Raw genomic sequence first — 576,716 nt, 5'->3', positions numbered from 1 at the left:
CCCCCGACAACCCTGGTTACCCTAACCTAATCACAGGACAATTTATGGTGACCAATAAATTTACCTGGTAGGTCTTTGCCCCGCAACCCCTGACAATCCTGATTTAATCCTAACTTATTAAATGGGACCAATGAACCTACCTGGTAGGTCTTTGAACTATGGGAGGAAAACGGAGCACCCAGGAAAGCCTGTGTATTCCATGGAGAGGATGTACAGACTCCCTACAGTTGACACCGGAATCGAACTCTGAACTTTGACACCCTGAGCCGTAATAGTGTTGTGCTAACCATTGCGCTACTGTGGCATCCAATTAGATCCTTGTTGATCTATATCTTACCTTTCCCAACAGGCTTCGTTTCAGTAATGCTTTAGTCTTAGCTAAAACATCTATTTAATTTTGCTTTGAAATGTTCAGTGGCTCATTAACATTTTGTGTGAAAAAAATTCCAGACCACTGTGATGTTTCCAGAGAAATTACTTCTGAAATCCCTCCTGAATACCCTGGTTCTAGGGTTTTAATATAACAGAAAATTGGAGAAATTCTCCACAAATCAGGCATCTGTAGAGAGCGAAACAGAATTAACTGTTTGAAGTTGATGTCCCATTGGATTTTATTGAGCATACTAAATCTGTATTATTTCTGTTTTCCAGGTTTAGTGCTATGTCTCTTTTGCTCTGTCTAGAACAGCCCCAGATTGTCAATTACTTGAATGAGATGTACAAAGGTTAAAATAGTTTCCATTTTTTAACTTATACTTAAAATTATTTTAAATCATCTAAACTTTCAGCTTTGCAATTATGTATGTTATTGAAAATGATTGTCACTTGAGATTAGTCTTGACTATAACCAATTATATCCTGTTTACCACAAACTAACCAGTGAAGGCGACAGTTTTCTCATGGTAACCTTCCCCTGCAACCCTGTGCTGCCATCTACTGCAATGAAAAGTAAGAACTTTAAGCTTTTAATCTGCTCTGATGAAAAATAATTGACTAGCAATATTAACTCAGTTTCTCTTTCCATGAATAGAACATGGATTCATTCAGTTTTCTTTTATGTTCAGTTTCTACTTAAGGTTTCTATACCTTCAGTACACCTTATGTACAACTCGAAAGGGACTGGGCCTTTATTGAAGGCTATCGGTTCTCATCTGTCTATATGCCTAAAGTACTTACACCTTTACTTTTCGTAAGATGCAAAAAGAATCAAACATTTATTGGTGACTTACTTGTGAATGTTCATAATATTTGGCTTTGAATCTATGCCCCTTGCTTGCCTGACTATTCACATATGCTGTCTGACCGGCTCAGTGTTCCTGCATTAGACCATAAGCCATTCAGGCTATTCAGCCCATCGAGTCTGCTCTGCCATTCCATAATGGCTGATCCCAGATCCCACTCAACCCCATAGACCTGCCTTCTTGCCATATCCTCTGATGCCCTGACCGATCAACTTCTGCCTTAAATATACTCACTGACTTGGCCTCCACTGCAATCTGTTGCAGAGCATTCCACAGATTTACCACTCTCTCATTAAAAAATCACCCTTCAGTTCTGCGGCTGTGCCCTCTAGTTCTGGATACCTCCACCATAGGAAACATCCTCTCCATATCCACCCTATCTAGTCCTTTCAACTTTCGGTAGGTTTCAGTGAGATCCCTCCGCATTCTTTGAAATTCCAGTGAGTACAGGCTGCCAAACGCTCCTCGTATGTTAACCCTTTCATTCCCAGAATCATCCTTGTGAACCTCCTATGGACTCCAATGCCAACACATCCTTTCTGAGAAATGGGGCCCAAAACTGTTGACAATACTCAAAGTGTGGCCTGACTAGTGTCTTATAAAGGGTCAGCATTATCTTCTTGCTTTTATAATCTATTCCCCTTGAAATAAATGCCAACATTGCATTTGCCTTATTTACCACAGACTCAACCTGTGAATTAACCTTATTGAAGTCTTGCACAAGGACTCCTAAGTCCCTCTGCACCTCTGATGTTTGAACCTTCTTCCCATTTAGATAATAGTCCGCATTATTGTTCCTTTCACCAAAATGCATTATAATACATTTCCCAATACTGCATTCCATCTGCCACTTTTTTGCCCATTCTTCCAATTTGTCTAAGTCCTGTTACAATTGCATTGCTTCCTCAGCACCACCTACCTCTCCACCTATCTTCATATCATCCGCAAACTTTGCCACAAAATCATCAATTCCATTATCCAAATCATTGGCGCACAATGTGAAAAGTAGCTGTCCCAATACTGACCCCTGAGGAACACCACTAGCATCTTCAGTTTTATATTTTTCATTTCAATTATAGTTCAGCTGATTAAAAATCATTTACATTTCTGCATAAGATAGTGCTTGAACCCATCAAATAATAAACAGGTCTTTGAATGAAAAATGGTCATTAATCATAAGCACCAATGTAATTAAATGGAAAGACCCTGATGCAGAATGGTTATTCTTGCATTTAATGGGTACTAATAAATAAATATCATACAGAATAACCATTCTCAGCAATATCTACAGACCTTATTCTGTGTAAGCCAAAAGACAATGGTGTATAAAATCTACATTATGGATACAGTTATTACAAAGCTCAGTCAAGTAGTTTAGTTAATAGGCTTTGTTAAAGGGAAATCTTTATTTTTGTTTCCTTCTCCAGAATTCTTTTGTCACTGGGTATTCAGTAAGAATATTCAATTACAGAATGAATATTAACTTAGTGACGTATACTGACAAGTATTTTATGTGTGTAAAATAACTCCTTATACCCAAATGACTCCCTTGAGATAATAACTATATCTGGAGGATTGGAAAGACGAAGGGAAAGCATTGGGCAACCTCAACAATCAATTAACTGGTGTAGGATGTCCCGCAGCTTCCTGCAAACCATCATTCATGATTCTCAGCCAGCCAATACAGTGTAAATCTGACGCAGAAAAAAAAGCTATATTGCTTTTCTGGAAAGTAAGTTTGTAACGACCAAACCAAAACAATTGCTGCTGCTGGCAACCCTACATCACCAGGGCATGTCATGTGTATTTATGTGACATGCCCTCAATCCGATAATTATTGCTCCAAAAGTCGAGGATATGTATTCTATCCTTTATTAGTGATTAGCAAACAAGCGGTCTTAAAACGATGAAACTTAAGCATACCCAAGTGTAAGCTAAGGGTAATTGAGCTTTATTAGCAGTCAGCAAAAGACGTGACATCCGCCAGTCCCAAGCTACAAATTGCGACAAACAAAGCACAATTACGTGACTAATCCCCTTCGCTTTTACCACGCCCCACTCTGGTGACTAATTACCATAATAAACATAACAAATAAGCAACACAGAATACAAAACAGATAGAGAATAGATACATGGCTCCTACATTCCAGCCCCCTAATTATTATACTAGAATAGCTACAATTGCATGTTACCAAGATACAGGAGACATGAAATCTCAACATCAACAAAATCTCTTTTGAATTGCTGCTGCCAAAGTTCATCCAAACACAAATCTGAAGCCCCATTAACTGTCAGCTCTGGCCGAGGGTAGTCTCTTCCACCACCATGGTCTCCTTTCAATGGTCCACTACGAGTCCAACCCAGCATTGTTCTGATTGGTAGGGATCATTAACACTGCAATATCACGTGCAATAGCTCCAATGACTTAGGTACGTTCACCTCTGTCAGCAGCTTGATTTCTAACTCGATTTCGAGCTACTCAGGCAAACACCACTATACAAATTTCAGTCCCCAATTGGACAGGAGGCACTGACCATTCAAAACTATGCTTCGAACCTAAACACAGCAGGAACCAACAAAAGGTAATTTCTTGCCACATGCTGTTCCAGACTGCAGTGCTTCTAATTTCATAGACACGAATGCTGATATTCATTCGGCATAACTGTCGAAAATGTTTGCTGACAGAATGTAGCACCAAACCAAACCAAAACCAAAACAATTGTTGTTTCTGGCAATCCTACAGATTTGTTACACTTGCACGGCATGCCTTCACTCCAAAAATTATTGCTCCAAAAGTCAAGGATTTGTATTCAATCCTTTATTAGCAATTAGCAAACATACAATCTTGAAACGATGAAACGTAAGTGTATCCAAAAGTAAGCTAAACACAATTGAGCATCACTGAGCAGTCAGCAAAAGATGCGACATCTGCTGCGACAGGTTACTATCTGTGTCAAACAATGCACGAATACATGACTTATTCCCTTTGCTTTCACCATGCCCCCCCCCCATCAAATGACTAGTTAACATAATAAGCATAATTAATTCACAACACAAAATACAATGCAGATAGAGAACAGATACATGGCTCCCTCAAAACTGATTATGTAGTTAGAAGGGAAGAATATGGGTTACAGGGGGAAATGGGATTAGAGTGATAACTTCAGATGAAGAGTCTATTGTTCAGAATGATCTCTCTGTATTGCAGTTTATATGATTCTATAGGTATTCAAAGAAGTTCTTACATCAAAGTTACCACTGGACCGTTTTTTAAAAGAATACACTTAGAGGCCACTTTATTAGGTACACCTGTAAGTTAATACAAATATCTAATCAGCCAATCACATGAAGTAACTCAATACATAAAAGTTATGCAGACATGGTCAAGAGCCATGGACTCTGTTGCGGCGTCTGGGTGCCCTTACAGGCAGGCTGTGGATTGGGTTTAGCAATCACACTCGTGAGTCTGTGCATTTCTGGCATTTACTGTTTCATTGTGGTTGTATTTAACTCCTTTTCTCTCATTTCAGTCTTGTCAAGTCTTGACCGAAAGCACAGCAACATCAATACTCCCTGCTTACCTTTGTCCTTGTTCAGGGAAAGAAGACTACTCTTTAGATTGACACTGTAAAGGAGCGGTATTTATTTAATATTAAGTTACTGCTTCCGAGTCACAGTTGGCATTCAGTTTGAGAGTTTTAGTTAACGGCCCTGTTGGCCTAGCATTTATTGTTTTTCTTTTAGTTCTGAACAACTCTTATTAGACGTCAGTGACCTGTTTATTCACTTCAGTATCTCTCCCCCTGCACTTGAGACATCACTGCACATCCTTGTCAGCTGGACTGACCACAGAAATGGACCCAGCACAGAGAGAACAGCTGACATTCGTTGGTCAGATAGGAGAGAAGTTAAAGTCAGTGGAGGCTCTGTTGGCAGAGGTGACTCACACAGTGTGACAGCTACTTGCAGAATGACAAGCCCAGTTCATGGAGGAGAAGCTAAACTCAGTGGAGGCTGAGTTGACAGCAGTGACTTACACAATACGACAGCTGCTTTCAGGGTGGCAAGCCCAGTCCGAGCAGGAAGTACGGGTGTCAGCCTTCTCAGTGACAGTTCAGCAACTCATCACAGGCAGACTGAATCAAGTAGCACTGATTACTGCTCTCGTGACTGCGGTTCAACAGCTTACTAGCGACAACCAGAATCAGCTGGCAGCCATTACTGCCCTCACTGCTGCAATTCAGCAGCCTTCAGCCAGGTCAGTCCCCCTCCCAGCATCTCCCACACCCTCCTCTTTAACAGTCTCATCACCTTATCCATTAAAGCCCTGACTCCTAATCTCGCATGAGCAACTCAATGCATAAAAGCATGCAGACATGGTCAGGAGGCTCAGACCAAACATCAGAATGGGGACGAAATATCATCTAAGTGAACATGGAATGCTTGTTGGTGCCAGACAGGGTGGCTTGAGTATCTCAGAAACTACTGATCTCCTGGAAATTTTCCACACACATCAGTTTGCAGAGAATGGTGCAATAAACAAGAAACATCCAGTGAGCAGCAGTTTATGGGTGAAATGCCTTGTTAATGAGAGAGATCAGAGGTGAATGGGCAGACTGGTTGAAGCTAACAGGAAGGAGACAGTAACTCAAATGGACATGCATTACAATAGTAGTGTGCAGAAGAGCACCTCTGAATGCACACCGTGTTGAACCTTGAAGTGGATGAGCTACAGCAACATAAGACCACAAACATACACTCAATGGCTACTTTATTAGGTACAGGAGGTAGTTAATAAAGCACCAATGAGTACATATATACACATACACACAATACATATGTACAGTACATATATACAATACAGTATATATAAGACCATAAGACATAGGAGTAGAACGAGGCCATTTGGACGATCAAGTTTGTTCTGCTATTCCACCATGGCTGATTTATCATCCTTCTTAACCCCATTCTCCTGCTGTCTCCCTGTAATGTTTGATGCCATGACTTATCAAGAACATATAGATCAAGAAAGTAAGTGGTAGGGCAGGTTGTGTTGAGGAAGCAGAGAGTCTACAGAAGAGCGTAGACAGATTAGGAGAAAGGGAATAGAGTGGCAGATGAAATACAGTGTCGGGAAGTGTATGGCCATGCACTTTGGGATAAGAAATAAAAGCATAGACTGTTTTCAAAATGGAGAGAGAATTTAAAAATCTGAGGTGCAAAGGGACTTGGGAATCCTCATGCAGGATTTCCTAAAGGTTAATTTGCAAGTTGAGTCAGTAATGAGGAAGGTAAATATGATGTTAGCATTCATTTCAAGAAGACTAGGATATAAAAGCAAGGGTGTTATGCTGAGGCTTTATAAGGCATTGGTCAGACCGCACTAGGAGTATCGTGAGCAGTTCTGGGCCCCTTACCTCAGAAACGATGTGCTAACAGTTAAGGCAGAGGTTTAATGGAATAGGTTCAATGGAATGGTCAAGCAGACCCGATGGGGGGAAATGGCCAAATTTTGTTTCCATGTCTTATGAAGGAAATGGGCACAATTATTTGGTTGCCTCTTTAGGAACCTTTTGCAAAGCTTTTCAAGTTAATTGGGTAAATTCAATATTTTTCTGTGTGGAAGGAAAATAAAGTTTGAACAATTTATTACTTTTTCTGAAGCAGTAATGTGCTGGAATAAACAAAAACCCTTAAATGCACTGAGAATACATAAAATATCACCAAAGAAAATGAAGTTCATGGTATACAAAATGAAGATGGTAGTGCTCGTCATCGAAACATCAGTTATAATTGATACCTGTACCCAGCTGGAAGCCTGAGGAGAGTTCATTTGTTCATAGTATATACAATTTCTTTAACTGATTTGGATGAAGGTACCGAATGCATCTTTGCTAACTTTGCTGATGATTTAATGATAGGTAAGAAAGTAGTTAGAACTTAGAACATAGAACATAGAATAGTACAGCACAGTACAGGCCCTTCAGCCCACAATGTTGTGCCGACCCTCAAACCCTGCCTCCCATATAAGCCCCCACCTTAGATTCCTCCATATACCTGTCTAGTAGTCTGTTAAACTTCACTAGTGTATTTGCCTCCATCACTGACTCAGGCAGTGCATTCCATGCACCAACCACTCTCTGAGTAAAAAACCTTCCTCTAATATCCCCCTTGAACTTCCCACCCCTTACCTTAAAGCCATGTCCTCTCGTATTGAGCAGTGGTGCCCTGGGGAAGAGGTGCTGGCTATCCACTCTATCTATTCCTCTTGTTATCTTGTACACATCTATCATGTCTCCTCTCATCCTCCTTCTCTCCAAAGAGTAAAGCCCCAGCTCCATCAATCTCTGATCATAATGCATACTTTCTAAACCAGGCAGCATTCTGGTAAATCTCCTCTGTACCCTTTCCAATGCTTCCACATCCTTCCTATAGTGAGGTGGCCAGAACTGGACACACTACTCCAAGTGTGGCCTAACCAGAGTTTTATAGAGCTGCATCATTACATCGCGACTCTTAAACTCTATCCCTCGACTTATGAAAGCTAACACCCCATAAGCTTTCTTAACTACCCTATCCACCTGTGAGGCAACTTTCAGGGATCTGTGGGCATGTACCCCGAGATCCCTCTGCTCCTCCACACTACCAAGTATCCTGCCATTTACTTTGTACTCTGCCTTGGAGTTTGTCCTTCCAAAGTGTACCACCTCACACTTCTCCGGGTTGAACTCCATCTGCCACTTCTCAGCCCACGTCTGCATCCTATCAATGTCTCTCTGCAATCTTTGACAATCCTCTACACTATCTATAACACCACCAACCTTTGTGTCGTCTGCAAACTTGCCAACCCACCCTTCTACCCCACATCCAGGTCGTTAATAAAAATCACGAAAAGTACAGTTCCCAGAACAGATCCTTGTGGGACACCACTAGTCACAATCCTCCAATCTGAATGTACTCCCTCCACCACCACCCTCTGCCTTCTGCAGGCAAGCCAATTCTGAATCAATTTAGTGTAGAAGACATCAGGAATCTAGTGAAGAAGCATGGATAAGGCCAGTGGAGAATCATGGGAAAAGGAGAAATTGACCATTCCAGGAAGAAAAATTTACAGTGAGGTATTGGTCAGCGCATTCACTTTACAGAGCCAGAGATCACTGATCAGGGTTCGATTCCTGTCACTGCCTGTAAGGAGTTTGTATGTTCTCCCTGTGACCAGGTGGGTTTCCTCTCAGTGCTCCAGTTTCCTCATATCTTCCAAAGGTATACGGGTTAAAAAATTGTGGGCATGTTTGTTGGCATGGGAAGTGTGGCAACACTCGCAGGCTGCCCCAGTACAATCCTTGCTGATTTGATCCAATAACACCTTTCACTGTATGTTCCAATGTTTCGATGTATTTGTGGCAAATAAAACTAATATTTAATAAAGCTAATCATTCAAAAGGAAAACACTGTATATATATGTATGTATATATACATAGAATATGATGAGATACCATAGACGTCTGAGAGATAGGAAGATCTAGGCATCCTTGTGCATGATTTATGAAAGGTAGGTACTCCAAGTAATTATTCATCAACAGAAGGTTTTTGTTTATTGCAAGGGGAATTGATTGCAAAAGTAAAGAGGATACATTTCATTTTTTTTTGAACATTGAGACACCTCATGTGGAGTATTATGTATAGCACTGGCTTTACTTAATAAAAATTGTTAGTATGTTGGAGGCAGTTCAGAGAAACTTTACAACTAATATTGGTAATGTGCATGTTGTCTCATGGCGCAAGTTTGGACAGGATAGGTTTGTATTCTTTGAAATTTAGAAGGTGAAAAACCTGAAAGAATGCATTTATTAAAGTACTGCTTTCCAGCATCTCTGGAATCTCTTGTGCTTATGCCTTTATTAAAATGTAGTTTCTGAAGGGTCTTGACAGGATGGATGAGGAGAGAATTTTTCCTCTTGTGGAATAATCTGGAATTAGGTATCACTATTTAAAAATGTTATTTAAGTTAGAGGTGAGGCTTTTCTTCTCGTAGAGGGCCATGTCTCAGTGGAGTTGCCGTTCTCAGTGGAAGCAGAATCGATCGGTATGTTTAAGGCAGATGTGGATGGATTCTTGAATAAGGGAATGAAAAGTTTGTGGGGATTGAAGGGAATGAAAAGTTGAGGTTACAACTAGATCCATTTGAGTGGTGGATCAGTTTTGAGGGCCCAAGTGGCCTACCTCTGCACCTGGTTTCTATGTCTGTATGTTTACAAGTGAAGTGTTTGGCAAGGAAGGGATGGAAAGGAAATTGTAGATAAAAATAAACTTATACTGGCATATACTTTAAAATAGCCCATCTATTGGTTTGGAAAGGTGATGAGAAATGAGAGTGTACATCTTCTTTTACTTATTAGTGGGAAGTATTTTTCAGTTCTAGCTTTCTTTGAGAGTATACTAAATACACGTTTTCTGTACAAATATTAAATTAGTCAATCTAGCTCTGGTGCTTCAGTGTTGTAGGAATTTTGATAATTTTTGCTCAAAATGTTCTGACATCTGATTGTGTAGGTATTGGTCGCCTTGAGACCAATTTAAGTTTCAGTTTCAAGGAGACAACTGTGAGTCTTAAGAGTGGCATATTACATTCCCCTTATTGCAAGATGGAAAATTTGAATGAGAGGGTGAGATATTGTTAAAAGAATCTGTGTTAAAAGATGTAGATCTTAAATTTTATATTTAGCTCAGTACTGTACATTCCTTTCAGGTTTATGAGTGTCATAGTGCCCTTACCAGTATGGTGTATGTACATTTGTGAGATGAGTTGCATGGGGAACATTTAGTGAAGAGGTGTGTGTGTATCGTTACGGCATTAGCAACAATGAATATAGAAATGAGCCAGGGTTTCATAAACAAACATAAACATTTATTAAACTCTGCTCAACAATAGCAAAAAGTATTCAAACGACTAACTTAACCGAAGTTAACTGCTATACAGCAACTCTGGAACAGTTCTTAAAAGGGTAAATTCGAAAACAGTTCTTAAAGTGGTAAATTCGAACACAGTCTTAAATTGGTAAATTCGAAAGTCCAAGTGATTTACACAGTCAATAAGGAGAGACTTCTCTGGAAATGGATTTCTTCGAAGACGTGACGTTACTGCTGATTCTCCAAAGGATTCACGATGAAGGAAATAAAACGGCTTAAAGGAACTGACCTTTTCCTGGTGAGTGAACACTGCACAAACTTCCCTGCTCTTGCAGGAGTTATCTCAGATACAGGTCACCATATTCTGAACAAATCCTCAATAAGGTCGATCCTTCATTAAACCGCCGAAGGACTCCAACTTTATTCCGATCCTTCAGGTTCCTGTCCTTTAGTAAGGTCTTCACTCCCTAATACTACTGTAAAGGTAAATCAAAGATACATGAACAAAGCTGGCAGCGATTGGTGAAACTGCCGGCACAACGATTTTACCTTACAATAGAAAGTAGAACTCCACTTTAAAATGAAACTGTGTCATGAGACGAATATGCAGCGTAACGGATTAACTAACGAAGCAAACAACAACTCAACTGAAACTAACTGCGTCACACCGAGGGTCTCCCTTTTATACCTATTGTGAACTTGTCATCACGTGATCTCACATCAGCGGGAAAATTACATCATGTGACTGCACACTGGCAGGAAAATCACCCCACCATCACAAAACCATTACATCATGATCATAAGACAGTCAGAAGATACCCATGGGGTATGTAACACCTCCCTCCAAAAAAGGAAAATTTTAGTCTTTTTTGAGTAAAATTTTAACAACTATTTACATCAAAAAATACAAATGTATAAAATCTATAACATACACAATATACACAGTATTATCATACAGCACCTTGCAAACTAATATAAAATAGGAGTGTGACAAATGTTAAAATACCACTCCATCAAAAAAATTTACATTGAACATTCAACATCTAGATAGACAGTCAGCAATTACATTATCTTTGCCTTTAATATAAGTTATCAAAATATTATACTCCTGTAAAATCAAACATTGTTGCTGAATTGGAGTTTGATTTATTTCCTTAACCATTTTCTTTAACTAAGCCTGGATGTATAACATAACCAATGTAGGTCACGGTGGCATGACCAAATTCACTTTTAGCTAAGTCAGTAGTTAAGTTAACTTTTGAAAGCCTTTCAAATAGTTTCTCCACCACAGTAATATGTGCCTCCCAAGTGTCATTTAGATTATGAAGACACGCAGTCCTCTTTTATTGTCATTTAGTAATGCATGCATTAAGAAATGATACAATATTTCCTCCGGTGTGATATCACAAAACACAGGACAGACCAAGACTGAAAATACTGACAAAACCACATAATTATAATGTATAGTTACAACAGTGCAACAATACCATAACTTGATGAAGAAGTCCATGAGCACAGTAAAAGTTCAAAGTCTCTCAAATGTCCCACATCTGACGCAGACAGGAGAAGGAAGAAAAACTCTCCCTGCCATGGCCGACCACAATCCGTCTCTGAGTCATCCGAAAACTTTGAGCCTCCGAATCAGCTCTCCGACATTGAGTACTGAGCGCCATCTCTGTCCGAACTATTCGACCTCAATCTCAGTTGCCAACAGCAGGCAAAATTGGGGATTTTGAGGCCTACCCTCCGGAAGATTCCCGACCACGTGGTAATGACAGCAGCCACGTCCCTCTCCATCAAATCAGAATTGTCCACAGCCCCTATTTAATGAACATGATATCATTTCATTTCCTGTAACTAAATCATCAATATAAGCATCTGTATCTTTTAACCCATAAATCACAGAATTAATCATCTGCTGGAAAGTACCTGGTGCATTCTTCAACCCAAAGGGAAGAACATTATATTCATATAACCCAGATGGGGTTACAAATGCAGAAATCTCTCTACCTCTACCTGTCAATGGAACACACCAATAACCTTTTAACAAATCAATCTTTGTAAGGAACTTTGCTTGTCCAACTTTGTCCACACAATCATCTACCCTAGGGATTGGATACACATCAGTTTTTGTCATTCACCTTCCTGTAATCTGTACAAAACCAAATACTACTGTCTGGCTTAGGTACCATAACACATGGTGAACTCCAATTTGAATTAGAAGGTCTAATAATATTAATCTCTAGCATAGACTTAATTTCTTGTTCAGCAAGTTCACATTTTTCCCTATTCATCCAATATGGATGTTGCTTTATGGGTTTTGCATCTCCAACATCTACATCATGTGAAGCTACTGTGGTTCTTTTAGGAATGTCTGGAAATAAATCCATATATTTAAAAATTAACTGTTTCATCTGCTCTCTCTGCTCTGGCTGTAAATGAGCTAATTTCAAATTTTTCCAGAATTGTTGAGTTTGATAATCTGGCAGAAATAATGTTGGGTTTAAAATGAGTTTCAGATGAATCATCCATTAAGTTCCCAGTGGGATCAGCCTCATTGTTATTGACCACAACAGTCATAGTAGCAGCCTGTTTCTCATAATATGGTTTTGTCATATTTATATGACACAGCTATGTTGGCTTTCTTTGATCTGGTGTTTTTATCACATAATCCACATCATTAATTTTAGATTTAATCTCATAAGAACCATGAAATTTAGCTTGTTACGGGTTCGTTTGCACCAGGAAAAGAACCAACACCTTATCTCCAGGCTTAAATGACCTCATTCTAGCTTCCTTATCATACCAAGTTTTCATTTTCTCCTGAGCTGATTTTAAATTTTCCTTGGCCAAGCTTCAAGCTTTATGTAATCTTCCCTTGAATTTTAAAACATAATCCAGCAAATTAGTATGTACCTCTTTATTAATCCACTGTTCTTTCAACAAGGCCAAAGGTCCTTGAACTCTATGCCCAAACACAAGTTCAAAAGGACTAAAAACCTAATGATTCCTGCACTGACTCCCGTCCTGCAAAAAGAAGTAAATGTACGCCCTCATCCCAGTCATTTTCATTTTCCACATGATACATCCTAATCATAGTTTTGAGGGTAGAATGGAATCTCTCCAAGGCTCCTTGCGATTCTGGATGATATGCAGATGAGGTAATCTGTTTTGCTCCCAGTTTATAAACTATCTGCTGGAACAATCCAGACATAAAGTTACTACCTTGATCGGATTGTATTTCCTTAGGCAACCCAAAATAAGTAAAGAATTTTATAAGGGCCTTTATTACAATTTTAGCTGTTATATTCCTGAGTGGTATTGCCTCTGGAAACCTAGACGCTGTGCACATAATGGTCAGAAAATATTGATGTCCAGTTTTGGTTTTTGGCAATGGACCTACACAATCTATAGTAATTTTGGAAAACGGTTCACCAAATGCGGCAATAGGTTGCAGTGGAGCCACTGGAGTAACATGATCAGGTTTACCCACAACCTGACAAGTATCTCACGTTCTGCAAAATGTCACCACATCTTTTCTTAAACTAGGCCAGTAAAAATGTTTACTTTACAGTTTTCTTTACACCCTGATGGCTACCCAAAGGCATACTATGAGCCATAGTTAAAATCTCATTTCAATAAACTTTAGGAACTACTACTGAGTGATTAACTTCCCATTCTTCACTTGCAGGAATTGTAGGTGATCTCCACTTCCTCTTTAATACTCCCTTTTCAAAATAATACCCTACTGGCACCTTCTCAATTTCACTATCTGTCATGGTGGGGTCCGTGAAGTCTGTATTCCTGTTCACGGTCCGGTCCATCGACCCTTGCTCCAGGTTTTCCTGTCTACCCTGTTTCTGGCTTGTTGAGCTCTAATTGAGGCAGCTGATGTTCGTAGGGACTGGCTGCATAAATACCTTCAGAAACCAGGGCGTGGCTGCTGGATTGTTCTTGTCCTTACTCCTTGTATCCCTTCCTCTGCCTTCTGTTTCCTCGCCTGAAGCCCTGCCTTGTCTTGCTGGTAACTCTCGCCTCGTCTTGCCTGCAGTCTTGTCCTGGAGCCACCCTGTACCTAGCTCCCTTCCTGTCCCTTGCCTCCGCCCAGGTAAGCCAGGCCATCTTGCCATTACCTGCCGTTGATTCTGTCCCTTCCTGTCCCCTTGCCATTACCTGTGGTTGGTTCTGTCCCTTCCTGTCCCTTGCCTCAGTCGGGTAAGCCAGGCCATCTTGCCATTACCTGCAGTTGGTTCTGTCCCTTGCTTCCGTCGGGTAAGCCAGGCCGTCTTGCTGTTACCTGCGGTTGGTTCTGTCCCTTGCCTCCGTCGGGTAAGCCAGGCCATCTTGCCATTACCTGTGGTTGGTTCTGTCCCTTCCTGTCCCATGCCTCCGTCGGGTGGTGATCCGCGCCCTGCCCTGGAGGAGCCTGCCTAGCCTCAAGCTGTCACAATGGCGGGGGCATTGGGAGCAAGGGTGGATCCAAATGCAAGACACACCTTCAAAGTTGCTGGTGAACGCAGCAGACCAGGCAGCATCTCTAGGAAGAGGTGCAGTCGACGTTTCAGGCCGAGACCCTTCGTTAGTCCTGACGAAGGGTCTCGGCCTGAAACGTCGACTGCACCTCTTCCTAGAGATGCTGCCTGGCCTGTTGCGTTCACCAGCAACTTTGATGTGTGTTGCTTGAGTTTCCAGCATCTGCAGAATTCCTGTTGTTTGCTAGACACATCTTGTGAGGTTACTTAGATTTAGTTTATTGTTCGATATCAGGAGAGCTAGGCAGGAGCAGGAGTAGCGAACTGGACTAGGACTGAGAACTACGACCAGGCTGGGACCAAGGGTCTGGGCTAGGACTCAGAATTGGCTCCCAGAACTAGAGGAGACATGAACAGGCTAGGGTATGGACTCCGGGCCAGAGACTGGGCAAGGACCCAGTACCTGGGTCTTGCCTTGGGCTCGGACCCCAAAACCAGGCATGGACATGACATGGGCTAGGGAGAGGAGGAACATGGGAACACAGAGCCTAGGTCTCGGGAGAGCAGGTACACGGAACCATGGACACGTACACAGAACACAGAATCGGGACCCCTCCTTGGGTACAGGACATAGGGCCGGGACTCACACACAGAACAGAGAGCCGGGACCCCTCCTTCGGTACAGGACGTAGGACCGGCACTCATGACCCCCGCGGGGAAACGGCAAGACGGCCTGACTTACTCCACTGAGGCGAGGACAAGACACAAGACATGACCCCCCGGCGGGGCAACGGCAAGGCTGCCTGACTTACCCCACGGAGACAAGGACAAGACAAGACACGACTCCCCGTGGGGCAACGGCAAGACGGCCAGACTTATCCCACAGAGGCGAGGACAAGACAAGACAAGACCAATACGAATGAACACCAGACAGTTCCTATCTAGCTCCAGTGATGGAACTAGACCAAAGTGCAGGCGGGAGCTACAGACGAGGGCTAGAGGCGAGAGGGGCAGAGAAGGGACTCAGACAAGGGGGTAGGACAGGAATCACAGACCGCCAGGGCCAGGACTTGACTCAGAACTAGAAAGCCGCCAGGGCCAGGACTTGACATGGTACTTGAATGCCGCCAGGGACAGGACTTGACATAGTACTTGACATAGTACTTGAACGCTGCCAGGGCCAGGACTTGACATGGTACTTGAATGCCGCCCGGAGCCAGGACTTGACTTGGAACCTCCGGGTAGTGGCGAGCTCTCGACTCGGCCCGGGAACAGTAGACAGTGGCTCTTGATTCTCTCCGGCGGGTTAACTGACGGACCCACCTTGGTAAGGAAACTTTGCAGGCTCGCTTTGGCGAGGTAACTGGACAGGGTTGCTCCGATGAGGAAAGGCGAATTACTAGCATTCGCTTCAGGCGGAGACTAGGCTTGCTCCGGCCAGATGACATTGGCACGCCGTGACTTTGCAGACTTTGCAGACGCTCCTGCACAGAACGGCTGAAAGCCGGAGACTATAAACTACCGGTTCAGCTGAGTGTTAATTGCCTCTAATTACAAAAGTCGAGGGACACGGGAAAACAGGGAATCAACGGTCCGGATCGTAACATAAACAAGGTAAATTTAAAGGGATCCCGATCCGGACCATGATAGTACCCCCTCCCAATGGGAGCCTCCAGGCGACCAACAGATTTGCCTGTATTATCAATGACCCGGGTGGGTGGGGGGGGAATTTGGCCGGCGGGCAAGACAGAACAACAACACCTTGATTTTCAGGCTGACAAGAGTTTGGAAAAACAGTTTGTGTCTGCTGGGTCCATGTTTGGCGAGAGTCTTCTGTCACAATGGCGGGGGCATTGGGAGCAAGGGTGGACCCAAATGCAAGACATATTTTGTGAGGTTACTTAGATTTAGTTTATTGTTCGATATCAGGAGAGCTAGGCAGGAGCAGGAGTAGCGAACTGGTCTAGGACTGAGGACTACAACCAAGCTGAGACCAAGGGTCCGGGCTAGGACTTCGAATTGGCTCCCAGAACTAGGGGAGACATGAAGAGGCTAGGATATGGACTCCGAGCCAGAGACTGGGCAAGGACCCAGTATCTGGGTCTTGCCTCGGGCTCGGACCCCAGAAACAGGCATGGACATGACATGGGCTAGGGAGAGGAGGAACATGGGAACACAGAACCTTGGTCTCAGGAGACATGGAACCATGGACACGCACACAGAACACAGAATCGGGACCCCTCCTTGGGTACAGGACATAGGGCCAGGACTCACTCACAGAACAGAGAGCCGGGACCCCTCCTTGGGTACAGGATATAAGGCCGGGACTCATGACCCCCCGCGGGGCAACGGCAAGACGGCCTGACTTACCCCACAGAGGCGAGAACAAGACACGACAAGATATGACCCCCCTGTGGGGCAACGGCAAGACAACCTGACTTACCCCACGGAGGCAAGGACAAGACAAGACACGACTCCCTGCGGGGCAACGGCAAGGACTTGACATGGTACTTGAATGCCGCCAGGGCCAGGACTTGACATAGTACTTGAACGCCGCCAGGGCCAGGACTTGACTTGGAACCTCCGGGTAGTGGCGAGCTCTCGACTCGACCCAGGAACAGTAGACAGTGGCTCTTGATTCTCTCCGGCGGGTTAACTGACGGACCCACCTAGGTAAGGAAACTTTGCAGGCTTGCTTTGGTGAGGTAACTTGACAAGGTTGCTCCGATGAGGAAAGACGAATTACTAGCATTCGCTTCGGGCGGAGACTAGGCTTGCTCCAGCCAGATTACATTGGCACGCCGTGACTTTGCAGACTTTGCAGATGCTCCGGCACTGAACGGCTGAATGCCGGAGACTATAAACTACCGGTTCAGCTGAGTGTTAATTGCCTCTAATCACCAAAGTCGAGGGACACAGGAAAACAGGGAATCAACGGTCCGGATTGTAACATAAACAAGGCAAATTTAAAGGGACGCCGATCCGGACCATAACACAAGCCTGAAGACTCCAGCCTCACCTCGCCTCAAGTCTCCTGCCTCCAGCCTCCAGCCCAGCCTTGCCTTGTCTCCTGCCTCCAGCCTCCAGCCTCGCCTTGCATCAAGTCTCCTGCCTCCAGCCTCCAGCCTCCAGCCCAGCCTCGCCTCAAGTCTCCTGCCTCCAGCCTCCAGCCTCGCCTCAAGCCTGAAGACTCCAGCCTCTAGCCTCTTGCCAAGCCAATCCAAGTCTCCAGCCACGAGCCTCAAGCCTGAAGACTCCAGCCTCCTGCCTCTTGCCAAACCTTGCCTCTAGCCTCAAGCCTGAAGACTCCAGCCTCATCCTGCCTGCCTGCCAAGCCTTGTCCTTGCCTGGTTCTGGGGTCCGAGCCAGAGGCAAGACCCAGGTACTGGGTCCTTGACAAGCCCCTGGCTCGGAGTCCAAACCCGGGCTCCTAGCTCTCTTGTCCAGTCCTGTTCCAGGTTCCTGGTTTTCGTGTCCATGTCCTTGCCAGTCCTGTCTCTAGTACTTCAGTGTCTGTGTCTTGCACTTGGGTTCGTTCCCAGCCACCGTCTTATGACACTATCTGGAAGAGCTTGTTCCTTTAATTTGATAATCTCAGGGTCTCTACTCTGCTCTGCTATTATCTCCTTCTGAGATAGAGACAAATCTTCATAGTCAGACTTACTACAATAATCTTGATCAAATAATGAAGGTAAGAAAGTTTCTGACACATCCTCAAAATTCAAATCCCAAGTTGAAAGGTCATGGGTAACAGATCTATGCTGCACATCAATCTTTTTAGCCTTAGCTTGGGTTACAACACAGGAAGAATCCGTGTTAGAATCCATCTTTGGTTCCTCAGAAATAGTCTTTATTTTCAAATGCACTTCAGGAAAAAACTTGTCCATCTGCTAAGTCATTCCCTAACAATAGACAAACTTCATACATGGGTAAACTGGATTGTAGCCCTACTTTAACAGGCCCTGTAACTAACTCTGACCTTAAGTTTACTCTGTGCAAATGTACTGGCATAAGGGCACTCCCAACTCCCCGTATATAGTTTACCTCACCAATGTCAGACTCATCACTGAACTTTAGAACACTGTCTAATATAAGTGACTGAGAAGCTTCAGTATCCCTAAGAACTTCTATTGGCACCGGAATGGATCTCTCTTGCAAGGATACAAATCCCTTGGTTATAAAATGATCATATCCCCTCGTAACTTGGTCAGACTCTGACAAAGCTTCCTTTGTATTTATCGAACCCTCTGGATTTACAGGTGTTTCAATATGTTACACACAAGCATCTGGGACTGCCTCCTTCTCCTTCCTCTTCAATTGGAAACAGTTAGCTATTACATGTCTAGGTTTCTTACAATAATTACAAATAGGACCAAAATGTCTTCCCTTCACTTGTCTCCCTTTATCTTTACCTTTCTCACTAACTTCAGATTTAATTTCTGGTTTACCTTGACTCTCTGTGCTATTTTCCCTTTTAAAAGTTCTACCTGGAGAAAATTTACTCTTATGAATTAAAGCATACTCATCAGCTAATTTAGCAGACTCCTGCAATGTAGCAGTGTCCCTCTCATTTAAGTATATCCTTACTTCAACAGGAATGCTCCTTTTAAATTCCTCCAATAAAACCAACTCTTTTAATTTTTTATACTCCCCATTCACATTTTTAGAGGAAACCCATCTCTCAAAACACACAGATTTCTCATAGGCAAATTCCACGTAAGTTTTTTCCACGGATTTCTTCAAATTTCTGAATCTTTCTCTATAAGCTTCTGGAGCCAGTTCATACACTTTCAGTATATGCTGCTTCACAATATCATAATCAAGTGCTTGGTCAGCAGTTAAAGCCGTATAAACTTGGTGTGCCTTATCTCTAATTACACTTTGTAACATCACTGGCCATTTGTCTTTCGGCCACCCTGAACCAAGAGCAACGGTTTTCAAAATGTTGTAGATATTTGTCCACTACTGTTTCATTAAATGGAGGAGCCAAAATAACCTCTCGACTAACAACAAACTGTTTCCTGGAACCAGAGGACTGATTTTCCATCTTTAATTTCTCCATCTCCAGCTCAAATTTCCTCTGGTTCTCTGCTTCTCTTTCTTTAAATTCCCTTAGTTTATTTGCCTCTCTCTCTTCAAATTCCCTTTTTATATTTGCATCTCTTTCGGCCACTTCTGCTTTTAATTGCTCAAACTTCATCTGTTCAATATGTAACTGCATTTCCTTGTCTACTCATTGGAAACCTCCCTAACATCTCATCACCAAACTTTCCCAAATCTATATAATGTTCTGCTATTTTCCTCTGAATTACTGGTTTTGTTGTAACCTTTGTAATCCTTTTAAGGTCCAACCTTCTAGCAATCTCGGATACCTCACCCTTTTTTGCCTTCGCTAATACCTCTGGGTCTGGCGAATCCATAAACTCATCTATATTCATTGCTGCTGAATACCATCCACAGACCAATCAAACAAAAGAATTGGGTATTTCCCTTTTCCAAATCAGATTGATAATTAAACAAGCATTCAAGCTCAAAATTGGAACAATCCTGGACGAGCCCACAATTTCTGTTACAGTATTAGCAACAATGAATATAGAAATGAGTCAGGGTTTTATAAACAAACATAAACATTTATTAAACCCTGCTCAATAACAGCGAAAAGTATTCAAATGACTAACTTAACCAAAGTTAACTGCTATATGGCAACTCTGGAAAAGGTAAATTCGAACACAGTCTTAAAATGGTAAATTCGAAAGTCCAAGTGATTTACACAGTCAATAAGGAGAGACTTCTCTGGAAACAGATTTCTTCGAAGACGTGATGTTACTGCTGATTCTCCAAAGGATTCACGAGGAAGGAAATAAAATGGCTTAAAGGAGCTGACCTTTTGCTGGCGAGTAGACACTGCTCAAACTTCCCTGCTCTTGCAGGAGTTATCTCAGATACAGGTCACCATATTCTGAACGAATTCTCAATAAGGTCGATCCTTCATTAAACCGCCGAACGACTCCAACTTTATTCCGATCCTTCAGGTTCCCGTCCTTTAGTAAGGTCTTCACTCCTTAATACTACTGTAAAGGTAAATCAAAGATACACGAACAAAGCTGGCAGCGATTGGTGAAACTGCCAGCACAACGATTTTACCTTACAATAGAAAGTAGAACTCCACTTTAAAATGAAACTATGTCATGAGACGAATATGCAGCATAACGGATTAACTAACGAAGCAAACAACAACTCAGCTGAAACTAACTGCGTCACACCAAGGGTCTCCCTTTTATACCTATTGTGAACTTGTCATCACGTGATCTCACATCAGCGGGAAAATTACATCATGTGACCGCACACTGGCAGGAAAATTACATCACCCCACCATCATAAAACCATTACATCATGATCATAAGACAGTCAGAAGATACCCACAGGGTATGTAACAGTATGTGTTTGTTTAATATGTGCCAGAGTTATGCAGATAGACATCTGTCAGCATTTATCTCCACTTGGAGCTCATTGATCCACCAACATTGTATCCTAATCTGGTGCATACGTAATCCAGTTCAGCTGCAGGAACAAACTCTCACCAGTGCTATTGATGGGATCATCCATTATTTGTGAATAATTTGCTGGCTGATGCTTCCTAGCTTTGGATTTGATGCTTCCTTGGATTTATTTTAAAAGTTGCTGAAGTCTCCAAGGAGTGGTGTGCCAGATGCTGAAGGACCTTGGATTGACTTCAAAGCTTCTGTAGAAATTAGCTTCTCCTTGACGTGAGCACTTTAGTGAGCATCCCACTAGGAATGCAGCATGGTGTAGTGAGTTTGGAAAGGAACTTACAAAGTAGTATGATTTGCAAAAACAGGAAGCAAAGGATGAAGGCTCTCAGGAGCCCTCTTTTGATGGGAAATTCAGGGAGCAATTCCTTAAAATTTCCAATTGTTCAAAAAGAATCAATATGGATTTGTAAAAGTTTTAGAATCAGGATTAGGTTTAATATCACTGACATATGTCGGATTCTTGATTACCTGACTGGCAGACCACAGTACGTGTGCTTGCAGCACTGTGTGTCCGACAGAGTGATCAGCAGCTCTGGGGCTCCACCGGGGACTGTCTTGTCTCCCTTTCTCTTCACCATTTACAGTTCGGACTTCAACTACTGCACAGAGTCTTGTCATCTTCAGAAGTTTTCGGATGACTATGCCATAGTTGGATGCATCAGCAAGCGAGATGAGGCTGAGTACAGGGCTACGGTAGGAAACTTTATCACATGGTGTGAGCAGGATTATCTGCAGCTTAATGTGAAAAAGACTAAGGAGCTGGTGGTAGACCTGAAGAGAGCTAAGGTACCGGTGACCCCTGTTTCCATCCAGGGGGTCAGTGTGGACATGGTGGAGGGTTACAAATACCTGGGGATATGAATTGACAATAAACTGGACTGGTCAAAGAACACTGAGGCTGTCTACAAGAAGGGTCAGAGCCGTCTCTATTTCCTGAGGAGACTGAGGTCTTTTAACATCTGCCGGACGATGCTGAGGATGTTCTACAAGTCTGTGGTGGCCAGTGCTATCATGTTTGCTGTTGTGTGCTGGGGCAGCAGGTTGAGGGTAGCAAACACCAAAAGAACCAACAAACTTATTCGTAAGGCTGGTGATATTGTGGGGATGGAACTGGACTCTCTCACGGTGGTGTCTGAAAAGAGGATGCTGTCTAAGTTGCATGCCTTCTTGGTCAATGTCTCCCATCCACTACATAATGTATTGGGTGGGCACAGGAGTACATTCAGCCAGAGACTCATTCCACCGAGATGCAACACAGAGCGTCATAGGAAGTCATTCCTGCCTGTGGCCATCAAACTTTACAACTCCTCCCTTGGAGGGTCAGGCACTCTGTGCCGATTGGCTGGTCCTGGATTTATTTCATAATTTACTGGCATAATTTACATATTACTATTTAACTATTTATGGTTCTATTACTATTTATTATTTATGGTGCAACTGTAATGAAAACCAATTTCCACCGGGATCAATAAAGTATGACTATGACTATGAGAAATTTGTTGTCTTGCGGCAACAGTACAGTACATAATAATAAATTACAATAAGTAATATATATACAAAATAAAATTAAATAGGTAGTACTTAACGAGAGCAAAAATCATGAGGTAATGTTCATATGTTGGTTCATTGTCCATTTAGAAATTGGATGGCAGAGAAGAAGAAGCTGTTGCTAAAACATTGAGCATGCATCTTCAGGCTCCTGTACAACCTCCTTGATGGTAGCAATGAGAAGGACATTATGATGAGCAGAGGTTTTATAATGTTCCTCAGGAAACTACTGATGTTGAAGATTGTGGAACTGATGGCAAATGAAAGCCTGATAAGGAAAGTGTCGAAGTGACAGGAGATAGGGTGGAATAGTGGATGAGCACACTAATAGGCAGGATGTTTTGGGACCACAGCAATTCACTGTTGGTGTTGAGGCAGAAACAATACATAATTTCTGTAAAGTGTTGTAAATGGAAGTACTGAATTATAAATTCATAATAAATTAAGAAAATAGCCAAGACTAAAGCACAATGTAAACAAAGTGTATCTACAATCCTATAGTCCTGCACATTTCTAAATTCGGATATCAGAAAGTCATATGACATGGACCCACCATGTCCATGCTTTGAGTATCATCTGTACTAAACACAATTACCAGCAGTTGGTCTGTAGCTGTTTATATTCCCAGTGATTCAATTACTTGCTCGGGTGTTTCATAAATATTGTGAGTGTACCTGCCACCATAAACATTTCAGATAGTATGCTCAAGATTCCAACCATCAACTTGGTAAAAATGTTCTTTCTTAGATGCTCTTACCCTTTACTTTAAATGGATTCACCCTAGTTTTAGGTGCCTCTGTGACATGCCAAAATTTCCTCCCATTTACCCTATCTATACCGAACCACACTTTTTAGGTACACCTGTACACCTGCTCATTAATGCAAATATCTAATCAGCCAATCATGTGGCAGCAACTCAATGCTTAAAAGCATGCAAACATGGTAAAGAGGTTCAGCTGTTGTTCAGAACAAACATCAGAATGGGGAAGAAATTTGATCGAAGTGATGATGACGATTAGATGATTGTTGGTGCCAGACAGGGTGGTTTGAGTATCTCAGAAACTGCTGAGGTACTGGGATTTTCACACACAACAGTTTCTAGAGTTTACAGAGATTATTGCGAAAAACAAGAAGCATCCAGTTCTGCTGGCAAAAATGTCTTGTTGATGAGAGAGCTCAGAAGAGAATGGCCAGACAGTTCGAACTGACAGAAAGGCAACAGTAACTCAAATAGCAGCGCATTTCAACAGTGGTGTGCAGAAAAACACCTCTGACTGCGCAACACATTGGATCTTGAAGTAGATGGCCCATTGCAACAGAACACCAAAAACATACACTCCTGTACCTAATAAAATGGCCACTGAGTGAACATCCCTTAATTTTTTTTAACATAGGTCTAACAGGTCCCCACCAAAGAAAACAAATCTGGTCTTGGACACTTCTGTAATGGAAGAAAGTTTGCCCTAAAGTAGTGTCGCATTGGATGGAGGAAACGGATGAGGTCCTCCGTGACTATCGACCTGTGGCTCTGACATCAATTTCTATGAAGTGCTTCGAGAGATTGGTTATGGCACACATCAACCACAGCCTACCGGTCAACCTCGACACTTTGCAATTCGCCTACCGGAGCAGCAGGTCAACGGCAGCTGCCATCTCTCTGACCCTACATTCCTCCTTAGAACACCCGGAGAATAAAGACGCATACGTAAGGCTTCTTTTCATTGACTACAGCTCTGCCTTTAATACCATCATTCCAAATAAACTGATTCCTAAGCTTCGGAACCTGGGCCTTAGCACTCAGATCTGCAGCTGGATCTTCAACTTCCTCACAGACAGGACCCAGGCTGTAAAAATAGGGGACAAGCTCTCCTCTACAATCACTCTGAGCGCCGGTGCCCCACAAGGCTGTGTACTCAGCCCCCTGCTGTACTCACTGTACACCCATGATTGTGTAGCCAAGTTTCCATCAAGCTCAATATATAAGTTTGCTGATGACACAACAATTGTAGGCTGTATCTCGGGTAATGATGAGTTTGAGTACAGAGAGGAAATTAAGAACCTGGTGGCATGGTGCGAAGACAATAACCTATCCCTCAACATCAGCAAGACGAAGGAATTGGTTGTTGACTTCAGAAGGAGTAGCGGACCGCACGACCCAATTTACGTCAGTGGTGCGCAAGTGGAACAGGTCAAAAACTTCAAGTTCCTTGGGGTCAATATCACAAATGACCTGACTTGGTCCAACCAAGCAGAGTTCACTGCCAAGAAGGCTCACCAGCGCCTTTACTTCCTGAGAAAACTAAAGAAATTTGGCCTGTCCCCTAAAACCGTCACTAATTTTTATAGATGCACCGTAGAAAGCATTCTTCTAGGGCGCATCACAACCTGGTATGGAAGTTGTCCTGTCCAAGACTGAAAGAAGCTGCAGAAGATCGTGAACACGGCGCAGCACATCACACAAACCAATCTTCCGTCCATGGACTCACTTTACACCGCACGCTGGCGGAGCAGTGCTGCCAGGATAATCAAGGACACGACCCACCCAGCCAACACACTTTTCGTCCCTCTTCCCTCCGGGAGAAGGTTCAGGAGCTTGAAGACTCGTACGGCCAGATTTGGGAAGAGCTTCTTTCCAGCTGTGATAAAACTGCTGAATGGATCCTGACCCAGATCTGGGCCATACCCTCCAAATATCTGGACCTGCCTCGATTTTTGTGCACTACCTTACTTCCCATTTTTCTATTTTCTATTTGTGATTTATAATTTAAATTTTTAATATTTACTAATTTTAACTATTTTTAATATTTAATATTTGCAATCCAGGGAGTGTGAAGCACAGATTCAAATATCACTGTGATGATTGTACATTCTAGTACCAATTGTTTGGCAGCAATAAAGTATATAAAGTAAGTAGTCTCTCCTCATAATTGAAAATTCCAAAGTTCCATCCCAAGCAAAATGCTGGTGAATGCACCCTGCCCAGGACAAATCAAGTTGTTCCTGATCTGTCCTTCACAAAGCCATGCTGAGTATCCCTAATTAGATTATGCTTCTAAAAATGCTCATAAATTCTGCCTCTAAGAATCCTCTCCACTACTTTTCCTATTACTCATTGGTCTACAATTTCTAAGGTTATCCCTATTACCTTTCTTGAACAAGGGAATAACATTTGCCACCCTCCCGTCTTCTGGTATTACTCCTGAGGTCAGCATGGATACAAAATTCATTGCTAAATGCACAACAATCTCTTCCTGTCTTCCTGTAGTAACCTGGAGAATATCTTGGCCTTCGAGAACTTACTGCACCTACCCAAATCAAAAGCCATGAATGAACCAGGAGGTTCGTAGTCTGCTGAGGTCTAGATCGGTGCCATTCAAGTCTGGCGACTCAGGGCTTTACTTCATACTTTATTGTCGTCAAACAATTGATACTAGAGCGTACAATCATCACAGCGATATTTGATTCTGCTCTTCGTGCTCCCTGGAGTACAAATCGATAGTAAATATTAAAAATTTCAGTTATAAACCATAAATAGAAAATAGAAAAGGGAAAGTAACGTAGTGCAAAAGAACCGAGAGGCAGGTCCGGATATTTGGACTGCACAAGAAAACTAGGTATGACTTGTGGAGGGCTATTTGAGAACTTAGGAACAATTCCTGGTGGGGTTGGAGGCAAAATCAGATGCATGTCAACTCTGGCAGGGATTTGCAGGCCATTACTTACTGCAAAGCGAAGCCTAACATCAAGAATGGCAGTGATAGATTAGATTAGATTCAACTTTATTGTCATTGTGCCGAGTACAGATACAAGCCAAAGAAATACAGCTAGCATCTAACCAGAAATGCAAAGAATAGTATTATTTACAAAATAACTGAGAATAAAAAGTAAGTGCTACAGCACACAAATATAAGACAGTACAATATGGATGCAATACTGCTTAGTGCTGTGATGAGAGGTTCAGCAGTGTCACAGCCTCAGGGAAGAAGCTCTTCCTGTACCTGCTGGTGTGGGAGTGGAGGCTCCTGTAGCGCCTACCGGATGGGAGGAGAGTAAAAAGTCCATGGTTAGGGTGAGATGCATCCTTGATAGTGCTTTTATCAATGCATTATATAATACTTCACTCCCAGATGAGCTCAACGCCTTCATGCATGCTTTGAAAGAGAGAATAAAACTACAGATACGAGGATTCCTATAGCACCTGGTGACCCTGTGATCTCTGCCTCAGAGGCTGACGTCAGGCTGTCTTTTAAGAGGGTGAACACTCACAAGGTGAGAGGCCCAGATGGAGTACCTGGTAAGGCTCTGAAAACCCGTGCCAACCAACTGGAACACGGAGCATTCAAAGATATTTGTAATCCCTCATTGCTACGGCCAACTGCTTCAAAGGGGCAACAATGATACCAGTACCCAAGAAGAGCAGTGTAAGCTGCCTTAATGACTATCATCCAGTAGCACTCACATCTATGGTAACGAAATGCTCTGAGAGGTGATTATGGCTAGAATTAACACTTGGTCTCAGCAAGGACCTGGATCCACTGCAATTTGCCTATCGCCACAATAGGTCTACGGCAGACGTGATCTCATTGGCTCTTCATGCGGCTTTGGATCGCTTGGACAAGTCAAATATATATGTCAGGATGCTGTTCATTGACTATAGCTCAGCATTTAACACAATTATTCCTACAGTTTTGATTGAAAAACTCCAGAACTTGGGCCTCTGTACCTCCGTCTGCAACTGGATCCTCGACTTCCTCACCGGAAGACCACAATCATGCAGATGGGAAATAACATCTCCACCTCACTGACAATCAACACTGGTTCACCTCAGGGATGTGCACTTAGCTCACTGCTCTACTCTCTCTGTACCCATGACTGTGTGGCTAGGCATGGCTCAAATACCATCTATAAATTTCCTGACGATACAACCATTGTTGGCAAAACATCAGAAGATGATGAGAGGGCGTACAGGAGCAAGATATATCAGCTAGTTGAGTGGAGTTGCAGCAATAACTTTGACCAAAGACTGATTGTGCACTTCAGAAAGGGTAAGATGAGGGAACACACACCAGCCCTCATAGAGTGAGCAATTTCAAGTTCCTGGTCAATATCTCTGAGGACCTATCCTGGATCCAACATGTCAACGCAGCTACAAAGAAGGTACGACAGCTGCTTTATTAGGAGTTTGAGAAGATTTGGTCTGTCCCCAAAAACACTCGAAAATTTCTACAGATGTTCTGTGGAGAACAGGCTGCAACACTGTCTGGTATGGGGTGGGGGAGCTACTGCACAGGATCAAACTGAGCTGCAGAGAGTTATGAACTTAGGCAGTTCCATCATGGGTACCAGCTTCCATAGTACCCAGGACATCTTCAAGGAGTGGTGCATCAGAAAGACATCGTCTATCATTAAGGACTCCCATCACCCAGGACATGCCCTCTTCTCATTGCCACCATCAGGAAGGAGGTACAGGAGCCTGAAGACACACACTCAATGATTCAGGAACAGCTTCTTCCCCTCTGACATCTGATTTCTGAATGGATGTAGAACCCATGAACGATACCTCACTACTTTTTTATTTACAATTTTGTACTACTTATTTAATTTAACTATTTTATGTATATATATATATTTACTGTAATTCATATTTTTCCTATAATTTTATATTGCATTGTACTGCTGCCTCAAAGACAACAAATTTCATGACATGTGCTGGTGATATTAAACCTGTCTCAAGAGATTTATCTGTTCTAATATTTTTCAAAAGGTCCAGCACATCCTCTTTCTCAATATTGCCATGTTCCAGCAAATTAGCCTGTTTTATGCTGTTCTGACATTTGTCAAGGTCCTTCTGAATACCAAAGCAAAGCACTTAGTAGGGACCTCCCCTACCTCCTCTGACTCCAGGCACGTTTCCCCTTTTATCCCCGGCTCTTGTCATCCTGCTGTCCTTCTCGTATGTGTAGAGTGCATTGCTACTTTCCTTAGTCTTACTCTCCAAGGCCTTCTCTTATTCCCTTCTAGCTCTCCTAATTCCATTCTTGACCTTTTTCCTGGCTACCTTGTAAGTCTGTAGAGCAACACACACAAAATGCTGGAGGAACTTAGCAGGTCAGAGGAAATCAGCAGGTTGGGCAGCCATCGGTGGAAATGAACCGTCAATCTTATGGCTGCGGCCCTTGTTCAGCACTGGAAAGGAAGAAGGAAGATGCCAGAATAAAAACATGGAGGGAGGGGAGGAGGAAAGCTAGAAGGTGATAGGTGAAACCAGGTGGGGAGGAAAGGTAAGGAGCTGGGGAAGAAGGAACCTGATAGGAGAGGAGAGAGGACCATATCAGAAAGGGAAGGAGGAGGAAGAGTCCTGGGGGAGATGATAGGCAGGTGAGAAGAGATAAATGTCAGAGTGGGGAATAGAAGAAGAGGGGATGGGGAGGATTTTTTTTACTGGATGGAGAAATTGGTATTCATGCTATCAGGTTGGAGGCTGCCTAAACAGAAAATAAGGTGTTGCTCCTCCACCCTGAGAGTGGCCTCACCTTGGTGCAAGAGGAATCCATGGACCGACATGTCAGGATGGGAATGGCTCTGTAGAGCCCTGTCTCATCCCTGCTTCCTAATCTTCTTTATCTTCTGGACTAGATACTCTACATCCCTTGTCAAGCATGATTCCTTCACCCTTCCCCTGTCTCTGGTACCTTTGTGACCAGAACTACATAGTACTTCAGCAATGGCCCAACCAATGTTTTTTAAAGTTGTATTTTAATCTCTGTAGTCTTCATTTTTTGCCCCAGCTAATGAACACAAATCTCCCACATGCTCTCCTTACTACTTTATTGACCTGTGCTGTCACCTTCAGGGATATTTCGACTTTTACACTAAAGTGTCTCTGCACTATATTCACTGGAGACTCACCTTTCATTGTGTCTCCAAACCCACTTAATGACTTGCCTTGCGTACATTCCATCTACCATTGTGCGGTCTTTCTTGCCAAACTATCCTCTCGCCAGACAGGAAAATGTCTGGGCTCAGGGAGCAGGGAAGAGAGTGCCTATACTTTGGTGAAGTGTGGGGTGGAATGAGATGGAAAAAAGGATTAGGGTGCTGCCCAGAAATGGATACCCTATTTCAGCAATGGTCTAACTTGGACTTTGTATGGCTGCAGCATAACATCTACCTCCTTATGCTCAAGTCCTGTACTTTCAATGGGTCTTTGGCTCTGCTTCTAAAACTTCACCAGTGACTCAACTTTAAAAACATTTTTACTTGCTGTGAAGTGTTTAAGGTGTGTTCCTGAATGTAGAAGGCACTATAGACATGTAATTCTTTCCCTTTCCTTTCCAGAATGCTTTTATAATCCACATACATGTAGCCACAAGTATCCACTGTTACTAGTTTTTCACCTTTTAAATGTGCACTCGCCTAGGAATTCCATCTCATTTCCCCACCATTGCGCAATTGAAAATCCACACTTTCTAGGAGTTCTCTGGACTCCTTAGCTTTTGAAAGGGACATGCATTGTGGGATGGTGGCAGGGGTGGAAAGAGCAACCAGAGTGCAGAAGACAACAAATGGTGCAAATGCAAATATAAATAAATAGCAATAAATAACAAGATAAAGAGCCCTTAAAGTGAGATAATTGGTTGTGGGAACATCTCAATGGTTGGCAAGTGAGTGTAGTTCTTCCCTTTTGTTCAAGAGCCCCAATGGTTGAGGGGTAAAAAACTGTCCTGAACCTGGTAGTGTGAGTCCTGAGGCTCTTGTATCGTCTTCCTGTGGCAGCAGCAAGAAAAGAGCATGGCCTTGGTGGTGGGGATCTCTGATGATAGCTATTTTAGTAGGAAGATATTAAGTGGAGAACATTATGACTTTTTGCGAATGAAAGAGCTTGTGGTTGTTTGGCACTCTCTTGCACAAATGATCATCAATGCTAGGCCACTCACTGATTTTAAATCTGTTAGTTTATGTTAACCAAAAACCATAAGGCACACGGAAAGTGTGCGTATGTGGAGTTAGGCCTCAGATTGGCCATGGTCTCACTGAATCAGTTGTGACCTCTTTGAACCTCATTTCTGTCATGCGCGTAAGTTCTTTACTGCATGGATTGCATACCAAAGATGAAATAGATTTCATGAAATATGGTCGTTGTAATTAAAATGTAAATGAATTACCAGAGTTAAATTCTTTATAGAGTAAGAAGTTAAATACGGTGAATAATGGGGCTGATTGTTTATTCACCATCTGTATTCAAATTTTAACACTGTCAATGCAGGCTTTTGATTGAGTGCGAATGCTTGCCTCCTGCTGCAGGATACTTACTGTGCCCTGAAAAAAGTATTCAGCCCCCAACCCTTTGTTCACACAAATGAGTATTACAACCAGGGATTATCATCAATTTAACTGAGAATTTTTATTTGCTTCTTTTTTCACAACAGAGTCCAAAAACAAGGAAAATTGAGAAGTATGAAAAAATAAAAATTCAAAAATATTCACCCCACCTTGCTCAGTACTTGGTTGAACCATCTCTCACAGCTATTACAGCCAGTAGTCTTTTTTGCTAAGTCTCCATTAGCTTTGTACAATGTGATGGAGCAAGATATGCCCATTCCTGTTTGCAAAAGTGCTTAAACTGTGCCAGGTTAGTTGGGGAGCAGCAGTGGACTGCCAGAGATGTTTGACCAGGTTAGTTGGGGAGCAGCAGTGGACTGCCAGAGATGTTTGACCAGGTTCATTGGGGAGCAGCAGTGGATTGCCAGAGATGTTTGACCAGGTTAGTTGGGGAGCAGCAGTGGACTGCCAGAGATGTTTGACCAGGTTAGTTGGGGAGCAGCAGTGGACTGCCAGAGATGTTTGACCAGGTTAGTTGGGGAGCAGCAGTGGACTGCCAGAGATGTTTGACCAGGTTAGTTGGGGAGCAGCAGTGGACTGCCAGAGATGTTTGACCAGGTTAGTTGGGGAGCAGCAGTGGACTGCCAGAGATGTTTGACCAGGTTAGTTGGGGAGCAGCAGTGGACTGCCAGAGATGTTTGACCAGGTTAGTTGGGGAGCAGCAGTGGACTGCCAGAGATGTTTGACCAGGTCAGTTGGGGAGCAGCAGTGGACTGCCAGAGATGTTTGACCAGGTCAGTTGGGGAGCAGCAGTGGACTGCCAGAGATGTTTGACCAGGTTAATTGGGGAGCAGCAGTGGACTGCCAGAGATGTTTGACCAGGTCAGTTGGGGAGCAGCAGTGGACTGCCAGAGATGTTTGACCAGGTTAGTTGGGGAGCAGCAGTGGACTGCCAGAGATGTTTGACCAGGTTCATTGGGGAGCAGCAGTGGACTGCCAGAGATGTTTGACCAGGTTCATTGGGGAGCAGCAGTGGACTGCCAGAGATGTTTGACCAGGTTAGTTGGGGAGCAGCAGTGGACTGCCAGAGATGTTTGACCAGGTTAGTTGGGGAGCAGCAGTGGACTGCCAGAGATGTTTGACCAGGTTAGTTGGGGAGCAGCAGTGGACTGCCAGAGATGTTTGACCAGGTTAGTTGGGGAGCAGCAGTGGACTGCCAGAGATGTTTGACCAGGTCAGTTGGGGAGCAGCAGTGGACTGCCAGAGATGTTTGACCAGGTCAGTTGGGGAGCAGCAGTGGACTGCCAGAGATGTTTGACCAGGTTAGTTGGGGAGCAGCAGTGGACTGCCAGAGATGTTTGACCAGGTTCATTGGGGAGCAGCAGTGGACTGCCAGAGATGTTTGACCAGGTTCATTGGGGAGCAGCAGTGGACTGCCAGAGATGTTTGACCAGGTTCATTGGGGAGCAGCAGTGGACTGCCAGAGATGTTTGACCAGGTTAGTTGGGGAGCAGCAGTGGACTGCCAGAGATGTTTGACCGGGTTAGTTGGGGAGCAGCAGTGGACTGCCAGAGATGTTTGACCGGGTTAGTTGGGGAGCAGCAGTGGACTGCCAGAGATGTTTGACCGGGTTAGTTGGGGAGCAGCAGTGGACTGCCAGGGATGTTTGATCAGGTTAAGGTCAGGACTCTGATTGGGCCACTTCATTTGAAGACATTCCGTGGCTGCTTTGGGTCATTGTTCTGCTAAAAGATGAACCTCTTCCCCCAGTTTAAGCTTTCTGGCAGATTTTTATCCAGGATCTCTCTGTATTTAGTGGCATTCATCTTCCCGTCAATCCTGACCCGATTTACAGTCCCTGCTGCTGAAAAGGATCCCCATAGCATATTGCTGCCTCCACCATACATTACAGTAGGGATGGTGTTACCTGGCTGATGCCCAGTATTAAATTTGCACCACATGTACGTGTATGCCTGTTGCTGTTGAGGCCAAAATGTTTCACTTTGGTCTCATCTGACCAGAAACCTTCTTCCACATCTACAGAATCGTCTAAGTGACACTTTGAAAAGTCCTTACGGGCAAGTATATGTTTTTTTTTAGTGGTATCTGTGATGTAAATTTAATAGCTTCTCATGATTTTCAATTTTCCCTGTTTTTTGGGTTTTACTGTGAAAAAAGAACACGTAATTCACAAATAAAAATTCTTAGTTAAATTGATCAAAATACTTATTTCTGTGAACAAAGGGTTGGGGACTGAATATCTTTACAAAGCACTGTATGTGCTGTCAGATTTTATAAACATATATGTATGGATGACTAATTAGTTTTCCTCTGTAGAAGATTCTCTTACTGATATCTTGTTCATAAGATGAAAGTAAAAGTGCTGCTAAAACTGCTAGTTTTGTTCACACTCGATTCTTGAACAGTTCTGCTGAAGAGCACTTCTGCTGATTGTAAGACAAAAAACTGGTGTATTTCATTGTTAGTTGTGGAATGGTGAGCCACTATCTTTTTGGAACATCCAATATTAGAAGTACCACTTAGATATTTCACTACTTGCTCTTAATGGATTATTATAATGCTGTTTATAAAACTTGTATGAAGAGTGAGATGTTCAATTGAGAAGGTCATGGAACAGAGTTGTGTGTTTTCTCTGTGTAATAAAGCACTGACATTGATTTGTTGAAAGACAAGTTCCATGTAGCCCTGCAGGCACAATCTTTGCAGCCAGCTCATAAAGGGATTTCCACAGTACAAGCAATATTCTTCCAGCGCAGGGAACTGTTTCTACTGAGTGTATGGGTAGATACTGTAATGATGGTAGATGTGGTCTTCTGTCCTCGAATCTGGGGCTGGGATGCTGAGAGTCACCAGGACAAAATGCAAGTATGTGTGAGGTTATGAGGTCGCAGAATGCAGCCAGAGCATTGTCCTTTCATGTCGAGCTGTTTTGGAATGGTAGGATCAGTAAAACCTAATTGTTTTGTGAGCACATGTGAGCTGACATTTTTTAGACCAAGGTTCAAAATCTCTCTCACAGCAGGAGGATTTTTGGAATTTAACACTGAAAAAGTTGCAGGAGCAGAACTTCATGAAATGAAATAAGCCTTTGAGAAATGTATGCAAAATTGCAGTACTTTCCATTAATCCAGCTATCAAATGTACAGCAACACCTCTTTCTGAGTTGTGCAAGTGAATTTCTAGGTCACAGTTAATTAAAATGGGCAATGAGAGAAGATAAAATTTTCTCATAATTGGCACAATTGTAACAATGAAAGTACATACTATTGAGTATGAATAAAATCAAGGAAACACAAGCTGGATTAAATTAATAATTTTACAGCATTATTTGATTCTAGATGTGCAGTAGTATTGATGCAGTGGTAGAAATATCTCTGAGAAAATTAGCCCACTACCCAGAGATATGAGAGGCAGAATACGAGGTATAGAAAATTACATCAAGAACACACAATTTATGAACAGTTCATACAGCGTTCCCTTTCAGAGGTCTGTGCTGAATCTAAAATCCATCACCAATACAGAACATGAGGTGTACCAATTTCACTTCACTGAAGGACAGATCTATTTCAACTTTATACCTGCATCCAACATAGATAACAACTGTAGTTTTCTAACCAGCATGAAAAGTAATTCTGGACTTGCATTATTCCATTTAATTCTAAAGGAGGATTCCTATCACTAGAATCTAACTTTCAGGTGATGAATGGGCCTTGTTTTCAGTGATTTCTGATGTATCTAAATTTTAACTTGTGGCTGAGCCCTGAGGTAGGGTTATTGGGAATGGGAGGGAGCTGACCAGAGAATACAGTACGCCTTTTGATTCTCACTGGATATCAATAATTTTAGTTTATATATTCCACATACCTCTTATTGTGCCCACAACATGCTTCTGACCTCAGTCAAGCAATTAGCTCATCCTTAGCACAGCTGCAAGCGGCTTCATTGGTGCATTGCCAGGATAGCTAGCCACCAAATCGCATGGGGACATGCCAGACATTTCTTCGATGCAGATTGAGCACCTACTCATGTAATTGTGCATTATCTTCATGTACAATGTCTATTATTGTTTTGTAGTATCTAATACTTGGTAGAATTTCTCTACTTGTTGCAGCTGCAGAACATAAACCAATGTTAACAGATTATTCTACTGAGGTTTTTTTCAATTTCTGCACATTAATGGTGGGTTATTATTACTTTTTTGGTATTCCCTCACAGTTAACATTGTTAGAAATATCTGTATTAGCTGTTAGATGATTAGCAATCATGTTTTAGTTTTCAGCCACACCGCCCATGTTCAAATTTTGCATATGACTGATGCCAGCCAAGTTTTGGAGAGCTGTAACGATGGCAAGGTGAGTTAAACAATTCTTTTGTGATGTGTTATGATAATTTATGAAAATAACCACAACAATAAAGTACTTTTCAGGACTAATAATCCAAAAACAACCCTGAGGATGTTAAAACTTCAAGGTTCGAGGGTATTTGTGGAGCCCAAAATGATAATGCAGCAGAATTCTCTCCAAGAGAAAAAGCCTAGTCATGATCTTTTTATGATTGCAACAAGCATACATTACTGAACTCTTCTGAATAAAATATTAACCACTGCTGTGGAAAAAAAACATAGTCAATGGCTTTCTGCAGCCAGTATTATTTTGCTCATCCTTCAAAACAAGCACATTCTAACCTGCTTGAACCTTATTATAAATTTGACGAATGGCTGATGCATCTGTAGCTTATTTTGAGTCACTTAACTGCTGTCGGTTAGAATGCCAAGCTGTATAATAGTCCTCTCATTTGAGAAAATTGATTTAGTTGCATTGACAACAAGTTATGATGCTGTCTATCTTGAATAAGTAGGCAACATTCCCTAATTTATTCATCCTGTCTGTACAGTCCTTTTCCTTTAGTTAAGACTGACCTACAGTCTGTCAGTTGAGTATTTTTCTTTTCATCTTAAGTAACAGGGTGATCTGGGATATATGGATCCACAATGCCTTGAAAGTAGCATCATAGGTAGGATAGGGTCATAAAGAGAGTCTTTGGCTTATTGGCCTTCATAATAGAAAATATAGAGTACAAGGAGTTGGGATGTTATGTTACGCAAACACGAGGAATTCTGCAGATGCTGGAAATTCCCCCTCCCACTTTCAAATCTCTTACTAGCTCTTCCTTCAGTTAGTCCTGATGAAGGGTCTCGGCCTGAAACGTCGACTGTACCTCTTCCTAGAGATGCTGCCTGGCCTTCTGCATTCACCAGCAACTTTGATGAGGAGTGTTATGTTAGAGCTTCAAAATGTTGATGAGGCCAAATTTGGAGTATTGTGTGCAATTCTGGTCACCTACGTACTGTAAAGATATCAATAAGATTGAAAGCGTGCAGAGGAAGTTCACAAGGATGTTGTCCGGACTTGAGGATCTGAGTTATAGTGGATGGTTGAATAGATTAGGACTTTTTTTTATCTTTATTCGGAAATAATTATGGCTTATATGTTCAACATCTCCAGATACTTATTTTTAAAATTTGTTGCTAATTCATAACAAGAGGCAAACTTTTATTTTCTCAATGTTGTCATATATGCTTGCTTAAATATATCATTAAAATGTGATCATAGCACCATATTTTTGCAAATGTTTTTATCTAGTATCCCAGTTGAGTTAATTTGCGTTAAGTTGGCGCAATGCACACTCCCCCACCCACCGCTGACAGGTGGAGAATATTACTTAAACAGAAGTAGCAAAAGCTTAACTGTTAGCCTTTACAGATGCTATTCATTATCATAAGACATAGGAGCAGAATTAGGCCATTTGGCCCATCAAGTTTGCTCTGCAATTTGGTTATGCCTGATCCATTTTCCCTCTCCGCCCCAATCTCTTGACTTCTCCCCATATTCCTTCATGTCCTGACTATTCAAGAATCTATCACCCTCTGCTTTAAATATATCCAATGACTTGGCCTCCACAGCCACCTGTGGAAATGAAGTCCCCAGATTCACTATTCTCTGGCTAAAGAAATCCCTCCTCATCTCCATTCTAAAAGGACACCCCTCAATTCAAAGTCTGTGTGCTCTGGTCTTAGATATTCCTACCATATGAAACATCCTCTCTACATCTACTCTATCGAGGCCTTTCAACATTCGATAGTATTCAATGAGGTCACCCCTCATTCTTCTGAATTCCAGTGAGTAGAGGCCCAGAGCCATCAAGCGCCTATAAAAAGTATTCATCCCGCTTGGAAATGTAATGTCTGGTTAAGATTTTTTTACTGCTATGCTTTAGGTATTTCATTTTGGTAGTTCTGTAAGAGCAGTCTGTTCTGCTTTCAGCTCGCTTGGGTTTGAGCTGAGAATAGGGGCTTTGTTGTTCAATTTAGGAATTTGGTGTCAGCCAAACAGGATGGTGGAATCGGAAGAAGGTTCTCGAGAATGCTGGGCCGAGAGGTTTCTGTGATGGACACTGGTATGAGTCAAGGTCTTTGTTGGCAGGAGCTGGGAGAAGACAGGAGGGAAGGTAGCTGAGGATGCCATCCATGTTGCACAAGGTGCTTTGTGCAGATGAATGGCTTCAAGAAGGAAGGACCAATACTCCTGTGGGGGAGCCCATTTGTTCGAGATGGATTTTGAGCGACATTTGGAAGGTGGTATGTGCTCTCACGCAGACCGAGGGTCCAGTGTGTGAATTACAGACAACTTCAAAGTGAGCTCCAACTTATGTGCACATTTGACTGTTTAATTATAATGGGCCCTTTTGTGTTTTTCTTACTTTTCTTTAATAACCCTTTGGTTAAGTTAATGCTCATAAATATACCCTTCTTTGTAATTGTATTTGGTGTATAATCTGTTAATTCTTGCTGATGGGCGATTGCAGGGGGGGCAGTAAATCACAAAGCGTTCACTGGGATTTTGGTGGGTGAGACATCCCAACCTCATGGGTTTGGTGGGTCCAAAGATGTATACACCTGAGACACACGGAGCCTGAGAAAGGTGAGTTTCCTGTCGCGGAGTCCAGTGGCTGTTAGGGAGGGGCAAATGAGTCATATTTCCAGAGTTGCCCAGTAAGAAGGGGTTTCAGAAGTTTTCATGTTTTATTGTTTTACAATATTGAAGCACAGTAGATTTAATTTGGCTTTTTTGACACTGGTCAGCAGAAAAAGACTCTTTCGTGTCAAAGTGAAAACAGATCTCTACAAAGTGATCTAACTTAATTATAAATGTAAAACACAAAATAATTGGTTGCATAAGTATTCACCCCCTTCAAGTCAGTATTTGGCAGCAATTACAGCCTTGAGTCTGTGTGGATAGGTCTCTATCAGCTTTGCACATCTGGAGATTGCAATTTTTCTCCATTCTTCTTTACAAAGCTGCTCATTTCTGTCAAATTGCATAGGAATCAAGGGTGAACAGCCCCTTTTAAGTCCAGCCACAAATTCTCAATTGGATTGAGGTCTGTGTAGCTTTGGCTTTATGCTTGGGGTCATTGTCTTGCCAGAAAACAAATCTCCCAAGTTGCAGTTCTCTTGCAGACTGCATCAGGTTTTCTTTCAGCGTGTCCCTGTATTTTGCTGCATTCATTTTACCCTCTACCTTCACAAGCCTTCCAGGGCTTCTGCAATGAAGCATCCCCACAGCAGTGATGCAGCCTCCACCATGATTCACAGTAGGGATGGTCTGTTTTTGATGATGCGTGGAGTTTTGGCAGATTGACAAAAAGTTCAAATTTGGTTTTATCAGACCATACAACCTTCTTCCAGCAGCTTCTTACAAAGCGAAATCCAATAGCATGAATGGCAGTGATGCTTCACTACCAGATGAACTCAACGCCTTCTGTGCACGCTTTGAAAGGGAGAACACAACTACAGCTGTGAAGATCCCTGCTGCACCTGATGACCCTGTGATCTCCATCTCAGAGGCCAATGTTAGACTGTCTTTAAAGGGAGTGAACCCTCACAAGGCAGAAGGTCCCTATGGAGTACCTAGCAAGGCTCTGAAAACCTGTGCCAACCAACTCGCGGGAGTATTCAAGAACATTTTCAACCTCTCACTGATATGGGCAGAAGTTCCCAAAGGCAACAATTATGCCACTGCCTAAGTAGAATAATGTGGACTGCTGTAATGACTATCGCTGAGAGCGCTCACATCGACAATGATGAAATGATTTGAGAAGTTGGTCATGACTATACTGAACTCCTGGCTCAGCAAGCATCTGACCCATTACAATTTGCCTAATGCCACAGTAGGTCAACAGCAGACGCAATCTCAATGGCTCTTCACATGGCTTTAGACCACCTGGACAACACAAACACATCAGGAAGCTGTTTATCGACTATAGCTTAGCATTTAATACCATCATTCCCACAATCCGGATTGAGAAGTTGCAGAATCTGGGCCTCTGTACCGCCCTCTGCAATTGGATCCTCGACTTCCTAACCAGAAGACCACAATTTGTGTGGATTGGTGATAACATATCCTCCTTGCTGACGATCAACACTGGCGCACCTCAGGGGTGTGTGCTTAGCCCACTGCTCTACTCTCTATGTACGCATGACTGTGTGGCTAGGCATAGCTCAAATACCATCTATAAATTTGCTAATGTTTGTACCAACCATTGTTGGTAGAATCTCAGGTGGTGATGAGAGGACGTGCAGGAGTGAGATATGCTAACTCCTGTGGAATGGTGCCACAGCAACAACCTGGCACTCAACGTCAGTAAGACAAAAGAGCTGATTGTGGACTTCAGGAAGGGTAAGACAAAGGAACACGTACAAATCGTCATAGAGGGATCAGAAGTGGAAAGAGTGAGCAGCTTCAAGTTCCTGAGTGTCAATATCTCTGAGGATCTAACCTGGTCTCAACATATCGATATAGTTATAAAGAAGGCAAGACAGTGACTATACTTCATTAGAAGTTTGAAGAGATTTGGCATGACAACAAATACACTCAAAAACTTCTATAGTTGTACCGTGCAGAACATTCTGACAGGCTGCAGCACTGTCTGGTATGGAGGGGCTACTGCACAGGACTGAAAGAAGCTGCAGAGGGTTGTAAATCTAGTCAGCTCCATCTTGGGCACTAGCCTACAAAGTACCCAGGATATCTTCAGGAGTTGGAGTCTCATAAAGGCAGCGTTCATTATTAAGAACCTTCAGCACCCAGGGCATAACTTTTTCTCACTATTACAATCAGGTAGGAAGTACAGAAGCCTGAAGGCACACACTCAGCGATTCAGGAACAGCTTCTTCCCCTCTGCCATCCGATTCCTAAATGGACATTGAACCCTTGGACACTACCTCACGTTTTTTAATATACAGTATTTCTGTTTTTTGCACTTCTTAAAATCTATTCAGTATACATATACTGTAATTTATTTATTATTATTATTTTTATTTAATATTATTATTTTTTCTCTTTTATATTATGTATTGCATTGAACTGCTGCTGCAAGGTTAACAAATTTCACATCACATGCTGGTGATAATAAACCTGATTCTGATTCTGACTTCAGAGTCTCCCATGTGCCTTCTGGCAAAATCGCATGAGATTTCATGCGTGAGATTTCATGTGAGTTTTTTTCAACAGTGGCTTTCTCTTTGCCACTCTCCCATAAAGTACCCGAGCAACAGTTGTATGCGCAGTCTCTCCCATCTCAGCCACTGAAGCTTGTAACTCCGCCAGAGTTCTCACAGGTCTCTTGGTGGTCTCTCTCACTCGTCTCCTTCTTGCACAGTCACTCAGTTTTTGAGGATGACCTGGTCTAGGCAGATTTCCAGCTGTGCCACATTCTTTCCATTTCTTGATGACTGGCATTACTGTACTCCGAGGGATATTCAGTGACTCGGAAATTTGCTTGTATCCATCTCCTGACTTGTGCTTTTCAATAACCTTTCTGCGGAATTGCTTGGAGTGTTCTTTTGTCCTGGTGTAGTTTTTGCCAGGATACTGACTCACCAGCAGTTGGATCATCCAGATACAGGTGTATTTTTACTACAATTAATTGAAACGCCTTGACTGCACAAATGTCTCCAAAAGCAGATCTCCATTTAACTAATTATGTGACTTCTAAAACCAATTGGTTGCACCAATGATGATTTGGTGTGTCATATTAAAAGGGTGTGAATGCTTATGCAATCAATTATTTTGTGTTTTATATTTGTAATTAATTTAGATCACTTTGTAGAGATCCTTTTTCACATTGACATGAAAGAGCTTTTTTTTGTTGATCAGAGTAAAAAAAAACAAATTAAATCCACTATGATTAAACCTTGTAAAACAATAAAACATGAAAACTTCCAAGGGGGTGAATACTTTTTATAGGCACTGTGTCCTGCGCCTATCAAATGGCTCCCACAAGCTCCAGCTATTGCTGCTCTGCCATCATCCCTGCCGGTGTTCTTTTCCAATCAATTTTGTCCAGCTCCTCTCATGCCTCTGTAATTCCCTTTACTCCACTGTAATACTGATACGTCCAACTTTACCTTCTCCTTCTCAAACTGCAGGGTGAATTCCATCATATTATGATCACTGGCCCCTAAGAGTTCCTTTACCTTAAGGTCTCTAATCAATTTTGGTTCATTGTACAACACCCCTCTTGGGATCAAGCACAAACCTAATTTTCCCAATTTACCTGCATATTGAAATCTCCTATGATAATGGTAACATTGCCCTTTTAGCATGCAATTTATACCTTCCATTATAAACTGTAGACCATATCTTTTACTACTGTTTGGGGGTCTAAATACAACTCCCATCAGGGTCTTTTTACTCTTGAGGTTCCTTAGCTCTACCCACAATGATTCAACACCTTCCGACCCTATATCACCTCTTTCTAATGATTTACATGAATTAAAGTTATCTCTTTTTTGAAATTTTGGTTGAAGAGAAGTATGAATTAGTTATTTGAGAGTGTGGGTATTTGTCAATGTGTGGCATTGTCAAATTTGTTAATGCAAAACTGGAGGTTGTCTGGAATGCTGCATCATTCTGATGTGGGATGTTGAGGAGCATATGTTGATAAAGGCTAGTGTTCTGAGCTTTTAACTGAAAGAGGCCAAGTCTATCTTGTTTTAGCAACATTTTGTTTCAGTTGCTTATGAGTCTTCCATTATTTATTTGTAGTGTATTTTCATTTTATATGTGACAACTTGTTCCCGAAGTACCTATAATTCTAATAAGAATCTGGTTTATTGTCACTGATTCATATGACATGAAATTTGTTGTTTTCTGACGTTTAATGAGAAGAAGGCATGTGGGCCTGAATGGACCATGTCTTGCTGATGTTCTCAATGGCAAGCAGGGTTTGCCCGTTATGGACCTAGCTAAGTCTACCATTCTCTGCAACCTCTTGCATTCCTCTACACCAGAATCAGAAATGGGTTTAATTAGATCCTGTGCAGTAGCGCCCCCCCCCCCCCACCCAAATACTGGACGGTGATGCAGCCAGTTTGAATACTGTCCATAGTACATCAGTAGAGATTTGAATGTCTTTGGTGATGTACCAAATCTTCTCAAACTCCTCATGAAATATAGCTGCTGTCGTGCCTTCTTTGTAGCTGCATTTATATATTAGGTTCAGGATAGATCCTCAGAGATATTCACACCAGGAACTTGAAATTGCTCACTCTCTCCACTTCTGATCCCTCTATAAGGACTGGCAAGTGTTCCCTCATCTTACTCTTTCTGAGGTCCACAATCAGTTCTTTTGTCTTACAGACATTGAATGCCAGGTTGTTGCTGTGACATCACCCGACAGCTGGTATATCTCGCTCCTGCACGCCCTCTTGTCAGCATCTGAAATTCTGCCAACAATAGTTGTATTGTCAGCAAATTTATAGATGGTGATTGAGCTGTGCCTATCCACACTGTTATGAACGGAGAGAGAGTAGAACAGTGGGCTAACCAGACATCCCTGAGGTGCACCATTGTTGATTATCAGCAAAGTGGAGATGTTATTTCCGATCTTCACAGATTGTGGTCTTCTGCTGAGGAAGTCGAGGATCCAGTTGCAGAGGGAGGTACAGAGACCCAGGATTTGGAGCTTTTTGATCAGAACTGTAGGAATGATTGTGTTACACACTGAGCCATAGTCAATAAGTAGCATCCTGACATAGGTATCTCTATTGTTCAGGTGATTCAAAGCCGCATGAAGAGCCAATGAGATTGCATCAACCGTAGTGATGGGCAGATTGCAGTGGGTCCAGGTCCTTGCTGAGACAAGAGTTGATTCTCACCATAACCAACCTCTCAAAGCACTTTGAGAGCCACTATAGCATATTCTTGAGAAGTGAACATGGGATAGTAAGGCTGAAAATAGGGATTTTTGTCCTCAATATTGTAGATACAGATAAATGTAATATTCATCATACTTGCAGGTTCAAATACTCAAAAAACTATAAACAGCCTAATGCCACAAAAAATGGGATAATTTAGAACTTGAGCTCAGTTACCTTTAATTAAAAGTCCATCTCTTGATGACTCACCATGTGGAGTCACATGCTGAGTGGTCAAACCACAGTATGTAGCTCCAGATGTTATCTCTAGTCTGGGCTGTGTTAGGCACCTAGGAGGGTCATCACAATGGAGCAACAGGTTAGATACTTAGTTTCATTATGTTACCATCCTCCAAGCAAATAGTTGTTAAATTTTATGTAATTGTCAAAGAATTGGCAGATTTCTTGCCACTCAAATAAAAGTTGCTCAGTTTGGAGAGAAAAGCTAAGAAATGGACAAGCTTAGAAAGTTTTGAAAAAATATACTATTCGAAAAGAATGGAGCTATTGCATAGAAAGAGAAGTAAGTGTTTTTCATGAGGAGATTTACAATATGCAGATCAATGCAACTAAAATTTAGTCATTGTGTTGAGACTTTTGCAAACACACAAGGCAATCTGATGGAATATCTTTTCTATGTCAGGCACCTCCCAGATCATAGAAATCACCTGCCACTCATTCCAGACTCATCACCTGAAGCTTATTTAACCCCAGTTCTCATCCACAGTCCTTGTTCACTCATTGAACCAGCCAGCCTCAACAATTTGCTCCTATCTTTCAGCTCTCCCTCCCTGAAGTTTACCTTGATGCTTATGGTGTTTATTTTCTGTTCTCCCTTGTTCTGTGGCCCCTCCTGGCTTGTTATTTTGTGGTCTATTATTAAGTTGTTGTTCACCGCTGCTCTGCTTTTGGGTCATGCCTCCACTAAGTTTCCTTTCAGGATGAGTAAACCCACAATTGACACAGCAGAGTAGTGGTTAGCAAAACACTATTACAGTTCGGGGCGTCGGAGTTCAGATTTCAATTCTGGCGTCCTTTGTAGGAAAGTTTGTACATTCTTCCCCTGTACATATGGGCTTCCTCCAGGCCCTCTGCTTTCCTCCCAAAATCCAAAGACGTACCGGTCAGTAGGTTAATTGGTAATTGGAAATTGTCCTGTGATTAGGTTAGGGGTTAAATTGATATGATTCTGGGCGGTGTGTCTCAGTGGACCAGAAGGGTCTGTTTTGCGCTGTATCCCTAAAATAATACATAAATAAAATTAAGTACAGGAAGTTGTTCGCTGACACAAGTACACAATCCAGAAGCAGCAGGGAGCCATCTGCTCACCACTCTCTTCCAACTCCCTGTCTCAATACAGCAGCTCGGTGCCAGTCCACTTCCTCCCTCTCAGCCCAAGTTCCCATGTCCGAACATTTTGATGGGTCTCCACCCTGAAGAGCGACTCCCTGTCCCAGCGCATTTTACAATTCAGCTCCAGCCATCTGTGTACTGTATTCTGCAGACTGGGCTAAGGCTGAAAAAAGAGCTAGTGTTTTCCTGGTATATATGATGAATAAACTCTTCTTGGGCTTCCAGCTGGGTACAGGTATCGACTTTAATGTCTGTACCCGCTGGAGGCCTGAGAAGAGTTGATGGACCAAGATGGCCTTCCTCATCTCTCTCTTTCCTGGGCGAACTCTGAACTGGGCCACTGCCAACAGGGGACAATAAAGCCCTCATCTGCCAGAAATATAAGGATCTCATCACTGCGATGCCCCAGGTTTTTGACCATCTGGACAATGGAGGGAAGGCAGCAGATCAGATACTTCACCAGTGTCAAGGCTCAAAGGTTTGTGCTCTTTGCTGGATTACACCATGCAATATGCGGTAAATATAGAAAAAAAACTGAATTACACTAAGTATTTATATGTATATCATATAGTTAAAATAAAATAAAAAGTGCAAGAACAGAAATTAAAAAAGTAGTGAGGTAGCGCTCATGGGTTCAATATCCATTTAGAAATTGAATAGCGGAGGGGAATTGCTGAATGTGTGCCTTCAGGCTTCTGTACCTCCTACCTGATGGTAACAGTGAGAAGAGGGAATGTACTGGGTGATGGGGGTCCTTGATGATGGAGGCCGCTTTTCTGAGGCACCGCTCCTTGAAGATGACTTGGGCGCTACAGAGGGATACTATCTTCCCTTGGGGGATAGCGTGACTACCTCTGGATATTCTGCGATGCTAGTTCTGGTGGTCCACCATAATTTCAGACGTACGCCAGTTTGTCACTGCCTGCCCTCAATATGCCCAGTCCAATTCCTCCAACCAGCAACGCTTTGGGCTCCTGTGGCCTCTACTGGTCCCTTGATGCCCATGGTCCCACATTGCCATAGATTTCATCACAGGTTTTTCCCCTTCTAGTGGGGCTATGGTGATGACAATGGTGGACTGGTCCTCCAAGGTGGCCCACTTCATTGGCCCAATCAGGCTTCCATCAGCTGCTGAGATGGCAGATCTGGTTCTCCAACATCTAGTTTGCCGCCATGGCTGCCCTCAGGACATTGAGTCCACAATTTGCCTCCTGCTTCTGGTGATCCTCCTACTCCCTTCTCCGCACCTCGGTGAATTTGTCCTCTGGCTATCATCCGCAGACTAACGATCAGTCAGAAAGGGCCACTCAGCAAGCAAAGAAGCTTCTGCGATGCTTCGCTGCCTCTAACCCTGCCAAGTGGAAGAAGTATCCACATGCAGGCACCTCCTAGTGTCCACCCAGTTAATAGGAATCAATTTCTGCTCATTCCAGACTTGTCACCTGCAGCCTATTTAATCCCAGTCTTCATCCACAGTCCTTGTTCAGCCATTGAACCAGCTGGCTTCAACCAATTGCTCCTAGCTTTCACTCTCCCTGCTCAAAGTTATCCTGTTGCCTGTGGCAGTTAGCTTCTGTTCTCTCCTGTTTTGTAGCCCCTTGTGGCTAATTATTTTGCAGTCTATTATTATCGTTCACTGTTGAATCGTATCCGGTGCCCTGCTTTATTGGTCAAGTCACCTACACAATTCTTGACACTCTAGCAATTTCTTTCTTTCTTTTCAAATCTTTTTATTGTTATATTATACAGAAAAAATAAGAAGAGTACATTGAAGTAACAACACAATCTCTCAAAAAATTGTTGTGTTAAAGATGAGTCCTGGCTTGTCAAAGGGTAAGTCCCGGCTCTGTGTTGATGTTCAGTTCCCAGTCTGTCTCTCAGATCCAGTCTCCGAGTTATCAGCTTCCGCATTTCTAGACGGAGACCCCAAGCCTCGGGGATCCCAAGCCAAGCTCCAAAAACCTAAGCGTCAAGGATCCCAAGCCAAGCTCAAGACCCAAGAACCCAAGCCTTGAGGATCTCAAGCCAAGCTCCAAGAACCCAAGCCTCAAGGATCCCAAGTCGCTCCAAGACCCCAAGCCTCGAGGATCCCAAGCCAAGCTCAAGACCCAAGACCCCAAGCCTCGAGGATCTCAAGCCAAGCTCCAAGAACCCAAGCCTCAAGGATCCCAAGCCAAGCTCAAGACCCAAGACCCCAGCCTCAAGCCATGTCATGTCCTTGCCTGGTTCTGGGGTCCAAGCCCGAGGCAAGACCCAGATTCTGGGTCCTTGTCCAGTCTCGGGCTCGGAGTCCGAGCCTTGTCTCATTTCCAAGCTCAGGCCTCTAGACCCCAGCCACATCCTGTCCTGAAGCCATCTCATGTCCTTGCTTGGTTCCGGGGTCCGAGCCCGAGGCAAGACCAAGGTTCTGGGTCCTTGACCGGTCTCGGGCTCAGAGTCCAAGCCTTGTCTCCTAGTCCATGGTTCCTAGTCCTGCTCCCGCTTTCCCTAGCCCAAATCTGCATTCTTGTCCCTGCTCCTTGCCTGAATCCTATCATGTCCCTACTCTAGTCAAGTCCTGTTCCTTGTACTTCAGTTCTATGTCTCGCATTTGGGTCTGTTCCCAGTACCCCACTGTGACAGTTTTCTCTGGATTGGCTGAGGGGAGATCTGATAGAAGTTTATAAGATTACAAGAGGCAGAGATAGAGTAGACAGGGAGTATCTTTTACCCAGTGCAGAAATGTTTAATACCAGAGGGCATCCATTGAAGGTGAGAGGGGGTAGGTTTGAAGGGGATGTGAGGGGTAAGTTTTTTCACTCAGAGAGTGGTGTATGCCTGGGACACACTGCCTGAATTGGTGATAGAAGCAAATACATTGGGGGCTTTAAGAGACGTTTAGATAGGCACATGAATATGAGGAAGATGGAGGGATGCGGACATGGTGTTGGTAGAAGGGATTAATTTTTGGGGTGTTTTTGATTTACTTTTTAGATGGTTCGGAACAACATTGTGGGCCGAAGGGTCTGTTTCTGAGCTGTACTCTTCCATATTCTATTATCTAACTCCCCAAACTGGTCTTCACTCCTTGCAATTTCTGACAGGAAAATTAGTGTGGGTATTGGAAAGATAGTCATGGGTGTGGCCATTGGGCAGATCTTGGAGGGCAACAGGAAGACAATGGAAAGGAATGTGTCTGGCTATGCAGTTTAAAAATCACTCTCCTTCCTTCAAATTCCAGTTGAAGACATTCAAACCATGTTGTACATAAAAACATAAGAACATAAGAAATAGGAGCAGGAGTCGACCATCTGGTAATGGACTCATCTCCACCTACCATAACCCATAACCCTTAATTCCCTGACTATGCAAAAATTATATCCAACCTTGTCTTAAATGTATTTACTGAGGTAGCCTCCACTGCTTCATTCCACAGATTCACCACTCTCTGGGAAAAGCAGTTCCTCTTCATCTCCATCCTAAATCTACCCCCCGAATCTTGAGGCCATGGTCCCTAGTTCTAGTCTCACCTATCAGTAGAAACAACTTTCCTGCCCCTATCTTATCTATCCCGTTCATAATTTTATATGTTTCTATAAGATCTCCTCTCATTCTTCTGAATTCCAGCGAGTACAGTCCGAGGCAATTCAATCTCTCCTCATGTCTAAGCCCCTCATCTCTGGAATCAACTGGTGAACGTCCTCTGCACCGCCTCCAAAGCCAGTATATCCTTCCTCAAGTAAGGAGACCAGAACTGCACGCAGTACTCCAGATGCGGCCTCACCAGTACCCTGTACAGTTGCAGCATGATCTCCCTGCTCTTAAATTCAATCCCTTGAGCAATGAAGGCCAACATTCCATTTGCCGCCTTGATAGCCGGCTGCACCTGCAAACCAGCCTTTTGCCATTCAAGAACAAACACTCCCAAGTCCCTCTGCACAGCAGCATGCTGCAGTATTTTACTATTTAAATAATAATCTGATCTTCCATTTTTCCTTCCAAAGTGGATGACCTTGCATTTACCAACATTGTACTCCATCTGCCAGACTCTTGCCCACTCACTGTAACCTATCTGTATCTTACCGCAGGATTGCCGTATCTTCTGCACAATTTGCTTTTCCACTCAATTTAGTATCATCAGCAAACTTGGATAAACTACACTGGGTCCCCTCTTCCAGATCGTTAATGTATATCGTGAACAGTTGCATGCCTAGCACCAACCCCTGTGGCACACCACTCACCACTGATTGCCAACCAGAGTAACATCCATGTATCCCAACTCTCTGCTTTCTATTAGTTAACCAATCCTCTATCCATGCTCATACATCACCCCCAACTCTATGCATCCTTATCTTATGGATAAGTCTTTTATGCGGCACCTTATCAAAAGCTTTCTGGAACGCCTTGTTGGAGAAGTCCTTTAAGGGCAACCAAGGGCTTTTAAAGACTAGGTTCACCTTCTATAGGAAAGAAGCCATTAAAATGGAGGATATAGAGATTTGCCTAGACTCAGAACTGAGTTGTGGAATGAGGTTGAGCAGGTTGTGTCTTTTTTCATTGGAATTTAAGGGAATGAGATGTGATCTTGGAGATGTGTGTAAAGCTGTGAGGGGCAGAAGAAAGGGTGAACGTGTACAGTCTTTAATCCTGAGCTGGGGGAAATAATAACTAGAAATGAGAGGAGGAATATTTTTTAGGAACCTGAGGGGCAGAGGGTGGTTAGTATATGGACTGAGCTGCCAGAGGAAGTGGTTAGGTGGATAAGAAAGGGTTAGAAGGAAATGGGCCAGACGTAAGGGAGTGAGCTGCAGTTCCTTAGAGACCATAAGACCATAAGATATGGGAACAGAAGTAGATCATTTGGCCCATCGAGTCTGCTCCACTATTCAATCATGGGCTGATCCAATTCTTCCAGTCATCCCCACTCCCCTGCCTTCTCCCTATACCCTTTGATGCCCTGGCTAATCAAGAACCCGTCTATCTCTGCCTTAAATGCACCTAATGATGTGGCCTCCACAGCTGCTCGTGGCAGCAAATTCCACAGTTTTACCACCCTCTGAGTAAAGTAATTTCTCTACATCTCTGTTCTAAGTGGACGACCTTCAATCCCTAAGTCATGCCCTCTTATCCTAGATTCCTCTACCATGGAAAATAACTTTGCCATATCTAAGTTGTTCAGGCCTTTTAACAAGAAGATGCCCCAATGATCCAGGAACCTGAAGCCCTGCGCCCTACACCAGTCTCTCAGCCACACATTAATATGCCTGATCATGATATTCTTGCGCTCGTTAGCACTTGGCACAGGCAGCAATCCTGAGATTACTACACTGGAGGTCCTGCTTTTCAGCTTCCTACCTAACTCCCTGAATTCTCTCTTCAGGACCTCCTCCCTTTTTCTACCTATGTCATTGGTATCAACGTGTACCAAGACTTCTGGCTGTTTACCCTCTCCCTTCAGAATACTCTGCACCCGATCTGAAACATCCCATACCCTGGCACCTGGGAGGCAACACACCATGCGGGTATCTCTATCAGGCTGACAGAACCTCCTGTCTGTTCCCCTCACTATGGAATCCCCTATGACTACTGCATTCCTCATCTTCCTCTTTCTTTCTGCACCACGTAACCAGGCTTGGTGCCAGAGACCCAATCACCATGATCGTCCTCTGTCAGGTCATCCCCCTCAACAGCATCCAAAACGAGATAACGATTACTGAGGGAGATGGCCACAGGGGTGCCCTCTACTACCTGAGCTCTTCCCATCCCTTCCCTGACAGCCACCCACTTACCTGACTCCTGCAGCCTCGGGGCGACTAACTCACTGTAGCGCCTCTCTTTCTCCTGTTCACTCTCCCTAACAAGCTGTAGGTCATCGAGCCGCAGTGCCAGATCCCTAACACGGTCTCTCAGGAGCTGCATCTCGGTGCACCTGGCACAGATGTGGCCATCTGGGAGACTGGAGGATTCCCACATCTGACACACAGAGCAAAGTACTAACCCTACAGACATGCTCTTTATTCCTCTAAATAAAAAACAAGGAAAAAACGAAGTCCACTTACCCACTTCCCTCCGCGAAGCCCGAGTGAGCCAAAGCCCTACCACTCTGCCTCAGACCACTCCGCTGATGGGTTCCATAGAGGCGTAGACACGAGATTCTGTGGATGTGAAAGAGACACGGGAGTGGTATGTTACCTCACAGGTATCTTGTAGTGCAATTAGAGATTGGCAGGTATGATGTTGTGGGCATCTGAGTCATGGCTGAAAGAAGATTATAGTTTTGAGTTTAACATCCAAGGATTAACATTATATTGAAAGGACATGCAGGTAGACAGAGGGTGTGGGATGGCTCTGTTGGTAATAAATGAAATCAAATCCTTAGAAAGAGGTGATATAGGATTGGAAGATACAGAATCTTTGTGGGTAGAGTTTATTGACTGCAAGGGTAAAAAGACCCTGATCAGAGTTATATATAGGCCTCCGAACAATGGCCAGGACGTGGGCTACAAATTTCAGCGGGAGATAGAAAAGGACTGTAAAAAATGCAATTTTGCAATAATCATGGAGGATTTCAAATTGCAGGAAAATTGGGAAAATGTGGTTGGTGCTGAATCCCAAGAGGGAATTTGTAGAATACCCATGAGATGGCTTTTTAGAGCAGCTTGTGGTTGAGTCCACTAGGTGAATGGTTTTTCTGGATAGGATGTTCTGTAATGACCCGGATTTGATTAGGGAGCTTAAAATAAAGGCACCTTTAGGAGTCGGTGTTGCTAATATGATAGAATCACCTTGCATTTGAGAAGGAGATGTGAAATTGAATGAGTCAGTATTACAATAGAGTAAATAAGATTGAAAGAGTACAGAGAAAATTTACAAGGATGATGCTGGGACTGGAGGACCTGAGTTATAAGAAAAGATTAAATAGGTTACAACTTTATTCCCTAGACTGTAGAAGATTGAGGGAAGATTTGACAGAGATATACAAAATTATGAGGGGTTTAGATAGGGCAAATGCAAGCAGGCTTTTCCCACTGAGGTTGGGTGAGATGACAACTAGAGGTCATGGGTTCTGGGTGAAAGGTGAAATGTTTAAGGGAAACATGAGAGGAAACTTCTTCACTCAGAGGGTGGAGAGAGCTGCCAGCAAAGCGGTGGATGCGAGTTTGATTTCAGCATTTAAGGGAAGTTTGGATGGGAGGGATATGGAGGGCAATGATCTGGGAGTAGGTTGATGGGACTAGGCAGTTTAAATAGTTTGACTTGGACTAGATTGTTGAAGAGCCCATTTATGTGTCTGAGTTTTCTATGACTTTATGACTCTAAAGGGAATAACAGAGGCATGTGAGAGGAGCATGCAAATGTAATTGAAGGGGACACTAGCAGGAATGATGGAAGAACTTTAATATTTGTAATCCAGGGAGTGGGAAGTGCAGAATCAAATATCGTTGTGATGATTGTACGTTTCTAGTATCAATTGTTTGGTGACAATAAAGTATAAAGTAAAGTAAATATAAAGTAAAGAACTGCAATGACTAGTGCTTCTGGAGGAAATTCAGAAGGCGCAGGATAGACATGTACCAAAGAAGAAATGTTCTAAAGGAAGGAGGAGGCAACCATGATGAGGGCTGTCAGGGGAAGTCAGAAGCAGCATAAGACAAAAGAGAGAGCAAATAATATTGCAAATATTAGTGGGAAGGTACCAACAGAAGGCAACTAAAAAGCAATAAAGAGAGAAAAGATGAACTATGATGGTAAACTAGTGAATAATATAAAAGAGGATACAAAAAGTTCTTCAGGTATGTAAAGAATAAAAGAGAAATGAGATTGAACATTGGACTACTGGAAAATGACCGCTGGAGAGGTAGTAATGGGGAACAAAGAACTGGCAGAAAATCTTATTAAACTATTTCGCGCCTGTCTTCACTGTGGAAGGCGCTAGCAGAATGCCAGAAATTTGTGAGTGTCTGGGGGCAGATGTGAGTGTCATTGCTATTACTAAGGAGAAGGTGCTTGAGAAGCTGAAAGGTCTGGAGGTAGATAAGTCACCTCAGTTAAATGGACTATTCCTCAGGGTTCTGAAAGAGGTAATTGAAGAGATTGTGGAAGCATTAATAATGATCTTTCAAGAATTGTTAGATTCTGGATTGGTTCTGGAAGACAGGAAAATTGCAAATGTCACCCCACTCTTTAAGAAAGGAGGGAGGCAGAAGAAAGGAAATTACAGGTCACTAGTTTGACCTTGGTAGATGGGAGATGTTGGAGTCAATTGTTAAGGACGTGGTTTTGGGGTAATTGGGGCTACATGATAAAATAGACCATGGTTTCCTTAAGGGGAAATCTTGCCTGACAAAGCTATTGGAATTCTTTGAGGAAATAACAGGCAGGATAGACAAGGGAAAGTCAATTGATGTTGTTCTCCACCAGTACTAATCCCTATCAGAAATAAGTGCAGAAAAAATCCATTCAGCCCCTTGACTCGGCCCAATCCTTACCCCCTGTGATTGTATTAAGGAGTTGGAGCTGGAGTTAGATGAACTAAGGAACCTCTGGGAGGCAGAACAATTGATAGATACTTTTGAGCAGGTAGTTACACCCAGAGTGCAGTAGATGGGTGAACACCGAGAGAGGCAAAGGGAGAAAGAAGTCAGTGCAGGATCTCCCTGTGGCCATTCCCCTCAGCAACAGGTATACATTTGGATAATGATGATGGGTGACCTACCTGGGCAAGACAGCAGCAGCTAGACCAATAGCACTGTGGTCAGCTTTGAGCCTCAAAAGGGTAGGGTGAAGTCAGATGGAGCAACAGTCATAGGGGACTTGATAGTTAGGGGGACAGACAGGAAATTCTGCAGCAGCAAAAGAGACCCCAGGCTAATGTGTTGCCTCCTGGGTGCTAGGGTCCAGGATGTCTCTGAGTGGTTGCAGAATATTCTTGAAGGGGAGGGTGAGCAGCCAGAGGTCATGGCACATGTTGGTACCAATGACATAGGCAGCAGAGGGGTAGAGGTCCTGTGCAGTAATTTTAGGGAGTTGGGAAGGAGGCTGAAGAGCAGGACCTCCAAGGTGATAATCTCCGGATTATTCTCAGTGCCATGAGCTGGGGAAGGTCAGAACAGAAAGATAGCACAGATGAATGAGTGGCTGAGGAGATGGTGCAGGAGATGGTTCAAGTTCTTGGATCATTGGAACCTTTTCTGGGGAAGGAGTGACCTGTACAAGAGGGACAGGTTGCACCTGAACTGGAACCAATATCCTGGGAGGAAGGTTTGCCAAAGCTGTTGGGGAGGGTTTAAACTAGATTTGCAGGGGGTTGGGAACTGAAGTGAAGAGGCAGATAATGGGGCGGTTGGTGCACAAATAGAGACAGCTGTAGGGAGTTTGTAAGGAAGGATGAGCAGATGATAGGGCAAAGATGCACTCAGCCAGATGGTTTGTGATGTGTCTATTTAAATGCAAGGAATATCATAAACAAGGTGGATGAACTTAGAGTGTGGATCAATACATGGAAATATGACATTGTGGCCATTACGGAGACTTGGACGTCTCAGGGGAAGGAACGGCTGCTGAGTGTGCCAGGCTTTAGATGTTTCAAAAAGGACAGGGAGGGAGGCAAAATAGGTGGGGGCATAGCAGTGTTAATCAGGGATAGTGTCACAACTGCAGAAAAGGAGGAAGTCATGGAGGGGTTGTCTACTGAGTCATTGTGGGTGGAAGTTAGGAAAAGAAAGGGGGCAATAACTCTACTGGGTGTTTTTTATAGACTCTCTCTCAATAGTAACAGAGATATTGAGGAGCAGATAGGGAGCAGATTCTGGAACAGTGCAAAAATAGTAGGGTTGTTGTGATGGGAGTTTTTAACTTTCCGAACCTTGACTGACATCTCCTTAGAGCAAGGGGTTTAGATGAAGTTTGCTAGGTGTGTTCGGGAAGGTTTCCTGACATAATATGTTGATAAACCAACTAAAGAAGAGGCTGCGCTTGATCGGATATTGGGAAATGAACCTAATCAGGTGTCAGATCTCTCTGTGGGAGAGCACGGTGGAGATAGTAATCACAATTCAATCTCCTTCACCATAGCGCTGGAGAAGGATAGGAGCAGACAATTTGGGAAAACATCTAATTGGGGTAGACGGAAATACAATGCTACTAGGCAGGAACTTGCGAACATAAATTGGGAGTAGATGTTCTCAGGGAAATGCACAGCAGCGTGGCAAATGTTCAGGGAATATTTGCATGGCGTTCTGCATAGGTATGTTCTATTGAGGCAGGGAAAGGCTGATAGGGTTAAAGAACCATGGTGTGCAAAGGATGTAGAAAATCTAGTTAAGAAGAAAAGGGAAGCTTACTAAAGGTTCAAGAAATTAGGTATTGTAAGAGCTCTAGAAAATTACAAGGGTGCCAGGAAGGAGCTTAAAATTGAAATTAGGAGAGCCAGAAGGGGCCATGAGAAGGCTTTGGTGAGCAGGATTAAGGAAAACCCCATGGCATTCTACAAGTTTGTAAGGAGCAAGGGGGATGAGCTGTGTGAAAATAGGACCAATCAGGTGCAATAGTGGAAACATGCATGGAGTTGGAGGAGGTAGTGGAGGTACTTAATGAATATTTTGCTTCAGTATTTACCAGTGAAAAGGACCTTGGCGATTGTGGGGATGACATACAGTGGACTGAAATGCTTGAGCATATAAACATTAAGAAAGAGGAGGTGCTGAAACTTTTGGAAAGCATTAAGTTAGGTAAGTCACCAGGACCGGATGGGATATACCCCAGACTAGTGTGGGAAGTGAGGGAGGAGATTGCTGAGCCTCTTGCGATGATCTTTGCATCATCAATAGGGATGGAAGAAGTACTGGAGGATTGGAGCGTTGCAAATGTTTTCCATTTGTTCAAGAAAGGGAGTAGAGATAACTCAGAAAATTATAGTCCAGTGAGTCTTACTTCAGTGGTGGGCAAGTTGTTGGAGAAGATCCTGAGAGGCAGGATTTGTGAGCATTTGGAGAGACATAATTTGATTAGGGATAGTCAGCAAGGCTTTGTCAAGGGCAGGTTGTGCCTTACAAGCTTGACTGAATTCTTTGAGGAAGTAACAAAACACATTGATGAAGGTAGAGCAGTGAATGTGGTGTATATGGATTTCAGTAAAGCATTTGATAAGGTTCCCCGTTCAAGGCTCATTCAGAAAGTAAGGAGGCATGGGATCCAAGGAGACCTTGATTTGCTGATTCAGAATTGGCTTGCCTATAGAACTATAGAAGGCAAAGGCTGGTTATAGATGGCTTGTATTCTGCATGGAGGTTGGTGACCAGTGGTGTTCCACAGGAATCTGTTCTGGGATCCCTCCTCTTCATGATTTTTATAAATAACCTGAATGAGGAAGTAAAAGGGTGGATTAGTAAGTTTGCTGATGGCATCAGATTTAGGGTTGTTGTGGATAGTGTGGAGGGCTGTCAGAGGTTATAGTGGGATATTGATAGGATGCAGAACTAGCCTGAGAAGTGTCAGATGGAGTTCAACCCAGATAAGTGTGAAAAAGAACTTCAGGAAGCATATTGTATACATGTCTCTGACATTAAATGTACCTATTGAAATCTATTGAAATGGTTCATTTTGGTAGGTCCAATTTGAAGACAGAATACAGTATTAATGGTAAGACTCTTGTCGAAGATCAGTGAGATCTTGGGGTCTGTGTCCATAGGACACTCAGAGCTGCTGCGCAGGTTGACAGTGTTGTTAAGAAGGTGTATGGTGTGTTGGCCTTCATCAATCATGGGATTGAGTTCAAGAGCTGTGAGATAACGTTATAGCTCTATAAGACCTTAGACCCCACTTGGAGTACTGTGTTCAGTTCTGGTCACCCCACTACAGGAAGGATATGGATCCTATCGAGAGAGCGCAGAGGAGATTTACAAGGATGTTGCCTGGACTGGAGAGCATGCTTTATGAGAATAGGTTGAGCGAACTTGACCTTTTCTCCTTGGAGCAATGGAGGATGAGGTGACCTGATAGAGGTATATAAGATGATGAGAGACATTAATCGTGTGGATAGCCAGAGGCTTTTTCCCAGGGCTGAAATGGCTAACACGAGAGGGCATAGGATGTCAGAGGTAAGTTTTTTACACAGGGTTGTGGGTTCATGGAATGCACTGCCAGCGATGGTGGTGGAGGCGGATACAACAGGGTCTTTTAAGAGCTTCTTAGATAGGTACATGGAGCTTAGAAAAATAGAGGGCTATGTGGTAGGGAAATTCTAGGCAGTTTCTAGAATAGGATACATGGTTGGCCCAGCATTGTGGGCTGATGGGCCTGTAACATGCTGTAGATTTCTATGTTCAAGCAGATCCTGCCACAGAGAAGGCCAGCAAAGACCTTCGAGTCACATACTTAGAATGTTCGACATGCCAGTTATTGAACCTTCTAGTCTATAGGGCAATACAGGAATATTTTAGGCTTGGCATTGTGTTACTTGGTAACTTCCTTTGTATGACTAAGTGGCAGTGTCAGAAAGACCCCAGGCCTTTGCTCTGGAAACTGTGCCTGGGTCTGATCTCCATTTCCCGGGGTCACACCATCACCAGGAGTACAGTGCACAATTTCTGTCACTGTATCCTGGGCCAGAACCACACTGGGAGCACTGTGTCTGGTTCCTATCGCTATCCTTGTCCAGACCCACACAGGGAGAACATTGCACGGTTCTCACTTCTGTATCCCTGGGTCAGATCCACACCAGGATCACAATGCACAGTTCCCATCTCTGTATCCCTGGGTCAGATCCACACCAGGAGCACCGTGCACAGTTCCCATCTCTGTATCCCTGGGTCAGATCCACACCAGGCTGGTCAGATCCACACCAGGATCACAATGCACAGTTCCCATCTCTGTATCCCTGGGTCAGTTCCACATTAGGATCACAATGCACACTTCCCATCTCTGTACCCCTGGGTCAGATCCACACCAGGAGCACCGTGCACAGTTCCCATCTCTGTATCCCTGGGTCAGATCCACACCAGGAGCACCATGCATAGTTCCTGTCTCTGTATCCCTGGTTCAGATCCACACTAGGCTGGTCAGATCCACACCAGGATCACAATGCACAGTTCCCATCTCTGTACCCCTGGGTCAGATCCACACCAGGCTGGTCAAATCCACACCAGGATCACAATGCACAGTTCCCATCTCTGTATCCCTGGGTCAGATCCACACCAGGATCACCGTGCATAGTTCCTGTCTCTGAAACCCTGGGTCAGATCCACACCAGGAGCACCGTGCACAGTTCCTGTCTCTGTATCCCTGGGTCAGATCCACACCAGGAGCACCGTGCACAGTTCCCGTCTCTGTATCCCTGGGTCAGACCCACACCAGGAGCACAGTGCACAGTTCCTGTCTCTGTATCCCTGGGTCAGACCCACACCAGGAGCACCATGCACAGTTCCCTTCTCTGTATCCCTGGGTCAGATCCACACCAGGAGCACCGTGCACAGTTCCCTTCTCTGTATCCCTGGGTCAGATCCTCACCAGGCTGGTCAGTTCCACACCAGGATAACAATGCACAGTTCCCATCTCTGTATCCCTGGGTCAGATCCACACCAGGAGCACCGTGCACAGTTCCCGTCTCTGTATCCGTTGGTCAGACTCGCACAGGTCTCACCATGCAGACACAGTGAGTTGACTGTGTGTATGCAGAAATACTGGGACACTGATTTTCTGTACCCTAACCACTCTCTCCTCTCCCTGCCTTCCAGGAACCGACCCAGCAACTCACCGTCACAGCCAGCCAGGCTTTGTACCTGGAGGCATCCTGCGGGTGTGGATCTCGGTATCACTGAAGTAACACTGATGTGGGACAGCCGTATTCCAGATGGCTCGGACCAGAGCCCAGAGCTAAGCAGCAGCATTGAGTTACAGGCAGATGCAATGGAGGAGCTTAAGTCTCAGTGTGCGGCACATGACTGTGCAGGGAACTGAGAGCTGACCCCCTCTGCCCTCCCTCACGTTCATGTCCCGGATTCCCCTCTCCTGGCCCCCTTCCCATTCTCACTCCACTCCGGAGACCCAATCTGATCCCCATATCTCCCCACCAGCCCCTTCCCTCATCTGATCCTCCCTCACCGTCTACTCTGCCTCCACACTCTCCATCCCAACCCAGGTCCTTGACCCATGCCTGCCTCTGTTGTCACTGCTCAAGCCACCAAGTCCCTCCTGTGGGTACACAAGAGATGCCGAAGCCGGAATCCGATGCAACACATAGATTCTGTAACACTTCTCTGACAGGGCCAGGTGTAGGGGCGGAACGAGGTTACAGCAAAGAGATGAGTGCAAGGGCTGGGGGGGGGTTTACGGAGATGGGGAGGGGTGTAGGGGTTGGAGGGGTTTACAGAGATGGGGAGGGGTGTAGGGTTTGGAGGGGTTTACGGAGATCGGGAGGGGTGCAGGGTACAGAGGGGGTTTACAGAGACAGGGAGGGGTGCAGGGTACAGGGAGGGGGTTTACAGAGACAGGGAGAGGTGCCGGGATTGGAGTGGTTACAGAGACAGGGAGGGGTGCAGGGTACAGAGGGGGTTTACAGAGACAGGGAGGGGTGCAGGGTACAGGGAGGGGGTTTACAGAGACAGGGAGAGGTGCCGGGATTGGAGTGTTTACAGAGACAGGGAGGGGTGTAGGGTACAGAGGGAGTTTGCAGAGACAGGGAGGGGTGTAGGGTACAGAGGGGATTTAAAGAGACAGAGAGAGGGGTGCAGGGGCTGGAGTGGTTTACAGAGTTAGAGAGGGGTGTAGGGTACAGAGGGGTTTACAGAGACAGGGAGAGGTGCAGGGGCTGGAGTGGTTACAGAGACAGGGAGGGGTGTAGGGTACAGAGGGGGTTTACAGAGACAGGGAGGGGGGTAGGGGCTGGAGTGGTTTACAGAGTTAGAGAGGGGTGTAGGGTACAGAGGGGGTTACAGAGACAGGGAGAGGTGCAGGATAGAGAAGGGTTTACAGAGACAGGGAGGGGTGTAGGGTAGAGAGGGGGTTACAGAGACAGGGAGAGGTGCAGGGGCTGGAGTGGTTTACAGAGACAGGGAGAGGTGTAGGGGGGAGAGAGGGGGTTTACAGAGACAGGGAGGGGTGCGGGGTACAGAGGGGCTTACAGAGACAGGGAGAGGTGCAGGGGCTGGAGTGGTTTACAGAGACAGGAAGAGGTGTAGGGGAGAGAGGGGGTTTACAGAGACAGGGAGGGGTGTAGGGTAGAGAGGGGGTTACAGACAGGGAGAGGTGCAGGGGCTGGAGTGATTTACAGAGACAGGGAAGGGTGTAGGGGAGAGAGGGGGTTTACAGAGACAGGGAGGGGTGTAGGGTAGAGAGGGGGTTACAGAGACAGGGAGGGGTGTAGGGGCTGGAGTGGTTTACAGAGTCAGGGAGGGGTGTAGGGTACAGAGGGGGTTACAGAGACAGGGAGAGGTGTAGGGTAGAGAGGGGGTTACAGAGTCAGGGAGGGGTGTAGGGTACAGGGAGGGGGTTTACAGAGACAGGGAGGGGTGTAGGGTACAGAGGGGGTTTACAGAGACAGGGAGAGGTGCAGGGGCTGGAGTGATTTACAGAGATAGGGAGAGGTGCAGGGTCTAGATTGGGGTTACAGAGACAGGGAGAGGTGCAGGGTCTAGATGGAGTTTACAGAGACAGGGAGGGGTGTAGGGGATGGAGGGGTTACAGAGACAGGGAGAGGTGTAGGGGCTGGAGTGGTTTACAGAGACAGGGAGAGGTGCAGGGTCTAGATGGGGTTTACAGAGACAGGGAGAGGTGTAGGGTAGAGAGGGGGGCTGCAGAGACAGGGAAAGGTGCAGGGGCTGGAGGGGTCACAGAGACAGGGAGGGGTGTAGGGTACAGAGGGGGTTTACAGAGACAGGGAGGGGTGCAGGGGCTGGAGGGGGTTACAGAGACAGGGAGAGGTGTAGGGTAGAGAGGGGGGCTGCAGAGACAGGGAGAGCTACAGTGGATGGAGTGGGTTTCAGAGACAGGGAGGGGTGCAGAGGCTAGGCAGAGACTGCAAGTGGTGTGGAGCTGGAGTGGGTTACAGAGACAGCGAGTGGTATAGGAGCTGGAGGGAGTTCCAGAGACAGGGAGTTGTGCAGGGAATGGAGGGGGTTATTGAGATAGGGAGTGATGTAGGGGCTGGAGTGGGTTAAAGAGACAGGGAGCGGTGTGGAACTGGGGTGGGTTACAGAAACAGGGAGTGGTGTGGAACTGGAGTGGGTTACAGAGACAGGGAGTGGTGTGGAACTGGGGTGGGTTACAGAGACAGGGGATGGTACAGGAGTGGAGGGAGTTACAGAGACAGGAAGGGGTGCAGGGTACAGGGGGTGTTACAGAGTCAGGCAGTGGTCCGAGGGCTTGAGGGGTTTACAGACAGAGTGAGGTGTGCAGGGGATGGAGTGGGTTACAGAGACAGGGAGTGGTCTAGTGGCTGGAATGGGTTTCAGAGACAGAAGGGTGTATGGGCTGGAGGGGTTTACAGAGGCAGGGAGGGGTGTAAGGTCTGGAAGGGGTTACAGAGACGGAGGGGTGTAGGAGCTGGAGGGGGTCACAGATACAGGAGGGGTGCAAGGTCCTGGAGAGGTACAGAGACAATGTGGGGTGTAGGGGATGGTGGGTTAGACAGAGAGGGAGTGGTCTAGGGGCTGGGTGGGTTACAGGGACGGGAAGGGGTGCAGGGTCCTGAGGTGGTTACAGTGACAGGGAGTGGTGTAGGTGCTGAAGTGATTTAAATTTTGGACAAATTCTTGGACATGTTCTTGTTACTAAATTGCAAGATCAGGCTATTTTGACAGTGGTCATGCTTCTTTCCCACCTTGTAGATTTGTTGTTAAGACTTTGTCATCTTTACAGTAAGACAATTTTTGGAGGTTGTTGTGTATTCATGTTCATTTAAATAATTCATGCAGGGTTATATGAATAAAAACATGAGTTGCATTTTGGACTTCCATGTCTTTCTTTGAATTTGTTTAATGTTTTAAAGTTACAATGCATAACATTGGTGACGAGCTATTTTTAAAATGAACCCAAGACAGCTTAGGATCTGTTGAAATGCTTTGAGATGTTTGAACTTAAAATAAAATGGTGAAATTAAAAAAAAACAGCCCATCCTTGCAGAGATGATTGAGTTTCAAAAAAGCAGCACAACACAAGTTCTTTGACACGATCGTTTTTAGAATAAGGCAGAAAATGAAAGGATTCAAGGTTCATAAATAGAAAAGGATTCACAAGTTCATAAAAGGAGAGTACTAGTTAATAGTAATCTTTAGAAAAAAGCAGAAATGCTTAGCTACATAGGAAAATTGACACATTTGATTGCACAAAGGGTAACTGGAATATGTATGCTGAGCTAATTCAGCAATATTTTGATGCATATGAAATAGTCGATGAGCAGTGAGTACCAATATTGCTGAGTATGAGGGGTTTAAAGGCATACAGTTTTCTTTGAAGTTTGACTTCAACCAAACCAGCAAAAGTGAGTTTTGCTTCTATTGTCAAAGTAATGCAAGAACATTTAGAAACAAAACCATTGCTGTTTGCAGAATGTTTTAGATTTCATAAGTTTCACAAATTTCATAACCGCTCAGACTGACGGTTTGAGATGTGTCTATTTTAACGCAAGGAGTGTTGTGAACAAAGCGGATGAGTTTAGCGCGTGGATCAGTACTTGGAGCTATGATGTGGTGGCCATTACAGAGATTTGGATGGCTCAGGGGTAGGAATGGCTACTTCAAATGCCGGGTTTTAGATGTTTTAGAAAGGACAGGGAGGGAGGCAAAAAAGGTGGGGGCGTGGCACTGTTGATCAGAGATAGCGTCACGGCTGCTGAAAAGGTGGACGTCATGGAGGGATTGTCTACGGAGTCTCTGTGGGAGGAGGTTAGGGACAGGAAGGGGTCAATAACTTTACTGGGTGTTTTTTATAGGCTTCCCAATCGTAAAAGGGATATTGAGGAGCAGATAGGGAAACAGATCCTGGAAAGGTGTAATAATATCAGAGTTATCGGGATGGGAGATTTTAATTTCCCAAATATCGATTGGCATCTCCCTAGAGCAAGGGGTTTAGATGGGGTGGAGTTTGTTAAGTGTGTTCAGGAAGGTTTCTTGACACAATATGTAGATAAGCCTACAAGAGGAGAGACTGTACTTGATTTGGCATTGGGAAATGAACCTGGTCAGGTGTCAGATCTCTCAGCGGGAGAGCATTTTGGAGATAGTGATCATAAATCTATCTCCTTTACAATAGCACTGGAGAGAGATAGGAACAGACAAGTTAGAAAAGCGTTTAATTGGAGTAAGGGGAATTATGAGGCTATCAGGCAGGAAATTGGAAACTTAAATTGGGAACAGATGTTCTCAGAAAAAGGTACGGAAGAAATGTGGCAAATGTTCAGGGGATATTTGTGTGGCGTTCTGCATAGGAATGTTCCAATGAGACAGGAAAATTACGGTAGGGTACAGGAACTGTGGTGTACAAAGGCTGTAATAAATCTAGTCAAGAAGAAAAGAAAAGCTTGCAAAAGGTTTAGAGAGTTAGGTAATGTTAGGGATCTAGAAGATTATAAGGCTAACAGGAAGGAGCTTAAAAAGGAAATTAGGAGAGCCAGAAGGGGCCATGAGAAGTCCTTGGTGGGCAGGATTAAGGAAAACCCCAAGGCATTCTACAAGTATGTGAAGAGCAAGAGGAGAAGACGTGAAAGAATAGGACCTATCAAGTGTGACAGTGGGAATGTGTGTATGGAACCAGAGGAAATAGCAGAGGTACTTAATGAATACTTTAATTCAGTATTCACCATGGAAAAGGATCTTGGTGATTGTAGTGCTGACTTGCAGTGAACTGAAAAGCTTGAACATGTAGATATTAAGAAAGAGGATGTACTGGAGCTTTTGGAAAGCATCAAGTTGGATATGTCACCGGGACCAGATGAGATGTACCCTAGGTTACTGTGGGAGGCGAGGGAGGAAATTGCTGAACCTCTGGCGATGATCTTTGCATCATCAATGGGGACGGGAGAGGTTCTGGAGGATTGGAGGGTTGCGGATGTTGTTCCTTTATTCAAGAAAGGGAGTAGAGATAGCCCAGGAAATTATAGACCAGTAAGTCTTACTTCAGTGGTTGGTAAGTTGATGGAGAAGATACTGAGAGGCAGGATTTATGAACATTTGGAGAAGTATAATATGATTAGGAATAGTCAGCATGGCTTTGTCAAAGGCAGGTCATGCCTTACAAACCTGATTGAATTTTTTGAGGATGTCACTAAACACATTGATGAAGGAAGAGCAGTAGATGTAGTGTATATAGATTTCAGCAAGGCATTTGATAAGGTACCCCATGCAAGTCTTATTGAGTAAGGAGGCATGGGGTCCAAGGGGACATTGCTTTGTGGATCTAGAACTCGCTTGCCCACAGAAGACAAAGAGTGGTTGTAGACGGGTCATATTCTGCATGGAGGTTGGTGACCAGTGGTGTGCCTCAGGGATCTGTTCTGGGACCCTTACTCTTTGTGATATTCATAAATCACCTGGATGTGGAAGTGGAGGGATGGGTTAGTAAGTTTGATGCAAAGGTTGGAGGTTTTGTAGATAGTGTGGAGGGCTGTCAGAGGTTACAGCGGGATATTGATAGGATGTAAGACTGGGCTGAGAAGTGGCAGTTGGCATTCAACCCAGATAAGTGTGAAGTGGTTCATTTTGGTAGGTCAAATATGATGGCAGAATATAGTATTAATGGTAAGACTCTTTGGCAGTGTGGAGGATCAGAGGGATCTTGGGGTCCGAGTCCATAGGACGCTCAAAGCAGCTGCGCAGGTTGACACTGTGGTTAAGAAGGCATATGGTGTATTGGCCTTCATTAATCGTGTAATTGAATTTAGGAGCCGAGAGGTAATACTGCAGCTATATAGGACCCTGGTCAGACCCCACTTGGAGTACTGTGCTCAGTTCTGGTCGCCTCACTACAGGAAGTATGTGGAAGCCATAGAAAGAGTACGGAGGAGATTTACAAGGATGTTGCCTGGATTGGGGAGCATGCGTTATGAAAACAGGTTGAGTGAACTCGGCTTTTTCTCCTTGGAGCGATGGAGGATGAGAAGTGACCTGATAGAGGAGTACAAGATGATGAGAAGCATTGATCTGGTGGATAGTCAGAGGCTTTTTCCCAGGGCTCAAATGGTTACCACAAGAGGACACAGATTTAAGGTGCTGGAGAGTAGGTACAGAGGTGATGTCAGGGCTAAGTTTTTTACACACAGCGTGGTGAGTGCATGGAATGGGCTGCCGGCAACGGTGGTTGAGGTGGATATGATAGGTTCTTTTAAGAGACTTTTGGATAGGTACATGGATCTTAGAAAAATAGAGGGCTATGGAGAAGTCCAGTAATTTCTAAGGTAGGGACATGTTCGGCACAACTTTGTGGGCTGAAGGGCCAGTATTGCACTGTAGGTTTTCTATATTTTTATGTTTCTATATTTATTTCAGTATACATGGCTGAATTGAAGAGATTGGCTGAGCATTGTTTGGTAATGAGCTTAATAATGCACTGAGAGGTTGTTCAGTTTGTGGAACCTTACAAGAGAGCATTCAAAATGGCTCCTAACTGAAGCATGACTTACATTTAAAAGGCCAGTTGAAATTGCTGTTCCAATGGAAATTGCAGACAGAGATGCAATTGATCTGCAGTCAGGAATGAAAGTGAACTTGAATGATATTGCAGCATCTAAACAGGAACCTGCTTGGTGAAACAAAATACCATTGTGGCAGCGGCTCACGTGCACCAAACAAATGCAGGTTTAAAGGCAAAACTCACAGAAAATGCTCAGGGAAGAGAGAAAGCTTAAAAAGTCAGGCTGCAGTTTCAAAGAGAGCATTAATCTACATGTTGTTGATGAAAAATCTGATGATGATGATGATGAGAGTGACACTGGACTGAGTAGTCTTGAGATTTACAATATGAATATTAACAACAGACAAAAGCAATATGGTTTATCACAGAACTGAATGCCAAATTAATTAAAATGGAATTGGATGCTGGATCAGCTGTTTCAGTTATTCCACACAATGAGTTTGAACTGCATTTCAAAGATGCCAAACTGAAGCCAGCAGACATTCAATGAAGAAATTATACTGGAGAAAAGATATCTCCCATGGGAATGATATTCATAACTGTGAAATACAGCAACGATTAAGCTACCTTGAGCTTGTATGTAGTAAGAATAGGACCTTCATTGTGAGGATGTGATTAGCTGGGTTAACTACTTCATTGGAGATCCATCTACAATTTGCAAGCCACATCCCCTGCAATGAAGCCAACTGAAAATGAATGAAGAAAGGTACTTGATGATGCCATACTGAACCCCATGAACCATTGCCCAACAGAAGGCAAACAGGTGTTGATGCCAACCTTTGTGCCTCTGGTTGGAAAGCAGATTGGACCAAGGAAAGACAATGCTGCTCTAAAGAAATGTGCAAGTGATGAAAGCAGTGGTCCAACTACAACAATTTTTGTAGGTAACATATTTGGGAAAACCGCTGATATGTTAATCTGGCAGTTACTTGCGAAATGTGGCTTGGTTTTAAGCTGGAAGAGAATTCAAAGAGCTTCAGGAAGATTGCAAGTATTTGGTTTTTGTGAATATAAAAAACCAGAATCTGCTTTCTGTGTATTAAGTTTATTGCATGAACCAAGTGGGAGACAAAAAGCTGCTTGTAAAAGTAGATGCAAAGCTCAAAGCCCAGCTGGATGAATGGAAACCCAAAATGAAAGGAGTCAGTGGAGATATGAAAACAGATGATGTTGACGATGAGGAAAATGAGAGGAGAGATACGCCCATCTGGACAAGCCAGCGAGCACTGTGAGGGTCATGTTTTTTGACTTCTCCAGTGCGTTCAACACCATCCACCCTGCTCTGTTGGGGGAGAAGCTGACAGCGATGCAGGTGGATGCTTCCCTGGTTTCATGGATTCTTGATTACCTGACTGGCAGACCACAGTACGTGTGCTTGCAACACTGTGTGTCCGACAGAGTGATCAGCAGCACTGGGGCTCCACAGGGGACTGTCTTGTCTCCCTTTCTCTTCACCATTTACACCTCGGACTTCAACTACTGCACAGAGTCTTGTCATCTTCAGAAGTTTTCGGATGACTCTGCCACAGTTGGATGCATCAGCAAGGGAGATGAGGCTGAGTAAAGGGCTGCGGTAGGAAACTTTGTCACGTGGTGTGAGCAGAATTATCTGCAGCTTAATGTGAAAAAGGCTAAGGAGCTGGTGGTAGACCTGAGGAGAGCTAAGGTACCAGTGACCCCTGTTTCCATCCAGGGGGTCAGTGTGGACATGGTGGAGGATTACAAATAACTGGGGATACGAATTGACAATAAACTGGACTGGTCAAAGAACACTGAGGCTGTCTACAAGAAGGGTCAGGGCCGTCTCTATTTCCTGAGGAGACTAAAGTCCTTTAACATCTGCCGGACGATGCTGAGGATGTTCTACGAGTCTGTGGTGACCAGTGCTATCATGTTTGCTGTTGTGTTCTGGGGCAGCAGGCTGAGGGTAGCAGACACCAACAGAATCAACAAACTCATTCGTAAGGCCAGTGATGTTGTGGAGATGGAACTGGACTCTCTCACGGTGGTGTCTGAAAAGAGGATGCTGTCTAAGTTGCATGCCATCTTGGTCAATGTCTCCCATCCACTACATAATGTACTGGGTGGGCACAGGAGTACATTCAGCCAGAGACTCATTCCACCGAGATGCAACACAGAGTGTCATAGGAAGTCATTCCTGCCTGTGGCCATCAAACTTTACAACTCCTCCCTTGGAGGGTCAGACACCCTGAGCCAATAGGCTGGTCCTGGACTTATTTCATAATTTACATATTACTATTTAACTATTTATGGTTCTATTACTATTTATTATTTATGGAGCAACTGTAATGAAAACCAGTTTCCCCCGGGATTAATAAAGTATGACTATGAGTATGACTATGCAAGAGAAGGATTAGTAAGCGAACACTCCACTGAACCGATTTCATCTTCCTAAGGTAAAGATGCATAAACTAGAAGGAGAAATAGGATGAAGAAAGGTGTCCAGAGATGTCAGAACAACTTCCTGCAGTCTCAGAGCCAACTCCTACAACCACCATGGAAAGGCCCCAGAACCTGAGATTGTTTCATAGCCACAAGTCTCACCTGCCAAGCAGAGTGATCCCCCTTGTACATCTGTATATAGTAGTTATATTAGCCTGGTGTGGTCACCTGCTGCTGGAGCCCATCCACTTCAAGGTTTGAAATGTGCATTCAGAGATGCTCCTCTGCACACTACTGTTGTAACCTGTGGTTATTTGAGTTACTGTCACCTTCCTGTCAGCTTGAACCTATCTGGCATTCTCCTCTAATGTCTCTCATTAACAAAGTGTCTTTGCCCACAGCATTGCCACTCACTGGATACTATTCTTTGTTTCTTGCACTATTCTCGGTAATCTCCAGAGTCTGTTTATTGTTAAAATCCCAGGAGATTAGGAGTTTCTGAGATACACAAACCACCCTGTCTAGCACCAACAACCATTCTATGCTCAAAGTCACTGAGATCACATTTCTTCCCCATTCTAATGTTTGGTCTGAACAACAAATGAACCTCTTGACCATGTCTGCATGCTTTTATGCATTGAGTTGTTGATTAGATATTTGCATTACCGAGCAGGTGTACAGGTGTATCTCAATGCAAAAACATCACTTAAGCATTCAGGGATCAAATAATTTACTGCTCATTATTCTTTGAAGTATTGCGATTTCACAATGCGTTTCCAAATACTTGCACTAAAGAAGCTGTCGCAATACAGTACCTGCAGTAATGCAAACTACCTCCTATTGTAGCAGAGTGATTGATGATAAACCTCTGAACAAAGATGACTTCGTGGTCTGGTCAAAGTCTGTTATAATTTAAGTGCAGCGGAAATGTTGATTAAAACATAGGTACAGATACTGCATATTAATTTCACGGATGAAATGCAATGGATTTGCTCACAAATACTTAGATATTCAATTTGTTGCCCAACAGAATGGAATGGTTGTAGTAGGAATGAGACTTCCATTGAGAAAAAGTGAGCTGGGAGCATTCACTGCTGAATATGATCGTTGAGCTGGATGGTTGAAGAAAAGCAGCAACAGGAACAGATGGCAGAAGATAGGAATAGGAAATAGACTTTCTTTTCTTTGAAGAAAAGCATTTCTAAGCTATGAATAATATTTTTTCATGTACTGTATGAAAGAATTTTTACTTTTGCAGCACAGAATGTGCATTTCATGTCATTTGTATAGCTGTGTACCAATGTACATCAGTGAAGGAGCCAGCCAGTAGACATCACTGCTTTTTCCCCAAATTATTTAGGTTCAGTCAAATGTTTTTTGCACTATTTTTCATATTCTTTTATTCTAATAAATTATTTCAACAGAAATATTTGAAAATTAGTTTCAAAAGCTAAACATGCATAGATGAACGCCTACAAGACTTTTGTATACCTTGTTAAATCTGGTACATCATACCTACTGTATATAATAATTGCATTTCAATGCCAGTACATTAAAGATATGATAAAATTTAAATATGACTAAAATTATTATAGACCATTTCTTTACTTGTGTTACTTGCGTTTACTTGTGTTTACCGTGCCAGGAAAAATGTAACCCCTAGCCGGCTGGCTCTCGCGTCCATTCTGCTCTGCAGTGTTCGCTTGCTGAGGGAATCAGGCCTGCAGTCCTCAGAGTTGACTGATGCCAGTGGCCGGAGGTGGGGACATTGTAAGCCGTGTGCGAGGAAGCAGAAGTGAGGCGAGCGGGCAGGAGTCCGTGCCAGGAAAAGAGCAAGCCCTAGCCGGCCGGCCGGCTCTCCCATCCATTCTGCTCTCCAATGGACTTTAAATTGGACTACATCTGACTCCAACGAAATACCCGGCGGGAGTACAGCTGTTTATTTATGTAACAGTTTTTCCCCCAAGCCATCGGACTACCAACCTACTACACTCCGCTGTGTTTATTGTCTTGTTTATCATTTATTGTAATGCCTGCACTGTTTTGTGAACTTTATGCAGTCCTGGGTAGGTCTATAGTCTAGTGTAGTTTTTGTGTTGTTTTACATAGTTCGGTGTAGTTTTTGTATCGTTTCATGTAGCACCATGGTCCTGAAAAACATTGTCTCGTTTTTACTGTGTACTGTACCAGCAGTTATGGTTGAAATGACAATAAAAAGTGACTTGACTTGACTTGACTTGTTATATCCATTCCACATCATCATTAGATTACATCCACAAAGGAAAAGCTAAAAATAAAATGATTAATTTAGCAACAGACCACCAAAGGTCCACTGTTAGTGTATCCATTGATTGAAAACTAAACCAGGACCAGAAGCACTATCTCTGTTTCTCTTCTATAGATGCAATCTGACCTGCGGAATATTTCAGCATTTTTCAGTTTTTGTCTCAGATTTCCAGTATCTGTTTTGTCTTTGATTTCCATTTTATTGTCTAATCATCAAATGGTTTTCATTTGGTAATAAAACACATTCCAGACATAGAGCTGTGGCAAACAACATTATTGCAGGGAGGGCCAGATTGACAATCCAAAGCATTTTTGAGCATGTCCAAAATATCCTGGGGGATGTTCATTGCTGAAATTCCGACAGTGTTCCGATGCTGCACTTCATGTGGAGTCCGTTGGCGGGATGCCAACTTCCTGCAGTTTTCCATCATTTATCATGGGGGATCTGCCAAATGATCTTGTGGACAGTTAGACTGAGAGCAACTTTACTGACTTGTCTCACTTCAATGCGAAAAAGTAACAAACAGAGATATAGGTACTTTTTCAGGTAATTTACTATTTTCAATTACTTGAGTTGATAGAGGCATAAAGGCATAGAACCCTATAGTACAGGTCCTTCAGTTCATCTAGTCCATGCCAGACTATTAATCTATCTCGTCCCATCAACTTGCACCCGGCCCATAGCCCTCAATACCCTCCCACCAACATACCTACTCAGAGTTCTCTTAAATATTCAGATCAAACCTACGTTCACCACTTGCGCTGGCAGCTCATTCCACTCTTACTACCTTCTGAATGAAGAGTTTTCCCCTCATCTTTCCCTTAAACATTTCACCTTTCACCCTTAACCCATAACCTCTAACTTCTAGTTCTTGACTCACCCAACCTCAGTGGAAAAAGCCTGCTTGTATTTGCTCTATCTATATCCCACATAATCTTGTATACTTCTATCAAATCTCCCCTCATTCTCCTACACTCCAAGGAATAAAGTCCTAACTTACTTAACCTTCCCCTAAAACTCAGATTATTAATTTCCAAAAGCATTCTTGCAAATTTTCTCCGCAATCTTTCAATATTATTCACACCTTTCCTGTACGTAGGTGACCAAAACTGCACACAATGCTACAAATCAGGTCTCACCAACATCTTATACAACTTCAACATAGCGTCCCATCTCCTGTATTCAATACTTAGATCTATGAAGGCCAGTGTGCTGAAAGATCTTTTTACAATTCTATCTACCTGTGATGTCACTTTCAAGGAATTATGGACCTGTATTCCCAGATCCTTTTGTTCTGCTGCACTCCTCAGTGACCTACCACTCACTGAGTAAGACCAACCCTGGTTGTCCTCCCATGGTGCAGCACCTCACATTTGTCTACATTAAATTCCATCAGCCACTTTTCAGCCCCTTTTTCCATCTGGTCCAGTTCTGCAAGCTCTGATAGTCCTCCTCACTATCTACCACACACCCAATCTTGGTGTCATCCACAAATTTGCTGATCCATTTTTACCATATTATCACCCAGATCATTGATATAGATAACAAACAATGATGGATCCAGCGTTAATCCCTGTGGCACATCATTAGTCAAAGGTGTTATGTTTGTTCTTTAACAAGGACAAGCTTGCCTAGGTAAAAACACGAGAACTATTTTATTTACAGATCTACAGAATAACTTCAGCCTGTCCAGATTTTACTCAAGCCAAACTAGCCCACCAAGAATGTGTGTATGTGTGTCCTGTTCACCAATGCCACTTTCAGTTCCCAGTTAACCACCTGCAATGCACACAGGAATTGAAGTTCTTTGTTATGTACATACGTAATAGCACACCTTCCCCCTTTAAAGCAAACAAATACAATACTATGTCGCCATAAACCTGCAAGAAATGATAATACTTTCCAACAAAGGCACTCACATTAACTTAAATTGGAATGAGCAAATGCTGTCCCTTATTCATTCAACTACTCTCAATCCATCTCTGTGGTGGCTTAATGATCCCTTTTGGGCTGCTATTTGTTTCCATGGATGTCTTTCTTCAGTTACTACATTAATACAATTGTTCTTTTGAGAATGTTGATCTCTGTGTTCATTTCCTTTACATACTTCTGCCAAGATTCTCTCTGTGCATCTATGCTCTTATTCCTGTTCTGTGACCATAATTCACTCCACGTGCCTCATAATGGAGCTCCTGACTACATCCATGTGATTAGGGAATTTTTGCACAAGTTCCAACTGAGTCTGTCTTAATTCACAGAACTCATTCCGTTGGCTGCATATCATAGAAAGCAATTCCTCCTGGTGCTCTATGTTGGACTGTTGCTGTTGTTCTGACCTTGGATCATGTGTAGTCTCCCAATCTCCCTTTTTATTTTTCTCTTCTCAACTTCGTGGATTCTTTAACTGGAAGCCAACGAGAGGATTGTGGAGATATTATTGATTTACAGTTTTTACCTGGAAGTCAATGAGAGACAGACTATGAAACAAAACTGCATGATGTGGAAGCAAATCTGGTGACTTCTTCATCATGATCACTCTGTTTAGCAATGGCATTGTGACTGCCATGCTCACGTAGCTGTTATGTATGTCTATGGAATGTGGAGTTCTTGAGGTTCTCTTCCGTAACCTCTCTGGATCTCTCATGGATGCTGTTACGAGCTTTTGAGTTACATCAATTAAGCATCCAAACCCTTCAAAGACATTTGCATACTCTTCATTGGGTGTTGTGTGGCCACCTTTGGTCTGTGAAGTCACTGCGAAAACTCTTTCCTCCAGGTTGAGCCTTTTGCATGCAGTCAGACCTAATATTGACTGTACTTGCTTTTTAACCATCGGTAGCTGTGTCTTTAAGCTGCTGTCCCTTGTGCTTGAAGGTCACTATACAGCCTCCTTTTACTGATTTGTACTCTCCAGTATAGCCTGTCACTTTTAACTTCACTGGGTTAATCTTGCTCTTTACTTTGAGAGTATTGTAATTATCCATAGATAACAGATTCATCTCGGCTCTGGTGTCAAGCTTGAATGGAATTACTGTCTCATTTACAGTCACTGGAATAGTCCATTCTGCCTTACCAGCACCAGCAGTCTGCAGAAAATCTACAAAAAAACTTCTGCAATTTCCACATCAACAGGGTGCACCTTTATCTTGGAGCCTTGCAACACTTTGTGAAATGATTCCTCTTCCCACAATTATTGCAGGACTTTCTATGAGCAGGAAATGTCTTTGGGACGTGCCCACCTCCATGTTTGCTGCATTTGCTCTTTGAAACTACCTCTTTGCTATGTTGTTACTTTAGGAAAGACCTTGTGCTCTGCCCCTCTGTTTTCACAGCATGCACTAATGTTGCTGCTCTGTGCAGATCCTAAGCTTCAGATTGTGTGGTCTGCGGTGCATTGCACATATTCACAGCCTTTTCTAGCATCAAAATTTTACTGCAGAGCACTCTTTCTCTGACAGCAGTATCTGGGATTTCACAAACCATTTTGTCTTTAACTAGCGAGTCGCTCAAATTTCCAAACTCACAGGACTTCCTCAGTGTGTGAAGCTCAGCTAAGTATTGGTCAAAGCTGACACCTTGTTTCTGTTCGCAGGAAAAGAATTTATATCTTTCAAATGTGACTTTTTTACCTGGGACAAGATACTTCTCAAATTTTGACATCAGAGCATCTAAGTTAAAGTCTGTCTCATCAATTTGAAAACTGTTGTAGATGCCCAAAACATGTAGAAAGATAGGTGCTTTCAATTCTTCCTGTGCCCCACCGGCTCTGCTCACTGATACATATATACTGAAACACTGTTTCAAGTATTTCCATTTATCGGTTAAATTGCTGGTAAACTGTATAGCTGCTGGAGGACTTAGGTTATCCATTACAGAATTTTCGGTCTCTCACCTGGTATTCTCTTAGTGAACCTGGTGACATTTGGCAGCTTCAAGACACAGCGTGCTCTCTGGGAGGCAGGCTTCTCTCCGTGGAACATGGTGTCTCTTGCTTAATCGCTCACGGTATACAGTTATTCAGACCTCATACAGACTTCTGACACCACGTTATGTTTGTTCTTTAACAAAGAAAAACTTTTGTGGAGAGAAGTGCTAGAAATATTTTATTTGCAGATTTACAGAATGGTTTCGGTTTATCCACATTTTACATGGGCCCCTCTAGGCCGCCGTGTCTGCGTGTGTGTGTGACTTCAGTTCCCGGGGAACCATACGCAATGCACACTAGTAACTGAAGTTCTTTATTATGTATGCACATAATAACACAAAAGGCATCTAGTCAGAAACACAACCATCTACTACCATGCTCTGGCTAATCCCACAAAGCCAACGTTCAATACAATTTACTATCTCATCTTGAATATCAAGCAACTGAATCCTCTTGACCAACTTCCCAAACTGGATGTTGTCAAAGGCTCTGCAAAAAGCCTTTAAATGTGTTTAACTTTTATGTCTATGTAAATTAGTTCAGGATTCAGGATTGTTCAATGTCATTTCCAGCAGATAAGTGTAAAAGAGAATGAAATAATTTTTGCTCTGAATCTGCTGCAGCACAAGGAAATACATGAAAAGATAAAGAACACAATAATAAATAAAACACAATTAATATAAATGTACAAGATAGCTTACAAACATAGACTGGTTGTATGCCCATAAAGTGAGACTAGGCACAGGACAGCCTGTACATAAGGTGACTTTATTATGTGGTTGGGGGTGCGGAGAGGTGGGTTAGTGGTTGGAGGTGTTGATCAGCCTTACGGTTTGGGGAAGGTAATTGTTTTTGTGCCTGGCCGGTCCTGGTGTAAATGCTACATTGTCTCCTCCCTGATGGGAGTGGCACTGACAGTCAGTGAGCAGGGTGGGATACTGGCTCTCTTTCGGCACCTTTCTGTATGTCTATCCTTGTTGGCAGGTAGGCTGGTGCTGGCGGTGCTTTGGGCAGTCTTGACTGCCACTTGTAGAGCCTTCCTCCCTGCTGCATTGGTTAGTTGTTCAGTTTTCAAATGTTTCAATCACTCTAGTTTTCAAAATATCTTCTATTTATTAATGGTATGATTAATTTTGAATTGATTTTGATTAATTTAAATTATTGTGAATACCGCTTTTGATAGTTCATGAGATTATCTAAGATCAAAATAAATTTATTATTGAAGAATGTATATATCACCACCTTGGGATTAATTTTCCCACAGGCATTCTCAGTAGAACAGAGAAATACAATAGAATTAATGAAAAATGACACATAATCAAAGACTGACAAACAACTAATGTGCAAAAGAAGACAAACTGCGCTAATGCAAAAATAAAACATAAATGATACTGAGAACATGAGGTGCAGAGTCCTTGGAAGTGAGTCTATAGGTTGTGGAATCAGTTCAGAGTTGAGGTTCTCTGGTTCAGGAGCCTGATAGTTGAGGGGTAATAACTGTTCCTGAACCTGGTGGTGTGGGATCAAAGGCTCCTGTACCTCCTTCCCGATGGCAACAGCGAGAAGTGAGCAACTTGCCAGCAGCCATCAAAGGACAATATATGTTGTTTACGGTAATTGGAAAAGCCATATGCCGCGCATGCCTGGTGAGGTGGAAATCAAAGCTGATGAGATTTGAGTGGAATGTGCTGGGATTGACCAAAAACTGGCTGGAAGACAGGAAACACAGTAGGAATAAATGACATATTTGTAAAGAGTGGCCATTGATGACTAGTGGGGTGCCAAAGGGACACCAGTTGCTCACAATACCTATCAAATGTGATGTTTCTAGATTGCCAATACCAGAAAGCTGGGATCGTGAGCTGCGAGGTAGATGCAGAGAGGATACAAGATGATTTTTGACAAGTTGAGTGAGTACACAAATATAGCTGATGCAAATGTTTGCAGTTTGAAGTACAAGTTACTCAGCTATGTAGGAAAAGCAGCAAGGTAGAGTACTATTTAAATAGTAGTCTATTAAGAAACAATGATGTACAAAGAGATCCGGGTGCTGTGAAAGTAAACATTCAGGTGAAGCAAGAAGGCAAGCCTTCATTGCAAGAGGTTATGTGTACTGCAGTGAGGATGTCATACTCCACTTATACAGAGTCTTGATGGGAATCACACCTGCAGTATTGTGAGTTGTTCTGGTCTCCTCACGTAAAGGGGGATATACTTAAATACAGAGAGAGAATGCAATGAAGGCTTACCAGACTGATTCCTGGGTTGACGAGGATCTGTTCTGTGAGGAGAGACTGGGTCATCTTGCCCTGCATTCACTAAAGATCGGAAGAAAGAGAGAGATTTTACTAAAACATTCAGAATTCTGAAGACAGACTGCACACTGAGAAGATAACTCCCTGACTAGGGGTACTCAAACAAGATGGGCCATGGTGTATGTAAAAGGTGAGACATTCAGGACTGAGATGACAAGAAAATTCTTCATGCTGACGGAAGTGGTCCTGTGGAATTCTTTGTCACAGGGTGGGGGAGGACAAGTTCCTGAACATACTTAAGAAAGAAATCGATTCCTAAATGCAAAAGGTGGGAATATGATAGTGAGACCATGCATCTGCCACGATAGTTTTGGGTAACAGATTGTAAGGCTGCAGGCCTGCTTTTTCCTGTGTTTCTATGTCTGTGCAAGTAATACAATTTCCTTAGGTGCATTACATGAGAAATTACGTTACATTTTTATGAATGATAATTGCCATTCATCACATTTGCAGAACTGTTTTACAGACAATGATGCCTCTGCAGATTTGCTATTTAAAAGGGCTACACTGGAAAAGGCCTCAGCCCAGCCAAAGGAGATCTTTTATTTTCCTACTTTCTTTCAGGCCCCTTCCTTATCCGTTACTGAGGCCCTTGCCTCCCCACCCTGTCCAACGTCTCTGATGAACTCCAGTCACTAGCTCTACATTCAACGCAAGAAACAGCATGAAGTCCACCATTAACTTCTCTCACCATACTCAGAATGGCAGGAAATTCAGGATTTCTCCATTTAAGGATGTGAACGTGCATAAGTTCCAAGCTATTGCTGGCATTTGTTTGTGGAGCTATTGGTTTTCCCTGTGGAATTTCTGCCTTTTGCTACAGTTACTGTTTTCTAGACAGAAAAGTTACCAAGTGCAGTAAGTATATTGACAAGTGAAATAAAATAGCTTGCTCATGTTCAAAATATTTTATCTCCGATCACTGGCAGCCTTCCCCACTGCAGAATTAATCAGTAATCTCCAAGTTTTGGTGGAGAACAATCTTAAAATTTGTAGCATCGGATGTATTTCATTCTGTAAACTCTGTTACAATATGCATTGTACAGCAGGTGTGCAGAAGATAGCAGATGTACTGGTTCATTGCACACTTTGTAAGAACAGGTATATCATCACACCAAATCCTGGGCATGTGCAGAAATCCCACGTATTAGATTAGATTATGAGGACACGCAGTCCTCTTTTATTGTCATTTAGTAATGCATGCATTAAGAAATGATACAATATTCCTCCGGTGTGATATCACAAAACACAGGACAGACCAAGACTGAAAAACTGACAAAAACCACATAATTATAACATATAGTTACAACAGAGCAAACAATACCACGACTTGATGAAGAACAGGCCATGGGCACAGTAAAAAAAAGTTCAAAGTCTCTCGAAAGTCCCACATCTCATGCAGACGGGAGAAGGAAGAAAACTCTCCCTGCCATGCCCGACCACAGTCCGACTCTGAATCATCCAAAAACTTCGAGCTCCAACCAGCCCTCTGACACCAAGCACCGAGCACCATCTCTGCCAAGCGCTTTGACCCATCCCCGGCTGGCAGCAACAGGCAAAGCCGAGGATTTTGGGGTCTTTCCTCCGGAGATTCTTGATTGCACAATAGCAGCGGCAGCGAACCGAGCATCTCAGAAGTTTCTCCAGATGTTCCTCCGTGCTTCTCACGGCCATCTCCATCAAATCAGAATTGTGCACGGTACCCTATTTAACAAATACGATATCATTTCACTGGAGAGCTGCGCGCGCTGCGTATTGTGGAGAAAGCAGGTAGAGTCAGAGAGTCATGAAAAAGTACAGCACAGAACCAGGCCCTTTGGTTCATTTAGTCCGCTATGAACCATTTAAACTGCCTACTTCCATCGACCTGCATTGGGACCATAGCCCACCATACCCTTACCATCCCTGCACTGTCCAAACTTCTCTTGGTCATTGAAGTTGAGCTTGCATGATGTGTGCTGACAGCTCACTCCACACCCTCACCACCCTCTGATTCAAGAAGTTTCCCCTCATGTTCCTCTTAAGCTTTTCATCATTCACCCTTAACCCTGGACCTCTGTTGTAGTCCCATCCAACATCAGCGGAAAAAGCTTGCCTACATTTACCCTATCTACACCCCTTATAATTTTGTAAACCTCTATCAGATCTGCTCTCAATCTTCCATGTTCCAAGAAATAAACCTATTCAATCTTTCTTTATAACTCAGGTCCTCCAGATCTGACAACATCTTTGTAAATTTTCTCTGTACTCTTTCAAACTTATTTACGTCTTTCCCATAGGTAAGTGACCAAAACTGTACACAAGGCTCCAAATTAGGCCTCACCAACATCTTGTATGACTTCAACATAACATCCCATCTCCTGTACTCAATTCTTCGATTTAGGAGTCAACAATTTACAATATTTGTCTTCAATGCTCATCACTCTGCTTTGTCCTTCAGCAGGATAATCAGATAACTGAAACAATCAATGAATTTTTGACTGCATAGTCATTATTTTAACTGGCTGCTTTGGACATGGTTTCTGTCATTATCTCCATCTATAATAAAAGCACAATCAGAATTAATTTTATTATCACTGACTTGTATGTTGTGAAATCTATTGATTTGCAGCAGCATTAGGGTGCAAAGACATAAAAGAAACTATCAATTGCAAAGATCAATACTGCAGACCAAAGGAGTGTTCATAGGTTCAGGACTGTTCAGACATCTGATGGAAGAGAGGAAAAAACTGTTCCCAAATCACTGAGTGTTCAGCTCTTCCCTGATGGTGGTTCCAAATGGTGAGGATCCTTTGTGATGGATGCTGGCTTCTTGAAGATTTCCTTGCCGGTTGGGAAGGTTATACCGGTGATGGAACTGACTGAGTAAGCAACTCACTGCAGCCTCTTTTGATCTGTGAATTGCAGCCTCAATACCAGGGGTGATGCAGCCTGTCTGAATGGTCTCCCCTCTACATCAATAGGAATTTGCAAGGGTTTTTGTTGACAGTCATACAGTCATCCTCAGAAGGGGGGGGGGGTGTCCATTCAGAACAGAGATGAGGAGGAGTTTATTTAGCCAGAGGGAGGTGAATCTGTAGAATTCATTGTCATGGACAACTGTGGAGGCCAAGTCATTGGATATATTGAAAGTGGAGGTTGATAGGTTCTTGATTAATCAGGGTGTCAAAGGTTACAGGGAGAAGGCAGAAGAATGGGATTGAGAGTGATAATAAATTAGCCTTGGTGGAATGGTGGAGCATATTTGATGGGCTGAATGGCCTAATTCTGCTCCAATGCCTTATGGTCTTATACCTAATCTTCTAAAACTCCTGTGTCGAGACAATGGCGTGCCTGGTTCAGGATTGTGGCAAGGTGTTGAGCCTGGGATACATTCTCTGATGTGACACCAATTTATGGATGGCACTTGAGCTGTGCTTAATTTGTTGGAAGAACTCAGCATCTGTGGAAAGAGAAACCAGTTAAAATTTTGGATCAGAGGTTCTTCCACAGAACTGGGGAAAAGTGGAAAAGTTGCAGTTTTCAAATCAGAGCTGGGGAGGAGTGAGGTGGAAACAAAAGATAGCTTGAGACAGATAAGGCAATAAGGTGCATGAGTAATGATGGATGGCGAAGCACTTTAAAATCAATGGGGTGAGAAAGGAACATAGGATAATTAATGGAAACAAGGGAGAGTGGGATTCCTGGAGCTGGAATATTCAGCATTCTCTGCAGAACATTACAAAATGCCCAGATGGAAGATAAGATGTTGTGGTCTTGTTAATGTTGTCAGTGGAGGAGGCTACAAACAGGCAGATCAAAATAAGAGTGGGACTGAGAGCGCCGGACAACAAAGATTTTGCTTCCAGAACAGTTTTGGGTGGGCCTTATGGATTTTGGGCTGCTGATCATGAAATTCACTGGGAAATTTCTCTACCATGCACCATTCTTTTCTGAAATCATCTATTTTTGTTATTTCAATTCATAATTCAAATCAATTAAAATATTGCCCACCATGTAAGCTGAGAAGTTTTCTATCTTGTCCGGACATGCTTAGGTAGGGTGGATGCTGCACGGTGGGACAGATTTTAGAAAGACTGTAAAAGCATTTCACACACTCTCTCCCTCTCACACACACACACACACACACACACACACACCATTCTATGCATTGTGTATACATGCATATTGGTTTGTGATCACATTGATGTGCATGCTCTACGCACAAAGCATATTGTGTGTACTCATTGTAATAAAGTAATTGTATTTTCAGGAGTACTGAAATGTCTCTCCAATGTTGCAACAGCCGCGATATTTTCTGTTATATTTGTGGCGAGTGTACACTTACATCTCAAAGACAGAGCATGACTCCTCTTATTAAGAAAGCCGATGAGCTCTACTTTGGGTGTTAAATTGGTGACCAAGACAAAGCCTGGGCTCCTCCCATTTGTTGCACAACATGCGCTGCCGATCTTAGAGCTTGGCTCAGAGGCACTTGGAAGTCAATGCCGTTCGCTGTCGTGATGATATGATGAGAACAGAGGATCATATGACAGACTGCTACTTCTGTTTGACACGTATGTCTGGTTTCTCTGCTAAAAACAAGAAATCCATTGAATACCCCAATCTTCCTTCAGCCATGAGACCAGTACCGAAGCCACCAGAGACCTGGAGTCTAGAGGAGACAGACAAAGATGCCGTGATGCATGAGCCAGGAATGGAAAACGATACTGATACGGATGTGATCATCATCTGATAACTCAGTCTGAGTTAAAGGACCTGGTCAGAGACTTGGGTTTGTCAAAGTAGATTCACATGTTCTGAAACATACAGTGAAATGTGCCATTTGTGTTAACAACCAACACCCAAGGATGTGCTGGGGCCAGCCTTCCACCGCCAACATAGCATGCCCACAAAGTTTGATAGAACACCACAAAATGGAACATACCAAACAATAAAGCAACAGCAGTGAAACAAGCCCAGTTTCTCCCTCCCTCTCATCTACCTACACACATACACAGTCCTCTACCCTAGGACAGGCTGCTTTCTTTGGCTTCCAGCCTCCAGCAGACTTGTGGATTCGCAGACACTGGGCCTGACTTCCCCAGCATAATTGCAGAAATTTGTAGATTCAGACTTCGGCCTCCAGTCCTCGACTTCTGGACTTCCTTCACACTTCCTTGATTGACTTTTCAATTTTATCTGTCCCCTGATCAGCCTTTAGGCTTTGATCTGGACCTCCGATTGACCGTCAGGCTTCAATCTGGACTGAAACCATGACTAGTGGAGGAGGGAACCTGCTGGAGGTAGCTGGTGGGGTAAAAGATAAATGTGAGGTGTAGGATGTCTCTGTTCTGTCCCATTTGAGAGAATGTGAGAGCAGATGTGCAGGAAACAGAAGAAACGTAGTTGAGAAATCCATAAGACCATAAGTTATAGGAGCAGAATTCGTGTCTATTCACTTTGATGGACGCGAAGCTATGTTTCAGAAGGAAGGGAAACTTTTTTGGAGGCACCAGAGCAGAAGACTTCATCATTGGAACAAATATGATTGAGAAAAAAACCATGAGGAAGGGCATAGGGTTGACTCTTCATCTTCTAACCTGAAATGCTCTCTACATTTATACAGTTTCTCTCTCACTTGAGTGACTTCACAAGCGTGTGATATTTCCTTAGATATCCTTTTAACACAAATCATCTAAAAACATAATTTAGAGATGTAGAACTTAGCCAGATACCATTAATCTTGTAAAGCTAACCCTTGAGTGCATAAAACTCTTCCAACTCTAAACACAACAGTTATTGATATGCTAAATGATATTATCCATCTGTTCTGCAAGCTTCCCTGAACTAAGCAACTTAAGAGTCAGCTTGTCTGTTTGAAACAGCCCAAATTAAACAACCTGTTGTCTTATACTACATCTTGAGCAGTAATAAAGCAGATGTAATGACTCAGAGTGTTTTCTATATAGAGAGCGATGTTCAAAGTTGTTCTATGGAGAGTGCTTTTTAACTTCAAGCTGATTACTGCTTAATGTTTACATTTTAAGGAACAAAGACAATTTCCATTTACGACCAGAAGTTAAATAACTGTTAGTTGGAAGTTTACCTACATCTGTTTTTGATTTTACAAGTGGCAACTGCTGTGTGTTTAGAAAGCAAGCTTAGTAGACATGAGATCTTCTGTCCAGGACAGTAAATATCCATCACAACGACCAGACAACATTTTGGGCCAAGACCATTCATCAGGACATGAAAAGGATCTCGGCTTAAAATATTGACTGTTCATTTCCCTTGATAGATGCTGCCTGACCTGCTGAGTTCCTCAGCATTTTCTGTGTGTTGCTTAAGATTTTCAGCATCTGAAGAATCTCCTTTGCTGCCCTTTTCTCTCTGTTTGACTGCATAGCTTTCCCCCGCCCTTGTTATCATAGAGTTACTGTTCACCCTAAATGCCCCAAACAGCCATCGCGTGCAGCCTCTCTGCACCAAGCTGTCAGTGCATTTCTGGTGTGGAACACCAGTGGGGGGGTGGTGGTCTGTGCCAGGTCCCTGGGACAAGAGAGGAGGGGGCAAGGATTCCTGCTGGATTGTAAAGAGCAGGTGATATTTGCCTATTGGTTCTATGCAAGGATACAGCCCAAAATGTTGACAGCACAGCAGAAGAACAGGCTCTTCCATGCACAGTGATTGTGCCAACCATGATGGCAAATTAAACTACACTGTCTGCCTGCACTCGATTTATGCCTCTCCATCGCGTGCTTTTTATGTGCCTGATTGAGTGTCTCTTAAAATCTACTCTGTCTGTTTCCACCACCGCCACCCCTGGCACCTACCACTCTCTGTGTGTAAAACCAACTCTTTTAAATTTTGCCCCCACTCACCTTATCTATCTATCTATCTATCTATCTGTCTATCTAGCTATCTATCTATCAATCAATCTATCTATCTATCTGTCTGTCTATCTATCTGTCTATCTATCTATCTATCTATCTGTCTATCAATCTATCTATCTATCTATCTATCTATCTATCTATCTATCTATCTGTCTATCAATCTATCTGTCTGTCTATCTATCGATCTATCTATCAATCTATCTATCTATCTATCTATCTGTCTATCTATCTGTCTGTCTATCAATCTATCTATCTATCTGTCTATCTATCTATCTATCTATCTGTCTGTCTGTCTATCTATCTATCTGTCTATCTATCTATCTATCTATCTGTCTGTCTGTCTATCTATCTATCTATCTATCTACCACTTGGTTGAGATACAGAGCAGAATAAGCCTTCCTGGCCTTTCGAGCCACACTGCCCAGCAATCCCCGATTTAATCCGAGCCTAATCACGAGACAATTTACAGTGACCATTTAACCTACCAACCAGTAGGACTTTGGACTGTGGGAGGAAACTGGAGCACCCAGAGGAAACCCACACAGTCATAGGGAGAATGTATAAACTCCTTACAGGGGAGAGGTGGGAATTGAACCTGGGTCGCCTGTACTGTAAAGTGTTGTGCTGACCACAATGCAACTTGCCACCATAAAGGTATCTACTCTAGTATCAGACATTTCAAACTTGGAAAGAAGATTCTGACTATTTATTTTATCTATGCCTTTCATAATTTTATAACATTCTGATAGGTTGCCTTTCGGTCTCTGACACTCCACGGAAATCCCCCTTAGTTTGTCTAACCCTATAGCTAACTCTCTCTAATACAGGTAGCACTCTGCTGAATTTCTTCAACACCCTCTCCATGTCTTTTCTGTAAGGGAGCAACCAGAATAGTACCCAATAATTAAACTCTCTTCTCAATCAATCATGTCAGAGGTATCACATTGAAATGAGGGTTGGAGAAGTCAAAGATCTCATCACAAAAATATTTATGGACCTAGTTACAGGAGCCCACATTCCCAAGGTCGTCCTCAGGGGAGTCTTTGACCTGCTCTGTCACACACACAGAGGCTGTCACACATGGCTTAACTGAAGTGAAATGTCTTCACACAAAACTTTGTCTATTTCCCTCCACAGTTGCTGCCTGTCCAGTCATGCTCCTCCACCATTTGGTTGTTGCTCCAGATTTCAGCATCTGCCGTCTCTGGTGACTTTTTTTGGTGATGGTGGAGCTGAAGATGACGGAGATGGGGAGTAGGAGAGGTTGTGGCTTATCTGTAATAACAAGCAGTTTCTCACAGAAGGATTTAGGAGAAAATTGTTCAATCAGTTATCTGTCATAGAATTTCAGGTTTGGATTCTTTGCGCTTAAGGGAGGGGAATTTTGGACTATTGGGAAATCAGCCAGAGTAAGGAAAAGTAATAGTTTCCTCAGGAGCCAAAGCATCAGAGATGGAGGTGAGGATCATGCTGAACAGGTCCACAGCTGCAGAATATGTGGTTTGGTGTTTATGTTAGCTACCAACAAACCTTTGCAGTCCAGTCAAAAATACAGGAAGTTTGGAATATCAAATTGAATGCATCCTTTAATTCTGTGGCCAGCTCTTGTAAAACCTTGTACTATAGGCCATCAGCTTTTAGCCTCTTCATTTTGCAGTGTGAACCTCTCCTAGGATCTACACTTTATCAGAAATATTTCTGTGTCTTTAACATAAACCAGATGGCAAGTATTCATTTAATGTCTCTAGTAATTCTTCATTCCCACAATCAGTCCTCTTGCCTCTGCCTGAAAGAGACCCGTGTTTATTTTCAATAGCTTCTTCATTTTTAAGTTCCTGGTTTACTTATCTCCTTCTTTGTAACTTATTTCTTCTTTATTAATTTCTTGATCATGCTTTGGTGCATTCTAAAATCCTCTCAATGCTCAGGCTTTGTGACACACTGTGATACTCATCCTTTAAAGTAATATTACTTATACTTCTCTGAGGGTTGTCACCTTGCCAGTGTAGAGAGGCTCGTGAATTCCTGAGATCCTAACAGTGATGCTATCTAGAGCTCAGCTCCTGGTAGCGTCACCCATGGCGGTAAGGTCAAGGGGAAGGTTCCAGACAAAGAATGATCCAACCTAGACCTCAATAGTGGAGTTGGTGGAAGATGACAACACATCACAACAGCACAGATGGGTCTCTAGTGATCTTGCACTCCAAGCCACTGGACCTTGACCACACTCTGCCAAGGACTATGTGGAGGCTGCCCATGAATTAGCCTCCTCATGTTAAACAAAATCACTCACGTGCATTCTCCATTAAGGTAATTCACCTTTTCTACTATTTATAACTCCTTCTGTCGGACAGAATTATTACAGCACGGATTTTACAACTTACAGAATATGTCCTTTGCAAATGATGAATTGGCTATCATAATCATGGTTTCCTGTTCACATTACTTCACTAAATCAATCTCAAAATCAGCATATTTTTCTATCTTATTATGAGAGCCTCTTTTTGGCACCAAGTTATTACCACACCACTAGATTTCAAGTATCCAGGCTGGTTCCTTAAGTTAATGGGGAGAGAGGAAGAGCAGGAAGTGAATTTTGGTAACATTCTGATAATCCATTATTCAACCATTCAGATCTCCCAATGGTTCTGGTTCACAGGGTCATGCTCCATTGAAACTCACTAGGGGCCTGGTTTCCACAAGACACAGAACTCACCAGGAACCCATTTCCCACATGCCTTTCAAACTTACTGGGTCCACTGTAAAAGTTATCCTACTGTGTAATTTCTTCCAAAAAAAAAAGGCAAATTAAACGTTTTTTCGGTAGAATTGCATCCAGTGGTCTGGAAAATCAGTCAGTCCAGCATGTACATTGATGGATACAATTCTACTGAAAAAACGCCTAATTTGCCTTTTTTTTTTGAAAGAAATTACACAGTAGGATAACTTTTACCAGAGCTTCCAGATTTACCAGATTATCAGAGCTTCACTATGTGCACAGGGGTGACTATAGACATAGCAGCAGAATTAAGCCATTTGGCTCATCACATTGATCCACCATTCTGATCATGGGTGACTTATTTTGCCCCCTCAACCATACTCTCCCCTCGTCACCCTTACTGATCAAGAACCATTTTAGATATACCTATTGAATGTCCCATACAGCCATCTGTGGCAATGAATTCTGCAGATTCACCAGACTCTGGCTAGAGAATTTCCTGTTCATCTCTGCTCTGAAAGGGTGTCCTTTTGTCCTTTTATTCTGAGGCCTTCCCTCTGGTCCTGGGGGAGGGCTCATAAGGTAAAAGGCAAAAGGATATTTGCCTCAGAGGACTAGATTTAGAGGTACTGACCATAACTTTAAAAAAGTCCTTAAAAAAATCAGCCGCAATCAAAATTAACATAAAAGTAGTTCAAAGTAAATTAATAATCAAAGTATGTAGATGTCACCATATGCTACTTTGAGTTTCAAGTTTTTGCAGGCATTCACAGCAGAACAGAGAAGTGCAATAGAATGAGTGAAAAATTACACACCAAGACTGACAAACAGCTGATGTGGAACAGAAGGCAAAACGTGTAACTAAAAAAACAGAAAATAAATCATACTGAGAACATGAGTTGTTGAGCCCTTGAATGCAAATCCATAGGTTGTGATATCAGTTCAGTGTTATCACTGATGTTAAAGTTATCCACGCTGGTTCAGGAGCCTGATGGTTGAGGGGTGATAACAGTTCCTGATCCTAGTACTGTGGGTCTTATCGCTCCTGTACTTCATTTTCAATGGTAGCCGTGAGAAGAGAGCATGGTCTGGATGAAGGGTGTTCTTGACGATGGATGCTGCTTTCTTGTGGCAGCCCTCCTTGTAGATGTGTTCAGTTGGTGGAGAGAGCTTTGCCTGTGATGGAATGCGTTGTGTCCATCATGGAGTTTCTGACTTTACGGCCTCTTCTGTGTGTTTGATGGTAATGAAAGAGAGGAGTCTAGAACCAGAGGTACACACACAAAAATGCTGGAGGAACTCAGCAGGCCAGGCAGCATCGAGGAAAAGAATACAGTCGACGTCTCTGCCCAAAACATCCAACAGATTAGATATGGCAAAGTTATTTCCCATGGTAGGGGATTCTAGGACAAGAGGGCATGACTTCAGGATTGAAGGATGTCCTTTTAGAACTGGGATGCGGAGAAATTACTTCAGTCAGAGGGTGGTAAATCTGTGGAATTTGTTGCCACGAGCGGCTGTGGAGCCCAAGTCATTCGGTGTATCTAAGGCAGAGATAGATAGGTTCTTGCTTATCCAGGACATCAAAGGGTATGGGGAGAAGGCAGGGGAGTGGGGATGACTGGAAGAATTGGATCAGCCCTTGATTGAATGGTGGAGCAGACTCGTTGGGCTGAATGGCCTACTTTTGCTCCTATATCTTGTGGTTTTATGGTAGTGAATTAATGGATTTCTCAAGCTCACATTGGGCATGTTTGCCTTTGTCAGTCAGAATATTGAATACAGGAGTTGTGGTGTCATGCTAAAGCTGTACAAGACATTTGTAAGGCTACTTTAGGAGTGCTGTGTACAGTTTGGTGACCCTGCTACTGGAAGGATGCCATTAAACTGGAAAAAGGCAAAAAACAACACTGTAGCATGGTGGTTAACACAACACTAATACACCTTGGGGCATCAGAGTTTGGAGTTCTTTGTAAGGAGTCTCCGTCTGTCCTCCCCATGGAATGTGTGGGCTTTCCCTGGGTCCTCCAATTTCTTCCCACCATCCAAAGACGTGAAGGTTAATTGATCATTGTAAATTGTCCTGCGGTTAGGTTAGGGTTAAATTGGGGTTGTCAGTGGTTGTTGGGGTGGTGTGGTTCAAAGGGCCGGAAGTGTCTACTCCATGCTGAATCTCCCAATAAATATAAATATAGATAAATAAAAAGGGTTTAACGAGGATGTTACCTGGACAGGAGAACTTGGGTTACAAGGAAAAGCTGGACAGGCTCATGTTCTCAATAGTATTTATTTATTTGTTATTTGTTTTCAGTTTCTGCCTTTTGCCCATTGGTTACTTGCCCACTTTGGTTTGTGTTCCATTCTTCATTGATTCAGTTGTCTTTCTTTGTATCTACTGTGAATGCCCGCGAGAAAATAAATCTCAGGGTTGCATATGGTGATATATATGTACTTTGAGTTACCTTGAATTTTGAACCTCTACTTTTCTCTGGAGATAGGCAGCTGAGGGGTGAACTTGGAGGGGTTTGTAGATGGTGGTTGGTGTGGACAGACATGGTGGACTGTACAGATAAACATGGTGGTCATTATGGATAGACATGGCAGTTGGTATCAATAGGTATAGTGGTCAGAATAGACAGACATGGTGTTTAGTATAGATAGATGACATACTGACATGGTAGTCAGTATAGATCGATGGTGGTCATTATAGATAGACAGCGGTTGGCATAGGTACAAGGTGGTTGATATAGATACACATGGCAGTCAGTATAGATAGTTGGCAGTTGGTATAGATAGACATGGTGATCGATATAGATAGACATGGTGATTGATATAGATAGACATGGCAGTTGATATAGATAGATATGGCCGATGGTATAGATAGATGTGGCTGACGGTATAGATAGACATGGCGGTTGATATAAATAGACATGGCTGACAGTATAGATAAATGGTGGTCAGTATAGGTAGATATGGCAGTCAGTATAGGTAGACATGGTGGTGGGTATAGCTGCCTTGGTCTGAAGGGCCAATTTCTATATGCTACTGTATAATTGTTTGAGCTGATTTTCTGTACCATTCTGTACCATTTCACATCAGTCGTCCATCAGGCGAGTACAGGCTTATGATGCTACATTCATTAAAGTAGTGGGTATGGTGCCTGTGATCCAACAATGAGATTGCTGGGTGAGATTCCTGATTTGTCAGGGATTATTAGTTGAGTGCTGAGTAAACTCATCCAAAGGATTCAACATAGATTGAACAGGAGCATAAATATACATTATAATTTGCAAATAATTTGAGCATTTTCTACTGAAAGAAGTCAAATAAAATGCAATTTCATTCATTTATTTTGCTGACAGTTTGTTATGGTCAGTCCAAATACTAGCTATCTCTGTTGGTACTGGACTTTTTCTTTTGCTCTCTCTCTCTCTCTCTCTCTGTCTCTCTGTCTCTCTGTCTCTCTCCATCTCTGTCTCTCTCTAACTCTTCCTCTCTCTGTTCTCTCTATCAGTATGTCTCTGTCTCTCCCTTTCTGTCTATTCTGAATGTACGTCTCTCTGTCTCTGTCTGTCTGTATGCACGTTTCTGCCTCTTCCTCTCTCTCTGTCTGTCTGTCTCTGTCTCTCTCATGCACACACAGATACACACAGAGCTTTGTGTCATCTAGCGGAAATATTCATTCATATAAATTGCCCAAACTGCTTTGAGTTCTTGTCACTCATACAATGTACTGACACTGATTCCTTTTGCAGTCAGCTGAAGTTCTGTATTTGTGGGCAGTGTCCATTTTTACTGAGCAAGTAGGTGCTGACACTAGAGGAAGGCTGTGGTACCTAAAACAGTGCTCGCATGCAGATGAAATGTTTGGCAGAAGGCCTCAGCAAGATTTCATTTCCTTCATTTTGTTCCTTCTTCCCTCAGTCTGTAACGGCAACTAACTACAAGCAGCTCAGCTGTTCTGTTGCAAAGGGAACTGCTAGAAAGTGTTCAGCTGTTGACAGATTCGACTTGCTGAGAACACAGGATAAATATAACTCAGGGGAGCTGATCCCTACATAGCCACAGTTGCCCAAGTATCTGAGGGCTGTGCGTATTAGCTCTGGCAAGCATAGCAGCGGGACTTTACACGGGAGAGCAGCAGATTTTATGTTCCAAGCTCTGACGGTCTGAAATGTAACTAGCAGTCTGTGTGAACCTTTTATGGTAGCCAGATTTATTTGAGTAAAGAAGCATGCTCTCGCTCTCTTCTCCTCTACTTCCTGTATGATCTCAGCAAGTGGATTAAGGAGAACGAGGAACTCATCTTCACTGGTTCTAAAGTATGGGAATGTTTGCCCAATCGAACGGCTTCCAAAGTCTGTGGAACAACAACACCTCTTTCCGCTGAGCTTTTGTACTCTATCAGTGCCTTGATAACTCCAGTAGCAGGTAAGTGAAGCATCTTCTCATCTCATTTATTCAACCAAACTGTATGACAAAGTGTAATCAAAAAATGCAACACCAACTTCTACTGTGGATCTAGGCAGCAAAAACTACATGTGCCGTTTATCGGAGGATGCCTTTTGTTGGTGCTTTTTCATTCTGAGCTGTCAAACAGAATAAAATTGATTTTTCTTGTAGAATTGCTGAAACACAATAAACCCACATAAACTAAATGTTTATTAGAGTTACGAGAATGTTTGTTTGAATAAGCATGGATGGTAGGGTTATGGAGGGCTTATGGTCTGGGTGCAGGTCGATCGGAGTAGGCAGTGTAAATGGCTTGGCACAGACTGGATGGGCTAAAGGCCCTGTTTCTCTGCTGTACTTTTCTATCACTCTACGACTCTAATATTTGTTGGACTCAGTCTGTGTCAAAATCTGGAATAGTTCTGATGAAGTTTGAATAGTTTTGACAGACCACTTTTTATACCCTGTATATTTCTTCCTGTAATTTAACGTCTTGCACTGTGCTGCTGCAGCAAAGACGTAATTTCCTGACGTGTGTCAGAGGTAATACACCTAATTCTGATGACAAAATCAGAATACCAGAAAAATAAGAATTCTCTTTTTATTCTTTGCATTATCCATAACGATAACTTTGCAGTAGAACGGTTTAAATCTTCAGGGCCCACTTGCTAATACCATTTCTCAGTAGCTTTAAATAAAACAATTTGTGAACGCAGTTGTTTGAAATCTCCTTTTCCACGTGGCCTCTTTGTAATTAGGATATTTCATGGTACGTTTCTGATGTCCCTGAGACTCCAGCAACTATCACCTGAACATTTTGTGTTGCTTTGCCTTAAGTACGCACTACAACTACTTTGGATGTGATTGGCCTCACAGGCTTCACCGATCTTTCCTCACATACAGCCTTACCCAGTTCTTAGATGAGTAACAGAAATGCTGGTCTGAGCAGATGCACCTTCTGCTCCTGGCCCTCTCCCCAAGACAATTGGAAAAGTGATTATTTTCAGGCTAAGAGTTTACGTAAATTGGACCCACAATGCATCCACCAGCATACATAGCAGTCATATTACAGAATCTTGAGTCAACTCATTATCTCAAAGATCCTTTTATGGAGCTGGGAATTGTTCATTATTCTGAAACAGTCAATGGTACAGTATTCACAGGGTCCATTCTTTGCTTTGCAATGGTTTTTCTCTTCTGTGTTGCTTGCAATATTAACACTATAATGCATTGTGTCACTATCGTGAATTTTTCAACTGTTATTTGGCAGTAAATTACCACAATGCCAGTGAGCTTTCTCACAAATATTAACTCTTTAGGTAGGCTTTTAATGCTTGTAAGCACTCTTTAAAAATTATTTTACAAAATAATTTTGAATAAAATGAATAAAATATGAGGCCACCCTCAGGGTGGAGGAGCAACACCTTATATTCTGTCTGGTAGTCTCCAACCTGATTGCATGAGTATCGGTTACTCCTGCCTGTAAAATAAAATTCCCTCCCCCTCCCCTCTTTTTCTATTCCCCCTCTCTGGTCCCTTACCTCTTTTCACCTGCCTATCACCTCCCCAGGGTCCCCTCCTCCCGTGGTCCACTCTCCTCTCCAATCAGATTCCTTGTTCTCCAGCCCTTTCTCTTTCAAACCCTTCTTTACCTATCACCTTCCAGTTGTTGTCCTTCCCCACCTTTACATTCTGTTGTCTTTCCCCTTCCCCTTCTGTGCTGAAGGAAGGTCTTGGCCTGAAACATCGGCTCCTAATGGATGCTGCTGAGCTCCTCCAGCATTTTGTGGCTGTTGCTCTTGGATTTCCAGCATCTGCATAATTTCTTGAGTTTTCAATAAATAAGGTCCCTTCCAGGAAATAGTATTAATTATCTGAATTCTTCAAGAAACAAATTTAGCACATACCATAACGTTGAGACTGCAAGCATATTTTTAATGTAATTAAGCAGATGAAGAATTGAGAATATCGAAGAACTGAAGTCATCCTTCATCACTGGGAGTGAAGTGTTCGCCTGGTATTGGAAGTCATCGCAAGATCCAAACCATCGGCTGCGAGATTGCTCCCATGCAACTTGCAAATTGGATTCCCTGCTGGCCACGCTGGGTCACAAAGTTCCCGTGTGCTTGGGGAAGGAATGTAACAGGACAATTCACTGATGATTTGAGCTAGCTCCAAGAATTGTGAAATCGTCAGCCATGATGCCATCATCCTGGCAAGACTAACTAGAGGAGTCTCTGGGGAAAAAATGCAATCTGTAGTTCTAAGAAAACTTGAATGAGGTCATCTGATGTCTAAGCTGTACAGAGTTTTGTGTTCCTATGCTCTGTGGCGATGAGGAAGTAGTTATTGGATCAGTGTAATTAATAGGTTATATACGTTGTTTCAACAATTATGAAGTAACTGGTAATGACTTAAGAGATCAATAAAATTGACTTACTAAGTTTCCTAGCATACCCCAAAATCCATAGCAAATATATTTTAATTATCCATTAGTTGGCATTTGTTCTGCCTGTCTACCAATTTAAATAGAATTATTAATGACCTACAGTCAAGTTAAGTCAAGACAAGTTTATTGTCATTTAACTATATACATGTATACCGTCAGACGAGAAAATGTTTCTCTGAACCAGGGCGTAAAGCAGAGTGGTACACATAACACACATGTAGCACACACTAACTTAGGAAAGTAAGAATAAAATCTACAGATGCATTATACATAAATAAAGTGCATAAATTAAATATTGTAAGGTCCAGAGTAAATTAACCGGTGACATTTTGAATGCAATGTGGCAGGGATTTCAGAAGCCTAATGGCCTGAGGGAAGAAACGTTTCCTATCCTGACCGTTCTTGTTTTTATGGATCAGAGTGTCCTGCCTGATGGTGGAAAGTCAAAGGGGATGCTGGATGGATGGGTGAGATCCTAAGGGCTCTGCGTATGTAGCACTCATGATAAATGTCCCCGATGGATGGTAGGGAGACCCCTATGATCCTTTCAGCCGTTCTCACAATCCTTAGTAGGGTCCTCTGGTCCGATGCTCGACTGCTCCCGTACCAGATGGAGATGCAACTTGTCAGGATGCTCTCATTGGTGCTCCTGTACAATTCAGTCAAGATGGTGCGAGTGGGAGCCTCACTGACTTCAATCTCCTTAGGACGTGGAGGTGCTGCTGTGCCTTCTTGTTCAGAGTGATGATATTGAGGGATCAGGTGAGGTCATCCGTGACGTGAACTCGGTGCACTTAACTCTCTCTCTCTCTAAGTAGGAGCTACGTATGCGCAGAGGGGGAATGTTTGATATACACATATTTTAATGTCCTCTGTTTAGTTGCTATCACAAATAACCTGTTCATAAGCATTTCAAATCACCATATGCATGAACATGATATTAAAGATCGAATGCAAACAGCAGCCATCTGTACAAAATAAATATTAAGGTTGCAACGACTAAGGGAGCTGGTCAAAAGGTTAAGTGTATCTATCCCCAGTTGGGCCTCCTGTTTATCAGCTGTCCATCTTGATCCTAAAGTCATAAATAGCAACAGCATTAGTTCTTTCACATTCACGCTCTTTAGCTTTTGGAAACAGCACACTTTGGCCTGTTTGTGGAGCTCCTGCCAGTATGACCTGGGTCTATAAATGGCACTGAAGTGCAGATACATGTATATCTATTTGGTACAGTTCCCAAAGCTTTGCTCTTGTGTGGGCCAATTGCATTAAAAAAAACCTCTTTTTTTTTGGAATCGACGTCTGACCCGTAAATTGTAGGCTAAGAGAAAGACTGATGTTTAATTAATCGTTTGAATGTGGCATGTAGATGCCTCAGGGCACTTTATAGCAAATGAAGTATTTTGAATTGTAATTGCTGGAATTGCAGTAGCCAATTTGTTCAAAGCCAGCTCCACTATGACAATGACTGGAGAGCCTATTTTGATATTGATGGAAAGATGGAACCTTGCTTTAATTTCCCTGTTGTTTTTAAATGTAAGGAGCTTTTGCATTCACCAGAGATACAGCCTGTTAAATTTGCACTCACTGTGGCACGGTTTTGTATTTTGCCCTCAGACTAGGACTTGAACACACAAGCTCCTGGTTCAGAGTTGTGTATGCTGCAGCTGAACTATCTTACTTCAGGAATAGTCACTGTAATACAAGCCCTCTCGTTATTTTTCCGGTACATTCCTGTAATCAGTGACAGAAATTCAACTGCTTGTGTTTGCAATATTTTGCTTTGGTAAAGAGCATATTGCTTCTGCAGAGGATTTTAGTTTGAAGTGTGGGGGTGGGGGCACAGTGGTTAGGGTAATGCTCTACCGTACCAGCGACCAGGGTTTAATTCCGGTCGCTGTCTGTCAGGAGTTTGTACGTTCTCTCCGTGTGGGTTTCCTTCGGGTGCTCCGGTTTCCTCCCACAGTTCAAAGATGTTCAGGTTGGGAGGTCAACTGGTCATTGTATATTGTCCCTTGATTAGGCCAGGGTCAAACTGGGGGCTGCTGGGTGGTGCAGCTGGAAGGACTTATTCTGTGCGTATTTCAATAAATAAAAAAAATTATGTTTCATCAGATAACTGGTCCAGCTTAGCAAATACAGTCAGTTCTGCTTAATTGGGATGCATCGGGACCAGTACATTTTGGCCCAATTACGAGGCTGTCTCAATTAGCCAATGTTTCATGGAAATAGTTAAAAAGGTATAATAAAGACAAACTACCATTTAACTGAGTAACAAATTATTTTTTAAATGAACTAAAGAACAATGTAGAACACTATCAACACTACTATAGTTCTATAAAACTGTCCATTAGTTCCTAACAGTTATGGATGGAGGAACTCATCTAGTGTATGCATTCTTTTGATTGATTGCAAATGAACAAAAATCAGTGCAGGTAATGGATTGCCTTTAAACAATGCTATCGGCGATTGCATCCTCCAAATTTTCATTATCATTGTAACATTCAAGATGAATGCTGATACCTTCTAATACTTCATTGTTCCTAACTTGTTGAAGTGGTGAAATCATTTCATGTTCACTCCCAATCATTTCTGGCATCTCTAAGCCTGAATACTTGAAATTGTGGTGAGCAAAACAGTTCTGAATTGTCTTCCTGCTTATCGCTCTCCAATTATCAGTGACAAAAATCACTGCTGTTTGAACACAAGCATATGCAACTGGCACTATTTCAAAACTGCTTGCTGTAAGCACAGTGTAGAGTTGAATGGTCACACAAGTGCACGCGTCTGATGCTAGTTAGAAACTGTTTAGCAATAGTCTCCTGTCCCAATTAAGCGGCATATTGTCCCAAATGAATGAAAGGAATCCCGGCTATTTTCTCGATTAGATTTTTTTTCTTTAAGAGCTGTCCCAAATAAGCAGCTGCCCCGATTAACTGATGGCACAATTAAGTAGAATCCACTGTACCTGGAATTAAAGATATTGTACTGAACAGTGGTCACATCTCTTTTCAGGTTTGTATTTATGAGTTTCTGATGCAATAATCAGTGACAGGATTGTCAGTCAATTATTGTCAGTGATTGGACTGGATAATGCACAACTATTTATCACAAGATTTAAAATCTATTAATTTATTGTCTAACTAACAATAGAGTTTGTTGATCAAATGACTGAGGGAATGAGGAAAATTGCTGTGGACCTCCAAAAGATATTTGTTAAGTCATCATATAATGTGCATGTCATTGGAATGAAGAACATACAGTAGTTGTGACCATGAGGTAATGGCTAAGTAACAGGAATCAGAGTTGGGATAGCTGGTGAAAGTTTGTGACTGGGATATGAGGAAGGCCCACAGTTGTGTTCCTTTGGAGTCTGCTCCAGGACATCTGATTGTTTCCTCATGTTCTTTTGCCCATCAACTTCTTTCTATATTATATCCTCAAATACTTGACTCCTCTGTCAGTAAAAATAGTTTGTCTTTATCTATTCTGTCATGATTTTAAATGGCTCTATCAGATCTTCAGATAACTAGAAATGTTTCAGAGAGTGACTCCAATCTATCTACACAACTGACGGCCCTCATTGACAGTATCATTTCTGCAGTGTCTTCCCTGCAGGGCAGCTCACGAGAGCAGAGGGAGAGAGGGCAAGAGAGAGTGTAAAGCAGACAGTGAGCATAAGAGTGTAGATTGAGAAGCTGGGAATATAAAGAGAAAGAGTCAATGAGAGCAGAGGGAGGGAGCTACAGCAAGCTCAATCTGTAGTTTGACAATACTGCTAAAGCATGTAAATGTTTGACAGTAATTGTGATTAAATTTGAAGGCACCCTCCAGCAATCAACTAAATTTTAATCACTAAGCACTCCAACTAGTAAACAAGTTAATTTGATCAACTCTACACTGATTAATTAATTAAATCAATACAGATACAGGATAGGAAATATGTAATACATCACGGGAGACTTTAATTTACAGGGCAGCTGATCAAAATAAATTGGGGGATAAACTCTTGAAATGTGAACAGATTTTTTGTAAGTCAATCATTAAGAGAGTAAGTAGTCCTGAAAAGGGATAGGTTCATAATTGTATTGTGCAGGGTCTGTTGGGGAAGAGTGATCATAACATGATGGATAGTTTAAAATTCAGTAAATGTATGACAAACATAAAAGTGGACTGAAGCAACCACTGCATGTAGTAAAAAGAAAAATGTTAAGGAGTATGAAATGTAAATCCTTTACATTCATAAATGTGATTATCAATGAGATATGATTTCCAACCCCTTTCCAATTCAACTCCAATCCTGTAATGTTTTTCTCCTTTCCATACCTCTCCCCTTCAGAACCCCAGTACCCATGTTTGTTCCTCTCCCTCTCATGGTTTCATCCACCTACTACCAGCCTATTTTACACTCTCCCATCAAGATGGTGCCAGCAAACAATGACTCCTTGAGCAACATCTTCCAGATAGTCAATTATTTCAGTTTTTCTACATCTTCTGCTTATTCTTTTTATCTCAATTGCATTTCCGAAACTGTTGGAGCCTGTGACTTACGGTCTGGAGTTCGATTGGTTTTGAGAGCGCTCTGCTGACCCTGAGAAAACTCCAAGAGAGAAACACAAGCATGACCTACCACAGGAAGAAGCTCAGAGATGATCAACTACGTTTCTCACTGATTAAAACGTGCACGATATTTGAGACATTGAGGCTCATGTGGAGGAGAGTGAGTGGTTGAATGGATACTCTCCTCAGAAGGCCACTGGGTTCCAGTCACTCTCCTTGGAAAGGCCATTGGGTTTGAGTCGCTCTCCTTGGAAAGTCTGCTGGTTCAAGTCGCTCTCCTCAATGCTCTCGGAGATGTGATTGAAATTCTGAGATTTATGGATTGAATTATAGTTCAAACTAACTGTAGTTCATATTGGCCTCTTTCAGTTCTGTGTTCTTTTTCTATGTTTTCGCCCATTCTTTCTTGTTGCCGATTGTTGGGCTGGGGGTTTGGGGTTTGATGTTACTGTTGCTGTTTTTTTCCCTTGTGTGTGAAATGCTAGTTTTTTTGCAAGGGAGGGTGATGGGGTAAAAACCCCATCACCCTCCCTTGCAACATCAATCATGGAGTTTGATGTTACTGTCACTGTTTTCCGGGTGGGCGATCTGTTAGATTTTGTGCGAGGGATGGGTTGGGGAGTTTGGGGTTTGTGAGCTTTTATTTCTTTTTCTTTGTGTGTGTGTGTGTGTGTGTGTGTGTGTGTGTGTGGTGGGGGGGGGGTTGGGGTTGATGTATTTCTCCATGGTTTTTCTGTATATCATGGCTATCTGGAGAAGATGAATCTCAGAGATGTATTCTGCATACATACTTCGAGGATAAATGAACCTTTGAACCTTTGAGCTCTCCCCATTGAGCTCTTCTTCTATCAGTTTTCACCTCTGTCCTGTTAACAACTTTCTGTAGTGGTAGCCCTTTAAGTTCCTGTTCCAACAGCTGTATCCAAACTTCATTTCACCTCACCACTCTATCTTTTCTTTGGTCTACCTCTACCTATATTCTTTTGTCCCCATCTCCATCCTTTCACCTCCCCTATGCAGCTCCATCTGCCCATTGTCCTTCACCCCTCCTTAGACTAGCAATTACCTACTGGCTGCATCTCACCTCTCACCATTTCCTCTTTACCCTGTCTATCTTTCCTCTCTTCTCTCAGTCCTGATCCAGGGCTTTGACCCAAAATGTCACCAATTCCAGTTCCTCTTGCAGGTTGTTTAGAATAGGGAACAAAGCGATGGCAGAGCAAATGAAGAAGTACAGTGTGTGTCATCTCTGTTTTCACAGAGGATAGAAATAGCTTCCCAGCAATGCTAGGGAGCCAGGGGTCCAATTAAAAGAGGGAATGAAAGGAAATTAGTAAGAAGAAAATGCTGGTGAAATTAAAGCACTGAAAACCACTACAGCAGATGGTGTGTTAAAGTATTAAAAGTAAGTTGCTGTGGAATGGCTCCTACAGGTTGGAGGCTGGCAATGTAATCCCCTCCATTAAACAAAACTCTAGGTGAGAGAGAGAGAGAGAGAGAGAGAGAGACAGAGACAGAGAGAGAGATAGAGAGAGAGAGACAGATAGAGAGAGAGAGAGAGAGAGAGAGAGAGAGGTAGACAGAGAGAGAGTAGTGTTCTTTCTTTGAACTACTTAATTCAATTTTTTGATTTACTTTTACTGTAAATTATATTTTTTATTATTATGTAATGCTGCAACAAAACGACAAATTCCACGACATATCAAAGTTCAAAGTAAATTTTTTTGTCAAAGTATATATACGTCACCATACACAAGCCTGAGATTCATTTTCCTGCGGGCATACTCAGCAAATCTATAGAATTGTAACTATAACAGGATCAATCAAAGATTAACCAGGACACCAAACGGTGCAAATGCAAATATAAATAAATAGCAATAAATAACAAGTCAAGTCATTGGTTGTAGGAACATTTCAATGATGGGGCAGGTAAGTGTAGTTGTCCTCTTTTATTTAAAAGCCTGATGGTTGAGGGGTAGTAACTGTAACTGATCCAGGTGGTGTGAGTCCAGAGGCTCGTGTACCTTCTACCTGATGACAGTAGCAAGAAGAGAGCATGGCCTGGGTGGTGGGGATCTCTGATGCTGGGTGCTGCTTTCCTATGACAGTGTTTCATGTAGATGTGCTCAATGGTTGGGAGGGCTTTACTCATGATGCACTGGGTCAAATCCATGACCTTCTGTAGGATTTCTGTTCAAAGACACTGGTGTTTCCATTTTTGTTGCCAGTAATATTAAAACTGATACTGATTCTGAATCTGAGTTTGACTGGTTAACCTCATATCAGTAGATGGGTAAACCCTCGAGGCTGTTGTAATGAGTATAGGACAGTATATGTAGGAAGTATTAACAAGATTAGACAAGTTCGGCGTGAAAGAAATATTGTGTTTGATAAACCAACTGGATTTTTTTTTGTGGATTTAACTGGTAGAATAGAGAGGATGTGGGGTATTTCAATTTTCAAAACTTTGATAAACTTCCACACAAGATCAGTGTACAAAGCTAAAATATATGGGATTAGATTACTGGCATGAAACAGAGTCTGAAAAAATAGGTCATTTTTGGCGACTAGTGAGTTATCAATAGTTCAGACCACTCTCAATGTATATGAAGATGAGGGAACCAAAAGTAATGTTTCTAATTTTTCTAAAGACAAGAAATTGGTTGGAATTATGAGTTTTGAGCAGGTCGCAAAGTCTTCAAGGCATTTTACACACATTGGGTGAATGGGCAAATACAGATGCATTAAGCATGGATACATAAAATATTGTTCGTGTTCAGAATAAACAAGGCTATTTAACAGTTGGAGAACGGGAAAGGTTGATGCACTAAAGGATTTGGGTGTCCCACTTCTCCTGTTGCTGTATGCCAGCAGGCTGATGTAGCAAGATCAAGAAAATGTTTATAAAGAACAGCATTTATTCCAGTGTAATTAGCTGCTTAGGTTCTGCACTGCACTGCCCAGGGCGTTAATGGAGACAGATTCAATTGTAGTGTTGAAAAGGGTACTTAACTACCACAGGTTAGGAACAGGCGCTTCAGCCCATGATGTTGTGCCAAAATAATTAAACCCTTAACTAAACTAATCCTGCTTACACTATCTCTCCATTTTCTCCACATTAATGTGCTGATCAAAGAGTTTCTCAAAACCTCTATTGTATTTCTCACTATTACCAAGCACATTACACTCCAGACACCTATTTCCTGTGTGTAAAAAAGTACATTACCCTTTATCAGGACTGAAACGTTGACAGTTTATTCCCCTCCATAGAGGCTGCCTGACCTGCTGAGCTCCTTGTGTGTGTTGACATTTTTGTTCAGGTATCTGCAAATCAATATCCCATTTTAAGCATACAACTGGAAAAAAGAGATTTTGGACCTAACAAGGAAGCTACAATCAAGTAAAACCCAACCTCAGAAGTGGCAATATGGTGTGAGGGTAAAAATGAACAGGTGTCAGTGAGAGCAAGGAGGCAAACTGTGGCCAACACCATCCTATGGCTTGTGCATGAGCTAGCAACACCGAGATGTGTTATTCATGATGACTGCCAATTAAACACTGTGTTTAAATACACTAAAAATATGTTTCTCGATGCCAGAAGCCATTAGGTCATGTTTTTAAATAATGTTTTGGAACATTTTGACAAAGGAGTGAACTGCTTTGAATAGCAGAGAGGCAATTGCCAATATTCCTAATTTGTCCAGAAGTTTTTAGAGATTCAAATGCGTTCGACGCAATCCACATATGGAGTGTCAAATACTTCTCACTGTAGCTTTCATCTCATTTATCTTGGAGGCACTAACACTGCACATCAGAGATCGTGAAGCTCTGTTATCTAGCCAACAGAGTGGAAGGGGGAACTGTAAAGGGATCACGTGCTGGGATTATGTTGTATTTGTACATGGTCCGTGAAACAAAAAGCTTGGAACTGGAGAAATGCTGGGGACATTAGAATATAGAGTCATAGGGTACCACAGCACAGAAACAGGCCTTTCAGCCCATCTAGTCTGTGCTGAACTATTATTCTGCCTAGTCACCTCAACCTCCAACACATCATTCTCCACGACTTCTGCCATCTCCAAAGGGATCTTACCACCAGCCTACCCCGCTTTCCACAGGTATTACCCCCCCCCCCCGTTACTTCCTTGTCCATTCGCCATTCATCTCCTTGCCCATTATCCTGCCCATTCACCTCCATTCAGGGTGCCTTCCAGGTGAGGCATCGCCTCGCCTGCAAACCTGCTGGGGTTGTCCATTGTGTCCGGTGCTCTGGGTGTGGCCTCTTCTACCCTGGTGAGACCCGATGTAAATTGCTTCATCGGCACCTCCAATCCATTCGCCAAAAGCAGGATCTGCCGGTGGCCAAACATTATAATTCCGACATACCCTTCCTCTTGTACCACGATGAGGCCACCCTCAGGGTGGAGGAGCAACACCTTATATTCTGTCAGTGCAACTTCCAACCTGATAGCATGAATATTGCTGTTTTGTTCCAGGTTAAAAAAAATTACTTCACCTCCCCCCTTCTCCTATTCCCCATTCTAGCCTCTTACCTCTTCTCGCCTGCCTATCAGCTCCCCCTGGGTCCCCTCCTCCTTCCCTTTCTCCTATGGTCCACTCTCTTCTCCTCTCAGATTCCTTCTTCTCCAGCCCTTTACCTTTCCTACCCACCTGGCTTCATCTATCACCTTCCAGCTATCCTCCTCCCTGCCCCCCCACCTTTTATTCTGACATTTTTCCCCTTCCACTCCAGTCCTGATGAAGGGTCCCAACCTGAAATGCAAACTGTTTGTTCATTTCCTTAGAGGCTGCCTGAACTGTCGAGTTCCTCCAGCGTTTTGTGTGCATTGGTTTGGATTTTAGCACCTGCAGAATTTCTCCCGTTTATAACTTGCACCTGGACCATCTCCCTCCATACCCCTCCCACCAATGCACCTTTCCAAATTTCTCTTAAATGCTGAAACTGAACCTGCATCACAACTTCTGCTGGCAGCTCGATCCGCAGTTTCACCTCCTTCTCAGCGAAGAAGCTCCCCCTCAGTTTCCCCTTAAACATTTCACCCTTCACCCTTAACCCATGACCTTACCCAACCTCGGTGGGAAAGCCTGCTTGCATTTACCCTACCTATACCCCTCATAATTTTGTATGTCAAATCTCCTCTCACTCCCTTAGGCTCCAGGGAATAAATTCCTAACCTATTCAACCTTTCTCCGTAACTCAGGTCCTCCAGTCCCAGCACCGTCCTGGTAAATTTTCTCAGTGCTCCTTAATTCATATTAATATTTTTCCTCTAGGGGGGTGACCAGAATTTCAATGGCACACAGCACAATAGTAGCCGTTTGTGTCATACCGAGGCCACCATCAGGTTGTGACTGCTTCTGTTCCTGAGCTTTGTTCATAATCTGAACAGTCTGTACGGTACAGATGAACTGCAGTGTGTGGGTGCTAGACGACTGGCCTCTGGCGGGTCTCATTGAGGCTGTGAATGACTAACTCCGCGCAGTGCTCCCAGATGGGCTTGGCTCCACCCAGTCCCCCACTGTTGTGGTTTGCGTGGGAGGAGAAGGCAAACAAAAATGCCATTCTCCCACCTGCAGAAGACATATACAGTCCCACAATGAGCAAGAAATCCATCCCCATGCATCCCACTGGTTTTCTAAAAGCTTGTTTGTATGTACAGTTCTGGGCAAAAGCAAGGCACATATACATAGTTAGGGTGCCTAAGACTTTTGCATCCTACTGTATTTGTTAATGTGGAGGGGAGAGCAAGTTTGTAAATCTGGCAGGAGCAAAGTCCATAAGACCATAAGAGTAGAGGTAGGCCATTCAGCCCATCGAGTCTGCTCCACCATTCAATCATGGGCTGATCCAATTCTTCCAGTCATCTCCACTCCCCTGCTTTCACCCCATACCCTTTGATGCCCTGGCTAATCAAGAACCTATCTCTCTCTGCCTTAAATGCACCTAATGATGTGGCCTCCACAGCTGCTCATGGCAGCAAATTCCACAGATTTACCACCCTCTGACTAAAGTAATTTCTCTGCATCTCAGTTCTAAAAGGACGCCCTTCAATCCTGAAGTCATGCCCTCTTGTCCTAGAATCCCCTTCCATGGGAAATAACTTTGCCATATCTAATCTATTCAGGCCTTTTAACATTCAGAATGTTTCTATGAGATTCCCCTCATTCTCCTGAACTCCAGGGAATACAGCTCAATAGCTGCCAGGCGTTCCTCATACGGTAACCTTCCTGGAATCATTCTTGTGAATCTTCTCTGAACCCTCTCCAATGTCAGTATATCCTTTCTAAAATAAGGAGCCCAAAACTGCACACAATGCTCCAAGTGAGGGCTCATTAGTGCCTTACAGAGCCTCAGCATCACATCCCCAAGGATGTTGGGATGTTGAGGGTGGTGTGCCATGGGTGGAGCGTGGGACAGGTGGCGAAGAAGGATTGCCAAGGTGGGGGGAGGAACAGGTGCAGACACACTCTGCCCTCAGACACCAGGCAAGGACATTTGGTTCCAAACAATTGTTTTTTTGATCATTACAGAATGTCCTTCTGGTGCTTCCTGCTTTCTCCCCTCTTCTTTGTGTATTGCACTATACTGCTGCCAAAGCAAAAACAAATTTCGTGGCATAAGTCAGTGATGATAAACCTGATTCTGATATAGGTCTCTGTAGTGGACTGAGAGTGGGAAAGGGGCGGGGAGAGGGGAGTCGCGGTTAAGAAAAGGGGAAGGAAGAGGGGAGGAAGCAGGAAGCACCAGAAGCACTACTGTGGAAAAGACCAGACCCCTAAGCTATGTATGTGACGAGAGCTGTATAACTCATCTACTTCTACCTGGAGGTCCAAGATGCTCTTGTTACATGCACGTGCAGTTCAACTCTTTGAGTGATAATGCAGAAAGTTTGAAGGTAATAACTCATCTCCTTCTACCTTAGGCCACGAACCTATCAATCACCCCTGCTGTGGACCACTTCTACAAAGAAGGGATCCGTATGCTCCATGACCGCTGGACTAAGTGTGTACATGTAGGAGGGGACTCTGTTAAAAAATAAATGTGCTAAGTTTTCTAAAATTGACTCCTTCTACCTTAGGCCACAAACTTATCAGTCACCCCTTGTGTGTGTGTGCCAGAGACCTCCACACAGTATCTCGTAACCCATGTAAGATCAGTGATTTGTTTACGACAGTAAACCATTTCTAGGTGCTTCAGAGGAAGGAAGCCTGATGCTGAAGTGTGCCTCTGAGGTGTTAGTTCAAGTAACCGAACCCCTGATTCAGGGGAGAGATTGGTGAGCTGTCATGGAGCAGAGAAGGGGACCCGTGTCAATACAGGGCTCGGGGTTTTAATAGCTGGCTCAGAATAAAAGGAAATCTGGGGTTTTGGAAGGTTGTAGGGTTGGGGAAGTCTACAGAGTTAAAGAAGAGAAAAGCCAGGGAAGGATTTGAAGAGAGGAATGAGAGTTTAAGCCTGGCATTACCAATCTGGAAGCATCAGTGGGCAAGTGTGGAGGGAAGTGAAGGCAGCAGATGCATAGTCAGGCGCCCACCCCAGAATCACGTACAATCAAAAGCTGGCAAACTGCTGGCTGCCCCCTCAGTTACCAGAATCAGAGTCAGAATGAGGTTAATATCACCGACATAAATCATGAAATTTGTTGTTTTGTGGCAGAATTACACTGCAATACAAAAATGCTATAAATTACAATGAGAATTATATACTGTATATATAAAATTGTAGCAGCAGAGATGTGGTTTTTGAGGAGGATGCAAAGAATATCATGGACGAAACAAATACCTAACAAGGATGTCATGAACAGAGCAAACACAAAAAGAGAAATAATGTATGAGATCATGAAAAGGCAACGTAACTTCATTGGACATGTGATTAGGAAAGAGGAGTTAGAATGCACGGTAATTATGGGAAAGATTGAAAGGAAGAAAGCAAAAAGAAGACAAAGACAAATGATGATGGAGACAGCAGCCAGAGAACTGGAAATGAATACCAATGAATTGATCCACTTGACCCGAAACAGGAGTGTGTGGGCCATGGCAGTCAAAGCTCAATCTGGGCATGGCACCTGATGATGATGATGATGATATATAAAATAAATTAAATGAATATTGAACAAAGAGAGCAAAAATAGAAACATAGAAACATAGAAAATAGGTGCAGGAGTAGGCCATTCGGCCCTTCGAGCCTGCACGGCCATTTATTATGATCATGGCTGATCATCCAACTCAGAACACCGCCCCAGCCTTCCCTCCATACCCCCTGATCCCTGTAGCCACAAGGGCCATATCTAACTCCCTCTTAAATATAGCCAATGAACTGGCCTCAACTGTTTCCTGTGGCAGAGAATTCCACAGATTCACCACTCTCTGTGTGAAGAAGTTTTTCCTAATCTCAGTCCTAAAAGGCCTCCCCTCTATCCTCAAACTGTGACCCCTCGTTCTGGACTTCCCCAACATCGGGAACAATCTTCCTGCATCTAGCCTGTCCAATCCCTTTAGGATCTTATACGTTTCAATCAGATCCCCCCCTCAATCTTCTAAATTCCAACGAGTACAAGCCCAGTTCATCCAGTCTTTCTTCATATGAAAGTCCTGCCATCCCAGGAATCAATCTGGTGAACCTTCTCTGTACTCCCTCTATGGCAAGGATGTCTTTCCTCAGATTAGGGGGCCAAAACTGCACACAATACTCCAGGTGCGGTCTCACCAAGGCCTTGTACAACTGCAGTAGTACCTCCCTGCTCCTGTACTCAAATCCTCTCGCTATAAATGCCAGCATACCATTCGCCTTTTTCACCGCCTGCTGTACCTGCATGCCCACTTTCAATGACTGGTGTATAATGACACCCAGGTCACGTTGCACCTCCCCTTTTCCTAATCGGCCACCATTCAGATAATAATCTGTTTTCCTATTTTTGCCACCAAAGTGGATAACTTCACATTTATCCACATTAAATTGCATCTGCCATGAATTTGCCCACTCACCCAACCTATGCAAGTCACCCTGCATCCTCTTAGCATCCTCCTCACAGCTAACACTGCCACCCAGCTTCGTGTCATCCGCAAACTTGGAGATGCTGCATTTAATTCCCTCATCCAAGTCATTAATATATATTGTAAACAACTGGGGTCCCAGCACTGAGCCTTGCGGTACCCCACTAGTCACCGCCTGCCATTCTGAAAAGGTCCCGTTTATTCCCACTCTTTGCTTCCTGTCTGCTAACCAACTCTCCACCCACACCAATACCTTACCCCCAATACCGTGTGCTTTAAGTTTGCACACTAATCTCCTGTGTGGGACCTTGTCAAAAGCCTTCTGAAAATCCAAATATACCACATCCACTGGTTCTCCCCTATCCACTCTACTAGTTACATCCTCAAAAAATTCTATGAGATTCGTCAGACATGATTTTCCTTTCACAAATCCATGCTGACTTTGTCCGATCATTTCACCACTTTCCAAATGTGCTGTTATCACATCCTTGATAACTGACTCCAGCAGTTTCCCCACCACCGACGTTAGGCTAACTGGTCTATTATTCCCTGGTTTCTCTCTCCCTCCTTTTTTAAAAAGTGGGGTTACATTAGCCACCCTCCAATCCTCAGGAACTAGTCCAGAATCTAACGAGTTTTGAAAAATTATCACTAATGCATCCACTATTTCTTGGGCTACTTCCTTAAGCACCCGGTAGTGTTGATAATTGGTTCATTGTCCATTGAGAAAACTGATGGTGGAGGGGCTGAAGCTGTTCCTAAAGCACTGAGTGTGTGTCTTTAGGCTTCTCTGGCTCCTCCCTGATGGTATCGATGAGAAGAGGGCACGTCCTGGGTGAAGGGGCACCTTCATAATGGATGTTGCCTTTTCAAGGTGTGCTCAGTGGTGGGGAGGATAGTGCCCATGGTAAACCTGGCTGAGTCTGTGACCCTCTGCAGCTTCTTCTGATCCTGGGCAGTGGTCCCTCCACACCAGAAGGTGATGCGTCCTGTTAGGGTGCTCTCCACGGTACACCTGTAGGAATTTGCTAGAAATTCCAGGATGAGGGATGAAGGCTGGAGGCCCAGAGGTGTGTCTGGGGGTTGGAGGGCTCTCTCTGTGAGTGTGTGGATGGGCGGGAGGGGAGAAACAGGGCTTGTTTTCCTGTTGCTCTTTTGTTGCTTGCTGTGTTCTGTTTTGTCATGTTCTGTGTTGTTCTGCCGAGCATGAAATGTGTGCCAACACTTGTGGGCTACCCCTAGAAAATCCTTTGGTTGTGTTGGTTGTCAAGGCAAATGATGCATTTCACTGTATGTTTTGATGTATGTGTGATAAATAAATAAATCTGAATCTGAAGGTTGATGGTGAGGAAATTTTGATGGGGATCAAAGATAATAACTTAGTCTTCTGATTATTTAGTTCTGCTCCTCAGAATCCGAATCAGTTATGGCATCAGCTCAAATGCAGACAAATTCACAGTCGCAGAAAGATGGCACTAGGAATGGTGGATCTGGAAAAGGTGGATCTGGGAAAGGTGGATCTGGGAATGGTGGATCTGGGAATGGTGTATCTGGGAACCGTGGATCTGGTTGGTCTGGGAATGGTGGATCTGGGAAAGGTGGATCTGGGAAAGGTGGATCTAGGAATGGTGGATCTGGAAAAGGTGGATCTGGGAATGATGGATCTGGAAAAGATGGATCTGGGAATGGTGGATCTGGGAATGGTGTATCTGGGAATGATGGATCTAGGTTCTATCACTGTACATGTGGAACTTGATGTGGTTTATGTCTGAGCAATGGAGGGAATGAAATTTAGGTTTTCAGATGACCACTGAGGTTAGAGGGCTGGCAGCTGAATAAGAAGCTGTCACATGACAGGTCATTCTCCGGCTTCAAATAGATGGATGAAATGGAAAGGTCCCATGAAAACAGAAGGATGGTTTAGGCAAAAGTGCCCAAGCCAGAGAATATCAGAGAAGGATAATTAACATGTCATAGTCATATTGGATGTTGGATTTGAATGAGCATTGTACCAATACACTGCTTATACGTAGAAAGGGCACACACTGAGGATGGCAGTAACTCATTCAAAGACTGTGGAGTGGAAGAGGTGGGCGGGAGTACGGGCTCTATGTCTGCTTAATGGTAATAAGCAAGCGGAACCAATTTAACATTGTGAGACCACATGGGCTGATGAATGTCCCTCCACAAACCTACGCTTTCAATATTATCATATTTTGTATCCAGGATTTCTGTGTGGCTTTCTCCATCCTAAGTTAAAACTGGATCCTAACTTCAATTCACAATTTAATCTTTCTGTCAATAACACATTAACAGATCTGAGCAACAACCTTCTGGTCCAACATTTAATCTGTCTGTGCCTCTTATAAATTAATACGTTACAGCAATGCCAATTTAGATAGCACTGTAATAGCTATTAGATCAATAATTGCTCATAAATCACACCACACATTTTCACCAGTGTAGTATCATGTACCCAGGAGTTCTGGTTACCACGTTGGTTCAGATATTGAATATGCAAACACCTACCGTATGAACGTGACTCGACAGCACAGTGGATGGGTTGTAGCACACACGATGCAGAGCAAGCAGATTGTGATGTCACTTATTATTCCTTTTGTTACTTACCTTCCGTCTGCTGGCACGATGTAAAAATAAAAGTAAACATGGTATCTGTAACACCAGTGATCCTGCAGATGCCAGGAATCCGAAGCAATGCACACAAAATGCTGGAGGAACTCTGCAGATCAGGTGGCATCTGTAGAGAGGAATAAACAGTCAGCGTTTTGAGCTGGGACCCTTCATCAGGACTGGAAAGGAAGAAGGGAGATGCCAGAATATGAAAGTCAGGGGAAGGGAAAGAGTACAAGCTGGTAAGACCAGAAGACCATAAGACACAGGAGCAGAGTTGGCCTATCGAGTCTGCTCTCCCAATTCAACATGAGTAATTTACTATCTCTCTTAACCCCATTCTCCTGCCATCTCCCAATAACCTTTGATGCTCTTACTAATTAAGACCCCATCAACCTCCATGTTAAATATACCCAATCAATTGGCCTCTGCAGCCACCTGTGGCAATAAATTCCACAGATTCACCACCCTCTGGCAAAAGAATATGCAAACATCCCTCCTCATCCCTGTTTTAAAGGGAAGTCGTTTTTTTCTGGTCCTAGGCTCCCCCACTATAGGAAGCATCCTCTCCACATCCACTCTCCACATCCACTCTATCTAGGCCTTTCAATATTCAATAGGTTTCAATGAGATTCCCCCCTCATTCTTCTAAGCTTCAGTGAGTACAGGCCCAGAGCCAGCTGGTGATAGATGAAGACAGGTGAGGGGTTTAGTGGGTGGACTGGGGAGGGGGTATGAAGTGAGAAGCAGAAAGATGATAAGTGGAAAAGGTACCAAAACCAAAGAGCTGATATACTGACTACGGCACGATAGTGTAGTGGTTAGCACAACGCTTTACAGTGCAGGTGACCCGGGTTCAATTCCCGCTGCCCTCCTGTAAGGGGTTTGTACATGTGGGTTTTTTCTGGGTGTTCCAGTTAATTGGTCATTGTAAATTGTATTATTTAGGATTAACCCGAGGGATTGCTGGTGGAGATTCCTGGAAGAGCCTAGGGATTCCTGGAAGAGCCTATACTACACTCTATCTCAATAAATAAACATCACAATATGTGGTTGCTGTTCATTTCCTATACCTTCTTCCTGATGGCAACAGCAAGAAGAGAACATAATCTGGACAGTGTGCGTCCTTAGAAACATAGAAAACCTACAGCACAATACAAGTCCTTCGGCCCACAAAGCTGTGTCAAACATGTCCTTACCTCAGAACTACTTAGGCTTACCCATAGCCCTCTATTTTTCTAAGCTCCACGTACCTGTCCAGGAGTCTCTTAAAAGACCCTATCATTTCCACATTTCCACCTCCACCACCGCCACCGGCAGCCCATTCCATGCACTCACCACTCTCTCCGTCAAAAACTTGCCCCTGACATCTCTTCTGTACCTACTTCGAGGCACCTTAAAACTGTGCCCTCTTGTGCTAGCCATTTCAGCCCTGGGAAAAGCCTCTGACTATCCACACAATCAATGCATCTTATTATCTTATACACCTCTAACAGGTCAACTCTCATCCTCCCTTGCTCCAAGGAGAAAAGGCCGGGTTCACTCAATCTATTCTCATAAGGCATGCTCCCCAATCCCGGCAACATCATTGTAAATCTCCTCTGCACCCTTTCTATGGTTTCCACATCCTTCCTGTAGTGAGGTGACCAGAACTGAGCACAGTACTCCAAGTGGGGTCTGACCAGGGTCCTATATAGCTGTAACATTACCTCTCAGCTCTTAAACTCAATCCCACAATTGATGAAGGCCAACGCGCCATACGCCTTCTTAACCACAGAGTCAACCTGCGTAGCAGCTTTGAGTGTCCTATGGACTCAGACCCCAAGATCCCTCTGATCCTCCACACTGCCAAGAGTCTTACCATTAATACGATATTCTGCCATCATATTTAACTTACCAAAATCAACCACCTCACACCTCTGACAGCCCGCCACACTATCCACAGCACCCCCAACCTTAGAGTCATCAGCAAATTTACTAACCCATCCCTCCACTTCCTTATCCAGGTCATTTATAAAAATCATGAAGAGTGGGGGTCCCAGAACAAATTCCTGAGGCACACCACTGGTCATTGACCTCCATGCAGAATATGACTCATTTACAACCACTCTTTGCCTTCTGTGGGCAAGCCAGTTCTGGATCCACAAAGCAATGTCCCCTTGGATTCCATGCCTCCTTACCTTCTCAATAAGCCTTGCATGGGATACCTTATCAAATGCCTTGCTGAAATCCATATACAGTACATCTACTGCTCTACCTTCATCAATGTGTTTAGTCACATCCTCAAAAAATTCAATCAGGCTTGTCAGGCACAACCTGTCTTTGACAAAGCCATGCTGACTATTCCTAATCATATTATGCCTCTCTAGATGTTCATAAATCCTGCCTCTCAGGATCTTCCCCATCAACTTACCAACCACTGAAGTAAGACTCATTGGTCTATAATTTCCTGGACTATCTCTACTATTCCTTGACGATGGAAACTGTTGCCCCATGACAGCGCTCCTTGTCAACGTACTCAGTATTATTTATTTACTTGCACATCGGCTATTTGTCAGTTTTGTTTGTGTGTTGTTTTTCATTGATTCTATTGTATTTCTCTGTTCTACTGTGAATGCCTGTAAGAAAATGAATCTCAAGATAGACAGACTTTGATAATAATTTTACTTTGAACTTTGAAGGTAAAGGGCTGAAGACAAAGAGATCTGATAGGAGAGGAGGGTGGACCATGGGACAAAGGGAAGGAGGAGGGGCACCAGAAGGAGGTAATGAGCAGGCGAGGAGAAAAGAAGGGGTGTGAGGAGCCAGAGTGGAGAAAGGGAAAAGCAGATCTGGGGAAGAATAAAATGAGTAGAAATTAGAGAGATTAATGTTAACCCCATTAAATTGAGGCTACCCATAAGAATGTGAGGTGTTGTTCCTCCAAACAGTAATCAGTAATCTGATTACTTAAATAAAGTGATTTATAAATTTGATCTGGACTCAAATGATTTACAAATTAAAGCCTGCCCAAATACAGGAGTTACGTTGATTAACCTGACCCCATCTGCCTGTGCCGCGAACACGTTGTAATCCCTCCATAGGCCGTGACAGTAACTGGAACTCTTCTGCAAATGCAGAGCAAGGAGCCAGGTTGCTTATCAATAGGCCTGCTGGGGGAATGGGAAGCTGAACAACAGTTAAAGAAGGAGAGAAACAGAGCTGGAAATTGAAGGCAGGAAATTGGTGAAAACACTTAAAAGACAGAGCAAAGATAGTATGCAAAATAGAAGAGGAATTCACAAATTCTATGCATAGTTGTTTATAGGTGCAAGGGACTAGATAAGGTGATGGCATAGACTCAGAGTTACTAGCTATAGTGTAAAAGGTAAGGGGCTGGAGAAGAATGAATCTGATAGGAGAGGAGAGTGGATCATGGGAGAAAGAGATGTAGGAGGGACACTAGGGGAAGGTGATAAGTAGGTGAGGAGAAGTAAGAGGCTAGACTGGGGAATCGAAGACGAGGGAAGGGGGAGGGAAAATTTTTATTACTGGAAGGAGAACTCGATATTCATGCCATCAGGCGACCTAGACAGAATATGAGGGATTTCTCCTCCACACTGATAGTGGTTTCATCGTGACAAAAGAGGACAAGGACTGACATATTGGATCGGGAATGGGGATAGGATTAAAATGGTTGGCTACTGGCAAATTCTGCTTTTAGTGGATGGAGTGGGGGCGCTTGACAAAGTGCTCCCACAGTTTACATTGGGTTTCACCAATGTAGAGGAGGCAACATCAGAAGTTCTAGATACAATAGATGACCCCAACAGATTCACATGTGAAGTGTTGCCTCACCTGGAAGGACTGCTTGAGTCTCTGAATGGAGGTAAGGGAGGAGGTGAATGGGCAGGCGTAACAATTCTATTACTTCCAGGGGTATGTGACCGGACAGGAGGGAGATTAGTGGGGAGGGATGCAGAGAGTTGGGGAGAGGTAAAGATGTGTTTGATGGTAGGATCTCATTGAAGATGGTGGAAGTTGCAGAGAGTGATGAGTTGGATGCAGAGGCCCATGGAGTGGTAGGTGAGGACTCTATCCCTGTTAAGGCAACAGAAAAATGGGGTGAGTACCAATGTCCAGGAAATAGAGGAGATGGTGGTGAGGGCAGCAGCAATGATGGAGGAAGGGAAACCCTGTTCTTTGAAGAAGGAGGATATCTCTGATGTCCTAGAAAGGAAAGCCTCATCCTGGGGACAGGTACGACAGAGATGTAGCAACAGAGAAAAGGAAATAGCATTTTATAATGAATATAAGGTTTTGCTCCTCCAACTAATCTGATTACTTGAGTATATTTATAAATCAATTAATTCACTGAAGTAATCCACAACCCAGCCTATGTACAGTGAGCTCAGTGAGAGGGGTGGCCAATTCTTGACTGCAAGGAATGAAGCTGTTTAGATGGGAAAGTATCTCTGAGAGAGCATAATCATAATTTCTGTGAGATGTTAGTGGAAAGGAACAAAATAAAGACAAAGGGTCTAAAGTGAAGAATGGTTGATTTTCATCCGATGTTTTGATATACATGTGACAAGTAAACTTTTTTTTTGTTGCTTTACTAGACTCCAAAGTGAGTTAGCCATGGTGGACTTGAAGGTTTTTACATTTTCTAGTTTAACCTTGATATAGTGCAAACTATTGCAATAAATTCTATGAAACTTCATTTAGAAAGGCCAAAACTGATCAGGGTGATTTGCAGCATGGAGTTGTTCATAGAAATCCTTGTTAGATTAACTCAGCAGAACTCTTTGAGGAGGCAGCAAGGAGGGTTGATGAGGGGAGTGAGCTTGATGTAGACTCGATGGAGTTTAGCACAGCCTTTGACAAGATTCTAAATGGAATGCTGGTCAAAGAAGTAAAGGGATACAAGGGCAAATTGGATCTAAAATTGTCTCACTGTGTAGAAGAGAAGGCTAACGGTTGATATATGTTTCTGTAATGGGAAGGCTGTTATCAGTGGGATTCCACTCTTGCTTTTTATGTTATATGTATTAATGGAAGAAATTTAAACAGCATGATAAAGGAGTCTGCAAAGGTTACATAATTGTCCTTTGTGATTGATAGGTAGAAGGAAAGCTTTCAACCACGAGAGGATATTGATGGTCCAGTCACTTGAGGAGAAAAATGGGAAATGGAACTTAATCTTGAGGAGTGTAAGACCATAAGACCATAAGACGTAGGAACAAAATTAGGCCAATCGGTCCATTGACTCTGCTCTGCCATTCCATCATGGCTGATTTATTATCCCTCTCAATTCCATTCCCCTGCCTTTTCCCTATAACCTTTGACACCCTGACTAATCAAGAACCTATAAACCTCTGCTTGAAATATACTTAATGACTTGGCCTCCACAGCTGCCTATGGCAATGAATTCCATAGATTCACCATCCTCTGGCTCAAGAAATTCATCCTCATCTCTGTTCTAAATGGACGTCCCTATAGTCTCAGGCAGTGCCCTCTGGTCCTATATTATTCAGCTATAGGAAACATTCTCCTCTATCCAGACAGTTCAATATTCGATAGGCTTCAATAAGATCCTCCTTTATTCTTGTAAACTTCTGTGAATACAGGCTCAGAGCCATCAAGCGCTCCCCATATGTTAACCCTTTCATTCCCAGAGTCATTCCCCTGAACTTCCTCCGGACCCTCTCCAATCTTTTCTCAGATAATGGGCCCAAAACTGCTCCTAGCACTCCAAGTGTGATCTGACCAATGCCTTATAAAGCCTCCACATTACATTTTTGCTCGTTATACTCTAGTCCTCTTGAAATGAATGCTAACATTGCATTTGCCTTTCTTACCACCGACTCCAATTGCAAGTCAACCCTTAGGGAATACAGCACAAGGACTTCTAAGTCCCTTGTACCTCTTTTTCTGAAATTTCTCTCCACTTAGAAAATAGTCTATGCCTTTATTCCTTCTAACAAAGTGCATGACCACACACTTCCCTACACTATATTCCGTCTGCCTCTTATTTCCCCATTCACCCAATCTGTCTAAGTCCTTCTGCAGACTCTGGTTCTTCAACACTACATGCCTCCCCACCTATCTTCATATCATCCACAAATTTGGCCACAATGCCATCAATTCCATTATCAAAATCATTGACATATAACATGAAAAGCAGTAGTCCCAACACCAATATCGGCTGAACACCACTTGTTACCGGCAACCAATCAGAAAAGGGCCCTTTTATTCCCACTTTTTGTCTCCTGCTTGTCAGCCAATCTTCTATCCATGCTAATATCTTTCTTGTAATACCATGGGCTCTTATCTTGTTTAGCAGTCTTATACGCAGCCCCTTGTCAAAGCCTTTCTGAAAATCCAAGTAAACAACACCCACTGACTCTCCTTTCTCTATCCTACCTGTTATTTCCTCAAAGAATTCCAACAAATTTGTCAGGCAAGATTTGCCCAAAAAGGAACAATGCTGACTTTGGCCTATTTTATCAGATGCCCCCAAGTACTCCAAAACCTCACCCTTAATAATAAACTCCAACATCTTTTCAACCACTGAAGTAAGGCTAACTGGCCTATAATTTTCTTTCTTCTGCCTCCCTCCCTTCTTAAAAATTGGAGTGTCAATTTGCAGTCTTCAGTCCTCCAGGCCATTTCAGAATCTAATGATTCTTGAAAGATCATGACAAATGTATCAACCAGCTCTTCAGCCACGCCCCTTCAGAATTCTGGTGTGTAGTCCATCTGACCCAGGTGATTTATCTACCTTCAGAGCTTTCATCTTCCCAAACACCTTCTCCTTAGTAATAGCAACAACACTCACCTCTGCCCCCACCCCTACTCCCAAAAACTCTTAAATTTCTGGTATACTGTTAGTATCTTCCAGTGTGAAGACTGAAGCCAAATACTTATTAAGTTCCTCTGCCATTTCTTTGTATGCTATTACTAACTCTCCAGCATTATTTTCCAGTGGTCCAATATCCAATCTCAACCTCTCTTTTAACCTGACTCCTCATCTTTTTTTCTCCAGTCCTGATGAAGGGTGTCAGCCCGAAACATAGATTGTACTCTTTTCCATAGATGCTGCCTGACCTGCTGAGTTCCTCTAGCATTTTATGTGTGCTGCTCTCTTTCACTCTCTATATATTTGAAAAAAAGTTTGATGTCCTTTTTATATAATTGGCTAGTTTCCCTTCATGTTTCATCTTTCCTCTCATTATGACACTTTTAGTTGCTTTCTGTTGATTTTTAAAAGCTTCCCAATCTTCTAACTTCCCGTTATTTCTGTTTCTATATTATATGCCCTCTCTTTTGCTTTCATACGGTTGTTGACTTCCCTTATCAGCCATGGTTGCCTCATCCTTCCTTTAGAATACTTCTTCATCTTTGGGATATATCTATCCTGTGCCTTCTGAATTGCTCCCAGAACCATTGTTGTTCTGCCGTCATCCTTGCTAGTATCCCATTCCAATCAACTTTGGCCAGCTCCTCTCTCATGCCTCTGTAATTCCCTTTACTCCACTGTAATACTGAGACATCTGAATTTAGCTTCTCCCTCTCAAACTGCTGGGTGAATTCTATTATATTATGATCACAGATTCCTAAGGGTTCCTTTACTGTAAGTTTCCTAATCAAGTCCTGTTCAGCACTTAACACCCAATCCAGAATAGCTGATCCAGTAATTGGCTCAATCACAGGTTACTCTAAAAAGCTCTCTCTCCAAATTCCCTCTCTTGCGATCCAGCACCAACTTGATTTTTCAATCTATCTGCCCATTGAAATCCCCCATGAATATCACAACATTGCCCTTTTGACGTGCATTTTCTACCTCCTGTTGTAATTTGTATCCCGCATGCTGGCTGCTATTTGGAGGCCTGTACATAACTCACATCAGGGTCTTTTTACCCTTTCAGTTTCTTAACTCTATCCACAAGGATTTTACACCTTCTGATCCTACATCAACTCTTTCTGAGGATTTGATTTTATTTTTGACCAACAGAGCCACTATGCCTCTTCTGCTTACCTGCCTGTCTTATCGATACCATATGTATCCTTGGATGTTAAGCTCCCAATTATAATCTTCTTTCAGCCAATGCTCAGTGATACTCACAACATCATACCTACCAATCTCTAACTGTGCTACAAGATCATCTACCTTATTCTGTACTGAATAAGGTTATGGACTGAGTGCAGGTCGGTGGGACTAGGTGAGAGTAAGAGTTCAGTATGGACTAGGAGGGCCGAGATGGCCTGTTTCCATGCTGTAATTGTTATATGCTTACATGGTTAAATATAACACCTTCAGTTCTGTATTCATCAACCTTTTCAATCTCACTCTCATTTACAGTTCCAGTCATCCTACAGACTGCAGTTTTGCCCTATTATCTGCCTGTCCTTCCTCACCACTTGCCATACACTACATCTTCTTCTATAGCAACTACCCCATCCTCAAGCCTGTCATTCCAGTTCCTATCTCCATAACAAATTAGTTTAAACCCTCCCCATAAGCTCTAGCAAACCTGCCTGCAAGGATATCAGTCCCCTTTGGGCTCAGGTTTAACCTGACCCTTTGATATAGGTCCTACTTGCCGAAGAAGAAATCCCAATGATCCAGAAATCTGAAGCCCTGCCCCCTGCATCAATTCCTCAGCCACACATTCATATGCCAAATCATCCTGTTCTTACCCTCACTAGCGCGTGGTACAGGCATCAATCCTGAGACTACTACCTTGGTGGTCCTGCTTTTCAGCTTTCTACCTAACTCCCATTTCCTACCTATGTCAGTGGTACCAATATGTACCATGACCTCTGGCTGCTCACCCTCCCCCCTAAGAATGCTATGGACCTGATCTCAGACATTTCTGCCCCAGTACCCTGAAGGCAAAAATAGCATCCAGGTGTCTTTCTCGCACCTACAGAATCTCCTGTCTGCTGTCCTAACCATGGAATCCTCTATCACTACCACTCGCCTTTCTCCACCTTTCCCTTCTGAGTCACAGAGCCAGACTCACTGGTTACTGCAGCTTCACCCTGGTAGGTTGTACACCCTCCACAAGCAGTATCCAAAGTGGTATACTTACTACTGCAGGGAACAGCCACAGGGGTGCTCTGCGCTGGCTGTCTATTCCCTTTCCCTCTCCTGACAGTCACCCAGGGACGTGACCTCTGCAACTTAGGGTGACTACCTTTGTGTTGCTCCTATCTATCACCTCCTCATTCTCTGGTCTGAACCAGATGTTATCAAGTTGCAGCTTCAGTTCCTTATATTTTGAAACCACCCCGCCCCACCCCCCATGACTTTCGTATCCTGCTGCTCGGTGTACTTTGTGCAGATGTAGTTGTCAGGAAGACTGGAGGTCTCCCAAGGTTCCCACATCTCACAAAAGGAACGTAACACTAAATCTGCACCCATTCTCAGTGCACTAGTTACTAACAGAAGAAAAGAAAAACCGACTTAGAGCCTGCGTCCGTGTTACCCAATCCTGTTCTCACCTAAGCCCGATGAGCCAAAGCCCGGCACTGGCCCACTCCAACAACAGCCGCTCCGTTTACACCTCCTTTCTTTCTCAGGCTCAAATAAACCTCACTCCCGACGAGACTTGCAGTTTCAAACGGCTCCCACTCTGCAAGATGTCACCGTCTCACTCACTGCTTCAAACACTGACTCAGTCCCGAAGAGATTTGCAGTTTTCAAATAGCTCCTGCCCTGCAAGTCCTTGCTCTCTCACCCTCTCACCAGGAGTTCAAACAAAATAATACATTAGCAACAGACCAACAAAGCAATAAAATGTTGCTAAATGGGGGAATATTTCATGATGTGGAGCAAAAGAGAAAAAATGGAATTTATGTCGGCAGATAGCAGGGCACTAAATAAGGTGGCTAAAAAATTCACATGAGATTTTTTCCTGTAAAACTGAAGCCTCGAATGTAAGAGCAGGGCTATAATGCTGGAATTGTATAGAACTCTACAGAAAAGTCTAGGAAATGAGGTGGATACAGCATTGTCCATCACAAAGAAAGCCCTCCCTATCATTGAGCATATTTACAAGGAGTGTTATCCCAAGCAAATACCCATCATCAAAGACCCCAGCCATGCTATCTTCTTGCTGCTGCCAGTGGGAGAGAATACAGGAGCCTTAGATCTCACACCACCAGGTTTAGGAACAGTTAATACCCTACAACCATCAGGCTCCTGAACTGGCGTGGGTAATTCACCCACCTCAACTTTGAACTGATTCCACAACAGATGGACTCACATTCAAGGCCTCTGAAACTCATGCTCTTAGTATTATTTATTTTATTTTAATTTTCACAATTTGTCCTCTTTTTCACATTAGTTCTTGTCAATCTTTATGTACAGTTCTCTTCATTGATTATCAACATTGGCACACTTCAAGGATGCGTGCTTAGCCCACTGCTCTGCTCTCTCCACACCCACATCTAAATGGCTAAACACAGCTCAAATTCTACCCATAAGTTTGCTAATGACACAACTATTGTTGGCAGAATTTCAGATCCTGATGAAGAAGCATGCAAGAGTGAGATAGATCAGCTGGTTGAGGTGTTTGAACAACAACCTTGCATTCAACATCAGTAAGATCAAGGAATTGACTGCGGAGTTCAGGAAGGGGAAGCCCTCATAGAGGGATCAGCAGTGGAAATGATGAACAATTTCAAGTTCCTGGGTGTCAACATCTCAGCGAATCCGTCCTGCAATTGCAATTACAAAGAAGCAACGATACAACTGCAAAGAAGACACAACAGTGGCCACATTTCATTAGGAGTTTGAGAAGATTTGGTACATCACTGAAGTCACTCGCAAATTTCTACAGATGTACTGTGGAGACCATTCTAACTGGTTGCATCATCAGTGTGGAGGGGCCACTGCAGAGGATTGGAAAAATCTGCAGAAAGTTGGAAAGTCAGCCAGCTCGATCATAGGTACGAACCTCCCCAGCATCTAGAACATCTTCAAAAGGTGATCCCTCAGAGATGTGGCATCCATCATTAAGGGCCCCCATCATGTGGGATATGTCCTCTTCCCATTGCTAGCAATGATGAGGAGGTACATGAGCCAGAAAACACATACTCGATGTTTCAGGAACAGCTTCTTCCCCTCCGCCATCAGATTTCTGAATGGACAAAGAACCAAGAATAGTGTTTTTTTCCTCTCATTTTGCATTACTCATTTAATTTCATTTTAAAATTTCAACTTCTTATTGTGATTTATAGTTTTTATTACCATGCATTGCACTGTGTAACTGCTGCTAGGCAACAAATTTCATGACATACAGTGGCATGCAAAAGTTTGGGCACACCTGGTCAAAATTTCTGTTACTGTGAATAGCTAAGCGAGTAAAAGATTAACTGATTTCCAAAAGGCATAAAGTTAAAGATGACACATTTCTTTAATATTTTAAGCAAGAAATTTTTTAATTTCCATCTTTTACAGTTTCAAAATAACAAAAAAGGAAAGAGCCCGAAGCAAAAGTTTGGGCACCCTGCATGGCAGTACTTAGTAACACCCCCTTTGGCAAGTGTCACAGCTTGTAAACACTTTCTGTAGCCAGCTAAGAGTCTTTCAGTTCTCATTTGGGGGATTTTCACCCATTCTTCCTTGCAAAAGGCTTCTAGTTCTGTGAGATTCTTGGGCCGTCTTGCATGCACTGCTCTTTTGATGTCTATCCACAGATTTTTGTTGATGTTTAGGTCAGAGGACTGTGAGGGCCATGGCAAAACCTTCAGCTTGCGCCTCTTGAGGTAGTCCATTATGGATTTTGAGATGTTTTTAGGATCATTATCCTGTTGTAAAAGCCATCCTCTTTTCATCTTCGGATTTTTTACAGATGGTGTGATGTTTGCTTCTAGAATTTGCTGGTATTTAATTGAATTCATTCTTCCCTCCACCAGTGAAATGTTCCCCGTGCCACTGGCTGCAACACAAGCCCAAAGCATGATCGATCCACCCCCGTGCTTAACAGTTGGAGAGGGTTCTTTTCATGAAGGTTCTATTCAAAAGGTTCAAAGGATCATCTAAACAAGCCTGATGCATTTTGGAAACAAGTCCTGTGAACTGATGAAGTTAAAATAGAACTTTTTGGCTGCAATGAGCAAAGGTATGTTTGGAGAGAAAAGGGTGCAGAATTTCATGAAAAGAACACCTCTCCAACTGTTAAGCACAGGGGTGGATCGATCATGCTTTGGGCTTGTGTTGCAGCCAGTGGCACGGGGAACATTTCACTGGCAGAGGGAAGAATGAATTCAATTAAATACCAGCAAATTCTGGAAGCAAACATCACACCGTCTGTAAAAATGCGGAAGATGAAAATAGGGTGGCTTCTACAACAGGATAATGAGCCTAAACACACCTCAAAATCCACAATGGACTACCTCAAGAAGTGCAAGCTGAAGGTTTTGCCATGGCCCTCTCAGTCCCCTGACCTAAATATCATCGAGAATCTGTGGATAGACCTCAAAAGAGCAGTGCATGCAAAACTGTCCAAGAATCTCACAGAACTAGAAGCCTTTTGGAAGGAAGAATAGGCGAAAATCCCCCAAACAAGAATTGAAAGACTCTTTGCTGGCGACAAAAAGCATTTACAAGCTGTGATACTTGCCAAGGGGGTTGTTACTAAGTACTACCATGCAGGGTGCCCAAATTTTTGCTTGGGGCCCTTTTCCTTTTTTGTTATTTTGAAACTGTAAAAGATGGAAATAAAAAAGGTTTCTTGCTTAAAATATTAAAGAAATGTGTCATTTTTAACTTTATGCCCTTTGGAAATCAGTTAATCTTTTACTCGCTTAGTTATCCACAGTAACATAAATTTTGACCACGGGTGCCCAAACTTTTGCACACCACTGTATGCCAGTGATGTCTCTGATTTTTCATAAATTCTATTTTGTTTCTTTATTTTCTTGTAAATGCCTGCAGGAAAATGAGTCTCAGGGTAGCACATGCTGACATAGCATAACAAGCTACTTCGATCATAAATTAAAAAGGAATACATGTGAAGCCACAAAATGAGTGTTGCAAAGGGTTCTGGTTACTGCATTGCAGGAAAACTGTGAGAGCACCAGGATGTGGCCAGTATTGAAAATTTAGCTGAGAGAAAATATTGCATGGTTTGCGGTTGCTTTCTTTGGAATAGACGAGGCTGTGAGAAGACTCACATACAATTATGAAGGCTTTAGATGCAGTAAATAAGAAAGGACCTACTTCTGTCAGCCAAAGAATACAGAGGTAAAAGATGAAGCCTTTTCATACCAAATGGGAAAAAAAAATATTCATCCTAATGCCACCTCTTAGCACTCAGTCTGTAGCCCTGCAAGTGGTGATTCTTCAGGTACATGTCCAAATTCTCTTTAAGTACAACAAAGGCTTCTGCCTCATCCACCCACTCAGAAAATGGGTTCCACACTCTGTGAAAATTATTTCTTCATCTCTCCTCTGATCCTGTCAATAACTTTAAGGAAGTGTTGTTATACTTCTGTTGAGGGAAATAATAATTTCTATCCATTTTAATTGAAAATGGCTGTTGAAAATCTAGTCAAGAAGAAAAGAAAAGCTTACATAAGGTTAAAAAACTAGGTAATGATAGGAACCTAGAAGATTATAAGACTAGCAGGAAGTGCTTAAGAATGAAATTAGGAGAGCCAGAAGGAGCCATGAGAAGGCCTTAGTGAGCAGGATTAAGGAAAGCCCCAAGGCTTTCGACAAGTATGTGAAGATCAAGAGGATAAGATGTGAGAGAATAGGACCAATCAAGTGTGACAGTGGAAAAGTGTGTATGGAACTGGAGGAGATAGCAGAGATACTTAATGAATACTTTGCATCAGTATTCATTACGGAAAAGGATCTTGGCGATTGTAGGGAAGACTTACAGCAGACTGAAAAGTTTGAGCATACAGACATTAAGAAAGAGGATGTGCTGGAGCTTTTGGAAAGCATCAAGTTGGATAAGTCTCCGGGACCGGATGAGATGTACCCCAGACTACTGTGGGAGGTGAGGGAGGAGATTGCTGAGCCTCTGGCAATGATCTTTGCATCATCAATAGGGACGAGAGAGGTTCCTGAAGATTGGAGGGTTGTGGATGTTGTTCCCTTATTCAAGAAAGGGAGTAGAGATAGCCCAGGGAATTATAGACCAGTGAGTCTGACTTCAGTAGTTGGTAAGTTGATGGAAAAGATCCTGAGAGGCAGGATCATTTATGATCATTTGGAGAGGTGTAATATGATTAGGAAAAATCAACATGGCTTTGTCAAAGGCAGGTCATGCCTTACGAGCCTGATTGTATGTTTTGACGATGTGACTAAACACATTGATGAAGGTAGAGCAGTAGATATAGTAAATATGAATTTCAGCAAGGCATTTGACAAGGTACCCCATGCAAGGCTTATTGAGAAAGTAAGGAGGCATGGGATCCAAGGGGCTTTGCTTTGTGGATCCAGAATTGGCTTGCCCAGAGAAGGCAAAGAGTGGTTGTAGATGGGTCATATTCTGCATGGAGGTCGGTGACCAGTTGGACTCCTTAATCATTTATATTTCTTTGTGTTTTTCTCAGGTGACTTGCTCTTTGTAATGTGGTCTCCTGGTGCTTTCTGCTTAAACTTATGTTTATTTTGATAGGCTCTGAGATTGTGTGGTACTGGTATTATTTAAGTGGATGCCTGATTAGTGATAATTACGGGGTCCCAGTTTTGAGAATTTTATATCTTGTGGTGTCGCTTGGCCAAGTCACAGATGTTCTGTTGGAATTCTTCTTAAGTAACTCTGCCTACCATCTCCCCATCAGAGTCAGTCTTTTCTCTGTACCATTGCCAGAGTGCATCATGACATCTCGGGCATCTATAATGCCCTACTTCTTCTGGAATTGTGGCTTCTCTTCTGCAATGGTTGATGGAGCCTTCACATGCATCTGCTTCATTTCCTATACATCCACTCTGAACAACAACCCTCCCCCCCAGACGTAACAGCGAGAGAGAGAGAGTTCCCTTGGTTCCCTTGGCCCCTGACTTTCACCACGCCACCTCAGCACCAACATGATCCTACCACCAGTCACATCTTCTCTTCCCCACAGAGCACTTTCTCCAGAGATCACCCTCTTCATGCGTTCTTGTCTGTTCATCCCCTCCCATCCAGCTGTCGCCATCCTCTGGAACTTACCACACACCACCAGTTTTAAGAACAGCTAGTCCGCTTAAGCTATTTAGTTTCTGAACTGACCATACAACTGGAATCACTGCAGTTCAGCATCAGTGATTACCTTGATTGCTTTCCATTAAAATGGGCTTTTTGTTTGCTTTGATTGTGTTCCTTCCTGTAAAATGTTGTCTATGATTTATGTTTAACTTTTGCTTTTCTTGTGAATGTTGCTTATATGATGCTATGAACCTGTGATGCTGCTACAAGTAAACTTTATTTTGCACCTGTACTGACATGTACTTGTGCAGATGACAATAAATCTGACTTTGACGTTGACTTTGTTACACCTGTCCCTTCACCACCTCCCTCTTCCCTATCCAGGGATCTAAACAGCCCTTCCTAGTAAGACAGAGGTTCATATACACCTCAACCAACCAAGTCTAACATATTAATGCTCCCATTGTGGCTTCTTCTGCATTGAAACCAAGCAGAGTCTGGCAGAGGCGATTGTTCTTCAGAACACGTGCACTATGTCCCTAGGGACTATTTTGAGCTCAGAGCTGCATGTGTTTTTAACTATCCATCCCTTTTCCCTACTGACCCATGGAAGCATAGAAGCATAGAAAGCCTACAGCACAATACAGGCACAATGCTGTGCCGAACATGTACTTACTTTAGAAATTACCTAGGGTTACCCATAACCCTCTATTTTTCTAAGGTCCATGTACCTATCCAGAAGTCTCTTAAAAGACCCTATCATATCTGTTGCTGGCAGCCCATTCCATGCACTCATCACTTCCTGCCTAAAAAACTTACCCCTGACATCTCCTCTGTACCTACTTCCAGCACCTTAAAACTGTGCCCTCTCGTGTTAGCCATTTCAGCCCTGGGAAAAAGCCTCTGACTATCCACATGATCAATGCCTCTCATCATCTTATACACCTCTATGAGGTCACCTCTCATCCTCCGCTGATTCAAGGAGAAAAGGCCAAGTTCACTCAACCTATTCTCATAAGGCATGCTCCCCAATCCAGGCAACATCCTTGTAAATCTCCTCTGCACCCTTTCTATAGTTTCCACATCCTTCCTGTAGTGAGATGACCGGAACCGAGTACAGTACTCTAAGCGGGGTCCGACCAGGGTCCTATATAGCTGCAAAATTACCTCTCGGCTCTTAAACTCAATCCCACAATTGATGAAGGCCAATGCACCGTATGCCTTCTTAACCACAGAGTCAACCTGCGCAGTAGCTTTGAGTGTCCTATGGACTCGGATTCCAAGATCCCTCTGATCCTCCATACTGCCATGAGTCTTACTATTAATATTATATTCTGTCATCATATTTGACCTACCAAAATGAATCACCTCGCACTTATCTGGGCTGAACTCCATCTGCCACTTCACAGCCCAGTTTTGCATCCTATCACTGTCCTGCTGTAACCTCTGACAGCCTTCCACACTATCCACAATACCTCCAACCTTTGTGTCATCAGCAAATTTACTAACCCATCCCTCCACTTCCTCATCCAGGTCATTTATAAAAATCACGAACAGTAGGGGTCCCAGAACAGATCCCTGGGACACACCACTGGTCACCGACCTCCATGCAGCATATGACCCATCTACAACCACTCACCAAGGCCTTCTCATGGCCCCTTCTGGCTCTCCTTATTTCATTCTTAAGCTCCTTCCTGCTAGCCTTATAATCTTCTAGATCTCTATCATTACCTAGTCTTTTGAACCTTTCGTAAGCTTTTCTTTTGTTCTTGACTAGATTTTCAACAGCCTTTGTACACAGGTCACGGTTTGAGGATAAAGGCGAAGCCTTTTAGGACTGAGATTAGGAAAAACTTCTTCACACAGAGAGTGGTGAATCTGTGGAATTCTCTGCCACAGGAAACAGTTGAGCTATATTTAAGAGGGAGTTAGATATGGCCCTTGTGGCTAGGGGGATCAGAGGGTATGGAGGGAAGGCTGGTGCAGGGTTCTGAGTTGGATGATCAGCCATGATCATAATAAATGGCGGTGCAGGCTCGAAGGGCCGAATGGCCTACTCCTGCACCTATTTTCTATGTTTCTATGTTTCTACCATGGTTCCTGCACCTTACCATCCTGTCCCTCTCTCATTGGAACGTACCTATGCAGAACGCCATGCAAATATCCCCTGAACATTTGCCACATTTCTGCCGTACATTTCCCTGAGAACATCTGTGCCCAACTTATGCTTCCAAGTTCCTGCCTGATAGCTTCACACTTCCCCGTACTCCAATTAAACACTTTCCTAACTTGTCTGTTCCTATCCCTCTCCAATGTTATGGTAAAGGAGATAGAATTGTGATCACTATCTCTAAAATTCTCTCCCACTGAGAGAGCTGATATCTGACCAGGTTCATTTCCCAATACCAGATCAAGTACAGCCTTTCCTCTTGTAAGCTTATCTTTATATTGAAAACCCCATTATCTCCAGCCTTTTACGTTGCTACAGAGAGGCCAGATGCAAATTGGAAGAACAATATCTTACACTCCACTTAAGTAGTCTACAACCCAATGGTATGAACACTGATGTCAGGTAACCCATATCCCAGGTATTCTCCTCCCATTTACACTCACCTGTCCACCTGGTTTCCTTCTCCTTTTCTTCACCTTTCCCATCTCTTTCCCCTACCTGGCTCCATCTACCCATCATTCCCTCCCCTGCCTGGTTCCACCTATCCATCAATCCCTCTCCATCTTGTTCCACCCATTACCCAGCAGCCCCTTCCCCCCAGCCACCACCAGCATTCAGCTGCTATTTACCAACATCCTTCCCTCTTCACTCTCCATCCTGACACGGGATCTAGACTTGAAATGATACGATCCCAAGCCACGTAAGATGATCCGGATGCCAATTGACTCTTCTCGTGTTCTGTTTTCTGTTGTAGGAAACGACTGCAAAATCACATGTGTTCACTTTGAGTTATTTGATGTTCAGGTGCTGCTGACCTCAGTGTTTGGAAGGGGAAAATTGTTCTTAGTTGTCATCCAGTAACTCCTCTTGGAATGGACATTGGTTGTAAACAAGATCAGACTCAGTTGTGAGATCACTGTGGTGGCGTCGACTGTTGAATAATGTTTCTTCCAAAGTTGAGTCAGTGTCACGATTAGTCATATATCCAGGGAAGAAATCCAGCGGACAAACGAGAGGAATCGAAGGGGTAAAAAACTGTTGAGAAAGGAAAATAAGGAGAGCAGTGTTTGGGGAATGTATTAGAGATTACCTTTAGATTGTCTTGCTGTTAATGTCTGTTACACAAGCACTGTGAATGACAAATGTATTCATGCTGCTTAAAATAAAATCTTCTGCAAATAGGAATGAGGCTATGGTTGCTAGCAACATTAAATAAAAATATTGGCTGACGTTGTGTGGGTGCCTATGGGCCAGTGAGCAGTGTTCTGGCAGAAAGCTGCAGCTGTCGGCTCTCCGATATTCAGCTGATAGTTACAGCTGCCAGGCTTAGTACTGGCTCCCTTGAAGACCAACTTTATGTGAAAGTGGTACTTTAAAATACAGGATATAACTGGAAAACTCTGCAATGTTGCTTCAGATACAAGGCACGCTCTTGATTCATTGTGACACTTTCTGAACAAAGGTTCAAAGTACACTTATAATCAAAGTATGTACGACCCTGGGATTCGTCTTCCCGCAGGCAGCCATGGAACAAAGGAACACCATGGAACCTGTTCAAAGAAAATATCAAACACCCAAAGCACAAAAATTAAAGAAAAATATTGCAGAACAGCAAAAAGTGAGTGAAAAACATACAGTATTCTAAACATCAAACTGCAGAGTTGTTGAAACTTCCCGTCACTCGTTTGCTTTATCCAGGTGATCATTCTCAATTCTCCCGCCTTTTGACTATTTGGAGAGAAAGGGAGGTAACGCCACCAAATCCAATCCTTACTTCCCAGGGTTCACACTGCCTAAGATTTAAAAGATTGTAACTGAAGAAATTTCTCTTCACTTCCAAAGTGGATAACTCCTTAACCTGACATTGTGAGCCCAATTTAGCTTTCAGATGAAGGGTCTCAAACATCATCTGCCCACCTCCCTTCATCAATGCTGCCTGATCTATAGAGTTCCTCCACCATCGTATGTGTATCTGTAGTCTCTCGTGTCGCTTTGCAGCTAGTATCTTATCCAACACTCGAAGAATTTTACTCATTTCAGTGCAAATATTTTTGAACAGAGAATGTAGCCTCTCTTTTGATCAGAAATTCCCTTCGTCCCAAGAGATCACCAGGTTTTTTTGATCGTAGTGGATATGGGAACCACAGCTGTATGCGGCTTTCCAGGTGTCTTTTCACCACTTCATTTATCTTGCATTCCAATGTACTTGCAATGCAACTTATTGTGCAGCTAGCCTTGCTAATTTGTTGCTATATTAACTCTGTGTGATCCTTTATAAAGACACCCTAATCACTTCCCATTCCCGTTCCAATGTGTTGATCCTTGACCTCCTCTTGAGCCAAGATGAGGTCGCCCTCAGGGTGGAGGAGTGACATCTTATATTCCGTCTGGGTACCATCAAACCTGATGGCATGAATATCAATTTCTCCTTCTGATGAATGAATCTCTTCCTTCCTCTTTTCCCCACTCTGACATTTCAGTTCTTCTCACCTGCCTATTACTTCCCCTGGGACCCTCCTCCTCCCCTTTCTCTGATGGTCCACTCTCCTCTCCAGTAAGATTCTTTCTTCTCTAGCCCCTGACCTTTCCCACCCACCTGACCTCCCCTATCTCTTTCCCTCCCCCCCACCTTTTTATTCTGGCATCTTCCCTCTTCCTTCTCAATCCTGAAGAAAGGTCTCAGCCTGAAATGTTGGCAGTTTGAAGTTCAAAGTAAAATTTATTATCAGAGTACATATGTGCCACCACATACAATCCTGAGATTCTTTTTCTGTGAGCATAATTAGCAAATCTGTAAAACAGTAACTGTAAACTGTAAATATTAGGACTGTTAACTGTAAACAAAGTGAGCAAATGCAGATATAAATAAATAGCTATAAATAATGAGCATGAAATTACAATATAACAGAGTCCTTAAATGAATGTAGCTATCCCCTTTTGTTCACGAGCCTGATGGCTGAAGGGTAGTGACTGTTCTTGAAGCTGGTGGTGTGAGTCCTGAGGCACCTGTACCTTCTACCTGATGGCAGCAGTGAGAAAAGAGCCTGGCCTGGCTGGTGAGGATCATTGATGATGGATGCTGCTTTTCTAGAACAGTGTACTCAATGGTTGGGAGAATTTTACCTGTGATGCACTGGGCTGAATCCATTACCTTTTGTAGGATTTTCCACTCGAAGGTATTGGTGTTCCCATACCAGGCCATAATCCAGTCAGTCAGCACACTTTCCACCAGACATTGATAGAAGCTTGCAAACACGAGGAAATCTGCAGATGCTGGAAATTCAAGCAACACACACAAAGGCAGCATCTGTGGGAAGACCCGGGTCTCGGCCCGAAATGTCGACTGTACCTCTTCCTATAGATGCCGTCTGGCCTGCTGTGTTCCCCAGCATTTTTTTTGTGTGTTGATAGAAGTTTGCCAAGGTTTTCGGTGACATGTCGACCTTCCACAGACCCCTGAGGAAGTAGAGGTGCTGTCATGCTTGCTTCGCAATAATATTTATATGACAGGTCCGGGACAGCTCCTCTGACATAGTGACACCAAGGAATTTGAAGTTACTGGCCCTCTGATGATTACTGGCTTAGGGATCTCTGGTTTCCCTCTCATGAAGTTTGCAATCAGTTCCTTGGTCTTATTGACATTGAGTGAGAGGTTGTTGTTATAACACCACTCAGCCAAGCTTTCAATCTCCCTCCTGTATGCTGATTCATCACTCCCTGTGATACAGCTTACAACAGTGGTGTCATCAGATGGTGTTGGAGTTGTTCCTAGCTACACAGTCATAGGTGTAAAACGTGCGGAGCAGGGGATTAAGTACACATCCCTGTGGTTTTCCTGTGCTGATGGCGATTTTGGAGGAGATGTTTTTGCCAATCTGACCTGACTAGGGTCTACAAGTGAGGAAATCTAGGATCCAATTGCACACAGGGGCACTGAGTCCCAGGTCTTGGAGTTTATTGACTGTTTGCTCCTTTCCATAGATGCTGCCTGACCTGCTGATTTCCTCCAGCATTTTCTGTCAGTTACTTTGGATTTGCAGACGTTCTTGTGTTTTTTAGTATTTGCTTGTTCCCAATATTTAAAAACATTTTGTTTACAGGCATTCCCTTAACACTTGACTGATTATCTGGGGGGATGGCCCAGAACATTGCTTATCATTTATCTACTGTTGTAGGCATTAATCTGACTTCCGAATTTACCTCAGCCAACTGCAAGGAACAAGGGTGGGTAGCTGTTGCCTCTGTGGTCACTGACTGAGGGACTGATGCTTTCTTAAAGGGACCAGCATTAGCCCCAGGTCCTTTTCCTTGTTCAAGTGAAGAGCAAGGCTGTGACCCTATTCCAATAGGAGCGGTTCAGTATCTTGGTCACCATTCTGACTCTGTTGATTAACACAATATGCCTTTGTTCGTGTCTTTCTTCATCTCATTGTACGATGATGAAAATAAGCATCAGAATCAGGTTTATTAACACTGACGTATATTACGAAATAAGAAATTTTAAAAAGCAGTGCAAAAAGAAAACAAAAAGGGAGCTAGTGCTCAAGGTCCACTCAGGAACCTGATGGTGGAGGGAGAAAAGCTGCTCCTAAAACATTGCTTGTTCATCTTCAGGCTCTTGTACCTCCTCTCTGATGGTAGTAATGAGAAGAGGGCACTGGATAGTTGGGGCCCTTAATGGCGGTTGCCGACTTCTTGAGGAATCACCTGTTGAAGATGTCCTCGATGGTGTTGGGTGGTTAGTGCCCATGACAGAGGTGACGAGTTTACAACCTTCAGAAAAATATCATTCACTCTTCAGGAGAACTCCGACTTGAACCACGTAGAGGCTGAAGCTGAATCTGCTCAACATGCAGTCTTGGAAGATGTTTGACAGTAGAAGTTCCAGAAGAGGAACCATATCTGTTGAGGCATCATCACCACACTTGTGTAGCAGGGCAGTAGAAAATATATCACACCATTAAGGAACAGTGACTTGAATACTCTGACCTAACCCCAAAACTTGACTGTAACATAGAAGAGTACAGCCCACAGTACAGGCCATTCGGCCCACAATGTAGTGCCAACCTTTACCTACTCTAAGATCAATCTAATCAATCTAATTCTTCTCTCCCACAAAGTCCTTCATTTTTTTCTAATATCCATGTGGTATCTAAGAGTATCTTAGATGCCCCTAAGGTATTTGCCTCAACCATCACCCCTGACAGAGCATTCTATGCACTCATCACTCTGTGTAAAAAAAAACTTTCCTCTGACATACCCCTCCAAGCACTTTAAAATTATGCACCTTCATATTAGCTTTACTGCCCTGAGAAAATCTCTGGCTCCCACGCTGTCTGTCCCCCTTATCATCTAGTACACCTTTATCAAGTTGCCTCCCATCCTACTTCATCCCAAAGAGAAAAGCACTAGCTCAATTAGAGTTCTCTAATTCGGTCAGCATCCTGGTAAATCTCCTTTGCACCTCCCCCAAAGCTTCCTATAGTATTGCAAGGAAAAACATTATCATGGGAAAGCTGGCAGAAAAGTACTTAGATAGAGTCATAGAGAAATACAGCTCAGAAGCAGGCCCTTCTGCCCATCTAGTCCATGCCAAAACTATTTAAAACTGCCTTCTTCCATAGACCTGCACTGGGATCCTAACCCTCCACACCCCTACTATCCATGTACCTTGCTAAACTTTTCTTAAACATTGAAATTGAATTGACATGTACCACTTATGCTGGCAATTCATTCCACACTCTCACCACCCTCTAGGTGAAGAAATTTTCCCTCATGTGTCCCTTAAGCTTCTCACTTTTCACCCTTAACCCATAATCTCTAGTTGTAGTCCCACCCAAGCTCAGTGGAAAAAGCCTGCTTGCATTTACCCTATCGATTCGCCTCACAAATTTGGATACCTCTATTAAATCTCCTTTCGATCTTCTACGTTCTAAGGAAGATAGTCCTAACCTATTCAATCCTTCCTAATAACTCATCTCCTCCAGATCTGGCAACATCCTTGTAAATTTTCTCTGTACTCTTTGAACCTTGTTTACATCTTACCTGTAGGTATGTGACCAAAGCTGCACAAAATACTTCAAATTAGAGCTCATCAATGTCTTACAGAACTTCAATATAACATCCCTTTGATTCATGAAGGCCAAAGTGCCAAAAGCTTTCTCTACTACCCTATCTATCTGTGACACCACCTTCAATGCATTATGGACCTATATTCCCAGATCCCTTTGTTCTACCGCACTGCTCAGTGCCTTACCGTTCACTGTGTAAGATCTACCCTGGTTGGTCCTACTGATGTGCAACACCTCACACATGTCTGCATTAAATTCCATCTGCAATTTTTCAGCCCATTTTTCCAGCTGATGCAGATCCCTCTGCAAGCCATGATAGCCTTCCTTGCTGTCCACTACACCTCCAATCTTGGAATCATCTGCAAATGTGCTGATCCAGTTACCCACATTATCACCAGATAGTTGACATGGATGACAAACAGCAAAGGGCCCAGCACCGATCCCTGCGGCACATCGCTAGTCACAGGCCTCCAGTCTGAGAGGCAACCCTCTACTAACACTCTCTGGCTTCTCCCACAAAGCCTAATCCAGTTTACTACCTCATCCTGAATGCTGAGCAACTGAACCTTCTTGACTGATCTCCCATGCAGGATCTTGTCAAATGTCTTACTAAAGTCCATGTAGACAACATCCAACACACATCAAAGTTGCTGGTGAACGCAGTTAGTCCTGACGAAGAGTCTCGGCCTGAAACGTCGACTGTACCTCTTCCTAGAGATGCTGCCTGGCCTGCTGCGTTCACCAGCAACTTTGGTGTGTGTGGCTTGAATTTCCAGCATGTGCAGAATTCCTCGTGTAGACAACATCCACTGGCTTGTCTTCTTCTACTTTCCCGTTAACTTCCTTGAAAAGCTCTACCAATATATCCGGTCCCTGAGAATACTTTCCAACAACTTTCCCATAACTTCTGTCAGACTCACTGGCCTAAAAATTTCTGGTTTCTGTTTAGGGCCCTTTTTAAATAGTGGAATAACATTGGCTATCCTTCAATCCTCTGGTACCTCTCCTGACGCAAAGGATGTTTTAAATATCTCCTATCAACCATTATCGTTTAGAGTAAAGCTGAATCTTGCAAGTGAGGCGGGTGGGTGGGCAGGTGTGTGGTGACACATCACTGAGTCAGAAGCCAGAGTTTTTTACTGCATTAATGGATTTCCCTGAAAAACAATCGAATCAGATTTTGGAACAGTCTGTGGACATTTCTTTTCCCAGAGGGAGGCAGATGTCCGGAATTCTGAGTCATGGTGGGGTGGTGGAAGTTGAACGTATGCATTGTGGAGTTGGATAAGTGTTTGATAAATAGTGGATTAGAGTGGTATGGGAAAATGGGATAGCATAGATCACCCATGATCATATTAAGTAGCAGGGCGAGCTTAAAGAGTTTAAGGTCAACCTGCTTCTATTTTCTTGTGTTCCTGTAGTCTTGGAAGAGACCTGCTAAAATGTTGTAGAGTGGTCAGTGCTCTTGTTGCTTCCTCAGCGCTGAGGATCAAGCAGTGAAAATATTCGTATTTAACCCAAGCCTAATCATGGCACAATTTACAATGACCAATTAACCTACTCACCAGTATGTCTTTGGACTGTGGGAGGAAACTGGAGCACCCGGAGAAAGCCCACGAGTTCCACGGGGACGATGTGGGGACCCCTTACAGAGGATGCTGGAGTTGAACTCCTAACTCCAATGTTCCGAGCTGTAATAGCATTGCACTAACCCCTAAACTACCAAAGTGCAAAGTACATATACATTACCATATACAGCCCTGGGATTCATTTTCTTGCAGGCATACTCAGTAAATCTAAGATTCATAATAGAATCAATGAAAGTCACACTCAACAGGGTGGACAGACAACTAATGTGCAAAAGACAACAAACTATCAAAATACAAAGGAGAAAACAAATAAAAAATTAAGCAATAAATATTGGGAACCTGAAAGTAAGTCCATTGGTTGTGGGAACAGTGCAGTGATGGGGCAAGTGACGTTGAGTGAAGTTATCCCCTCTGGTTCAAGAGCCTGATGGTTGATGTGTAGTAACCTGGTGGTGTGAGCCCTGAGGCTCCTATACCTTCTTCCTGATGGCAGCAGCAAGAAGGGAGCATGACCTGGGTGGTGGGGGTCCCTGATGATGGATGCTGCTTTCCTGCCACAGTGTCTGAGTAGATGTGCTCAATGATGGGGAGGGCTTTAGCCGTGATGGACTGGGCTGTATCCACCACTTTTTGTAGGATTTTCTGTTCAAGGGCATTGGTGTTTCCATACTAGGCCGTGATGCAGCCAGTCAATATACTCTCCACCACACATCTATATAAGTTTGTCAAAGTATTAGATGTTCACAAACCTTAAGGGAAGTAGAGGCATTGCTGTGCTTTCTTCATAATTCTACTTAAGTGCTGGGCCCAGGACAGATCCTCTGAAATGATAATACCGAGGAATTTAAAGCTGCTGACTTACTCCACCTCTGACTTCCCAATGAGGACTGGCTCATGGACCTCTAGTTTCCTCCTCCTAAAATCAATAATCAACTCCTTGGTCTTACTGAGTGAGAAGTTGTTGTGGCACCACTCAGGCAGATTTTCAATCTCCCTCCTATATGCTGATTTGTCACCACCTTTGATATGGCCAATGACTGTGGTGTCATCAGTGTTGCATTGGAGCTGTGCTTAGCCACACAGCCATAAGTATGAAGTGAGTAGAGCGGGGGCTAAGCACACAGCCTTGTGGTGCACCTGTGCTGATGGAGATTGTGGAGGAGATGTTGCTGTCAATCCAAACAGACTGGGGTCTACAAATGAGGAAATCGAGGATCCAGTTGCACAAGAAGGTATTGAGGTCAAGGTCCTGAAACTTCTTGATTAATTTTGAGGGGATGATGGTATTGAGTGCCGAGCCGCGGTCGGTGAAGTTTAATGAATCTTTGCTGACCACTGTTCCAGTGGAAAATGGCATCTGCTATGGACCTGTTGTGCTGGTAGGCAAATTGGAGCAGATCCAAGTTTCCTCTCAGGCAGAAGCAAATACTAATGTTCAGAAAGGTTATCAATACAGGTTTCACAAGATCAGGTTCAGACTCAAAATAATTCATAAATCTACAAAAGCACCCTTTGAAGTGATTTCTGTAAACAATCTGTGCCCCAGTTGTGAACCGAAGCAGTAGTTTAGTGCAAGCAGACAAATTGCTGGAGGAACTTAGTGGTCAAGCAGCATGTGTGGGGGTAAAGGTATTGTCCAGACCCTGCATCTGGGCCAGTTTGGTGCTGTTCCACTCGCACTTCAATAAACTTTGTAAATCTATTAATTGCTGCTCAGTAGGAAATTACATTCCTGATGATTCCAATTGGCAATAATCATTCCTGAGCAATATAAAATCACTCTGTGTTACCACTGTGTTTAATTTCTTGGTTCAGTCCATAGATCACAGTGAGGTGGTAGATAAAGTTGTCAATTTTTCAATATCTCAGAGTCTCAGAGTTTTGAATCTTTATTTTATTTGATCTTGCTGTATGTGTGAACCATTAAGTGGCAAAGAGTGGCCACTTTATTAGATACACTTGCTCACCAATGCAAATATCTAAGCAGCCAATCGTGTAGCAACTACTCAATGTGTAAAAGCATGTAGACATGGTCACGAGGTTCAGTTGTTGTGCAGACCAAATGTCAGAATCAGGAAGAAATGTGATCTAAGTGACTTTAAATGTGGAACGATTGAGTATCTCAGAAGTTGCAGATCTCCTGGGGTTTTCGCGAATAGCAGTCTCTAGAGTTTATAGAGAATGGCACGAGAAACAAAAGTATGTCCAGGGAGCATCTGTTCTGTGAGCAAAAACGCCTTGTTAATGACAGAGGTCAGAGCAGAATGGCCAGACTGGTTCAAGCTGACAGGAAGGTGATAGTAATTCAAAAAATAATCATGTGTTACAACAGCAGTGTGCAGAAGAGCATCTCTGAACGCACAACACATCAAACCTTGAAGTGGATGGGCTACAGCAGCAGAAGACCACAAACGTACGCTCAGCGGCTATTTTGTTAGGGTCGGGGGTATCTAATAAAGTGGCTACTGAATGTATATTGCTCACTCCTAGTGGTCTGCTCTACATAAATGGATTAACTACATAGCCACAAGTACATCAGTTGGGGGTGATTGCTTCCTTTCCCTGTAGGAAATTTGTGAGCTGTTTGGACACTTACAGGATTCAGGCTGTTCTGAACATTGCGTGGAGTAAGCCAACAGTTGTCTTATCTTATTGAATCCAGTTTCACAATTTATCACAGTAAGACTTGTATGCACAATAGTAGGTTTGGTTTAGTACTGCAGGAGTACTACACTGTTTTGCTTATAACTAACAGAAATGTTGAAAGTTTTTCAATGGGAGTTCTGAAATTAATACTAGCCCAAGTAAAGTTCATTTCCATTTCACACATGGAAGCAGTAACAAAGCCAGCATTGCAATGCATTGTCATTCCTTGATTTGCAAAAAGGGAAGTGTTGTTGGAAGCATTTCATGTTTTATTTAGTGACGGGGTTTGGACTAAACCCTTCTGGCCCTTCCGGCATCTCCACCCCAGGAACACCACCCCCCGGCAAACCCTGTTAACCCTAACCTAATCTCGGGACAATGCACGATGACCAATTACGCCATCTGGAATGTCTTTAGACTGTGGGAGGATACCAGAGCACCCGGGAAAACGCACACATTCCACAGGGAGGTCATACAGAGTCTTCTTACAGAACGGCGCCAGTATTCAACACTGAACTCTGGAATGCCCCAAGCTGTAATTGTGTCACGGTAACAGCTACACTACTGTGGCAGCCATTGTCTTCTTGTTGAGTCTGAGTTTATAGATCAAAGACTGGGCAGAATACATCACAGGTTCTTCTTAGACCATAAGACCATAAAACATAGGAGCAGAATTGGGCCTTTTGGCCCATCAAGTCTGCTCCACCGTTCGTCAGGCTTTGGATATGAGTGTTTTTCATAAACGTTATTGTAATTTCCTGCACTAACATGAATGCCAAGATAGTATATTGAGACGTATGCGTACTTAGATATTAAATTTACTTTTGACCTTTTGATTGTGACTCTTGCACAGAGTCCTAGAGCATAGAAACAGGCTGTTTGGTCCATGCTGACCAAATGCCCATTGAAGCTTGTCCCATTTGCTCATGCTTGGATTATACATCTCTGAACCTTTTCATCTGTGTGCCTGTCCAGCTGTCTTTTAAATGTTATAATTGTAACTGCTTCAATCACTTCCTCTGGCAGCTTATTCCATATAGTTTGTACATATAACCCTCTGTGTTAAAAACATTGCCCTCCCAGGTTCCTATTAAATCTCCCCCCTCTCATTTTAAACCTGTGACCTCTGACTTCCCAGCTCCAGAGAGAGAAGCTGAGTGGATTCATCCTATCTGTGCCGCTCATGATTTCATACAACTGCATATTGTCATCCTTCATTCTCCCGAGCTCCGAGGAAAATAGGCTCAGCCCATCCAGCTTCTTCCAAGAACTCAGTCCTCTGAGTCCTGGCAATGTCCTTATTCATTTCCTCTGCACCTTTTCCAGTTTAGTTACATTTTGCTACAGCAAGGTGAGCAAAACTGAACAGAATACTCCAAGTGCAGCCTCACCAGCATTTGTACAACTGTAACATAACCTCTTGACTTCTGTGCTCTGGCTGAAGCCTGTTTGCTACATCACTTTCGGGGAACTGTGTGCCCAATCTTCAAATTTCCACTTTTTCTCTAACTGCCTGACTACACTGCACAACAGATTTTTTTGAAAGAAATTCTTTTCTGGTTATGAAAGACTGCTTGAAGCTGAACACAAATAAAATTTCTGACTACTTGTATCACTTAGGAATTTGGAGAAATGAGAAATTAACTTTTACTGAATATAATGCATATGACGCTGATGCTTTGCCATAGTTCAACTAAGCTAAATGTGTTTTGTTGACGATTTTCATTTACAGTCAATGTCTGAGGCTTCTCGCTTAAGTGTCCAACAATAATCAGCCAGCATTAATGGATTCTAGTTGCCCTGACACTGTTGCCCCATGACCACAATGTCCCAGTGAAAACTTTCACCATGCTCATCACTGACAGTGCCAAGATTTGCAGGGAAGTCTAAATGGGAATACAGAAAATGAACCTTAAGTGTAGTGGTTTTGTGTGCTTGAAGCATGTTGTCAACCAGCTGCTCATAGTTCTCTGTAGTTGCCAAGAAAATTTTCAATAACATCCTTGAATGCCTTCCATGTGATTTTCTCCTGTCCATCGAATTGACTGACATTGATGACCTGTTTGATTTGTGGACCAACAAAAGTGCCTTCCCTAATCTTAGCATCAGTTATTCTGACTTGACTTATGAATTGGGATATAGGTGTAAAAAATAGTGTGCGATAGGGAAATTTAATGTGATTTTTTTATGATTAGCAGCCCAGATTCCATAAGATAGACCCAAAAGTATTCATTCGGGAAGCAAAATATTTGTTATCCAGTGTAATGTCTTCCCAAGACAGAGCTTAGAGTTTCTGTTCCGGGACTCTGGTGCTGGCCATGTCATCTGGAATCTACAGGGTGCAACTGGGGCATTGCTGCTGGGGATGTTGATCTGGGAGAGGATGCTGATATTGGTCTTTTTATCTTTCCAGTGAACTTGGAGGATCATTGAATCCTGCCTCTCCCTCCTCACCCAAGGAGAAAAGATTTAAAAGAATAGCTTTATTTGTCACATATACATCAAAACTATGGTTTGTGTCGTGTCAAATCAAATCAGCAAGGATGTGCTGAGGGCAGCCCACAAGCTACGCCATGCCTCCGGCACCAACGTAGAAGGAAATGAGCGTGTCTCCTCTTGCGTAGGAATACCCAAACATCTCCAATATGTTGTTAATTGTGATACCCTACTCTCCAGCCCCAGCCTGGGTAGAGCTAAAGATCCAAAGTGCGCTTGTGCAGTTCGTGTTGTAGACCTGGTTTCAATGCTGACCTGTGCAGAGGTTGCAGATTTTCCCTGTGGTCATCTGGGTTTCTTCCGAGAATTCCAGTTTCCACCCATGTCTCAAAGATGTGCTGGTTGGGAGTTTAACTGGCCATTGTAAGTTGCTCCTATTGGAAATGGAATATGGAATTGGTTTATTATTGTCAAATGTACTGAGGTACAGTATAGTGAAAAGATTGTTTTGCATACTGTTGATGCAGAGAACATACAGTGCAGGTAAACAATAGGGTGCAAGATCATAGAACATTACTGCACAAGTGTTATTTTATGTTTTTTTAATTTATTCATTCATGGGATGTGGGCATCATCAGCTGAGCCAGCATTTATTGCCCATCCCTAGTTGCCCGTGAGAAGGTGATGAGCTGTCTTCCTGAACGGTTGCAGTCCCTGAGGTGTAGGTACACCCACAGTGCTGTTAGGGAGGGAATTCCATGATTTTGACCCAGCAATAATGAAAGAAAGGCAATATGTTTCCAAGTCAGGATGGTGAGTGACTTGGAGGGGGATTTCCAAGTGGTGGTATTCCCAGGTATCTGCTGTTCTCGTCCTCCTAGATGGTAGTGGTCGTGGGTCTGGAAAGTGCTGCCTTAGGAACTTTGGTGTGTTGTTGCAGTGCATCTTGTAGGTAGCACACACTGCTGCAACTGTTCCTCGATGGTGGAGGGACTGGATGCTTGTGGAAGGGGTACCAATCAAGTGGGCTGCCTTCAGCCCATGATGTTGTGCCAACCTTTTAACCTACACTAACATCAATTTCATCATTCCCTCCAACACAGGCCTCTATTTTTCTATCATCTATGTGCCTATCTAAGAGTTTCTTAAAAGTCCTGAATGTATCTGACTCTAACACCACCCCTTGCGATGCATTCCACACACCCACCACTCTCCATGTAAAAAACTTAGTTCTGATGCTTCCCCTACAAACTCTTTAAAATTATCCCTGCTTGTATTAGCTATTTCCACCCTGGGAAAAAGTCTCTGGCTGTCCCCTTGGTCTATGCCTCTTATCATCTTGTTCACCTATCAAGGTACGTTATGAGGTCAAAAGCCCATATTTTCATATTTTTTAGGCATCCGTTACTCTCGTGAGACCATGGATTTGTGCCTTGGAAGATTTCCTGGGCGCAGGCCTGGGCAAGGTTGTATGGAAGACCGGCAGTTGTCCATGCTGCAAGTCTTCCCTCTCCACGCCACCGATGTTGTCCAAGGGAAGGGCATTAGGGCCGATACAGCTTGGCACCACTGTTGTCACAGAGCAATGTGTGGTTAAGTGCCTTGCTGAAGGACACAACACGCTGCCTCAGCTGAGGCTCGACCTAGCGACCTTTAGTCTTATAACACAGGGGTAGAAGCTGTCCTTGAAGGTGCCAAATACTCTGAAGCTTTTGTATCTTCTGCCCAATAAGAGAGTGGAAGAGAGAGAATATCTGGGGTGCTTGGGGCCTTTAATTACGTTGGCTGTTTTTCCGAGGCAGCGGGAAGCCTATGAAGGGAGGCCGGCTTACTGAGCCGTGTCCGCAACTCCTTGCAGTTTCTTGTGGTCACAATCAGTGCAGTTACTGTAGCGAGGCATTGTGCATCTAGATAGAATGTTTTCATTCTATTTCTCTATGGCGCATTGATAAACGTTGGTAAGGGTCGAGGGCGACAGGCTGCACTTCTTTAGCCTCCTGAGGAAGTAGAGCTGTTAGTGAGTTGTTTTGGCTGTGGTCTATGAGGTTGGACCAGAGCAGGCTATTGATGAAGTTCACACCAAAGAACATGAAGATGTCAATCCTCTCAACCTCAAAGGTGGTGGTTGTCGATCATGTCCGACGATGACAGGAAACCTTTGCGGAAGAGTCTTTCAAATGGGAAAAAAGCCATTGCACTGGGGCTGTCCCGCTCTCTTGACCTCAGAAGTCCAAGTCTGGTGGTACAAACAGGTGTCAAAAACTGGGGTCTTCCCTGATTGCAGTGGATGGCCATGACGTCCTCTGTGCCTTGTCATGCCCTTCACTCTACAGTACGTTGCAGTACCGCCTACCTAGCTGTTGGATCTCACTGTAGGTCTCATCAGCTCAGTCTGCTGGAGCTGATTTCACTTGCTGGGACAGGCTTGTTCCTAACTCACCAGGGTATGAGGCCACTGGGTATCCTCACCTGGTTTAGCCTGCCAGGTGTACCAGGGTAGCACCTCTGGTGTAGGGGCTTGACATGACCATTCTGGGGTTCCACCAGGTCCCACCTTTGGTCCCCACCAGGCACTCTGCTCTCACCTGTGGCTCCAAGTAGCTCAACCTCAACATCACTAATGTAAGCAGGAGCGTGTGCTCCTCCCCCATTTCCCAAAGTCAAGAACTAGCTCTTTTTTTTTGCTGACACTGATAGAAAGGTCGTTGTCATGACATCAGGTCACTGAGCCCGGCTCTGTAGATGAGTGGTGAAGAACACAGAAAGTATAAAGTGGGATTAATGTAGGATTAGTGTCTATGGCTGGTGAATGTTGGTGTGAACTCTGTAGGCTGTTGGACCAATATCAGTGCTATATTTCTCTCTGACTCTGTGACATGGAAATACGTGGTTTCCTGTCCCTCATGGAGAGATTCTGGCTCTGTTGCCCAAACGTCACTGTGCCTGCCACAATGAGAGATCTCCTCAAGGTTCTCCTTGGAACAGTAGAGTCTTCTAAAGCATTGCAAGTTGATGCAGATGAACTGGTTGTGGAAGATATCACCTGCCTTAAGCCCTTTCATCTCACCTCCTCCTTCTGACATATTGCCATGCTCTAGAAGTCATCTCTGTCATTGTGAAGGTCCAGACATACAGCTTGTCTCAAGCAAAACTGTACTTTATGTAGAGGCACTCCATCACTGTTCTGAAATCAAATAGTATCCAACTTTGAATATCAAGAGAACATGTCCAGTGAACTCCCTGTCCAATTGGTAAGAACAAACCCTAAAGCCATTGCATTCAGTGCTTCCGCACCCACACTTAGCTGCTGCAACAGGATTCTCCAGGTTACACTCAGTGACTGGAAATACTTCGACAACTTGTTATCTACACTCACAGACCCAACGGCAGTAAAAACTGATGAAAGTCTCTGGATGTTTTACAAAATTTATTGAGGAAACTTCCAAAATTTATCAAGCTTTCAACATTTTGTAATTGAAACTATTACAATACTTAAACATTGGAAAACTGAGGCTTTATAAAGCATTTGTCAGACTGCATTTGGGCTATTGTGAATGGTTTTGGGCCCCTTACCTAAGGAAAGTCATGCCGGCATTGGAGAGGATCGAAAGGAGGTTCAGAAGAATGATCCCAGGAATAAAAGGGTTAGTATATGAGGAGCATTTGATGGCTCTGGGCCTGTTCTTGTTGAAGTTTAGATGAATGAGGAGGAATCTCATGATCGAATATTGAAGGCCTGGATTGAGTGGACTTGGAGAGGATGTTTCCCATAGTGGGGGAGCCCAGGACCAAAGGGCACAGCCTCAGACTAGAAGGACTTCACTTTAGAACAGAGATAAGGAGGAATTTCTTCATGCAAAGATTGGTGAACTTGTGGAATTCATTTTCACAAACAGATGTGGAGGCCAAGTTATTGTATATATTTAAAGTAGAGGTTGATAAGTTCTTGATTAGTAAAGGCTTCGAAGGATGCAGGGAGAAGGCAGGAAAATAGTGCTCAGAGGGAAACTAAATCAGCCATAATGGAATGGCAGAGCAGACTCAATGGCATAAATTGCCCAATTCTGCTCCTATGCTTTATGGTCAAAAACACTAAGCAAATCGAATGTATAAACATTAAAAATACCTGCATTACCAGAAACCTTCATCTTCACTTAGAGGCATTCCTCTCCATTGAAATGAATGGATTTTCAAAGCATGCGCCACATTTAACATAAGAGCACAAGACCATACGACAAAGGAGCAGAAGTTGGCCATTCGGCCCATTGAGTTTGCTCCACCATTTTATCATGAGCTGATTCATTCTCCCATTTAGTCCCACTCCCCCACCTTCTCACCATAACCTTTGATGCCCTGGCTACTCAGATACCTATCAATCTCTGCCTTAAATACACCCAATGACTTGGCCTCCATTGCCACCCGTGGCAACAAATTCCATAGATTCACCATCCTCTGGTTAAAAAAATTTCTTCGCATTTCTGTTTTGAAATGGGCATCCTTCAATCCTTAAGTCATGCCCTCTCATACTAGACTCCCCTATCATGGGAAACAACTTTGCCACATCCACTCCGTCCATGCCTTTCAACATTTGAGATGTTTCTATGAGGTCTCCCCTCATTCTTCTAAACTCCAAGGAATACAGTCCAAGAGCGGACAAACGTTCCTCATTTGTTAACTCTCTCATTCCCGAAATCATTCTAGTGAATCTTCTCTGTACCCTCTCCAACGTCAGCACATCCTTTCTTAAATAAGGAGACCAAAACTGCCACAGTACTCCAAGTGAGGTCTCACCAGTGCCTTATAGAGCCTCAACATCACATCCCTGCTCCTATACGCTATTCCTCTAGAAATGAATGCCAACATTGCATTCGCCTTCTTCACCACCGACTCAACGTGGAGGTTAACCCTAAGGGTATCCTGTACGAGGACTCCCAAGTCCTGTTGCATCTCAGAACTTTGAATTTTCTCCCTATTTAAATAATAGTCTGCCCGTTTATTTCTTCTGCCAAAGTGCATAACCATACACTTTCCAACATTGTATTTCATTTGCCACTTCTTTGCCCATTCTTCCAATCTATCCAAGTCTCTCTGCAGGCTCTCTGTTTCCTCAGCACTACCAGCCCCTCCACCTATCTTTGTATTGTCAGCAAATTTAGCCATAAAGCCATCTATTCCATAATCCAAATCATTGATGTACAATGTAAAAAGAAGCGGCCCCAACACTGATCTCTGTGGAACACCACTGGTAATCAGCAGCCAACCAGAATAGGATCCCTTTATTCCCACTCTCTGTTTCCTGCCAATCAGCCAATGCTCTATCCACATATGTAACTTTCCCGTAATTCCATGGGCTCTGATCTTGTTTAGTAGCCTCATGTGTGGCACCTTGTCAAAGGCCTTCTGAAAATCCAAATATACAACATCCACTGTATCTCCCTTGTCTAGCCTACTTGTAATTTCCTCAAAAAATTAGGCGGGAGGAGAAGATGGCAGCGCGCCGCGGGCGCGCAGCTCTCCAGTGAAAAATGATGTTGTATCCGTTAAATAGGGGCCATGGATAATTTCTGATTTGATGGAGACAGACGTGAAATCACAGAGGAACATCTGGAGAAATTTCTGAAACGCCCGTTCGCTGCTGTGGTGACTGTGTGGTCGGGAATCTTTCAGAGGGTAGGCCTCAAAATCCCCGGCCTTGCCTGCTTTTGGCGACCGAGAAATTGGTCGAATCGCTCGGACAGAGATGACGCTCGGTACTTGGTGTCGGAGATCTGATCAGAGCTTGAAGTTTTCAGATGACTCAGAGTCGGCTTGTCGTCGACATGGCAGGGAGAGTTTTTCTTCCACCTCCCGAGTGCGTGAGATGTATGTGGGACATTTGAGAGACTTTGAACTTTACTGTGCTCACGGACTTCTTCATCAAGTTATGGTATTGTTGCACTGTTGTAACTATATGTATAATTATGTGGGTTTGTCAGTTTTTTCAGTCTTGGTTTGTTCCGTGTTTTTGTGATATCACACCGGAGGAAATAATGTATCATTTCTTAATGCATGCATTACTAAATAACAATAAAAGAGGACCACATGTCTTCATAATCTAAATTGTAATAGGTCTGTCAGGCAGGATTTTCCTTTAAGGAATCCATGCTGAGTTCTACCTATCTTGTCATATGCCTCCAGGTACTCTGTAACCTCATCCTTGACAATCGACCCCAACAACTTCCTAACCACCGATGTCAAGCTAACAGGTCTATAATTTCCGTTTTGCTTCCTTGCCCCCTTCTTAAATAGCGGAGTGACATATGGAATCTTCCAGTCCTCCGGAACCATGCCAGAATCTATTGACTTTTGAAAGATCATCGCTAATGCCTCTGCAATCTCCACAGCTACTTCCTTCAGAACACGAGGGTGCATTCCATCTGGTCTGGGAGATTTATCTACCTTTAGACTATTCAGCTTCCTGAGTACTTTCTCTGTCATAATTGTGACTGCGCACACTTCTCTTCCCTGCCACCCCTGAATGTCCGGTATACTGCTGATGTCTTCCTCAGTGAAGACTGATGCAAAATACTTGTTCAGTTCCTCTGCCATCTCCTTATCTCCCATTACAATTTCTCCAGCATCATTTTCTATCAGTCCTATATCTACTCTCACCTGCCTTTTACTCTTTATATACTTGAAAAAGCTTTTAGTATCCTCTTTGATATTATTTGTTAGCTTCCTTTCATAGTTAATCTTTTCCCTCTTAATGACCTTCTTAGTTTCCTTTGTAGCTTTTAAAAACTTCCTAATCCCCTGTCTTCCCACTAATTTTTGCTTCCTTGTATGCCCTCTCCTTTGCTTTAACTTTGGCATTGACTTCTCTTGTCAGCCACAGTTGCATCTTTTTTCTATTCGAAAATTTCTTCTTTTTTGGAATATATTTGTCTTGCACATTCCTCATTTCTCGCATAAACTCCAGCCACTGCTGCTCTGCCGTCTTTCCCGCCAGTGTCCCTTTCCAGTCAACTTTGGCCAGTTCCTCTCTCATGCCACTATAATTTCTTTTACTCTACTGAAATACCGACACATCAGATTTCGGCTTCTCTTTTTCAAATTTTACAGTGAACTCAATCATGTTATGATCACCATCTCCTAAGGGTTCCTTCACCTCAATCTCTCTAATCACCTCCGGTTCATTACACAATACTCAATCCAGTACAGTCAATCCCCTAGTGGGCTCAACAACGAGCTGTTCTAAAAAGCCATCTCGCAGACATTCTACAAATTCTTTCTCTTGAGATCCAGTGCCGACCTGATTTTCGCAATCCACTCACATGTTAAAATCCCCTACAAATATCATAACACTGCCCTTCTGACAAGCCTTTTCTATTTCCTGTTGAGGCATCTTTTGTGGGCAAACCTCCCAGTGTAACATTTGGACCAACAGAGCTCTGTAACTACTATGTCCTCCCATTTTCTGCTGGCACTTCTGTGCATGTGCCAACAAGTTCAGACTTTTGCTCATATATACCCCAGCGTGGATGTTCCAAACACAGAGGAGGTTGTGAGCAGAGTGGGGGGAGGGTGTGAGAGTGGGAGGAGAAGGTGAGAGTGGAGGAGAAGGTGAACCGATGGGCGATGGAAAACTTGGTGATTACGGTCACACATTGAATAGAGCATTCAGTCTCGGGATAACCATACCATGGGCAGAGAATGTATTGTGTAGGTAATACGCAGTTCGCTGGTGGAGGAGTAGTTGAAGAGTTTGGGTGGTATTTGAGGGTGCAGGTTCTGACTTGCATGATGTCAAGCTCTGTGAGATAGATTAGTTTTACCCTATTGATAATGTGTTATTGCAACTGTAATCCTGCCATTTATGTCATTCTTGTAACAAAAATAATGTTAATGCCAGCACCGAGCTGCACTTGACTACGGTACAGGTCAGTCTCAACGAGCTACACAGCAAACACACCACTTTATATTTGAAAAAGAACAAGTGAGTTGTTGTTACACCTGGGAAGTTGCGTCTACAAAATGTGTTTAACTAGGTACTGCAGACAGCACATCCCAAACCTGTGACCTCTACCACTGAAAATTATTAGTGATTGTAGGCACTTGGAATTGCCAAGTCTCCTTCAAGTCTCAAGCACTATCCCGATTTGGAAATACATATATCCATTGTATCCTGATCTCAGACCAGGAGCTCCCTCCTCGACAGCATTGTGGGAGCACCTTCACCAAATGGCCTACAGTGGTTCAAGAAGGGGACTCACTACCATTTCCTCGAGGACAGTTAGGGTATGGGCATAAAGATGGCCTTGCCAGTGATCTCGAGATCCCAAAACATGATTAATTAAAGAAATTGTTCTCACTTTCTCATATGCTGTTTTACCCAGAGTCATATTTTACAGCAATTTCCAAAATTATATATTTTACCTAATATCAAAACTGTTTTGTTGTATCTTAGATTCAACTATCATGGCACTGGTGTGGTTGGCGTTAGAAACTGGAAAGTTTCCACGATATTTTCCTGACTAATGAGCAAAACTGATAACTTGATGTTTTTTCTCTATTGATTTGACAGAGGTATACAAAATTATGAGGGGTATAGAGAGGCTTTTTCCACTGAGGTTGGGTGAAGGGTTAAGGGGGAAAGGTGAAATACTTCAGGAGAAAGTGAGGGGGAACGTCATCACTCAGAGGACGGTGAGATAGGAACGAGCTGCCGGGGAAGTGGTGGATGCAGGTTCAACTTCAATATATAAGAGAAGTTTGGCTAATTATATGGATGGGAGGGGTATGGAGGGCTATGGTCCTGGTGCAGGTCAATGTGATTATGCAGATTAATAGCTCAGCATGGACTAGATGGGCTGAAAGGCCTGCTGCTGTGCTGTAGTGTTCTATTCCACTATGACTCTTTGGCTTCAAACATACGTTTTCAATCATAACAAGAGTCTTAAAAAAGGAATGTGACCACTGTTCAGCCTTTCCTCAAGGCTCCGAGGGCATGATTTTCTCGATTTTAACTTACCTGTATTTTTGTTTGAGAAATCTAGTCTAACCTGACCACAGGAATATGGTCAAAGTGAATATTCTCACCTGATGCAGTAATTAGCAGTGCAAATGTTCAGTCTTTAAGGGACACGTCTGGGTCTCTCTTCCCAAGCATTTTAAAACTCTCACACTAAAGCTATTTTTAAAATCCCTTTTAGCACTTTACTTGCAAATGATACACACAGTACCACTGAGAGAACAGACCACCCATAAACAATCCCTGAGGTACAACTTATAACTTTATTGAAACACACAAGAATTTTGGCTTCCGCTAATAGGAAACGCAATTGAAGGCATTTATACTTCTAAGCCAAGATGTGTTGTAGATGTACTGGCTGAGCAGTATGCCAATCTACTAGTGGCAACAACTTCTTGAAATGCTGTAATTCAATCTACACAGAACACTCTATCAGATAATGTACTGAGTGTCAGCTTTAGCAACAGAAGATTGTTGACCTCTCATGTTTTAAAGTTGCATCATATTTTTGCAATTTATCTTTGCTTTGGCCCCAGCTCACTCATGTCACCCTATTTACTCACTTGACTTGATTGTACAGTTGTAATTGCCACCTCATTATCAGCCTGAGTGCATACTTACCCTAAAATCCTCTTACAGTTTGAAAGATTGTCCGCAGTGATGCCATAAGACCATAAGCTATAGAAGCAGAATTAGGCCATTCGGCACATTGAGTTTGCTCTGCCATTCCATCACAGCTGATCTATTATCCTTTTCAACCCCATTCTCCTACTTTCTCCCCGTAACCTTTGATACCCTGATTAATCAAGAACCTATGAATCTCACCTTCAAAATACCCAATGACTGGGCCTCCACAGATTCACCATCCTCTGGCTAAAAAAAAAAATCATCATTTCTGTTCTAAGTGGACATCCCTCAATTCTGAGGCTTTGCCCTCTGGTCCTAGACTCCCCCACTCTAGGCAACGTCCTCTCGACATCCACCCTATCTAAGCCTTTCGATATTCGATAGGTTTCAATGAGAACCCCCAACTCATTTTTCGAAACTCCGGTGAGTATGGGTCCAGAGACATAGAACACTTTTCATAAGATAACCTTTTCATTCCTGGGGTAATTATTGTGAATCTCCTTTGGACCTTCTCCAATGCCATCACATCTTTTCTTAGACAAGGGGCCCAAAACTGCTCACAGTGCTCCAAGTGTGGTCTAACCAATGCCTTATAAATCTTCAGCATTACATCTTTGCTTTTATATTCTAGTCCTCTTGAAATGAATGCTAACATTGCATTTGCCTTCCTCACTATCAACACAACCTGTAAGTTAACCTTCAGGGATCCCCGTATGATGATTTCCAAATCCCTTTGCACCTCTGATTTTTGAAATTTCTCCCCATTTGGAAAATTGTCCATGCCATTATTCCTTCGCTAAAGTGCATGAACATGCACTTTTGTACCCTGTATTCCATCTGCCACTGCTTTGACCATTCTCCCAATCTGTCTAAGCCCTTCTGCAAACTCTCTGCTTTCTCAACACTACCTGACCCTCTACCTATCTTCATATCATCTGCAAACTTGGCACAAAAGCTATCAATTCTTTCTTCCAAATCATTGACATATACCATGAAAAGAAGCGGTCCCAACACCAACCCTTAGTCACTGGCAGCCAAGCAGAAGGCAACCCCTTTATTCCCACACTTCACCTCTTTTCAGTCAGCCAATCTTCTGTCCATGCTAGTACCTTTTCTGTAATTCCATGGGCTCTCAAAGGCCTTCAAAAAATCCAAATAAGCAACATCCACTGACTCTCCTTTATCTGTCCTGCCTGATATTTCCTCAAAGAATTCCAACAGATTTGCCTGGCAAGATTTCCCCAAAAGTGAATAATGCTGACTTTGGCTTATTTTATCAGGTACCTCCAAGTACCCCAAAGCCTCATCCTTAAAAATAGACTCCAACATCTTTCCAATCACTGAAGTCAGACTAACTGGCTTATAGTTTCCTTTCTTCTGCCTCCCTTCCTTCTTAAAGAGTGGAGTGACATTTGCAATTTTCCAGTTCTCTGGAGCCATTCCAGAATCTAATGATTCTTCAAAGATCAGTACTATTGCCTCCATAATCTCTCCAGCTACCTCTTTCAGAACCCTGGGTGTGCAGTCCATCTGGTCCAGGTTACTTATCTACCTTCAGACTTTACAGCTTCCCAAGCATCTTCTCCTTTGTAATAGCAACAACACTCACTTCTGCCTCCTGATACTCTTGCACTTCTGGCATTCTGCTAGTGCCTTCCACAGTGAAGACTGATGTAAGGTACTGCTAAGGTTGTCTGGGATTTCTTTGTCCCATGTTACTATCTCTCCAGCACCTTTTTCTAGTGGTCCAATATCCACCCTCGTCTCTGTTTTACTCTTTGTACATCTGGAAAAAAAACGTTTTTGTATCCTTCTTTATTTTATTGGCCAGCTTTACTTCATATTTTATCTTTTCTCTCTTAATGGTCAGTTTAGTTACCGTCTATTGATTTTAGTTTCCCCATCCTCTACCTTCCAACTAATTTTGCAATATTATATGCCCTCTCTTTTGCTTTTATATTGTCTTTGACTTCCCTTGTTGGCCACGGATGCCTCATCCTCTCTTTAGAATACTTTTTTCATATTTGGGATGCATCTTTCCTGCACCTTCTAATTTTCCAAGAAAGTTCAACTATTGCTATTTTGCATCCAGGCTTGCTAGTGTCTCCTTCCAATCAACTTTGGCTGGCACCACTCTCAAGTCTCTGTAATTCCCTTTACTCCACTACAATCCTAATACATCCATTTTTAGCTTCTCCTTCTTAAAATGCAGAGTGAATTCTCTCATATTACTATCACTGTCTCCGAAGGGTTCCTTTACCTTAAGCTCCCAATCTAGAATTGCTGTTCTCCTACTGGGCTCAAACACAAGCTTCTCTAAAAGCCATCTTGTAGTCTTACTACAAATTCTCTCACTTGGGATCCAGCACTAAATAAGGTGGATGATCTTGTTGCACCATTACAGATCGCCAGGTATGATGTTGTGGCCATCACTGAATCGTGGCTGAAGGATGGTAGGATGGTTGTAACTGGGAGCTGAATGTACAAGGTTACATGTTGTATTGGAGGGATAGAAAGGTAGGCAGAGGAGGGTGGTGTGGCTCTATTGGTAAAGAATGGCATCAAATCAGTAGAAAGTAGGAAGATGTTGAATCCTTGTGGGCTGCGTTAAGAAACTGCAAGGGTAAAAGGACGTTAATGGCAGTTATATACAGGCCTCCCAACAGTGGCTGGGAGGTGGACCACAGGTTACAACAGGAAATAGAAAAGGCGAGACAAAAAGGTAATGTTATGGTAGTTATGGGAGATTGTAATATGCAGCTGAATTGGGAAAATCAGATTTGTAATGGATCTCAAGAGAGTGAGTTTGTTGAATGCCTAAGAGATGCCTTTTTAGAGCGGTTTGTCATTGAGCCTACTAGGGGATCAGTTATACTGAATTGGGTGTTATGTAATGAACCAGAAGTGATTAGGGAGCTTAAGATAATAGAACTTTGGTGGTAGAAATAAATGTGAAGACTATTTTCTAAACGGGTAGAAAATCCAAAAATCTAAGATGCAAAGGGACTTGGGAGTCTCTGCAGATCAAGTCGGTGGTGAAGAAGGCAAATGCAATGCTAGCATTCATTTCAAGAGGTCTAGCATACATGAGCAAGGATGTGATGCTGCTGAGGCTTTGTAAGGTACTGGTGAGGCCTCACCTTGAGTATTGCCCCTCATCTTAGAAAAGATGAGCCAGCATTGGAGAGAGTTCAGAGGAGATTCCCAAGGATGATTCCAGGAATGAAAAGGTTATCATACGAGGAACGTTTGATGGCTCTGGGTCTGTATTCACTGGAATTCAGAAGGGTGAGGGGGGGGGGGTCTCATTGAAAACTTTTGAATGTTGAAAGGCCCAGACAGAGTAGATGTGGAAAGGATGTTTCCCATGGTAGGAGAGTTTAGGCAAGAGAACACAGCCCCAGGATAGAGGGGCGCCCTTTCAAAATAAAGAAATTTCTTTAACCAAATGGTGGTGAATTTGTGGAATTTGTTGCCACATGCAGCTGTGGAGGCCACGTTGTTGGATATATTTAAGGCAGAGATTGATAGGTTCTTGATTGGACATGGCACCAAAGATTACGGGGAGAAGGCCAGGAATTGGGGTTGAGGAAGGGGAGAAAGAAGGATCAGCCATGATTGAATGGTGGAGCAGACTCGATGGACCAGATGGCCTAATTCTGCTCCTACGTCTTATGGTCTTATGGCCTAACCTCATTTTCCCATTTACTTGCATATTGAAATCCCCCATGATTATCAGAACATTGCTCTTTTTACTTGCCTTTTCTGTCTCCTGTTGCAATTTGTAGGCTACTGTTTGGAGGCCTGAACATAACTCCCATCAGGTCTTTTTATCCTTGAAGTTTCTTAACTCTACCCACAAGGATTCTACACCTTCCAATGCTATGTCACCTCTCTCTAAGCATTTGATTTCATTTCTTACCAACAGAGCCATATCAACTCCTCTGCCTACATGCCTGTCCTATCGATACAAAATGCATTGTTCAAATCCCGACAATGATCTTTCAACCACAACTCAGAGATGCCCACAGTGTCATACCTGCCAATCTCTAACTACACTACAAGATCACCTACCTTCTTCTGTATACTACATGCATTCACATATAAAGACCTCCAATCCTGTATTCATCAGCCTTTTTGCTTTTGACCCTACATGACACTTTAACTCATCCCGCTAACTGCAACATTGCACCTGCCTGCCCTTCCTGACAGACTCACTACACATTGCATCTACTTGTATAACAGCTGCCCCATCCTCAGCCCTATCGCTCAGGCTCCCACCCCCATACCAGATTAGCTTACACCCTCCCCAACAGCTTTAGCAAACCTGCCCATGAGGATAATGACCCCTGTTGGGTTTCCAGTCTCCAGTCTCCCTATAATTACATCTGCATCTGCATGAAGTGCACTGAGCTACAGCTCTTTAGAGACAGTGTTAAGGAAATGGGTCTACTCTTGGATGACCTTCAGCTCCTATGGGAAAATGAGGAGGTGAAAGATGGGAGCTACAGGGAGCAGTCACCCCTAAGTTGCAGGGGGCATGAACCTGGGTGTCTGTCTGGAGAGGGTAAGGGAATACCTTATACTTTAGTCTTGACGAAGTGTCTCAGCCTGAAACGTCGACTGTACCGCTTCCTAGAGATGCTGCCTGGCCTGCTGCGTTCACCAGCAACTTTTATGTGTGTTACCTTATACTTTATTGTTGCCAAACAATTGATACTAGAATGTACAATCACCACAGCGATATTTGAATCTGCACTTCCCGCTCCCTGGATTACAAATCACTAGTAAATATTAAAAATTTAAATTATAAATCATAAATAGAAAATAGAAAAAATGGAAAGTAAGGTAGTGCAAAAAAACCGAGAGGCAGGTCCGGATATTTGGAGGGTTCGGCCCAGATCCGGTTCAGGATCCGTTCAGAAGTCTTATCACAGTTGGAACGAAGCTGTTCCTAAATCTGGCCGTACGAGTCTTCAAGCTCCTGAGCCTTCTCCCGGAGGGAAGAGGGACTAAAAGTGTGTTGGCTGGGTAGGTCGTGTCCTTGATTATCCTGGCAGCACTGCTCCGACAGCGTGTGGTGTAAAGTGAGTCCAAGGACGGAAGATTGGTTTGTGTGATGTGCTGGGCTGTGTTCAAGATCTTCTGCAGCTTCTTCCGGTCTTGGACAGGACAACTTCCATACCAGGTTGTGATGCACCCTAGAAGAATGCTTTCTATGGTGCATCTATAAAAATTGGTGAGGGTTTAAGGGGACAGGCCAAATTTCTTTAGTTTTCTCAGGAAGTAAAGGCGCTGGTGGGCCTTCTTGGCAGTGGACTCTGCTTGGTTGGACCAAGTCAGGTCATTTGTGATATTGACCCCAAGGAACTTAAAGCTTTTGACCTGTTCCACTTGCGCACCACCGATGTAAATTGGGTTGTGCGGTCCGCTACTCCTTCTGAAGTCAACAACCAATTCCTTCGTCTTGCTGACGTTGTGGGATAAGTTATTGTCTTCGCACCATGCCACCAGGTTCTTAATTTCCTCTCTGTACTCAAACTCATCATTACCCGAGATACGGCCTACAATTGTCATGTCATCAGCAAACTTGTATATTGAGTTTGATCGAAACTTGGCTCCACAATCATGGGTGTACAGTGAGTACAGCAGGGGGCTGAGTACACAGTCTTGTGGGGCTGCCAGTGCAAAGTGCCTCTGTGACCGTTCCCCTCAATAATAAGTATACTACTTTGTGTACTGTTGGGAGGGACAGACTACCAGAGGAAACCATGCTGGCCAGGTCCCTGGCACTGAGTCTGGCTCAGTGTCATGAACCCCGTGACAGGAATAAAGAACCAGCAGAGATAGAAAACACTTTGGAGTCCAGTATTGCTATAAACTAATAATATTTATTAGTAACTATGCAATACAGTAATATAAATGTAGATAAATCAAACAGGTTAGCAATGATTATATATATAAGTAAGTATATCAGTAAGTGTGGAAATATATGTATGAAAAACCAAGCTTCTTTAAGTCTAGGGGTAAAAAGATACAATCTTACGATGATGAGTAAGGTTCAGTTCAGTTTGTGGTACTGAGTTGAGTAGTGATGGAGAGAGGGAGAGATTTGAGTCTTCAGGTGAGCTGACGCCGTCGATCTTCTCGTTGTCTTTCGAAATCATTTAAAAGTCACCGACTGGGACTTTATCAAAGGGGACCAGTTTTCTGTGGTGGAGTTATCCCCCAGGTGAGGGTGGACACATGGACAACTCCCCACTAGTCAACCCCTTTTCTTCCTTCCACTGCAAGAGCGATTGGATCGATCCGCCTGATCGATTTTCCAAAACCCACTTTTCCTGCGGGAACAACAATACTCATTCAGTGTCCAGATCATGTGTCTGGGGTCTGTATCATCTGACCTCCTATTTAACTCACTGTACTGGGTACCACCTGTCATTCAAATAACTCCTTCCTCTCTGTGAAGAAATGCACAAGCAGGCAAACTGTCCTTGAAGTAATATCAACAACCTGCCTTCGGTCACCATAGCAACTTTCCAGCTGCTTGGTGCTGTCTCCAACCCCAAACTCAGTAGAAATCCAAAGTTACTTCCAGTGCCTTAAAGTGACAGTCCAACCGTTAATCTTCGTCTCTCTTTCTCTCTTTTACAAACAAGCGGTTAAATAACTCTCTCTCTCTCTTTTCAAAAGCACAGTTAATAGGGGTACTTCAGGATCCCCTGACACTCAATGGCTCAGAAGGGAAGGGGCATTTGAAAGGGACACCAAGATTGTATGTTGCCTCCTGGGTGCCAAGGTCAGGGATGTCTCAGATCGAGTCCATGGCTTTCTAAAGGGAGAGGGTGAACAGGCAGAAGTTATGGTACATGTTGGTATAAACAACATTGGTAGGAAAAGTATGCCTCCTAACTGTGCAATGAACTCTACTAGTTACAGCATTGGGCCTGTCATACAGCATTATAAGGCATACATCAAGAATACAGACATTCCCCATTCCATGTTTGGACTGTGTTTCCTGTTCTTTGTAGTTTTCTTCTTCCATTATGTTGCATTATTGGAGATTACTAGCCAGTTAGCTTTTCTCTCCCCGGAAAATACTTTGCACTATCTGGAGAAGGAAAGAGAAAAGACTTCATCTTTTCTCCTCCAGCCCACAGGGGCATGCAAAGAAGAATCAAGGATTAGCCTGCACTGCCAGTTTCCCCGAAGAATGGGAGTTCATGAGGTATTATTACTTACAAGGACCTCCTTGGTAATCTTCTGCCAGGGGGCCTGGCTGTAGACCTGAATCTGTGGACCCCATGCACACAGAACAAGCTTCCTGAAGCCTGACCCCCTGAGAACGCTCTCCCTCTCCCCCCCATTACCGTCTCACTGTTGTAGCATCTGTTACTGCAACTGCAGCATATGGGTGATACAGTAATGTAACGGTTAGTTTGATGGCTTTACAGTGCTGACAATCCACACTGTGTGCCCACAGTGGTGGGTGTGTGGAATACACTGCCAGCGACGGTGATGAAGGCCGGTACAATGGGGTCTTTTAAGAGACTCTTAGATAGGTACATGGAGCTTAGAAAAATGGAGGGCTATGCGGTAGGGAAATTCTGGGCAGCTTCTAGAGTAGGTTACATGGTCGGTACAACATTGTGGGCCAAAGGGCCTGTAATGTGCTGTAGATTTTCTATGTTTTATATTCTAGTCACCAGTAAGGGTTCGATTCCCGACGTTCTTTGTACTCTTTCCCCGTGAGCTCGGGGTGCTGCAGTTTCCAATCCCACTCCAAAGAGATACGGGTTAGGGTTAGTGAGTTGCAGACATGCTGATTTATCACTGGAAGTGTGGCATTACTTTTGGGCTGCTCCCAGCAAAATCCTCGGACTGTGGCTGTCAAAGCAAGATGGTGCATTTCACTGTATGCTTTGATGTACATGTGACAAATAAAGTTAATCTTTATCTTTTCTTTATTCTTAAAGCAGTGTCTTTGCCAAGGAGCCAGAAGGCTACTGCTTATATTATCAGGCTGTGCCCACAGCTGTGAGAGAGCACAATAGATAACTCAGGTAAGTTGTGCAGAAACTGATATGGTGCCATGTTATGCAGAGGAACCTAGTGACTTTACGCTATGAACTCGCAAAAGAGGTTCACTGTGTTTATGGGACTTCCTTTTCAAACTGCTGCAAGTTAGTAAAGCGATTGCTAAGTCAGAGTTTGCTCCTGGTGACAAGGTTGTGCTGAAGGTATTTAGTGACTGTGTTAGAGTTTGAAACAGGAACCAAACTACTTTGTGTTTCATGAAGTCTTTACCACTTGATGGGATAGATATTCAGTGATACGGCACTAATAAGATCTTCTGAAATAATTTCTGAGACCATCAGCAACTTCTGAATGAGAAAAACCCTAAAAAGGTGTTAAACTGTTTCAAACTTAAACTGAAGGTGCAACTTCTGCAAAAGCGAAAATGAACTGTGCTGAACTGAAGTGCCTGGTCCCCGTTGACAGTAATTCAGAGAATGTGGACCAGCTGCACTGAAACAGCTGTGACAAACTTTCAGTAAAATTACTTTACCTCCGTGGTCAGGCTGTGTATGTAGCCAACACACTGAAATATAATCTGTTCAGAAAGGTCAATGATACAGCAAGAATTAAAAGTTACATGCTCATTTTCAACATTGTATAAACAATTTTTGTTCATCACAGGCTAATTGTACTCTCCTTGGCAACCTTAGTGGCCACTTTATTAGGTACACCTATACACCTGCTTGTTAATACAAACGTCTAATCAGCCAATCGTGTGGCTGCATCTCAATGTATAAAAGCATGCAGGCATGGTCAAGGGGTTCAGCTGGTGTTCAGATCAAACATCAGAACGGGGAAGAAATGTGATCTAAGTGACTGACCATGGAATGGTTGTTGGTGCCAAGTGGGGTGGTTTGAGTATCTCAGGATCTGCTCATCTCCTGGGAATTTAGCACAGAACACTAACTAGAGCTTACAGAGAATGGTGTGACAAACAAAAAAAAACATCCAGTGAGCATCTGTGGGTGAAAATGCCTCATTATTGAAAGAGGTCAGAGGAGAACTGTCAAGTTGGTTCAAGCTGACAGGAAGGTGACAGTAACTCAAATAACCACTTGTTACAACAGTGGCGTGTGGAGGAGCTTCTCTGAATGCATAACACATTGGACCTTGAAGCGGATGGGTTACAGCAGCAGAAGACCACAAACATACACCCAGTAGCCATTTTATTAGGAAGAGGAGGTACCTAATAAAGAGGCCACTGTATGTGTAGTAGCATAACAGGTATAACCTCCATGAACGATAAAGTACATACTTGGAAGAGATAGGGCGAGGGACGACTGTCTTACATTGCATGGAGTTCTGTAAGTTCCAACCCCCACCCTTCCCCTAAATGATGTCACAACTCAGGAATTGGGGTCATCCAGCTAACATAGAGTCACTTGTGGTTTATGAGTTTTGTGGTTTGAAATCATTTGGTTTAAATTATATCAGTGCTGCACTGGAAATACAAGATAAGTGTTTCAGGACTGCATTACCTCACTCCAAATGAGCACACTGGAAGGTCTAGTTACCAAACTCTCAGTAACTGCCTTGTTCTTCTTCAATACTGACTTGGTGTCCCTTCTCCCGGCATGTTCACCGTGTTGAAATTAGGCTTGTGGTATTATCTCATGTTTGAACTCAGAGTTCCAAATTCTGTTACTCATTATGCTTTTTTTTCTTTTACAAGCTGCTGGATTTTAAAACTCAATCCTGCCATCGTGTTCAACAATGACCTCATAGTTTTTCTTTCTTGTTTCAACCCACTGAGCTCTCCCTTTCACAAATGCTTGGGTTGATTAAACTAACTCTTCCAATTATAGAAATGCTTAAAACCAAGCACTAATTAAAAGCAAGTGAAGAATCAATTGAAACGGTTTCCATTGTCATACTGTGAAACAAACAGAAACTTTGAAATTTTCATGCATATGGTTAAGATCAAGATTGTTTAATGTCATTTCCAGCACACAAGTGTAAAGGAGAATGAAGTAATTGTTGCTCTGGATCCCATGCAGCTAAAAAAAAACACACACAATAAGATAAAAATAGTAAATATTAACACATAAGATAGCTTATATGTCATTGAAGAACCAAGTTCATGAGTTACTACCCCTCAACCATCAGGCTCCTGAATAGAAGGAGATAATTACACTCACTTGCCCCATCATTGAAATGTTCTCACTTTACAACCAATGGTCTCACTTTAAGGACTCTTATCTTATAATCTCATGTTCTCATTTTTTATTGCTATTTACTTATATTTGCATTTGCACAGTTTGTTGTCTTCTACACTCTGGTTGATCTTTCATTGATCCTGTTACAGTTACTATTGTAAAGTTTTGCTGAGTATGCCCACAGGAAAATGAATCTCAGGGTTGTATATTGCGACATATCTGTACTTTGATAATAAAGTATACTTTGTACTTTGTACTTATATGTCCAGGAGTGTCTGTACATAAAGCAACTGACAGAAAATGATGAAGTAGTGGTGGTGGGGTGGGTTAGTGGATAGGGGTGTTGATTAGCCTTACTGCTTCAGGAAAGTGACTGTTTTTGAGTTAGGTGGTCCTTGTCGCCTCCTGCCTGATGGGAGTGGACAGACAGTCCATGAGGAGGGGTGGGTAGGATTCTTCATGATGTTGCTGGCCCTTTTCTGGCACCTTTCTGTATATACCGCAGTCCTTGATTTCAGTCCCACAGTTGTCAGTCAGCGATTCAATCCCCTCCACGGTCTGTGCTTTCTCAGAGCTCTTCCCTTCCACCAAGGCAAGTCAATGATTTTACAAGAACCACCCCTGCTATAAATGACCTTGAAATTTGTTGCATGAGGTATGGGTTAGTTCTGAAGGTGAACTAAACACCTACTGCGTGGCAAATCCTCTGACTTTAAAATAGTAACTTTACATATGTGTTTTGCAATTGCTTCATGGAAATATTTCAAATGTTCTGCATTGTAGAATGTTTTCCTTATTTTTATAAAGTGTTATGATGTATCAACTTCCACCTTAACCTTACACATGTGCTGCGATCCATATTTCTGTAAAATGATTAAAATTTTAACATTATAATAGTAATTTAATTTTTTAACATTGTGTTTTTCCGCCCTGTTGGAGAGAACGCTTTGGTACAATTGTGTGTACACCCAGCTTTGATGACATATTTTTCTCAATCTGGTGTTAAGAGACTTTGTTATGTGGATTGGTTGTACTCCCTGGAACAGAGGTGTTTATGAGGGGTTAAGTAGGAACTGTTCCCACTGGCAGAGTGGTTGAAAGCCAGAAGGCACAGGATGAATTGATTGCAGAACAGCCAAACATCACATGGAGATTTTTTCTTCTGTAGTAAATAGAACATAGAACAGTACAGCACAGGAAAAAAGCCACTCAGCCCATCACATCTGCAGTGAAGGTAATGACACATTAAACTAAACCTCTTTAACCTGGTTGACATCTATATTAACAATCTGGATGATAACAGGGTAAACTGGATCAGCAAACTTACAGATGACACCAAGATTTGGGGGGTGTAGTGGACATTGAGGAAGACTATCAATTGGAGCTTGCAGTTGGATCTGGACCAGCTGGAAAAATGGGCTGAAAAATAGCAGATGGAACTTGGTGCAGACAAAGGTGAGGTGCTGCACTTTGGAAGGATCAGCTTGGGAAGCTCTAACACAGTGGATGGCAGGGCACTGAGGAGTGTGCTAGAACAGAGGGATCTGGGAATACGGGTCCACAATTCCCTGAACGCGGTGTCACAGGTAGATAGGGTCACAAAGGCAGCACCTTGGCCTTCATAAATCAATGTATTGAGTACAGGAGTTGGGATGTTATGTTGAAAATGTATAAAACATCGTGAGGCCTTATTTGGAGTACTGTATTGTATGCAGTGCTGGTCACCTAGCTACAGGAAAGAAGTGAATAAGGTTGAAAGAGTGCAGAAAAAATTTGCAAAAATGTTGCCAGGACATGAGGACCCGAGTTATAGGAAAGGTTGAACAGGTTAGGACTTTATTCTCTGCCGTGTAGAAGATTGAGGAGAGATTTGATACAGGTATCTATCATTATGAGGGACATAGATAGGGTAACTGCAAGTAGGCTTTTTTCCACTGAGTTTGGGTGAGACTACAACTAGAGGGGATGCGTTAAGGATGAAAGGTGAAATGTTTCAGGGGAACATGAGGGGGAACCTTTTCACTCAGAGGGTGGTGAGAGTGTGGAATGAGCTGCTACTGCAAGTGGTGGATGAGGGATTGATTTTAATTTTTAAGAGAAATTTGGATAGGTACATGGATGAGAAGGGCTATGGTTCAGGTGCAGGTCCATGGGACAAGGTGGGTTAACGATTCAGCATGGACTATATGGAGTGAAGGGCCTCTTTCTGTACGGTGACTTTATGACTCTATATTTCTTCTGCCTGTACATCATCCTCCATTTCTTGCATATTTAGAAGCTGTTTAAAAATGAACAGCCAGTGCTGTCGTGGAGGTGGGTTCAGTTCCTTTCCCAAAGGGTGCTGGATAAGTAGCTGAAACAATGGAACTTTGAGGGGAAGGTGGGATGAGCTGAATTGTTCCTCTACAGAACAAGCATGGTCTTTCTTCCAAGTAGACACTATTCTCTGGTTTGGTGATCTTAGGAGTAGAAAATGTCATGTCAGCCTTAATATCTGGTCCCCTATTCTGTGCAGTGCCCTGCCGCAGAGCATATCTAACACCAAGAAGTCACCTTGAATCTTGTGGAGTGTTATTCTGTGTCTTGATGCCTGATGAAGATTTCTTGTCACAATAAAAGCCAAACTTGAAGTCGGTCCCTTGTACACTAAGTGTCTGCATTGTCTCTGGCTAGCCCTCACCCTGTTTAGTTTTGGCCGCAAACTGTGTGGCAGGGGAAGTCTAGTAGGGTAGTCACAAGCTGGATGTAAGGTGTTTGTTTACAATGCGCCCATACTTCCTCCATGAGCTTCATGCACACAAGGGTTTTCTGGTGATACTGTGAAGGCATTGGGAACAGGATGGGTGGTCTTTATGGTCCCTGTGAATGGGAAGGTCTGAGTTATCGTTTATTCGATTTGCTTCTTTCCATCTGCTGGGAGGAGGAGTGATGACTAAAATCACTGGTATGTGGCTGTCCATGTACTTACCCAAACTTCTCTTAAAAGCTGAAATCAGACCCAGATCCACCACTTCTGCTGGCAGCTTGTTCCACACTTTCACCAACCTCTGAGTGAAGAAGTTCCTCCTCAGGTTCCTCTTACATATTTCACCTTTCACCCTTAACACATGACCTCTGGTTCAAGTGTAACCCAAACTCAGTGTAAAAAGCCAGCTTGCATTTACCCTACCTATACCCCTCATAATTTTGTACACCTCTATAAAGTTTCCTCTCACTCTCCTACATTGCACGGAGTAAAGTCCAACCTATTCAACCTTTCCCTATAACTCAGGTCCTCAAGTCCCTGCAACATCCTTGTAAATTTTCTCTGTAGTCTTTCAGTCTTATTGATGTCTTTGCTATAGGTAGGTGAGGAGATCTGCACAGAACACTCCAAATTAGGCCTCAACATGGTCCGTGAGCCAGTCCTTACCATAGGATCAGATTCCTTGGTCTCATTATTTCGAAGGACCTGTCCTGGGCCCAGCATATAAATGCAATTATGAAGAGAAAGCAGCAGTACCTCTACTTCTTTAGGAGTTTGCAAAGATTTGGCATGACTTCTAAATCTTTGACAAACTTCTATAGGTGTGTAATGGAGAATGTGTAATTGACTGGCTGCATCATGGCCTGGTATGGAAACACCAATGCCCTTGAAAGGAAAATCGTACAAAAAGTAGTGCATATGGCCCAGTCCATCAGGGGTAAAGCCCTCCCCACCATTGAGCACATCTACATTAAATGATGTCACAGGAAAACAGCATTCATCATCAGGGACCCCCCATGCTCTCTTCTCACTGCTGCCATCAGGAAGAAAGCACAGGAGCCTCAGGACTCTCACCACCAGGTTCAGGAACAGTTATTACCCCTCAACCATCAGGCTCCTGAACCAGAGGGGTAACTTCACTCAACTTCACTTGCCCCATCCAATGGATTCACTTTCAGGGACTCTTCACCTCATGTTCTCCATGTTTTTTAATGAATGAATGAATTAATTCTTTCTTTCTTTCTTTTTGTATTTACACAGTTTTATGTCTTCTGCACTCTGGTTGGAATGCCCAGGGTGGTCTTTCATTGATTTTGCCATGGTTATCATCCATGAATTATTATGTTCGCAAGAAAATGAATCTCAGGGTTGTATATGGTGATATATATGTACTTTGATGATAAATTGACTTTGAACTTTGAACAACACCCTGTACCACTTCAACATAGCATCTTGAACAAAGTATTCTCAATACTTTGATTCATCTTTTCAATCGATGCCGGAAAGGGAAGTCCATTCCGAGGGTTACGAGGTCCGTATGTGCAGCTTTCTCTGAGATCAGCCGTGTTGCTTTGCCAGAGGGTGCGAGGTCCAGGCCAGCCCCTGTTTGGTGGAGAGGGACAATGAAGCTGCTTCAGACGGGTTGTTTATCAGTCGGAAACTATGTGTGAGCCTGTTTCCAGTGGGGTGGGAGAAAAGCACCACACGAAGTACCACAAGAAAGAACTCATTCAATGACATCATCCTCCCCCATGAGGCTACAGCGGTGGCATTTTCTAGCTGGACTGCAAACTGCTGAGTTGCAGTTACTGCTCGCAGGCACTTGCCAGACACTTCATCATACTGCTCTGTGTTTTGCTGGTTTTCCCCTTCCCTTTTGGTTCTTCAGCATAAGGGAAAGGACACTGGCTGAGTGATCTTTCCCAATGAAAGACCAGAAAATGGAGGAGCAGAATTAGGCCTTTTGGCCCATCGAGTCTGCTCCGCCAATTCATCATGGCTGATCCATTTCTCTCTCAGTCCCAATCTGAACGTTGGGTAGCTAGAATGGAGCTGAAGGTGGATAACTCCCCTTCCTTATGCAGTACTCATGGAGGTATTGAATTATGTAGCTGGAAACAGGCCCTTTGGCTCAATGTCCATGCTAACCAAGGTGCCTTCCAGAGCTAGTCCAATATGCTGTGTTTGACCCATATCCTTCTAAATCAGGGGTTCCCAAGCTGGGCTCCACGGACCTCTTGCTTAATGGTATTGGTCCATGGCATAAAGAAGGTTGGGAACCCCTTCTCTAAACCTTTCCTATCCATTAAACTGTCCCAGTGGCCTTTAAATGCTGTAATTGTTCCTCGTGCCTGCCTCTACTGCTTCTAGATGTGGTCTTGCTAAAGCTCTATACATTTCATCCTCTCACTCTTATACACTGTACATTAAAGACAAATGCTTGCTCTATGTGCATGCTAACTTTCTGCTTCTCTTGTAAAAGTGGATCAACCATAGAAAATTGATATTTCTGCTTTCCTGTTTCGCCCATCAAAGTGGATAACCACTTACTTGTCATGTGAGGCTGTATCTGGATTCAGCCGCAGTATGTTCCTAAACTTTGCACGCACTTTGACTCAGCCTCGCAACTTAATTTCCACCCTCCCCCTGCCCATCATTGCATCATCATCCCTTGGTCTAAACCACTGACAAACAGTTGCATTAATCCCTGTGGCATCCCATCAGTTCTAGACATCCCAAACTGAAAACGTCCTGTGACCCTTCCTCTTGCTTTCTGTAGCTCACATGTTGCCTTCAATACCATGAACATTTCCCATGTGCTGATCTCTGTAGATACCTTTCTGAATTCTCACTGTATCCACTACATCCAACCAGCTAATTACATCCTCTAACAGCTCTCCTATTTTCTTCAAACATGATTTCTCTGGCATAAAACTACACTGACATTGCTTAATTGAGTTATGATTTTCCAGATGCCCTTTAATTATTTCCTAAATAATGACTTCCAGCACATTCCTAATATCATTCCCTGGACTATTAGGCATGTAGTTCCCTGCTCTTGGACTTCCTTTGCATGAGCTCAGCCTCTCTGTTGGTTCTTTCCCTCTTTCTCTCCCTCACAGAGTAGTTCTCTCTCTCCCTCTCTCTCTCTCTCTCTCGCTCGCTCTTTCTCATTCTCTCTTTGCACTCTTTCTCCCTCTTTCATAGATTCTCTTTCCCAGTCTCACATACTAACTCTCTCCTTCTCCCTCTTTCACACTCTCTCTCCAGCACCACTGTAACCTGCCCACAACTCACTAACCCTAGCGGTACTTCCTTGGATTGTGGAGTGCGGGGGTGGGGGGGGGGAACTGGAGCTACAGATTGGATGGGTTGCACCTGAACTCGAGGGGGAGCAATATCCTTGCAGGTAAGTTCACTGGCATGGTTCAGGAGGGTTTAAACTAATTTGCAAGGGGGATGGGACCCAGAGCGATAGAGCAGTGAAAGAAGTGCATGGAGTAAAGCCAGATCTAACATATAGAGAGGCTTTGAGCAAAGAGAAGCAGAATAAATGGTGTAAAGACAGTAAGGTAGAAGGACTGAAGTGTGTGTACCTCAATGCAAGAAGCATCAGGAACAAAGGTGATGAACTGAGAGCTTGGATACATACATGGAATTATGATGTAGTGGCTATTACAGAGACTTGGCTGGCACCAGGGCAGGAATGGATTCTCAATATTCCTGGATTTCAGTGCTTTAAAAGGGATGGGGGGGGGGAAGGGGAGAAGGGGTGGCGTTACTGGTCAGGGATATTATTACAGTTACAGAAAGGGTGGGTAATGTAGCAGTACCCTCTTTTGAGTCAGTTTGGGTGGAAGTCAGGAACAGGAAGGGAGCAGTTACTCTGTTGGGGGTATTCTATAGGCCCCCTGGTAGCAGCAGAGATACAGAGGAGCATATTGGGAGGCAGATTTTGGAAAGGTGCAAATATAATAGGGTTGTTATCATGGGTGACTTTAACTTCCCTGATATTGATTGGCACCTGATTAGTTCCAAGGGTTTAAATGGGGCAGAGTTTGTTAAGTGTGTCCAGGACGGATTCCTGTCACAGTATGTGAACAGGCCGACTAGGGGGAATGCCATACTAGATCTAGTACTAGGTAATGAACCGGGTCAGGTCACAGATCTCTCAGTGGGTGAGCATCTGGGGGGCAGTGACCACCGCTCTCTGGCCTTTAGCATTATCATGGAAAAGGATAGAATCAGAGAAGACAGGAACATTTTTAATTGGGGAAGGGCAAATTATGAGGCTATAAGGCTAGAACTTGCGGGTGTGAATTGGGTTGACGTTTTTGCAGGGAAATGTACTATGGATATGTGGTCGATGTTTAGAGATCTCTTGCAGGATGTTAGGGATAAATTTGTCCCAGTGAGGAAGATAAAGAATGGTAGGGTGAAGGAACCATGGGTGACAAGTGAGGTGGAAAATCTAGTCAGGTGGAAGAAGGCAGCATACTTGAGGTTTAGGAATCAGGGATCAGCTGGGTCTATTGAGGAATATAGGGAAGCAAGAAAGGAGCTTAAGAAGGGGCTTAGAAGAGCAAGACGGGGGCATGAGAAGGCCTTGGCGAGTAGGGTAAAGGAAAACCCCAAGGCATTCTTCAATTATGTGAAGAAAAAAAGGATGACAGGAGTGAAGGTAGGGCCGATTAGAGATAAAGGTGGAAAGATGTGCCTGGAGGCTGTGGAAATGAGCGAGGTCCTCAATGAATACTTCTCTTCGGTATTCACCAATGAGCGGGAACTTGATAATGGTGAGGACAATATGAGTGAGGTTGATGTTCTGGAGCATGTTGATATTAAGGGAGAGGAGGTGTTGGAGTTGTTAAAATACATTAGGATGGATAAATCCCCGGGGCCTGACGGAATATTCCCCAGGCTGCTCCACGAGGCAAGGGAAGAGATTGCTGAGCCTCTGGCTAGGATCTTTATGTCCTCGTTGTCCATGGGAATGGTACCGGAGGATTGGAGGGAGGCGAATGTTGTCTCCTTGTTCAAAAAAGGTAGTAGGGATAGTCTGGGTAATTATAAACCAGTGAGCCTTGTGGTGGGAAAGCTGTTGGAAAAGATTCTCAGAGATAGGATCTATGGACATTTAGAGAATCATGGTCTGATCAGGGACAGTCAGCATGGCTTTGTGAAGGGTAGATCGTGTCTAACAAGCCTGATAGACTTCTTTGAGGAGGTGACCAGGCATATAGATGAGGGTAGTGCAGTGGATATGATCTATATGGATTTTAGTAAGGCATTTGACAAGGTTCCACACGGTAGGCTTATTCAGAAAGTCAGAAGGCATGGGATCCAGGGAAGTTTGGCCAGGTGGACTTAGAATCAGCTTGCCTGCAGGAGTACATTCAGATTGGAGGATTGTGACTAGTGGTGTCCCACAAGGATCTGTTCTGGGACCTCTACTTTTCATGATTTTTATTAACGACCTGGATGTGGGGGTAGAAGGGTGGGTTGGCAAGTTTGCAGACGACACAAAGGTTGGTGATGTTGTAGATAGTGTAGAGGATTGTCAAAGACTGCAGAGAGACATTGATAGGATGCAGAAGTGGGCTGAGAAGTGGCAGATGGAGTTCAACCCGGAGAAGTGTGAGGTGGTACACTTTGGAAGGACAAACTCCAAGGCAGAGTACAAAGTAAATGGCAGGATACTTGGTAGTGTGGAGGAGCAGAGGGATCTCGGGGTACATGTCCACAGATCCCTGAAAGTTGCCTCACAGGTGGATAGGGTAGTTAAGAAAGCTTATGGGGTGTTAGCTTTCATAAGTCGAGGGATAGAGTTTAAGAGTCGCGATGTAATGATGCAGCTCTATAAAACTCTGGTTAGGCCACACTTGGAGTATTGTGTCCAGTTCTGGCTGCCTCACTATAGGAAGGATGTGGAAGCATTGGAAAGGGTACAGAGGAGATTTACCAGGATGCTGCCTGGTTTAGAGAGTATGCATTATGATCAGAGATTAAGGGAGCTAGGGCTTTACTCTTTGGAGAGAAGGAGGATGAGAGGAGACATGATAGACAAGATAATAAGAGGAATAGATAGAGTGGATAGCCAGCACCTCTTCCCCAGGGCACCACTACTCAGTACAAGAGGACATGGCTTTAAGGTAAGGGGTGGGAAGTTCAACGGGGATATTAGAGGAAGGTTTTTTACTCAGAGAGTGGTTGGTGCGTGGAATGCACTGCCTGAGCCAGTGGTGGAGGCAGATACACTAGTGAAGCTTAAGAGACTACTAGACAGGTATATGGAGGAATTTAAGGTGGGGGCTTATATGGGAGGCAGGGTTTGAAGGTCGGCACAACATTGTGGGCCGAAGGGCCTGTACTATACTGTACTATTCTATGTTCTGTGTTCTATGTACTGGGGGAACCTACACAGTTACAAAGAAAATGTACAAACTGATTACAGACAACGGCAGGAATCGAATGGCTCCCCAGTCATAATTCTGACCCAACCTCTCTTTCCTTTGACAATAGGATAATATAGGAAATAGCCAATAATATCTACAAGGATACCAAGTTGTTTTTCAGATATATAAAGAGTGAAAGAGAGGCGAGAGTGGATATCAGATGCTGGGAATATATGCTGGACAGGTGGTAATGGCGGGGGCAAAGAAATGGTGGATATTCTTAATAAGTATGTGGCATCAGTATTCACTGTGGAAAACTATAGCTGTATGCCAAAGATTCAAGAGTGTCAGGGGGCAGATGTGAGTGTTCTTGCAATTACTAAGGAGAACGTTCTTGCGAAACCAAAGGTCTGAGGGTAGGTAAGTCATCTTACCTACACCACCAGGTTCTGAAAGAGGTAGCTGAAGAGATTGTGGAGACATTAGTAATGATCTTTCAAGAATCACTAATTTCAGGAATAGTACTGGAGCACTTGAAAAATCCAATTGTCACTCCCCTCTTTTAGAAGGGAGGGAGGCAGGTTAGTTAGTTAGCCTGACTTCAGTGGCTGGGAAGATGTTGGAGTCCATTATTAATGATGAGATTTCAGGGTACTCGGAGTCACATGATAAAATAAGCCGAAGTTAGCATGGTTTCCCGAAGGGGAAATCTTGCCTGACAATTCTGTTGGAATGATTTGAGGAAATCACAAGCAGGATAGACAAAGGAGAGTCAGAAGGTCTTTGACAAAGTGCTGCACATGAGGCTGCTTAACAAGATAAGAGCACATGGTATTGCAGGAAAGATACTAGCATGGATAGAAGACTGGCTGACTGGCAGGAGGCAAAGAGTTGGAATAAATGGGTCAGCAAGGATATAATGCTGAGGCCTTATAGGGCATTGGTCAGACCACACTTGGAGTATTGTAACCAGTTTTGCGACCTTTATCTAAGAAAAGATGTGCTGGCATTGGAGAGGGTTCAGAGAAGGTTCAGGAAAATGATTCAGGGAATGGAAGGGTTAATTATGATAACTCTGGGCCCGTACTTGCTGGAGTTTAGAAGGATGGGAGGGGGGGGGGGGTGGAATTTCATTGAAACTTATCAAATATTGAAAGGTCTGGATAAAGTAGATGTGGAGGGGCTGTTTCCTTACTTGGGTGGGAGAGGAGGGAGTGTCTAGGACCAGAGGGTAAAGCCTCAGAATAGAGAGATGTCTATTTAGAAGAGTGGTGAGGAGGAATTTCTTTCACCAGAGGGCAGTGAATCTGTGGAATTAATTGCCACAGACAGCTGTGGAGGCCAGTCATTGGGTATATTTAAAGTGGAGATTGAGAGGTTCTTAATTGGCCAGGGCATCAAAGGTTGTGGGGAGAAGGAAGGAGAACGGGGTTGAGAGGGATTATAAATTAGCCAGTGCGGAGCAGACTTGATGGGCTGAATGGCCTAATTCCACTCCTATACCTTATATCTTATAAACCAAAGGATGAAACATTGTTTATTTAGAGTAAAGCAATTTGTTTTTCCAGAGCAATTTGTCAATTACTTAAAGAGATATCTCAAAAGAGACATGAGTATCACAGTTTATCAAACTTAAGTGTCCGGATATTTAAATCTATAGCACAACACAGATGCACTTTTACCTTCTTTGTTCACTCTTGGGATAAGCATAGATACAATCATATGGTGTGCACCTCAAATCATCTCTGACAGTCAAGTCCAGCTCCTGGCCAACAGGTGTGGCTTAGCCACCAACAGACATCCCACCTCTCCCGGAAGTTCCGGGAGTCTCCCGCAAATTAATAGTGGCTCTCTGATGCCCGCAAATTATATACAATGTCCCGAAAATTGATCTTTTTTGAGAGCGAGTGTGAGAGAGCGCACGAGAGAGAGCGAGAGTGCGAGCGCAAGAGCAAGAAAGCAAGCGCGAGAGAGCGAGCATGAGTGACAGCGACCACGAGAGAGAGAGCGAGAGCAAGAGCAAGAAAGCAAGCGCAAGAGGGAGTGAGAACGAGAAAGCAAGCGCGAGAGAGAACGATAGCAAGAGCGAGAAAGCAAGTGCGAGAGAGCAAGAGAGAGAGAGAGAGCGCGAGAGAGTGAGAGAGAGAGAAAGCTCGAGAGCAAGAGCAAGAAAGCAAGCTCGAGAGAGGGTGAGAACGAGAAAGCAAGCAAGACGGAGAGCGCGAGAGCAAGAGCGAGAAAGCAAGCTCGAGAGAGAGTGAGAACGAGAAAGCAAGCAAGAGAGAGCGAGAGCAATAGACAACAGACCATAGACAATAGGTGCAGAAGTAGACCATTCGGCCCTTTGAGCCTGCACCGCCATTCTGAGATCATAGTTGATCACCTACTATCAATACCCGGTTCCTGCCTTGTCCCCATAACCCTTGATTCCCCTATCCATAAGATACCTATCTAGCTCTTTCTTGAAAGCGTCCAGAGAATTGGCCTCCACTGTCTTCTGAGGCAGCATGTTCCACACCTCCACAACTCTCTGGGAGAAGTTCCTCCTCAACTCTGTCCTAAATGACCTACCCCTTATTCTTAAACCATGCCGTCTGGTACTGGACTCTCCCAGCATCTGAAACATATTTCCTGCCTCTATCTTGTCCAATCCTTTAATGATCTTATATGTCTCAATCAGATCCCCCCTCAATCTCCTTAATTCCAGCGTGTACAAGCCCAGTCTCTCTAACCTTTCTGTGTAAGACAGTCCGGACATCCCAGGAATTAACCTAGTGAACCTACGCTGCACCTCCTCCACAGCCAGGATGTCCTTCCTTAACCCTGGAGACCAAAACTGCACACAGTACTCCAGGTGTGGTCTCACCAGGGCCCTGTACAAATGCAAAAGGATTTCCTTGCTCTTGTACTCCATTCCCTTTGTAATTAAGACCAACATTCCATTAGCCTTCTTCACTGCCTGCTGCACTTGCTCATTCACTTTCAGAGACTAATGAACAAGTACTCCTAGATCTCTTTGTATTTCTTCCTTACCTAACTCCACACTGTTCAGAAAATAATCTGCCTTCCTGTTCTTGCTCCCAAAGTGAATAACCTCACACTTATTCACATTAAACGCCATCTGCCAAGTTTCTGCCCACTCACCTAGCCTATCCAAGTCACCTTGAATTCTCCTAACATCCTCATCACATGTCACACTGCCACCCAGCTTAGTATCATCAGCAAATTTGCTGATGTTATTCACAATGCCTTCCTCTAAATCATTGACGTAAATCATAAACAGCTGTGGTCCCAATACCGAGCCCTGTGGCACCCCACTAGTCACCACCTGCCATTCTGAGAAACACCCATTCACTGCTACCCTTTGCTTTCTATCTGCCAACCAGTTTTCTATCCATGTCAATATCCTCCCCCCAATGCCATGAGCTCTGATTTTACCCACCAACCTCCTATGTGGTACCTTATCGAATGCCTTCTGAAAGTCAAGGTACACCACATCCACTGGATCTCCCGTGTCTATCTTCCTGGTTACATCCGCGAAAAACTCCAACAGATTAGTCAAGCATGATTTGGCCTTGGTAAATCCATGCTGGCTCGGCCCAATCCTATCACTGCTATCAAGATATGGATCCCTGCCCCCTGCAAATTTAGTTTAAACCCCCCCAAGCAGCACTAGCAAACTTCCCTGCAAGAATGTTAGTACCCCTCCAGTTCAGGTGTAAACCGTCCCGTTGGAACAGATCCCACCTTCCCTGGAACAACGCCCAATTATCTAAAAACCTGAAGCCCTCCCTCCTGCACCATCCTCTCAGCCACGTATTGATCTGTATAATCCTTCTGTTCCTTGCCTCACTCGCACGTGGCACAGGTAGCAATCCTGAGATTCTTACCCTGGAGGTCCTGCCCTTCAGCTTCGCACCTAACTCCCTGAACTCACTACGCAGGACCCTCTCACTCTTCCTACCCACGTCATTGGTCCCTACATGGACCACAACATCTGGATTCTTGCCCTCCCTCTCGAGAATAACCTGCACCCGATCTGAGATGTCCCGGACACCGGCACCAGGGAGGCAACATGCCATCCGAGACTCCCGATCTCCACCACAATATCTCCTATCTGCCCCCCTGACTATAGAATCCCCTATCACTACCGCTGTCCTCTCTTCCCTCCTCCCCTTCTGTGTCGAGAGTCCAACTTCAGTGCCAGAGACAGGACCACTGCAACTTGTTCCTAGTAGGTCATCCCCACCAACAGTATCCAAAACGGTATACTTATTGTTGATGGGAGTGGCCACAGGGGTGCTCTGCTCTCTCTGCCTGCTCCCCCTCCATCTCCTGACAGTCACCCAGTTGCCTACCTCCCGTCTTTTCGGTGTGACTACCTCCCGATAACTCTTATCTATCTCTGTCTCTGCCTCCCGAATGATCCGTAGTTCATCCATCTCCAGCTCCAATTCCCTAACTCGCTCTGATAGGAGCTGCAGCTGGATGCACCTTCTGCAAGTGTGGTCATCAGGGACAACTGCATTGACCCTGACCTCCCACATACTGCATACGGAGCACACCACTGCTCTAACTATCTCCCCCATTACCTGATCCCAGATTAATCAGAATAAATGAGAAAGTACCTACCGACCTTACCTTTTTTCCTCAGCAAGCACGTACTCAGGCTCACTGATTACCTCTCACCGAAGACCCCCTTACGCCGAAGCCCACTGAGCCAAAGCCCAGCACTCTGCTCCCGTGCACTCCGCTGCCCGCACCTGAAAGTGGGCCTCTTTTTAAACTACGCGCTCACTGCTGACGTCACCCACGCCTGCGCAGTTTTACCTTCCTCCTCAGGTAATGCCTAGGTAGTTCCGATCTTCCTCGGCCTACCTACAATGGCTGATCCTCCGATCCTCCGGTCTCCAGTCGTCCGTCAACCTCGAGCACTCCTTGCTCCCGCACCGACAAGCAACAGCGAGAAAGCAAGCGCGAGAGAGCAAGCGCAAGTGAGAGCGACCACAAGCGAAAGAGCGAGAGAGTTCCAAAAAAAGTCAGAGTGGCAGAGTGCTCCAAAAAAAGAAAATATAAAACGTACGTCACCCCAGACTACCCTAAAGTGTACCTCTGTCTAATAGGGGTCACAAATAATGACAGTGTTACTCGCTGCACTGTTTGCAACAGTGACTTTTCTATTGCCCATGGTGGGTTAAGACTGTAAAAGACATGTTGAGGTGAGTTTAACAGGTGTCATTCGTTCATTAGCATAGCTAACGTTATTTAAACTAGCTGGCTAGCTGCTAAGGAGCTACTCTATTGCAGACATCCCACCTCTCCCGGAAGTCTCCTGCAAATTGATGGTGCTACCTCCCTGAAATGAATTTTTGCAGGGTGGGATGTCTGCACCAAACCTTGCGGAACAATTTCTACTGACAGGAAATAGGGCAAAGACAGGTTACTGGTGCCTTAAAACCAGACGGGGCTCGTCAGCCGTGGTTGGCAGCTTATCTAGGAGAAGAAAAACTCTGATCTCAAACCTCCGTTGTCTGGCAGCTATGCCCCCCCATGGGGAAGGCTTCAGAAGTAGACCCATAAGGAAAAATCCGGAGCTCGAGTCCCTAAGGTTGAGCTCAACGCTGACGTGGAACTCCTGCAACTCCGCTGGTGCCAAACTACGTCAGTCTCTGCGGTTCCTTTGGGTTCGTCAGAGAGGGGGAGACTGCTGCATGGGCAATGGTGCACTCTCCAGATCGTGCTGCCCAGGCTTGCGTAGACAGCTGGGATGCAGCGTCTATGGTTGACCCTGACCAACGAAGGCCTCGAAAGAGACATGAGTATTAAAGGTTGTCGAACTTATATATAAATCCACAAACAACACAGATGCATTTTTACTCTTTTGCCTCGCAGACGGTTAAGGCAGGAATGTGGGAGAGGAACTGTCGCATTAGCTGAATAGGGAAGAGGTATTTTGAAATGTGCTTCATGTGCATTACTGTTGTGTTAAAATAAGCTCTCCATTTGAACTTGACCTTGTACATACCTTGGGAATGCAGGGTGGATGAACCCTGAGGCAATACCTTCACTCAAACGGGTATCATTTCACCAGTCTTAGTAAGAACTCCATGTTCCGCGCTGGCTTGAATTGATTCTCCAAGTATTGAATCATGTGTTGATTGGAAATAGTTGGGATTGAGATCACAAGAAATGAGTGGCATCCAGCTCTAGCCAAGACCCCACTCAAAATTAGAAAGGTATGCAAAAGACGGACAATAAGGGAGATTGTATTTTAGGCTAACAAAATTCTTACGGCAGGCCCCTGCAGGAAATGGGGTTAATCTAAAATTACAATCTGTCAGGTCGCAAGCTTGTTTAAAATGTCTAAAGCTATTCCATTATAATAACTTAGATATCAATGACTAAGATAGACACGGAGAGGGTTGTCTGATAGAATATCAGGTAGTTTATGCCGTATTGAGTATTAAACGATGTGTCTGGGTTACAAATATCTGACTTACAGTTCTGATCATCTCATTATAGGAAGGATGCTTGGGCTTTGGGGAGGGTGCAGAGGAGATTTACCAGGATGCCTCCTGGATTAGAGGGTATGTGCTGTAAGGAGAGGTGGGCAGACATGGTTCAGGCTGAGGGGAGATCTGATACCTGACAGAGGTTTGTAAGATTATGAGAGGCACAGATAGAGAAGACTACCGTATCTTTTTCCCAGGGTTGAACTGTCTAATACCCGAGGGTGGGCATTGGAGGCGAGATGGAGTAAGTACAAAGGGGTGCAAGGGGCAAGGTTTTTACACAGAGATAAATAAACTCCCATAATATTATTAAATTAAATTCAAAATTCCAACATAAGCATGTCTTTTGTTGATATGAGTAACAAAACTAGACCCCTCTCCCTCATTCCCCCTCCTCTCTCTGCCTCCCTACCCTCCCACTCTCCCTCACATTCTCCCCTCTCCCCCCTCTCAAATTCCCCTCCCACCCCGTTCCTCACATTTTCCCTTTCCCTCCCATTCCTCCCGCTCCCTCACATTCACCCCTCTCCCTCACATTCTCCTTCCCCTCTCTTCCTCCCCACCCCTCTCCCTCACATTCATCCCTCTCCCTCAAATTCCCCTCTCCCTCACATTCCCCCCCTTGTCTCCCTCCCCACCCCCTCTCCCTCACATACCCCTCTCTGCCTCACATTCCTCCCTCTCCCTCAAATTCCCCTCTTCTTGCTGATCAGTCGTATGATGCAAATCGCTTTCTGTATTTTCTGACTGACAGACAAAATCAGCTCAGGGACGTCTGCAGAAATGGAACCCATTCATTACCTGGGGTTGGTCAATAAATTACCACAGTTCGTAATATAGAGTGTAGTAGTACAATATGTAGCACCTTTAAGATGAACAAAGATTTACAGAAAGTTTGCATAGATTTGAAAGTTTCATATATTTTGGGGCAAACTTTGCTGTAGCAGGATTCATGCTACGGTTAGGTTTGCTCCTGCTCTGCCTTGGTGCACGAGACATTGCTGAATTGCATAGTGATGGGAATTGGGCATTCAGCAGAGCCCTCCCCACCACTGTGCACATCTACACGGAGCATGGTCATAGGAAAGGGGTATCCATCTTCAGAGACCACTATTCTCTTCGCTCTTCGTGTTCTCTTCTCACTGCTGTCATCAGGAAGAAGGTACAGGAGCCTCAGGGCTCACACCACCAGGTTCAGGAACAGTTACTACACATCAACCATCAGGCTCTTGAACCAGAGGGGATAACTTCACTCAATTTAACTTACCCCATCACTGAAATGTCCCCACAGCCTATGGACTCACTTTCAAGGATTCTTCACCTCAAGTTCTCAATATTTATTTATTTATTATTATTTCTGTATTTGCACAGTTCGTTGTTTTTTGCACAGTGTTTTGAATACCCAAGTTGGTGAGGTCTTTCATTGATTCTATTATAGCTGTTATTCTGTTATGGATTTATTGAGTATGCCCACAAGAAAACGAATCTCCGGTGGTATATGTTGAGATATGTACACTTTGATAATAAATTTACTTTGAACTTTAAAAAAGATACAGCCCCCGTTGCAGAGAATGAGATAGCACTAACATGAGGTTTACAATGCAATGATACCTCCATCATCAACTTCTCAACCAGTGCCTTGGGCTGCAGAAATCAGGAAACAAAAGAATACTGCACTTGTGGATGTTTCTCTCAACACAGTTGCTGTCCGACCTGCTGAGTGTTTCCAGCATTCTTTACTTTAAGCTGCAAATAATAGTGAGTCCATTCGTCTCACCGGTATTTTAACATGGATGTGTGGGCCAGAGGAATAATGTGGAAGCAGAGTAACAGGAACCGGAAGAATGTAATGCCAATGCCGACTCTTTATGTGTAGCTCTGAATGGAATCAAATATTCTCATCTCGGACAACTACAAATGAAATCCACAGTGACAGGAATGGGCACTGAAGTAGTGAGACCCCCTGGTTTCCTTGGCTGCGTACGTCTAGGAAATACACACTCTGGGCCCGGTAAACCCATGAGATTAGAACGGCTCTCTCACTCCAAACTCCGGTTTGTGTGGATGCTGTGTAATTTGCTACCCTATTACAACTCAGTGCCAAGAAATAACAGACAGCACACTGCATACGGTTAAAGGAATTATATTTATGAATCTTAACCAAAGGGTTAGTAAAGAAAAGAAAGAAAAAAAACAAAAAGAGCCCATTATAATTTAACAGTTGCACAAGTTGGAGCTCAGCTCTTCCAGAAGTCATATTCACCCATCCTCAGCAGACCTCCACACCTTGCTCCTTCGAATGGCCTACTCCTGCACCTATTGTCTGTTGTCTATTGTCTATTGATGCAAAACTGGGCTGAGAAGTGGCAGATGGAGTTCAACCCAAATAAGTTTGAGGTGATTCATTTTGGTAGGTCAAATGTGATGGCAGAATATAGCATTAATGGCAAGACTCTTGGGGTCTGAATCTATAGGACACTCAGAACTGCTATGCAGGTTGACTCTGTGGCTAAGAAGGCATACAGTGTATTGGCCTTAATCAACGGTGGGATTAAGTTTTGAAAGCCGAGAGGTAATGTTGCAGCCATATAAGACCCTGGTCAGACCCCACTTGGAGTACTGTGCTCAGTTCTGGTCACCTCACTACAGGAAGGATGTGGAAACCATAGAAAGGGTGCAGAGGAGATTTACAAGGATGTTGCCTGGATTGGGGAGCATGCCTTATGAGAATAGGTTGAGTGAACTCGGCATTTTCTCCTTGGAGTGACGGAGGATGAGAGGTGACTTGATAGAGGTGTATAAGATGATGAGAGGCATTGATCGTGTGGATAGTCAGAGGCTTTCTCCCAGGGCTGAAATGGCTAGCATGAGAGGGCACAGTTTTAAGGTGTTTGGAAGTTGGTACAAAGGAGATGTCAGGGGTAGGCTTTTTACTCAGAGAGTGGTGAGTATGTGGAATGGGCTGCCGGTGACGACGGTGGAGGCGGATACGATAGGGTGTTTTAAGAGACTCCTGGACAGGTACATGGAGATTGGAAAAATAGAGGGCTATGGGTAAGCCTAGGTAATTTCTAAGGTAAGGACATGTTTGGCACAGCTTTGTGGGCCGTAGGGCCTGTGTTGTGCTGTAGGTTTTCTATGTTTCTATGTGATGTTCTGCTGAACAGTGTGGGCTGTAAAGTGTGGTGAAGCACCTAGCACCCTCTAGTTTGTGTTGGTGGTTAATGCAAACAATTCATTTCCCTCTATATTTGATATACAGGCACATGTAATAAATAAACAAACCTGAATCTGTACTGAATCATTTCTAACGACCGACCTTTTTTTTAAATACACAATTCTTCAGTCTGTCTTGCAATTCCAGGCCACTGGAAGGCCATTCCATAAATTTATCCATTATGCCTAAATCATATCTAACTTTTCAACACCTGAGCCTCCTCTTACCCCTCTTCATCCAATCCTTTCAGTGTAAGCGCATTTTTAAAATATTTTGATGCTTTTTGGGAAGTTAAACCAGAGCAGGCTTTACACAGTCAATGCGAGTGCCGTGTTGTAGAACAGAGAGACATTGGGATTCAAGTGCATTGTTCCCTGAAAGCGATGACTCATGTAGACAAAGTGGTGAAGGTTTGTTTGCTTCATTCGGTGGGGCATTGACTGCAGTAGCTGGGACACCCTGTTATAGCTGTACAAGGCATTGGTGAGCCCGCTCTTGGGCTACTGTGTGCAGTTCGGCTTGACATTCCATAGGAAAAGTTTGAGTGAACTATAGAGTGCAGAAAAGACTCACAAGGATGTTGCCGGGACTGCAGGGCTTATTAAGAGAGACTGGATAGTGAAAAAGGCTGAGGGGATGCCTTCTGATCATGAGGGGCACAACAAGGTGGATGATCACAGTCATTTTCCCCAGGCCACCCTCGTAGCTGGAAATTTGCTCAATGTCGACACAAATACTTTCCTCTAAAGCAGAGAATGTTGGAAATACTCAGCAGGTCAGACAGTATCTATGGAGAAACAAAAAGAGTTAACACTTCAGCTCTTTTCATCTCAGTTTTCCAGTATCTGCAGTATTTTCATGTTCATAACTTTAAATGCATCTTAAATCTCACCAATCCCTTGTGCTGAGTGCTCAAGTTCAAGCTTAATTGGCATTCAGCCAACAACGCTGGGTCCAAGGTGCAAGGCACAGTACACACACAGTACAAGGCTCATATAGCCCATGTAATTATGATAGCAGGAAAACATAGTTACAAAAAATTAAAGGATGTTAATATAGCCCAGCTCCTTGAGTGTCACCGTTTGTAGATTGATGGTCAGGAGCCACATTTCTACAAGAACAGCCCACAGCGGTTCCTGGTATTGCGCAGTGCAGCCACATGTCGAAAGCAGTCCCGCTTGTCTTCCACTGAGGGACCACCAGAGGGCAGCACTGACGGGTGGAGCTGGCCTCCAGCCCCGCAGCACACAGCCAGCTGAGCTCCAGCACTTCCTTTCTTGGCAGATGCAACAGGTGACCCCCAGGGCATGAATGAGGCCTGATTCATGCCACAGCCGAAGCCACGCAGCTCCCTCGCCGACGGTGTCACCATTGAAACGGTGAAGCGGACTCACGGTTTTCAACACTACCAACGTCCAACAGCTTGCTGGTGGGGTAGAGCTGCAATGTTTGTTCTTCTTGATAACCAGCGTGTCTTGTGCTTGAGAAAAAGACATGAAGCATGAACGATTGCTCCTTTGGTTGGACCCAGAGACGCTGTTGTGTCCGAACAAGCGCCATCTTACCACCCATGCTGATTTTCTCCTACTTCCGTAGCTATTTAATTAGGATATATATCCCAATTAAGCATGCAGTCTAAAACAGAACAGAGTGCACTAGGAACCAGAGCTGAGCACAGAACCTCATAACTCTGGCCTCCATTCCACTCTCCTGCCTGATCCATAGTCTCCCCCTGTCCTGAACACCCACTAATTTAGCCCTCAGCTGAGGGTAGAGAATCTCTGAAGTCTCACAACCCTGTGAGAGAAGAAATTCCTTCCCGTCTCTGTACTGAGTGGGCAACTTTTACTTTGAAACTAGATGCCCTAGTTTTAGGTTCAGTATCTACAAGTGCCCTCAGTTTTTTTGTGTGGTTTAATACAATCATCTCTCAGCATTTTACACTCTTGAGAATGTAAACTCACCCTTGTCAATGTTCCCTCATCAGAAAAAATCAACATAGTGAACATTCCTGTCACTGCAATAATTCCTTTCTCAAAGGTTCCGTACAATCGTGGCACAAATCCCTTATTCCTTTGTCCTTCTTGCATTAAATGGCAATTTTCAAATTGCTTAATATTTGCAGGCACGAGGACAGATAGATCCCACTGAATCCCAGCTCTTAATAATCTGATGTAAATTACACTCAGTGGCCACTTTATTACGTACACCATTACACTGCTCATTAATGCAAATATCTGATCAGCCAATCACGTGACAGCATCTCAGTGCATAACCATAAGAGCATGCAGACGGGGTCAAGAGCTTCAGTCGTTGTTCAGACCGGACTTCAGAATGTGAGAGAAACCGGATCTCAGCGGCATGGTGGCAGAAAAAGGCGGCTTGTGTACCACAGAAGCTGCTCATCTCCTGGGATTTTCACACACAACAGTCCGGAGAATGTGCAAAGAAGGGAAAAACATCCAGTGGGCGGCAGCTCTGTGGGTGAAGCTGCCTTGTTAATGAGAGAGATCATGGGTGAATGGGCAGACTGGTTCAAGCTGACAGGAAGGTGACAATATCTCAAATAGCCACGTGTTGCAACAGTGGTGTGCAGAAGAGCATCTCTGAACGTGCAACATGTTGAACCTTGAAGTGGATGGGGGTCAGCAGCACAAGACCATGGACGTACACTCAGTATTACGTACAGGAGGATCCCAGTGAAGTGGCCACTGAATATAGGTCCTGCGTTTCCGTCTTTCAAACCAAAGTAGGTAACCTGACATTTCCTCACATTATGCACCATCTGCTGTTCATTCCGAGTGACCTTGCTTCCACACCAGAGCATTGCAAATTATTGTCAATATCTTCAGCTCTAAAGGAGAAAGAATCAGCGGCATAAAAATTTATAGCAATGCAGGCCTGGCCTTTGAGCTGGCTGGACTGATCTCCTTAGAGAAACATATCTCAGATATTAAGTTCATAACACACAGGAGCAGAATTAGGCCACTCAGCCCATTCAATTTTGGCCGATTGATTCTCTCTCTCAACCCCATTCTCCTTCCTTCCCCCCATAAACTTTGATGTCCACACCTTATAGAGGGATCAGAAGTGGAGAGAGTGAGCAGTTTCAAGTTCCTAGGTGTCAAGATCCCTGAGGATCCAACCTGGTCCCAGCACATTAATGCAGTTATAAAGAAGGCAAGACAGTGACTATACTTCATTAGGAGTTTGAAGAGATTTGGCATGTCAACAAATACACTCAAAAACTACTATAGACGTACCGTGGAGAGCATTCTGACAGGCTGCATCACTGTCTGGTATGGAGGGGTGGGGGCTACTGCACAGGACCAAAAGAAGCTGTAGAGGGTTGTAAATTTAGTTGGCTCCATCTTGGGTGCTAGCCTACAAAATACTCAGGACATCTTCAGGGAGCGGTGTCTCAGAAAGGCAGCGTCTATTATTAAGGACCTCCAGCACCCAGGGCATTCCCTTTTCTCACTGTTACCATCAGGTAGGAGGTACAGAAGCCTAAAGGCACACACTCAGCAATTCAGGACCGGCTTCTTTCCCGTCTGCCATCCGATTCCTAAATGGACATTGAACCCGTGAACACTACCTCACTTCTTTAATATACAATTATTTCTGTTTTTTGCATGATTTTAATCTATACAATATATGTGTACTGTAAATTGATTTACTTATTTATTACTATTATCTATTATTGTTATTATTGTTATTATTTTTACTTCTTCTATATTATGTATTTCATCGAACTGCTGCTGCTAAGTTAACAAATTTCACAATACATACCGGTGATAATAAACCTCATTCTGATTCTAATCAAGAACCTGTCAAGCTTTGCTTTAAATATACCCAATGGCTTGGCCTCTGCAGCCACCTGTGGTAATGAATTCCATAGATTCACTACACTCTGACTAAAGAGATCCCTCCTTGTCACCGTTCTAAGTGGATGCTCCTCTGCTCTAGCGCTGTTCCCTCTTGTCCTATACGCTCCACTATAGGTAACATCCTTTCCACGTTCACTGTACTTAGGCCGTTCAATATTCAAGATAGGTTTCAATGAGGTCATTCTTCTGAACTCCAGTGAGTACAGGACCAGAGCCATCAAACACATCTCATACATTAACCCGTTCATACCTGGAATCATTCTTGTGAACCTCCTCTGGACCCTCTCCAATACAAGCACATCTGTTCTCTGATAAAGGGCCCACGGCTGCTCACAATGCTCCAAGTGTGGTCTATCCAATACCTTTTAAAACCTCAGCATTACATCCTTGCTTTTATATTCTGAACTTCTTGAAATGAATGCTGACATTGCTTTGGCCTTCCCCACCATTGACTCAAACTACAAGTTAACCTTTCGGGGATCCTGCAGGTTGTACACAAGCTGAGTGTCTGTAATCTGCAGAGGACCTGTACTGTCATCTGCCTAAAGTGGCCAAAGGCATTTCACTCACGTGTAATCAAATACTTATATAAATTTCAAGCCAAACCTCTTAAGAGGACATTAGGACAATACCTGAAAGTTGTCATTAGAGTGAGTTTTGAAAATTCAGAACCGGATTAATTATCACTGATATAATGTGAATTTTGTTGTCTTGTGCCTGCAGTACAGTGCAAGAATATGTTTTCTCTGTATGTACATTTCATAAGAATGAAAGAGAGGTGATGGTGGAAAGGTTTAGAAAGTTAATTTGGGAGACTGAGGCATTTTCTGATGGGGATGTTGAAATGATGAAGAGTGAAATGAAAGACGCTTTGTGGACCAGGTCAAGGACAAGTCAAGAATAATGAGAAGGAGTAACTGGAGGCATGTGCAGCATGTTTATCATTGTGACCAAGGCCATTTACCACACTAAGCTCCAGATCCCGGGCAGAAAGAGGGGCTGGAGAGGGAGTGTATTTTGCAAAATAACAACCTTCCTAAAATATTTATTCCATAGCTTCCCCATGAGCAACACTACTCTTGATATCATCTACCCATGACAATCACATGCTGCCCTGATTAGACTGATGTGACCAGAATAGTGCCAGTGTGCCCGTGTAATCTAAATGAATTTTAATATGGATCGGACAGCTGCCGGTGACTTCTAATCAGAAAGGTGGAAGTTACCGTTGCTTGAGTGTGATGCCGGGGGCATTTCAGCAGTGCATCGGAGTGACAGTGGCAGGTGTAGACATGCATCTGTTGTTGGTGCAGGCTCAGAACAGGTCACTGTTGCCATTTGTTGGATCCTTGTCTTCCTGTCAGATTACCGGCAGGTGGTAAGAGTGGGCTCCCTCACCTCTGCCCTTCTGACCCTCAACACTGGTGCCCCTCAGGGCTGTGTCCTGAGCCCCTTTCTTTACTCTCTGTATACCCATGACTGTGTTGCCACCTACAGCTCCAATCTGCTAATTAATTTTGCTGACGATACTACATTGATTGGCTTTATCTCAAACAATAATGAGGCAGCCTACAGAGAAGAAGTCATCACCCTGACACAGTGGTGTCAAGAAAACAACCTCTCCCTCAATGTCAGAAAAATAAAGGAGCTGGTTGTGGACTACAGGAGGAATGGAGACAGGCTAACCTCTATTGACACCAATGGATCTGGAGTTGAGAGGGTGAACAGCTTTAAGTTCCTCAGCACAAATATCACTGAGGATCTCAAGTGGCCTGTACATACTGGCTGTGTGGTGAAAAAAACACAACAGTGCCTTTTTCACCTCAGACAGTTGAGGAAGTTTGGTGTGGCCCCCAAATCCTAAGAAATTTCTACAGGGGCACAATTGAGAGCATCCTGACTAGCTGTATCACTGCCTGGTATAGGAATTGTACCTCCCTCAATCACAGGACTCTGCAGAGAGTGGTATGGACAACCCAGTACATCTGTAAATGTGAACTTCCCTCTATTCAGGACATTTACAGAGACAGATACGTAAAAAGGGCCCAAAGGATCATTGGGGACCTGAGTCAACCCAACCACAAACTGTTCCAGCTGCTACCATCCGGGAAACGGTACCGCAGCATAAAAGCCAGGATCAACAGGCTCCGGGACAGCTTCTTCCACCAGGCCATCAGACTGATTAATTCATGCTGATACAACTGTATTTCTATGTTACTTTGATTGTCCTGTTGTACATACTATTTATTATAAATGACTATAAATTGCACATTGCACATTCAGATGGAGACATAACGTAAGGATTTTTACTCCTCATGTAAGTGAAGGATGTAAGAAATAAAGTCAATTATTATTTGTGATAACGTTATACAGCACATCAACAGGCTCTTCACCCCATTTGTCCAATGCCACCAAGATGTCTACCTGAGCTAGTCCTATTTGCCTGTATCCCTCTCAACATTTTCAATCCATGTTCCTGTGCCCATCTCTAGCAGCAGCTTGTCCATCTGTACCCCTCAGTTCCCTTTCAAATCTTTCCTCTCTCATCATAAATTCATGTCCTCTGGTTTTAGAATGTGACCATCCACCTTATCCTTGTTCTTCTTATACTTTATATACCTCTATGAGGTTACTCCTCAGCCTCATAAACTCCAGTGTAAAAGGTCCCAGCCCAGCCAGCATTTCCTTCTAACTCAAGCCGTCCTACCCTGGTACCACCCCCATGAATATTCTCTGCTTCCTTTCCAGCTTAATGACATTCTTCCGAAAAGCGTGATGACCAGAAGATCATAGAATACTCATCAACAACCTATAGAGTTGTAACACGACACCCCAAATCCTGCACTCAGCAAACATGAACATGACAAGCACCTTCTTCACCATCCTCTCTACCCACACTGCCACTTCCGGGAAACGATATACACGTACCACTCGCACTCCCTGTTCTACAACACTCTCTCCAGGGCCTTATCATTTACTGTGCAAGTCCTGCCCCATGCCCCAGCTTTACTTACCGAAACGTAGCACCTTGCACTTGTCCAAGTTAACCTGCATTTGCCCTTCCTTTGCCCACTTCCCCAGTTCATCGAGATCCTGTTAAATTCTCTGTTAAAGTCTGTCCACCAATGTCGGTGTCATCCGCATGCCTACCGATCACGATAACAGTAAGTCTCCATGAACTTACTGATTATATGTTATCGTGATGAGTTGGTTTGTGGATGGGATTGATGGTGAGTCCAGCGGTGGACTCAATGTTGATCCTTGTGGAACAAAAGGAAGTATCCAAATGAGAACCTGAATTGCCAAGGTGTAGGGAGTTTATGGACCAAATGGGATTGGTGTGAATGGATAGCTGATGGTCAAGATGGACAATACACAGAATATGGGATATGTTGCACGTCATGGCAAATTAGAGACTGTACTTTTCAAAGCTGTCAGCTTCAAGCCAAGACAACTTGAACTAGACAGTAAATGGACTAGGACAGAAACATCAAGGGGACAGTATTCTGGCTGCTCCTCCACACACACAGACAGGGTTTTGATGAGTAGCCATGAGGAAAACCAAGATGTGGTTCTGCTCATCTTTCCTGAGCCAGTGATAGATCACAGAGAGTAAGCTCAGCAGACATAAACCTGACCAAGAGTTTGGCTCAGCACCAATATTTTCTCGCCGAGGAGAGCAAGATTTATGACGCCTGCAGAACTGACATACTTTGGGGCTGGAAAGAGTATGTGTTAAAAATAAATGATGAAAAGTGAATTTTGTTAAAAATTTAAACAGGAATTAATATTATCAACACCATTGACTGTTGCCTGGTAATTCCAGTATATCAAATAGGCCTGTGGTTGGTTTGCTGATGAATTTGGGTACAATTGAAAGCTTATGACAACTTTCCACAGTGGGGAATGTACTGCCTGCAACCAAGGTCGGATGGGCAATGTGTTGGTTGGGCTGTGTGTGGCACAGGGTGTAAGAGGTCTGAGGGTGCTGAGTAGAGGACCATTAGCCCCTTGCACAGGACAGTAACCCAAGGCTGAAGCTGGCCAGCAGGTATGTGGTCAGAATTGGCGGGGGGAGTTGGGAGTGGGGTAGGTGGTGACTAACAGGTCCAATGTGGAAGGTACCTGACTGGAAGATCAGATCTGGAAGATTGGTTCAATAGAACGGCTGAGGTCAGCAGTGAAAGGTGTATCAGGAGGCCCCGGTCTGACAACATGGAGAGGTCAGTGGTCCAAGATCAGGACCACATAACTGGGGCTGTGGGGATTGGGGGTTTGTGGATGGGGGGGCCAGGGTGCCAGGAACATTGAAAGACTGAGAGAACTGGAACAAAATTCGTTGGAGGTGGCACAGTGGCATAGCAGTTAGCACAAGCAGCCTGGGTTTAATTGCCACCACTATTCATGAGGTGTTTGTGCATTCTCCCGTGACTACGTCAGTTCCCTCCGGGGTGCTCTGCTTTCCTACTACTTTCCAAAGATGTACGGGTAGGAAGGTTAATTGGTCACATGGGTGTAACTGGGTGTCACGCTCTCATTGGGCCGGAATTAGTCACATGGGTGTAACTGGGTGTCGCGCTCTCATTGGGCTGGAATTAGTCACATGGGTGTAATTGGGTGTCGCACTCTCATTGGGCTGGAATTAGTCACATGGGTGTAATTGGGTGTCGCGCTCGCATTGGGCCAGAATTGGTCACATGGGTGTAATTGGGTGTCGTGGGTTCATTGGGCCGGAATTGATCACATGGGTGTAATTGGGTGTCGCGGGTTCATTGGGCCGGAATTGGTCACATGGGTGTAATTGGGTGTTGCACTCTCATTGGGCCGGAATTGGTCACATGGGTGTAATTGGGTGTCGCGGGTTCATTGGGCCAGAATTGGTCACATGAGTGTAATTGGGTGTCACGGGTTCATTGGGGAGGAGGGCCTGCTACCGAGCTATGTCTCTAAATTAATAAATGCATAAAATTATGAGCAAGAATTGGCTGCCTGGAACATGAAGGAATCAAAAATTTGAGACGCCAACACATCAGTATTTGGTGCCTAGGCAGCAAGGGACAAGATTAGGGCAAGGTGGAATATCCCAATGGATAAGTGATGTGCATATGGCGTAATTGACAGAGACGCGTAAAGTCCACTACAAGGATAACCTAGTCTACTTTCCTTCGCAGTACTCTAAAAAGACTGCTGCATAGTAATGACATTACCACAGGTGTTTTAAAGCACATAACTGTCGGCATAGTGGAAGCACTGGGCAGTGCCAACGAGAATTTACAAGAAGGATATCAAGTTTAAACTATCATTAGCATTTTGAATGCTTCAGATGGCACTGCTTTGGAGTTCAAGAGTTCCGGAAATTCTAGAGGGTCCTGGTGAGACCACACCTGGAATATGGTAACTCCCCACCTAAGGAAGAAACACTTTTTTAGAGCAAGTGTAACTAGATTTATACTTGGGATGGGGTGGCTTGTCCTGTGGAGACAGATTAAGTTTGAGAGGGCGGTATGGTGATGCAATCGCTTTACAGCGCCCGCAATCATTGATTAGGGCTCAATTCCGGCTGCTGTTTGTAAGGAGCTTGCACGTTCACACAGTGGCGCGTGTGGCTTTCCTCTGGCTGCTCCAGTTTCCTCCCACAGTCCAAAGTGTATGGTTGGGGTTACTCACTTCACTGCCAATAAGAGTGTCTTTTGTGACACCTGCAAAAATGTAAGTGAAATAAAATTGTGACTGAGTTTCTAGGTCTGTGCATTTAATTTCTGGTGGTCAACCAACTAGGCTGCATAGATTGTAGAATAGTAAGGCAGCACAGTAGTGTAGTGGTCAGTGCAACGCTTTACAGTACCAGTGACCCAGGTTCAATTCCCGTCACTGTCCGTAAGGAGTTCGTACCTTCTCCCCATGATGGCGTGAGTTTCCTCTGGGTGCTCCGGTTTCCTCCCACAGTCCAAAGACGTACTGGTTGGTAGGTTACTTGGCCACTGTGAATTGTCCCATGATTAGGCGAGGGTTAAATCTGGGGATTGATGGGCAGTGTAACTCGAAGGGCCAGAAGAGCCTATTCTGTGCTGTATCTCAATAAATAAATAAACATCACAACATAAATTAAATCAACATTCCTTCCAGGCCAAGAGGTAAAATAATTAAGCAAACTTTAGTTCTGCATTTTAGTTTCTGGGGATAACTTTGGAAAGTTCATACATTGGGAGGACTAAAGTCTGCCTCTCCAAGTTCCATCCATACACTTTACCCACCAGGTACCCTCCTCATTTACTTCCTCCTGCTTGTCATCTCTCCCTCCGGTGGTTTATGTTATCACCTTCCTCATTTATCTGATTGCAGCAATTGCGTCGTTCACGTCCCCACCTTTCACACTTCGGCCTCTGTCTTCACCTTCACCACCATCCCAGCCCCTGGCTTCATCGGCACCCTTTTCTTGTCTGCTTCCACTATCACCAACTTGCCTGTTTCCCAACTCACCTTCTCTCCTTCCCCCTCCTGGCTCCACCAGCCCGTCATTCCTCACTCTACTTCGGACTGCCTTTAAGGCCATGTCACAGGAGCAGAATTAGTCCACCTGGCCCGCCACCCTGCCCCACCATTCCATCATGGCTGATTTATTATCCCTCTCGAACCCATTCTTCTGCCTTCTCCTCGTAACCTTTGATGCCCTGACTAATCAGGAACTAATTTGTGGAATCCATTACCACAGGCAGCTGTGGAGGCCAAGTCATTGGGTATATTTAAAGTGACAGGTTGATAGGTTCTTGATTAGTAAGAGTGTCAAAGGTTATGGGCAGAAGGCAGGAAAATGGGGTTGATAATAAATTTGCCATCATAGAATAGCAGATTAGATTCAATGGGCTGAATGGCCTACTTCTGCTCTTGTACCTTATGGTGTTAGGGACAGTAACCTCCACTTTAAATGTAATTGGCCCCCACAGCCGTCTGCTGCAATGAATTTCACAGATTCATCACCCTCTGGCTAAAGTAATTCTTCCTCATCTCTCTTCTATAAAAAGACGTATCACCGACCAGTTCCCAGCACTCTTCCTCCTCTCTTCTTATACTGGCCATCTCTCCTCTCTACTCTCAGACGTGATGCTGAGTTTTAACCCAAAACCTCAAGCATCCTTTTCCCTCTACTGATGCTACTTGACCCATTGAGTTCCTCCAACAGTTTGGTTATGTAAAGACACAAACATTTCAACCATCTGTAGCCACGAGGAACAGAGTCAATCAAAGTGGATTCAGACATCAGGAAAAACAGATGAAAGACCCTTCAGAAATTACAAGCATTCAGTCCCACAAATCTATAATAAATCCTGAATTTTGAAAAATGCACATTTGGCAAATGCAAACAGAGAGAGAAAAGACAAAATGATTGCCCAACCATAAAATAAATTGCGCTGCTTAAATTTTTGGCTCAACTTTATTTGCTTATATCCGCAGATATGGAGATCTGCATAATTATATTTAAAGCTCTGTGCTGTATAATGTGTCGGCCAGACAGATGTCTGGAAGTCGATTTCAACCAACTTCATAGATCCAAATCAGAATTAAAAATTGGACTGCTTGGTTTGGAGTTTAAGGAAATTGTTAATCACAGCTCTTGCTCAATGTTAAATGCTTTGCGTTGAAAAAAGAATGTAGTTCCAATAAATAGTTTAGTAATAACTTAGCAAGAAATACAGAGCCTACTGACTGCAGCATCAATGGAATTTCCACTTCATTATCTTGCCTCTTTGGCCTGGTTGGAATTTTGATTTAATTTATATTGTGGTATTTGTAAGGAAGAAGTTAAGTGCGATTCCTCCTTGGTTTATGTACAAATAAAATGGAAGTTTGAAAGACAAAATCATGTCGGCTTGGAATGTGATAATGGCCTGTTTTTACCCTCGTTGACCAATATTTTGTCTCTATTTTGATTGCACATCATAAAGATTAGATACCAGTGAAGAATACTTTCCCCCTTACACACTTGCTGTCTGTATTTTTGAGTAGTGCATGTCTAGGCGGAAGGCTGCGAGAGATAAAGGGTATAAAAAGGGGCGCTTTCTTTGTGAAGAGGGAATCTCTCAGACTGAGACATGACTTGTGCTAGTGCTAAGAGCTGGACATAGGTTCAAGGATGTCAAAAGTGTTGGAGGGAGAGAGAGAGAGAGAGAGAGAGAGGAGAAAGTGAGGAGAGATGAAGAGGGAGAGGGAGAGAGAGAGAGAGAGAGAGAATGATTGTTAGATCTGTGGTTCCCCTCTGACTTTGTGCAGATCAGCTGATTAAATGGATGATGAGTATTATTTTGTTTTCTGTACTGTTACTTTAGTAACCATTTGACCTCTATAAGTGTACAATACAATAAAGTGTTATATTGTACACTTTATATAACTCCAATAAAGCAATTTCTTGTGGTCAACAAGTGGGCAGAGCCTCCGTTTTTCTGCGAATACATATGCGAGTGACCTTAGCTGAAGCAGAAATGAACATGGAACAAATTTTTAGAATAATTTTCATTACTCAATTTCTATTGTGCAAAGTTGTGCATCAGTGTACCAACCCCTAAAATAGATATCTAGAAACTAGGTATATAGATATCTCGAAACCTGATTGCAATTCCAGGTCATTCTGTATGACCAGGTTTGCAGACGACACAGAAATTGGGGGTGTTTATAGTCAGCAGGGTAGATTTTGGCTACAAAAATATCTTGATCAATTGGTAAATTGGACTGGGTATTAGACTTCCAAGTCAAGGCAAGTTTATTGTCGTTTAACTATATACTTGTATACCACCAAATGAAACAATGTTTTTGCAGACCAGGGTGTAAAGCACAGCAGTTCCCTCAGCACACACTAACTTAAGAAAGTAAGAATTAAATCTGCAAATGAACTACGCTTAGATAAACAAAGTAAAGTACACAGGTTAAATATTGTAGGGTACAATACAAATGATCTGGTGACACTTTGAACGCAATGCAGCTGGGAGTTCAGAACCCTAATGGCCTGAGGGAAGAGGCTGTTTTCTGCCCTGACCATTCTTGTTTTTATGCATCAGAGTCTCCTGCCCAATGGTGGAAAGTCAAGGAGGATGCTGGATGGATGGGCGGGATCCTTGATATTACCATGGGCTTTGCATACGTAGTGCTCCTGATAAATGTCCCCAATGTATGAATAAAGGATATGAGTATTGCTGTTCTTTTATGTGTGAAGAATTCAGTATACGACTTGACTAAATAGTTTAATTTAAAATGGGCAAAAATAGCTTTCTGGAAGCTATTAAAAATCACTATCATCCGTGTTGACTATATCCTCAGTAAGCTTATGTGGCATGGGGAACCTCAGCTTCGAGTCAGTGAGTCTGAGGTCTCCATATTGCAATGCGTCAGGGAGAGGGGAAGTTATCCCCACATTATGGGCTGTGGGGGGTGTTGTTTCAAAAAGGAATGTAATGATAATAGATGACAGAAGGGGTACAGATGCAGAACTCTGTAGCTTCTAGTGTGAGGCTTCAAGGCAGTGTTGCTAGGGTTGAGATTCATGATTCGAGGTTATTTATCGACATTCTTCAGTATGCAAGTGTAGAGGAGAACTAAACGATTGTTACTCTGGATCCCATGTAACACAAAGATTAAAAAAACACAATAAATATAAATATAAATGCAGTCCTATAAAACACAATGTACAAGTAACTTCTATACATTGACTGACTGTATGTAGTGGTGATGGGGAGAGTGGTAAGTTGGTTAATGAGTGGAGGTGTTGATCAGCATGATGGCTTGGAGGAAGTAAATGATTTTTTTGGCACTGGTGGTCCTAGCCTGGATGCTATATAGCCTCTTCCCCGGTGGGTGTGGACAAACAGTCTTGAGCAGGATGGCTGGGATCCTTCCTGATATTGTCTATCTTACTGTATATACGTCCTTGATGGTGGGTAGGCTGGTGTCACTGATGCGTTGGGCAGTTTTAACTCTCCTTGGTAGAGCCTACCCATTAAGACTATCTCCTTGGGTGTGGGGAGCAACTTGAAGCAAGAGGGGGAAGATACACTTGTATCCCACATGGAAGGCAACAGTGTAGAAAGGAGCAAGGAGGAGAAGCTGTTTGCAATCTATATTAATGACCTGGATGAGGAATCTAGTGTAATATAACCAGATTTACACACAGTTCAAAGTTGGGTGGCAGTGTAGACTGAAGAGTCCACAGAGAGGCTTCAGGAGCAAAGTGAGAAGGTGAGAATAGGCTGAGCGAAAGGTAAAACATACAGCAGATGGAAATAAAAATGAAAATATATCTCAGGGAAGTTTTTGATGACATACATATACTTCAATAATTAATTTACTTTGAACTTTAAACTTTGGTAAAGAAGCGTAGCATGGTAGCACAACGCTTTACAGTACCGGTGACGTATGTTCAATTCCCGCCACTGCCTGTAAGGAGTTTGCAAGTTCTCCCTGTGACCGTGTGCGTTTCCTGCGGGTGCTCTGGTGTCCTCCCACAGTCCAAAGACATACTGGCTGGCAGGTTAACTGGTCATTGTAAATTGTCCTGTGATTAGGCTGAGATTGAACTGGGAGATTGCTGGGTGGTGTGTTTCGAAGCGCCAGAAGGACTGGTTCCTAAATAAATAATAAATGTGAGAACATTTAGAACTTTAGAGAAGTAGAAGAATACTTTTTAAAAAGAGGAAATGTAAAGTTGTTAACATTTAGAGCAACCCAAGTATCCTTATACACAAATGCACAGATACAATAAGCACTGTGGAGTGCGAATGGTCTGTTGGCCTTTGTTAAAGGAGTGTATATTAGTAATTATATTGTTCATTCATTATGTGCTGTGTCATTAGTAATTATATCGGATACACAAATGACTGCAGATGCTGGAATCTGGAGCAACAAACAATATGCCGGAAAAACTCAACGGGTCAGGCAGCATCTGCGGAGGGAAATGGATAGTCAATGTTCATCTCGACTGAAAGACAGAGGTGACCCGGCCGAGAATAAATGTGGAATATTGTGTTTCATAGATAAGCCTTTTACTGAGCTGGTCACACCAAGACAGAAGCTTCAGACAGGAGATGGGTGACCACCAGGAGAGGTAAGGGATTAAGAAGTTGTTGTAGGGTTACCCTGTGGCCATTCCCTTCAGCAACAAGTGTACCCCTTTGGATACTACTGAGGGGGATAATGTATCAGGGCACTGCTTCAATAGTCACATTAGTGGCAGTCTGGCTGGCTCTGAGGCTCAGCAGGGAAGGGTAAAGTCAGGTGGTGTGATAGCGATATGAGACTTGATAGCTGGGAGAATGGAATGGAGATTGTGTGGCCGCGAAAAAGACACCAGAATGGTGCGATGCCTCTCAGGTGCCAGGATATTAAAGACCAGGTAGATGAATAAAGCAGATGATCTTGTGCAGCAGTTAGAGATTGATGTTGTGGGTATCACTGAGCCGTGGCTGAAAGAAACTGATAGATGAGAGCTCAACATCCAAGGATACACATTGTATCAGAAGGACAGGCAGGTAGGCAAAGGGGCTGCTTGGCTCTTTTGGTAAAAAATGAAATTAAATCCTTAGAAAGAGGTGACGTAGGACCAGATGATGTAGAACATTGGGTCCCAACCTTTTCTGCTTGTGGCCTACTTATGACTTTCTTTTACCTCCACAGTCTTCATTAGTTGCTAAAGATTTGTTTGGGGCAACTGTAGTAATTATTCTAATAATTATATTAGATATTCATGTTCTAACGGGTTATAGACATTATTATACACTAAGTGTAATGTTACAGGTGTATATGAAACATAAAACTATTTCAAAGCTCTGAATAAGATACATATATGACATTCTTCCAACCAGCAACATAAAAGCACTGAATATTGTTACTTTGGGTATTTAGTGAGATCCTTGTGACTGATGCAAACTAGCAAGTATTTGAATATCTGGTTGCAACTTGGTTAAAGATAATTGAAGATTACATCTTTTTACAACTTCAAGACAGTTACGTGCATTTATTTGATAACCAGTGAAGAGCTTGACTCAAACCTCATTCAACCAGATAGGAGGTGGGAAATCCAATTAAACCAATTTTAAACAAGAGAAAATCTGCAGATGCTGTAAATCCAAGCAACACACACAAAATGCTGGAGGAACTCAGCAGGCCAGGCAGCATCTATGGAAAAAAGTACAGTCGACGTTTCAGGCCGAGACCCTTCGGCAGGACTGGAGAAAAAAAAAGCTGAAGAGTAGATTTAAAAGGTGGAGGGAGGAGAGAGACAAATTCAAGATGAGAGGTGAAACCTGAAGGGGGAGGGATGAAGTAAAGAGCTGGGAAGTTGATTGGTGAAAGAGATACAGGGCTGGAGAAGGGGGAGTCTGATAGGAGAGGACAGAAGGCCATGGAAGAAAGAAAAGGGGGAGGAGCACCAGAGGGAGGTGATGGGTGGGCAAGGAGATAAGGTGAGAGAGGGAAAAGGGGATGGAGAATGGTGAAGGGGGGGCGGGGGTTGCAGTACCAGAAATTCGAGAAATCGATGTTCATGCCATCAGATTGCAGGCTACCCAAACTGAATATAAGGCGTTATTCCTCCAACCTGAGTGTGGCCTCATCATGACAATGGAAGAGGCCATGGATAGACATATCAGAATGGGAATGGGAAGTGGAATTAAAATGGTGGCCACTGCGAGATCCTGCTTTTTCAGGCGGACGGAGGGTAGCTGCTCAACAAAGCAGTCTCCGAATCTACTTCGGGTATCACTGATATACAGGAGACCACTCTGGGAGCACTGGACACAGTGCCCAAGAACAGTAGTGTGAGCTGCCTTAATGACTGTCAGCCACTAGCACTCACATCTACAGTGATGAAATGCTTTGAATGGTTGGTCATGGCCAGAACAAACTCCTGCCTCAGCAAGGACTGGGCCCACTGCAATTTGCCTGTTACCTCAATAGGTCTACTGCAGATGCAATATCAATAGCTCTTCACATGGCCTTGGGTCACCTGTCAATACATCACCAATGTCAGGATGCTGTTTGTTGGCTACAGCTTAGCATTTAAAGCCATCATTTCCACAGTCCTGATCGATAACCTACTGAAGCTGGCCCTCTGTACCTCCAGCTGCATTTGGATCCTGGACTTCCTAACTGGAAGACCACAATCTGTGTGGATTGGTGATAATATCTCCTCCTTGCTGATGATCAACACTGGTGCACGTCAGAGATGTGTGCTTAGCCCACTGCTCTACTCTTTCTACACCCATGACTGTGTGACTAGGCGCAGCTCAAATGCCATCTATAAATTTGCAGATGATACAACCATTACTGGCAGAATCACAGATGGAGATGAGAGGGTGTACAGGAGTGAGGTACACCAGCTAGTTGAGTGGTGTTACAGCAACAACTTGCACTCAACATCAGTGAGACCAAAGAGCTGATTGTGGACTTCAGAAAGGATAGGATGAGAGAACATGAACCCCAATCCTCAGCGAGGGATCAGAAATGGAGAGAGTGAGCAATTTTAAGTTCCTGGGTTTCAAGATCTCTGAGGATCTAACCTGATCCCAACATATTGATGCAGTTATAAAGAAGGCAAGACAGTGGCTATATTTCATTAGGAGTTTGAAGAGATTTGGTTTGTCACCAAAAACACTCGAAAACGTCTACAGGTGTACCATGGAGAACATTCTGACAGGTTGCATCACTGTCTGGTAGGGGGGTGGGGGGGGGTGTTGCTACTGCACAGGACCAAAAGAAGCTACAGAAAGTTGTAAAATTAGTCAGCTCCATCTTGAGTACTAGCCTTCATAGTATCCAAGACATCTTCAAGGAGTGGTGCCTCAGAAAGGCGGCGTCCATTATTAAAGATCCCCCGTCGCCCAGGACATGCCCTCTTCTGGAAGGAGGTACAGAAGCCTGAAGGCACACACTCAATGAGTCAGGAACAGCTTCTTCTCCTCTGCCATCCAGTCTCTAAATAAACATTGAACCTATAAACACTGCTTCACTTTTATAATGTCTGCTTTGCACTATTTTTAATTTATTTAATATGCATACATATTTACTGTAATTGATTGATTTATTCTCTATATTATCATGTATGTACTGCTGCCACAGTCTTAACAAGTTTCATGACATATGGCGGTGATATTAAACCTGATTTTGAGTTGTTCTATCACTCTGCAGCTTAATAAGACATTCTTGCGAGCTGGTGTCAACATCATTCATGTCCACTCCAGTGACATCCACCGCCCAATGGGGACTATGCATCTCCAGCAGGACCGTGACCGAAATTCCATAACAGAGTGCAGTTGTTTCAAATGATCAAGCTGTACAACCAGGTCATCATCTTGCAAATCTATTTTAAGAGTGGCCGAAAGTGCAAATTCTGTGTGTCAATAAAGAGTGTGTACCCACCAAGAACAGTGAATCGAACTTCCTTTCAAAATATGATAATTATTTCAGGGACGTTGTAGTGGGAGCTAGTGATGCAGTGGCAGATTTCACACATTCTCGCCTCTCTGCAGTGCAGCTCTTTCTGGCAGGTGACCCACCCCAGTGCAGTTACTCCAGCCGTCTTGTCACTTTTTATGAGTATTGTAACAAACATGGGTTAGTGGAAGTCAAAGAGAACCTGACTCCTGCTGCACACTGACTGATTGGCCTTGCTGCAGACAGCCCTGCCCAATCTTCAGTTTGTTTGTGATACTCAGAACTATTTCAATTAGATGACTACAACCCGGCTTTCCATATTAATCTCCCTCTGATAAGGGTTTTGATTTGGAAAATCTGGCAACTTCTGATAGTCTCTCAGTTGGAACTAATTAGATGTGGATGATTCCCAATTAACATGTGATTAACATGTAAAAACAATTAAATCCTTTTAGTTTAAGTAGAGATAGAATGAAAGGAGCCATGATAGAAATGTTCAAAATCATTAAGGGTATAAGTAAATTGGATGCCCTGCTGCTTCAGAATTAATCCATCAACAAGGACACGGGGCCATAGGTGTAGACTAGTTAAAGGGTGATTTCAGACTAACAACAGGAAGCATTTCTTTACAAACAGTGAGTTGTGGACACATAACTATCAGCACGATCAATGCTCTCCCTATCTTACACACCTTTCAAATCTAAACTTGATAGTTATTTCAACACACTATGGCAGGGGTCCCCAACCTTTATTGCACCACGGACCAGTTTAACTACCTAGTTGAGAGTAGTACCTTAGAGACTTTCATAGAAACATAGAAAACCTACAGCACAATACAGGCCCCTCAGCCCGCGATGTTGTGCTGAGCATGTACTTACTTAGAAATTACCTAGAGTTACCCATAGTCCTCTATTTTTCTAAGCTCCATGTATCTATCCAGGAGTCTCTTAAAAGACCCTATCGTATCTGCCACCACCACCGTCGCCGGCAGCCTATTCCACGCACTCACCACTCTCTGCGTAAAAAACTTACCCCTGACATCCTGACATCTCCTCTGTACCTACTTCCAAGCACCTTAAAACTATGCCCTCTCATGTTAGCCATTTCAGCCCTGGGGAAAAGCCTCTGACTATCCACATGATCAATGCTCTCCCTATCTTATACACCTTTCCAATCTAAACCTGATAGTTATTTCAACACACTATGTCAGGGGTCCCCAACCTTTTTTGCACCGCGGACCAGTTTAATATTGACAATATTCTTGCGGACCGGCTGACGGGGGGCGGGGGGTGTTCAAGTAGGGTTAAACTCACCTCAACATGTCTTTTACAGTTAGGGTTGCCAACTTTCTCACTCCCAAATAAAGGACAAAAGTAGCAGTCAAATACAGGACACTTGTGTTTACCCCGAGAAAGACTACCATGACCATGAAGCCTTGAGCGGACGCCTGTGTGCGTATGCGCGTATGTGCCGATTTTTTTCCCCACAAATCGGTTTTCGCTTAATCTTCCCGACTATGCTGTACATACATTATTTCTACTTTATATAGGCTGTGTACTTATCATATCATTCCTGCTTTTACTATATGTTAGTGTTATTTTAGGTTGTATGTGTTATTTGGTATGATTTGGTAGGTTATTTTCTGGGTCTGGGAATGCTCAAAAACTTTTCCCATATAAATTAATGGTAATTGCTTCTTCGCTTCACACCATTTCAGCACGTAAGGTTTCATAGGAACGCTCTACCTTAGCGGGGGAAATACGGGACAAGAGCGGACCCGTATGGGACAAACCAATTTAGCCCAATATACGGGATGTCCCGGCAAATACGGGACAGTTGGCAACCCTATGTTCAAGTTCAACAGTGCGTGACAGGGAATGAGGAAAGGTGCAGCTGACTCATATCGTTTCCTCACGGCCCGGTAGCACATGCTATGCGGCCCAATGCTGGTCTGCGGCCCGGTGGTTGGGGACCGCTGCACTATGTGCATAGTAATTTGACAAGCTTTGTTCGGCTGAATGGCTTGTTCTTGTCAAAAACTTTCTAATGTTCTAATAACAAAGTAATCAGAGTCACTTGCCGGGTGAGCACATTGCAGGTGATTCTGCTGGGTCACAGCTGCCTGTTCACTGTATAATCAGTGATTTGGGGGTGGATGTGGAGTGGGCCTCAGTAGGCTGCCTTGCAGGGAGTGAACGGTAATTTGAATGTGGTCAAACAGGAGCAGAGATAATGACTGACTTGCTGCACCCCCACCCCATACACACAGACAGGCTAAGTTGTTTTACTGTCTTATTTGCATCATCTGGCATTTTACCTCATTCATGTTATTCAGTGTTGCAATTAAAGTATATGTAGCCATTTCTTTTAAATTTTTCTTATAAATTTTGATAATATTTCATTAAAACAGCAAACTTTTATCATGGACCATTCAGAAACTCCTGTGGCCCCTATGAAATCTGGCATGGCCCCCTGGGTGGGGTGAGGGGGCATAAGTTCATGTAGAGAATCGCTGATGTAGAACCTTTGTGGGTAGAGTGAAGAAACTGCAAAGCTAAAAAGACCCCGATGGGAGTTACTGTATATACTGGCCTCTGAACAGTAGCTAGGTTGTAGGATAGGCAGTGGCATGCAAAAGTTTGGTTACCCCGGTCAAAATTTCTGTTACTGTGAATAGTTAAGTGAGTAGAAGATGAACTGATCTCCAAAAGTCATAACATTAAAGATAAAACATTCTTTTCAACATTTTAAGCAAGATTAGTGTATTATTTTTGTTTTGTACAACTTTAGAGTGAAAAAAAGGAAAGGAGCACCATGCAAAAGTTTAGGCACCCCAAGAGATTTGAGCTCTCAGATAACTTTTACCAAGGTCTCAGACCTTAATTAGCTTGTTAGGGCTATGGCTTGTTCACAGTCATCATTAGGAAAGGCCAGGTGATGCAAATTTCAAAGCTTTATTAACACCCTGACTCCTCAATATACAGTGGCCATCTTGGCTGAGTTGGCGTGACTGGAAGCTGGTTGTGTTTTGCTTGATGCGTGAGTGTGTTTTGGAACCTGTTGAGGGAAAGAGAGTGGGGAAGGAATGGAAATTGCTGGGAGGGGGTCGTGTGGGTCCGGTAATGGCGGACAAGATAAGAGGCGGGGTTGAGGGAAAGAAAGTGGAGAAGGAGAGGGATAGAGACTTGGGACCAGAGGTAGGCAGCTGGGGAGAGGTGGATTATTGTGAAGGGGAAAAATAAAGGGAATGAGGAGGTAGTGAGGGGTCAGATGAATAAAAACCAAGACAAAGGGAATAAAAGAATAAGAAATGATAGTGGAGAAAGCTCTGAAAGTGAGGAAGATGAACAAGCTCAGAGAGGAGGTGTTGTCATAATTAAGTTTACTGAGAAGGCTCAGGGACATATGAAGAAAATTAACCTGTTTGTGCTAACAACAACTCTGACAAATAAGATAGGGGAAATAGTATTTGCAAAAGTCCTAAAAGAGATAGGAAAATGCAAGGTGGAATACACTGGGAGGGTGGGAGCACAAAACAGTGGTTGTAAAGGAGTGATCACGGGGATACCAATGAGTATAAATATGGAGGAGATAAAGAGGAATATCAAAGGAGGGAAAGTAATGAATGTTCAAAGACTGAAAACAACAAAGGAGGGAGTGAAGAAGGAAAGTGAATCAGTATTGATTGAATTTGAAGAAGAAAGAGTGCCAAGGAAGGTGTTCCTGGGTTTCATGAGTTACCCAGTAAGGGTGTATGTGCCAAAGCCACTGAGGTGCTATAATTGTCAAAGGTTTGGACATGTGGCTAAAAACTGTAAAAGGCAGAGGAGATGTGCTAGATGTGGGGGTGATCATGAATATGGAAAGTGCGGAACAGGAGTTCAACCAAAATGCTGCAATTGTGGAGGAGCTCATAATGTTGCATATAGTGGGTTGTGAGGTTGTGAGACGGGAGGCTAACATTCAAGAAATAAGAGTGAAAAGAAAGATCACTTATGCAGAAGCTGTAAGAATGTCAAGAGAACAGAATAATGTTCCTAATGAACAGGGAGCAATAGGGATACGAGAGATGCAACAAAGAACAAATGACAGGATTTATGCAGACAAAAAGGCTCTAGTAACATTCATTGCAGGAATGATTAATAGTACTGCTGAGGTAAAGTCAAAAAGTGACAAAATTCAGCTGGTGGTAAAAGCAGCAGTAAACCATTTAGGGTTAGTAGGACTGACATGGGAGGAAGTGAGGGAGAACCTCAGTAATCAGTCAAGCCAGGAAGTGTCATGTGTTGGTTAATACTAATTATGGTGATTCTTTTGCAATGGAATGCAAGGAGCTTACTGGCCAATAGCCAGGAATTCAAGCACTTTATTAAAGAAATGGTTGTAAAACCGGATGTAGTGTGTATTCAGGAAACTTGGTTGAAACCAACTTTAGACTTTGTGGTATATGGGTATACAATGATAAGGAAAGATAGAAATCTAGGGGGAGGAGGGGGTTGTGCTATGTTAATCAAGCAAGGTATACCATATAGGGTACTGGAAAAAGGAGATGGTCAGGAATACATAGTGGTGGAAGTGTGGGAGAGAGGGGAGGGAATGGTTATAATTAACTACTACAATCCATGTAAAAGGTTGGATTTGGACAGCCTATTAAAGATACAAGGACAAAACAGACATAAAGTAGTGTGGTGTGCAGATTTCAATGCTCATAGCACAATATGGGGGGATCAGATTACAGATCCAAATGGAAAGGTAATTGAAGATTTGATGGAAGAAAGGGATTTGGTGTGTATGAATGATGGTAGCGGCACAAGGATAGATATAACAACAGGAACTGAGTCAGTGTTAGATATTACGTTAGTGTCTAATACCTTGGCTGGCATTAGTAACTGGGGAGTTTGGACTGCTTCAACAGTAGGCAGTGATCATTACCCAGTTTTGTGTTCAGTGGGTGAAAGAGTTGAAGTAAGACCAGGTGGCGGAACCCCAAAGTGGGTGTTTGAAAAAGCAGATTGGGGTAAGTTCCAGAAATCGAGTGAAGAAGGGTTGACAAAGATTGATATTTCTGGAAATGTAGATGAATTAAACAGTCAGGTGACTTCAGCAGTTATCATGGCAGCAGAAGGATCTATACCTAGGAGTGAAAATAGGATGAATAGAAAACTGGTACCATGGTGGACAGAAGAATGTTGTCAGGCTGTAAAAAACAGAAATAGAGCATTCAGGCTAGTTAAAAGAACCCATAATATGCAGCATTTGGTTCAATATAAGAAAGCACAGGCAGTGGTGAGAAGAACTATACGTCAAGCTAAAAGGGCAAGTTGGAGGAGTTTTTGCAACAAGGTAGGAAGAACAACACCTGTGGGAGAGATATGGGGAATGATTAAGAGAATGGGAGGAGATAGAAGGGAATGGGAATATCCAGTAATGATATCTGAGGAGGAAACTGCAGTCTCCAGTAGGGATAAGGCTGAGGTCATGGCCAAGTCATTTGTACTAATACACAGTTCAGAAAATTTGTCTGAAGAAGGGAAAGAATAATGAGCCAACACCCAGGTGTGTTAAGCAGGAGGGAAGGAACAGATGATATAATTGATGATCCATTTACATTAGCAGAAATGGTGAGAGCAATAAAGAGATCGAGACCAACCTCCCCAGGGAAAGATCTGATATGCTCTGTGATGTTAAAAAATCTAGGAGGAGGAGCACTCTTGAAGTTGCTGCATTTTTATAACAGAGTGTGGGAGGAGGGAAGATTACCAAGTGCATGGAAAGAAGCAGTAGTAATTCCAATAAGGAAGCCTGGCAAGGATCTGTCAAAACCCACTAGCTACAGACCAATTGCATTAACATCAAGTATATGTAAGATAATGGAAAGGATGATAACAGAAAGGTTATCATATGAGCTTGAGAAAAGGGGAATGCTGGCAAGTTATCAGAGTGGTTTTAGAAAGGGAAGGAATTCCATGGACTCAGTGATTATGTTAGAGACTGAAATAAGGAAGGCCCAGGCAAATAGAGAGTCAGTAGTGGCAGTGTTGTTTGACATTGAAAAAGCCTATGATATGATGTGGAAGGAAGGATTATTAATTAAACTGCACAAGATGGGGGTTGGTGGGAGAGTTTTTAATTGGATTAAAGATTTTTTGTTTGGTAGAAAAATTCAAGTTCGGATTGGATCAGAATTATCAAAACAGTACATAGTGGAAAATGGCACACCTCAAGGAAGTGTGATTAGCCCGTTACTTTTCATCATTATGATCAATGATGCCTTCACAAAGGTACCAGTGGATATAGGTAGGTCACTGTTTGCGGATGATGGGACCTTGTGGAAAAGAGGCAGGAACATGGACCATATAATCAGGAAACTACAAGAAGCAATTGATGAAGTGGTGGAGTGGGGTTATGATTGGGGATGTAGATTTTCAGTAGACAAAACTCAATCTGTATTTTTTACCAGGAAAAGGGTTGAGGTAGGGAAGAAGTTAAGGATGTATGGGGTTGAATTAGAAAGGGTTGCATCATTTAAATTTCTGGGAGTTATATTTGATTCATGATTAACATGGGCAGACCATATCAGGAAAGTTGAGGAGAAATGTAAAAAAGTAATAAATGTGATGAGATGTTTGACTGGTAGGGAATGGGGAGCAAGTTGTTCAGCTTTGAAGAGAATGTATGTGGCTTTAGTAAGATCTGTATTGGATTATGGAAATATAGTATATGGATCAGCAGCTAGGTCTCTTATAAGGAAACTGGATGTGATTCAGGCTCAGGCCTTGAGAGTGTGCAGTGGGGCTTTTAAAACGTCACCAGTGTCAGCCCTACAGGTAGAAATGGGAATAATGTCTTTGGAACTAAGAAGGATGCAACTGATGGCAAACTACTGGGCTAACTTGCAGGGGCACAATGATTCTCACCCTACTAAAGGAGTGTTGCAGGAGTGCTGGGAAAATGGGAGGTTTCAGAGGGATACCTTTAGTCGGGTAGGGAATGATATTGCGAAAGAATGTGGAGTATTTGATCTGAGGATAAGTCCTTCAGTAGTTTATCCGGTTGTAGCTCCATGGAAGCTTGTATGGCCTGACATAGACTGGCTTTGTTAGAGGTAAAAAGGAAAGAAAGATATAAAACAGATTTGGTAAACACATTTAACTGTCATGTGATGGAAAAGTATAGTGATTATACTCACATTTATACGAATGGTGCAAAGGAACCTGAAAAAGGAGTGACAGGGTTTGGGGTGGTCATTCCAGCAAAAGAAATTGGAATCAGCAGAAGAACATCTAATAAGTTAGGGGTGTTTACAGTGGAGATGCTGGCAGTGTTGGTTGCGTTGTAATGGGTGCAGAAAGCCAGACAAGCCAAAGCATTGATATGTTCAGATTCATCCTCAGTTCTAGCAAGTTTAAGGTCTTTTCACACAAACAGTCGGCAAGATGTACTTTATGAAGTCCTTCAGTTAGTTACAAGAATTGCAAATCAGGGAGGTCAGGTAAAATTTCTATGGGTTCCAGCACATGTAGGGGTGAAGGGGAATGAGAGGGTGGATGAGTTGGCAAAGAGGGTGTTAAAGAAAGAAAATGTGGAAATGCACATTAGTATCAGTAAAACAGAGGTTAAGTGTGTAATCTGGGAAAAAGTCAACCGAATGTGGCAAGAAAGATGGGACAGGGAGGGGAAAGGGAGGCATTTATATCAAATACAAAAGGCTGTTGCAGTTACTAGGGTAGGTAATGGAAACAGAAGAGAGGAAATTGTGTGGACTAGGTTAAGGCTGGGGCATTGTGCATTAAACAAAACATTGAAAATGTTAGGGAAACACCAGACAGGATTGTGTGAGGAATGTCAGGAAGAGGAGTCAGTAGAACATGTAGTTTTGTGTTGCAGGAAGTATGGGATACAGAGAGAGATGATGAGAAATAAATTAAGGGAGTTGGGGATGCAGGAATTCATATTAAAAGGGTTGCTGGGCATGGGTGAGAGAGCACAAGTCCAGGTATTTTTAGCATTTTTAAGGGGTACAGGGTTTTTTTTATAGAATATGACGAATAAACAGGAATAGGACACTAGGATGGTCAAAGATGGGAGGGTGAAGTGTAGGTTTGTGTGTGTGTGTGTGTGTGTTTGGGTGAAGGGATTTAGAATGTATGTCTAGTGCACATTCTGGAGCAGAGGGTGGCGGTAATGCACCATTAAGCTGGATGCCAACCGCCGTAAAACAAGATACAGACAGACAGACAGAAACCTTGTCTCAACAATCAGCAGCCATGGGCTCCTCTAAGCAGCTGCCTAGCACTCTGAAAATTAAAATAAATGATGCTCACAAAGCAGGAGAAGGCTATAAGAAGATAGCAAAGTGTTTTCAGGTAGCCATTTCCTCAGTTTGTAATGTAATTAAGAAATGGCAGTTAACAGGAACGGTGGAGGTCAAGTTGAGCTCTGTAAGACCAAGAAAAATTTCTGAGAGAACTGCTCGTAGGATTGCAAGAAAGGCAAATCAAAACCCCCGTCTGACTACAAAAGACCTTCAGGAAGATTTAGCAGACTCTGGAGTGGTGCTGCACTGTTCTACTGTGCAGCGACACCTGCACAAATATGACCTTCATGGAAGAGTCATCAGAAGAAAACCTTTCCTGCTTCCTCACCACAAAATTCAGCGTCAGAAGTTTGCAAGGGAACATCAAAACAAACCTGATACATTTTGGAAACAAGTCTTGTGGACTGATGAAGTTAAAATAGAACTTCTTGGCCGCAATGAGAAAAGGTATGGAGAAAAAAGGGTGCAGAATTTCATGAAAAGAACTTCTCTCCAACTGTTAAGCACAGGGGTGGATCGATCATGCTTTGGGCTTGTGTTGCAGCCAGTGGCACGGGGAACATTTCACTGGTAGAGGGAAGAATGAATTCAATTAAATACCAGCAAATTCTGGAAGCAAACATCATACCGTCTGTAATAAAGCTGAAGATGAAAAGAGGATGGCTACTACAATAGGATAATGATCCTAAACACACCTCAAAATCCACAATGGATTACTTCAAGAGGCGCAACCTGAGGGTTTTGCTATACTCTCACAGTCCCCCAACCTAAATATCATCGAAAATCTGTGGATAGACCTCAAAAGAGCAGTGCATGCAAGATAGCCCAAGAATCTCACAGAACTAGAAGCCTTTTGCAAGGAAGAATGGGCGAAAATCTCCCCAACAAGAATTCAAAGACTGTTAGCTGGCTACAGAAAGCATTTACGATACTTGCCAAAGGGAGTCTTACTAAATTCTGACCATGCAGGGTGCCTAAACTTTTGCTTTAGGCCCTTTTCTTTAATATTTTAAGCAAGATTACTTTTTTAATTTCCATCTTTTACAGCTTCAAAATAACAAAAAAAGAAATGTGTCATCTTTAACTTTATGCCTTTTGGAAACCAGCTAATCTTTTACTCGCTTAGCTATTCACAGTAACAGAAATTTTGACCAGGGGTACCCAAACTTTTGCATGCCACTGTAAATTACAACAGAAGCTAGAAATGACATGTGAAAAAGACAATGTGTCATCAGTGGGTGGCTGGGACTGGACCCAAGTGCAAGACACAGACACTGAAGTACTAGGGACAGGACTAGGATACAGGGTGAGGTCCAGGACATGGACATGAAAACCGGGAACCTGGATTAGGACTGGACAAGAGAGCTAGGAGCCCGGGCTTGGACTTGAGGTGAGGCTTGAGATGTCGAGGCTTCAGGCTTGAGACCAGAGATTTCAGATGAGACTGGAGACCAAAGACTTGAGATGAGGCTGGAGACCAGAGACTTGAAGCGAGGCTTGAGACCAGAGATTTAAGGTGTGGCTTTAGACTAGAGGCTTGAGGCTTGGGGTCTTGAAGCCTGGCTTGGGGCGAGTCTCAAGGCTTGGGGTCTTGAAGCTCCTCCTGGGCAGGGCACAGTACTCCTGGGCAGGGCACGGTACTCCTGGGCAGGGCACAGTACTCCACTTGATGGAGGCAAGGGACAGGAAGGGACAGAACCAACTGCAGTGTAACGGCAAGACAGCCTGACTTACCCAGTGGAGGCAAGGGACAGAACCAACCATAGGGTAATGGCAAGACAGCCTGGCTTACCCGGTGGAGATAAGGGACAGGAAGGGAGCTAGGTACAGGGTGGCTCCAGGTCAAGACTTCAGGTGAGAAGAGGCGAGAGTTACCAGCAAGACAAGGCAAGGCTTCAGGCAATGCAAGGCGAGACAAGAACTCCAGGTGAAGCGAGAGCCACTGACAAGACAAGGCAAGGCCCCAGGCAATGCAAGGGTGAGACAAGAACGCCAGGCAAAGCTAGAGTCACCGGCAAGACAAGGCAAGGCCCCAGGCGAGGAAACAGAAGGCAGGGGAAGGGACACAAGGAGCAAGGACAAGAACAATCCAGCAGCCACAGCCCGGTCTCCGGAGGCACCCATGCAGCCAGCCCCAACGAGAAACAGCCACCCCAACCAGTGCCCAACAGGAACAGAAACAGGACAGACAAGAAAACCCGGAGCAAGGGCTGACGGACCGGACCGCAAACTGGAATGTGGACCCCACGGACCGGACCATGACAGTATCCCCCCACTCTACAGGAGCCTCTTGGCGACCAAACAGGCTGTCCAGACTATGGACGACCCAGGCGGGTGGGAGGGTATTTAACAGAAGGGAACCCCGGGTGGCAAGAGGAAAACGACAGTGTCTGTGTCGCTGGGTCCATGGTTGGCTGGACTGTTCTGTCATAAGGAGGTGGCTGGGACTGGACCCAAGTGCAAGACACAGACACTGAAGTACTAGGGACAGGACTAGGATACAGGGTGAGGGCTAGGACATGGACATGAAAACCGGGAACCCAGATCAGGACTGGAGAAGAGAGCTAGGAGCCCAGGCTTGGGACTTGAGGCGAGGCTGGAGACCCGAGGTGAGGCTGGAGACTTGGGACAAGGCTTGAGACCAGAGACTTGAGGGAAGGCTGGAGACCAGAGACTTGAGGTGAGGCTTAAGACCAGAGACTTGAGGTGAGGCTTGAGACTAGAGACTTGAGGTGAGGCTTGAAGCTTGGGGTCTTGAAGCTCCTCCTGGGCAGGACGCGGTACTCCTGGGCAGGGCGCAGATCACCTGGTCAGGGCACGGTACTCCACCTGACGGAGGCAAGGGACAAGAAGGGACAGAACCAACCATAGGGTAATGGCAAGGTAGCCTGGCTTACCCAGCGGAGGCAAGGGACAGGAAGGGAGCTAGGTACAGGTTGGCTCCAGGACAAGACTTCATGCGAGACGAGGCAAGAGTTACCAGCAAGAGAAGGCAAGACTTCAGGCAATGCAAGGCGATACAAGAACTTCAGGCAAGGTGAGAGCCACTGGCAAGACAAGGCAAGGCCCCAGGCGAGGAAACAGAAGGCAGGGGAAGGGACACAAAGAGGAAGGACAAGAACAATTTAGCAGCCACGCCCCAGTCTCTGGAGGCACCCATGCAGCCAGCCCCAATGAGAACCAGCCACCCCAACCAGTGCCCAACAGGAACAGAAACAGGGCAGACAGGAAAGCCTGGAGCAAGGGCTGACGGACCGGACTGCAAACAGGAATGCGAACCCCATGGACCGGACCATGACACAATGTTACATTGTTACATTAGTCATGGGGGATTTCAATATGCAGGTAGATTGGGAGAACCAGGTTGGTGCTGGATTACAAAACAGAGAATTTTTTGAATGCCCATGAGATGGCTTTTTAGAGCAGGTTGTAGCTGAGCCTACTAGCAGAAAGGCAATTCTTAATTGGGAGTTGTGCAATGAAAGAAGTTTAATTAGGGAGCTTAAGGTAAAGGAACACTTAGGAGTCAGTGATCATAATATGATAGAATTCCCCCTAGGGTTGAGAGGGAAAAGATAAGTATTACAGTGGAGTAAGGAAATTATAGAGGCATGAGAGAGGAGCTGGCTAAAGTTATTTGGAAAGATACACCAGAAAGAATGACTACAGAACAGCAATGGTTAGAGTTGGTGAGGGGCAATTTGGAAGGTGCAGGATAAATACATCCCATTCTAAAGAGAAGATGAAGCAACCATGGATGACAAGGGAAGTCAAATACAAGATAAAATGCAAAGAGAGGGCATAAAATATTGCAAACATTAGTGGCAAGTTAAAGGATGGGAAGCTTTTAAAAAACAGCAGAAAGCACTAAAAAAAAGCCACAAGGGGAGAAATATGACATTAAGGTAGCAAAAAGTGTTTTCAGATATATAAAGAATAAAAGAGAGGTGAGAGTAGACATTGGACCGCTGGACAATGACCCTGGAGAGATAGTAATGGGGTACAAAGAAATGGCGACATAATAAGTACTTTGCAACAGTCTTCACTGTGGAAGACATTGGAACTATGCCAAACATTCAAGAGTGTCAGATGCAGAGGTGAGTGCAGTTGCTATTAGTAAGAAGCAGGTGCTTGGGAAGCTGAAAGGCCTGAAGGTCACCTGGACGAGATGGACTAACCATAGGGTTCTGAAAGAGGTAGCTAAGGAATTGTAGATCTTTCAAGAACCACTAGATTCTGGAATAGTTCCAGAGGACTGGAAATCTGCAAATGTCACTCTACTCTTTAGGAAGGGAAGGAGCCAGAAGAAGTTATAAACAACAGAGAATCTGCAGATGCTGGAAATCCAAGCAACACACACAAAATGCTTGAGGAAATCTGCAGGCCAGGCAGTGTCTATGGAAAAGAGTAAACAGTTGGCATTTTAGGCCGAGACCCTCCATCAGGACTGGAGAAAAAAGATGAGAAGGTTGGGGGATGGGAAGAAGAAATACAAGGTAGTAGGAGATAGGTGAAACCGGGAGAGGGGGAGGCTTGAAGTAAAGATCTGGGAAGTTGATTGGTGAAAGAGATATAGGGCTGGAGAAGGGGGAGTCTGATAGGAGAGGACAGAAGGCCACGGAAGAAAGAAAATGAGGAGGAGCACCAGAGGGAGGTGATGAGCAGGGAAGGAAATAAGGTGAGAGAGGGAAAAGGGCATGGCTAAGTGGGGGGGCATTACCGGAAGTTTGAAAAATTGATGTTCATGCTATCAGGTTGGAAGCTACCCAGATGGAATATAAGGTATTGCGCCACCAACCTGACTGTGGCCTCATCACGACAGTAGAGGTAGCCATGGGCTGACCTGTTGGAATAGAAATGGGAAGTAGAATTAAAATGGGTGGCCACTGGGAGATTTTGCTTTTTCTGGGAGATGGAGCATAAGTGTTCAACGAAGTGGTCTCCCAATCTACGTTGGGTCTCACCGGTATACAGGAGGTCATACCAGGAACATCGTATGCAGTAGGTGACCCCAACAGACTCACAAATGAAGTGTCACCTCACCTGGAAGGACTGTTTAGGGCCCTGAATGGTAGTGTGGGAAGAGGTGCAGGGGCAGGTGTAGCACTTGTTCCGTTTGCAAGAAACAGTGCCAGGAAGGAGATCAACAGGAAGGGATGAATGGGAGATTTCAACATGCAGGTTGATAGGGAAAATTAGGTTGGTAATGGATTTCAAATGAGTGAGTTTGCAGAATGCCTATAAACTGGCTTTTTAGAGCAGTTTGTTGTTGAGCCTACTAGAGCATCAGCTACATTAGATTGGGTGTTATGTAATTAACTGGAGGTGATTAGGGAGCTTAAGATAGGAGAACCCTTCGGAGGCAGTGATCACAATATGATTGAGTGCAAGTTGAAAAGGGAGAAAGTAAAGTCTTGTGAACCCGTATTGTGAACAGTTTTGGGCTCCTCATCTATGAAAAGATGTGCTGGCATTGGAGAGGGTTCAGAGGAGGTTCAAAAGAATGATTCTGGGAATGAAAGGATTATCATATGAGGAACGTTTGATGGCTCTAGGTCTGTACTCACTGGAATTTAGAAGGATGAGAAGGTGAGGATCTTATTGAAGCCTTTCAAATGTTGAAAGCTTTAAACAGAGTAGATGTGGAAAGAATGTTTTCCATGGTGGGGGTGTCGACGACAAGAGGGCACAGCCTCGGGATAGAGGGACATCCATTTAAAACAGAGATGTGGAGACATTTCTTTAGCCAGAGTCATGAATTTGTGGATTTTATTACCACAGGCAGCTGTGGAGGTCAGGTCATTGGGTGTATTTAATGCAGAGCTTGATAGGCTCTTGATTGGACACGGCATTAAAGGTTACAGGGAGAAAGTTGGGGAGTGGGGCTGAGGAGGGGAAAAGAGGACCAGTCATGATTGAAATGATGGAGTAGACTTGATGGCCAAATGGCCTATTTCTGCTCCTATGTCTTATGGGCTTATATATACAACTTCAACATGACATCCCAACTACCATACTCAATACTTTGACTTATGAAGGTCAATGTGCCAAATGTTTTCTTTACAACTCTGTCTATCTTACAAGGAATAGTGGCACTTACAAGGAATTGTGGATCTATATTCCCAGATCCCCCTGTTCTTCCTCAATACCCTACTGCTCACCGTGTAAGCCCTACCCTGGTTGGTCCTCCCAAAGTGCAACACCTCACACTTGTCTGCATTAAGTTCCATCTGCCATTTTTCCAGCTGGTCTAGATCCCGCTGCAAAGTTTGATCATCTTCTTTGCTGCCCTTGAGGATTGTGAGCAGTTTTGGGTCACTTATCTAAGAAAAAGTCTATTGGCATTGGAGAGGGCCCAGAGGAAGTTCACAAAAATGATTCCGGGTATGGAAGGGTTAACGTATGAGGAGCGTTTGATGGCTCTGGGCCTGTACTCATTGGAGTTTAGAGGAAAGAGAGGAGGATCTCATTGAAAACTATCAAATATTGAAAAGACTAGTTAGATGTTGAGAGGATGTTTCCTGTCATGGGTGCATCTAGGACCAGAGGGCATAAGCTCAGAATAGAACAGAGATGAGAAGGATTTCCTTTTGCCAGAATGTGGTGAATCTGTGAAATTCATTGCCATGGACAGCTATAGAGGCCAAATCATTGAGTATATTTAAAGCGGAGGTTGATAGTTTCTTGATTAGTCGGGGTGACAAAGGTTACAAAGAGAAGGCAAGAGACGGGGGTTAAGAGGGATAATAAATCTGCCATGATGGAATAGTGGAGCAGACTTGATGGGATGAATAGCATAATTCTGCTCCTATGTTTTATGGTCTTATGGTCTCTTGCTATTTTCAAGCAAGCAGTTGGCTTGAAGATGACTTGCTTTCACTCTGCAGGGTTCTGAGTTGACTGATAAGGCCAATAAGGAAACTGTGGAGTGGGGAAAAGAGCTACAGAGAGTGTAATAAAGGTTCATTGAATAGGTTCCAGGGACTTTGTGAATTGTCCTATGAGGAGAGATTAATTGGATAGTGTCCAGAGATGAGAAGGAAAGGTGACCTCATGAAAACACTCAGAATTCTTAAGGGGCTTTACAAAATGATGCAGTGATGACATTTCCTCAATTGAAGCTCTCTAGAACCAGGATAAGTGATTGGCTATTGTGGACCGAGCTGAGCAAGTATGTTTATAACCAGAGAGCGGTGAATGTTTGGAATTCACTTCTCAAGATGATTGCAGAGATCCAATTGGCAAGAATATTCAAGCCAGAGAAGGATTGATGTTTGGCCTTTATGGGGGTCCAGGGATTAGCAGTTAGTGCAGGAAAGTGGTGCCAGGCTTGGAATCAGCGATGGTCCTCTTTAATGGTGGTGCAGACATATGGGGCCGAAAAGCCTGCACCTGCTTCTGTATATCAGGTTCTTTGGTTGTTTTGTAGGCTACTTTGAAGGCAGTCTGTAATTCATGATAGGTCACACATGTCGACACAGTTCTGAAGACAGCTTTCTTGCAATTGATTTTAAACATAAATTGGAAGTCCACTCAGTGGTTGCTTGATTAGATATACCTGTACAGCTGTGAATTAATGCAAATATCAAATCAACCAATCATGTGGCAGTACCTCACTGCAGAAAAGCATGCAGCTATTGTCAAGAGGTTCAGTTGTTCAGACCAAACATCAGAATGGGGAAGAATTGTGATCTCAGTGTCTTTTACCGTGGCAATAACTGTTGGTGCCAGATTGGGTGGTTTGAGTATCTCAGAAACTGCTGATCTCCTGGGATTTCCATGCACAGCAGTCCCTAGCATTTACAGAGAATAGTATGAAAGACAAAAAACATCCAATGATAATGCCTTGTTAATGAGAGAGGTCAGAGGAGAATGGCCAGACTGGTTCAAGCCGACAGGAAAGCGACAGTAACTCAACTAACCACATGTTTCAACAGTGGTGTGCGGAAGAGAATCTCTGAACACACAACATGTCAAGTCTTGGAAGTGGATGGGCTAGACCAGCAGAAGAGCATGAACATGCACTAAGGGTACCTCATAAAGTAGCCATTGAGTGTATTTTGTTCCACATGGTACAATATGGAGGATCCCAGCAGTCAGAAGTACAATGTTGGAAATAAAACAAGGACAGAACCTGGTTTGTTTTAATTCCATGATATTTATATAAATACCATGCAAGGCACATTCAGTCCGACTGAAGGAGAGATTAAATTAAATGAATGGTTGTTAATCCCTAGAGAACTGGTTCCTCAGTTGAGGCTTTCCTAATTTCCTCATTCCATTACTTAATCCTTCACCCCCCCTCAAAGAAAGTCCATCCCTGATTTTCACATTTCCACAATCATTTTTGTGTCAGTAAATTGAAAGTGTCGTTTTGGGGCGAAAGCTAGGAGAGTTGGAAATAATCAGACTTTAGTTCTTTGAAATTCCCAACATTTCCCTTTTTTCTTGTACTATTACAGGATACTTCGGGGTTAAATATTTCTGGAAGCAGGGAGGCAAGAGGGAGCAGCTTCACGGACATGACATCATTTCGAAGCAGAATAAATGGCTGAAACCCTCTGCTTGACCCCAAATTGTCTGGACGAATAATGTAGGCAGCGTGATTGAACTGAAAGGGCTACTATAATGCCTAAAAGTCTCCAATAGGCAGCATCAGTGATGAGCTTTGGTTGGTTTTTAAAATTTTATTTCTTTTAGCAGTAGCCCTTTTGGGCCACGTCACTACCCCAACAAAACTTGTTAACCCTAACCTTATCACGGGACAATTTACAATGGCCAATTAACCTACCAACCGGTACGCCTTTGGGCTGTGGAAAGAAACCGGAAGACCCGGAACAAACCCATGCATTCCACAGAGATTCCTCACAGAACAGCACCGGAATTGAACTCCGAACTCCGGAGGCCCGGAGCTGAAATAGTGTCGTGCTATCTACTACACTACCATGGCGTGCTGCCTTTCCCCTAAGTCATGGTGATGTAAGCATCCAACTCACAAATACACTATTGTGTGACTTCCACTTAATACCATCACAATAAAAACGACACAGTGTTCTCCCTCCCAGCCATAAAGTTGGTTCCGGTATCCCTCTGTTCTACAGCATTCTTCAATGCCCTACCATTTACCATGTATGTCCTACTTTGATTAGTCCTACCAAAGTGTAGCACCTCACATTTATCAGCATAAACTCCATCTGTCGTCTTTCAGCCCACTTTTCTAACTGGCCTAAATCTCTCCGCAAGCTTTGAAAACCTACTTCATTATCCACAACTCCACCTATTTTAGTATCATCTGCATACTCACTCATCCAATTTACCACCCCATCATCCAGATCATTAATTATGTATATGACAAATAACATTGGACCCAGTACAGATCCCTGAGGCACACCACTAGTCATCGCCTCCAATCTGACAAACGGTTTTCCACCACCACTCTCTGGCATCTCCCATCCAGCCACTACTGAATCCATTTTACTACTTCACTATTAATACCTAATGATTGAACCTTCCTAACCAACCTTCCGTGTGGGACCTTGTCAAAGGCCTTACTGAAGTCCATATAGACAACATCCACTGCTTTACCCTCATCAACATTCCTGGTAACCTCTTCAAAAAATACAATAGGATTTGTCAAACATGACCTTCCACGCACAAATCCATGTCGACTGTTCCTAATCAGACCCTGTCTATCCAGATAATTATATATACCATCTCTAAGAATACTTCCCATCAATTTACCCACCACTGACGTCAAACTCACAGGTCGATAATTGCTAGGTTTACTCTTAGAACCCTTTTTAAACAATGGAACAACATGAGCAATACGCCAATCCTCCGGCACCATCCCCGTTTCCAATGACATTTGAAATATTTCTGTCAGAGCCCCTGCTATTTCCACACTAACTTCCCTCAATGTCCTAGGGAATATCCTGTCAGGACCCGGAGACTTATCCACTTTTATATTCCTTAAAAGCTCCAGTACTTCTTCTTCTTTAATCATCATGGTTTCCATAACCTCCCTACCCGTTTCCCTTATCTTACACAATTCAATATCCTTCTCCTTAGTGAATACCGAAGAAAAGAAATTGTTAAGAATCTCCCCCATCTCTTTTGGCTCCACTCATATCTATCCACTCTGATTCTCTAAGGGATCAATTTTATCCCTCACTATCCTTTTGCTATTTATATAACGGTAGAAACCCTTGGGATTTATTTTCACCTTACTTGCCAAAGCAACCTCATATCTTCTTTTAGCTTTTCTAATTTCTTCCTTAAGATTCTTTTTACATTCTTTATATTCCTCGAGCACCTCATTTATTCCATGCTGTCTATATTTATTGTAGATCTCTCTTTTTTTCCAAAGCAAGTTTCCAATATTCCTTGAAAACCAATATTCCTTGAAAACCATGGCTCTCTCAAACTTCTAACCTTTCCTTTCAACCTAACAGGAACATAAAGATTCTGTACTCTCAAAATTTCACCTTTAAATGACCTCCATTTCTCTATTACATTCTTCCCATACAACAAATTGTCCCAATCCACTCCTTCTAAATCCTTTCAAATCTCCTCAAAGTTAGTCTTTCTCCAATCAAATATCTCAACCCTGGGTCCAGATCTATCCTTCTCCATAATTATATTGAAACTAATGTCATTGAAACTGGACCCGAACTGCTCCCCAACACAAACCTCCGTCACCTGACCTATTTCATTCCCTAACAGGAGATCCTATACTGCCTCTTCTCTAGTTGGTACCTCTATGTATTGCTGCAAAAAACTGTCTTGCACACATTTGACAAACTCCAAACCATCCAGCCCTTTTAGAGTATGGGCTTCCCATAACATTAAAAACTCTGATCTCCATCGTCTATGCCTCTTATAATTTTGTATTCTTCTTCCAGATTGTCTCTCAGATTCTGACTCTGCAGAGAAAATAATGCAAGTTTGACCAAACTCCCCTTATAGCTAATATTCGCAAATCGCGACGGCATGCAGGCTTCGCCACGTTCCCAGTGCCAAATAGCGTGCCCATAACTCACTGACCCACTTCAGAATGTAGGAGGAAACCTACAAACTCCTTACAGAGAGGTTGCCGATAGAACCTCGATCTCACGGCTGGTTTACAACAGCGTTACACTAACCGCCTCGCCACCATAATGACCCTGAATGCCGAGAGAGTATAGTTCCTCATTGTGTTATTCCTCTTCAGCTGTGGGTTACACATCTTGCAGAGAACGAGAGGGCACTTCACCCATAGGCTTTGAACAACATCTGAGTTGCATGCCCTCCCATCCTTCCTCCCTGACATCACCCCTGTGGCTTACAGACTAAATAGATGAGAGTTGGAAGTGTGGGAGGAATGCAATTTATCAGCTCTGGTCACATCTTACTGCTGTTCCCCATATACCAACTACAGCTGTGTTTCCTTTAACTTCGAAAATTAGACCAACTCTAATTCTTGAGAATGTACTTGGCTTCAAAACAGAGAAAAGCTGACATGAACTAAGATCCTGTTTTCGCTCTAGCCCTCAAACTGTGGTTGTAAATACCACTTAAGGAAGAAAGAAATGCTAGCAAATGTACTTTCTGTTCCAAATGCTCATTTTTCATGTTGGCTTGCAGATGTATAGTAAAATATCTTGGTACAGTTTATCAAAATGTTGACATTTGCTATTTCACAGAGACTGTCCACTTTGGGTGCCTTTGCTTCAGGGTTGCTTTTTGATGCCAGTTAACTGAAGGGCTGGTTTAAGTTATCGATGAAAGGGAGCCTTGGGTACATGACATGTAGCTCAACCCTGGTGCACTGTCCTCACTGTTTGGTGTTGGTCCTGGTAATCTCAGATGTTTCCAGGTGCGATTTTGACCCTCTTCCCTCCCAACTGCATAAAAACTGGTGTTCAAGGGTAAAACTCTATGTTTTGCGCCATGCATCACCAGTATTGCTAGATAATGTCTTCATTCTTTTATTTTCCTATCTACTCATTTCTTTGTAATCTGAGAAGGCTGGCATTTATTGTCCATCCCTAACTGCCCCTGAGAAGGTGACAATTGTTGTGTATTTAACATTTTAGTAATATTTGAGTTTCCAAATGACACCATTGTTGTTGGCTGAATCAGAGGTGGTGATAAATCAGCATATAGGAGGGAGATTAAAAATGTGGTTGAATGGCACATTAACAACAACCTCTCATTGAGCATCAGGAAAAGCAAAGAGCTGACTATTGACTACAATGGGAAGAAACCAAAGGTCTATGAACCAGTCCTCTTAAAGGGATTGGAGGTGGAGAAGATCAGTAACTTTAAATTCCTTGGTATCATCATGCCAGAGGATTTGCCTTGCTGTGTGATGAGCTGAGATTGAAGTTATGGGCCTGCTTCGACTTCTCTGTGCGTTGGGACTGTGGACTCAGTTTCATTCTGAGTGATGAATCTTGCTTTTACTGTTTGCATGATTTGTCTTTTCTCTCTCTCTCTCTGCACATTGGGTGTGGGTCTTTTTTTTAAATTGGGTTCTTTTGAATTTCTTTTTCTGTGGTTGCCTGGAAACAGAGAAATCTCAAGGTTGTACACTTTGAACTTTCTCCTCTGAACAGCATGGAAGTACCAGCACAAAGAGGGCGCAACAATGTCGCTACTGTCTTAGAAGCGTGCGCAGATTCGGCATGTCATCTAAAGCTTTGTCAAGTTTCTATAGATGGACAGTGGGAAATATATTGACTGGTTGCATCATAGCCTGGTATGGAAACACTAATGCCCAAAAATAGAAAAGTCTACGAAAAGTGATGGATACAGCCCAGTCCATCACAGGCAAAATCCTCCCCAACATGAGCACATCTACGAGGAGTGCTGCCACAAGACAGCAGCCTCTCTCATCCAGGACCCCACCCATCCGTGCTCTCTTCTCACTGTTGCCATTGGGAAGGTCCCACACCACCGGGATCAGGAACAGTTATTACCCTTCAACCTTCAGGCTCCTGGACTAGTGTGGGTAACTTCACTCACCCCAGCTCTGAACTGATTCCACAGCCTATGGACTCACTTCCAATGGCTTAGCAGTTCATGTTCTCAGTATTATTTATGTATCTATTTATTGATTGATTGATTTGCACAGTTTGTCTTCTTTTGCACCTTGGCTTTTTGTCAGTCTTGATGTGAAGTTTTTCATTGATTCTATTGTAATTCTTTGTTCTACGCTGAATGCCCGCAAGAAAACAAATCTGAAGGTGTACATGGTGACACGTACACGCTTCGATAATACATTTACTTTCAACTTTGCAGTGCAGTTCCTCTTCGAATTCTGTTCTCTGTTTTATTACCTCAATGTAATTATCTATGAAATGATTCATCTGGAAATTACTCACACAAAAGCTTTTTATTGTATCTCAGCACGTGAAGCTAATAAATCTATTCCAATACCAATACTGTTATGAATAATAATTGTCTATCAAGTAATGTAAACTGTATTAGACATTTACATATGGGTACAGATTAATGGCAGACAATTTTGCTGCAGTGCATTTAAAGAAAATCAGCACTTACGTCAGATAGGTCGTTTATTCAAGGATATGGATATGAAAAGCGAGGAGGCTATACATGGATAGTCATTGAAAGAAAGAGCTTATTAGTTTTAAGTAATCACAGTTACTGTAATCTTGTTTGTTCTAAACATTTCTGTTTGGAACTTATTCAATTTAAGTTTTATAGCATGCTTCATTATTTTGCATTTTTTTAACATCTACTCTCTTGCATTTTTTAGGTCTACACTTAGTGGCTATTTATAAAGTGGCCACTAAGTGTATGATCATGATCTTCTGCTGCTGTGGCCTGTCCTCTTCAAGATGTTGTGCATTCAGAGACACCTTTCTGCACACCTGTACATGATTATTTGAGTTAATGTCTCCTCCCTGTCAACTTGAACCAGTCTGGCCATTCTCCTCTGTCATCTCTATCCTCCTCCCCTCTGTGCATCTTCCACTCAGAGTCTCCATGTTCATGTACAAACGTGAAGCGTAGCGACACCTGTTGCTGAAGCAACCATGGTGCAAGATAACGCTGAGATTACATCATGTGGATTTTGATTGGCAGCTGATGCATTGAACTCGGAGTACATATAATCACAGTACAAGGTTGAATGGGAAGCTACACCCATGTGAGTGAATCTTGTCATTAGCACTCATAGTTGGTTGCACAAAGGGGAATTGTATTACTGAAAGGGGCACGTCCAAAACCCAGGCTTTTCAAAGGAATAAGCAATTTGTTTGAGGAATCAGTTGGTGTCAAAGGTATTTCCTCTGAACAGGCAGAAGTGTGCAAAGTTGGTGTGAGCTCTGGGCTCAGGTTTGCCCGATCTCTCTGTTTTAGGTATGGACTAGTAGGGCCTCCAACTTCTAGGAGCAACAGGAGAGGTCCAGAAGGACAGGGCAACTTGCTTGAAGGACTAGAGGAAGCTTTTCTTTTTTTTGAGATGTGGACATCACTAGAAGGCCCAGCATTTATTGCCTGTCCCCATTTGTCCTTGAGAAGGTGGTGGTGAATTGAGCTAAGCTTTTTCAGAGCTAACTGCAAGGATCTGGAGTTGTATATAGACCAGACGGTAAGGTTGACAGGTTTCCTCTTCTAGTTTTGAAGGCAAAGCTGTAGTCATTAAACAATAATGTAACATAGGAGTCTCAGTCTGAAACACCAATTCTTTATTCCTCTTCATAGGTGCACCCAGACCTGTGGAGCTCCTCCGGTATTTTGTGTGCTTTGCTTTGAATTTCCAGCATCTGCAGAATCTCTTGTGTTTAAGCCTATCATGGGTGTCTTTACTCTTCAAGTGATCCAGCGATGTGAGTAGGGCAAAGGAGATGGCATCCTGTTACAGCAGTAGGCGAATTGCAGTGGGCCGACGTTGTCAGTGGGGTGGAGATAATGTATCCCATGACCAGCTTCTGGAAGCACTTCATGATGGTGCATGTCAGTGACACCAGCTGGTAGTCATGAAGGTGTACTACCTTGTTTTTCATGGGTAAGGGGATGACGGTGGTCTTCTTAAAGCAGATGGGAACCTCAGATTGAAGCAGGGAGTTGTTAAATGTGTTTACAAATACTGAGTCTCAGGACACAGCCAGAAACTCCATTGAGCCAGTTGCTTTGGCTCTCTGGAAGGCTGGTCTGATGTCTACTGTAGGTTTAGGTACATTGCAGGCTGTCAGGGTGCTTCTGGGCAAAACTTGCATTGAATTCATTAAGCTCATCAGGAAGGGATGGACTATTGTCAATGATGCTTCCTGTCTTTGTTTTGTATGTGAGCCCTGCCAGAACTAATAGCTGCTTTTCCTTTCAGCTTGAACCTTACTATGTCTGCAGCGTTTTGCAATTCTGATGAAAGGTCGTCTCCTTTGACAGATACAGTCTTGTCCGAAAACGGTTTCCAGTCTTTATTTCTGCCATTCACAATTGGTTTGCTTCCTAGAGGACACATGAAATCTGCTTACTATTGAAGTGTTCAAGACTTCTTAGCTGTGTATTCTATACCCAGCTGCCTTCCCTCCCTGTCTATGCTTATGAAACTTCCCACAGATAAACCTGGTTCATCTGCAGCCACTAAAGCCTCGGTACAAAATGACTGGGAAATTCTAGGTGAAATGCAGAGGAAAATGAAGGAACTTTGGCCCAGGATTTTCTGCACTACCTCATCTAAATTAGGTTCTGTTGAGTAAAGTAAATATTTCATGCATCAAAACGCTGCGTTCATTAATTTAGCCTCTGTCAGATTTCCGCTTCCACTGCTGGGCAGCTCAGACGCTTAATGAAAAGTACAAGAAAATTCTGAATCATAAACACAAGAGATTCTGCAGATCAAGTTCGTGTTCAAGTCTGTTGCTGTTCAACCGTACACATGAACACAGCTAAACAAAACATTCCTCTGGGGCCAAAGTGCAAAACTCAGTATATGCTGTACACAGTGGGCCACTTTATTAGGTACCCCCTGTAACCTAATACAGTGGCCATTGAGAATTTGCTCTGGTCTTCTGCTGCTGTTACCCATCTACTTCAAGCTTCAATGTGTCATATAATCAGAGATGTCCTTCCACACACCACCACTGTGACAATGGTTATTTGAGTTACTGTCACCTTCCTGCCAGATTGAACCAGTCTGGCCATTCTCCTCTGATCTCTCTCCTGAACAAGGAGTTTTAACCCACAGAACTGCTGCTTACTGGATTTTTTTTTTTGTTTTTTGCACCAGTCTCTAGAAATTGTTGTGCATGAAAATTCCAGAAGATCAGCAGTTTCTGAGATACGCAAACCAGCCCGTCTGCCACCAACAATCATTCCACAGTCACAGCCACTTAGATCACAATTCTTCCCTATTCTGATGTTTGGTCTGGACAACTGAATCTCTTGACCATGTCTGTATGCTTTTATGCATCGAGTTGCTGCCACCTGATTGGCTGATTAGATATTTGCATTAACGAGCAAGTGCGGAGGTGTACCTAATAAAGTGCCCACTGAACACACATATTTACAATCCAAGATGCACCAGTCACTATATCATATTATCACAAGTCCCTGCGTGACCCCGTCTGGGGATTGACAGGTTGACATAAGGTGTGAGGTGCATGGTTATTTGAGACAGTATAATGTTAATGACACTATTATAATAAAACAGGCAGTTGTATAAATATGTAAGTGGCACAGCAGCAATAAAAGATGAGAAGTGACCAGTGCAGGACAGGAGTGTGTGATGGCAGGGCATTCAGGCAGGATGTACATGTGTGCTGAGTGGTAGCAGGGTGTTAGGAAGTCTAGCAACCTAGGGGAAGAATCTGTTCCCCAGTCTAACAGTTCTGGTTCTTGTACTGCGATACTTTCGGCTTGATGGCAGGAGGTCGAGGTTATTGTGGGAAGGATGGGAGTGGTCTTTGACAATGATGGAGGCACTGTGCAGGCAGTGCTTCAGATATTAGCCTGAATGGGGGTGGTAGGACTCAGACCCCGATGATTTTTTCAGCAGTCCTCACTATCTGTTGCAGGGATGCTGGAAATCCAGAACTAATGCTGGAACTCATCAGGTCAGGCATCATTGATAGATGGGAATAAATTATCAATGTTTCTGGCAGTTCTGATGAAGGGTCCCGGCCCAAAACGTCAACTGATTATTCCCCTCCATAGATGCTGCCTGACCTGCTGAGTTCCTCCAGAACTTTGTGTGGGTTACTCTAGAAAACTGTGAACGCAGCAAATCTAAAATAGAAAGAGAAATTGCCAGGGATATACAGTAGATTAGACAGCACTTGCAGAAGGGAACAGAGTTAATGAATCATCAAAGTGTTAACTCTGTTCTTAACAAATTCCAGCATCCTCAGTAATCGCTGATTCCATTATTCAAGAATGATCTCTGCAATTCCTTCTCAGAACCATAGGTGGAGCCCAAGAGCAAAGGACAAGAATGTTGAACGTCTGCACACACCATGGAGTCACACAGCTTGCAAACAGGCCCTTCGGCCTATCTGGTGCACGCCAACCAGGATGCCCCATCCAAGCCAGTCCCAGCTTCAGACATGCACATACCTGTACTTACATGGTGAGGCTACAGTGAGCTCTGTGGTGTGACATGGTAAGCACAGGTCATCAGCGTCCTTCAACAACGCCCAGACTATTCTGGCAGCCTTGCAATTTGTGGCTGAATCGGTCTCTGTACATTACTTACTTTCATGAGCATGAGAGAAAGCCTTTGCCTCAGTGGATCATAAGAAGCAGGAACTGGAATAGGTCACACTGTCCCTTAAATCTATTTTGGATTCAACTTACTTTTATGACTGGTCCCCGTTATTTCCCTAAGCCTATCGCTTTCCAGGGTGGTAAACACCAACATGCCAGTACGTTAACCTTTTGTACTTCACTGCTTTATTTTTTTAATTGAGATATAGAGCGTGGAATAGCCCCTCAGGCCCTTTGGGGGGTGCCACCCAGCATCCCTCAATTTATCCGAGCCCAATCAAAGGACAATTAACCTACTAACCGGCACATCTTCGGATTGTGGGAGGAAGCTGGAGCACCCGGAGGAAACCCACGCGCTCACGGGAAGAACGTATAAACTCCTTACAGATGGAGGCGGGAATTGAACCTGGGTTGCTGGTACTGTAAAGAGTTCTGCTGACCACTATGCTGCGGTGCAACCCAACACTCACGTCTCTCAGTACCGCAGCGTTCCCTGGCTCTATCCATTTCAGCAATGCTTTGCTTTGAATAAATAATCCATTTTAAGACAAATTTGAGCCACCATTTGCCAGAGGACTAGGGGAATGTGGAAGAGGGAGGAGAAGAAAAGAGGAAATGAAAGAGCTTTGTAACTTTCACAACCTCTTTCTATATTGGCTGATATTCCTTGAATATAAACACAATTCAAAGAGTCGGAAAATGTGTTAGCCATTCTTGCTTTTGTTTAATTAGGTTGATAAATTTATAAATTGGTTTATTGATGTCACAATTATAATAGAATATACAGTAAAGTATTGTTTTGCATACTGCTTGTACTGGTCGATTCATTACAACCATTCGTTGAGGTAGTACAAGGTAAAACAGTAGCAGAGTGCAGAATAAAGTGTTACAGTTGCAGAGAAAGTGCAGTGCGCATAGACGATAAGGTGCAAGGTCATAATGAGATGGATAGTGAAGGCAAGAGTTCGTCTGATCATGCTAGGGCCAAGATGGCGCTAGTGAATCACAAGGCATGTTGTGGTCTTTTTACAGAACTCCTAAGTCCAAAGATAAGGACAACAAAGAGGTAGTTTCAGGAGACAGAGGAGCGAATATGGGGTTCCTTTATGGCAGTACACTGGGCCGTGTTCAGGGTCTCATCAGAGCACCTGAACAAATACACAATGGTTGTCGTGAACTTTGTAAGAAGAGTCATAGATGAATGTGTCCCCACAAAATCATTCAGAGTCTTCTCCAACCAGAAACCCTGGATGAACCATGAGGTCCTCAATCTGCTGAGGGCCAAATCAGATGCACTCAAGTCTGGTGACCAAGTTAAATACAAGAGGTCCAGGTACGATCTCCAGAAAGCCATCTCACGTGTGAAGTGGCAATTCTAGACCAGACTGGAATCACTGAAGGAATCTCCACAGCTGTGGCAGGGCCTGAATACTATCACCTCATACAAAGTGAAACCAAGCGACATAGGTGACAACCAGGATTCACTCTCAGGTGAGATCAATGTCTTTTATGCTCACTTTGACCATCAAAACCTGGAGGCACCTTCAGAAACTCCCACAGCCCCTGATGACCCTCTGATTTCAGTCTCTGAGGCTGACATGAGAAGATCCTCCAGGAGGGTGAATCTATGGAAGGCATCTAGTCCAAAAGGGATACCTGACCAGGTACTAAAGATTTGTGTTGATCAACTGGCTGCAGTGTTCACTGAAATCTTTAACCTCTTGCTTGAGCAGTCTGAGATACCTACCTGCTTCAAGCAGGTACCCAAGAAGAACAGAATAACCTGCCTCAATGACTATCATCCAGTAGCACTTACGTCCACTGTTACAAAGTGCTTTGAGAGGCTGGTGATGAAACCTATCAACTCCCGCATGAGAAGCGACTTGCATCCAATTTGCCTGCTATCACCACAGGTCAACTGCAGGTGGCACTTCATTGGCTCTTCACTCAATCCTGGAACATCTGGGCAGCAAAGATGCATACATCAAGATACTCTTCATTCAATACTATCATCCCCTCAAAACTAATCAAAGAGCTTCAACATCCCCTGGATCTTCAATTTTCTCACTTACAGACTCCTGGCTGTTCGGATTGGCAACAACATTTATGTTGTGATTTTGATATTTCAATTATATTTGAGTGATCTTGTGTATATATGTATTGGTTGATTATGCTTTCCTGTTCATTTAAATAATTAATTATGGGTTATATGTAATTATACATTAATTACTATCACATGATATGTGCGCACCTCGCTGAAAGTAAAGATGAAGATCCAGCTGCATTTCGGACTCCGTATCTTCGTTTGAATTAATTTAATGTTTTGAAATTATAAAACACAACTTTGCTGACGGTGTATTTTTAAAACGAACCCGAGACGTTTGCTGACCTGTTAAAGTGCAGCCAGACATTCCAATTGAATAAAATGCAGCAAGGAACATTTGAATTTAAATGCAGCAGTCCGGCCCACGGAGGGATACTCGAGTTTGAAATCAAAGCAACCAGCACGTGCTCTTTGTAAGGGAAGATGTGATCAAGAGTTTTTTTAAAAAGGCTGTAAACAGAGGAATTCATTGTTTCATAGAGAGAGGGTACAAGATGATAATTATCATTAAAAAATCAGAAATGGCTGGCTACATCAGAAAGATTGACGGGTTTGATTACACAATGGGTAAGTAGCTCATGTATACCGAGCTACTGGAACAGTACTTTGAAGCAAATGAAATAGCCAATGAGAAGCGAGTGCCAATTTTGCGAAGTGGATTAGGTTTAAATGCATATAGTTTCCTTTGAGGTTTCACAGCTCCAACTAAACCATCAGAAATTAGCTTTGCTGCTGTTGTAAACGTGATGCAGGAACCAAAGCCATTGTTGATTGCAGAACACCTTAGGTTTTATAAGTAGAATCAAAAAGAAGGAGAGTCCATTTCAGCGTACGTGCCTGAATTGAAGCAATTGTCTGAGTTTGGTCAGTTTGGTAATGGATTTAATGATATGTTAAGAGATTGTTTAGTTTGTGAAATCTTAAAATAAAGCATTCAAAAATGGCTCCTAACTAAAGCATAACTTACATTCAAATGAGCAGTGGAAGTCGCTGTTTCAATGGACACTACAGAAAAACGCAATTAATTTGCAGTCAGGAGTGAAAGTTAGCGTGAACAGGATTGCATTGCCTAAACAGGAACCAGCCTGAACAAACAAATTGTGTTACCATTATGGCAGGAGGTCCCATACATCAAACGAAGGAAAAGAATTTCAGAATGTATATTGTATACATTTCTCTGACATTAAATGCACCTTTTGGAACTTATTGAAAAATGCAGATTTAAAGGTGAAAGTTGCTGAAAATGCAACAATGTAGGACACATGCAAAGAGCATGTCGGGCAGGCAAAATTGAATGGACTGCAGAGGGAAGAGATGGAGAGAAAGAATGCGAACGAGAAAGGGACGAGTGTCAAAGAGAGGGGAACCATAAGAAAGAAAAAGAAAGGGATCGAAGCAGATCTTGAGAGAGAACAGGACAAGAAAGTTTCCCAGAGCTGTCAGAATGACTTCCTACAGTCTCAGAATCAACTCCTACAACCAGCATGGAGGAGACTCCAGACCCCAATTTCCACAGCCCCAAGTCTCACCTGCCAAGCAGAGTGATCCCTCTTGTCAGGAAAGCCACTATTTCACAGAAATAAGATATCCTCCACAGCAATTAAATCTTTAGGCCTGAATGGGACAATTTAAAATTTACTATGCTGTGGATGTCTGTATATAGTAGTTGTGTTATATGCTATACAGTGTGTATAGTTGAAATGCATTCTTTATTGAGTTGGAGCTTACAGCTAAGCAGGGAGGAGTGTTGTGTATTTGATATTTCAATAATATTTGAGTAATTATATATATATATTGATTAAGATTTTCTGTTCATTTAAATAATTAATTACAGGTTAAATTTAAAAGAATATGTTAATTGCAGACATAACCACGTTACCACGTGATATGTCTGTGCCTCACTGAAAGTAAAGACAAAATTATACCCACGTTTTGGACTCCGTATCTTCATTTGAATTAATTTAATGTTTTCAAGTTACAAAATGTAACAATCTCCCCCACAATCTCCATCAGTACAGGTGCACCACAAGGCTGGGTGCTTAACTCCCTGCTCTATTACTGGTTACTGATTGTGGATGATCAGCCATGATCACAGTGAATGGCAGTGCTGGCTAGAAGGGCTGAATGGCCTACTCCTGCACCTATTGTCTATTCAGTTTACACCTATGACTGTGTGGCTAAGCACAGCCCCAATGCCACATTTAAGTTTGCCAATGACACCACTGCCGTTGGCTGAATCGAAGGTGGTGACGATTCAGCATATAGGAGGGAGATGGAAAATCTGCCTGAGTGGTGCCACAACAACAACCTTTTACTCAACGCCAGCAAGGAGGTGATTATTGACTTCAGGATGAAGAAACCAGCATCCTCATCGGGGATTCAGAGGTGGAGAGGGTCAGAAACTTTAAACTCCTCGGTGTTATCATTTCAGGGAATCCTGGATCCAGCATATAAGTGTCACTATGAGGAAAGAACATCAGCGCCAATACTTTCTCAGAAGTTTGTGTAGATTTGGCATGTCATCCAAAGCATTGACAAGCTTCTATGGATGTGTGATGGAGAGTATATTGACTGGTTGTGTCATGTCCTGCTATGGAAACACTAATGCCCTTATATGAAAAACATACAAAAATTAGTGGATATGGCCCAGTCCATCACAGATAAAGCCCTCTGTACCACTGAGTACATCTACATGGAGTGTTGTCCAGGATAGCAGCATCCATCATCAGGGATCCACACCACCCTACCACCCAAGACATGCTCTCTTCTCACTGCTGCCATCAGGAAGGTGGTACAGGAGCATCAAGACTCGCACCACCAAGTTCAGGAACAGTTATTACCCTTCGATCATCAGGCTTTTGAATCAGAGAGGATAACTTCAGTCAACTTCTCTCTCCCATCACTGAAATGTTCCTAATGAACTGGATTCACTTTCAAGGACTCTTCATCTCATGTTCTTGATATTTATTGCTTATTTATGATTTTTTTCTCATTTTTACGTAGTTTACTGTTTTTGCGCTTTGGTAGTTGCCTGACCTGTTGGGTGTGGTCTTTCATTGATTCCATTGTGTTTCTTGTATTGAGTGTGATTGTCCACATGTAAAGGAACCTCAGGGTCGTATATGGTGACATGTACTGTGTCTACTTTAATAATACATTTACTTTGAACTTTAGGAAATGGTTCAATAGTCTTATAAGAGTGGAATAGAAGCTTTCCTTGAGCCTGGTGGCTTTAGGGTTTTGTATCTTCTGCCCGGGTGGGAGGGGGTAGAAGAGAGGATGTCTAGGGTGGGTGGGGTCTTTGATTATGTTGACTGTTTTACCTAGACAATGTGAGGTGTAGACAAGAGTCCATGGAGAGGAAGCTGGCTTCTGTAATGTGCTGAGCTGTGTCCACAATTCACTGCAGTTTCTTGCAGTCCCAGGCAAAGCAGTTGCCGTACAAAGTTGTGATATATCTCATTAGGATCTTTATTACGGTGCATTGATAAAAATTGCTGAGGATCGAAGGGGACATTCTAACTTTCTTTGGCCTCCTGAGGAAGCAATGGCACTGGTGTACTTTTTTGGTCGTAATGTCAATGTGGCTGGATAATACTGACATGGCTAACTATTGTAAGATTGCATGTCTCATACCTTCTTAGCAACATGGGGGGGAGTGAAGTTAAGTCATACATAAATCTGTGTACTGGATAATGTATTGTCCAGCAATGAGGTTGAGTTGGACGTTTCAGTTGGCGGTCGAGTTTTTCGTGTTTATTAAATGATAAATGCACTGAGGCACCTGCTGGGTGGGATTCAGGGTGGGGTTGGTGAATTAATGTGTGTGTACGTGGGGGGGGGGGTACTGTTTCTGGCAACTTACCAGAAGATAAAATGAAGGAGAAATAACTGGCTAACTTGCAGGTGATTCACTTCCCAAGATATTGCAAATGTTACAAACACTGTGGGGTGTGCAGGCAATGACAGAGGTTTTCACAATGAATGGCTTTTGTTGCATGGTATTAATATCCAATGTAGCAATTGGATGTGCTGAGCTATTATAGGGTTGTTGCGACTGGAAATTGTTTTTGTAATGCATAAAAACTTGATTCTGAAAATGGGCACAATTAGAGTCATGGAGTCCTGGTCACGGATGCAGGCTCTTTGATCCAAGTGATGCATGGTGAACAAGATAGCCACGTAAGCTGGTGCCATTTGTCCGTGTTAGGCCCATGTCCCTCTAAACCATTTCTATCCAGGCACAGTGTCTCTTCAGTTGTCGTTAATATAAAGTCCCAGTCACTTCCTTCGGAAGATCATTCCATATATGGACCACCCTGGGTGAAAAATTTGCCCCTCAGGCTCCTATTAAATCTCTCCCTTCTTAGCAGTACAGTCTAGTTCTTCATTCCCCATTCCCAGGGAAGATCTGTTTGCATGCACCCTATCTATGCCCCTCATGATTTTATCCATGTCTGCAATGCCTCCCCTCATCTGCCTACTGTCACATACCCCGTAAACAACAGGAATTCTGCAGATGCTGGAAATTCAAGCAACGCACATCAAAGTTGCTGGTGAACGCAGCAGGCCAGGCAGCATCTCTAGGAAGAGGTATAGTCGACGTTTCAGGCCGAGACCCTACGTCAGGAAGTGGAGTCTTCAGGTTCCTGAACCTCTTCCCTGATGGCTGTAACGAGAAGTGGGCATGTCTCAGGTGGTGAGGGTCTTCAATGACATACCTCATGATGGGTTAAAGAACCAGCAGAGATGGAAAACACTTTGGAGTCCAGTATTGCTATTAACTGATGGTATTTATTAATAACTACGCAATACAGTAATATAAATGCAGATAAATCAAACAGATTAGCAATGATCATACATAAGTAAGTATATCAGTAAGTGTGGAAATATATTAAAAGTTTGGAAATATATTCAAGTCTAGGGGTAAGTAGATAGTCTTACGATAATGAGTAAAGTTCAGTTCAGTTTGGGGTATTGAGTTGAGTAGTGTCGGAGAGAGAGAGAGGGAGAGATTTGAGTCTTCAGGTGAGATGACCCTGTCGATCTTCCTGTTGTCTTCCGAAATCCTTTAGAAGTCACTGACCGTGACCACAACAAAAGGGGACTGTTCTTCTGTGGGGCTGAAGCTATCAACACAGGCGAGGATTGGACACACAAAAAAACTCCTGCCGGTCACGCCCCATTCACACTGCAAGAGCCGCTGATCGATCCGCCTGATCGATCCTCCAAAAACCCACCTTTCCTGTGGGCACAACAAAGCTGATTCAGTGTCCAAAGTCATTTGTCTGAGGTCTATCATCTGACCTTCTATTTATCTCACCATGCTGAGTACCAACTGTCTTTCTTTCAAACAGCTCCTCTGTTCTCTGTCTGTGTAAGAATGTACAAGCAGGCAATGTCCTTGTAGAAGGTATAAACAACCTGTGAGCAGACTTCGTCTCTCTCGAAGCACAGTTCATATGGGTAATCAAGCACAGTTCATAGGAGTAATTCAGGACCCCGTCACACTATGCTGTAATAAATAAAGTCCTACCCTGCTCAACTTCTCTCCCCAACCCAGTCCTTCCTATCCTGGCAACATCACTCCAAATCTCTTTCTCGATTGACGACATCTTCCCTATAGTAGGGTGATTAAAACTGAGCACAGTGTTCTAAATTCAGCTTCACCAACATCAAGTAGAACTGCAACGTCCTAGTTTTAATACTCATTGCCGTAACTGATGAAGGTTCATGTTCCAGAAACTTCTTCATCACCCTATCTACCTGATACACCACTTTCAGGAAAGAATGTGCTTGAAAGCCCCTCCATTCTAATACACTCCCTAGGGTTCTACCGTTCATTGTGGAAGTCTTACCTTAATTTGTTTTCTCAGAATGCAGCTCCTCACACTTTCCTGAATTAAACTCCCTTGGCCCATTTACCCAACTGATTAAGATCCCCTATAATTTCTTTACTGTCCACAACACTTCCTCTATTAATGTCATCTGCAAACTTACTAACCATGCCTTGCCCATTCTCATACAAATTATTGATATAGATGACAAGTAATAATGACCCGAGACTGAACCCATGAGGCACACCATTGGTCACTAATATTGTCAACTTATGATATTTCCTGTCACCACTTATCCCTGTGTGTTCTCCCCAGTGCAGGTGGCGATGAGGTCCCGGAGCAGTGGTGGGGAATCCCCATCCCACGGCCAGCCGTCAAGCCATGAAGATGACAAGGTTATTAACACAGGTAGCAAAAAGAAGAATAAAACTCAAAGGCAGAGTTTCGCAGAAAAGACAGTGGGGCTCACGGGTCCTGCAAAGAGAGCTCCCAAGTCTTTGCAAGAAAATGAGCGAAGAAAGAAGTTACTGGAACTCTCCAAAGAGGACCTTCTGCGTCTGCTCAGTGTAATGGAAGGAGAGATAGAGGTGAGAAACATGTACGATACTTCTCTCCGAACTAGAAACAGCTTCATTATCACTCACTTAAATGGTATGAAATTTGTTATTTTGCAGCAGTGCAAAGGTATAAGATTACTATCAGTAAAATATAATGGAACTAGAAGGAGTAACGTGGCAGAGGCATAGAACCTGCTCAGGAATCATCAAGTGGAGTCTTCAGGCTCCTGTACCTCTTCCCTGATGGTTGTAACGAGAAGTGGGATGTCTCAGGTGGTGATGGTCCTCAATAACATCTTCTTGACGCATTGCCTCGTAAAGATGTCCTCAATAGCAAGGAGGGTTGTGCACATGATGGAACTGGCTCAGTCTACTACCCTCTGCAGCCCCTCATGATCCTGTGCGTTGGCACCTCCACACCTGGCTGTGACGCAAGCAGCCAGAACACCCTCTACCATACATCTGTAGAAATGTCCTCAATATATACAAACTTATATATTAGTTAGAAACTTGCTATCAAATGATGATGCAGAGCTTGAACCAGTGAGTCCCCCCAGAGAGCTGCAAAGTTGAACACACTATGCAATCTGAGTTCACAGCGCTGGCTGAACAGTGTCCTACATTTTCTACCTGAGTTTGGGGAATGGTGTTTTCTTGGACAGAAAGGATGTTTTGGAATGAGGACACTGGAAAGTTGAGGGAGAAAAATCATTTGGAATGAAAGAAAGCAACGTGCCGTCACCAGATGACAAGCTGCAATAGATTCAGTTCCCCATAAGAAAAATCTAATCTCCACACTGAAAGTAAATCTTAGTCAAGTTTGTGGAAGATACAATGGTAGGTGGAGTGGCAGGCACTATTGAGGAAGCAGGGAGTCTGCAGAAGGACTTGAACAGAGAATGGGAAAAGGAATGGTAGATGGAATACAGTGCAGATAAGTATCGTCATGCACTTTGATAGGAATAAACTTAGAATTTTCTAAATGGGGACTAAGTTCAGAAATCAGATGTGCAAAGGGGTTTAGGGATCCTAGTGCAGGATTCTCCAAAGGTTAACTTGCAGGTTGAGCTGGCGTTAAGGAAGGCAAATGCAATGTTAGCATTCATTTTGAGAGGATCAAAATATAAAAGCAAAGATATAATTTTGAGGATTTACAGACACTGGAGTATTGTGAGCAGTTTTGGTTTCCAAGGAGGTGATGGCATTGGTGAGGGTCCAGAGGAGGTTGGAGAGAATGATTCCGGGAATGAAAGGGTTAATGTATGAGGAGCACTTAATGGCTCTGGGCTTATGTTTGCTGAAGTTTAGAAGAATGAGGGGGGATCTCATTGAAACTTATTGAATATTGAAAGGTCTAGTTAGAGTAGATGTGCAGAGAATGTTTCCTATGGTGTGGGAGTCTCAGACCAGAGGGCCCAGCCTCAGAATACTTGGACGTCCTTTTAGAACAAAGATGAGGAAGAATTCCTTTATCAATCAGAACCCATGAACACTGCCGCACTATTCCTTCATTTTGCACTATATATATTTTAGTATTATCGTATCAGTAATTAGATCTGTCTCCGTGATTTAAAGTGAGATCTGGAATGGTGAAAATCAGCAGTTAAGTTATGCACGTCTTATAAAATTGGTAGGACAATTAGCAGGGCTTGTGAAAGTGACTACCTTATCACTTGCTGGGTATACACTTTACACTGAAACACCACCGGGAAGCAAGAGAGGCCGTGGTTGGTCACACACTCAGTGTTACTTTATTAGGTACACCAGTACGCCTGCTCGCCTGCTCCTTAATGCAAATATCTAATCAGCCATTCATGTGGCAGCAACTCAGTGCATGAAAGCATGTAGACATGTCAGGAGGTTCAGTGTGGTTTTCAGACCAGATATCAGAATGGGGAAGAAACGTGATCTCAGTGACTGTGACTATGGAATGATTGTTGGTGCCAGATGGGCTGGTTTGAGTATCTCAGAAACTGCTGATCTGCTGGGATTTTCATGCAAAAAATCTCTACTTTACAGAGAATGGTGCGAAAAACAAAAAAAAACATCCAGTGAGCAGTAGTTCGGTGTACAAAAACAACTTGCTAAAGAGAGAGGTCAGAGGAGAATGACCAGACTGGTTCAAGCAGATAGGAAGATGACAGTAACTCAAATAACCACACGTTACAACAGTGGTGTGCAGAAGAGCATCTCTGAGAGCACAACACATTGAAACTTGAAGTGGATGGGCTACAGCCGCAGAAGACCAATAACATAGACTCAGTTGCCACTTTATTAGATACAGGAGTGTAAGAATTCTGAATGTATTTCTGGGAATGGAGAATCACTCCGATAAAAGGTGGTTAGCATGAGAAATAGTTCATTTTTTAGCGTTGCAGCACTCCTGGAGTGGAGAGAGAAACCAAGGACTCTCAGACTCCATTCTGATGTATGTGAATGGTGATGAAGATGAAAATGGGTTTCAAGAGGAGGTACATTGTATGGACAAGGACATGGCAGATGGCAAATGACATTGTAAAATGCAAGGACGCTATACTTTAAATTGTGAGATGTTGGGAAGTACTGATATTCAAAAGGACCTCGCTCCTTGTGCACAGGTCACTGAAAAAATAAGCAGGACAGGCAATGGGATAGAGGCCTCAGTGAGAAGGATTGAACTACAAGAGCAAAGATGGCTTACCACAATTATATCTGCCACTGGTGAGACCACACTTGGTGAACTGAAAATAATTTTGGTCTCCTTACTGAAAACAGGATATACCCCGCTTTAGGGGGGAGTTGTGTTTCTAGAAAATCTCCAATATTGTTATTTTCCGTCAGGCAGAGACTTGAAAAAATGCGTTGTTTCCTTCCTATTTTGTGTTTCATTAGTTGCGTTTTCTCACACAAAGTCTGCAAGAGTGGATTTTTATTGCGAATGTCAGATAGCTTGGTAGTGACTTTTGAATTCTATAGGGCCGAATTTCCGTTACTCAAACTGCAGGGGTACCCTGCAGGGGTACAGAGCACTCAACAAGACTGAAAGATTTTTCCGCTCACTATCAGGTATAAAATTCCGAGCCGTTACAAAATAACGGGTAAGCTATTTAGGACTCAAATTAACAGGAGTTTCCCCATTCAAGGAATGAGAAATCATTGAAATTCTCTCCATTTTGAGTATTGATCTCATTCAGAACAAAAACTGATAGATTTCTGTCCATCAGAGGAGTCAAGGAAAATAGGGACAGTGCAGGAAAATGGGTCGGCCATGATCTTGCAGAATGGCCTGCTCTTCCTCCTGTTTCCTACTTTCCTATAACCACAGAAAATGTGGTTGGGCTGAGTGGTTTCGAATGGAAGTTAACTAATGTGTTGTTTTATGTTACGGCTGAAGCCGATCAAACTTTAAAACTTTTCTTGCTTAATTTGAATAAGTTACTGGGACTCAAAATCTTCCCATGGCTACACTCTGGCAGGTTGTAGAATGCTCAGTTCTTTCATCACCGCTATCTGCAGGCACTTTGCCCTTCGCTGAGGACAGATACCAAAACTAACAAAAAGCTTCCACCATCAGCAGCATCTAGGATCTCCAGGTCAAGTACGGAATGGACTTCATACCTTGCGTTACAGGTCCGCCAACTCTCTTTTCTCCCACTCAATTTGGGAATTAGAGCCACAAAGTAATGTTGCAATTCAATAAAACTCTGGTTAGACCACACTTGGAGTATTGTGTTCAGTTCTAGCTGTCTCATTATAGGAAGGACTTGGAAGATTCAGAGACCGTGCAGTGGAGATTTACCAGAATGCTGCCAAACTAGAGGGCAGGTCTTATGATCAGGTTGAGCATGCTAGGGTTTTAGGCTTTGGAGCGAAGGAGGATGAGATCTATGTACAAGGTGGTAAGAGGCATAGCTCGAGTGGACAGCCAGAGAGATTTTCCCAGGGTGGAGATAACTAATACAAGGGCCATAATTTTAACGTGATTGGCAGAAGTTATAGGAGAGATGTCAGAGGTAAGTTCTTCACACAGAGAGTGGTGAGGCATGGAATGCCCTGCCAGGGGTGATGGTAGAGGCAAATATATCAGGGGCATTTCAGAAACTCTTAGATGGGCATATGGTGATAGGAAAATGGAGGATAATGAGGGTTAGATTGATCTTAGAGCAGGTGAAAAGGTTGGTTCAACATTATGGGCTGAAGAGCCTTTACTGTTCTGTAATGATCTATGTTTTTGTTCTAATTCTTGCAACCAATGTCACCAAATATACCCACATGCCAATTATTGATAAATAAGAAAAAACTCTCCATGGTGTGGACTAGCCTCTAAGAAACTAGACGCAGAATTATTCCTTTTCCAGGAGACCTTAACACCTGTGAAGATCTTCTCCTGATTACAACACCGGTTACAGAAGGTGGTCATGTGGTGCTGTAACTAGATAGATGACCGGCAGCAATGCATAGTGAGGATTCATTTGCAGTGGAGAGTCAAAATGGTTAATGCATGCATTTAAGGTGAGAGAGAAAATGTTCCAAGGAGATGCACAGGGCAAGTGTTTTACCAGAGGGTCACGGGTGCCTGTAACGTGTTGCCAGAGTGGTGGTGTAGGCAGACATTTCAGAGGTTCTTGGACGAGCACATGAGAATACAGAGAATGTAGGGATATGAACCATGTGGAAGAAAAGGGATTGGGTAGCATTAGTTTAATTAATTTGGCGCAATGTCATGGGCCTGTTCTTGTGCAATGTTCTATGTTCTCATTTTTAACACAAAATGTGATTAGAACCAAACTGTTGGCAGTTTTTTTCCTCTGTTTTAACTTATAAAATAATATGTAATTGCCCAGCCTTGAGTTGAACAGGATCCTGAGAGATTGGGAGAAAAGCAGGTTTTCATTTTGATTTGGCTGAGTTGAACCCAGGGGTGAGGGAATAAAATGGAGTGGAATGATTTATTGTATCGTTATGGTAAATGTTGAAAACTCGCTCTCCAATTGTGAAAAGCACATCCAGGGATTCGGAGGCGAGATTTCTGCCAACGATTCCAGTCCATTAACTTTAATGCACAGAAACTCCCGTGGGATCTGCTGCCTTCAACAGAGAAACCTTAAGCCAAGACTGCAAGATGTGCCTCTATTATCTTCATTACAATAGCACAGGACCTACACACAGAACACCAAGCATAGAATGGGTGAAGCATAGCATTGAGGTGTGCCGCATTGTTGGCATTGCAACCTGACGCACATTTACCAAGGTTACACATGACCCAGTGGTCATCTTGTCTGCTCTCCACCTTCGAGTCCAGACCTGTTGTCTGGCTAGCAACTAGGTCTGCACATGGCAGAGTGCCTAAACCCTGCCCCGAAATGAGTCCCATTTGCCGGTGTTTCTAGTGGTTCTTAAAGTGGGTGATATCTCACCCCCCCCCCCCCGAGGTGGTGGGAGTTACTAAGGGGGTGATAAAGATAAAGGAGGCAGGCACTCAGTGGCAAGGGAGGGTAGCTAGGGGATTACAGGCTTAATTTTAGAAATGAATTATTTATTAATAACATTTTCCTGGATTTTCCTTGAAGCATGTTGAAAAGCAATGTGACACTTCTGTATTTGGCATATCATGAGACATGTGGATTAAAGAAATCATGTTATTTCCAGGCCCATTATTGCCATTAATAACTGTAGTACAGTGTTGGATAGTGCAACTACCACACTCTAACCTTGCTGTGATAAATTTTCAGTTGTCGTTTCAGGCTGAGATCCTTCATCATGACTCTACACACAATGTGCTGGTCTCACTCAGCACGGCAGGCAGAGTCCCATCTGTAGATGCTTCCTGACTAGCTGAGCTCCTCCAGCACATTGTGTGAATTGGTCCATTTAGCATGAACTCTGCTCAAAGATGAATAGATGGAATGTTGGAGAATGTAAAAGTGTTATGGTCTGGGTTGGGGTCCCTCTAAATTTACCTTGTTTATGTTACAATCTGGACCGTTGACTCCCTGTTTTCCCATGTCCCTCGGCTTTGGTGATTAGAGGCAATTAACGCTCGGCTGAACCGGTAGTTTATAGTCTCTGGCTATCAGCCATTCGGCGGGGGAGCGTCTGCAAAGTCATCAAAGGTATGGTGTGCCGATGTCATTTGGCCGGAGCAAGCCTAGTCTCTGCCGAAGCGAGTGCCAGTAATTCACCCTTCCTCACCGGAGCAACCCAGTCCAGTTACCTCGCCGAAGCGAGCCTGCAAAGTTTCCTCATCAAGCTGGGTCCGTCGGTTAACCCGCCGGAGAGAATCAGGAGCTGCTGTCTACTGTTCCTGGGCCGAGTCTAGAGCTCACCACTACCCGGAGGATCGGAGTACCCAGTCAAGTCCTGACCCTGGCAGCATCCGAGTACCAAGTCAAGTCCTGGCTCTGGCGGCATCTGAGTACCTAGTCAAGTCCTGGCTCTGGCGGCATCTGAGTACCTAGTCAAGTCCTGGCCCTAGCAGTCTGTGATTCCTGTCCTACCCCCGTGTCTGAATCCCTTCTCTGCCCCTCTCGCCTCTAGCCCTCTTCTGTAGCCCTCGCCTGCACCTCGGTCTAGTTCTATCACTGGAGCTAGATAGGAACTGTGTTGTTCTTTGGTGTTTGTCTTGTCTTGTCCTCGCCTCCGTGGGGTAAGTCAGGCCGTCTTGCCGTTGCCCCGCGGGGAGTCATGTCTTGTCTTGTCTTGTCCTCGCCTTTGTGGGGTAAGTCAGGCTGTCTTGCCATTGCTCCACAGCGGGGGTCATGTCTTGTCTTGTTTCGTCCTCACCTTCGTGGGGTAAGTCAGGCCATCTTGCCGTTGCTCCATGGGGGGGTCATGTCTTGTCTTGTCTTGTCCTTGCCTCCGTAGGGTAAGTCAGGCCATCTTGTCATTGCCCCACGGGGGGGGGTCATGAGTCCCGGCCCTTTGTCCTGTTCCCAAGGAGGGGTCCTGGCTCTCTGCTCTGTGTGTGAGTCCCAGCCCTATGTCCTGTTTCTAAGGAGGGGTCCCGACTCTGTGTTCCGTGTATGTGTCCATGGTTCCATGTACCTGCTGTCCCGAGACCGAGGCTCTGTGTTCCCATGTTCCTCCTCTCCTTAGCCCATGTCATGTCCATGCCTGGTTCTGGGGTCCGAGCCCGAGGCAAGACCCAGGTACTGGATCCTTGCCCAGTCTCTGGCTCGGAGTCCATACCATAAACTCACAAGATGTGTTTTGCATTTGGGTCCACCTTTGCTCCCAATGCCCCCGCCATTATGAGAAGAAGACACATTGTGCAACGTATTTGGCACAACAGAATTTGCTCTGCAGCTTGATAAGTCAACTTTGCCACGCAACAAATCTTTGCTTCTTAGTTATGTTCGCTTCATAATAGATGAAAGCGTGGTTCAAGTGTTGTTCATTGAAAAGGGGACTAAAAACAGATACAAAGGGGAAGTCAATATTTAGGGTTGTGGAACAATTTTCATAAAGAAGGGCATTCTGCTCACTAACATCCTTGTTTGTACAATAGGTGGTGAGCCATCAATAACTGATTGCCACTGTGGGGTTATTAATTTCTTGGAAGAATCTGTAGGCAACATATTTACTATTTACTGTGTAATTCACATACAACAACTTGTTGCAAAAGAAACCCAAGTGATCGGCTGCACATTAGACTGTTATCACAGTAATAAATAAAATCAGGTCCCATGCTCTCCACTCTGGATTACTTTGAGAGCTTTGTGTTGAGAATGATGAACAGTTTGAATGTTACCTGTTGTACACAGAAGGCAGATGACACTCAAAAGGAAACTGCTTGAGATAATTTTATGCCCTTTTTGAAACTGTGATAAGATTCTTTGAAGACCAAATGCTCTATTTTCAGTAATCAACTCAATCCATGGCATGAAATTGCTTATTTGTCAGAATTATTCACAAAGTTTAATAAAATCAGTTGTCTCCATGTCTGTCCAAGTTAACCCTATTGAAGTGCAACATTAGGTGTTGTGACTGTTTCCAATTTCTGAGCCTCTCTGAGTTGGAAGAGAAAGAAAGAATACCAGATGATGATCTTCAAATACACTTTGCAAACCTGGATGAATAAGTTTTGAAATTATTTGTCACTGCTTTGAACTTACAGTTCCTATTTTCTTCCTTTGTGCATCATAAATCAAAATTCTTTAAAGCTTTTATGTAATGACCAGAAAGAGAGACGGGGGCCACTGGATGTGGTCTGGGAGCCAAGGAGGTGGTAACCCAGTGAAATTTGTGAACCACTGCTCTAAACATGTCCTATCCCTGTACCTGTCTAAACGTCTTTTAAAAGCTGAGCCAGCTGTATTACTTCCTCTGAACACTCATTCCATATCCTTACCACCCTCTGTGTAAAACAATTTCCTTTAAAATTTATCTGCTCTCACCCAAAATCTAGTCATTTCGTTTTAGATACCCCCATCTTGGGGAAAGAGTTCTTCATTTGGAAGGCCTTGATGGAAAACAAGATGATGAAAGATCTTCATCCACTAGCAAAGCTCTCATTGAATTTAAAATAATTAAACAAAAAAACTAAAAGATCTGAATCATTTAAAAATGATAAAGGATTAAAAATATGGAAATCACATAAAGTGTTGAACTGTGTAGTAGTGGCACAGTGGCAAAGAGATTAGTGTAACGCCATGCATATCTCAATACTTCAATGTACATTTGACAATTGCAGTTAACCTCTAAAGCAGGCAGCCTATGGTGCAGGACATGGGTGGGATTTTGAATAAATATTTTTCCTCAGTGTTTCCTGGGGTTGTTCTGAAGGACATTAATATCACCAGAGAGAAGGTATTTGCAGCCTTACAGCACATTAGGATGGATAAAGCCCCTGGGCCTGACCAAGTGCTTTCTCAGACTTAGTGGGAGGCCAGAGAAGAAATTGTGGAGCTACTTGATTCATTGTCAACCTCTGGTTGACTTCCCGAAGACTGGAAGGTGGCTAACGGTGCTCCATTGTCTAAGAAGTGTAGCAAGGACGAGCCAGGGAACTATAGACTGGTCAGACTGGCCTCAATAGTTGAGATATTACTGGAGGGAATTCTGAGGGACAGCATTTGGATAGACAAAGTCTGATTAGGAGGTTGGAGTTTAGGAAGGAGTGAACTCATCCTTTTCTCCTTGGAGCGACAGAGGATGAGAGGAGACCTGATAGAGGTGTATAAAATAATGAGACGCATTGATTGTATGGATAACCAGAGGCTTTTCCCCAGGGATGAAATGGCTAGCACAAGCAGGCATAGTTTTAAAGTACTTGGAAGTAGGCACAGAGGAGATGTCAGGGGTAAGTTTTTTTACGCAGAGAGTGGTGAGTTTGTGAAATGGGCTGCTGATGGCAGCGGTGAAGGTGGAAACGATAGGGTCTTTTAAGAGACTCCTGGATGGCTACATGGATCTTAGAAAAATACAGGGTTATGGGTAAAGCCTAGATTGTTCTAAGGTAGGGACATGTTCGGCACAGCTTTGTGGGCCGAAGGGCCTGTATTGTGCTGTAGGTTTTCTATGTTTCTAAGGGGCCTTTGACAAAGTCCCACATTGTAGGCTGGTTTGGCAGGTGGGGCTCATGGTATCCAACGAGAGCTAATTGGGTAGATTTGAAGTTATCTTGGAGGTAGGAAGCAGAAAGCAGTGGTTGAAGTTTGTTTGTCTTGCAACGGAGGCCTGTGACTAGTGGTGTCCCACAGAAGTTGCTTTTGGGGCCCTTGATATTTAAGTAATTGATTTAGATTTGAATATAAAAGCTTGATCATCAGGTGTGCTCACCACCTAGGAAGTGTTGTTAATAGTGATGATGGTTATCGTAGACTAGTTAGGGAAGTAGACCAAGGCATGGCAAATGGATTTCAATACAGGTAAGTGTAAGGTGACACATGTTGAAAAGTCAAACCAGGGTAGGACTTCTGTGAATGGTAGTACTACAGGGAGTGTAACGGAACAGAGGGACCTAGGAGTACAAGCCCAGAGCTCATTGAAAGCAGTGTCACAGGTAGAAAGGGCAGTGATAAAAGTGTTCAGCATATTGACCATCATCAGTTAGGACATGGATAATAAGAGTTGGTACATTATATTGGATTGTACGTATTGTTACTGAAGCACTGTGAAGCACCCTGTTATAGGGAATATGTGCTTAATTTGGAAAGAGGTCATAAAAGATTTGTGATGATGTTGCCTTCGCTAGAGTGCCCCAGTTATAGGGAGAGATTGGCTGGGCTAACGTCAGAGAATGAGGTGTGATCTTACAGAAATATTTAAATCTATCAGAGGCATAGTGATTGTGGATGGTGACAAGTCTTTTCCTGAGGTTAGGAGTGTCCAGAACGAAGGGGCATAGATTTAGGATGAAACTGGAAGGAGTTAAAAGGGTCCTGAGGTGCAACTTTTTCACGCAGATGGTGGTGAGTACATGGAAAGAGCTGCCAGAGGAAGAGATTGAGGGAGAAGAATAGTAGCACTTAGATAGCTATATGGAGGGGCGGAGATTTGAGGGATTTGGGTGGAATGCTGGACAAGCTGAGTGGGCATGTAGTTGGTGTGGACTTGTCAATCTGAAGGGCCGGTGTCTGTGCTTTATTGATCTATGATTCTAAAGCATGACAGCCCAACTTCCATTCCCCTTTAATGCTACCATTATAAAGTGCTTTGATATGCTGGTCCTTGTATGCATCATCTCCAGCCTTTCAGACAACCTCGACCAACTGCAATCTGCTTACTGCTGAAATAGGTTTTATAGGCAACCATTGGTCTCGTGAGACCATGGATTTGCGCCTTGGAAGGTTTCCAGGGTGCAGGCCTGGGCAGGGTTGTATGGAAGACCAGCAGTTACCCATACTGCAAGTCTCCCCTCTCCACGCTACCGATGTTGTCCAAGGGAAGGGCACTAGGGCCGATACAGCTTGGCACCGATGTCATCGCAGAGCAATGTGTGGTTAAGTGCCTTACTCAAGGACACAACACGCTGCCTCAGCTGAGGCTCGAACTAGCGACCTTCAGATCACTAGACTGATGCCTTAACCACTTGGCCACGCTGAAATATGTCTAAGTGGACACCATCTCCCTGGTCCTATTCTCTTCTCTGGTGCATTAGCTATAGTACTGCCTTCAATACAATGATTTCAAGCAAGTTTATCACCAAGCTCCAGACCTTGGGAGCCAACACCACCCTCTGCAACTAGGTTCTTGACTTTGTGGCCAACGGACCGCAATCATAAGGACAGGCAGCAACAGCTCTAAACCTGACTGAGAGGATCACTGTGTCTCCCTCCCTCCAATTGTGACATTTACCTGGTAGATTGTACGCAAAGGGCCTGAAACATTGTTGAGGAATCCCTATCACTCATCCCACAATCTCTTTCACCCATTACTGTCAGGAAGGAGGTACAGATGCATCAGGATGAGGACTGTCAGACTGGGTAACAGCTTCTTCCCTCAGGCTGTGAGACTAATGAATGCCCTGCCACCACCGAGGTCCCGTCAGTAGGACAGTGAGATGTTTACTGTTTTCCTGTGCTGTGCACTACATGTACCTTGAATTATATGTTATTAACTGATTTTGTGGTGATATATTGTTTTATCTGGTATGTGTGATGTATGTTTTGTGGATGGACTATGATCGGGGGTGGGGGTGCGGAATATTGTTACATTTGGTTGTATATGTGTCCAGGCAGAGCATTCTAAACACTGGTGTTCCACAAGACTGCACCCCAGCCTCCTACTTTACCCCATGACCGCAGGACCAGATTTTTCTTCAGCTCCATCATCTACAAGTTTGCAGGTGATACTACGGTAATGGGCTGTATCTCCAAAATTGACAAATTGGTGCACAGCAAGGAGATAGAGAGCTCAGTGACATGGCGTCATGACAACAGTCTTTCCTTCAACATTGACAAAACAAAAAGAGCTGCTGGAAGGTAAGCAGTTCACATGCTCCTGTCTACACAATAGTATTCAGGTTGAGAGTTTTAAGTTCTTAGGTGTGAACACCAGCAGTAGCCTGTCTTGCTCCAACCATGTTGATGTCACAGCCAGGAAAGTTCACCAACACCTCTACTTCCTCCAGAAGCTAAAAATTCAGCACGTTTCTACCGCCTCTTACCGGTTATTATCGATGCAGCAAAGAAAACATTCTGTCCAGATGCATAATGCCTTGACATGGAGACTCCTCTGCATGGGACCATTAGAAACTGCAGAGGGTTGTGGACGTGTCTCAACACACCACAGGAACCAGTCTCGCCTCTATGGACCATGTCTGTCTTTCTCATTGCCTCAGTTAAGCAGCCAGCATAACCAAAGACCTTATCTACCCCAGACATTCTCTCTTCTCCCCTCCTCCATTGGACAGAAGATACAGGAGCCTGAAAGCACATACAACCAGGCTTAAGGATGGTTTCTATCCCACTGTTGTCAACCTTTTGAACAGACCTCTTGCATGATGAGATGGACTATCGGCCTCATAATTTATCTCAGTATGATCTTGCATTCAGTAACTTTTACACTTCATTCTACATTACTATTGTTTTAACTTATTCTTGCTCAATGCACCGTGCAATGATTTGTTCTGTATAGACAATATGCAATACAAGCTTTTCACTGAATCTCGTTAATATGACAATAATAAACCAATACCAACAGCAATGCTTAACAATAGAATTTATGAGCATTTGGAGAGCCATGGCTTAACTTGGGACAGTCTGCATGGGTTTATGTAGGGCAAGTCATGTTTTATGAAGTTGATTATGTTTTTGAAAAGGTGACAAATGTGATAGATGAGGATAGAACTGTGGAAGTTGCTTATGTAGATTTTGCTACATTTGACATATTCCTACAAGGTAGACTCATCCAGAAGATTGAGATTCATAGGATCCAAAATGACTTGGCTACTTGGATTTGGAGTTGGCTTACCCATAAACAACAGAGTGTAGTAGTCAATTGGCTTACTCTGGCTGCAAGTCCATGGATAATTGTTCTTCAGGGTATGTAATGTGACTTCTGCTGTTTGTGACTATGAAAATATGGGTGGGTGGATTGATGTAACTTGGCAGATGATACAAAGATTGGTAGCGTTGTGAGTGTTTCAAAGATTGCCAAAGGACACAGTGGGATATAGATCTGTTTCAGATATGGGCAGATGGAGCTTAATCTATTAAAATGGAAAATGGAGCCAAGTGTGAGGCATTGCACTTTGAGAAACTGAATGTAAAAGGGACAGTACACCATTAACAGCTGGGCTCTTAACACTGTTAATGTACTGAGGGATCTTGAAGTCCAAGTTCATAGCTCCCCAAAGGTGGCTGTACAGGTTGAAAGGCAATAAATAGGGCTTGCTTTCATTAATTAAGGCATCGAGTTTGAGAGCCAGGAAGTTATGTTGCAACGTTATAAAATTCTGGTTACATCATATCAAGAGTATTACATTTAATTTTGGTCACCCTATTATAGGAAGGATGTGGAGGCTTTGGAGAGGGTGCAGAAGAGGTTCACCTAAATGCTGCCTGAATAAGAGGGTAGGTGCGATAAGGAGAGGCTGGACAACTTGGGTTGTTTTCTCTGAAGTAGTGGAGGATGAAGGGAGACTTGCTGCACGTTTATAATATTTTCAGGGGCATAGATAGAATAGACAGCCAGTGTGCTTTTCCCAGGGTTGAAATGTCTAATACATTGCATTATGCATTTAAAGATCATGCATGTAAAGTTCAAAGGGAATACATAGGGCGAGTTTTTGGCATGGAATGATTGGTGCCTGGAATGAGGTGTCTGGGTGTAACTGAATGCAGATGGGATAAAGTTGTTTAAGAAGTTCTTAGGGGGCACAAAACTAACCCTACGAGTCTAAAAAAAACAAGTAATTCTGAGCCATAATCTTGACAGCTTGGTGCCATCTTTTCCTATCAGTTTCGAGGGGCAGTAGTGACAGGCTATTTTAGATCTAGTAACTGGCTCACCACAATGTTGTGGGCCGAAGGGCTAGTTCCTGTGTGGTGTTCTAAATGTGCAGTGAGAAAGACTTAAGCAATGATCTTGCAGTCGGGGACCTCTGAAAAAAGAATAATCATAACATTATGGAATTCCGTATAAAAATTGACAGTTCTTAATTCATTCCAGAACCAGCCTGCAACCAGAAGCAAAGATGTAAGATTAGCAGTGGCGGATCACGAAACTTCATGAATCAGGATGATAGAGTAGATAGCCAGTGTGTTTTTCCCAGGGATGAAATTTAAACTATTAATACATAGTCTACAAAATTATACTGATTATCCCCCTTCTGGGTTAGAAACCCAATAGGAAAAGTGGTCCAGTCAAGTGTGACAAAAAAGTTTAAAATGTTACAAGTTCAAATGAATATTTTAAAATGTTGCCAACAATTCAGTAAGCCTGAGAATTGGGAATGTTTAAGAAATCAGCAATGAAGGATCAGGGTATCAATACAAAATAGGAAAGAAGTACACAACGGTAACCAAGTGAGAAATACAAAACCAGAATGTGACCTTCTAAGTCAAATAGAAATGATCAGCAGACGTTAATGGGAGTCTTTACAGACTGAGAACAGGGAGCCTCTGTCAGGGAATAAAGAAAGAGCAGACAAGAAATTTGTCTAACATGTGAGATCTCAGACTATGGAGTTGTGCAGGAAACTGAAGCAGAGGTAAATGATCACCTCTGATCTTTCTGAATGGTAGAGATCTCCTCCAGGGCAGGAGGGTAAATGGCCCGGAACATTGACTGTTCAGATGTTACCTCGCCTGCTGAGTTCCTCCAGCACTTGGCGTGTGTAACCTGAATCCTAAGGCTTTGCAAGAGGTAGTTGTGGGGATAGACTTTACACTGCCTGTTATTGTCCAAAATTCCATCAATTCTATGAATATGATGGTATATCCAAATGCAGTGGCCACTCTGGCTCCAACTAATGGTGTACAGTGACCAAATATTTTAATTCTAATTCCCATTTCTGTTCCAACATGCCAGACTATGGCTTCCTCGTGTGCCACGGTGAGGCCACCCTCAGGGTGGAGAAACAGCACTTATGAGGTTGGAGGTTGGGTAGCCTCCAATCTGATGGCATGAATATCAATTTCTCTTTGCAGTAAAAATTTCTCTCCTCCTCCCTTCTTCTTCTATTCCCCACTCTGGCCTCGTCCCTCTTTTTACCTGCCTATCACCTACCCCTGGTACTCCTCCTCCTTCCTTTTCTTCTATGGTCCATTCTCCTCTCCCATCAGATTCCTTCCTCTCCAGCCCTTTAACATTCCGACCCACCCGGCTTCACCTACATAGAAACATAGAAAACCGACAGCACAGTATGGGTCCATCAGCCCACAATGCTGTGCTGAACATTTACTCACTGAGAAATTACATAAGGTTACCCATACTACTCTATTTTACTAAGCTCCATGTACCTATCCAGACATCTCTTAAAAGACCCTATTGTATCTGCCTCCACCACCGTCACTGGCAGCCCATTCCACGCATTCACCACTCTTTGCGTAAAATACTTACCCCTGACATCTCCTCTATACCTACTTCCAAGCACCTTAAAACTGTGCCCTCTCATGTTAGCCACTTCAGCCCTGGGAAAAAGCTTCTGACTATCCACACGATCAATGCCTCTCATCAGCTTATACACCTCTATCAGGTCACCTCTCATCCTCCGTCGCTCCAAGGAGAAAAGGCCAAGTCCACCCAACCTATTCTCATAAGGCATGCTCCCCAACCCAGGCAACATCCTTGTAAATCTCCTCTGCACCCTTTCTATAGTTTCCACATCCTTCCTGTAGTGAGGTGACCAGAATTGAGCACAGTACTCCAAGTGGGGTCTGACCAGGGTCCTATATAGCTGCAACGTTACCTCTTGGCTCTTAAACCCAACCCCACAGTTGATGAAGGCCAATGCGCCGTACGCCTTCTTAACCACACAGTCAACCTGCGCAGCAGCTTTGAGTGTCCTATGGACTCAGACCCCAAGATCCCTCTGATCCTCCACACTGCCAAGAGTATTACCATTAATACTATATTCTGCCATCATATTTGACCTACCAAATTGAACCGCCTCACGCTTATCTTGGTTGAACTCCATCTGCCACTTCTCAGCCCAGTATTGCATTCTATCAATGTCCCGCTGTAACCTCTGACAGCCCTCCGCGCTATCCACAACATCCCCAACCTTTGTGTCATCAGCAAATTTGCTAACCCATCCCTCAACTTCCTCATTCAGGTCATTTATAAAAATCACGAAGAGTAGGGGTCCCTGAACAGATCCCTGAGGCACACCACTGGTCACCGACCTCCATGCAGAATATAACCCATCTACAACCACTCTTTGCCTTCTGTGGGCAAGCCAGTTCTGGATCCACAAAGCAAGGTCCCCTTGGATCCCATGCCTCCTTACTTTCTCAATAAGCCTTGCATAGGGTACCTTGTCAAATGCCTTACTGAAATCCATATACACTACATCTACTGCTCTGCCTTCATCAATGTGCTTAGTCACATCCTCAAAATATTCAATCAGGCTCATCAGGCATGATCTGCCTTAAGCAAAGCCATGCTGACTATTCCTAATCATATTATGCCTCTCCAAATATTCATAAATCCTGCCTCTCAGGACCTTTTCCATCAGCTGACCCATCACTGAAGTAAAACTCACTGAACTATAATTTCCTGGGATATCTCTACTCCCTTTCTTGAATAAGGGAACAACAGCTACAACACTCCAGTACTCCATAACCTCTCCCATCTGCATTGATGATGCAAAAAAAAAAACTTATTGCCAGAGGCTCAGCAATCTCCTCCCTCACCTCCAATAGTAGTCTGGGGTACATCTGATCTGGTCCCAGTGACTTATCCAACTTGATGCTTTCCAAAAGCTCCAGCACATCCTCTTTCTTAATGTCTATATGCTCAAGCTTTTCAATCCACTGTAAGTCATCCCTACAATCGCCAAGATCCTTTAACGCAGTGAATACTGAAGCTAAAGTATTCCTTAAGTACCTTTGCTATCTCCTCCGGTTCCATACACACTTTTCCACTGTCACACTTGATTGGTCCTATTCTCTCACGTCTTATCCTCTTGCTCTTCACATACTTGTAGAATGCTTTGGGGTTTTCCTTAATCCTGTCCACCAAAGCCTTCTCATAGCCCCTTCTGGCACTCCTAATAACATTCTTAAGCTCCTGCTTGCTAGCCTTATAATCTTCCAGGTCTCTATTATTACCTAGTTTTTTGAACCTTTTATAAGCTTTTTCCTTCTTGACTAGATTTACAACAGCCTTTGTACACCACATTTCCTGTACCCTTCCATCCTTTCCCTGTCTCATTGGAATGTACCTATGCAGAACTGCATGCAAATATCCCCTGAACATTTGCCACATTTCTTTGTACATTTCCCTGAGAAAATCTGTTCCCAATTTATGCTTCCAAGTTCCTGCCTGATAGCCTCATAATTCCCCTTACTCCAATTAAACGCTTTCCTAACTTGTCTGTCCCTATCCCTCACCAATACTATGGTAAAGGAGATAGAATTGTGGTCATTATCTCTAAAATGCTCTCCCACTGAGAGATTTGACACCTGACCAGGTTCATTTCCCAATACAAGATTAAGTACAGCCTCTCCTCTTGTAGGCTTACCTACATATTGTGTCAGGAAACCTTCCTGAAAATATCTAACAAACTCCACTCCATCTAAATCCCTTGCTATGGGGAGAGGCCAACTGATATTTGGGAAATTAAGACCTCCCACCATGACAACCCTGTTATTATTACAATTTTCCAGAATCTGTCTTCCTATCTGCTCCTCAATATCGCTGTTACTATTGGGTGGTCTATAAAAAACACCCAGTAGAGTTATTGACCCCTTCCTGTTTCTAAATTCTACCCACAGAGACTTTGTGGACAATCCCTCCATGACTTCCTCCTTTTCTGCAGCCGTGACACTATCTCTGATCAACAGTGCCACACCCCCACCTCTTCTGCCTCCCTCCCTGTCCTTTCTGAAACATCTAAAGCCTGGCACTTGAAGTAGCCATTCCTGCCCCTGAGCCATCCAAGCCTCTGAAATGGCCACAACATCATAGCTCCAAGTGCTGATCCACGCTCTAAGCTCACCCACTTTGTTCATGATACTCCTTGCTTTAAAATAGACACATCTCAAACCATCCGTCTGAGTGCGTCCTTTCCCTATCACCTGCCTATACTCCCTCTCACACTGTGTACAAGCTTTCTCTATTTGTGAGCCAACCACCTCTTCCTCTGTCTCTTCAGTTCAGTTCCCACCCCCCCCAGCAATTCTAGTTGAAACTCTCCCCAGTAGTCTTAGCAAACCTCCCTGCCAGGATAATGGTCCCCCTCAGATTCTAGTGCAACCTGTCCTTTTTGTACAGGTCACACCTGCCCCAAAAGAGGTCCCAATGATCCAGAAATCTGAATCACTGCCCCCTGCTCCAATCTCTCAGCCGCACATTTATCCTTCACCTCATTCTGTTCCGAGACTTACTGTCACGTGGCACAGGCGGTAATCCCGAGATTACTACCTTGTGGTCCTGCTTCTCAACTTCCTTCCTACCTTCCTGTAGTCTGCTTTCAGGACCTGCTCCCTTTTCCCACCTATGTCATTGGTACCAATATGTACCACAACCTCTGGCTGTTCTCCTTCCCATTTCAGGATATCTTGAACGTGATCAGAAAAATCCCAGACCCTGGCACCTGGGAGACAAACTACCATCCGTGTTTCTTTCCTACGTCCACAGAATCGCCTGTCTGACCCCATAACTATAGAGTTCCCTATCACTGCTGCCATCCTCTTCCTTTCCCTACCCTTCTGATCCACAAGGCCAGAATCTGTGCAAGAGGCGCGGCCACTGTTGCTTCCCCCCAGGTAGGCATGGGGTGTCCTAGTACTACCACGAGGAGACCGTCCCATGACATGATTTGGGCCACATTGCATTGTCATGAGGGCTAATGGAAGTCCAACGTCCTCAGACAGTTTAGCCAGCTTGCTTTTCAGAGTCCCATGCTACCTTTTGACTGCCCCGGTAGATTGAGAGTGGTAAGGACAGATGAACCGGTGCTTACACCGTAGGGCTTTCATTAGTTCCTGTATTGCCTTTCCTGTGAAGTGTGGGACGTCATCGCTCGGGATCTTTTCGATGATTCCAAGTCTAGGAATAAATTCTCGTAATGAGTTTATTGACTATTACTGCGTAATTTCTATGAGCCTGATTGATGTTTCCACCCATTGAGAAAACAAGCATACAATGAGAAGAGCCTAATTATACCCATACATTTGGGTCATTGCGTAAAGTCCATTTTCAGATGCATGAATGGTCCCCAGGGGGACGGTCCAACAATGGCAGAGTTTTCCCAAGGTTATGTTTTCGACAAATCATACGGCAACACCTCATGAAGGACTCCAACCCGGCCCACGGCAATCTTTTTGTTCACGGTACATCTTTCTAACTTAAAATCTGTCCTGCTGAAGGGTCTCGGCCCAAAACATTGACCATACTTTTTTCCCTTAATGCTGCCTGGCCTGCTGAGTTCCTCCAGCATTTTGTGTGTGTTGCTTAAAAACAGTCCTGCCTGAATTCTATCAGCATGTTAACTTTGCTACTGGAGGTGAGAACACATTAGACCTGGTTTATACAACATCCCTGATGCATATCAAAATGCTCCTCAGCCCCAGGTCAGATTCTCCGACCACCTCTTTGTTCTGCTAATTCCTGCGTCCTGACCACTGGCTAATTGTGTCAAACCGGTTCAGAAGGAGCAACCTCAGCGTTACAGGACTGTTCTGAACACATTGACTGGTTATGGATCTCATTTAATCCCACCTTCCTGCGACTTTGCTACCCTTTCCAGTTTGCTTATCTCGCAAGCTGGTCCATTGATAGTCTCTGCAGTCCACTCCGTCCCATCCCATCTGCAAATTTGTGCCTCATATGCCAAGATGATGTTTACCGACTTCAGCTCAGTGCATTCAATATGATCATACCTCAGAAGCTGGTCCTCGTTGGGTCTCAACGCCTCTTTCTGTAACTGGACTTCTTGACAGAAAGGCCATAGTCATCCTGTGTTGGTAGAAACATCACCAGCTCCATCACACCGAGCATTGGCGCTCTACAGGGCTGTGCGCTCAGCCTGCCGTCGTTCTCGCTACTGATGCATGACTTCATTGCCAGATTCAATTCGCCATCAACCAAATCATCAGGTTTGCTGATGACATAACAGTTGTTGGCCTCATCAATAATGACGACGAGATCACATAAACGGACGACCTAGAGTGGCTGGTAGAATAGTCGACGAGACCACATATACAGAGGACCTAGAGTGGCTGGTAGAATGGTCGACGAGACCACATATACAGAGGACCTAGAGTGGCTGGTAGAATGGTCGACGAGACCACATATACGGAGGATCTAGAGTGGCTGGTAGAATGGTCGACGAGACCACATATACAGAGGACCTAGAGTGGCTGGTAGAATGGTCGACGAGACCACATATACGGAGGATCTAGAGTGGCTGGTAGAATGGATGACGAGACCACATATACGGAGGATCTAGAGTGGCTGGTAGAATGGTCGACGAGACCACATATACAGAGGACCTAGAGTGGCTGGTAGAATGGTCGACGAGACCACATATACAGAGGACCTAGAGTGGCTGGTAGAATGGTGCAAGCACAACAACTTGAGTCCCAACAGCTAACAGTACAAGCTAACGGTTTAAAAAGTTCGACTGTTTGTCGAGGTAAGTGGGTGAGTAGACTTATTTTTCCTGTAGAATTAGATAGCATGCCTGCAGGGTTAGTGCTTTGTTCAGGGTGTTAGATGTGGGAATCCTGGGAGACCTCCAGCCTCCCTGATGGCCACATCTGCGCCAGGTGCACCGAGATGCAGCTCCTCAGAGACTGTGTTAGGGATCTGGAGCTGCAGCTTGATGACCTACTGCTTATCAGGGAAAGTGAAGAGGTGATAGACAGGAGCTACAGGGAGGTAGTCATCCCTGGGCTACGGGGGTCAGAAAACTAAGTGACTGTCAGTAGAGGGAAGGAAAATGCCCGGATAGTGGACAGCAGCCCTGTGGCTGCTCTCCTCAGCAACAAGTACCTTGTTCTGGATGCTGTTGAGGGGGATGACCTGACAGGGGACGCCCACGGTGACTGGGTCTCTGGCACTGAGCCTGGCACTGTTGTGCAGGAGGGAAGGAGGGAGGAGACGAATGTGGTAGTCATAGGGGATTCCATAGTCAGAGGACAGACGGGAGATTCTGTAAGCCTGATAGAGATACCCGCATGGTGTGTTGCCTCCCAGGTGCCAGGGTACAGGATGTCTTGGATCGGGTCCAGAATATTCTGAAGGGAGAGGGCGAGCAGCCAGTTGTCTTGGTACATGTTAGTACCGAAGACATAGATAGGAGAAGGGAGGAGGTCCTGAAGAGAGATTTCTGGGAGTTAGGAAGGAAGCTGAGAAACAGGACCTCCAGGGGAGTAATCTCGGGATTTCTACCTGTGCCACGTGCGAGCGAGGGCAAGAATAGTAGGATCAGGCAGATGAATGTGTGGCTGAGAGACTGGTGCAGGGGGCAGGGCTTCAGATTCTTGGATCATTGGGATCTCTTCTGGGGGAAATATAACCTGTTCAAAATGGACGGGTTACACCTGAACCCAAAGGGGACCAATATCCTGGTGGGAAGGTTTAATAGACCTGTTAGGGATGGTTTAAACTAATTTGGCAGGGGGATGGGAACCAGAATGATAGAGCGGAGGAGGAGGAAAACAGAAATAAGTCTAAGATAGTGAACAGTAAAGATGTCAGGACGGATAGGCAGGTGATGGGACAAATTTGCAGCCATTGGGATGAGTTGCAGTGCAATCAAAGCAAAAAGTACCAAATACTGGTCTTAAGGTGTTATACTTAAATGCACGCAGCATAAGGAATAAGGCAGATGATCTTGTCATACAGCTACAGATTGGCAGGTATGATATTGTGGCCATCACTGAGACGTGGCTAAAGGATGCACGTCTCTGGGAGCTGAACATCCAAGGATACACAGTGTATCGGAAGGATAGGAAGGTAGGCAGAGGGGGAGGCGTGGCTTTATTGGTAAGAAATGCTATTAAATCATTAGAAAGACGTGACATAGGATCGGAAGGTGCAGAATCTTTACGGGTTGAGCTAAGAAATCGCTGGGGTAAAAGGACCCTGATGGCAGTTATATACAGGCTTCCAAACAGCTGCAGGGATGTGGACTACAAATTACAACAGGAAATAGTAAAGGCTTGTCAGAAGGGCAGTGTTATGATAATTGTGGGGGATTTTAACATGCGAGTGGAATGGGAAAATCAGGTCGGCACTGGATCTCAAGAGAGAGAATTTGCAGAATGTCTGTGAGATGGCTTTTTAGAACAGCTTGTTGTTGAGCCCACTAGGGGATCGGCTGTACTGGATTGGGTATTGTGTAATGAACCGCAGGTGATTAGAGAGATTGAGGTGAAGGAACCCTTAGGAGATGGTGATCATAACATGACTGAGTTCACCGTGAAACTTGAAAAAGAGAAGCTGAAATTTGATGTGTTGGTATTTCAGTGGAGTAAAGGAAATTACAGTGGCATGAGAGAGGAACTGGCCAAAGTTGACTGGAAAGGGACACTGGCGGGAAGGACGGCAGAGCAGCAGTGGCTGGAGTTTATGCGAGAAGTGAGGAAGGTGCAAAACAGATATATTCCAAAAAAGAAGAAATTTTTGAATGGAAAAAGGATGCAACCGTGGTTGACAAGAGAAGTCAAAGCCAAAGTTAAAGCAAAGGAGAGGGCATACAAGGAAGCAAAAATTAGTGGGAAGACGGAGGATTGGGAAATTTTTTAAAGTTTACAAGAGGAAACCAGGAAGGTCATTAAGAGGGAAAAGATGAACTATGAAAGCTAGCAAATAATATCAAAGAGGATACTAAAAGCTTTTTCAAGTATATAAAGAGTAAAAGACAAGTGAGAGTAGATATTGGACTGATAGAAAATGATGCTGGAGAAATTGTAATGAAGGAGATGGCGGAGGAACTGAACGAGTATTTTGCATCAGTCTTCACTGAGGAAGACATCAGCAGTATACCAGACACTCAAGGGTGGCAGGGAAGAGAAGGGTGCGCAGTCACAATTACGACAGAGAAAGTACCCAGGAAGCTGACTAGTCTAAGGGTAGATAAATCTCCCGGACTAGATGGAATGCACCCTCGTGTTCTGAAGGAAGTAGCTGTGGAGATTGCGGAGGCATTAGCAATGATCTTTCAAAAGTCGATAGATTCTGGCATGGTTCCGGAGGACTGGAAGATTGCAAATGTCACTCTGCTATTGAAGAAGGGGGCAAGGAAGCAAAAAGGAAATTATAGACCTGTTAGCTTGATATTGGTGGTTGGGAAGTTGTTGGAGTCAATTGTTAAGGATGAGGCTACGGAGTACCTGGAGGCACATGACAGGATAGGCAGAACTCAGCATGGTTTCCTGAAAGGAAAATCCTGCCTGACAAATCTATTACAATTTTTTGAGGAAATTACAAGTAGGCTAGACAAGGGAGATGTAGTGGATGTTGCATATTTGGATTTTCAGAAGGCCTTTGACAAGGTGCCACACATGAGGCTGCTTAACAAGATAAAAGCCCATGGAATTACGGGAAAGTTACATACGTGGATAGAGCGTTGGCTGATTGGCAGGAAGCAGAGAGTGGGAATAAAGGGATCCTATTCTGGTTGGCTGCCGGTTACCAGTGGTGTTCCACAGGGGTCCGTGTTGGGGCCGCTTCTTTTTACATTGTACATCAACGATTTGGATTATGGAATAGATGGCTTTGTGGCTAAGTTTGCTGATGATACGAAGGTAGGTGGAGGGGCTGGAGTGCTGAGGAAACAGAGAGTCTGCAGAAAGACGAATAGATTGGAAGAATGGGCAAAGAAGTGGCAAATGAAGTACAATGTTGGAAAGTGTATGGTTGTGCACTTTGGCAGAAGAAATATATGGGCAGACTATTATTTAAATGGGGAGAGAATTCAAAATTCTGAGATGCAACGGGACTTGGGAGTCCTCGTACAGGATACCCTTAAGGTTAACCTCCAGGTTGAGTCGGTGGTGAAGAAGGCGAATGCAATGTTGGAATTCATTTCTAGAGGAGTAGAGTATAGGAGCAGGGATGTGATGTTGAGGCTCTATAAGGCACTAGTAAGACCTCACTTGGAGTACTGTGGGCAGTTTTGGGCTCCTTATTTAAGAAAGGATGTGCTGACGTTGGAGAGGGTTCAGAGAAGATTCACTAGAATGATTCAGGGAATGAGAGGGTTAACATATGAGGAACGTTTGTCCGCTCTTGGACTGTATTCTTTGGAGTTTAGAAGAATGAGGGGGGACCTCATAGAAACATTTCGAATGGTAAAAGGTATGGACGGAGTGGATGTGGCAAAGTTGTTTCCCATAATGGGGGAGTCTAGTACGAGAGGGCATGACTTAAGGATTGAAGGGCGCCCATTCAGAACAGAAACGCGAAGAAATTTTTTTAGTCAGAGGGTGGTGAATCTATGGAATTTGTTGCCACGGGCAGCAGTGGAGGCCAAGTCATTGGGTGTATTTAAGGCAGAGATTGATAGGTATCTGAGTAGCCAGGGCATCAAAGGTTATGGTGAGAAGGCGGGGGAGAGGAACTAAATGGGAGAATGGATCAGCTCATGATAAAATGGTGGAGCAGACTCGATGGGCTGAATGGCCAACTTCTGCTCCTTTGTCTTATGGTCTTATGGTGACCAAGACCAGGGAGACGATTGTAGAATTTCAGAAGGTGCAGGCTCACTGCTGCTCACTACACGTACACGGCTCCTCCCTGGAGAGAGTTAGAAGCACCAGGTTTCTGGGATTGCACATAATGGACGATCTCATCTGGTCTCTTTGGCCAAAAAAGCACAGCAGCATCTCCACTTCCTGAAGAGATTGAATCGAGTGAGGTGCCCCCCCCCCCCAACACCACCATTCTAACCAATGTTTACAGGAGCACCACTAAGAGTTCCCTGACCAGATGATCACTGTCTGGTGATCATTTGCAAGGCATTTGATCACAAGTCCCCAGAAAGGAATGCGAGGACTGCTGAGAGGATCATCAGAGTCTCTTTTCCACCCATTACAGGAGCACCACGTACGCTGGGCCATTGGCATTGTCACTGATCCCTTCCATCCATCCAACAATCTCTTTGACACCTTTCCATCAGGCAGGAGGTACCGCAGCATGAGGCCAAGAACTGTAGGGATGAGAAACTGCTTCTTCCTCCAGCTGTGAGACTACTGAACTCCCTGCCACCAACCAGCTCTCATCACATATGAAGTGGCAGTAGCGTTATACTGTTCCTCTTACAACGTGTATCATATATACACATCACTATTTGATAATTTATTTGTGGTAATATTACTTTATGTGTTTCAATTATATCTATAGTGTTGAGTTATACCTAGTTATATTTGAGTTATATCTTGTCTTGTTTGGTGGTATACATGTCTACAATATGACAATGAACTTGAAATTGAGATTATTCAGTGGCAAATGTAACTTCATTATGTAAATAAGGAGGAAGGGAAGGAACAGAGCAGATAACCAGACACAATTGTGCCACCAAACAGCTTCAGCAACCCAAGTTCAATTCTGTCCGTGTGGAGTTTGCATGCTCCCGCTCTCCCCGTGACCGTGTAGGTTTCCCCTGGGTGATCCGATTTCCTACCACGTGCCATAGACAAATTTGCTGCTGAAGCGTGTGTAGAAGAGTGAAGCATCAAGCAATCTGCTGGCGGAACTCAGTGGGTTGAGCGGCATTCTTTCCTCCGTGTGGGAGGAGAGGAATTGTCGATGATTTGGGTTGAAATCCTTCATCGGGCCTGGGACTAATGTGTGACCTGCAGATTGCACATGGGTGGGGCAGGAGCTGCCTGGTGGGTTAAGATTTAGATGATGATGCCTTCTTCAATGGATATATTAAATACCAAGTATTGTAACCATTCCTGCATGGCACAGGAAGAAGTCAAAATATGTTGTTGACAGACGTGAGAGCACAGCGGAACATCTGGAAAACTTCTGAAATGTCTGCTTTGCTACAGCTGCTACTGTGTGGTAACTGGAATCTTCGGAGCTGAAGACCTCAAAATCCTCAGCTTTGCGTGTTTCAGAGGCCAGGGAGAGGTCGAAGGTGCTCAGCAGAGGATGGCGCTCGGGAGGCTGTGTCGGAGAGGCTGCTCAGAAGCTCAGAGTTTTCGGACGGATGGACTCAGGGTCGGCTGGGGTCAGCTGCTTCTAAGGTATCGGCAAGTTGACGGTGCCTGGAGGTTTATGGCAGGGAGTTTCTCCCTTTTGCCGCCTGCTGTCGGGGACTCGGGAGTCAATCGGGACTTTGAGACTTTTTTTTACTGTGCTTATGGACTGTTCTTTATCAAATTATGGTATTGCTTTGCACTGCTGTAACTATATGTTATAATTATGTAGTTTTGTCAGTGTTAGTCTTTGGTCTGTCTTGTTTTCTGTGATATCACTCCGGAGAAACATTGTATCATTTTCATAATGCATGTATGCATTTCTAAATGATAATAAAAGAGGACTGAGTGTTCTCATAATCTAAAAAAACAGATTCATTTAGGCTCACAAAAGACATTGTAAACCCTTCAGCAAGCACAGACACTTTTGATTGCTTTTTATTTATTCATTTATGGGATGTGGGCATCACCAGCTAAGCCAGCTTTTATTGCCCATCCCTAGCTGCCCCTGAGAAGGTGGTGATAAGCTTTAAAATAACAAGTTATATATTGCATATGTACATTTTTAAACACAACAGAGCTACGGCAGGTTATTTTATGCAGACTCGCACTAGGTCACCTCCACAATCTGTACCACAGCCAGCATTGTTCCCAAAGGAGGGAAAGGTCATCGAGGATAATGCTGGCTGGGCCTGAGTGTCAGAGCATTGTTCGCCTCTGTGCAAAAAGAGTATGGTCTCAGCTTTGAGAAAGCCTTGAATCTCTTCCATGAAGGTCCCGTGCTATCAGCAGAGTGCAGGCCTAAGACTGACAAAATATATGCTTTATTTGGCAAGGAAACTCTCCCTGAAGGTTCCACAAACAGCAGCCATTAATCCACAGTAATACCCACACTAATCTTTAACATTTCCTGATCGGAGGCATGAACGGAAACAGGAAGCAATGTGTAAAAATTTTACCAGACACCTCAGTCATCATTTTTGTTCTATAATGAAGGGTCATTTGCAAGCAATCGATTCCCCCCGAGAAACAAGTTTATAACGGGATCTCAGCCTGCTATTTCTGCGTGGAAGTACCTGCGCCTGTCTCATGCTCCTAAGACTTTTAAATGCATCGGCAGCAAAGAATGAAATAATGGAAAAGCTGTGTCGTGTCAGGAGCCACGCACGCTTTGATATTGTTTTGTTGGAGGAGCATTGAGAATGGCTGTCTCTGAGAGCTCCCTTTTAACTAAAACAAAGACATTAGTGGAATGTAAACCAGAGAGCGGCTGTGATCGCAGAGCATAGGAGTTCTTTAGCCCCTAAGATTTAATATGAATGTTACTGAATACTGTAATTGGAAAGAACAAGCCTGTGGATTCAGAGAGCTATGGCTGATGAAGGAGAAGAGGCATTGGCCTTGGATTCAAGTTCTTTCCTTGCCAACATTGATCCGAGATGTACTCAGTGCTGGTAATGTGAATACTCAGGGAGCAGCAGATTATTCACCATGTTTGGGAATACTCCAAGCAATGTTTAAAAAGAAAAGACAGCACTGTACAATTAAAGGCACCTGTGGAAGAAAGAGGGAAATTGTTCACCACTGAGAGGTCTGAGCTCTGAAACAAGACAAATTCCACCAAGAAGGCCGGGGATAATTTGCTTTGAAAACAATTGAACAATGGTGTCGCTCCTTCAAACAGCTACAGCACTTCTTGGGGTCCTCAAACCTCTACCACTGGTTCATCAAAAACTACAGCCAAATCAGAACTCCTCTCACCTCCCTCACTGCTCTCATTCTCTGTAACCCGTACCCCTCCGGACCTTTTGTGGTAGAGGTGGACGCCAGGACCATTCACTCCCTACCTGGACTGGATGGGAAGGTACACCCTTGTGCCTTTTTCTTGCACAAGTTCAGCTCTGCACAGCACCATTATGGAGTTGAAGACAGGGAGCTGCTGGCCATTAAATAGGCCTTGTGGGAGTGGCGACATCAGCTGATGGGAAGCAGCAAGCCCTTCCTGATCTGGACTGACCACCAGAACCTCATACCCAGGCAACAGATCCGACGGTTCAACCTACTTGGCGGGCTGCCCACAGCAAATCCTCGGACTGCGTTGGGCGTTGATGCAAAACGACGTACTTCACTGTTTTGATGTACATGTGACAACTAAGGACACACATTTCACTCTCAGCCATTCCTTGATAAGAGCCTATGGTATTACAGGAAAAATACTAGCATGGATAGAAGACTGGTTGACTGGCAGAAAGCAAAGAGTGGGAATAAAAGAGGCCTTTTCTGGTTGACTGCCGGTGACTAGTGGCATCTTGCAGGAGCCACTCCTTCTTACCTTATATGTCAATAGTTTGGATGATAGAATTGGTGGCTTTGTGGCAAAGTTTGCAGATGATGCAAAGATAGATGGAGGGACAGGTAGTGTTATGGCAACAGTGAGTCTGTAGAAGAGCTTGATGAATTAGGAGAATGGGCAGAGGTGTGGCAGATGGAATCCAATGTAGGGAAGCGTACAGTCATGCACTTTGGTTGAAGGAATGAAAGTGTAGAATATTTCCTAAACAGGGAGGAAATTTAGAAATCAGAATGCACAGGGACTTTAGAGTCTGAGTGCAGAATTCCCTAAACATTACCTTGCATATTGAGTTGGTAGTAAAGAAGGCAAATGCAATGCTAGCATTGGTTTATAGAGGACTAGACTATGCTGGAAAAACAAGGATATAATGATGAGACTGTATAAGGCATTGGTCACTCTGTACTTGGAATATTGTGCAACACAAAAAATTGTTGAAGAAACTCAGCAGGCTAGGCAGTATCTACAGGAAAGAATAAACAGTCGATGTTTCGGGCCAAGTCCTTTCACCAGAGGACTGATGCGTTCATCTGAGATCAGTGTTGGCAAGGAAAGAACTTGAATCCAAGGCCAATCCTACTTCCCATTCATCACTTGTAGTTCTCTAAATCCACAAATTTGTTCTTTCCAATTACAATTCTGATGAAGGGTCTCAGCCCAAAACATCAATTGATTACTCTTTGCCATAGATGTTGCCTGGTCTGCTTAGTTTCTCCAGTATTTGTGTCTGTTGCTTGGACTCCTATCATCTGCAGATTCTCTCTTGTTTGTGATTGGAGTATTGTGAGCAGTTTTTGACCCTTTATCTGAAAGAGGTAAAGTGGGTAGTGGGTAGTGGCTCCATGTGTCACTACTACAGGGCGTGACGACCCTGCCTTACACGAGTCCCGGGCTCAGCTGACTCCGGCTGACAGTACCCGGTATGGGCCTCTATCCAGGGTTACGGATCCCACTGCCTTGTGGGTATCTTTGGGAGAAGAGAAGGCTAAGGAGTAAACCCTAAACAAATCCGGAGTGGAGCCCCTAAGGTGGTTGGATGACGTATCACATCACCTCCCGGCAGATCCTGCAGCCAAGCTGACGCCAAATGTAATGCTTGGCATTCCTTTGGACCACATCCGCGAGGCCGAGAGGGGGATCTTGATGTCTGGGCAGCTGAGGATCTCCATATTCGTTGCCCAGGTCTGCGCCCCAGAACAGGCGCATCCATTGTCTACTCAGACAGACGGAGCCATTGATCTGAAAAAGGACAAGTTGGCATTGGAGAGGATCCAGAGGAGGCTCACGAGGATGAACACTAGAATGAAGAAGTTAACATATGAAGGACCTTTGATAGTTCTCAGCCTGTGCTCACTGCAGTTTAGAAGAATGAGGTTGGTGAGGGGAGGTGGGGGTGGGGTAGTGGGGGATCTTACTGAAACCTATTGACTATTAATAGGCCCAGTTAGAGTGGATGTAACTAGGCTATTTCCTACATTAGAAGCATCTAAGACCAGATGGCACAGCCTCAGAATACTTTATTCTGAAAGCCTCTTCAGAACAGAGATGAGAAGCAACTTCTTTAGTCAGAGGGTGGTGAATCTGTGGAATTCATTTCCACAGTCAACTGTAGAGACCAAATCATTGGGTGCATTTAAAGTGGAGGTTAAGAACAGAAGAAATAGGAGCAGGAATAGGCCATCTAGCCCATTGAGCCTGCTTTGCCACTCAATAAGATCATGGCTGATCTGGCCATGGACTCGCCTCCACCTACCTGCCTTTTCCCCATAGCCCTTAATTCCCCTACTATGCAAAAATCTATCCAACCTTGTCTTAAATATATTTACTGAGGTAGCCTCCACTGCTTCATTGGGCAGAGAATTCCACAGATTCTGGGAAAAGCAGTTCCTCCTCATCTCAATTTGGAAGGAAAAATGAAAGAGCAGATTACTATTTAAATGGTAAAAAAAATTGCAGCATGCTGCTGCGCAGAGGGACGGGAGTGCTTGTGCATGAATCACAAAAGGCTGGTTTGTAGGTACAGCAAGCTATCAAGAAGGCAAATGGAATGTTGGCCTTCATTGCTAGAGGGATCGAATTGAAGAGCAGGCGGGTCATGCTGCATCTGTGCAGGGTACTGGTGAGGCTGCACCTGGAGTACTGTGTGCAGTTCTGACCTCACATTTACCAACATCGTACTCCATCTGACAGACCCTTGCCCACTCGCTTAACCTATCTATATCTCTCTGCAGACTCTCCATATCTTCCGCACAATTTGCTTTTCCACTCAATTTAGTATCATCAGCAAACTTAGATACACTACACTCGGCCCCCTCTTTCAGATTGTTAACGTATATCGTGAAGTTGTGGGCCAGCACAGACCTCTGCGACACACCACTCAACTGACTGCCAACCAGAGTAACACCCATATATCTCAACTCTCTACTTTGTAATAGTTAACAAATTCTCTATCCATGCTAATACATCACCTCCAACTCTACTGACGTAGTCTCCACTCTTTCGTTGGGCAGAAAACTCCATAGATTCACCACTCATTTGGAAAAGCCGTTCCTCCTCACCTCTGTCCTAAATCTACTCCCCTGAATATTGAGGCCATGTCCCCAACTTTTAGTCTCACCTATCAGTGGAAACAACTTTCCTGCCTCTAGATTGATAGGTTCTTGATTAGTAAGAGTGTCAAAGGTTATGGGGGGGAAGAGAGAAGAATGGGGTTGAGAGAGATAATAAAACAGGCATAGAAATTGGATCAAGCTCAATAGGCTGAATGGCCTAATTCGTGTCCTTTATCTTATGGTCCTTTGGTGTTCTGATATCACATGGAGGGAATGGAACTGGCTAAAGACCGACCTCTGAGGTGCCTGGGATCTCCAGGGACAACCAGGATAGATGACCCTCATAGCTCTTCTGGCTCTAAGTTCTCGCCCTTCTGTCAACACTTACAATGCTGGGCCCCATTATTGCAGAGGATGGAGATGTTCTTGCAGCTTCCTCTTCTGTTCAACTACCCCACTCCAGGACAAAAGGACTGCAGGACTGTTGGTTTTGGTATTGCCTACTGCAAGCTGTTTTTGCTGTTTCACAAATATATAATATATAGGTTCAACAGACTGGCGCCTCATTCTAGGTATGCTTCGTTTCCCCTTACAGTATTCTCCCTACACCGTTCATTGAACCATCCCCTTGCCTGTTGGTAAAGGTCGAGGGAGAGATATGACAAAGCACAAAGAAAATTTATTATTGTAGAATGTTTATGTCATTATACACCACCCTGAAATTCATTTTCTTGCATGCATCACCCTAGGACAATGAAATAGAATATAATTAATGAAAAACTACACACAAAGACTGACAAACAACTAATGTTCAAAAGGCCTTCTGGCTTCATACTGTCTTGCTACTGACGGTCCACTGCACTGCATGGGGGCTCAGTTTTGAACAGTCACATCTATCGTTCAGCTTGGTAGCGTCAGCTTAGACTGAGTAATCTAGTCTTCTGGAGTGCAGCTTGAGTCTATGACATGAGTGGTGTCAAACTGAGCTGAGTCCAATACATTGTGCTAAACTTCATCACCCACTGATGTCAAATCAGTTCTGCACGTGTGCAGTCACACACTAAAACACATCAAGTCAGGTAGACTTTGGTGCAAGATGTATCTGAGGTGTATGGTAGGTTCAGATTACTTAAATGCCCCAGTAATCTGGACATCAGAAGATTGGAGGGGAGGGGACTTCAATCAGGTCTTTCGTCTGAGGATAAAAGGCAGGAGCGGGTCGTGGCAGCATAATAGAGCTTTGACCAGTGACCAATCGACGTTTGGGATTGATTAATAAAAGCAAATTAAAGGAAGGCAGGGGCAAGTGTAGCGGCCATCGTCGAAGGCAGACAAAATCAAAAAGGGTGAACACTGAAGATGTTGTATCTGAATGTGTGCAGTAGACAGAATAAGGTAGATGAACTTGAGGAACAGTTGCAGACTGGCAGATATGATGCTGTAGGCATCACTGAATCATAACTGAAAGATTATAGTGGGGAGCTTAAAGTCCAAGGATACACACTGTAATGAAAGGACAGGCAGGAAGGCAGAGGAGGCAACATTGCTCTGTTGGTAACAACTGAAATCAAATCATTATAAGGAGGTGACATGGAATTGGAAGGTGCTGAATCATTGTGGATAGAGCTAAGGAACTGCAAGGGTAAAAAGACCCTGATGGGAGTTATATACAGATCCCCAAACATTAGTAAGGATGTGGTCTACAAATTACAACAGGAAATAGAACATGCATGCCAAAAGGGCAATGTTACAATAGTCATGGGGGATTTCAATATGCAGGTAGATTGGGAAAACCAAGTTGGAGCTGAATTACAGGAGGGAGAATTTCTAGAATGCCTATGAGATGGTTCTTTAGAGCAGCTCACGGTTGAGTCCACTGGAGGTGTAATGAACTAGAATTGATTAGAGAGCTTAAGAAAAAAGAGCCCTAAGGGGAAAATGTTTATAATATGATCGAAATTTGAGAAGAAGTTAAAGTCAGATGTAGCAGTATTACAGTGGAGTGAAGGCAAATACAGAGGCATGTGTGAGGAGCTGGATAGAATTGATTGGAAAAGAACACTGGCAGGGATGATGACAGAGCAGCAATGGCTGGAATTCTGGAAGCAATTCTGAAGGGACAGGATATATACATCCCAAAGAGGAAGAAGTATTCTAATGGCAAGATGACACAACTGTGGCTAACAAGAGGTGTCAAAGCCAAAATAAAAGCCAAAGAGAGGGCATATAATAGAACAAAAAATATTGGGAAGTTAGAGTATTGGGAAGCTTTTAATAATCAACAGAAGGCAACTAACAGAATTATTAAGAAGGTAAGGATGGAATACAATAGTAAGCTATCCAATAATATTAAACAGGATTATAAAATTTCTTCAGATACATAAAGTGTAAAAGAGAGGTGAAAGTGGATAATGGACCGCTGGAAAATGATGCTGGAGAGGTAGTAACGGGGGACAATAAAATAGCAGGGGAAGGGAATAAGTATTTTGCATCAGTTCTCAGTGTGGAAGACAGAAGCAATTTTGTGTCAGGAGCATGAGGTGTGTGAAGTTACCATAACTAGAGAGAAGGTTGTTGGGAAACTGAAAGGTCTAAAGGTAGATAATTCACCTGGACCAGATGGTGTACACTCCAGAGTTCTGAAAGAGGTGGCTGAAGAGATCATGGAGGCAGCTGAAGAGATCATAGAGGCATTAGTAATGATCTTTCAAGAATTACTAGATTCTGGAATGATTCTGGAAGACTGGAAAATTGTAAATGTCACTCCACTCTTCAAGGAGGGAGAGAGGCCAAAGAAAGGCAACTATAAGCCAGTTAGTCTGACCTCAGTGGTTGGAAGATGCTGGAGTCAATTATTAAGGTTGAGGTCTCAGGGTACTTGGAGGCATGTGATAAAATAGGCTGTAGTCTGCATGGTTTCCTCAAGGGAAAATCTTGCCTAACAAATCTGTTGGAACACCTTGAAGAAATAACAAGCAGGATAGACAAAGGAGAATCGGTTTATGTTGTGTACCTGTATTTTTAGAAGGCCTTTGACAAGGTGCCACACATGAGGCTGCTTAACAAGCTATGAGCCCATGTTTTATAGAAAAGCATCTAGCATGGATAAGGCAATGGCTGATTGGCAGGAGGCAAAGAGTGGGAACTAAGGAGCCTTTCTGGTTGGCTGCCAGTGACTAGAGGTATTCCACAGGGGTCTGCGTTGGAGCCGATTATTTTTACATTATATGTCAATGATTTCAATGATGGAATTGATGGTTTTGTTGCAAGGTTTGCAGATGATATGGTGGAGGGGCAGATAGTTTTGAGGAAGTAGAGAGTCTACAGAAAGACTTAGACATCTGAGATGGGATTCTTGTGCAGGATTCCCCAAAGGTTAATTTGCAGGTTGAGCTGATGGTAAGGAAGGCAAATGCAATGTTTGAATTCATTTCAAAAGGACTAGAATATAAAAACAAGGATATAATGCTGGAATTTTATAAAGCACTAGTGAGGCCTCATTTGGGGTATAGTGGGCAGAATTGGGCCCCTTATCTTAGAAAGGCTGTGCTGAAACTGGAGAGGGTTCAAAGTAGGTTGACAAAAATTATTCCAGAATTGAATGGCACATCAGATGACGAGTGTTTGATGGCTCTTGGCCTGTATTCACTAGAATTCAGAAGAATGAGGTGTGACCTCATTGAAGCCTATGGAATGGTAAAAGGCCTTGATAGAGTGGATGTGGAGAGGATGTTTGCTATGTTGGGAGAGGGCACAGCCTCAGAATAGAGGGGTGTCATTTTAAAATGTAGATGAGGAGAATTTCTTTAGCCAGAGAGTGGTGAATCTGTGGAATTTTTTTGTCACAGACAGCTGTAGAGGCCAAGTCTTTATGTGTATTTAAGGCAGAGATTGATAGATTCTAGATTGGTCAGGGCATGAAGGGATACGGGGAGAAGGCAGGAGATTGAGGCTGAGAGGGAAAATAGATCAGCCATGATGAAATGGCGGAGTGGGCTCATTGGGCCAAATTTTGCTCCTATATCTTATGTTCTTAGTTTTTTATGCTATGATCCCAGTGCAACAGCAATCAAACAACAGTTGAAATAAATTTTAAATTCTGTTGAGAGCTTCAGCAGAGATTGTGTGAACTTTCAAAGACTTGGTTGTTGAGAAATATTTTGCCAATTACTATGAATGTCATAGTCTATATTTACCAGAGTAAGTCAGTCTTTGTTGTTGATAGATATAGTAACTTGTTATTACTGTGATGTTCTCAGGCCACTGATCTTGCTGGGGTGATCTCATTCTGTAAGAATAGACTTAATATTGCCTTTGAGAGTAACAGTAGCATCTCTCTTTCAAAAAGGATGATTGAAACACAATGTGACATATTAATAACAAATACGCCACCATAATTCACTTCTACTTACATTAGCAGACACAGTCATACACTCAGTTCCAATCAACAAACTCCAAAATCTGGGCCTCTGCACCCCGCTTTGCAAATGGATCCTTGACTTCCTCACCAGGAGAGTTCCTCACAGTCAGTGCAGATGGGAAGTAACATCTCCTCTTCGATGACTAACAACACTATCATACCTCAAGGATGTGTGCTTAGCCCATTGCTCTACTGTCTCTACACCCTCAGCTGTGTGGCTGGGCACTGCTCAAAGGCCATCTATAAATTTGCCAATGACACAACTATTTGTTGGCAGAATTTCAGATGGTGACGAATAGGCGTACTAAAGTGAGATAGATCAGCTGGTCAAGTGGTGTCACAACAACATTGCACTCAACATCTGAATTGATTGTGGACTTCAGAAAGGGTAAGTCGAGGGAACACACACCAATCTTCATTGAGGGATCAGCAGTAGAAAGGGTGAGAAGTTTAGAGATCCAGGGTGTCAACATCTCTGAAGATCTATCCTGGGCCCAACATTTTGAAGCAATTACACAGAAGGCATGACAGCGACTATATTTCATTAGGAGTTCGAGAAGAATTGACGTAGTGCCAAAGACTCTCGCAAATGTCTACAGGTGTACGTATCATGGAGAGCATTCTAACTGGTTGCATCACCATCTGGTTTGGAGGGGCCACTGCACAGGATTGGAAAAAGCTGCTGAAAGTTGTTAACTCATGGGCACTAGCCCCCCAGCATCAGGGACGTCTTTAAAGGGTGATGCCTCAATGAGGTGGCATCCATGATCAAGGACCCTCATCACTCATCACCCTCTTCTCATTGCTACCGTGAAGGAGGAAGTACAGGAGCCCGAAGACACAACATTTCAGGAATAGCTTTTTCCCCTCCACCATCAGATTTCTGAATGGACAATGAACTCTGCCTCACTAGTTTTGCTCTTTCAATGACTTTTTCTATGTATAATTCCTATTGTAATTGATAGTTTTTTATTTACTATGTATTGCAATATGTAGGCATCCATTAGTCTCGTGAGACCATGGATTTGCACCTTGAAAAGTTTCCAGGGCGCAGGCCTGGGCAAGGTTGTATGGAAGACCAGCAGTTGCCCATGCTGCAAGTCTCCCCTCTCCACGCCACCGATGTTGTCCAAGGGAAGGGCACTAGGGCTGATATAGCTTGGCACCGGTGTCATCACAGAGCAATGTGTGGTTAAGTGCCTTGCTCAAGGACACAACACGCCGCCTCAGCTGAGGCTCGAATTAGTGACCTTCAGGTCACTAGACAAATGCCTTAACTACTTGGCCATACGCTGACACAAATATTGTATTGCGATATATGCTTCCACAAAGCAACAAATTTCACAACATCTGCCAGTGATGCTAAATCTGGTTCTGATTCTCATTCTGATTCTAGCAGATCAGCCCTTTCAAAATAAGCAGTCCTTCAGTGAATAATTCAGGAAGAAATGTGGCTCAGAAAGGGTAGCCCATTTTGGTCCTTTCCTGCTTACGAGGTATGTGGATGTGAATGTGTTTGACTGTGAGGTAGAGCACTCTGGAGTTTAGCTCCAGGTTGGGTCACCCATAGCGGTAAGTTCAAGTTGAAGGTTCCAGACAAAGAGCGATCCAGCCAAGACTTCACTGGTGGAGTTGGTGGCAGATGATGACGGTGAAGGCGGAGGAAGACTGAAGCAGTGAAGGGTCCCCAGTTGTCCTGCATCCCTTGCCACCGGACCCTGACGAGAACCACGTGGTGCACGGCTGTGCGACAGCCTTCCTACATTAAACAAAATCACTCACGGGCATCCTCCATTAAGTGTATCCATCCTAACATCATGCATTAAGCCCCATGTCCATCAGTACATGGCAAACGGGGCAGGACGTGTGAGGTCTGGATGAGCCCAGGATCCACACTGTTGGGTTTACAAAGGGTAACTGAAGAAAGAGAGGGGTGGTTACTCTTACCTACACTGCAGCAGAATACGTGGATCTTGGATTTGCCTGAAGACCCACCAAAAGGCAACTCCTTAGGAGGACATTATATCTGATTCGAATGGTCAAACTATTACTAATAGAGCAGTGAACCAGCAGACAACAGCAATGTGTATGACAGGCTCTTTGCAGACTGGTGAAACTCCTGGACCTCTCTTTCCAAAGGGTCTCTGGATCTCTGCAGTGGTTCAAGAGGGTGGCTCACTGCCTCGTTCCCAAGGGCACTTTGGGATAATCAGTGAACACTGGCCAAAAACACTCAGGTGTGAAAGGTGAATTTTTTAAGCATGTCTTTAATATGCAGCAGAACTCCAATGATCTGGCTCCTTGGACACTGGTAGATTGTAGAATCAGAATCCGGTTTATTCCCACTAATATATGTCATGGAATCTGTTGTAATTAGATTTTCCACACTTTTAGATACTATCCCTATTACTACCAAAGCACATTTTTATTCCACTTTTTTGACATACTGGTTTAAGATGGTGCTGGTGATGCTCAGTGACTACTTGCTGACGGGCAATGAGACAAAGAAAACAACCAGATACTTTCTGAATCACTCTTTTTCTGGTCAATGACCACCACAAGCAATAACCCTGTAACTTCCTTCTGGACTTGGAGGCGATTCAATGCGGCAGAATCATGGCGAGGCGAGGCAAGGCGAGGCGAGGCGAGGCAAGGCGAGGCGAGGCGAGGCGAGGCAGGGGCCCGTCGCTGGGAGAGAGGAATGCCCTGAGGTTTCATCGATTTAAGTGCTGGGCAGAGTTGGAAAGGTCAGGTGCAGGTCACATCGAGGCAGCGGGGTCCAATCCCCAGAGTGTATCGAGGCGAGTGAAACCTGTGTTTTAGGTGCTGGGCCAGATTGAAAAGGTCAGGGTGTTGGGGCCTGGGGCGAGGGATAGCCGGTTCAGCTCACAGCTTCGTGACGTTTACTTGGCTCTGTGTTGATCTGGGCCTGTAGCTTCGTGTCCTTGGACAGACTGTCTTTCGTGGACTTCAGTTCTGAACACTATTTGCTTGCATTTGTTGTTTGCATGATTTGTTTTTTCTTCCCTCTCTGCACAATGGGTGTTTGACGGTCTTTTATATCACAAGGTTCTTTTGCGCTTCTTTGTTTGGTGGCTGCCGGTAAGAAGACAAATCTGAAGGTTGTATAATGTATATATACTTCGAAAATGAATGTATTTTGAACTTTGAACAGTATAATGACCTTTTCGGAGAATGTGTCCTCACTCCTGATCTCTGGCATTCCAAGCCCCACCCCTACCACACTCAGGACCCTCCAGATCTCGGCTGCACACCTTAGTTACACACAGGACCCCAACGGTCTGGACTAGTGAGTGAGACTCAGCCATTTGGATTTCAGAACAATTGGTTGCCAGATTATTGGAGTTTTACAAAGAACAAGTTCCGCATGCCTCTCAGAGGTAATCTTTGGGAAAACCTGATGCCAAGGTACATGAGGTGACTTCAGTAATCATAAACAAAGGAAGGAGAGAGAATTTGAAAAATACCTTTTATTCACAATAAAAAATCTGCACGAGTACAAAAGAAAAACTTAGTGGATGGCTCTACACAGATATAGTGTCATTCAGTCTATATATTGACAGTGCCATGAGTTCTATACATGACCAATGTGAGTTCATTATGTGTATATAGCTCCATTAACGCTCGTGTGAACCCCCTCCACCCTGGGATCCCCAATGGGGCAATACGAACTGCGGTTGTTTGAGGGACTTCACCACCAGACCCAAACTCTCAACATCCTGTGGGGGAAGAAAGGTGACAGGGAGAATGGGGTCGAGAAGGATAATAAATCAGCTGTCGTGGAGCAGACTCGATGGGCCGCGTGGCCTATTTCTGCTCCAATGTCTTATGGTCTTAAGAATCTTTGAATGGAGTCCTTCCCCACAGAGCCTTTGTATTGGCTGCACCTAGCTTCAGTGCATTCCCCCATCATGTACTCCCATATCCTGGAGACGGTGGCATTCCCCGAAGGACACCCGAGCCTGTAGATAAGAGGGTCCTCTGTTACGTAGTTGCTCAAGGTGAACCGTGACAGGGCACCTTGCATCCTTCTCCACATCCTTTCGCAGGTACACAATCTACGAAGAGGTGGTCACTGCAGCCTTCCGAGGCACAGTGTGCAACAGAGGAGGCATTCTGTGCAGGGAGGATGTGATGGAAGGGACTCCCCTCACTGCTAAGTGAGGTACTGGTCCCTGGTGGTGAGTTCTGGTAATGATGCGTACTGCCAGGTGGTTTGGACAGTCTACTCAGGGAGCCACCAGTCAGATTTTTGTCCCACAGTCTCTCCGGGACGTTCTGTGCTGGCCACTGCCTGATTAATAAGACCCTAAGACCATAAGATATAGGAGCCAAATTAGGCCAATTGCCCCATCGAGTCTGCTCCATCATTTCATCATGGCTGATCCATTTTCCCTCTCAGCCCCAATCTCCTGCCTTCTCCCTGTATCCTTTCATGCCCTGACTAATCAAGAATCTATCAACCTCTGCCTTAAATATACTTGGCCTCCGCAGCCACCTGTGGCAACAAATTCCACAGATTCACCTCTCTCTGGCTGAAGAAATTCTTCCTCGTCTCCATTCTAAATGGACGTCCCTCTATTCTGAGGCTGTGTCCTCTGGTCTTCTCTGATGGGCGTAAAAGAACGTTTCCATGCAGGGCAGATGTAGTGGCAATGTCCAGCCGACAGGAACATTGCACCACAGTATGACTAGACCTGCTTTTATCAGTCTGGAAACTGTTCAGATCGAGGTTGAGAAAAGATTAAAGACAAGCTTTATTTGTCACATGCACATCGAAACATCCAGTGAATTGTGTCATTGCATCAAATCAAATCGGCGAGTATGTGCTGGGGGCAGCCTGCAAGTGTCACCATCTTTGTCGTGCCAACATAGTATGCCCACAAATCACTAGCCCTCACCATACCCTTTGGAATGTGGGAGGAAACTGTAGCAGCCAGAGGAAACCTACACGGTCACGAGGAGAACGTACAAACTGTGGTGGGAATTGAACCCCGTACTGTGATCATCTGTGCTGGAAAGCGATGTGCTCACTACTGGACTCCACTCTGAGAGTATCCTCTTACCTCTCTCATGGCAGGCTCAGAATGCGTAGTTTGCAGTCAGCCCACGTAGGAATGTTATTTTCTCTTATCCCTGTCTCAGCATAACCATTGCAGATCACTTGGATTTGATATGGAATTGAGAAATTTTCACACGTGTCTGTAATTTGCAGAGAAGCTCTGTCCTGCAAACAAGCACAGGAAGGAAGTGTTTGAATGATTTACAGCTGAACCTCTTCTGACTGAAAAGCTGTCAGGCTGAGAATGAGCAAGCAAAGGCCAGTCATAAAACTGAAATCCTTCAAACATCTGGCCGTTTACAGCTCTGAGCTGTATTCCTCAGTCTGCTTATTCTGAGAACAATTACCTTTAAGTCTGATGCCAGCAGGTAACGTAACTTTCTGCAGCTGAGCTATGCTGACCGAATTCCTGTGTCTGGAATTGCTGCCCAAGGCCTGACCACATCCGCACTTACCTGGGCCAGATGTGAAAGGTCTTTTTTATTGGCTTGCAGTGGTGGAGGAGTGAGCAAGCCAAAATATTCTTGACAACCCTTGACAGCTGGCAAAGCTGGGAGCATGGCTTTGCTGGCTGTCAAATCTATCGTGAATAATTGAAAATGCATTGACAAAAATCAGCCTGGAACACATAAATAATTGAAACATGAAATAGAACTTACTTTCACCTTTGCATCACGAATCTTTGCCCAGCAGTACTCATTGAAACTGGTGGGAGTCCAAGTCGGTCCTGGGTATGAGAACCCCAACAAGATGAATGCTCAGACCTGGGCTCTGGAGGGAAATGGCAGGTCAACCTTTACACGGATGTCTGGGGCAGCTGAACACAGTGGGCCCACTTCAACTCAGTATCTCTCTAAAATCAGCCAACATAATCAAGACCCCTCCAGCCCCAGGCATTGTCTAGTCTCCCCTCCACCCACAAGACAGAAGATAGGCCTGAAAGCACATACCACCAGGCTTCAGGACAGCTTCCATTGCACTGTTATTAAACAATTGAGCAGACCTCTTGTACTTTTGATCTCACAAGATGGACTGTTGGCTTTGCACCATTTTGTCTGCCTGCACTGCACTTTCTCTGTAACTGTAACACTTTATTCTGCACCTTGTTAGTGTTTTCCCATGTCCTATACTGATGCACTGATGTGATGAAATTATCTTGATGGATGGCATTGAAGGACAAAGTTTTTCACTGTATCTTGGTACATGTTAGGCATTTTGACAGGAACCTTCTTTCACTTGTAGCACATACACTCTCTCTCTCTCTCTCTCTCTCTCTCTCCCTCTCTCTCTCTCTCCCCACCTCCCACCATTTCTCCTCAAATGCCTTGTAAATCTCAAGGACTATTTGTGAAATACAGGCCCCATTTTGGAGGTGATTGCCTGCGCTTTATTTGTCATATGTGCGTGGAGACACAACATGAAATGTGCTGTTTGCATCAAAACTTTCTCTGGAGAGGTGGAGGCTGAGAGAAGGGCTGTTTGGGGTTTATAAGATAATGTGAGGCACAGACAGAGTAGACAGTATCTTTTACCAAGGTTGAAATGTGGAATTCAAGAGGGTGTGCAGTTAAGCTAAGAGGGGGTGATTTTAAAGAAAATATGTGGGACAAGATTTTTTAAATTTTTACACAGAGCGTGGTGGGTGACTAGAATATGCTGCCTGGGGTGATGGTAGAGGCCAAATACACAAGGGATTTTTTGGCAATGTTTAGATAAGCACATGAATGTGAGGAAAATGGAAGGATGCGGAGACTGTCTAGGCTAAATCAACAAGACACAGGGTGCTGTTGTATTGGGTGAGACTGAAGAAGAACGTGGTGTCGCTGAGCTTTCGCAGCTCACACAGCTGCTGAGTTTCTAAAGTTGGCTGAGGCACAAGTCTTGAATGAAGATTGTGCTTCTGCATGTGAATGACTTTGGGAGGCTGAAGAACCCATGCATGATATTTGGACGTACTGAATGTTGGCAAGATAGGACACAGTGAATACACTGGAAGCCACCATGGGAGGGAAAGTCAGAGGCAATAGCTTCCCGGTTTCAAAACTGCTAGCGCAGGGAGAAAAGGTCCAGAGTAAGCCACAGAGAGATGTGCTCAGGTTTAGAAAGTGCGTGAGAATAAGAGGTTAATAAGCATTGCGAAAACTTTCAATCAGAAGCGGTCATGATCAGAATTGTGATCCCTGGAAATAGTTTATATAAACTCTGAATTATTGTAACTACTGTGATAGATAATGCATGTATTGGAGGTTTGAAGCTACAGTTGATGTTTTAAGTGATGTAATAGGCTGCCTTCATGGAGTTAAAGTGACGCTAAAATACAGGATTTGAGATTTTTCATAGTGGAGCCTTTTGCAGAGGTTGCTCATTTGATTTACCGAGGGGGGTTGGTAATTGGGGAGAAACTTGCCTTGGTCACCAGTTGCAAGCACATGGGAAGGTATGAGCTGCAAGTTTCACCTACCTCCCATGCATTCAGCTCCCTTGATTCCAGTGAAGATTGCATTTACCAGAAAACCTAGCACAAATTTCTATCCCAACAGCCAACCCTGCTCAACTATCCATGGAATTTCCCTTGCAGTAACTAAGAAATAGCTTGGCTGATTATTCTGTTCCTGTCATATTCTTAGCCTACCATACAATTAAAATGTTCTCCACTTATAAATGCTTAAGCAACCACTTCTGGTTGAATGCAGTTTGTTCTGCAGACTAATTAATTCCTAGGTGTGCAACTTCAACATGAGTAAATAGTTAGTCTTTATGTTTCACTGCACAATTTGAGAATGTTTTCCTGAAATACTCTTGGCTGAAATGAGTATGTGAATTGCCCAGGATGAATGTAAAGTGAATCACATGAAATCAGGCAATTAAGTCAGACCAAAGGGCACTCTTGGAACATTGCTTTGTCTACATGTCTCCATAGTGCCCTGGCTGTTTGTTGTTTTTGGGGATCTTCAGCTTATGTGTTTCTTAGAGAGTCATATAGCAGTACAGCAAAGAAACAGGCCCTTCAGCCCATCTAGTCTGTGCCAACTATAATTTTGCCTGGACCCCCTTGCCCTGAACATGGACCATATCCCTCCATAACCTTCCATCCATGTACTTATTCAAACTTCTCTCAAATGTTGAAATCAAACCTGCATCCACCACTCGTTACACAAACTTGTCACCCCGAGTGAAGACGTGCCCCCTCATGTTCCCCCTAATTACTTCAACTTTCACCCTTAATCTATGATTTCTAGTTCTAGTCTCACCCAACCTCAGTGGAGAAAACCTATCTATAACCCTCATAAAATTTGTATACAGTACCTCTATCAAATCTCCCCTCATTCTGCTATACTCCAGGGAATGAAATCCGACCCTACTCAAACTTTCCCTATAACTCTGGTCCTCAAGTCCCGGCACATCCTTTTTTTCTCTCTGTGCGCTTTCAAATTTACTGATATTCTTTTCTTCCTGACTGAGTTAAATCAATATTGCTCAGAGTATCTGAAAATAACAGAATCCACACACACAGGGTGAGAAAATCCAGCGAATTAACCTTTCATTATTGAAAAATGAGAATACAAGGCTGTGTGCTTAATACCCTGCTCTACTTGTTTTACACTTATGACTGTGTGGATAAGGCCAACTCCAAAGCCATATTTAAGTTTACTGACGACACCACTGTAGAAGGGCAAATCAAAGGTGGTGACAAATCCGCATATAGGAGGGAGATGGAAAATCTGGCTGGGTGATGCCACAGAAACAACTTCTTACTCAATGTAGCAAGACCAAGGAGCTGATTACACTGGACAAATTGTTTTGGAAGTGTTGCTTGCTCAGGATTTTTGTTTTTGCTTATGATAGACTGCTTGAAGCTGAACACAAATATATTTTCAAACTACTTGTATCATGTAGGAAGTTGGAGAAATAAATTAACTTTTATTGAATATAATTCATTTAATTGCATAACAGTGCTGATGCTTTGCAATAGCTCAACTAAGCTAAAAATGTTTTATTAATGATTTTCATTTGTACTTAGTGTCTGAGGCTTCTTGCTTCAGTGTCCGACAATATTCAGCCGGCATTGATGGATTCCAGTTGACCGATACCATTTCTCCAATTTTTCACCATGCTCGTCACTGACAGTGCCAAGATTTGCAGGGCAGAAGTCGAAATGGGAATGCAGAAAATACATATTTAGTGACATGTTGTACTCAATGGTTTTATATGCTTGAAGCATGTTGTCGACCAGCTGCACGTAGTTTGATGCTCTGTAGTTGCCAAGGAAATGTTCAGCAACGTCTCTGAATGCCTTCCATGTGATTTTCTCTAGTCTCACTTGAAGTTCTTCAAATTGCCTGTCATTGATGACCTGTTTGATTTGTTCACCAAGAAAAATGCCTTCCTTAATGTTGGCATCAGTTATCCTGACTTGAATTATGATTTGAAATAACAAATATAGGCATTTCTTGAAAAAAAATGGTGCGTATTAGGGAAATTTCATGGAGATTTTCATGATCAGTAGCCCAAAATCCATAAGATACACCTAAAAGTATTCAGGAAGCAAATTCTTTTTTTATTCCAGTATTATTGACTTCAGGAGGAGGAAACTGGTGGTCCATCAAAGGATTAGAGGTATAGTGGGTCAGTGACTTTAAATTCCTCAGTGTTATCATTTCAAAGGACCTGCCCGGGGCCCAGCATGTAAGTACAATTACAAACAAAGCATAGCAGCAGGAGTTTGTGAAGATTTGGCATGGCATCTAAAACTTTGACAGACTTCTATAGATGGGTAGTGGAGAGTATATTGACTGGCTGCATCATGACCTGGTATGGAAATATCAATGGCCTTGAATGAAAACTCCTACAAAAAGTAGCGGATACGACCCAGTCCATCATGGGTAAAGTCCTCCCTACCATTGAGCACATCTACACAGAGCATTGTCACAGGAAAGCAGCATTCATCATCTGGGACCCCCTATCACCCAGGTCATGGTCTTTTCTCACTGCTGCCATCAGGAAGGCACAGGAGCCTCAGGACTCACACCACCAGGTTCAGGAACAGTTATTGCCCATCATCCAGAACCAGAGGGGACAAATACACTCAACTTCAATCATCCCCATTACTGAGTTATTTCCACAACCTCTGGACTGTAAGCTCCTGCAAGTTCATGGAAGACACAAGACCTGCGCCATTCGTACTTAGTTTATCCAGCAGGAAGGTGGGAGGGCGATAAGTCAGACCAACGTATCTCTTCAAAGCATTACCTTCACAACAGGAAGACTGAACCTTGCATTACTCCCTGTTGTATGATATAGTTGTAATGCACAGCTTATCTATTTTATAGTTGCTTTTAAAGAGGATTAAGGATTCCCACTGAGAATTTCACAATAAGGCAACTTACACAGTCATTCTCATTTGAGAGAAAATCAAGTTTTCTAACTCAACCTTTGCTTCTGTTTATATACTGTACTTGTATCATAGTGTAACTGCTTTGTACTTGTTTGGACAAAGACATTAACATGAATGGCGAATCTTTGACTGTCATTGATTGAAGCAAAGTAATACAGGTGCTGCATCTCCCTTGTAGAAAGGTGAAGTACATTGGCAACTGTAGGGAGGAAAATGAAGTCCACCTTCCAGGCTGAGAAAACAAACACATTACCCAATGGAGAGAACAAAGGGATAGACCACTACAGGGTGCAGAACAAAATTGTCCAGCTAACTATCTCTTTAAAGTTGGAGAATATAGCAACTAAAGAGGGACAAATTATAGGAGAGGTACAACGATATCAGAGAGAAAAAGTCAATGTTGGTTACCTAAAATAGTTACATTCAGCATTGAATCAGGGTGGCGACAATGTACCCATGGAGAAGGTGAAGTGCTATGTCTTGAGCTTACATTTGACATTATTTGGACAATGTATGGGCCCAAAGACAGAACGTCTGAGCAGAACAGGAAGGAGACCTGAAGTCATGAAGACTCCAAGCTCAGGGATCCCTACTGGACTCAGCAAGGTGATTCCCAAATTTGCATTTGATTTCTCCAGTGCAAGGGAGATTACATTGCAGTTCTGAAGACTTGATATCGACTATAATGAATTCAAGTAACTACCCTCTTGTTTCTCTCTTTTTATCCAAAGAGATTTAATTTATATCTTGTCCCTAATTGGCATTTTTAAAGTGATTCTTACCTTGACATCTTTGGCCTGCACCTCTCACAGACACTCCCTTCCCTATCTCACCTGGGCAACTGTAAACACCCTGATTTTCTCATGTTTCCAGTGGAGATGAAGAAACATTGACATTGATTGCATTCCTCTACCCTGGGATCCTGCTCAACCTCTTGAGTGCTTTAAACATTTTCTGTTAGTGTTGCCTTGCAAAACTCCGATAACCTTCTTATTGGAATTCCCAGTGTCTTCTAATGCATTTGGGCCGTGGTTTCTGAATTCTTTCTTACATGCAGGGACATCAGGTCCCCCCACCAGGACCCTGTTTCTTTTGCTTCTGTCACAGTGCGGGCCGGCAGCACTGGTGCCAAGTGCGGAGGAATGGTGGACCCTCTTTGTCATGGTGTCCATTGGCAGTAACTCAACCCAGGTGTGGCAGACGGCAGCCTCGTCACGGTTAGTGCCGACAGCGTCTCGACCCAGGAGTGGAGGGATGAGAGACTCCCTGTGATGAGACAGCAACAAGAGGTTAGACATAGGAGTTCTCACAGAGCCTTGAAGGCACAATCCAGTGACATTGTGAGAGAAATCATACTCCCAAACACACAGTAGGAGTCCACAACAAGAGCCCCCTTTAAATAATCATAAAGTGAGGGAAAAACATACGGCCACATTAAACTTGGCAAGATTAAACAAAAAGCACCTGGGCTTAATGGCTCTAACAATTAGTAAACACAGGTGCCTGAGAAACGCAGGAGCCCAAAGCTCAGTGGCAAGCTGCAAAGGCCTGCAGGGCCAATGACAGCTTCCTTTAATCCACTGCTTGCCTCTTTCCCATGCTCTCTGGAAGCTCACCAGGCTCTGTTTCCTCTGTTCACTTGATACTTGCTGGGTTCATTGGAAAATTTATTGTACTGCTGCAGTTGGTGGCATCTTTAGAAAAAGTAAATTAAATATGAATTGGAATATTGGGAAATAATGTCCAATAATTCAGAAAATCTGTCGTTTTGGCAACAACGTCAAAATCCAGGCAAATAGTGTGCTTACTGCATTTACTAATTTGCATCAATGTTATATTAATGGTTTAGATGAGAATTTAATTGGCATAAGTGGTGAGCTTGCAGATGACACTAAAGCTGGTGGTGCAGTGGAGAGTGAAGAGGGGGATCTTGCCCACTATATCTGACTCTTGAATGGATCTCCTGTGCAATAACATGGACTCTTTTTCTGGAGCATTTACACTTTATTCTGCATTGTTATTGTTCAAAAGCCCAAAGTTCAAGGTACATATATGTCACCATATACAACCCTGACATTAATTTTCTTGTGGGCATACCCAGCCATTTATAGAACAGCAACTGTAACAGGATCAATGAAAGATCAACCGGAGTGCAGAAGACAACAAATTGTGCAAATGCAAATATAAATATATAGCAATAAATAATAAACAGTGAGATAATTTGATAAAGACTCCTTCAAGGGAGATCATTGGTTGTGGGAATATCTCAATGATGGGGCAAGTGAGTGTAGTTGTCCCCTTTTGTTCAAGAGACTGATGGTTGAGGTGTGCCTGGTGGTGCAAGTCCTGAGGCTTTTGTACCTTCTACCTGATGACAGCAGCAAGAAGAGAGCACGGCCTGGGTGGTGGGGATCTCTGATGATGGATGCTGCTTTCCTATGACAGGATTTCATGTAGATGTGCTCGATGGTTGGGAGGGCTTTACCCATGATGCACTGGGCCGAATCCACTACCTGTTTAAAGGTGTTGGTGGTTCCATATCAGACTGTGATGCAGCCAGTCAATATACTCTCCACTACACATCTACAGAAGTTTTTCAAAGTTTTAGACGTCATCCTGAATCTCTGTGGTCTCCTGAGGAGGATGAGGCGCCGACATGCTTTCTTCATAATTGCAGTTATGTGCTGTTTATTTTATTTAATTTAACTCCTTGTAGCAATTTGATCTCTATAAACAGTAATGCAAAAATAACCTTAGCACTGTATCTTGGTACGTGTTATTATCGTAATCCAATAAATCAAATGGGAAAGTGGGATAAGGAATGGCAGATGGAATTTAACTCGGACAAGTGTGAAATGTTGCACTTTGGAAAATTACCGGGGAGGATTTGCACTGTAGACAGCAGCACCATAGAGGGTATTGTTGAATGGAGTGAGATAGGTTTAAATGTACATAATCCGCTGAAAGTGCTGACAGTAGTGGGCAGAGTTGTGAAGAAGGCAATTGACATGCTTGCTTAAATACAGGAGATGTGATGTCATGCTGCAACTGAACCAGTTCTTAATGTGATGGTTGTGTGTATTTCTAGTTGCTCAGCAATAGAAAGGATGCTTCTAAGCTGAGGTTATTCACAAGGATATTACCAGAACCAGAGAGCCATTTGTCCAGAATAGTGGTAAACGGAGTGACAGAGACACGAGAGACTGCAGAATCTGGAATCTGGAGCAACAGACAACCTGCTGGAGGAACTCAGCGTGTTTGACAGCATCTGAGTGGGACGTGGGTAGAAGAAAGGAATTGTTGACGTTTCTGGTCAAAACTCTAGTCCTGATGCAGGATTCTGACCTGAAACACTGACGCTGGCTGCATTGCTCTACCCTGGACTCCTGCTCAGACTCTTGAGTACATCAAACATTTGCTGTTATTGTTGTCCTGATTGTCCTGTCAAACTCTGACAACCTGCTGTCTTCGTGTTTGGAATTCCCAGTGTTTATTGTCTATCTCCTAAGCAGTAGTAGTAGTTCTGATGCACTTGGGCCCTGGTTCCTGCATTCTCTCTTAAATACAAGGACTTCCTTTAGTTCACTAGTTGTTATTTCCCATGCTCCCTTGAAACTCAGCAGGTTCTGTTTCCTGCACTCCTTTGATAATTACTGGGTTCATTGGAAAATTCATTGTACCAGTGTAGTGTGTGGCATCTTCAAAAGAAGTGAATTAAGTATGGTCAGGTTGAGTTGTTGTCTGATCTTGCCAATCCATTTGCAAATGTTTCATCACCATATGAGGAGATATCATCAGAGCGCTGTTCACTTGTGGTGTGTCATCCAAATGCTTGGCCTTTATACTCTTATCAATCAGCTGATTGCTCGTCATTACGGAAACTTAACTGTAACATAGGGAGGGGTCCTATCGTTGGTTGGTTGTGTGGTGAACTCTGTGCGCTGTGGTCTGGAATGTTGCTCGTACTCACTTGATTTGGAATTTTAACTGGGAATAGTGTCCAATAATCCAGAAAATCTGATGGTTTGACAATATCAAAATCCAGGCAAATAGTGTTTACTGTATTTACTTAGTTTTCATCAATGTTATAGTAATAGTTTGGATGAAAATTTAATTGGCATGAGTGGCAAGCTTGCAGGTGACACCAAGTTGGTGGTGGATTGGGAATGAAGAAGGTTATTGAAGATTTCAGTTGGATCTTGACCACTGTAAAGTGAGTTGAGTGGACCTCCTGTGTGACAACATGAATTCTTGGGCTTACAGTCTCGCTTGTTATGATCTTGCACTTTATCATTTACTTCCACTTCATTTTCTGGTGGCATTTACACTTTATTCTGCATTGTCATTCCTTTACCTTATTCTAATTGAATGCACTGTGTAGTGATTGGATCTCTACAAACGTTACGCAAGGCAGGTTTGGCTCTGAGTCTTGGTACATGCGTTGACAGTAAACCAATGAACCAACTGCTCAGCTAAAAGAAGAGGGCTGAAGAGATTCACAAGGATATTACCAAGACCAGAGGGCTTGAGTTATAAGGCGAGACTAGATTGGGGCTTTTTTCCATGGAGCTGAGTGGAGACCTCGTAGAGATATATAACATTCCAAAGTATGTAGTGAAATGAATGGTTCAGCCTTTTTTCCAGGGCAGGGGAATCTGAACTCAGAAAGCATAGATTCAAGATCAGAGGGAAATATTTAAAGATATTTAAAGGGTATATGAAATGGGCTGTCAGAAGCAGTGGTAGATACTGGTAAAATTGCAGTGTTTAAAAGACATTTGGACAAATACATGGATAAGCAAGGTTTAGAGTAGGGGTTCCCAACTCTTTTTATGCCATGGACCCTTACCACTAATCGAGGGGTGCATGGACCTCAGGTTGGAAACCCCTGGTTTAGAGGGTTATGAACCAAATACAGGCACATTTGGTCCAGCTCAGATAGGTATCTTAGTGGGCATGGATGAGATGAGCCAAAGGGCTTGTATCCATGATATATCATTGATCAAGGGATGCTTAGGAATGTATCTATCCTACCCCTATGCCAAATGTTTAGGCAATGTTTTGACCAGAATCATTTCTGCAGAGAGTCTGGAAAAGTACAGGAAGAATAGGAGTGAAATTATGCAGTAAGTTAGAAAGGAAGACTGATTGCATAAGAAAATACTGGCCGGTAGAGTTAACAGAAAACCACAGGCAAATTATACATATGTGAAGGGTAAAGGGATATTTAAGTTAAGCTTTGTGGTGATGGACAATGCAGGGAAGGTTCTCAGTGAGAATTCTGCAACTACCTCCTCACAAAGGAAAGGATGCTGTTAATGTTGTACTTAACATGAACAGATATGAAATATAGGATAGGAAACCAGAGTGAAAGAGATACAAAAACATTGAAAGCATGTAACATCAGGCCCATGGCTTTAACTCCGCTGTTATAAGACTATTGATTTGTTCCATAGAGCAATAAGCTGGATTCTTGGCCTCATGATCTACCTTGTTTTGATCTTGCACCTTATTATTAACCTGCACTGTACATTCTCTGTAGCTGCTACACTTTATTCTGCACCTGCCTTTGTCAGAGTAACTATCATTGCTGATAATAAAATAATATAACTAATAAAATACGAGGAGTAATTGATAAGTTTGTGACTTAAGGTAGAAAGAGTCAATTTTAGAAAACCTAGCACATTTATTTTTCAACATAGTCCCCTCCTACATTTACACACTTAGTCCAGCGGTCGTGGAGCATACGGATCCCTTCTTTGTAGAAGTCGGTGTCTTGGACCTCCAGAAAGTGGTCCACAGCAGGGGTGTGGCCCACAAACTTATCAATTTAATAAGTTATCAAGTTTATCAACTTCTTATTATTAACTTCAAACTTTCTGCATAATCACTCAAAGAGTTGAATTGCACGTGCATGTAACGAGAGCCGTATAACTCATCTCCTTCTAGCTTAGGCCACAAACTTATCAATCTCCCCTGGCTGTGGACCACTTTCTGGAGGTCCAAGACACCGACTTCTACAAAGAAGGGATCCGTATGCTCCACAACCACTGGACTAAGTGTGTAAATGTAGGAGGGAACTGTGTTGAAAAATAAATGTGCTAGGTTTTCTCAAATTGACTCCTTCTACCTTAGGCCACGAACTTATCAATCACCCCTCGTAACTATAAAATAATAATAACGGGGCCCAAAGCACATGCACTTTTATGACTCAAGCATTCCTTTTATGGTACTTGTGCACAAGGAGAATAACATGGCCCCTATCACCCACACTGATCTCAAGTATGAACAGAAAACTGTTATTTTTATACGGACAAGGCTTATCAGTTATGCTTATTGATGATTGTAACTAGTATATGCTTGAAGATCAAATGCCATTCACAATTCCTTGTACTACCTCAATACACTGTGTAATGTTCTGATACAGTATGTATGAACAGTATGCAAGACAAGCTTTTCACTGTATCTTGGTAAACGTGACAGTAGTTGATCATCCAATATGATCTGATCCAATTCAATCCAATCCAATCTGGGTTTAATATCACTGAAAATGGATTCATTGTCAGGCTTATATCAGCTTACATGGCTGAATTGAAAAAAATTATCCAAGCATTGTGAGCTCAGTGATGTGCTTAATGATGTTAATGATGTTAATATGGCTCTTAACTGAAACGCAATCACATTTGGAAGAACAGTTGAAATCACTGTATCAATGGAAACTGAAGCCAGAGAGGCAATTGAGTCACGGTCAGGAATAAACATGAGCAAGAACAAAATTGCAACCTCTAAACAGAAACCTGCCTGGCAGAACAGGCTCACATACACCAGAACAATACAAGTTTAAAGGTGAAATTTATAGAAAATGCCACCAAGTATGACACGTGCAAAGAGCATATTGGGCAGACAAAAATAAATGGACAGCGCAGGGAAGAGAAGAAGATAATAAAGAGTCAAGTCGCAGTTTCAAAAAGAGCACTAATGTGCATGCTGTTAATGAAAAATCTGATTATAAGAATGACACAGGACTGAATTTCCTTGAGACTTACAATGTGAAAACTAACAGTAAACAAGCATTATGGCTTACAGCAGAAGTGAATGGCAAATTAATTAAACCCGAATTAGACACTGGCTCGGCTGTTTCAGTCATTCCACTAAATCAGTTTGAATGACATTTCAAATATACTAAACTGAAGCCTGCAGATATTCAACTAAGAACTTACATTGGAGAAAAGATAACTCCTGTAGGAGTGACATCCATAGCAGTGAAATACAACAATCAACAAGCCACATTGTGCTTGTATGTGGTAAAAACAGGAGGGGCCATGATTGGCTGAGACCAACTAAACTTGATTGGAGATCCATCCACCATTGGCATGACACATCCCCTGTAACAGGGTCAACTGAAGGTGAATTGAGAAAGGTACCAGGTGATGCTACAGCTGTGTTCAAGGGTGGCAGTGGAAAACTCAAACATATCAGGCATAAAATACCGTTAAATAAAAATGCCACACCCAAGTTTAACAAAGCCTGTCCAGTTCCTTATACCATCTGTGATGAAGTAGCCAGCGAGCTAGATTGCATGGAAACTGAAGGAATTCTTTCCAAGGTTGAGTAGAACCATGAGCAATGCCAGTGGTCCCAAGAGCCAAGAAGGGTGGGTCTGTCAGGATCTGTAGTGAATTTAAGGTCACCATCAACCCAGTACTGAAAGTAGATCGATATCCTCTGCCCAAGATAGAGGATATCTTTGCAAACCTTTCTGGAAGGAAACACTTCAACAAAATGGACTTAGCTGAGAGCTATGTATGGGTAGAGATGGAAGAAGAGTCCAAAGTGTTTCTCATCATAAACACTCACAAAGGGCTATAATAAGCTCGTTTTTGGAGTAGCATCTGCACCTGTACTTTGGCGGAAAGCTAAAGACCAGGCATTCAGTGTTACCTGGATAATATCATTGTTACCAGTGAGGATGGCAAGGAACATCTCCAAAATCTCAAGGCAGTGTTGAAACGATTAGAAGATTATGGGCTCAGAGCACGATGCAACAAGTGTGAATTCTTTAAACCAAGCATCACTTACTGTGGTCACACAATTGACACACAAGATTTACACAAGTGTGCTGAGGAAATTCAAGCAGTAGTGGATTCCCAAGGCCAACAGACATGTCATAATTGTGGTCCTTTTCAGGATTTATCAATTACTATAATAGGTTTCTACCAAACCTGGCTCCTGGACTTGTTACTACAGATCGGGAAGAAATGGCAATAGACAAAGTATTGTGAGGTGGCTTTCCAAAAAGTGAAGGAAATGATGGTGGACTCACACATTATGATCTACATTATCCAGCAAAGCTTGTCTGTGACACCTCGCCCTATGCTATAGGTACAGTCATGTCACATGTTATGAGTGATGGAGATCCATAGTCTTTGCATCATATTCCCTTACCGCTGCAGAGAAAAATTATGCACAGATTAACAGAGTGGCCTTGAGTCGGGTTTGGGGTGTAAAATGTTTCATCCAGAACTTGTATGGGACAGAGTTTACCCTCATTACGGATCATCAACCGCTAGTGTCCATTTTCAATCCACAGGAGGGTGTTCCACCAACAGCAGCAGCATGAATGAAGAGATGGGCTCTGTTTCTTGGAGGATACAATTACAAGATCGAATTCAAGAGGACAACTAATCATGGAAATATTGATGGATTGTCCCATTTACCTGTGGAAAAGGAAATACCTGAAAAATATGGAGGAAAGGACACGACACTGGACATATTCTCTTCAATGCAAATCGAAAGTCTCCCTATTTCGGCAGAGATGATCCCAAGGGAAACCAGAAAAGATCCCTCACTGTCTCAGCTCTGCATGGCAACCCAAAATGACTGTAATGTGCAGCAGACATTCCAGTTCCCCCATTTTTACCAGTGCTGGGATAAATATGCCGGGATGGGTATGTGGTTATGCCTTATGTGGGTATTGAGATTCCAACCTGAGAGTTAAAGTGTTGGGGGAGCTATATGCTGGTCATCTAGTCATGGTTAAAATGAAAGCATTGACTCAAAGCTTTGTCTGGTGGCCTGGGGTAGATCAGCAGATGGAGCAACTTGCCATGCACTGTTTACGAAGCCAACACATCCAGAAGATGCCAAGAGCAGCAGCTTTCCATCTCTGGGAAAGGCCTGCATTTATATTGCCCTGGCAGAGGATTCGTGCAGATTTTGCTGGACCGTTCATGAGCACAAATTTCTTGGTAGTATAAGTGCAGCTACAAACCAGCCAGAAGTGTTCCCAACAGTCTTTCATGATGTGTTGAAAAGCCTCTTGTCAGGGACTGGTGGTCCAGCACACTTAGTCAGCTTAGAAGCAGCTGGCTACTTGAAGGATGCTTTGTCTAGAGTCTACAGGAGGCAGCATAAGCAATATCAGCAGAGCAACCTACACGGACCCTCAATCAGAAGTTCACCAATTTCCTTCTTGCATATCGCAATACAACACACTTCACAACCAGCAACTCACCAGCTATGCTGCTCCTGGGGCGTCCGTAGAGCTTATGCCTGGATCTCCTCAAACCCAAACTCAGGAATATGCAGGAACAACAGCAGAGACAAATTGAAGGCTCCTCAAACAAGCAGGTTGTTGAATGTTTCGCTCCTGGACAAGCATTCCTGGCGAGTGACTACAGATGTGATCAAAAGTGGGTAGTTGGAAAGATTAAGGACAAAATTGGACTGCTCTCCTACACAGTAGAGATTGTGTCTGATATCATCTGGAGACGACACATTGATCAGTTGAAGAGAGCAGAGTCAATTGTTAGCAAAGAAGTATGTCCAGAGCTCTCAGAACTGGTTCCTGCAGTTCCAGAGTCATCTCCAACTGCCACAGAACCTGCGATTGTTTCACAGCCACAAGTCTGTCCTGCTAAGCAGAGTGTTAGGTACTTAATATTTGAGTAATACTGTAAATATATTGTTTGATTAAACATTTTTTTGTTGTTTACATAATTCATTACAGGTTATATGTAAAAGTACTTGAATGGCATATGTCAATACGCCAACAGGTCATAAGTGTGTGCCTCTCTAAAACAAAAGCACAAATTAGACACGTTATCCCTAGCTCCATGCTTTTCTTTCGTTTTGATTTATGTTTTGAAGTTACAAAACGTGGTAGTTATCCTAAAAGGATATATTTACAGTATTACTCAAATATTAAGTACCTAACATTCTCCTATGCTTAGCTATAAACTCCAACCCCAATATGTGTGTGTGTGTGTGTGTGTGTGTGTGTGTATATATACAGTATGCACAGCTTACTATATAATACGACTGCTATATAGACATCCACTGCATAGTAAATTTTAAATTCTCCCATTTAGGCCTAAAGATTTAATCGCTGTGGTGGATTATCTCAAGCTGATAATAAATTTACTTTGAACTTTGAACATTGAATCAAGAATATGATTTTTTAGGGAGTGATTGATGGAAGTAGTGGAGATACCTTTAAAGCAGGGGTTCCGATCCTTTTTTATACCATGGAGGCTTATCATTAACCGAGGTGAGTGTGGACACCAGGTTGAGAATGCCTATGTTAAAGAGAAGGTAGATGACAATATAAAGGGAAAGGAGTTGAAGGCAACACACAAAATGCTGGAGGAACTCAGCAGCTATGGAGAGGAATAAACAGTTAACATTTCAGGCTGAGATCCTTCATCAGGAATGGCTCGACAGTGGAAGAGTCTGCATTTTGGGTTAGATGAACTGAATGCGCTTACACTGCCGCAAAGGCTCAGTCGTTTTCAGTCAACATTTTTCTGTTGTGCGGCTCATACTTGAAGCCTGCTTGAGGGGTAAAAGTTTAACATAAGTTAGTGGCACAGCAGCACAGCAAAGAAGCCAGCGCTGTTTCGAGTGGAGGACTTCAGTTAAGCAGAACTGCATATTGGACAGATGAAAGGAAGTGAAGGTTCCAGGATATCATGAAGAAGAGTGGAAGACTATGCGATGCCTGGGTAGCAAAAGTTGCAAGGAACAAGAGTTTGCCGTGGAAAGGAGAAGGATGTTCAGACAAGCAAGGGCTGGTGCAAAAAAAGCTCTACAAATTAAATACTGGTGAGGAGCATGCTAAAGCTGTGGGAATGAAGCACTGGCAAGCAACAAATAGTTTTGTGCAGATCGTGAGTGAGTTGTTGCGAGAGTCTCCCAGAATACTTCAGTTGTTTACAGCTTAGCATGTGCAGAGCTATTTCTGTGGCCAGCCATGTGTTCCTGCCCATGTAACTCATCCAAATCTTTCAGCCAATCCGGTAAAACGAGAGGCTGTGGTGAACAATCTGAATGTTAGGTTCCTTTCATAATTGGATTTGATATGGAGCTTTTGCAACAAACATTTTCATATGACTCCACATTTGTTTTCTATTAAATTGTCCCAGAAGGTTCTCATTGTAAAAGTTACATCGGATCTGCATTTTTCTCATGGCAACAGGCTGCTTCCCCACCGGCAGAACTGATTTCCTGTCAATGTCATCAATGAGCAAGGATGAGGGATGTCAAATGGTGAGAGGCGGACACTTATGCCCTGTGGCCCTCACAGCAAATGCAGCTTTAGACTTGCAGTTTATTGAATTAAAGGTTTCTGATGGGTTCAGCACTTGACTCCACTTTACACAACAGACTTGCCGCCAACTGTTGCGTTGGCTCACTCACTATTCTAGCAATCAATTTATTGGATTAATCTGTGTAACATCACCACAAGTTATTATCTTAAGTGGCAGGAAGCTAATATTCAAACAGGCCCCGCAACAGGACCGACCCACAATCCACTGAAGGAACTTGGCCGGTCGAGCAGCATCTGTGGGAGGAAGAACATTGTCAGTGATTCAGGTCAAAACCCTGCATCAGGGCGGAGGGTGGAGAGGTGGATGGTCAGCACAGAGGGAAGAAGGAAGCAGAGAGGGGAATCCAAGAAGATTGTTGGACTGAGGAGTGGTATAAGGTGACAGGCGGGTGGTGACAGGTAGGGGGGTGAGCAAAGGTGGAGTTGAGTTGGGAGACCATAGCAGGTAGATGACAGAGAGAGTGGAAATATTTCAAAAAATCTGATGGCAGACAAAGAGAGTGGAAATATTTCAAAAAATCTGATGGAGCAAGAGAGGTGGGGACGGGGGGAGGTGCCATGTGCTGTGTGTGATACATGTATTGTGAGTGTCCTGTGATCCAGAGGAACGTTGTTTCATAAGGTTGTGTCTATGTACAGTCAGCTGACAATAAACTTCAACTTGAATTTGAGTGTGAGGCTGGGAGATAACTGCTGGAGATAAGCAGGAACACAAAATGCTGGTGGAACTCAGCAGGCCAGGCAGCATTTACGAAGGGAAGGGGAACAAACAGTTGATGTTTCGAGCTAAGATACTTCAGAATTGAAAAGGAAGAGGGAAGAAGCCAGAATAAGAAGGTTGGGGGGAGAGGTGGATTACAAGCTGGCTGGTGAAAGGTGAAACCAAGTGAGGAGGAGGATGGGAGAGTAGGGGAGGGGATATGATGTAGGAAGCTGGGAGGTGATTGGTGGAAGAGATAAAGGGCAAAAGAAGAAGGAATTTAATAGGAGAGAAAATTAGACCATGGAAGAAAAGGTAGGAGGATAGGAACCAGGGAGAGGTGATAGGCAGGTGAGGAGAAGAGAAGGGGCAAGAGGGTAACCATTTTGGGGGAATGGAAAAGAGCAACGGAGGGAGTGGGGAGAAACTTCCCCCTAGTTTCCTATCAGGCTTCTGCCCCTCTTCCTTCTAGTGCTGACGAAAGGTCTCAGCCTGAAACCATTCCCCTCCATAGATGCTGCCAAAGCTGCTGAGTTCTTCCAGTGTGTGTTGCTCAAGATATCCAGTATCTGCATAATCTGAGCATTTAATGCTTGGAACTGAGTTAGCCATCTCAAGCAGAACTGCAGTTGCAGAACGATGCTTAGTCTGAAGTAAGTTCCTTTGGTTTCTAGTGATATCCAATGGCTCTTGTTGGAGCAGTGCATGAGTACTGTCTCTGAATGAGAACACAATCACCTCACACTGTAAGAGGTAGGAAGAAAATATATGGCCACTTGAGAATGCTTCACAGTCAAAACAAAACTCTGTTTCTGAATAGTAATCTGTAATTGTCACATGTACCAAGTTACAGTGTAATACTTTGTTTGTGTGCCAGCTTTGCAATGCAATGCACACATAAATACATCAAAGTAGTACAAAAGGCAAAAAGCAGAATATACTGGTATAGTTACAGAACAAGTGCACTGCAGGTTGACTATCAGGTGTACGAGTTATAATGAGGTCGGCAGGGATATCAGGAGTTCATCTGTAGAAGAGGTCTGGTAAGTAGTCTGACAAGAGTGGGATAGAATTGTCCTTGAGCTTGGTGGTACGTGCTCAGGCCTTTGTATTCTCTGCCCAAAAGGAGGGAGGAGAAAGGAAAATTACTGGCATGAATGGGGTCCTTAATTATGTTGGCTGTTTTCCTGAAGCAGCAGGAAGTGTATACAGAGACAATGGGGAGGAGGCTGCTTTTCACAATGTCTGGACTGCGTTCAGAACTGCAGTTTCTTACATTCCTGGGCAGAGCAGTTGCTGTACCAAGCTGTGGCACATTCAGATACGATGCTTTCTATGGTGCATCTGTAAAAATGGGTGAGCCATTGGGGACAGGCCAAATTTCCTTAGCCTTCTGAGGAAGGTATGCTTTCTTCACCATCATCTTGGTTGGACCGGGAGAAATTATTAGTGATATTGACACCGACGAACTTGAAGATCTTGACTGTCAGCATCACTGACACAGTCAGGTCTCTGTACACCACCCGATTTCTTGAGGTCAATGACCAGATTGCTCTGTTTTACTCCATTCTAACAAATGATCTTCAATTTATCTGAGAGTCCTCATGCAGGATTCCCTAAAGCAGTGGTCCCCAACCACCGGGCTGCAAAGCATGTGCTACCAGGCCGCGAGGAAACAATATGATTTGGCGATATGAAACGATATGAGTCAGCTGCACCTTTCCTCATTCCCTGTCACGCCCACTGTTGAACTTGAACGCACGTAAGGTCATTACGCACGTGAGGTCACCAGTCAGTCATTAACCTACAACTATTCGATGAGCAAAAAACAAACGTCGCTTGAGAGTTTCTTTGGAAGAGATGGTAGGGGACATAAAAGGCCTAACAATGATGAAAACGCAGAGACAGCTGAGGCCGAGACTGCAAAAAAGAAGAAAGTTTCCTTCAACAGAAAATACGACGAGTCATTCATAAAATATGTCTTTATTGCGACCTGTGACTCGCATGCTCCAAGCCCCCAGTGTGTGATATGTGGAGACAAACTATCTAATGAGGCAATGAAGCCCTCAAAACTGCTTCGGCACCTTGAGTCCAAGCACCCTGCACTTAAGGACAAACCGTTGAGTTTTCTGAGCGGAAAAAACATGACCAAGCAGAACAGAAGCAAGTGCTGAGAGCCACCACCTCCACAAATGCTGCTGCTCTGAGAGCGTCGTACTTAGTGGCTAGCCGTATTGTTAAGGCTAAGAAACCTTTCACTGTTGGTGAGGAATTGATTCTGCCTGCTGCCAAGGACCTGTGCCGTGAACTGTTGGGAGAAGCTGCAGCTAACAAGATGGCACAGGTTTCTCTTTCAGTTGAAATTGTTGAACTTATCAATCACATCAAAGCAAAACCCCTTCACTCACGTCTGTTTGAGCAGCTTTGTGAGGAAATGGATACAGAGCACGAACGCCTTCTCTTACACACTGAAGTCAGGTGGCTATCAAGGGGGAGAGCCCTGGCCAGGGTTTTTGAGTTAAGGGAGCAGTTACAGAGATTTCTTTCAGGTAAAAAGTTACCACTGGCAGCCCACTTCAGTGACGAGGAGTGGATAGCAAAACTCGCTTATCTGTGTGACATCTTCAACCTGCTCAATGAACTCAATTTGTCACTTCAGGGGAGAATGACAACTGTCTTCAAGTTGGCAGATAATGTGTCTGCTTTCAAAGCCAAACTGGAGCTGTGGGGACGGTGAGTGGACAGGGGCATATTTGACATGTTCCCAACATTAACTGGGATATTGGGAGAGACTGAGGCTGCACCGTCTTTCTCACAGCTGGTGCGTGATCACCTAACTCCGCTGTCGACAGAATTCGAGCGTTACTTCCCAACCAAAAATGACCCAAGACGTGCAAAGGAATGGGTCCGTGACCCATTTGTGAATGTCCCCGGTGAATCATCCTTGTCAGCGCAGGAAGAAAATCAACACCTCGAGCTTGCAAATGATGGTGGGCCGAAAAGTATGTTTGACATAATATCTCTGCCGGAATTCTGGATCAAAGTCAAGGCTGAATATCCCGAGATAGCAACGAAAGCACTGAAAGCGTTGCTTCCATTTCCAACATCAGATCTCTGTGAAGCGGGGTTTTCTGCAATGAATGCAACGAAAACTAAATTGCAGAATAGACTGGACATAAGGAACCCCCTTCGAGTATCACTGTCTCCCATCACCCCTCGATAGGACCGTCTTGTTGCAGGGAAACAGGCCCAGGGCTCCCACTGATTCAGCGATATTGGTGTGTTGCAATGTTTTTATAAGACCATAAGACCATAAGACAAAGAGCCATTTGGCCCATCGAGTCTGCTCCACCATTTTATCATGAGCTGATCCATTTTCTCCTATTTAGTCCCAGTCCCCCTGCTTCTCACCATAACCTTTGATGCCCTGGCTACTCAGATACCTATCAATCTCTGCCTTAAATACACCCAATGACTTGGCCTCCACTGCTGCCCGTGCCAACAAATTCCATAGATTCACCACCCTCTGACTAAAAAAATTTCTTCGCGTTTCTGTTCTGAATGGGCGCCCTTCAATCCTTAAGTCATGCCCTCTCATACTAGACTCCCCCATCATGGCAAACAACTTTGCCACATCCACTCCGTCCATGCCTTTCAACATTTGAGATGTTTCTATGAGGTCTCCCCTCATTCTTCTAAACTCCAAGGAATACAGTCCAACAGCGGACAAACGTTCCTCATATGTTAACCCTCTCATTCCCGGAATCATTCTAGTGAATCTTCTCTGTACCCTCTCCAACGTCAGCACATCCTTTCTTAAATAAGGAGACCAAAACTGCCCACAGTACTCCAAGTGAGGTCTCACCAGCGCCTTATAGAGCCTCAACATCACATCCCTGCTCCTATACTCTATTCCTCTAGAAATGAATGCCAACATTGCATTCGCCGTCTTCACTACTTCACTATATGTTCATACGAGGAAAATATGTGTGTTTAATATCCAAACATTACTTAAAAAGTTATGATGCTGTTGACTTATAAGTGATTTATGATTGACTTATCACTATATTCATGTGCGGAAAATATGCGCTGTGTGTTTAATATTAAATTCATTAGATAAACCCTTTTAGAAACGAAATCGAGTGTATTAACCACCTATAATTGACTTATCGTTGACTTATCACCTATATTCCGGTTGTGATTAACACCCCCACCACACCCCCACCCCCGTCGGCCAGTTCACAAGAATATTGTCAATATTAAACCAGTTCACGGTGCAAAAAAGGTTGGGGACCCCTGCTCTAAGGGTTAACTTGCAATTTGAGTCGGTGGTAAGGAAGGCAAATGCAACAATAGCATTCATTACAAGAGGACAAGAATATAAAAGCAAGGATGTAATACCAAGGTTTTATAAAGCATTTGTCAGAGTGCACCAGGAGTGTTGTGAGCTGTTTTGGGCCCCTTATATAAGAAAGGACGTACTGGTATTGAAGAGGGTCGAGAGATTGTTTGTGAGAATGATTCTGGGAATGAAATCATTAATGTCTGAGGAGCGCTTGATGGCTCTGGGCCTGTACTTGCTGGAGTTTAGAAGAGTGGGGAAGGGATCTCATTGAAACCTATCAAATATTGAATTGCCTCAATAGAGTGGGCGTGAAGAGGAAGTTTCTTACAGTGGGGGAGTGCAGGACTAGAGGGCACAGCCTCGGAATAGAAGGATGTGCCTTTACAAAAGAGATGAGGAGGAATTTCTTTAGCCAGAGAGTGGTAAATTGTTGAATTCATTGCTGTGGAGGCCAAGTCATTGGGTATATTTAAAGGTTGATAGATGCTTGATTAGGATAAGGGTATCAAAGGTTACAGGGAGAAGACAAGAGAATGCGGTTAAGAGGGATAATTAATCAGCCATGGTGGAATGGCAGGACAGACTCGATGGGCCAAATGGCTTAATTCTGCTCTTATGTCTTATGGTCTTATGGTCTTAAACGTGTTCATTGACTGAGCATTTACAACACTCTGGTCTAACAAGTTACAAATATTCACCACAGTATGAATTACTTCAGTTCTAACTCACACAGAGATTTTAAACCACTTTTTATAACATGGCTTATATCATAAATACACACTGGTATTTATGAATTTATGTACATTTTATTCCATATCTGTACTTTAACCTCAAACTTTATATTTTTATTCTTTGTATTGGTTGAATGTTGTTTCTGCATTGCATATTGCACTAAAACACCACAGCAAATTCCAAGTATGTGTAAATGTGTACGGCAATTAAAGTTGATTCCTGAAGTTGATCCTTGAAATGGAGGTATAAAGTGGTAAAAATTAAGTCTGCCTATACTCAGCCATCATGGAAAGCAGCTAAAAGAGTCCATCTCCAACGTTCATTGTTAACTTTTCTAGATTTATGTGGACACAAGGTATATGAGAAATCCCATCACTGCTGAGATCTGTAGAAAGTACTGACTGATCTCTTGATATGACTGACCAGCTGTCACATTGATTAGGCAGGCTGCAACCTGCCGATAAAGCACATGTAGCAATGGTGGCCAAGTGTAAGCATGGCCATTGTGACTGCTTTTTAGACAGATCTACTCGTTGCTCATCTGGAAATACTCTATTGTTAGGGTTAATGTTCAGAGACTTAGAGCGTGATAGACTTTGGCTGAAGGCCAGTGTGCAGATAAGTAATTATATTAACAAACCTCCCTGCCTGACTGCTCCGTTCTGAGAAAAATGACATCATCCTGCGGGCTGTCTTGGCAGTAGAGCAGAACAGGCTTGCGAGGGCAGGGTTTAAAAAAAAGTAAAAGTCTCTGACTGCTTAACAGGAACCATGTGAGAAGTTCATATCCATTAATAGTCCAGTAGAAGTCAGAGAACGGTATAAAATTGTGAGGGAGTTGTTTTGTGGAGTGCCTGCTGTTCAAAGTTCAGTCTTCTCTACAGATTTGGAAAAAAAAGCATTCACCGTCCAATTAATTATTACAACACAATTCACAGAGATGAGCCTTGCTAGTGCACTGCAGAGGTTTTTGATTCTGGAGTTCCCCAAACCCAACCACACAAGAAATGAGAAATAAACACTGCAGTTGCCGAAGATCTGAAGTATAATCTCACAGGGTCAAGTTAGGACGAGCTCATGTCAAGTTTATTGTCGTATACAGTACACGAGTAAAATGATGTATAGGTACAATGAAAAATTTGTTTTGATCTGAAATATTAACTGTTTCTCTTAACTCACAGGTATTCACTGATCACCTACCAGTGCTTCATAAACATAAGAGATTCAGCAGATAGATTTTCAATATACAGGTAGATTGAGAAAATCAGGTTGGTGCTGGATCCCAAGAGAGGGAATTTGTAGAATGCCTACAAGGTGGCTCTTTAGAGCAGTTTGTGATTGAACCCATAAGAGAAAAGGCAATTCTGGTTTGGGTGTTGTGCAATGAAGCAGTTTTGATTAGGGAGCTTATGGTAAAGGAACCCTAAGGAAGCAGTGATCATAATATTATTGAACTCACCCTGTTGTTTGAGAGGGAGAAGTTGATTGGAAGGGAACATTAGCAGGGGTGATGGCAGGACAGCAATGGCTCAAATTTCTGGAAACAGTTCAGAAGGCTTAGGATGGATACATCCTAAAGATGAAGAATCATTTTAAAGGGAAGATGAAGCAACCATGGCTGACGAGGGAAGTCAAGGACAGTATAAAAACAAAATAGAGGGCATATAATATAGCAAAAATTAGTGGGAAGTTAGAGAATAAGAAAGCTTCTAAAAACCAACAACTAAAACATTTTTTTTCATTTATATAAAGAGTAAAAGAGATGTAAGACTGAATATTCAGCTGCTGATAATTGACTCTGAAGAGGTTGTAATGGGGACAAAGAAATGGCCAATGAACTTGCTAAGTATCTTGTATCAGTCTCCACTGTGGGGTACAATAGCAGTATGCCAGAAATTTCATAGTCTCAGGGGGTAGAAGTGAGTACAGTTGCTACTACTAAGGAGAAGGTGTTTGGGAAGTTGAAAGGTATGAAAGTAGATAAGTTACCAGGACCAGATGGACTACACCCCAGGGCTCTGAAAGAGCTAGCTGAAGAGATTGTGGGGGCATTAGTGATGATTTTCCAAGAATCATTAGATCCTGCCATGGTTCCAGAGGACTGGAAAATTGTAAATGTCATTCCACTCTTCAAGAAGGTAAGGAGACAGAAGAAAGGAAATTACAAGCCAGTTAGCCTTACTTCAGTGGTGGGAAAGATGTTGGAGTCCATTATTAAGGATGAGGTTTTGGGGTACTTGGAATTACATGATAAAGAAGAACAAAGTCAGCATGGTTTCCTTAAGGGAAAAATTTCTCTGACAAATCTGTTCAAAATCTTTGAGAAGATAACAAGCAGGACAGTAAAAGGACAATTGGTGGATGTTGTGTACTTGGATTTTCAGAAGGCCTTTGCAAAGGTGCCACAGATTAAGCTAGTTAACAAGAAAAAAGCCCATGGTATTACAGGAAAGTTATTAGCATGGATAGCAGATCGGGTGACTGGCAGGGGGCAAAGAGGGGCCTTTTCTGTTCGGCTGCCAGTGACTAGTGGTGTTCTGCAGGGGCTGGTATTGTGACCGCTTCTTTTCACATTATATGTCAATGATTTGGATGATGGAATTGATGTCTTTGTGCCCAAGTTTGCTGATGATGCAAATATAGGTGGGTTGACAGCTAACGTTGAGGAAGCAGGGAGTCTGTAGAAGGACTTAGACAGATTGGGAGCATGGGCAAAGAATTGGGTCATGCACTTTGGTAGAAAAAAATAAAGGCATAGTATATTTTCTAAATGGGGAGAAATTTTTAAAAATCAGATGCAAAGGGACTTAGGAGTTCTTGTGCAGAATCCTCTAAAGGTTAACTTGCAGGTTGAATTGGTGGTAAGGAAGTCAAATGCAATGTTAGCATTAACTTTGAGAGGACTAGATTATAAAATCAAGGATATAATGCTGAAGTATTATAAGGCGTTGGTGAGGCTTCACTTGGAGTATTGTGAGCAGTTTTGGACCCCTTATTTAAGAAAGGATGTGCTGACATTGAAGGAAGTTCAGAGGAGGTTCACCTACCATCTTCTAGCAATCCTTCTTCCCTACCCCTCACCTTTTTATTCTGGTGTCTTCCACCTTTCTTTCCAGTCCTGAAGAAGGGTCTTGGCCTGAAACGTCAGCTATTTATTATTTGCCAAAGATGCTGCTCGACCTTCTGAGGTCCTTCAGCATTTTGTATGGGTGGCTTTGGATTTCCAGCATCTGTAGAATTTTTTGTGTTTATGGTGTTCAACAAATGTTCCCCTCATGTCAGTCACAGTTCTCCTCTGCTTTGTGACCTCCAGTGAAAGACCTGCTCAATCAAAGGGGTGCCCTCTATCCAGACCCCTCATGATCCTTTTTACTTTTAGCAGATCTTCTCTCAGCCTTCTCTTCTTCAGAGAAGTAAGGCATCTTCCATCTCCCCTGCATCCTCTCAGCATCCTTCCTACAGAGTGACATTCAATGCAATACTCTCACCGAGGCCACGCCACTATTTTATAAAGGTTCAGTGTGACTTCTTTGCTTTTACACCCTGTTGCCTTTATTAATAAACTGTGATTACCCTATTAGCCGCTTCTTCAGTCTGCCCTACCATTGTCAATGGTCAATGCACCCTGACACAAGATCCCATTTGAATAGTATCTATTGTTGCTCCTCTTCCTTCATCCTCATGAAATGCAACACTGCTTTCTCCATGATGAACTTCACCTCCCACCAGTCTCCCCATTCCACCACCCTTTTTATTTCCTTCTGCAGGTTATCCCAGTTCTCTTTGCAGCTCTCAGTTCTGCTCAGATGTGAGTTATCTGCTAAGTTCTTGGTCATTATTAGCTGAACACTCCTTTACAGTGTAGACACTGTCCTGGGATTGCCCAGTCCTGACCCCACCCCCCATCAGACTTTCTGTTGGCAGAACAGAAAAACTACTGCCTCATATGAAAATCACAGCCAAGTTTCCTTTAGGAGACACAAACTTCTGTGTCATATAGGATTATTGACAACCAATATTACTCAATAACAGGTATACTGCTTTGGACACTGTTGGGTGGGGGACCTACCAGGGGAAAGCCACAATGCCCAGGCCTCTGGCTGTGTGGCTCAGCAGGGAAGGGGGAGAAGAGTGCAGTAGTGATAGGGGATTCCATAGTTAGACGAGGAGACAGGAGATTCTACAGACGTGAAAGATACACCCGGATGATGTATTGCCTCTCAGGTGCCAGGGCCAGGGATGACTCGAATTGGGTCCACAGCATTCTGAAGGAGGAGAGTAAGCAGACTGAAGTGCTGATAAATATTGGCACCAATGACATAGGCAGGAAAAGGAGTGAGAATATAGGGAGTGAGGCTCAAAGCTGCAAAACAGGACCTCAGGGGTAGTAGTCTCTGGATAGAAGATGGGGCTCTACAGAGACCCAATGAGAAACCCATTGAAAGGTTTGGAAACTACCATTTTCAACCTCCAGCTGAAAGGATGGCAATGTTTTTCTCTGAATCGAGTCCACGCGTGTGTATCAAGTATTTATGTTTCAATGGAACCTAATTGCTCTGTTTAAATAAAAGCGAAAGGCATATCTCCTGAGATATTAAATACTCATAAAACAATGCCATGAATAATTTGCACCCCAAAAGACAATCCGATCTCAGTGCACAGAGGATTTCAGAAACATCCATCGGCCTGTCTGCTTTGATGTCAGAGGTACCACCGATACTGTCCTTTGCAGAATAATTCTGGGTCAGTTTGTTCCTTAATTGTGCAAATATGAAGTACAGCTTGGGTTAGGTAGCTGAAAATAAACCAACAAACAACATACTTCCCATTCTCACTTTATATATTTTTCAATATGTCACCGTTGCCTTTCAATTCACCTTTATATACTATACTTTATTGTCGCCAAACAATTGATACTAGAACGTACAATCATCACAGCGATATTTGATTCTGCGCTTCACGCTCCCTAGAGTGCAAATCGATAGTAAATATTAAAAATTTAAATTATAAATCATAAACAGAAAATAGAAAAGGGAAAATATGGTAGTGCAAAAAAACCGAGAGGCAGGTCCGGATATTTGGAGGGTTCAGCCCAGATCCGAGTCAGGATCCATTCAGCAGTCTTATCACAGTTGGAAAGAAGCTGTTCCCAAATCTGGCCGTATGAGTCTTCAAGCTCCTGAGCCTTCTCCCGGAGGGAAGAGGGACGAAAAGTGTATTGTCTGGGTGGGTCGTGTCCTTTATTATCCTGGCAGCACTGCTCCGACAGCGTGCGGTGTAAAGTGAGTCTAAGGACGGAAGGTTGGATATACAGTCAGCAGCCACTTTATTAGGTAAACCTGCGCATTAATGCAAATATCTGAACGGCCAATCATGGGGCAGCAGCTCAGTGCATAAAAATTTGCACTGTGGTAGAGGTTCAGTTGTTGTCAGACCAAACACCAGAATGGGGAAGAAATGTGATTGAAGTGACTTTGACCATGGAATGAGTATTGGTTCCAAACAGTGTGGTTTGCATCCCTCAGGAACTGCCAAGCTGCTGAGGGTTTTCAGGCACAGCAGTCTCTAGGGTTTATAGAGAATGGTTGCGGGAGGCAGAACAAAAACGTCCAGTGAGCAGCTGTTCTGTGGCGAAAATGCACTGTTAATGAGAGAGGTCAGAGGAGAATGGCCAGACTGGTTCAAGCTGACAAGAAGGCGACAGTAACTCAAATAACCAAGCATTACAACAATGGTGTGCAGAAGAACATCTCTGAACATACAACATGTCAAACCTTGGACTGGATGGGCTACAGCAGCAGAAGATCACAAACATACACTCAGTGGCCATTTTATTAAGTATCTAGTAAAGTGGCCACTTAGTGTAGAGGATGGGAGGTAGAGACGTGGTGGACAAGGGATGCTGTGACACTAATTCAGTTTTTCTCCAATAGACAGCCATTTGAGTCTACGCGAGGACATTCCATTCTTGCAATGACCTCACTGGAATGTTTCGTTTAGTTTCCGCAAGGATTTCATAATGGATGACCACGTACATTCCATGTGTATGTGTGAAATGTCTTTGTCAGATCTGGTTTGAGTTGCAATGAGAATTATTTCTTTCAACCATACAATTATTTCCAGCTGTTCTTGTTTAGCTCTTTATCTAGAACAGGGGCATTGTACAGAACTCTAGCTTTGTCACATGATTTGGGGAGGAAGATGGCGAGAGTGTCAAATGAAGCAGAGTAATTATGTGAAATAGCCAAGATTTTAGGCAAAGCCTTCATAGATTTATAGAGTCATAGTCCGTGCTGACACAGTGCCAACCAAGCTAGTCCCAGTTTCCTGCCTTCGGCCCAAACCCTTCAGGCTGCATCACTCCATGCACCCACCCGAGTGCTTCTTAAGGGATCAGAATCAGATTCAGGTTTAATATCACGTGAAATTTCTTGTCTTTGCGGCAGCTCCTCGAAGATGTTCTGGATGTTACGGAGGCTGGTGCCCATGATGGAGCTAATCGAGTTTACAAGTTAATTGTACCTGCCTCAACCCTTCCTCAGCTCGTTCCATGTACTGACCATCCTCTGTGTAAAAATGTTGCCCCTCAGGTCCCTTTTAAAAATCTCCTCCCTCAGTTTAAACCTATGCCCCTTAGTTTAGGACCTCCCTACCCCAGGGAGAAGATTGTTCCCATCCACCTTATCTATGCCTCCCATAGTTTTAAACATTTCTGTAAAATTGACTTCATAAACAAAATGATAAGGAGTATAGGTAGGATAAATGCAAGCAGGCTTTTTGCACTGAGGTTAAATGAGATTAAAACTAGTAGTCCAAGTCATGGATTAATGATTAAATGGAGCATGAGGGGGAGTTTCTTCACTCAGAGGGTGGTGAGAGCGTGAAACCAGCGGAAGTGATGGATGTGGGTTCAATTTTAATGGTTAAGAGAGGTTTGGACAGGGATGTGGATCGGAGGGCTCTAGTCCAGGTGCAGGTGGATGAAATTAGGTGGAATAACAGTCTAGCAAGGAGCAGACGGGTCGAAGGGCCTGATGTGGAGCTCTATTGCTCTATGACTCTATACCTACAACTACTTGAATACGCTGTGTTCTTTCATTTGTTGGGACCTACCTGTAGATACGAAACCAACTCAGAATAAGGTCAAGAAAGCATGGGTCTAGTAGATCACTTGGCAGCAGTACCTCTGAAGTGTAGACTGTAGTTTCTAGTCTGAAGTGTAATCCAGGCTGACGCATCAGTGAAATACAGGGAACTGCTGAGCAACACACACAAAATGCAGGCCAGGCAGCATCCATGGAAAAGAGTAAAGAGTTGACGTTTCAGGCAGAGACACTTGTTTGTGGCACGGGATTTGTTGTTTTGTGGCAGTAGTACAGTGCAATATTTAACAAATTACAATAAGAAAAGGTTATATACATAGATAGTATATAAATGAATAACATATATACAGTGATTGCCTTTAATTGGGACGTATTAGGACCAGTACATTATGGCCCAATTTAGTAGCTGTCCCAATTAGCTGAAGTTTCATGGAGTAAAAAATTTATAACAAAGACAAACTGAGTAATAAATTATGTATTTAAATGAAATACAGAACAAATTGGATTACTACCAATACTACTGCAGTGCTATAAAACCTTGTGTTGGTTCCTAATACTTAACAACAGAAGAATTCATCCACTTCACATTCTTTTAGCAGTAAATGAACAAAATCCAATCAGACACCTAGTGCAGATAATGGACTGATTTCAAATAATGATGCTGAAGACCAAATCTTTGTTTTCATTGTAACATTCAAGATGATTGCCGATACCTTCAAAGTCTTCCTAGATTCTAACTTGTTGGAGTAGTGAAATTGTTTCATTTTCACTCCTGGCCATTTCTGGCATCTCCAAACCTGCATGCTAGAAACTGCAGGGAGCAAAACAATTCTGAATTGTCTTACTGCTTATTTCTTGTCAACCAGCAATAACAAAAATCATTACTTTTATGAACACAAACACATACAACTGATACTATTTAAAACTGTTCACTATAAGCACGGTGTAGTGTCTAACGGCCATGCAAGTGCATGCAACTGGTGATAGTTAGAAGCTGTCTGGCAAAAGTTTTCTGTACTAATTAAGCGGCGTTGTGTCACAAAATAACGAAGGGTATCCCTGCCATTCTTTTCAGTTAGTTTATGTTCCTTAAGAGTACCACGAGATATCAGACAGTACACCATATGCAATTAAATGATTGAGCTTCGTAATTCTTAATTTATCTAGAGGGTTAGTAAAGAAAACAAAAAGAAAAGGGGCCCATTTTAATGAAACAGTCTATTGTGCACGTTGGAGCTCATGGATTTCTGTCCATTAGTTCCCCATCGACTCCCGGACCCTCACTTCAAGTCCACTCCTCTCACATCTTCTCTCCTCACCTCTCACTGACAAAAGACCGCGAATACCTCCACTCAGACGCGCAAGAAAGAAACAACACTCCCCTCATTGGATGACACACATTCCAAAGTCCCTGTTATCTCTGGTCATAACCCAAACACTGGTGCTACAGAGAAACTATTACATTAGCAGTGGTGAAACCTTTCTCAGGGCATACTGGGTGTGTGTGTATATACACACACACACATACATACACACACAGGAAAGCATATATAGTGAGATTGTTTTCATGGGTTGGTTTATCGTCTGTTCGTCTGTTCAGAAATCCGATGGCAGAGGGGAAGAAACTGTTCCTGAAGTGTTGAATATGGGTCTTCAGGCTCCTGTACCTCCTCTCTGGTGGTAGTGATGAGAAAAGGGCATGTCCTGGGTGGGGGTCCTCAGTGATGGGAACCTAGTGCCACGATGGGGTTGACAGCGTTTTCAACCCTCTGTGGCTCTTTCCATTTCTGTCCATTGGCCCCTCCATACCAGACGGTGATGCAACCAGTTAGCATGTTCTCCATGGTAAATAAGTAAACAGGAATGATTTGGGCCACTGATACACCCAGGGGAATGTCCCTCCCTAAAGTGTCATGTGGCCACTGGGGCAACTCCATTGATGTGTTGATGGCAGAGATAGACCAGCTTCAGCCGTGCACTATTTTTTCTCCCCTGGATATCGATGCCGAACCAGCAGTTGGCACTGTACATAAAAGCAAAATGAGAGCGTGAGAATTTGGAGCAGGTGTAAGACTATCTGTGCTCTCCTCCCCCCACCCACCCCCTTGAGCTAGGCTCTGCCGTGCATCAAGAAAGTGCTGATCTTTTGCCTCTGTGATATTTTCCAGGATAGGTCCCCATGTCATGTGATTCCATTAACATTCAGAAATCGATCCATCTCTGTTTTAAATGAACTCGGTGACCGGGCCTCTGGGGTAGGAAATTCTGAAGGTTAACCTTGAGAGGAAGGGATCTCTCCCCACCTCAGCCCTAAGCGGGCCCCTCACCATCATTCTGAGTGGACGTGGTCTCCGGTTCCAACCTCCTCCGCCCAGGGAAACATCCTGCCTGGATCCAGCTTGTTGGGCAGTCTGAGAATTCACATTTCAATCACTTGTCGTTCTTGTGTACTCACAGCACACCACAGGAACCAGTGCAGTGAAATCCCCTGAAGCAAGAACATTCTTCCTACCCTAAAAGTACACTATGTTCACAATTCTCCAGAGATGCTGAAATCCAATAGGACTTACTTACTTATGCCACTGGCATTTAGGGCAGCAATGAATGTCCTCCATCTCTGGTAGCGCTCAGAGCTTCCTTCATCATATCAGTATCCTCCTGTCAGCTTTCAGTACTGTCAGTCATGCAAGACTCAGGAACACCATCGGACTCGGACGTAGAAAGATTCTTCATTGTTGTTTCTGTAACAGTTTTGTTTTACCAGTCAGGGTTGTTATCCCTAACCTGGAGGACTGGTGGACCACTTTTAGTTTGGCCTCTACCCTTTGACCTGTTTGGCATGGGTGACCCTACCAAGAGCCAAAGCATAACTCCAGCCAACGTAGCTGTCTGGTCATTATGGCACACAAACCTCCAAAGCACGGCAAGGTCGTGAGCCTCTTGGAGGGCAGTAGGACTGCTTGGATTCAAATCCTCTTGTAATAAAGACAGACCCACCATTTGCCCTCCTATATCTTCACCTTAGCTATCTGTAGATTACGCACAAGGACACCTTGCCTGACCTCACAGTCCTTCTCCCACTCTCTGGACTTTCCTGTCCCCTTACCTTCCTCACCCAGTGGATCAGTGGAACCCTTCTGTCAGAAGGAATTTGGCCCAAATTTCATGCAACAGGGTGAATATTAGAAGCTATGATGCAGGGATTCAGATCTTTACGCATCTGTCACATAATCTGAAAAGGGTGGAGAATAAATGTACAAGAATGGTGCCAGGACTCGAGGGAGTGGGTGGGAAGCCTAGGATGTTACTTACTGGAGTAGAGAACAGAAAGGTAATTTTATGCAAGTGTACAAAATGGAGGCAAATAGACCAGTGCAGATGGGCATCTTGGTCAGCATGGACTAGATGGGCTGAAGGGCAAGTTTCCATGTTGTGTGAATCCATAACTCTAACTAATGGACAGGTCACTTTTAGATAATAGGTCCAGTGATGTTGCAGCCCTCTGGGATCAGTATTAATTCCAAAATTTCAGAAAACCAACACTTCCAGTTCATGTTAGAACTGACCACTCATGACCTCCGGTTATCCATCTGGAATGGCGATTTAGATTTCCTCCTTTCTTCACAGCTGCCTGATCTACTGAGTATTTCCAGCACTCTCCTTTATCTCAGAGCACCTGAAGCTGCTGTGCCCTGCAACTTACCATTCCAGCCTTGTCTTTTTCTTTTCATAGTTCTTAACCGACTGCCTCTACTTACACCCCCTTTTGGACAGAACAGCTATGATTAACCACTCCTCTCAGGCCGTCACCGTCTCTCTCTGCCAGCATCATTGGGATTCTCTTGGTCTGCTGCCAATGGAAGGTCTACGACTGAAGCATTACACTGCTTCTCTCTCCACAGATGCTGCCTGACCAGTTTGACTAGGAGTTTCTTAAATGTTGTATTCCCCCAGGCAGCGTGTTCCACACCTCTGTATGACAACATCAGAACCCTTGTAAGCTTTCTACCTCTTACCTTTAACCTATGTCTACTGATTTTGATATCTCTGCCACGTGAAGGTGGGGGGACATTTCCTGCTGCCCACCTCATTCGTGCCCTTTGTAGTTTGATATAGCTCTACTCTCTAAGGAGAAGAAATCTAGTCTATCCAATCTCTCCTCACAACTGAAACACCCTGTAACAGTCAAAGTGCTGGTGAATTTACTCTGCACCCTCTCTTGTTGTGGTGCAGTGTTCAAATTGCAGTAATCCAACTATGAATGTTCTATAAAGTTGCACCAAGGTTTCCTTGCTCTTAAATTCTGCGTCCAGCTAATGAAGGCAAGGTACCCATTGGCTTCCTTACCACCTAATTACTGATGCTGTCATTTTCCGGGATCCTTTTAAAGCTTTATTCGCCACATTCACGTTGAAACATTGAAATGCACAGTGAAATGCATCATTGACAGCACAGCCCCAGGATTGTACCAGGGTAGCCCACAGGTGTCGCTGCGCATCTGGCTCCAACTCGGCACGCCCACCATTTACTAATCTTAACTTTGGGATGTGGGAAGAAACCGGAGCACCTGGAGGAAATCCACATAGTCACAGGCTGCTTACGGATAGTGGTGGGATCCAAACACTGATCAGTGAACGGTGCCGCTGTAAAGCATTTGCATTGACTGCTACTCTACCGTGCTGCCTATGTGACTTCTACACCGAAGCCCTCGATACTCCCTATGGCCCTACCAGTCATTGTGTATGTTCTACCTAATTAGTCTTCCATAGTGCATTGTCCTACTCTTACTGGGATTAAGTTCCATCCATCATTCCTCAGCCTATTTTACCAATTGATTGACATGATGCTGTAGCCTCTCACTGCCCTCCCCACCGTCAACACCACCACCAGTATTTATATCATCTGCAAACTTGCTGTTCACACCTCCTGCATTCAAATCCAATGTGTTAATACATATAACAAGAAGGAAGGGCCCCAGGACGAATCCCTGTGGCAAAATACTGGACACAGGTTTCCAATCACAAAATCAATCACGACCATTGCTTTTTGGACCAGACTCCCATGTGAGATCTTGTCTGAATTATCTTTTTTAATAATGAAGACTTCAAGCCCAGGCACAAACTGTAACATGGGTGTAATTGTGCTGCATGGGCTCATTAGGCTGGAAGGGCTTTTTACTGTTCTGTATCTCTGAATGAGTAAATGGATGAGAAACTAAAGACCCATCAGACGACAGTAAAAACTGCCGAGAGGATCACCAGAGTCTCCCTTCCCCCCGTTATCAACGTTTGCTAAGAGTGTTGTATACAAAGGCCCTGAAACATTGTTGAGGATCCCTACCACCCATTGCACAATCTCTTTGACCCACTACCATCAGCAAGCAGGTTCAGATGCATCAGGACGAGGACTGTCAGACTGGTAACAACTTCTTCCCTCAGGCTGTGAGACTAATAGATGCCCTGCCACCACCGAGGTCCCGTCTCTAGAAGTTTGCTATTTCCTGTTTACCTGTGCTGTGCACTACATGCCTTTTTGAATTATATTTTATTACCTTATTTATGGTAATATTTTGTTTTATGTTTTGTTGGTGCATGGCTGTCCGGAGGAACATTTGGTTGTATATATGTACAGTCAGATGACAATAAACTTGAACAAATACAAACAGTACATACATGTATACACACACATAAATAAATGCATACATACATACAGTACTGTGCGAAAGTGTTAGGCACACTAGATCTTTTACAGAGTTGCAGATCGTACGGTCTCCACAGAGCCCTGATCTCAACAGCAAGAGACAGAAGCAAGTAAGACAGCCAAAGTCTGCAGAAGAACTGTGGCAAGTTCTCCAAGATGCTTGGAACAACCCACTAGCACAACAGTGTACCTAAGAGAATTGATGCAGTTTTAAAGGCAAATGGTAATCACATCAAATATTGATTAGATTTAGATTTTTTTGTTCACTGCTCTTTACAGTAATTTCTTGGATATTTACAAACTTTTGATTCATTATCTTTGAAAGTATCTTTGCTTTGCAGATTTTTTTATATGTGCCTGAGACCTTTGCACAGTATGGGACATACACAGCCCAGGGATAAACCAATCATGTAGAGTGAACGTCTGCTATTTGATGTTATGTGGGGTGGGAGGTAATTCATTGTAAATAAATATGCTGTATTTTACTGAGATTTATTATCCTATAAAATATTACATTGGGTTCACTTGTCTTCATTACCCCTTCAATTATGAGCTAGGTTTGGAGTTAAATGTAAACATGCTTTAATCAATCTTCACAGGCTCGAGAAGATGTAATTCACCTGCTGAAGTCAGACAAGGTAAATCCAGAGTCTCTTGAAGCTTATTACGGTCTGGCTGTTCCTGAGAAGATTTTGCGGACACTGTATCGAGATGCCTGTCACTTCCAGGAGAAAAATCCAGGGGAGGATGTATATGAGAAACCCATGGCAGAGGTATGAGTTCATCCTTACAACATGGAATTACCTTGCAGAAAATCATTTGGGTTGTTCTTCGTATGTTGAGTTCTTGCTGTTAGGTATGTTAGAGGCAATAGTCAGATTTCACTTCTGCTAGGTGTTACTGGCAGTCATAATGCACCTCATTAAGTTGAAAATTAGCATCCTATAGGGTAACAATGCCGATTTCCATTCTCGGGAGGGTATTGGACCAGTTCCATGGACAGTGTCATCAAGGAGAATCTGCTCGTAATTAGTGTCCATCATTTAACTGAGTCTGATGTTTCAATATCGCAGGTTAACACAGCTGTGTCTTTGAGGGGTCTTTGCATAACTCCACCCTGAAACAGACATTGTAGGGCTCAGCTTGTCCGTTCCAATCGATGCATTGCTAGTGTTTGTAGTTCTCACCATGTATCCTAGAATTTGCAGTGACTGCAGTAGATTCTTAGCAGCGCTCTGCCGTACAGGTGACCACTGAGTTATGGCCGATTGCATTACAGAAACCTGCCTTCAAGAAATGCCAGCCAAATGTTTGAGATATACAACAAAATTTGCTTGTACAGAATTTTCCTGGGAGAGTAATAAATACAAAGTGGATGGAAAAACAAATTGACAGTTTTTACTTTTAGTCTCTCAAATCTGTGGAGCAATAACATTTGGATATTACATCACTAGGTCACCACACTAATTGTGTTCACAGTCACAGCTGGGTCCCTCCTTTGCCAGCTTGGAGACATGAACAGACATCTCAGAAAAGTTCTAAAGTTCAAAAGTAAACTTATTCTCAAAGAACATGTATGTCAACTTATACAACCTGAGATTCATTTGCTTCTGGACATACTGAACAAATCCATAAGGGAATAATAACCTGAATAGAATCAATGAAAGACCACACCAACTTGGGTATTCAACCAGTGGGCAGAAGACAACAAATTGTGCAAATACAAAAAGAAAGAAGTAATAATAATAAATAAATAAGCAATAAATATCAGGAACATGAGATGAGGAGTCTTTGAAAGTGAATCCATGGATTACAGGAACATTTCAATGATGGGAAAAGTGAAGTTGAATGAAGTTATCCATTCTGGTTCAAGAGCCTGATGGGTGAGGGGTAATAATTGTTTCTGAATCTGGTGGTGTGAGTCCTGAGGCTTCTGTACCTTCTTCCTGATGGCGGCGGCGAGAAGAGAGTGTATCCTGGGTGGTGGGGGTCCCTGATGATGGATGCTGCTTTCCTGCGTCAAAGTTTTATGTAAATGTGCTCAATGGTGTGGAGGGCTTTACCCATAATGGACTGGGTTGTATCCACTACTTTCTGTAGGATTTTCAGTTGCAGTGCAGTACTGTTCACATAGACTTGGACTGGAGAAGGAGTGGCAATGGAGGATCTCAGCTGTGAATGACAGCCCAATCAACAGGGTTAGGGATATATCTTCAAAGTTCGAAGTTCCAAGTACATTTATTATCAAAGTATGTATATGTCACCATATACTATAATAAGATTCAATTTCTTGCAGGCATTCGCAGTAGAACAAAGAACCAAAGAAGGCACACTGTGCAAATCAATCAATCAATCAATCAATAGATAAAGAAACAAATTCTGAGAACATGAGTTGAGAAGTCCTTGAAAGGCTGTGGAATCAGTTCAGGGTTGAGTTTATTTATGCTAGTTCGGGAGCCTGGCAGTCGCAGGGTGTAACTGTTCCTGAATCTGGTGGTGCGAACCTGGAGTTCCTGAACCTGTACCTCCTTCCTGATGGCAGGAACAAGAAGAGAGCATGACTCTCTCTTCAGCAGTGGGGGTCCTTGATGATGGATGCTGCTTTCTTGTGGCAGCACACCATGGAGATGTGCTCAGTGGTGGGGAGGACTTTTCCTGTGATGGACTGGGCTGTATCCACCAACTTTTGTAGGCTCTTGTGTTCTTGGCCGTTGGTATTTCCATACTAGCCTGTTATTCAACCTATCAGGATACTCTCCACTGTGTATTGACTGAGCGGAGAAGCAAATTGTACAGAGAATATGAAGAGTCTGCAGAGGGATATAGATAGGTTAAGTGAGTGGGCCAAGGTCTGGCAGATGGAATACAACATTTATAAGTGCGAGATCATCCACTTTGGAAGGAATAATAGAAGAGCAGATTATTATTTAAGTGGTGAAAGATTACAACATGCTATTGTGCAGAGGAACTTGGGAGTGCTTGTTCATGAATCACAAAAAGTTGGCTTGCAAGCACAACAGGTTATTAAGAAGGCAAACAGAATGTTGGTCTGCATTGCTAGAGGGATTGAATTCAAGAGCAGGGAGGTCATGCTGCAACTATACAGGGTACTGGTGAGACCACACCTGGAGTACTGTGTGCAGATCTGGTCTCCATACTTGAGGAAGGATATACTGGCTTTGGAAGCAGTGCAGAGGAGATTCACCAGGTTGATTCCAGAGATGAAGGAGTTTTGAAAGGGGTAGATAAGATAGAAGTAGGAAAGTTGTTTCCATTGGTAGGTGAGACTAGAACTAGGGGACATAGCCTCAAGATTCAGGGGAGAAAATTTAGGACGGAGATGAGGAGAAACTGTTTCTCCCAGAGAGTGGTGAATCTGTGGAATTCTCTGCCCAGGGAAGCAGTTGAGGCTTCCTCACTAAATATATTTAAGATACAGTTAGGTAGATTTTTACATAGTAGGGGAATTAAGGGTTATGGGGAAAAGGCAAGTAGGTGGAGCTGAGTTTATAGACAGATCAGCCATGATCTTATTGAATGGCAGGGCAGGCTCGATGGGCCGGATGGCCTAGTTCTGCTCCTATTTCTTATTTAAACTTTGACAAGGTTTTCGATGACATGCTGAATTGGCACAAACTTCTAAGAAAGTAGAGATGTGGTCATGCCTTCTTTGTAATGTACTTATGTGCTGCTATGATAACGTCCAGGAATTTAAAGTTACTGACCCTCTCCACCTCCATTCCCCGAATGAGGACTGGCTCATGGACCTCTGGTTTCCTCTTCATGCACTCAACAATCAGCTTTTGGTTTTGCTGATATTGAATGAAAGGTTGTTTTTGTGGCAAAAGAGCCAAATTTCCCTCCTATATGCTGATTCACCACCATCTTTGATCCGGCCAACAGCAGTGGTATCATCAGCAGAGTTAAATATGGCAGTGGAGCCGTACTTAGCCTCACAGTTATCAGTAAAAACGAGTAGGGCAGGGGAATGAGCACACGACCTTCTGGTTCACCTGTGCTGATGGTGCACAGTGAAGATGTTGTTATTGCCATCCCATACAGATGGGGTTCTGCAAGTGATGAAATCAAGGATCCAATTGCTCAGGGAGCTATCAAAGCCCAGGTCTTGAAGAATATTGATTAGTTTTGAGGTGGTGATAGTATTGAACGTCGAACTGTAGTCATTGAAGACTACCTTGATGCTTCTGAGAATCTTCACTGCCCAGATGTTCCAGGGCTGAGAGAAGAGCCAACGAAACTGCATCTGTTGTGACAGCAGGCAAACTGGAGTGGATGCAAGTCCGTCCTCAGGCAGGAATTGATATACTTCATGACCACCTTCTCAAAGCACTTCACCACTGTGCATGTAAGTGCTACTGGGTGATAGTTACTGAAGCAGGTTACCACGTTCTTCTTGGGCACTGATATGATTGAGGCCTGCTTGAAGCAGTCGGGTACCTCTGAAGTGAAAGTTTGAAGATGACATTAAACATTCCAGCCAGTTGATTCTACAGGTCTTCAGTACTCGACTGTTCATGAAAGTGCCTCCATGTTCTGTCGGTCAAAGCGAGCATAGAAGACATTAAGCTCGTTTGGAGTGGAACTTTGTTGCCACATATGTTGCTTGGTTTTATTTTGTAGGATTTGATAGAATTCAAGCCCTGCCTCCCCTGTTGAGCATCGTCTGTGATTCATGTTTGGTCTGAAATTGCCACTACACATGAGAGGTGGCTTTCTGGAGGACATACCTGGATCTCTTGTACTTTCCTGGTTTGCCATTTCTGAACGTCACTGATCTAACCCTCAACAGACTGTCATCCAGCTCTAGTTCATCCAGGTAGGAGGACAGCCAGATGATCAGATTTCTCAAAATGCAATCTAGGGATGGAAAGGTAGACGGTAGGCATTATTGAAGGTAGTACCCCATGGCATTGAGTGACTAAAAATAGCAATTAACAAAATGTATTGTTCCTTTCATTTGAGCCTTATCCATCCTCCAAGTCTAATGTTGGCCTCAGCTGTTAAATAGTGGCAGTAGATCACCTGATCAAATTACAGTTCATCGTAATTGTATTTTATTTATTGAAATATATTTTATGATAAGTCTTCAAATCTCTGTGACTCTGCTGGAGGAGTCAAAGGACCAATCTACCAGTGTGCTGGAGGCTGGAGGCCGAAGAAGATGGCCTGTCATCGGGTTAGAGTGCTGTGTATGTGCATGGGTGGATGAAAGGAAAGGGTTGCTGGTGTTGCTTTGTCATTTGGTGTGTTCTATTTAGCTGTGTTCTCTGTTGCCTTGCTGAACTTTGTGGACATGCTATGTTGGTGCCAGACTGTGTAGCGCCATTCTCAGGCTGTCCCCAGCACAACCTTGGGTTGTGTTGATAGTCTATGCAAATGGCACGGTTGCCGGAATGTTTCAACGTACAGTACCGGTGATAAATAGATGAATCTGAATCTGAATTAACGTAAGAGAAAAACATCCTGCAGGATTGTATAACCTGAGATTTAATGGAAAAACAGGGTTCACATTGCAGAGAATGGCAGCATGGACAGTTTTATAGCAATATGGCTCTTTTGTAAAGCAAGGTCAGCCTGTCCAAGCAGTGATCGTCTAGCTATCTGGGTCGGCTGATACCAAATGCATGTATGGTACTATAAAGGGAGCGGAAGACATTGGGTGTGGGGAGAGTGGGAGGAATTCTGAGAGGAGTTTGGCCTGCATGAGGAACTTTCTGTATGCACGGGAACCAGGGAGACTTATGAGGGTTACAGTCAGGAACTCCTGGTGAGAGGCTGTCAGGAAAGCCTCTGTAGATGAGTACACTCAATTGCAGAACAGTCTATGAACATGCATAATGAATGTCTTTCGCATGGGCAGATGGAAAGTACTCGACCTTCTCTCTATAAGGGCAGAGCTCGTGTGATACTCTCCAATACAACCTCGAGCACCAAACTGTGAGATGTATGCAGAAATTTAGAGCAGCAGCCTAGTATGTTCTCGAGGCAAGGATCTCCGATGGCCACAGTAGCCCAGTCTCACGTAAATTGTGTTGGTAGGGGATTGGATAGGTGTTATCACGGATCTCAGTGAGGACTGAGTACAGGAGTGAATACAGGATTGAGATAGATCAGCTGGTTGAGTGGTGTTGTAACAGCAACCTTGAACTCAACATCAATAAGACCAAGGAACTGATTGTGAGCTTCAGGAAGGGGAAGTCGAAGGAACACACTCCAGTCCTCATCAAGAGATCAACAGAAGAAAGGGTGAGCAGTTTCAAGTTCCTGGGGTGTCAACATTTCTGAAGATCTATCCTGGGCCCAACACACTGATACAATTACAAAGAAGGCACAGCAGTGGCTATGTTTTATCAGGAGTTCGAGGAGGCTTGCTATGACACCAAAGACTCTCACAAATTTCTACAGATGTACTGTGCAGAGAATTTGAACCGGTCACATCGCCATCTGGTATGGAGAGGGCAAATGCAGAGGATTGGAAAGAGCTGCAGAAAGTTGCATCTTGGGTACTAGCCTCCCAGTATTGAGAACATCTTCAAAAAGTGATGTCTCAAAAAGGTGGCATCCATCATTAAGGACCCCCATCACCCAGGAGATGCCCTCTTCTCATTGCTACCATCAAGGAAGGAGATACAGGAGCCTGAATACACACACAATGTTTCAGGGACAGCTTCTTCCCCTCCACCATCAGATCTCTGAATGGACAATAAACCATGAACACTACTTCAATTTTTTTTGTTCTCTTTCTGCACTACTTGTTTCATTTAGCTTTAAAAATACAGTTCTTAATGTAATATAAAGTGTGTTTTATTATTATGCATTACAATGTACTGCTGCCACAAAACAGCAAACATTTCATGACATAAACCTGATTCTGATTCTGACAAAGAATGCAGTTTTGGCCCTAAAACAGCACACCCTCAGGAGCAGTAATATTAGTGAAAGCTTGGCTCACTGAACCTGAGCAAAACCTGTCAGGTTGAAAACATCGGTGCAGACTGGTAGTCTCAATGGGTGCTAAGACACTCAGAACTGCGCACAAAATCATTCTCCGAGCTGTCTCGATTTTTAACAGCGCAACATCGCTTATTAAGGAGCAAGGGCCAAGGATCAACTTTATTCACTTCAGGGCTTGACATTCAACAAAAATCAACATTCAATAATTATAAGGAATTGTGTAAAAACTGAAGTTGGATGTTTCAGGACAGATATGGAATAAAATGTGCATACGTAGATAAACAGGAGCATGTATTTACAATGTCAATAAGCATTTAAAAACTCTCCAATGTAAGGCTAGGTGTGGCATTTCCGAGCACAGAGAGTGACACCAGACACAGGCAGATTAATCCCACCTGCTGTAGTTCGCCAATGTCCATGAACGGGTTTGAGCTGGGTACTAACCGTGCACGGTTGATGAAGTGCCAACATTGCGGAGTTGGCGTCAGTAGCTTGGAATGCAGTTCCAGAATGGGATGGGTCCGTGGAGTCATGAAGCTGGATACATTGTCATAAACATAGCTTGTACAAGCAGGTGAGCCATCAACCAAAGCTGGGCCAACTCTCACCCACAGTGGAATCTGAAGAGATTACCTGCTTTTCTCTGAAGGCCTGTATAGAACATAGAACATTACAGCACAGTCCAGGGCCTTTGGCCCACAATGTTGTTCCAACCTTTTAACTTACTCTAAGGTCAATCTAACCTTCCCCGTCTACACAGACCTCCATTTTTCTATCATCCATGAGCATGATATTTAAGATTTCCTTAAATATCGCTAATGTATCTGCTTCTAGCACCATCCCTGGTAACATGTTCCACACACTCACCACTCTCCGTGAAAAAAAAACCTACCTTTGACATATTATCTCTGCTTTCCTCCAATCACCTTAAAATTATGCCCCCTGGTATTAGACATTTCCATCCAAGGAAAAAGTCTCCAGCTATCTACTCTATCTATGACTCTTATCAATTTGCACACATCAATCAAGTCATTTCTTGTCCTCCTTTGCTTCAAAGAGAAAAGCCCGAGCTCAGTCAACCTATCATCATTAGATATGTTCTCTAGTGCAGGCAGCATCCTGGTAAATCTCCTCTGCACCCTCTCTAAAGCTTCCACATCCTTCCTATAATGAGGCAACCAGAACTGAACACAATATTCCAGTGTGGTCCAATCAGGGTTTTACAGAGCTGCAACATTACCTCACTGCTCTTGAACTCAATCCCTCATCTAATGAAAGACAACACACCATACATCTTCTTAAAAACCCTATCAACCTGTGCCATGACTTTGAGGAATCTATGGATGTGAACCCCAAAATCCCCCCATTCCTCCACACAGTTAAAAATCATGCATTAACCCTGCATTCTGCCTTCAAATCTGAACTTCTAAATTGAATCACTTTACACTTTTCTGGGTTGAACTGCATCTGCCACTTCTCAGCCCAGTTCTTCATCCTGCCAATGTCCCACTGCAACCTACAACCCTCCACACTATCCACAACTCTACCAACCTTCGTGTCATCTGCAAACTTACTAACCCACTCTTTCATTTCCTTATCCAAGTCATTTATAAAAATCACAAAAAGCAAACAAGGATCCCTGCGGAACACCACTGGTCACTGACCTCCAGGTAGAATACTCTTAATCTACAACTACTCCCTGCCTTCAATGGGCAAGCCAGTCCTCAATCCACAAAGCCAATTTTCCCTGGGTCTCATGCCTCTTGACTTTCCAAATGAGCCTACCATGAGGAACCTTATCCAACACCTTACTAAAATCTATATAGTAGAATCAGATGTAATATCATGGGCATTTGGTGTGAAATTTGTTGCTTTGCCATGGCAGTAGATTGCAAGACATAGTAATAAAAACTATAAGTTACAAAAAGTATGTAAAATTAGATAAGTAGTGCAAAAAGAGAGGGAAAATATTGAAGAAGTGTCCTTTGTTCGTTCAGACATCGGATGGTGGAGGGGAAGAAGCTGTTCCTGAAACACCGAGTGTCAGCTATCTCTAGAGACTTGTCTGATCCTGGCTTCCTACTAAACCTTAACTAAGCTTCATTGTTCCTTTTGACTAAATGTTCCACAGCTCTTGTCAGCTATGGTTCCTTCACCCAATCATCCTTTCTCTGCATCAATGGGACATACCTATTTAGACCCCATGCAAGTGATCCTCAAACAGCCTCTAACTTTCTCTTGAATTTCCATGAGTGCATCTGCTCTAAATTTACACTCCCACGATTCTGCCCAATAGCATCATAAATCCAATTAAGTACTTTCCCATACCATCCGCTCCCATCCTTCTCCAAGGCTATGGTAAAGGTCAGGAGTTGGTCACTGCCTCTGAAATGCTTACCCATTGTGAGATCTCACATTGACCAGGTTCATTGCTTAGTACCAGGAAAAATATTGAGGGAGTGTTCACAGGTTCATTGTCCATTCAGAATTTGGATGGCAGTTTCTGAAACATTGAATGTGTGTCTTCAGGTTCCTGAACCTCTTCCTTGACAGTAGCACTGAGAAGAGGGCATGTCCTAGGTGATGAGGGTTCTTAATGTTGGGTGCCGCAGATTCTTGAGCTCTTTATCCAGATGGTTGTTCCATGATGCTCCTCTGACACTGGTTAACAAAGACCCCAACCATCCATGCATGTAACGAGGCAGGAGATCCCACAACAAGTTTTGAAGTTTAGAATTCTTCCCTGCCCTACCCAATTACCCCTCAGTTACATGTGTGGAAAATGGCGGCAGACACGATCACTGGACTGGACTGGACTGATACCTGCAATGGGCTCTTTGGCTCATAAGGGAAGGATGAACAGGCTGGGCTTGTGTCTGTGCACGTCTCTCCCTGTTGATATGAACCCATCGGGTTTCTGGCCTGGGCTCTGCTGCAAATGTATTTTCCCCTTTTCCAAAGCTGGATTACTTAGTGATTATAGTGTCAAAGGAATACAGTATTGTATTATTTCAGAATGTATGCTATTTATAGTTTCAAATTGTAAATATTGATAGACAAGGGCTAGCTTTATTTGTCATAGGTACTGTACATACCAGAGCACCCAAGGGACGCCATGTGGTCACAGTGCGAACATACACACTCCACATGGACAACAGCCAAGGTCAGGACTGAACGTTGGTCACTAAGGCTTTGGAAGAGGTGATCTACTAGCTAAGCCAGCTCCTCCTGTCTGTTGTGTGCCAGCCGCCTGACAGAGAGAGGGTGGTGCATCGGTCGGGGGTGACCTGCTCCCTGAGTGCATCTGTGCTGTGAGGTGTGAGTGTCGGATCTTAGGCAGAACAGAGAGGTCAGGGAGCACACGAGTCTTCTCACGAGCACTGAATGACAGGGACCTTTGTTATCACTGTCTGCTTTGGTGCAACGTTCTCTGACAACGTACGAAAGCTACAGCAAACAGTCAGCTCAGCGGTAAAGGTCATTGGCTGCAGTCTACCATCACTGCAGCACTTGGATGTGTCCAGGACAAAGAAGTAGGCAGAAAAAAAAAACCATTGCTGACACAACTCACCCAGCAAACTGCCTTTTCCTAAAGCTCCCTTCTGGAAAATGCTAATTGACTACTAAAACAAAAACTTCAGACCATTTTAAAAGTTTCTTCCCCAGGCAGGTAATCTGATCAACCGTTCTAGTTGAGTGAACCCACCCCTCCCGATTTATTAGTCCTGTCAGTGCCCCCTTACTGTAAACAGTATAAACGACCTTTTAGAATGTTGTTTGCATTGTAAATACATGCTGGTATTTACATATTTATGTAAATTTGATTCCATATTTGTACTTCTAACTTTATTTTATGTAATTCTTTACTCTGTATAATTGTTGGATTGTCATCTTTGTTGCATATTGTACCAGCACACCACAGCAAATTCCTAATACACGTACAGTGAATGTATGTGGTTGATGCTTGGTTCGTGATTCTAGGTTACAGATGGAGACTGATATCAGAAAGTGTTGAAGATAGCGGGCTATGGTGTTTGTAAATGCATTTGGTTTATCAGGGCTTTAGCATGACAGTGGACAGACACACCAGTGATCTCCTCCAGCTGCTTTCCAGGAGACTCAGGAATGTAGAACCCACTCCCTCCTTTCTACATCCTCCAGTGCCTGCAGTGCACCAGCTCATGTCCTCTTCCTCGCCGCCAACTGGTTCCCAGACCAGATTCATTTCCTGCACCACTCTCAGCACCTTTGGATGCCACAGGGCACAGTCCTTTGAAGAAGTGGCAGATAGAGTCCAACCCGGATAAGTGTGAGGTGGTTCATTTTGGTAGGTTAAATATGATGGCAGAATATACCATTAATGGCAAGACTCTTGGCAGTGTGGAGTATCAGAGGGATCTTGGGGTCTAAGTCCATAGGACACTCAAAGCTGCTACACAGTTTGACTCTGTGGTTAAGAAGGCATACAGTGGATTGGCCTTCATCAATCGTGGGATTGAGTTTAAGAGCTGAGAGGTAATGCTGCAGCTATATAGGACCCTGGTCAGACCCCACTTGGAGTACTGTGCTCAGTTCTGGTTGCCTCACTACAGGAAGGACATGGAAAACATAAAAAGAGCTTTTCTCCTTAGAGTGATGGAGGATGAGAGGTGACCCGATAGCGGCGTACAAGATAATGAGAGGCATTGATTGTGTGGATAGTCAGAGGCTTTTTCCCAGGGCTGAAATGGCTAGCATGAAAGGGGATAGTTTTAAGGTGCTTGGAAGTAGGTACAGAGGAGACATCAGGGGTAAGTTTTTTATGCAGAGAGTGGTGAGTGCATCGAATGGGCTGCTGGTGATGGTGGTGGAGGCGGAAATGATAGGGTCTTTTAAGTGACTCCTGGATGGCTACATGGAGCTTAAGAAAATAGAGGGCTATGGGTAAGCCTAGGTAGTTCTAAGGTAGGGACATGTTTGGCACAGCTTTGTGGGCTGAAGGGCCTGTATTGTGCTGTAGGTTTTCTATGTTTCTGTGTTTCTAACTACAGAGGGTTTCAGCAGGAACTGAGCACTCCCATGATCTCCCCCATATGAGCTGTGTGAGGTGCCTTCTTCCCTCTTTCCTCTCACAATTGCAAACTCCCTTTGACAGTGTTGGGGACATTTTACAACATTCTGCATGGCTGTTGTATTTGAGGAGCAGACGACCATGGAAAACATATTTATAATTAGACCATTGTGATACAGCTTGGTTTATAAGCTCATTAGTAAGTTACTTGACATGCACCCCACTCTCTGTTTTGCTTCCTGTACTGCACTGATAAAATTCAGCACTGCTCAGGGATTTAAACCACAGATAGTAATTCAGGGCATGTGGTTGAATGACGTGGTATATTGTCTGGCCATTGAACTATATCCCACCAAACATCGTGGCTTTTCGGAAAAATCAAAAGGGTGCATTTTACTGATTTAAGTTGTCACTGGTGCTAGTAGTCCAATGTGTTTGTGATTTGTTACCGACTCCTTACCTCTCTCCGTTTGAAAAGTAGCCTCAGGGTAATTGTATTAATTCATTTCTGAGCAGGAGAAAGGAGTCAGCAAATCCGTGTGATATTCAGATAAAGAGGAAAACACTGCTCAACGGTATATACCCACCCCACCCCACCCGAAACATCAGGGTCCAAAGGCGGCATTAATACACTTCAGTGCAATGTAAAATTCTCAGTGTAGCCCAGGGGAAACTTTGGGTGGAATTAATTTGCTCTCACCCTATCAAAGATATTCCCTGTGATTTACCCATCCTTCTCCCACCCCTCCACTCTTTTCTTTCTTTTAACCAGTTCTGACAAAGGGCCTCAGACATGAAAAGTTCATTCTAAATCCCTCTCCACAGATGCTGCCAGACCTGCTGAGACAGACAGCAGCATTTTCTGTTATTTCAGCATTCTAGCACCTGTAGTGTTTTTGAACTTTCAAGGGAGGAGATCAATCATTGGCAATGAGGAGTGCAGGCTAGGAGCAAGACCAGGCATATATAGTACTCTCCTTGTGAAGCTGCGACAGAGGCCTGTAGGCAATGCTCAACACGAAATAGATGGAGCAAAGCAATTTCACGCACAATGGATCAAAACAGAAGCACAAGAGATTCTGCAGATGCTAGAAATCCAGAGCAACACACACAAAACGCTGGAGGATCTCAGCAGGTCAGGCAGCATTTATGGAGGGGAATAGACAGTTGACGATTCAGGCCGAGACCCTTCTTCCAGACCGTGGCAATCAGGTTCTGATGAAGGTTCTTAGCCTGAAATGTCGACTGTTTATTCCTCTCCATAGTTGCTTCTTAAGTTCTTTCGGCATTCTGTGTGTGTTACAATGGATCAAACCAAGTCTATGCAGCCCTGTCATAGTTATTTGTGAATGATAGTGGGTCAGTTTAAACAGCTAATGGGATGAACATCCCCTTCCTCAGTGACGGCAGGGCCTAGTGTAGGTGCGTGGGAGAGACAAGGCTGTGGTAATCTCAGTGATGCTCAGATAGAGGTACTGAGTGGATGCTCCATCCCAGTTCCCTCCTGAGATCGCCACCAGAGCAGAAATCAGCCTTCAACTAATTGAATTCACTCTACATGTTACCAAGGAGTTGCCTGGAGCAGAAGCTACTGTCACAACACACACCCAACCGTGCTACCTTCTGGGGTTTAGACGCTCTAACTCACCAGAGTATGGTTAACTGACACAGCCCCTTTAAAAATTCAGGCCCGCCCTGCTAATCGGATGCCATGCTTTGGCGCCAGGATTTTAATATTTTAAGAGCTCCTGAACTGAGGTTCAGTGCCCAATCGTCAGCTCAGATTTTGGTTCTTGTCCTGCGTCTAGTTAGAACCCTGTCTTCGTTTCAGTCTCGTATGGTGCCTCGATTCAAGTCTCGGATACTTTAGCAGTTGGGTCTGAAGCATCCTCATCTAGGCCTCTCATCACAGCTACAGGACCAGATAATATGCCAGCTGTGCTCCAGAACTGGCTAAGTCTCTAAGCCGAGCTGAGCAAGGGCGTATATTGAACAAGATGAAAAATTGCCCAGAGGTTACCATCCACAAAGTGTAGGACCAATCTAGTCTGGATAATTGCTGCCCGGTCACACGTAGACCGAAGAGCTGAGCTCCAGATTCATATTCAGATATAGATTTACACTGCCTCATTGGTGTTAACAACCAACACAACCTATAGATTGTGTGTGTGTGTGTGTGTGTGTGGGGGGGGGAGGTGCTGCCCACAAGTACCACCACACATTCCAATGCCAACATACCATGCCCACAATGTTCGGCAGAACAACACAGAACACAAGTAGCAACAAAATAACAACAGCACAAGAAGCCCTTTTCCTCTCTCCACCCATCCACCATCCATACACACGGACAGTCCTCTAGCTCCAGTCTCCAGTCGGCAGACCTTCACCATCTGACCCCCAGACTTCCGGTCGGCCTTCAGGCTTCAATCTTTGGTATTGACCTCCTCCCCCCATCCCCGGACTGGCTGATGACAGGACAATGAACTCCGGACGGGCTGACTCACCGGCCCTCGTGCCATCTCCTGCCTCCTGTTCACACAGAGGTGAGATGGGAGTGACTGCTCTTGGATTATTCCAGTCCCAGAACCTCACTGCAGGAGTTCTTCTGAGCAGTATCCTAGATGCAGCTACGGACAAAATGCTGGAGGAGATCAGCAGGTCAGGCAGCGAGGGGTTATAGCTATGCCCTGTGCAGACGGTCGGCATGACTCGACAGTTGATGCTTCGGGCTGAGACCTTTAATCAGGACTGGGAAGAGTGAGGGGAGTTAGCCTGTATTAAAAAGGAGGTGGAAAAGGTAGAGCAAGAGCTGACAGGAAATAGGGGATCCAGGTGAGGGGGAGAGTGTGAATGATGTGAGGTGATGGGAGGGGGAGGTTGGAAGTGACACAGGGAGGGCTGATGGAGATGGAATCTGATCGAAGAGGACAGTGGACCATAGAGTAAAGGGAAGGAGATGAAGTGGGTAACGGGGTGGGGGTGCAGGAATGTGTGGGTGAAGGACAGACTGAGAGGATGTGGTGTGGGAAGAGAAAGGTTGATTCAGGGAATAAAAATGGGGGACGGAGGGGAGTGGCTACCGGACATTAGAGAGATGGATGTTCATGCCATCCCTATGGAGACTATAAAAGCGAACTATGAGGTGCTCTGCTCTAACCTGTGTCTAGCCTCATTTTGGCAGAGAGGTAGACATGTTAATTGGGAAATGGGAAGTGAAATTAATATACAGTAGCTGGCCAAGGGACGGGTTTGACTATTATGCCAGATGAAGTGAAGGTCCCTGCCTCCACGTCCCGCCTCACCAATATAGAGCAGCAGGAGCACCAGGTGTAATACGGGACCCCAGAAGATGCACATGTGAAGTGTCGCCTCACCTGGAAGGACTGGTGAGAGCTTGGATGGTGTTGAGCGAGAAAGTGCAGGGATGGGCATAGCACTTAGCACAGGAGGGATAAACTGACCAGGGAGACATGGAGAGGAAGCAGCTGTTTAATCAACGACCTTCCTTCCACTAAATGCTTGCTGATGATTGGAGCAAGACATGGGGCATGGGCTGGTACGTGTCAGGCAACATTTGTGCTACAACAATAGCCCTATCCAACAGCAGCCAATCCAGCCATTGACCTTTGGCATTCAGTGGAATTACTATGAACCCCACCGTCGATATCGTTTGGGGTCATTAGTGTCGGACACTCAGGTGCACCAGCCACATTAATACTGTGGCTGCTAGGAGCAGACCTGAGATCAGGGGCAGGGAGGTGGGGGCGGTGGAGTGGGGTGCAGTGAGTGACTCACCTCCTGACATCCCAAATCATTCCCGCCATCTGCAAGGCTCATGATGGGATCCCTTCCACTTGCCTGGATGAGGGCAGCTCCAACGACTCCGAGGAAACTTGGCGCCATCCAGGACAAATTGGCCTGCTCGACTGGCAGACGATCCATCGCCCTCGGCACTCACTCCCTCACCCTTGGCATCCTACAACTGAAATGTCTACCCTTCACAAAATACGCTGCAGTCGGGCACCCAGGTCTCTCCCAGTTCACAAGGTCGTGGCCAGCAGGAGCAGAGTGATACAGTAGCTCATCACCACCCTCCCACGGACATAGGGATACACAATAAATGATGGCCTCGTTATTGATGCCCAGATCCCACCAAATAAATTGCAAACACATTTGTCACCAACTATGAAAGTTTGAATGCAAGTCCCCTGGAATTGATTATCTGTGGTCTTGTCCGGCTGTGATACCCTTAGCACCCCTCCATGCACCTTCACTGCAGGTCACTTATGCCCCTGTCAATGCCGCACTTACATTGCCCTCTACCGCTGCAAAGGACTGGCATCTGATCCCGTGGTGCAAGAGAGGTTAGACAGCCTAGCAGGGCTGTGTTATTTACGGGATAGCCAGATCCTCTCAGGTGCTCTTCACCTGGAAACAGAGGAGCATAAAGGTACACCCTGTTCAAGGACGTGTGATGAGATAGAAGTGAGATGTGAAGAAACTGATGTCCCACAGATATGCTGCGAGTCCTCTGTGATCTGTGCAAAGCTCAGTGTGAGGAGAACATCAGCTGACTGCTGTTGACGTCGTTTTCCCTCAGCAAGCGTCTCAGCAGATACACCCAGTGGCCACTTTATTGGGTACGACTGCACACCTGCATGTTAATGCCAACATCTAGTCCGCCAGTCTGCCAATGGTCAAAGGGTTCAGCTGTATTTCAGACCAAACATCAGAATGGGGAAGAAATATGATCTAAGTGACTTTGATTGTGGAATGATTGTTGGACCCAGATGGAGTGGTTTAAATGTCTCAGAAACTGCTGATCTCTTGGAATTTTCATGCACAGCAGTCTCTCGTGTTTACAAAGAATGATGCAAAAAAAAAGAGAGCAGTTCTGTGACTGATGCCTTGTTAATGAGAGCGGTCAGAGGAGAGTGTCCAGACTGGTTCAAGCTGATGGGAAGGCGACAGTAACTGAAATAACCACGTGTTACAATAGTGGTGTGCAGAAGAGCGTCTCTGAATGCACAACATGTCAAACATTGAAGAAAGTGGGTTACAGCAGCAGAAGGCCATGAACAGATGCTTACTAGTCACTTGGTGTTACAAGTGGTATCTAATAAAATGGCCGCTGAGGATAGATCAGAAAAATGAAACAGAGGGGCTACAGAAGTAGAAGGCCACAAACACGCACTCAGTGGCCACGTTATTGTATATTATAGGAGGTCTTAGTGACGTGTCTGTCCTTGATGAGTAGCTGGGTGAATGACTATGCAAGATATGGAATGGGGACTGAGACATGGGGTAGTGGTCAATTAGTGAGGAGTAGTGTGGGGCAAAGGAATGTTGTGTCAAATTCCTGACTGATTGAGATGACTGATAATAGATTTATGAGATATATTGTGGCTTATTAAATGATTGATACATTTGTTGAGAAATGTTTGGTGGAGATACCTTTACTGACACTGGCCATATGGGTAAGGTCATTGGGATCCTTGTGGCATGAATATGTTACAGTAAAGATTACGGTGTAAGGTTATTGCTCTGTGAGCCAGTGCAGTGGTCTGTAATGGCCCCCGGTTATTGGGGAATATGGTAGCTGTTGTTTGGCATTCTTTGGCCGAGAGGTTATAAGCCTCCTCTGTTCCGATTTTAGGAGTGCAGGATTGGGCTTGCTGTTGTTTCAGATTCAGCTGTTTGGCTGATGGTTAAACCTGGGCATGAAGAAATGCCCGGTGGCTCAGCTAGGACCCAGGAACCTTTCCTTCAGCTAGTACCAGGGGCAAAAGAAGCTGCTGGTATTTCCAACGTCCCTGCGGGCTGGAAACCAAGTCTAGGGTACAAGCTCAGTCAATAGTGACCAGAGAGGATGGGTAGCTCCAGCCGGACCACAACATTCCTTAGCGACACACACAAAATACTGGAGGAACTCAGCAGGTCAGGCAACACCTCTGGAGAGGAATAAAGACTCAAAATTTTGGGCTGAAACCCTTCATCAGGACTGAGAAGGAAGTGGGAAGAAGCCAAGATAAGTGGGGGGGGGGGGGAGGAGAAGGAGTCTGATGTTCTATAACTTTCCTTTTCTGTGCTGCAGCTGGACATGCTGGTGGAAAAACACAGAGAGACCTATCGCCGCATGTTGGAACAGCTGCTTTTAGCGGAAAAGTGTCACAGGCAAACAGTGTACGAGCTGGAAAACGAGAAGCACAAGCATACAGATTACATGAACAAGAGCGACGATTTCACCAACCTCCTTGAGCAGGATCGCGAGAGGTAAGAGCAAAGACAAGTGCAGTGCCTCATCGCATTCAGAAACTGTGCGATACAATTCACTTGCCTGAATGCAGTACTTTCTCACACAGAAAGGGTCTTAAGACCATAAGACATAGGAGCAGAATTAGGCCATTTGCCCCATTATGTCTGCTCTGCCATTTAATCATGGCTGATCCTTTTTTCCCCTCCTCAACCCCAGTTCCCAGCCTTCTGCCTGTAACCTTTGATGCCATGTCCAATCAAGAACCTATCAATCTCTGCTGTAAATGACCTGGTCTGCACATCTGCCTGTGGTAACCAAGTCCACATAATTCACCACCCTCTGGGTAAAGAAATTTCTCCGCATCTCTGTTTTTAAATGGATGCCCCTCTATCCTGAGGCTGTGCTCTCTAGTCCTAGACTCCCCCACCATGGGAAACATCCTTTCCTCATCTTCTCTGTCTAGGCCTTTTAAAATTCGAAAAGGGTCAATGAGATCCCCCCTCATCCTTCTAATTTCCAGCAAGTACAGACCCAGAGCTATCAAACGTTCCTCATATGATAACTCTTTCATTCCTGGAATTCCTGGAATCATCCTGTGAACCTCCTCTGGACCCTCTCCAATTGTATTATGCTTTATGATAACTACAGACCATAAAACCATGAGACCTTGGAGCAGGTTGAGCCATTCAGCCCATTGAGTCTATTCTGTCGTTCTATCATGATTGATTTATTTTCTCTGTCAACCCCATTCTCCTGCCTTCCACTTATAAGTTTTGACACCCTTACTAATCAAGAACCTATCAACCTCTGCTTTAAATACACCCAATGACTTGGCCTCCCCAGCTGTCCATGGAAATTAATTCCACAGGTTCACCCCCCTCTGGCTAAAGAAAATCCTCCTCATCTCTGTTCTAAAGGGAGGCCCTTCTATTCTGAGGCTGTGCCCTCTGGTCCAAGACTCCCCCACTATTAGAAACATCATCTTCACATCCACTCTATGTAAACCTTTAAATATTTGATAGGCTTCAATGACATCACCCCTCATTCTTCTAAAGTGGCATATTTAATTATTGCTTCAGATAAATTCTACAGTGGGACAGTCCACTTGTGCATTCTCAATCTCCTCTTAATATATGAGGGCTTCCTGACAGAACTTTCAAAAGATGGAAGTCATTTAACTTTTGCAGATCTCCTGTGAGTTTGACTTTCCTGTCAAGATGTTAATTTACTATACTGACACAGGCAACCACTGACATGTGGATACATCTCACTCGGTGAAAGGGATGGTTAGTGTGTTGGGGTGGCATTGACAATTCAAAATTATTTCCATTTCCACTTTAAAGACAGCCAGAGAAGGGAGAGTTTGAATTCATAATAATAATGATAGCAGAAAACCAATCAAAGCCAACATATGGAAAATAGACAAGTGCTGTGAAGCATCTTTATCCAACACAAATGTAGCGGTGAGTGGAGAGTACTTATTGCAGTGGTACATGAATTAGAATTAATTTGTTCAATTGTCTTTGTTTTCAATATGTTTCAAGCTGTCCAAAAGAACTCATACATGTGATGCTGAAGCACGGTGGCAGTTGCATGGTTGGCACATGTGAATGGGCAACCTGCGACATACAGTAGGAGAATGGAGAAGTCAGTGTGCTGGAGCTGGCTTCCTCTCACTTTTCCCAGCTGGAACCCAGTTCTGTAACTGACCCACACAGTCCATGTTCAGGTATCGTGCTGGGACAACTTTAGAAATATCCTCACTCAGTCAACTGAGGTGCAGCATCCGGACCTTGTCACATTAAACCTATGGGCATCAGTGATAAGCATCCATGACATGCCCACTTAACATTCAAAGAACAAAGTTCAAAGCAAATTTATCATCATGGCATTGATCGTGTGGATAGTCAGAGGCTTTTTCCCAGGGCTGAAATGGTTAGCACGAGAGGGCACAGTTTTAAGGTGCTTGGAAGTAGGTACAGAGGAGATGTCAGGGATAAGTTTTTTATGCAGAGAGTGGTGAGTGCGTGGAATGGGCTGCCAGCGGCGGTGGTGGTGGCGGAAACGATAGGGTCTTTTAAGAGACTCCTGGGTGGATACATGGAGCTTAGAAAGATAGAGGGCTATGGGTAAGCCTAGGTAGTTCTAAGGTAAGGACATGTTTGGCACAGCTTTGTGGGCAGAAGGGCCTGTATTGTGCTTTAGGTTTTCTATGTTTCTATGTATGTTTGATGGTTGTCCGTCATATCCCATGATGACAGGAAACCTGTGTAGGAGAGTTTTTAAAGTGGAAAAGCCATTGTGCTGGGGCAGTTCCAGTCTCTTGACCTCAGAAGTCCGAGTCCAGTGGTATGAACAAGCATCACAAACTGGGGTCTTCGTTGGTTGCAGTGGAGGACCATGATATCTTCTGTGCCTTGTCATGCCCTTTGCTTTCTGCAGAGCGTTGCAGAACCTCCTTCCTGGCTGTTGGGTTTGGCGGAGCTGACTTCAGCAAAGTGTATATATGTCACCATTTACTTCTCTGTAATTCGTTTTCGTGCAGGCATTTACAAGGGAACGTACCATCTTAGATCTTGTCCTGTGCAACAAGACAGGTAAAATTAGTGATCTTGTAGTTGGAGATTCTCTTGGAAAGAGTGATCACAACATGATTGAGTTTGTCATACGAATGGACGGTGCAATAGTTCAATCTAAAACCAGTGTATTATGCCTAAACAATAGAGACTACAATGGGATGAGGGAGGAGTTGGATAGGGTAGACTGGGAACACAGGCTATATGGTGGGACAGTTGAGGTACAGTGGAAGACTTTCAAAGAGATTTTTCAGGGTGATCAACAAAAGTATATTCCAGTTAAAAGCAAGGACAGTAAGGGTGGGGAGAGCCAGTCTTGGATAACTGAGGAAATAAAAGAAGGCATCAAACTAAAAGCTCGTGCATACAAAGTTGCCAAGAGTAGTGGGAAACTGGAAGATTGGGAAAACTTTAAAAAGCAACAAAAAACCACTAAGTGAGCAATAAAGAAAGGGAAGCTAGATTATGAAAATAAACCAGCACACAATATAAAAACCAATAGTAAAAGTTTTTATAACTATATAAATCAGAAAAGAGTGGCTAAAGTGAACATAGGATCCTTGGAGTTAGAGAAGGGGGAATTGATATTAGGTAATGAGGAAATGGCAGAAGCTTTGAATGTCTGTTTTGTGTCTGTCTTCACAGTGGAGGGCATGTCTAACATGCCAAAGAGAGATGTTATGGATGCAATCAGAGGTGAGGACCTCGATACAATAGCTATCACTAAAGAGGAAGTTACCACTGAGCAACTTGTGGGCCTGAAGATAGATAGGTCCCCTGGTTCTGATGGAATGCATCCCAGGGTATTGAAAGAAATGGCAGAAGTTACAGTAGAGGCTTTGGTGGTAATTTGCCAAAACTCTCTGGATTCTGGGTAGGTCGTGGCAGATTGGAAGATGGTGAATGTCATGCCACTGTTCAAAAAAGATGTAAGCAAAAGGCAGGTAACTATAGGCCAGTTAGTTTAACATCTGTAGTTGGGAAAATGCTTGAAGCTATCATTAAAGAAGAAATATCAAGACATCTGGAAAGAAATGAATCCATCAGGCAGACACAGCATGGAATCAGCAAAGGTAGGTCCTGTTTGACAAACTTAGTAGAGCTCTTTGAGGATATAATGAGAACAGTGGATAGAGGGAAACAGATGGATGTTGTTTACTTGGATTTCCAGAAGGAAATCGATAAGGTGCCACATAAAAGACTTATCCATCAGATAAGGATGCATAGAGTTGGGGATGTTGTGTTAGCATGGGTAGAGAGTTGGATAACCAATAGAAAGCAGAGAGCTGGGATACATGGGCGTAACTCTGGTTGGGAATCAGTGGTGAGTGGTGTGTCGCAGGGGTCGGTGCTGTGCCTGCAACTTTTCACGATATATATTAACAATCTAGAAGAGGGAACTGAGTGTAGTGTATCTAAGTTGGCTGATAATACCAAATTGAGTGGAAAAGCAAATTGTGCAGAAGATGCAGAGAGTCTGCAGAGAGATATAGATAGGCTAAGTGAGCAGGTAAGGGTCTGGCAGTCGAAGTACAATGTTGGCAAATGCAAGGTCATCCAATTTGGAAAGAAAAATGGAAGAACAAATTAGTATTTAAATGGTAAAAAATTGCAGCATGCTGCTGTGCAGAGGGACTTGGGAGTGCTTGTGAATGAATGGCAAAAGGCTGGTTTGCAGGTGCAGCCGGCTATCAAGGTGGCAAATGGAATGTTGGTCTTCATTGCGAGAGGGATTGAATTTAAGAGCAGTGAGGTTATTCTGCAACTGTACAGGGTACTGGTGAGGCTGCACCTGGAGTACTGTGAGCAGTTCTGGTCTCCTTACTTGAGGAAGGAAATACTGGCTTTGGAGGCAGTGCAGAGGAGGTTCACCAGGTTGATCCCAGAGATGAGGGGTTTAGAATGTAAGGAGAGATTGTTCGCCTGGGACTGTACTCGCTGGAATTCAGAAGAATGAGAAGAGATCTTATAGAAACATATAAAATTATGCAAGGAATATATAAGATAGAGGCAGGAAAGTTGTTTCCACTGGTAGGTGAGACTAGAACCAGGGGACATAGCCTCAAGATTCGGGGGATAGATTTAGGACGGAGATGAGGAGGAACTGCTTTTCCCAGAGAGTGCTGAATCTGTGGAATTCTCTGCCCAATGAAGCAGTGGAGGCTACCTCAGTAAATATGTTTAAGACAAGATTGGATAGATTTTTGCATAGTAGGGGAATTAAGGGTTGTGGGGAAAAGGCAGGTAGCTGGAGATGAGTCCATAGTCAGATCAGCCAGGATCTTATTGAATGGAGGAGAAGGTTCAATTAAAAAAAACACTACATACAAACAAAGACTGACAAATAGCTAATCTCCATACGAAAAGAACCTGTGTATATACTACTACTAATAATAAATATTGAGAATCAATAAGTAATAAATAGCATTGAGAATAGTAAGGGATAAATAATTTTAACATCCCATAGACTGAGAGCTGAATCAGGATGACTTCCATGCCTGATTGTCTGATCGTGATTCCAGGTGGTGGTATTCCATAATATGCGACTTGTGATTGATGCTGTTGTACCACAATGGTGACATTTAACAGATTAAATCTCTGTCAGTGCACACATACACGAGATTCTGATTGAGACTCATGTCAGTATTGAAAAATGATCTGGTGTTTTCCCAGTGTATATGATGAATAAACTCCTCTCTGGCTTCCAGCTGGTACAAGTACCAATTATAACCAACGTTTTGATGACAAGCTCTGCCATCTTCTTCTGGGGTGATGCCTGGGCACATCTAGTCCAGTGGTATTTACTGTATATCTCCATAGTCCATCCCTGCTGATGGGTTGGTCCTCATCCAATCCAGCTTCTGCTCTTCTGCATTGTTTACAAATGAGTTCCAGTTCTTACTTAGAGCAAGACCTTCGGCTTTGTTAAAATTCTTTTCCTCTAGTTTTATTTTAATGGCTTCCTTTACCAGGTGGCCCCAAGTTTTGTGCCGTTGAAGTCAATCCTATGGCCATTGAGATTGCAATGTTCTGCTGCCGCCAATTTCTACAGGTAACCCAAACAGATACATGTCCTGTGATCCTCGATGCAGGTTTCCACTGTGCGTTCCGTCTGGCCAATACGTGCTGCTCCGCTCCATATTCACAGGGAATCCTGTAAACATCAGCCGACCTGAGTCCCAGGTTGTCTTTGACCCGCATAAACTGTGATTTGAGCTTCTTTATGGGTCTGTGGATGGTATTAATCAGCTATTTCTTCAAGATCCTGGTGATCCTTCCAGAAACCATGAAAATATAGGAGGGACAGGTGGAAGCAACCAGTTCCTCCTCATTATTAAGTTTCCTGGCTTTTCGTTCAGACCTTTTAAGGGTCCGGTAGATTTCCTTCACCTGGTGGTCATTCTGCAAGAACGTCATGCATAATCATCTTATTTCCTCAGGGAAACTCTCCAGGTCGGAAATAATTTTCACATGGTTAGAAAGGATTATTTTACATTGGTAGGTGGGATGGTGGCTGTTATTGTTAAGATATAAGTCCTTGTAAATAGGTTTCTGAAATATGCTATGTCTGAGGCTACCATCCAGTTTTCGTCATATTGGAATGTCCAGGAAGGGGAGGCTACCATTCTTCCTCATCTTCATCTTAAACTGAATGTTTGGATCTTTGGTGTTTATATGGTCATGGAACTGTTGGAGTGCCTAGAGTCCATGAAGCCACGAAGGTCTCGCTCTAAGTGACAACTGGAATTCGATTGTAAACAGGGTGGATGAGACTAACCAATCAGGAGGGATGGACTATGGGGTATAAATACCATCTGACTAGACATACCCAGGCACTGTCCCTGATGAAGATGGCAGAGTTTGTCATCGAAGTGTTGGTTATAATCGATACCTGCACCCAGCTGCAGGCCCAAGAAGAGCTTATTCATCTTGTCAGTATGATTAGACTGACGCATTGTAGAAATGAATGAAAGTACATGCAGTTAGCTCTATGTGCCATATAGCACTTAACATGTAAATTCCTTCTGGCGTTCGCAATTCTTTTGTGGTTTCTGTAAAAACTTACTCATAAATCTTCAACGCTACACTTTATGGAGCAAGGGAACTGTTCACACTCACTTATTCTGTTTGCATTCTTTGCATTATAACCAAATAAAAATATCCTGAACGGACAAGAGTTAAGAAGATGTGCACTGTGGAAATGCACAGTATATGGTATGTGTTGTATACCTTTAAAGAGAACGTCTGTTTGGAGGTTACCTTCTGGTGATTTGAAGCATGATTGTGTCACATTCTGTCAAACATTATGATGTCTTCTTATATTGAGACACCAGGACCTGTGGCCAATGCATTTTGAGCTATGGGCAGATACTCTTCCCTCAGGAATGCACAAGCAATGCATGATTGCACATTCCTTTCTGCTGTTGTCATTTTGGCTACTCTCCTGATGGTGTAATGTTAGGACCAGGTCATTTATGACAGGAAACACTGATCTGTAACCAATTAAAGAAAGCTGCCCCTGCCCTCTCTCGTCACACCTTTCAAATCATTAATCATCATGTTTTTTTCAAGAAGAAGTTTATTCTGTAGGTTTTTCTGAATAACGAGTTACATTTTTTCTCTCTGTTTGAGTTAATGCTATGTGATGCTTGGCACATGGTGGCAGAAGAAAATGAATGGGTCATGATTTGTTGATAAAATAATGGTTCCCTTTGTAATTTTTAAATGATTCGACAACCCACACCTTACACTGTTTGACCCACTCCAAACTAACCAATAAGCTTCAAGATCTGGGTCTCAATATCCGCTTCTGCAAGTAGATCCTGGATTTCCTCACTTGACAACCCTAGTCAGTTCAGATTGTGAAAAACATCTCCTCCACAATCTCCATTAGCACAGGTGCACCAGAGGGCTACTCGCTTTACACAGATAACTTAGTGGTTAAGTACAGCTCCAATACCATATTTAGGTTTGCTGATGACACCACTGTTCTGGACTGTATCAAAGATGGTAATGGATAGAAGAGATTGAACATTTGGCTGAGTGATGTCATAACAACAACCTCTCACTCAATGTCAGCAAGAGCTAATTGTAGACTTCAGGAGAGGGAAATCTGAGGTCCATGAGCCGGTCCTTATTGGAGGATTGGAGGTGGAGATGGTCAGTAACTTTAAATTCCTAGGTGTCACAGTCTCAGAGGACCTGTCCTGGACCCATCACATGAATGTAATTGCAAAGAAAGCACGTCAGCACTCTACATCCTTCGAAGGCTGTGGAGATTCAGCATGACATCAAAAACCTTGGCAGGCTTCTATAAATATGTGATGGAAAGTGTGCTGACTGGCTGCATTACAGCCTGATATGGGACCACCAATGCCTTTGAACAGAAAATTCTACAAAAGGTAGTGGATTCGGCCCAGTACATAATGAGCAAAGCCATTCCAACCATCGAGTATATCTACACGAAACACTATCGTAGGAAAGCAGCATCCAACATCAAAGGTCCTCACCAGCCAGGCCACGCTCTTTTCCTGCTGCTGCCATCAGATAGAAGGTACAGGAGCCTCAGGACTCGCACCACCATGTTCAAGAACAGTTACTACCCCTCAGCCATCAGGCTCTTGAACAAAAGAGGATAATTACACTCATCTATTGAGATGTTCCCACAACCAGCAATTTCACTTTAAGGACTCTTTATCATGGTATTTCATGCTCTCGTTATTTATTTATAGTTACATTTGCATAGTTCTTTGTTCATTGATCCTGTTTACAATTACTGCTCTATAGAATTGCTGAGCATGCCCACAGGAAAAAGCACCTCAGGGTTGTATGTGGTGACATGCATGTACCCTGATAATAGTTTTTGCTTTGAACTTGAACCTTGAAATGAGTCATTGATTGCAAGGTTCTGCAGGCCAGCCTGCAAGTGTCAACATGCTTCCAATGCCTGCATAGCATGCTCACAACTCAGTAAATCTAACCACACATCTTTCTTGGAATGTGGGAGGAAACCAGAGCACCTGGAGGAAACCCGCCTGGTTATGGGGTGAACGTAGCAAAATCCTTACAGACAGCAGCAGGAATCGAACCCCCATCGGTGATCACTGGTGCTACCATGAGAGGCAGCTGCCGTTAAACTCATATCTCTGCTTCAAATGCTGGAAATGATTGACAGGTCAAGTGTTGTCAGTGCAGAAGAACAGATGTAATGTTTCATCAGAGCAATTGCTATAACTTTCAGTGATTTTTAGCACTGATAAAACTAAAAAGATAAGTAAATGCAAACATGGCATTTTGAAAGTTATTCTGAAAGATGCAAAACCTGCAGGAATGAAATTTGTGAATTGCCATGTCCCGGGAAGTTGATTGACAGTCTGTTACAACTGAGGAAGCAGGGTAGCATGGCAGTCACCATAACACAAACTGCTAGGCCATGCTAACTTTGACAATGGTGTTAAATGCCAAGCTGTAATCAATAAAGAGCATCCTGATGTTTGCATCCTTGCTGTCCAGATGCTCCAGGGTTGAGTGAAGAACTGTTGAGATGGCATCTGCTGTGGACCTGTTGCTCCAGAAGGTAAATTGGAACGGTTCCAACTCTCCATTCAACCAGGAGCTGATATGTTTCAACACCAGCCTCTCAAAACTCTTCATCACTGTGTGGTAGTAAGTGCAACTGGGTGATAGTCATTGAGGCAGTTTTACTGCACTGGTATGATCGAAATCTGCTTGAAGCTGGTGCATACCACACACTGATGAAAATATCAATGAAACCAGCGAGGTGGTCAGCACAGGTCTTCAGTACTCGTCCAGGTACTCCACCTGGACAGAATGCTTTCCTTGGATTCACCTACTTGAGGGCAGCCCGCACGTCACCTTCAGATACTGAGACCAAAGGATCATCGGGAGATGCGGCGGTGAGTGATGGTTCCTCCCTGTTCTGGTGGTCAAATCGAGAATTGAAGGTGTTGAGCTCGTCTGGAAGCGAAGCTCTGCTGTCCCCCATGTCACTTGATTTGGTATTGTCGGAAGTAATGGCATTCAAACCACGTATCCATGTTTCGATGTAGATGTGACAAATGATTAAATCCCCGTTGCAGCAAATTCTAGGCATGTAGTTTCAGCAGCAAAACCTTTTGAAGTGATGGTACCTTCGGGAGGCAGGACAATGCACACTTTCACAAGGACGCAGCTTCGAAAATTCACACCAAGCCCAGGCTGTACTTTGGCATCAGTAGAAAGCTGTCTGTGCATGACGAGGAAGAAATGGTTACGTGGAGGTGAAACTCATGCTAATGTGGCTTTAATCAGTTTTGCTGTGTTTCTGGGGATTGATGCCAGGTGTTATGGTCTTCTTGTTGGAAGGGTTTTGTACAACGTTGATCTACTAGTGTTCAGCTTGCTTAAACATTCATTGGCCACTTTATTACATACGTCCTACAGAAGTGAACCCTGAGTGCATGTTCGAGCTGCTCTGCCCATCTATTTCAATGTTGTGCGTTCAGACATACCCTTCTGTACATCACTGTTTTAATGCATGGTCACTTGATTTACGGTTGCCTTCCTGTCAGCTTGAACTAATCTTGCCATTCTCCTCTGACCTTCCTCATTAGCAAAGCATTTTTGCCACAGAACAGCCACTTACTGGATACTTTTGGGGGGTTTTTTTGCACCATTCTCTGTTAACTCCAGAAACCGTTGTGCATGAAAATCCCAGAAAATCAGCAGTTTCTGAAATAAACCACCCTGCTTGGTCCAATAATCATTCCATGATCAAAATCACTTATCTTCCTTATTTGATAAAAGATCACATTTCTTCTCCATTCTGATGTTTGGTCTTAACAGCAACTGAACCTCTTGGCCATATCTGCATGCTTTTATGCACTGAGTTGCTGAAGAGATATTTCAATTAATGAGCAGGTGTACAGGTGTGCTACGAAGGTGGCCACTGACTGTCTAAAAGTAACACCCACGATTCATGTCTGGTGTTCACAAACATAAGATGCAGCTTTTAATAATGTGAAGGTTGAGTTCAGTGTCACCTGCACATTGAACATCAAACATACAACAGTACAATACAGGAACAGGTCCTTTGGCCCATGATATCTGTACCAAGCACAATGCCAAGTTAAACTGAGCTGATTCTGCCTGCACATGAAAAGGGCCCTCGGTGCCAGGGAGGTGTCTGCAGGGCCACGAGTGTCATCTATGATGATGATCATTTGGCCACAGTAAAGTGAAGTAACATTTCAGGATTGCCACACTGCAGCCAAACACGCACATGGCTAAAAGTGCCTATGAGCAACCATCCAGTGTTCCTCAGTTTTCTAATGGGGCCTTAGTGGGCTCCACAGTGTCCTCTGTGGTGTGCTTCAGCAGGAATCCCGAGGCAGGTTTTCTGACAGTGTGGTGGGGAAGCAGGGTGCTCCTAACTTTGTTTGCAAGCACTTGTATTATTGTAGACTAAAAGACATAGGAGCAGAATTAGGCCATTCAGCCCATTAATCTTTGACACCCTAACTAATCAAGAAGTTTTTAACTTCTGCTTTATATATACCTAATGACTTGGCCTCCACAGCTGTCTGTGGCAATAAATTCCACAGATTCACCACCCGCTGGCTAAAGAAATTCCTCCTCATCTCTGTTCTAAGGGGATGCTTTTATAGTCTGAGGCTGTGCCCCCTCTGGCCCGAGACCCCTCCACTGTAGGAAACATCCTCTCCACGTCCATTCCAAATCCATCTAGGCCTTTCCATATTCAATAGGTTTCAATGAAATCCACTCTCCCCCATTCTTGTAAACCTCCATGAATACAGGCCCAGAACCATCAAGTGCTCCTCATACATTAACCCTTTCATTTCCAGGATCATCCTCGTGAATCTCCTCTGGACCCTCTCCAATGCCTGTATATCCTTTAATAGATAAATGGCCCAAAACTGCTCACCAGACTCCCAGAGTTTTGTTCTCTGGATACCACAATATGAGTTCACACATACGCCTTGCTTCAATTCAGAGTCAATGACACGTTGAACTCTCTTGGATAAGGAAGCTGTACCAGGTGAAGTTACAGACACAGTGCAGGAGCGGCTGTATGGGAATTCTGAATGGATCCCATTCTCATTGATTGACTGAGTAAAGTACCTGAATCCTGGCTAAGTAAGTGGGCACTTTAGGGCATTAGGGTTTTAACAATGAAAAAGCATTTGATAAATAGTTTTGGGTCCATTTGCCAAAGCAATGCCAAATATTATCATTGGGGAGAAAGGAACAAATTCCTAGCCTGTCACTGGCCATTGCAGGAAGAGACCAAGAAACTGTAGAGTGTGGAACTTGGTGTCGTACTGGAACCTGGGAAATGTCAGTGTCAAAGTTGAGTTTATTATCATATACACAAGTCCATGTATGCAGAGTTGCAAGGAAAAGTTCACAGCAGCATCACAGGCACATAACATCAGATAAGCAGCACTGACAAGAAAAACTTCAGCATAACTTAACCATAAATTATGCACAATCTTTACAAGAAAGGACACAATTAGAACAAAAACAAAGCGGAGTCCATTGTGGTGCAAAGTGGTCATAATGCCGCCGTACTGAGCCAGCAATTAGCATTGTGCAGCTTGACTTGAGAACCCAGTGGCTGAAGGGAAGTTGCTGTTCTTCAGGCTCGTGGTGCGGTCCTGCAGGCTTCTGTACCGCCACTGGATGGTGGCTGTGTGAAGATGGCCGAGCCTGGATGGAGGCAATCTTTGATGACAGAACTTGCCTTCGTGTAGATGGTACCAATGGTGGGAAAGGATATGCCCACGGAGTGGGTGGAAGGCATGAGAGGTACTCCCAAAAGCACTGTCATGGCTCATGAACTTATGTTGGAACAAATTCAACGTGCTTGTGAATCATTCTGGTATCGCACACTGCGAGACAGAAGGTTTTGACTGAGACATCAACTTACATTATAGCCAGTTAATATCTGACCATTTGCAAAATATTTTCAATTTGGGATGAGTCATGAACATTGCCTAGGAAAATAAATTCTTAGTTTTATAAGTGAAAGCTATTTTCAATATTTTCTTTCAGGTGTTTCATGTCTACCCTGTCTTCAAGGAGTAGCAGAGGGAGGTGATGGGCAGGTAAAGAGATAATTTGAGAGAGAGGGATACAGGAATGGGCAAGGTGAACAGGGTGGGAGCGTGTCCCATTACTGGAAGTTGGAGAAATCAATGTTCATGCCATCAGGTTGGAGGCTACCTAGATGGAATATAAGGTGTTGCTCCTCCAGCCTGAGTGTGGCCTCATCCTGGCAGTAGAAAAGGCCATGGATTGACAGGTCAGAATGGGAATGGGAAGTAGAAATGAAATGAGTGGTCATTGGGAGATCCTGCTGTTTGTGGACCCCCTCCCCCTCTCTTGGTCTCACCTGCCACCTTATACTTCTTCCTCCCCTCCCCCACCTTCTTACTCTGACTTTTCCCTTTCCTTTCCAGTCCTGAAGAAGAGTCTCGGCCTGAAATGTGGACTACCTACTCTTTTTCACAGATGCTGCCTGACCTGCAGAGTTCCTTCAACATTTTGTAGTGTTGCTTTGGATTTCCAGTGTCTGCAGATTTTCTCATGTTTGTGAGTTTACAAGGAACCTTGGCCACCTTTTGGAATCAGCTGTTAGGTCCCATTAAAGTGTTAATTGCATTCTTCTAATTTTTTAGTGAAGTCAAGCATGATACAAGATGTTGACCGAGTGATAATGAGGTAGTGGGATTACTTTTCTAAATTTGGATAGTGTGAGGTTTGGAAGGAAACTCCTCAATGGTAGTTTTTCTTTTAAGAACCTCCTCTGAACCCTTCACTCCTAGTTTCTAGTTCATAACATCCTAACTAACATGGATTGATGAAAAACAAGCGGAAATGATCTACAAACTGAACAGCAAACTCCAACAACCAACAGGAGACTGCAGATGCTGGTATTTGGGACAACCAGACATAACACTGGAGGAATTCATCGCAGCTGACAGCATCTGTCACAGGAAATGGACAGTCAATGTTTCTGGATGGATGAAGGGGATCAACCTTGAGGTTTTGATTGTCCTTTTCCCTCCACAGATGGCAGACCTTCTGAGTTCCTCCGACATCCTATAACTCAAACAAGGTGTCTGATTAGTGCCAACCAGAATTGACCTTTACCAATCAAGAATCACATTCTTGCCATGACCTTCTGGTTTCTGATCTGTCTGATCTTGGGCATTCTACTGGTATCTTCTTTCCATTTTTGCCCATTACACCACTGGCTTTAGGGCAGCAATGAACATCCTCCATCTCTGGTGGTGTTCAGGGCTTCCTTCATCATGTTAGCAGCTTCCTCTCAGTTTTCATACTGTCAGTCATGGGTGGAATACAGTCGCACTCAGACGCAGAAGGATTCTTCATTGCTGTTTCCATAACAGTTCTGTTTTACCAGTTAGGATTGTTAGCCCTGAGCTGAACCGCCGAACCTGGAGGATCAGTGGACCACTCTTAGACAGGCCTCTACCCTTTGACCTGTTTGGCGTGGGTGACCCCACCAAGAGCCAAAACATAAAGCCCTGACTCCAGCAAAATAGCTCTCCAGGTCATTGAGGCATGCAAGCCTCCAAACCCTATGACAAGGTTGTGGTCCTCTTGGAAGGTTCTATTTGTGCAGAGTGTTTTTATCCTCCATTCAGGGCTGTACGCTTGCCTAGAAATTGGATTGTAGTGCAATCTTTTTTTCAACAAGAGTGGAAGACAGTAACAAAGGTTAACAGCCAGAGTGAGGTGCCCTTCCTCTCACAATTCCAGGATGTGAAGATCATCCATTTTCTGTGTTGGACTCACATATAATGATGTCAGCCCTTCTGCAACAGTCACTTGGAGTTTCACCAGGAGAATTAGATCATATTGATCCAAATCAGGCCAGTCGCTTGGGCAGGTCCAGCAGAACCATGTTCTCAGAATGCTGTTTGCTCTACAGCTGTGCAACTTAAAGGACCACTCACACATTTTGCTCACACTTCACATGAGATGTTCTTTCTTGGGCAGCTCACCTTGCTTGAGGTAGGTCAGGGCCAGAGGTGCTACGAGTGTTGGTCTTTGTCAACATGCTGTCTTCTCTTTCCTTTGTTTCTCTCCTGCGTCGGTTCCAGATACTACGACCGAGTGTAGCTATGTAAAAAGTTAGAGTTCCATTAGGACCCAAGAGAATTCCAGATGGAATATCTCATTCTGCTGCCTGTACCACTCTGGTAACCTTCACCCATGTATCCCGCACAAACCAGCCTCAGTTCTTGCAAAAGGAGGAGCTGGAGGAGAAAGTGACTGAGGAGTAAAAGGAAGAGGTAGAGGAGCATGAGGATCAACGTCAGGCATGGAAATTGCAAGGCCAAGAACAATTACCCAAAGGTTCTGTGCCTGTTTATAGGTGCCAGACAGGATGGAATTCTGGGCTTGTGCCACCATATAGGTGTAACTGGGCGAGAAAGGCTTAATTGGGCCAGAAGGGCATGTTACAATGCTGTATCTTTAAATCTTTAAAATATATTAAGTTGCACACTGTACACTTCATCTATAGCTACACTGTGCACTTTATCTGTAGCTGCTACGCTCTATCCTGCATTTTGTTTTCTTTTTACTACCTCATGATCTGTATGGAAGGCATGCAAACAAAAGCTTGTCACTGTTTCTTGGTGCATGAATCAATGCCAATACCAATACTAATTTTATTTCGACAACTATCACTGTAACTTTGCTACTCCACAGAATTTCACACGGAGAGAGGATACTTGCATTTAAAGCAGACAATGGTCCCTGCTCATGGTCCTGGTACTACTGTAAACTCCAACAAAATCAATGGATGTGGATCATTCTTAGCCTCAAATGCTCATTGTGTTAAGGTAAACCACAATTGTGAAGCGCATGACAACATCAGCAATCATCGATTGTGGCTGCGGTTAATGATACCCTTCCGAAAGAAGAGGATCATTTTCCACAGCGACCAGTTCCATTAAATGTCCTTCAGTTCAGTGTGTGCATTAAATATGACTGGAGAGTATCCTCCTTGATAGACTTCTCAGCAGATCCATCTTCCACCCTTGCCAATAATGTAGGTCAGGTGATTTCTCTGAATATTCCAGGAGTGCAGCTACATTTAATTAGGAGTCTGAGGAGATATGGTATGCCACCAAAGACACTCGCAAGTTTTTACAGATGTACCATGGAGAGCATTCTAACTGGCTGCATCACTGTCTGGTGTTGGGGAGGGCTACTGCTCAGGACTGAAATAAGCTGCAGAAAGTTGTAAACTCAAAGTGTTCCATCATGGCCACTAACTACCATAGCATCCAGGACATCTTCAACGAGTGTTGCCTTATAAAGGTGGAATCCATCATTAAGGACCCCCATCACCCAGGTCATGCCCTCTTCTCATTGCTACCATCAGGAAAGAGGTACAGGAGCCTGAAGGCACACACTCACTGTTTCAGGAACAGCTTCCTCCTCTCTGCCATCCAATTTCTAAATGGATATTGAACCCATGAGCACTACCTCACTACTTTTTTATTTTTATTTTTGCACTACTTACTTAATTTAACTATTTAAATATATGTATACTTTAATTTACAGTTTTTTCTCTATTATTATGTACTGCAATGTACTGCTGCTGCAAAGATCACACATTTCTTGACATATGTCAGTGATATTAAACCTGATTTTGATTCTGATTCACTGAATTAAAACCATCTTTAACCAAAATAGGCAATTTGTTAAGAATTTGAACACAAGAGATTCTGCAGATGCTGGAAACCCAGAGCAACACACACAAAATTCTGGAGCAACTCAGCAGGTCAGGCAGCATCTATGGAAACGAATGAACAGTCAACATTTTGGGCTGAAACTCTTCAGCAGGACGAGAGAGGAAGGGTCTCAGCCTGAAACGCCAACTGGTTATTCCCACTTTCATTCCTGATGAAGGGTCTTGAACCGAAACATTGACCATTCCTTCATCAACCATTACCCCCCATCGCTGCTGCTCAAACCACCGAAATCCCTGCACCAGGATAATTCATCCTGGTGTAACCTGGTGGCATTTTAATGCTATACACCAGGCATTGTCTGGTTTTGGGAAATGAGTGACCTTGAAGCTATACCACCATGTTCAGTTACATTTATTTCCCCTCAACCATCAGGCTCTTGAACCAGAGGAGATAAGATCACTCACCCCAACACTGACATGAGGCTTACACGGCAATAGTACCACCAACTTCTCAACCAGTGCCTTGGGCTGCAGAAATCAGGAAACAAAAGAATACTGCACTTGTGGATGTTTCTCTCAACACAGATGCTGTCCGACCTGCTGAGTGTTTCCAGCATTCTTTACTTTAAGCTGCAAATAACAGTGAGTCCATTCGTCTCACCGGTATTTTAACATGGATGTGTGGGCCAGAGGAATAATGCGGAAACAGAGTAACAGGAACTGAGTGGAATGATCCATTACATGGTTATTCTGTGAAATTAATGATGGTTCCTTAGGAATTTGTTTATGTCTATATGAGTCTATTGCTGCAGGAGCTTGCAGTGGCTACTGGCACATTTTGACTGAAGGCCCAGTGCTGAAGGTAGAGTCAAACCATGGAAGGGATGAGTTTTGGGGGATGTGGATGGATGAGTTGAGACATTTGAAGTACAGAAGCCTTAGGCTCCACACCACCAGGCTCAGGAACGGTTATTATCCTACAACCATTAGGCCCCTAAACCAGTGTGGATAACTTCACTCACTGCAACACTGAACTGATTCCACAACCTATGGACTCACTTTCAAGCACTCTACAGTTCACTTCCTCGATATTTATTACTTAATTATCTATTATTATTATTCTGTTGTCTTTTCTCTTTTCGTATTTACAGTTTGTTGCCTTTTACACATTGGTTGTTTGCTGTGGGTGTTTTTTCATTGATTCCATTGTGTTTCTTGGTACTTACTGTGAATGATGAGGCAGGATGAGGCAGGGCAGTATATGTGACAAGACATGTATGTACATTGATAATAAATTTACTTTGAACTTGTGTACAGGAAATGACATTAATCAATTTTGAACAGATTCTGCCTATTGTCAATATTGGAGTTCTGTTTTGAGCTTTCAGATCGTAAGGAATAAGATAGACATGAGTTCCGTCTAAGGACAAATACAGCAGGAGGCTAATGTCATTCTCTTACGTCAGATGTATATCACTGAAAACTTGGCATTTAAACAGCTAGTGGAAACCAGGAGTGTTAGACCATTCCATGTACTACAATTAAACTGGCAGGAAGGAGGCTACTGGATCCTGAGGAACTTTCCCACATTACGAAGTTGTACGGTTAGTAGATTAATGAGTGTAATTGGCAGTGCAGGCCTGTACCATGCTGTATGTAGACTGCCTCCAGCACATCCTTAAACTGTGTTGATTAACTCAAACAATGTAGTTCACCATATGTTTCGATGTGCATGCGATCGAAATGAATCTAATTCTGAGTATTTTATTTTATTTCGAGATACAGCACGAAGAGATATAGTATCACTAATAACAAGGATAACTGCATGCCTTTATCATGGATAAATACAAACATCTGAAAATATATTACAAGACAGGAATATTGTGCACCTTACTGTATTTTAAGTTTGAAGGAAGTTCAAACTTGAAATAGGAATATTTTGAAGATTCGCCATTTGATTGTTGAGAGACAGAGACTGTAGGAGAGAGAGATGACCTCACTAAAACATTTGACATTTTCACAAACTAAATAAAGGGATACACTTTCCCCCAAATTAGGGAAGTCTAAAACCAAGGGTAAATGTTTCCAAATAATGAATCAATTCGAAATGTCCAGAACCAAGGGTAAATGTCTTCAAATAAAGAGTCAGTTAGTAATGTCTGGAACCAAGAGTAAAGGTCTCCAAATAAGGACCAAATTAATAATGTCTAGAACCATGGGTAAATATCTCCAAATATGGAGTCAATCATTTAGGACTAAGTTAAGAAATGTTTCTTCATGCTCAGGACAGTGCATCTTTGGAATTCCTCCTCAAAGGGCCATGGAGGCTCTGGTGTTGTTCAAGACGAGGTTTTGGATATTCGGCTATCAAGAGAAATAAGGATAGTACAGGAAAGATGCCTGAAATAAAAAGTCATTTGCTATTCCCACCTCCACCCCTTTATTCCATGTGCTGCCTTCTTCTGCTGTCACATTCTATCATCTGTAGCCCTTTGTAGTATCCACCTATCGCTTCTCATTTATGACTATTTCCTTTTTCCCTTCCCCCATCCTGGATCCACCTAGCACCTGCCAGCTCTTGCCCCACCCCTTCCCTCCACCTTCTAATGTTGGCTTTCTCCTATCTTTCAGTCCAGATGAAGGGTCTCAACCTAAAACATCAACTGTCCATTTACCACCGTAGATGCTGCCTGACCCAAAGAATCCCTTCAACGTTATGTGTGTTGCTCTGCGATAATAGCTCAAACTAATTGAACCTAAGTTGAATTCTAAGCTGAGTCCTGACGAAGGATCTCAGCCCGAAACGTCGACTGTACCTCTTCCCAGAGATGCCTGGCCTGCTGCGTTCACCAGCAACTTCTACGTGTGTCGCTTGAAATTCCGGCATCTGCAGATTTCCTCGTGTTTGCGAACCTAAGTTGTAGCTGTTTCATTTAATTTGCAGTTTGTATGATCTTTCTTGCGCCCACGCTTCTCCTGCTTCTGCCCACTTAATAGTAATGATTGCACTTGAAATTGTATCAATTGAATGACCTAAGTAATGAGCATTTGTGATGTGATATGATAGGAAGGAAGTTCGTCTGTCAATGTGACCCAGACTGGAGTAATAAAATCCAATTTGATTACATCCAGTGGGGAATCCGAAACACTATACATGAAAACACTGCATTTCAACAAATCTAACTTAATGCTCTGTGATCCAACAATTTGTTACATTTTAGCGCATGTAAAATAATTAGATCTCAAGAGACCATATTGTCAGAGAATGAGGTTCAGGTTGAAAACTAACAGCATTTTCAAACAATCCAAATTCAATTGTGTTTTATATATGTACATAAATAAATGAATCATGCTGCTGTAACCATGTGCTGGAGTGCCAAGCATTACATCAGGTTGTGTATAAAGGTACAGTGGTTCCAATTAATTGGGCCTTTGGTTAATCAGGACAGCTGTTTATTTGGGCCAACTCTTAAAAAACCAAAAACTAATTGAGAAAATAGCCGGGATTCCCTTTGTTTATATGGGACACGATGCCACTTAATTGGCGCATGAGACTTATTGAACACTTTCTAACAACAAGTTGTGTTGCACTTTTATGGCTGTTAAACACAGCATTACCTTCAAGCAAACAGCTTTTAAATAGGGTCAGTTGAATTTATTTGTGTTCAAAAAAACAGCGATTTTTGTCACTGTTAGTTAGTGAAAAATAAGCAGTAAGACAATTCAGAACTGTTTTCCTCACTGCTGTTTCAAGCATTCAGGTTCAGAGATGCCAGAAAGAACCTGCAAAGAAAATGAAACTATTTTACTACTTCAGCATGTTAGGAACTATGAAGAATTTAAAGGTATCGGCAGTCATTTTGAATGTTACAATGAAAATGAAGATTTGGGGGATGCAATCATTGACAGCGTTGTACGAAGGCTGTCTATTATCTGTGTTAGGTGTCTGTGCTGATTTTGTTCATTTACAGTCAAAAGAACACATCACGGGTGAATTCCTTTGTCAATAAGTATTAGCCGCTAATACACAGTTTTATAGTAAGCTGTAGTATTAGTAGTTTTCTAATTTGTTCTGTGTTTCATTTAAATACATAATTTGCTACTCAGTTGTCTTTTTATACCTTTTTAACTATTTCCATGAAACTTTGGCTCATTGGGGCAAGCGCTTAATAGGGCCAAAGTGTACTTAGAACCATAGAACCATAGAAACTACAGCACAGAAACAAGCCCTTTGGCCCTTCTTGGCGGTGCCGAACCATTTTCTGCCTAGTCCCACTGACCTGCACACGGACCATATCCCTCCATACACCTCCCATCCATGTATCTGTCCAATTTATTCTTAAATGTTAAAAAAGAACCCGCATTTACCACCTCGTCTGGCAGCTCATTCCATACTCCCACCACTCTCTGTGTGAAGAAGCCCCCCCAATGTTCCCTTTAAACTTTTCCCCCCTCACCCTTAACCCATGTCCTCTAGTTTTTTTCTCTACTTGCCTCAGTGGAAAAAGCCTACTTGCATCCACTCTATCTATACCCATCATAATTTTATATACCTCTATCAAATCTCCCCTCATTCTTCTACGCTCCAGGGAATAAAGTCCTAACCTATTCAACCTTTCTCTGTAACTGAGTTTCTCAAGTCCCGGCAACATCCTTGTAAACCTTCTCTGCACTCTTTCAAACTTATTTATATCCTTCCTGTAATTTGGTGACCAAAACTGAACACAATACTCCAGATTCGGCCTCACCAATGCCTTATACAACCTCATCATAACATTCCAGCTCTTATACTCAATACTTCGATTAATAAAGGCCAATGTACCAAAAGCTCTCTTCACAACCCTATCTACCTGTGACGACACTTATAGGGAATTTTGTATCTGTATTCCCAGATCCCTCTGTTCCACTGCACTCCTCAGTGCCTTACCATTAACCCTGTATGTTCTACGTTGGTTTGTCCTTCCAACGTGCAATACCTCACACTTGTCAGTATTAAACTCCATCTGCCATTTTTCAGCCCATTTTTCCAGATGGTCCAAGTCCCTCTGCAGGCTCTGAAAACCTTCCTCACTGTCTACTACACCTCCAATCTTTGTATCATCAGCAAACTTGCTGATCCAATTTACCACATTATCATCCAGATCATTGATATAGATGACAAATAACAATGGACCCAGCACTGATCCCTGTGGCACACCGCTAGTCACAGGCCTCCACTCAGAGAAGCAATTCTCTACCACCACTCTCTGGCTTCTTCCATCGAGCCAATGTCTAATCCAATTTACCACCTCTCCATGTATACCTAGCGACTGAATTTTCCTAACTAACCTCCCATGCGGGACCTTTTCAAAGGCCTTACTGAAGTCCGTGTAGACAATATCCACTGCCTTCCCTTCATCCACTTTCCTGGTAACCTCCTCGAAAAACTCCAACAGATTGGTCAAACATGACCTACCACGCACAAAGCCATGTTGACTCTCCCTAATAAGCCCCTGTCTATCCAAATGCTTGTAGATTCTGTCTCTTAGTACTCCCTCCAATAACTTACCTACTACTGACGTTTAAATCACCAGCCTATAATTTCCCGGATTACTTTTCGATCCTTTTTTAAACAACGGAACAACATGAGCCACTCTCCAATCCTCTGGCACTTCACCCGTAGACGGCGACATTTTAAATATTTCTGCTAGGGCCCCCGCAATTTCAACACTAGTCTCCTTCAAGGTCCGAGGGAACACCCTGTCAGGTCCTGGGGATTTATCCACTTTAATTTTCCTCAAGACAGCAAGCACCTCCTCCTTTTCAATCTGTACAGTTTCCATGGTCTCACTACTTGATTCCCTCAATTCCATAGATTTCATGCCAGCTTCCTTAGTAAATACAGATGCAAAAAACCTATTTAAGATCTCCCCCATTTCCTTTGGTTCCACACAAAGCCGACCACTCTGATCTTCAAGAGGACCAATTTTATCCCTTACAATCCTTTTGCTCTTAATATACTTGTAAAAGCTCTTTGGATTATCCTTCACTTTGACTGCCAAGGCAACCTCATGTCTTCTTTTAGCCCTCCTGATTTCTTTCTTAAGTATTTTCTTGCACTTCTTATACTCCTCAAGCACCTGATTTACCCCCTGTTTCCTATACATTTCATACAACTCCCTCTTCTTCTTTATCAGAGTTGCAATATCCCTTGAGAACCAAGGTTCCTTATTCCTATTCAATTTGCCTTTAATCCTGACTTGTTCCAATGTGTCCCAATTAACCAGAATCCACTGTATTTAAAAATCCCCACTTGATTATAGGGCATCTCTGCCTGCTGCTGCTTTGATAAAAGAGGTCAGAATGGTGTTCGGAGAACTAGAGTGTGATGAAGAATGGTCACGAAGTGCTCAGCAGAAAGGAACCAACTGGCCTATTAAAGAACCAGGAAAACAGTAATTCGAAAAGCATGTTTATTTTCTTGAGAGCAGAAACATCGTACATCATTTGGTCATTTTTTTATATGTACAGTACATGTTTGTTCTTGGGATGTCAATATCATGAGAAAAATGCAGTGCTTATTATTCATCCCTAGTAACCCTCAGATGGTGAAGGAGAACAGCTAAATTTCGGACACGGGAAACCTAGGATAAAACTTAAAATGCTGGGGGTATTCATTAGGTCAGGCAACATCCGGTTCTCTCTCTGCAAGTGCTGGCTGGCCTGGTGAGCATTTTGAGCGATGTCTCTTATTTTCAAAGCATTGTTGTTCATGTAGGCATTGTAGTCCTGCTGCGCTGACTCATCTTCACCTGGTGGCAATGAAGGTCAGGCTCTACATGTTGGAACACAGGTCGGCTTATTTGTAGAGGAATGTGGATATAGTGTTATCCACTGCACCCACTGCCCTTCTCCTTTCAGGTGATGGACATCGGATATCCCAAAAAAACTGCCAAAGAACAAGCATGAGAAACTTTTAACAATGCAAATCTCAAGGCAATTTGTAGAATGTTAGTACATGTTAAATTGGTTTGCAACTACTTTTCTGCTACTTAAGACAGTAAGACCATAAGATATAGGATCAGAGTTAGGCCATTTGACCCATCGAGTCTGCTCCACCATTCCATTATGGCTGGTTTATTACCCTCACAACACCATTCTCCTGCCTGCTCTCCATAACCTAGGACGCTCTGACTAATCAAGAACCCATCAACCTCCACTTTAAACATACTTAATGACTTGGCCTCCACAGCTGTCTGTGGCAATGAATTCCACAGGTTCACCACCCTTGGGCTAAAGAAATTCCTCCTCACCTCTGTTCTAAGTGGACATCCCTCTAGTCTGAGTCTATGCCCTCTAGTCCTGGACTCTCTCACTATAGGAAACATCCTCTCCGTATCCACTCTGAACCTTTCAATATTCAATAGGTTTCAATGAGGTTTCATTCTCTAAATCCAGCAAGTACAAGCCCAGAGTCATCAAATGCTCCTCATACGTTAACCATTTCATTCCCAGAATCATTCGCGTGAACCTCCTCTGGACCCTCTTCAGTGCCACCACAAAATTTTTGTAGACAAGGGGCACAAAATTTCTCACAATACTCCAAGTATGGTCTGACCAGTGCCTTATAAAGCTCAACATCACGTCCTTGGTCTATATTCTGATCCACTCAAAATGAATGCTAACATTGCAAAGAAGAGAAAATCTGCAGATGCTGGAAATCCCAGCAACACACACAAAATGCTGGAGGAGCTCAGCAGGACAGGCAGCATCTATGGAAAAAAGTACAGTCAGGTTTGCGGGCCGAGACCCTTCGGCAGGATATTGCATTTGCCTTCCTTACCACTGATTCAACCTACAAGTTAACCTTAAAGGAGCCCTGCACAAGGACTCTTAAGTCCTTTTGCAGCTCTGATTTTTGAATTGTCTTCCTGTTTAAAAAGTAGTTTATGCCTTTATGCCTTTTACCAAGTCCATGACCATACACTTCCCTACACTATCTGCTGCTTCTTTGTCCATTCTCTAAGTTCTTCTGCAGACTTCCGGTTTCCTCAAGATTTCCTGCCCCTCCACCTGTCTTTGTGTCTTCTGCAAAGTTGGCCACTAAGCCATTAATTCTGTCATCCAAATAATTCACGTATAACATGAAAAGAAGCAGTCCTAATACCGACCCTTGCAGAACATCATTAGTCACTGTCAGCTAATCAGAAAAGGCCCCTTTTATTCCCACCCTTTGCCTCCTGCCAATCACTCAATGCTCCATCCATGCTAGTATCTTTCCTGTAACACCACAGACTCAACTTGTTCAGCAGCCTCATGTATGGAACTTTGGCAAAGGCCTTCTGAAAATTCAACATCCACTGGCTCTTCTTTGCAATAAAGGAACAGCAGTTATAATGGGTGACTTCAATCTTCATGTAGATTGGGTGAACCAAATTGGTAAAGGTGCTGAGGAAGAGGATTTCTTGGAATGTATGCGGGATGGTTTTTTGAACCAACATGTCGAGGAACCGACTAGAGAGCAGGCTATTCTAGACTGGGTTTTGAGCAATGAGGAAGGGTTAATTAGCAATCTTGTCGTGAGTGGCCCCTTGGGTAAGAGTGACCATAATATGGTGGAATTCTTCATTAAGATGGAGAGTGACATAGTTAATTCAGAAACAAAGGTTCTGAACTTAAAGAGGGGTAACTTTGAAGGTATGAGACGTGAATTAGCTAAGACAGACTGGCAAATGACACTTAAAGGATTGACGGTGGATATGCAATGGCAAGCATTTAAAGATTGCATGGATGAACTACAACAATTGTTCATCCCAGTTTGGCAAAAGAATAAATCAAGGAAGGTAGTGCACCCGTGGCTGACAAGAGAAATTAGGGATAGTATCAATTCCAAAGAAGAAGCATACAAATTAGCCAGAAAAAGTGGCTCACCTGAGGACTGGGAGAAATTCAGAGTTCAGCAGAGGAGGACAAAGGGCTTAATTAGGAAGGGGAAAAAAGATTATGAGAGAAAACTGGCAGGGAACATAAAAACTGACTGTAAAAGCTTTTATAGATATGTAAAAAGGAAAAGACTGGTAAAGACAAATGTAAATCCCCTACAGACAGAAACAGGTGAATTGATTATGGGGAGCAAGGACATGGCAGACCAATTGAATAATTACTTTGGTTCTGTCTTCACTAAGGAGGACATAAATAATCTTCCAGAAATAGTAGGGGACAGAGGGTCCAGTGAGATGGAGGAACTGAGCGAAATACATGTTAGTAGGGAAGTAGTGTTAGGTAAATTGAAGGGATTAAAGGCAGATAAATCCCCAGGGCCAGATGGTCTGCATCCTAGGGTGCTTAAGGAAGTAGCCCAAGAAATAGCGGATGCATTAGTGATAATTTTTCTAAACTCATTAGATTCTGGACTAGTTCCTGAGGATTGGAGGGTGGCTAATGTAACCCCACTTTTTAAAAAAGAAGGGAGAGAGAAACCGGGGAATTATAGACCGGTTAGCCTAACGTCAGTGGTGGGGAAACTGCTGGAGTCAGTTTTCAAAGATGTGATAACAGCACATTTGGAAAGCGGTGAAATCATCGGACAAAGTCAGCATGGATTTGTGAAAGGAAAATCATGTCTGACGAATCTCATTGAATTTTTTGAGGATGTAACTAGTAGAGTGGATAGGGGAGAACCAGTGGATGTGGTATATTTGGATTTTCAAAAGGCTTTTGACAAGGTCCCACACAGGAGATTAGTGTGCAAACTTAAAGCACGCGGTATTGGGGGTAAGGTATTAATGTGGATAGAGAATTGGATAGCAGACAGGAAGCAAAGAGTGGGAATAAACGGGACCTTTTCAGAATGGCAGGCAGTGACTAGTGGGGTACCGCAAGGCTCAGTGCTGGGACCCCAGTTGTTTACAATATATATTAATGACTTGGATGAGCGAATTAAATGCAGCATCTCCAAGTTTGCGGATGACACGAAGCTGGGCGGCAGTGTTAGCTGTGAGGAGGATGCTAAGAGGATGCAGGGTGACTTGGATAGGTTGGGTGAGTGGGCAAATTCATGGCAGATGCAATTTAATGTGGATAAATGTGAAGTTATCCACTTTGGTGGCAAAAATAGGAAAACAGATTATTATCTGAATGGTGGCCGATTAGGAAAAGGGGAGGTGCAACGAGACCTGGGTGTCATTATACACCAGTCATTGAAAGTGGGCATGCAGGTACAGCAGACGGTGAAAAACGCGAATGGTATGCTGGCATTTATAGCGAGAGGATTCGAGTACAGGAGCAGGGAGGTACTACTGCAGTTGTACAAGGCCTTGGTGAGACTTCACCTGGAGTATTGTGTGCAGTTTTGGTCCCCTAATCTGAGGAAAGACATCCTTGCCATAGAGGGAGTACAAAGAAGGTTCACCAGATTGATTCCTGGGATGGCAGGACTTTCATATGAAGAAAGACTGGATGAACTGGGCTTGTACTCGTTGGAATTTAGAAGATTGAGGGGAGATCTGATTGAAGCGTATAAAATTCTAAAGGGATTGGACAGGCTAGATGCAGGAAGATTGTTCCCGATGTTGGGGAAGTCCAGAACAAGGGGTCACAGTTTGAGGATAAAGGGGAAGCCTTTTAGGACCGAGATTAGGAAAAACTTCTTCACACAGAGAGTGGTGAATCTGTGGAATTCTCTGCCACAGGAAACAGTTGAGGCCAGTTCATTGGCTATATTTAAGAGGGAGTTAGATATGGCCCTTGTGGCTACGGGGATCAGAGGGTATGGAGGGAAGGCTGGGGCGGGGTTCTGAGTTGGATGATCAGCCATGATCATAATAAATGGCCGTGCAGGCTCGAAGGGCCGAATGGCCTACTCCTGCACCTATTTTCTATGTTTCTATGTTTCTATGTTTCTTTGTCTATCCTGCCTGCTATTTCCTCAAATAATTCCAACAGATTTGTTAGGCAAGCTTTTCCCTTACATCATAATGTCCTATTAATAAATAAAAGTAGCAAACTATGCTCTGAAATTTAAGCAAATCTTTGGGAATATTTAAGTAAAGACTACAATGATGTTGCTATATTCAGCCCATTTGGGTAATGGGCCTATCTAATGAGCTATTATACACACAGCTGGAAATAACTGGGACTGATCATGCCCATGATAATTTGTACCTATCCCACATTTTCTGCTTATTTGGGGTTGTAGAGTGATACAGCATGGAAATAGGCTCACTGGCCCAACTGGTCCATGCCAGCCAAAACTCTCATTTCCCAGCATTTGGCCTATATCCCACTAATCCATGCATATGTCAAATTCCTTTCAAAATGGTTCAAATGGTTCAATTTAATATCAGGGGATGTATGCAGTATACAACCTGAGATTCTTACTCTTCACAGACAGCCACAAGACAAAAAACCCCATAGTATGAATGATAGAAACTCCCTCCCCCTCCCACAACAAGCAGCAGCTGAAGCATTGACCCTCCTCACTGCGTAAACAACAGCAAAAGCAACGATTTCCCTCCCCTGTCATGTAAGCAATTGCCAAAGCCCCCAAAGAGACCTTGATCTAGAGCCCATCAAAAACTATGGTCCATAACCCAGCACACTGGCATTTCAGGCAGGCTGTCTCCCCCCATCGAGGGAGAGAGAGGTCGCCCCTGAAAGAATGAGTGCGAAGGTCAGCAATGTACTATCCTGCATTGCTTCTCCAGTTGATGATTTCTGGAAAAGTCGCCCTGCTTTTCCTGAAACAACATCTTGTACAACTATATAGACCGTATGGTCCAGAAAACATACCAGCACTTTCTGCTTACTCAGAAGGTGAAGAAAATTCAGCATGTTCCTGTTGACCCTCTCCAATTTGCAGCTCAGGGCATTCGGGCGTTCGGAGTTCAATTCCCACACTATTCTGTACATCCTCCCAGTGGAATGAGTGGGTTTTCTCTGGCTCCTCTGGTTTTCTCCCACAGCCCAAAGGCATACTGCGTAGGTTAAATGGTCACCGCAATTTGTCCCGTGGTTAGGTTAGGGTTAATCGGGTTTAGGTCAGGGGTTGCAGGGCAGTGTGCTCCGAAGGGCCAGAAGGGACTACTCCATGCTGTATCGTGAGATAAAAAAGAAATAAATAATCGGAGTGTCTCTATATTTAAAGAACCCTTCCAACACTGGTCATTCTCTTGTCTCCTCGCATTCAGCAGAAGATGTATTTCAGGATGTACGTATATTGTATACATTTCTCTGACATTAAATGTACCTTTGAAACCTTTGAAATCCTGAAGATACACACCAGGGACAAGGACACCTTCTAGCCCACTGTTGTAAGACTCCAGAACAGAATCCCTGTGGGATAAAGAAGACTTCCAGTATCATGACCTAACTCGACATTGCCCTTGCACCCTATTGTATACTGGCACTTCACTTTCTATGTAACTAACAAGGCTGCGTTTTACACAGGCAGAGCTGTGTACACAGTCACCACCCACAGGGGGTTCCGGGCCATCAGTTTCAGGAGTGGTGGAGAGAAAAAAGAGACCAAGGCAGGGTGATGTAACCAAACAGACAATGACACACTTTGGAGATGTTTTGGTGGTGGAATAATCAAAGAACATGAGCGATGGGAATGGGACCTTCAACGCGAGTGACAGCAAATCCCTGGCTAGCACCTTTCAAGCAGTCAAAGAAAAGCTCGCTCTACTTGTCACATGTACACCAAAACAGTAAAAGATCCATGAAATGCATCGTTAGGGTCAAATCAGCGAAGATGTACTGAGGGCACTCTGCCATACTTCCAGTGCCAACACAGCAGGCCCACAACTGACTAACCCCAGACCTAACCCCCATACATATTTGGAACTTGGGAAGAAACCGGAGCACCTGGAGGAAACCCACACAATCACAGGTAGAACATCCAAACACCTTACAGGTGATGGTGGGAATCGAATCCCAGTCGGTGATTGCTAATGCGGTAAATCGATTATGCAAACCACTACACTATGGTGCCACCACTGCCACTACTCCCTCACTACACATGTGTAGGTCACAATCCATGCAGATCTGGATCTACATTCTACATTTTTGGGTAACCTTCAACCCCCTCTGTCCCTTTTTGACTCTCTGATCTACCCAGGATCTTTCTTGTACCCACCTTTCCAAAAAACTCTTGGCAACCCTTGTCACCCAGCTTATTTCCCTGTTCCCATTACGTATCTCACCACCTTCCCCTCTTATCAGATTCCATCATCTGCAACCGCTTGTGGTCTCCACCAATCACCTCCCACCTTCTAGATTTCCTGCCCCAGCTGGCTCCAACAGCCTATCAGACTCTTCCTTACCTGGACCCACCTGCCAACTCCTGCTTCACCCCTCCCAACTCTTTATACTAGCTATCTCCTCTCTACATTCTAAGACGATGCAAGCTCTCAACCTGAAACAATACCTCTCTGCCTCCAGAGGTGCTGCCTGATCCTCTGAGTATCTCCAGCAACTTGTTTTTTATGGACCTTTAGTTACTGTTCTATCTTCGTTGCTGGGCCAAATTCCAGTAGCATCCAACCAAACAGAGCAGGAGGTCATTCACCCCGGCACTGCATTGGTCAAGAAGAAGAGCCACCTCTTCCTTCTCGAGGCAACTCGTAGAGGGCAATGTGATAGTCCTGCTAGATGTCTCTGCCCTGAAAATGCAATGTAAAAACTGAGAAGTATTTGTAAAATCAAGGGAAAATCACGGGACCATTTAGCATCTCCTCCTTCCTTCCAGTTTAAATGGTGTTGTAACCATGACTCAGCAATATTCAGAATGTAGTCATTGCTTCATCAATGCCATTGCTTCCTTCACGGTCAAATTTGGAATGATGAATAATTACAGTGAATGCATGGGTTACCTCCAGCTTCTCCCCAGAACCCAAGGACGAGTGGGTCAGCGTGGTAATTGGCCTCTGTAGTGTATAGGTGAGTGAGCGAGTCGGGGAGGAGTTGATAGAATGTGGGAGTAATGTAGGGTTAGTATTAGTGATCTTCTCCGAGCATCATTGCCCTGTCACAGAGAAGAGGCTTGTGAGTTCCGAGGATCTCGAGAGCTACGCTACCCGGCACTTAGCTCCCGGTAGGGTCACCATGGTGTAGGGTCAAGGGGGAGGTTCCAGACAAAGAGTGATCCAGTCAAGTGGAGCTGGTGACAGATGATGGCCCACCACAATGGCAGTGGTGGCGGAGGGAGGTTGCGACAGTGAGAGGTCCACAGTTGTCTTGCAATCCTTGGCTCTGGACCCTGACCATGACCTGTCAAGGACCGTGTGTCAGCCTCCCGACATTAAAGAAAGTCATTCTCCATTAAGGGAATAACCAAATAACCCCTTAGGAGAACCCCTTTATATCTTGCGGAGTGTCCCAGGATACTGACAGACTTTTACCGCTGTACCATTGAGAGCATACTCACCAACTGCATCTCAGTGTGGTATGGCAATTGTCCCGTATCGGACCGCAAAGCTCTCCAGTATGTGGTGAAAACTGCCTAGCGGATTATCGGCACCCAATTGCCCACTATTGAGAACATCTACCATAAACCCTGCCTGGGCAGGGCGAAAAGCATTATCAAGGATGCATCTCACCCTAACCATGGACTTTTTACTCTCCTCCCATCCGGTAGGCACTACAGGAGCCTCCGCTCCCACACCAGCAGGCACAGGAAGAGCTTCTTCCCTGTGGCTGTGACACTGCTGAACCTCACATCACAGTGCTAAGCAGTATTGCATCCGTATTGTACTGTCTCAGTACTTTTATATTTATTCGCAGTTATTTTGTAAGTAACACTATTCTTTGCATTTCTGGTTAGATGCTAACTGCACTCTATTGGCTTTGTATCTGACAATAAAGTTGAATCTAATCTAATCTAATCTAATTATACTCAACTCGAAAGATCGCTGGACTACTGATGCTAGTGAATGGTTGACATTTAGCATGGATTCAGTGGCAGGTGGACCTGTTTCCTGTTTGAACACCTCTATGATCTTCAACTCTAAAGTGTTCGTCAAGAGGATAACTAATTCACAAATTAACCTGACCAAATTAATCTCAACAGTCTCTAAAGAATGCAGTTGTGCTACAAAAATGATAATGCTCCATACAGCATTTTGTTCTGCATTGTGTAAGGACAGGAAATAGCAAGCACTCGTCTACACTCTGACAGCATCTAGATGCTGGAATGTGTTCAATGTGTTTTTTCATCTCTGGTTTTATATCAAATGCACTTGACCCTGGGGCATGGAGGTTTGCTGTTTTGTTTCTTCCATTGCAAAAGTTCAATGCTTGAACCTTCTCAAAACTGTGTCCAATTTCTGAGCAGAGAACTCTCCAAGTCTGACACCTATTCAAGAAGGCTGGTGTGGGATATGGCACATGAACTGGCTCTGTTCTTTAGCCAGAGGGTGGTGAATCTGTGGATTTCACTGCCACGGACGGCTGTGGAGGCCAAGTCATTGGGTATATTCAAAGCAAATTTGATCAGTTCTTGATAAATAAGGGTGTCAGCTGCTACAGGGAGAAGGATGGAGAATGGGGTTGATGTGATAGTGGAACACAATCAATGGGCTGAATGGCCTAATTCTGCCCCTTTGCCTCATGGTTGTGAAATCTGTTCAGAAGGAGGTATAGACGTTCTTCCATTGTTTCCAAGGAAGCCTTGCCTATGTTTCTAAAATGGTATGGGGCATTGGACAAATGGTTGTTGGGATCTAAGAGGATTCTTCCAATGCCAGATAAGCATTTATTAACCCTGATCACTGCTTAATAATTCTGCATTAAAACTATAGTGTGGTCTACAAATCACCACCATTGTAAACTGCGGTTTATTGTCAGAATGCTGAAACAGCCGCATGACAAAGTCGCGTAACCACATTCAAAGGTAAAGGATTTGACCTGGCACAGAACACCTCCACACCTGTAAAAAATCAGAGGCATAAAGGAAATTCCATATGTCATTCTCTCTACACCAGGAAGCATTATGTAACATTATAGCCATTGTGCCTTGGACAACAGCCTAGACTGTGATTAATTGGAAGGATTTTTGTAAATCAAGCGATGAAGAAAATACAAAACGTTTTCATGGATTTGCACAGGACAGAAACGGACCCTCTTGTCACACCATGTCCAAGCCGATCCTTTAAATGTCATAGCGTCATGGAGTCATGGAACACTACAGCACAGAAACAGGCCTTTTGGCCCATCTAATCTATTCTGAACTATTGATGTGCCTAGCCCCATCGACCTGCAAACTCCATATCCCTCCCAACCATGTACCTAGTCAAAGCAATTTTTGCCCATCCGTGCAAATCCCTTTGACCTCATTAGATCTGTATCTTCTAAGCCTTGTCTATTTAAGTGTCTGTCTAAGTTCCTCTTAGATGTAGTCAGGGCCCTTCGTCATCCAGGCCGTGCTCTCTTCTCGCTGCTGTCATCAGAAAGAAGGTACAGGAGCCTTAGGACTCACACCACCAGATTCAGGAACAGTTGTTACCCCTTAACCTTCAGGCTCTTGAACTAGTGGAGATAACTTCTTTCAACTTAGGTGTATAAGATGATGAGAGGCATTGATTGTGTGGATAGTCAGAGGCTTTTTCCAGGGCTGAAATGTCTAGCACGAGAGGGAACAGTTTTAAGGTGCTTGGAAGTAAGTACAGAGGAGATGTCAGGGGTAATTTTTTACACAGAGAGTGGTGAGTGCATGGAATGGGCTGCCGGCGACGGTGGTGGAGGTGGAAACAATAGGGTCTTTTAAGAGACTCCTGGATAGGTACATGGAGCTTAGAAAAATAGAGGGTTATGGGTAACCCTAGGTAATCTCTAAAGTAAGTACATGTTCAGCACAGCGTTGTGGGCTGAAGGGCCTGTATTGTGCTGTAGTTTTTCTATGTTCTATGTTTCTAACTTCACTTGCCCCATCACTGAACTGTTCCCACAACCAATGGACTCACGTTCGAGGACTCTTCATTTCAGGTTCTTGATATTTATTGCTTATTTATTTATCATTATTATTATTTCTCTTTTCTGTTTACACAGCTTACTGTCTTTTGCACGTTATTAGTCCACCCTGTTGGTGCGACCTTTCATTAATTCTTTTATGGTTCTTGGATTTACTGAGTATGCCTGCAAAAAATGAATCTCATTGTTGTACAGTATATGGTGACATATACGAGGGGTGATTGATAAGTTTGTGGCCTACGGTGGAAGGAATCAATGTTAGAAAACCTAGCACATTTATTTTTCAACATAATCCCCTCCTCCATGTACACACTTAGTCCAGCAGTCGTGGAGCATACGGATCCCTTCTTTGTAGAAGTGGTCCACAGCAGGGGTGATTGATAAGTTTGTGGCCTAAGGTAAAAGGAGATGCGTTATTAACTTCAAACTTCCTGCATTATCACTCAAAGAGTTGAACTGCACATGCATGTAACGAGAGCATCTTGGACCTCCAGGTGGTCCACAGTTAGAGTGATTGATAAGTTTGTGGCCTAAGATAGAAGGAGATGAGTTATACAGCTCTCGTTACATGCACGTACAGTTCAACTCTGAGTGAAAATGCAGAAAGTTTGAAGGTAATAACTCATCTCCTTCTACCTTAGGCCACTAACTTATCAATCACCCCTGCTGTGGATCACTTTTTGGAGGTCCAAGACGCCGACTTCTACAAAGAAGGGATCCGTATGCTCCACGACCGCTGGACTAAGTGTGTAAATGTAGGAAAAATAAATGTGCTAGGTTTGCTAAAATTGACTCCTTCTACCTTAGGCTACGAACTTATCAATCACCCCTCGTATGTACTTTGATAATGGATTTACTTTAAAGTTTGAACTTTGAATTTTGTATAAGATTCCAAGTTCTCTTGCAGAAATCAGTCACTCAGTGCAAAAAAATACTTACCCTCGTGTCTCCTTTAAATATCCTACCTCTCTTCTGTGTCCTTTTATTTTTAATACCATAACATGGGAAAAGACCTTGACTGTGTCTCTCTTAATCCTACATAACAGACTCACTCATCCCATGGAAAGCCCGGGCCATTCAACTTCCTCCCATAATTACAATCCTCCAAATGAGGCAACATCCTGGTGAATCTCCTCTGCACTTTCTGTTGTGCCATAACATCTTTGCTATAGAATGGTGACTGGAATTGCACATGACACTATTAAGTGTAGCCTAGAAAATGTTTTGTAGAGTTGCAACATGCTGCCCCTACTCTTGCATTCTAAGTCCCAACATATGAAGGCAATTGTGTTATATGCCTTCTTCACAACCTTATCCACCTGTGTTACCACTTTGACCAAACTATGAAATGACAACATCTAGGTATCTCTGTTCAGCAACACTCTTTTGTGTCTTCTGGCTGTCCTCCTTCCCCTCCACCCACCTCTTTATTTTGCTGTCTTTTCCCTTCCTTTCCAGTCCTAAAGAAGGTTATCAGCCTGACTGTTTGTTCATCTCCATTGATGCTGCCTGACCTGTTGAGTTCCTACAGCATTTTGCGTGCATCACCTTCTCGCAAACATGCCCAGCAAATTGAAGGTACTGCAATCCAGCCTGTCATTCCACTGATCAAACACTGGAAGGCAGCACCCATGGGAGAGGCCTGCACCCAACCGGGCATGCACTGCCTCTGGCGTCTCCTCTGCAACAGCAGGCAAGCCCATGGCTTGAGGCCTAGAACTTGGTACAACAGAGGCTACGCAGCTTCCTCACTGCCTGTCACACCATCAAACAAGGGAACCAGGCCTGCAGAATATTACATTATCAACGTCCAACAGGATCTTGTGATCACATCACAAGAGAACCATCACAGACAATCAACCATGGTTCAACTGTACGCAGCCTTTGCACACCATCTTGGATGTCTTTGAGTAGCAGGCAGCAACACAGTGTGCACCCAGGCCATCTCCTCCAAACCCAGACCGGCTCCTCCAACACCCAATCCAGCTACTCCCATCAACAAGCAGCTCACTGATGGGGTAGACCTGCCAGACCCAAAGTTCTTGGAGCCCAGCATTGTGTTGTGATCAAGAAAAACATATCCAACAACGGGAAAAACATCTTTGGTCTGTCCCCGAGATGCCTCTGCGGCTGAATGTGCCGCCATCTAGCAATTTGAATAAAAATGAATAATCCTGCTTGTTTCAGACAGAGTGAAGATGCTTGCTAAAGAATCAAACCCAAACATGTTTACTACACACAGTGCTGATCTCTGACAAAAATCACATCGGTAATAATTAATGATTAAGCAGCTGGCAAAACTTATATTTTTCATAAAAGCCTCCTGCATTTTTTCCTTAATCTTTGTGACCGGGAGAGAAAGCTTTTGGACTCTGCAGCCATCCGGGAGTGATAGTTTGCACTCCTGTTAGATCAAATATACCTTTGTGAAAATATTAATCACGCTAACACTGACTCGGACATCATTACCTCATTTCTCAGGTGTTTAAAAAACAAAGTGATTGTCTCTTTTCCTGTGCCAGCATTTGATTTATTAGTGTATGAGGTAATGCTCTGTAAATATATAACGTTGATGTCAGTTTGTTCAGGGCCTTGTTTCTATGACTGAACAGCACCTTTTACAACATGCAGTTAAACCTTTCCTCATAAAAAATCCACACTTTAAAAAAAAACCCCTGTTGATAGTCCTTTTTTTAAGAGAAAGCTCTGAGTGTTCCAAAAGTTGGATCTAGTTTCCTATCAGACTAGATTCTGCAAATATAACACAATACTTGTGCATTGCTGGACAATTCCAACATTTTTGCAACAACAAAAATCAAACTGGAGTTAACAGATATCTCTTTTGAATTTGATAGTGAATTAACTCCTTGTCTACTGTTGGAGTGTTGAATGAGTGGTGGAAGTGAGGTAGACAAAGTTAATGCGATGAGAGGCCGAGGCAAGGATGGTAAGAACCCAAGTGCTGGGGTATCTGAGACTAGAATCGAGGCATGATTTCAAGACTGAGACAAGACCAGGTTTCTTGACTAGATCCTTGATGAAAGCCTGACAAGATTAGAAGAGAATCCAAATGAGACAGATATCCTAAACACAATCACAGACTGAACCAGAGTCGAGCTGGTGATGCAGCCTCGAACTTGAGTTCGGGTGCTCTTTAAGTATGCAAATCCTGGCCCCAAAACAAGGTCGCCAATTAACGAAGCAAACCAGTTATCCATACTCTGTATAATTGGAGCATCTAAACCCCGGAGGCTGGAGCAGTTGGGTGCGTTCAGACAGGAGCAATCTTCTCCCACACTCAGTTATGACGAACAGGATAGACTTCCAGTCAGAACGCTACCTGAGGGGACAAGCAACAAAACTCTGTTCATTGGCAGTCAAAGTCACAATCCCAAGGAGCTCAAGGCGGACTGATGAGCATTCTCTAGTCAGGGCATTACTCACCATTGCAGCTAACATTCAGAGAGGAGCAACAGGGCTAGTTAGCATTTGAGGTGTAAACTCTGCCTTGATGATAGATGCTGCTTTCCTATGACAGTGCTCCTTGTAGATGTTCTCAATGGTATGGAGGGACTGGGCCTCCATACTTCTATTAGAATTTTATGTTCAAGGGTATTGGTGTTTCCATATCAGCCTGTAATGCAATATACTCTCCACCACAAATCTATAGAGGTTTGTCAAAGTTTTAGATGCCATGCCGAATCTTCGCAAACTTCTAAGAAATAGAGGCACTGCCCTGCTTTCTTTGTAATGGCACTCACGTGTTAGGTCTGGGACAAATCCTCTGTAATGATAACACTGAGGAATTTAAAGTTGCTGACCCTCTCCACCTCTGATCTCCCAATGAGGACTGGCTCATGGACCTCTGGTTTCCTCCTCCTGAAGTCAGTAACCAGCACCTTTGTCTTGCTGACATCGAGTCAGTATGGCACCGCTCACCAGGTTTTCAGTCTCCCTCCATATAGCTGATCCATCACCACCTTTGATTCAGCCTGACAGTGGTGTCGTCAGCAAGCCTGAATTTGGTATTGAAGTTGTGCCTAGTCTCACAGTCGTAAGTGTAAAGTGAGTAGAGCCTTGCGGTGCACCTGTGTTGATGGAGACTAGGAGAAGATGCTGTTGTCAATCCGAACTGACTGGGGTCTCTAAGTGAGAAAATTGAGGATTAAATTGCACTAGGAGGTATTGAGGTCAAGGTCTTGAAGCTTATTGATCAGTTTTGTAGTCAATAAAGATCATCCTGATGTATGCATCTTTGCTGTTCAGATGTTCCTGTCACAACCAGGGATCATTTGTACTAAAGAAGTCAGTACATGAACTGTTGTTTTCTTGGTGTCACCTTTGTGGGTATGTTTTGTCCTTGGATTGTTTCACTTTTATGTCTAATTCTTTGTCTTTGCGCTAGCTCTGGGCTTTCACTGCTTTGCAGGTGTCTCATTTGGGATCATGGGAATTGTTAAACTCTTTATATTTATCACCTTTGTTCAGTTTGGGATAATTTAATCAGCACGGTAACGTCACTGCCCGGAACTCCTACGTGCTCCAGGGTGTATTTCGGGGAGTGTGCCGACCCCGCTTTGTTGGGTCGTTGTGGATCCTTGTCAGTGAAACTCAGACTGAGTTTGTCTGTGTATCGTCAGTGATCTCTGTTCATCAGGTTTCTGTACAGTTTGCCTGAGCTCTGTTTGTTTTTTCTTGTTAATTCCTGTAATAAATCTTCAGTTCTATTGAAATTACCGAAGTCTCTGTGATTTCTACACTTGAGTTTGCTAGTGAACCTTACAGTTCCAGGGCTGAGTGAAGAGCTAATGGAATGGCACCTGCTATGGAGCTGCTCTGCCAGCAAGCAAATTGGAGCGGATTCAAGTCGCTATTCAGGCAGGAGTTGATATGTTTCATCACCAACTTCTCACAGCACGTTGTCACATTACTACTGGACGACAGCCATTGAGGCAGGTTACTACATTCTTCTTGGGCTTGAAGCAGGTGGGTATCTCAGACTGCCAAAGGGAGAAGTTCAAAATATCGGTGAATACTCCAGCCGGTTGGTCAGGACAGGTTTTTAGTACTCAGCCAAGTACCTCATCTGGGTCTGGATGCTTTCTGTGGATTCACCCTCCTGAAGGATGCATTCACATCATCCTCAGAGACAGAAATCACGGGGACATAGGGGGCTGTGGGAGTTTATGAAGCTTCCACCATGTTTTGACAGTCAAAGTAAGCACAGAAGGCATTGAGCTCACCTGGGAGCAAAGCCTTGATTTCATCTACGTCGCTTGGTTTCACTTTGTAAGAGGTGATAGCATTCAAGCCCTGACACAGCGGTCGAGCATCCTTCAGTGACGCAAGCTTGGACTCTGCATGTGAGATGGCTTGCTGGAGATCAGGCTTGGACCTCTTGGTTGCCAGACCTGAATGCTACCAATCTGGCCCTCAGCAGATTGCAGATCTCCTGGCTCACCCAGAGCTTCTGGTTGTTGAAGACTCTGAGTGACTTTGTGAGGACACACTCATCTATGACTGTTGTATAAACTCCGTGACAACAATGATGTACTTATTTAGTCCTTGAACACGGCCCAATCCACCAACTCAAAGCAACCCTGTAGCCACTCCTCTGCCTCCTGTGATCATCTCTTTTCTGTCCTTACCTCTGGAGCCTTGCTCTTTATCATCTGTCTGTATGCAGGTAGAAGGACAGCCAAGTGATCAGATTTCCTGAAATGTGTTCTCGGCATGGAACGGTAGGCATTCCTAATCATAGCATAACAGTGGTCAAATGCGTTGGGTCCCCTGGTGCTGCAGGTTATATGCTGATGATAATTGGGTAGAGATTTCTTCAAACAAGCCTAATTGAAGTCCCCAACTATGATCTGAAATGCGCTGGGGTGGGCTGTTTCTTGTCTGGTGATGGCAGCATTCAATATCTCAAGTGCTTGATTAACGTTGGCTTTTGGCAGAATGTTTCGATCTGCACGTGACAGGTAAAGTGAATAAAGTTAATCTTTAAACTAAAAGTGTCAAGCCTCATAAAACAAATTTCAACCAATTGGCAAACACAAATAGCACAAATATAACTGGCATTTAAGGCCAATACCTTGCCAATTTCAAACTTTTGTCAAGACAGCAATGAAACCAAATCCTGAGTTCTTACCTATCTGCCACTGTGGAAAGTGAAGGAAATACAATGAAAAGCTGAATAACTAGTACCTGCACAGAACGTGCTTTTGGAGAGATAAAAATCATGTATTTTGAACACAGGTTAATAACTTTGTGAATTTCTGAGTAGCTCTCATAAAATAGTCTATCAGATTTAGAACCAAAAAGGTAACAATATTTTTCTGAGCCTCTTAGAAGTCTGGATAGGCATACCATTTGAACAAATAATGAAATTCTGTGGAAGAAGTTTTGTGTCAGATGTGGTAGAGTATTTCCACCATAGATGCAAAGGTGATGTGTGATGCCATGGGCTCGATGGGCCGAACGGCCTACTTCTGCTCCTATATCTTATGGTCTTATGGCCATTTTCAAAATGTGTGTTACCTTGGAAAAAAGTTTGGCACAGAAATTTACTTACTTATTTATTTAGAGATACAGTGTGGAATAGGCTCTTCCAGCCCTGCCCAATGATCCAGATTTAAACCTAGACTAACCTCAGGGCAATTTACAATGACCAATTAACTTACCTAGTACATCTTTGGACTGTGGGAGAAAAACAGAGGACCCAGAGAAAACCCACGCATTCCACGAGGAGGACGTACAGAGATTCCTTATGGAGACTGGGATTGAACTCTGTGCTCCACATCCCCAAGCTGTAACAGCACCGCAGTAAGGGCTATGTTCCCACGGTGTCTATGGTAGCATATCGGTTTGCCTTGACCAGGCAGTATAACAGCTGCTGTGTCTGGTACTATCTTCTAACAACTAAGGGCAAGAGAAACCCCTTCCTCAGTGGGACCGAAGCAAGCAAAGACAAATAGTTCTAGACTTGTAACATGGACATTTAGCTTGGCAAGTCTGCTTTTCAGGGGTCTTACTTCAGAGTCCAAGATTAGGGACTTGAATACCAAAAATATAAAGTTGCTGGATTCTGATAGAGGCATTGTAAAGTCGCGGCTGTGTGTTTTATCAGTTCCCAAATTCAATCAAACCAAATTTCAGAAGTGAAGTCCAATAAGGAAATTCCAATGTGATGTACAATGCCTATAAAAATGATTCACCCCTCCGGGAAGTTTTCATGATTTATTGTTTTACAATATTGAATCACAGCGGATTTAATTAGGCTTTTTTGACACTGATCAATGGAAAAAGACTCTCGTGTCAAAGTGAAAACAGGTCTCTACAAATTGGTCTAAATTTATGACAATTATTAAACACAAAATAATTGATTGCATAAGCATTCACCCCCCCCCCCTTTCATCTGACACAGCAAATTATCACTGGTGCAGCCAATTGGTTTTAGAAGTCCCATAATTAGTTAAATGGAGATCACCGTGTGCAATCAAAATGTTTCAATTGACTGTAGTAAAAACACACCTCTGTTTGGAAGGTCCAGCTGCTGGTGAGTCAGTATCCTGGCAAAAACTACACTATGAAGACAAAGGAATACTCCACAACTCTGTGAAAAGGTTATTGAAAAGCACATGTCAGGAGATGGAGACAAGAAAATGTCCAAGTCACTGAATATCTTTTGGAATACAGTTAAGTCAGTCATCAAGGAATGGAAAGAATGTGGCACAGCTGTAAATCTGCCCAGAGCAGGCCGTCCTCAAAAACTGAGTGACCGTGCAAGAAGGGGACTAATGAAGGAGGCCACCAGGAGACCTATGACAACTCTGGAGGAGTTACAAGCTTCAGTGGCTGAGATGGAAGAGATCCTGTAGACAACAACTGTTGCTTGGGTGCTTCAACGGTCACAGCTTTATGGGAGAGTGGCAAAGAGAAAGCCACTAATGAAAAAAAAACGCACATGAAATCTCGGCTACAGTTTGCCAGAAAGCATGTGGGAGACTGAAATCAGCTGGAAGAAGGTTCTATGGTCTGATGAAACCAAAATTGAGCATTTTGGCCATCAGACTAAGTGCACAGCATCAAAAGCACACCATCCCTAATGTGAAGCATGGTGGTGGTTGCATCATGCTGTGGGATGCTTTGATCAACAGCAGGCCCTGGAAGGCTTGTGAAGGTAGAGGGTAAAATGAATGCAGCAAAATACTGGGATATCCTGGAATAAGACCCGATGCAGTCTGCAGGAGAACTATGACCTGGGAGAAGATTTGTTTTCCAGCATGACCCCAAGTATAAAGCCAAAGCTATACAGGAACAGCTTAAAAACAACAAAGTTAATGCTCTGGAGTGGCTAAGTCAGAGATCAGACCTCAATTGAATTGAGAATTTGTGGCTGGACTTGAAAAGGGGCTGTTCACTCATGATCACCATGCAATCTGACAGAGGTTGAGCAGTTTTGTAAAGAAGAATGGGGAAAAATTGCAGTGTCCAGATGTGCAAAGCTGATAGAGACCTACCCACACAGACTCAGGGCTGTAATTGCTGACAAAGGTGCATCTATGGTATACTGACTTGAAGAGGGTGATACTTATGCAATCAATTATTTTGGGTTTTATATTTGTAAAACATCTTCAGAAGTTTTCGGATGACTCTGCCATAGTTGGATGCATCAGCAAGGGAGATGAGGTTGAGTACAGGGCTACGGTAGGAAACTTTGTCACACGGTGTGAGCAGAATTATCTGCAGCTTAATGTGAAAAAGACTAAGGAGCTGGTGGTAGACCTGAGGAGAGCTAAGGTACCGGTGACCCCTGTTTCCTCCAGGGGGTCAGTGTAGAAATGGTGGAGGATTACAGATACCTGGGGATACGAATTGACAATAAACTGGACTGGTCTAAGAACACTGAGGCTGTCTACAAGAAGGGTCAGAGCCGTCTCTATTTCTTGAGGAGACTGAGGTCCTTTAACATCTGCCGGACGATGCTGAGGATGTTCTATGAGTCTGTGGTGGCCAGTGCTATCATGTTTGCTGTTGTGTGCTGGGGCAGCAGGCTGAGGGTAGCAGACACCAACAGAATCAACAAACTCATTCGTAAGGCCAGTGATGTTGTGGGGATGGGACTGGACTCTCTCACGGTGGTGTCTGAAAGGAGGATGCTGTCTAAGTTGCATGCCATCTTGGTCAATGTCTCCCATCCACTACATAATGTCCTGGGTGGGCACAGGAGTACATTCAGCCAGAGACTCATTCCACCGAGATGCAGCACAGAGCGTCATAGGAAGTCATTCCTGCCTGTGGCCATCAAACTTTACAACTCCTCCCTTGGAGGGTCAGACACCCTGAGCCAATAGGCTGGTTCTGGATTTATTTCATAATTTACTGGCATAATTTACATATTACTATTTAACTATTTATGGTTCTATTACTATTGATTATTTATGGAGCAACTGTAATGAAAACCAATTTTCCCTGGGATTAATAAAGTATGACTATGACTATGACTAATTAATATAGATCACTTTGTAGAGATCTGTATTCACTTTGACATGGAAGAGTCTTATTCTGTTGATCAGTGTCAAAAAAGCCAGATTAAATCTACTGTAATTAAATGTTGTAAAACGATAAAATATACAGACTTCCAAGAGGGGTGAATACTTTTTATAGGCACTCTATGTTAAGCAGCTGTAACTAAAAAGACATTTCAGTGCTGAGGAATATGTTGATTGAAGTATCATCTTCAGGATAAAGTCATGGGGAAAACCCCATCTGGTTGTCGTAAAAGGACACAAGGTTGCAAGGAGCTGCTGAAGGTGAAGATGTTCACCAAGTAACCTTGCAGGTCTTCCCCTCTGCATTGTGTTAACCCATTGGTTAAACCAATCTGTGCATTGGTCACTCGCTTAAGTTGCTGTTGTGGCATCTCAGTGATCAGCTGTTCTATTGAAAAATCTAAAATAAAAGCAGTTTTGGACCCCTGATTTAAGAAAAGATGTGCTGACATTGGAGAAAGTTCAGAAGAGCTTCACGAAAATGACTCTGGGATTGAAAGGCTTGTCATATGAGGAGCATTTGATGGGTCTGGGCCTCTACTGACTAGGATTCAGAAGAATGGGTGTAGGGGAGTACCACATTGAAACATCAAATGTTGAAAGGCCTTGATAGAGTGGATATGGAGAGGATGCTTCCTATGGTGGGAGACTCTAAAGACCAGTGAACACAGAATAGAGGGACATCCATTTAGAACAGAGATGAGGAGAAATTTCTTCAGCCAGAGAGTGGTGAGTCTGTGAATTTGTTGCCACAGGTGGCTGTGGAGGCCAAGTCATTAGGCATACTTAAGGCGAAGACTGGATAGATTCTTGATTAGTCAGGGCCTGAAGGGATACGGAGAAAAGGCTGGAAATTTAGGCTGATAGGGAAATGGATCAGCCATGATGAAATGGCGGAGCAGACTCGATGGGCCAAATGGTCTCATTCTGCTCCTATGTTTTATGGTCTTATGGACATGCTGAAAATTCTCATCAGGCCAGGCAGCATATATGGATCTAACACTGCAGATCAACTACCCTTCATATGTTTTGTGTCTTCTGACAAGGCTGGTTTTTAACATACCGAACAGTCTGCTGGAGGCACTCAGCATCTGTGGAGGGAAAGGGCTTGTGCCCATTTTCGGCCAAAGCCACGATCAGGGCAGTGTTACCTGCCTCTCCCTATTTGCTCTTAAGTGATAGGCCAGGAGACGTGTGAGCCACTCCTGGTAAAAGTTCGATCCTAAAAGAAACAGTGACTGTGCCTGGTCCTAACAGCGGTATGATAGATAGATTCATAGTCGCCATAAAAACCCTGCTGGTTTCTTATCTACTAACATAATCACCACTCCACCACTCTTAGAAGGTGTCCATAATGCGGTTATTCTCAAAGGTTACAAATGATTCTGGATCTGCAAAGGCACACAATCCACATTTTTAGTGTCACCCTTTGAAACGTGAGTGAACTGAGACACACAGGTCGTTCTTGCACACACAACAGCCAGGTAAAGCGGGGATCAGGACTAAAGCAACCCGACAGTAAATGTTGCATAACAGTTTCAAACAAGAGAGAGGCTGTGTTTGTTAACAATAATTAAATGATATCAAGCAACTAAAACAGCTGCTTTTGTCCGGGGTTGTTTGCACTTACTTAGTTTTGCATGCACTGGCATACAGCAGACGTGCAGAATTCACAGCAAAGGGTTCCTTCTACTCATCCCTACCCTCCCTCCCTTGGGTAAGGAACCCTGTCCACTACTACATGTGTAGCCTAGCCTGGGATATAAACTCGGTTCCAGCTGGATTCCTCTGTTAATTCAGACAGCTCACATTCAGACTTGAAACTCCGCCTTCTTACTGACCAAAGTTAATCTGCACAATGCTGCCCCATATAAGGAATGGATGACATCATTAGTTCTTGGTTCAGGACTTCTACATACTGTAAAATTCACCTTTCATTGTCTAATGCCATGGCTGGAATGTTATGGTGGATTCCCCGTGGGGTAGGAATCATTGCCTGCTTGTTCTCCAAATACAGTTTAAAGCAGTAAATGGCTCTGACATGGAACTAACTATATCACAAGGTAAGAATGGAGTTGCTCTCTCTCTCTCTCTCTCTCTCTCTCTCTCTCTCTCTCTCCTTTTCTCTTTGATAAGCACTTGCTCTCACCTGTAGCATGTGATCCCTCTCTCTCTCTTCCTCTCCCCCCTCTCTCCCCTCTCTTTCTCCCCTCTTTCTCTCTCCCTCTCTCTCTCTTCCCTCTCTTTCTCTCTTCTCTCTCCCTCCCTCCCTCCCTCTCTGTCTCCCCTCTCTTTTTCTCTCCCCTCTCTTCCTCTCTCTTCCCTCTCTTTCTCTCTCCTCTCTCTCTCTCTCTCTCTCTTTCTCTCCCTTTACCTTTTCCCTCAGATAAGAGCTGTTACTGTATGAATTAACCTGACCACTCGAATCTAATGCTGGAGAGCTGTGATGATGTTGCAGATTGAAATACTGCCTCGTGCTGTGGTCTAAGTGAGTTTACAGGGAGTAAATATCCTCAGCTGGGTTGCAGTGTTGTTTCGTTCTGTGTGTAGTATTCCTGGATAATTCCTTCCCTTTCTGCAGTTCCATGCTTGTCCTAGCAGAATGACTTCACCCTGAGGATTGTGAGAATGCATCGTCTTTATCCTCTAATTGAATATGTCTCCATTTACACTGTTAACATACATTTAACTCTCTCATTTGTTTCCTTCAATTTGCAGTTTGCTCGAATCCTCCCCCACCCCCTCCCCTGTTGTTGGATGCTTCTTTTTGGGTTTGTGGCGAGTGTCGGTGACACTGGTTGGCTTGACACTCGTTACAGGAAAAGTGCTCAGGACAGGATCACTGTTACTGAAGACTTAAGGTTGTTGGAATGTGTATGAATGGCGTAATGATCTTGCTCAATTGTTCTCTTTGCTTACAGTTTCGGTTAATGTTTAATTGTCTGCATAGCTTTCCTGGAGTGTGTGAGGTAATTTCTAAATATTATTAGGCGGTGTTAACTCATGGCTTTGCTTGATCCAGATGCTTTAAAGTGTGATATCAACGAGGTGAAATCAACCATTCTCGGCTGACCTTCGCTCTTCTATTTAATTTAGGACATTTCAAGTTAAACAGCTGAGAGGGCACATAAGCAGCTGGAGGGTGTTGTGGCGGCCCTGTGGCCAGGCCCAAGTGCCCCGGTGTGCTGGACACCCATCTAACAGCCCCTTCAGGGGGCTGCGGAATTCTCTGTCCATTGACCTCAAAAGTCCTTCAGCTAATTTCTCAAATATCCTGACCAGGTACTCTCAGGAAAGTAAGCTTTGTTTATGGCACTGTTATGACAAGGTTCAATGTAAGCTTTGAGGAACAACACCTCACCTTCCACCTGGGCATGCTGCAGCCTGTAGGACTCAACATGGAATTCTCCAACGTGAGATAACACCTCTTTCTGTCTGTTGTACCAGGGTTCGCCATTTCCCCGCCATCTATTTCCTTCTTTCTCTTTTGCCTGCTGCATTAAGCAGACTCTACAGCATCAGCAACACATTAGCACAAAGGAGCGAACGGCCACATCTGGTAATCCGGTCTTGCTCAGTCGGAGTTATTCCCTTCCCGCTCTCCGAGTGCTTCCAGACTGGCCCAGCCCTTGCTCTCTCGCTCTCCGAGTGCCTCCAGACTGGCCCAGCCCTTGTTCCTCTTTTGTTTGCGGTTCTGACGAATCCCAGTGCTGAAATGTTAACCGTTTCTCTCTCCATAGATCCTGCCTGACCTGTTGTGTTGTTTCAGAATTTTCCATTTTTGCTTCAGTCATAATCATATGAATAAAAAGGCAAGAATGTGTGAGATGCTTATCTCGGTGTCAACACACAATGGGTTGAAGGTCTTTTGTGAGAAAGGTTTATTTATGTATTTAGGATGAATCAGAATGAGGTTTACTTTCACTGCCATATGTCGTGAAATATCTTGTTTTGTAGCAGCAGTACAGGGCAATACATAGAATATACTACTATTTCTAATAAGAAATATTCATTCCTTCATTGTGTGCCGCATTGTATGCTGTAAGTGATCATAGTCTTGACCATGATTGTTCTTTGCAAATCTTTCTGCCTTCTATGCAAGATGGGTGACCCAGGCCATTATCAATATCTCTCAGAGACTGCCTGCTTGGTGTTAGTGTTCACCTATGCAACCATCCACCGCCTGCTTCCACGGCTTCATGTGACCTTGATCGGGGTGGGGGGGGGGCGCACATTAAACAGGTGCATCCATTGCCCAAGGGTGATCTACAGCCTGGCGGAGGGATGTGTTCGTCCATTCTCGTCAATGAAGACCTGGACACCATTTGATGATGTCGAGACTAGCGCGTGATTTGCATTTAAGTGAGGGAGGGTTGCGCAGCGTCAGCCTCACTCTCTCTTCATAATTCCCATCTGGATCCAGTGGCAAGACAGCGTCGAGACGGCTGGAGATGGGACTAGGCGCAGTGGATGACCAGGACGTCTTCTGTGTCTTGTCCTGCTCTACACATTCCACGACATTTGCAGAGACCGCCTTCTTGACCGTTGGACCTTTCCGCCGGAGTCTGTCTTACATGCTGGGATAGACATCTCCCTATCTCACCAAGGGTTTGAGACCCGTTGGCTACCCTCACCTGGTTTAGCTGGTTTGTCGAATGCGTTGCCCGGGGTGTGGCCGCTGTTGCATGCAAACAGCTACGGGGAGCCACAGGTGACAGCTGAGTGCCAGGTGGGGACCAAAGGTGGACTAACCGCCCTGAAAAGGAGGTGACATAGAAACATAGCAAATACGTGCAGAAGTAGGCCATTCGGCCCTTCGAGCCTGCAGCGCCATTCAGTATGATCATAACTGATCATCCAACTCAGAACCCTGTACCAGCCTTCTCTCCATACCCCCTGATCCCTTTAGCCACAAGGGCCATATCTAACTCCCTCTTAAATATAGCCAATGAACTGGCCTCAACTGCTTCCTGTGGCAGAGAATTCCACAGATTCACCACTCTCTGTGTGAAGAAGTTTTTCCTAATCTCGGTCCTTAAAGGCTTCCCCTTTATCTTCAAACTGTGACCCCTCATTCTGGACTTCCCCAACATCGGGAACAATCTTCCTGCATCTGGCCTATCCAATCCCTTTAGGATTTTATACGTTTCAATAAGATCCCCCCCTCAATCTTCTAAATTCCAAGAGTATAAGCCTAGTCGATCCAGTCTTTCATCATATGAAAGTCCTGTCATCCCAGGAATCAATCTGGTGAACCTTCTTTGTACTCCCTCTATGACAAGAATGTCTTTCCTCAGATTAGGGGACCAAAACTGCACACAATACTCCAGGTGTGGTCTCACCAAGGCCTTGTACAACTGCAGTAGTACCTCCCTGCTCCTGTACTCGAATCCTCTTGCTATAAATGCCAGCATACCATTCGCCTTTTTCACCGCCTGCTGTGCCTGCATGCCCACTTTCAATGACTGGTGTATAATGACACCCAGGTCTCATTGCTCCTCCCCTTTTCCTAATCGGCCACCATTCAGATAATAATCTGTTTTCCTGTTTTTGCCACCAAAGTGGATACCTCACATTTATCCACATTAAGTTGCATCTGCCATGAACTTGCCCACTCACCTAACCTATCCAAGTCTCCCTGCATCCTCTTAGCATCCTCCTCACAGCTAACACTGCCGCCCAGCTTCGTGTCATCCGCAAACTTGGAGATGCTGCATTTAATTCCCTCATCCAAGTCATTAATATATATTGTAAACAACTGGGGTCCCAGCACTGAGCCTTGCAGTACCCCACTAGTCACTGCCTGCCATTCTGAAAAGGTCCTGTTTATTCCCACTCTTTGCTTCCTGTCTGCCAACTATTTCTCTATCCACATCAATACCATACCCCCAATACCGTGTGCTTTAAGTTTGCGCACTCATCTCTTGTGTGGGACCTTGTCAAAAGCCTTTTGAAAATCCAAATATACCACATCCACTGGTTCTCCCCTATCCACTCTACTAGTTACATCCTCAAAAAATTCAATGAGATTCGTCAGACATGATTTTCCTTTCACAAATCCATGCTGACTTTGTCCGATCATTTCACCGCTTTCCAAATGTGCTGTTATCACATCTTTGATAACTGACTCTAGCATTTTCCCCACCACTGATGTTAAGCTAACCAGTCTATAATTCCCCGGTTTCACTCTCCCTCCTTTTTTAAAAAGTGGGGTTACATTAGCCACCCTCCAATCCTCAGGAACTAGTCCAGAATCTAAAGAGTTTTGAAAAATTATCACTAATGCATCCACTATTTCTTGGGCTACTTCCTTAAGCACTCTGGGATGCAGACCATCTGGCCCTGGAGATTTATCTGCCTTTAATCCTTTCAATTTACCTAACACTATTTCCCTATTAACATGTATTTCCCTCAATTCCTCCATCTCACTGGACCCTCGGTCCCCTTCTATTTCCGGAAGATTATTTATGTCCTCCTTAGTGAAGACAGAACCAAAGTAGTTATTCAATTGGTCTGCCATGTCCTTGTTCCCCATAATCAATTCACCTGTTTCTGTCTGTAGGGGACCTACATTTGTCTTAACCAATCTTTTTCTTTTCACATATCTATAAAAGCTTTTACAGTCCGTTTTTATGTTCCCTGCCAGTTTTCTCTCATAATCTTTTTTCCCTTTCCTAATTAAGCCCTTTGCCCTCCTCTGCTGGACTCTGAATTTCTCCCAAACCTCAGGTGAGCTGCTTTTTCTGGCTAATTTGTATGCTTCTTCTTTGGAATTGATACTATCCCTAATTTCCCTTGTCAGCTACAGGTGCACTACCTTCCCTGATTTATTCTTTTGCCAAACTGGGATGAACAATTGTTGTAGTTCATCCATGCGATCTTTAAATGCTTGCCATTGCATATCCACCATCAACCCTTTAAGCATCTTTTGCCAGTCTATCTTAACTAATTCACGTCTCATACCTTCAAAGTTACCCTTCTTTAAGTTCAGAACCTTTGTTTCTGAATTAACTATGTCACTCTCCATCTTAATGAAGAATTCCACCATATTATGGTCACTCTTACCCAAAGGGCCTCTAACGACAAGATTGCTAATTAACCCTTCCTCATTGCTCAATACCCAGTCTAGAATGGCCTGCTCTCTAGTTGGTTCCTCAGCATGTTGGTTCAAAAAACCATCCCGCATACATTCCAAGAAATCCTCTTCCTCAGCACCCTTACCAATTTGGTTCACCCAATCTACATGTAGATTGAAGTCACCCATTATAACTGCTGTTCCTTTATTGCACGCATTTCTAATTTCCTGTTTAATGCCATCCCCAACCTCACTACTACTGTTAGGTGGCCTGTACACAACTCCCACCAGTGTTTTCTGCCCCTTAGTGTTATGCAGCTCTACCCATATCGATTCCACATCCTCCCGGCTAATGTCCTTCTTTTCTATTGCGTTAATCTCCTCTCTAACCAGCAATGCTACCCCACCTCCTTTTCTTTCATGTCTATCCCTCCTGAATATTGAATATCCCTGAATGTTGAGCTCCCATCCTTGGTCACCCTGGAGCCATGTCTCTGTGATCCCAACTATATCATATTCATTAATAACTATCTGCACTTTTAATTCATCCACCCACCAGAGGTGCTGCCCCTCCCTGACACCCCATACACATCCATGGCAGAGGGAAGGAGCTCCTTACACCCCCTTTGGTGGAGACTTATCTCCACCCCCCCATCCAAATAAGAAATATATTATAATATATAATATATATTAGTGCAAAAGGAGAGCAAAAATAGTGAGGTCGTGTTCATGGACCGATAGGAAATCTGATGACAGAGGAGAAGAAGCTGTTCCTAAAACATTGAGTGTGGGTCATCAGATTCCTGTACCCCTCCCTGACTGTAGCAATGAGAAGAGCGCATGTCCTGAGTGGTGGGGGTCCTTAATGGTGATGCCTCCTTTTTGAAGCATTGCCTTTTGAAAATGTCCTCCATACTGGGCATATTTCCATCAGAAAGAATATAAAATTCAAATAAAACCTTTGACCATCCTTGTCTGGGAAGCAGTCCCGAGAGACCTCCAGATAGCTCACGGGCACCATGTGCTCCTTCTTCCTGGCACAGATTTAGCCTTTAAAAAGGGCAGTCAGTCAGCTCAGCTCATGCAGAACCCTCAGTGTCCCTCTGCCTGGACCTGTGAATGAGCACTTTGACTGGAGATATTGATTCAGATGTCTGAAGATATTGTGGATGGATTAGTAATGATCTTTTAAGGATCACTAGATTCTGGAATGGTTATGGAAGACTGCAACATTGTAAGTGTCACTCCACTCTTCAAAGAGGGAGAGGCAGAAGAAGGGCAATTGTGACTAGTTGATCTGACCTCAGTATTTGGGAAGATGCTGGAGTTGATTGTTAAGGATGAGGCCTCAGGATACTCGGAGGCATATGATAAAATAGGCCACAGTCAGCAGGTTTCTACTCGGAAAAACCTTGCATGGCAAACCTGTCGGAATTCTTTGAATTGGTTGATGTTGTGTTCTTCGATTTTCTGAATGCCTTTGACAAGGTGCTGCACATAAGGCTGCTTACAAGTTAAAAGTCCATGGTATTATAGGAAAGATTCTAGCACGGATAGAGCAGAGACTGATTGGCAGGAGGCAAAGCGTGGGAATAAAGGGAGCCTTTTTTGGTTGGCTGCCAGTGACTAGTGGTGTTCCATCAGGGTCTGTGTTTGGATCGCTTTTTAAAAATTACAACATTTGTATATACCAATGACTTGGATGATGGAATTCATGGTTTGTGGCAAAGATTGCAGGTGCTATGAAGATAGATGAAGGAGCAGGTAGTTTTTAGGAAGTAAAGAGGCTGCAGAAGGATTTAGACAGGTTAGGAGAATGAGTAAAGAAATGGCAGATGGAATACAGTGTTGGGAAGTGTATAGTCATGCACTTTGGTGGAAGAAATAAAAGGGTTGACTATTTTCTAAATGGAGAGAAGATTTAAAAAACTGAAATGCAAAAGGATTTGGGGTCCTTGTGCAGGATTCCCTAAAGGGTAACTTGCAGTTTGAGCCCGTGGTAAGGGAGGCAAATGAGATGTTAGCAGTCATTTGAAGAGGACTAGAATAAGAAAGCAAGGGTGTAATGCTGAGGCTTTACAGGTCACCGGAGAGGACTCACTTAGAGTATCATGAGCAGTTTTGGGCCCCTTATTTGAGAAAGGTTGTGCTGACATGGGAGAGGGTTCAATGGAGATTCATGAAAATGAATCCAGGACTTAAAGACTTCTCACATGAAGAGCATTTGATGGCTCTGGGCCTGCACTCACTGGAATTCAGACAAATGAGGGGTGATGTCATTGAAACCTATCGAATGTTGAAAGGCCTCTGTAGAGTGGATGTGGAGATGATGTTTCGAATGGTGTGATATTGTAAGACCAGAGGAGACAGACTCAATAGAGGGGCATCCTTTTACAACAGAAGTGAGGAGGAATTCTTTTAGCCACAGGTGGCTGTGCAGACCAAGTCATTGGGTACAGTTAAGGCAGAGGTTGCTAGATTCTTGATTGGTCAGGGCAGGAAGGGATATGAAGAGAAGGCAGGAGATTGGGGATGAGAGGGAAAATGGATCAACCATGATGAAATGGCAGAGCAGACTCTTTAGTCTAAATGGCCAAATTTCTCCCACCCAATGGTACTAGCGAGGACAGAACATGGCCTGGATGGTGGGGGTCCTTGATGATGGATTCTGCTTTCTTGTGGCAGCACTCCTTGTAAATGTGTTCAATGGCGAAGAGGGCTTTGCCTGTGATGGACTAAGCTATATCAACCACTTATTGTAGGCTTTTCTGTTCAAGGGCGGTGGTGTTTCCATACCAGCCTCTGATGCATCCAGACAGCATATGCCCCATTGAGCATCTAGAGAAGTTTGTCAAAGCTGTAAATGTTATGCCAAATCTATGCAAACTTCGAAGGAAGTAGGGGCAACATGTCCCAGTTACTGAAAAAGCTTTGGTAAAAGACAGGGAAATGCTGAAGAGCGGTGGAGGGGATCCTCAGAGTATGGGATTCTCTGTAGGGTCCAAAGGACGAAAGTCACTACCTATGTTCCAAAGCACCCTAATGACCGACTGCTCTCCTCACTCAGGAGATTCAGCACCAGAGCAGAGACCAAGTGCCTCCTTGTACCCCAGAAGAAATCCATCACCTTCTTCTGGTTCTTGGTGGCAGTGGCAAGAGGTGGGTCCAGGTTGCTAATCAGTACCACAGCATGGAATCCACCATTTGGTTCATGACTAGCGAAACAGGTAGGGGAAATGTTCTTTTGGTTAAACAGTGTCAGATAAATTGTCTCAGTAGAGCTTTAGGGCTATATTGCAGAAGGATATCCCGAGCCAGATTTACAGTTTTTAAGAAAACCAGGTTTTGCGAATACTTTTGGAACATTTGATGCCGTATTTGTAAAGGACCATCAAGCAGTCATCATCGATGTATCTGAGGACTGGGGGAAATTCAGAGTTCAGCAGATGAGGACAAAGGGCTTAATTAGGAAGGGGAAAAAAGATTATGAGAGAAAACTGGCAGGAAACATAAAAACGGACTGTAAAAGCTTTTATAGATATGTAAAAAGGAAAAGACTGGTAAAGACAAATGTAGGTCCCCTGCAGACAGAAACAGGTGAATTGATTATGGGGAGCAAGGACATGGCAGACCAATTGAATAATTACTTTGGTTCTGTCTTCACTAAGGAGGACATAAATAATCTTCCAGAAATAGTAGGGGACAGAGGGTCCAGTGAGATGGAGGAACTGAGCGAAATACATGTTAGTAGGGAAGTGGTGTTAGGTAAGTTGAAGGGATTGAAGGCAGATAAATCCCCAGGGCCAGATGGTCTGCATCCCAGGGTGCTTAAGGAAGTAGCCCAAGAAATAGTGGATGCATTAGTGATAATTTTTCAAAACTCGTTAGATTCTGGACTAGTTCCTGAGGATTGGAGGGTGGCTAATGTAACTCCACTTTTTAAAAAAGGAGGGAGAGAGAAACCGGGGAATTATAGACCGGTTAGCCTAACGTCGCTGGTGGGGAAACTGCTGGAGTCAGTTATCAAGGATGTGATAACAGCACATTTGGAAAGCGGTGAAATGATCGGACAAAGTCAGCATGGATTTGTGAAAGGAAAATCATGTCTGACGAATCTCATAGAATTTTTTGAGGATGTAACTAGTAGAGTAGATAGGGGAGAACCAGTGGATGTGGTATATTTGGATTTTCAAAAGGCTTTTGACAAGGTCCCACACAGGAGATTAGTGTGCAAACTTAAAGCACACGGTATTGGGGGTAAGGTATTGGTGTGGGTGGAGAGTTGGTTAGCAGACAGGAAGCAAAGAGTGGGAATAAACGGGACCTTTTCAGAATGGCAGGCGGTGACTAGTGGGGTACCGCAAGGCTCAGTGCTGGGACCCCAGTTGTTTACAATATATATTAATGACTTGGATGAGGGAATTAAATGCAGCATCTCCAAGTTTGCGGATGACACGAAGCTGGGTGGCAGTGTTAGCTGTGAGGAGGATGCTAAGAGGATGCAGGGTGACTTGGATAGGTTGGGTGAGTGGGCAAATTCATGGCAGATGCAATTTAATGTGGATAAATGTGAAGTTATCCACTTTGGTGGCAAAAATAGGAAAACAGATTATTATCTGAATGGTGGCCGATTAGGAAAAGGGGAGGTGCAACGAGACCTGGGTGTCATTATACACCAGTCATTGAAAGTGGGCATGCAGGTACAGCAGGCGGTGAAAAAGGCGAATGGTATGCTGGCATTTATAGCGAGAGGATTTGAGTACAGGAGCAGGGAGGTACTACTGCAGTTGTACAAGGCCTTGGTGAGACCACACCTGGAGTATTGTGTGCAGTTTTGGTCCCCTAATCTGAGGAAAGACATCCTTGCCATAGAGGGAGTACAAAGAAGGTTCACCAGATTGATTCCTGGGATGGCAGGACTTTCATATGAAGAAAGACTGGATGAACTGGGCTTGTACTCGTTGGAATTTAGAAGATTGAGGGGGGGATCTGATTGAAACGTATAAGATCCTAAAGGGATTGGACAGGCTAGATGCAGGAAGATTGTTCCCGATGTTGGGGAAGTCCAGAACGAGGGGCCACAGTTTGAGGATAGAGGGGAAGCCTTTTAGCACCGAGATTAGGAAAAACTTCTTCACACAGAGAGTGGTGAATCTGTGGAATTCTCTGCCGCAGGAGACAGTTGAGGCCAGTTCATTGGCTATATTTAAGAGGGAGTTAGATATGGCCCTTGTGGTTACGGGGATCAGGGGGTATGGAGGGAAGGCTGGGGCGGGGTTCTGAGTTGGATGATCAGCCATGATCATAATAAATGGCGGTGCAGGCTCGAAGGGCCGAATGGCCTACTCCTGCACCTATTTTCTATGTTTCTATGTTTCTATCTATTCGATTTGAAGACGATGCTGGCTCACACCTAGAGAAGTCTAACAGCTATTGTCACCTGGTAGCTACCATCAATAACAAATGCAAAGACACAGCTTCTGTGTTTTTATTGTCAGCTCAAGGATGCTTTGGCCATCAGTTGATTTCATTTTCCTTTGACCACTTCCTTTCAAACAGCACCTGTGGTTTTGGAGGAGGCTGTAAGTGCAGTTTAAAAGCCTTCCAACATCTCTTCACCCAAATGTTGATATCTTTACCAGTCTCCTGTCAACGCTCAGTAAGTCCACAGAGAATCACCATCAGCATGCCCGCCATCAGTGAGTGTAGGCAGGGAGACTTACATTTTAATGTTGACATCTGGGATTAGTCTGAACAAAACTACATTATGATTGTATTTTCTTCAACAGAAATTGAAAGTTAAAGGATTGACCTCCCAGCAGCACAGGTTTCTTGTTGAAATCCTATGCCAGTGCTATCCTAGAATAAAGTTTAAAATCAAACTAAATTAAAGATTAAACCCACACCGCGAGCTCTGAATACAGTAGGTGACCCCAAAAGGCTCACAGGTGAAGTGTTGCCTCACCTGGAAGGACTGTTTCGGACCTGAATGGTAGTGAGGGAGGAGGTGTAGGGGCAGGTGTGGCACTTGTTCCACTTGCAAGAATAAGTGCCAGGAAGGAGATCAGTGGGAAGGGACAAATGGACAAGGGAGTCGCATAGGAAGCAACCTCAGTGAAAAGCAGAAATTGGAGGGTGGGTGGGGAGGGAGGGAATGATATCCTCCACCTCACTTTCCACTTTCCGCAGGGATCACTCCCCCCCCCCCCAAGCTCCCTTGTCCGTTTGTCCCTGTGTGGCTTCCTGTATATCAGTGAGTCCCGACGTATATTGGGAGACCACTTTGCTGAACACCTATGCTCCATCAGCCAGAAAAAGCAGGATCTCCCAGTGGCCACCCATTTCAATTCTACTTCCCATTACCAATCCAACAGGCCAGTCCCTGGCCTTCTCTACTGTCGCAATGAGACCATACTCAGGCTGGAGGAGCAGCACCTTATATTCCATCAGGGTAGCCTCCAACCTAATGGCATGAATGTTGATTTCTCCATCTTCCAATGATTGCCCCCCCTTTCCTTTATCATTATTCTCATTTCCCTCTCTCACCTTATCTCCTTACCTGCCCATCAACCCCCCCTTTCCTTTCCTCCATGGTCCTTTACACTCTCCTATCAGATTCCCCCTTTCCAACCTTTTATCTCTTTCACCAACCAACTTTCCAGCTCCTTACTTCACCCGTCCTCCTTTCAGTTTCATCTACCACCTTGTACTTCTTCCTCCCTTCCCCTCACCCTCTTAATCTGACTTCTTACGTTTTATTCCAATCCCAATAAAGGGTCTCAGCCTGAAATGTCGACTGTGTACTCTTTTCCTTTCTTTATTAATCTTTTTATTGATTTTAAAAGAGCATATATGCAAACAAGAGGAGAATTATCTCAAATATATACATCAATAACAATACAAACAGAAAGTGAAATAGACATTATCAAAATCATACAGAGTATTAAGCAAATATGTAATATATAATACAGAAGTAAGAAAACTAATTCTCCTCTTATCAATTTGTAGAGAGAGAAGAAAACTTTAAATTTTTAAAATGAGAAGAAAAAAAACCCACTACACTATAAGTAAAAAAAGGAAAAAAAAAAGGAGACTGGGCAGTCCATTCTGAGGATATGACTTCCCGGTCAAATCTAAAACCTTGAGAAGAAATAATTAGAAGAGTAATACATCAAATCAAATGAAAATATTGAATAAAAGGTCACCAGATTTGCTCAATTTTAAAGGAAGTATCAAATGTCCAACTTCTTATTTTCTCTAAACTTAAACAGGACATAATGGAGGAAAGCCAAAAAAAGACAGTCGGTGGATTAGAATCCTTCCACTTCAGTAAAATGGCTCTCCTAGCCAATAAAGTTGAAAAGGCTATCATACGTTGAGCGGAAACAGGGATATTTCCTGCTTCCGATGGGATAATCCCAAAGATTGCCGTAAGTAAATTACGTTGTAGGTCCAGATCCAAGACCTTTGATAGTGTTTTAAAAACATCTCTTGTGTACTTCTTCCTCCCCTCCCCTCACCTTCTTAAAATGTGTCACTCTGTCCACCAGAGAAAGCAGGATCTCCCAGTGGCCACACATTTTAATTCCACGTCCCATTCCCATTCTGACATGTCTATCCATGGCCTCCTCTACTGTAAAGATGAAGCCACACTCAGGTTGGAGGAACAACACCTTATATTCCGTCTGGGTAGCCTCCAACCTGATGGCATGAACATCGACTTCTCTAACTTCCGATAATGCCCCAACTCCCCCTCGTACCCCACCTGTTACTTACTTTTATACACACATTCTTTCTCTCACTCTCCTTTTTCTCCCTCTGTCCCTCTAAATATACCCCTTGCTCATCCTCTGGGTTCCCCTCCCCCATTTGTCTTTCTTCCCGGACCTCCTGTCCCATGATCCTCTCGTATCCCTTTTGCCAATCACCTGTCCAGCTCTTGGCTCCATCCCTCCCCCTCCTGTCTTCTCCTATCATTTTGGATCTCCCCCTCCCCCTCCAACTTTCAAATCTCTTACTCACTCTTCCTTCAGTTAGTCCTGACGAAGGGTCTCGGCCTGAAACGTCGACTGCACCTCTTCCTAGAGATGCTGCCTGGCCTGCTGCGTTCACCAGCAACTTTGATGTGTGTTGCTCTCCATATAACATACCTTTTGATCCTGGAATCATTTTTGTGAACTTCCATTGAACCCTCTCCAATATCAGCACATCTTTTCTTAGACTTTGTTGTTGCTTTGCGAGCCTGCTCACTTGGGAGACAGAGTTGGATCGATCTTCATCTGGCATCCCATCCATAGCCATTCCAACTCCCTGAGCTGGCATCTCCTGTGGAGTCCTCGAAGCACACAAGCCTCCACATGACATCAACATGTTGATCCAGGATGTGGAGGTTTTCCTAAATAAGGGGCCCAAAACTGTTTACAATACTCCATGAGGCCTCGCCAGTGCGTTATAATGCCTCAACATTACATCCTTGCATCTAATACATCTCTGACAGTGAAGCAGGACTCCAGAGTGACACCAGAAAGTGCAGAGAGGAAGAACAGTTGTATTGTTCAGCAGTACTGGCTGTTTTCTTAGCAACAAAGAGATTATTTAGGTATGTGGAGTGCAGGAGGAAATAACTGCCTTAAACCAGAAAATCATTACTTAAGGTTCAATGACAGACTAATATCCACACGAAAGACTCTATGGATGCTGGAAATCCAAGGCAATACACACAAAGGGAACTCAGAAGGTCAGGCAGCATCTATGGAGGAGAATCGACAGTAAATATTTCATGCCAAAACCCTTCATAAGAACTGGAAATGAAAGGGGAAAAGGACAGAATAAGAAGGTGGAGGAGAGGAAGGAGTACAAGCTGTCAGGGGGAAGGCAGGTGGGTGGGTGAGGGGGGATGAAGTGAGACTCTGGTGATAGGTAGAAGAGGTAAAAGGCTGAAGAAGAGGGAGTTTGATAGTGGACTCTGAGAGAAAGAGGAGGACCAAAGGGTAGTGATGGGCAGGTGAGGAGAAGAGAATGGGGAAGAGGAGAGAAAGGGCCACGTGGGCACCATTATTGTGGATGGTGTTGAACATCTTGTGAGTTGCTGGAGCTGTCTCGTGCTGGAGAGGAGGCTCCACCATATTCCTGACTTGCGCCTTGTAGGCGGTGGACAAACCTCGGGATGTCAGGATACTCAGTTTCAGACCTGTTCTTGTCGCAGCGTTTTTGTGGCTGGTCCGGTTGAGATTCTAGGCACTGGCAACCTGCAGGATGTTGACAGTGGCCAACTCAGCAATGGCATTGCCACTGAATATCAAGGATAGGCGGCAAGCTCTCCTTTCTGCTTCCTCGCATTGATGGCATCTGCAGACCATTCAGGCTACTTGAATCACTTCCGAGACCTAAGGATGAAAGGTGAAAAGTTGAAGGGGAACCTCAGAGGAGACATCTTCTCTCAGAGGGTCGTGAGAGTGTGGAATGAGCTGCCAGCACAAGTGGTCCATGTGAGTTCAATTTCTACGTTGAAGTGAAGTTTGGATAGGTACATGGATGGTAGGGGTACGGGGGGCTATGGTCCTGGTGCAGGTTGATGGAAGTCGGCAGTTTAAATAGATCAACACAGACTAGATGGGCTGAAGAGGTGTTTCTGAGTTGTACTTGTCTGTGACTCTGTGATTTGTGTAAAGGTTGAAAATGTCATATGTTTCTTAGGCCGTTCCTCGGGGCCAAGGATGACCTGTTTCCCGTCCAGTTTTGAGGCATGAAGGATGCCTATATTGGGATTCTTTAATGTGGGATAGTCATAATGCACACCGTGGGCCGAACAGCCAGTTTCTGTGCTGTATCATTCTAGACTCTTTGACGTTTGAATGAGGGCTTGGTCCAGTGGAGTTGATGGTAGATATCGGAGCAAGTCTGCTACATGCCATACACTTCATACAGAGCCAACCATAGATCCTCAAGGATACGGGATTTGGTTCCCGTACTTTCTCACTACGCCCCCTTTCTCGCCTTGACCAAACCCGAACCCTTTCCCACTTCGGTCCTATTTCCCTCTTCTAGTGAAAGGAAAATTGTACTTGGCCCATACACTGGCTGTAATAAGAGAAGGGAGAACCCACGGATTCTGAATTTTCAGACCACCTTTGATAAGGTCCAGTATGAGAGGCTAGAGTGCAAAATTAACATATGGGATAACATCTAGTAAGCTGACATTGTTTGAAAGTTGGCAGATATTCCAATTCTCTGGTGGCAATTGGAGATTAGTGGGGGCACCTGTAGAATCAGTGTTTGGGCCCCACACAATACATATTGAATGTAACACGTATTGAATGTGGGGGACAGCTTTGACAAGCATTTTTGCTCCAACCACAACAAGAAGGATTTCCTGGTGGCCAGCCATTTCAATTGCACTGCCCATTCCCATTCTGACATGTTGGTCTCCTCGCCTGTCACTATGCGGCCTCTCTCAGGTTAGAGAAGCGAAACCTCATATTCTGGCTGGATAGCCTCCATCTTGATAGCATGAAATTCTCATTTTATTTTATTTTAATTAGAGATACAGTATGGAACAGGTCCTACCAGCACAACAAGCCACACCACCCAGCAACCCACCGGTTTAACCCCAGCCTAATCACAGGACAATTTACAATGACCAATTAACCTACTAACCCGTATGTCTTTGGACTGTAGGAGGAAACCGGAGCACCTGGAGGAAACCCATGTACTAACAGGGAGAATGTACAAACTCCTACTTGTACATTCAGAATTGAATTCCACACTCTGGAAAGACCCGAGCTGTAGCGTTGTGTAACCGCGATGCTACTGTGGCGTTAGATTCCCCTAACCTGCAGCAATTTCTCCCCCACTCTCATCTCTTCATTCATTCCCTGTTCTGGCTCCCTTCATATCCCTTATCTCTTCACCTGCCTATTACCTCCCTCTGGTGCCCCTCCTCTTTCCCTTTCTCCCAAGGTCCTCTATCCTCTCCACAGATTCCTTCTTCCACCGATCAACTCCCAGCTTCTCACTTCATACTCCTTCCCACCACCCACACTCCCCTTCACCTGGTTTCACCTATCATCTTCTTGCTTGTACTTCTTTCCCTCACCCCACTTTCTTGTTCTGGGTTCTGCCCAGTCCTGATGATGCGTCTTGGCCTAAAATGTCAACTGCTTATTCACTTCCATTGATGCTGCCTGACCTGCTGAGTTCCTCCAATATTTTGTGTGCGTTACTCTGGATTTCCAGCATCTGCAGAAACACTTGTGCTTTTGAATGTAGCGTATCTAACTTTGCCAACCATGTGAGACTCTGTAGGATTGGGAGTTGTGGGGAGGGTACAGAGAAGTGATTTTGACAAGTTGAGTGGGTATGTTCATCACAAACGCAGGATACATAGCAACACACTTGTAGGCTGCTCCCAGCACAATCCTCACCGATTTGATTCAATTCACCATTTCACTGTATGTTTCAATGTACATGTGATATGTAAAGCTAATCATTCATCTTTCCTTTCACTAGGACAGGTAAATAGAACCCAAGCTGGAAAGGATTCAGGTTTCGCCAAGGTGAGGTAGGGGGCTCTGGAGGGAAAGGGAGGATATCACACCCTGTGACTATGTGGATCCCAGTTTCTGCCTGTATGCTGTGTAAATGCATACAGATAATTGGCTGACTGTCAGGAGGCAAACAGTGGGAATAAAAGGGTTCTTTTCTGGTTGGCTGCCAGTGACAAGTGATGTTATGCAAGGGAAGGTGTTGGGACAGCTTCTTTTCATGTTATATGTCAATGATTTCGATAATGGAATTGATAGCTTTGTGGCCAAGTTTATGGATGGTCCAAAGATAGGTAGAGGAGTAGGTAGCATTGAGGAAGCAGGGAGTCTGCAGAGGACCTAGACAAATTAGGAGAATGGGTAAAGAAATACAATACCGTGCTAAAGTCTTTGGTACATATATATAGCTAGAGCACCTAAGGCTTTTGCACAGTAATGTATTTGTCAATGTGGAGCAGAGACCAAGTTTGTAAATCTGGTGGGAGCAAAGGATGTTGGGAACGGTGAGGGTGGAGTGCCACGTGAGGAGTGTGGGAAAGGTGGCGGAGAAGGAGTGCCCAGGCAGAGGTTAGCGTGGGTGCAGAGACACCCAGCCCTGAGACACCAGGCAAGGTCATTTGATTCCAAACAATTGGTTTATTGATCATTACTGAATGTCTCTCTGGTGTTCCCTGCTCCCTCCCCTCTTCCCAACCATGACTCCCCTCTCCCTGCCCCCTTCCCACTCTCAATCCACAATAGAAACCCAAATCAGAATCAGCTTTATCATCAATCACATAATGTGATGATATTTTTTTTAGTGTGGCAGCAGTACAGTGCAATTCATAAAATGACTACAGTACTGTGCAAAAGTCTTAGGTATCCTAGCTATATATATGTGCCTAAAACATTTGCACAGTACTGTAGCAGGTAGAATAATGTATAGGGAAATATATGGCCATGCACATTGGCAGAAGTAATAAAGCTGTGGATGATCTTGTTAGCTTTCATTTTGAGTGGATTAGAATATCAGAGCAAGGATGGAATGCTGAGGCTTTATAAGGCATTGGTCAAACTGCACTTGGAGTACTTTGAGCTGTATTGTGCCCCTTATTTAAGAAAGGATGTACTGGTATTGGAGAGGAAATTTGTGAGAATGATCTTGGGAAAGAATGGGTTAATGTATGAGGAGTATTTAATGGCTCTGTGCCTGTACTTGCTTGAATTTAAAATAAGGTGGGTGGGGGAGGATCTCACTGAAAACTTTCAAATATTGAAAGTGGATATGGTGAGGATGTTGAAAAGCTTAGATAGAATGGATGTGGAGAGAGTATTTCCTGTACTGGGGGACTCTACCACCAGAGGTCACAGTCTCAGAATACAGGGGTGTCCATTTAGAACAGAGATGAAGAGAAATTTCTTTAGCCAGAGGATGGCAAATCCGAAGAATTCATTGCCACAGTCTTTACTGTACACATCCAACAGTGTATAGCAAAGACTGTCCATCTATATACATTTTATTGAAGGACAGTCAGCTAGACGAAGGGGGTGGCATGGCTCTTTTGGTAAACAAATGAAAACAAACCATTAGAAAGAGGTAACGTAGGGTTGGAATGTGTTGAATTATTGTGGGTAGAGCTAAGGAACTGCAGAGGTAAAAAGACCCTGATGGGAGTGATATACTCCCAAACAGTAGTAAGGATGGGGTCTACAAATTACAATGGGAGATAGAAAATACATGCAAAAAGGGCAATGGTGGATTTCAATATGCAGGTAGATTGGGAAAATCAGGTTGGTGCTGGATTCAAAGAGGGGTAATTTCTAGAATGTCTATGAGATGGCTTTTTAGAACAGCTTATGGTTGAACCCACTAGGGGATCAGCTATTCTGGATTAAGTGTTGTGCAATGAACTGGAATTGATTGGAGAGCTTCAGGTAAAAGAACTCTTAGGGGTACATGATCATATCATCAAATTCCCCCAGAAATTTGAGAAGGAGAAGTTAACGTCAGATGTATCAGTATTACAGTAGAGTAAAGGGAATTACAGAGGCATGAGAGAGGAGTCAGCCAGAACTGATAGGAAAAGAACACTGGCAGGGATGATGGTAGAGCAGTAATGGCTGGAATTTCTAGAAACAACTTGGAAGGCACAGTATATAATACATCCCAAAAAGGAAGGAGTATTCTAAAGGCAAGATGACACAACAGTGGCTAACAAGAGACGTCAAACTCAACAGATGGCCACTGGAAAATGATACAAGAGAGGTATTAATGGGGGACAAGGAAATGGCGGATGAACTGAACAAGTATTTTGCATCAGTCCTCACTGTGCAAGACACCAGCAGTATATGCAAGTTCCAGATTGTCAGAATTAGAAGTGTGTAAAGTTACCATTACTAGAGAGAGGGTTCTTGGGAAACTGAAAGGTCTGAAGGTAGATAAGTCACCTGGACCAGATGGTGTACACCTCAGTGTTTTGAAAGAGGTGGCTGAAGAGATTTGAGAGGGATTAGTAATGATTTTTCAAGAATCATTAGATTCTGGAATGGTTCTGGAAGACTGGAAAATTGAAAATGTCACTCCACTGTTCAAGGAGGGAGAACACTCCACTGTCCAGGTTGAATCTGTGGTGAGGAAGGCAAATGCGATGTTAGCATTCATTTCAAGAGGATTACAATGTAAAAGCAAGGAGAGGGATGTCCATTTAGAACTGAGGTCAGGAGGAATTTCTTCAGCCAGAGAGTGGCGAATCTGTGGAATTCTTTGCCATGGGTGCCTGTGGAGGAGAAGTCATTGGGTATATTTAGGGCAGTGGTTGATAGATTCTTGATTGGTCGGGGCCTAAGTGGACATGGGGAGAAGACAAGAGATTGGGGCTGAGGGAAAATTGGATCAGCCATGAAGAAATGGCGGAGCAGACTCGATGGGCCAAATGGCCTAATTCTGCTCCTCTAGCTTATGGTCTAATAGTAACTGTAACAGGATCAATGAAAGATCAACCAGAGTGCAGAAGACAACAAACTGTGCAAATGCAAATGTAAATAAATAACAAAACAAGAGATAATGAGATTAAGAGTCCTGAAAGTGGGATCATTGGTTGTCGGAACATTTCAATGATGGGGCAAGTGAATTGTGGTTATCTTCCTTAATTCAAGAGCCTAATGGTTGAGGAGTAGTAACTGTTCTTGAACCTGACTGTACGAGTCCTGAGTGTCCTTTACCTTCTACCTGCTGCCTGAGTTGACGTAGTAGTAGTAGTGATGGCAGCAGTAAGAAGAGAGGATGACCTGGGTAGAGGAGAACTCTGATGATGGACGCTGCTTTCCTATGACAGTGTTACATGTTGGTAACACACATGGGAGGGCTTACCTGTGATGTACTGGGCCTTGTCCACTACCTTTTGTAGGTCTTTCCGTCAAAAGGCATTGGTGTTTCCATGCCAAGAAACATCATTGTGAAGTCCTTGCATGGTGAATAAAACTATTATCAAGTTCTAGTGGTGGCTCTGAATAAAAGTCTTGTCTTGCTGATTCTTGTCATGTGTAAACATATGAAAAGACTGAGTAATGTTTCTTGAAGTAGAGCTGTTCAGTCTCTGAAGTGGGCTCACAGCCATGCACTGTGGCACATTCAGTACAGCAGTGTTGTTACACTTACTGAATGGCGTTTGCTTTTCTCAAAGCCTGTTAAAGATTTCATTGTGTCTGTTATTTTTCCCATTGCGATTGCTTCTCCACATAACTTTGAACTAATAAATGCTGTTTTTGGTGATAGGTTTTATCAGCTTGAAACTTTAAAAAAAAACACAGAAATGCTGGAAGAATTCAGTAGGTCAGGCAGCATCTGTGGAAAGAGAAACAGTGTTTCAGGTCAAAGGCCTTTTGTCAGAACATAAAGAGAAAGCAACAGACAGGGTGGCAGGGACAGTGGGAGGAAATGGGTAGAACTGAGGGAATGTGCGTGATAGGATGATAAGATGGACAGCCTTTGAATGGACAGTTAAGACCCTTTATCTGTGTAATATGTTAATTTTATTATGTCTGGTGGTGTTGTATACACTTGCCTTTTGGGCTGTGAGAGCAGGCCAGAATTTATAATGGAAAGAAAAAAGAAAGAAAGATCTGATACAATTAAATAAAACAGCTAGTTGTTGAAAATGTAGATTTCAATACTGAATACAGAAGGCTGCAACATGTCCAGACAAGGCATGAGAATCTGCTCCTTGAGCTTGTGTTGGGCCATATAACAGTACAGGAGACCACAGCGTCGGACTGAGATGATGAATTTAAATGGTGGTAACCTGAAGCTCAGGACCATTCCCGAAGGCTGGCAGGATGTTGCCTAAGGAGATCTGTCACATTCTTTTCAATGCACTTTTACAGAATCTGTAGGGAATTTTCGACATTATTTGGTCCCATTTGAGTTTGTATCCAGGATGCAGGAAAAGGGCTGAGTTTTCACTGACTATTCAACATCCATTCCTTCTCAAGCCAGGACTTGTTCAATGGTTCCCCATTCCTGCTATTCTGGAACTGCAAATTCTCACAGAGGCTTTTCTGATCAACTTAATTGATTCAGATTGAAAATGGATTAAATATCTCATTCCTGCAGCATTGAAACATCCTTCCTAATTGGCACTGGAACTGATTACAACATAATTGGGTGAATGTCTTCCACCAGCGATGCAGAAGGGCACGATATCCTGTATTAGTGAAGTTACTTTCACAATCTTCCTTCAACTCGCAGTGCTTTACAGGCAAAGGACTATCACTGAAGTGATGCCATTGTGCAGATTAATGCACGGCATGCAATTATGGCCAGGTGTCTTGTTTTAGTGAGGATGCTTTAAGTGCAAGTGTTGGCCAGAACAGTAGGTAAGAGCCTCCCAAGTATGTATTGGATGTTATGGTTTTTTTTTTTGAAGTGGTCACATTGAGTCTTCTACATGCACCAGGGAGACCAGATTATAGCAGCACATCTGGAATAAGTGGCAGCTCTTACCTCTGCAGCACTCCAACAGTACTGCATTGAGATCATAAGAGCATGAGACACAGGAGCAGAATTAGGCCATCCTGCCCTTAAAGCGCATATCATCATTCTATCGTGGCTGATTTATTATCACTCTCAACTCCTTTCTCCAGCCTTTTCCCTGTAATCTTTGATACCCTTACTAATCAAGAACTTATAAACCTTGGCTTTAAATATGTCATTGTGAATTCTGTTATATAACTATTTTCAAGTATATTCATAGCTATTCCCAGGAAAGGTTGTCACTCTTCAGTTTGGGTCTAAAATGATCTGCATTCCTTTATGTAATGTAACTCATTAGGCAAAGACCTAAAAATGAAAACTGGAAAATAAGATTGATGTCTGAAAAGAAGTCATTGTAAAAAGATACTGGCTTCACAAATCTGTTTGGTGCGAAGGGAAGCAAATTATTTCAGCTCGTCATGAGATACAAGTATGATGGATAAGATAAGGCTCTTCATTCTGCACAAAGACAGCAGTGTTATCCTTTAAAACAGAGGCTATTTTCAGGGTGCAATGGTAGTGTAGTGGTTCGCATGACACTATCACAGCTCGGACCATTGGAGTTCAGAGTGCAATGGTAGTGTAGTGATTAACATGACACTATCACAGCTCGGACCATTAGATTTCAGAGTTCAATCCCAATGTCTTTGCAAGGAATTTGTATGTCCTCCCATGGAATGTGCAAGTTTCTTCCAAGTGCTCTGGTTTCCTCCCACAGTCCAAAGCTGTACTAATTAGTAGGTTAATTGGTCATTGTACATTTTCCTGTGATTAGCTCAAGGTTAAATTGAGCTCAGGTTACTGGTGGCACAGTAGAAGGGCCAGAAGAGGCTATTCTGCCCTGTATCTCGAAAGGAGTAAACTAAATTATTGCCTCACTCACAGCCTGATTCCTTCTCCTCATCTTGGAAGCGTCCTTATAACTTGCCCAGTGCCTCAACACTGGGACTGAATAACAAGCAAGTTACATGCAACCACATTTAGAGCACGACTAATGTGCAACTGAACAGACTTTATTTCTTACATCCTTCACAGACATGAGGAGTAAAAATCTTTACGTTACGTCTCCATCTAAATGCGCAATTTCCAATCAAAGTAATTTATAATAATTTGTAATAAATTGAATAGTCAATGTAACATAGAAATGCACTCAAATCAGTGTGAGTTTATCAGTCTGATGGCCTGGTGGAAGAAGTTGTCCCAGAGCCTGTTGGACCTGACTGTTATGCTGCGGTACTGTTTCCCGGATAGTAGCAGCTGGAATAATTGTGACTGGGGAGACTCGGGTCCCCAATGATCCTTTGGACCCTTTTCTCACACCTGTCTGTGTAAATGTCCTGTATCATGGGAAGTTCACATCTACAGATGCACTGTGCTGTCCGCACCACTCTCTGCAGAGTCCTGCGATTGAGGGAAGTACAGTTCCCATACCAGGCAGTGATGCAGCCAGTCAGGATGCTCTCAATTGTGCCCCTATAGAAAGTTCATAGGATTTGGGAGCCCATACCAAACTTCTTCAACTGTCTGAGGTGAAAGAGGTACTGTTGTGCCTTTTTTACCACACAGCTGGTGTGTACAGACCACATGAGGTCCTCGATGATGTGTATGCCGAGGAACTTGAAGTTGTTCACTCTCTCAACCCCAGATTCATTGATGTCAATAGGGGTTAGCCCATCTCCATTCCTCCTGTAATCCACAACCAGCAACTTTGATTTTATGACATCGAGGGAGAGGTTGTCTTCTTGACACCACTGTATCAGAGAGGTGACTTCTTCCCTGTAGGCCATCTCATTGTTTAAGATTAGGCCAATCAATGTAGTGTCGTCACCAAATTTAATTAGCAGATTGGAGCTGTGAGTGGTAACACATTCATGGGTATACAGGGAGTAAAGGAGAGGGCTTAGTACACAGCCCTGAGGGGCTCCTGTGTTGAAAGTCAGAGGGGTGGAGGTGAGGGAGTCCACTCTTACAACCTGCCAGCGACCTGACAGGAAGTCCAAGATCCAGCTGCATAAGGCAGGGTCAATGAACAGTTCTAACTTATTCCCAGGTAGTCAGAATCAGAATCAGGTTTAATGCCACTGGCATACGTCATGAAATTTCTTGTCTTTGTGGGTGCAGCATAATGCAATACATAATAAGAGAGAAAAAACATGAATCACAGTCAGTGTATGTGTATATGAGTCTGTGTGTGTGTGTGTGTGTAATAAAATATATGTGTTTAAAATAAAAAAGTTATGAGGTAGTGTTTATGGGTTCAATGTCCATTCAGAAACTGGACGGCAAAGGGGAAGAAGCTGTTCCTGAATCTTTGTGTGCCTTCAGGCTCCTGTATCTCCTTCCTGATGGTAACAATGAGAAGAGGGCATGTCCTGGGTGACGGGGGTCCTTAACGATGGATGCCACCTTTTTGAGGCATCATCCCTTGAAGATGTCCTGGATGCTGGGGGAGGCTCGTGCCCATGATGGAGTTGATAGAGTTTACAACAATTCATCAACACCCATCTTATTGTCATTCTAGGCTTTCTTACGTAGTGCACTGCACTGCTGCAGCAAAGCAACACATTTCACAGCAAATGCCTGTAATGCTGATTCTACAACTCAGCATTATTCACTTTCTTATTTGAACCATTTGTCTTTTTTGCACTTTAGCTGTTTGTCAATCTTTATGTATTGCTCTTCATATATTCTATTGTGTTTCTTCATTTCAGTGTGGTGAGAATGGGTCAAGGGTCAAGGGTGAGTGGTGTGGTCTTCATGTAAATACCTGCAAGACATGAATCTCAGGATAGTGTAAGACCATAAGACCATAGGATATGGGAGTAGAATTAGGCCATTTGGCCCATCGAGTCTTCTCCACCAATTCGTCATGGCTGATCCAATTTTCCTCTCAGCCCCAATCTCCTGCCTTCTCCCCATATCCCTTCATGTCCTGACCAATCAAGAATCTATCTATCTTTGCCTTAAATATACCCAATGACTTGTCCTCCACAGCTGCCTGTGTCGATGAATTACACAGATTCACCACTCTCTGGCTAAAGAGATTGCTCCTCTTCTCCATTCCCAATGGACATCTCTTTATTCTGAGGCTGCACCCTCCAGTACTAGACTCCCCCACCACAGGAAATGTTCTCTCCACATCCACTCTATTAAGCCCTTTTAACAGTTGATAGTTTTCAATGAGATCCCCCGTTATTCTTCAGAATTCCAGTGAATAGAGGCTCAGAGCAATCAAATGCTTCTCATATGATATGCCTTTCAGTCCTGGAATCAGTTTTGAATCCTCACCTGTTTCAGCAGTTAAGGGCACGAAACTGCTCACAATACTCCAAGTGAGGCATCACCAGTGCCTCAAAAGCGTCAACATTACATCCTTGCTTTTATATTCCAGTGTTCTCAAAATGAATACTAATATCATATTTACCTTCCTCAACATGGATTCAACCTGCAAATTAACCTTTAAGAAATCCTACACGAAGACTCCCAAGTTCCTTGGCACCTCGAATTTTTGAATTTTCCCTCCATTTAGAAAATAGTCAACTCTTTTATTTCTTCTACCAAAATAAATGACCATACACTTCCTGACACTGTATTCCACCTGCTGCTTCCTTGCCCATTCTCATCCTGCCCCTCCACATATCTTTATATCGTTCACAAATACTGCCTCAAAGCCATCAATTCTGTCATCTGAGTCATTGACATAAAGCATAAAAAGATACAGTCCCAACACAGACCCCTGTGAAACACCACTAGTCACTGGCAGAAAACCCGAAAAGGCTCCATTTATTCCCATACTTTGTCTCCTGCCAATCAGCCACTGCTTTATCCATGCCAGTATCTTTCCTATAATACCATGGGATCTTAGCATGTTAAGCGGCCTCATGTGTGGTATCTTGTCAAAGGTCTTCTGAAAATCCAAATATGCAACACCACCAATTCCCCTTTGTCTATCCTGCTTGTTATTTCTTCAAAAAATTCTAACACGTTTGTCAGGCAAGATTTTCCCCTTGAGGAAACCATGATGATTACAGGCTATTTTATCATGTGCCTCCAAATACACCAAAACCACATCCTTAGTAATTGACTCCAACATCTTCCCAACCACTAAGGTCAGACTATCTGACCTCTAATTTCCTTTCTTCTGCCTCTCTCCCTTCTTGAAGAGTGGAGTGACATTTGCAATTTTCCAGATGTACGGAACCAAGCCAGAATCTAGTGGTTCTTGAAAGATCATTACTAATGCCTGCTCAATCTCTTCAGCCACCTCTTTCAGAATCCTTGGATGTACATTATCTGGTCCAGATGTTTCTGCTGCCTTCAGACCTTTCAGTTTCCCAAGTACCTTCTTCCTTGTAATGGCAACTTCACTCACTTCTGCCCCCTGACATTCTCGAACTTCAGGCATACTGCTGGTGTCTTCCACAGTGAAGACTGATGCAAAATATTTATTTAATTCATCCACCATTTCCTAGTCCCCCATTGCCACCTCTCCTGCAGCATTTTCCAGAGGTCTGATAGCTACTCCTGCCCCTCTTTTACTCTTTATATATCTAACGATGCTTTTGGTATCCTCTTTAATATTCTTGGCTAGCTTACTTCATATTCCTTCTTTATGACTTTCTTAGTTGCAGTCTGTTGGCTTTTAAATGTCTCCTAATCTGCCAACTTCCCACTACTTTTTGCTCTATTATGTTCTGTCTCTTTGGCTTTTATGTCAGACACTACTGTGTCATCCTGCCTTTAGAATACCATAGAACCATAGAACCATAGAACATTACAGCACAGGAACAGGCCTTTCCACCCTTCTTGGCTGTGTTGAACCATTTTTCTGCCTAGTCCCACTGACCTGCACCTGGACCATATCCCTCCATACACCTTCCATCCATGTACCTGTCCAAGTTTTTCTCATATGTTAAAAGTAAGCCTGCATTTACCACTTCATCTGGCAGCTCATTCCATACTCCCACCACTCTCTGTGTGAAGAAGCCTCCCCTAATATTCCCTGTAAACTTTTTCCCCTTCACCCTTAATCCATGTCCTCTGGTTTTTTTCTCCCCTAGCCTCAGTGGAAAAAGTCTGCTTGCATTCACTCTGTCTATACCCATCATAATTTTATATACCTCTATCAAATCTCCCCTCATTCTTCTACGCTCCAGGGAATAAAGTCCTAACCTTTCTCTGTAACTCAGTTTCTCAAGTCCTGGCAACATCCTTGTAAACCTTCTCTGCACTCTTTCAACCTTATTAATATCCTTCCTGTAATTTGGTGACCAAAACTGCACACAATACTCCAAATTTGGCCTCACCAATGCCGTATACAACCTCATCATAACATTCCAACTCTTATACTCAATACTTTGACTTATAAAGGCCAACGTACCAAAAGATCTCTTCACGACCCTATCTACCTGTGACACCATTTTTAGGGAATTTTGTATCTGTATTCCCAGATCCCTCTGTTCTATTGCACTCCTCAGTGCCCTACCACTTACCTTGTATGTTCTACCTTGGTTTGTCCTTCCAAAGTGCAATACCTCACACTTGTCTGTATTAAAGTCCATCTGCCATTTTTCAGCCCATTTTTCCAGCTGGTCCAAATCCCTTTGCAAGCTTTGAAAACCTTCCTCACTGTCCACTACACCTCCAATCTTTGTATCATCAGCAAATTTGCTGATCCAATTTACCACATTATCATCCAGATCACTGATATAGTTGACAAATAACAATGGACCCAGCACTGATCCCTGTGGCACACCACTAGTCACAGGCCTCCACTCAGAGAAGCAATCCTCCACTACCACTCTCTGGCTTCTCCCATTAAGCCAATGTCTAATCCAATTTACCACCTCTCCATGTATACCTAGCGACTGAACCTTCCTAACTAACCTCCCATGCGGGACCTTGTCAAAGGCCTTACTGAAGTCCATGTAGACAACATCCACTGCCTTCCCTTCATCCACTTTCCTGGTAACCTCCTCGAAAAACTCTAATAGATTTGTTAAACATGACCTACCACACACAAAGCCATGTTGACTGTCCCTAATAAGTCCCTGTCTATCCAAATACTTGTAGATCCTACCTCTTAGTACTCCTTCCAATAATTTACCTACTACTGATGTCAAACTTACCGGCCTATAATTTCCTTGGTTACTTTTAGAGCCTTTTTTAAACAAGGGAACAATATGAGCTATCCTCCAGTCCTCTGGCACCTCACCTGTAGATACTGACATTTAAAATATATCTGCCAGGGCCCCTGCAACTTCAACACTAGTCTCCTTCAAGGTCCACACTGGAGGAACTCAGCAGTTCGGGCAGCATCCGTGGAAAAGATCGGTTAATGTTTCGAGCCTGAACCCTTCGTCAGGACTGTAGAGGGAAGGGCAGAGGCCCTATAAAGAAGGTGGGGGGAGGGTGGGAAGGAGAAGGCTAGTCAGTTCCAGGCGAAAAACCAGTAAGGGGAAAGATAAAGGGGTGGAGGAGGGGAAGCAGGGAGGTGATAGGCAGGAAAGGTGAAGAAAGAATACGGGAAAACACAATGGGTAGTAGAAGGAGGCGGAACCAACAGGGAGGTGGTAGGCAGCTGGGGGACGGGGCAGAGAGACATAGCGATAGGGGAAAGGAGGGGGAGGGAATTACCTGAAGTTGGAGAATTCTATGTTCATACCAAGACCAGCCTTCTCCTTCCCACCCTCCCCCCACCTTCTTTATAGGGCCTCTGCCCCTTCCCTCTACAGTCCTGATGAAGGGTTCTAGCCCGAAACGTCGACCGATCTTTTCCACGGATGCTGCCCGACTTGCTGAGTTCCTCCAGCGTGTTGTGAGTGTTGCTTTGATCCCAGCATCTGCAAATTATTTTGTGCCTCCTTCAAGGTCCGAGGGAATACCCTGTCAGGTCCTGGGGATTTATCTACTCTGATTTGCCTCAAGATAGCAAGCACCTCCTCCTCTTCAATCTGTATAGGCTCCATGACCTCACTACTTATTTGCCTTATTTCCATAGACTCTATGCCAGTTTCCTTAGTAAATACAGACGCAAAAAAAACATTTAAGATCTCCCCCATTTCTTTTGGTTCCATACATAGCTGACCATTCTGATCTTCAAGAGGACCAACTTTATCCCTTACTATCTTTTTACTCTTAATGTACCTGTAGAAGCTCTTTAGATTATTCTTCACCTTGACTGCCAAAGCAACCTCATGTCTTCTTTTAGCCCTCCTGATTTCTTTTTGAAGTATTTTTTTGCATTTTTTATACTCCTCAAGCACTTTATTTGCTCCCTGTTTCCTAAACATGTCATACATCTCTCTCTTCTTCTTTATCAGAGTTCCAGCATCCCTTGAGAACCAAGGTTTCGTATTCTTTTTCATTTTGCCTTTAATCCTGACAGGAACATATAAACTCTGCACTCTCAAAATTTCTCCTTTGAAGGCCTCCCACTTACCAATTACATCCTTGCCAGAGAACAACCTGTCCCAATCCACGCTTTTTAAATCCTTTCTCATTTCTTCAAATTTGGCCTTTTTCCAGTTTAGAACCTCAACCCTAGGACGAGATCTATCTTTATCCTTGATCAAGTTGAAACTAATGGTGTTATGATCACTAGAACCAAAGTGTTCCCCTACACAACAACACACATAAAAGTTGCTGGTGAACGTAGCAGGCCAAGCAGCACCTCTTCCTAGAGCTGCTGCCTGGCCTGCTGCGTTCACCAGCAACTTTTATGTGTGTTGCTTGAATTTCCAGCATCTGCAGAATTCCTGTTGTTTGTGTTCCCCTACACACACTTCCGTCACCTGTCCTAACTTGTTTCCTAATCGGAGATCTAATATTGCATCCTCTCTAGTTGGTACCTCTATATATTGATTTAGAAAACTTTCCTGAACACATTTTACAAACCCTAACCCGTCTAGACCTTTAACAGTAAGGGAGTCCCAATCAATATGTGGAAAATTAAAATCTCCTACTGTCACAACTTTATGTTTCCTGCAGTTGTCTGCTATCTCTCAGCAGATTTGCTCCTTCAATTCTCGCTGACTATTGGGTGGTCTATAATACAACCCCACCAATGTGGCCATACCTTTCCCGTTTCTCAGCTCCACCCAAATGGCCTCGGTAGACAAGCCCTCTAATCTGTCCTGCCTGAGCACTGCTGTAACATTTTCCCTGACTAGCAATGCTGCCCCCCCCCCCCCACCTTTCATTCCTCTGCCTCTATCACATCTGAAACATCGGAACCCTGGAACATTAAGCTGCCAGCCCTGCCCCTCCTGCAGCCAAGTTTCACTAATGGCTATAATTTCATAATTCCATGTGTCAATCCATGCCTTCAACTCATCAGCCTTCCCCACAATACTCCTTGCATTGAAATAGACACACCTCAGAAGATTATTACCACCACACACAACCTTCTATTTGTGACTTTGCAAGAACTATTAACATCATTTATTTTCACCCCCACTCCACTATCTGCTCTGGCACTTTGGTTCCCATCCCCCTGTAAATCTAGTTTAAACCCTCCCCAATAGCACTAACAAACCTCCCTGCAAGGATATTGGTCCCCTTGTAGTTCAGGTGTAACCCGTCTCTCTTGTACACGTCCCACCTGCCCCAGAAGAGGTCCCAATGATCCTGAAATCTGAAACCCTGCCCCCTACACCAGTTCCTCAGCCATGTGTTCATCTGCCAGAGCATCCTATTCTTACACTCACTGGCACGTGGCATGGGTAGCAATCCTGAGATTACCACCCTCGAGGTCCTGCTTTTTAACGTTCTACCAAGCTCTCTATACTCACTCTTCAGGACCTCCTCACTCTTTCTTCCTACGTCATCGGTATCGATGTGTACCATGACATCTGGCTGATCACTCTCCCACTTCAGAATGCTGTGCATGCGATCAGAGACATCCCTGACCCTGGCACCCGGGAGGCAACAAACCATCCTGGATTCTCTGTCACGACCGCAGAACCTCTTGTCTGTATCTCTAACTATCGAGTACCCTATCACTACCGCTCTCTTCTTCTTCCACCCTCCTTTCTGCACTGCAGAACCAGACTCAGTGCCAGAGATCTGGCTGCTGCAGCTTGTCCCAGGTAAGTCATCCCCCCAACAGTACCCAAATCGGTATACTTGTTGTTGAGGGGAATGGCCACAGGGGAACCCAGCTCTGCCTGCCCTTTCCCCTTCTCTTGCCTGACAGTAATCCAATTACCTGTGTGCTGCTCCTTTGGCATAACTACCTCCCTGAAGCTACTATCTATAAACACCTCATTCTCCCGAATGATCCAGAGGTCATCCAGCTCCTGCTCCAATTCCCTAATGCAGTATGTTAGGAGCTGCAGCTGGATGCACTTCTTGCAGGCGTCGTCAGGGGCACCGGAGGTCTCCCTGACTTCCCAGATCCTGCAAGAGGAGCATTCCAACACCCTGCCTAGCTTCTCTCTACCCTAAACAAAGAAAACAAAACTTACCGGAACCTACCCTCGCCTCTGCCTGTTCATGCTGAAGCCTGTTGAGCCAAAGCCATCCCACTCTGCTCCCTCTCACTCCATTGCCCGCTGTATATGATGGTCTTTTTTTTTAGACCTTTGGTGCTCTATGTCACGCACCTGCGTAGTCTAGTCTCTATTCCCCAAGCAGTGTTGAAAAAATTACTTCTCTCCAAGATTCCTTTACTCCTTCACTCTCAGCCTTTTGCTCCGATTTAAAAAAATTATTCCTCTTTGGAACGTATCCATCCTGCACCTTATAAATTGCTCCCAGAAAGTCCAGCCATTGCTGTTCTGCCATCATCCCTGCTAGTGTCACTTTCCAATCAATTTTGGGAGGCTCCTCTTCCATACCTCTGTAATTCCCTTTATCTCACTGTAATACCGATATATCCGACTTTAGCTGCTGCCTCTCAAATTGCAGGGTGAATTCATTCAATTTATGATTATTGTCCCCTTTACCTTAATCTCTCTAATCAATTCTGGTGCATTGCACAACACCCAATCCAAAATAACTGGTCCCCTAATGGGCTCAACCACAAGCTGCTACAAAAAACCATTTTGTTAGCATTTAATAAATTCCCCCTCTTAGGATGCAGCATCTTCCCAATTACCTGCATGTTGAAATCCCCCATGACTATTGTAACATTGCCCTTTTGAAATTCTTTTTCTATCTCCTGTTGTAATTTGTAGCCCTCATCTTTACTAGTGTTTGGGGTTCTGTATATAATTCCTATCAGGGTCATTTTACCCTTGTAGTTTCTTAGCTCCATCCACAATGATTCTGATCCTATGTCACCTCTTTCTAAGAATTTGATTTCATTTTTTACCAACAGAGCCTCGTTACCCTCTCTGCCTACTTGCCTATCCTTTGGATACAATGTGTATCCTTAGAGTTTAAGCTCTCAGTTATAATATTCTTTCAGCCATGATTCAGTGATGCCCACAACGTCATACATGCCAATTTATAACTGTGCTACAAGTTCATCTACCTTAATCCATATACTGTATGTATTCAAATATGCAGTCTAATATGAGGTGGCACTGTAGTGTAGTGGTTAGCACAAAACTGTATATCACAGGCAATCCAGGTTGAATGCCCTCCATTGCCTGTAAGGTGTTTGTATGTTCTCCCCGTGACGACGTGGGTGTCCTCTGGATGGTCCAGCTTTCTCCCACAGTCTGCTTGTTAGGTTAATTGGTCATTGTAAATTGTCCTACGATTAGGCTGGGGTTAAATCCAGAGATTGCTTGACCGCATGCTCGAAGGGCCAGAAAGGCACGTTCCATACTGTGTCTCAATTAATAAACAACAGCTTCAGTTCTGTATTCATCACCTTTTTCAATTTTGTCCACCTTTTATATTGCAACTCTTCCTGTTCACGAAAATTTTACCCTATCATCAGCCTGTCTTTGCTAACAGTCTCACTACACACTGCCTCTGTTTGCAAGCCAACTACCATCCTCAGCCCTATCACTCCAGTTCCCATTCCCCTGCCAAATTAGTTTAAACCCGCCTGAACAACTCTAGCAAACTTGCCCACAGAGATAGTGGTCCCCCTCGGGTTCAGGTGTAACCCCTCCCTTTTTTACAGGTCATACCTCCCCCAAAAGAGGTCCCAATGATCCAGAAATCTGAACCACTGTCTCCTGCATCAGTTCCTCAGCCACACATTTATCTGCCAAATTCTCCTATTCTTACCCTCACTGGTGCATGGCACAGATAGCAATCCTGAGATTACTACCATGGAGGTCCTGCTTTTCAACTTTCTACCTAGCTCTCTAAAATCTCTCTTCAAGACCTCCTCACCTTTCCTGCCTATGTCATTGGTGCCAATATGTACCAAGACTTCTCACTGCTCACCCTCCCCCTTTTGGAACATCAAGGACCCGATCCGAGATGTCCCTGACCCTGGCACCTGGGAGGCAACCATCTGGATGTCTCTACGCATCCACGGGATCTCATCTCTATTCCTCTAACTATGGAATCTCCTGTCACTACTGCAGACCTCTTCACATTTCTTCTTTTCTGAATTGCAGCGCCTGAGATCCAGTCAACGTAGCCCCTTTGGTAAACAGTATCCAAAAAGGTATACTTACTATTGAGGGGAATGGCCACAGGCTGCCCTTTTTCCTTTCTTCTGCTGATGGAAATCTTGGGGTGACTACTACCCTGTAGCTCCTATCTATCACTTCCTCCATCTCCCGGATGAGCCAAAGTTCACTGAGCGGCAGCTCCAGTTCCTTAACACGTTCTCTGAGGAGCTGCAGATGTGGCTATCTGGGAGGCTGTAGACCTCCTAGAAATCCCATGTCTCACACAAAGGACACAACACAGTCCCTGGAGCTACTCTAACTGGAGAAGAACGCAAAAGAAGACATTTACCAGATACTTTACCTCACCCAAGACTGATCTCTCCTAAGCCTGATGAACCAAGGCCACTCCAACACTGGCCCTCTCACACAATGGCCACTCCACTTTCCATTGCCTTACTTTTATTCACCTTTTCTAATGAAGCACAACCTCTATTATTGTTCAATCATGGACCTTTGTGAAGTTGCTGTCTCTTCTCATGCTCTCTTTCTCTGATTGGATTCAGTCCAAACTCTGAAAACTACCATGAAGCGCTGCATTTTAAAATTTTCAATTGTGGATCTGCCTGAAGTCGTCACTTTTTCTCATGCTCCTATTCATTGATTGGGTGCAGTTCAATCTCCCATATGAATCGTACTTTGATAATAAATTTAACTTTAACTTTGAGTCTGCCAATCTCTCCACTTCAAAGTGAGGTCTGGGATAGTGGGGTGACCTCTGAATTTTGTATTATGTTTTACTATGATGCAGTGGGCAGGCTTGGTAGACCAGAGCACAGTGACACTGACCATAGTCCCCTGGAACTCTCAAGAAAAAAGCCGTGTAAGCCCACTATTGTCAACCAACAATCCAGAGAGCTAACTGAACTGTTACTTAAGAATCAGCAATGGTTAGTTGCAGTATCTTATTCCCATATTATTACTGAAGCGTACAATAGCATATTGTACACAATATGTCTGCAGGCTATTTCCAGCCTCCCTATATTGCTACTTATTCTAATTAAATTTTAATTTTGCAAGCCTGCTGATGTCTGAGAAGTGAAAATAAGTGGAATGCATCATGTGAACAAGGAACTCCTTTGCACCCTGTAATCTATGACAATACACTAACCCAATGTAATCTGATGCCTTAACTAGATCTGGTTCCAGGGTGTCAAGTGCACTAGGCCACAGAATGAGGGCCAGGTATGTTGACAAGCTGGTTCTCCAGTCCACTTCCGATTCTCACTTTTTGGAGATTGCTGGTTGGTTGATACAGGTCATGCATGATCTCATGTGTTTTCTGATCAGCACAGGGAAGTATGTTGATACTGGGACTTCGGAGATATTCTGGCACTACATGTAGTGCGGTTAAATCCCATTAGCAATTGAATCTGGTTTTTTTCAGAATTAAAACTAAATTCAATCATTGTCATCAGTGACTTGTTTCGGTGAGAGGGCTCAAGATTTTAAAAAAGCTTGGGTCCTTTTGGAACTTCTCATCAGGTTTCAATCATTGCGAGCAGTTGCTTATTTTGGTGAGCCAGCGCAAAATTTAAAAAAGAGCTCAGGGCTTTTTGGGACTTTTGACGACCTTAAATCATGATGATTTACTGCATTAGGCAACTGGTAAAGGCCAATAAAAAGAAGTCTAGTTTAGTCATAGTTATACTTTATCGATCCCGGGGGAAATTGTTTTTCATTACAGCGGTTTTCGTTTAAGTGGAGAGGCCATTGTGGGAGTGGTTATAGTGTGAACGGGACAGTGTTAGAGTGGTTAACCTGAGGCTTCAACTCAAGAGGCTTAGGTGAGGAAAGGTGAAGGCCCTAGGTAAGTTTCTAGTAGGTTTCTTTCTTTTTTTGTCAATTAGTGCACAGCTAGTTCAGTGAGAATGGGCTTAGAATCAGTGGCGTGTTCTTCATGCTAGATGTGGGAATTCCGGGCTCCCTGATAAGTACATCTTCACAAGATGCACCCAGCTGTAGCTCCTTAAAAATTGTGTTCGGGAACTGGAGCTGCAGCTTGATAACCTTTGGCTCATACAGGAAAGCAAGGAGGTGTTAGATAAGAAGCTACATGGAGGTTGCAGGAAGCAGGTACCTGGTGACTGTCAGGAGAGGGAAAGGGAATAAACAGTTAGTACAGAGTACCCCTGTGGCAATCCCCCTCAATAATAAGTATACCGATTTGGGGGTGGGGGGGAGTTGAGCTATAAGGGGAAAGCTACAGCAAACAGGTCTCTGGAACTCAAACTAACACTGTGGCTCAGAAGGGAAGGTGGGCGGGGAAGAAGAGGATTACAGTGGTTATAGGGGTCCAGTAGTTAGAGGAGCAGACAGGAAAGTCTGTGGAGATCACAGAGACACCTTGATGGTATGTTGCTTCTCAGGTGCCAGGGTTAGGGATGTCTTGGGTTAGATCTACACCATTCTGGAGGGGAGAGTGAGCAGACAGAAGTCATGGTATATATCAGTACCAATGGCTTAAGAAGGAAAAGTGATAAGGTCCTGAAGAGAGTATATATGGAGCTATATGAAAGCTAAAAGGACTTCAAGAGTAGTAGTCTCTGGATGGCTGCCTGTACCACATGCCAGTGAGGGTACGAATGGGATAATTTCAAAGTTGAATGCTTGGCAGAGAAGTTAGTGCAGAGGGGCATGTTTTCAGGTCTGTAGATAATTGGATCTTTGCTCGGGAAGGTATGACCCATATAGTAAGGACAGGTTACACCTGAACTTGAGGGGAACCAATATCCTTGCAGGCAGGTTTGCTAGAGTAGTTCGGGAGGGTTGGGCAGAGGCATGGAACCGGAATGGTAGGGCAGAGGATGGGGCAGTTGCTATGCAAGTAGATGCAGTATGTAGTGAGACTCTGAACAAGATTAGGCAGTTGATAGGGCAAAATTACAGTTAATGGGATGTGTTAAAGTGTGTATTTAAAAAAAAATAGTAGGGGAGGGTTCCACAGTTTGGAAAATTGACGATAAAGTAAAAGGGAAGGAGAGTGCAAGAGAGGCTAGGAAAGTTGCCAAAATAAATAAAAAGGCAAAAAGTTTAGAAACTGATAAGAATCTAACTTCCAGAAACGTGAGAGCAAAATTGAAAAGGGTGATGAACACAGGACTGAAGGCATTTGAATGCATGCAGTATATGGAAAAAAGGTAGATGATCTTGTAGTGCTGGTAAAGACTGGCAGGTATGATGTTGTAGGTATCATTGAGTTGCGGATGAAAGGAGATCACAGTGGGGAGTTTAACATCCAAAGATGCACATTGCACTGGAAGGACAGGCAGCTAGGAAGTGAGGGTGTGGTGGCTCTGATGGTAAAAAATAGTCATAGTCATAGTCATACTTTATTGATCCCGGGGGAAATTGGTTAAATGAAATCAAATCCTGAGGAAAAGGTGACATGGGATTGGAAGCTGTAGAATCCTTGTGGGTAGAGTTAAGAAACTGAAAAGGTAAAAAGACCCTGATAGGAGTTGCTTACGGGCCTCCAAACAGTAGACAGGAAGTGGGCTACAAATTAGAACTGGAAATTGGAAAGGCATGTGAAAAGGGCAATGTTACAATAGTCAAAGGGGATTTCAATATGCAGGTAGATTGGAAGATCAAGTTGGTGCTGTATCCCGAGGGAAGGAATTTGTAGAATGCCTATGAGATGGGTCTTTAGAGCAGCTTGTGATTGAGCCCACAAGAGTAAAGGAAATTCTGGATTGGTTGTTATGTATAGAAACATGGAAACATAGAAAACCTACAGCACAATACAGGCCCTTTGGCCCAAAAAGCCGTGCCGAACATGCCCTTACCTTAGAAATTATTTGGGATTACCCATAGCCCTTTATTTTTCTAAGCTCCATGTACCTATCCAGGAGTCTCTCGAAAGACCCTATTATATCCGCCTCCAACACCATCGCTGGCAGCCCATTCCAATGAACCAGATTTAGTTAAGGAGTTTAAGGTAAAGGAACCCTTAAGAGCCTGTGATCATAATATTATAGAATACACACTGCAGCTTGAGAGGGAGAAGCTTAAATCAGATGTATTGGTATTAAAGTGGAGTAAAGGGAATTAAGGAGGCATGAGAGAGGAGTTGGCCAAAGTTGATTGGAAGGGGACACGATCAGGGATGACAGCAGAACAACAATTACTGGAGTTCCTGGGAACAACTGGGAAGGCACAGGATAGATTCATCGCTAAACCAAAGTATTCTAAAGGCAGGATAAGGCAATCGTAACTGACAAGGGAAGCATAAAAGCAAAAAGAGAGGGCATATAGTAGAGCAAAATTAGTAGAAAGCTAGAGGATTGGGAAAATTTTAAAAATCTACAGAAGGCAACTAGGAAAGCAATAAGGAGAGTAAAGATGAAATATGAAGGTAAGCTAACCAATAATATCAAAGAGGATACCAAAAGATGTTTCAGATATATAAAGAGTAAAAATGAAGCATGAGTAGATATCAGACTGCTGGAAAATGACACTGAAGAGGTAGTAATGGGGGACAAAGAAACGGTGGACAAAACCTGACGAAGGGTCTCAGCCTGAAACGTCGACTGCACCTCTTCCTACAGATGCTGCCTGGCCTGCTGCGTTCACCAGCAACTTTGATAGGTGTTGTTTACTTGTTTTTCAGAAGGCCTTTGACAAGGTGGCACACATGAGGCTGCTAATCAAGGTAGGAGCCCATGGATAGAAGATTGGCTGACTAGCATGAGGCAAAGAATGGGAATAAAGAATGGGCCTTTTCTAGGTGGCTGCAGATAGCTAGTGGTGTCCTGCAAGTGTCGGTGTTGGCACTGCTTTTTTTCACATTATATGTCAACGATTTGGATGATGGAGTTGATAACTTTGTGGCCAAGTTTGTGGACAATAGAAAGACAGGTGGAGGGGGAGGTAACGTTAATGAAGCAGGGGATTTGCAGAAGAACTTAGACAGATTAGAAGAAGTGACAGATGGAATACAGTGTAGGGAAGTGTACGGTCATGCACTTTAGTAGAAAGAATAAGGGCATAGACTATTTTCTAAATGGAGAGCAATCCTCGTGCAGGATTCCCTATAGGCTAACTTGCAGGCTGAGTCAGTGGTAATGAAGGCAAAAGCAATGTTAGCATGAATATCAAGAGGACCACAATAAAAAAGCAAGGATGTAGTACTGAGGCTTTATAAGCCATTGGTCAGGCCGCACTTGGAGTATTATCAGCAGTTTTGGTCCTCTTATCTAGGAAACGGCATTGGAGAGGGCCCAGAGGAAGTTCACAAAAATGATCCCAGGAAGGAAAGGGCTAAGATATGAGGACTATTTGATGGCTTTGGGCCACTTAGAACAGAGATGAGGAGGAATTTTATTAGTCTGAGGGTGGTGAATCCATGGAATTCATTGCCTCAGACACTGGATGCCATGTCATGGGTTATATTTAAAGTGGAGGTTCATAGGCCCTTGATTAGTTAGGGTGTCAATCGTTATGTGGAGAAGTCAGAAGAATGGGCTTGAGAGGAATAATAATTCAGCAGTGTTGGACTAGCAGGGGAGACTCGATGGGCCGAATGGTCTAATTCTGTTCCCATGTCTTATGGTCTTAAGTCTTAAATTCTAAGGCTATAGTATCACCATTTTCAATTATCCGATCCTTGCTGAGGTCATGAACTGCACATCCATACCAACAAAGGTACAGAGATGTAACATGTTCAGAATCTGTCTCTTACAAATGTCCCTTCTAACCTATATGAAAATACATTGCCACTGTTTTGGAAGGAACAATGCAAGATAACACAGCTATCTGTCATTAAGTTCTCTATTCTCCCATCCATTCCCTACTACGTTCGTGCAGAGTTGTGCGACTGTCATAGGCTGACTTCATAATTGTTCATTCAGAATACACTTCCTTGGTTCCAACCATTCCTTGCAACTGTTAGGAAATATTCCACTTCACAACATTTGGCACTTCTGTGTATTTTAGTTCTCCATAACTGCTGGTGACATCAGTCTTCATTGTTAGTGTTGCTGGGGAACAGAGATGCTTGGAAGGGCTCACTGTCAATCACCCGTGCACACTGTTCCCCAGGGTAGGAAAGTCAAACATCAGAGAGAATGCTTTTATGGTTTCATGGGGCTGGTGAGTTCAAAGGCAGCAGAAACTGGTGGGGGCTGAACTGCCTGCTCGTGGAAGAAGGGAGTTCGATGGAGCTGAGACTATTAAACAGACATATGAATATGCAGAGAATGGTGAGGTATGGATGGTACACAGGAGGAGGAGATGCAGTGAAAATTGACATCAAGATCAGCACAACACTATGTGGGCTAAATGGTCTGTCCAGAGCTGTTCTAAGCTCTGTGACCATGACTGACCTTTTATCTTCAATACTACAGTCCTGATCCCATCACAAGCCACTTGATGCCTCTGTCTAGAAATCTACCCTCAAATTTATTCAGAGCTCTACAGCCCTCCGGTAAAAAAAATTCCACATGTTCCCCAACCTCTGGCTGAAGGAATTTCTCCACAGTTTAATCCTAAATATCTTGCTCCATACCCTGAGGCTGTCTCTAATATCTATTGTTCTTCCAACATGGCAATTCCACGTCAGGACAGTGACTTGCAAAAGAACACTCCATGTAACATAGAAGCACGAGAGACAGCAGATGCTGGAGACCCTGGAGCATCAAACAATCTGAATTTGTAGGATTGAACTTGTAGGTCACGCAGCATACCTGAGAGGGGAGGGAATTAATGGTCCGTCAGTGTTTAGCTGAGGCCCTTCATCTGGACTGAAAAGGCGGAGGCAAAGCGCTGCAGATGATGGAATCTGACAGCAAAGGAAGGTAGTCCATGGAATCAAATAAGGGAGATGGGGAGAGGAAGATACCCACCTCAGTCACTTTTTTCCACTGCATACTTCTTTCTTCAAGCTGCAGTATGATCCACCGAATGCCTTCAAATTTTTGTTTGTTACCCCTCCAAACATGCTGCAATTGTTGACATTTTCCCACAGTGCATAAAGCCCCGAGATATATTTTAATCCCATTCTCATGCAGCCTTTTATTCTGCCCTCAGGTTGAAGAAACTGCTTGAACAGGAGAAGTGCTACCAAGCCCGGAAGGAGAAGGAGAACAGCCGACGGCTGGGCCGGGTGCGAGAGGAGCTGCTGAAGCTGAAGTCATTCGCACTAATGCTGGTGGACGAGCGGCAGATTCACATTGAGCAGCTCGGCCAACAAGCCCAGAAGGTGCAGGAGCTCGTGCACAAGCTCCGGGAGGAGGAAGAGAGAGTCCGTAGCAGTGACGATAGAGCCAGAGAGGAGGCGCAAAAGGTATTCCAGCTGGAAGCGGAACTCGAGCACAAATCTGCCAAGTCCGTGCAAGAGCTCGACGAGATGACAGCTAAACTGGCGAACCAAGAGGCCCAGAACCGCCAGCTGCGGCAGAAGCTGTCGACTCTGGCCCATCGGTTCGAGGAGCTGGAGGAAGCCAACAAGAGTCTCCAGAAAGCAGAGGAAGAGCTGCAGGAGCTGCGGGACAAAATCAGGCAGGGGGAGTGTGGCAACTCCAGCCTCATGTCCGAGGTGGAGAGCCTGCGCAAGCAGCTGCTGGAGATGGAGGGGAAGGACGAGGAGATCACCAAGGCCGAGGATCAGGGCAGGGAGCTGAAGAAGAAACTGCAGCAAGAAGAGCTCCACAGCAGCAGCTTGAGGCTGGAGGTGGAGAAACTCCAGAAGAGAATGGTGGAGCTAGAAAAGCTGGAAGGTGCTTTCAACAAGAGCAAATCCGAATGCTCCCAGCTGCACAACAGCCTGGACAAAGAGAAGGCTCTGAGCAAAGACCTGTTCAACGAGCTGGAAGCAGTAAAGGCTCGCGTGAAGGAGCTGGAGTCCTCCGAGACCAGGCTGGGAAAGAGTGAATTCAACTTGAAAGATGATCTGACGAAGCTGAAGTCCTTCACAGTGATGCTGGTGGACCAGAGGAGAGGGGTGGCCGAGAAGCTGAACCAAGAAGAGCAAAAAGTCAACGAGCTCAACAATAAGCTCAAGGAGGAGCAGAGCAAGACCACTGAGGTAACGGAGAAGCTGATAGAAGAGAGCAAAAAACTCCTCAAACTGAAGTCAGAGATGGAGGAGAAGGTGTCCAGCTTGCTCACTGAGAAGGAGGAACTGGCGATGAAGCTCAAGAGTGAGGAGCAAAGGTCCAGTGAGCTGAGCCAGCACCTCGGCTTGCTGAAGAAGAGGCTCGATGAGGACGAGAGCGACGCTCTGAGAAGTCGGGCCACCCCGGAGGCTGAGCGACTGGCTGAGGAAGCCCAGTCCGACAGCCCCAAGCTGAGGGAGCTGACGCTGGAGGTGGAGCACCTGAGGTGCCGGCTACAGCAGCTGGAGGTGGTGGAGGGTGACCTGATGAAGACGGAGGACGAGTTCGACCAGCTGGAGCAGCGGTACAGGAGCGAGCGGGACAAGGCCAATCAACTGAGCCAGCAGCTGGAGGAGATGCGGCAGCTGGCCAGCCGCAGCGAGCAGGGAGAGGGCGGCGGTGCCAGGGAGGCTGAGGCGCGGGGGAGGCTGCGGCTGGAGGAGGCCCGGAGCCGGGAGCTGGCGGCCGAGGTGAGGGCGCTCAAGGAGAAGATCCACGAGCTGATGCAGAAGGAAGATCAGCTGTCGCAGCTGCAGGCCGAGTACTCACGGCTGCAGCGGCGCTGCCAGCAGGAGGAGGACCGCAACAAGGACATGGGCATGGAGGTGGTCAGCCTGGCCCGCGAGCTGGAGCTCTCCAAGCGCTGCAGCCGCGCCCTCCGGCCCAGCATGGACGGACGGCGCATGCTGGAGGTGCCGCTCGCCTCCACTGCCGTGCAGACGGACGGCGCGCTGGCCGACCAGGACGACCGCAATGCCACGGCCGTCTTCATCCGCCAGTCGGTGCAGGAGGAGAACCATCTGATGAGCCACCTGCGTCAAGGCAGCCTGCGGAGGCCGCCCGCTGTCCTTGAGCGCTACCCGCCAGCTGCTGGCGAGCCAGGCCTGCGCCGCTCCTGGGTCCCCTGGGCCAAGCGGCGGGAGGTGGGCACAAGCCCCGGCAAGCCACTGCTCGTGTCCAGCAAGCAAGGGCAGCCGCTCCACATCAGAGTGACGCCCGAGCAGTGCGGCAGCACGGCCACCCTGGAGATCACCAGCCCAGCGGCCGACGACTTCTTCTCCAGCAGCGCCGTCATCCCCACGCTAGGCCCTCACAAACCCCGCATCACCATCATCCCTGTGCCCAAGGCCTCCGAAGGCCTCCTCTCACCCGAGCGCCCGGCCTCGCCCGTCACCATCACCACCTTCTCCCGGCCTGGTTCGCCGCCAGGGTGCCCTCACCCTCAGCCAGCCTCCCCCGAAGCCCATCAGTCGCCCATCCAGATCGTGACGGTGAGCACGGCCCCCGGCTGCGAGCCAGCCCCAGGCCCCGAGCCGCAGGAGGTGCAGGTGGGCCGAGCCGTGTTCAGAATGGGCCCGGACAAGCAGCAGCAACAGCAGGGAGCTGGCCGAAGGTATGGCCCCAAGGCCAACATCATCACCACCGAGGACAACAAGATCCACATCCACCTGGGCACCCAATACAAGCGGCCGGCCAGCGGCAGCTGCCCCGAGCCCAGCGCTCCGCTCATCACAGTGCGGCCGCTGGCCGTGCCCGCCGACAGCAAGGAAGGGTCAGGCACCGTGCTCCGCTCACCCCGCCACTACGCCCCACCCAAGGGCTCTCCCAGCAAGATGACCAGCAGCATCATCATCACCCCAGCCAGCACGTCGCCCACTAGGACCACGCCGGCACTGGTGAGTGACACAGCCCCGGTCTCAACAGGGTACTCATTCATTACTGTCACCTCCCCTTGTGGGATGTGCAGGCAGATCTCTCTATACATTCAGGCAGGAAAAAGAAAAGCAGTAAGAGTACAACGTTAGAGCAGCAAAATGCAGTTTGGATCAACAAATAAAATGCAAGTCTCAAGGCAGTGTTGCTGTAGCTGGAAATGAAGGAGCAGCAGCTGATGTAAATCTTAAGTAGCCCACTAGCTCTGACCAAAGGTCTAAATGTCAAGTCTCTTTCTTCTTCCACAGGGTCTGCACGACCTGCTGCGTTTTTCCAACATTTTCTGTATTACATATCGAATGTACCCAAGGCATTGGGTTATGTTTAAGCCAGAGGCTGATAGATTCTTGATTAGTCAGAGCATGAAGGGATACGGGGAGAAGGCAGGAGATTGGGGCTGAGAGGGAAAGTAAATCACCCATGGAACAGACTCGATGGGCCAAATGGCCTAATTTGCTCCTTTATCTTACAGTCTTTTACTTCATTAGGATTGACTAATTTTCTGTAATAAATAGATTGGTGGACTCTCAGGCATTGTGCTTCCAAATGTGGATTGCAATTGATGTAATAGCGTTGATCAATGCGTTCCTTCATAGTGTGGAATCCTTGGTTGTGGTGTGACTGCTAACGAGTGTCCATAAAGGGCACCTCTTGCCCTACCCAGTAGCCAAGTGCCATGAGTTTAGGTAAGAAATAGGTTCCAAAATAGATGTTACTTGACCCCAGGCATATAGAAGTGGTTGATTCTTAAATAGTCTCACAGGGCAGCCAATATCATAGAATCACACAAACTGCACATAAACAGGCCCTTCAGCCCATCATGACCAGGCTGACTATCAAGTACCCATCTAGCTAATCCCATTTGCCAGCACTTGGTCTGTAGTCTTCTATGCCTTTGGGATCCTACTGTTTGTCTAGACACTTGTATCGCATTGCTGATAGTAGCTTGTCTAATATCGGCCAACAAAGTCAGAAATGATTGACATGTATAAGGGCGGCCCACTATGGGTGCAGAGCTAGAGATCAAAGTTCAAAGCAAATTTATTATCAAAGTAAATATACAACCATGACATTCATTTTTTGCAGGTATACTCAATAAATCCATAATAGAAAATTAACCATAGTAGGATTAATGAAAGACCGCACCAACTTGGGTATTCAACCAGTGAGCAGAATACAACAAACTGTGCAAATACAACAATAATTAAATAATAATAATCAATAAATAAGCATTAAATATCCAGAACATAAGATGATGAGTATTTGAAATTGAGTCCATAGGTTGTTGGGACATTTCAATGATGGGGCAAGTGAAGTTGAGTGAAGTTATCCACTTTGGTTCAAGAGCCTGATGTTTGAGGGCTAATAACTGTTCCTGAACCTGGTGGTGTGGATCCTGGGGCTCCTGGGCCTTCTTCCTAATGGCAGCAGCAAGAAGAGAGCATGTTCTGGATAGTGGGAGTCTCTGATGATGATGAATTGGTGGGGAGGGATTTACCTGTGATGGGCTGGGCTGTATCCACTGCTTTTTTAGGATTTGCCATTCTAGGGCATTGGTGTTTCCAGACTAGGCTGTGATTCAGCCAGTCAATATACTCTCCACTCCACATCTATAGAAATTTGTCAAAATTTGCAATGTTGTGCTGAATCTTCACAAACTCCTAAGGAGATAGAGGTGCTGCGTGCTTTCTTCATAATCACACTTGCATGCTGCACCCAGGATAGTTCCTCCGAAATAATAACACAGAGTGATTAAAGTCGCTGAACCTCTCTCCCTCTGATCACCCAATGAGGACGGGCTCATGGACCTCTAGTTTCCTCCTCCTGAAACTCTTTGGTCTCACTGACATTGAGTTAAGTGTTGATGCTGTGGCACCACTCAGCCAGATTTTCAATCTCCCTCCTACATGCAGACCGTTCAGTCAGTAATAATGTAGATGATGTCTTAAAACAAAATAAATACTTCTCAAAAATTTAACATAGGATTAGTTAGTTAGTTACTGCCTGTTATGCCGGTGGCGTCTAGGGCAGCAATGAAGGTCCTTCACCTCTGCCTGTCCTTGGCCATCTTCTCTACTGTGACTCAGATGTGGTTCAGAGTCCTCGTCTCTGCTTCTATGGTACAGCGCAAGCTGTCTTTGGTCTCTCACGTTTCCTCCGCCCTTCAGGGGTCCAATGAAGTGCTATCTTGATGATGGAGTTGGCCTCTCATCTGATCATGTGCCCAAACCATCTCCAATGTTTCTTCATGTCCTCTTGATGACACTGAAAGAGTAGGATGTGATTGGAGATCTTCCTTGACCAGGAAACACGGAGGATCTTTCAGAGGCTCAAGGTGTGGAATGACGACAGCTTGGCAAGGTCACTCTCCGTTATGCACCAGCACTCTGACCCATACAAGAGTATGCACAGAACACAGCTCTGGTACAAATTCACCTTGGTGTGGATGCTGTACTTGGCTGATATGGGCTTAAACATCACAAATTATAAACCGCAAGTTGTGACCATAAAAGCAGATCAAATGACAAACCACCATCATATTACAAGTTTTTTTTGAAATATCATTCGTTCCTAAAAGCACAGTCCCTCAAATTTCTTTATTCCCAAAAATCTCACCAGTGAATAAAATGAATAGGAAAAGTTTAGAGGAATGTGGAACAAACACGTGGATGTGGGACTAGCTGAAGAGGACAACTTGTCCATCATGTACAAATTGTGTCAAATTGGCCTTTGATCATGCTGTATAACTCTGACTCTGTGAGACAATATCTGGGACTACATTCCCTGGCACCAGCTATGGATTGATTATGCAATGTCACGCAGTTTCTTATGGCCCCTGGAGGTGCACACACTTTACTGATTTCACAATAAAAGCTTTCCCTAGGGATCCAAAAGCCTAGGGTCCTTGAAAACAGTCCACGCAACTTGAGATGCTTCGTCATTGTGTGAAAGCACAACACACAACCTCTTTTGATCCTCAGTTCTTCACAAAAGGCATCACCCATAGTGCAACATTATGTTGGCCAACAGCATCACTGACATATCTTGCCACCCCTGTTCTGGTAAGGTTCTTGATAGTATTTTGTGATACCTTTGCATATAATTAGGTAATAGTAAAAACAAGTTATAACAAAAACTTAAATATATTTACTGCAACACACACAAAATGTTGCCTGACCTGATGAGTTCCTCCAGCACTTTGTATGTGTGTTGTTTTGGATTTCCAGCATCTACAGAGCTTCTTTTTTTAAATATATATACTGTATGGATCCGAATCTACTTTTCAGTAAACAGGGTCCAATCTTCTAACTTAGCTAACCAATCATCATCCATGTATCCTCCCATGACCCCCAAATACTTCTTAGATGTGCCTAGGCCAATAAGAATCCATAGGATTAAAATAGACTTATTCCTTGATGTCATATAAATACTTACAGCTTAATTTATATTAATGTTTTGTAGCAGAGATGAGGAGGAATTTCCTTGGCCAGAGGGTGGTGAATCTTTGGAATTCATTGCCATAGATGGCTGTGGAGACCTATTCATTGGTATATATTTAGAGCAGAGGTTGATAGGTTCTTGATTAGTAAGGGCATCATATGTTATGGGGAGAAGGAAGGAAAATGGGTTCAGAGGGATAATAAATCAGCCATGATGGAACGGCGGAGCGGGTTTGACCAGGTGAATAGTCTCAGGATCAGTTTTAAAACATTTTGTGTTTTTATGTATCTTTTGCAATGAACCAAATCCCTTCCTAGTTAAAGAACATTGTAAAATATCTATAACAATATAAAGTAAAATTAGAGAAAGCAGGTTACATTGCTTTACTGTTTTATTAGGGATGGGCTCAGCCTTTGTTTGATCAACTTTGATTAAGTAGACTCTTTAAAATACAAATAGCTGACAAGGTTAATGAAATATACAGAGTATCCGTGCCTAAGTAACCCAGCTCTACTGTTAAGCTTATAGTCATGGATTCAAACACCTTGGCTAAATCCTTAAGAGAACTACACAAAGGCGCTACTTGACAGCCACTCTTAATGAGGTGGCCAAAATTGCAACTTTTGATTACAACTTTCACAAGAGTAGCACTAGAAGATTGGAAGGTGGCAAATGCTATTCCTTTGGTCAAAAAAGGGTAATGCGGATTATCCTGGGAATTTTAGACTAGTGAGCCTTATGTTAGGCAAATATTGAAGAGTATTCTTAGAGACAGGATTCCTGAGCATTTGCTTAGGGTTAGTTAACACGGTGGTGCCTCATGAATCTGATTGAGGAATTGACAAAACAAACTGATGAAGGTAGAGCAGTGGATGTGGGGTATGTAGATTTTAGTAAGGTGTTCGATGGTAGGATCATTCAGAAAATCAGGAGGCATGTGATCCAGGGAAACTTGGCTGTGTGGATACAGAGCGAGGTCTCAAAAAGGCAGTATCCATCTTTAAGGACCCCCATCACCCAGGACATGTTATCTTCTCATTGTTACAAACAGGAAAGAAGTACAGAAACCTGAAGGCACACCCCCAACAATTCAGTAATAGTTTCTTCCCTCTGTAATTTATGTTTTTTTAAATTATAGATTGCTTTGTACAGCTACTGCATAATAACAAACCATATGTTTCTTGCTGCACAGAATATCCACCTCATTTACAAGCTGAATAACTGGGATTCTATTTGCTACTAGTAGAATCTACACCAGATGTACAATTCTTACTGTTGTAGAGGAATTGATGTCAATGCTAATATTATCTAAAGTTACCCTATTCGAGCTCACTTCGATCATACAGTAAACAGAACAGCCATGGTATAGAACAGAGAACATAGAACAGTACAGCACAGGAACAGGCCCTTTGGTCACAATATTGCGCAGATCCAGCTAAAAAGTAAATTAAAAAAACCTAAGAACTAAACCCTCCTTACCTAGACAATGTCCACATCCCTCCATCTTCCACACATTCATGTGCCTATCCAAATGTCTCTTAAAAGCTTATAATATGTTTACTTCTACCACCAAACCAGACGGCGCATTCCAGGTATTCACCACTGCCTTTGTAAAAAAACTTACCCCTCACCTGCCCTTTGAACTTAGCCCCTCTCACCCTCAATGCATGCCATCTGGTGTTAGACATTCTACCCTGAGAAAAAAATATTCCCTGTCTACACTATCTCTGCCTCTTATAAATTTCTATCGGTTCTCCCCTCAGCCTCCACCGCTCCAGAGAAAACAACCCAAGTTTGTCCAGCTTTTCATGACAGCACATGCCCTCTAAACCAGGCAGTATCCTGGTAAACCCCTTCTGCACCCTCTCCAAAGCCTTGGCATCCTTCTTATAGTGGGGCAACCAAAACCGTACGCAATATTCCAGATATGCCCTAGCCAGAGTTCTATAAAGTTGCAACATAATCTCTTGACTTTTGAACTCAGTGCCTCGACTAGTAAAAGCAAGCATTCCATAAGCCTTCCTAATCACCTTATCAACTCATGTAGCTACTTTCAAGGAGCTATGAGCTTGGACCCCCAGATCTCTCTGCTCAGGAACACTGTTAAGGGTCTTCTGTCCTGCTATCTTATCTGACATCAACCTCCATAGTACCATGTTATGAAATAGATCTTGCTTTAAGCATCACATTGTAGTTCCTAAATTAGTTGACTCTGAGATACTTGTTGGAAATCTTTTGGCTCATCTTCAAGTTTGTCAGCAATGAAAATATTGATGTTTGTTTTTTGCCGACGAACTCCCTCTCTCACTTTCTGCAATTTAATCCTTGTCCACTAATGTCCAGGTGAACTTCCTTTGCCTGCATGGACTTACTCATGCTGCCCTTTTAGAATCTGCAACATCAGGTGCCTGTGCCATCCACATTGGCCTGGCCCCATTTTTGAGGAACAGCAGAAGGAAGCAGCTCCCTCTGGTCCAAGTGTTGATCCTACCCTCATGAGTGATTTACCCTTACTTTATGCATATTGATGATCCATTTCACGACACACATCAACCTTGCTACATCCACCACATTGCGTCTAATTCATCGTTCCTACTTGCTTAGTCTCGTAATGTTTCTGGTAAATGGTAAAAACACCTAACCCCTCACTGCAAACATTACACCTAAAGTTGCATACAGAATATACTTTTCTTCTAACGGCTATTAAAATAACATTACTAGCAAGTCTAAAGCTAACTGAAGGACCAATATCCTTTAAGAACTATTCCTGCTTTAAGACAGGTTATCTTAAACTGGATTCTAACACCTGAGAGCATAAAACTGACTGACTAAAACTAAACTCTTCAATAGAAAAAGAAAGTAACATTTTAAGATACTCCCACTATCCAGGGAAGACCATCAACAAAAGGCAACAGGGTCAAAATCAAACTTGGAAAGTAGTTAGGCTTGACCTGAGCCTTTCTTCTTTTGGATTTATGTCTCTCCAGCTTCCTTGTACATCTTTATGAATTGTATTAAATGATCTTACTCCAGTGAATAATTATTCCAGTGGAAGAAGGAGAATTGCATTTGACTTTCTGCTCAGCAAAGGCTCTCCTGTTAGTAATGGCTCATTCATCTGTTCTGCTGGATAAGTGTACGAGCACTGTGTTCCATGCTATGGTTGACCACAGGTGATACTGGGAGAAGATCAGCAGTTATTAATAATTAACACAGTAATGCCATAATTTTACTTACTTGCTTAAAAGAAACACTGGAAGGAAGTCAAAGAATAAAGTGTAAAAAGTCTTTGATCTCTTGACAACGGGGGAAAGGTTTATACCAATGAAGGATTGATACATTTTCTTTCAGGGTCATATGGTTTACGTCAATAGGCCTGACATACACAAGAATATAATTGTTACACTGAAGGCCAGATTGGGCTGGCATCTGGCCAGATGTTCTTTGGTGGTTGCTTGGCTACATCCATCTCACTGGTAAGATGTCCAAACCAATACAACGAAATGTAACTTGTGTAATCCTTACTTCTTGTAAGAGAGCCCAACATTCCCATAGCCTTTCTAATTACTTGTTGTTCCAGCATGTTACCTTTGTATTGCCAGTACAAGGTTCTGCAGAATTCCTTTGTACCAGCACCAGATAAAAGAGATTAGCTTTATTTGTCACGGGTACATTAAAGCATTCCGTGAAATGCTTCGTTTGTGTCAAATCAGATCAATGAGGATTGTGTTGGGCCATGTTTCCGGTGCCAAGATGGCATGCTCACAATTCACTACCCCTAACCTGTACACCTTTCGGGAATGTGGGGGAATACAGAGCAGCCAGAGGCACAGGGAGAATGTGCTAACTCCTTATTGATAGCGGTGGGAATTGAACCCTGGATCTTACAGCCAGTGCTGTAAAGTTTTGTGCTAAATGCTACTCTACTGTGCTGCCCCACTTTGTGAGGAGTTGTTGCCCAAGATTATTTGGACCTCTTTGTCACAGTGCAGGATACTAGAGGTCAAAGTGGGTGGAGAATTAATAGGATAGGCGATAGGCCACTGGAGAATGTCGAAGTGGGGAGCATTATAGCAGTGTTGCAGTTGTAAATGACAAAGGACTGGGCTGGGGAGAATGAACGGAAGGAATATAAATTTCAACGATTTCAGATAACTTGCTTTCTCCTTACTTTCTCTGATATTCCTTTGTCCTACCCATCCTACCTGTACACACTTTGCAGCTTAAAACTAATTTTATTTTTTCTCTTTCCCAATTCTGACAAAGGATTTTAGGCCTGAAACATTAACTCTGTCTGACCTACTAAATGTTTCTAGTATTTTCTGTTTGTATTTTAGATTACTAGCATCTGCTGATTTCTTTGAATTTTATTTAAATAATGACTTCTTCATTGATCTTTCCAAGGTCGATTTCCTATAGTTTTCCATATCAAAGTTCAAAGGGAATTTCTTTTCTTTTTCAATCTTTTTATTAGTTTCATAGACTATAAGCATAGCATAGCAATAATACAAAGTTGTTGGAAATACATTGTTATGCTTAACATGAGTAATTATAAAACCAAATAGTATTTAAATGACAAAACTCCCAATCATGTAGGATACCAATGAATAATACAGGACAAAAAGAAAATATCTAGACAAAAATCATGAAAAAAGAAAAAAAAATAAAACCCCCTCAAAAGAAAACTAATCTGAACAGAATGAATCAAGTGAACTAAAAAAAGAGCTGGGCAACTTTAACAACGTAAAAATGGAAGAAAAGGAAACAGTGTCGATGACTCAGTTCCTCTCAAAAGGGAATTTATTAACAAAATACAAATATGCCACCATATATAACTCTGAGATTCATTTTCCTGCAGGCACACTCTGCAAATCTATAAATTAGTAACCATAACAGGATCAAATGAAAGATCAGCCTGAATGCAGAAGACAACAAACTGTGCAAATTCAAGTATAAATAAGTAGCAATAAATAAAGGGAACATGAGATAATGAGATAAAGAGCCCTTAAGAGATCATTGAGTGTAGTTATCCTTTATTGTTCAAGACCCTGATGGTTGAGGGATAGTAACTGTCCTACAAGAGTTTATACTCCATCTACCAACTTGTTCTCAGTCCGTGTCCCTTTGCGTGTTGTTTGTGTTCTCTTCATGACTTGTTAACCCATTTATTTTTGACTTGCCAACAAACTTGGCTACTGTGCACACTTCATCCATTGATGAGATAGGTTATTAACAGGTGAGACCCAAGCACTGATTTGTGGTTCACCCCTTAGTTACTGATTGCCACGCTGACACACATACCCAGCTTCATCCGCCTTTTCTTTGTTTGCCTCCGTCCATCACCCACCTGCCTCTGCCTCCTAACTCCACCACTACCCTTACCCTGGCCGATTCCATCTGCTAATTGTCCTTTACCCCCTCCTTTGCACACTGATCCCTGTCTCAGCATTTCCCTGCTCTTCCCTCTTTGTTCTCAGTCCAGTCACAGATGCTTGACCCAAAACATCAGAAATACCTTCAGCACCCCCCCACCCCAACCCCCCCGATGCAGCTCAATCCACTGAGTTGTTGCAGCAGTTTGTTGGTTTCTCCAGATTCTAGGCCTGACTCTTGTTTCTCCCTGCAATGCTTATCCCAATCTGTCCCCTATCCATGCTGGAATATTAGAGTAATAGAAAAATACAGCACAGAAGCAGGCCCCTTCCCCTACTCCCATCGATCTGCACCGCATCATAACCCTCTATAGCAGTACCCCATCAACATACCATCAAACTTCTCTTAAACGTTGAAATCAAGCTCGCATGCACCACTTGTGTTGGCAGCTTGTTCCACACTCTCACGACTCTCTGAGTGAAGAAGTTTCCCCTCATATTCCTCTTAAACTTTTCATCTTTCACTCTTAACCCATGACCTCTAGTTGTAGTCCCACCCAATCTCAGCGGAAAAACCTCAGTGCTTGCATTTACTTCTCATAATTTTGTATCCTTCTATCAAATTTCCCCTCAATCTATATTCCAAGGAATAAAGTCCTAACCTACTCAACCTTTCCTTATAACTCAGGTCCCTCAGTCCCAGCAGCATCTTTGTAAATTTTCTCTGAAGGTGACTAAAACAGCACACAACACTCCAAATTCAGCCTTACCAACGTCTTATACAACTTATAACTCGCGTAATCAATACATTGATTTATGAGTTTTCTTTAAGACCCTATCTTCCCATGGTGCCTCTTTCAATGAATTATGGATCTGTATTCCCAGATCCCTTTGTTCTAAACCACTCCTCAGTGCCCTTACCGTTCACTGTGTAAGACCTACTCTGGTTGGTCCTGCTGAAGTACAAAACCTCGCACTTGTCTGCAATAATTTCCATCTGCCATTTTTTTGAGCTGGTCCAGATCCTGCTGCAAGTTCTGACAGTCTTCCTCACTGTCCACTACACCACCAATGTTGCTGTCATCTGCAAATTTGCTAATCCAGTTAGTCACTTTATCATCTAGATCTTTGATATATGGTTGATGACAATAATAACAGACCCTGCTATTTGTTTTTGTGCAATAGCCTTTTTATTTACCACCTGATCAAATGTGTTCTGTAATTCCAAATAAACTATATCTACTGGTTCCCTTTGACCCAATATGTTGCTTACATTCTCACAGCATTCTGGCATTTAGTCACACTGACATGACAGTTACTTAAGGGAACTTTAAGAATGTAAGATAATTAAAGTTGGCACTGGTAAGAGTCTTCCATTGTGAAGTCCCCTCTGATATTTTTGGCACTTGAGCAGTTAAGGGATGATTTACAGTCACTTTTGACTTTCCAGTGCATATTTGGGAGAAGACTGGAGCACATGTTGGAAGCTCCTGTGTAGAATATTCAAAATTAATTTCCAAGAATAGCCAGACCCCTGGAGCCATAAGGCGGCATTGACCTTTCTTTCAATTTCAAAGTTCATAGCAAATTTATTATCAAAGTATATATAATGGCACCATATACAATCCTGAGATTCATTTTCTTGTGGGCATACTCAATAAAACCTTCATAATATTCACAACAGAATCAATGAAAGACCACACTAATTTGTGTGTTCAATCAGTGTGCAAAATATAACAAACAGTGCAAATACAAAATGAAAGATATAACAATAATAAATAAATAAGCAATAAACATCAAGAATATGAGATGAAAAGTCCTTGAAAGTGAGTCCATAGATTGTGGGAACATTTCAATGATGGGGCAAGTGAAGTTGAGTGAAGTTATCCCCTTTGGTTCAAGGGTCTGATGATCGAGGAGTAATAACTGTTCCTGAACCTGGTGGTGTGAGTCCTGAGGCTCCTGTACCTTCTTCCTGGTGGCAGCTGTGAGAAGAGAGCATGTCCTGGGTGGAGGGGGTCCCTGTTGCAGGATACTAGATGATTCAGAGTGTAGTGATTAGTGCAATATTTTACAGAGCCAGCTGTAAGATCGGGGTTCAATTGCCACAACTGTCCGTAAGGAGTTTGTAAACTCTCCCTTTGACCATGTGGGTTTCCTCTGGGTGCTCTAGTTTCCTCCCATAATCCAAAGGCATACCAGTTAGGATTAGTAAGATGTGGGTATGCTATGTTGGCATTGGAATTGTAGCGACATTTGCAGGCCTTGCTGCAGGATACGTAAAATACTGGCAGAACTCAGTAGGCCGGGTAGCGTCCATGGAAAGGAGTAAACAGTCGACATTTCAGGCCTGATACTTTGACAGTGTACTCTTTTCCGTAGATGCTGCCTGGCCTGCTGAGTTCCTCCAGCATTTAGTGTGTGTTGCTCAGATCTGCAGCTTCTGCAGGTTTTCTCTTTGTGCCACAATCCTCATCGATTTGATTTGATGCAAATGATTCATTTCATTGCGTTTTGATGTACATGTGACCAATAAAGCTATTTAAAAAAGAGTGATGAATGGACCATCCGATTCAAATAGCCTTTCTTCCTCATGGAAATATACCATTTGATCAGATTTATAAAATATTTCCCTAAGTCCCTGAGGACTGGGAGAAATTCAGAGTTCAGCAGAGGAGGACAAAGGGCTTAATTAGGAAGGGGAAAAAAGATTATGAGAGAAAACTGGCAGGCAACATAAAAACGGACTGTAAAAGCTTTTATAGATACGTAAAAAGGAAAAGACTGGTAAAGACAAATGTAGGTCCCCCGCAGACAGAAACAGGTGAATTGATTATGGGGAGCAAGGACATGGCAGACCAATTGAATAATTACTTTGGTTCTGTCTTCACTAAGGAGGACATAAATAATCTTCCAGAAATAGTAGGGGACAGAGGGTCCAGTGAGATGGAGGAACTGAGCGAAATACATGTTAGTAGGGAAGTGGTGTTAGGTAAATTGAAGGGATTGAAGGCAGATAAATCCCCAGGGCCAGATGGTCTGCATCCCAGGGTGCTTAAGGAAGTAGCCCAAGAAATAGTAGATGCATTAGTGATAATTTTTCAAAACTCGTTAGATTCTGGACTAGTTCCTGAGGATTGGAGGGTGGCTAATGTAACTCCACTTTTTAAAAAAAGAGGGAGAGAGAAACCATGGAATTATAGACCGGTTAGCCTAACATCGGTGGTGGGAAAACTGCTGGAGTCAGTTATCAAAGATGTGATAACAGCACATTTGGAAAGCGGTGAAATGATCGGACAAAGTCAGCATGGATTTGTGAAAGGAAAATCATGTCTGACGAATCTCATAGAATTTTTTGAGGATGTAACTAGTAGAGTGGATAGGGGAGAACCAGTGGATGTGGTATATTTGGATTTTCAGAAGGCTTTTGACAAGGTCCCACACAGGAGATTAGTGTGCAAACTTAAAGCACACGGTATTGGGGGTAAGGTATTGGTGTGGGTGGAGAGTTGGTTAGCAGACAGGAAGCAAAGAGTGGGAATAAACGGGACCTTTTCAGAATGGCAGGCGGTGACTAGTGGGGTACCGCAAGGCTCAGTGCTGGGACCCCAGTTGTTTACAATATATATTAATGACTTGGATGAGGGAATTAAATGCAGCATCTCCAAGTTTGTGGATGACACGAAGCTGGGTGGCAGTGTTAGCTGTGAGGAGGATGCTAAGAGGATGCAGGGTGACTTGGATAGGTTGGGTGAGTGGGCAAATTCATGGCAGATGCAATTTAATGTGGATAAATGTGAAGTTATCCACTTTGGTGGCAAAAATAGGAAAACAGATTATTATCTGAATGGTGGCCGATTAGGAAAAGGGGAGGTGCAACGAGACCTGGGTGTCATTATACACCAGTCATTGAAAGTGGGCATGCAGGTACAGCAGGCGGTGAAAAAGGCGAATGGTATGCTGGCGTTTATAGCGAGAGGATTTGATTACAGGAGCAGGGAGGTACTACTGCAGTTGTACAAGGCCTTGGTGAGACCACACCTGGAGTATTGTGTGCAGTTTTGGTCCCCTAATCTGAGGAAAGACATCCTTGCCATAGAGGGAGTACAGAGAAGGTTCACCAGATTGATTCCTGGGTTGGCAGGACTTTCATATGAAGAAAGACTGGATGAACTGGGCTTGTACTCATTGGAATTTAGAAGATTGAGGGGGGATCTGATTGAAACGTATAAGATCCTAAAGGGATTGGACAGGCTAGATGCAGGAAGATTGTTCCCAATGTTGGGGAAGTCCAGAACGAGGGGTCACAGTTTGAGGATAGAGGGGAAGCCTTTTAGGACTGAGATTAGGAAAAACTTCTTCACACAGAGAGTGGTGAATCTGTGGAATTCTCTGCCACAAGAAACAGTTGAGGCCAGTTCATTGGCTGTATTTAAGAGGGAGTTAGATATGGCCCTTGTGGCTACGGGGGTCAGGGGGTATGGAGGGAAGGCTGGGGCGGGGTTCTGAGTTGGATGATCAGCCATGATCATAATAAATGGCAGTGCAGGCTCGAAGGGCCGAATGGCCTACTCCTGCACCTATTTTCTATGTTTCTATGTTTCTATGTTTCTAAACACCTGCCACTGCTGGCCCCATCTAATTTCCCTGCCAAATTCAATCACATCTGCTCTGGTGAAGTTCAGAGGAAAGAGTACCTTTCCCAGGAGTCTTGTGCAGGGCATGCCCACGAGTTGACTGACAATACATTGCCTCACTCTGGGGGTACTGACCTAGGCGAGGGTGCACATTGATTTGCTTGCCCTGTCGGGGAACTTGGAAAATCTTGCGGAGACAGAATTGGCCTTGCTTTCCCAGCGAGTTGTGATGTTTGCTACAGGCAGTTCCAGTCTCAGAAGCATATGGAAGGGCAAGGATTACTGCAGGGATCAAGACCACGGGCTTTCTGCTGGTTTGAGGTCACCTATCTAAATACTCCGCTCCTCATATGGCCAGTCGCTGTGGTGGCATACCGGAAGCATTAGTGGGTTTTTCCCATCAATGTCTGGATTCAACAAGAAGTGAAAGGTGGGATTTTGAAGTTCAGAGAGTTGAATGTACATTTCGAATATAAGCGAGTCGTCAGACACGAAGCCTGGAGCAGCTGGAGCCGGCACGGAGCCTCAGCCTCCGTTCAGCATACTGTGGAGTAAAAGTCACAGAGGTCACAGACACAAAGTAGTCGTAACTGTTACTGTGTTGTAATGAGTCTTTGTCCTGCTGATAAGCACTGATGAACCTCATATCGTGTACCATCTTCTGGGGTGCACGAAGAACCAGAGAATGTTTAAGTACAAGAGAGCTGTCAAATCCCAGACCTTGCATTCAGTTCAACTGCTGGCAGGCAAGGAAGGAATGAAATGTGTGGCAGCCAGGGCTCGACATGAGTGCTGTGCAGGGAAAGCCCAATCCTGACTGAGATAGTTACTTCTGCTTGGAAAGTATTTCCATCGGCATATTGTACAAGGAGCAGTGATTCTTGGAATGCTTCCCTGTCTCCCTTTGAGTAACTCTCATCCCCACTTACGCAGGAGGTTGTACTCCTTGTGGGACTTGTTCCCTGTTGACTGGACTTCCATGGCACACACTGCTTTGTCAACTTTGTAAAATGCTCCAGAACAAAGTTCTTACCATTCAACTATCAGCTTCTCAACCGGCATGGATAACTTCACTCACCTCAACTCTGAACTGATTCCACAATCTACAGACTCACTTTAAAGTAATCCACAACTCACATTCTCAGTGTTATTTATCTATCAATTTATTTATTTGTTTGCTTCTTTGTTTTTGTTGTATTTAGAGATATAGCACAGTTGCAGGCCCTTCTGGCCCAATGAGCCCACATTGGCCACTTACACTCATGTGACCAATTAGCCTCCTAACCCACATGTCTTTGGACTGTGGGAGGAAACAGGAGCACCTGGAGGAAACTCACGTGGTCATGGGGAGAATATTAGTGAAATTCATAGTACTTGGCTCTATATTTAACAGAAGACTAAAGGCAGGATTTTTCTGACAAGTAGGGACAAGTAAGGATTTATCTATTTATTTATCTATTTATTTATTTTGTGAGGATTTATCTTCCTCACAATCAACAATAGTGCTGGGAATTTTGCTTTAATAATTCCTGGGTGAAAGCATTTGAATAGAATGCTTAGTTCTGGGACGGTAAACCAAAATCAGTTCACTGCCTCTGCTCCATCTGCCAAAAGCAGAACTTCCCAGGGGCCAAACATTTTAATTTCCATTCCCATTCAGACATGTTGGTCTATGGCCTCCTCTTGTGCCAAGAGGAGGCCGCCCTCAGGGTGGAGGAGCAACACCTTATAATCCATCTGAGTAGCTTCCAACCTGATGGCATGAATATCAATTTCTCCTTCCAGTAAAATTTTCTTTCCCTACCCCTCCCCTTTTCTTCTAATCCCCATTCTGACCTTTCACCTCTTCTCCCTTGCCCATCACTTCTCTCTGATGCCCCACCTCCTTCCCTTTCTCTTAAGTTCTGCTCTCCTCTCCTCTCAGATTCCTTCTTCTTCAATCTTTTACACTTCCCACCCACCTGGTTTCAACTTCCAGTTCATCCTCCTTCCCCTCTCCCTATTTATTCAGGCATCTTCCCCCTTCCTTTTCATTCCTGAAGAAGGGTCTTGGCCTGAAATGTCAACAGTTTATTCACTTCCATAGATGTTGCCTCACCTGCTGACTTCCTTCAGCATTTCGTGTCTGTTGCTTAGGCTCACCATTCATGTTTAAAGTGGGGAGGGGGAGTGCTGCTGGGTGCTTGTGAGGCCCAGTCAGCCTGACGAATGTTACGTATGTTCCAGTGGCTTCTCAAAAGGCCAAGAATTCTGAGCAGAACTTGCAGCTTGGAGGGGTGGAATCACCACGTTGTCTTTCATGTGCAACATATCAGTCAGCAAAACTGCATCGTGGTCCAAGGTGACCACTGCAGAAAGGGAAGTACGATCTTATTTTATTTACATTGTCACAACAGGATCCAGGATGGAAACAGGCCTTCAGCCATCAAGTCCAGCCCATAAGCCACTGGAGCAGAATTAGGCCAGTTGGCCAATTGAGGCTGATTTATTTTCCCCCTCAACCTCATTTTCCTGTCTTCTGCCCATAAGCATTGAGGCTCAAGAACCTATTACCCTTCACTTTAAATATTCCTCCTCATCTCCGTCCTAAAGGATGTCTTTCTATCCTGAGGCTGTGGGTAATGTGCTAATGCTTAGCCAGTGAAAAATGAGAATGGTGATAATCTGTTTGTTTAGCTGTTATACCGTTTTCTGCCCGTAAGTGGGGTGAGCCATCACATACTTGTGAAAATAACATGAGATTGTTAAAAAGTACAAACGATAACAATACAACTTTAGTTTTACATTCATTCATCTTACAAAAAGTGTTTAAAACACAGTGGTTTCCAACCCTATCAACCAATATGTCTTTGGGATATGGGAGGAAATTGGAGCCTCTGTGGGAAATGCATGAGATCACAAAGGGAATGTGCAAACTCCACACAAAGAGCACCCAAGATTAGGACTAAACCCAGATTTCTGGCACTGTGAGGCAGTGGCTATGCTGGCCATAGTAGAGATGAATGGATGACAGCCCCTGGACAGCCAGACCTGATCTGATTAATTTGCCGCTGGCAGTGATTTAACTTCAATTACTCCAATAGTTCGTTGACTAATCTGTATGGCATTATCATTTAGGCATCAGAGGTGTAAACCTTTTGGTACATTTTACCTTTGTATCCTCTCTCATTCTACGGGTAAGCAAACCTGAAAAAAATGGCTTTCCAATTATACTGGTCGACAAAGATTCTGCTTCCTGAATACATTTGGCTGTATCTCATGGATTTTGGGCTGCTGATCATGAAAATCTCTATGAAATTTCTCTGTCACACACCATTTTTAAAAATCGCCTATATTTTGTTATTTCAATTCATAAACTGATTATGGAAGGTATTTTTGTTGGTTCAAAAATCAAATAGGTTATAAGTTACTGGCAATTCAAAGAACTTTGAGTGGGACTGGAGAAAATCACAGGGAAGGCATTCAAGGATGTTGTTGAATGTTTTCTTGGCAACTATAGAGCACCAAACTACATGCAGCTGGTTGACACCATGCTTCAAGCATACAAAACCATGAACATGTTACTAGAGCGTCATTTACAGCATTCCTATTTAGAGTTCTTCTCTACAAATCTTGGCGCTGCCAGTGACGGGCACGGTGAAAGGTTTCACCAGGACATTATGGTCATGGAGAAACGGTGTCAGGGCAACTGGAATACATCAATGCTGGCTGATTATTGTTGGACACTTAAGCGAGAAGCCTCAGAAAATCATCAACAAAATATTTTTAGCTTAGTTGAACTATTGCAAAGTGTCAGCACTGTTATGCAATGTGTTTATTTTCTTGTTTCTCCAAATTCCTAAGTGATACAAGTAGTCTGAAATTAGATTTGTGTTCCGCTACAAGCCGTCTATCATAAACAAAAGCATTTCCTGAGGATGCAACACTTCTGAAAAAAATTGTTGTCCAGTGTTATCAATCAAGAAGTTTCTTATTTAAAACAATGGGTTGTAATCAAAGGTTTGCATTGTTGCACAATTTATGCTGCGCAGAATGTTAACAATGTCTTTTTCTTCCTTTCCCTTTTAGGGAGCACCGGAGGGGTCAGCAGCTTGGCCCGCACCCACCCGCATCCCCATGTCAAAAGGTATGAAAGCAGGAAAGCCTGTAGTGGCAGCCATGGGAGCAGGAGGTGTGACAAAGTATGAATCTCGTGCTGAGAGCCAGTCAATGAGAATTGAACTGAAGAAATGTCCAGCCAGCAGTTCAGCCCCTCAGGCTGGGGGGAAGGGCTGAACGTGGAGGCCCTGGGGGTAGGTGGAGGTCTTACTGCAACCATGGAGATCACCCCTCATTGGTAGACTCACCCCACAACCCCACACACACCACATACTAACTTTTTCATCTGTTCCTAGCTTGCCTAACAACATACTAACTTTGTGTTTAGTGGTCATGAAAACTACCATTACAATAACACTGACACTGAGGTGTAACAGAGAAGAAAGGGATGCTTTATAATACTGGAGACAAATTCCCAAATTAACCAAGACCACTCTCACTGCATTTTCTGCATGACCTTCAATGCAAAGATTTGCTTAGATTCTGCAATATTAAAAATAGAAGTTCAGAGGGATCTCAAGGCATTTAAAATTGTAATGGTTTGTCCAAAGATTCTTAATTCCTTTACACTCTCTACAATTTGGAGTGGTGGGAGGACTTGTTAACTGACCTACAGGCTGACAGGTCACGTAGTGCAAATCCATTCCATGACCATCACCATCTTTAACTGGGTGCAGGAAAGTTTATGGCAATCCTACAACCCATTACATCAGAGGGATGTCCGCCCATACAAATTACAACAGGAGATAGAAAAGCCATGTAAAGAAGGCAATGTTACAATGGTAATGGGGCATTTCGATGTGCAGGTAGACTGGGTAAAAATCTGCTTGACGCTGGATCCCAAGAGAAGGAATTCATAGAATGCCTACGAGATGCATTTTTAGAGTAGCTTGTGGTTGAGCCCACTAAGGAAAAGGCAATTCTGGTTTGGGTGTTGTGTAATGAACTAGATTTGATTCAAGAGCTTAAGGTAAAGGAACACTAAGGAGGCAGTGATTATAATATGATATAATTCACCCTGCAGTTTGAGAAGGAGAGGTTAAAATCAGATATATTGCCAGCACAGTTGAGGGGAAGAAGCTGTTCCTGAATCACTGTGTGTGTGTCTTCCGGCTTCTATAACTCCTTCCTGATGCTAGCAATGAGAAGAGGGCATGTTCTGGGTGATGGGGCCGTTAATGATGGATGCCATCTTTTTGAGGCATCGCTCCTTGAAGATGCCCTGGATACTGTGGAGCTAGTGCCGATGATGGAGCTGACAAAGTTTCCAACTCCCTGCAGCTTACTTCGATCCTGTGTAACTTCGACCCCAATACCAGACGGTGACGCAACCAGTTAGAATGCTCTCCATTGTAATCTGCAGAAATTTCCGAGTATCTTTAGTGACATACCAAGTCTCCTTAAACGCCTAATGAAGTATAGCCGCTGTCGTGCCTACTTTGTAACTGCATTGATATGTTGGGTTCAGGATAGATCCTTAGCGATATTGACACCCAGGAACTTGAAATTGCTCATCCTTTCCTTTTCTGATCCCTTGATGAGGACTGGTGTGTGTTTCCTCATTTTACCCTTTTTGAAGTCTACAGCCAGCACTTTGGTCTCACTGATGTTGAGTACAAGGTTGTCGCTGCAACACCACTCACCTAGTTGGTCTATCTCACTTCTGCACGCCCTCTCGCCACCATCTGAAACTCTGCCAACAATAGTCAGCAAATTTGTCTCTTACAGAGTTTGGTAAGAGGTTTTAAACCTGATGAATTGGGCTGTGCTCAGGACCAAATCCTACAGGGAGAGTGTACGCAGAACTAGCAGTCATTACACTCTGCCCATGAACAGAGCGAATGCCTGCTTATAAACTGGCACTGGCCCAGCTCTTTTCTGAAACCTATCTTCTTTTTAATATCTTGGCAAAGTGTTTTCCACACAGACTTACTGTAAAACACTTTAAGTTGTTTTTATGTCAGTTTATGTAAGTCCACAAATGCAGAATAGAATTAACTGAGTTTGACAAAAATAACAGAACTTCTGAATTTCCTCACTGATCCATGAAGTATCATTCTCACCACCCAGTTATGCATAACTACTTTTGAATTATGGTTTTAAACAGCTTGACAGGATATGCCTTTGAATGACAATTATGAAAAGACTTTGTGAAGTTACTTCTTCCTCCATCTCTCACTGCTACTATGCACCATTTACTGTGCAAGCACCAATCCAGCACACTCTCTCCATGGTGATCCTGAAATTTGTGCCTGCTGTGGATGAGAAGTTGGCTCAGTCCTGACCTCCTGTTGCATAACACAATTGGGAATTTACTGTGCGATAACAAGTGATCACACACCAAGAGGGTCTCCGGATGTTGCCTGGATAGCTAATGAATGATTAATTTGAAGTCTGTGCAGTCAAGTTATCCACCAAAGACAGTGCTGTATCTGAGCTACAGACACTGCCAATCTGATCTGAATCACTTAACTCTTCCAGTATTTGTGATTTCTGCTGCAGTTTAACAGCCTATCAGTTTCTAAACTACAACAAGCCACATTGATTTATCTAATACCATATCTAATGACTGGGCAGAGTTTGTGTGTAGGTTGTGAACAGATTTTGTAGACTAAGCTTCTAGATTTTGGATGCCAGCAGCATGTTTGCCCCGGCTGAGGACTCTGGAAACTAAGTCACTGTCTTAAGATAATGGGTAAATCAGTCAAGACTGAAATGAGGATTGTACTTCAACCACAGGTGGTAAATCTTCAGATTTCTCTGCCTGGGAGGACTGTGGAGATTCAATCATTGAATTCATTCAAATCAGAGATCAATAGATTTCTGGACGTTAAGAGGATTTGGGGTTATAAGATGCTGCAGGAGCAGAGGTAGAAGATGAGCCATAATCTTGATGAATGGTTAGCAGGATCAAAAGGCCAGATGGCATATTCCTCCTCCTACAGTCTGAAAAACCAGCTGTAAGATATACGGGATGTTTCATTACATCCCTGGATATGGATGTACGCAAACTGTTTGTGTCACATACATAATATAGAGTAAGTAACCTTCTCACCAGAGCTTGTACACCAACTTAACTCTGTAGCTAGCTCTGCTAACAGCTGTGTGACTCAGCAGTGAGAAGGTCACCTTTCATAAGCAACAAGTGTCTAGGGTCAGAATGATTTGGAGATCGTCGGGTACTGCCCATGCAGTTATCAGTAACCCAGAAATGACAAAAAGGTATATTTACCAAATTTACAGTTACAGAAATAAGAAAAGCTAAATGAAGAAGACCATTACAGTTAAACCAGTCCAATGTGCACTTAAACGTTGGAGCTCTTTTCCAGAGTAGCCAGGAGTATCATTTTACTCATGTGTGGGAACCCATGGTCTGCATGAAAACACAGCCCATAGTCTGAATTTCCCTCAAAGACCACCTCGAGTGAACTGGCTCTCTTGGCCCTTCCTCCTTGGAGCCACTCATTTGTACAAAGCACTTCTGGCAAAGGGGACTCTCCTTCCAATTGCCTTCTGCGGCATCTTCCCTTCTGTCTTGCCCCGCAGCTCCCGCCAAAAAGGACTCCAAACCAGACCACAGTCCTTCAGAAACTTCTTCCCGCCCAGCTCCCTAGAACCTTCTCTACATCCCACAATCCTGATTGGCTGACACAACAATCCTAAGTTGGATAATGTGGCTCCTTATCTTTAGCTGAATGCAAAATACTCTTACCAGCAGGACACACTGCTTTTACAGAAAACTTGCTAAAATAAAATACCTCACAGAGTAGCAGTAGAAATTTTAACCAGGGCATTACATATATAACTTATAAAGTTAAGGATGCCAGCATATAAACTGTAAGAAGGTGTTGTGAATTGAAATAAAATATAATTAAAAGAAAATAATTAAAATTAAAAATTTTAAAAATTCAAAGGACTTGTGAGTGGAAACCAAATCTAAGTCGTGTGCTGTTCTGTGAAATGGAACTTTAGTGCTGTGGAGGTTTACGAGATTTTTTTTAAAAATGTTTCCAATGAAGTTTCAGATGGGGTGGCGTCTCAGGGGGACTGAGTTAGAAATTCTCCATTTAATAAATCTGAAAGGCCAAAGTTAAAGATTAATGGAGATGGCCCTCAGGTTTTGTTTCTTTTTAACACATTGCTCCAAGTGCGGTGGTCTTAATTTCTCTTCAGAGACTATAGCAATCAGACTGGAAGAACTTTATAGTTTATGCAGTTTTACTGTGATTTATTGGCTCTGTGTTTTTTTTTCCCTGCTGCCTCACATGGAGATGTGCTGTAGCTCTGGTGAAGCCTTTCAAACAGACTGGTAATTAAAGAACAAAAGTTAGCCATGGCCAACTCTCTTGCCTGGGTTAGCAGGAGGTAAGTCACCAAGTAGTTTACTGACTTCCACCATGGGTCCCAGCTGCAATTTCTATGAGATCATCAGTGATGTGTTTCTGGTCCAGGTGGCAGCTTTAGAGAGGAAGTGATGTACTTCAGGAGCTCTTGGTTTCTCTTTGTTCCAGTGCGTCCAAGTTTTTAGCAGGGATGAAATGTGTTATTGTTCTGTGAAAATGTACATTAGAACATTCTCAGTCCCAGGTAATTGAACATTTCAACTCTGAAAAGTACTGGGGTAGTAGAGTGAGGTTGTATCTATAATTGGTTTGGGAGCAGGCAGGGTTGGGTTAGTGACATCTTGGGGACCTGCCATCTTTAGCATCTGACCCAAGTGTATCAGAAAGGCTGTGGAAAGGTGAGGTCTGTAATTCCACTGAGAACAAAATGAACTTGAGTTGGAGAGCTACATTTTGGACCCCATATCTAATTAAGGATGTGCTAGGATTGGAGAAGGTCCAGAGGAGGTTTACAAGAATGATCCTGGGGAGGAGAGATTAAATTATGAGGAGTGTTTGATGGTCCTAGGTCAATACTCACTGGAGTTTAGAAGAATGAAGGGGGGAACCCTACTGAATATTAAAGAACAGCATAGATGGAGTGGCCATGGAGATGGTGTTTCTAATAGTGGGAGAGTCTAAGACTAGAGGGCACATCCTCAGAATAAAGGACGTCCTACTAGAACAGTGATGCTGAGGAGTTTCTTTAGCTGGGGGTAGTGTATCTGTAGAACTCATTGTGTCAGGTGGCTTTGGAGGGCAAGTCATCGGGGTATATAAAAAGTGGAGGTTGATAGATTCCTGATTAATCAGGGTGGCAAAGGTTATAAGAAGAAGGCAGGAGAATGGGGTTGAGAGGGAAAATAATTCAGCCATGATTGAGCGGCAGAGTAGACTCAGTGGGCCAAATGGCCTAATTTTGCTCCTGTGTCTTATAACTTCCATTACTCTCTAAAATGTTCCAGTAAAAGCAAAGAGAGAGAGCATTGGCACTGGATGAAGGCTGGAAGGTTTGGAACCTAGACTTTCAGTTTAAAGTACAGGATCTCAGACCTGCTTTCTTGGCCTGCTGTTATCTAGTTAGCATAGTCGGGAGAAACTTTGATAGAAGTTGAGCTAAGTTATCGCCTTCAGTTTCCTTTCCAAATTTTGGAGTTGGAGATTTGCAGCTCTTCAAGGTCACATTTACCATTGGCGCTACTTGCAGATGCTGTGACACAGTGGGAGTTAGGAGGAAGACCATAACCACCTTCAGCCGTTTGCAGAGATTTGCTCAGCACAAATTCTGGAGTGTACAGCCAGTGCCGCATGAACACTTTCTGCGGGTTTTCAACTGCACAAAGTTACAAACTGAACAAATTTTCAGCTGTAGATGGAGACTTTGCAATGCTGCTGTCACCACCTGCTCTTATAGACATGATACTTCAGTGGTTGGTGCAGCTGAGTTCCTGATCAATGGTGACACCAAGAATGCTGTTGGTAAGAAATTTTGCAAAGGTAATACCATTGCGTATAGGTTGCCAGTTATAGCCCATCTCTAATCATAATGCAATCTTGCTACATGCAGGTTGTTAGGGCGTATTCTCATAGCAAATACAAATTTTAACAGCAGCCAGTCTTCAGACCTGAATGTGGAGTGTATTTTGAATTTGAAATGCAGCTCTGAACAATGGTCTTCCATGTGACCACAGAGGCCCACATATGCAAGAATGTGGTCCAGAGTTGGTGAGAATTAACATTCATTTTGGGTGTCTGGAGTGTGGGTGTGAAGACGGAGGTGTCTGAAAATTAGAGTAATTCATAGGAAACATTGTAGATACATTGTAACTATAGAATTGCCCTTTGATCATTTGCATATAAAATGTCATTTAGTATTGGCTGAGGCAGGCCTGTTCTTCCAAGAACATTTCCAATGCTGAACAAAACGCTTCCACATCCACTACCTTCAGTGCCTTCTGGTGACTTTGTTCACAGTTATGACACAGGTGTGGGCTGCTTTCTGTCCTCAGCAGCCACAAATTGATTTTAATATCTTGTGATCAGTAAACATTCTGATGGAAAAATAACCAAAGTTCCTGAAAAAGCAGCTGAATTGGAGACCAGCACACACTGAGATCATCTAACAAACAAGTAATATGGAGACCACTCTTTATGTTGGTTCCCTCTTGCATTGTGGGCTTTGCTGACAATGTTACTGTTTATTTCTCAATCTCAGCTGTACTTGTAGATTTAGAGGAGCTGAGATGAGCTTACAGAGAGATCCTGGATAAGGCACAGGCATAGAAGGGTCTCGGCCCAAAATGTCAACTGTTTATTTCTCTCCATTGATGCTGCTTGCCCTGATGAGCTCCTGTTGCATTTTGTATATGTTACTCTGGATTTCCAGCATCCGCAGAATCTCTGGTGTTAGTAGAATCTGGGGAGTTCCATATTTCAACCCAGTAATTAAAAAAGAATAGAATTTAAAGTCTGCTTCGATATGAGCTGGAAATGGAAGTGGAGTGAATAGGTCCAAGTGATCAAGGTTTACATCAAATCAGCTTTTCAGGATTAATAGCAACCTATTTGTTTGTTTGTTTATTTATTTAATGAGTTAGAACGCAGAATAGGCCCTTCCGGCCCTTCGAACTGCACCGCCCAGTACCAACAGCTTTAGGGACCACCTATAGCTTTTGGTACCACATTGAAATAAACTAGAGCAAAAGAATTTTAACAAAGACGAAGATCTTGCCCTAAGTGAGAACTGGAGTTCGATTGTAAACAAGGTGGGAGAGCAGAAACCTGATTGGATGAGGACTAACCGATCAGGAAGGACGGATGATGGGGATATAAATACCACTGGACTAGACAGGCATTATCCCTACTGAAGAAGGCAAAGTTTGTCATTGGAATATTGGTTAAAATCAATTCCTGTATCTGGCTGGAAGCCTGAGAAGAGTTTATTCGTCATACACACCGGAGAGCACTAGGTCCTTTTTCCCTGGATTTAATCCTAGCCTAATCACAAGACAATTTACAATGACCAATTAACCTACCAACTGGCACGTCTTTGAACTGGAGCAGCCAAAGGAAACCCAGGTGGGCGTGAAAGTACAAACTCCTTACAGGCAGCAGTGGGAAATGAACCCAGGTTGCTAGTACTGTAAAGCTTTATGCTAAGCACTGCAGTACTGGGGTGCCCATGCTTCCAGCTACTGCCCTCTGTGTATGTGTAAGCTGATTCAAGTGATTAAAGTTAACTATGCACCCATAGTCCCAAAACAAATGTGCCACAGACACTAATTTTGTGGCCTTATGTAGAAGGAGAGGAAAGTTTAAGAGCAATTGAAGGAGGGGGGTGGTGGTAATAAAATTAATAAAAAGACAAGCAGTGTTATGTCATGTGAGGATTCAAGGGATTCTGTGTTCACGGCTGTGAACAGATTCTGGGAAAGATGTAATGGTGCTGAAATCATCTAAGGGAAGTTGTGGAAGTTGAGGGACTCGTTTTGTAGAATACCAATGTTTTAAAGGAGAATGTAGAAAGCACTGGATTGGAGAATTGCCCGGAGAATCAATGGGAACAATGCTTGGTGAGGTTATGGGCTGGAAAACCAGTCGGCTCTAACAAGTATGCTGGGAATCGAGAGGATGGGGAGTGAGAATGGGCTATTTTAAAACAGGTGGCGTAGAGAGCCTGGGGGAGCCCCTCACAGAACACTGTTGCTATTTTGAACATAATTTCTATCATCCAATCATGAGCCATTAGAAAATAGTAAAATTACAGAATCAGTTCAGATCGTTTCATAATACCACAAGAATTTTTCAGATGACTGTAGTGGGAAGGGCAGAAGGGAACCATTCCTTGTTACTCTGTTCAGAGAGAGAGAAAGGAAAAGCCAAGATTAGAAATGAAATGAAATGGAATTTTCAGTTTCTTTTGGACCCACCTTTTCTTCATTCTCTATTTTTTGCATACTTAATTTATTCTCTCCTACCTTTTATTTTCTGTGCTTATTTTTTAATTTTTCCTCCCTTTTACATCGTCTCCTTGCTTTCCTCCCTCCACTTACATCAAGACCAGCTCTGTGGAAGGTCACCAGCTAGAAAGACTAACACCATTCTTTTATCTCTTTTCATGTTGGCTGCCGGGTTGGTTATTTGGACCATTTTTGGTGTTCATTCTGAATTTCCAGCATCCTTGCCAGATATTGCCTTCCCTGTACAGTACCACTTTGACCTTTCTCAGTTGATGGAACAAATGCGCCACCTAGTGGAATGGAAAAGCAAAGCACTCTCAGCAGCAGGAGTAGTTGGGCAGTTGCCATCACAACTTTACACCTGGAATTCATATTTACTTGCTGAGAGACAGGCTCATAAGAATATAATAACAAGGGCTGAACATGTATATATCTGCACATCTATAAGCGGATTGTTTGTTTTGCCACTATATTGCCTACAATAAACATTGTGATATTTTTTGACTTACCTGCAGTACCACAGATTTTTCTATCCTGTGAGTGCAATTCTACATTGGGTTCCCAAAATGAATAAAAACCTTCTCCCTTTTCTTTGCATATGAACTGTGTAGTTTGCTTAGAGTGTCTGCCTGCACTGTACTTTCTCTGTAACTGTAACACTATATTCTGCATTTTGTTTGTCTTTTTACTACCTCAATGTACTTATGCATGGAATGGTGTGCAAACATAAGCTTATCACTGTATCTAGGAACTTGACACAATAATAACCTAATTCCAATTGAGGCTACAAAAGGCCAAAGTTCAATACTGCAATTGATCAGCAAAGATTTCTGCTAATTCCTTCAAATTCTTTGCATCTGCTGGCTTTAATTACCTGCACAAAGCTAATGTTTATTTTTGGTGGCATGGTTGTGGCATTGCTAACAACAGCAGGTCCCTCCCCGGTGAGTTTAATGTGTTCTATACATGCTTTGACCAGGAGGGAAATGAAATGACACCAGCTCCCCTGAGAGCTTCCGATGAACCTTTCCCCACAGTCAATGCTGCAAGGAAGAGGCCTGGCCCAGATGAAGTACCCAGCCCTGTACCGTGCGAATCAGATGTGGCGGGTACTTGCAGTCATTATTAACCTCTCCCTACTTCAATCTAAGGTTTCCAGCTGCTTTAAGAACACCACTATCATCCTGCTGCCAAAGAAAAATACTATAACGTGCCTTAATGTTGATCACTCCATGGCTCTGACACCCACCATCGTGAAGTGCTTCAAGGCGCAGAACTTGACACAAATTAGATCCAGCCTCCCAGACAAACATAACCTACTGAAATTCACCTGTTGAAGAAACAAGTCCACACCCTGGCCCCATCTCTGCAGCATCAATATAATAATTCAAAACAAATTCATCCCCAAAATCCTAGTCCTAGGATGATGCATTTCCCACGGCAAATGGATTCTTGACTTCCTGACCAGTAGACTGCACTTGGTAAGGACGGACATCAATACCTCCACCACAATTATCCACAACATTGGTGCATCCTCCGCCCCCTAATCTACTCCCTGCACATTCACAACATGGCCACATTGTGCTCTAACTTCATCTACAAGGTTGCAGTTGACACAACTGTTATAGACCAGTATTCACAAATATCAGTGAGAAGGAGCACAGGAAGGAGAAGGACATCGGTGTGACATGGTGGCAAGGCAACAGCCTTTTCCTCAATGTCAACTAAAGAGCTTGTCATTGACTTCAGGAAGCAGGGTGGAGTACATGCCCCTGCGTGTTTCAAATGGTGCTGAGATAGAGACTCTTTACAGCCTCCAATTCCTAGGTGTAAATATCAACAATGGCCTGTCTTGGTCCAACCACATGTTAACAGAATCCACTAGCAGCTCTGCTTCCTCAGAAAGCTAAGGAAATTCAACAATGGCCATTCTACTTACACCTCCTTCCTTTTTATTGGCTCAAATAAAACTCACTCCTGATGAGACTTGCAGTTTTCAAATGACTCAGTGACTATTGATGAATTAATAATTATTGACAATAGACATCTGCAAGTTAATTTTTCAGGTAAAAGGCAACTAAAAATAACTTTACATAACGCTGATCAAGGGTAGTTTAGTTGTTCCCTCATGCCTATTTCACCATTCAGTGAGACTGTAGATGAACTACAACCTAATTCCACTAACCCAACATTTATTGGCAGATTTTTGCCAAAAAAAAGTACAATCTCAGATTTAAAACTAACAATTAATCTGGTGTCAATTGCTATTTACAGTACTGTACCAAATTCTACCATCCTCTGTGCACACAGTCATTGTTCTAACTTTTACACAGATTAAACTAATTCTAGGCTATTCTGAAGCCAACTTTAAAAATTTCAGCAGTTATACCTCAGATCCTTTTTAATGGAAATACAGTATATGTAATCAAATGATATGCCATAACAGAACCTGTTTTATTTTAATAAGATTAGCATTATATGATCAATATAATCGGTAATAATATTAATTGGTGTTTGTAAATAATAGATTAATATTCTGACTTGAGCATTGTTTACTGTTTAAGTGAATTGTGCTTTTTGTTTCGCATTATGAGGGCCTGCTGTGCATGGTCAGTTTCGGTATTTATACATTATTGTTCATGTACGTAGTATCCTGTTGGACAACGAAGAAGACCGCATTATTCCTAAAGTGCCACCTCGTTCTATTTCCACACTTATTCCTCTGTCCTTTTGCAGAGAGCATCATCATTCACCAAGTGCGGATAACATCGGCATGATGGCTAGTGGAAGCGTCCCGCTGCTGCCTGTAATCATATAGCACTGTGTTACTGCTGGCTGATCGAAACACTGCCCCAGGCTGCAACCTCCAAGGTTTTTATATGCTACTGATCACATTGGAAGACACTGTAATCATTATCTGTATTTTTTTAAGAAATTGTATTTTAGATAACCTTTAAAGAAACAATCCATCATTGCTCCCATGAAAATATGAAGAGCAATTGATGCACTGTACCAGGATACAGCTCAACTAGCTATCCACCAGAGGAGAAGTGTATTTAAACAGAATCAAAATGTCCTTTTGCATTTGTACACAGAAAATGATGGCATGGTTTGAAATGACCATCGTGCATTAACCAATGCTCTCTTTTAACTGTGATAGGTTAGTCTCCCTTTTAAACACAATGTGCAGGAATAAATGGAATTTCTGTAATTCTGACCCACCCTAATTCAGCAGCCATGTGATGTTCCCTACAGATCAATTATTACCTTTCACGGCATCCTTTGCCAAATGATATGAATAACTTTGGTTTTCTAATGGCACTGCAGCACCTTTATGTACAAAAGCATACTTCCACCTGCCCTGAAATTCTGCAAGTCCTTCTGAATTTTAAATACTGTATGGCAACAATCCAGTTATATCTTATGCCAGAAGTACACCTTCTTGATTGTGTGAGTACTCTGTAGCTGGGTGAATGGTCAGATTGACTGGTTAACACTGTGTTGCTGAGTTTACTTTTTGTAAAGTTATGCTGTAGAATAATATACAGCTGTCTTGAGATGTGATTTTTAAATTGGCTCTATAATGGATAAAACATGCCCTTCAACATCCAAGCCATGGTGGTGCTTTATCCTGAGGGATCGTTTTTAAATATGTTATCAACCCTTTCACTGTGGTATTAAAAACCTGCAGTAAACTATGTCTGACTGCAAGTGCAATTACACATTTTAAACAATTAAAGTCTGTATATTTAATTGAGCACTTTAGTCTTTCTTCATGATTGTAGTTGGTGTTTGAATATCCTTTGGTCTGAGCAATAATAGTTACAATGGGTTTGGATGTGTTCTCCCTCTCCTTTTTTATTGTCCCACTTGTCACTGCCAAAAAGAAACAAGAACATTTATAAATGTTTTGTTTTCCAGCAGATACATAGGCTTCAATATGAAAATGTAACAGAAATATAACTCGATAGGATTTGGTAAATAGGCTGGTAAAAGCACAATTCATGAAACTGATCATTTGTTTGGGACACGGAGTCCAAATTTAATGTCAACTTGCAGCAGTTCAATTAAAATCAATATTCATTTAAACAAGTTTAGTGTCTGCCTTGTCCAGGTGCCCTATGTTATTTATGAAGCAGAATTCTTCATAATTTATATTGCAGACTGCCTATTAGTGACATGTAAAGGATCAGTTTAATTTGTGATTAGAGACACGAGATTGCAAATACTGGAATCTGGAACATATTTCACCAATCTAATCTCAACCATTGTATTGCAAAAGATTGTGCAATGTACTGAATAGTTTGAAATATTTGAACAATGAGGCCGTAACTATGCAAACATTATAATCATTAGGGCTCCCAGTGATCTCCAGCAGAACCTCATGAACAAATAATAAGATGTTTGCAGGGTCTTCACTTACCACTTGTTACCTGCCTTTGAACGGGAATGTTCCTGAAAACTGTATGATTGAGACATTTTTTCCAAGCACTGACTAGAAAGCTAAAGGAAACAAAATCTCTGGGGAGTTTCTTCAAGGTTTGATGAAGGATTTTCAATTAGCCCCGTACTTTCGCAATACTCATGGCAAAGCAATTTGTTCACTCGTCATGGACAGAGGAACCCAAAAAAGATTACAATGTAGACAACACAATTGTAATAGTTTGCACATGATTCTCAAGGATATTTTATTGCAACTATTTTGCTTCCATTCATTGATATTTTGTATTTTTTTCTTGAATGAATAATCAGTTCTGAAAGGGAGTTGGCTCCATGGTGTAATTGTGACTCTCAATCACAACCAACACTTGTCAGTCAGATTTAGCAAAAGGTAGTTTGTCAATTCCTACTTTAGCAACCCATCCACACAACCTTTAAGGTCTCTCTTGCCAGCTGAATGAATTTCTGTTGCCTTCCTTGAAGGTTTCCCAACTTCCCCAAAGAACAATAATGTTTAAAGGCAAAGTGAAATAAATCTGGAAGGAGGAGACTATGGAAATAAAAGTATGCTGAGTGATAGAAACTGAAATGGAAATTTCTTTAAAAAGGACTGGCAGTATTAAATACCTGATGTAACATGAAACAAGTGGAGATGCAAAACTGGTTGACTGATCAAACTTCGCCCAATTGGGCCTTATGTTTTGACTAGGTTTCATGTGTAGAGCTCATCTGTATCCATGCCATCAGTTTGCCTGAGGAACAGCTATGGATTGATTCTATGATTTGTTTTATCTGCTTCTGCACACAGGCAGGGGAGAAAGTGCTTGAACTGTTATCAAGCACATTAGCATTTAGTATGTTTGTTACAGCGGCATTAACTTCAGTCACGAAAGAAGCTCTTTTAAAAGTGAATGCACCCTGTCTACCTGCTGGCATGACTGGCATTTTTTGACATTTGTTGTTCCCATAATTCGATGAACAGTTAATACCCATCAAATGAGAAACTACCAAGGTTCAGACGTGCAGAAGACAGATCAGAGCAAGTGACTGCCTTAGTGGAGATAATATGAATGTAGGAAGGTGGTGATTTAAGCAGGGTGATAGAGTTTTAAGTGGAAAAGACAAAAACAAACAAGGGTAGTGTTTTTATTTTATTGACAATGAGCAATTCCTAGAGAGGCTCATGAGTTGGGGAGTGCCTGAGGACTTCAGAAACGGTTTCTGTTACAGTTCTCACAAAGAACACATTCAGCATTACAGCATCATCTGCCCTTTATAGTGAAAGCTTTAGTTCTGGAGTATTTTGGAGATTAAGGGAGTACAAGGAGCTTCTCGTGCCCCCAGTTAAATGTTAAACTCTGTCTCGTTAGGCAATGATGGCATATTGAAATAATCAGGATCCATTGAGTCTTACTGAGAGTGTTTTTTTAAAGAGGTGAAATAAACCTTTTGAATTTGCCTCTCAAAATCCCATGTTAGATTAAGCATTGAGCATTGCTTAATCTAACCTGATTAGTATACCATGTGAGGAAGGTTGTCATAGGAACAAGGGAGATGCACAGGATACTTCCTTAAAAGCAATTCTGTGGTAGTCTTCAAAACATCTATCAATTTTGACAGAAATATACATATAACTTTTAATGGTACTTTATACCATAGTAATTAGTCCTTCAACCAGGTTTTCCAATTTGAATGTAGACTGCATGAAGACAAAGTGCGACTGCTGAGGTGCTGCTCTTTTTTGCATTGAGTAAATCAAATCTGTTCTACCATTGTTTTCTGATTCTAAGCTTGATTCAATGTCCTGGTAACATAATTAATTTGGGTACCTATGATTCAAGGGGCTTGGGATGGACCACACAGGTGAATTTTAACTTATTACATCAAAGCGATGTACTAGCACACAGGTTTGAGGCTTCCAGAGAGAGACAATAGGCAATAGACAATAGACAATAGGTGCAGGAGAAGGCCATTCGGCCCTTCGAGCCAGCACCGCCATTCACTGTGATCATGGCTGATCATCCACAATCAGTATCCAGTTCCTGCCTTATCCCCATAACCTTTGATTCCACTATCTTTAAGAGCTCTATCCATCTCTTTTTTGAAAGCATCCAGAGACTTGGCCTCCACAGCCTTCTGAGGCAGTGCATTCCATATATCCACCACTCTCTGGGTGAAAAAGTTTTTCTTCAACTCCGTTCTAAATGGCCTACCCCTAATTCTTAATAGAGGTAATAGAGGAAGTTGATAACTTTATTAGGTATCTCCTGCACCACTGTGTGTATGTTCAGAGTCTTTTGCTGCAGTAGCCCATCTACTTCAAGGTTTGATGTGTTGTGCATTCAGAGATGCCCTTCTGTGAACCACTGTTTTAACATGTGGTTATTTGAGCCATTGTGGCCTTCTTGTCAGCTTGGACCAATCTGGCCATTACCCTCTGACCACTCTCAGTAATAAAGCATTTTCACCATCAGAACTGCCGCTCACTGGATGTCTTTTTTTTTGCACCATTCTCTGTAAACTCTGTTGTGCATGAAAATTCCAGGAGATCAGCAGTTTCTGAAATACTCAAACCACCCCATCTGGCACCAACAATCATTCCACAGTCTAAGTCACTTAGATCACAATTCTTCCCGATCCTGGTGTTTGGTCTAAAAAAAACACTGAACCTCCTGATCATGTCTATATGCTTTCATGCGTTGAGATCCTGCCACGTGATTGGCTGATTAAATATTTACATTAAGGAACAGGTGTACCTAATAAAGTGGTCACTGTGGGTAGACTGGTTAAAAGAACAAACAGTGGTAAATGGATTTAATGGAGATTTCAAAGTTGCCTTGCAGTTAGCTTTTACAAAACCAGCCATTATATTGCCACTTCAGAATGCAAATTCAAGTGCCTAGCTGGATTGCTAAAGGTGTGGCATGTGTAGCGGGTAGAGTTGTCAAACACAGCATGTGTGGTAAATAAAGCAGGGTAGAAATTCACTCCGTCATGTGCTAAAGTCACCTAATAATGCTTGAAAATTCACTTCAGAAGCAGAATTTAGTTTCCGTACCTTGCGTATAAAAGGAAGGGTAATTTCTATCCTTCATTTTTTTTTTACAATGAACATTTATACTTTAACTCTGAAAACTGTTTTGATACTGGTTAGAAACTAAAAATGGAACTGAGCGGTGGTAGGAGCATTAAAGGAAATGTTGAAAAATGAGTCGGGACAAAAGGTTTAATCAGAATTTTGAAGAAGCTGAGATAGAGAAGGGTAAGGGCAATGTTTGGAGTGGGGGGTGTCCAAGACAAGTATTGGCCTTGGCATTGAAAATATGGAAGTTAAAAAAGCTAAAATTATCAGGTCAAAGTTTAAAGATCCAGAGGTAAGTAACAGAGGGATTTGATAATGTGATAAAAGTACTAATATTCACTGCAGTTGAGATAAAGGCCCTATGAAGATGACATAGAATGTAAGGGAGGTGAGTTCAGTTTAAGAGATATAGACAGAGTTAGCAGGAAGGTGGTAAATGCAGTTTTTATGGAGGTTAGGTGCGGGTACGGGGAAATGCTGTGTTGGAAAGCAAAGCAGATAAGGCAGCTCATTGATGTGTCAGTTATGTACATGACCTTCCCCACAGCAGTTATTCCCACTCAGCATGATCTCAAGATAGTGTGTGTTACAGAAGAGGCCTTGCACACCAAACACTGCAATTAGGCCTCATGTCTGTGAACTTCTGCCGCTGCAAAGAGAGGAACTGGTGAAGGGAGTCAGTAAAGGACAAAGTGAGACAGAGAGGAGGATGACAGAGAGCATTATACCCCAGTGCTGGGGAGCAATCATTTAGGAACGGATTGGGAAGTTTCTTTGGAATGCGGTATAGGGGGTGTAGGACCACAGTAACATTAGCCGGCGGGATCACAAATACAAATGTACGATTAGGCCCCGAGTCAAGAGGAAGTGCAATTATTGCAGATACCGTCTGAAACCAACAATATTAAATTATCTAAGAAAGTATATTATCAGGCATTCTAACTGATTTACACAGTAAATAGTCTAAAAAAATTTAAATCTATCGTGATCCATTGGAATTGAAAGTCTGTGTCTGTAAAATTATTTGATGTATAATTGTGGATTAGATTCAAAATTACTTTAAGGCTAAATGAAACTGTTCACTACCATAATTTCTCTCAAGGATGAATCAAATAGGATATTTCGCTTCAGAAAGAAAGCAATATGCAGGCTCAGTGGGTGTCCATGAGACCCATTCCCAAACAAATGCCAATCACAGTAACCACCTGGGGCTTGTGGCTGGTAGAGAGAGAGGTGAATGGTTTGTGTTTCTGTTGTCTCACTTTCCTCAAATGATGGCAGGGCCAACAGCATGGGACAGAACCATCTCACGTACTCATCTAGCACTGCACAGGGGGCAGCAAAAATATAACTGATGGGATATACAATTTACTGTTGTATTTTAATGAGTATTAAATGTTTCTTTCATCTACATATTTCAATCTGATTTTAATGTTTGGGGAACAAAACTGACAAAAAAAAACCTGGGAAATTTGCTTAACATAAACTAATTTCAAAATGCTGCATAATAAGAGATGGTGGTGGCAGGGAGAATGTAATCTGCGTAAGTGTGAAGTGTGGCTCTTTGGGAGGACTAATGTGGGTGGGCCACACACAGTCAGTGGTGGAATTGAAGAACCGGACTTGGAACACAGCTTACGGGATACTTGCCTTCATTAGCCAGACCTAGAATGTAAGAACAGTTGGTTACGGTACAATCTTTATAAAATATTGGTTAGGCTACATCTGGAGTAATGTGCACAGTCATGATCACCACATTATTGGAAGGATGGGATTGCACTGAAGGGGCTACAAAGGAGTTTGTCAGGATGTTGTCTAGGACGGAGTGTTTCAGATTTAAGAGACTTGGTGTGTTCTCTCTTAAGTTGGAGCGGTCTGATTTGAGGTGTACAAAATTATAGGAAAATCCATGGACATGAAACATTTTTCCCATAAGAGAGGAGTCAAAAACTAATGGGTTAGGTTTAAACCAAGGGAAAGGTAGTTTAGAGGGAATCTGAGGAAGAATTTTTTCAAGCAGAAGTTGATGGTAATTTGGAACACAATGTCTACAGGGGAGGTGGAAACAAGTAACCTCTCACCACATTTTAAAAAAACATCTGGATGAGCATTTGATTTCTCAAGGCATTGTAAGCTACAGACCAGACCATGTGCTGTTCAAGGGAGTTATCGTAAATAGGTAACTGGTAGTCGGCATAGAGAGGCTGTGCTGAAGGACCTGTTTTTGAGCTGCAGAAGTCTGAATACATTCCTATTCATTAAAGGATGTTGGTGGCAGAATTGTAGTTACATGTTTTTTGCAAGTGGGAAATATTGGCATGGCATTATTATTGCCCAGTTGTTCTTTTCCACTCCAAAAAAGCCAGCAATGGGTAGTCTTTGTACACTGGTGAGTACTTTGTGATAGTGGTCACATAGGAAACACTGTTAACTTTAACTGTGTTTCAGACAAACTCGACGTTATCAAACTTGAAACTAATGTGTTCTCCCAAGGACAACCTGTGAGAAGTCAGGTCTGAGACAAAGCCCAGACTGGTGTGAAATGGCCTATGAATTAATGATCAAGAGCTGGGACACAGGGTAGTCCATATAGTGTATTTTTTTGTGTGCATGGATACGATGAGCTGAGTGATTGCCTTCTGCGCCATAAATTTCCAAGATTTCTATCCAGCTTGTTTGGTTTTAATTCTTCTCAAAATCAAATGATCTGCTAATTGGTTTCCTCAATTTTACCAGCAGTGACTAAAATGGTTCATTTTCTCTGTTGTCACTTTCAATAAGTTTACTGACTTAGATCAGAAAGTTGAATGCTTGATGTTGCAAGATGTGACTAAAATAAGAATTACTGGCCGAGCATCATTGCCAAAGGATCACAAGTTATTGATTTACCACAAGTCCTGCAATTTTACATTGTTAGTGCCAGCTTTTATTTTCTCTCCTAAATTGCTTTACTTCTACTTGATGGGGTAATTGGGTTGCACTAGTCAACAAATAATTTTGAAATATTGTAAAATCCAGTGAAGAAGTCACTGCCCAATATCCCCACATACCCTGTAATTTTTAAGAGAACACCTATGGATTTAAAATATATTTAGCTTTTCCCCTATAACCTTAAAATCATAATTTCCAACAAAGTTTATCATGTATAATCAGGAAAAAACAGCCATCATCTAGATGAGCTTTTTAAAAAAAATGTCTAAGTTGCATCAGTATAGATGTTCCACTTGCCTCCTATCGCCCATCCCCAAAAAACTGCTTCTTTTAACCCTTTCCATAAGTTCACAGAATGTAGACTTCTACACTGGATTTTGCAGTAATTCATTTCTGATGAAAAAGAAACAAAATGTTTTGTATACCTTGAGAACCCATGAAGGGAATGGTCAATGTACTTGTACTGATGTGTATAGATATTTTCTTATGTATTTACTATATTGAATAAAACATTTCATTTAAATCCAAAATATTCTAAGGAGATTTTATAAAAACCATTTGACAAGTCCACTACTAAGCAACTAACAACTTTTGAATAAATGCCTATCCTTCCCAATATATGTTTTGGAAATTTGATGTAATGTAATAGACAATACCCACACCAAGGAGCAATTGATGTCACAAGGCAAACTACTATTACAAATTGCCCTTGTAAATTCAAGTTTTGAAATGTCTTCAGGTCAATATGCTTTCAATATATATTCACCAAGAAAGATGTACTGAGTGATGTGGAACCAGACTCTTTCAATACAATAGCAGCCATTGGAGGAACAATCTATCAGGGAAAAGATAGATGACTTGCAGAATGCTCTTGAATAAATGCATCTTTAAAAAAAAAACTCCATTCTGATGGATCAACAAAGGACATTTTCTCATTTTCCAACCAGTATCAACAAAATGCTGTATAACTAGATATTCTGTTAGAAGCCTAATTGTTACATATGCCCAGAGCAAGAACTACTATGATTTCTTAGTAGTTAGCTTGTTAAATGGTGTACTGAATCAAATTAGTAATGGTACATGTGGGAGCGACGAACCCAGATGAAAGTCATACATACTTGAAAACCTGTGCCCAGAAGAGAGTGCCTCCCACACATTAGAGGCCCAACTGATTGGCCACATGCGTACTCGCCACATTCTCGCAATCGATTTGATACGGTACACTAACCACGGGGAAACGCTGTATGCACACCTCCACATTACTGGCTGATTTGATGACCACTTTGCTGGTCTTTCTCTGATGTTTTGAGGTGTTTATCATAGCTTGTCTTTTGTCTATGCCACACATACATGGGGCAGAGTTCACAGCAACACAACCTGACCTGACCTACTTCCAGTTTTTTGGTTTTTGTCAACAAACTTCATTTTCTGCAGAAGACTATGCAATTACATTGGAGACAGGGCTGACTTTTCATATACCCTCCCGAGGAGGTGGCATGCTATGGGAAGTGATATCCTGGATCCAGATTGTTGGGGAAGGTTGGTGAAGGACATGACCCTTCCAGATATTTAGTGTAAGATCCTTCCTTTCCTGTGCATAGCTGATAAAAACAACAATGGCTTGCACCTTAGGCTCCACAATCAATGACCTAAGTCAAGGTTATCTTGGCTCTTGATAGGAGGCAATAAAGATGGAACAACTTCCTACTGTTTCTCCAGTAACCTGAGTGAGGGTAATTGAAAAGAGGCTTGGTGCAATGGCACTGTCTTGCCTGGTCCCAGTCTAGCCTTGGATTGGCTCTGCATGTATTTTCCCCTGGCATTATCACCATATTATTGGACACAGACAAAAAATCAATCAATGAAACCATGAAGCAATACTTTTTATCAGACAGGTCTCACCAGCACACTTTTCCATTTATGAGTGGCAATAATCACAAGTACTCTGCAGTCTGTTCTGCAAACTGAATAATCCTGAAAGCACAAACTAGATGCTGATTATGAACCATATAACCATATAATAATTACAGCACAGAAACAGGCCATCTCAGCTCTTCTAGTCCGTGTCAAATGTTTATTCTCACCTAGTCCCACCGACCTGCACTCAGCCCATAACCCTCCATTGCTTTCCTGTCCATATAGCCATCCAATTTAACTTTAAATGACAATATCGAACCTGCCTCAACCACTTCTGTTGGAAGCTCATTCCGCACAGCTACCACTCTCTGAGTAAAGAAGTTCCCCCTCATGTTACCCCTAAACTTTTGCCCTTTAACTCTCAACTGAAGTCCTCTTGTTTGAATCTCCCCTGCTCTCAATGGAAAAAGCCTATCCACGTCAACTCTATCTATCCCCCTCATAATTTTAAATACCTCTATCAAGTCCCCCCTCAACCTTCTACGCTCCAAAGAATAAAGACTTAACTTGTTCAACCTTTCTCTGTAACTTAGGTGATAAAACCCAGGTAACGTTCTTGTAAATCTTCTCTGTACTCTCTCTATTTTGTTGACATCTTTCCTATAATTCGGTGACCAAAACTGTGCACAATACTCCAAATTTGGCCTCACCAATGCCTTGTACAATTTCAACATTACATCCCAACTCCTATACTCAATGCTCTGATTTATAAAGACCAGCATACCGAAAGCTTTCTTCACCACCCTGTCCACATGAGATTCCACCTTCAGGGAACTATGCACCATTATTCCTAGATCCCTTTATTCTACTGCATTCTTCATTGCCCTACCATTTATCATGTATGTCCTATTTTGATTAGTCCTACCAAAATGTATTGCATTTACATATCTGTCAATCCTTTTGGAGCCAAAGTTGGATTAAGAGTTTTCAAATCTGTAAGAATTGCTCCTGATTCCTAATAAAAAATTGGTTATTACTCAGAGCAAATTTTCAAAACATCTTTATTAAACCAGCATTCTTTTAAATGTTAAAGTAGTAAATATAAATACAAACTTATTATCTAAGCTATGCTACTAGGCAAAATTATTTATCCGTATTAGTTCAGTGGATATACTGTGCAGTAAATATCAAGACTCTTACGATTCTATGCTATTAAATGACTTCACTGGAACATTTGTAGGTGGAGTGTGGTGGGATGGACAATTTAATAAATACTTTCTGAGCTAAGATTGGAGGAAATCAGCACATGAGTAATTAAGTAAAAGCAAATCCGTTTAATAGTGAGGAGACTTTGATGTTAGCATCTCAATGGAATTAATAAACTCCAAGAATTTAATCTTCTAGTTTAATATTAGGCTTCCCTTAGCAAAATGATTCTTTGTATCATCACCCCTAAAGCCAAGGAGTGTTCTCCCCGTGACCACATGGCTTGTCCTTCTGGCTCCAGTTTCCTCCCTCATCCCTGTAATGTTCTAACTGGAAGAATAAATGACAGCTGAGTAGGATGATGGGAGGACAGAGAGAGGGGAGCTAATTGGATCTGAAAGAGAATAGGTTACAGAAAAATAAGTGAAAGGGGACTGGTCAGAGCCAGCATCAACAATAATAGAGGACATGGAAGCAAAAGTGATTCTTGGCAATTTAGTCCCTTAAGGCTCCTATCCCATTCATGACTAACCTTTCCATCCACCTCACTTTCTTGCTCTAATTTCATTCCCCCTTCATATCTAAAAAAAATCGTTTAATCTCTTTCTCGAATATACTCAAGGACTGAGACTCACACACCCTTAGGTGAAAACAAATATCTTCTCACTCTGTCCCAAATGAACAAACCCCTATTGTGAGAATGTCACAGAGTTACAGAGCACTACAGCAGAAAAACAGGCCCTTCGGTCCATCTAGTCCATGTTGAACTATTATTCTGCCTAGTCTCATTGACTTGCACTTGGACTTCAAAGTTCCAGGTAAGTTTATTATCAAAGTTCTATATATAGTCTTATATAACCCTGAAATTCCAATCACCATAATAGAATCAATGAAAGACCACACCAACAAGGTGACAAGCAGTGTGTAAAAGCCAACAAATTGTTCAAATGCAAAAAAAAAGAAAAGAAATAAAGAAAAAAACAATAAATAGAGAACAGGAGATGAAGAGTCCTTGAAAGTGAGTCCTTAGGCTGTGGAAACAGTTCAGTGATGGGGCAAGTGAAGTTAAGTGATGTTATCCACTCTGCTTCAAGAGCCAGATGGCAGCAGCAAAAACAGAGTATGACCTGGGTGATGGGGGTCCCCGCTGATGGATGCTACTTTCCTGTGACAACTCTCCATGTAGATGTGCTCAATGATGGCGAGGGTTTCACCCATGATGGACCAGGCCATATCCACTAAGGGCTTAGGTGTTTCGATCTCCCTCCTCCATACTGATTCATCACCACCTTTGATTTGGCCAATGACAGTGGTGTCGGCAGCAAGCATAAATATGGCATTAAATATTGCACAAGAAAAGAAATGAAGGCTTTGCCAAACCAGTTTAATGGTAGTGACAAGAGTGAAGCAAAGACACGCGAGTCCACTAATAGCAGAGATGGCAAATGCTAAAATATCGAACAGCGGGACAGCAGCAGAGAATAGAGGTAAGGGGAGAACTCCCACTGAAGAGAGAAAATGATCATCTGCCAAGTCTTCCTCTACCCCTTCTGCTCACTTCTCCATACTGGCTCTCTCCTCCCTGTTGCTCAGTCCTGAGGGGTCTGGATCCAAAATGTTAACTGTCCGTTTCCCTTCATGTTACTCCCTGATCCACTGAGCTCCTCCGATGCTTTGTGTGTGGCTCTAGAGTTTCTTCAGCAGACTGCTTGTTGCTATCATTTATATATTGTTTGACTGAGTCTCCACGGTTCTCTTGAGTGGAGAATGAAAATCTCACTACTCTCTGGGGGAGAAACTTTTTCTCACCTCTGCCTTCAATGGCCAGTGTTTGTGGCTGTGATCCCTGCTTCTAGATCTCCTGCCTGTGGAAATGTCATAAGAAAATAAGAGCAGGAGTAGGCCAGTCAGCCCTTCAAAACCGTCCCACCATTCAACCCAGGTCTTACCTCCTTCTCCGCACCAATTCCCCAGTTTCAATTCCCTGATCTCACTCTACATTCACCCCCCTCTTTTTCTCCCCTCTCCCCTTTGCCTTCTGAGCCTCTGGTTCTCCCATTTTTTGTCCCCTTCCCGCCCTCGCCCCAGCCCCCTTCTCCCATCTTTGTCCCCTGACCACTCTGGGCCTATGCACCAACTTCACACAGAGGTTCCATCACGACCCCCACACACATCTGTTCCAGCTATCGTTCACCTTTCCCTTCACCTCTAGTGGTTCCCATTCTCACCTTTGCTTATCTGAATTCAACCCTTTCTGCTCCTGTTATCATCTTCACACTCTCCTCACTCCACCTGTCTCCATCTGACTTTTTCCTCTCTCTCTTTCCCTCTCTGTCTGCCTCCAACTATCATTCACGGTTAGTGCATCACTATTACAGCTCGGGCCGTTCTGGAGTTTGGGGCTCAGTTCCAGTGCCGTCTGTAAGGAGACTGTACCCCCTTCCCCGTGGAATGTGTGGCTTTTCCCTGGGTGTTCTGGTTTCCTCCCACAGTCCAAAGATGTATCAAGTAAGTTAATTAGTCATTGTAAATTGTCCCATGATTAGATTAGGGTTAATTAGTTTTGTGGGGTTGCTGAGGCTGCATGAGGGCCTACTCTGCATTATTTTGCTAAATGAGGCTCTCTGTTGGTTGGGCCGATCATGGATGTGACGTCCGAGCTGTCTATGTTGAATACGCAAGCCAGGGCAGTACGATATGAAGAGCCAGGGCAGTACGACACGATATGAAGAGCCAGGGCAGTACGATATGAAGACCCAGGGCAGTACGACACGATATGAAGAGCCAGGGCAGTACGATATGAAGACCCAGGGCAGTACGATACGATATGAAGAGCCAGGGCAGTACGATACGATATGAAGAGCCAGGGCGGTACGATATGATATGAAGAGCTAGGACAGTATGATATGAAGACCCAGGGCAGTACGATACGATATGAAGAGCTAGGACAGTATGATATGAAGACCCAGGGCAGTACGATATGATATGAAGAGCCAGGGCGGTACGATACAATATGAAGACCCAGGGCAGTACGATATGATATGAAGAGCTAGGGCAGTACGATATGAAGAGCCGGGGCAGTACGATATGAACAGCCAGGGCAGTACGATATGAAGAGCCGGGGCAGTACGATATGAAGAGCCAGGGCAGTATGATATGAAGAGCCAGGGCAGTACGATACGATATGAAGAGCTAGGGCAGTACGATATGATATGAAGAGCCAGGGCGGTACGATACAATATGAAGAGCTAGGGCAGTACGATATGAAGACCCAGGGCAGTACGATACGATATGAAGAGCTAGGGCAGTACGATATGAACAGCCAGGGCAGTACGATATGAAGAGCCGGGGCAGTACGATATGAACAGCCAGGGCAGTACGATATGAAGAGCCGGGGCAGTACGATATGAAGAGCCAGGGCAGTATGATATGAAGAGCCAGGGCAGTACGATACGATATGAAGAGCTAGGGCAGTACGATATGATATGAAGAGCCAGGGCGGTACGATACAATATGAAGAGCCAGGGCAGTACGATATGAAGAGCCAGGGCAGTACGATATGAAGAGCCAGGGCAGTACGATACGATATGAAGAGCCAGGGCAGTACGATATGAAGAGCCAGGGCAGTATGATATGAAGAGCCAGGGCAGTACAATACGATATGAAGAGCTAGGGCAGTACGATATGAAGAGCCAGGGCGGTATAAGACAATATGAAGAGCCAGTACGGTACGATATGAAGAGCTAGGGCAGTACGATATGAAGACCCAGGGCAGTACGATACGATATGAAGAGCTAGGGCAGTACGATATGAAGACCCAGGGCAGTACGATACGATATGAAGAGCCAGGGCGGTACGATATGATATGAAGAGCCAGGGCGGTACGATACAATATGAAGAGCTAGGGCAGTACGATATGAAGACCCAGGGCAGTACGATACGATATGAAGAGCTAGGGCAGTACGATACGATATGAAGAGCCAGGGCGGTACGATATGATATGAAGAGCCAGGGCAGTACGATACGATATGAAGAGCCAGGGCGGTACGATATGATATGAAGAGCTAGGACAGTATGATATGAAGACCCAGGGCAGTACGATACGATATGAAGAGCCAGGGCAGTACGATATGAAGAGCTAGGACAGTATGATATGAAGACCCAGGGCGGTACGATACGATATGAAGAGCCAGGGCGGTACGATACAATATGAAGAGCCAGGGCAGTACGATACGATATGAAGAGCCAGGGCGGTACGATATGATATGAAGAGCTAGGACAGTATGATATGAAGACCCAGGGCAGTACGATACGATATGAAGAGCCAGGGCGGTACGATACAATATGAAGAGCTAGGGCAGTATGATATGAAGACCCAGGGCAGTACGATACGATATGAAGAGCTAGGGCAGTACGATATGATATGAAGAGCCAGGGCGGTACGATACAATATGAAGAGCTAGGGCAGTACGATATGAAGACCCAGGGCAGTACGATACGATATGAAGAGCTAGGGCAGTACGATATGAACAGCCAGGGCAGTACGATATGAACAGCCAGGGCAGTACGATACGATATGAAGAGCTAGGGCAGTACGATATGATATGAAGAGCTAGGGCAGTACGATACAATATGAAGAGCCAGGGCAGTACGATATGAAGAGCCAGGGCAGTACGATACGATATGAAGACCCAGGGCAGTACGATATGAAGAGCCAGGGCAGTATGATATGAAGAGCCAGGGCAGTACAATACAATATGAAGAGCTAGGGCAGTACGATACGATATGAAGAGCTAGGGCAGTACGATATGAAGAGCCAGGGCGGTATAAGACAATATGAAGAGCCAGTACGATACGATATGAAGAGCTAGGGCAGTACGATATGAAGACCCAGGGCAGTACAATACGATATGAAGAGCTAGGGCAGTACGATATGAAGACCCAGGGCAGTACGATACGATATAAAGAGCTAGGGTAGTACGATATGAAGAGCCACGGCGGTACGATACGATATGAAGAGCCAGGGCAGTACGACACGATATGAAGACCCAGGGCAGTACGATACGATATGAAGAGCTAGGACAGTATGATATGAAGACCCAGGGCAGTACGATATGATATGAAGAGCCAGGGCGGTACGATACAATATGAAGAGCTAGGGCAGTACGATATGAAGAGCCAGGGCAGTACGATACGATATGAAGAGCTAGGGCAGTACGATATGAAGAGCCAGGGCAGTACGACACGATATGAAGAGCCAGGGCAGTACGATATGAAGACCCAGGGCAGTACGACACGATATGAAGAGCCAGGGCAGTACGATATGAAGACCCAGGGCAGTACGATACGATATGAAGAGCCAGGGTGGTACGATATGATATGAAGAGCCAGGGCGGTACGATACAATATGAAGAGCCAGGGCAGTACGATACGATATGAAGAGCCAGGGCGGTACGATATGATATGAAGAGCTAGGACAGTATGATATGAAGACCCAGGGCAGTACGATACGATATGAAGAGCTAGGACAGTATGATATGAAGACCCAGGGCAGTACGATATGATATGAAGAGCCAGGGCGGTACGATACAATATGAAGAGCTAGGGCAGTACGATATGAAGACCCAGGGCAGTACGATACGATATGAAGAGCTAGGGCAGTACGATATGAACAGCCAGGGCAGTACGATATGAAGAGCCGGGGCAGTACGATATGAAGAGCCAGGGCAGTATGATATGAAGAGCCAGGGCAGTACGATATGATATGAAGAGCTAGGGCAGTACGATATGATATGAAGAGCCAGGGCGGTACGATACAATATGAAGAGCCAGGGCAGTACGATATGAAGAGCCAGGGCAGTACGATATGAAGAGCCAGGGCAGTACGATATGAAGAGCCAGGGCAGTATGATATGAAGAGCCAGGGCAGTACAATACGATATGAAGAGCTAGGGCAGTACGATACGATATGAAGAGCTAGGGCAGTACGATATGAAGAGCCAGGGCGGTATAAGACAATATGAAGAGCCAGTACGATACGATGTGAAGAGCTAGGGCAGTACGATATGAAGACCCAGGGCAGTACGATACGATATGAAGAGCTAGGGCAGTACGATATGAAGACCCAGGGCAGTACGATACGATATGAAGAGCCAGGGCGGTACGATATGATATGAAGAGCCAGGGCGGTACGATACAATATGAAGAGCTAGGGCAGTACGATATGAAGACCCAGGGCAGTACGATACGATATGAAGAGCTAGGGCAGTACGATACGATATGAAGAGCCAGGGCGGTACGATATGATATGAAGAGCCAGGGCGGTACGATACGATATGAAGAGCCAGGGCGGTACGATATGATATGAAGAGCTAGGACAGTATGATATGAAGACCCAGGGCAGTACGATATGATATGAAGAGCCAGGGCGGTACGATACAATATGAAGAGCTAGGGCAGTACGATATGAACAGCCAGGGCAGTACGATATGAAGAGCCGGGGCAGTACGATATGAAGAGCCAGGGCAGTATGATATGAAGAGCCAGGGCAGTACGATACGATATGAAGAGCTAGGGCAGTACGATATGATATGAAGAGCTAGGGCAGTACGATACAATATGAAGAGCCAGGGCAGTACGATATGAAGAGCCAGGGCAGTACGATACGATATGAAGAGCCAGGGCAGTACGATATGAAGAGCCAGGGCAGTATGATATGAAGAGCCAGGGCAGTACAATACAATATGAAGAGCTAGGGCAGTACGATACGATATGAAGAGCTAGGGCAGTACGATATGAAGAGCCAGGGCGGTATAAGACAATATGAAGAGCCAGTACGATACGATATGAAGAGCTAGGGCAGTACGATATGAAGACCCAGGGCAGTACGATACGATATGAAGAGCTAGGGCAGTACGATATGAAGACCCAGGGCAGTACGATACGATATGAAGAGCCAGGGCAGTACGACACGATATGAAGACCCAGGGCAGTACGATACGATATGAAGAGCTAGGACAGTATGATATGAAGACCCAGGGCAGTACGATATGATATGAAGAGCCAGGGCGGTACGATACAATATGAAGAGCTAGGACAGTACGATACGAAGAGCCAGGGCAGTACGATACGATATGAAGAGCTAGGGCAGTACGATATGAAGAGCCAGGGCATTACGATACGATATGAAGAGCTAGGGCAGTACGATATGAAGAGCCAGGGCGGTACGATACGATATGAAGAGCCAGGGTGGTACGATACAATATGAAGAGCCAGGGCAGTACGATACGATATGAAGAGCTAGGGCAGTACGATATGATATGAAGAGCCAGGGCAGTACGATACGATATGAAGAGCTAGGGCAGTACGATACGATATGAAGAGCCAGGGCAGTACGATACGATATGAAGAGCCAGGGCAGTACGATATGATATGAAGAGCTAGGACAGTATGATATGAAGACCCAGGGCAGTACGATACGATATGAAGAGCTAGGGCAGTACGATATGATATGAAGAGCCAGGGCAGTACGATACGATATGAAGAGCTAGGGCAGTACGATTCGATATGAAGAGCCAGGGCAGTACGATACAATATGAAGAGCCAGGGCAGTACGATACGATATGAAGAGCCGGGGCAGTACGATACAATATGAAGAGCCAGGGCAGTACGATACGATATGAAGAGCTAGGGCAGTACGATATGATATGAAGAGCCAGGGCAGTACGATACGATATGAAGATATAGAACATAGAAAAGTACAGCACAATACAGGCCCTTCGGCCCACAATGTTGTGCCGACCCTCAAACCCTGCCTCCCATATAAGCCCCCACGGTACGCTATGAAGAGACAGCTGTTGCCCATGTAGCAGGCTCCCCCTCTTCATACAGGTAATGAATCCAAACGAACGACAACATTGCAGGAGTTGCCAGTCAGTGCTGAATTCGACGTAGAACTGTCTTCAAAGCTCAAAGCAAAATTTATTGTCAGAATACATACATGTCACCACATACAACCCTGAGATTCTTTTTCTGTGGGCATAATTAGCAAATCTATAGAACAGTAACTGTAAACAGGATCAATGGACAACACACTGTGCAAATACAGATATAAATAAATAATAAATAATGAGCATGAAATAACAAGACAAAAGAGTCCTGAGATGAGTGTAGTTATCCCCTTTTGTTCAAGAATTTGATGGTTGAGGGATAGTAACTGTTCTTGAACCTGGTGGTGTGAGTCCTGAGGCTCTTGTACCTTCTACCTGATGGCTGCAGCCAGAAAAGAGCATTGCCTAGGTGGTGAGGATCTTTAATGATGGATGCTGCTTTGCTACGGCAACGTTTCATGTAAATGTTGGAAGGGTTTTACCCGTGACGTACTGGGCCGAATCCACTACTTTCTCTAGGATTTTCCTCTCAAAGGCATTGGTATTTCCATACCAGGCCATGATGCAGCCAGTCAGCACACTTGTCACCGCACATCTATAGAAGTTTGCCAAGGTTTCTGGTGACATGCTGAATCTCTGCAGACTCCTGAGGAAGTGGAGGCGCTGTCGTGGTTCGTTCACAATTATATTTATATGATGGGTCCAGGACAGGTATTCTGACATACTGACACCCAGGAGTTTAAAGATACTGACTCTCTCCACCTCTGATCCTCCAATGATTTCTGGCTCATAGACCTCTGGTTTCCCTCTCCTGAAGTCTACAATCAGTTCCTTGATCTTATTGACATTGAGTGAGAGGTTGTTGTTACCACACCACTCAGCCAGATTTTCAATCTCCCTCCTGTATGCTGATTCATCACCACTTTTGATACAGCCCACAACAATGGTGTCATAAGCAAAGCAGTACATGGTGTTGCAGCCAGATTTTCCCTCAGGGTTCACTCCCAAGCCTTCCCCATGAGTGGGTGTAGCTGCAAGGCAGTGGAGGTTTGAGATCTGAGTCCTCCTTCTCCTGGATGAGCTGCCAACCATGGCTGAACCCTATCTGCTCGAAGCAACTGGTTTTAAGATGCAGGTAACCCATCTTTGCCCCTTCTTCTGTCAGTAGAAACAGCTCCTCTGGACTTAGTAGCTAAGTCACACGTGAAGGTCAGGAGCTGGACTTGGTTGTCAGAGGCTATTTGAAATGCACACCACTGGAAGCATTTAATAGGTGGAGGGAGCATGCCCCACTCAGACCCCCAGCTGTAATAACTTTAAGAAATCCGAATAAAAGATAAGTAAATTCCACTGCCCTCCCCCACTCTCTTCCCCTACCTGTCACTACCTGCCTGTCATTTTACACACCTCCTCAGTCCATCAATTGCCTTGGAATCCTCTCTCACCATTCCCTTTCTCCAGTGCTGGCCATCTCGCCTCCCCATTTTTAGCCCTGAGGCAGGGTTTTGACCCAAAATATTAACAATATCTTTCTTCCCACTGACACTGCTGACTTCCGCCATCAAACTGTATGCTTCTTTATCTACACTGTCCTGTCCCATAAAAATGTTGCATGGTTCAGCTCTTTTTGCACCTTCAGTAATACATTGGCATTTCACTGCATAAACACAGGAGATTCCACACATCCTAGAGATTGTTTATTTATTTAAAAAGACAGCATGTAGTGGCCCCTTCCAGCCCTGTGAGCCATGCCACCCAGCAAACCCCAACAAACCTGATTGGCCCTAATCTAATCACACGACCATTTACAATGACCAATTAACCTACCTAGTAGGACTGGAGGAAAACCAGGAGACTCCTTACAGAATGGCACAGGAATTGAACTCGGAAATGTGAGAGCCTCGCACTAACTGCTACGCTCCTGTGGTGCTCATTCTTGAGGAACACTCAAAGTGCTGGAAGAACTCAGCAGGTCAAGCTGCATTTGTGGAGAGGAATCAACAGTTGATGTTTTGGGCTGAGACTCTTCATAAGACACAAGACATAGGAAAAGACACACAACGGGGAGGAACTCAGCAGGTCCGGTAGTACCTATGGAAATGAATAGATAGTCACATTTTGGGCCAAGATACTTCTTCTAGACTGAGAAGGAAGACAGAAGATGCCAGAATAAAAAGGTGGGGGCAGGGGGAAGAGGCTAGCTGGAAGATGATAGATGAAGTTCGGTGGGTGGGAAAGCTCAAGGGCAGAAGAAGAAGGAATCTGACAGGAGAATATAAGTTGTTTCTTTTTTCCAGATGAGTCGATTGAAATGTTTGTTCCTTTAAGACACAGGAGCAGAATTAGGTCTCTCGGCCCATAGAGCCTGATCCGGAGAGAAGGGGGACAGATTGAGAATAAGGAGATAGGGAGAGGAGGAGTAGTACAAGCTGGAAGGTGATAGATGAAGCCAGGTGAGGGAGTAGGTAGGTGAGTGGGAGTGAAGAAAGAATATGTGAGGTGATGGGTGGAAAAGGTAAAGAGCTGAAGAAGGAGGAATTTGATAGGGAAGGAGAGTGGACCATGGAAGAAAAGGAAGGAAGAAGGGCACTAGAAGGAAGGGAAAGACAGTTGATGAGAACAGGGGAGCAAGAAAGGGGAGGAGGAGAAATCACTAGAAGTTATAGAAATTGATGTTGATGCCATCAGGTTGAAGGCTACCCAGACGAAATATAACGTGTTACTCCTCCAACCTGAGTGTTGCCTCATCGCGACAGTGAAGGACATCATGGATTGACATGTCGGAATGGGAATGGGTAGTGGAATTAAAATGAGTGGGAACCGGAAGACGGAGTGAAGATACTTGACGAAGCGGTTTTCCAATCTATTTCGAGGCTCACTGATACACAGGAGGCTACACCGGACACAGTATATGATTCCAACAGACTCACAGGTGAAGTGTCGCCTCGCCTAGAAGGACTGTTTAGGGCCCTGACTAGTAGTGAAGGTGTGGCATTTGTTCTGCTTGCAAGGATAAGTACCAGGAAGGTGATCAGTGGGGAGGGATGAATGGACAAGGGAGTCGCGTAGGGACGAATCCTGCAGAAAGCGGAATGTAGTGGGGGTGGGAGGGGGTAAGATGTACTTGGTGGTGGGACCCCGTTGGAGATGGCGGAAGTTACGGAGATTCGTGTGCTGGACGCGGAGGCTTGTGGGGTGGTAGGTGAGGACAAGGGGAACCCTATCTCTGGTGGGATGGCGGGAGGATGGGGTGGGGTAGACGTGCACGAAATGGAAGAGTTGCGGGTGAGGGCGGCGTTAATGGTGGACGGAAGAAAGCCCCTTTCTTTGGAGGAGGACATCTCACTAGTTCTGGAACGAAAAACCTCATCCTGAGAGCAAATGCGTTGGAGACGGTGGTACTGAGAGAAGGGGGTGGTATTTTTACAACTGACAGGGTGGGAAGAGGTATAGTCAGGATAGCCATAGGGAATCGGTGGGTTTAAAAAAGATGTCAGTACACAGTTTGTCTCCACAGATAAGACTGAGAGATCGAAAAAGGGAGGCATCTGAAGTGGACCAGGTAAATTTGAGGGCAAGGTGGAAGACGGAGGCAAAGTTGTTGAAGTCGATGAACTCAGCATTGGTGCGGGAAGCTGCAACAATGCAGTCGTCGATTAAGTGTAGAAAATGTTGGGAAGTGATACCAGTGCCGGCTTAGAGCATAGACTGTTCGCATAGCCGACAAAAGGGAAGGCATAGCTGGGACCTATGCGAGTGCCCATGGCTACGCCTTTGGTTTGGTGTTGCTCCTTCTACCTGAGACTGGTCTGATCGTGGCAGTAGAGGAGGTTACGTCGAAATGGGACTGGATCATACACGGACGCTAAACTATTCTCCCTGCCTTGAGCTTCCACCCCGATGTGACGTCACGGCGACATGACGTCGTTCCTGTTGTTGGGTTTCCGGTCTCTGGTCAGGGAAGTGGTAGACAGCCGAGGCTGACATGGCGTCTAGTTACTCTCCCAAAGATGACGAAGCTCACCAGCACAAGAGCCGGAAACCCGATAACACGGCATTCAAGCAGCAGCGCCTGCCCGCCTGGCAGCCCATCCTGACGGCTGGCACCGTGCTACCCGCCTTCTTCATCATTGGCCTGGTCTTCATCCCGATTGGTATCGGCCTTTTCGTCACCTCCAACAATATAAAGGAAATCGAGGTGAGCTTGCTTCTGCAGCCTGAGGCACGGGACCGGCAACATAAATTAGAGAGCGAGAGCTGGCACCGGCAGTGCGGAGCGCAAGCTCTGGTCCGCCGAAACTTCTGGCCGGGAAAGCGAAACCCGAGGTTTGCGGCCTGGGTCGAAGAAGTACTTCACCTAGCTGCCATTACCTTCCCTGGGTTAGGTGAAGACGCCAGCGGCAATCTCGGGTGTGTTCTTGGACATCAAGTGTTATGTATTTATGGCGGAGCGGGGAGAGTCGCAGCCCGAGGCGAGATGGCGGCCGTGAGATGTCTTCGTTTGAAAGGCGTAGCTGTTATTTTAAGATTTTTCAAAACAGCCTTTTGTCTGATAGTCCAGCAGACCCGATATGTAAGCTAACTTCTGGTCGTTGAGATGTATAACTTGACCCCAGTTTTAACCTATCCCGACTGGGTCTTGGTTACTATAGATTAACCTAATTGGTTATTGAAAGATTGGTTGCAAACATTTACAACCTACATTAAGAAAGCTGTTATTTATTTATTTCAATATCATTTGGGAAGAGTTTTTCCCCCTATTTTTCACGGATTTATCGGTTTTCCGTTAATACAATGGGCCCCGTCAAGGTTCACTCGCTTTCTGATATGTGGTTCTACTGACCAAGTGTTGGACTATGATTCAAATAGAAAACGCATTGTGAGAAGTATAAGAATTTTGCTGTTTCCAAAATGAAAAAGTGATGGCTTCAGTTACGAGTAATGTGGCATTATGGCGCTCTTTTGTTAGCCCTTTAAATTAAGTAGTGCAAAAAGGAGGAAAAATAGTGAGGATTCATTTTCCATTCAGAAATCTGATAGTGGAGAACTCTTGAAATATCAAATTTAAATTTTTCATTGTTCCTCTCCTGTTCAAGTTTCTGTTTTAAATTGAAGTACATTTAAACTCTGAAATGCTTTGTTTTAATGTACATGTTGATAGTTAGTGCCACTTTGAAAGGATTGTATATCAAATCTGTTTCATTCATTTTTTCCCCTATTTATGTACTTGTCTTTGTGTTACTGTTTCAGATTTTCAGTGTTTCAAAGGGATGATGTTGTGGTTTTACTCAAGCTTTCTATGCTGTTTTATTCTTTAAAAAATATTTTTGATCAGTCAGACTTGGAATAATAGAGAAATGCAGATTTTAAAAACTGATTTTGGAACTTTGTTCCAAACAAACAGCAAACTACTCACACTCAACTCTGATAGTTTCATCAGTATGTGGATAAATTTACCAATCTAGGGAAGCATTTTTTCTGCTCCCTACCAATATTTACTTATCTGACCTAACAGTGAGCTATTCCTCTTGTACAATGACCACTGCATTGAATTTGAATTTTTTGTCTTTTGGTTCAATCATCCGCATACTAAAATAAAACTTTGACTAATAGGAATTCTAGGAATGATTATTTTCACATAGGTGAGTGTGAATCGCAAAGGTTTTTAAAAAAACACAAGAACACCAATGACCAAATTTAAGTTATAATTTGATGCAATGAGCACTTTGAAAACTCATTGTGAAACAGCTCAAACTACAGGTACTAATATTCTGAATGGCAGATGCATTATTAACTACCTGAACTTACTGTTTAAAATATGAACTCTGTATACTACTTTGTAAGATCCAGAATTGGTGAAAATTTTTTTAAAAATGGAGTGTTGCTGATTTTCGAAGCACAGAATCAGTGTCTCTTATAACTGGTTGCCTTAATATCTGTTACACTGTCTGCAAAAAAACCACAAATTTAATTAGCTGGGTATGCAGAAAAACTTGGAATACTTTCATGACTAGATGCAACACAATTTAAACACTAGTGTTTATATAATGGAATAGCTTATTTATTTTTTTCCTGTTGTGCATTGAAATTTACCATTTGATTTATTTTTAAGGGTATTGTTGTAGTTAGCTGTGCCAACATGTCCTGAAATATTTTCCCCAAAGATTGATGTTAAATTTGGAAAGGTTTGCTGCAACTTTTCAAAGAAAATGGAAAAATTCAAATTTTATCATATGAGTTAGTTGAGGGTAGTTTTGGTTATTCAAGGGCATGTTCATACATTCTAATAAAAACAGTATTGAAGATTTTTTTACATTTTCTTTTGCATGTTTAACAACTGTTGATAATAACCGAAAAAGGAATTATATCAAGTTCTCCAGCTTTCTGTAGTCTGTATATTTCATTGAGTAGCAGGCCTTTTATCGATAACAATTGGCTTGGCACTCATTTTGGAAACACTGTGCAGTTGGATGATGGAGCACAATTATTGTTTTAATACCAGAGAAACGGATGGATTAACTGGTATGCCAAGCCTAGTTGATCGCTACCAGTACATCACAAATGAGAAAATAAATTTGCTAGTGACTTTGATGTAGATACAGAAATTATTACTGCCGAAGGGTCTCAGCCCGAAACGTCTACTGTACTTTTTCCAATAGATGCTGCCTGACCTCCTGAGTTGCTTGGATTTCCATCATCCGCAGATATTCTCTTGTTTGTGATTTTATTACAACCTTGTTGTAGGGTTTGGAGGCTTGTCTGCCTTAGTGACCTGGAGAACTATGTTAACTGGAATCAGAGCCTTGTGCTTTGGCTCTTGGTAGGTCAAAAGGTAGAGGCCAGACTAAGAGTGGTCTACCAGTCCTCCAGGTTTGGGGGTTCAGCTCAGGGCTAACAACCTTGACTGATCAAAAAACAACTGTTACGGAAACAGCAAAGAAGAATCCTTCCATACAGACAGAGATGGAGGACCTTCGTTACTGCCCTAGACACAGGTGTTTAACAGATGCTATCGGACCTGCTGAGTATCTACAGCTTTTTGTTTCATTTCAGAGTTCGAATTCCTGCATTTTTTTAACTTTCATAATACTATATATTCTATATTATATAATTAGGCTGCAACTATCAATACCAGTTCTTTTTTCTGTGTGTTGTAATGGAAGGTTCAGTTACGTGTAAGCTTTTCATTATCTTAACCCATGAATACTGTTATGTCATTGTTTGGTATTTTGCCCCACAGAAGTATGCTGTACAGAACATCTCTGATGGATGTTCACTGGCAATGAACAACAAGACTCAAATCTCTTTCTTTAATTAATCATTTGCTTTCTGAGTCAGTTTTGAAGTCTTGGTTCTGAGAGCACTGATTTTTTGGAACTCTCCCCAGTCTGTAAGCGGTGTTTCAGATATTGTGCCTGGCCCTTCTTTACACTTACGTTTTTTTAAAATTTCACCAGATTGACTACACAGGCACCGAGTCAGATTCTCCTTGTCATAAGTGTGCTGTGAATGGGACATGGAACACTACATGTGAATGTGTGGTACCCTTCCAGCTGGAGCAACCGTATGAGGTACGAAATTATTACTTGTGCATATGTGTTCAATTTTGAAAACATGGCTTATGTAGCCAGAATTCACTATTTGCTATGATGGTGCAGGGAGACAAGGAGCTACTGCTCCATGATGTGTGACATCTCTGCTTAAAGGTGCCTTGTGTTGTGCTGTTTGAAGTGTCCTAGCAACTATTATCGTATATGCGCAGTTTAACTTACAGGTGTTAGTGACTGTTGCCACAAAGACAACAGCAGACCTATGTGAGAAAAGTGTTTAAACTTTACTTTGGACAAGCATATAGTTTTTTTTCTAGTTGCTTTCAGATCAGCATCTCCCCGATTTCTTTTGCATAATTAGGTGCCAGATCAGCCGCAGATTGAGCTTTGCAGTGAACCCCTTGTTCTTTACTTATTACAACACCAGACCTATGTTGGTTCTCTGCCCCATTTTGCTCATTTCTATGTAGCACTACAGCATATTTTCTAATGTGTGTTTTTCTTTAATCATTTGCAAACACTGGGAGTATTCCACAATAGATGATTTAATCTGTCTGAATGTCTTTGGGACATGCGGAGAAAAGTAGACAACCCAGGAGAAAGCATCATGGTCACAGGGAGAACATATAAGCTCCAGACAGTACCCAAGGTCAGGATCCAAACTGGGTTCATAGATCTGTGAGGCTGCAGTGCTAACTGAAGTGTTTGTGTTCAGTGACTAAGAGTTGCCAACTACTTTTGGAGGTGATTTCTATGTAGAAGATGAGTTTTCAAGTGGGGTATCTATATAAGTTCTAGCCTGAAACCCCATTGAACTGTACACAGTGAGAATTGGGCTGGAGAAGATGTGTCTGTAAGTTGTGTGTGGTTTTTTTGGGACAGTAAATTAAGTATTCCTTTGATACCAATGAACCCTGATTTAGAATATCCGGAAGCAAGTTTGGGCAAACCAGTTTTCAAGGCAGCATTGATTGTGCACTCAGCATACAGATAAGAGTGGTGGGCATTTTTTTTTGTATTCATAGAAACAGAGACTGAGCCATTAATGACATAGAATGTAAGAGAAATAACTTAAATTTGAAGTACAGATTAGGGGTCACTGGCTAATGAAATTAAATATTAGTAGGTTTAGACACTCAAACACACAGATTAATTCCTTTTTGGAGGAGAGGATGGTAGAATGAGGGGAAGTATGTTTATGGGAAGTGTTTAAGCTGTGGTTACTTATTCAGTGGAAACGTTTTAGAGTATCCGTGCCCTCCAGGTTGGATTTCAATTTTGACGCAGAGAATATGAAGGTAAAACTTGATATAGTTCAGGGACCTCTACGGCCTGACATTGAGACTGGAAGTACACAGTTGCATTTGAGTGAACTTTGTTTTATGTGAAGTGCACATGCAAGATCTGCTGAAAGAATGCATTGGAAAATCATGATGGTTATTAGGCAGCCAGAAACTGATGTTTGTAAAACATGTCCTGTAGCTATTACTCAGCATTAGAGAACATTAAAAATCGTAAGTGGACCAAAAATTTTTTTTTATAGAAGGTTATTTATTTAATAGAAAAATTACTTGGGTGATATGCTCACTTGTATACGGTAACAGAACTTCAAACTTGTCTTTTGATTAATTTTGTACCTATACCAGCTGAAGCTCACAAACTAATCTTTTATAACAAATGTTATCAGTCACTTACAGTGAACACACAAGTTTTTACAGTCGAGAGAACAAAGCCTGTGAACCTGGTTTTATGCATTACTTCTAAAATGTGGTCTGATCTTCATCTACATCACAATAATAGACAAACAGTCTTCCTAAACTAATAACACACAAACAATTGCACTTAACACGTCTTTATTGAACACATGAATCATTCACAGTCTAGGCTGGAAAAAGTATGTGAACCTTATATATGATGACAGGTAGAACCTCCTTTAGAAGCAATAACCTCCACCAAACAGTTCCTGCAGCTGCTGATCTGACTTGCACAACAGTGAGGAGGAATTTTAGACTATTCCTACATAGAAAACTGTTTCCATACATCAATATTTCTGGGGTGGCTTCTTCAGATGATGCCACAGTATCACAATTGGCTTAAAGTCTGGACTGTGACTTGGTCATTCCAAAACACAAAATTTCTTCTTTTTAAGCCAGTGTGCATTTTGCCAAAAAGTTCAACTTTTGTTTCACCTGTCCACAGAACATTGTCCCAGAAGCATTATGGAACATCCAGATGGTCTTTTGCAAACTTGATGTGCAGCAGTGTTTTTTTTCCGGAGAGCAGTGGTTTCCTCTGTGGTGTCCTTCCATGAACACCATTCTTGTTCAGTGTTTTTCTTTTAGTGGACACATGAACAGAGACTTTAGCAAGTTCTAGATCTCTGCAGGTCTTTTGCTGTTACCCTTGGGTTCTTTTTCACCTCCTTCAACATTGCACATTGTTCTCTTGGTGTGACTTTTGCAGGGTGCCCACTCCTAGGAAGAGCAGCAACAGTACTGAATTTCCTTCATTTGTAAACAATTTCTCTTACTGTGCACTGATGAACACTCAAATCTTTCGAAGTGCTTTTATAGCCTTTTCCAGCTTCGTGCTTCTCTACAATTCTTCTAAGGTCCTCAGAAAGTTGTTTTGATCGAGGCATGGTGCACATAAGTGGATCTGTCATAACCTGACTTTGTGTGCATTTTTTTATAGGGCAGGACTCCTCTATAACCCACACCTCCAATCTCATCTCATTGATTGGAATACCTAATTCCAAATAGCTTTTGTAGAAGGCATCACGTACCTTTTTGAACCTAGACTGTGATTGTGACTTAAATGAAGATCAGACATATTTTATGAATAATTAATGCAGAAAACCAGGTAATTGCAAAGGGTTCAAAAACTTTTTCTTGCAACTGTACATATACCTTTTTACCCAATTAAAATTGATAAATTTCACTCAATGTGAGTTATATTACAAAGCTTCCACGTGGTTTTTGCTAATTAAATATTTTTTAGCTCCTTTTCAATATCTTAAAAAATCTTCATTTATTATATTTTACAGGGAAATGTTTTCATGTATTATGGATTATCAAATTTCTACCAGAACCACAGGCGATACGTTAAATCAAGAGACGACAGTCAGCTTAATGGAGATGAAGGCTCTTTGACTGTAAGATAAGTGGAGTAGGGTTTGGAAGATACTATTACAGATGTGTATTGTTCATTCTCTAACAAGCATTTACCAAAAACTAAAGTAATTCTATAAACAGGCTGGAAATCGAATGCTGTAATGTATTTTTTAAAGATTTTTTTCCCATCCTTTGCTTTTCAGATTATTATTTTACCCATTGGATTTGTTGTGTGAATTGATTACTTTTGGTATTGAGCAAAGTTGAACTTTCAAACTGAAATTTCTGCCTGTCGTTCACAGTTCACCAATTGTTTTATGAAGTAGATTGAAAATGTTAGGTTTATTTTGTAGCTTTCTTTTGTCAGTGTCAATGGAAAGAAATTACCTGTAATACACTAATAATTATCCAATTTTATTGTGTTACATAATCATTTTACCCTAATGTCTAAGGCCACTGATTTTAAAACAGCAGTCGCCCATTTCAGACTAAGATTTCGTGCAATTTTTTTTGCCGGAATGAATTTTACACTGTATGTGTCACTGTTTAGACCAATTATTATTTTTTTCCTGTCAAAGTTGTTAGTTTCATATTTTTTTAACATCATAGTCTCTTTGTCAGATCTTTGTCTATTTACTGCATCCTATAACTTCCATATCTATATTCTATGGATATTCTATATCCATACTTCCAGATTGTCCATTTCCACGATTTTGTATTCAGTTGAAAAATGATGGTGCTCTGCTGATCTTAGAACTACACAAAGATCTTGTGATCTCAGTGATATTATCTACATGTATTCTAATTAACCTAGTTTAAAATGTTTTTTCCTATTGCAACTGCTGATTACAATAGATGTTTATTACTGATCCCCCATTTGTCAACCTTTTAATGGTATACCCTGACAGATTTCATTCCCATTTCTGAATTTTCTCGGCTTTCCAGTATTCAATTTGTATCTAGTTTAATTGTTTTAATCTTTCTGTTTCATTAACAATGTAAATATAATTTGGTCATAATCATTTGTGTTCATTCTTTATTACCTAACTTTTGCATTTCTGTTCCATAATTATTTAATCTCCATTCACTTGTATCCTCTCTGTTTAGGGTGTGCTCCTCTTTACGAAAAAAACTTACTATACTTATTTCAGCATCTGCCCTCCAATTCTTAAATGAAACATTTGAGATTTTGGTGAAATGTAAATGCAACAGAAATGTTCAATTTTTTATCCATTATTGTATCAAATAAGTTTGGGATATCAATTTGTAGCTCCAGTTATGTTGAGGCTTAGAGTCTTGAAAATATAAATTGTACTTTCCCCTCCCCACAGAGTCCCAGTAAGGAATGTGCACCATATCGCATGAATAAAGATGTACCAATTGCCCCTTGTGGAGCTATTGCAAACAGCCTTTTTAATGGTACGTAGAAACAAAAGTACAGAAACTTTAACATCAAAGAAAAAGGACATTCTGTAGATTGTATCTAACATGGTTGGTTGTAAAGGAATACTGAATTCACTTAGCAAATAAGTGTGTCCCAGCAATTTGTTCTTGTAAAATGAAATCCGGAAGAACACATTAGGGTACACAATGACCTGCCTTTACTAGTTCTAGGAGCTGACTTTTACAAGTTAGCAACATGAATCTGAATCTTGCTTTGTTTTATGCTGCATTTTACCTGAATATTTGTGTTCATGATCTGTTGAAAGAGTAGCTATTGAAGATTTGAGAGGTCATGTATGTGGTGAGGTGGTGATCTTGAGTGTCAGTTAGGTGCCACTTGAGGGCAGTGCAACGTGCACGGGACCCATGGACGAGTGTGTGATCTGGTGACCTGGAGTATTGTGTGCAGTTTTGGTCCCCTAATCTGAGGAAAGACATTCTTGCCATAGAGGGGATACAAAGAAGGTTCACCAGATTGATTCCTGGGATGGCAGGACTTTCATATTATGAAAGATTGGATTGACTAGGCTTATACTGGCTAGAATTTAGAAGATTGAGGGGGGATCTTAATGAAACGTATAAAATCCTAAAGGGATTAGACAGGCTAGATGCAGGAAGATTGTTCCCGATGTTGGGGAAGTCCAGAATGAGGGGTCACAGTTTGAGGATAGAGGGGAAGCCTTTTAGGACTGAGATTAGGAAAAACTTCTTCACACAGAGAGTGGTGAATCTGTGGAATTCTCTGCCACAGGAAACAATTGAGGCCAGTTCATTGGTTATATTTAAGAGGGAGTTAGATATGGCCCTTGTGGCTAAAGGGATCAGGGGGTCTGGAGAGAAGGCTGGTACAGGGTTCTGAGTTGGATGATCAGCCATGATCATACTGAATGGTGGTGCAGGCTCGAAGGGCCGAATGGCCTACTCCTGCACCTATTTTCTATGTTTCGATGTAACAGAAATAGTTGAAGCACTTTGCATTGGGCTGTTGTGCTTGAGTGGCAGAATAGAGACCTAGTGGAAGTAGCAAAGCAGATGTCTTGTAGAGGAATCGAAATTAGACCTGGAGAAATTGGACACAGCAAGCCTGAGAGGTTGAAGTAGTAATACTGTGAGTCCTCAAGTTGGTTTGGGAAAGAGACCCCAGGTAGGTTGAGTGAAGGAATACCAGGCACTGGGTAATTGCCATGGTAATAAAAACAGTCAAGGTTATCTCGTATTTAACATTTAACTCCATATGGTTAATTTGCTTAATATAGTGTGTTACAATTTTCCAATTTATTGATCCAATTTAATTCCCTGCTACTATGCTGAATGTTGATCCTTCCTGGTATTAGATTAGGTCTGGGATTGTTAGGAAGTTGCTGGGGCAGTGCAGCCTGAAGGGTCTACTCTGCACTGTATTGTCAAATAAATGAGTAAATAAACATTGTTGTCTTGTTAATTTTCAGTGACTCATGAGACAAAGTAGACAATAGATTTTGTTAAGCAGCAAAATTACATCAAATCCAATCTTCGCCAACCATCAGGAAGAGTTATTTTTCTAACCCTTTGCTGATTTATACCTGATACCTGGGATTAAATTACAATGCTCAAGGCAGTTGTTAATTCTTGAATATTAGATTCTTTCTTGGTCTATTATAAAGATGATAAAAATGAGCTACTTTAGAAGGCGCATTATCACAGAAGATAACTGATAAGTTGGTAAGTTATAGGGTGGTAAGTTATTTTATCTCGTTTTGATTCATTTTCCAAATTTCTCATCAAATAACTCCCCAAGCTACCTATTAACTTTTGGTCACCTGTGCAGATTGCAAGCTTTAAACTGGTTACTAAACTTTTGTGATGCTTTTATTTTGACACGGTATCAGTATTTTTTGCATCTTAATAGACAGATCTTTGATTTCTCATTGCTAGATACTCTAAAGTTGTACTATGTTGATAATGGTACCAAAACGGAGATTCCTTTGATCAAGAAAGGCATTGCATGGTGGACAGACAAGAATGTTAAGTTCAGGAACCCATCTGGGGCATCCAATTTATCTTATATCTTCAGAGGTAATCTAACTTCGTAAATATCTAGTGATTTTGGTTCATAAAGATCACTGTTGGTACTGATGAGTTATCCAATTATGTGATGGGTTCAGAATAATTAGATTAATTCTTGATTTCATGCAAGGCTTTTTAAAATGTGCAGATGTTTAATATTACTACTCAGTTTATTTTTTTAACCCTTCAACAAAATATAGAAACTTTGTTTTAAAAAAAATTTCTTTGAATATATTTTTCTGCATTACATTCATTTGGGTTATAGAAATTCACCCTTGTGGAATTCACAAATCAACACCTATAAATTTGTGATACATAATAAAATTCGCTCTTACGGAATTTTTGTAGGGGTAAAGTTTATTTTTACTCGTCTTTTTCTAGCTTCTGCCCCTTTCTTTCCAGACATGATGAAGAGTTGACAGCTTATGCCCCTCCATAGATGCTGTCTGACTTGCTGAGTTGCATTTTTGTACATCTTCCATGCATTAGAACATAGAACATAGAAAACATACAGCACAATACACACCCTTTGGCCCACAAAGCTGTGCTGAACATGTCCCTACCTTAGAACTACCTTGGCTTTACCCATAGCCCTCTATTTTTCTAAGCTCCATGTATCCATCCAGGAGTCTCTTAAAAGACCCCATCATTTCCGCTTCCACCGGCAGCCCATTCCACGCACTCATCACTCTGCGTTTAAAAAAAAAAAAAAAAAAAAAAAAAACAACACTTACCCCTGACATCTCCTCTGTACTTACTTCCAAGCACCTTAAAACTATGCCCCCTCATGCTAGCCATTTCAGCCCTGGGGAAAAGCCTCTGACTATCCACACGATCAATGCCTCGCATTATCTTGTACACCTCTATCAGGTCACCCTCATCCTCCGTCGCCATCTGCAGAGCCTCTTGTGTTAATAAAAATAATTTTGTTGTTTTTTTAGGATTTGGGATATTTTAAAATTCTTAGTCACTCAAAACTATGGGTGGTAAAATCAGCCTCTCCAGTTCGAGGACATGTGAACTGACATCTGAGTGCGGCACTGCCATGGTAGCCATATCCTTAAAGTAATCCCTCATCTTTTACTCCACTTCTACTTTAACCATTGCTTCCTGAACTCCTTTTCCACCTCTATTCGCACCTGAACCCCAATCCTGAAATCGCATCCCATTCCCTGACATCTCCAGTTCGTAAACTGTTTCTGAAGCCATAAGCCTTGTGTTTCAGAGAAAATTCCCCACAGATGAAGAGTGCAACTGTGGTGCATTCTGAGACATCTATTGACGTATCCTTGGACTGCAGAAAGACTCAGCTGTGAATGCCAACTTAATCAACAGGGCTATGGATATATCCATATCTTATGAGTGACTAAATTTAAGAATGTTTTTCTTTTGCACAAGCCTAGTCCATCTCTCAAATCTAAAATTGGCCTCAGCTGTTAAGTAGTGGTAGGGGCGGCATGATAATGTAGCAGTTAGCACAAAGCTTTGCAGTACCAGTGACCCAGGTTCAATTCCTGCCATCGCTTGTAAGGCATTTGTACGTTCTCCCTGAGACCATGTGGCTTTTTCTGGGTGCTCTGGTTTCCTTCCATAGTACCAGTTAGTAGGTTAATTGGTCATTGTAAATTGTCCCTTGATTAGGCTTGGGGGATTGCTGGGCAGCACAGTTCGAAGGGCCAGAAGAACCTATTCTGTGCTTTATCTCAATAAATAAATTGCTTTGTCATCACTGATAAAATTACTCGATGTAAGACTCAAAACATCCCATATGAAATATAAATTCCCACTTATAAAATGGAATTCAATGGGAAAAGGGGTTTGTATTATTGAAAATTATAATGTGGGTGGTTTTCTGTTTGCAATTTCTCTGTAATGTGATCACTTGATGTTTAAAAATTACAACTGCAAATTTGGTGATACAGTAGTCAAGGGCATTCTGTTACAATCATTAAACGTATATGGCTGCTAAAATTTTAAGTATCAAATGTATGAAAAAAAGTATAGATTAGGCATTACACACAAAATGCTGGTGGACCGCAGCAGGCCAGGCAGCATCTATAGGAAGAGGTACAGTCAACGTTTTGGGCCAAGACCCTTAATCAGGACTAACTGAAAGAAGAGATAGTAGGAGATTTGAAAGTGGGAGGGGGAGGTCTGAAATGATAGGAGAAAACAGGAGGGGGAGGGATGGAGCTAAGAGCTAGAAAGTTGATTGGCAAGAGGGATACAAGGCTGGAGAAGGGAGAGGATCATGGGATGGGAAGCCTAGGGAGAAAGAAAGGGGGAGGGGAGCCCAGAGGATGGACAGCAGGCAAGAAGTTGTAGTGAGAGGGACAGAGGGAGAAAAAGAGGAAAAAAGGGGGGAAAAATAAATAAGGGATGGGGTACGAAGGGGAGGATGGGCATTAAGGGAAGTTAGAGAAGTCAATGTTCATTCCATCAGGTTGGCGGCTACCCAGACGGAATATAAGGTGTTGTTCCTCCAACCTGAATGTGGCTTCATCTTGACAGTAGAGGAGGCTGTGGATAGACATGTCAGAATGGGAATGGGACGTGGAATTTAAATGTGTGGCCACTGGGAGGTCCTGCTTTCTCTGGCGGAAAGAGCATAGGTGTTCAGCGAAACAGTCTCCCAGCCTGCATCGGGTCTCGCCAATATATAGAAGGCCGCACCGGGAGCACTGGACACCGTATATCACCCCAGCCGACTCACAGGTGAAGTGTTGCCTCACCTGAAAGGACTGTCTGGGGCCCTGAATGGTGGTGAGGGAGGAAGTGTAAGGGCATGTGTAGCACTAGTTCCGCTTACAAGGATAAATGCCGGGAGGGAGATCCGTGGGAAGGGATGGGGGGGGAACGAATGGACAAGGGAGTCCCGTAGGGAGCGATCCCCGCAGAAAGCAGAAATGGGGGGGGGGGGGATGTGCTTGGTGGTGGGATCCCGTTGGAGGTGGCAGAAGTTATGGAGAATTATATGTTGGACCCGGAGGCTGGTGGGGTGGTAGGTGAGGACAAGGGGAATCCTATTCCTAGTGGGATGGCGGGAGGATGGGGTGAGAGCAGATGTGCGTGAAATGGGAGAGATGTGTTTGAGGGCAGAGTTGATGGTGAAGGAAGGGAAGCCCCTTTCTTTAAAAAAGGAAGACATCATCGTCGTCCTGGAATGAAAAGCCTCATCCTGAGAGGAATTGTGAGAAGGGGACAGCATTTTTGCAAGAGACAGGGTGGGAAGAAGAATAGTCCAGGTAGCTGTCAAGAGTCCGTGGGCATTACCTGTGGAGGAAGAAAAAGCTAATGTTTAAGGGCAACCATATTGAGATAATTATTCTTTTTCTTAAAATGAGTGGGACTAATATATTTTTTCACTCAGTGAAGGTACAAAAATCCTAAAATCTTTACTAAAATCAACAGTCTACAAATTTTCTGAATGGAATAAGTTGTTAAAAGGATGTCTTCATGGAAAGCTACCTTACATTTTTTAATTCAAAAATTTCTTGGCAACTTAAAAATGCTTTGTATTTGTTGTAGAAATTATTAATGTTGTATAACTGGTGAAAAAGCAATATAACGTTCTGGAATTACAGATACTACAAAACCTGTGAACTGGCCTAAACCAGTGTATGAACTGGATCCAGAGGACAAGGACAACAATGGATTCATAAATGAAGATTTCATAGTGTGGATGCGCACTGCAGCTCTGCCTACGTTCCGTAAGCTGTACAGGCTTATTGAGAAAAAGGAATCATTTGCACCTACCCTGCAGCATGGAAATTATACTCTGCATGTTACCTACAGTATCCTTCATTCTGTGTATTACAAAAGTTTTTATCTTTAATTTTCAAATTTCCCCCATAATCCATCAAGGTTTACCACATTTAAGTGGCATTCACAAGAAGCTGGAGGAACTTGGCAGGTCTATGGGGAGGAATAAAGAATCGACATTTTGGGCCGAGACCCTTTATCAGGACTGGAAATGAAGGGGCAGAAGCCAGGATATGAAGTTGGGGGAGAGGCATACAAGTTGACAGGTGATAGGTGAGACCATGTGAGGGAGAAGGTAGGTGAGAGGGGTTGAAGTGAGAAGTTGTGAGGTGATAGGCAGAAAACGTAAACCAGAGATCAAAGAGGAGAGTGCACAATGGGAGAAAGGGAAGGAGCTCATAGGCAGGTGGGGAACAGAGAAGGCGTAAGAGAGAAGTCAGAATGAGGAATGGAAAGGGAGGGGGGGAGAAAATACTGGATGTTCTAGATTTCCAGCATCTGCAGAATCTCTTGTGTTTAAGTAGCATTCTTGTGCATTATGCGCCTAACAATGTATTTATACAGAATTGGCTTTGGAGTCCTCTGTTATTAAGTAGTGGCCTTTACTGTCTTTCATTTCACACTTTTAGCGTTTTATTAATAGATGGAATGATAAGGGAACAGGAAAGTTGTACCAAAATTTATTGGCCAAATTAACAATTCCAACAATGAAAAATGAAACTCAAAAAGATGCTATGGTGAGTTCTAGTTCATATTTTTCAATTTGGAAATGGATTTTTGTCCAAACCAGTGGTAGCCTCTGAGTTTCATTAGCTATAACTTTCGAGGTTACTGGATTTAAAACTTAATCCTTTTTTTTGAGGGCTGTTCTATTCCATCAACACCAGGCATAACACATTCAAAATCAACGTTATTGTGTGCTACTCCAAAAATGTTGGTACATATGTTAATGTGAGAAAAGCTTTTCTCCTTTTCCCAAGGCTCTGAAATTTTAAAGATATTCTCAAAGACTTTTATATTAGATTTTATGGTGGAATGAAGATTATTATGGTAAGTTTGAATCCATCTGGAAAATAAGCATTGACCATCTTTTGACATGTTTAATGTCAACACTTTATTGAACGGCTTTGACTCAGTTTGACAAAGGACTAGAGAAACCTTTTTAGAGGAGTATTTGTGTTTGATTTTCTATTCATTTTTGCTGACTTGCTGTAAAAGAAGTTCTATAAATAAGCTCATGCATATAATGCACTAAGTCTGATCATTGGTTTGATTAGTGTCAGGTGCACTGCCTGTCTTTGATTACAATAATGAGAGATTTAGAATGATTATCACTGAACAGAACTTGATTATGAGTCATAAGTAGTACAGCCAGAAAATAAGAACAACTGCTTCAAAAGACTATTGTGATAAACTACTGTGATTCTTGTACTACATGATAATTAGAACATTACAAATGAAATTGACTTAAGAAAAAGAATGGCATGTGTTGTAGTCATATTCAAAGTGTGTCATGAATATTTAAAGTTCTTTTTTGATTCCACATCTGTGCTGTGATAGCTGAAATATTGAGTTATAATTATCTTGACCAGGCTTCTCTTTCAGAGTATATTCAGTTATCAGTTTTGATGCCACGTGAAGGTACATTTAGCAAGAATGCCAATGCTGCACTCATAGAACAGAGCTGTGAGTATATTTTAGAAAGCAGAGCAATTGCCGGTATTCTTATCATAGAAGGCTGCAACACAATAATATAAGCATGGGCTTTGTTCATATTGGCACGTTTAAGAATACCTCAATTAAATTAGGTGAATAATTAATGTTTAAGAGTTGAAAGTGTGAAGTTAAAAGCAATGAAGTATTCCTATACCATGTTCAGATTATCCAGTCGATAGCTTTCATGGACGAAAAAGAATGATCTTGAGCACCATTTCTTGGATGGGAGGAAAGAATCCATTCCTGGGGATTGCTTACATCACTGTTGGTTCTATCTGCTTCTTTCTGGGAGTTGTACTGTTGATCATCCACCACAAATATGGAAACCGTAACACCAGCACTGAAATTGCTAATTAGTGGTTTTTGCAACTGAGTAATTGCATGTGCCGCCGTCAAGTTTCTGTGATGAAGCCTTAGAAAACTAAGCAGGCAGTTTGACTCTTGTCTTCAGTACATTTTCAGCATCTGATATCTTCCCAAATGAGCTCAGAATATTTTCATTTGCAAGTGAAACCTTGTAGTGCAGAAATGCTTGATCACTTTTCATACCACTTAAGGTAGTAACTCTAAACTGAAATTCTGTGTATATGGTTGTTAATATTTTTAAAAGTATAAATGACTTTTAATGTTTAAGACCAGTAAAGTGCGTTCTTGATTTTACTTGTCAAGTAAAAACTAAATATGAAAATACTGTGGATGGTATGCAAGGATATAGACAGGTTACTTTCAGTGCATTTTAAGATTACACTTCACACTCTCTTGCCTCCTCGCTCAGCATTAATGAACTGTGGTCCACTCGTGTTCATCCTTGGTAAGACACATCTGTGCTCAAATTGCCTATATGTCTTGGTATTTCCTGCAGAGAAATTTTCTCCTTTTGAAAATCTCAGGTTATTTTGCTAACTGTCCTTACCCAGTGTATTTGCATTACATGTAAGAATAAGCCATTCATTGTATGTTGAAGTCTGAGAGGTGTGATTTTTGAGAAGAATTTAATTTTGCAATGCAAAATATTAATGAAATTAGGACAGCATGAAGCAGATTCAAATTATTCTGATTATTAAGGTGGAGAAAAAACATTCTGCTGAAGAGGAGCTAAAGTACTTCCTTAGGGACCAAAGTACTTCCTTAACAGTTGTAACATGTAGTCTGTCATACTTTGCTATTCCAGAGCAATTTAGAGAATACGTTTGTCTCCTTTTAGGGAATATCACTGGATACTGAATAAAAAAAATTTTGTAGCAAGTTGTAAGTTTTACCAGTTGTAATGTGTTAATGTTTTTGAATGTATATCACATTATTAATCTGGCATGCTTCCATTGTTTGTGATGCAAAAGAGGAGATTTTGCTTTAGTAAATTAACCTGCTTTCCATTTCCTCAATTTGTCATTGGCCATCAAGTGTGGAACTTGTTGTGCAGGTGGCGTGAAACATATGACGTAGTTAAGGATGTACATACAACACCACAGGGTAAATCAGCCAAGTAAAACTGCTTCAGAGTATTGCACCAGCTGTTGGAAAAATGTATGTGTAATATGAATGTAATTAAAGTTAATTTATCACATGTAAAGGACTGCATTTTGTTTTTTAAAATAATGTTGACATAGAAACCACCTTTAGTTTAAGGGGCTTCTCAAACTCAGGTTTTATGGCACGGCTCTTAAAAACTTTAATCTTATTCCCTTTTTTTTACTTCTGTGGAAGATTTGAAAAATGGTTACTGTTTGTTTTCAAGAGATTCAATTCAATCTGCTAAAGTATGACCAAGCTGACTTTCACTGTCCATGTACTCCTTTTTCAAATTAATTAGCTTGGTCTACTCCATAGGGTGCAAGTGCGCTCCTATTGTTATGGAATGGAAACTTTTATTTAAGCAATGCACTACTTGTTATGAGCAGGCAATATGTTTGCATCGTTCAAATAAGATGCAATTGTAATTTCCATTTACACTTTATACTGACCTCGCATTACCCAGTGTAATGATCATGCCAAAGGGGCTTTGCACAGTTACTCACTTTGTGCCTTGTTGATTCTTGTAAAGAAACGTATTAATGGTGTTTTTTTAAAGCAGTAGACATCAAAATGAGTGGATGATCTGTACTGTGGTTTAAATTACAATTCTTATTCTGGTCTGACAAAAGGACTTTTAACAGATGTTGACTGTTTTAGCTGAGTGCTTCCAGCATTTTCTACTAGATTGTTACCTGGGTTTCATCTCCTAAGTTACAGAGAAAGGTTGAACAAGTTGGGTCTTTATTCTTTGGAGCATAGAAGGACCTGATAGAGGTATTTAAAATTATGAGGCGGATAGATAGAGTTGACGTGGATAGGCTTTTTCCATTGAGAGTGGGGGAGATTCAAACAAGAGGACATAAGTTGAGAGTTAAAGGGCAAAAGTTTAGGGGTAACGAGGGGGAACTTCTTTACTCAAGAAAGTGGTAGCTGTGTGGAACAAGCTTCTAGCAGAAGTGGTCGAGACAGGTTCGATGTTCTCATTTAAAGTTAAATTAGATAGCTATCGGGGACTTGGGAATCGATTGACTCGGGACTTTGAGACTTTTATTTACTGTGACTATGGTCTGTTCTTTATCAAATTATGGTATTGCTTTGCACTGCTGTAACTATATGTTATAATTATGTTGTTCTGTCAGTGTTGGTTTTTGGTATGTCCTGTTTTCTGTGATATCACTCCGGAGAAAGATTGTATCATTTCTTAATGTATGTATGCATTTCTAAATGACAATAAAAGAGGACTGAGTGTTCTCATATGGACAGGAAAGGAACGGAGGGTTATGGGCTGAGTGCAGGTCGGTGGAACTAGGTGAGTAAGAGTTTGGCATGGACTAGAAGGGCAGAGGTGGCCTGTTTCCGTACTGTAATTGTTATATGGTTATTTTTTTTATTGCAAATTTCTTTCTGATTTTCTACTCTCATAAAGGTTTCCTATTTCACGTTACTGTGTAACTGAGCTGTATATACTGATGCCAAACTCAATTACTACTTGGAGCATTTGTTAACCTTGGCCAGGCAAGTTCTATGTTCTGATTTAGTCTCAGGTTGCCATAGTTAGAGAAGGAGGAGGTTTTGGTAGGGTTTCATATTCAGTTGATTATGTATCTCTTCAGATATATACAGCTACATATGTAGAAGCTGTGCAGCTGGGTGTGGTAAAAGTTGGTTTAATTATCACTAATGCTCATAAGTCATCATCTGTCCCACCGTTCCAATTAACATTTTAAAAACTAGCAAAATTCTGTAAATGCTACAACTGTTCACACAGATTGGAAAAATGCATGTTCATTAAGGAAGAGGGTAGGGGATTGCCACGGGGATCAGCTCTGGGCCTCTAGCAATTCACAATCTATAACATTGACTTGCATGAAGAGACCAAGTGTAATATGTCGCAGTTTGCTGATGATACAAAGCTGGATGGCACTGAGTTGCGAGAAGTGTATGGGCAAGAGCATGGCAAATTTTAATGTAGAGATAAACATGAGATTCTGCAGATGTTGGAAATCCAGAACAACACACACTAAATGCTGGAGGAACTCTGCAGGTCAGACAGCATCTATGGAGAGAAATAGAGTATATGTTTAGGGCTGAGATCCTTTATCAGGACTGAAAGATGGGGGGGGGCGGGAGGAAGGAGCATAAGCTGGCAGGTGATGGGTGAGACCAGGTGGGTGGTTGGGGAGGGGTGGAGTGGATGAAATGAACTGGGGGTGATAGGTGGGACAGGTGAAGGGCTAAAGAAGGAATCTGATGAGAGAGGACAGTGGACTGTGGGAGAAAGGGAAAGACGAGGGGCATCAGAATGATTTCCTGGTGGCAGACCATTTTAATCGTACTAATTATTCATATTCTGATGTTGGTCCACGGCCTTGTCTACTGACACAATGCGGCCACTCTCAGGTTGGAGGAAGACCACCATCATTTGGGAGTCTGGGACCAGAGGGTACCACCTCGGAATAGAAGAATGTCCCATTAGAAAGAGTAATTTCTTTAGTCAGAGGGTGATGAATCTATAGAATTTATTGCCACAGATAGCTGTGAAGAGCCAAGTCACTGTGTCTATTTAGAGCAGAGCTTAATATGTTCTTGATTAGTAAGGATGCTAGATTTTTTAGGGAGAAGGCTGGAGAATGAGGTTGAGAGGGATAATAAATTAGCAAAGATGGAATGGCAGAGCAGACTCAATGGGCCGACTGCTTTAATTCTTCTATGTTTTATGGTCTTATTTCACTTGGTAGCCTCCAACTTGGTGGCATGAACATCTCTAACTTGTGGTAATTTTCCAACACCCTCCCCTTTCTTTTTCCATTCCCCAATTTCTTAGTCCTCTTCATCTCACTTTAAGGGATTGAGATGCAAGGCAAGATTGAATAAGCTAGAACAATTCGTTGAGTGGAAATGGAGAAGAGATCTTAAAGGTTTATGAAATTGTTAGGCATGGAGAGGAAAGATTGTCTTTTTCCCAGGTTCAGGAAATCTAAAAGTTGAATTAATTGTCTCACAGGTACATGTATACTCAGGCACAATAAAAAGCTAAGTTGCAGTATCTTATAGCATTCAGAAGAGAAGTTGTACACAATTTTATGAGAAAGAATAAGATTAGGACAATGACATTTTAGTGTAAAGAGATCATAGCACTGCTGTATTATGATAATGATTAGGGTTGTGCCAGTTGGTTCAAGAACCAAATAGTTAAAGCTGGTTTTAATTTGGTGGTGTGGGACTTCAGGCTTCTGTGGCTCCTGATGGTAGTTGCATGAAGCAGCTAGAGAGATAGGTTTAAAGTGAGATCAACAGATTAAACGGGGATTTTCAAATAGAGAAAATGGGTATATGGAAAGAGCTACCAGAGAAGGTAGTTGAGGGAGGTATAATTAAGTATAAAAGACATTTGAACGGGTATATGAATGGGAAAAAGTTTTCAGTGATATCAGCCAAATGGAATCAGCATCGATTATATAGTATGGATACAAGCTTTATGACCTACTAAGTTGATGCTGACCATAATCTCCACCTGTCTAGTCCCAAAATCTTGTCCAGTGTGAACAAGTTAGACTGTTTGTATGCTGTATAATTTTATGAAAACCTTTAATGGCCATTTAATCCTGAACCTAAAGACTGCCAGTTGCCAGAGATGAAGAGTGCTTAATATTTCTGATCATTTAAATTTTAGAAATGAATGATTAAATTTTCTGCAATGAAGTATCAGGTACATTAATCAAAACAAATAATTTTGAAAGGAAGTTAATTTACTGCTTGCATGTTGTCACTATATCCAAACACATGAATTCAAGTCAGATCAGGCAACTTATGTTTTTTTTTTCTTTGCAGCCACTGGACAATCTCTGAAAAATTTAGTTCCACCATAGGAATTAAGCAGACTCCAGCAGTGGAGCATTTTGACGAGTACAGTGAATCTGTGTTCCACATTTAAGATGTCACCTGAGTGACATCTTAAACCACTCATTGCCGCAGGTAGAGGTTCCCACCTGCTTTAACACAAATCTGGAAGCTGGAAGTTAATCTCTGATTCATCTGAAGGCATTCATATGAAAACTGAATATGAAATATAAGTGGAGTGTGATGAGAGGCAAAAAAACCTTCACTTGTAATTCCTGTATGGAAGTGATGTTTCACTCCTCAATGAGCTCAGTGCTTTTTATGCACACATTGAAACTCCACCTGTGTGAATCCATAAGAAAAAGGAATAGAATTACGCCATTTGGGCTATGGAATCTGCTTCGCCATTTCATCGTGGCTGATCCATTTTCCATCTCAGCCTCAGTCCCCTACCTTCTGCCCGTATCCCTTCATGTCCTGACTAATCAACAATCTTAAATATATCAAATGACTTAGCCTTCACAGCCGCCTGTGGCATGAATTCCATAGATTCACCTCTCTGGCTAAAGAAATTCCTCCTCATCTCTGTTCTAAAAGGATCCTCCTCTAATCTGATGCAGTGCCCTCTGGTCTTGATTTCCCCACCATAGGAAACATCCTCTCCACACCCGCTCCATTGAGGCCTTTCAACATTTTATAGGTTTCAATGAGATTTCCGCCTCTTCCCCCCCCCCACTCACAGTTCTGCATTCTAATGAGCAGAGGCCCAGAACCATCAAACACTCCTCATATGACAAGCCTTTACAATCTTCAATCTCTGTCTCAGAGCATCCTTCAAGAGGGTGAACCCTTGTAAGGCATCAGGTTCTGATGGTCGACCTGGCAGGGGACCGAAAACCAGTGCCAACTAACTGGAGTATTCAAGGACAGTTATTGTTTTATTTACGGTAACATTCCCTCCCATCCTAACGAGCCCGTGCTATCCAATTACACTTATGTGACTAATTAACCTAATGACCTGTTAAATAGGCATCCGTTGGTCTCGTGAGACCATCGATTTGCGCCTTGGAAGATTTCTAGGGTGCAGGCCTGGGCAAGGTTGTATGGAAGACTAGCAGCTGCCCATTCTGCAAGTCTCCCCTCTCTCGTCACCAATGTTGTCCAAGGGAAAGGCACTAGGGCTGATACAGCTTGGTACCAGTGTCATCGCAGAGCAATGTGTGGTTAAGTGCCTTGCTCAAGGACACAACACGCTGCCTCAGCTGAGGCTCAAACTAGTGACCTTCAGATCACTAGACCGACGCCTTAACCACTTGGCCGCGCGCCAACACCTCTGTGTCTTTGAAATCTGAGTGACATCTTAAACCACTCATTGCTGCAGGTAGAGGTTCCCACCTGCTTTAAAAAGACATCATTTATACCAGTGCCCAAGAAGAGTTGCCTCAACTCACATCTATAGAGATGAACTGCTTTGAGAGATTAGTCATGACTCGAATTAACCCCTGCCTGAGTAAGGACCTGGACCCACTGCAATTTGCCTTTCACTACAACCAGTTCACAGTGGATCCAAATCACTGGTTTTCCAATGGGCTTTGGACTACATGGACAACAGTGATATCTATGTCAGGCTGCTGTTTATTCAACACCATAATCTCAGAACTAATTAATGAGCTTCAAAACCTGGGCCTCTGTAACTCTCTCTGCAAATGCATTCTTGACTTCGGCATCACAAAGCCAGAGTCAGGACAAATCAGTGATAACGTCTTGGTGACAATCAACACAGGTGCAATTCAAGGATGTGTGCTCAGCCCTCCCTACACTCCTGACTGTGGCTAGGCACAGCTCAAACGGCATCTATAAAATCACTGCTGTCGCCACTTTCATTGGCAGAATTTCAGATGGTGGCATGATCGGCAATTTTATAGATGCTGTTTGAGCTGTGCCTAGCCATAGCAGAGAGTGCAGAGTATGTAGCAAAGTAGATATGCTGGTCAAGTGGTGTCATAACAATAATCTTGCACTCAGCATCAGCAAGACCAAGGAATTAACTGTGGACTTCAGGAAAGGAAGGTGGGAGAACTGACACCACTCCTCATTAAGGGCCAGCAGTGGAAAGGGAGAACAGTTTCAGGTTCCTGGCCGTTAAGCTCTCACAGGATCTATGATTGCATATTAATATAATCACGTCAGTGGCTATACTTCATTAGGAGTTTGATAAGATTTGGTATGTCAGCAAAGACTGGCAAATTTCTGCAAATGGAGAGATTCAGACTGTTTACATCACTGTCTGGTGTGGATGTGCCGATGTAGAGGAATATTAGAGGCTTTAGAGGTTGGTAGACTCAGCCAGCTCCATCATGTGCACCCGCCTCCCCAACATTGAGGATATCTTCAAAAGTTAGTGGCTCAAGAGGTAGCATCTATCATTAAGGACCCCCACTATTTGTAACATGCCTTCTTCTCATTACCACCATCAGGGTTGAAATATAGGAGCCTGATGACCCACAATCAATGTTTTAGGAACACCTTCCTTCCCTCTATCATCAGATTTCTGAACAGACCATGAACACTACCTAGCTATTCCTTTTTTGCACTATTTATTTATTTTTGATTGTAACTTATAGTAATTTATGTCTGCACAGTATTGCTGCCACAAAATAACAGATCATGTCTAACATCAATGAGAATAAACCTGATTTGGATTCTGAATGTCCCAGATCGAATGAATGCTTCTGATGACCAGAATAATCCCTATGAGAACAGGTGAAATATCAATGGCACAACAAGTATAGGGGATGTGGTTGAAGTAACAGCTTGTGGGGGTGTGAAAGTTTATTGATCTATTTATAACTAATATTAAAAAATGATGGTCCTTTCATAGGAAGTTTTCAAGTTGTGTACATGACCAGATGTATCGATAGTTGGAAGAAAAGTTCAAAATAGCACAGTGAAATGGTAGTTGAGGGAAAGGGCCTGTAAGGAATTTTGTTCATAAAAATATACGTTTTAGAGGAAATTTACATTCCTGTGGGCATTGTAATTCATTTACTACTTTGCACATATATTGGCTTAAATGGGCCTGAGAAAATATAACCTTGTCAGTACAAGGTTAAGACATTTTGTCTGGCACTAATGTATACTTTGGGGATTCAAAATCTTTTCCACCATTGCCAGCTCTTCAAATGGTGGCACTAGCAGCTGTCCTTCCCCTCTGGTACACAGAGCATCCAACTTGGTCTTTAGGGTTGATATAACCAAGCAAACATTAGAGCTCTCTCTATATGTGAAGAAGGACAATCATTGGAAGAGGTTTACAATACTGGAAAAGGTGCTATGTTTTATGATGAAACGTTGGAGCAGTAAGGTTTGTATTTACTGGAGTCTAGAAGAGAGGGGAAATGATGAAAGCATGCTAAACCCTGCAGTTCTTAACAGAGAAATGATGTGTTTTTTTTCTTGTGGGTGCATCCAGAAGTAGGAATCCTGTGTGTAAAAGAAGCAAGTGGTTTCCAATTTACAACAGATGATGTGCTATTTTTTTCCAAAAGGGTTCCAAGTCTTTAGAACTCTCTACCCAGAATAAATTATTTTTCTCAAATAAAATGAAGGAACCTTGTCTAAAACATTAACTGATTCTCTTTCTGCAGATGGTGCCTGACTGCTTAATTTCCCACCATTTTCCTTTTAAACATTCTGTATGTATAGGATTGGCAAGTCCCACTATCTGCCATTAATGACGGTACGCCCATTGTTCCTGCCTGCTCCTGTCCCCCTGAACTCATGTTCGCAGACCCCGACTCCATTCTATCCCTTTAGTTCAGTCCCTTCCCAGTTACATCTGTGACACTTCACATGCTCTCATTTTTCTCAACAACCTTCAATTTCCTGACCCTGACCACCTTACTTTCACCATGGATGTCCAGTCCCTATACAATTCCATCCCCCATCAAGAAGGACTTTCAGCTCTCTGCATCTTTCTAAACAGAATACCCAACCAGTTCCCCTCCACCAACACCCTCCTGTTTGCTAGAACTGGTCCTCACCCTCAACAATTTCTCCTTCGTCTCTTCCCACTTTCTCTAGACTCAAGGTAATAGGGACACCCATATAGGCCCCAGCTATGCCTGCCAATTTATTGGCTACATAAAACTGTCCATGTTCCAAGTCTTCCCCGGTAATACTCCACAACTTCTCCGCTACTTTGACGAATGCATTGCTGCTGCTTCATGCACCCATGCTGAACTTGTTAATTTCATCAACTTTGCCTGAAACTTCCATCCTGCCCTTAAATTCATTTGTCACACCTCCTCCCGCACTCTCCGCTTTCCACAGGGATTGCTCCCTCAGTGATTCCCTTATCCATTCATCCTGCAAGCGACCAAAATGCTACATCTACCTATTTACTTCCTCCTTTACCTCTATTCAGGGGCCCCCTTCAGGTGAGGCAACACTTTACTAGCTAATCCGTTGGGGTCGTCTACTGTATCCAGTGCTCCCGATGTGGTCTCCTCTACATTGGTGAAACCCGACGTAAATTGGGGGCACGTATTGTTAAGCAACGCCGCTCCATTCAGTAAGAGCGGAATTTCCCTATGGTCAAACATTTTAATTCCTAGCACCCAATGGCGACTTTAAAGGAACCTTGTCTCAAGAACCAGTGTACCAGTAAAAACAACCAACAAAAGCAATGTGGTGAAAGGATCACCTGTGGAGACTGCAACGAGAACTACATCGAACAGATTGGACGTAAGCTCTCAACTCGTTTACAGGAACATTAACTGGCGGTACGGAGACAAGATCCATTGTCACTGATCTCGGTACATGAAGACCAAGAGGGACACAGCTTTAACTGGATGAAGCAGGCGTGAAGATTTTTTTAGAAGCGTGGTTCTCTTCAAATAACTGCGTAAACAAACATATCGAAATAGACGCCGGCTATGAACCCCTAAGAGCGAAAGACAGGCGAGCCAATAGAGTTCAAAGGTCAACTGCAGGGGTAGCCAATCAGGACCGAGGCAAGCAAAGGGCGGGGCGGCGAGGCGATATAAAGGCGACCACGACCAGAGTGAAAGCAAAACAACTTGCATTGAGGACCTGCGATGAAACGTCTGCAAGCTAATTGCCAAGCTCGGCGAACACCGCAGCATCAACCGCCTCAGCCGGAGCTACCAATATTCACCACCCTCCTAAACTATTGAATGATTCTCAACTATGATAAAGTGTACTCTTGACTTCATAATCTACCTCATTATGACCTGTTTGTCGATCTGCATTGCACTCTCTCTGTAACTTCGACACTTTGCAGTGTTATTGTTTTACATTGCACTACCTTAATGCACTGCGCAATAAATTGAGCTGTAGGTACAGTATATAAGACAATGTTTTCACTGTACTTTTGTACACTTGATGAAAGTAAACCAATTTAGCAATTTGATATACGTTTATACAATTATAAGTATATACGATTAGGAAGGGAGCAGAGTGTATAGATCTTTTCTCAAGGTAGAAATGTCAAATACTAAAGAGCATAGCTTTAAAGTGGGAGGTGAAAGTTTAAAGATTTTTCAGGCAAGTTTCCCCTTCCCTGCCCCTCCACACACACAGTACCGGGGATGTGCTGGAAGCAGACACATCAGCAACATTTAAGAGACACTTATAAAGGCAATGTGAACAGACATGGAATGGAGATACTGTACACAGACTTCCATACCTATTCAAGCACATGGATGAGTTTAATTTGGCATCATGGTCAGCAAAGACATCGTGGGACAAAGAGCCTGGTCCTTTGCCGAACTGAAGCAACAAGCAATCTGCTAGTGGAACTCAGCAGGTCAACGAGTAGCATCTATGGAAAAAGGAGCTCGTTTTTTTTTAGGGAGAGTCTAGGACCAGAGGACACAGTTCAGATTAGAAGAATGCCCCTTTCCGCCAGAGATGAGGAAGAATTTATTTCACCAGAGGGCAGAGAATCTGTAGAATTCTTTGCTACAGACAGCTGTGCAGGCTAGGTCAGTGGGTATATTTAAAGCGGGGGTTGATAGGTTCTTGACAAGTAAGGTTGTCAAAAGTTTTGGGGAGAAGGCAAGAGAATGGGGTTGAGAGGGTAATAAATCAGCCATGATGGAATGAAGGAGCAGATTCGACGGGCCGAAGAGCCTAATTACTAATTCTGCTACTGGGTTTTATGGAAATCCGGCGTGAGGTTTTCTGAATTTCTTCAGAACCACAGAAACTGAAGAGGTTTATCAGGATGTTACCTGGATTAGAGAATATTACTTGTAAGGAGATGTAAAAACTCGGACTGTTTGCTCGAGGGCGTCGGAGGCTAAGGGGTGACATGTATATAAAATTACAGGAGACGTAGATGTAAGGATATTTTCCCCGGAGTCGAAATGTCATTTCTTAGAAGGTATTGCGTTAAGGTTTGTGTGTGTGTGTTTGGTGGGGTGGTGGTGGGGAAGTAACAGTAAAAGCTTGTTTACTTCACGTAACGGTCCAAACTTAGATTAACAGTCAATTAACTTGCTGGCAAGCATCTCAACTTCACATCATGGAACCACATCAATGCTAGGTCAGACGCACAAGGTAATAGCACACGGAGAAAAAGACAACTCGGGGGCTTTCCCTCTTCAACTCCACTTGCCTTCTCGAAACCACTATTCTCAACACGAAGCTCCGGCTCGTTACCTATTGACCAGTGAGTGCCCATGGGCTATTAAACAATTTCTGTAAATTCGGCCCAGGAACAGAAAATGTCAATAACAGGAGCAGAAATTACCCGAAAGCGAGTTCTCGGGAGCGCGCCCCTCGTTCCCGCCTCTCGCTCCGCTCTCGCGCGCCCCTCCACGGGGAGACCGTTATCGCTAGCGTTCGATTCGAGCCTTACTTTTCGTCAGATCAATTTCAAAGTTATCGGTTGATGATATTATAATATTTTTAAAAATCACAACCATCAACTATAAGCGTTGGGAAAACTCCCTTTTCGCCCAGGATACTGATTTAACTTACTTCCACTGCTGAGGAAGCGTGCAGTGGTGGCGAAAGAGCGAATGAGGACGGAGCGCTCGTTCCGGTTGTTGTCGATATGTCGGCGGAGGAGGATACTGAGCTGCGGGATCTGTTGGTGCAAACTTTGGAGAACAGTGGGGTATTAAACAAGCTCAAGGTCAGTGTCGCACCGTGACTCCCCGCTGTAGTGCCGGTTTGGAGCAGTGTAGGTGTCAGCGAAGTTTGTGGCCGTAGTGGTTTAGCGTTGAATGTGTGTCCACATAGGACGAGTGAAGGGGGAGGAGAAATACGAGGGAAGGGGAAAGTATGTGCTGGGCTGCTGGAAGGCTGAGGGGGAGATGGGCAGGAGGAAGGGGCGCGGGGGGGGAGGTGGGCGGGAGGAAGGGGCGCGGGGGGGGAGGTGGGCGGGAGGAAGGGGCGCGGGGGGGGAGGTGGGCAGGAGGAAGGGGCGCGGGGGGGGGAGGTGGGCGGGAGGAAGGGGCGCGGGGGGGGAGATGGGCGGGAGGAAGGGGCGCGGGGGGGGAGATGGGCGGGAGGAAGGGGCGCGGGGGGGGAGGTGGGCAGGAAGGGGCGCGGGGGGGATGGGCGGGAGGAAGGGGCGCGGGGGGGGAGGTGGGCGGGAGGAAGGGGCGCGGGGGGGGAGATGGGCGGGAGGAAGGGGCGCGGTGGGGGAGGTGGGCGGGAGGAAGGGGCGCGGGGGGGGAGGTGGGCGGGAGGAAGGGGCGCGGGGGGGGAGGTGGGCGGGAGGAAGGGGCGCGGGGGGGGAGGTGGGCGGGAGGAAGGGGCGCGGCGGGGGATGGGCGGGAGGAAGGGGCGCGGGGGGGAGGTGGGCGGGAGGAAGGGGCGCGGGGGGGGAGGTGGGCGGGAGGAAGGGGCGCGGCGGGGGAGATGGGCGGGAGGAAGGGGCGCGGGGGGGGGAGATGGGCAGGAAGGGGTGCGAGTGGGGAGATGGGCAGGAGGAAGGGGCGCGGGGGGGAGATGGGCAGGAGGAAGGTGTAGAAACAGGGTAGGGTAACGGGACTTGAAGGGCAGAGCAGTAGAAATAGGTTAATGAACATATAGGGATATGTGTAAGTTTCTGAAGGGGAGCAGCGAAGGTCAATGAGTGGTAGAAGGAAGGGAATCAATGGTGAGGGCCTGAGCAGTGGGGGAATCAAGGTGGTGGTTGTGGTGTGAATACGGGAGTGTCTGAGTGGGCAGTGCAGGGGAAGTGAGTGAGCCAGAAAGCCAAAGGAAGGACGTTGGGAGAAGGCCAGAGTAGTATCAGTGCAGGGTAGGGTAGATGGTGAGGAGTTAGGGTAAGAAGGCTGGCAGAATCGCTGTAACAATTCTTCTTTGGTCAACTGAATGTTCATGCTGTGAATGAGGGAAGGATTGCTTATAGAAAATTATACTTATGTAAATTATGCTGCTGCTGCAAATATATATAAAAAAAGTATCAGCATTCACCATAATCACACAATGACACTGAAAGCAGCTTCAAGATTTACATATGTGTGTAGTTTAACAAAGATAGTTACAGTCATGCATAACACGTTCAATGTCTTTGGATTCCCAGCATCGGCAGAATCTCTTGTGTATATGATTTGTTGTCATGGATTCGGCTCTCTGAAAGTTGTGCCAATTTCTCCAGTGTGATCAACTGGAACAAATGATCTGCTGACACATTCAGACACTTGCAAGTTGTTATTACAGTAAAATAGACTGAAAATATTTGGTCCAAAATGTTGATGGTAAGGCAGGGTTTGTTGGTCCAGATACATGTTTGTAATCAATGATTGCTAGATGTAATCCTGATATTTGTACAAAATAAATTGGGTGGGTTAAGGGAGATAGGTGAAAAGTTTAAGGGAAACATGAGGGGAAACTTCTTCACTCTGAGGGGTGGTAGAGTGTGGAGTTAGCTGCATAATGGTGCATGCAAGCTTGATTTCAATGTTTAAGAAAAGTTTGGATAGGTATGTGGATGGCAGGGTTATGGATAGCTATAGCCTGGGTGCAGGTCAATGTCACTAGGCAGTTTAAATGATTCGGCACAGACAAGATGGACCAAATGCAGTGAAGTTTCCAACATCAAAGCCTCTCTCCCAGATGAGCTAAATCTTTTGTACGCTTGATTCGATGTCACCAATACTGAGCCCCTGAAGAGACCTGCAGATGGTGCGACCAGCAGTTTGGTCATCTCTGAGGCCGAAGTGCACGGGTGTTTCCAACGGGTGGACAGTCACAAGGCTGCGGGACTTGACAGCATCCCAGGGCGAATACTCAGGATGTGTGCGGCACAACTGCTAGGTGTGTTTACAGATATTTTTAATCTCTCTCTTTCCCAGTGTAGAGTGCCCTCCTGCTTCAAAACATCCACCATTGTCCCTGTAACTAAAAAGAACAAGGTAACATGTCTGAATGACCGGCGTCCTGTTGCACCTCAATAGTAAGCAAATGCTTTGAGAGGCTGTTCAAGGACTGCATCTGCAGCATGCTGCTACCCACACTGGACCTGCTACAATTTGCCTACTGACAAACCGATTGACAGGCGACGCAATAGCCACAGCTCTACACACTGTCTTTAAGCATCCATCTTCTCCAGATGTGTATGTGAGAATGCTGTTCTTGGACTACAGTTCAGCATTCAACACCATAATTCCCTCCAGGTCCGACAAGAAGCCTGGAGACCTCGGCCTTCACCTGCCTTGTGTAGTTGGATCCTGGACTTCCTGTCAGATCGCCAGCAGGTGGTAAGAGTGGGCTCCCTCACCTCTGACGTTCAACACAGGTGCCCCTCAGGGCTGTGTACTAAGCCCTCTCCTTTACTCTCTGTATGTCTTACTTCAGTGGTTGGTAAGTTGATGGAGAAGATCCTGAAAGACAGGATTTATGAATATTTAGAGAGGCATAATATGATTAGGAATAGTCAGCATGACTTTGTTAAAGGTGGGTTGTGCCTTACGAGCCTGATTGATTTTTTTGAGGATATGACTAAACACATTGATGAAGGTAGAGCCGTAGATGTATTGTATATGGATTTTAGCAAGGTATTTGATAAGGTACCCCATGCAAGGCTTATTGAGAAAGTAAGGAGGCATGGGATCCAAGGGGACATTGCTTTGTGGATCCAGAACTGGCTTGCCCACAGAAGGCAAAGAGAAGGCAAATAAGTCATATTCTGCATGGAGGCCGGTGACCAGTGGTGTGCCTCAGGGATCTGTTCTGGGACCCTTACTCTTTGTGATTTTTATAAATGACCTGGATGAGGAAGTGGAGGGATGGATTAGTAAATTTGCTGATGACACAAAGGTTGGGGGTGTTGTGGATAGCGTGGAGGGCTGTCAGAGGTTACAACGGGACATCGATAGGATGCAGAACTGGGCTGAGAAGTGGCAGATGGAGTTCAACCCAGATAAGTGTGAAGTGGTTCATTTTGGTAGTCAAATATGGCAGAATGTAGCATTAATGGTAAGACTCTTGGCAGTGTGGAGGATCAGAGGGATCTTGGGATCTGAGTCCTTAGGACACATAAAGCTGCTGCACAGGTTGACTCTGCGGTTAAGAAGGCATACGGTGCATTGGTCTTCATCAGTCGTGGGATTGAGTTTAAGAGCCGAGAGGTAATGTTGCAGCTATATAGGACCCTGGTCAGACCCCACTTGGAGTACTGTGCTCCATTCTGGTCGCCTCACTATAGGAAGGACATGGAAATCATAGAAAGGGTGCAAAGGAGATTTACAAGGATGTTGCCTAGATTGGGGAGCATGCCTTATGAGAATAGGTTGAGTGAACTCGGCCTTTTCTTGGAGCGACGGAGGATGAGAGGTGACTTGACAGAGGTGTACAAGATAATAAGAGGCATTGATCATGTGGATAGTCAGAGGCTTTGCCCCAGGGCTGAAATGACTAGCACGAGAGGGCACAGTTTTAAGGTGCTTGGAAGTGGGTACAGAGATGTCAGGGGTAAGTTTTTTACGCAGCGAGTAGTGAGTGCATGGATTGGGCTGCCGGCGGCGGTGGTCGAGGCAGAAACGTTAGGGTCTTTTAAGAGACTCCTAGATGGCTACATGGCGCTTGGAAGAGTAGAGGGCTATGGGTAAAGCCTAGGTAGTTCTAAGGCAGGGACATGTTCGGCATAGCTTTATGGGCCGAAGGGTCTGTATTGTGCTGTAGGTTTTCTGTGTTTCTATATCCTGACTGTCATCACCCACAGCTCCAATCTGCTAATTAAATTTGCTGATAACACTACACTGATTGGCCTAATCTCAAATAATAATGAGGCAGCCTAGAGAGAGGAAATCATCACCCTGACACAGTGGTGTTAAGAATACAACTTCTCCCTTCAATGTCGCAAAAACAAAGGAGTTGGTTATGGACTACAGGAGGAATGGAGATAGGCTAACCCCTATAGACATCAATAGATCTGGGGTCGAGAGGGTGAACAGCTTTAAGTTCCTTGGCATAAGCATCACTGAGGATCTCATGTGGTCTGTACATACCAGCTGTGTGGTGAAAAAGGCACAGCAGCCCCTCTTTTAGCTCAGACAGTTAAAAAAGTTTGGTATGGGCCCCCAAATCCCAAGAACTTTCTTTAGCGGCATGATTGAGAGCATCCTGACTGGCTGCATCACTGACTGGTATGGGAACTGTACTTCTCTCAATCGCAGGACTCTGCAGAGAGTGGTGCAGACAGCCCAGCGCATCTGCAGATGTGAACTTCCCACTGTTCAGAACAATTACAAAGACAGGTATGTTAAAAGGGCCCGAAGGATCATTGGAGACCCGAGTCAACCCCAAGATATTCCAGCTGCTACCATCCGGGAAATGGTACCACAGCATAAAAGCCAGGGCTTACAGGCTCCAGGACAGCTTCCACCAGGTCATCAGACTGCTTAATTCATGCTGACGCCACTGTATCTCTTTATTATATTGACTGTCCTGTTATACATGATATTTATTATAAATTACTATAGTTGCATATTTGAATGGAGATGTAACGTAAAGATTTTTACTCCTCATGTATTTGAAGGATGTAAGTAATAAAGTCAATTCAAGGGATCTGTTTCTGTGCTGTGTTTTCTATGACTCCATGACTACCAGTTGTTCACAATTGTCTGATAGGTTTGGATTGTTTTTGTTATTGTTTGAAGATGGATGCTATGGTTACACTTTTCCAGTTACACTTCCTTTGTTGCCTCACTTTGATAAATCAGCTCTTTGAAGACTTTAGCCTCAATATCTCAGTGATCTTTGGTGTCAATCATTGCTAGAAATGTATTGCCTCTTATCTGCTTAAGTTAAGGAAACCAGTATTCTCTGATTTAATTACCATACTTTAATTTCCCTCCAGATCAAATGTATTCGCTGTAGTGTCCTTGAATAACTTGAACATTAGTGCTTTACAAAATGCATTTTATTAATCTTTATGAAAGAAAAGGAATGTTGAAGCAGTCTATTCTTGAATTCATCTTGCAGTTTTTCAACATTCTGCAGTTTTACTTTTTGTATTATTTGTAGGTAACTAAGTTGTGCGTCTCTTGCTTTTGGTAATTAAAACTAGTAATTTTGGAAGGGAAATTAATCAAGTGATTTGAGGGGGGAAATGTGAACTCTAACTGGAATGCTTGCTAAAAGTATCTAAACTAGTTGATAAGTTTTCTGATTATGATGTTAGCAGTAATTTAAGCTTATCTCAATGAGCATTTTGATGCTCAGAAGTTTTTGCTCTCTTAACTTCAAGATGGCTTCACCACTCATCATCGGATATGGTTGCATCACACAAGTCCTGCTTTTGGCTGCCATAACTGCTCGTCCTGTACTGTAGAACAGACACTCAGTGGCCATTATATTAGGTACCCCTGTACGTAGTAAAGTGGCCACTGAGTGTATGTCCGTGGTCTTCTGCTTCCTGTCCACTTCAAGTTTTGACGTATTGTGCCTTCTGCACACCACTGTTGTAATGCCTGCTTGTGGAAGTTGAAACCAGATAAAGTCACTCAGAGACCGTATAAGTACAAAATCTTTATTCAAACCCTCTGGGGCTTACTCAGTCACTCAAACGAGAACAGTCTGTGACTGTTCTTGCTCAGTCCACCAACTAACTCACAATTCCCCTTACAAAATAAATATAGTCGTTCAGATACCCCCCATACATACCAAGCTGAAGTCAGACTTACCTATTGCTTGACAGTGCCGAGAGACAAATTACAAAATAGATATAATGGCCTTATACACAGAACAGGCTGGAGCGGTCTTAACTCTACGCATGACTGCACAAGGACAAGCATCCTGAAACACTAGCTGGCTAACTTCAAGAAGAAATATTTCTCAACATTGAATAGAACATCTGTTGATAATCAACGGTTTCTTTCAGAGAAAACAGCCTGCTATGTTTAACTGGCCGTATTAACCCTTTACATACTTTATCATGCTTATTTGAGTTGCTATCACCTTCTTGTCATCTTGAACCAGTCTAGCCATTCTCCTCTGTCTTTAAGAAAGGGTTTTCACCTGCACAATTACTGCTCACAGGAAGGACATTTTTTTTTTGTTTTCCACACCATTCTCTGTAAACCCTAGATACTGTTGTGCTTGATAGTCAAAGCAGATTCTGAGATACTCACACCACTCTCCATCTGGCACCACCAGTCATTCCATGGTCAAAGTCACTTAGATCTTCCACATTGTGATGTTTGATTTGATTAACTGAATCACTTCTGTCTGTCTGTCTGTATCTTGTTTTACGGCGGTTGGCATCCTGCTTAATGGTGCATTACCGCCACCCTCTGCTCCAGAATGTGCACTAGACATACATTCTAAATCCCTTCACCCAATCACACACACACATATATATACATACATATATACACATACACAAACCTACACTTCACCCTCCCATCTTTGACCATCCTAGTATCCTATTCCTGTTTATTCGTCATATTCTATATATAAAAAAAAACCCTTACCCCTTAAAAACGCTAAAAATACCCGGACTTGTGCTCTCTCACCCATGCCCAGCAACCCTTTTAATATGAATTCCTGCATCCCCAACTCCCTTAATTTATTTCTCATCATCTCTCTCTCTATCCCATACTTCCTGCAACACAAAACTACATGTTCTACTGACTCCTCTTCCTGACATTCCTCACACAATCCTGTCTGGTGTTTCCCTAACATTTTCAATGTTTAATGCACAATGCCCCAGCCTTAACCTAGTCCACACAATTTCCTCTCTTCTGTTTCCATTACCTACCCTAGTAACTGCAACACTCTTTTGTATTTGATATAAATGCCTCCCTTTCCCCTCCCTGTCCCATCTTTCTTGCCACATTCGGTTGACTTTTTCCCAGATTACACACTTAATCTCTGCTTTACTGATACTAATGTGCATTTCCACATTTTCTTTCTTTTAACGCCCTCTTTGCCAACTCATCCACCCTCTCATTCCCCTTCACCCCTACATGTGTTGGAACCCATAGAAATTTTACCTGACCTCCCTGATTTGCAATTCTTGTAACTAACTGAAGGACTTCATAAAGTACATCTTGCCAACTGTTTGTGTGAAAAGACCTTAAACTTGCTAGAACTGAGGATGAATCTGAACATATCAATGCTTTGGCTTGTCTGGCTTTCTGCACCCATTGCAATGCAACCAACACTGCCAGCATCTCCACTGTAAACACCCCTAACTTATTAGATGTTCTTCTACTGATTCCAATTTCTTTTGCTGGTATTACCACCCTAAACCCTGTCACTCCTGTTTCAGGTTCCTTCGCACCATCCGTATAAATGTGAGTATAATCACTATACTTTTCCATCACATGACAGTTAAATGCATTTACCAAATCTGTTTTATATCTTTCTTTTCTTTTTACCTCTAACAAATGCCAGTCTATGTCAGGCCATACAAGCTTCCATGGAGCTACAACCGGATAAACTACTGAAGGACTTATCGTCAGATCAAATATTCCACATTCTTTCGCAATATCATTCCCTACCCGACTAAAGGTATCCCTCTGAAACCTCCCATTTTCCCAGCACTCCTGCAACACTCCTTTAGTAGGGTGAGAATCATTGTGCCCCTGCACGTTAGCCCAGTAGTTTGCCATCAGTTGCATCCTTCTTAGTTCCAAAGGCATTATTCCCATTTCTACCTGTAGGGCTGACACTGGTGACGTTTTAAAAGCCCCACTGCACACTCTCAAGGCTTGAGCCTGAATCACATCCAGTTTCCTTATAAGAGACCTGGCTGCTGATCCATATACTATATTTCCATAATCCAATACAGATCTCAGTAAAGCCACATACATTCCCTTCAAAGCTGAACAACTTGCTCCCCATTCCCTACCAGTCAAACATCTCATCACATTTGTTACTTTTTTACATTTCTCCTCAACTTTCCTGATATGGTCTGCCCATGTTAATCGTGAATCAAATATAACTCCCAGAAATTTAAATGATGCAACCCTTTCTAATTCAACCCCATACATTCTTAAGTTCTTCCCTACCTCAACCCTTTTCCTGGTAAAAAAAAATACAGTTTGAGTTTTATCTACTGAAAATCTACGTCCCCAATCATAACCCCACTCCACCACTGCATCAATTGCTTCTTGTAGTTTCCTGATTATATGGTCCATGTTCCTGCCTCTTTTCCACAAGGCCCCATCATCCGCAAACAGTGACCTACCTATATCCACTGGTACCTTTGTGAAGACATCATTGATCATAATGATGAAAAGTAACGGGCTAATCACACTACCTTGAGGTGTGCCATTTTCCACTATGTACTGTTTTGATAATTCTGATCCAATCCGAACTTGAATTTTTCTACCAAACAAACAATCTTTAATCCAATTAAAAACTCTCCCACCAACCCCCATCTTGTGCAGTTTAATTAATAATCCTTCCTTCCACATCATATCATAGGCTTTTTCAATGTCAAAGAACACTGCCACTACTGACTCTCTATTTGCCTGGGCCTTCCTTATTTCAGTCTCTAACCTTATCACTGAGTCCATGGAATTCCTTCCCTTTCTAAAACCACTCTGATAACTTGCCAGCATTCCCCTTTTCTCAAGCTCATATGATAACCTTTCTGTTATCATCCTTTCCATTATCTTACATATACTTGATGTTAATGCAATTGGTCTGTAGCTAGTGGGTTTTGACAGATCCTTGCCAGGCTTCCTTATTGGAATTACTACTGCTTCTTTCCATGCACTTGGTAATCTTCCCTCCTCCCACACTCTGTTATAAAAATGCAGCAACTTCAAGAGTGCTCCTTCTCCTAGATTTTTTAGCATCACAGAGCATATCAGATCTTTCCCTGGGGAGGTTGGTCTCGATCTCTTTATTGCTCTCACCATTTCTGCTAATGTAAATGGATCATCAATTTTATCATCTGTTCCTTCCCTCCTGCTTAACACACCTGGGTGTTGGCTCATTATTCTTTCCCTTCTTCTTCTCCCTTCTTCAGACAAATTTTCTGAACTGTGTATCAGTACAAATGACTTGGCCATGACCTCAGCCTTATCCCTACTGGAGACTGCAGTTTCCTCCTCAGATATCATTACTGGATATTCCCATTCCCTTCTATCTCGTCCCATCCTCTTAATCATTCCCCATATCTCTCCCACAGGTGTTGTTCTTCCTACCTTGTCGCAAAAACTCCTCTAACTTGCCCTTTTAGCTTGATGTATAGTTCTTCTCACCACTGCCTGTGCTTTCTTATATTGAACCAAATGCTGCATATTATGGGTTCTTTTAACTAGCCTGAATGCTCTATTTCTGTTTTTTTACAGCCTGACAACATTCCTCTGTCCACCATGGTACCAGTTTTCTATTCATCCTATTTTTACTCCTAGGTATAGATCTTTCTGCTGCCTTGATAATTGCTGAAGTCACCTGACTGTTTAATTCATCTACATTTCCAGAAATATCAATCTTTGTCAACCCTTCTTCACTCAACTTCTGGAACTTACCCCAATCAGCTTTTACAAACACCCACTTTGGGGTTCCGCCACCTGGTCTTACTTCAACTCTTTCACCCACTGAACACAAAACTGGGTAATGATCACTGCCTACTGTTGAAGCAGTCCAAACTCCCCAGTTACTAATGCCAGCCAAGGTATTAGACACTAACGTAATATCTAACACTGACTCAGTTCCTGTTGTTATATCTATCCTTGTGCCGCTACCATTATTCATACACACCAAATCCCTTTCTTCCATCAAATCTTCAATTACCTTTCCATTTGGATCTGTAATCTGATCCCCCCATATTGTGCTATGAGCATTGAAATCTGCACACCACACTACTTTGTCTGTTTTGTCCGTGTATCTTTAATTGGCTGTCCAAATCCAACCTTTTACATGGATTGTAGTAGTTAATTATAACCACTCCCTCTCCTCTCTCCCACACTTCCACCACTATGTATTCCTGATCATCTCCTTTTTCCAGTACCCTATATGGTATACCTTGCTTGATTAACATAGCACAACCCCCTCCTCCCCCTAGATTTCTATCTTTCCTTATCATTGTATACCCATATACCACAAAGTCTAAAGTTGGTTTCAACCAAGTTTCCTGAATACACACTACATCCGGTTTTACAACCATTTCTTTAATAAAGTGCTTGAATTCCTGGCTATTGGCCAGTAAGCTCCTTGCATTCCATTGTAAAAGAATCACCATAATTAGTATTAACCAACACATGACACTTCCTGGCTTGACTGATTAGTGAGGTTCTCCCTCACTTCCTCCCATGTCAGTCCTACTAACCCTAAATGGTTTACTGCTGCTTTTACCACCAGCTGAATTTTGTCACTTTTTGACTTTACCTCAGCAGTACTATTAATCACTCCTGCAATGAATGTTACTAGAGCCCTTTTGTCTACATAAATCCTGTCATTTGTTCTTTGTTGCATCTCTCGTATCCCTATTGCTCCCTGTTCATTAGGAACATTATTCTGTTCTCTTGACATTCTTACAGCTTCTGCATAAGTGATCTTTCTTTTCACTCTTATTTCTTGAATTTTAGCCTCCCGTCTCACAACCTCACACCCACTATATGCAACATTATGAGCTCCTCCACAATTGCAGCATTTTGGTTGAACTCCTGTTCCGCACTTTCCATATTCATGATCACCCCCACATCTAGCACATCTCCTCTGCCTTTTACAGTTTTTAGCCACATGTCCAAACCTTTGACAATTATAGCACCTCAATGGCTTTGGCACATACACCCTTACTGGGTAACTCATGAAACCCAGGAACACCTTCCTTGGCACTCTTTCTTCTTCAAATTCAATCAATACAGATTCACTTTCCTTCTTCACTCCCTCCTTTGTTGTTTTCAGTCTTTGAACATTCATTACTTTCCCTCCTTTGATATTCCTCTTTATTTCCTCCATATTTATACTCATTGGTATCCCCGTGATCACTCCTTTACAACCGCTGTTTTGTGCTCCCACCCTCCCAGTGTATTCCACCTTGCATTTTCCTATCTCTTTTAGCTTGAGTGCTTTCTCAAGTTGTTCCTCATTCACACATCTTACCAATAAGTTGCCATCATTAAGGACTTTTGCAAATACTATTTCCCCTATCTTATTTGTCAGAGTTGTTGTTAGCACAAACGGGTTAATTTTCTTCATATGTCCCTGAGTCTTCTCATTAAACCTAATTATGACAACACCTCCTCTCTGAGCTTGTTCATCTTCCTCACTTTCAGAGCTTTCTCCACTATCATTTCTTATTCTTTTATTCCCTTTGTCTTGGTTTTTATTCATCCGACCCCTCACTACCTCCTCATTCCCTTTATTTCTCCCTTCACAATAATCCACCTCTCCCCAGCTGCCTACCTCTGGTCCCAAGTCTCTATCCCTCTCCTTCTCCACTTTCTTTCCCTCAACCCCACCTCTTATCTTGTCCGTCATTACCGGACCCACACGACCCCCTCCCAGCAATTTCTGTTCCTTCCTCACTCTCTTTCCCTCAACAGGTTCCAAAACACACTCACGCATCAATCAAAACACAGCCAGCTTCCAGTCAAGCCAACTCAGCCACTCCCACTCCCACTCCCACTCCCACTCCCACTCCCACTCCCACTCCCACTCCCACTCCCACTCCCACTCCCACTCCCACTCCCACTCCCAACTGGCCAGCACATCAATCCTCCCCCAACTGAATCACTTGACCATGTCTGCATGCTTTTATGCGTTGAGTTGCTGTGCCATGATTGGCTGATTAGATATTTGCGTTAATGAGCAGGTGTACCTAATAAAGTGGCCACTGAGTATAGGAACAGGCCCTTTAGCCCACAATATCTACACAGAATGTTATCCTGAATTAAACTACATCTCTTCCATGTTCTATATGCATCATGTACAGAAGAGCACAGCACAGGAACAGAGACTTTGAACCATGATGTTGTGCGAACTAATTAAGCTAATAATTAGTAGGCAGCCGTCTATTCCAGGGGATCATGAGTTTGCGCCTCTGGTGGACTGTGTCCTGTCCAGGACGCAAGCCTGGGCAAGAAAATTTGAAGAACCAGCTGTTGCCCATGGGTGGGTATGGCCGCAAGGCAGCAAAGGTTTAAAATCAGAGTTCTCCTTCTCTTAGGCTACGTCCACACTAGGCCAGATAAATCCGTAACCGAAGCTTTTTCTCTTCGTTTTGACCCTCCGTTCACACTGAAACGTTGTTTTCCTCCCCCGAAAATGGAGTTTTTCTAAAACATTCTCCAGAGTGTTTAAATCTGAGAACGCTGGTTGGCCGTTGTACTGTGTATGGGGTGACCGGCTAATTTTAAAAATACTGTCATGACGTGCCGGAACAAATGGTGGCAGCAGCGCGGTATTTCATTGTTTTCTTGAACACAACCTCCAACACCACAACAACAATATCTGACAATAGATATGTAACAGCCTAATGTAACATTGTATGGAAGTACAAGATACATGGACATTGTTGAAAAATGGAAGATACGAGGACATCGTTGAAAGTTTTCTTGGCAACTACAGAGCACCGAAGCACGTACAACTGGTTGACAACATGCTTCAAGCATACAAAACCATGAAGTGCAAAATGTCACTGAAGATTCATTTACTGCATTCCCATTTGGACTCCTTCCCTACAAATCTTGGTGCTGTCTGTGACAGGCATGGTGAACAGCTTCACCAGGACATTGCAGTCATAGAGAAATGGTACTAGGCAATGGGAATCCATCAATACTGGCTGATTATTGTTGGATACTTAAGTGAGAAGCCTCAGACACCGAATACAAATGAAAATCATCGACAGATCATTTTTAGCTTAGTTGAACTAGTGCAAAGTATCGGGGCCATTATGCAATTGAATGCATTATATGTAATAAAAGTTAATTTCTTATTTCTCCAAATTTCTACTTGATTCAAGTTGTCTGAAATTATATTTGTGTTCAGCTTCAGGCGGTCTATCATTCATTTTAAAAAAAATCGAGGAAGCAACACTTCCGAAAAACTCATTGTTGTCCGGTGCTATTTATTGCCCTTCTTGATTTGGCATCTTGAGTAGTTGTGCCATTTGGATGTTCTTGGTCTCTGTCACATCACAGTCCCTTTGCAGCTCTCTGTAACTTAAAGAACGTGCAATTTTGCTATTCCAATTCTAATGTAAGGTAATCAAACTGTAACAATAACTATTTCTCTCTGCAAGTGCTGCATGACCTGCTGAGTATCTCCTATGTAATATATTTTACTTTAATACTTCAATAGTTCCATTTAATATCAGAGAATGTATACAATATACAATCTGAAATTCTCACTCTCTGCAGACATCCTCGAAACAGAAGAAAAACCCCAGTGACAAAAAAACATAAGAACCCCAAAACTACCCCCCCCCCCGTCGTTACCTGAGAAATTACCTAAGGTTACCCATAGCCCTCTATTTTTCTGAGCTCCATATACCTGATGAGGAGTCTCTTAAAAGACCCTATCACATCCGCCTCCACCACCGTCGCCGGCAGTCCATTCCACGCACTCACCACTCTCTGTGTAAAAAAAAAAACAAACAAACAACAACAACTTACCCCTGACATCTCCTCTGTACCTACTTCCAAGCACCTTAATACTGTGCACTCTCATGCTAGCCATTTCAGCCCTGGGAAAAAGCCTCTGACTATCCACGTGATCAATGCCTCTCATCATCTTATACACCTCTATCAGGTCACCCCTCATCCTCCGTCGCTCCAAGGAAAAAAGGCCAATTTTTCTCAACCTATTCTCATAAGGCAAGCCCTCCAATCCAGGCAACATCCTTGTAAGTCTCCTCTGCACCCTTTTTATGGTTTCCACATCCTTCCTATAGTGAGGTGACCAGAACTGAGCACAGTACTCCCAAGTGGGGTCCTATATAGCTGCAGCATTACTTCTCGGCTCCTAAACTCAATCCCACGATTGATGAAGGCCAATGCACTGTATATTTTCTTAACCGCAGAGTCAACCTGCATAGCAGCTTTGAGTGTCCTATGGACTCAGACCCCAAGATCCCTCTGATCCTCCACATTGCCAAGAGTCTTACCATTAATGCTATATTCTGCCATCATATTTGATCTACCAAAATGAACCACCTCACACTTATCTGGGTTGAACTCCATCTGCCACTTATCAGTCCATTTTTGCATCTTATCAATGTCCCGCTGTAACCTCTGACAGCCCTCCACACTATCCACAACACCTCCAACCTTTGTGTCATCAGCAGATTTACTAATCCATCCTTCCACTTCTTCATCCAGGTCATTTATAAAAATCACAAAGAGTAAGGGTCCCAGAACAGATCCCTGAGGCACACCAGTGGCTCCTTAAAACCTGTCTCTTCCTGTCTCTTTGTCCAAACCTTCTTAGTATTTATCTATCTTAATATTACTTTAAGTTGTTTGGTGTCCATTTTTCGATAGTACTGTCGTGAGGCTGCTTTGAATTCTTTTGACACACTGCAGGTGCTGTGTCTATGGTGCTTTTTGTTGTCATACATTCATTTTAGAGTACCACAGTTACTGATAATGATTCAAATAAACTATGTTTATAAAATAAAGTGATTCTTAATTGATTGGATAAACTTGTTTGTAGTGATGTAAAAAGCTAATGTTTTCTGCTGATGTTTATAACTTTGAATTCTCTGGGAAAAGATTTGAATTTACTTGTTTGTTTTCTTGCCCTTTTTCCCCACCTACTCTCCAGCAACTAGCATTCGATTGATGTCAGTATACATTATTGAAGAAATTCCACACAAATTACCCCTTATTGCAGTAATTTGATAGTATAAGCTTAATTATAATTTCACTTCAAGCAGTTGTCTTTTGTGAGTATAGTTTATTTATTTTAACTTAGAAAAATGCTATTAAGTATTGCTGCTTTCAATTCTATTGATCACATATATACAATAGTGTCTGTTTTATATATAATTTCAGGTGTACAAATTCAAACCGAGTATTTTCTGTTTCAGGCTGAACTACGGGCAGCTGTATTCCTAGCACTGGAAGAACAGGAGAGAATTGAAGTAAGTGCTGACCAAAGCATTGGGTTTTGTTGACTACTTAGTGTTCACTGCAAATATTTACATTGAATATAAAGTCTAAAAGTGGGTCACATGCATATTAGTATTTATGTTCCATGTGACAGCACCTCCTCTACCCCATTAATTACTATCTTTAAATGATACTTGCAGTGTGATATTGGGCAATTTGGTATGGTGCCCATGCTTGGCAGGTGGTCAAACTCTTGCTTTTGTTTTGAAAATGTTATTTTAAAGGAGAAAATAAAAGTGGAGAATCAGAATCAGGTTTATTATCACCAACGTGTATCGTGAAATTTGTTAACTTAGTAACAGCAGTACAGTGCAATACATGATAATATAGAAAGAAAAAAAATAAGTAAATCAATTACAAAAGTTTGTACAGTAAGTATATGTATATTAAATAGTGAGATCAAAATGGTGCAAAACAGAAATAATGTTTTTTTATAAGTGAGTTAGTTTTCATGGGTTCACTGTCCATTTCGGAATCAGATGGCAGAGGGGAAGAAGCTGTTCCTGAATCACTGAGTGTGTGCCTTCAAGCTTCAGTACCTCCTTCCTGAGGGTAACAATGAAAAGAGGCCATGTCCTGGGCGATGGGGGTCCTTTATAATGGACATCGCCTTTCTGAGGCACCGCTCCTTGAAGATGGCTTGGATACTACCTACAGAGGCTAGTATCGAAGATGGAACTGACTAATTTCATAACTTTCTGTAACCTCTTTCAGTCCTGCGCAGTAGCAACCTACCCCCACCCCCCCAAAACCAGATAGTGATGCAGCCTGTCAGAGTGCTCTCCATGGTACATCTATAGAAATTTTCAGTGCCTCGGGTGACAAATTAAATCTCTTCAAACTCATAATGAAGTAGAGCTGTTGTCTTGCCTTCTTTACAACTACATTGATATGTTGGGACCAGGTTGCGTTCTCGGAGATTTGACACCTAGGAACTTGAAATTGCTTACTCTCTCCACTTCTGATCCCTCTATGACAATTAGTTCATGTTCTCTCATCTTACACCTCCTGAAGTCCACAATCAGCTCATTTGTCTTATTGACGCTGAGTGCAAGTTGTTGCTGCAACACCACTCAACTAGCTGGTATATCTCGCTCTTGTACGCCCTCTCATCTCCTTCTGAGATTCGAGATTCTACCAACAATGGTTGTATCATCAACAAGGTTATAGGTGGCATTTGAGCTATAGTTAGCCACACAGTCATGGGTATAGATGGAGTAGAGCAGTAGGCTAAGTACACATCCCTGATGTGCATCTCTGTTGATCGGCAGCGAGGAGAGGATATTATTACCAATCCATACAGATTGTGGTCTTCTGGTTAGGAAGTCAAGGATCCAATTGCAGAGGGAGGTACAGAGGCCCAGGTTCTGTAGCTTATTGATCAGGACTGTGGGAATAATGGTGTTAAACACTGAGCTATAGTCTACGAACAGCATCCTGACTTGGGTGTTTGTATTGTCCAGGTGATCCAAGGCTCTGTGAAGAGTGATTGAGATTGCATCTGCTGTAGACCTATCGCCACGATAGGCAAAATGCAGTGGGTCCAGGTCCTTGCTGAGGCAGGAGTTGATTCTAGGTATGACCAACCTCTCAAAACATTTCATCCATCGTAGATGTGAGTGCTCCTGGATGATGGTCAGTAAGGCAGCTCACACTACTCTCTTGGGCTCTGGTATAATTGTTGCCTTTTTGAAACAGATGGGAACTTCTGACCGTAGCAGTGAGAGGTTGAAAATTACCTTGAATACTCCCACCAGTTGGTTGGCACAAGTTTTCAGAGCTTCACCAGGTATGCTCTTGGGGCCTGCCATCTTGCAAAGGTTCACCCTTCTGAAAGCTAACTTGACATCAGACTCCGTGACTGAGATTACAGGCTCACTGGTTGCAGCAGGGATCTTCACAGCTGTAGCTATACCTCCCTTTCAAAGTGAGCATAGAGGACATTCAGCTTATCTGGTAGTGAAGCATCGCCACCCAAATTCATGCTATTGGGTTTCACTTTATTGGAAGTAATATCCTGCAAGCACTGCCAGAGTTGGCATGCATCAGATGTTGTCTTCAACCTCGCTTAGAATTGTTCCTCTGCTCTTGAAATAGCCCTTTGCAAGTCATACCTGGTTTTCTTGTACAGGCCTGGATCACTAGACTTAAATGCCACAGATTTAGCCCTCAGCAGACTATGAAACTTATGAAAGGAATTCTGGAGCTTTGTTTACTGAAGCCTTGCTTGCCACTGACTTGGGGAATAATTACAAGAGCAGCCCTGGAAGAATAAATGTAACAGGCAATAGGAATAGATGATTTGAACTTCTGAACTTTCATCAAAATCGTGGCTTGTTTTTTACCTCTGCACCATTTTCCTACATTTTCCTTATTTCTCCTAATATTCAGAAAATTAATGATCTGAATTCTCAATGAGTGAGGTTCCACAATTCTTTGAGGTGGAGAGTGCCATCCTGTGAGAAGAAATGTCTTTCCATCTAAATCCCGGGTAGATTGAGAGTATAGAAGGGTTTAATTTCAAAGATGACAAGTGTAAAATTGAGGCACTGATTAATGTATCAATTAGGGTGACAAACACAGTAATGATGGATAAGTACAATTTAGGGCAGGTTAGAGCTGTGCAGCCTTATTTTGAATGAACTTAAATTTGAAGAGATTAGCATGAGTGCAGAACGACAGAACTGTATTTGAATAGTAAACACAAAATACTCTGCAAATGCTGGGGTCAAAGCAACACTCACAACACACTGGAAGAATTCAGCAGGTCGGGCAGCATCCGTGGAAACGATCAGTCAACGTTTCGGGCTGGTATCCTTCATCAGGACTGTAGAGGGAAGGGACAGACGCCCTATAAAGAAGGTGGGAGGAGGGTGGAAGGAGAAGGCTGGTAGGTTCCAGGCGAAAAATGAGTAAGGGGAAAGATAAAGGGGTGGGGAAGGGAAGCAGGGAGGTGATAGGCAGGAAAGGTGAAGAAGGAATAGGGGAAAACAGAATGGGTAGTAGAAAGAGGTGGAACCATGAGGGAGGTGATAGGCAGCTGGGGGAGGGGCAGAATGAAATAGGGATAGGGGAAAGGAGGGGGAAGGAGTTACCAGAAGTTGGAGAATTCTATATTCATACCAAGGGGCTGGAGACTACCTAGACGGTATGTGAGGTGTTGCTCCTCCAACTTGAGTTTAGCCTCATCATAGCAGTAGAGGAGGCCATGTATGGACATATCCGAATGGGACTGCTTCGTCGAGCACCTCTGCTCTGTCCGCCACAACAGACAGGATCTCCCGATTGCCACCCACTTCAACTGTGCTTCACATTCCCATTCGGATATGTCCATGCATGGCCTCCTCTACTGCCGTGATGAGGCTAAACTCAGGATGGAAGAGCAACACCTCATATATCGTCTAGGGATATTTGCAGACACATTTAATCTTTCCCTGCTTCAAACTGAGGTTCCCACCTGTTTTAGGAAGACTACTGTCTTCCTGGTACCTATAAAATAAACAAGGTAACATGCTTTAATGACTACCATCCAGTGACTGACATCCACCATCATGAAGTGCTTCAAGAGACTTGTCATGCCACACATTAACTCCTGTCTCCTAGACAACTTTGACCCACTGAATTTGGCCATCTCCCTGTTCCTACACCCATCTCTGGAGCATCTGGGCAGTAAAGGCACCTGTATTAGTCTATTGTTTATTGACTACAGTTCTGCCTTCAGTACTATATTTCCAAGAAATCTTATTGCCAAGCTTCCAAAGCTGTTGCCTAACACCTTCCTTTGCAACTGGGTGATTGACTTCCTGACCAACTAACAGCAATCAGTAAGAATAAGTAGCAACACCTCTGCCATGACTATTCTCAAAGCTGGTGCTCTACAAGGCTGTATCCTCAGCCTTAATTCTATCTATATGCTCATGACTGTGTGGCAAATTCTGTTCTATCTCCATCTACGTGTTTACAGATACTGTATTACCTTAGTGGCCCGAATCTCAAATAATGTTGAGTTGGAGTATTGGAGTGAGATAGACAGCTATTGGACATAGTCTCATGGAAGGAATCTTTCCGTCAATCTCAGCAAAAGAGCTTGTAATTAGCTTCAAGAGGCGGGGTTATGGTGCACATGCTCTTGTTTACATCAACGCAGAAGGTGAAAGTTTCAAATGCCTCGGAGTAAATGTCACCTATAACCTGCACTGGCCCAACCACGTTGACACCAGTGCCTCTAATTTTTCGGGATGTTATAAAGGTTTGGCGTGTCCTTTTGATCCTCACCAGTTTTTTATTGATGCAGCACAGAGACTATCCTATTTGGATAGATCACAGCTTGGTATGGCAACTGTCCTGCCCATGACCCCAAGAAACTGCAATGTTGTAGGCACAGCTCAGCACATCATGGAAACCAAGCCCCTCCATGGACTTTGTCTACATTTCTCGCTGTTTCAGCAAAGCAGCCAGCATAATTATATCAGCATACACAAAATGCTGGAGGAACTCAGCAGGCCAGGCAGCATCTATGGAAAAGAGCACAATTGATTTTTCGAGCCAAGACCATTCATCAGGACCTGATGAAGGGTTTCAGCCGGAAACGTCAACTGTACTCTTTTCCATAGATGCTGCCTGGCGTGCTAAGTTCCTTCAGCATTTTCTGTGTGTTACTTAGATTTCCAGCATCTGCAGATTTACTCTTGTTTGTGATTGAGCATAATTATATATTTCACTCACCCTGGGCATTCTCTCTTCTTCCCTCCTCCATTGAGCAGAAGATACGAAGCCTAAAAGCATGCACCACCAGGCTCAAGGACAGCTACTATCCTGCTCTTATAAGACTATTGAATGTTTTCCTGATACAATAAGATGGACTCTTGATCTCACAATCTATCTTGTTGTAACCTTGTACCAGCATTGCATTTTGTCTGTACTTGAACACTATTGTACACTCTATTGTTTTCCTTTGTACTAACTCAAAGGAAAACTCTTTCACTACTGATGGTAGTGAATTGATTTCTATGTACAGTATGCAAGACAAGTTTTCATTGTACCTCGGTACATGTGACAATAATAAATCAATTTACCAAAATATAACCTAATTTTATTATTGAATTTGTTTGTGATTATTTATTGTATGTCCCACAGTTTTGGTCTTTGCTGTGTGGAGATATATTCTACTCTATTTTTAAAAAGAAAACACTCCTTTATAAATTTCAAAACCTAAGTCTCTTTGTTCTATAATTACAATAGAAACCAATTAAAGAGATCTATCACAGTAACTACAATTATTCTGATTCATCTGTGGGATCAGATGCATTGAAAGACTTTAGTTCCTGTGTAGTTCTTAATATCACAATATTATATACCTAGAAAGTAGTAATTATTATAGAGGATGATAGTGCATGTCTTCAGACATAATAGCAGTCCACAGTGATTAGGCAAAATATCTAGTTAATCCATTGTGCTGGTTCAAGGCAGTTATACTTTTTAAAAATTTGAAGAGTGTTGTGCATTAGTGTAAATTTTTGTTCACTGTTACAGATCTGAAAGGAATAGGAATAACCTAATGCTTTCTTCACATCAAATTAAAAGATAGGCAAAATTGTGGAGATGAATTTCAATGATGAAAACTCCTCAATTTCACATCTAGTTGCAATTTCTGTGAAATTATCTGAACATTGTTTCTTTTCATCACCTCTCCTTACAGATAAAAGTTGTTGAATTTATGCTTGTCTTTCTTGTATCTCTTTGTGATATACTTGTGCAGTTTAAGGTGACTCAGCTGTCACACATTTTTACAGAATTTAGAGTATCAGAAATAAAATTTGTGAAAAAAGTATGAAGATGTCTAGAGAACATGGAAAGGAAGCATAAAACAGGAAAAATGGGGAAAGAAAATTGGGAGAAAAAGGGAGGAAGGAAAATTAGAAACTAACACAAAAGATATGTGGAGGAAGCTAGAGCTGTAGCGCGTTATAAATTGTGATGCAAAGACTGAATTTTAATTTATTTTGCAGAATAAAACACCATTGGTTAATGAGAGCTTGAAAAATTTTTTGAACACAGAGGATGGTAAGTGTTGCTTTTATTAGGTTCCAATAGGAAGAACAAAACAAATGACACTATTTGAACAAACTGGTAAATTAATATCGAAATTGAAATTTGGCCTTTCTTCACAGGGCGCTTGGTAGCTGGTCTTGTTACTGAATTTCTCCAGTTTTTCAACCTTGATTTTACTTTGGCTGTATTCCAGCCAGAAACAAACACTGTAAGTTAATTTCATCCAATTTTCAGCATATCTTTACAGGTATCTATTTGTTGTGAAAATACATCAATATTTTAGGAAACCATGTATTTTCCTGTATATTTCCTTATACAGTGACTTGAAAAAGTATTCATCCCCTATGAGTAGTTTCACATTTCTACTGTCTCATTTTCTAAATTTAAAATATATTGAAGTAGGACTAAGCAATTTTGAGCTAATCTACAAACCATTGTGCATCATGTCAAATCAAAAAATACTCCAAGATCTGTCAACAGTTTACTAAAAATTAAACACCAAAATTGTGAGACTGAAAAAGTATTAATCCCATTTGTAATTACTATGCTAAACGTCCTTGAATGCGATATGTATGTTACCTTACCAACTCGCCCAATTTGATGATGTAGAAAAACTGAGAATCACCTGAATAAATATATCCTCTCTCTGTAAGGTCCAACAGTATGGTAGATTTTCCACAGACCAAACCAAAATGAAGACAAAAGATCATGCAAGGCAAGTCAGGGAATGATATAGAGAAGCAGAAATCTGGCAAAGAGTACAAAACCATCTCAAAGGCACTGAACATACCTTGGAGCTCAGTGAGAGAGTGGAAACATATGAAACTATAGTCACACTGCCTAGGTCGGGCTGCCCCTCTAAATTTAGTCACCAGAGAAGAATGGCATTTGTAAGAGAGGCTACTGTGATACCAACAGTCACTCTGAGTGAGCTGCAGAAATCAGTGGCTGCAACTGGAGATGAAGTTCATAGCTCCTTGATCTCTATACCCTTGTACAAAAAGAGTATTTATAGAAGAATAGCAAGGAAGAATCCCTGGCCAAAAAAAAAAGCATTTCCTTTCCTGTAAAGACTTTGCAAAGCGTCACTTAGCAGATACTGTAAAGATGTCATAGTCATACTTTATTGATCCTGGGGGAAATTGGTTTTCATTACAGTTGCACCATAAATAATTAAGTAGTAATAAAACCATAAATAGTTAAATAGTAATATGTAAATTATGCCAGGAAATAAGTCCAGGACCAGCCTATTGGCTTAGATCCCATCCAGTTCGCCTACCAGCCCTGACTAGGAGTTGAGGATGCCATCGTCTACCTGCTGAACCGTGTCTACGACCACCTGGACAAGCCAGCGAGCACTGTGAGGGTCATGTTTTTTGACTTCTCCAGTGCATTCAACACCATCCGCCCTGCTCTGCTGGGGGAGAAGCTGACAGCGATGCAGGTGGATGCTTTCCTGGTGTCATGGATTCTTGATTACCTGACTGGCAGACCACAGTACGTGTGCTTGCAACACTGTGTGTCCGACAGAGTGATCAGCAGCACTGGGGCTCCACTGGGGACTGTCTTGTCTCCCTTTCTCTTCACCATTTACACCTCGGACTTCAACTACTGCACAGAGTCTTGTCACCTTCAGAAGTTTTCTGATGACTCTGCCATAGTTGGATGCATCAGCAAGGGAGATGAGGCTGAGTACAGGGCTACGGTAGGAAACTTTGTCACATGGTGTGAGCAGAATTATCTGCAGCTTGATGTGAAAAAGACTAAGGAACTGGTGGTAGACCTGAGGAAAGCTAGGGTACCGGCGACCCCTGTTTCCATCCAGGGGGTCAGTATGGACATGGTGGAGGATTACAAATACCTGGGGATACGAACTGACAATAAAATGGACTGGTCAAAGAACACTGAGGCTGTCTACAAGAAGGGTCAGAGCCGTCTCTATTTCCTGAGGAGACTGAGGTCCTTTAGCATCTGCCGGACGATGCTGAGGATGTTCTACGAGTCTGTGGTGGCCAATGCTATCATGTTTGCTGTTGTGTGCTGGGGCAGCAGGCTGAGGGTAGCAGACACCAACAGAATCAACAAACTCATTCGTAAGGCCAGTGATGTTGTGGGGATGGAACTGGACTCTCTGACGGTGGTGTCTGAAAAGAGGATGCTGTCCAAGTTGCATGCCATCTTGGACAATGTCTCCCATCCACTACATAATGTACTGGTTGGGCACAGGAGTACATTCAGCCAGAGACTCATTCCACTGAGATGCAACACAGAACGTCATAGGAAGTCATTCCTGCCTGTGGCCATCAAACTTTACAACTCCTCCCTTGGATGTGGACTCAGTCAGAGTCCTAATCTTAACCCAATCAAACATCTCTGATGAGACCTCCAGATTGCTGTCCACCACCGCTCTCCAACTATCCTGATGTAGCTTGAACAAATTTACAAACAGGAATGGACAAATCTTGCTCCATAACGTTCAGAAAAGCTAATAAAGACTTATCTGAAGGGAATACTGGCTGTAATAGCTGCAAGAGGTGGTTCAACTAAGTACTGACTGAAGGGGGATAAATACTTTTGAACTGCTGACATTTCAGTTTTTGAATTTTTAGCTTTTCGTGCTTTACAATTTTCCCTTTTTTGTGTTCTACTGTGGAAAAAGGAGCATATGATTCATAGTTAAAATTATCAGTTAAATTGATCAAAACCCCTGGTTGTAGCACTTATTTATGTGAACGAAGGGTTGGAAGCTGAAGATGTTTACAAAGCACTATACAGTGGATTCCGGTTAATTGGGACATATTGGGAGCAGTGCTTTTGGCTCAATTAAGCATTTGCCCCAATTAACCAAAGTTTCATGGAAATAATTTTAAAAGGTATAAAAACGGCAAGCTATTGTTTAAATTAAATACTGAATACATTAGAACACTGCGAACAATACTACAGTGCTATAAAACTGCATTAGTTCCTAATAGTTAACAATGGAGGAATTCATCTAGCGTACTCTGCCATGTTCTTTTGATTGTCTGTAAATAAAGAGTCAACACAGCCCCCTTGTGCAGATAATGGACTACCTTCTTTGCCTTCCTGCATGAAGTCATATCATAATCCAGCAATAAATTTCCTGCCATTAAGTTGGTCCAGTAGGTTAATTTTTTTTTTTTGCCCAGTGTTAAATCTTTTTTGTGGCATCTTGGCAAGGGTCTGAAATTTTTTAGTCAAAGTAAAAAACAGAATGATCAAAAATCAAGGTTTTTTGAATCTGCATCTTTCAGCCCAAATGGATAATGTAACACAAGCACACACACTGATACTGTTCTAAACACTGTTCGCTCTAGGCATGGAGTAGTTTCTAACAACCACATAAATACATGCTATTGACACTAGTTAGAAACAGGTCAGTATGGTGTCCCAAATAAATGAAAGGAATCCCTGCTATTTTCTCAATTACTTTTTCCCTGATTAATTGATGACCCAATTATCTGGAATCCACTTCTGTACTTTCAAATTCTGTTACAACCTAGGAACTCACTGAGTCAATGTTAGCTCTTTGAGAACCTAATAAATCACATTTTCCCACTTATTTTCCTGTAACCTAACTTCTCGTCCGTGCCTACAATCCTTCTCCTTGATTCTCTTACCATTACCAATGCCAGGTGCAATTTGGTGATGGGAGTGTAAATTGGAGCACCCAGAGGAAACCCATATGATCACAGGGAGAACACGAAGACCCCACACAAACCTGAGTTGCTGGAACTATGAGGCAGTAGCACAATCTCACAGCATCTTGCCTTAGTTCCTTTACCATTTGTACTTTAATTGATGGCTTAATCATTTTGAGACTTTACTACTATAATGTTCCCTCATCCTTCAGCTAACCTAAATATCAAAGAGTTTACACTTCTGTCCTCAGTTTTCTTTCAGATGTGTTCCTATTTGTGTGTAAGCTTCTCACTTTATCTCCCACCCCACCCAATCTATGTTAGCTACCTGTCTCCAAATTGCTTTAATTCTTAATTTAATGATTGTGGCTTTAAATATCTTTGAGTCTGTGTCTATCCTATTGTTGCAATTACTACATCTGTGTTCTCCATTCTTGTTTCCTCTTCCAAGCACATTTGATCCTTTTAGACAAACACACATCGCATGCTCTTTACTCTGACTGCTGTACTTATAAATAACAAGGTTTCATTTCTCCTCTTGAAGTCTTCAAGCAGCCATCTCTGGATCATTTCAAAATCTCTGCCTTTCATCCAGCATCAGTCTCTCAGTGCTAACTCTGAATCACTTGAGAAAGGTGCCAAATAAATACACCTTGGTGATACATTCACATTAAGTCACAGCATGAGTTTTGTATATTTGTTCAAGCAATATAATATCAACAAGAAAATATTAAAGGCCATAAGTGAAGGAAAACATAGCACAGGGTACCACCTACTGTAGTTGTGATGGTTTATTATTAACCACTCTACTCGCTGGAGTTCGGAAGAATGAGAGAGTATCTCATTGAAACTTAATGAATATTGAAAGGCCTGGTTAGAATAGGCATGCAGAGGATGTTTTCTAAAGTGGGGGAGTCTAGGACCAGAGAGCACAGGTTCAGAATAGAAGGACATCTGTGCAATTTATTGCCACAGACAGCTATGCAGGCCAAGTCATTTGGTATATTTCAAGTGAAGGTTTATAGGTTCTTGATTAGTCAGGGCATCAAAGGTTACCGTAAGAGGGTGGGTGAATGAGGTTGAGAAGGATAATTCATCAGTCATGATGGAATGGTGGAGCAGACTTGCAGGGCTGAATGTCCTAATTTTGCTCCTACCATGGCAAGAAACCCTACTTGGTTTTCTGCATTAATTACTCATAATATGTAGTCTGATCTTCATCCAAGTCACAATAATAGACAAATACAATCTGCCTAAACTAATAACACACAAACAATTGTACTTTTCATCTTTTTATTGAACACATTGATTAATCATTCACGGTCCAGGCTGGAAAAAGTATGTGAACCCTTGTACTTAATAACTGGTAGAACTTCCTTTAGCAGCAATAACATCCACCAAATGATTCCTGTAGCTGCTGATCAAACTTGCACAATGGTGAGGAGGAATTTTAGACCATCCCTTCATACAAGACTGTTTACAGTTAATCAGTATTTCTGGATAGCTTGCATGAACAGCCCTCTTCAGATCATGCCACAGCATCTCAGTTGGGTTAAGGTCTGGACTCTGACTTAGCCATTCCAGAACATGAATTTTCTTATGAAACCATTCTGTTTCTGACTTACTCTTGTGTTTCAGATCATTGTCTTGTTGTCCAACTTCTATTAAGCTTCAGGTGACGTATCACTACCCTGACATTCTCCTGTAAAATATGTTGATACAATTTTGAATTCATTGTTACCCCAATGATTGCAAGCTGTCCAGCCCCGAGGTAGCAAAGCAGCCCCAAACCATGATGTTCCTTCCACCATCCTTCACAGTTTAGATGAGGTGTTGGTGTGCAGTGCCCTTTTTTCTCCAAACATAGCAATGTGCATTTCTGCCAAAAAGTTCAACTTTTGTCTCATCTGACAACAGAACATTGTCCCAGAAGTGTTGTGGAATATCCAGGTGTTTTTTTTTCAAGCTTGAGACATGCAGCAATGAATTTTTTGGAGAGCAGTTGTTTCCTCCATTGTGGCCTTCCATGTACATCATTCTCCTCCAGTATTTTTATTATAGTGTACATATGAACAGAGATTTTAGCAAGTCCTAGAGATTTCTGCAGGTTCTATTTCACGTCCTTCAACGTTGCATGTTGTGCTCTTGATGTGATCCCTGCAGGATGCCCACTCCTAGTGAGATCGCAACAGTACTGAACTTCTTCCAGTTGTAGTTAATTTCTCTTATTGTGGACTGATGAACACTTGCGTTATTCGAAAGAAATGCTTTTGTAGCCCTTTCCAACCTCATGCATCTCTACAATTCTTTTTCTAAGGTGCTTGGAAAGTTCTTTTGATCGAGGCATAGTGCACGTAAATACATCTTTCTTGAGAAGAGCAGGCTCTGTCAGTAACCTGACTTTGTGTGTCTTTTTTATGTGGCAGGGCACCTCTACAACCCACATCTCATTGATTGGAACACCTGGCTCCAAATAGCTTTTGAAGAAGGCATTACTCTAGAGGGATCACGTACTTTTTTGGACCTGGACTGTGATCGTTTAAATGGTGTACTCAGTATTGACTAGAAGAAGTTCAAAGGTCAAATTTAATGTCAGAAATGTATACAATATACATCCTGAAATGCTCTTTCTTCACAAACATCCACGAAAACAGAGAAGTACCCAACGAATGAAGGACAGTTAAGCGTGAGAATCCCAAAGTTCCCCCCAGCTCCCCCTTACCGCACGTAAGCGGTAGCGAGTAACAATCCCCCCTCCCCCACCAGTAAAAAAAAATGCTCATCAGTGCGATCACTGAGCCCAAGCATGTGCTAAGCAGTAACAAAGACACAGACCAAGGTTACCCCAAAAACTTCGCCTTTCATCGGAAATTCGACAAACCACAGGTTCTCTCTCTCCCTGGCAAGGGAGAGGGAGGTGTCTCCCATTTTCACAGCAAGCGGAACAACCCGCTGGTTTACGATCTTAAAAGTCTATTTCGTTGCTTTTTTCAAGCTCTGGGTCCGAAGATCGCAAAAACCTCGGGTCATCGGGCCCACAGCGAAAGATTTCCGGCCTCCCTGATGACACGAGTCTCCTGGCGTGACACCGACACTCAATCCATCCATCTCCAGAGCCCTGAGATCTTAGGCTTCTGAACACGATCGAGATTCTCAGCCCAAACTCTTGGCATGTCGAATAGCGGCCAGTCGTGGACCCCTGAGAATGGGCCCCATTCCCGCAAAGAACCGAAGCTTGTGTGTAACTCCAGGTCAGGGTCTTCAAAAGAACTCTGAAAGGGAAAAATAAAAATATTAAAGGTAGAAATAGAGTTGTTTCCAAAGATGCAAGGAAAGGAGTTACCGTTAGGTGCCATCATTCCTCCTAAGCTCTGCCTCCAATTATTTGTGTGTTATTAGCTTAGGCTTTTTGTGTTTGTCTAGTATTGTGACTTAGATGAAAGTCAGACCACATTTTATGAGTGAGTAATGGAGAAAACCAGGTAATTGCAAAAGGTTCACAAACTTTTTCTTGCATCTGTATGTCTTGTGGTCTAACCATGAACTGACGTACTTTTTAATTTTTGTGTAACTACAAATTGGCATTATACATTCCATTAAACCATCGGCATGTTTGCTGTATAATAGAATGATCAGAAATGGTTGTGTTATTATCCAGGAGAAAGACAGGAACATAGAATTGAGGTTTTTAACAGAACCTGCACATTTGTAATCTTTATTGACATCATTAATGTTCTTGATAATGAACCTTGCATCTTCATTACTTTTGTTTGTTTCGACCATAGTTCACTGGACTTGATGGACGGGAAAATTTGGCAAGGGAGCTAGGAATTCATGAAGGTGATGGCTTGAAAGGAGTACCTATATTATTGGAGGTGATGCAAAGAAATCGACAAAAGGAGAAAGGTCATAGTCTTTCTGAAGTACGTAACTTAATATATAGATAATACTTGTTTGACTAATTATTTTCTGTCACTTGTGCTGAATTTAATAATGTAGCACTACTATGCAGATGTTTACTTGAAATATGTATATGTCTGAAGCTTTGATACTGTGGAATTTCCATCCTATGTAGCACACTGAGGCTTCTTAAATACACCACCAATCATTATGGGAAACAAGTTTATAGATTTGTGGGGTATTTTCGTAGGTAGTGTGAAAACTAAGGTAACTAAAAAACCATGACCTGGTCCAGCTAGTTTGTTTTGCCAATGAATGCAACTATGATATGTAAAACAAATATATTTGCTGAACAATGGGAAAGGAAGAGAAACAGAAGCCTGAATACCTATTTCTACCAGTAAGATTGCTAATAATCTTAATATGACACAATAATAGTTTGCTCTTGTTACAGGGAGATCATGTCACTTCTATTCCAAAGGTACTGAATAATTTCTTGCTTATTTCTTTCTGATGAATTGGTGATGGCATTAATGTTTGTTACAATTTACTAATTTCCATTGCAATCTGGTCTTCCTTCTACTGGATTCATAACTATGTCATATTATATAAATAGTTTCTCTCATGACATTGAGGTTTTTTTTTGTTAAAATTAAATAATTTTGAATTTATGGTCAGTCTGCCCTCGCATTAGGGTTTGAAATTTTTGTAATGTAAAAAATATATTTAACCAATCTCTAGTTTTTTTTGGGAAACCATTTTGAATATTGCAAGAAAATTATATTTTAAATATCACATCACTTGTAGAGTTGCAAACTAATTTTAATTTTGAAGATTATGTTGAAGAGACAGTTGAGAAGCAGTTATAGAAACGTGTATTTGCAAGGATCATTTTTTGATGTGTGCTGATGCTGTAAGTATACAGGCATAACTTGCAGATGCTATAAAACTCACTGTAGTAAACAGTCATTTTGGAAGAGTGTAAAGTCATGCAAAGTGACAACGCATGCAAAATTAAACTGTTATAAATGGGATGAAAGGACTTGTTGTGTTCACAAATCTTAGCAGCAGAACTGGTTTATTAAAAAAGCATTTACTAAACCCAGCTGGGATTCTGTACTTTATATGGAGGGACATAAAATAAAAAAGATTGTGTAAAATCTATTTCAAATACACCAGATCACTCCAAGTTGGCATAATGTTCAGTTCTTGGCAGTTTACTTTGGAAGACTTTGAGGAGAGTCCAAAATCAATTTCTTAGAAATGTTGCTGAAATGAAGGGTTCATTTGTTGGTTAGAGGGGATAATCTGCAGTTACTCGAAGAGTGGAGAAGGCAAGGAAGCACAGATAACTAATACAAATACTGAGTTTAGGAAGCAGAAGAATCGGTGCAGAAAGAGGCCATTCTGCCCTTTGACCCTGCTTGACCATTCAACATAATTATTATTTACCTCAGTACCATATTCCCACTCTCTTCACAAATGCATTTTTGCTTTTGTGTCATGAGATCGAACTGTCTGTTTCTTGAACCCATTTAGCAATGTGAATACTACAGCCCTGGTGTTACAGAATTTTACAGTGTTTATCATCTGTGTGAGGAGATTTCTCCTTACCTTAATCCTAACCGTCTAGCCATGTATCCTAAGAATGTGACACCTCATTACAAAGCAAACACGAGAAAATCTGCAGATGCTGGAAATTCAAGCAACACACACAAAATGCTGGTGGAACGCAGCAGGCCAGGCAGCATCTATAGGAAGAAGTACAGTACGTTTCGGGCCGAGACTCTTCGTCAGTCTTGGGTCACGTGCGGGGTTGCCGAAACTTTGTACAATTGTTGCATGTCATCCTTGCTCTTGTATTCAAAATCTCTTTCAGTGAAGGCTGATATACCATAGGTATTTTCTGTTTCTGTAATTTGTTTTATTGCTGATGTACAAGGGCATCTAGGTTCATTTTGAATTTTTTTTCTGATCATCACCATTTAAATAATAATTTTCTGCTTTTCCTACTGAAGTGGATAATTTCACATTTATTCCCATTGTATTGCATCTATCTTGTATTTTCTCACTCACTTGTCGAAATTGGCTTCAAGCAAAGGGCAAGTTAGGCTTCCTCACAATTGAACCTTACCCTGTTTCTTGTTATGCGCAAACTTAAAGAACTATTTGCATTCAGTTTCCTCATTCAGATCATTGGCATATACCTGTATACACTCAATAGCAACTTTTATTAGGTACCTCTGAACCACTTTTCCAAGTAGTGCATTGAGCTTGCAACTCCCAAATACAGAGTCCAACTTTGCTTCCATAATTTCAGTATTTGGATTCACTATGCAGGTTCTTGGTGCTTCTTTTAATTCTTTAACCTTTTTTACTTTTACTCCTTTTCTTTCTTTTACCCCTTCACATTGCTGCCCTTTTTGCACTTACATCTGTGAATGCATTTCCATGGCTTTCCATTGTAGTCATTTTGCAGTGACTTCTTCATTTTAATACAGCAACTTCTGATACAATTGTATGACATTCATGAGGTTTTGTACTAGTTCTTGATTGGGGTTCTTACAGCTGTGAGAAATCCCCTTTGTCTCCATAAGTTTCCAAAATAATAACTCCAAAAGCATATCAAGAATCAGAATAGATATTAGCTGATCTTTTTTTCTGCCATCCCCTCAGGTTTCAATCAAAGCTTTCAGTCCTGTCTGTTGGGCAGAAATACCAGGAGCCGTTTCCTGATGCCAGCACTTAAGTTTCAGGGATAGTAGCCCATCCAGCCATTCAAATTCTTTTGTCAACCATTTAAAGAGTCTTCAGAATCAGATCTTTGTCAGAGTAATAACCAACAGGACTCTGTCAGTCTCTACGTTCACGAATTAAGACTGCCGTCATGCGTTTCTCATAAATACACAGTATTAATGGTTTACCTGTATCAGGGATTCCTAATGCAGGTTCAGTACACTTTGTTACCTTTAAAGTTTGAAAAGTTTCCATGTGTTCTTCATGAAGAGTCACAGGGTCATCTGAGCTCTTATTGCCCTTCAGCAGATTGTTGAGTAGTTGAGCACTTTCAGCATATGAATTGACCCATGCTCTATTGTAGTTACACAAACTCAGAAATTATCGGAGTTGCTGGACTGTTGTAAGCGGCTTTGCTGACTCAATGGCTTCTGTACAGTCCTCAGTGATTTCCTGCTTATCTTGGGAAATTTTCTGCCCCAAGTAAATTATTTCCTCTTGTGCAATTATGCCTTATTCTGCGCTGAACTGAGGCTATGGCCTGTTCTGGCAGCAGTAGTGCCTGGCTTCGTGTCAGTGGTACAGCAATGTTTACTCAGCTCTGCACTGAACTGAGGCTGTGACCAGCTCCAATTGCAGTGATGCCTAGCTTTGTGTCATGCATAAAATGTTCAGTTCTGAATGCTGTTTGCTTGCTTTTATGTTTGCAAGATTTGTCTTGTTTGTTTTCTCTGCACATTGGGTCTTTTTTTTAATGGGTTCTCTTGGGTTTCTTTCTTTTGTGGCTGCCTGTAAGGAGACAAATCTCAAGCTTGTATAACGTATACTTACTTTGATAATGTACTTTGAACTTGATTGTGGAGCCCTGATATAGCCACAGCTATTGTTGACCATCAGTTGTGAAAACCAACCATAGTTGACATTCAGACTTCAGTAATAAGGGCCAAAATCTATTTGGTATATTAGTAACTGTAAACCACTTGTGTGATGGCTTCAGGGCATTGAAAATAGTTGATGGATCTTCCACTAGAGGTGGTAGATTGTCATACATTGATTAGCCACCCAGTAATCCACTGTCAGTCTCCTTTCATAGGTTTCATCTTGAGTCCTGCATGTCTGTACTCCCTTGGTCTTTATTGGAGCAAGCTATGATATAGCTGCTAGTCCTATTGTTTCATACCTGTCATGCTCACTTTAGTTGCTAGAGGCCACTGTAGAGTCCCTGTCATGTTCATGCTGTAATTTCTCGGAGTTGGATGGTGGTACCATTTTGGATGACTGTCCACATGCTTCTTGGGTGTTTCCCAAGAAGAAGCTTCATTGGTTGGAGCGTCCCTTTGAAGTCCCTGCGAAGCTTTCACATCTGCTTCAGTCTGTTTTGAAGCTCTACATAATACATTTCAATTTGATTACACTTATGTTGTTTATTTATTCATTCAGTTAATGCAGAAATTTGCTCTTTAGAAGTTTTACAGTCTCTCTCATAATGTCTTCTGTAGTTTATCACGTTTTCCTTTTCTTTCTGAATTGTTTAGTTAATTTCTTTACATTATTAACTTTCTCACTTGCTCACACATTTGATAAAACTGACCATATGTTCGTTTCAGTCGAAGTAAGCAGCTGAAGAAGGGAGTGGAAGAAATCGGGTAGAAAAAGTCGTTTTTTTTTAAATACTGCTCGGGGAGAAGGGTCTGCACTGCGCAGGCGCATGACGTAGCGCGCCAAGGTTTAAAAAGAGAAAATTTCAACGGTTCTTGTTTCAGTCGAAGCAAGCAGCTGAAGAAGGGAGTGGAAGAAATCGGGTAGAAAAAGTCGTTTTTTTTTAAACACTGCTCGGGGAGAAGGGTCTGCACTGCGCAGGCGCGTGACGTAGTGCGCCACGGTTTAAAAGCAGACCACCATATACAGCGGCCATCATTGTAGCGGCCATCGTCGGAGTGGACTGAGTCAGAGTGGGACGGCTTTGGCTCAACAGGCTTCGGCGAGAACAGGCAGATGCCAGGGTAGGTTCCGGTAAGTTTTTTGTTCAGATTGTCTAGCGTAAAGAGAATGGCAGGCAGGATGTTGGAATGCTCCTCTTGCAGGATGTGGGAAGTCAGGGAGCCCTCCGGTGTCCCTGACAACGACACCTGCAAGAGGTGCATCCAGCTGCAGCTCCCAACAAACCGCGTTAGGGAACTGGAGCAGGAGCTGGATGACCTGCGGATCATTCGGGAGAATGAGGAGATTATAGATAGTAGCTACAGGGAGGTAGTTACGCCAAAGGAGCAGAGGACAGGAAATTGGGTCGCTGTCAGGCGAGGGAAGAGGAAAGGGCAGGCAGAGCAGGGTTCCTCTGTGGCCATTCCCCTCAACAACAAGTATACTGCATTGGATACTGTTGGGGGGAATGACTTACCTGGGACAAGCTGCAGTAGCCGGATCTCTGGCACTGAGTCTGGCTCTGCAGTGCAGAAGAGAGGGGGGAAAAGAAGGAGAGCGGTAGTGATGGGGCACTCGATAATTAGAGGTGCAGATAGGAGGTTCTGTGGTCGTGACAGAGAATCCAGGATGGTTTGTTGCCTCCCGAGTGCCAGGGTCAAGGATGTCTCTGATCGCTTGCATGACATTCTGAAGTGGGAGGGTGATCAGCCAGGTGTCGAGGTGCACATCGGTACCAATGACATAGCAAGGAAGAGTGAGGAGGTCCTGGAGAGTGAGTATAGAGAGCTTGGTAGGAAGTTGAAAAGCAGGACCTCGAGGGTGATAATCTCAGGATTGCTACCTGTGCTACGTGCCAGTGAGGGTAGGAATAGGATGCTCTGGAGGATGAACAAGTGGCTGAGGAACTGGTGTAGGGGGCAGGGTTTCAGATTTCAGGATAATTGGGACCTCTTCTGGGGCAGGTGGGACCTGTACAAGAGAGACGGGTTACACTTGAACTACAGGGGGACCAATATCCTTTCAGGGAGGTTTGTTAGTGCTATTGGGGAGGCTTTAAACTAGATTTGCAGGGGGATGGGAACCAGAGTGCCAGAGCTGACAGTGTGGCTGAGGTGAAAATAAAAGTTGTTAAAAGTTCAAGCAAATCCGCTAATAGGTTGTGAGTGGTGGTAAAAATCTTCTGAGGTGTATATATTTCAATGCTAGGAGTATTGCAGGGAAGGCGGATGAGTTGAGGGTGTGGATTGACACGTGGAATTATGATGTTATAGCAATTAGTGAAACTTGGCTACAGGAGGGGCAGGACTGGCAGCTTGATATTCCAGGGTTCCGATGTTTCAGATGTGATCGAGGCAGAGGAATGAAAGGTGGGGGAGTAGCATTGCTTGTTAGGGAAAATATTACAGCAGTGCTCAGGCAGGACAGATTAGAGGGCTTGTCTACTGAGTCCTTATGGGTGGAGCTGAGAAACAGGAAAGGTATGGCCACATTAGTGGGATTGTATTACAGACCACCCAATAGTCAACGAGAATTGGAAAAGCAAATCTGCAGGGAGATAACAGGCAACTGCAGGAAACATAAAGTTGTGGTGGTAGGGGATTTTAATTTTCCATATATTGATTGGGACTCCCATACTGTTAGGGGTCTAGATAGTTTAGAGTTTGTAAAATGTGTTCAGGAAAGTCTTCTAAATCAATATATTGAGGGACCAACTAGAGGGGATGCAATATTGGATCTCCTGTTAGGAAACGAGTTAGGACAAGTGAAGGAAGTCTGTGTAGGGGAGCACTTTGGTTCCAGTGATCATAACACCATTAGTTTCAACTTGATCATGGACAAGGATAGATCTGGTCCTAGGGTTGAGGTTCTTAATTGGAAGAAGGCCAAATTTGAAGAAATGAGAAAGGATCTAAAAAACGTGGATTGGGACAGGTTGTTCTCCGGCAAGGATGTGATCAGTAGGTGGGAAGCCTTCAAAGGAGAAATTTTGAGAGTGCAAATTTGTATGTATGTTCCTGTCAGGATTAAAGGCAAAGTGAATAGGAATAAGGAACTTTGGTTCTCAAGGGATATTGCAACTCTGATAAAGAAGAAGAGGGAGTTGTATGACATGTATAGGAAGCAGGGAGTAAATAAGGTGCATGAGGAGTATAAGAAGTGCAAGAAAATACTTCAGAAAGAAATCAGGAGGGCTAAAAGAAGACATGAGGTTGCCTTGGCAGTCAAAGTGAAGGATAATCCGAAGAGCTTTTACAGGTAAATTAAGAGCAAAAGGATTGTAAGGGATAAAATTGATCCTCTTGAAGATCAGAGTGGTCGGTTATGTGCGGAACCAAAGGAAATGGGGGAGATCTTAAATGGGTTTTTTGCGTCTGTATTTACTAAGGAAACTGGCATGAAGTCTATGGAATTAGGGGAAACAAGTAGTGAGATCATGGAAACTATACAGATCGAAAAGGAGGAGGTCCTTGCTGTCTTGTGAAAATTAAAGTGGATAAATCCCCGGGACCTGACAGGGTGTTCCCTCGGACCTTGAAGGAGACTAGTGTTGAAATTGCAGGGGCCCTGGCAGAAATATTTAAAATGTCGCTGTCTACAGGTGAGGTGCTGGAGGATTGGAGAGTGGCTCATGTTGTTCCGTTGTTTAAAAAAGGATCAAAAAGTAATCCGGGAAATTATAGGCTGGTAAGTTTAACGTCGGTAGTAGGTAAGTTATTGGAGGGAGTACTAAGAGACAGAATCTACAAGCATTTGGATAGACAGGGACTTATTAGGGAGAGTCAACATGGCTTTGTGCGTGGTAGGTCATGTTTGACCAATCTATTGGAGTTTTTCGAGGAGGTTACCAGGAAAGTGGATGAAGGGAAGGCAGTGGATATTGTCTACATGGACTTCAGTAAGGCCTTTGACAAGGTCCCGCATGGGAGGTTAGTTAGGAAAATTCAGTTGCTAGGTATACATGGAGAGGTGGTAAATTGGATCGTAAATTGGATCAGACCTTGGCTCAATGGAAGAAGCCAAAGAGTGGTAGTAGAGAATTGCTTCTCCGAGTGGAGGCCTGTGACTAGTGGTGTGCCACAGGGATCAGTGCTGGGTCCATTGTTATTTGTCATCTATATCAATGATCTGGATGATAATGTGGTAAATTGGATCAGCAAATTTGCTGATGATACAAAGATTGGAGGTGTAGTAGACAGCGAGGAAGGTTTTCAGAGCCTGCAGAGGGACTTGGACCAGCTGGAAAAATGGGCTGAAAAATGGCAGATGGAGTTTAATGCAGACAAGTGTGAGGTATTGCACGTTGGAAGGACAAACCAAGGTAGAACTTACAAGGTTAATGGTAAGGCACTGAGGAGTGCAGTGGAACAGAGGGATCTGGGAATACAGATACAAAATTCTCTAAAAGTGGCGTCAGAGGTAGATAGGGTCGTAAAGAGAGCTTTTGGTACATTGGCCTTTATTAATCAAAGGATTGAGTATAAGAGCTGGAATGTTATGATGAGGTTGTATAAGGCATTGGTGAGGCCGAATCTGGAGTATTGTGTTCAGTTTTGGTCACCAAATTACAGGAAGGATATAAATAAAGTTGAAAGAGTGCAGAGAAAGTTTACAAGGATGTTGCCGGGACTTGAGAAACTCAGTTACGGAGAAAGGTTGAATAGGTTAGGACTTTATTCCCTGGAGCGTAGAAGAATGAGGGGAGATTTGATAGAGGTATATAAAATTATGATGGGTATAGATAGAGTGAATGCAAGCAGGCTTTTTCCACTGAGGCAAGGAGAGAAAAAAACCAGAGGACATGGGTTAAGGGTGAGGGGGGAAAAGTTTAAAGGGAACGTTAATGGGGCTTCTTCACACAGAGAGTGGTGGGAGTATGGAATGAGCTGCCAGACGAGGTGGTAAATGCGGGTTCTTTTTTAACATTTAAGAATAAATTGGACAGATACATGGATGGGAGATGTATGGAGGAATATGGTCCTTGTGCAGGTCAGTAGGACTAGGCAGAAAACGGTTCGGCACAGCCAAGAAGGGCCAAAAGGCCTGTTTCTGTGCTGTAGTTTCTATGGTTTCTATGGTTACTTCAACTTACATTTTCCAGTTTTTTTTCCCCTTTTACCACAGGCATTCTCTGGATCTTGTCACATGCCTTCTTAATTGACTTAACATTGATATTTTTGATCTGGATTTTTCATTAATCTTAACAAACTAAGATGTTTTATTCAGTAAGAACTCAAATCCTCAGTCATCTGTTCACACATCACTGGAGATTCTGTAGTAGGTTTCAGGACTTGTCCATCGTCTTAATTCAATCTTTTGCCACACTTATTTGTATGTTTTTTTTTGGCAGTTGGACTATGATCTGAAATATCAGATTGCAATCTTGCAACCTAAATATTGTGGGATTGTGTCAAAATCTTATCAGACTGCAACTGAAATTTATAGGATTGCAATTGATATTTTAGGACTCCGACTGAAATTCAGTGGGCTTGCAATCAATATATTTGTTTCGCAAATGAAGTTATCCTTACTGGATTGCAATTTAAATGTTTTCTTAAGCACTAAATTGCAAGTGGAAAATTTCGTAATTTTGTACCAGCTTGTACGAATTTAATTTGAGCATGATATTAATTTCAGTGCTGGTCTGATCTTTGCAGATCTTTTTTCTTCGGAATAGAAATGTGTAATATTGTTTCCTCACTCTTAAACCTGTACTAGATGGTGTATTGAAGCATGAACTAGGCATTTTTCTCAGATGATTTGAAATTTATAGGGGAAGCTCCTACCTCCTTTTAAGTTTGCGCAAAAGTTTCCACTTCATCTTCGATTCTTCCAAGTCCTTAAATTTTTGCAGTCATCTTGCCAATTATGCCATGTTTTTGGATTCGGATATTTTTGAGTGAGGGTTCTTTTAGGAGTCAAGGATGAGGCATAAACTAAGTTGCTTCATAATCATTTTATTAAGTGCTAAGAGAACAAAAGATTGGAAATGGAAAGAAGCAAGAAAAGTGAACAGGGAAAAAGAACAAAGAGAAGAAAAAGATGGCAAGTCAATGTGCTCCACTCTTATACCATAGGCAACAGACATTCCATTCAAATTTGTAGATAAATTAACCAGATAGTCCCTATTCAAGTAATGCAATACCCAAGAAATTTCCAGGATAATACAAAGAACTGTAACCACTAAGAGACACACTGAACAATTGCATACGCCTAGGCAATTATAAAAAGAACAAACAGCCATAAGAAAGTTAAACTACAAAGAAAATAACAATTATACAGTCTAATCCCACAGATCTGAACAACAACTGAACCTTTTCACTATATCTGCATTCTTTTTTACGTTGAGTTGCTGCCACATGATAGGCTGATAAAGTATTTACAGGTATATAGGTGTACCTAATAAAGTGGCTACTGAATATGTTGTAAATAGGGAGGGCACAAGCACTGTGGTGGGATAATTTTAAAGCATCACTTAAAATAGTTGAGGAATGAATAATTAGAAACCACAATTTTAAAGTGATTGATGATGTGAGGTGTTGTTAAATTTTGGAATGCTCCTTCTTGTTCGGAGGGTGAGTGCTGATTCAGTAGTCTACTTCTGTGGCAGTCCAGATAAATACTTGAAGTAAAATTGCAGCAATAAGGAGAATACACAGGGGATAACAGCTAGCCGGATTGTTCTGCACAAGAGCTAATAAAGAGTAACTGGACTGAATGTACTGTCTTTGTTATTACTGCCAAACAGTTTTCTGTTAGTACACTATAAATGTGTGTTAGTGGAGTATCGTAGTTTTGAGTTTTAGTCATATAATATATGTCATGAAGCTAGTAATGCACAGTAAAAGAGGGTAAATGACAGGATGTTACAAATGTCCAACAATCTCCATTTTATGAGGTTTTTTTTGTATCATCTGTTTTCAGGTTCAATACTAATGTTTCATTTCTTTTTAGGAATTAACAGCAAAGCACATAGCAGAAGCGAAGAAAAAGTTTGAATTTTATGATAAAGTGAGTTTAAATTTTTCACCAATGGAACTGCAATTGTCAATTTATGTTAAAATAAGTCTAAAATTTAATTTTCATGTGCTAAGTATAAAGATGTTTTATGACACAAATTGAAGTTGTTGGGTCCTAAATGCTGAAAGGATTTTTTTTTAAAGTGATTGGGCAGTCCTAGCAAATGGCTTTGGGAGAGCTGACAATGAAATCGCAAGTTTTTATCTCAGGATTTTGTGACACTGATTTTAAGGAATGGATAATCATGTACCATGAAACTAGTTTTTTTTCAGTGAAGCCCAGAAAATTGCAGATGTTCAAAATCTAAAATAAAATCAGAAAAAGCTAGGAATGCTCAGCAGGTCAGGTTTTGAGTGTGAGAAGAGACAGAGTTAACATTTTGGATCAAAAACCCCTTTGTCACAACTGGGTAGGAGTGAAAAGCTGTTCACTAAGCTGCACAGATGGTGAATGGGGGTATGGTGTCTCTGATACAAGGAAACTAGGTTGACCACTGGGATAAACAATAAATTGTAAAAACAGGATTCTATAGATGCTGGAAATCCAGAGTAACACACACAACATTCTGGAGGGCTTCAGTAGGTCATCCATTTATGGAAAGGAATCAAGTATTGATGTTTCAGGCTGAGACCAGTGACTGAATGGGAGCATTGGAAGTGCGAGCATAAAATAAAAACAATGTAGGGGTTTCGAAGTACAGAGCATAAGGATACTCCTGCCAGGACAGGCTGTGCATGTTGTTCTTTCACGGATAGGAAAAAAACAGAGGGAGAACAAGTTGAAAATAGGTAACTGATATATGCCAAGGAATCAAGTAACCTGAAGGTGTAGAATTCAATGTTGAGGCCAGAAATTGCAGCATTTGCAGGTGATAAGGTACTTGATAGAATGTTCAGATATTTTAATAATCAAAAAATGTTGTGACCTTGGACCCATAGCATTTGTTAAATCATTTTATCCTCAAGGCAGAAATATAAAATTAGGAAATAAATTCTTACATTGCTGACACCTCCCATAAAGAGAAACCTTAAATTCTAAATTTAAGTTTCAGTGGTTTAAACCTGCGTTCCAATACAAAATTTGAATTTGATTTTCTAAGTGATTGTTGTTCTCATTTTCCTCTGTCACACCGTTTGGGATTGGCAAGTTTAATTCTTCGTTACATGATTTTCTCACTTAATTTATAGTTTGAAATTCCTACATGTCTCAATGACTAGAACTAGACAGTGATTTTTGATTTTAATAGTGTGTGTTGTTTCTCTTATTCTTACTGGCCTTTTGACCTGTATAAGTGATAACACAACATCAGTTTGGCGTTTTTTTTATTGTTATCCTCAACAAATGCTTACACAAAGCAATTTTGTTAACAGGTATAAATTATTACAAAATTTCCTTGGTTTTTAAGAATGGAAGTCATGTAGTCTCTTGGATCGTTAGCCACTGCAAGAAATCATAATCTGACCATTTAATCCGTTTCCTATCGTATTAGCTATTTTAATGCACAGGGACAGAAATTTTTAAAATGCATTTCATTTATAGAAGTTTAAATTTCAAAACTGTGCCCTTGTATGATTTTAGTGGCAACATTTTCAAAAGTATTTATCTCCATGGTTTGACTTGATTTTAGGACAAGAATGGTAAAATAAGTAAAGAAGAATTGAAAGAACTATTCCTAGATCTCTTCCCTCATTTTAACAAGTAAGCAAACATTAACTACTGTAAAAGTGAATACTTATAAATTACTTTGATGGAAGCCGCCTTTGTCTCTAATCATCACAAATTGTTTCACTGATAGGAATATGATGGACATTTATGTAAATGATGAAGTTAAAGCAGTGGATAAAGATTTTAGTAATGGTAAGTGTGCGTTTGTGGTAAAGGGGCTTTATGTCTAGTTCTCTGAGGGGTACCAATACATTTTATCATTCCTGCTTGTTTCCTTTAATTCTACTGTAATTGTTAGTAAAAGTCCAAATACTGCAAAGGAATAAATTATCACTTTTTAACAAAAGGACCTTCTGATCATGGTAGTCATTGGAAAACATGATAAAATATATATTTTCATGAGAAACAGTGGCTGAGGCAAGCCTTATGATCCCTGAAGCCCACTGTGCCAGTCAGCAAGATCAGGCTCAAAATCAGCAGCATCACTTCACTCACAAAGTTTCTTTTATTTGTTCAAAGGATGTGGGCTCACAGGCTGAGCCAGTGTTTAATTGCCCATCCCTAGTTGCCCTTTAGCATGTCGTGGATGGCTGCCTTCTTGAACCACTACAGTCCTTGATGTGAGTGTATCCATGATGTTGTTAGGGAGACAGTTCCAGGACTTTTACTCAGTGATGGTGAAGGAACAGCGATATAGTCCCACGTGAGGATGGTATGTGACTTGGAGGGCAATTTAAAATCAAGGTAAATTTATGATCAAAGAATATATATGTCAGCATATTCTACCTTGAGATTGATTTTTTTGCAGATATTTCAGGAAAATAAAGAAATACACACATTTATGAAAAGACTGACAACAACTAATGTGCAAAAAAGACATTGTGCAAATAATAAAAATTAATACTAGGAACATGAATTTTAGAGTCCTTCAATGTAGGTTATGGAATCAGTTCAGAATTGAAGTGAGTAAAGTTATCCATGTTGGCTCAAAAACCTGATTTTTGTAGGGTTAAAAACTACCTGAACCTGGTGGTGTGGGGACTAAGGCTTCTGTACCTCCCGCCAGATGGTAGAGGCAATAAGAGAGCATGAATTAAGGGAGCTAGGGCTTTACTCTTTGGAGAGAAGGAGGATGAGAGGAGACATGATAGAGGTGTACAAGATAATAAGAGGAATAGACAGAGTGGATAGCCAGCGCCTTTTCCCCAGGGTACCACTGCTCAATACAAGAGGACATGGCTTTAAGGTAAGGGGTGGGAAGTTCAAGGGGGATATTAGAGGAAGGTTTTTTACTCAGAGAGTGGTTGGTGCGTGGAATGCACTGCCTGAGTCAGTGGTGGAGGCAGATACATTAGTGAAATTTAAGAGACTACTAGACAGGTATATGGAGGAATTTAATGTGGGGGCTTATATGGGAGGCAGGGTTTGAGGGTCGGCACAACATTGTGGACCGAAGGGCCCGTACTGTGCTGTACTGTTTATGTTCTATGACCTTGATGGTGGGGGTCCTCAATGATGGATGCTGCCTTCTTGTGGCAGTGCACCTTGTAAATGGTCTCAATGGTGAAGGGAGCTTGTGCTGTGATGGACTGGGCTGTATGTACCACGTTCTGTTGACTTTTTGTTCCCAGGTATTGGTGTTTACATTCCAGGCCATGATGCAACCAGTCAGGATACTCTCCACTGTGCATCTATAGAAGTTTTTAAGTTTAAATGACATGCCAAATTTGTGCAAATTCTAAGAGAGTAGAGGTGATAGCACGTATGTACTGGTCCTGAAACAGATTTGATATAGAAGCCCTATTGAAGTTACTGACCCTCTCCACCTCCACCTCCCTACTGAGGACTAACTCGTAGATCTCTGGTTTCGTTCTCCTACAGTCAATAATCAGTTCCTTGTTTTGCTGACATTGAGAGGTTGTTATTGGAGCACCATTCAACCTGACTTTCAATCTCCCTTGTATACAGTGCCTTGTTAAAGGATTTAGCCCCCAATCCTTTATCATAGTAAGTATTACAACCAGGGATTTTGATCAATTTAATGGAGAATTTTTATATTTGTGAATCACATGCTCTCTTTTTTTCCCACAATAGAGTCCAATATACAGAGAAAATTGAAAAGCATGAGAAACTAAAAATTCAAAAACTGGAATGTCAGCAGTTCAACAGTATTCATTCCCGCTTTACTCTCTGCTTCGTTGAACCACTACTTGCAGAAGTCTCTATTAGCTTTCCACAGCAAGATGGAGCAAGATTTGCCCATTCCACCTTACAAAATTGCTTAAGCTGTGCCAGGTTAGCTGGTGAATGGTGGTGGACAGTATTCTTGAGGTTTTGCTAGAGATGTTCAATCAGGTTAAAGTTAGGACTCTTACTGAGCCACTGAAGGACATCAGTTTTCTCCATATGAAGCTACTCCATGGTTGCTCTGTCAGTGTGCTTTGGGTTATTGTCCTGCTGAACGATGAACTTCCTCTCCAGTTTAAGCTTTCTGGCAAAGGCTAGCAAGTTTTATCCAGGTTCTCTCTATTATTTAGCAACATTAATCTTCCCACCAGATTTCCTGTCCCTGCTGCTGAAAAGCATCCCCATAGCATGATGCTAGCTCCACCATACGTTACAGTAGGGATGGTGTTACCTGGCTGATGTGCAGTATTAGATTTACATTACACGTACTGCCTAGTGTTGAGGCCAGGAAGTTCCACTTTAGACTCATCTGACCACAAGACCTTCTTCTCCGTCTTTAAAGTATCATCTAGTGACACTTTGCAAAGTCTTTACAAACGAGCCAAGTTTTTTTTTGCCAAGGCTTCTTTGTTGTCATAAGTGTCATTGTCATTGTTGTCCATAAGTGCCCTTTTTGTGCAAAGCCTTAGAGATTGTGGAGCTATGAACTTCATCTCCAGTTGCAGCCACTGCCTTCTACAGCTCACTCAGAGTGACCGTTGGCATCACGGTAGCCACTCTTCTACAAGTGCCATTCTTCTCCAGTGGCTAAGTTTCGTGGATGGCCTGACCTAGACAGTGTGGTTGTGGTTTCATATTTTTGCCACTTTTCATGATGGACTGCACTGAGCTCCAAGGTATGTTCAGTGTCTTTGAGATGGTCTTGTACCGTTTGCCAGATTTATGCATCTCTATTATCATTTCCCTGATTTGCCTTGAACACTCTTTTGCCTTCATTTTGATTTGGTCTGTTGAAAATCTACCATACTGTTGGACCTTGCAGAGAGAGGGGGCATTTATTCAGGTGATCCTCCAATTTTCTACATCAACATATTAGATGAGTTGTTAAGGTAATATACAGTATTGCACTTGAGGAATGTTAACGTAGTAATTACGAAGGGGATGAATACTTTTTCATCCTCTCAATTTCGGTTTTTAATTTTTAGCAAATTTTTGACAGTTTTTGGAATTATTCTTTTGATTTGGCATGATGCACAATGTTTTGTAAATTAGCTCAAAGAATCCTACTTCAATATATTTTAAATTTAGAAAATGAGATAGTAAAATGTGAAAATAGTTGCGGGGCTGAATGCTTTTTCAAGGCACTGTATGTCAATTCATCACCACCTTTGATCCAGCCAACAACAGTGTTGTCAACAACAACTTTGACTTTGAAGCTGTACTTAGCCAAACATTTATAGGTATAAAACAAGTAGGGCAAGGAGCTAAACACGCAGACTTGTGTTAAATATTGACTATAGTCATTGAGGAGCATCCTGCTGTATGCACCTTCATTGTTTTGTTGTTCCAGTGCTGAGTGAAGTGCCAATGAAATTATATCTGTTGTTGATCTGTTGCAACGATAGGCAGGTCCAGGTAACTCCTAAGGCAGGAGTTGATATGTTTCATGATCAACCTCTCAAAGCACTGCATCATAGAGGATGTAAGTGCTACTGACAATAGTCATTTAGACAGGTTACTATTCTCTTCTTGGGCACTGGTATGAATGAAACCTGCTTGAAATAGGTGGGTACTTCAGACTGCCAAAGCCAGAGGTTGGAAATGTCCATAAATATTCCAGTCAACTGATTAGCACGTCTTCTATACTTGGCCAGTTATGCTCCCTGGACCATATGTTTTCTGTGGATTCACCCTCTTGAAGGATGCGCTCACGTTGACCTCAGACACTAAAATCACAGGGTTGTTGGGAGCTGTGGGGGTTTGTGAAGAAGCCTCCATGTTCTGTCGGTCAAAGCGAGCATAAATGGCTTTGAGCTTACTTGGTAGTGAAACCTTGTTATTTATGTTGCTTGGTTTTTGCCTTGTAGGAGTTGATGGCATTCAAGCTTTGCATTCTTTTGTGATTCAGGTTTAGCCCAGAATTACTACTTTGCATGTGAGATGGATTTTCAGAGACCATGCCTGGATGACTTGTACTTTGGATATCCTGTCCTAAACGCCACTAATCTAGTCTTCAGCAGATTGTCAGTCTCTTGGTTCATCCAGAGCTTCTGGTGGGAAAGATTCTGAATGATTTTGTGTGGACACACTAGTCCACAAGTACCTTTCAAAAGTCCACAACAGCTTCCACATTGAATTAATAGTTTACAAAGTGTTTGAATACGTTTATTCTTAATCTGACTGTTCTTATCAACAGAACATTTCTATCCTACACGGGTACCAATTTCCAATGTTTACTTGGTTTCTGCTCAGTCCAGTTCTAAATCAGTATCAGGATTATTATCGTAGACATATTTCATAAAATTGTTTTGTGGCAGCAGTACAATACATAAAAAGTACTATAAATTACATCAATAAATATTGATGGTAGCAATAAGAAGAGGAGGGCATGTCCTGGATGGTGGGGGGTTAATGATGGATGTTCCTTTTCAGGCATCATCTATTGAAGATGTCTTTGGTGGAGAGGCTAGTGTCCATGATGATGATGCTGTGTTTACAGCCCTCTGCAGCTTTTTCCAATCCTGTGCATTAGTGCCTCCATACCAGATGCTAATGCAACCTGCGAGAATGCTCTCCACAGTACATTTGTAGAAATTTACTGGAGTCTTTGTTAACGTGCCAAATTTCAGATTCTCCGTGAAATATAACCATTGACATGCCTTTTTTGTAATTGCTTTTGTATGTTAGGTGCAAAGTTGTTGTCTCAACACCATTCACCAGCCAATCTATCTCACTCCTGTACTCCTTGTCACCATTTGAAAATCTGCCAACAACAGTTGTGTGATCAGCTTATTTATAGATGGTATTTGAACTGTGCCTAACCAACAGTCATGGTGTAGAGAGAGTAGAGTAGTGTGCTAAAGCACACATTCTTGAGGTGTGCCAGTGTTGATTGTCAGTGAGGAGCAGCTCTTATTCCGATCCACACTGACTGATCTCCCGATATGCAAGTCAAGGATGCAGTTGCAGAGGCAAGTACAGAGGCCCAGATTTTGATGTTTGTTCATTAGTACTGATGGGATTATGGTGCTGAATGCTGAGCTATAATCAATAAACAGCAGCCTGACATGGATATTCCTGTTGTCCAGGTGATCCAAAGCTGAATGCAGAGCCAGTGAGATTGCATCTACTGAAGATCTATTGTGGCAGTAGGCAAATTTCAGTGGGTCCAGGTCTTCGCTTCAGCAGGAGTAATTTCTAGCCATGACCAACCTCTTAAAGCACTTCAGCACTGTAGATGTGACTGTACTGAGTGATTGTCATTGAAGCAACTCACCCTGTTCTTCTTGGTCACCAGTATGATTGATGTTCTTTTGAACCTTCGACTGCAGCAGTGAGAGATTGAAAATGCCCTCGACCTCTCCAGCTATCTGGTTGGCAATGTTTTTCAGTGCCTCGCCAGGTAAACCATTGGCCCAGGTGCCTTGATCTTGAAAGATGCTCTGACATTGGCCTTTGAGAGAGGTATCACAGGGTCACCAGATGCTGCAGGGACTTGCACCAGTACAGTTTTATTCTCCCTTACAAAGCGTGCATGAACGGCATTGAGCTTATCTGAAAGTGAAGCATCATAGTTATTTATGATGCTAGGTTTTGCCTTGTACGAAGTAATAGCTTGCTAACCCTGCTATGGCTGACATACCTCTGATTCTGTCTCCAGAGAGGATAACTTCTCTCAGCTTCACTTGCCCCATCATTGAAATGTTCCCACAACCTAAGGACTCACTTTCAAGGACTCTTCATTTCATGTTCTCAATATTTATTGCATACTTGTTTATTATTAATATTTCTTTCTTTTTTGTATTTGAACAGTTTGTCTTTTGTACATGGGTTAAACATACATACAAATTGGTGAGGTTATTCATTGATTCAATTATGGATTTTTTGAGTATGCTGTAAGAAAATGAATCTTTGGGTTGTATAGGGTGACATGTGTACTTTGATAATAAATTTATTTCAAACTTTGAATTTTAACTTCACCCGGAATTGCTTTTTCTTAAATTGCTGCCCTCTACTTTGAGACTCTGGAAGCTAAATTGGTTTGTGCTGGAAAATAAGAACTTGTTTGATTTGTCAGAATCCATTTGATCGGGTGTGGAAGCTCACAGATGCATGGCGTTATCATCTTAATGTCATCTTGACATCCAACTATTAACAGTTGGGTTGCTTATTGCCTTGGTGCAGATCTATATTCCAGCATGTTGCAAAAAGGCAGGTTAAAAGACTAAGGGAAACCTCAAGTCTTCGCAACAATGAAGTTATAAGTAAGTGTATAAAAGTAAGGTAACAAAGAGTTCAACATAATATTGAAGAATCAACAAAGCGCTTGTCTTGTTGTTATAATTTGTTATACCGTCCTTAATTTGAAACTTAATTCTCACTTAATAAAAACAAATACATTTTGTTTATTCAGGTAAAGCTTTAATGTAAGTGCTCTTTTTCTTCCTTGTTTAATTAGCAATTGATTATGATGAATTTCTGGGAATGTATAGAAGTCTATTCATCCAATGTAGAAGTGTGGTAAGTAGATTTTTGTTTTGAAAATGATAGTGTTTCATTTCTAAAATGATTTCATTCCACTGTCATTTCTTGCATACCTTGGATGAGAAAATCAACTGGTCACTATTCTTTTAATCATCTAACTGATTGGCTACTAGATAATTTCTCATAGTGGGACACATGAGTTCAACCGTTATTTTGATCTTGTTATATCTTATTTTATTCTGAATAAGGTAGATAATTTACCTTGTGATATTTCAGTATGTCACTTTAATACCATTTAATGTTTTAACATTAAGTTCAAGTTTAAATTTAATTGTCATTTAACCATACACGAGAATACAGCCAAATGAAGCAGCATTTCTCTGGTGCAAAGGTGAAAATCACAGTACCAACAGTCATACACAGCACATTGCACATATAGCCCATATAATTATGATAGATCAAAAAACATACAGTTACAAAAATTGTATCCCATATTCCTGAGTGTATGGATGTTGTCCTGAACTCGCACCTCTGCAAGAAAATGCTGAAGCAGTTCCTCATCTTGTGCAAGTACAGCCATAGACTAACACATTCCAGCTTGTCTTCCTGGGACTAAACCTGGAGAGCAGACTGACGGGAGGGGCCAGCCCCCAACCTAGTGTGGAATCCAGTGGCACACAGCCAACTCTGGTATTTATTTCAGCAGCGCCTGCAATAGATGAGGCCAAGGTATATGTGCTGTGTGTGCACAACAAGCAAGGCAATGTAGCTCTTCAGTCTCACCAATGAACCAGTGAATCGGACTATTGCCAATGTCCAAAAGGGTATTGCAATCACAAGAAAAACGTCTAAACCAATCATTCCAACCGTTTGTTGGATCACGCACCATCTTGGATGCTTTTTTCCTTGGGTGACTGAAGCAGGCTACAAAGCAGTATGAAAAAAGTCCAGCTCCATTGCTATTTAGCAACTAGCTAGTGGGATGGACCTGATGAACTGGATGTTCTTAATAGCCAGCTGTGCCTTGTGACTGTAATGCAGAGATAAAGCACGAACAATTACATCTTTGTTTTGGACCAGAGAGGCCACTGCGTCCATTTTACTAGAAGCTTCTGTATTCTGTATAAGGTAGATAATTTACCATGTGATTATTTCAATATGTCTCTTCAATGCTATTTAAGGTTATAACATTAAAACCCTGGGAACCCTGGATAATTTGCCATGTGATATTTTGGAATGTTTCTTTTAATACCGTTTAATGTTATATTCACCTTTGGAGGCATGATATTACCTTCAATATCCAGAAAGGAATATGGTTTATTATTCTGAGGTTAATATTATAGCATGTATTATAACAAGTATTACAGTTTTCAGTACTGGTCATTTCTTCCTTGAGTACCTTGAACAGATTTGGTGTCCTTATCCAAGCATGGGTGTGTTTGCCATAGAGAGATGCTATGAAGATTGACTATGAAGATTTTTATTACAGGTAGTTCAAGATATTTCTGGTATGGTGCAATCTCCACGTAAGATTCCAGAAGGGAGGCAGAATGTAGGCAGTAAGGTAAGAAAGTGGGGCTTGCTGTATCTACATCCATACAGTGGGAAATCATTAAATTCATTATCTTTGTTGGCAACTTTCATCATTTGTAAAAGATTTTGCCTAGTTGCAATGATACCGTACAAGCACTGTTGCATTTCTTTTGTACGGATGGTATACATCACAGTTTGATACTTTGTTGTCTGCCAGTTCCTGTGGTTCAACATGTCTCAGATCAGTAGTTCAGATGTATACTGCTTAACTAATTCTAACTTAGATTCAAAATTAACTATGATTTGTACTAATCTGTAGCTTAATTAAACTACCAGTGCAACTTTTGTAATTTTGGCCAACAATATTTCAAAGTCATGGAATTTGGGTTCTCAGAACCCTGTGTATCCACATGATTGTCTAAAAGAACAGTTCTGCTCAGGGAGATGATTGGGGGAGTGGCATTTTCTGTTTTCCAGCACCTGGTCAGGTCCTGAGGGAAGTAGACTAGAGAGTTTCAACCTGTATTCTGCTCATGTCATTTGAGTGCCATTTGTGCTCATGAAAAATATCCAATATCAGTAAGTTTTACTAAATTAAAAATGGAGTGCTGTTATCTTAATTGGGTTTTAAAATATGAATTGTTGTGTGGTTTGACTTCAGAAGAAATTCCAGTATGCAATTGACCCGTGGTATAGAGTTAATTGCTTTTAATTCAGAATTCTCTGATATAATCCAGGGGTCCACAACCTTTTTCGCACTGCGGACCAGTTTCATATTGACAATATTCTTGCGGACTGGGGGGGGGGGGGGCGCAGGGTAGGGGGTAGGGTTGTCAACGGACAAGAGTAGCAGTCAAATACGCTGGGTTTTCCCTGAGAAAGACTACAATGACCATGAAGCCTTGCGCAGGCACCAGTGCGCATGCATGTACGATTTTTTTCTACAAACTGTTTTCAGCGATTCTGTTCGGTGGGGGGGGGGGTGTTAATCACGACCGGAATATAGATGATAATTAGCTAATACACTCAATTTCGTTTCTAAAAGGGTTTATCTAACGAATTTAATATTAAACACACAGCGCATACTTTCCTCGCATGAATATAGTGATAAGTCAATTATCAGGGGAGGACAGGGGAGCTTGAAGTAAGTGTTGAACGAACTTCCAGTAGAAGTGGTAGAGACAGGTTTGATATTATCATTTAAAGAAAAATTGGATAGGTATATGGACAGGAAAGGAATGGAAGGTTATGGGCTGAGTGCAGGTCGGTGGGACTAGGTGAGAGTAGCATTCAGCACGGACTAGAAGGGCAGAGATGGCCTGTTTCCATGCTGTAATTGTTATATAGTTATATAAGTCAATAGCATCATAACATTTTAAGTATCGTTTGGATATTAAACACGCAGCACATATTTTCCCTGTATGAACATATAAAATCATTGCAACACACCAATATCGCTGAATCATTGGGAGCCCTGGGATTGTTTTCCTGCAACAAGACGGTCCTATCGAAGGGTGACGAGAGGCAGCGATACTCGAACGGGGTTCCTAATGTCCAGTCTATTCCACAATTTAGTTTTCGTTGCATTCATTGCAGAGATACGTTGGAAATGGAAGCAACGTTTTCAGTGCTTTCGTGGCTATCTCAGGATATTTAGCCTTGACTTTGATCCATAATGCCGGCAGAGATGTTATGTCAAACATACTTTTCAGCCCGCCGTCATTTGCAAGCTCGAGGAGTTGATCTTCTTCCCGCGCTGAAATGGATGATGCGCGGGTAATGACCTCACATGCGTTCAAGCTCAACAGTGGCTGTGACAGGGAATGAGGAAAGGTGCAGCTGACTCATATTGCCAAATCATATCGTTTCCTCGCGGCCCGGTAGCACATGCTCTGCGGCTCAGTGGTTGGGGACCGCTGATATAATCCACTAGAATTCAGTTTTAATCAGTAATTCTTTGCTGCATAAATTATATTCTTTCCTTCAAATTATTGGGATTGTTTATCTCAACATCTCAACAAAATGACTGAATTGTCAAGAATACTCCAAATTTGTTATTAGGAAGCACTAAAGGGTTTCACATAATTCTTCAAATTAAATTTAATTGCCATCTATAAAGTCAGTCAGAATTTTCAGTTCTGAAGACTGAATTACTAACTGTTTTGAAGCACTTCTTAATTAAGGTAATTGAATACATGAATCCACAGCACAGTCTTTCAGAATTGGTTCATTAATATTTTAAAAGAACTGGTGTAATAAGACATGTATGCCACTTGCTTAGTTCGCAACCTTGCTGTTTGTTTAATTGAGCTGATGTTTGCTCAGCAGAATCTTCAAGCTTGACTTTCTCACTGTTGTGCATGTGACTGAAGCACTTTTTCCAAAACTGTAGTATTAAAACTACAGATCATGTAAAGCTCATCGCCAGGCAAACAACCCCAAACAGATCCGTTTGCTTTCTTACTGACTCCTTCCACTGAGTGGCGGTAAAGTTTCTTCTGTGAGCCTATCCTGCTTACTGATCTGAAAAGGACTGCCATTGGGTTACTAGTGCTGCCGCTCCATTTTTCATTGTAACAGGCTGGGTAGACCTAATTATTCGAGTATCCAAAAGATGTAGTAATAAGTGTACAAGTACAACAAAGTAACTTAAGCATAGTTTATTATCAGAATAGATAGTACAAATAAATCATATCAGATGCTACGTATCAAGTCACAAGGATTTCTAGTCTCCAAACCATCACTTGGTTGTTGTCGGGGCATCTCCGATGCCGATTAGTGAGAACAGCCCGTGGTCCCAGGTACTGAATGTGTTTCTGGTCTGAGTAAAGTTCCTACGAAGTCTGGGAAGTTCCTATTTGTATATAAGTTTCACAAGTGCAGGGTCATCAAGGGACAGACAATTCCTTTGTTTTCATACCAGCACTTGTCTGGTTTCTTTCAAACAAATCCTCAGCACACCCTCATACACCAACTAGACATTTTAATGATTACTTCTTGCTATCTCGTTCATTAATCTCTGTGACAAAACATTCCTTGGGCTTACGTAGTTGAGTTCAGAAACAGTCCGGTTATCATCCCACTGACAGACATTCAGTCATTACTCGACTGTTCCCACATGTTCAGAAAGAATTCAGTTACCATCCGACCTGACTATATTCAATCATTGTTTTTTAAATCCTATATGCAATATCTCCATATTAAAGTCAACATTCAAAATGAAATCATCAGCTTTCTAGTTAGAGTTAAATATTCCGTTACAAGAATCACCCCTTGTAATAATGACCAGTAAGGTACAGAGGATCTGTATTTACCGACTTGTTTCAACTAAAAAGTATGTGAGTTCACAAACTATCTACCTGTGTGCACCCTACTAGAATCCTTGGTCCTCCATGAACAGTCAATGAAGAGAAAAGTATTGCCCGGGAAAGGAGTCTACGCTGGCCAGGCATTCCTCGTGGTACCGATCTCCACGTGTCCATGGGGTCCTCCTTATCAGCGATAGTTGGTCTCTGGTTGCTGGAGAGTCATCGCCTTGCTAACTCTTATACTGTTCCTCATCAATTGAACTGTTGCATCTCCATCCCATTGCTCAAGGTCACCTTCTTACTGGTCATTTTACAGGGCTACAACTAACAATGTTTCATGGCTGTTCCCACCTTTTCCTTGTGTATTAGTGTCTTTTAACTCTGGCTGGTCCAAGCCAGTTAAATGAGGCAACCCAGACCGAGTCCAATGAGATTACAAATTGCTTCTTTGGTATGTCTGGCATCTTACATAGTAAGTAGTTACTCCTCTGAGAATGGTCTCAGATTTAGCAGGTCATTATGTGAAATTTCTTGTGTCCACATTCAGTTGCTCTGATTAAATTGTCCCAGAGTCAAAAATCAGTACAGCGTCCACGCTGTTTTCATAACAAATAGTTACTTGTTTGAGAATGGTCTCAGGTTTAGCAGGTCATCACCTGAAGCTTTCTGTGTCCACATTCAGTGCTCTGATTACATTATCCAAGAGCAAGAATTAGTTCAGAGTCCACAAAATGGAGGTGGAGGGGAGACAATGACAACTGGGGCTGCGTCCACACTAGACCAGATAAATCCGTAACTGAAGCTTTTTCTCTTCGTTTTGACCCTCCGTTCACACTGAAACGTTGTTTTCCTCCCCCGAAAATGGAGCTTTTCTAAAACATTCTCCAGAGTGTTTAAATCTGAGAACGCCAGTTGGCCGTTGTAGTGTGTATGGGGTAACCGGCTAATTTTAAAAACGCTGTCATGACGTGCCGGAACAAATGGTGGCGGCAGCGCGGTATTTCATTGTTTTCTTGAACACAACCTCCAACACCACAACAACAATATCTGACAATAGATGTGTAACAGCCTAATGTAACATTGTATGGAAGTACAAGATAACACTGGTGCAGACATGTTTTATACATTTAACAAGGTGCTTTATTAATGTATTGCTTATGCAAACATTCAGTAAATGCAATTGTCACTTTTGCCCAGTAACTCATTTTATTGCACATGTTAAATACAGCAAAATAATACACAAAATCATGGCAAAAGTAAAGGCAAACAAATGAGGTAACAGCAAATTTCACTTTTGCCCAGTAACAAGCCTTATTGCATTTAGTTGTAGCTGTTGTCCTTTTCATCGGTGAAGAGACTAGGGCTGTAGGAAATGTTTCTGGACAAACGCGCACCAAGTCTTTCATTTGGCAATTTCCTTTTAAGTTTTTCTAGTCTGTAACTGGACAAACACGCACCAAGTATAAATAAGTCTCTATTGTTGCCTCTGTGTAAAAAGAATTCAAACATAAAAAATAGTGCTCCTTATGGCTTTGATGAAGTTGTTACTTGATTATTGCTTAACCAGTTTGGTTGTTTTCTTTGATGAATTATCTAACAAAAACAAGATAACTGAATATTCCATTGTGCTGGAAAAGTGCATGGTGTCCTACTCATACTTGTCTTGCATTGGGCTTGAAGATTCTCTAAGGTTGATGGGCTACTACCATGTATCAAGTTTTGTTTGATGGGGTTAAACTTAAAGAAGGGAAAAGTAATGGTATAACTCAAAGTTATAGTTGAATGATTTTTTTTTGTACTTTCATTTAGTGTAGGAAATTTTAACTTTGCGGTGATATATGGACATTTCTGAATTTATTTTATTTGGTATAGTTGTAAAAAGGGGATATTAAAGGAGTTTTAGCACGCAATAAGATAAATTTATAGAAAAATGTAAGTGGATACTAAGACTGACCACAGTTAAGATATAATATTTACGTTTACAGTAAGAATGGTCTTATCAAATATGATCTAGTCTTCAATTAGTAAATAAATTGGCTCCAAGATTTCATTGCATCTTGGTAAACTTCTTCTGCACTCTCTCCACAGTCTCCACATCCTTCCAATAAGAGGATGGCCAAAATTACAAGCAAGTGCATCTGACAGAAGCTTTATATATTTTTTATTTTTATTTCATTGAGATACAGTGCAGAATAGGCCCTTCTGGCCCTTGGAGCCACGCCGCCAAGTAATCCTCCGATTCTGCAATATGACTTCCTTTACTCTTCTACTCAACTCTCCCACCAATGAAGGCAAACATGCCATACACTTTCTTTACCACCTTATCCACCTGAGGTGCTATTTTCAGTTAACTATGGATCTGGGCTTCAGTGCTACCTCATTGCTATTAAGAAATCTACCTTTTAAATGTGTACTTTCACCTTTCATTTGATCTTCCAACATGCCTGAATTAAATTCCATCAGCTAGTTCTCTTCCTACATCTGTAACTGATCTGTACTCAGATAGCCCCTCTGAACTCTGTGACTTCTATCACTAAGGTGAAAAAAAATTACAGACACATTGATGCATCCACTATGTGAAGGTTTCGTCCTGAGCTGCACACCAAATTTCCATGACTTTGTCTCATCGTTCTTGCCCCTTATCTACGAAAGGATGTGGTGGAGAGTATCCAGAAGATGTTCACAAAAATGATCCTGTGAATGAAAGACTTAATGTATGAGGAGAGTTTGATGGCTCTGGGTTTGTACTCACTGGAGTTTAGAACAATGGCAGGAGGGGGAAACCTATCAAATATTGAAAGACCCAGACAGAGTGGATATGGAGAAGATGTTTCCTATAGTCTAGGACCTGAGGGCACAGCCTCAGAATAGAGGGAGGTTCCTTTAGAACTGAGATGAAGAGTAAATTCTTTAGCCAGGGAGTGGTGAATCTGTGGAATTAGTTGCCATAGACAGCTGTGGAAGCAGAGTCATTGGGTACATTTAAAGCGCATATATAAATATGTTTCGGATGCATACATTAGGGTGCTCTTTATCGACTACAGCTTGGCATTCAATACTATCATCCCCTCAGAACTAATCAATAAGCTTCTAGATCTTGGCCTCAATACCTACTTATGCAATTGGATCCTCAGTTTCCATCAGCACAGGTGCACCATAAGGCTGTGTACTTAGCCCCTGTTCTACCCACTTTATACTTATGACTGTGAGGCTAAGCACCTCTCCAATGCCATATTTAAGTTTGCTGATGACACCACTGATGTTGGCTGGAGACAGATCAACATATAGGAGGGAGATTGAAAATCTGGTTGAATGGTGCCAGAACAGTCTCTTACTCAATGTCAGCAAGATCAAGAAGCTGATTATTGATTTTAGGAGGAGGAAACCTGTGGTCCATGAGCCAATCCTCATTGGGAGGTCAGAGCTGGAGAGGGTCAGCAACTTTAAATTCTTCGGGCCCAACACGTAAGTGCCATCACGAAAAAAGTCATGTCAGACTTCCTTACAAGTTTGCAAAGATTTGGCATGTCATCTGAAACTTTGACAAATTTCTATAGATGTGTGGTAGATATTGACTGGTTGCATCACAGGCTGGTATGGAAACAACAATGCCCTTGAACAGAAAACTCCTGAAAAAGTAGTGGATATGGTCCAATCCACCACGGGTTAAGCCCTCCCCATCATTGAGAACATCTATATGGAGCTCTGTTGTAGGAAAGCAGCATCCATCATCAGGGACCCAGGTCATACTCCCTTCTCGCCGCTGCCATCTTGAAGAAAGTGCAGGAGCCTCGGGGACCCACACCACCAGGTCCAGGAGCAGTTACTACTGCTCAACCATCGGACTCTTGAATCAGAGGAGATAACTTCAGTCAACTTCACTTGCCCCATCACTGAACTGTTTCCACATGATCTCACTTTCAAGGACTTTTCATTTCATGTTCTCGATATTTATTGTTCGTTTTTTTTTCTTTTGTACTTTCGCACAGTTTGTTGTCTTTTGCACATTGTTTGTCAGCCCTGTTGGATGTGGTCTTTCTATTGTATTTCTTGGATTTGCTTTGTATGCGTGCAAGAAAACGAAATTCAGGGTTGTATATTGTGACATATATGTACTTTGACAATAAATTTGCTTTGAACTTTGAGGTTAATAGGTTCTTGATTAGTAAGGGTGTCAAAGGTTATGAGGAGAAGACCAGAGAATGGGGCTGAGAGGGGTAATCAATTAGCAGAGTAGTCTCAATTGGCCAAATTGCCTAATTCTGCTCCTATGTTTTATGGTCTTATAATCGCTAACTCTAGAATCCTCTGAAACTCTGCACATCCATAATTTTAATCACACTAGTATTGTTGACCATGCTTTCAGTTGTCTAAACTACAGGCATTAGCATTTCTTGCCCCTCCTTGTGCACTTCCTCCTTAGACAATGCAATAATGTTTATTTTGTTTTCCCTAGATGTAAAATTACTTTTGATAGTGTCCCTGTGAATTGCCTTGTGATGTTTATGACATTAAAGGAGTTTTGGATCTGAGGTAACAGGAGATTAGAAAGAAGTGTAGGTCGATGAAGACAAACGCTTGTTTCGAATACTGAATCTTGTAATTTCAAAACTAGCCTGCTTGTGGGTAATAAAGTCAGACTGCATATACAGCTCAACAGCTTTAGTGAAAATATGCCTGTGTTTACTTTATTCATGTTGTGTTTCTAACCTGTGACTTTGGTGCCTGTTGTTTGCAAAGAAATTCTATATCTTCTTTGTCTCTTTGAGATTGAGGAGGATTTGCTTCCACTCCAGTTCTGAGGAGTGTTTGGCTAATGTGGAGCCTGCACTCCGTGCCACAGTTGGGGCTAGAGGTTCTCAACAAGTTGTGTGGCTGCTTAGTGTTATGGTGCGCTCCTCCCCTTTTTGACATTTCTACTCCTGACTCAGAGCAGTTCCAAATTCTGCTGCTCTATTTTGAGACTTCACAGGTTAGGTATTCACTCAATTTGGTAACGGTGTTACACTTCGTCAAGAAAGCTTTAAGAGCAGCCTTCCATCTTTTTCCTTGTCCATTTGGTTAATTGTGGTCATGGCAGGACTCGGTATCTGATTCAAGTTTCTGATGGCATGCAAGTGAGTGAAGTGACCTGTCCGTCAAAGCTGACCAAGTGTACTTAGGGTCTTAATGCTGGGGATGTTGGCCAGGAAGAGGACTTTGATTTTGCTTCATTTATCCTACTAGTATTTAAGGTATTGGTCGATTTCGTCATCGAAAAATGCCTTCATTCAGAGGTGGTTCCCAAGACATGACAAGCAATCTCCTCTTTCCAGGATCTCACTGTGGGACTTTATTGTTGGAAAGGCTATTGTACCGTATGAACCATTTGCAAGAGGACTTGTATTTTGCGAATGTCAAGTATAAGATTCTTTATTTCGTGCTTCAATGAATTGTGTCTATAGTAAACTCTGTTAATTCAGCACACTCAGGACTTTGTTGCTGAAGTAGCTGGTTTTGCGGACTCAAATGTTGTATAAATACCTCATTACATATTTATGTCACTTTTTTAAAAATGTTATGTTTCTATTCCTCCCCTCTTCTATTCCACACTCTGGCCTTTTACCTCTTCTCACCTGCCTATCACTTCCCCTGGGTCCCTCCTTTCTCCTATGGAATACTCTCCTCTCTTATCAGATTCTACTTCTCCAGCCCTTTACCTTTCCCACCCACGGCTTCACCTATCTCCTTCCAGATAGCCTCCTTCCCCTCCCCCTACTTTTTTATTCTGGCACTTTTTCCCTTCCTTTTCAGTCCTGAAGAGGAGACTCAGCCCGAAACATCAACTGTTTATTCCTTTCCATAGATGCTGCCTGATCCTTCTGAGCTCCTGAAGTATTTTGTGTGTAACTTTTATCTTTCTACTGTTGATTTTCTATTAATTTTAAGGGTACCTCAGGAACTAGGGTTGTGATTAGTCTGAAAGCAGCATGAGATTCAGGGCTTCAGAGGGTGGACAGGTTGCATAAGACATGGCATGAGAAGGAAAGAAGGACGGGATCCAGAGTTGTGGCAAGTGGATGGGGTGAAAGAGATCCAGGGCCCTGGTAAACAGATGAGGAACATGGTAATCATCACCTTGGTAATCAATGGTCTTTAATAATGCTTTTATTTTTAAAAAGCATCGGTTTGGGTAGCTGCACTTATCCATTCAACTCATTTTCTTTCATTCGCAAGAGCCAGATGCTGAATCATTGCGATTTCAGATGGTGACCCAGATGCGAAGTCATCAAGTTTTCTGAATGGTCAGATAATAGATTATTGGAGTCTTACATATCTCAGTTCAGTTGGCACCTTAATAAGACTGTAAGACACAGGAGCAGAATTGGGCCATTCGGCTGATTGAATCTGCTCCACCATTCCATCATGGTTGATATATTATACTTCTCAACCCCCATTCTCCTGCCTTCTGCCTGTAACCGCTGTACAGGTGGCCCCGCTTTTCGAACGTTCGCTTTACGAAACCTCACTGTTATGAAAGACCTACATTAGTACCCTGTTTTCGCTTTCAGAAGGTGTTTTCACTGTTATGAAAAAAAAGCAGCGCGCGATAAAAGGCAGCGCGTGCCCCGAGCAGCTGCTCTCCCCGGATTCGGAACTGCATTCTCTCCGGCATTGCTTAAACACGTGCCTGTGAACAGCCATTTGCAAGATGAGTTCTAAGGTATTGGAAAAGCCTAAAAGAGCTCGTAAGGGTGTTTCACTTAGCGTAAAACTAGACATAATTAAGCGTTTCGATGGTGGTGAACGAAGTAAGGCCTAAGTGAGTTTGGCTTGTGGAAGCTGATGAACATGATGTTGAAGAGGTTTTGGCATCCCATGACCAAGATCTGATAGATGAAGAGCTGATGCAATTGGAAGAGGGAAAGATAACAATTGAAACTGAATACAGTAACGAACGGACCGAAAGTGAAGTCGTCCAGGAACTGAACGTGAAGCAACTGCGTGAGATTTTCGCTGCAATGATAAAGTACGACTTTAATTTTGAAAGGGTACGTAGGTTTAGGGGATATTTGCAGGATGGTTTGAGTCCTTACAAAGAACTGTATGATAGAAAAATGTGCGAGGCTCAGCAGTCAGGCAAGCCTGCATCAGCCACAGCAGATGACGATGGCAGAAGATGACCTGCCTGCTCTAATGGAAACAGACGACGAGATGACACCCTAGTGTCCCACCACACCGCGATTCGCGGAGAATGCAGCGGTAGCCAGGAGGCACACAGCACATCTTTAAGAAAAAAGCCAAAATAAACATGCTAATTAATTAGGTGCCACCGGACACATAGTTAATTAGCATGTTTATTTCAGCTTTTTTCTTAAAGATGTGCTGTATGTCTCCCGGCTACCGCTGCACCCGTGCATGCTTCGAGGTTCGGTATCTGTCGGCGACCTGGAGGGTGGGGCCACTGCACCACCCAACCTGCGACGACTCAACCTAACACACCATCATCAGTGTGCTCGGCACTGTCCAGATTCCTGTAAGTGATACTACGCTGTGCATACATTATTTCTACTTTATATAGGCTGTGTATTTTTATGTGTTATTTGGTATGATTTGGCAGCTTCATAGCTTAAAGGTTACTGGAGAGCGCTTGCGCTTGCCTGAGATTTCCTGCCGACGGCGTTTGCGTGAGATTTTCACTACAGTGGACAGTGCAGGCAATGATTGTGAAAAAGTATTTCTACTTTATATAGGCTGTGTATTTATCATATCATTCCTGCTTTTACTATATGTTACTGTTATTTTAGGTTTTATGTGTTATTTGGCATGATTTGGTAGGTTATTTCTGGGTCTGCGAACGCTCGCAGATTTTTCCCATATAAATAAATGGTAATTGCTTCTTCGCTTTACGACATTTCAGCTTACGAACCGTTTCATAGGAACACTGTACCTTCGGATGGCGGGGGAAACCTGTACTGTATTTCATCACGATACAGTACTTTAAGTTACAGCAGTCTTTGTAAAGCCTGGGCTCTATGATTATGGCTTAGGTGCTTGTACACCACTCTTCTCCTTCCCATTTCCAAAGCTGTTTTATGTTTGTAAATTCGGGCAAAATGCATTAATTTTTAAGCTGTTGATCCTAACTGTAACTGTCACCTTCTAGATTCACAAATTGGTTTCTTTCCAGACAAAGGAAAATAGATGAAAGAACATTTTAGAATAGTGTTATAGTGCACTATAACACTACTTTGGACGAGATAGACCAAAGGGATTCTCCTTGTGACTTCTCAAGTTTCCAACATCTTAAAATGTATATATGGTGAGAACTAGATTTAAGCAATAAATGAATAGAAGTGTAATGGGAAAAAGTGTAATCTGGTGTATTTTTTCTTATAAAAGCACATTGTGGCTTTAGAGTACTCACAAAAGCTTGCTTTACCTCATTTATGTTCAGAGCTCTTTCAGAAGCAGTTCTTCCTTTTGAGGAAACAGCTGCTTTATTGCAGAATGAAAAAGGATGTGATCACTGAAGTAGAAAATGAGGCTGCCTCTACCTCTTTTTTTTTTCCCCCTTGGCAATTTTTAAATGTGATGTTTCTTTAAAAGTTGGCAGAACTAATAGGGAAGCTGCTTTGAAACTCCAAGGGCCCAGCTTTGGTCCTGACCTTGGGTGCTGTCTGTGTGCAGTTTGTGCATTCTCCTTGTGACTACTGAAGTCTCCAACATCTTAAAAGTGCCAGTAGATAGTTAATTCACCAAATGTAAGTTGCATCTTGTGTGTACATGCATAATAGAATTTAGAAGGCGGGGAAGATTGATAGGTGTATGGGGTGAATAAATTGAAATTTGTCTAAATGGTATTGTTCGATGGTCAGTGCAGTTCGTATACTGTATGCCTCCATGTCTTTACGAAAATTTTGTGGATACACAAGGTGATTTCATCTTGTTTAACTATAGTCACAAGCTATGCTACACAATGCGTTAGACCAATAGGCAGCATGTAAGTAGCAAAGTTTGATCATAGCAGCCATGTTAATTTGTAAAGTAGAGGTTGAATCTGCCAACTGAAGTTTTTTGTTTGAAAGGTTTGTTTGTTTTTCCTGATCTTCTTGCTTTCTCTTCCTTCTTCCAAAACATCCATCCCAGTGATTCTGCTCAATTTTTAATCTCGGAACCAAAACTTTCAACAGGTTTTTAACATTGATTTAAATGTTCCAGGAAGGAAACATTTTGTGCGACCAAGGTTTTATGTTCATAACAGATTGATATTGGGAAGGAAGATGTTGCGTGAATAAGTTATTGTGATTATGTAAGGGGGAAGCACATGTTGGGAAGATTTCATTCCAGTCTCTTATTGAGTTAACCAAACATGGATTGTATATTAGTTAATATCTATTGAGAGAGAGAAAAAATTAACCATTTCCACATGTGATTACTTTCAATTGAATGAATGCCCTTGGTAATCAATGAGACCAGTTTTGAACAGTACCCAGGCACCCATGATTCGGTATGTAAATGTACACTTTCCAGGCATGCTAGATTGTTCCTGCCACGTTTGGAGCTGTGTTTGGTATTATTCATAATTTTCAGGAAGGGAGAGATTTATTAAAAGGGAAATTCAACAAATGAGAATAATAAGCCAATTTAGCTATTAGAAAATTCAAAACATAAGACTAGTCAAGTGCAGATATTTGGTCTGAACTTCATGTTGGGGTTAAGTATTTGATTCGGTTCAGGAAGTAATTGGTGTGAAGTTTATTCCAGAATTCGACATGAGACAAAAGTACTAAGCATGGTTCAGGATGGTTAGTTTGCCAGGATGATGAATGGAGTCAGTACCAGAATCATTTGGGGTTGACAATCAAAGATAGTGCAGTCTTCCCAATATTTAGTTGGAGGAAATTAATTATTCAGAATCTTAGCCACCTCTATTTAACTTAAACACCCCTTCATTGTGCCTAGTAGAAGGTCGTCTAAATCAGATGGAGATGGATATTGTCATTTTACATGTGGGAAATCATGCTCTGTTTCTAGTTGAAATGCCAAGGGGTAGCATGTTGTGGAATATGAGGTGGGTAAGGAAAGAGAAAATTTATTTTATTTTTTTTTATTTAACTGCAATTGTGAACAATAGCCAGATCAGAAATGCTGATCAAGTCAACTAGTTCTCAAAGAGAACTCTGATAGGCCAATCAGATGGTACACTGCTGCTCAGCGATAGCTCGTAGCAAGTACATAGAACAGGTACAAGGGTCTCTAACCCCTGTAACCCAGAAACAAACCTGACCGGTGCGGCACAGGTATGTGCTATGCATGACCTGATCTGAAAGCATCATGTTGACTCATGACAGATCGTGTTCACGGTGGAACAGCTTGGTCAAGGATGGGGTGATCAGTACTGATGGACAAATTATACCTCTACTACCCCAAAAACAAGAATCTAGTATATAATTTTTCTTCAGAATGTTATCCCTGATTTTCCTTGTTTGAAACTTAAGGAAGAGAAGGCTGGAAATTGTAATACATCCAAGTAGGTGCATTATATAGTCACTACTTGCATAAGTTACCGGCTAAGTAACAATGAGCTCAGGCTCTACTGAACAGTGTGAAAGGAGAACATGGCATCTGCGTCTAAAGCAAATTTGAGAAATGGGTTGATGGTGGTGGAAAGGAAACTGACAAATGGCAAGATGCAGAGGAATCTATTGTAAATAATTATGAATCTTTTCTCTTTTTTCAAGCCTTTATAACTATTGAATTATTAGTATCTGTGTGCATCTTTATGTACATTTAGAGACTCTTTTCATTGACTTTCCAATATTATTTCCTTGCATTCCTATGGAGGATGAGGAGGTCAGTGTTACATTCTATCTTGCCTTATTTCTTTTGCTGAATGACAATTTTATATGTCAATCATGTTTGTCTTTTTTTTTACTAAAAATGCTCTTAGCATGTCAGTATTCTTACTGACCACATGATACTGTTTTATTTTATATTTTAATATGTATTGATTAATGTTTAAACTCAGATCTGGTGCAATAATCAAGCTAAGTGTTGTTCTGATCACCAAAAAAAACTACAGATGTTGGAAATCTGAAATGAAAACTGAAACTGCTAGAAACACTTTGCAGGCCAGGCAGCATCTGAGGAAAGATAAATCCATGTTCTCTGAGGGTTGACACTTTGCAGTGGATTCTGTATAATGTTCAGTGGATAAATATTAGACTTACAATGTATAATTCATACCATTTCATTTAAATAATTTCTTGCCTGATCATATTTAATCAAGTGCCTTTCTTTCATGTGAACACACTTCTTAGAAGAATACTTTAATGAGGTTAGAATGCATTACCAAAGACTTCACCTATCTACTGACTACTTGAAATCAGTGGTTCCATGCTAGATATAGCACCAGTTAAATGATTGTTTTTATGTTCATGTTCAGATACCTAGATACAAAGGAACTGGTAAAGTTAAAGAGAGCGAGGAGAAAGCTGGTGCGAAGGTAATTCCATGTGGCACAAGCTGGTGATGGTGCAAGCATTGCCTTTAGCACAGACACAGCACATAGATAATGCATACAGGAAATCTTAAAAATTACACAACTTTCTCTATCAATTTTATTGGGTTGCTGTGGTTTTGGAAATCCCTCTAATGCAGTTGTATTAGCTATATTTCTGAATAAGCAGCTTTAATGCCTTTTATTTATTTGATGCTACAAATAAGTTTAATTAGTCTCTTGCAGCATTGTATATTTGTGGAAATACTATTCTGCTAAATCTGTGTAGTGTCATAAAAATTACATTATTTCTTAAATTCCTTATGTCAGTGAGATAGTGTTTGATGTTGAGGTTATTGAGTTACTTTCATCTGTTATATTTAGTTTCCAGGCCAGTTTGATATTGTGTGCTAATCTGTGCTAATGGTTAATGCACAACTGTAAACATATAGCCTGCTACTGATGGTTATTATATAGCTTAACATACCATTGCCTCTTCTTTCTAATTTTATAGATATTGAGTAGTTTGCCTTTTCTAATATTTAATCATTTGCATAAAGTTATATATTAATGATGCTTTTTGACTCTAACAAGGCATCTTTGTAAGCTAACAATGGTATGTATAGTTGTGTGTGTCCTGTGCTATTGCACATTATGTTGACAGAACTGAAGTGATGTTTGAGTTACATGGATAACAATAGCTAGTAAGTAAAATGCTTAGTATGCTATTGCATTCCTCCTTCAATTGGATAGATTTTTACATTGAGAATATATAACAATATACTGATTTAAACCAAAACAATGCTGGAATAAGTCAGAGTTGATCTTTATTTTTGAACTGCGAAGTACTGTAAAATTTGTAATGGGTAATTTTAAAGTTAAGGAAAAGCTGAATTCATGCAGTAATAGTTATATTAGTTTGTGGATCTTAGTCTGAATTCAGTATTGTTCCTTATTCCATCCCTCATTCCATAAAGGCTTAAGATCAGTAGGTTGCGTGAAAATTTGTTCACAAATTCGCTATCATTCTGCACTATCTCTGTAACTAAGCTAAAATGTGTAGGGCTCTAGTATTTTCTTACTGGCTATCCAAGCCTTGTAACTTATATGCTGATGAAATAATTGTGAACTTGCATGCTATAATATGTAGCAATCATTAACATTTGGAATGTTTACTAAATTTATTTATTACAGCATTATTGTGTTATTTCAGGAGTGATAGATCATAGAATATTTAATATCTGAATGTCATTTTCTGATTTAGATTGATTCATTCCATCTGTTCAGTGACTCACTATGATTCTTTATTGATAATTCTACAGATTTGATCTAATGTATTCAATCCTTAGTCCTCTTTTAAAATTGTACCACTTGTATTTGCATTTTCAAAGGTCATTGACACAAATCTTGGAGATACCAGTATGGCCTCAGGTGATATAAAAACTGCAGCTAATCTGAATCCTGGAGAGCCGAAGCAAGAGTTATTATCTAACGCGCCCAGCAGCCTCCCAGAGAAGAATGAAAAGCTATATTTCGGTGAAGATGAAGATTCATTCTTTGATGACCCTTTGCCTGAGCAAATGAAAACCTATGGGTGGTAAGGCAAGAGATTTGTATATTTAATATGACAGTTTGAATTTATTTAGTATCATTTAATGTACTCAAATATCAGAACCAGAGCTGTAGCTATGAGATGGGGCAGAATGGTGGGTATGACTGAAGGAAAATGTAGAGAGAAGAGACAGTGGTAAGCTTGAACCTCTAAGAAAAGAATCTTGAAACTGAGGCATTGCCAGGTTAAAAGGCAGTACAAATCTGTGAGCATCTGGGTGATAGTTCAGTGGAATGGGAGTGAGTTGAGATGTGAGTGGAAGACATTTAGATGAGCTCAAGTTTACAAAGTGTGGATTGCATTTAATTCTGTGAGGAAATTATGAAAGGGCTGTTTGCAGGTATGGTGTGCATGTATCACAATATGCTCTTTTCAATGTCTTAAACGTGTATTGTGTGGTTCATTCAGAATATAGTTTTTTTAATATATCGTGAAGGACTGCATATATTGACCTTCAGTGAAATTCTTACATAGAAACATAGAAAATAGGTGCAGGAGTAAGCCATTTGGCCCTTTGAGCCTGCACCGCCATTCAGTATGATCATGGCTGATCATCCAACTCAGAACCCTGTACCTGCCTTCTCTCCATACCCCCGATCCCTTTAGCCACAAGGGCCATATCTAACTCCCTCTTAAATATAGCCAATGAACTGGCCTCAACTGTTTCCTGTGGCAGAGAATTCCACAGATTCACCACACTTTGTGTGAAGAAGTTTTTCCTCATCTCAGTCCTAAAAGGCTTCCCCTTTATCCTCAAACTGTGACCCCTCGTTCTGGACTTTCCCAACATCGGGAACAATCTTCCTGCATCTAGCCTGTTCAATCCGTTTAGGATTTTATACATTTCAATAAGATCCCCCCTCAATCTTCTAAATTCCAACGAGTATAAGCCTAGCCGATCTAGTCTTTCATCATATGAAAGTCCTGCCATCCCAGGAATCAATCTGGTGAACCTTCTTTGTACTCCCTCTATGGCAAGAATGTCTTTCCTTAGATTAGGGGACCAAAACTGCACTTGTCCATCAATGTAGTTTGTCAATAATCTGAGGAATGTGTCCTAACAACTGCATGATGTAATAAGAAGACATAGCAGCAGAATTAGGCCATTTGGCCCATTGACTCTGTTCTGCCATTCCATCATGTCTGATTTATTATCCCTGTCTACCCCATTCTCCTGCCTTCTCTCCGTAACTTTCGCTGCCCTGACTAATCAAGGAACTATCAGCTTCTGCTTTAACTATACCCAGTGACTGGCCTCCACAGCTATCCGTTGCAGTGAATTCCGCAGCTTCACCACCTTCTGGCTAAAGAAATTCCTCCTCATCTGTGTTCTAAAGGGACCTCTATTCTGAGGTTGTGCTCTCTGGTCCTAGACTCACCCACTATAGGAAACATCCTCTGCACATCCAGTCTATCTGGGCATTTCAGTATTTGATTGGTTTCAATGAGATTCCCCCCTCATTCTTCTGAACTCCAGCGAGTACCAGGTTGATTCCAGAGATGAGGGAATTAGATTATGAGGACAGATTGAGTCTCCTGGGACTGTACATGCTGGAATTCAGAAAATGAGAGGAGAGCTTATAGAAACATGAAATTATGAAAGGGATAGATAAGATAGAGGCAGGAAAGTTGTTTCTTTTGGTAGGTGAGACAAGAGCTAGGGGACATAGCCTCAAGATTTGGGGGAGTAGATTTAGAACAGAGATGAGGAGGAACTGCTTTTCCCAGAGTTCGGGTGAATCTGTAGAATTCTCTGCCCAATGAAGCAGTGGAGGCTGTCTCAGTTAATATTTTTTAAGACAAGGTTGGATAGATTTTTGCATAGTAGGGGAACTAAGGGTTACAGGGAAAAATCAGGTAGGTGGAGATGAGTCCATGGCGAGATTGGCTATGATCTTATTGAATGGCGGAACAGGTTTGACGAGCCAGATGTCTTACTCCTGCTCCTACTATTTATGTTCTTAAATTCAAAGTTCAGAGTTGGAAAAGTAAATTCATATCTGTTAAATTTTCTTTTTGTTTTAAATCATGTTTAAAATTGTAAATATTCTCTGATATATTTCATTCTTTAAATTGGCTAACACTGGTAGAAATTATTCTATCAAAGTACTTGGAGGTTTATTACAGGGGGAAATTATTTTCTTTTCTGTAAAGCTTGTCTGAGCTTTATAATCTGAAGCTACTGTCCGCTGATTCAACCTTTGGAACCTGGAACAATCTGTATCCAAGAATGATGTTGATGATAGAATGATTGACAAGCAGAATCATGTGTTTGTATATTGTGTGGGAATATACATAGTTTCGTTATGGATTGCCTGTGGCCTCCTATAGATGTCAAGTTTTACACTGCTCAGATTGCTCAGGTATGAATGAACCTATTTGGAAGCCACACAAGAGAATAGAGAGGTGAGGCTGTCTCCACGTAGGCAGTGATGTAATCACTTCCATCAGCTTTAGGTGCTTCTGCAACAGATCTTGGTGAGGATGAGTTCAAGTAGGTTTAGATCTTCTCTCACAGCTTGCTGCAGGCACATTGTGGGAGCTCTGATCATTAGAAGTTAGATAGCTGGGTTAATGGTTAGGCAACCTTTCCAAGATTTGTGGTGGAAGTGTTTGAAATGATGGCTGAAAAGTATGATGCTGTGAGTAAGACTTTGTAGTTTAATTAAACAAGTGGAGAATTTTGCACATTGCTTTCAGAGACTGATTAACTAGAATGATGTCACACACAGACTGTAAAAGGTTGAAGCATATTGGAAAGCAAACTGTGCTTTTATAACAGCCTTTTAGTTTAATGGTCATTGTTACAGATAATAGCTTTTCATTCCAGATCATTCATTTAACTACATTTAAATTTACCAGTTACTTTAGTATTTTCTTTAATTATTTGTCCAGGACTCAGAATTATTCGTCTAGTGGATTAGCCATCATGCCACCATTCCATTCAAATACTGACATTCTTTTAGACACAAGCCTTGAGATAACAAACCGTTTATTTAGACCAATGGTAATTAGATTATGTAGTTGGTTCAGATATCACTTTGATTTAACCACCTGTACTTTGGATAGCTAGTTTGGGCTATTTACAAATGAGGTTTTTTTTTGGTTTTATATAAAACCTTATTCTGATTTTGTTTAATACTGCATTTCTCATATTGCACCTCAGATTCTCAGATTTGAGGAGCTCCAACACTCAGGTTTGAAAGAGATTTTTTTTTACATGTATAGGCGGACTGATTTGAAAAGTAAACCTTTGGGTGGTCTGACGTCCCTTTCAGATGCTCCTCCTCTAACAGCAGACCTCGGTACACTGGCAGGAGAGCCAGCATTAAAAGAAACTGATTTAAAAGGTTAGTTAAAAATCATTTATAATCCATTTTAAATATTTAAGCGTGCTATCTTGTGAAAGGTGAGCATTTTTTTTCAATGTAACATCCTTAATTATTCCTTTTATTTATCCTTTAAGCCTGGGCTATGTGTAGATCTAATTTTCTTTCTTCTACTATTCTTTGTATATCCCATCACTTCAAAATCTCTTCACTAGCCAAGTAAAACAAGTAAAAGGAATATGAACAATACAACAATGTCATCCAGTGTTAGAGGAGAGACAATATGTAAAGTAATTTCTAATACATGCTATTATCTCTGATCTCTTTGGAACAGGTGATGAAGAAGAGTATTACGATGATGATTTTATCAGGTAAAAGGATCTTTATCATTGAAATATGTTTAAAATGCATACTGATTTTTTTCAGATGATAAGTAATTAATTTGATCATAGAAACCATAGAAAAACTACAGCACAGAAACAGGCCCTTCTTGGCTGTGTCAAACCATTTTCTGCCTAGTCCCACTGACCTGCGCACGGACCATATCCCTCCATACACCTCCCATCCATGTATCTGTCCAATTTATTCTTAAATGTTAAAAAAGAACCCGCATTTACCACCTCATCTGACAGCTTATTCCACACTCCCACCACTCTCTGTGTGAAGAAGCCCCCCCTAATGTTCCCTTTAAACTTTTCCCCCCTCACCCTTAACCCATGTCCTCTGGTTTTTTTCTCCCCTTGCCTCAGTGGAAAAAGCCTTCTCTGTACTCTTTCAACCTTATTAATATCCTTCCTGTAATTTGGTGACCAAAACTGAACACAGTACTCCAGATTCGGCCTCACCAATGCCTTATACAACCTCATCATAACATTCCAGCTCTTATACTCAGTACTCTGATTAATAAAGGTCAATGTACCAAAAGCTCTCTTTACGACCCTATCTACCTGTGACACCACTTTTAGCGAATATTGTATCTTTATTCCCAGATCCTTCTGTTCTACTGCACTCCTCAGTGCCTTACCATTAACCCTGTATGTTCTACCTTGGTTTGTCCTTCCAAAGTGCAATACCTCACACTTGTCTGTACTAAACTCCATCTGCCATTTCTCAGCCCATTTTACCAGCTGGTCCAAGTCCCTCTACAAGCTTTGAAAACCTTCCTCAGTGTCCACTACACCTCCAATCTTTGTATCATCAGCAAATTTGCTGATCCAATTTACCACATTATCATCCAGATGATTGATATAGATGACAAATAACAATGGACCCAGCACTGATCCCTGTGGCACACCTCTTGTCACAGACCTCCACTCGGAGAAGCAATTCTCTACTACCACTCTTTGGCTTCTTCCATTGAGCCAATGTCTATTCCAATTTACCACCTCTCCATGTATACCTAGGGACTGAATTTTCCTAACTAACCTCCCATGCGAGACCTTGTCAAAGGCCTTATTGAAGTCCATGTAGACAACAGTACTGAGACTTTCATGTCTTAGGGCTCAGCTACTGGGATGTTACTCATTGCAATTACTTTCTTAATGCTGTAAAGTCTTTACATTAAGTTTAAATTGCAGGAGTTCCCGAGTGATCCCTTGTGCTGAGAAAGTAAAATAATTCTGAGTTGTCTTCCTTGTACAAAGAATGGTGTTTCCCTTCCACTACTATCAGTGATCCCCTCACAGGCATCTCCTCCATTCCTGCACATCTGCCTTTACCTCATAGTCCGGGCATTGTAACAGGGACAAGTGTTCTTTCACCTTGTCCATAAGATCATAGACAAAATGGTAGAATTAGGTCATTTGGCCATTGAACCCACTAAACCATTTGATCATTGATAATTTATTTTCCTTCTTAACCCCATTCTCTTACCTTCTCCCTATAACCTTTGACACCCTTACTAGTCAAAAGCGTATTAGCCTCTGCTTCAAATATATCCAGTGACATGGCCTCCACAGACATCTGTGGCAATTAATTCCCCATATTCACTATCCTCTGGCTGAAGAAATACCTCCTCATCTTTGTTCTGCTATGTGGTCTAATCAATGCCCTTTTAAAACCACAGTATTACATCTTTTTAAAATCATTTTTTTCTAGTCCTCTTGAAATGATTGCTAACGTTGTATTTGCCTTTCTTACTACTGACTCAACCTGCACGTTAACCTTCAGGGAATCCTGCATGAGAACTCCCAAGTACCTTTGCACCTGAATTTGTTCTGCATTTAGAAAATAGACTACACTTTTATTCTTCCTGCCAAAGTGTGTAATCATACACTTCTCTACACTTTATTCCATCTGCCACTTCTCTGCCCATTCTTCTAACCTGTCCAAGTGCTTCTGTAGGCTCCATGCTTCCTCAGCACTACCTGCTCTTCCATTAATTTATATCATCTGAGAACTTGGCAACAAGGACATCAATACCATCGTCTAAATCATTAACATATAACGATAAATGTAGTGGACCCAACATTGTTGCCTTTGGAACACTACTAGTCACCGGCAGCCAACCAGAAAAGGGCCCCTTCATTCCCACTCTTTGCCTTCTGCCAGTCAGCCAGTCTTCTATCCATGCAATCTATGGTTAACTGTATACTAGTACCTTTCCTGTAAAACAAGGGCTCTTACCTTTTTTAGCAGCCTCGATGTATGGCATCTTGTCAAAGGCCTCCTGAAAATCCAAGTAAACAGCATCTAGTGACTCTCCTTTGTCTAGCCTCTATCCTGCTTGTTACTTCTTCAAAGAACTCCAACAGATTTGTCAGGTAAAATTTCCCTTTAAGAAAACCATGCTGACTTTGGCATATTTTATCATATGTTTTGAAATACTCTGAAACATTTACCCTAATAATGGACTCCAATGTCTTCACAACCACTGAAATTAGACTAACTGTCCTATAATTTCATGTCTTTTGCCTCCTTTCCTTCTTAAAAAGTGGAGTGACGTTTGTGGTTTTCCAGTCTTCTGAAACTGTTCTAGAACCTAGTGATTCTTGAAAGATCATTACTAATTCCTCCACAATCTCTTCAGTTCCTCTTTCCATCCTGAGGAGTAGTCCATCTAGTTTAGGTGACTTATCTACCTTCAGAACTTTCTAATTCCCAAGCTTCTTCTCCTTAGTCATAGGAACTACATTTACTTCCATCCCTTGACACTTCCGAATTTCTGGCATGATGCTGGTATCTTCCATAATGCAGACTGACACAAAATACATATTTGGATCATCTGTCATTCATTTATTTTATGTTACTACCTCTCCAGCATCATTTTCCAACAGTCTGATGTCCACTCTTGCCTCTCTTTTGATCTTTATATATAATCTAAAAATAATTTTTGTATCCTTTTTTTAGATTATTGGTTAGATTTATTGTTTCTCTCCTTTATAATTGCATTTTTTAGTTGCCTTCTGTTGGTGTTAAAGCTTCCCACTAATTTTTACTATATTTTGTGTGTGTGTGTGTGTATATATATATATATAAAAAATAAAAACATAGAAAATAGGTGCAGGAGTAGGCCATTCAGCCCTTCGAGCCTGCACCGCCATTCAGTATGATCATGGCTGATCATCCAACAGAGAACCCTGTATCTGCCTTCTCTCCATACCACCGATCCCTTTAGCTACAAGGGCCATATCTAACTCCCTCTTAAATATAGCCAATGAACTGGCCTCAACTGTTTCCTGTGGCAGAGAATTCCACAGATTTATCACTCACTGTGTGAAGAAGTCTTTCCTCATCTCGGTCCTAAAAGGCACCTCCTACATCGGGAACAATCTTCCTGCATCTAGCCTGTCCAATCTCTTTAGAATTTTATACGTTTCAATAAGATCCCCCCCTCAATCTTCTAAATTCCAGCGAGTATAAGCCTAGTCGATCCAGTCTTTCATCATATGAAAGTCCTGCCATCCCAGGAATCAACCTGGTGAACCTTCTTTGGACTCCCTCTATGGCAAGAATGTCTTTCCTCAGATCAGGGGACCAAAACTACACACAATACTCCAGGTGTGGTCTCACCAAGCCCTTGTATAACTGCAGTAGTATCTCCCTGCTCCTGTACTCGAATCCTCTTGCTATGAATGCCAGCATACCATTCGCCTTTTTCACCACCTGCTGTACCTGCATGCCCACTTTCAATGACTGGTGTACAATGACACCCAGGTCTCGTTGCTCCTCCCCTTTTCCTAATCGGCCACCATTCAGGTAATAATCTGTTTCCTGTTTTTGCCACCAAAGTGGATAACCTCACATTTATCCACATTAAATTGCATCTGCCATGAATTTGCCCACTCACCTAACCTATCCAAGTCACCCTGCATCCTCTCAGCATCCTCCTCACAGCTAACACTGCCGCCCAGCTTTGTGTCATCCGCAAACTTGGAGATGCTGCATTTAATTTTCTCATCTAAGTCATTAATATATATTTATTATATTATAATATATATACATACACACACACACACACACACACACACACACACACACACACACACAGGTGCACATTCCTTTATCTGAAATTCTGAAATCCAAAAAGCTCCGAAAACCAAAGTTTTTTTCGCCAACAGCTGAGGTCACTCAGGTGTGACATGGTAGCGCTAGCAGAGGCCGCCAGATATCAGTTGTGGCTCTGCGCTCGTACTGGTTACACGTGCATTTGCTGTTCACTGATATTTTGTGTTCACTATTGACTTTGTGTTTAATTTCACAATGAAAATGTCAAAAAGAGCTGCAGATACCCCTATGGGTAACAATGAGAAGAAGAGAAGGAATCTTCTCTATCAATAACTCAGAAAGTGGAGTTATTGCAGAAGCTTGATCGTGGTGTGCCTGTGCAGTGTCTTAGTGAAGAAAATAGTGTTGGAGCTACCACTGTATATGATTTAAATAAACAGAAAGACAAGTTACTGAAGTTTTATAGTGACAGTGACATTCTACATTTATTCCAGTAAGTCATTTACCATGTGTTTGATTTGGTTCGTTTGAAGCTGTATATTTTGATGTTTTATTGAATGTTTTTGTTGGAAATAAAATTTCTTCTTGTCATTATTCCCTAAACAATACAGTATAACAATTATTTACATAGCATTTACATTGTATTAGGTATTATAAGTAATCTAGAGATGATTTAAAGTATACGGGAGGATGTGCGTAGGTTTGGTGCGCCGCTGGGTCCTAAAGTCCACTACACTGAAACAGGTTAAATAAGGGACTTGAGCATACATGTTTTTTGGTATCGGGGAGGGGGTGGGGGGGTGGTCTGAAATGAGAAAAATTCTGAATTCGGGAATGCAACTGGCCCCAAGGATTTCCTCTCTTTAGAATGTTTCTGCTTCTACAGGATAAAACAATCCTGCTCTTTTGAATTAGTCCCCGAAATCCCAGACATTGCTGATCTACCATCATCCCTGTTGGTGTCCCCTTCCAACCAGCTTAGGCCTGTCCTCCCATGCCTCTGGTTATGATCACTGTTTTATAAGATTTCATTTACCTTAAGCTCAAGCTCCCTAATCAAATCTGTTTCATTACACAACACCCAATCTGAATAGCCTTTTCCTTAGTGGGCTCAACAACAAGCTGCACTAAAAATCCATCTCATAGGGATTCTATATATTCCTTCTCTTGAGACCCAACATCATCCTGATTTTCCCAATCTACTTACATATTGAAAACCCCATGGAGATTATAACACAGCCATTTATACATGCCATTTTAGTTTTCCATTGTATTTTGTATCCCACTTCCAGGCTACAGATTGGAGGCCTGTACATAACTCACATTAGGGTCTTTTTTTTTGTAGTTTCTCAACTCTACCCACAAGAATTCTAGGTCTTCTCACCTTATGTCACTTCTTTCTAAGGATTTGATTTCTTAACCAACAAGACCACTCTACCTCTACCCACCTGCCTCTTCTTTTGATATGATGTTAAGCTCCCAGCTGCGATCTTCTTTAGAGGTGCTCAAAAGCAACAAAGCTGCCATTTTCTAACTGCACTACAAGATCATCCACCTGATTTTGTATGCTGTATGTATTCAAATATAATACCATCAGTCCTGTATGCACCACTCTTCCTTTCAATTTTATCTCCATGGTGCCTGAAGTTAAATTCTAGGCCCTTTCTAAACTTTTTGTCTTATTCTTTATTTTGGAGACTTCAGTAACCTCTCCTGCATTCTTCCCGTTTACTTTATCCACATATTTCCAAGCTGTTGGTCAACTCTCCTACTATGTACTTTAAAGCCCTATCTACAACCCTAGTACTGTGCTTCATTAGGTCACACCGATGTAAAGGAGGCCACACTAGGAGAACTGGATACAAGTGATGACCCCAACAAACTTGCAGGTCAAATATCTGGAAGGACTGTTTAGATCCTGAATTATCTTTACCGACCACACCACGAACCTCTGTATCCAGCATATAATTCTCCATAACTTCCGCCATTTTCAGTGGTATGCTAGCACTGAGAAAGTCTTTCCCTCCCCCCCCCCCCCCCCAATTTCTAAGTAGCTCTTGTCCACTCATTCCTCCCTACGATCTTAGACGATGCTTCTCCAGTGAGTCTGTCAGGGTCAACTACTCTATCCAGTATCCAGTACTCCTGGTGCAGCCTCCACTGCATCAGTGATCAGAGACTGCTTCATCGAGCACCTTCACTCTGTCTGCCACTTTAAGGCAGGATCCACTGGTGACTACCCTTTTCAATTTAACTTCCCATTCCCACACCAACATCTTTCCACAACAGACAGGATCTCCCAGTAGCCACCCACTTTAACTCTGCTTCCCACTCCCTTTCAGATATTAACATTCACGGCCTCCTCTACTGCCATGATGAGACTAAACTCAGGTTGGAGGAGCAACACCTCATATACCGTCTAGGTAGTCTCCAGCCCCTTGGTATGAACATAGAATTCTCAAACTTCCGGTAATTCCCTCCCCCTCCCTTCCTCTATCCATATGTCACTCTGCCCCCTCCCCCAGCTGCCTATCACCTCCCTCATGGTTCTACCTCCTTTTACTACCCTTTGTGTTTTCCCCCATTCCTTCTTCACCTTTCCTGCCTATCACCTCCCTACTTCCCCTCCCCCACCCCTTTATCTTTCCCCTTACTGGTTTTTCACCTGGAACCTACCAGCCTTCTCCTTCCCACCCTCCCCCCACCTTCTTTATAGGGCCTCCGCCCCTTCCCTCTTCAGTCTTGACAAAGGGTTCCGGCCCAAAACGTTGACTGATTGTTTCCACGGATGCTGCCCGACCTGCTGAGTTCCTCCAGCATGTTGTGAGTGTTGCCCACACCAACATGTCTGTCCATTTCTTGCTCTGCTACCATGATGGGGCCAAGCTCAGGTTTGAGGAGCAAGACCTCATATATCTTCTTGATAGCCTCCAATTTGATAGCATGAACATGAACTCCTCTGATGTTTGGCAATTACTCCCCACCACCTCACTTCATTTCCCATTCCCCATTCTGGTTACCCTCTCCCCCTTCTGTTTCCTCACCTACCTGTTAGCTCCATCTGCTTTTACTCATCCTGTCCTCTTTCCATGATCCACTGACATCTTCAGCCCTTTAATTGTTCCACCTTTCCCCTTCTAGCATCTTTCTTCATTTTCTCACCCCTACCTACTAACCCACCTTCCCTCTCATCTGGTGTCACCAATCACCTGCCAGTTTGTACTCCTCATCCTCTCCCCACCTTACTGGAGGCTTTTATCCTCTTCCTTTTGCAGTCTTAATGAAAGGTCTCATCCCAAAACATTCACCTCCATGAATACTGCCTGACTTGCTGAGTTCTTCCAATATTTTGTTTATGTTTGTCAAGTTAAAGATCCTCCTTCAAGCCCTTTGTCTTGGAAAAGTAAGTGTTAAATTCCAGTGATAGCTGATGCATGATAAAGTAGGCCAAAGTCAGTGTGGTGTCCTTCAGGGGAAATCTTGCCTCAGAGATCGGTTGGTATTCTTTGAGGAAATAACAGGCAGCATAATCAAAGAAGAGTTAGTGCATGTTGGTTACCTGGATTTTCAGAAGGCCTTTAACAAGGTGCCATACATGAGGCTGCTTACGAAGTTAGGAGCCCATATCATTGCAGGAAAGTTACTGGCATAGTTAGACCATTGGATGATTGGCAGGAGGCAGCAAGTGGGAATAAAAGGATCCTTTTCTAGCTGCCAGTGGCTAGTGCTGTTCCACAGGGTTGGTGTTTTATCCTGTATATCAATGATCCAGATGGAATAGATGGCTTTGTTGCCAAGTTTTCAGATGATATGAAGATTGGAGAAGGGGCAGATAGGGTTGAGGTAGGCTGCAGAAGGACTTGGATTAGGAGAATGGGCAAGAAAGTGGCAAATTAAATACAGTGTTGGAAAACGCATGGTCACGGACTTTGGTAGTAAAAATAAATGTGCGGATTTTTCTAATCGGGGAGAAAATCCAAAACTCTGAGATGCAAAAGAACTTGTGAGTCTTCGTGCAGAATATCCTAAAGGTTAACTTGTAGGTAGAGCCAGTAGTGAAGAAGGCAAATGCAATGTTAGCATTCATTTCAAGAGGTCTAGTATACAAAAGCAGGGATGTGATGCTGAGGCTTTATAAGGCACTGGTAAAGTCTCATCTTGAGTGTTGTAAACGGTTTTGGTCTCCTCATCTAAGAAAAGATGTGCTGGCATTGAAGAGGGTTCAGAGGAAGTTCACAGGATGATTCAGGGAATGAAAGGGTTATCATACGAGGAACGTTTGATAACTCCGGGTCTGTACTCACTGGAAGTTAGAAGGATGAGGGAGGATCTCATTGAAACCTTTTGCATGTTGAAAAGCCTGGACAGAGTAGATGTAGAAAGGATATTTCCCATGGTGGGGGTGTCAAGGACAAGAGGGCACAGCCTCAGGATAGAGGGGCGTCCTTTTAAAACAGAGATGCAGAGAAATTTCTTTAGCCAGAGGGTGGTGAATTAATTGGTGGAATTTATTACCACAGGAAGTTGTGGAGGCCAGGTCATTGGGTGTATTTAAGGCAGAGATTATTAGGTTGTTGATTGTACACGGCATTAAAGGTTACAAGGAGAAGGCTGGGAGTGGTGCTAAGGAGGGGAGGAAAGGATCAGCCATGATTGAATGGTGGAGCAGACGCGATGGGCCAAATGACTTATGGTGAGAATAGGCTTTGTGTGAATTGATGTTGTACTGAAAGCTCATCAATCAAAGATTATGTTCTCCCTCCCATTAACCCAATGACCGGATGACCATCTTTGTTGTTTATCCTGACCTCACTTCATTCAAGACATTCCTCTATCTCGACCATTCCTCTTCCATGCTCTCTACATTTTGTTATCACTTCTTCCTACCTTAGATAAAGTGTGCTTTTCTTTTTTCCATACGTGCCTTGACCCATCAGCATTTTATGCTTATGTTCCAAATTTCCAGCATCAACAGATCTTTGTTTTTTTTTATTGTATACTAACAAAGGATCACATCCACTTGATAGAAGTAATTATTGAGATTCAATAGTCATAGCTGGCCTCCTGTTTTTTGTTCGGTAAGAGGTGATTATTGTTCGGTATGACTGATCATTCCCTGTAGACAAAGGATGCTTGCGGGCAGAAAAGTGGGAAGGTTCAGAATCTGAATCAGGTTTAATATTACAGTACCAGCATATGTTGATGAAATTTGTTGTTATGGAGCAGCAGTACAATGCAATACATAATAATAAAAGCTGAATTACAGTAAATGTTAAAGTTAAATAAATAAGTAGTGCAAAAAAGTAGGTAGGTTGTGTTCATGAGTTTATTATGCATTCAGAAACTGGATGGCAGAGGGGAAGAAGCTGTTCCTGAATTGTTGAGTGTGAGCCTTCAGGCTCTGGTACCTCCTCCCTGATGGTAGCAATGAGAACATGGCTTGTCCAGGGTGGTGATGGATGCTGCCTTTGTGAGGCATCGCTTCTTGGAGAAGTCCTGAATGCTGGGGAGTCTAGTGCTCTTGATGGGGCTGTCTGTTTTTACAGCTTTCTGCAGCTTATTTTGATCTGTGAAGTGCACCCCCCACCACCACCAGACGGCGATGCAGCCAATTCAAATGCTCTGTGCAGTACATCTGTAGAAATTTGCAAGTATCTTTGGTGACGTACCAAATCTTCTTAAACTCCTAATGAAATATAGCTGCTGTTGTGCCATCTTCGCAACTGCAGCAATATGTTGGGCATATTGTGCCAACAGCCTTCACTTTAATCTCTAATTTCTGTCTCCCTTTTTGTATGTCTTTCTAAAAGATCCAGAGCTAGAGAGCTGGATACTGTGGGCTTTATCTTCTGTCTGTTCTTAATTGATTGGAGTCACTTGCACCTTCATAATATTAATATCGAATAGTATCTACCTTTTGTAAGATTTATAAGTTGTGTCATAAATATAAATGTCTCTGTTTCAGTGGTAGTCAACGTTCGGATAAAACAAAGAGTGAAGTGAGCATTGGTGAGGAGATTGAAGAGGAAATTTCTTTAGAGGGAGAAGATCTTTGTGCCAGTGATAAGGTTTGTACACCTTTTGGAGTACTAACAGGAGGATTAGACTACCATATTATGTATGGAACAGTACAGCACTGGCAGTCCATTCAGCTGAAGATGCTTTCCCAATCTTGATGCAGTTTATAATACTAAATGTTTTCCTCTTGTGTCATATTCATATTCCTCCATTCCCTTTATATTCAGATAATATGCAAAAATGCTAGAAACACTCAAAAGGTCAGGCAGCATCTGTGGAAAATGAAATAGAGTAAACAATTGTCAGTTCTAACAAATGGCCTTTGAACTGAAATGTTAACTGTTTCTCTTTCCATAGATGCTACCTGACCTGTTGGATTCTACAGTAGGATTGACCAGTTCAGATACAGAAAAAATGAGTCACCTGAAATTATTGGGGATTGTTAGAACTGTGTAGGAGGGCAGAGATGGGTCAGAATGGGAGTGGGATGGAGAACTAAACTGCCAGGCAACAAGAAAATCATCCTTGCCCTTATATGACAGGAACTAGTCACAGGTGTTTAATGTCTCCAAAGTAGAGCAGGTCATATTGTGCCCCCCTCCCCCCCCCCCAAACTGCACTGAAGGAAATGTAAATGAATCACTTCACCTGGTAAATGAATACCCAGTAAGTCAGGCAGCATCAGTGTGAAAAGAGACAGAGTTAACCTCTCAAGTCAAAGACCCTTCATCAGATTTGGTAAAGGACAAAAAAAAGAAGCTTGTTAAGCTGCAGGGAGGGTGGGTCAGGAAAAAACAGTGGACGTGAGGATAAACTATAAACAGGATGGACATGTCATTTTCACATTCTTTTGTCATTGTTCTTTTGTCTCATTAACCAGATAACCTTGTTTACAGTTTATTCCCATTGTCACCTATTTTTATCTGATCAGATATCTTTCCCATTCTCCCAGCAGCTCACAGGCTTCTTTTGTCTCCCTTCCGATTCTGGTGAAAGATCTTCAACTTGAAGCATTAACTCTGACCTGCTCAGTATTTCCATTATTTGCTTTTTTAAATTTTAGATTTACAGCATCTACAGTTTTTTTAATGTCATACCTCCATGTCTTTGGGTCCTGAGATTGTGCAGAGGGAAGAGGTAAAAGGATGGAGAGGTATTGCATGAAGAAGAGATATGAGAGTAAATAAGGATGAAGGAGACTACCGCTTAGTCAGCTTAAGGATGAGGGAAGCCATGTCCTTTGGTCTACTCTTGTTAAAAGTATCATAAATTTTAAAAATAGGTCTGTTGAATGTGGACATTGGTGGGATGGAATTTGAGGACTTCTAACTTTGCTCAGACCCGGAGGAGAGGATGAGATCAGGGACACATGCTTCAGTGATTCCATAAACTATGGACATTGGTATCTTTATTTTTCATTATTTTGACTAATTCCTTGCTTTTTTTTGCAGCTTGATGACTTTACACAGGACCACACCATATCGAACTGCAGTGACGTAGCGGATTATTTAGAGGAGGTGCCATAGTGGCATTGGCAGTTTTATGTACTTCACTGTACAGATGAGTAGTTTTGCCTGCTTTTGTTGTTCTGACAAAATTCTGAAGATGTAATTGATCTCTGCAAAATGTTTGTTGAATGTAGTGTTAAACTAAGCCAACTGGAAATCACAGACCTCGATCAACACTCAGATGAAGCAATCAAAATAGTACTGATTTAAGCAGTGGGAAATCGGCAGGTAGCCCTGAAACCATCATTCAGTATATAGTCAGAGGGGTTTTCCACTAAGAAATAATAAGTTTGGACCTAAATTGTAAAAGTAAAAGCATTATGATTAAAAGTTAATTTAATGCTAACTTACATTTTCAAGTTCTTTGTATTGAAAATGTGTTATCAAAAATGTGTAACTTTTTTTTGGAAATGGTTGAGGACTTACAAATATATTTATTTATTCTGTGTCATTTGAATTAAATCTATCAATATTATTAGCAAGTCCCTGGAAATTTCCTGAATGTAAGGCAGAAGCTACATTTAATTGGTCAGACCACACTTTTTGAGTATCGTGAGCAATTTTGGACCCCTTATTTAAGAAAAGATATGTCATTGAAGAGGGTCCAGTAGATGTTCGCAAGAATGATTCCGGGAAGGAAAGAGTTAATGTATTCTGGAGTGTTTGACTCTGGGCCTGTACTTGCTAGAACTTAGAAGAATGGGGGAAGGATCTCATTGAAACATATCAAATATTGAAAGGCATAAGTGGAGTGAATGTTAAGAGGATGTTTCCTATAGTGGGGGAGTCTAGGACCAGAGGATACAGCCTAAGAATAGAAGGATGTCCCTTTGGAACAGAGATGAGGAATTTATTTAGCCAGAGGGTGGTGAATCTGTGGAATTCCTTGCCACAGATGGCTGTGGAGTCCAAATTATTGGGTATATTTAAAATAGAGAATGATAGGTTCTTAATTATTAAGGGTGTCAAAGGTTACGGAGAGAATGGGGTTGAGGAACATAATGTCAGCCATTGTGGAATGGCGGAGCATCCTTAATGGGCTGAATGCCCTAATTCTGCTCTCATGTTTTATCATCTTAATTGACGTTCCCATGAAGATTTGATGGTTGGGTTGGAAGGAGAAGTAGAGAGGATCAGATGTGGTCTTTGCTGCTGACTGGTGTGATCTCTTAGTGAAATCATTATCTTCACTGATGGGTGCTCAGCCAGCATTTTGGAAAAAGTATCATTGCATTGTGGTGCATCTTACACATAACTCACATTTCTGTCCAGAAGAATGAATGCTAGAAAGGACGAATGTTGGACAACGTGGCTTTTTTAGCCAGTAATGCTGTTGCCTGATTGCTCAACATGTTAGCATTCAAAGAACAGATTACTGTGTAGGAGAGAGAGAGAGAGCTGGGTCTCCCTTTTTTCTGATCCTTGGGGTTCTTCTGGCAGTTAAGAATGGTGAGGATTTAATTCTTAACGATCATTTATTTTAAAGTTTAAACAAACGTACAGACATTTGATACAAAGTGAAGAGCTGAGAAGCAAATTCAATAGATTCAATGAAAAGATGGCACCTCTGAAAAATCCATCACTTTTATAATCCAGATAACAGAAATTCTTTAGATAAGTATAAACCAACCAACGGTTGCACAATTACATCATTTGGGTAATGTGCTAACACTTAGCCAATGAAAAATTAGGAAGTTGATAAACCATTATGTAACTGGGGACAAACCACCACATACTGTGAAAAATACATGAGTTGATTAAAAGAAGTACAAGTTATGATTAAACTATGACTCTAGTCTTTCATTAATTCATTTAATGTCTTATAAAAAGTATTAAAAAAAACAGTGGGTTCCAACAGTCCCCCCTTTGATTCTATAAGGACCCTGGCAGAATCACATCTGAAAATTCAGAACTGGAAAATCTTAAAGTATCTATGTTACAGAGTAATCAAAATCTACTTCTTAAAAGCATTGTGAGTCATTTTGACTGGCACATCATGAGTAAGGGAAATAGGCAAAAATATAACAACAAGCATCAAAATAAAGTCCATGATGTCCAATAATAATGTTGAATAATTATATTTGTGCTTCTCACAGTACTTGTCTTAATCTGGATTCACTTTAGCTCACTTGCAGTGACTGGAGTGTATCCACTTACTTTTACCTTCTACCTTAACTGCTGAATTGGTAATTAACAGTACTTGCTGAGGACCTTCTCATCGAGCTCCCAAGGGTTCCGTATGCAGTTTCTTGACTAGGACCCATTCGCCAAGAATCCAAGTATGTCCTGCTGATGGACCACTCCATGTAGCAGAAGCCTGTTGAGAAGCAGACTGAACAGCTTGTGTTAGTTTTACACAATAATCAACTAAACTATCTGATATAAGATGTATATCAGCTCTCTGAGATCGAGAGATCCTGGTAGTGACATACTGTAGGTCGCCCTGTTGCCACTTCAAAAGAACTTAGTTTTGTTTTCTTCTTTGGGTTTGCCCTGATGCTGCATAAAACCAAAGGAAGAGCTGTAGGCCATAGTATGCCTTCCTCGTGATACTTAGTCAGTCATTGTTTAATGATGCCAATCATTCTTTCAACTTGAACAAACGACTCTGGACGACGTAGGTAATGAAAAGACCATTCGATGATCATCGGTTGACATAATTCTTGATTGGAATTCCTGCTGCTGTAAGAAATCATCTTCGTCACTACAAATTTCCAAAATCATGAATGACTCCATGGATTTTCGATATGTAGATAATAGCTGATCGTCTTTCAGCTAGCTTACAGGCTTCAATCAAAGCTTTCTGTGCTGCCTGTTGTGCAGAGGTACCAGAAGCCATGTTTCAATAGACAATAGGTGCAGGAGTAAGCTATTCGGCCCTTCGAGCCAGCACCACCATTCA

At 43.0% G+C, this 576,716-nt stretch overlaps 3 protein-coding genes across 11 annotated transcripts; all 3 read left to right on the top strand.

Annotated features, from left to right (window-relative positions):
* Positions 1 to 89,876: 89,876 nt before the first annotated feature.
* On the top strand, positions 89,877 to 449,766 carry LOC140201569 (filamin-A-interacting protein 1-like). Of its 5 annotated transcripts, none has more exons than XM_072265860.1 (7): positions 89,877 to 90,236; positions 230,299 to 230,565; positions 307,369 to 307,542; positions 324,889 to 325,067; positions 410,121 to 412,863; positions 430,419 to 430,642; positions 441,526 to 449,766. In XM_072265860.1, the coding sequence occupies exons 2-6, from the start codon at positions 230,305 to 230,307 to the stop codon at positions 430,623 to 430,625; spliced, it is 3,564 nt and encodes a 1,187-aa protein (XP_072121961.1). In that variant the 5' UTR covers positions 89,877 to 90,236; positions 230,299 to 230,304; the 3' UTR covers positions 430,626 to 430,642; positions 441,526 to 449,766. The 5 variants fall into 5 exon arrangements, with proteins under 5 accessions (XP_072121961.1, XP_072121960.1, XP_072121962.1 ...); XM_072265859.1 differs by having other exon boundaries at positions 230,294 to 230,565; XM_072265861.1 differs by having other exon boundaries at positions 89,878 to 90,236; positions 230,294 to 230,565; positions 430,419 to 430,476.
* Positions 449,767 to 464,116: 14,350 nt separating this feature from the next.
* On the top strand, positions 464,117 to 481,394 carry LOC140201570 (cell cycle control protein 50A-like). The gene is made up of 7 exons (XM_072265864.1): positions 464,117 to 464,392; positions 467,652 to 467,765; positions 470,791 to 470,898; positions 472,189 to 472,276; positions 474,215 to 474,355; positions 477,931 to 478,140; positions 479,988 to 481,394. The coding sequence occupies exons 1-7, from the start codon at positions 464,180 to 464,182 to the stop codon at positions 480,179 to 480,181; spliced, it is 1,068 nt and encodes a 355-aa protein (XP_072121965.1). The 5' UTR covers positions 464,117 to 464,179; the 3' UTR covers positions 480,182 to 481,394.
* A 10,838-nt stretch (positions 481,395 to 492,232) lies between these two features.
* cep43 (centrosomal protein 43) lies at positions 492,233 to 575,598 on the top strand. Of its 5 annotated transcripts, none has more exons than XR_011886899.1 (17): positions 492,233 to 492,341; positions 507,654 to 507,707; positions 513,744 to 513,798; positions 513,906 to 513,994; positions 521,231 to 521,368; positions 521,800 to 521,826; positions 531,957 to 532,013; positions 533,650 to 533,720; positions 533,818 to 533,879; positions 540,553 to 540,614; positions 542,068 to 542,142; positions 556,848 to 556,907; positions 558,293 to 558,498; positions 561,742 to 561,863; positions 562,177 to 562,213; positions 564,477 to 564,604; positions 572,254 to 572,336. XR_011886899.1 is itself a non-coding variant. In XM_072265854.1 (17 exons), exons 1-17 carry the CDS (start codon positions 492,261 to 492,263, stop codon positions 573,830 to 573,832), a joined length of 1,374 nt encoding a protein of 457 aa, XP_072121955.1. In that variant the 5' UTR covers positions 492,233 to 492,260; the 3' UTR covers positions 573,833 to 575,598. The 5 variants fall into 5 exon arrangements, 4 of the variants coding, with proteins under 4 accessions (XP_072121955.1, XP_072121956.1, XP_072121957.1 ...); XM_072265854.1 differs by lacking the exon at positions 564,477 to 564,604 and adding an exon at positions 573,758 to 575,598 and having other exon boundaries at positions 572,254 to 572,356; XM_072265855.1 differs by lacking the exons at positions 521,800 to 521,826; positions 564,477 to 564,604 and adding an exon at positions 573,758 to 575,598 and having other exon boundaries at positions 572,254 to 572,356.
* The last annotated feature ends 1,118 nt before the right edge of the window (positions 575,599 to 576,716 follow it).

Source organism: Mobula birostris, chromosome 8 (genome assembly GCF_030028105.1).
Source record: "Mobula birostris isolate sMobBir1 chromosome 8, sMobBir1.hap1, whole genome shotgun sequence".
NCBI lineage: Eukaryota > Metazoa > Chordata > Chondrichthyes > Myliobatiformes > Myliobatidae > Mobula > Mobula birostris.
This window is presented reverse-complemented; position numbering and strand designations above follow the sequence as displayed.

Coding starts and splice junctions, on each gene's coding strand:
- LOC140201569 (XM_072265860.1), top strand. CDS start 230,305: ATGAGGTCCCGGAGCAGTGGTGGGGAATCCCCATCCCACGGCCAGCCG. Junction 307,543..324,888: donor ATGAGAAACCCATGGCAGAG/GTATGAGTTCAT, acceptor TCTGTGCTGCAG/CTGGACATGCTGGTGGAAAA. Junction 412,864..430,418: donor CTAGGACCACGCCGGCACTG/GTGAGTGACACA, acceptor TTTCCCTTTTAG/GGAGCACCGGAGGGGTCAGC.
- LOC140201570 (XM_072265864.1), top strand. CDS start 464,180: ATGGCGTCTAGTTACTCTCCCAAAGATGACGAAGCTCACCAGCACAAG. Junction 467,766..470,790: donor AGCTGGAGCAACCGTATGAG/GTACGAAATTAT, acceptor TATATTTTACAG/GGAAATGTTTTCATGTATTA. Junction 470,899..472,188: donor GAGATGAAGGCTCTTTGACT/GTAAGATAAGTG, acceptor CCCTCCCCACAG/AGTCCCAGTAAGGAATGTGC.
- cep43 (XM_072265854.1), top strand. CDS start 492,261: ATGTCGGCGGAGGAGGATACTGAGCTGCGGGATCTGTTGGTGCAAACT. Junction 533,721..533,817: donor CTCTTCCCTCATTTTAACAA/GTAAGCAAACAT, acceptor TTTCACTGATAG/GAATATGATGGACATTTATG. Junction 572,357..573,757: donor ATCTTTGTGCCAGTGATAAG/GTTTGTACACCT, acceptor TTTTTTTTGCAG/CTTGATGACTTTACACAGGA.